The sequence below is a fragment of the Castor canadensis genome, chromosome 2 (assembly GCF_047511655.1).
Source record: "Castor canadensis chromosome 2, mCasCan1.hap1v2, whole genome shotgun sequence".
In the NCBI taxonomy this organism is placed as follows: domain Eukaryota; kingdom Metazoa; phylum Chordata; class Mammalia; order Rodentia; family Castoridae; genus Castor; species Castor canadensis.
Window position 1 is genome coordinate 47,767,626 of NC_133387.1, and position 567,174 is coordinate 48,334,799.

General features: G+C 37.1%; 3 protein-coding genes and 1 pseudogene across 9 annotated transcripts; 2 read left to right on the plus strand and 2 right to left on the minus strand.

Moving 5' to 3' along the window:
• Positions 1 to 398: 398 nt before the first annotated feature.
• Ppp1r9a (protein phosphatase 1 regulatory subunit 9A) lies at positions 399 to 282,432 on the minus strand. 3 transcript variants are annotated; one of them, XM_074064723.1, is made up of 22 exons: positions 282,337 to 282,432; positions 281,447 to 281,653; positions 278,532 to 280,150; positions 127,084 to 127,216; positions 122,129 to 122,249; positions 101,930 to 102,034; positions 85,374 to 85,509; positions 80,335 to 80,400; positions 64,444 to 64,599; positions 53,765 to 53,818; positions 51,039 to 51,268; positions 49,461 to 49,557; positions 49,186 to 49,357; positions 32,047 to 32,204; positions 31,337 to 31,625; positions 23,137 to 23,224; positions 22,955 to 23,038; positions 12,736 to 12,934; positions 10,536 to 10,655; positions 9,701 to 9,724; positions 8,415 to 8,597; positions 399 to 7,044 (listed from the first exon to the last, which is right to left on the minus strand). In XM_074064723.1, exons 3-22 carry the CDS (start codon positions 279,918 to 279,920, stop codon positions 6,832 to 6,834), a joined length of 4,017 nt encoding a protein of 1,338 aa, XP_073920824.1. In that variant the 5' UTR covers positions 279,921 to 280,150; positions 281,447 to 281,653; positions 282,337 to 282,432; the 3' UTR covers positions 399 to 6,831. The 3 variants fall into 3 exon arrangements, with proteins under 3 accessions (XP_073920824.1, XP_073920822.1, XP_073920823.1); XM_074064721.1 differs by lacking the exons at positions 12,736 to 12,934; positions 22,955 to 23,038; positions 23,137 to 23,224; positions 31,337 to 31,625; positions 80,335 to 80,400; XM_074064722.1 differs by lacking the exons at positions 9,701 to 9,724; positions 12,736 to 12,934; positions 22,955 to 23,038; ... (1 more) ...; positions 31,337 to 31,625; positions 80,335 to 80,400.
• LOC141421168 (small nucleolar RNA SNORA40) lies at positions 231,077 to 231,195 on the plus strand (annotated as a pseudogene).
• Positions 282,433 to 450,409: 167,977 nt separating the features above from the next.
• Peg10 (paternally expressed 10) lies at positions 450,410 to 462,438 on the minus strand. Its single transcript, XM_074064724.1, is given in 3 exon segments — positions 450,410 to 455,120; positions 455,123 to 456,288; positions 462,204 to 462,438. Coding segments are annotated over 3 exon segments (2,349 nt in total). The 5' UTR covers positions 462,209 to 462,438; the 3' UTR covers positions 450,410 to 453,942.
• Positions 462,439 to 462,636: 198 nt separating this feature from the next.
• On the plus strand, positions 462,637 to 536,569 carry Sgce (sarcoglycan epsilon). Of its 5 annotated transcripts, XM_074064725.1 has the most exons (13): positions 462,638 to 462,824; positions 477,484 to 477,591; positions 487,286 to 487,408; positions 489,005 to 489,162; positions 495,138 to 495,210; positions 499,906 to 500,104; positions 518,106 to 518,268; positions 520,756 to 520,967; positions 521,907 to 521,933; positions 522,650 to 522,838; positions 533,385 to 533,428; positions 534,307 to 534,341; positions 536,289 to 536,569. In XM_074064725.1, exons 1-13 carry the CDS (start codon positions 462,716 to 462,718, stop codon positions 536,337 to 536,339), a joined length of 1,491 nt encoding a protein of 496 aa, XP_073920826.1. In that variant the 5' UTR covers positions 462,638 to 462,715; the 3' UTR covers positions 536,340 to 536,569. The 5 variants fall into 5 exon arrangements, with proteins under 5 accessions (XP_073920827.1, XP_073920826.1, XP_073920828.1 ...); XM_074064726.1 differs by lacking the exon at positions 521,907 to 521,933 and having other exon boundaries at positions 462,637 to 462,824; XM_074064727.1 differs by lacking the exon at positions 534,307 to 534,341 and having other exon boundaries at positions 462,640 to 462,824.
• The last annotated feature ends 30,605 nt before the right edge of the window (positions 536,570 to 567,174 follow it).

Genomic DNA, 567,174 nt, shown 5'->3' on the forward strand with positions numbered 1-567,174 from the left:
AGCATGGACTGGTTCTCTCAGCTTGCCCCTCACTATGTGAGGCTGCCTGCTTAATGGGTTTGTCATAGACCTTTCCTGGCTGATAGGTATCAGAAACCTTGATGGTGAAGCAGTGACAGGGAACAGAAAGATGGGCAAGGGAGCCCCGATCTGATCAGAGGCTTTGCTCTTTTAACTTTATGCCCAGTTCCATAATTGTGCTTTCAAATGTAGTTCTAGCTGCCAATTTACACTTCACTGGAGTTAAAATTTATTTTTAGTTTCATTTCCATGAAAAATGTGCACTTTGCTCTTGATTGATAGATATGTTTTGACAGTTAGTACAGGTTTACCCAGTCAAGGCTTGTTTTAGTAGAAGGTGAAAATGGAAGAGGGAAAAAAAAAATGACTTCGACAGATCTCTGTATTTCTCTTTTTATTGCATTCGTTGTCTAACAACAATAATACTCATTGGCAAGAAATTTATTTACACTAACAAATGAAATTTAATCACAGGTATTTTTAGATTGGTTAGAAAACAAAGGACCACTGTTATAATTTGCTTTGAATGCCTTTGAAAACCAAACCAAAGGGCAAGGAATGTCATTTGAAACAGTACATATTAACCAAGCACAAGAGAGCAATTCAGACGTGGCACTATTGTCTCTTCCATGCAAATGATCAGACATCAAAATGTACAAATGAAAAGTTTTAGGTAACATGCTACCCACACTTATCAGATTCAAAATGATTTTCAAACAACTTTTTTCCCTTAGTGATATATAAAGAAAGGTGAAAATAAATCAGATTCTTACAGTTGAACAGAATTTTATTCTCATTTTTCAGCTGCCCAGTCTACTAGTGGTTTAATTGCAACACCACTGAAAAATACAAAAGCAGTAGATATGATATCAAACAATATTGAAGAAAGCATATGCATAGATATTTAAGGAATTCCACTAAGCACTAAATAAATTTGATGTTTTGGAGGTGTCATCTAGCTGGAGGGTCTCTTCCTACTTTTTTAAAGGTTAATTTTAAGTATCTCCGGCCAACTGTTTTTTCACAAACGAATGATTAAACCCTTAACAGAAAGCCTAGGTGTGTGAATAAAAGAGCTGAAAGAAATAGAAGTGCACACCTTCCAACAACATGCACTCATAACCACTTGCATTATTTTTGGTGACAACCAAAATACCGTTATTCAGAACAAGTAAATAAATGGTCGTGTGATGGCAACATTGCCACCAGAGAGCCGATAGTGAGGACGTAAGCATTGCAGCTGCTGATTATCTCACTTTAGAAGCGTGAGTCAGTGCACAATAACACAGTGCAAATTTTAGCCAAGGAAACTATAGTCTGCAGTTGAAAATGCCCAAAGCTGCATATCTTCTGCGCTTTAACTCAAAAATGTGCAATCTTGACATCGAAGCATTAACCAAACACTTGAGGAACTGTTATCTTACTAAAATATCAAGTATCTAATAAATCAATTTTACCAAAATATATAAACATGTAGAAGGATAAGTGCATTTAACAGGAATAAAGAAAACCTCTTAAAGTCTATGAGCCATTCGATGTATATACAACATTAAAAGTGGCAGTAAGGCTATGACTACAGCTCAGGATCCTAACTGACATACCAAGTTCCATATACAGTATTTTTATGCCATGTGATTGCAGTGTACACCTGTGTGTAAGGTGGAAGATATATTCACACACATGTTGTTCTGGACATCTACACGAGTAGCATGCACACTATTGAGAAATTGCCTATCGTTCTCTTATTCCTTATCTCTTACTCATTGATGGTTGAATCCCTACTGGTTTTGGGGTTGGGTGGAGCCAAGGGTTGGGAAGCATCTTGTTCTTTCCTTCCCTACTCTGAGCATCTGGAAATAGGTGTCACAGGCTGTGCTTTGGTGCTCACATATCTAAATCTTCAAATAACCATTTTCTCCACAAACCCAAACAGATACCCAAATACAAGCACATAAGGACCGGCTGTCTACTATGAATAGAACTTGTTTTGATTTTTTCGGGAAAATTTTATTCTCTAGGTCTTTTCTTTTGGGTGTCTCAGTTCTATGTTGCTATTTCGAGCTATTAAAATATGTTTTGCTTGGTGTTATTTTTTCCCAGTGTTTTGGATCCAGACTAAATTTCCTTAGATTTTACATATTCAAGACAATGCCAATAAAATTTGCAGACACAGCCAGGCTGGTTTTCAGGAGTGTAGCTCTGTAGCACATTCAGATTTCTGGTAACACTGCTCTCCTATAAATCTGCTTTCACAGATTTCCTGTAACAATCCTCACGCCATCATAATGAGAACAATTCTGGTAGAAAATACAGAAATTTTACTTCTGGACCTCATCCTTAAATGCTTAGCTTTAGAATTGTGCACAGGTAGATCTTTGGTTAAAGGTATTAGAAAAGATGAGAATGCAGGGCTTTTCAGGGAGCAGTGGTGTAGGTGACACGAATCCTAGTGACCACTGTCCTCCAAAGGGAAATGCCCCTTGTCTCCAGCTCTGTTGGGAGTACTTTTTGCTCCTCAAGTGGAGTTTGGCAAGTCTTAACTATCTCAGTGTAATGAGAAGGCTATCGCATACCCAAAGTATATAGGTCTCTTTTAGAACTGTTAGAACTCCTTCCTCCAGAATTTTCTCGAACACTGCTGTTATCATCAATGGTCATCTTGAAGTTTAGTCTATTTAACCTTTCATGCTTATAAATTAAGTAGAACATCTGCATGAATGCAAAATTCCATTTACCTTTTATAAAATGTAATTTTCAAGCACGCATTACTTCTATTGCACAAAGAACCTAGAAAAGAATTCTTTGTCTTCAGCAAAAACTATGAAGGTTGAGTTGCTACATTTAACATCCTGTGGCCATTCTTATAGCTTGGACCTGGAGTATTTCAGAATTACCAGACTGACTATAGGGTTATAGGTAGTGGTAAGAGTTTTCACTTTTCCTCTTGCAAAGTGACACAAGCTGAGTATTCCCATTTTGTGCCAATTGGAAGCTGAATTTGGCATTAGCACCTATCATACTGTAATCATGAACTGTTGTTTCTAAAAGGGTGCATGAGGAAGGGAAGGTAGAACTCCAGCTAAATGGTGATGGTCAAAATAACTTTATTGTCATGAAAGAAAAGGTTGACTTTCAGGCTCAGAAGGCTGAAAATCACGTTCTTCCTCATATATGGATTATAGACCTAAAACAAATGCAGTAATATTATTGGACATGGGTCACACACTAAGGGGAGAATGTGCACAGCAGGAATAGAGAAAGGGAAGGAAACCTAAAACTTGAATGTGGTTGATGTGCTCACTGTAGAGGAGCAAATATAGTAATTTTAAACTGGCAGAGGTCACTATGGGAAGGCGTCCAGGAAGCAGCAAAGAGTTCTGATAGAGATGAACCAATGTGGCTTGCAATACACATGTGCATGGAAGCAATGCTAGGAATCTCTCTGTATAGCTAGCTTTATCTCAAACTAGCAAGAACTCTATGTCTTTCTTATTATCTCTTATGTTTTCAACAAAATTGGAGAACAAGTGGGTGGAACAGATTCTGCCTGGAAGTGGGTGGGGGGAGATGGCCCAAACAACATATATACATGAGTAAATGTAAAAGTGATAAAAAAAGAAAGGGTGGGCTTGGGCTTTATCAGAGGGTTAAAATGGATGAAGTGTGGTTTCTGCCCTAATTGAACACTGAAGAACACTTTTGATTTAGGAAAAAAAAAAGAAAGGAAGGAAAGGAGGGAGGGAGGGAAGGAAAGAAGGAAGGTGGGAAAGGGAGGGAAAAGGAGGGAGGAAGGAAGGAAGAAGGAAAGGAAGGAAGGAACGAAGGAACGAAGGAGGGAAGGGAAAAGAAAAGAATGAGAAAAGTGTTACTTCATTGTGAGTTACTCTAAAGGAGATAGTCTTGAGCAAAGTAATCTGCAACAAAGTTCATCAGTAGAAACCCTGATCCAGATGAGGCTCCTAAAATCCTACTTACAGCTTAGCCTCACCATATACCCTCTCCCTCCAAGGCATTACTGATACCCCAAAACACTTTAGGCTATTGTTGGAGTCCTACTGAACTGTCCTTTACTGGAATATAGCTCCTAGTAGCCGGATGCTTACTTTCATTCATTTTCTGGTAATAAAAAGTGCGACGTCTTTAGAGTTCATGAAGCAAAGATTGTGTGGGAAAGTGTCTGAACACGGAAAGCTACTAGCATTGAAGTAGGAATTCTTATCATGCACTGCAGTTGATAAAGAAATAACAGAACAAGATGCTCACAACATCTGAGGTCCTTCACTTTTTTTCACACACTTGTATTGGTCAGTTTACATTTTATCCCTTGTCGGACAACCCAATCAAGTTCCTTTTAGAATCTCAGAAGTTTTTAAGTAATAATGTTAAAACAACTCACTCATACCTAAAATTACTATAATTTAATTTAAAAAATCAAGATAGTAATAATAAACTAAATGATCTGAGGAATTAGAATTTGATTTTTAACACTGTCAGTTGGACAATGATCTAATAGTGAGGTGTAGAAATAATGTTGTAGTAAACAATACTCCTAAAACATTTAAGAAAATGCAATATAATAGACCATAAATTATGGGTGGAGACAGACTTACAGACATTTCCAATATGTACATTCATTTTCACATATTGCCAAAGTGTAAACATAACTTAAAATAATCATCCTTCAATTTCCAATCTTGAAATGAATATAGTGAAACTTCCAGTGGGATCCAGTTACTCTTAAACTTCTAAAGAAAAGCAAAAATGGCAAAAGTTTACAATAGCAAGCACTAGTATAACCAGATTTTACTAATTTAGAGTTCTAGCATTAGAAAAGTTCTGCTGATTTCTTGTGAGAGTAATAAACAGCCAAGCACAAGCCATCTGAGATATTAACAGGTACCCATGGCATTTTCATCATCACACCCGAGATGAAGACAGAAGAACATAATCGTGACTCTGACCACTGTGAAGCACCGTGCTTCTCGGTGTGAACATTTCTGAGAATCAATGATCTGAACCCAGTGACAAGGCTGAACTTTAAAGACAACATTCTGGACCAACAGGCCCTAAGGGAAAGAACAGGATTGTAAGGTTCTAGTTCAGACAATTCCAGAACTCAGATATTAAATAATAAAAATACAAAATAAAATCGCAATGTTACAAACAGGTGGGGTTATATGGGCAGGAGATCCCTTACATATTTGTTACCTGTAACACTCAAGATCTGTGCCCCAGGCTCTGCATACAGAACACTTCCAGTGCAGAAATGGACAGTGCTGGGCACAGAGCCAAGAACTCACGGTGGAAAGGAAGTAAAACACTTGTCCAAGAACTCATCTGGCCTCAAGTCTTACTTTGAACTTTTTCCACTGAAAAGCAGATGACCTCATTTTTAGAGCCAATGCAGCAAAAGGAACACGATATATAAGCACAAAAAGCAAAGCAAAAGACAAACAGAAAACTCTTATCATTTGAAATTTCTCAAGATGGATTTATTTTCTCCTTCTGCCCTAGGCTCCTGCTCTCCACTCAGATCGGTGAAATACTGAAATCCTTAATACTGGCTTTAAAATAAGCTTAAGTTCTTCCACTGCTAAGGTGTATCCTTAACCAAACTTTTAGCTGAGAAGTAGAAATCTCTAGTGTATGGAAGAGAAAGGCTTTTAAAAACCATTTGAAATACCTTTAAAATGTAACCGGTAGCTCTCCTTTACAGAATCATTTTGTGTGTTTAAAAAATTGGTTTTTTGGTTGAATATTATTCAAATCTAAATTTTTTTCTAATAGGTATTTCTATTTTTCTTAAGATCACATTTGTTAAAACGTTAAGTGAGCTCACTTGAGAAATTCTGACTAGAAAATATGTGAGAAGTTCCTGATTGGGTCATAGGTAGGCTGAAGATCAGCTAGAATGTCCCCAGGAGAGGAAATCCGGAAATATTGGTTTCCCTAAAAATCAATTTCCTGTTCAATTTTTTTTGGGGGGAGAAAGGACCTGTGTTGTGTTTGCTGATGTTGCTGAAATACTGAACACAGAGCGGTAGCAAAGTAAATAACAGATCCCAACATCCCATGGCTGCACTGGGTCTTTCTTTTTCAGCAATGTCTGGAGGATAAATGTTACCCTCAGACCCCAAGGTATACCCACATTCACATTCATAAGGCTCTGCTCTCTTCTGCAGTTAACACACAGCTATGATTCTTTTCTCTCTGTCTGACACCCAGCAAGCAGAACAGAACACTTGGTCTGTACCTCAGGAAGTAATGAAGTGGCTGAGTACCCATGTTTCCCCAGTGGGATTGTCTCACTGCCCTGCCATATCTGAGCGGGGCTTTTCCTCCACACTGGACTAGTCTCTGCTGCCCTCGGAGTCAGTGTGGCTCCCACAGCACAAGGCAGCTGCTTTTTTTACACAGAAAGGTGAAACTGCCCAGTTTCAGGGTCCCACACTGAAAATCCATGGTGCTCCACACCACTACCCAGGATGTGTTGTGCTCCCATGGGTGGAGTCACACTGGTTCTCCATGTGGCACAACACGCCCAACACAACACAGGATGTTGGTAGGTAGAAGAGAGAAACACAGCTACTTTGCATCTCTCACAAATGAGATTTCTAGTTTGTTAATAAACCAAAGTGGCTTGGGGCTATTTCAGGAGGTTTAAATTAAGAGTGCATTCGATTATTGCAGAAAATAAAGTCATTTGACACACAGTTCCTCAATCTGCCTAGGGCAGCATCACTCCCATCGTCAGTTTCTTCTTCATTCTCTGGAGAATGGGGCAGGAAGAGGTATCACAGGAGGAGGGTATCACTGCTCACCAGCACCCTCTGTGGCAGTGGATGTCATCTTTTCAGACTTTTTGGATTTCCTCTGCATTTGCTCTTGCTCCTTCCTCCTCAGCTTTTCTCTTTGTTTTTCCATTTTCTCTTGGGCCTTTCGAGCCTTCTCCAGAGACATCTTCATTTCCTTCAGTTTTTTTTTGACTACTGCTCGGTCCTGGGATGATGTCATTCCAAGAGCCTATGAAGAAATCATGTGCAAATTGAATTTGAAAACTAATGACTCCTCTGCTTATGATGAGGTAAATATCACAATATATTCCAGCTCATAAATAAACATAGAAGAAGGCAGAACTGAGGAAAACCAGATTATATGTGCTAAAAAAAAAATCTGTATGCACTGGGAAGGCAGGGGGTGTCCTGTGTGCTTTGTTTGTTCTTTGAAATCCCTTGCAAAGTACACCTTAGAACTCACTGAGAAAATGCTTTCCAAATTGGTAATTAATGAGTGAGTAAATGAAAAAAATGGCAAGACTCTACTCCAGCCTTTGGGCTATAGATATTTACATGCAGAAGTATTGCTGAATGCATCAATATTTTCAAAGGGTAGTAGTAAGCACCTGCTGTCACAGAGGGCTCCAAGGAGGGCAGGAAGAATCGAATAGCTTCCTTTCTGTCAATGTATTCATTTACAATGAGAACCAAAAATGTCTTTGGGGCCAGAATGCCCATGTCAGCATGACTAGCCAGTCTCTCCCTGTTGGCAGCCCTATAAAGAAAGCCTGATTATAATGAGGTTGCTCGATGAGCTTGGAATTCAGAATAAGGGGTGATGGTTGCATACTTTAAATGTTTCATGACCTTCAGAATCAACAGCAGGATGCATCCATCTCCCCAACAGGGACAGCCTTGTCAATGAGGCCTTCATATTCACAAGCTATTGATTGATCTCTAACCTTTTCAACACTGTCAAGAGAGACCCATCTACCCATCAGCCTAGCAGGGGTCTGAGGCAGTGGGGAGAGGTGGGTGGAGCTGGCTATATGCTCCTTTTGCCCTTTCTTCTACAGGGGTGGGTGCCACCTCAGTCTCTAAGAGAGATGGGTTGGACAAGTGGAAATGAGAGTGCAATGGAGGGGGAGGGAAGACATGGCCTGCATGTATTTAGAGAAGAAAGTGCAGGAGAACATCATCCCAGTTTTGGAATGGTGTGTAGGAAAGAGGAGTATGGAGGAGAAATGCATAAGGAAAGGAAGATTCATGGATCTAGTTCTTAACTCTAATGTGATGAAAAGTCTACATGGGCCATATTAAAACTCATACTGCATGGGAAGTAAGTAGAGTTAATATATGGACCATGTGTTGCCAGGTGAAGCAATGGAGCAGGTCCCTAGGTCTCCTAATCATCTGCCTACCATTTGAGTCACAACCCCTGATGGACTTTCTGAAACTTCATTTCCTACTCAGAAATAGTTCATCACCCTTTGCACTGACTATTGACAAGAATTACAGGTCAGATACACAGAGTACTCTTAGTTACTAAGACAGTTCAGGTGCTATGCGTAATACAAATTATACCCAGTAACCTAACGCAGACATATAATTCTTTACCTTAAGTTTATTTCCATCCAACTGCAGGAGCTGCTCTCCACTGATGTTTTGGGCACTGAATTCAGAAACATACTGCTCCAGATTTAGACTCATTAACCAGTGAGAAACCTGCTGCACACTCCATTCATGGACGGCTCGATTCTGACACTGACTGTGCTTGGGAGACTGTCCATCGTCAAGGATCTGGGATAGGAATGTTATGCAGTGTGGTTAAGGACCAAAATGCTATGGCTTGTAGTATGTTATCAAAAGGAATGTCTTAACCTATTAGAGCCACGTTTATATTTAAACCATAAAATGATAATGGCTCTAGTTGTGTTAAAAAGAAACATACCTGTCACCTACGTTGTTTTAGGTATATGGAAATTTAAAAATTCCCCCAAATAAAGCACCGTTATTAATGTAGGAAGTTCACTATTGAAAAAATACACTCTAATGTTGTAAGCTTTTACATTGAAACACTTATCAGATATAGAAAACAAAATTTTATAAATTGTACATGCAATGCATTACTGTATATTTGCCTTCTCATAAGGCAATAGAGTTTTATAAAAACACATTTAAAATATTGAGGTCTCTTTCACTTGGAAGAGGAGAGCATTAAGCCCTCCAGCCTTCTTAGGGGAAAATTTCACAATTATTATTTTGCTTGTGCAGCAAGAAATGAAGAAGATAGGGCAGGAATATCCATAATTACTTTTAATACACAAGGAAACTGAGTCTCAGAAAGTCTACATGATCTCTCCAAGACAACATAGCTAGTACAGGGTGGAGAGCTCAACAAGTGGTTTATTTCAAACTTCAGGCTCCGTCCACTGTAGAATATTGCTTTTAACAGTGAAGGGACGGGATGGTTTCTAGAACCACTAAGCTGAGTGATGGAGCAATGATAAGCCTTGGAGAAATGACAGGAGTCACCTTGGTGACCCAAGGCAGGAACACAGAAGAGGGATGGAGTAAGCCGAGATGAAGGCAGAAGAGATGAAAAAGAATGGTCGGTGTCAAGGTAATGGTGACGGGAGATAAATCGAGGGACTCTGGTGTGGAATTTAGATCTGCTTGATACAGGAACATCTTCTAATTAAGATGTAGACAAGAGCAGAGAGTGAGGCTATTTAACATAAGAAACTCTCCATTACAGAGGAAAGCATTCTTGTATTGTCTGATTTTTAAACAACTGCCAGGCATTCCCGTATTGTTTGGTTTTAAATCGTTTACAAGCAAAGAAGAAAACAGGTTCAAACAACACAACACAAGGCACCATACACAGCCCACTGAGAGCTCACCTCGTCATCTATCATATCCAGGCTCTGAGTGAGGAGCAACAAAGGAATCAAGAAGAAAAGGGTTATAGAAATGGACACATAACATCCACATTCCACAGTTTTAATAAGATTAAAATTATGCCAAGTTTGAACAATATGGGGAGAAAAGCTTATAATACAAGGAAAAAAGTTTTATAAAAGGAAAATAATGTTGGGATAAAGAAAAAATAAGAACAAATATTTAAATAAGGGCAAAAGTATCTTAATTACATCATTTCCTGTCCTGTCTTTGGGAACTAAGTTAATTCCTAATGTAGTTTTCTGCTTCTCTTATATGCATTTATCTCCTGGTAATTCTTGGCGGTGCTAATCTTGACCCCAGCTTCCAAGTAAGTGGTTTGCATTTTATTTTCTTTCCTTATCAGAGCTGTGCCTATTAAAATGGTTCAATCAAGGACCACATCATATTCAAAAGCATATCACAATTTGGGGGTAAGGGTGATTGTGATGGAGGTGAGGAGAAAGGGAACTGATAATTCATAAACTTCCATGTGATCTGAGTTGCTCCCCCCATTTTTTTTTTTTTTTTTGTCTCTAAGGCTCAGCTTTCCCACCATGTGTGCTTACATACATAAAGGGGTCCCTGGAAAGCTTAGAGGGTCTCAGAAACAACACTTTGCTTTCAGGTTGAGAAAGAGGGAGTGAAATCATGAAGAGTGTCTTAAAGTGTATTAAATGTAAAAACCATTCTGATGATTTTTATGTAAAATCTATTCTAAAAATATTTTCCTGGGTTAGGCCATCAGTAAAATGTATGATCAGAGAGAGAAGTTTTGTCACAGTGGCATGAAAGTACCTCATCTGATGACAGTGCTAGGGACTGAGAGAGTCCTGGTGTTTTGGGTTCTGCTCCTAAGCCACTCAGGTCTGCTGAACTGGTACTGCTGGGACTGAAGTCATCATTGAAGGTAAAATTCTGTAAAAATAAATGAAGCTCAGTGTTAAAGGTGCACAGTGAGTGAGCCGGAGGTAGGCATGTACGCAAGTCCTCAAAAGGCTCTTGCTAAGTAATCTTAGAAGAAACGCATGTTCGGTTGGGTGATGACCTTCAACTGGGCATTGGTGGGGGAGGCTGAGCCTTCTGTAGTTAACCTGGAATTCTGGGCACTTTCTCCATCTGATGAAAGGATAGGTGTGCTATAGAGAAATGATTCTTCACTTTCTCTCCAAGGCTACAGAGTTCATTATCTTCTGCAACTGCTCAGAGGAGTAGTATTAATAAGCTTATCTACGTTGAACCTTATAGTGCTGGGTAGCAGTGTTAAGTAAGAATACAAGATGCTGTGGAAAGGCTGAATTATTAGGAACAGATGGTTATTCAGATCAGGAAGGTGGCTGCAGCATCCTTGGGAAGGATGGCGTGTGGTCAGCCCTGGAAAATACTGTGAAAAGCAGCAAATCTTCTGGATGTACCCTTCATGATGATGAGTTCTGGGGAAGGGCATGGTCTGATAATATACCACTAAGTCCGTGGTGGAATACAACTCTTTCACAGTACCAGCAGACGATCAGAGAGGCTGCTGCACAGAACAGACACACATGTCTCGACCACCAACTGGGGCTAGGGAGGTGGAGTGTGTAAATAAAACTTCCTTAGAACTGCTTTAACATGCTCAATGAATATTAATCAAACAAGTTAACAATGCTACACAGTGGTATTTGTGAGAATATTTTACACCAGGTCTAGATTTTCTTCAGTGCATGATAATGACAGAATTATTCATGCAACATTTAGGTGCCTCAGATCCAACATTACAAGGCCCAAAATGGTCGATTGCTGTCCTAACATCTTTTGCTAGTAACTGTAGAATGGCTGCAGTCCCGGAACTGAACACTTGATCAATACCATCTTGTTTCATATTTCACTTTCTTAGGAATTGGACTGGTAGTTTTCCATTAGGAAACTAATGGGAGTTAGTTGGTTTTCAAGAATAAATATGGCTGGTGGAGTGGCTCAAGCAGTAGAGTGCCTGCCTAGAAAACATGAGGCCTTGAGTTCAAACCCCAGAGCTGCCAAAAAAAAAGAAAAAAAAAAAAACAAAACTGTATCAGTGACTAGAGAATTCAGTACCAAATGAATTGCTATAATTTCAGTAAAGGAGTCTTAATCTGAGCCCATCAGAGCCAGGCTAGAGGAGTGCTGAAGCAGCAGGGCATTTCACACAGAACCTCACCATTTGGTATTAACAATGGAGACGAACCCCAAGTTCCCCCAGTCAAAACCCTTTGAGCTGTTGACCTCAACAAAAGAATTAAATTCAAGTGAGATTAATTATGTTTCTGTTTGAGGAAGAAAAGCGAACACAGATAAAAAGAGACCAGACCAAACAATGTAGAAAGTTAGCCAGATGTGTTTCGATAAAATGTTAGATAAGGTTCGCAGCGTCATGCTGGAAATAACCATTGTGCATTCAAAACAAATCACAACATGCAGACAGTTCCTAACTGTGCTGAAGTCAACAAACTCGTGGCAGAATTTCAACAGCTGTTCAGCATGAACCTTTGATAGGAAAAGAAGGAATAAGTAAGCCGCTATGTCAGCCTTGGTTTGTTTTACAGAGTTTCACTTAGATGTATGGAACAGGTTTTCAGGCCCCCAATTTATCTGTTTTCCAGAAAATCTTGAAGAGCACAGAGAAATAGTTTCATAATATAATTTAAAGAATACTTAGTAAATAGATCTATCATACTGGTTCATGATTCAATATGCATCTTTCCCAGCATGGCTTAACTGTCAAACTGAGATTAAGAAGCAGTATGTGAAAAAGGCAAGCAAACCAGAGACATTTGGATCTAGACTGGACCAGTCTTAAGTGGTTAAGTGAGGCTTTCTTCTCCCCACACAGGAAACACCATGCATTGCTTATTGCAGTGTTAGGACATTGGTTCCTCGGATCCAGGACACACACACAGGTTGAGAATGCCTTCCAAAGACTGAAGAGGAGGAGGCATTTGTATTTTTCTGGTTTCTTTTTTTAATCCACGTGTTTTTCTACCTTGGACCTCGTTTTATCTGAAATTAGAGTCTCAGGAGAAGGCTGAAGGGGACTTGTAGGTGAAGGCGGGTTCCCGAAGGAATAGGATCCTTTCCGGCTTTCATTAAACCACGAGAAAGGCATGCACCGGGAGCGAGTGGAGGCCAGGGCTGCTGAGGAAGGCCTGGGTTTCCAGTTTTCCAGCCGGCCTCGGAAGATCCTGTCATGTGAAAAGAATGGGTGTGTTAGACAAAAAAAGTGCAAAAGACTTATCAAACCAAATTCTGAAAGGACTCTTAACACAGTTGGAAGTAACTTTCAGAAATTCTTCTACTTAACACAGTAAAAATGTTGTACTTTAGACTAGAACACTAATCTTAATAGCTATCTGTTTTTTGCATCTAAATAGAGTGTATGAAAATAACCAGCATTCTCAAATTGCTATTGCTACAGTGAATTTTTACTAAGTACACCTAATAAGTGTGTAGATGTGAATCAAAACCACAGAGGGTACAGTATTTCAGCGATGGCTGTCAGGTTAGCATTCCAGCATTCCTGATGTGGTGACATGTCAGTGTCTCACCACTGTCCAGCAGCATTAGCACATAACCAGCATTCTTCCTGCCCTCCTCTGGACTCATGTAGCCACTGTCTATGACTTCAGAAAATGACACATTTAAATAATTTGAACGATTCAGAGTTTAGGTAGCTTATTGGTTCTTCGCTGTGATCTTAGCATGTTTTCACAGGATGAGCACGAGGAGATTCAAAGTTCTGCAGAGCCCTCTTGGAGGTCCAGGGCTTACCACCTCCTCCCTATGTGGTGTCATACTTCACAGCCTTCTATCTCCACCTGTGAAAGGTGGTATTTTTATGTACCACATATGTGATTGTTAAGAATTAAAAAGATAACATCCATGACAGTTTTGAAAACTATTAAACTGTAAAAGTCTATGTCTACAGCTTAACATATAAAGGATTTGGGACTGGGTGTGGTGGTGCACACCTGTAATCCCAGCTACTTGGGAAGCAGAGGTGGGAGGATTGAGTTCAAGGCTAATCTGGGCAAAAAAGTAACAAGATTCTATCTCAAAATGCAAGGTGGGCCTGGTGGTGCACATCTGTGAATCTCAGCTAAGTGGGAGGCACCCATCAGAGGCCACCCCAGGCAAAAACACAAGACCCTATCTGAAAAATAAACTAAAGCAAAAAGGTCTGAGGGTGTGACTCAGGTGGTAGAGCACTTGTCTAACATGTGTAAGGTTTTAAATGCAAACCCCAGTATGGCCAAGAAAAAAAATAAAAGCAAAAGATACAAAGGCATTTGAGAAACACAGTATGAAAATGGATGTTTTCCTTTGTGTAGTACTTTTATATTTGTATTTATCTTTCAGTTAAGTGAAAAATAATTGTCAGGAGCCACAGAAGAAGAGGGGTGCACATGCATCCCGGAAGTGGTCAGTTTCCATGTGTCCAAATGATATTTTTGGGATGCCTATTATTTTCTAGCTGTTGATATCATGGCAACAAGATTCCCTTTCAATTAAAAGTGCCTCAACACCATAGCTTAGCTAGACAACTTCTGTCCTACATAGATACCAAATTTCATTCTCCTCACATCTCATTTCAAATATATTTTGAAATACATCTCAAATTGATGTAAGTAGCATGACTCCTAAGAATTCTGGTTTATTTCTAAATATTCATTATGAGAACAAAATTAGACAGTAAGTGTAAAAAGAACTTGTAAACTGAGACTGGGCATGGTGGCTCATACCTGTAATCCCAGTTAGTTAGGAGGCAGATGCTCCAGTTTGAGGTCAGCCTGGGCAAAAAGTTCGTGAGCACTCATCTCAACTAATAGCTGTGCACAATGGCATGTGTACCTGTGACCCTAGCTACATGGAAGTTAGGAGGAGGATCATGGTTTGAGGCCAACCCTGGGCAAAAACACAAGACTCTACCTAAAAAATAATAAGAGCAAAAAAGAGCTGAGGGCATGGCTCAGGTGGTAGTGTCTGCCCTGAGTTTAAACCCAGTACTGCCAAAAAAAATCTTATAAACTGTAACATGATACACAGATGTAAAGGGATTATATGACTACAAAAGTAAAGAGCAAAGCCTATGAAATTTCGGTAAAATATTGCTATCAGCAGATTGGGTGAATAAAATTTTGGTCACATCAAAGATTTCAGAAGATCTGGAATTTAATAGTGCATTTCTTTAAAAAAAAAGGGGGGGGGGAGGAGGACTCTAAGGATAAATAGACAAAGACCAACCAGAAACATGTCTACCTTCAATCATCCTGAAATTTAACTAAAGAAAATTGTATACTTAAATGTATTTACTTAACATCACAAGACAGGTGCAGTGGTACATAACCACCCAGAAAGTGTGCTGGCAGAGGCAGTCTGGTCTCTGGAAGGAGCACTTTTTATTCCTTGGCCATGATCAGGGCAGTATTTCTCAAGCAAGCCTAGTAAGACTATCTGGTACAGCTGTTCAGATTCAGGTCTTGGCCACTCAGATTTAATGCATTAGAATTTACAGGAGGAGAGGGGGAGGAGTTGACTTGGAATCTGTATTTTATACAGGTCTGAGCTATCTCTTTAAAGGTTCAAATACCTTTATTTATTAATATCATCCTGAATGCAGATATAACTTTCTGGAACAGAGCACATCATTATTTACTGACAGAAAACTGCTGCACTGGTTTCTCATCCCAATTCCCCAGGGTGAAACCATGAGAAACAGATGTCATTCCCATTATGGTCTATGCTGAGGTGAAGAACTCTAAAAATATAAATCTGGACAGTTACCGAGGAAAGGCATGGCTGTCCTCCTTGTCCCTCTGAGACAGGGAGAGAAATCTTACCTCCTGGGCAAGGTCCTTCCACTTGGGAAGGACCTTGGGTTCTTGCCCTGTAGAGTGTAAAAATACACCTCCAGGAGGAAGATAAGACTCCATCTTTAAAGCCTTGGGATAGCTTCCAGGAACTTTGCCTTTGCTCTGCCTCCTCATGCCCGGGGAGGTAAAATCTCTCAAGCTCTTTATCTATCCAGTTATCATTTAACTTCCAAGACTTGTCTGTTAGTTAGGTCCCACATTCCAGTAAAAACACTCAGAATACTCTGTGCAGAAACATAAAAACATGTTCTCCTATACTGTCATAATTGGACATAATTGAAGAAAAACTGGACCTAATATCATAATCCCCTCTGACTGTAAGTTTCCAAACCAAGGCAATTTTTAAAAGAGCTCCACTCATAATCTCAGTAAAGTATGGTAGTGCTTAAAAAGATGACTACTGTATTAGAGTTTATGACCAGGCCATGATAACTTTATCCTACTCCCAAGTGAACTGTATTGCAACAGTGCTTTTAGAACTACCACCACTGTCTTTAAAAGAAAAAGGCAGGAAGTAAGAATATTGTTTCCTAATTATCATTTTCTTGCTTTATTTGAAAAAGACTTTTGATGGTCCAAAACCTAGCCAGAAAACATTTGAAAAAAACCTGAATGCCAAAAAAATCTAATTAAACTCCTTCATAAAATTGCCTCTGTCAGAAAAATATTCAAGACTAGTGATTCTATGTGGATCAGTATACGAGCACTGAGAACAGCCTAGAAGCAATGTCATTTTTCTACCTTTCAGAGAATGAGGCCATGGATTCCCAGCCTCTGCTGATAGCCAGATACTTTCTTTCTGCAACCTTACACACCAAGATATGGGACAGATGGAAGAAGAGTCAGATAGAAAGCACAGACAGTCCAATTCCAAAGAGATGACCACTGCCTCCATACCTGCAAACCACCGGGTTCTAGAGAATTTGAAGAGTGTTTTCTAGTTCCCCATGAGGCCTGGCTCTGATTTTCCTGGGGCTGTCCCCTACCTCCCTCTTTTCTTTTCTGTGACTTTAAAACTCCGTGACTGATATAGCTGATCCCTATGTGCTTCCTGGTATCCTTGAAGAACTAAAGAGTGCCATGGTTCTATTTGCTTGGGCCTTGAGTAAAGAACATTCACTTTAAAAAGGAATGCTCTATTAAGTTAAAATTACAGATTTATCAGCCTACCAGACATATTTTATAAAATAAACACAATTTCTTTCTGGATAAATTGAGCTCTTAGGTCTACAAAGAAACTGAAAAGATTTGGTAGTATGTATTCTATTTGACCACTGTTATAGTCCATTTCACTTCATGAAGAAGTAAAATGTTGTTTGAAATAACAAAAAGCTTCCTTCCCTCCTTTATCACCTCTACCCCTCCCTTTTTTCCTTCCTCCTTCCTTCCCTTTCTTTTTCTCTTTTTCCCCTCTCACTCTCTCCACCAAATCAAGATAGGTAGAAATGAATTCTTGATGGATCTGAAAATAATTTACAGAGGATCAAAATAGCTATGTGTTCTGGAATTCCTTCACCTTCTCTTGTAGCTGTACATTAATGTTTTGTCATTTTTTTAAGAAAAAAACACGGTTACAAATCACTGCTTCACCCCTGATTGTTTTATTGTTAGGAACTGGGAAAAACAGAGGTTTCAAATTCAGTCTTCACAGTGGTAGCATTTCCTGGCATCTAAATAGTTTATGGTTAATGACTCCATAAAGCAACTAACTCACTTACATACACTTTGACACCAATTTTTCTTGGGGCTGGCACCCCAAAATTAAGTTGCCCAGCTAAATATCCCACCACCAGGGATTTTTGTTGCTGTATTAACTCTGCATAAAGGGTGTATGTGAAGTATTCTGACTCTGATTGGATGTTATCAAAATATCATTTAGAGTTCACACACTGTCAAAACAGAGAGTATTAAGGAATCCAGGATGCAAATAGACTGTAAAGAAGTTAAATGGAGAAAGATAGTTGCAACCAGAGGAAGGGTTGCATACTTCCGCTTCCATTAGATGAAGTAATTCTGCAGGGCCCTAATCCACCGAGGAGAATGAGGTTGTAAAGCCAGCCCCACCTAAAGGGAACCTGGACACCCTTGTGGGTAACAGTTGGGAGAAATGTGGCCCAGGACCCAGAGGACTGGTCTAAATCTCTGATGAATACCCAACAGTCCGTGAGAGACAGTCACTGTAGAGGGCTCAACCTCAACTCTCTGGAAATGATGAAACTACCCACAACCACCACTGGAGGGCTTAAATGCAACAGCAAAAGGAGTGTGTAAGCTATACTCTCAAAACATAAATGCTAACTTTAGGACCAATAAATATAGTGCTTTGGTAGTGAAGAAAGTTGGTGCTTTTAGAAATCTGTTACTAAAATGTGTTTATTGATTCTATCTTAAAGTTTCACTTTATTTTATTATTTCTGGTGCTAATCACACACACTACCACTGAGCTACACCCCTGGCCCTCTTTGCTACATTTTAAAATTCATTAAAACTCACTTTAATAATCTAAAACTCATTTTAGGTTTGTGTTTTGAATGTATAAAGTTAACCTCATTGATAAGAAGAATGAGATGTTAGATTTAAAATGAGACAGTTATAGATTTAAAATGAGACGTTTTCTTAAGCATGGAGTGTTTGCTTGTTAGGAATGTAAGCATGTTAGGTTTCAGGAATGTGAAATACTTGAAATGAAAACTGACATTAAGTTGATAAGGGCAGCTAAAAATGGGACAGTCATAGGGTGAACAAGTCTGCTCTCCTAGGGCTGAGCTAACACTATTCAAGTATACTGCATGTGTACATAAGAAGACAGCATAATGAAACCCACCAACCACTGAAAAGGAGGGGAAAGACGGAGAGAGCAATGGGAATGTAGGAGGGAGGGGTTAACTTGTTCAAGGATCATCACAACGAAATGCCCCAAATTATTAATGTATGATGACTCAAAAATAAAATTAAAAAAAAAGGCAGAGGTGATGTTTTCTATTCACCCACATGTGCATCTCAATCCCAACTCTGCTGATAGGCACGGTGAATTCATGAATAGGGCAGATCTGCCCTTGAGGTACTTGTCATAGGATACAATCTCAATCTCACTGTCATACCATGATTTATTTAAAGCCTCTGAAAGAAATATCATCTATGAAGGATTGCCTGAAGTATAATCCATAGAGCCTATTCATTCTTCAAGATATTACAAAAGTTATCCTTGGATGAACAAGGCTGCCAGAAAAATATGGATGAGGAATTGTTTGTTTTACCTCCCTCCTAACCAACTTGCCTTAAATATAAATAATGATAATAATAGTCCTTCATACTTATTAAGGAATTAAAATGTATTCAATGTGACCTCCTCAATCTTTCCAACAACCTAAAGAGTGTGGAATGTGTATATGTGTGAGTATGTCTCCACTCACAAAGATAAGTGGCAGATCTTGGATTTGAACTCAGGTTCATAACCATTTGACATTATGTTCTTAGCTTTCACTTCTGTACTTACTATGAAGGTATTCTTGGAAATGATGTAGTTTAAGGCACCAACCTTACTTTTTGCTTTATCTTATTTTTCCATATTAAATTTACTTTTAAAATAAAGTATATTGTTGTAAAGTACATACTTTTGTGTGTAGACAAATTATTTTTGGAAGAATAGAATATAAATAAATGAAAGAATAAACAAATGAATGCATGCTAATTTATAACCAACTGAATAATGAGTTAGAAATCAAAGGCAGATTTGTTTTTCAAAGACTCATATAGATCAACACCATCCAGTAAAAACATAGGTGAATCACATGTGTAAATGAAAATTTTCTAGCAGCCACATGAAAAATTGTAGGCAAAATTAATTTTAATAGTGTGTTTTATCTAATCCTCCAATCCAAAATATTATATTAACATATGAGCAGTATTATAAAAAGAATAAGATATTTCACTTTTTTGCGGGGGGGAAAGGCATGGACACAGAGTCTTGCTATGAACTCCAAGCTGACCTGGAATTCACTATGTAGCCAAGACTAGCCTTGAACTCTCAATCCTCCTGCTTCAGCCTCTCAAGTAATGGGATTATAGGCATGTACCTTACACCTGGCTCATTTTTTTTTTCATACTAGGTCTCTGAATTTAGCATGCATTTTCTCTTACAGTACATCTCATTGTAGACTAGCTCAGTGTCTATATCTGACTAGACACTATTAGACAGAGTACACAGAGTTGAATGAAGGGTTAGACGCCAGGCAGTTTTTGTCCAACCCACTTTTTTTTATTGTTGTTAGGATACCAAGATGACTTACCTATGGAAAAGTCAGGACTACTGTCTTGGATTCCAGCTCAGTGTTCATTCCATGGTTCACACTTTCAAGGTGAATGGAAATTCACTTCCACAGAGGACAGCCATCTCTCTTCCCTATCACTTTTCCAGTATACCACCATCTACTCTTGTCTGACATAAATACATTTGCTCCCAGGGCTTTCTTCTCAGTGATGAAACTGGGTGCTATTTCACTGACATCAGGGGTCCCCTATTCTCAAGTTCAGGAATGGATGTTACCCGACCCTTTGGTGTGCTCTTCAAGGGGTGAACAAGCTCTGGACCCCAATGCTCCCTGCGTTTGTCAACTGCTGTGCTGTCTGTGCGATCAGAATGTGGACTGAGCACATGTTTGAGAAGGGATAGAGCCTAATCATATTTCCTTGTTGGGTTATTTATTGTGATCATTGTCCTCATCCATTTTCTTTATCTGTCTCACGTTGGTCATGTATTGGAACCATATGTCTCCACAAGGAACACAGTAAATTCTATTCTGTGGGGAGGAAAAAACTAAAACCTAGACCAGATTCAGTGAAAATGTCTCTTCAAAATTTAATTGCCACAGGTTATATAACTGACAGGTGACCTCACTAGATACTAACAACCTAATAAGAACTGGATGGAAAGCCTATAAGACAAGACTATTAACTCTTTCCTATGATCCTTTTCTCTTTTATTTCTGAGACAGCCACATAGGGGTGAGAGATCCATTCTTGACTCATCTCTGTAACTGTGTTGTGACCCTCCCTGCAGTTGGTTATGCTTGTATCCCCACCTACTTGTGTCCCCCACCTGTTTGCCCTTTGAAACCAACTCATCTGCATCAAACCCCTACTGTTCTTCAGAGACCCTGCTTCATGAAGTTCTGGGCCCATTATCAACTCACATAGGAGAAAAGAGGCTATCATTAGATTACCCAATTACTCTGATAGCTCAAAAATTAGTTTTGAAACAGAAAAAGTCCTTCTTTTCTTGTTCTTCTATTTCAGTTATGTGAATTTCTTTCCATCCTGCCAAAATTCTACCGTAATTGCAAATAATTGTAAAAATTATGATTCTAACTGAAAACTATTTTGAAGCATTACTATACACGTGTGTGTGTGTGTGTGTGTGTGTGTGTGTGTGTGCGTGTGTGTATAACCTGGTCATATATGCTCTTATAACCTAAAACACTGCACTCTAATGGCTAAAACAGGGGGACCCAGAATTGATGTTTTACAAAGTCAGAGCAAGCTAGGTGGCTGAGCTGGTAGTCTGGCTCTAGCTCTGGCATTCATTGTGCTGGTGACAGCTACTCTTGACTCTGTGGCTTTGCCTATAGTACAGCAAGTACTCATTGCCCACCTTCAAGATGTGCTTGGTTTCTATCTGGGATTCAGCCAAACACTCTGTTCCCTGCAGGCTGCTGTGTTTGCATCTCTATTAGGTAGAACCTCAAAGGTCAGAGGTGTGACTGCCTCTTTGGCCCAGAGACCAAAGTAGGGACAGGGTCATTTCAGAAGTTTCTCTCCCACTGTGTATTTGTGCAGTTCCCGCTCTCAACCTTAAATAGTTTCATAATTTTTCTCCTGAGTTTGATAGTTCTTAGTTTTAAGGCACAAAAGAGATGTTTTATATTTCCTACTTTAAAATCACACAAAGCTAATCTGTTTTTGAGTTGCTGGTAGCTTCAGATTTACTTTATTTTTCCTGAGATTCCTTTAGTATAATGAGGGCTTTCTATCTTTTCTCCATTGAAAAGCACAAAAGAAAACTAAACTAGTAAAAGCAAATAGTTTAGAAATTCTCTGTCCTCACTCCAGACCTCATTCTTCTGTGAGGCCAAGGAGAAGGTAAATTTCTCAACAAGGTGTGGTGTCAGGAAAGAGATTGGAAAAGAAACAGCAGGGAACAACCTACAAAGTAGATACATGATCCTCAAATAATTTTAAAGTCTTTTTAGGGTTCTGTGCTTGTTTCACAGTCTGTACTATAGGGAATAATGCCAAATTGACTGTCAAAGTTTGTAAAGAAATTTAAGCATTATTAGATGGATGCATGCATAACTGGAAGTGGCACAGTGTGTTGGGAAGACATTTAAACAGGAGGCACAGCTCCATTTTGGTGTTCACTGCCAGCTGCATAATCCTGAACAAATCAATGAAATTTCTTGAAGGTGCAGCACGTCACCAGTAACATATGATGCTGCCTCCTGCTCTTCAGTGCCACCACTGGGATTGAATGAAATGGCAAATGTAAAATCACTGTGAACTTGTAAATGATGGTAGCATCACTTACTCTGGGATACCTGTTATGTGCCAAGTACTCTCATTTTACATGAGAAAACAGAGGTAAGGAAGGCTAACTAACTTGTCCAAAATTTCAAAGGTCCACATGGGAAAGCTATGACTCAGCCCAGGCAGCTGGACTTCAAAGCTTATGCTTTACTGTCTCTCCAAATAAAACCCAAGTTAAAAATTATGTAATCTCAGAATGAAATTAGGAAAACTTGACAAATGCTGTCCAAAATTCACTTTTCTATAGGAAAGTTTTTACTGAAAAGGAAGCATAGGTGATAGTGCCTGCAAAATCTATTAAAAAGCCAAGTGCAGCAAAATGTGGACATTTTTACAAGAATGTGGACAGGACAGTCCTGAAAACCAACAATGTACCTAAAAGCAAAATTACCCTCTTAGTTTTGACAAAAAGAGAAGGCATTAAATTAAGGGTTGTCAGGCAAAAAAAAAAATCTGAAATAATTTCTAAAATATCACATGGGTATGTTTGTGCTGTATTTTGATAACCATTTATTGAAACTGTTCATATGACCACAATTCTGTATTCAAGATCCAATAGATATGCCCGAGGCCAGATGAGGATATAATTAAAGAGTGATATAAACTTGTACAATTTTTCTTTCCTCTCAACTCTAAGCATAGCATTTTAGTTCAGAAATAGTGTCCCACCGTCTTTGGTTAAGTATGGAAGAGGAGGCCAGAGAGTTAAGGTATAGAAATAACTTTATGTTCTCAAACACCCACCCATACCTGCTGCCTGCAGAAAACCTATTGGCTGCTTTTTCTTTTTCTTTCCACTTCTTTCCCTTGTTCGAATCCCTTCGCAAAGGTGTCCTATAATGACAGTACACAATCAGAAAGAGGAAATTGAAATTTCCTCCTTTAATCTTCCTTTTACAGAGGGCTTGCTTTTTACATTATGAAGTGCTTACCCCAGATCCACAAACTTCTGCTTAATTTTGCCTCCTTGCACCCCCAACAAATTGGATGCCCTTAGTGATTTGGGGCATTTGGCATCATCTAGGATAGAGACATATATGAAAAAGACCAATTATTATTTTTTAAAAGTCATTAATCAAAAATCAGTACATCTCTGAGTCTAAGGTGTTTGCCTAAACTCCTAACAGTACAAGTCACAGGAAGTGCAGCCATGTGGAGGGACATTCACTTAGGCAGGAGAGGTTCTGCTGGACAAAGACTCAGTCAGTACTCATCACAAAGAGAGTTAGCTTCAAACACATTGGAACGAATGAGATAGACAAGAGTAAACACAATCACTTCATCTTCTGCTTCAAAGCATGGATTAAGATGTCTTTTCTTTTGTCCCTTCTTTGGCACCAAGAAAGGAACTTTCTTGTCTTCAAGTGCCTTGGCTCTGTCTTCCATACCTTTCTTGCCTTTTGGTTTTCATGCCTTCTGAAGAAACCCAGCCTACTCCTCTGTATCTCCAAAGCCCAGGATGGAATGTCATCTCTGAGAGTCTGGGAGATTCAAGAAGAAACTTAGTGTGAAAGTTTTCCTTTTTGAGCTCTCCCTTCGTAGTGGGATAGGGCAGAGAAGAACTTGGGGGGAGACTTCTTAAGCAGGAGCTCAGCTACAAAGTATTTATATCTTTGAGAGGTCTTTCTTGATATCTGGGTTGGAACATAAGTTGGCTGGCCTCCCATGATGCAGAAGATGCCCAAATCTCTCAGTGTTTGGAGTTGACTGATCACTACCTCCTTGAGTTATGCTGGCATTCTAAATGGTAGTGTCTTCTGGGGGATGGGGACACTCAAAATGATGCTAAAAACTAATCAGAAGAGAGGCTTTTTGAGTGGAGATCAATGTCAATATGGGGACTAGATTCCACCAGTGGCGCTTACTCCACCTTTGACAACACAGATGACTCCTAAGGCTCTACTTGTTGGGTAGCCATAATGTTGGGTGCCATGTTTCAGTACACCAATGATTAGCAAATGGTGTTTAAAATCTGATGCGTTTTTTGTGTTGGTGCCTTTCTCTATATTTTTAATTGTTTTTTTGAAAAAATCTAAGAACTATTCTGGCACAGAATGCAGAGACAACAGACCTCCTAAGATGGTGTTAAGTTAACCTTTGCTTGTGATTTTTGTTTACTTCAGGAGAAATTTATAACCACACATCTGTAAAGAATATGAAGTTCACATAAACAATGTCACTCACGAGTTCTAGTTTCTAAGCTCTTAAGCCACACAGCAAACTGACAAATAATCAAAGAATTCTTAGCAATGAGCTTTTCATAATTTTAGTTAATGATACTTAGATTACAATAATTGATTCCTTGAAATGTACATAATGAAATACAGGGGTCAGAAATTTGTGTCAAAATCCACTTCTAGCTTCCAATATTTATTATAGATATTTGCGTCATTATTCTTTGAGTAGCCATAGGTGTGACAAATACACATAAAAAGAGTCCTCAGACATGACACAGATGTCTTCTAAGGTGATTTTGCTAATGGACATTGAAAAAGAAAGTAGGATTTCAATTTTCTCAATAAAAGCCAAAGGAAAGAAAGTGCTGTGCTCTTACAGATCAATCCTAAAGTAGCTCTTAATGGCTAGGACTGTGCGAAATTTAAAGGAGACCAGCTAATTATTTTCTGAATTAGAGGTAGCTGGGAGATGTTTTAAAGAGTGATGAGAAGCCTGACTGAGACAATGCACACGGAAACACTCTGTAACCTATTAGTGCTGAAGTTATTTGGTCATCTTGGGACTAAAAGCCTGATTCTGCCCATTACAGAGCCTGCTGCTAGGCAACCTCACATCATTACCTTACACATTTGCCAAAGTATGTTCCAAGGAACACACTTGGAAATGTATGGGAATGAATGCTTCCACAAGGCAGAAGAGGTAAGGTAAAGAAATGATGTCCTTTTCCATTTTAAATTAATCAGATCTGTTTTTCTGGTCTATGTAAAAACAGCAGTGGATTGATATGTGTTCAGAAAAAGAGAAAGAAGCATCATATTTTGTTTGGTTATTTATTTATTGAGCTTTATGTAAGACTTTCATTAGGCTTTTAGAAATCTCTCCAATACTACTCTTGTTTCTAATAGAAGTCTCAGCCCCCAGATTGAGTGTGCCAGTTTTAAGCTTTGGCAAACTAGTTTTCATTTTCAAGGTAATAAATGACCTCTTGATAGCTAAACCCTAAGGACTTTTCTTGAATTGCATTCTTCTTCATGTATTGCAATCAGACACTTGCCCATCCCTCCTTTTATGATGAGAACTTCCAAACCTATCTCCCCCCGTCCTGGCTTCTCTCCGGAGGTCAGGACCATCTCTGTTAAAAAACTGAACGAATCATATTTCCCTGTTATGTCTCCAATTTCCTGTTAATGGGAGACCACAGGTCATGAAGCTAGAAATCTTGTGATTGATTCTTATCATTTTGTTTGGTTTTGTGATCCAGGGGATTGAACTCAGGGCCTCTTGCTTGTTAGGCAAGGGCTCTACCACTTAAGCCATGCCTCCAGCCCTCTGTAATTGGTGTTGACTCACTTTCTTCCCCCTATTGTCTAATCACCTTATGCTTCAAGGGTTCTTGTATGGATTCTGTCATTTTCCATGGCTCCTCTTTACAGGTTACCACCCAGCAGTGTCTCCTCACTCAGCTTCCCCACATCTACTGTCTTTTCTGCCTTATTCTCTACTCAACACAATCTTGTGGCTTCTGAGTAACAGGATAAGGTATCTGAGATATTTAAATTCTAGAGCCATACATAGACTGAACCTACCTGCTTGCTTTCAGGAGCGACCTCTAAAACCTGCATGGAATGCTTCAGCCAGCTGGGATAGCCCCGTTCCTTTAAATTCGTACTGCATATGTCTGCCCTGGCCATGTCATCACTCTATCTTGCATGCCCTCCCTTACCTATTTTTCTTTCTTCTTTTTAATTTTTAAAGTCCTTTGAAGGTTACTTCAGTTGCACTTCCTATGTAAAGTTTGCTTACTAACTTCAGATGGATTCAACCTCTCCCCTCTGGGCAATGATACAGTTTTACTGTACGTTCACAGAGGCCTAGTGCAACATATGAATGAGAAATGCTTCATGTAAACCTTTAAAAAGGCAGGATCTACTTACCATGATTTAATACAGTCAGTATTTCTAAATGCATGTTCTGTGCCAAGCAATGTGTTGATAAGGACACATAAACTTAGAATAATAATCTCTAATAGTTGAGCAGTTTTCAGACAGAAAACTGATAGTACTTAACTTACTGTACTTAGCCTTGACTAGAAAAAGGCCTATTGCTGTTTAAACCTAGAGACAAAAACTTTAGTACTAGGCTGCTTATCTAATAGAGATAAAGAAGGTATTTTTATGCTTCCTACTGTCATAGAACCCTGTTTTATAAACTTCTAGGAAAAAAAAAAACCCTCATTACTTCCTCTAATTCAATGGGTATTCATTCAGTTAGAGGCTTATCATTGAGTCAGTGACTATGGGGCTCTGTCTCACATTCTACCGTCATCCCTCAAAAAGGAGAAAAAGTGGCTACTTGGAAATGTGGCACTGACAGAATTTAGAACACATATAACTCTAGTTACAATAACTAGAGTTTTTTCCTCAGGTTTACAATCAAATATAACTGTAAGTTAATCATCTTTGTACTAACTTGATAGGTCAAAAGTAATGGCATATTATTTTTTAAAAATTCTACACAAACAGCAACCAGTGACTCAGCTGTTGTCAGGTTTATCCAGCAATGTTGAAGGAAATATACTTCTAGACCAGAAACCAGGAAACCTTTTCTGTAATGGGCCAGACAGCAACTATTTTAGGTTAGTGAGATGTATAGACTCTGTCACAATCACACAACTCTGCCATTGTACCATGAAAGTAAACCTATGTAACTGAGGAATGTAGCTACACTCACGTAAGACTCTGTTCACAGGTGGTGCCTGGGTTTGTGATGACCTCCCTTCCAGATGAGTGTTTTTAGTTATCTGGAGAGACATACTTAGTAAGCATTTTATCCAGAGAAATGCTGAACATCAGTTAAATGCCATGCTCTTAGTTAGTGACCAAGAAGACAAGGATTAATAAGTGAGAAAACTTCAGCTCACACGTGACTACTACATCACTTGCTGTACAGCAAGTGACAGAGGCAGAGGTAACAGTGAGAACTCCAGTGAAATCAGAAAGAATAATTCACTCTACCTTGGAATGGGATAGGTAGGCCTAAGGTCTCATCCAGGAGGTGAAATTTAAGCTAGATTTTGCAGATCAGAATTTTCCAGGAGAGCAGGATTAGACAATAGTATACATATGAGGTCCAGTTTGTACCTGTGAACATCACTAATCCCCTTCTTAGTTCCCTGGTTAAAAAACCAATGAGTTGTAAGAAATACACATACCAAGGGAAGCCAGAGGTTAATCACATCTAACATCTCTTGAGCCCAGGTCAAAACAGTGGATTAGTCTCACATAGCAAGGAATGCATGTGTTTTTATAGAATCTTGCTCTCTAGATTTTGAGAACAATAAAGGTTAACCTACGTTGTATCAGCCTCTGCAATGCCATAAAAATGAAGCAGAGATTTCCCTAAAGTTCAAATGACACTGAGGTCTGTTTACTGGGAACTGGGTAGGGAGAGAAGGAGGGACGAGAGAAGTGTAGAGCTGGTGGGGCTGCAGTGAAACCAGTCATTCACCAGTACACTCCATACTCTGTACACATCCAGTTAACTCGATTCTAATTTTATGCTCACTGAGCAACCTTCTGATCTGTGAACCTGTCAACCACGAGAGACAGAATGGAAAAAGTAAAGGATGGTGGTTATTATGTCAGCTGACTTCACAAAGTAAACCAGAAAATTAGTATTCTGTTTTAGACATCAGTGTTTTCAAACTTTGAGTCACATGAATTGGTCACGCAGAGACTGATTAAATATAGGTATATTACTGAGATTATGGGTTTAGAAAACTGAGAGCCAGACCCCAAACCCCTGATAGTGTTGTCTGGGAGTCATGGATGACAGGTCTCCCTCTTGGGCATCTTTCGAGGTACAACAAAACGTGAGAATGGAAAGCCAAAGAGCATAGTATCTTCCTGGTTGTTGATCATGGGGTGTAATGGGGTATCAGAGAGACAAGGTCTGCCACCAAAAAAGCAAGCTAGCAAGAAATATGACAGAGAAAGAGAGAGAGAGAGAGAATGAGAGAGAGAGAGAGAGAGAGAGAGAGAGAGGAGAGAGGAGAGTGATGGGGTGGGGTAAGAGGGACTCTAGTAGGCAAGCTCTTGGAGATAAAGGATAGACTTCTATTTGTCATTGTAGATCCAGCTCAGAGCTCAGCAACTGTTGACTGAATAAATGAATGGCTGGATTATTGTCAAATGAACATGAAGGCAAGGAAACTCTTTAAGGCTGGAAATTTATCAAGGTAATGAAAGAAAATGTCAAAACAAATGTCAAAGCTTTGACATTGTTTCCATCTGGTCACAATCAGTAGCTACCAATGGTTACCACAATTGTCTCTGACTATACAGTTAGAGCTCAATTAATTGTCCTGTTCTGTTACTCAGAAGTCAGCTCATACCAAGAGAATTGAAAAAGGGAAAGCCAAGACACTTGGTCTCTGGAGAAGAAACTACCCACCCATCTTTCAGCCCTGCTTAAATTCCAAAGAAGACACAACAGCAAATAAGACAGGCCTCAGAGGAAAGGGGAATTCTTTTGCTTTATTGCTGTGTTACTGGTAAAGGATCGTGAGGCACAATTCACATTTGTGGACTATTCCAATCCGAGAGGAAGCATCTACCAGCTTCAAAGAATCATAAATGAATTAGGAGAGGCAGAGAGAAAGAATTCAGGCAAGATTTAGCTGCTTTAAAAAAATCTTTGGGTAGGTTTTCACAGGTGAACGATCCGTTCCTTGACTATAATGCAATTTCCTTCCAATGCCTTGTTAAGGGGTTGGGGACACAGCTCAATGGTAGAGCACTTGCCTACCATGGGCAAACCCTTGGTTTCAATCCCCCGCATTGCAAACAACAAAACCAAATCTAACGAAATAACCCTGCAAAAGATTGCTAGCTATGACTCAAACTCACAGTGTAACTCAGAATATTAACAGATTACCCTGAAGTACGTAGTATGGTTGTTCTAGCTTCTTATGCACCACACAGTCTATATACATTTAAGAAAAAAAGATGATGGTGGGCTTGCCAGAAGTATAGTTCTATAAAAGTGTGATTGTAACCCACGTTTAGGTTAATTAATGATGGATTTTTCAGTCTGTAATTCTTTTGAAAGTAGGCCAACATCACAGTCAAGCTGTTCACCAACCTGACAACCACTGTGGATGATCAGCAAGCCTGACATATATTCTCTTGCCTCCACAAGTGTTCTGTACCCCCTAAATAGCCAATTTTTGCCTCAAAAGTGCTTCTAGAAGAACCGTACTCAGAACCAATCTGTGGAAGGTAACTGACAGGCTCAAGAAAGAAAGGACCAACACCCTTCACCAAGAGTCACAAAGCAGTGTTAGTCCCACAGCCAACGGTACTTCTATGTTCATGAGGTACTTGTGGAAAGGCTGCAATTTCTGATCTGGTAGGGGAAAATTAGTGTGAAGTTTTAAAAAAATGTGGTGATGTGCAATTAGACCTACAATGTATGAATGTGGTGCACATCACTGTCGGCACTGGCTGAAGACTTGGGTGGTTGTGTCTCTCTGATCGTTAGTGAGGCTGATTACGTTTTCATGTCTATCATGCACATTTGCTCCTCAAGAGATTGAGTTTATTTCCTTAGTCTACTTTTTCATTGTTTGGAGTTACTTGGATATTAGAGATAAAGTGTATCCATTAACTTCATATATAGAGCCTTTTCCATGTTTACTGTCTACTAAATGTGGAATATTTAGAAACCAGGTGTAGAGTATAAGCATAAAACAATAAAACAACTCATTTGCCAGCACAGTTGATAGGACTGAGCCCTCCTAAGCATTTCCCACATAACTCACTTGGTCATTCCCAACTTTCAACCTCAAAATTTTGTTTATCCATCTAAATAATTTACTAGTTTTGCTTAATTCTATTTAAATAGAACTGTATGCATTCCGAGCTTCAACCCCCTACTGTTATGTGTTGGTGCAGTTTTTTCAGCTTCCCTGCAGTTTAGCTATCCAATTCTACTGCTTTTGCCATTAGGTCACAGGGTCGTTGTGAATACTCCTGCGTGTAATTCTTCATGGACAGGCACAGGTTACAGACTTACTGCCATTTAAACTCGTATATATCACCACAGATGGGTGTCCATAAAATTTGCATTTCAAAGTTTCAGAGCAACGTGATTAGAAGGATTCCATGTTTGTAAAAACACAAATATGCAAAATCAAAACATATATATACAAAAAGTATTTTTGTTTTACGTCTGTGTGTGGGCATGTGCGTGGATTTCATTTCAGATGTGAAAGACAATATACACACGTCTACTTGGTTACTTTAAAGGAACACATCGTTTGTGAAAGGAGAAATAATCTACACTTTATACCTCACTGCATTGTTTAAGTTACTTAAACAAGAATTTATTGTTTCTAGAAACTGAAACTAAAAAAACAAATTAAGTTACAATTAAAAAAACAAAAGTTGGTGAACACTGCTATGAAATCCTGGTGCAATTCTAGGAGACTATTTTAAAATTTAATTGACTAACCTTCCTGCATTATCTCTCACAGTTATCCCATCACATTCTTTGTAATGCAAATTACTATTATGAAAACTTATTCAAAATAAAAACCAATTAATGTGCAATGACCTATGTCACTTTGGTCTTCATACATTTTTTTCCTATACGGCTGTTTTTTACCAAAACTCTGGGCTGTATTCTATATAATTTTTAGATGGTCACCCAAAGAATTTTTCCTTGTGGGGAGCTAAAAAGATACTAAACTGATGGGAAAATATCAGAACCAGAACAAAATACATGGGAATGGGGGGGCTCTTTTTTATCCTGGAAATAAAAGGAAAGTAATACTGCTAGCTGTGAGAGGACAAAGGATTAACGACTATGAGGAAAACTTTTTTTCACATACACAAACTGAGGTGCGAGTGGCGTCAAGACAAGGCAATAGCAGAGGAACAAAATTAACAGTACCTTTTTCTTGTAGTGTCCTCCTGGTGGTGGCTTGATGTTGGCAGGCTGATTCTTCCGTCTCATGGTCAGATTTTGAAGGAGAGGAGAGGGAGGTGTCTTCCCAGGCGAAGGAGAAAAGCCCTCCTTCTGGTCCTTCTTGAAACTCAGCTGTGTGGTCACATGAGGACACCCGGCTAGCCCCTGGGGTGAGGGGCGGGACACCAGAATCTGAGTCTGGAGAAGAAGTTCTCAGACCCTTGGGCGGAAGTGATTTGGTAACATGCGTGTGGTTATAGAGACTGTTTGAAGGCTGTTGGTATAAGAGATTGTAAAGGAGGTTATGCATTGAGTATCAGTTCTGGGCAATACTCACTTTGAAATTAGACCAACTTTTTAGTGAATCCCCAAGGAAAGGCATTTTTGTTTGTTGGTTTACCAGTCAGAATACATGTAGTTCGTAACTATTCATCATAACGTTGTAGCTAACACAGATCCCAAAGACACACAGAAACGATGACTTGCAAATTCAATCCTTACCAGAAGATAAAACCAACAGCTGAATATCAAAAACACCCATCATGAAGTATGACAAGAATTCTGGAGACAAAGACATGAACTATTCCTAGTTTCCAACTATGGCAGCGTCTGGATGCACAAAACCCATTATTTTCAATGAGCTGTGAGAACCATGATCCAGGCCCGCTCAAGTCAGAAGGAGCCAGGGTGCTCACCTTTCGCTCTAGACTGTCCTCGCCATCTGTTGAGCTGACACTGTCATACAGTCGTGTCCTCGTGGGCCTCTGACGCCTGTTCTTCACAGAGAGCTGGGCTCGAGTTTTCAGTGCCTTTGAATCCAGGCGCTCTGTCTCTGGGACAGCTTCATTCAAGTCTAAGAAAAGAATATTGCAAAGTAATAACAAAATCTTGAGGTTGTCAGTAACACCAGGTGACAGGCGACAGCCATTGCAGTGTCTAGTAGCTCACAAGTAACAAAGGAATCCGTGAGATTTTGCAGAGATGAACAAAACTGAAAGGATGAAAGCTACACTGGAGGTGACCAAATGACATAAAAATCTAACATCCAAAGAGCGTAAAACCTTCCTAAAGCACAATTATAAAGAGCACTGGATTTGTTTGTTTGTTTCTTTACTTACTTATTGGTACTGGGATTGAACCCAGGGCCTTGCACATGCTATGTAAGAGCTCTACCATTGAGCTACACCTCTCGGAGCTCTTGTTTTGTTTTTGAGACAGGTTCTCACCACTACCTTTGCCTGCCCTGGCCTCCAGCTCTTGGTCCTCTTGCCTCTGCCTCCTGAGAAGCTGGGATTACAGGTGTACACTAACACACCTAGCAAATGCACTTATTTATATTTGCTAATTTCCATGTATGATGGAGTATTTGATGACCATAGATGTAAGGGGAAGTTGGGAGATCTTAGAAACCCAAAAGATGAAAAAAGTACTATTGTCAAGGTCTATTGTGGACAAGAGGTGATCGTAAGCATAAATTTTCTGCAGCAAAGTTTATTAATAGGCTTTTACCAATTTGATCTAAATATATTTTTCTAACCTGAACAGTTTCTGAAAAACTAACTTGGTTGCTCTTGAACCCTGTATAAAACCGAGAGCAGAAATTGGAAATAGGACGACATCTGGCTACAGAAACAGATCAACAGTTAAACCATCAGAAGTACTTAATTAGCTAGCATTTAGATGGAATAGGAGAAGAATTTTCTTTCCTTCATCTTGTAAGTTTATATTCCAAGTTGTTTGTCTATGCCTCTGTCTCATTTCTTTTGTGAATAGCTATTCCCCTCATGAGAAAATATTTCTTTAAATAAAAAGATTCCACAAAGGCATGGTGGTACAGGCTTATAATCCCAGATACTCAGCAAAGATCAGGAGGATTATGGTTCAAGGCCAGCCTGGGCCAAAAAAAAAAAAAAAATTTAGTGAGACTGCCCCCATCTCAAATGAGTTGGGTGTGGTAGTACTTGCCTGTAATCCAAGCTACATGGGAGGTACAGGTAGTAGGATCAGGATTCAATACCAGCCCTAGGCAAAAAGCATGAGACCCTATCTGAAAAAAATAATTAGAGCAGAAGGGCGAGAAACATGGCTCAGGTGATAGAGGGCTTGCAGGCCCTGAGTTCAAACCCTAGTACACACAAAAGACTCTATGAGAAAAAGGGCGGGGGGAGAGACAGGGAGAGAGAGAAGAGAGAAAAAGAGAGGGGAAGACAAGGAAAATGAACTGAGAAAGACTACATACAGGGAGAGTCCAACGTGGTCCTCTTTAGACTGGCTGTTACCTCCTTTATTTTGCTGCTCGGCGTTTTAGATCAGTACCCTAAAGTTGTCATTCTAACGGGATGAGGATGCCTTACCCACCAACACACCTATTGCTGGCACTGTAAGTAGGACTGCAGAAAACTGTGCTATGTTTCTTTACCGACATCCATCTGGACGCAACTCCTTCTCATATCTGTATATATGATCACGTCTTAGAAATAGTTTCGTCATGAATCTTACTTTTTCTTTTCAGGGTGGCAGTCATACATAAGGAATTAATAAGTACTTCTGGATTTAAATTATTAAAAACAGGCAAATAAAATGAAGACCACCTTCAACTGGAAGACCACCTTCTGGTAAGTGCAAGGCTGAGTTCAAACCCCAGTACCATGAAAACAACAACAACAGCAACCCAAAGCCCCTACTCTGTACTGGTATTGACAGAATAAAACATTTTCTTACACTATCGTTAGCCTGGGCAATTCCTTTTCATAGTGGTATTCTAAAAATGTGCCCTAAATATGTCAGAAAACCACACATGGAAACACTTCAGGCTGGGCCCTTCTTACTTAAGAAACGGGGCACCAGGCAAATGGTTCTAACAAACAGAATTAAAAATGTTTTTGCCCAGGAGTTACAGCCTTTGGATGGCAATATTTACAGAAGGTCTTGACTTTTCATTTTCTATGGCTTTTCATTTCTTAGAGATGAATGAAGAATGAATCCTTGGATAAGTCAGACCACTGAGGCACACATAAAGAACAACTACACCTTTTCTAATTAGTAGTCTCTTTACTTTTTACATGCCAATGGAGAAAAAATATCTCCATCACTTTAATTTCCTCCTTCCAATAAAATCTATATTTGCAGCTACCCATTAAGAGTTCATTAGTTGTGATAATTGGGAGAAAGTCAACCTCACAAACTCTGTTTACATATGTAATGCAGAATCCCACACAGATGAAAGCAGTAATAGAGCTGGGAACGCCAAAGTATGCACACAGTTGACATCTTTTCTCTCTTATATTTGGATTGCGTGCCCCACGATAAGTGTGCCCTACGATACAAAGCTCTTGCAGATACGTCACCTCATTTGCTCCTCATGACAGCCCTGTGAGACACCACATGTTTTTGCCTCTCCTGAACTCTCTTTTGAACTCCTGAAGTTCAGAAAATTCAAGTTCTTTCCCTCCTCCACATAGCTAGTTGATGAACCACCATGATTATTTAGTGTTTTGATTCCCAGACTACTAACTAGCCACTCCAACTTAGCCAGTGCTGAGCAAGTTACTATTGTAAGATTTGCATGCCATTAGAGTGCAGTGTTTTAGGTTATAAGAGCATATATGACCAGGTTATACACACACACACACACACACACATGTATATTTTATCATCCACCTTCCATATATTTATTAGAGACTGTGGAAAACCATAGAACAAATTATTTCCCAGATGATATCATGTCTGCAGCAGCTACTCCATCACTGGGTACTGAACAAGTAAAGCAAGAAGTGAGAATGACTCATTAGCAGGGGTAGGAGTATGGACTGTGTTGACTGTAAGACTCCTGGTTCCATGACTATTGAGAATACTCAGTGTTGCTATCAGACAACCAAAACCGACAATATGATAAATTTACTTTAACATTAGTGGATCAGATGCACACACACGGAATTTAGCTGGGGTCTGACAAGCAGTGACTTAAATCTGTTACCCAAGTAGGCAGCAACACACTGCAAGCAATTAACAATGATCGAGAGTCTGAAAGTCAGTGTCAGAGCAACTATCCTTTATAGTACCGATTATCGTAGTGATTAGGGATTGCAAACCAGTAATCTAAGTTCCATTCTGAAAAATGTTTTTTAAAAGAATCTGAAAAATGGAATGGTGCTGACTACTTTCACTTCATAGCACTTAGTGTAGGAGGAAGCTAGGCAGGACGCTGTCCATAAGAAGCACCTACCAAAGACATGCAAGTGTTGTCCTTGGCACTATTAGAAGAGACTTGTGAAGACAGGAGGAAACTGCACTGGGTAACCCGATGTGAGACTTGTTTGGCCTCTATATAAGTCCTTTTCATCATGCAATTGAAGGATGAGAATATTACAACCCAAAAGAACCAGGGGATTCTGGTTTAACTGTATTTCTCCTGTAAGAAGACTGAGGCTGGAAGAAGGCTGCTCACTTGTGCACGGACTTGTACACATGGTTAATCTGTGGGAGACACTGGACAGAGCTCAGGCCTGGGGGCCCATGCCCCTTCTAGAGGGCCACTCTCATGTCTGGAGGCAAACTTCACAAGCAGTCTTCTGCCTGCCTGAAATCTTTTTGATCTTACTTTAAGTTCCAGAACCCCCTCACAAAAAAAAAAAAAAAAAAAAACCATGTCAAGGGCTAATTTTGCAAACTCACAGAAGTAAATAGCTTCAAGAAAAAAAAGAGAAAGAAAACACTGAGGGGTTTTATTTGGCTTTGTATATATCCGAGGAATAAAACTCTTAACCCTAAAAAAGACTAGAAGTCAATCTTGGGGATGGTAGTGTGGCAGGAGAGATCCAGATGATTCAATGTTTCTAAGTTATGTGCTGCCAGATGTAAGGGCTTAGGCGGCCGTGTGCCCTTGCTGTCACTCATTCCCTACAGAGATCTTAACAGATAATACAACACTATCCCTGAGCCTACCACTTCAGTTCTTCCTTTCCTCTTTTCTCCAGCATATCTTGTTCTGTTGTCCAGAAGGGTTGGAGGAAAACCTTATTTTCCTTTGTTTTCTTACTTATTTTTTCCTTTAGACCCTTAAGTCTGTGGAACAGCCTATCTCTGACTCAAACACAGCCAGAAATACAAAAGAAACTCAAGTGGATCAAATACCAACAGATAAAGTTAAAGGAGATATGCAGGTGCTAATGACAACGCAGTTTTGAGTGGGTGGCACTCCATCTCACCTGCATTTTAAGACTGACTTCAATACTGCTTTAAATTGGATCCTTTAAAAGAACTTAATGGATTCTATTATGATTTTAGCAGCTGTTAGGAAAAATGCTCTATGAAATTAGGATGTTATATATCACATTACACAGAGACCAGTTCCCTGCAGTGATGCTGTGAGTCATTCAGTTTTTTTCACTGGATTGACGTTATTTTTGACGTAAATGGACTGTAGCCTGAGGATCAGATCCAGGTGGCAAAGGAACCAGAGCAATGGAGCAGCATAACAATGGAGTCTACTCCATTCTATGTGCGTTATTTCCCTCAAAAGTCACACTTTGCTTTGTGCTATTGTCACCTGAAAAGCTGAGCATAAGGAGGCACTCAGTGGCATTTGGAAACTTGAACAATATCTGCATATCATTCACAGTCACTACAGGTTCACAAAAGATGGATCTACGGGGACTGGGGCTGATGCACTCTGTGTTCACGGGGTGGGTTTATGCATGGCAGACAGGCAGTGGAAAACAGTTACCATCGAGTAGACCTGGAGTTAGTCTTCTTAGAACAGAATTCGGAACGAGGTGCTCTGCCACAAAATTGGGCAATTTACCTACCCTCTCAGAGGTCCCTGAGGATCCTCCACTGCAAATCAGGAAGATAATGACATAATCACCACACTGTTAGCAAGACTAAATGCATTAACAGATCTAAAAGCACCTAGAAGAGCAAGTGCTACATAATAAGCACTCGCTAACTGTCTTTGTTACTGATGTGAAGAAAGCAGCAAGACATGAGTAAAACAAGTTGTAGAACAACATGTACACTCATTTTAAACTACTGCAGAAACAGTAACATTACATACATTTTCTAAAGGTAAACAGATGCAGATAATTGCATAGAAAAACTGGAAAGATACACTTCCTACAAGACTGTTATGTGAGGGAATGTGGATCAAAGGGGAATCCTATTTGTAATTTTTTTTTTCTTTTTTTGAAGTACTGGGGTTTGAACTCAGCCTATATGAGCCACTCCACCAGCCCTTTTTTGTGATGGGTATTTTTTTGAGATAGGGTTTCTCAAACTATTTGCCCAGGCTGGCTTCGATCCAAGATTCTCCTGATCTATGGCTCCTGAGTAGCTAGGACTATGGGCGTGAGCCACTGATGCCTGGTTAGGGATACCTTAATTTCATTCTAATCTGGTTAGTTCTGTAGTTTTAGGACTTGATATTTCCAGATTGATATGAGTCCAGGGAACTTTGTGAAAATCTGTGTGACTTTCACTGAATCCATGATGACTGCACGCTTGCTACTTTACTGACTGCCAGATGATTTGGCCTAAATAAAGCCTTGGCTTCCAGTCAATACTTTTTAGTATTGTATGGGGAAGATGAGTTGAATCAAATAGAATTTGAGACCAAGTACATAACTTCTGCTTGTCTTATGACAGCATTTTGGTTAAGAACCCACCTGTGAGTACTTGGATCCCAAGTAGTATTTATCAAATTTTCCAGGAAGCTGATCTCTGAACATTTCAGAAAAAGCTGAAGATTATTGTTATTTCCAATTTTTTATTTAGTTTTGAATTTATTGTTGTATGAACTACATTTCATTTTCGAATCACTGAAAGCTTATTAAAGAATTCATTTTTACCTCTTTATTCATAAGTCCAATCTCAAAACTATCAGTATGGCTTTTGCAACGCAATATGGTTACTGGTTTTAGTGAAGTGCTTTCAGATGCAGCTCCGTATTTAGCTTTCTTTAGCTTGGGATGAGGCTGATCTCCTGTACTCAGTAGGCAAAGGTCCCAATTCTGCTGTCCATATTTCAGTAATGACTCTTCTGTAAAGCATCACACTACGCAGAGAGGTAGTGGCTGCCAGCAGAGAAACCGTAAGACGGTCCTAACTTCCATGGAACATCGTTAGAAACTCTATGTGGCCATGGTATATATGCTGGGTCTAGGGAGGGAGCGTATGAAAATGTCCTCTGTTGACATGGCAACACTCAACAATGATCCGTGTTTCCATTCAGGATTGCCTTCAAAATCTAATCAGTTTCTCAGTCAAAAGTCTCTAGATATCAGTAACTCCAAGCATGCTAAGTAGGTGACCCCCACAATTACATTTTGTGACATAACAGCTTCCGTGGTTAGTACAGGAAGAATTCAGACCTTATTGTCCTCCTAAATGGGAAAGTATCTTTCAACCATGGAAAGATCTGGTTATATACAGTATTGCAAAATTGAAGAGAACTTCAGGTTCACAATAAGTGTAAGTACACTTGCAATAGATGTGTAAGAATTCGTTTCCTTTTTATTTTTGATTATTATTATTTTGTTTTGGTGGGACTGGAGTTTGAACTCAGGGCTTTATGCTTGCACAGCAAGTGCTCTACAGCTTGAGTCACACCTCCAGTTTATTTTGCTCTGGTTACTTTTAGAGATGGGTCTTGAGAACTATTTGCCCAGGCTGGCCTCAAACAACCATCCTCCCAATCTCAGCCTCCCATGTAGCTAGGATTACAAGTGTGAGATGCCAGTGCCCAGTGATGTGTAAGAATTCTTATGTACTTTGGAAGATTGTTCATCTGCCAATAACAGTACTCAAATAAGAAATCAAATACAACAAATTTGCAAATGCAATTTTAAATGCTAGTAGGTATTTAATTAGCTAAGTTTATAAATAGGAACTAAATATGATTGACTAAAAAAATCCATTAACAGTGACTTGCAAACCAAATTTAAAAATTTAAGCAACTAGGCTTTTGATAATATAACCTGAATAAATCAAACGTTAACTTAAAACTAAAACAAATACCTGAATGACTTTTTTGGTGTTCGAAAGCCACCTATCAAAAACCTCACAAGCAACAGAAAACTTCCGTGTGCCTATAATCTAGTTTCCTTAGAAGGACTTATTTCCTAGCGATCTTAGATATAATTACCACACAAATTAAGCAAATTATTTCATGTCCACTTATAAGACCTCAGTCACAACTTGATGTTACTTCTCTGTATTAACAGAAACACTTCTAAGGATTTTGATACTCTAACTAATGTAGCAGTATGGTTGGTATATTTTTCAGAACTATCCACAGAGGAGAACTCTGCAGTCCTAACTCCTGAAATAGCCTTTAATCTACAACAGTTTGAATTTTACAGATGCTTTAAGTCTGTCACTGATTGTGTTTTCCTTGTGGCTATAAGATATGTTAAGTGAAATGAATGAACCATCCTTGAAAGGTCCACAGGAGCCCAGGACAGCACTGTACCTAAAACTACACTGGGCAGTATCTTCTTTCCAATCTATGTCATTAGAAATCCATGGTAATCAAGACCACATAAATACCTTAGTGGAAGAAATACTTTGGAATATAGCTATCTTGTAAATTTTCCTTAGAAAGGAATTACCCACATTGGGGTTAAAATTATCTTTACTTTCAGAAGAGCATAATCTATTTTATAGTTCTACTAAAAGCAAATAAAATTCAAAAGCAAAAATGAAATAATTTTTCCTAAAATGAACAGAAAATTACTAAGTTAAAGTGCATTCTAACAAAATAACTTTGTGTCATCAACTAAACCAACTTCAAACATCTTTTTTTCTTTTCAAGGTATACTAGGAATTGAACCTAGAGCCTCATGCATGCTAGGCAAGCATAGCATCATTTGAGCCACACCTCTGGCCTACTTCTTAGATATCTTCTAATACTAGGATCTATCTCACTATGACTGAAAGGTCTGGTGACTTCCATGAAATTATAAAGACACTATGAGAAATGTGAACCAAAGAGAGCCATCATTTTGCTGAATACCTCCTTTTGAATGTTTTACTGATTTGGCAACAAAAGTTTTAATGGTGTACATGAGTACATATTCAAAACTTGCACAATAGTAGGCAGGCAACTTATGTGCTTTATTTTTTGAGTAAGAGGACAGATTTTAGCTTTAATGATGTGCCAGAAAATGATCAATAAATATTGATTCCTCATTCATTTGGCTTGTTCATTAAATTTTTCCATAGCGATTTATCAGCAATGTTCACCTTTTAATTAGTGAAAATCAATATTTCATAGTCTGAATTATATGCTGGGATTAAAAAGCATTGAAAATAACTTATTTAGAAAAATAAAAATTGTAGAAGTTTACTAAGAAAATGTATTTGTACACATGACTTTTAAAAGACTGAATCTATCCCAGAATTCTCCCTGCCCCAATCTTAAACAATGTGACAACTTGGAATAATAACCTCGTTGTCTTGTGCCTGCTGCTCTCGTGCGGCACACTCCGGAAAGCATTCACTTTCCTTGCAATGACTTTCCATTTAGGGAATTCTGACTTTCATCATGCCTTTAACTTTATTTTAAAATTCTAGATTACAGTGCTAAAAGTGAATGCTTAATGTACTCTCAAACACTATCAGAAAATAAATCAGATGTAGTGGTAAGGGTCTAGCTTGACTTAAATCCACAGGTGTCTGAAAAGAGTCACTAACATTGAGGATCAAGAGAATCCAGTGACCTCAGGGACATCCTATTGATATAAATGTCTGGCTGGTGCTAGACTTTTTTCCTCAATAAAACTTAAACTAATACTCTAAGCCTAATTTTTAAGTGTGTTTTTTCATTCTTACTTTCCAATTATTTTGCTTAAAATTCCATTTTAAAATATTTTATTTATACAAAAATGTATGTCACATGAAAAATGAAAAAGAAGATACTTAAGTACCTCCATCAAGCCTACACAATAAAATTAGTGCTGATTTCAAAGCCCTTGCTTTTTTTTCCCTAATTATGCTATGAATGCATCCCTAAAGAATATATTAATTAGTTTTGCTTCCTCCTAAACATGGTAATGAATTGTACATGACATTCTGTAAATTGTGTTTTTGTTTGTTCAATGTTATGTTGAAAAGTGTGACTAGCATTAATTCATGTTCAACTGCAGTTATTAGGAACAATGTTTCAGTGATGTTGTGAGAGAGAGAGAGAGAGAGAGAGAGAGAGAGAGAGAGAGAGAGAGAGTGTGTGTGTGTGTGTGTGTGCACGCGCGGTGCTGGGGATTGAACCCAGGACTGTGCACATGTTAGGCAAAGTTCTCTACCACTGAGCTACATCCCCAGACGCAGGGGTGAACATTTTTTAACCCATCTTTTGGTACACATTGGCAAGAGCTTCTAGAGGATGAACATACACATCAAAGTAACTTGTTGGGCCACAGAATTTGCACAACTTTCCATTTCTGTAGATAATACCATATTATTTTAACAAAATAATTGTAAGAATTCTCCTTTCTCCCCAACAGGCTGGCTATCACATATTACTGTCAAAGTTTATCTTTGACAATCATTTCTTTTTTACTAATGAGGGTAAACACTTTTTGCTCATCTTTGGGTTTTCTCTTGCCAACTGCTTACTTACGTGTTTTGTCCATTTTTCTATTGTTAGTTGTGTTTTCTTCTGATTGGTGTGAGATCTTAATATATTACTGACAACAGTATTTTTTAGTTATATATGTTATAATTACCTCTGTCAATATTTGACTTCTCATGTTCTTTAAATGATGACCAGATTTTCTTAATATTACTTTGATCAAACTCATTCTTCTTACAATTTAGAATTTTTAAAAGAAATCTTTACAATATTTTATATTTTTTTCTAAAAGTTTTAGATATTTTTGTCATTAATACTTGAGACTTTAATCCATTTGGAACTTATTTCATGATTATGTGTGGTGGGCCCAATTTCATTTTTTCTGTATGGATGGTCAATTTTCCCAGAACAATTTTAGTTCATCCTTTCCCTACAGGTCTGCAGGGTAGTTCTGTGTTACTGTCACAGTGACACTAATGCACCAGAGTTTCTGGGCTCTGTTGTGCCAACCTACTTGTCAACTGCTGAGGCATCACACACACCATCTTCATCACTTTCATTTCATAAGGGATCCAGTGCCTGGATCATCTTATTGTTCCTCAGGAATGTTTTGACTATTCTGGGCCAAATTGTTCATCCATATACAAACACCTAATTCTAAAGATGATTTAAAGAAAAAAACAAACTTTGCTCAAATTCTGATTGAAATTGTATGAAATACATAGATTAATTTAGCATAGGGCATTTTTAAAAAATACTGAGGTTTTCTTTTTCTTATTATTTATATTCATCTTCTTTAACATATTCCTTCCCAAGGGTCTTCAGCATCTTTTGTTAAATTCTTTACTGGCTATTACATATATATATGTATATATATTTGTTTATAAACCTGTATATATATTTGTATATTGCTATTTTAAATGGTATGTTGCAAAAAACTGCATTCTGTTTGGTGGATTGACTGATTTTTAATGATTCTTAGACTCATCTACCTTGCTAAATTCTTATGATTCACAGACTTTTGAGTATTTTTATTTATTCAATTTTTTAAAAAAATCAGCGAACAATGACGATCTTGCTCTTTCTTTCTACTCCTTTTATCCCTTAACTCTTTACTTTTGCTTGTCTGGTAGTACTTGCTAAAACTTCTGGATCAATACTGCCTAGAAGAGGTAATATCCATTTAGCAGTGACACTCTGAAAGCATTTTTAATTGCAAAGGGAATTTTTGATTTCAACAGTTTGCTACTTGCTATGTTTAACAGAGCTTTTTGCTGCCTCACAGTATCAAGGTAAGGAAGTTTCTCTAAGTTATACTGGGGATAAAGCTTGTTATTATGAATAAGTATTACATTTTATTAAATGTTTGTCTTTACCCACTCAGGTAATTATATTCATTCTTCTTCTAGCAATGTGTGAATTCTAAGAGGTTTTCTAATTTTAAACCAACTTTGTGTTCTTTGCATAGACACAGTTGGTTATGATAAATTTTATTTTTAATTACATTTCTGGATTTGGCCTGTTAATATTTACTTAGGATATTTAACAGTTTTTGATGCAAATGTTTTTTTCAATAATCTGTCTTGAGTCTTGAGATCATTCCTGAATCATTTTTCTTCCTTTTGAAGTATATCTTTTAGTAGTTTTACTGAGAGCTTATTAGTGGAAAATGATTAGGTTTAGCTTTTCTGAAATGTTGTTCTATTTTATCTTATCTTATTTTAATTTAAATTGTTTGGTTTGTTTTGATTTGCTGAGATAAGGTCTCCCTATGTAAGCCTCAAACTTGAGATCCTCCCGCCTCAGACTCCCAAGGCTGACATTACAGATATGTACCACTATGCCTGGCTTTCTTTCTGATTTTTAAATTAAAACACTTCTGTTAAATAGATTGGCTACTATTTTTCTCTCAGTCCTTTGATGACACTGTCCTCTGGGTTCCATTTTTGATGCCACTGTGTTTTAGTATAATCTTTTTCATTGAATATTTTTAATTCCTGGATAGTTCCAGAATTTTCACTGTCTTTAGTGTTCCATTCTAATGTCACCAAGTATAGATTAATTTTTATTTATTCCATTTGGAATTATTTAGGCTTTTAAATAATCTGCTTTTTAATTCAATAATTCTACTTCCAGAAACCTATCTAAAAAATATATCAGGGAAACAGAATGCCATATGCATACAACAGTTCATTGCAGCACTATTTATAAGTGGTATCCTATTATTAGTGAAATCCATTAAAACTCTAGTTTTCTTAACTTACAGGGAGAGGTTTTCCCATTCCCAAGCCTTACCTGGTTATAAATTAAGATCAGTGCTAATTATAAAATTTCAGCTAGGTGCCAGTGACTCACACTTGTAATCCTAGCTACTCAGGAAGCAGAGATCAGAAGGATCGAAGTTTGAAGCCAGCTCAGGGCAAAAAGTTCTCAAGAACCTTTCTCGAAAAACCCTTCACAAAAATAGGGCTGTGGAGTGACTCGAGGTGAAGGCCCTATGTTCAAGCCCCAGTACCACAAAAAAAAAAAAAAAAAAAAAAAAAAAAATTCAAAGCATGGACTTCATTCACCTGGTACTTGGTCTGATAAGGTTATGTCTGGTGATCACAAAAATAGATGCCAAGAGAGAAAGTAGAAGTGGGCCCTTGGGATTCTATACATCTTCTAAGATATTGTAAAAGAACTCTATAGTCAGATGTGGTGACATATGACATAATTGTAGTGCTCCAGAGGCTGAAGAAGGGGGATCATGAGTTTAAGGCCAGTCTGGCTACATAGTGACATCCTGTCTCAAAACCAAAACCAACTACAACAAAATGCTACAAAGGAACTAAGCCTTTCTGTTTGTTAGAGAAAATTCTGTGGCACAGGTGCCTGAGACACTCTGCTGAGTGAGTTTGTGCAATCTGAACTCTGCCTGGCACCAGCTGCTCATTCTGCCAGCTTTGTGTGTCAAGTGCCAGGTTCTTGTAGAAACCAGGACATTGTTTTGCTGCATTTTGTTCTTACAAGGGGGGTACCTTTATTTTGGTAATGGTTTAGAATCTCTCCAATGTTAATTAGTATCATTAAAGCAACCCACTTATTCAAGAGAATACACTGTGCCAGGCAGGACTAATTTTGATTAGGTCTTTGTCACATTTCATTATTTCATGAAGCTTATAGAAATTTTAAGTCAAACGAAACAGTTAATGGTGCTTCTCAGTCGCTAAAGCTATTTCAGGATTGCTACAATGGCCCAGTTACATTGCTCTGTGCTGCATTTGCTATTAACGTTATCGTGATGGGAAGCACTGGCTCCATGTACCATGTTCTGCACAAAGTACTTAACTAACAGTTTCTATCTAATCCTCATATCAACATGGTAAATTTTACAGTTCCTAATTATTCCATTCTTATAAGACCAAGCAAATAAAATAACTTATTTGTAGTCACACAATTAAAAGGTGAAAGAGTTGATACTTAAATATAGTTAGGTAACTAAAGAAAGGAAGTTGTGTACCCAGCCTTCTGTGTGCATGCTTTGGGGAAGACAGCATGCAGTATTATCTGACTAGTGAGCTGCTGGCTGAGTACGTAAGTTGAGTTGGTATGGGCAGCAATACCCAAAGTTCACAGTGATCTCTGATCTGTGAATGGCTTCACAACCCCACAGACAACTCAGTTTCTGGTTACCTCAAAACTGCTGTGGGTCACAACAGTTACAAACTATGTGCCAACTCTTCTTTAGACAGTGCTTTTACTCCAAAAAGACCTCCATGCCACTTCGAATGATCCCACTTTTCTCAGATTTAGGAAAAAAATCATTCTAATTCTATGCAATTTTTCTCTTCTCGGAACTCCCTCATCTCTTATATAATGCCTTCCATTCTAATTTTGTCTCTTACTAACCCTTCCTCTTTTACACCCTTAATCCCAGTCCCCTACAAATTATATACCTTGTTACATTCTTGTCAAAGCCTGGCACTTTCTACCAAGTCAATGCACCAACTAAAATATGCCGGGATTTGGTGTTCAAAATAACTTTTTAAATAGTATTGTACTTATTTCTGATCTGTGATGATAGTCTAGTAAAAATCTGCCTTCATCTATAACTTCCAACTATTGGGCCTAGTGTTTCAGTATCCCTAAGGAACATGCATAATCCTGCTCTAATAAAACAGACTTTATAATCTCTGAAGGAGAAACAGTATCATCAAGGGGATCCTGAAATATCTAGCTGCTCAGGATGAACATGTTATATTTCAGTGTCTTTTCTAGGAAATCTAACCAAGTTAAGCTTACAATACCTCAACCTCTCTAACTTGCCTGTTCTCTGCTCTTATTCTAATCCTGATGATTAACTGGCCAGCCACCAAAGGTGCTGTCATTTCATGGTCTTGGGTACAGGGAGAGAGAACTGTTATGTTGTCACTGAGGTATCAGTGAATGACAATCAGGAACCATGGCAGTTGGACAGAATTATAATTTTCTCCTGTCCTGGCACACATGGAAAATAACATTTGACCAGCATATTGGTATAAATAGGAAGGATTTGGGATCTGCTATAGATAGCTCTTGGCGAGAAAAAGAATCATTCCATTTGCTTTATGTAATTATGATAAGAATAAAGTGTTAGCAATATTAAATGATGAATTTGTATGTGTAATCCTTATCAAAATTTTAGTGAAATACTTGTACTGGCTTAGTTTAGATAGAGAGCCATATGATAGTGTTCAAAGCTAATGTTAACTGCAAATTTTTGTATGGTTTGGAAATTGTTTCATTACTCAAAAATGTGCAATAATTCAATATTAAGAGTCACGCTATTATCCAGTTCTAGTCAGGAAGCTCTGTTCTAGAAGGTAAGAATATACATGATGAATGGATGCTAAGCCTTCCTCCTTTCTCCCCTTACCTTTCTTCCTCCTCTCCTTCTTCCCTCTTCTCTTTATTCTGACATAGTTTTGTTGACCTGTCATTGACAATCCTTTTGGTTCATGAGCTGCCTTGAGGCCCCAAACTTGCTACCCACCCTGTCTTAACACTCTAGAGCTCAGAAAGCAGATGAGAACTGGACGGTCCCCAGAGGTGAGGTAGATGGCACTGAGCCTAACAGGTACCAGTCTGGGGAACTTACTGCAAGTCCTGTACCTTGCAGTTACATAGAGTGACAAGGCACCTTTTAATACTGAATGGCCTGTTAGGTCTGCAGCCTTCCTCTCCTTTCAAAACCTGTAGTACTTCAGTGTTCCCTAGCAACAGAAGCAAAGGATCAATTTAGAAAAGTGCTTTCCAGAGCATTCTATCTAGCTACTGACCAAACCATTTTAGTTTAGTGATCAAGCAATTGAAATTCAAGGAGATCTATCACTGACTGTTCTCAGCAGCACCTAATATGTGTGCTACTAAAGTCTGGGATGACAGATTCCACCTCTAGTGCAAAGCATGGATGGGTTTCATTAAGAATTAGCCTCTGCGCCTCACTGTGAGCCCTCAGTGTTGCTAGGGAAACAGATAATGATGTGGCAGAATGGGGGTGTGGAATAGGAAAAGGGTTCAAAAGAAACGCAAGGTTTTGATCCAAATCAGCATGTTAATAGTATAGTTTGTTGATCTTCGGCAGTCACATAATTTAATAAATATTATTAATTACAGGTTTGACAAAATACAGATTTCTAAATGGGAAGAAATGAATAGTAATGAAAAGTTATGGGTTACTGAGCATATGCTGTGCACATCACGGTGAGAACATGTATTTAAAATAAACTACAATTAACTTTAAAGTTAAAACATTCAAAGGGTAAAAAACCCACAGTAGTTTGGTTTCTGATTTTTTTTTAAGATACCAATCATACAGTGCTCCAGGTATAAAAACTGTAATTCCATAAGTTCTCATAAAACTACTTTTTTTTTTTTGGCCTCACAGACTAAGTCATATAGCCTCAAAAATATGCCAGTAAGGCACAGAAGAATGAATTATCACTATTTTTATATTATACATGGTAAAGCCAACTCAGAGAAGGTGAATGATCTTACCGAAGTCACACAGCTTCTCTTTTAGTTTTAATGCTGGTGCTAAATCCTCCTCATTGAGCTGCCTGAGAGGCCGCTATTATTTAATATAGGCATATCTATATGCTTTGTTATTTATAAATTATATCCTATTTAGGGAAAACCCACCAGAAAGACATAAACCTAATGACTGGATTCAAATCTCTAGATATCAGTTTCATTTTAAATGAACATTTCCAACACTTTTCATTGTTAATGGTAAGAGGTTAGTTCTAAAACTAGGATATAAACACTTGTTTATCAGGAAAGTCTCACTGGAGACATTTTAGTAAGTGAGAAAGAGCATCAAAAAATGAAAGAGCTCATTATTAACAGGGTTTTCCTACATGACAAATTGCTGCCCGTGAGTCGCTGATGAAGCACAATCCTGCCGAGCACTATTCTTTTTCACTTTCCAAAGAAAGTGAAACCAAGTTTCCTATCTTCTGCATATTTATCTTTATGAATTCTTACATATTTTCTAATTTATGAATGTGCCACAAATGTTAAAACACTAATTCACCTTCATATACACACAGTCTGTGCAGGGCAACATGTGTGTGTGTGAGAAAATAAGTGACTTATTTACAGTTGTTGTATTCAATCCAGTGTTTGGTTTTATTTGGTCTTGGACGGGGAAGATGTGAGGAGCACACACAGGACACCAAGGTAAAAGCACAACAAAACTGAATGGAACTTTTAACTAAATGAGTTCCATGTGACAGAAACAGGTAGTTGGCCTCCTTGACAAGATGTCAAGAACAGAATCTCTCTTCTAAGGACTGAGACATTCTAAGTCTTAATTCATTAATACATATAAACAGTGAGGCTCATCCTAGATGAGATACCGTTTTTAAGGCAATTTATAAAGTACAGCAGTTTTCTAATGGTTTAAAAATAATACTTGGTTTGTCTTTAGTTGGGATTTCGTTCACTGTTTTACATTAAAGTTTTTATTTATTCATTTATTTTGAGGAAGGCAGGACTGAGGTTTGAACTCAGGGCCTCGTGCTTGCTAGGCAGACACTCTACCACTTGAGCAACTCCAAAAGTCCTAAAGCATTTATTTTTAATAAAGTAAAAGCTAAGATGAGAGACTCCCATTTTTATGAGACTTTTCTTCTTTCCCAGAGTAGAAAAGCATTTTTAGCATTTGAATCTGGGTCAGAAAAAGAAAAAAGTCCAAATGACATAGTCATTAAAAATGATCTTTTTGAGGTTGGGTTAAACAAACCTTGGCTTAGGCCATCCTGACATGATGTTTGCTTGACATCCACATTCTCCATGGTGTCTGTTTTTGAGACTTCACTGAGAGATGTTCTTCTCTCAAAGATGTTGTTGTTATTGTTGACTTGAGTCCCGTTTTGCTTCAGTAGTCTGAACACTTCAGCTTCCAAGTCTCTAATCTAGAAAAACAAAACCCATTCATTCAGAAACTAATCCAGCACTCCTCTCCCAGTACCAGGCCAAACGATCTCACTACTTTGCATGTTTGAGAACACGACTCACCTGCACTTGTAGACGCTGAACTTCCACAAGATGAGCTTTTTCCAAATCTTCTATTTTCTTCCTTTCTACTTCCTGTCTTTTGATGAAATCTAGCTCTCTTAAAAAAGAAAAATAAAAGATTTGATTGTAACAAATGTGAATGTTCTTATCTGAAGTCATACTGCAGAGTGGGATGAACAAGTAGACAGTTACTTAAATAAATAAAACTGAAACATAGCTAAAGAAAAAGCTGTGGTAATGAAAGAAAATAAAACATCTTTAATGGGTCACAAAATAGAGGAAACTGTTTTGATTCTGCTTATGAGTTTCATTCATAGCTCCTGATTCTAGGGTACCCATTAGGTAGTAGCTACTGTGCTAATGACCCACCTTGGGTAACTTAGTGGAGGTAATTACATGTCAGGTAGGAATGGTTCGTATTTCCGATGTCATATATATATAAGTAAACTGAAGGAACTGATGCTAAGAGTTGAAAAAAGATAACCATAATAACTTTCTTTCTATGGATGTCGCGGGAGGGGACTGGGTAGGTCAGAAGCATGGAGGGAAGCCCTCACTCACACACCTAAAGATGATATCGGGAGAAGGAGAAATACCTCCATTCTGAGAGCCTAGAACAGAATACACAAATTTGGTGAATTTTATTATAAAATTATTACATGGAAGAGACTTAGATCTGGTATTATTGACAAAAAAGATACTGACGTGCTGAATTCACAGCAACAAAGAGCAATTATGCCTTATATGTCTTATAGCAATCTCTCCTAAATATTAAAAATATTATTTCCATGATAAGAAATAGAGATGTGGTGAATCTGACACATGTACTGAGCTTCGCAGACTTAGCATGGAAGACCAGAAAAGGTACCGGCACTACATTTTCATTCAAGCTAGCCAGAAAAACTAATAAAAAACTCTAGAAGAAATCATCCCTATCATCCCCCTCACATGACATCACCATCCAGGAGATGGAAGCAAAGCAGCTATAGCTCAGAAGAGAACTACTGACAGGCAACAGCAGAGTGCAGCATGGCCTCTCCCATTGTAGCTAACAGGGACCCTGGTGATCCCTCAACAGTTAAGAAAGGTGGCTGGGCAGGGTGGGGAACCCGCCAGTCAATATTAACACTGTCTGTAGTAGGAGATTTCCGCAATGACTGGTTCTAAGAACACAGATAGAAGCAGCCTGGCCAAGGCCCCGACTGCTGCTTCACATGCACAATATCCAAGTCAGTCTTTTCTGCACCACTTCAGCTGGGCTTTGTGCTTCTAAATCACAGAGGCGTTTCCAGAACAAAGAAACTGAATGTATTAACAGTTACTATCAATGGTAATCAAAAACACTAGGAGGCAAACGGCTGCACACAAACCATACTCTCCTATTAAAAAAAAATAACTTCATAGAAGTAATTTCTAAAATACAATGACTATGTCCAAAACTTATGTCCAAATGACTATGTTTCTGAAAGAGAAAATCCTGAGATCATCTTTTCCTTTCCATTAGGTATTACCAAGTTACTGAATATAAGTCTTCTTTAGATCTGAATAACTATTCTTTAGTCATTAGACACTGCTTACTTTTGCTGAAAATCCTTGATCAGTTTCTTTGCTTTGTTGTATTTCTTTTCCAAGGCCTGGTACTGGCTCTGAGTCTCTTTGAGGTGCTCATTCACTGTGTGGCATAATGTTTGAGCCTCAATCCAGTAGCTTTCCAACTTCAGCATTCTTTCTTTATTCTCTTCTATGTTCTGTTGGAGTTGGGTTTTTTCTAGCTCCCACCTTACTTTCTCATTTTCTGCTGCTTGCAGCTAAAGAAAGGCAAGAAGAACTTGGGTAGGTCTGTAGCAAAAATCTCTCACATCTTTATAGCATGCTTTGGATTAAATCCCATTGTCACACATAATCATCAAGACACCTTGAGATAAGAAAAGCAATTATTATTTCCATAGTCCCATACAGGATAAACGGAAGTCTTGAAAAGTGAAATGATTTGCCTAAGGCCACATGTTTGATAAACGATAAAAACATGGATTTGATTCCAACTCCCACAAACTTTCCTTTACATCATGTGGTTTGAAAATCTGTAAGCAGGAAAAGATATTTTAGAGTTTGACTGCCTATGTCTATGAATGTCAGCAGATTTTCTTTGATAGATTTTTTTTTAATGTAAGGTGATAAGAAAAAATTAACTTAAAAGGGAGTGGGGGAGAGGTCAGATGAGAGGTGTAGAATCGCAATTTGGTGTAATGTTAAGAAGGGGACTTTGGAGTCAATCAGCTTAGATTTGAATCCCACTTCTGCCATCATTGACCCTGAAAGCGTGGGCAGGTAATTGAAATTCTCCAAGCCGTATCTCCTATTTAACAGAATTGTGATATAACACACCAGTGTGCTTAGAATATCTCTGTGAGCATAATAATCTTTTGACAACTGTTAGCTATTATTACTTTGCTTTTCACCCTCTTGATGATATTAGGCCCTTTATTTCAATTTATACGAACATAATCTGTAGCTCATTATATTATAGGCAGCATGATGAATTTCTAGATCTTCATAAAGTTCAATTCACATAAAAGTGTAAAAGAGATAATTGTAAGTAAAAATATAAATGCTTGTTGATTAAGTAAAAACTCTAATGGAACAGAAAGGCTGTTTGTAGTTTCTGCTTCCACGTTCCCTTATAATTGAAGCCATACTAGTCGAACACTCTCATTTTTACAGAAATTGAAGATTGACCACTTAGGTGAGTCACTTATTCACAACTATCTGTTTTTCAATCTAGCACTTTATCTACTTCCTGTCTTCTTTAAAGTCTAAAAAGATGCAAGTCATTATAGCTCAATGTTCAAAAGCAAGATATTCCAAAATCAGACTGCATTCAGCAAATGCAAAAATATATATTCACATAAATATATATACATAGTTGCATTTTTATGTAAAATTTAAACTAAATACATTTGTCAAACAGATTACAAATAAAAAAACAGCCAAAACGACTTCAAAATTAGAAATAAGAAAAATACTAATTTATGGTGTTTTCTACATGAAATATTTATAGTCTAACACCTAAGCTCCATTAAAGTATTTAAATCACGGGAAAACCTTTGTCAAGAAACAATTTCAATTTAAAACAGGACTAGTTTTTTTTTTAAAAAACTGCATCTTTTATTAAGCAACATTTTGTGACAAGTTGCTTATTTACCAATCACCTACTAATTTAAGAATTACTATTCACAGTGCTAGGCTGACATCATGAATGAGGTACAGATATGTTTTCACCAAAGAGCTCCAGAGCAGATTAGCTGAGATTACCATTTAACCAAAATAGCCTTGCTAATTCAGCTCCATGTAAAACCCGGGCAAAAACCAAAGCAAGTGTTCAATGTGAATAAGAGAACAGGTAATTAGTGGTGGGAGAACAATTATGTCTTAATTTAAAAAAGATTATAGAAGCAATAAAAATACTGTTTTAAAGTAATTCGAAAGATACTTTTAAATCTTGGAAATTAAGTTTTTGCTACAACTAAACACAATTGAAATATCTCATACAATATTGAATTATATATATACATACACACACAGAGACTAATACACAATCCCTTTAATCAAGACTTTCTTCCCCATGAATTTAAATAATGCAAACTAAAGTTATTTAAAAATTTGAGGCTGGGGGGTGTGGCTCAAGCATTTAGAGTACCTGCCTGGCAAGGGCAATGTTCTAAATTCAAACCCTAGTACCATCAAAAAAAATTTTTTTTAGTAATACTTTGTGCCAAAAATGAATAATGCAATGTATTATATTAAATTTATAACATGCTTATAATTATTTCTAGGAGTAAGTCTGTAATTATTTATAATTATTTTTAAGTAATTTAATTCTTAGAAATTATTTTTTATCAAAAGTAATGGGCTATACTTAAGACAATGTTTCTGGTGGATAAGCTAACAATGAATAAATGGTTAGATCTATTTATAATAAAGTAAAAGAAATGGAGATACGATATGTCAGCCGATACTCATGGAATTAGTGATTAAAACATACTTCAGATGCCTAACTCATTAAAAAATGCTATTTTATTAAGAACTCTAAGGGGAATTGGCCACATATGTGCAAATACATAAATATAGATTAAAAATATCAAATATCATGTTATTTTCACTGAGAGATATGCAAATATGTTTGTCTCTGCACCTACCAGGGGAAATGAATCTTTCCCATTCTTATTCTTTCAAATGCACAGGAACAAACCCTTTAGTTTTGAGGCTTAGAGAGTACAATTCAAGTACCATGTATTGGTGCTTACCTTTGTCTTCAATTTTTGAATCTCTGCTTCTGTAACTGCATGCTTGATTTGTAACTGAAAATTGAAAAGAAAAAAATCTCAACTAAGAGTTACCTACATTTTTAAAGTCTCTGCAGCTAAGAGAAACCTTATTACATAGTAAAAACCCTAGAAAAGTACTGCAATGCAGCAGGTTGTAAATTAAAATGTCCAGTGTGTAAAATGACTCATAGGGTGCAAACTAATTAAACACAAAGTTTATGGCTCACACTTCCTAACATCAGCTTAGGTTCCTAGTTTAAGTGCTCAGGGACCAAGGAGAAGAAAACATATTTCTTGCCCTTTTTGCAGCTCTGCCTTTATGATCTTAGTGTCAAGGAACAGCTTCTATGCCAAGTCTAGAGGACTGAAAGGTGTAAGCCTGCAAGTCAGTTGGCAGAGGGCAGAATAAACATGCAATTCCACATCGGGAGGATAGGTGGCACCATGGCTCCGTGAATCACTCGCACATTTTAACCAGCAGCTAACTGCAAAGGGGGAAGGAAGATGCAGTTCCATAGTGAAATGTACCATTTTTGTTTTAATTTCAGGAAAAAACAGATCCAGACTTCTGTCCTCCAAAAGATCTGCTTGTATTAAAAGAGCTTATGCAAGAACAATCAATGAATTATTCCTTCAAGGATAAATAAACACCCCCAAGTTTAAGGAACATAATTTGTGGGGCCACAATTTCTTTTCTCTCCCTGTATCTGGCTGGCTCTGGAATTCAGAATTTTCCCAATTTTAGAGATACGCCTCTTCCATCAACTGGCACATGACCTGCAGTGGGTCTGCTGAGACTCTGCCACCAAACACATGAATTTTTTCTTACTCTCAAGTATATGAACGTGGCCAGTAAGTGAGGTGTGTAAAGACTGTGAACAGCAAGCATCCTGTCACATTTGATCAGGTTGGACCACCAAATTACTTTGCCGCAAACTTACACAGAGGCCTGTTTTCAGAGCATTTTTGATGTAGGACTCTAACACAAGAGACTTATCCGAAACTTGAAGTACTTCTGTAATCAAGTAAGGCTAAGAAGTTTTCTTATCAGAAGTAAGGAAGCTGCCAACAGTAGGACTGAAATGGGGAGCTCTAGAATAGTAGTGGGATCCCTTGGAGCCACAGCACCTCTTTTGGGTTTTCAACTTGTATTCCTTGTTTTACTGGGTGAGTAGGGGCATGTGGGAATGATAATAAGGGCAAGAAGGAGAATCCAGGAGAGGTCAGTGCTGATGGCTAACAGCCGAGAACCTGAGGTTCCAGTTCTGCCATATGCGAGACTATGTAGACTGCAGGACCTTAGCTCTGCTGCACAGGGTGACCCTGAAACTGTTTTAAATTGGACTGTGCCACTCCCATGCCTTGTTTCTTTCACTCTTTCTGTCCTGGTCACTCTGGACATCTGACTGAGGTGGTTGTTACTCCTTCATAGTCACTGGATCCTGTGGGCTTCTGTGCTCTGAGAGTCTGCTGGAGAGTAAGGAGTCTTCCTTCCTAGGAGGCCCAGAGTCTTACTGATACAACTCTCACTCACCTACCTTTAGTAGCTGCTCAGAGCACTAGTGTGCCCGGCGAAGAACCTATCACAATTTTTGTCAGTGAAGGACCATACAAAAGACATAGCAATGTTGCTCCAAACTCCCAGCAACTCCTTTCCACTCAAGGGCCTGGTCTAGATGTATTCCGGAGCCTGCCAATGCCAGGCCATCAGCTAGACAGTTTCAATGCCCAGCGGGTCCTCCAACTGTGGGCCCCGTGGGGGACACACAAAAGCAGAATCCTGATACTTCTGAACTCGCTGATGTTGGGAAACTACGCTCACATAGATAACTGACTTGTCTACTGTTCACAGTGAATCACATTAAAATCAGAACTAGAGGGCTGGGGAAGTAGTAGAGTGCCTGCCTAGCAAGTGTGAGGCTCTGAACCAAAAAAACAAAAAACAAAAACTCCAAAAGCCAAACAACAACAAAACCAAATCAGGACTAGAACCTGTACCTTCTGGATTTTTTTGGCTCTGGTCCAATGCTGTTTTTCTCAAAAAATTAGATTGAACATAACAGGTATGTATTGAGGTGCTGCTATGTGCAAGATGTCGTGAAGATAACACTTTATCCAGCAAATCCTTGCACCTAGGTGACTTTGGAGTACTTACAACAGTTATTGGCGGGAACATCTCCTAGTTCTTTCTACTACATGTCAAGTGTGAAGAGTTATAAATCAGACTGATTGAATTCATCTCAGATTTACTGTGCCCTAGCTGCATGGTGTAGGAAAATTACTTAATCTCTCTTACCATTGTTTTCCTTGCCTCCAAAATGCTGTTCCTCATAGTTTGTAGCCTTCCTTATTGGAAGATGAGATGAGATAAGCCACGTAAAGTACTTAGCACAATGGCCAACACAGAATAATTCCTCAATAAAGTCAGCCAGGACCAGAAGAATGACCTAAACAACTCAAGTTCTACTCAATTCGACCTCCAAGTTAAAAGTGTTAAAGGCTGCACACTTCTGGCTCTATTTGTGGAGTAGCAAGAAATGAAAACGGCCTATTTCACAATGACACTGTACTGGGGGCAAGGGCCAGAATTCATTTTCTTAGTGATTTAACTCCCCATAGGCTAACCAAGGCTATGGCCTGCGACTTGTTGAAACTTTGGACTTTCTTTACTCAGATCACCGTGACCTCTGTAAGTTGCTTCTCTGGACCTCAGTTTCCCAAATGGAAATGAGAGAGCTGAATTATAGGTGTGACATTTATAAAACAATGAGCCTAAAGTTAGTTGCCATGGTTTCAGAGTCTAGAACTTCTTGTCCTAAGATAGAATTTTCTTCTTATTAATCTATACACTAGATTAGTATGCTGATATATGGGACAAACCTAAATAAAAGCGTAAATAGCCTAGTCATCCCACCCCTTCCCATCTTACCAAAATGGATAAGGAAGGGAGCTGAACCCATTAGCACTGAGGTGAGAACAGCTGATAAGACCCTGGAGCATTCAGAAGTGCCACTAAATTCTTTAGATTCAGGAAAGTGGAATGAGTTTTGTGAAGTCAGAGTGTATTCAGAAGAGGAACAAAAGTTTTAGTGTAAGATTTCTTAGTATTCATCGGGTCTAAAATTACACATATTGATTCTTTTAATACTGCGTTACATTAAGAGAATTTCTACAAACCCATCACTAATAGCAGGAAAAGCATAAAAATACACTAACTGAAGTCTTTTCACTTTATACAATAAGAAATTACATCAAATTGCAGAGCTAACAGTTTTGTCAAAGGCAGGTTTTAGAAATCTCAGACCACGGGTCTTTCCGCTAATACTAAATTTCTTACATTTGTAGGACCCTTTATCTTTTTCATTATCTCCCTGTTATTGCAAATGACTCCATGAGGAAGGCAGAACCCGTCCTGCTGGTCTCATTGCTCATTGGGAAGAGGTTCAGAGAAGCACAGGTTTCCAAAATTTTCCACCAGTAATAGTGGTGGAGGGGAAACAGTCCCAGGTGTGACTTGTCCTACTTCTGGTTCCTCCCTCCACCATGGATCTAACTGAGTTGCTTGGAACTATATTCCTCACTTGGTCCTTACACAACTCCTGAGGCATATGTCATCATTGTCACCCCCAGATGAGAAATTGTTACTCCGACAGGGAACTATGGATCACTTTGGACAGTCTCTGAGTATTCTGGCATAAATGTAAGATGGTGCCTAAGCAGCTGCTGCTAATAATAAATCTTAGACCTCTCTCTCTCTCTCTCTGAAATTCAACCATCAGTTAGTGAACAAGACAATGTGCCAGACACTGTGCTGGTCATATGAACATATGAACACAGCATAGAATCTACTTTTGAGATAACTGCTTCGGGGAGATTAATAAACAGCACTTCATGAGACAAGTTCTGCAGGTGATGCTGAGAGAAAGGGCAGAGGGGACTTGCTCCTAGATGGCCCCATTAGGCTTCTGTGACTAGGTCAGAGGATATAACTCGGTCTATTGTCTTTCAGATCCAACTGTGGGCTCAACCTTCCAGGCAAAATGGGCAACATGGGCTTGAGATACTTCCATCCAAGAGGAAGAGAAAGCTGCTTTTTCAAAGGGGTGAGGAAACTTGACAGAAGAGATGTGGCTGGGAAGAGATTTCTCTTCCCTACAGCAGCTCTCTAAAAAGATTATAAGTCAGTGTCTCTTAACTTACAAGACCAATGTCTTTCATCTTTTCTGTCACCTTTAACATGAATGCCATTGATATCCACCCCAGGATACAATTCCTACAAAGAACAGGAGCTGTCATTTAACATTCTGTAGGTGTGCCTGCTGTGTATATTTTGTTTATTTTTTTCAAAATGATGAATGTGGAGCATGTGTGTCTGACTGAATCAATGTAATCCAAATATAACCACCAGAAACATACTTATCCAGAAACATAAATATTCAATTTGAACTTCTGCACTCACTCTACTTATCCTGTGCAAGCATGGAAAACATTTTTTAAGTGAAAAATATTATCTTTGTAGAAGAGATTTAAGAACGTTCTAGTACCAGAAATTTTATAATCAGATAAGAGCAACATCCTCTGCTCCTACTTTACATGGGCAGCAATCACTCGCATTTGCACCGGACTGTATGAGAAAGTTTCAGCACCGGAATCAGAATTTTACAGCTATTTTGTAAGTATTGGGCTGATCTCTGTCTTACAACAGTATAAGCTGACCAAAAGAAGGAAATGATGCTGGTTTTGCCAACACATTGGTAGTGTTAAAATGAAGCTGTGGTTTATTTCTTTGCCATTTCTTTGATCAAAGGTTTATTTATGTCATCTATCTTTACACTAACAAACGTGGTTTTCTCAGGGAATAGCATATGCAAAAATAAGTTGAAATAGGCTGACTGAGTGATAACAACCCGGTCTGAAAGACATCACCAAGGGCAGCGAGTGAAGCATAGGGCGAGAATTTTTCCCAAGGTCACTAAGGGTCAGTACTCAGAAACTGGTTATTAATGAAGAAGATGCTGGATGCAGTTGACAGGCTGTAATTACAGCTCCTTTAAAAAAATAACTATCTGCTTACCACTAAGTAGGTAACAATTTAGAGCTTCTCTACATGTTAATGGAAAGTGCCATAAAGATGACTTTATTTATTCTCCAATGCATTGATGAGTTTTAGCTCATCACAGAAAAGGTAAATAAAATACCACAATGTTTGGAGTTCTTTTTTATCTCACAAGGAATGTAGAATTGTTTTTGGGCTGGTGCCAACAGCCCTGACTCCTGGGGAGGAGAGTTAAGGGGAAACACCAGGCAGTCCTTAGGACGGGACCAGGCAAGCATTCCCTGATAAAGCCTGCTTCCCACTAAGTTACCAGTGAAATCACATTAAAAAAAATTCACAACACAAAATGGTTGTGAAAGCTAACAACAAGGGTTCCTTGAATATGAATAGTCATGAAACTGAATTAAGAAAAATCTATTCAGACCTCACCTAACAGTCAAACTATGGCACCAGAAACTGACCAGACAGTCAGGAAAACCGAAGCTTCACTCTCATGACAGGAGGCCACTTTGTGCTACCCTCACTGTTTGCTTGAGAGCCAGTCTGTCCAGAGAGAGAGGTGGACAACCTTTACCATATAGCCCAGGAATGGGACCTCAACCAGGTTGTCCAACTTCTTCAGTGTTCTGTACTTGTTCAGAACGTAACTATTAGAATGCAGAATGCTGGCAGGTGCACTACATTGCACGTGCATTGCACACTTTCATCTGTAGATTCCAAAGTAGAGTAAAATAGACACAGGTGATCCACAGAGTTTGTTATTTGGCCTATGTGGTCTGTTTTCCCTTTATCTTGAAACAAGAAGTTTTGTATTTGTGCTTGGTAATTATTCACCTTTTAACATTTTGAATCCCATTTCTAAACCTGTATCAAGATAAAGAAAGAGAGCATCAATGGAAAAACATAAGCAAGCAAACCTATGAAAATGACGTGTCCTGTGATTAAAAAATATCTTAAGGTTACTCATGAGAATAACAGAATGAAAGAAAGTAAAGAAGGTGAAGTAAGGATAGAAAGGAAGAAAACTAAACCTTGAATAAGAGAACTAAATCATGTTATAAGTGCTAAAGAGTATAAAGAAATTTGAAGTTAAAAACATACTTAATGATGCAAAAAAACTGAGTAACATTGATATAGCAGATCAAATTGGAGAAATAATCCCAAACGTGGAAAAGGGGGCAAATAAGTATTGATGACAGTGTTTCCAGAAAAGTAACAAAAATAGAAAAAAAAAAACCAGAAACTGAAGAAAATATTAACAGACTAAACCGAAAATAAAACAAAATAAAAATAAACATAAAACAAAGAAAGCATATTAAAAGTGAAAAATTAATGAAAGGAGGCCTGCTTTAAGAAACTATAATTTAAAAAAATTCTAAGTATAGGCTGAAAAAAACAGAAGCATCCAAATGCCAAGTTGATGTTAGACTTCCTTCAAAATATGCCTAACACAGTGAAGCTTACCCTACAATATTTTTAGTAAAAAGCTTATGAATTAAAATGTTAAACCCACTAATTATCATTTTTATTTCATGATCATCAGAATGTCATTCTTGGTATGAAAAGCTCATGAAAAAATATACCCTGCACAAACACCAAATAAAGTTCTTAAAGATATATTCTAAGAAGTTAGAAAAAATTCAAAGCTTAAGAATTAGGAACTGATGCTAGAAAAGGAATAATAGTAGAAACTGATTAACCTGAGAGTATATGTATTAGCTGCAAATGTATTCTAAAGCAATCTGAAAACATAAATTTAAAAAAATGTATTAGGTTGCTGGGCATGGTGGTGCATACCTACAATTCCAGTACCTGGAAAGCTGAGGCAGGAGAACTGAAAATTCAAGGACACCCTAGGCTACAAAATGAGTTCAAGGCCAGCCTAGGCTGTTGAGTGAGACTCCGTTTCAAAAAAACCACATTTTAGTAACAATCTCTCTTAGAACCTATGACTGTATCAAAAACTTCCATATGGGGCATTTAAATGGCATCGTTTTTTCTTATTTTTTTAAGTTATAGTAAAAAAAAGCATAAAAGAAACATAAAACAAGATGTGAGTGATTAGATATCAAATAACAATTATACTAAGTTTAAATTGGCAAAATTTTCTTAGTAAAAGATATAGACTCAGAGGGGGCATGGCTCAAGTGATAGAGCATCTGCCTAGCAAACATGAGGCCGTGAGTTTGAATAACAGTACTGCCTCCCCACAAAAATATTTCAAAGACACAGTCTTTAAGAGCACTCCAAGATCATATTTTTTGAAGTCACACTAAAACAAAGAGCCAAAATTAGGATTTATTAAGAGTAGGTACATATTTATACACGTGTGTGTTTGTCCAGCAAAGGAGTAGTCAGAATATTATTGTCAGATAAAGTGTACTTAAAGGTAAAAAAAATCATTGTCATATCTGATGAACTTTAAATACAACATCAAAACAGATAATCAAAATCCTTAAGATACAAGAATAATAATGAGGTATGATTTAACTCTATACATCTATCCTCAGCATATTAGACTAAGGAATAAGTAAGGAAAAAAAAAAAGGATTCAGATGGTCTAAAACAAATGTCACTTTTATCATAGATACTCCTATTAATCTAGAATAAACATTTTTCCAAAAAATTGAAAGTTGAAAGGACAATGTTATCGTCTGTGACATAATAAAATATTAACTTTATAAAAATTTTACAAATTAAAGCTGTCTCTCCAACTATTCAGGTCAAAGAGAATATGAAGTAGTAAAAATGAAAATCAGAGACTATTTACAAAGTGATGACAAGAAAAATCACACTGGAAGTGAAATATGTAGCAAAAGGCACAACAATATACAAATTCATCATTGTAACTGCTTGGATATTTAAATGATAAAATATTACAAAAAACTAAACACTGTGTGCAAGGAGTTGGTATGTGAACATTCAAATATGCCTAAGGAAAGCAAGTGATGTAAATTAATAAAAAAATAAAATAAAAGGCAGAAATGGTTGAATTAAGTAGGAGAAAATTTCTCATTTAGTCCAACCTAGCAAACTAACAAAAGCTATTTTCTTCTTTTTTTGTTTGTTTATTTTGGTGGGGTACTGGGTGGAGTTCAAACTCAGTAGGCAAGTGCTCTACTACTTAAGCCACACCCCAGCCTTTTTTGCTTTATTTTTCAGGTAGAGTCTCCCACTTTTTGCCCAGGCTAGCCTTGGATTGTGATCTCCCTAATCCAGTTCAGTGTACAATCCTGTAAAGAATGCCTAGTGCTGTACAGTGTTTGGGTATGTCTATTAGTGACATAGGTAAACTTAAGATTGTTCCAGTGGCAGCGCCTAAAACACAAATTCCATGAGAATAGAATTTAGAATAGAATAGAATTCTTTAGGTTGCTATCTGAAGAAATTAATATATACTCATATGTTAAATACAAAACAAAAGGAGAAAGAATTACAAGTAAATAATAATTAAGATAAATCTTTAATTCTTCAAAACCAAAGTTAAAGGAAAACTACAAGTTTGGTTAACCAGGCTAAAATTAAACCAGTCATGTCACATCGGATGGGTTCAGATCATGTAGCTGTATATGCTGAGGTCATCAAAATTTTTCAGTTGAAGGGCAGATAGCAAATAATTTAGGATTTGTAGGCCACTGAGTTTGTGTAGCAACAATTTAGCTTTGCTATTGTAGCCTGAAACCAGCCACAAACAAATAAACAGAAGGGCCTGGTTGTGTTAGAATAAAAATGTATTTATGTATTTATAAAAGGCAGTAAGTAGATTTGGCCAATGTTGCATAGAGGGCCAACCTCTGGTCTGGTTTAGATCATGCAGTTGCCACACAATGGTGCATATTTAAAACAGTATTTATGGAGCCCTCAGTTTTTGGTTCAATTTACAAAATGAAGGATATAACGTTCCATATCTCATTTCTACTTTCTAAGACTCTCTAACTTCTATAAGAGTGTGAGCCCTTCTTCTAGCTCTGTCATCTACTGGAGACTAGGGATCGTACTTCTTACCTGACCACATGGGAATGCTGTATAGGATAGGCCTTTGCCAAGGTACACTACAGGTTATATAGAAATAATGACGCATTCATCTTCAACAATGGAGGATGCTCCCCTTAAACAATAAAAGGTCAGTTGGTTGGGGACCTAGTAACCACTGATTCAATTTACATGTTGTAGCTCTGATAGTTAATTTGCAAAAAGAGTTCACATGGTTATCTCCATTTGCTCACTCAGGATCTACTCCTGGCCCTTCTCTGACATCTCCCTGCCTTGGGAGACTGACCTCTTCAGAATTTGAGACTGTATCACATGGACTCCCTTGCTTGGGGCGAACTCAATAGCATAACAGCCTCAGGGATGCAGTTTTTAGCAGTGGCTACATTTTGTAAAGCTTTAAGTGTTAAACAGTTCTTCTTCAAAAAAGGAATCTCCTTCCTTCTCTATACTTATTAAGCCAAAATATGGTGACAGCTTCACACTGGTGTAACTCCCTATGTATTTCACCATCCCTTGTTAGTTCTGTTAACTTTTTGGGTATAACAACTGATTCTTCTGTTTTAGGAAAAGGAAAAAAAAAAAGAGACCTTTTTAAGAAAAATCACTGCCTTAGAGGAAAGCAGGTATCAAAACTTCTGTAAAACTGAAAAAAATAACTTGAGCTTATAATGAAATCACACATTCAAGTTAGGTGTGTCTATAAACTGCCATTTATTTATTTATTTATTTATTGTTTTATTATTCATATGTGCATACAACGCTTGGGTCATTTCTCCCCCCTGCCCCCACCCCCTCCCTTACCACCCACTCCGTCCCCTCCCTCTCCCCCCCACCCCCTCAATACCCGGCAGAAACTATTTTGCCCTTATTTCTAATTTTGTTGAAGAGAGAGTATAAGCAATAATAGGAAGGAACAAGGGTTTTTGCTGGTTGAGATAAGGATAGCTATACAGGGAGTTGACTCACATTGATTTCCTGTGCGTGGGTGTTACCTTCTAGGGTAATTCTTTTTGATCTAACCTTTTCTCTAGTTCCTGGTCCCCTTTTCCTATTGGCCTCAGTTGCTTTTAAGGTATCTGCTTTAGTTTCTCTGCGTTAAGAGCAACAAATGCTAGCTAATTTTTTAGGTGTCTTACCTATCCTCACCCCTCCCTTGAGTGCTCTCGCTTTTATCATGTGCTCAAAGTCCAATCCCCTTGTTGGGTTTGCCCTTGATCTAATGTCTGCATATGAGGGAGAACATACAATTTTTGGTCTTTTGGGCCAGGCTAACCTCACTCAGAATGATGTTCTCCAATTCCATCCATTTACCAGCGAATGATAACATTTCGTTCTTCTTCATGGCTGCATAAAATTCCATTGTGTATAGATACCACATTTTCTTAATCCATTCATCAGTGGTAGGGCATCTTATAAACTGCCATTTAAATTAGTGATAGTGCAATGAAATCTATTGAAATTTTACTTTGAAATCTGAGACTCATAAAAACCTGTTATTCAAAAGCTTTCATTAGAAGATTGATTATTCTTGATATCTTATGCAAACAAAACACTATTTAATAATGAAGTGGACAAGCACAGATAAATATTTTGTAGATCATTGGCTTACCTCTTTGAACTTATGACTGAGCTTGCTTGTGTCCAGGTCTGAGGGGGAAAACATGTCCTCATTCTCAGGCAGCTCAAAGACTTCAATAGCCATGTCACCACCAGGAAGAATGGGCCCTACCTCATCTTCTTCTTCATCTGTGGCATATTCTCCTGTCTGAAAGGAGCAGAATTTCAGTGGGGATTTCAGAAATGCAGCAGTCCTTACCCTGGGTGGAGATGAGTTATTTGAAAGTATTTTATAAAAGAAAAATAAATCATGTCACCAAATGGTAAAAGTGTAAGTCAGCTTTTTAACTGAGCATGCCTCATGCAGCCAGTGTTATATACAAATGTTAGTTCAAACAGCCAAAGGAACAAGTCTGTGCCCCACACAGGGCATTTCTAAAAATCTGACAGCATCAACAATTGTTTTTTCAACTTGAATATTTGATGGTTTTACTAAATAAAAAATTATGTTGCTAAGAGAAATAAGTAATTTCTTTAAATTCCCACTTCCTGTTTGAAAAAGCCACCCAACAGTGAGAGCAAGGAGGAAGGAAACAGAGATCAAAGGTTCATTGAGTCGGAGGGAAACTTAATTAAGCCTTGCAAAGGTTTACTACCTTAATTATCCTAAGCTTTAGAGTTCCTTCAGTTCTGTTTGGTTTGTTAATTACTTCGGTGGTCCACTAGTAAGCCATAGAATAACCTATAGGTTTCTAACTCACAGACTACCCATAAGTCATATTATGCTTGCGTAGGGCTTTTATAAAACTACTATTTTGTCAATATGAAAAAAAATTTCATGTAAAATTCTAGATACCCAGCTTTTTATTTTTGAGGAAGCCAAAGACCTGTCAATATAGGCACACTGGATCCTAACAATTGGCCAGCACTGGTCATGGTTGCCCCTTTCAGATGGGTCATCTGCCTTCTAAAACACAGAAACTTCCCTAATGCTTCATCACTGCTGTGTGCCTCCCTCTTTTGTTATACCTTCAGACCCCATAGGTATCCTGAGTTCATGACCTCTGGAATAAATGTTCCTCTCCGCCACTAACTTCCTTAACATTATTGGAAAGTAGCTCTTCTCCCGGCAGCATCAGGCTATGAGACTATAATTCAAAATAATTGTTTGACATCTTTACCTTATATAATTTAAAGACAAATCACTGATTCAGATGGTTAAAAAGACAAAGTTCATTTAATTCATCTCTGTTCCCTTAGGTAGTACTTTAATACATAAAACACAGATAGGAATTCATACTGCCTTCAAAAGAACCTTCATAAAGAGCATATTAATGTTTACTCCTTTGATTACATAGGCTCTTTTCCTTATTGCTCTGTCATTATATTCTTCCTGCACATGAAGGAAATCTCGTAATTAACCTCGATGTGATAATTCCAGTGTCCAGAAGACCACTATTCAACTGTTTCTTCAAATCAAATAATTTCAGTTTCCTCAGTAGTGTCAGTCTTTCTCTGCAATTGTCTTGGTGGCTGTATTCTGACTTTTCATCAAGTGCTCCATCTTTCTCTAATTGTGGAACCTAGGAGTAGACACAATTTCTACTAAAGAAACCGAGGCCCATCGACCATGATAAATACACTGCCTCAGCATCTTTCAGACTCTACTTCCCCACACTGAGGTGACTAGCATGAAGACCTTGACTTTGACGACATTTGTCTACAGAAGTAACCTCAAGATATTTTGTAGAGCAGTGATTTTCTAAACCGGCTACAGGTTAGTTAGGACCTCCCCCTACCCCAAATAAAATCAGAGATGTTCTGACTAATAGGAAAAGAGGTTGAGGAAAGAGGCTGGAAGTCTAGGACTCTTCAGAAATCGTCCTGAAAATGTTTAACCTATAAATACCATTCTAACTGTCTGTCACACTTTTCTGTAATTGTCTTTGTAGCTGAACTCTGGCTTTTCTCCAAGTGCTCCTCAGTTGGGGCTGGTTGGTTCCAGGTAGCTTCTGTTTATATAGTACAATGAGATCCCACAAATCTTAAAAGGACTAATTTTCCATTAGGTGTGGTTTTGAGGGTAGGGCAACAGTTACTTTGTAAATACCAGTGATGGTAACTAATAGGAATGCAGCAAGGCTGGTGAGTAAATGATCTCAAGACATTTTGCTAAAAGTTTTCATGTGGTATGAGTATGAACTTGTTTTTAACCCTATAATCAAAACTAGCAGCAAAGACAAGCCTTTGTTTTGAAATTTTAAGGCTGTATACAAAATTCAATTCTATATTATCAATTTGATGACTAGCATGAATGACTCAATAAATCTTAAACTAAATTTAAAGTCTGACTAAATCGTAACATAAATTGAAATGAATGATTTGATATTTTGCCTGCTTGAAAAGAAATACTTACGATGAGTGAGAGAATTAATATAATAAACATGTACCTAGGATGGGGCTTGACATACAATAAAATCTGAACAAATGTTTTTAAAAGAATATGTTCAAGAATTCCAGTTACATTTACTTGGTACTATCTAGAACTTCCTGAGAAGGTTTTCAATGATATCAAGAAAATGAGTTTCAGTTATTCGTTAAGGCAGCATTCTGCCACACATTTTTTAGCAGGATTAGGGAATATACAACATAGACAATTCTTACCTCTAAGGACAGTTTTGGCCTTGTCATTCACACATTCATTCTTTATCAAAATTACCTTCACAAATGTAAGCTGTTAAGGATTCTTCTTTTTCCTTTTATTCTTGACTTCCTAAGAGTATATTACCTGCAACTCTGCTAAAATTCTTATTGATCATTTCATCTTACCATTTCTTAGGATCTTCTCTTTACAATTAGTCTTACAAGCATCCTGAGGACAAAATACATTTGCTGCATTGAGTCTGCATTATTATGGAGAAGATGTTCAAAAACTTTATGGGGTCATTTTATCTTGGGGACCATTTGCCATTTCCACCCTGGAAAGGCCTTGGAATAAACAACGCATCTACTTTAGAACTTCATAAACATCTTGAAATACGAAAGCTACATTTAGTGGACTAAGAATAGTAGGTTCTTTTGATTCTTTTATTTTTATTGAAAATAAAAATTATTTTTATGGTTACCCTGTATGTAAAATAAACAACATGGAACAATATATTAGCAGAATGTTGTAAACCTCAATAATTAGACTGATTCTGCCACTTGTAAAGGAAGAAGGAACAACTTAATGAATCTTCCCAAAGTATTATCTCTGTTTTCACAGATAAAACAACTTCCTTTATGCCATATTACATCAGAGCACTTAGTATTTTATTTAATAAAGTAATTACAATAGCAAGTATACTGACAGGTTCTATTCTTAGTAAACACAACTTTTGACTGGTGGGAGCAGGAGTGTGTAGACAAATTAGAGTCTGGAACACTCATGAGGGCTGAAGAAATCAGTAAACATTTTACAGAAGGAATAAAGAGTATTGGTTATATTGGTGAGCTGATGAAGTGGGGATCAATGAAAGAATCTCAGTTTTGTAGTCACTAAGATCTAGGTGCAAATCCTGGCTGTGAGATTTTGGGAAGGTGAGCTTCTAGATTGAAGCTTTGATTTCTTCATCTATAAAGTGAACAAAACTGTAAAAAGAGGTCCTTGGCATAACAAGGTCATCATGAGATTAAATTAGATGGTTCCTGAAAAGTACTAAGTCTTGGCATGTGGTAGGTGCTCTTTGCTGGCACCAACACTGCAGTGGCAACACACTCAAGCCCCTATCCTGTAACCAGATGTTTGTTAAGATTTGTTCTCATAAGATTTGTTCTCTTAAAAGAGCTGCATGCATGAATCTTTTATAAGCAAACTGGTCTTCTGAAGTAAAATCTTTCTTTTTGCTAAACTTGTTCTTCTTAACACTCAGTTTTGCAGTAGGTACCAGCTTCTACCCAACCCAAGAAAACTTCCACACCTCTGTACTCCTCACTCACTGGCCCCCACCTGCTGCAGTGGTCCAAGATGGATATCTGTCACATTAGAACATCCTGTGAAGCTACTGCCCTGAGGACTTTCCTAATCTATTCCTTTCATCACCCACCACACTTTGATGCTCTTATATCCACACTTCTTTCCACTGAAAGTCCCTTGAATGTGCCAGGTACCATTTATCTCTGTGATTCCAGAACAGCTACTTCACTGCTTGTCATACAGTGGGCACTGAACAAATGTTTGCTGAATAAATTAAGGCAGGGGTAGCCACATCTGGACAACACAGCAGAACCTGATTTTCCTATTAATCTCAGCTTTCCAGTATGAAATATAGTGAAGTACAGCTGCAGCTGGGACCTAACTGACCCTTTGGGGGCTTTTCTCTTGTTATTAGGTTCGACCATTAGCAGCATTTATTTTTGCTGTAGCAATGTTTGCACTGATAAATTTAGGTAAAGTAAATGGCATTAATCATAAAAATAGCCTTAATTATGCAGTTTCTGTGAGAATTTGTTTGAATCTGGATATATACTCAGACTCAGTTCTGAGAGAGAATGAATGAGAGCTGCTTCTTTTCTGGAGAAGGAAGCCCTTATCTGAAGATGTTAATGTTTAAAATTTCCCAATCTGCACCAACCATTCACATGGCTTTCAGTAAAAACATCCCCTTTCCTGCAAAGACATCTGCTTTCCCATTGTAGGCCAGTGGATGCCATGTGTCCTAGTCTTGGACTATTGGGCCACTTAGTTGGTTTAATATTGTTTGCTTAGCTGTAAAGCACTTTCTTCATGGGGTTGTTGTGAAAATTCATAGGAATGATATGTTCAAAGTGCCTAGGACATGCTAAATGACTACATGACTTTATGACTGTGATTATTTTCACCACCTTGTTTCTCCAGGAGAACCATAAAGGAGTGCAACAAACAAGAGCAGGAGCTTTGGGCTAGAGGGACAAGACCCTCAGAAGCTCTCTTCTTCTGTAAAATGGTGTAAAAGATACCAATCTCACAGGATATTAAAAGGACTCAAAGAAATACACAAAATATCCAACTTGATACCTAGCCCACTGTCTATATTCACTTCTCTTTCCAGTTGTTGTCATTCAAAAATTTTTGTCAATCTTTTGTTTTAAGAATGTTACCTGATGTTCACTTCCATCTTACTCTCTAGCTTCCAAGTACGGAAAACAAAGAACATCCATTTCTAGATTACTCAAGTGGCTTGTGTTCCCTGCCTTCAGGTTCTCAGTTCCTCACATCATTAGCAACACTGCTGACAAATTATTTTTTCTGAAATTCTTAACTAAAAATTTGCTAATAAAATCTTTATTAGCAATTCAATCTCACGTTTTCCTTCTTAAATTTTTTCTAGCAATTGTGTTAGACAATGCATAAATTAGCATTTTACTTTAGAGTATTTTAAAGTTTTCTTTAGTTTTGATCTCCTTTCTTTTAGAAAGTATACTTCAAAAGCAGGGAAGCTATTTCCTGTAAATGCTAAAATGACCCTTAGGGATCCCTGCTTCCTGGCTATTCACGCTCTTGTATAATCCCTTCCCCTCAAGGGTGAGCTGAACTTAGTAACTCACTTCTAGCAACCATCATACAAAAGAAATAATAATAATGGGATGTCACTTCTGAGATTAGTTTACATGAAAAATGTGACTTGCATCTCTTTTGTCCTCTTGCTCTCACTATTGGACACAAGCTGCCATATTGTGAGTATAAAGAGGCCCACATTACAAGAATGAGGTTTCTGGCCAACAGCCAGGGAGGAGCTGGGCCTGCCAACAGTCACACGAGGGAGGCTCTTCCGAGTCCTGTGGACAGCTGCGAGCGAGCTTGGAAGCAGACCTTCTCCCAGTTGAGCACTTAGATGACCGCAGCTCTGGCTGACACCTTACTTGCAGTCTTGGGAGAGATCTTGGGTCAGAGAATCCAGCTCAGTTGACTCACAGATACTGTAATGTATAAATGTTTATTGTGTTAAGTTGCTATGCTTTGGTGGGAATTCGTTGTGCAGGAAGAGAAGGGGGATGCTGTCATAACAAATGCAGGGAACAAAACAGGGAAGTGGCTTTGGAAACCAGCAGTGGGCAAAGGCTAGAAGGATTCTGAAGAGTGTATTAGGACAAGCCTAAATTGAACTGAATGGACTGGTAGTGGAAATCAGGAGGTGGGGTCCTGTTGTGGTAGTGGCAGAAAGCTTAGCAACACCATCACCTTCTCTAATGAGAAGGTAAGAATGTTCCTAGTGACCGAGGTGATCTCACTAAGTGAATTTCCAAACAAAATGCTGAAGGTGCTGCCTGATTTTTTTTTTCCTCACTGGCTGTAACAAAATGTAAAAGAAATAAACAGAATGAGAGTACTATTAAACAGAAAGGAAACAAAACTTGATAGGTTTGCAAGTCTTAAAATTAAGTCTACAATTAAGAAATGGCTTTCAAACACAGTTCAAATGGAGGGTACAGGGTAAATGCAGAGGAGGTAACCATAACATCTTAAGAACTGCAAGCTTGGGAAGCCCCCGTTTTAAATAATGGGTGGTAAGCAAATCTGCCACCGCCCTAAAGGGAGGCACTATTTCTATTTATTCCAAGACTGTTCATCATACAAATATCACCGAAACGGAATCTGAAACAAAGGCCACCTGTACCTTGGCTCATCGGACATGCAGAGAAGAGACATAGCAAATCACCTCTCACCAGTACCTCCCCTCATTTCTGCATTGGCTATGGCTTCTGGTAGATTTTCCATGAGTATGACACTCACATTGATCAATGTGACCAACAGCAACCAGGACTGACTCCATTCAGTCTACCTCACAGTACATAGCCAAGTCTATACACAGAACCTTAAGTAGCAAAATTCATCTAACTTTCAGTACTGGGAGCCTCTATTTTCCACATCCTACTGGCTAAACAAATCTCACAAACCATCAGATCTACCTTACAAACCCAAGTCTGTAAGCTTCTGTACTGACCTTTCTGCTTGGCCTAAAGCATTCATCTAAATAAAGCAAGATGTACCAGCAAATGCAGACTTGGCTTTGGCAAACAAGGAGGAAGTGTAAGGTGTGGCATAAATCTATTGTTTCAAACAACCCTGGCCAGCACAGTGAGGCCAATGTGCGTGCCTTCCAGGACTGAGGCGGTACGCTGATCTTATCACCTAATGTCAGAAACAAATTTTGTACTACCTTATCTAACTAAATGACTGCAATTATAAGGGTAGTTGCCCACAGGGTACAGATAAATATTCCTCAGGAAAGCTCCTCTATATAACCAAGGGCAGCCTCATTTTGGAGGGGTCGATACAGTCATCTGAAGGTTACATGGCCTGATGGTTGTCCTTCTTTAAACATAAAAACATTTTTAAAACAACGATCCTTTCTTTAAAAGATTCTTCTCACCACGGGAGGTGAGATAGTGAGTTGTGAGCGAGTACCCACAGAGTCATGAAGGTCAAGTGCCTCCCTCCACAGAGTTCACTAGCATATTCCAGGGGTTCAGACAGTATTTAGTCTCTCTGGAGGGCAAAGAGATCTCAGCTTCGCCCACAATCATCTTTCTTCTTACAGCAGCTAGGTCAGGAGAACAGGGGAAGAGGGAGCATCAAGGGGTATGGAGGCAGAGAAGAGCTCTGTTCCAGTCACAGGGAACATGTAGTTTTGAGCACTGCAGTGACCACTCGCGTTTGAACCCAACTTTGATGTCAGCACGCCACCTAAAGCACTTTAAAAAGTGGGCCAAAATTACTGGCACCACCTATGTAACTTCAGGGAGTCTTTGACTCAGCAGTAACAACTTTGACTTCCACAGCAGGAACTCTGTTAAGGAGTCCATCTAAATCTGGAGCATTTGCTGTCCTGTTATCAGGATAATGTCTTTAAACCTAGTTTTAAGATAAAGTATAGACGAGCTTTCCAGGGTGATGAGACACACAGGTTCTCATTGTCCAGTGCGTTATTTTCATCAGCCTTATAGATGCAATCCCAGGCAGTCAGGGTCCAAACATTCATCTAGGGTTTGCATAGGAGTTTGTCTGTCTCAGATAATCTCCCTGATGAACCAATATTCCCTTACAGCAGTCAGGTTTTACTGCAAAGAGCGTCGAGCCCTTCTATATCTGGAGGAATATAACGTTGTATGGCAGACATCATGGGCTGCAGGAGGGATTGAGTCAACATGCCGTGCAATGTTACTGTTTCTCCTTAACTGACACCATGCACCTGCCTTACCATCTCCCCCAGGGAACAGCCAAAATCTGAGACTTACTAAGCTTTTAACCACATGACTGAAATTCTTCTTTCATGATCAGTGTAGGTGTATGTTTCTGTAAACATTGTCTGAACAGGGTCAGAACCTTCCTCTAAGCCAGGGTGTGTCTTCATACTAGTTGAAACAGGCTACCATCATTTTTGTGCTGGTTCCTCAAGAGTGATGACAAGGTAGGTAAGTCAGGAGAGGAACTCAGAGCTTAGGTGACATGAATCTTTTATGCACAGCAGTGAGCGTGACTTGTCTTTGCTGTGGAGGGAAAGATGCGACACCATCATCCCGGACAGTTCACGACACAGACACGTGAAGAGACAATCTAGAACAAAGGGCAGTTAGTACCTCAGAAACGCAACAGACCTACACAGAATCACTTCCTAAGGATGGAACAAAAGTGTTTAGAAATTCAGCTGATCTAGACAGTCTGAAGACTATTTTTCAATTTAATGAAAAGTCTAGAAATCCAGCTGATTTTAGAAAGTCTAAATAATATTATTCAACCTTTACAAGGACTGTCTAATCATAACTGCTTTCTAAATACTCTGCTCGACAGGTAAACTTTTTTGTTGTTGTTGAACACACCCGACATTGCCCCAACTTCTTGTGTTACAGAAAACAAACAAAAGAATAAAACACAACTTGCACCAAAAAATGAAACCAGAAACCGCAAATTCATGCTTTGACTCTGTGTGTCTTTGGTTGTAGTGATTCTTTTCTACTATGGCTACTACAGTTTTTGACAGGTTGCCTTGAAAATAATTTAAATTCCTTACCACACTTACATATTGTTTCCATAGCAAAATAGCAAGTTTATTGTGCGTATAAAAAGATATTTTTCCATGACTCAAAATTCTTAATTCAGTTCCTTTTAATAAATGTTACCTATTTACAAAGAGATAAATGTCATTGTCTTTAAATTTCTGATAAATATATTCTATACAAGGAGGGACCCAGTGATCCCTGTTTTCCTACTAAGATCCCGAACTGACTAGACAACAGACCAAAGTAGACCTCTATAATTCAAATGTCACACTGCAATGTCAAACTGGCAGTCTTCTTTAGTTTCATTTTATTTGCTGAGGAAACAATGGGGCACTTATTCTGATGCCAGTAGAACTGTGGGAAGAGACTGAGAAATTTGTATTTCCCTGAATTTTTAATCTGCAAAAGAGGAAAGCTATAGTTACCAAAGAGGCACATATTATTATCACTTGAATAATTCTATAATTATACAACTAACTAAATCTTAGAAAATACGGTGTGTTTGTACTAAAATTGATTCATAGAGTACAAAAATGATATCTCATCAACTAGAATTAGGAATTAAGATTTACAGAATTTAAAGTACAAAAAAATGAAATCAACACAAATGTCACCAATGGTATTTTATGCACAGCTATAAATTAATGAAAAATATAATCTCAATCTTACAATTGTCTTCAAGGGAGAATTCTGATTCTATTCTCACGTAACTATCTGGTGCTATGGAGCAGCAATTCCTTCTGGAGCAGTGTCTCCAAAACCCAGGACTTCAAAGGTCCTCAACTCCAGTGCTCTTGGCATTTTTAAATAGACAAACCCATCTCATCTTTCCACAAACTCCCACGGTCCTCAGTTCCCCACAATATATAGACTGAGTCAGTAGGTCTGAGGCCAGATGGAGAAATCTGTATTTTTTAAAGAATTACCACACTGAGATTCTCACACTGAGACAAATCTGAAACACAGAGTGTTAAGCCATAATTCCTCAGAAAGCAGGAACTGTGTCACATTCACTTTACAGCCACGATTGCTAAATATAGGATATTGTACTTGGCAGACTTAAACATTTTTTAAAGTACTGAGTTGACACCATTTATAAAATAAATTTTAAAACAACGAATAATGATATAGTGACTATGGATGAACTAACAACTCAAAAAGAGGAATAGCACTGATACACCTCAGTCAGCCCTCTGGCATGCCTATCTCACTCCACTTTAGATGTTGACACTTTTGAAGAGATTCTGTGGAATGTTTTCATTCTTAGTGTTTCTTATTGTTTTATTTTACTACATTTTTGTATAAACAAACAATGCATCATTATTTTGATAGAATTTTATGTAAGTGGAATCATATGTATGCATTCTTCTGTGCTGTTGTGCTTTCAGCAGTATGTTCCTCCTACAGCACCAACTGTGCCTGCTGAAACAACTTCCATTTATCATTCCACCGTGTGAACATACCACGATAGCTATATTTACCCAGGCTGTTGTTGATAGAGCTGTCAGATGAGTTACATATTTTCCTATTACAAGACGGTATTATACAAGTGTTACGATTCATATATGTAAGGTGTTTAGCAAGAATAGAATTGTTGAATCAGCTTCACTGGATAGGCAAATAGTTTTTTGGAGTGACTGGGCCAACTGATTTTTCTTATGTGTAGAGAATAAGAGTTCCCCTTAGTTTTCACATCCTTCTCAAACTTAAAATACCTTATTTAAATCAAGTCAGTAGGTTTGAAATGGTACTTCATTTTGGTTTTTAATTTCTGCTTCCTGACCAATTGCTAATACAGTTGGGTATCATCTGTGAGGTTTCTTTTGTGATATGCCTGTTCAAGCCAGTGGCCCATGTACACTCTTTTTCTATTGGCTCATAGAAATACCTTTTAGCCAGGCACCAGTGGCTCTTGCCTGTATCCTAGCTACTCTGGAAACAGAAATCAGGAGAATTGTGGTTTGAAGTCAGCCCAGGCAAATAGTTTGTGAGACCCTATCTTGAAAATTCCCAAAACAAAAAAGGGCTGGTGGAGTGGCTCAAGTGGTAATGTGTCTGCCTAGCAAGTGTGAAACCCTGAGTTCAAATTCCAGTCCTGCCAAAAAACAAAAAAATCAACGGAGACTTTTTTTTTATGTAATTCTCTTTCAATTACTTGTTTTCTAAACATTTTCTTCCAGTTCCTGGTTTATCTTTTCACTTTCTTAAAGTGGAAGTTCTTTTGATAGTGAAAGTTCTTAGTTTTAAGGTCATTTTTCTTAATCCTTTTCCTCTTTGGTTTTGTTTTAAGAACTATTTCTTACACTGAGGTTAGAAAGACACTTTTCTACATTGTCTTCTGAATTTTGTAGTTTTGTTTTGCCTATATAAACAATCAATCCACCTGAAACAGGATGTTGGTATGGACTGAGATGGGGTTCAATATCACAATTTTTTATTGATTGAAGAGCCTATCATTTCTCAACTCATCTGTCATGAATCAAATCTTCTTGAATGTAATGGGTTATATCTGGATGCCTTAATCAACTTTCTCATTTTTAGTTTTGCTCCAAAACTAAAAATTAATTATTAAGTTACTGCAATTTAATAACTCTCTCTCTTTTAAGCATGTGAAATATTATTTCTAGTGTATTGTTTTCTCAACTACATTTTAACAACAACCTACAAAAATCCATTTAAAAATCCTTCAGATATGTACTAGAATTGCACTGAATGCATAAATCAATTTGGAAAAAATGGATTCAGTTAAACTACTGAGTCTTCCAGTTCAGGAACAAGATTTCTCTGTCCTGTTACATACACTTCCTTTAACATTTCAATGAAAGTTTATTTTTCCCCTTGAAAGTCTTGCCTATCTTTTATTTCTTGAAAGCATATAAATGGTAACTTATACATTTTCTCCCTATTTGCAGACACACTGAAATAGATACTATACTTATGTATACAGAAATCTTGCTAAAATCTTACATTATTGCTAATAACTTACTTATAGGTACTCCTGAGGGTTTCCAAATAGACATTCTCAGCATTTGTGAGTTATAATAGCTTTATGTCTTCCTTCCCAATTTATTTCTCAGCTTCTTGCCTTCCAGCATATTATCAAATACAGGAAGTGGCTGATTTTCAAATGTTAAATCATACTTGCATTCCTGGCCAAACCCAATCATCTTTTTTTATATGTTGTTAGATGTAGTTTAATAATATTTTGCTTAACATTTCTTTTGCATCATTTTAATGAATGGAATGAACCTATATGCTTTCTTTCTCATCATTATTAGGTATTGGTGTCAAGGTTATATCTAGTTACTTGATACATCTCACATTTTCAAGGTTCCACTGCATTCCTTGCATGAGAATTGTACTACTCTGATTTTCATGTCTGCTGAGTAAGTTATATAGAGTTTTTACTCCAGTTTGGTATAAGCAATAATAAAATAATTTTACCTTATCGTTCTTTTTTGTAATTGTTTTAAAAATTTATTTATTTATTCACATGTGCATACATTGTTTGGGCCACTTCTCCCCTCTGCCCCCCACCCTCTCCCTCTCCTCCTCATCCTCCCTTGCTTCCAGGAAGAACCTGTTTACCTTATCATTCTTTCATTTTTTGTTTTCCCCATTTATTTCCCTTTTCCTCCCTCACACTCCCTCCAACCCAACTATCTTTCTTTTGTTCTGCTGTTTGTTTACACATGGTCTTTTATTTCCCTGTGAGTTTTGTACTTTGAAACTGTAGACTCATATATTCTGAATCTTAAACTTTTAGGCTTTGACTGACCAAAGGTGAATGTCCTCAAGAAAAGATATACTTTCTTTTTTTTTTTTCTCTGCTGAAGCACAGCACACATTCAAGAGTCTGTGATAATGATTTCTCAGAGAAAATTTTTCTTCCTTTACACATACCACCAAGACCTGACATTGGTAATTTTCCATGCAGTCCTTGGAGTGGTAGATTTATTCCTACTATAGAGACTAGCTCATAGTACTCCAGCTAGCTGTATGATGGGAGTTCTCCAACTAAACATAACATTTTTGGGTAAGCCCTGGGTTTTGTCTACCACAATTGAAGAAATACCAATTAGAGTATCATTATAATAATTACGTTTTAAGGATAAATGTCTTGGGATGAATCAAAGAAAAAAGACTTAAAGAAGTATACTATGTCATTCAAACGACATTCCAGAATTCAAAAAACTAACCCACAGTGTCAGGAAGCAGACAATGGGGGTGTCAGCCTAGAGTAACCATAAGCTCTGTGAGGTAAGTATTTGGATGCAGAAATGTTCTCTGTCTTGATGGTGGTATAACTTACCAACTTGTCAACTGAAATACATTTAAAATTGGTGCTTCTTATTGTATGGATATTATTCCTCATTAAAGTTGAGTTTAAAATGGGGATATAGTGATAAAAATACTAAGTTATACATTTAAGATCTATTCACTTCACTCTATGTCAATTATATATTAATAAAATTATAAATCCCCTTAGGAACTGGAACTCAAGAACTCAACTGGAGTTTCAGTCATACTCACTAGCATCAAAATCAGTTTAAAATGATTGAATCCTTTATAAAGCCTAACAAACCCCCATAATACAGAAGTTTTAGCACAGCAATCCTTGGCCAGGTTGGCATTCAGTCTGTATTGCTCATGAAAATGTATTTCTATGATTGAAGGCTTTCCCTAAGTTCTACATTGAGAAGGAAAGGAGACCACTTATGCAGTATTGATCTTGACATGATTCAGGGAATTTTGACTATTCTATTTCTATTGTGAGTTTATTCAGTTATGACTAAGAAGTCATGTCAACCTGAGTCACTCAGTTGGTACTTAGGTCCAAAGTTTTCTATGGAAGAAATGTTTCTATTCATTTTTTTTTTCTGGTTTTGCTTTCAGAAGGTTTCAGCATTATGTCACAGAGCTAAGGTGTCTTCCAAAGTGATGGTCTTCCAAATGTTTATAATGTGGTAGTAAAAGGCACTAAATAAAGGATAAGCACAGACTGTTTCTTCATTCTTTTTGTCACTTCTAGGTTCCAGACTTACTAGGTATGACATTATTTCTACTCTTGTACTCTATACCATTCTTTCCTTGCTATTTTCTTTTTGACTAAATTTCATTCTCATTTTACTGTACTCTCCACTTTTCATCCTAACCTCTTTTGTGTGATTCCATTCAGTTCAATTTCTTGACTTCTTCTAATTTACCCAGGGCTGTACTCATCCTTGTCTGTATTAAAAATCAACCAGTCATTGAAACCTGTCACTGAAGATATGATAGGCTAATGGAGGAAATTTACAGGTAAATGATGATAGAGATATACACCCATTATTTCTAAAGCCACTGACATTAAAAGGGGAATGGGGAGACTAACTCAGTTAAGATGGCCCAAGAAGGCTTTGTGAAGTAGATAAAGCCTAAACAGAACCCTGAAAGGTAAATAAAACCAAGTGAACATGCAAGGACAACAGACTTCCTGTAGGAAATGGTATTCAAGGCAGAGAAAACAGAAAGAGCAAACGAAGAGATCACATGGGATGGTAAGTTTGCTTCCCAAGCTCATAAGGTCTGTCTCAGAATTTTAAAACTTTTTAGTAAATAACTATATTCGACATATAAAAATACAAATGTTTTTAAAGTTGGAAAATACTGCCATTTGTGCATGTTCCTATGTCACTGCCTTAACACTGCAAGCTCTGTAGATTCTCAGTATAATATAGAATTGTTCTAGCTTAGCTTCTAGGGAGAACAAAGCCTATGCTTTCACAGAAACTTCATGGCCTGGACATATTTGATAATTTTTAAAAATATTTACTTCATGAATAAGTAATATTGGGAGGAAAATAACAACAAAACATATTCAAATCACTTTCATTATGATTTTTTAATGTTGCACAACTAAAATGAGCCACCAAAAGATGACATGGTTTAGGCAAAAGTTCCTACCCTAATTCTACTTTTCTTGACCCTGTATCTCCCTGTCTGTGATAAGTGTTAGATGTAATAATGTCTCTATATACAAAGAGTAATGTCCTTTATATCCCTATAGATATGATAATATTAATCCCTGGAGAGGACCTTTTAAGTAGAGGAGGACATCCACCTCCTGGACAGTGTGTACACAGATGGGTGCAAATGTGTGTGAGGTATGTAGTTTGTTTAGGCTACACCAAGCATGGATATCAACTTCAACTCAATGTTTTCTAAGAACCTTATGATTCTGGGTTTCAAATTATTATAAATTTGAGGATTGCAAGCCAAAAAATGTAATTTTAGTGATTTTAAAGATCCAATAAAATTGGATTCTGTGAATAGCTATTAAAAATATTTTATATTTTTTTATTCTTCAGGTGACTCTTATCACCACCAGCCTGCTAACCTCTTAAACACACTTGACTTTCATTTTAAGTTTTAAAACTTCTATTGTTAAAATTGTTTTATTATTTAAAGTATAATATCATTTTAGACATATTGTGCACTAAGTGCATTTAGTGTTTGAAAAACTGGGAACTTTGTATCAGAAGATTATTTTCTTGAAAAAATACTAGATTTAAAGACAATATAAATCACTGCTTACATGGTATTATTTAAACATCATACAACTCCCATGTTGAATCTCTTTTTCTCCCCATTAGTTTAAATAAAAAAAAATTTAAATTGTTACGTGTTAAAAACATCCATTGTTAAATATTAGGAAGTGAGTCCCAACAGCAAGTCCTATGCTTAAAACATGTGCAATGTTTCAGAATTAAGTATTTTTCTTCGAATTATTATTTTCAGATTATTCAACACACAAAACACACAGCTCTGGGAAAGTCTTTCAGAGCACAGAGTTAATATAACACATAGAATGTTTAATTTCACATGTGTGAAGCTAGAAGGTATAGATAAGTAGTATTTTCTTCCCAAAAAAACCCAAACAAACCTTAAGGAAATAGTTGTTATTATTATTGCAGTTGCCAGACACATCTTGCAATTCAGCCACAGTGCTCTAGAATGGTTGATAAAAACAATTAAAGAAGGCCTTTTCCCCCTCAGGAAAGCAGCCTGGTGATAAAGGATAGAACAAAAACAGTGAAGTAACACACACTGTCAAGTACCAAGGGGATATTACTACACCTTGGTAAAAATGTCCAACTTTCAGTTCACAATACTGTAGGCACAGTATAAAGTCTATGTACATTATTAAATTTAAATTATTAAAAGGCTAGCCATAACAATTGCAACCTCTGGCTTACATAGTATAAGCTGTTTCCAACCAAGAACAGCAAACAGCATGAGTCAAATTTAATGTTATCCCTTCAATACTTTTCAGATAAAAATTACATTCTTACACACCTTTTAATACTTATGCAAACCCTAAGATATATTTTTGCCTCTAACTGTTCCATGTTAACATAAGCAATAAAAATGCATATCCATGTAGGCAGCTACTTAAAATTGTATCTAGTACTTTAAAAGATTCTAAGAAATAATATTTCTGTGATGCTGTTATAATGATATTAATTTCCAGTAATGAAAACAAATTATAAAAGAAAGATTAAGAAAAGGGGCATTAGTTTCTGGAGTGATGACTATAATTGTGTTATGAACTGCTGCCTAAAGAGACTTTGAAATGCCATCTATAATAAAAGGCTTTACAATGTAATAAATACTATGTTTTAAAAGGATCTTTAAGGAAGTCAAATAGTCAGATAATTTTAAATGTACATATAAAATTACTCATTTTCATTTCAATGATCATATCTATTTTCTAATTAAAAAAAGAGTTGTAGTTCCAATTTAGACTGTAGTTACAATCTGAGCCCACAGTAGTTCAAACTACATAATGCTTTTACTAGAAAAATACCTCTAAAATAGAAGCATGTTACACAAAATATAAACTAGATGGTATCATCTCACTACTAAAAGGCTAACTGGAGATTGACTAAATGTTATTAAAATAAATTCTAGTTGAAAATTTATCATACCCCCAAAATTTCATGGCATAGAGCTGACTGTCTGAGGGGTTTATTGAAATCCTCCATGGTTACCTTTCAAATTATTAAAAAAGACAAAAAAGAAAAACAAATGAAGAGTAATTCCACAAAATTCAGGAATGCAATCACCACTCATCACTGACATACTCAGATGTACATTTAAAATTTTCAATGGTTGAGAGTTCCATCTTTTCTTTCTTTCTAGGATCCTCCCTTCTACTCTTCAGCCTCAGGCACAGTCATTTTTCTTTCTTTTTTTAATTAGAATGTTTAACAGAGAGTGAACAGAAACAGGAATGCAAATTAAAATGGAATTGGCTGCTTGCTTATTTTAAACTCTTCTAATTTAAATATTTGGAGAAAAACAGAAAAGGCAGAAATTTAAATGTTTGAGAATTATCTATACATTTCAAAATTCTACTAGAGCAATACTTATAATTTCCCAAAGCATTAAAACAGATATTTGGAAGCATAAGTAAAACTTAATGAGGGGCTATTCCTAAACTTTTTTTTTCTTATCTATTCCTTCTCAGAGGACCAATGTACTTTTACAATTTCAGGGCATATTTCTCACACTGTGATGCTTTCTGTGTAGCCAGTTCAAGCAAGTAACTCTCCCTTTGTCAATGTGTCAAGTTCCAAGTTAGAATCAACCTTGGATGGTTTGATCAAAACCAGAAGCTTTCTATCCTTTGGCAGACAAAGCTGATCTAAGGGCTGGTTCTGGGAAATTAGTTGGATGAACTTGGTTGCTCTGCAGTTAATTAGAGGGTTTCCTGGCTGTTTGCAGGGAATGTAACATAGGATATTAGCAAATAAAAGTGATTCTAAATTTGAAATCACAGGATGATTCCATAAGTTATAAAAAAAAAAAAAAAAAAAGTGAAAAGCCAGGTGGCTGGCTACCCACATGCAGGGCCTGTTCTAACAAAGATATGTAAATCAACAAGCTCCTCAATTGTATATGAAATGAAATCAATTTTTCAAGGACCACTTATCTATTGGATATCCAATATTGGTTCCTCTCATTTCCTTTACCTTTTGGTCATTTTTCTTTTCATTACCAGAACAAGAGAGTAAGTAGAAAATGCTGAGACAACACTCAAATCAATCAATTTCATAATATTTGATAACAGTTTAAAAATTTGAATCAAGTGATAACATTGAAAGTTTTAACACTGGAGTAAATATTCATTATTTGTATAGCTTTCATCTTTCCTATGCACAGAAAATTAATGATTGATTTTACTTGTGCATGTTTTAGGAAGGCATTGAGTAACATACAAGAAAAAGAAAACACTGAGTCAGAGAGGAGAATACAAAGGAAAAGACTCTTTGATCTCAAAAAGCAAGGGTTACTTAGGAGTAACATAGTAGCAAGCATCTGATATCTATTTCTACAACTTGTAGAAAGAAGAGAAAGTTGAACTTTAAGCTAAGTTTTTAATAAAACATTTCTGTACTCAATTATTCTTCGGTTTAAAATCTATGAATATGATACTTATAGATTGTTGCCTAAAGTAATTCTCCACGAATTCAATTTCCCTATTATTAGAAATACAGAACAGAGTCTCACAGAATCTAAGAATTATAAGAAAGTACATTGCTCCAAACAGGAATCCTCTTAACACCTTTTGTTACTAGTTCTTCTGTGTGTGCCTGGGTATGGAGACCCATCGGGGTGATCTGTGCATTCCATTCAAACAGAGCTCAGTGCTTTGGAAAGCTCAGGCTGTGGAGCCAGGGAGACCATTCAAACCCTAACTTTGCCAACTACCGGCTGTACGAGTAGAAAAAAAAAAGTCTCAGTTGCTACATTATAGGAAAAACAAAGTCTCTTATTGTTTTAAAGACTAAGATGAGGTCATGTAGGACTGGCGTCTTGCAAAGTGCCTGACATCAACTATTTACTGACTCCCCTTACCCTTAAAAGTATCTGCTCAGTGACAATGAACTTGACTTGCTTTCCAGAACCAAGCAAACACACAAAACCAGAAGCAATCTTCCACTTGGTAATATTATAAAAGTATAATAGCGTTTTTCATTTACTCAAATTATCAAATTAGTGTTGCATAGAGCACGTGTGTGCAGGCAACAGCTTTAGCTGCTGAGTTGAAATAAACTTTGGGGATAAATGTGAACAATTCCTCAAAAACTGGACACATGACCTAAAATTTTCACATGTAGACCCTCAAAGACTGGACTATCTTCTATTTCTCCTTTTCTTGTCAGACCTGATGTTTTTTGTTTGTTTGTTTTGTTTTTGAGACAGTTCTCATGGACTCAGATTGGCCTCAACTCATGATCCTGCTTCACTCTCCAAAGTACCGGGATTATAGACATGCACTACCACACCGAACTCTAGGCCTGATACCTTATTTCACACTTGTGGAATGTTAGGAAGTAGAAGGCATTCAGAGATCTAGCCTAATCCTACACTTTAAAGTCAAGGACACTAAGGCACACAGCCTTAGCTTGGCCTCCTCCCTTTCCACCACTTGATCTCCCCTGACCCTCAGATTCAAAGAGGAGGTAAAAACTAATCATGGAGAGAATGAGTCTAGAATCCTATCGTAGGCTTGCAGCCAAAGCAAATCAACGTCTCTAATAAAATACAACACACAAGAGCAGAGAATTAAAAACTAGGTAAGATGCAAGTTAAAATATTTGAGGAAACTGCCGTTTTTAGTTTCAGAATTCAAGATAACATTTTCATAATTCAAATCTCAGTATAGTTAGAAAATACGTGCCATTTCAATTGGACTCTGCAAGTGAAAAACTAAATGAAGTAAAGGCAATCCCAAGAGATTAGTTCATTCACGTAAAGGCTTTGTAATATATTACTCTTTGATCAAAAGTTAATTGATATACCACTTCTAATTTTCTACAGTGATACGCATTTGGGTTAAAAAATTCATTAAATATACAGTGAAAAATACTTGAAAATCCATTTATTAATCTTCTCTATGTCCTGGCTAGAAATAAAAAAAAGTTCTGGAAAAATAAAATAGTCAGATGAGGAAAGGTTGAACATATGAAATTTCACTGTGCTGATATCAGCTGACATTAAGAAGAATATTTGCTTTATCTGAATATTTATTAGTTTATGAAGTATGAAACACTACAACTAAATTGCTGATGGATCTTTTGACATGCCAATATGAAACATATGCATGTATGAATGTGTTTGCAATAAAGCATGTTGTCCTATTATATCAATGTACACTTGGCATTGACATTAGAAATAGACCAGCATCTGTATTACATTACAACACACAAGGGTTCCAGAGAGCCGTTTTCACTTGGGGGTTAGCTTCCATTCATTTACTTGATCTTCTACAGAGAGCAGGATGTAAAATTATTCCAAGATGCATCAACTCCATAGAACACGTGCTAGTGGAAAAGCTTTGTTCTGCATTATGTTAGCACAAATCATAGTAAGCAGATCCAAAGAACTTTCTCCTCCTGGGGGGAAAAAGATCTCTGGAAACACTCAGCAATCTTTGGTACTTTTCTGTGTATGTTTATGTATGTATGGGTGTATTTTTTCACTTAAAATGTTTACTGAATGTTTTTGAAAAACTATTGCATACTATTGTAGAACATTTGGAAAAGACCAAAAATAACATTAAGCACAAAGAGAAGACCAGCTAATTCCAGCAATAAAGATAGACAGTATTCACATTTTTAGTCTTGTTTTGGCCTTTCTTATTTCTACAAATTTCTTTATGATAATGTGGGAAAAGATGAGAATGATTTGTTTCCATTGTCTTCGTACTGTAAATAGACCCACGACTTGATTCATCAGTGTCAGATGCAAATGGTATTTCTTTTTGTGTGTGTGAGGTTGAATTTTAGCTCAATGTAGACACACCCTTTTATGAAACTGTAAAGAGCCTGCTGCACAGGTATGCAGTATCAAGGAAGTAGCAAAAGGTGAGCACAGAAAAGAGAAGAAACGTAGGGAAAGACTGCACCCTCCTACCTCGTCATCGTCAGCATCGTACTGGGCGTAGTGCTGCTCCAGCAGCTCTCTTTGGCGCCGCTCTTGTTCCAGCGTCTGGCTTATCAGCTGGGCAACCTCACTCACTTGTCCTGGTTTTTCTCGCCCAATGACGAATCTGTAGAAAAGTTAATGCAGATCAATGAAGTTAGGACTCTTCAGCCATCAGAAGTGCTAAGAAAAGTGGCCAAGCTCAAAATCTCAGCATAGTCCATCAAGACTCAAGAAAGTAGCGTCACTGTATGCTGCAAATGGTGCACTTGGGACATGAGGAAAGGTTAGCAGAGCAATGGAAGTGACTACACACACAGCTCAGAAAGGAAGTCAAATATCGTCAAAGGTAACACTTTGTGAGAGGCCATAACAGATGAAGGCTATTCTGCAGTTTATTGCACATTTGATATCTTTAAAAATGGAACAAACACAATTTCCTATTGAACTTTAGAATCATTTCCCTAACAATGTGCTCCTTATAACACAAAACGTTTTGAGGCACAGCATAACTTAAGTGGTTAGCAGAGGGACACTGACTTTTTTCTGACGTTATTAAAATTTTGGAGACAAGAAAGTGACATAGAAACAGTATTTTTTATTTTGGTTTTAAAAGGAAAAACTAAAATAATAAGAGGTGGCAAATTAATTTGCCACAAAATGAGCAAAATATTTACTTTAAGTCATATCACTTACAATACAACACAACAATTCTTGTTGATATACTTTGTTTTGCTCAACAAATTAATATTCACTTAACATCTTTCCATATTAATATATGGTTCTATTTTTCTAAAAATACAAATAATATGTCTTCTGGATATAGTTCCTAAATAACACTTAACATCATTATTTTGAATGTGACTTTTATTTTAGTCTTGTTTTTACACTTTCATTATAGTAAGTTGTATAGCCAATCAATGCGGGGGCCGTACTGGGGTTTGAACTCAGGGCCTTCTGCTTGCTAAGGAGGTGCTCTGACTGCTTGAGCCACTCTGCTACCCCTATTCAATCAATTTTAAGTGACACAGACCACCATTTCTGCACACATACACTGAAAGTCAAAAGAACTGTACTTAGAGGTTATTGTCTTCTTAGAAATACTTTTACACAATTTATTTTTTCACTTTACATAGTTTCAAACAAGATTTAGCTTTGAAATTAAGCCTGATTTTGAGCTGTTTTCGCTGAGAGAAAATACTATAACTCTGAGAATTAATACTATAACTTATCTTTATTCAAATACAATTGATATAATAAGATACATCTATTTAAAATGTGTACCTTAACAAGTGTGATGATATAAACTTATAATCACTACATCAACAATTTAGAACATTTTGATCAACTCAAAGTATTTCCTCATGTCTCTTTTCATCTAGTAAGTCACCTTCACCCTGGGACCATATTAATCTTCTCTGGACTTTGATATAAAAGGAATCATGGAGTGTCTAACTTCTTTGGTTCCCTATAATGGTTTGGAGATTTATTCATGTTGTTGCAACAAGTAGCAATAATTTGTTCCTTTTAATCACTAAATAGTATTTTATTTACTGGATACCATACATTTGGCTAATCTATTTTTCCATTATTAACGATTAGATGAATTTTGGATATTGTACATAAAGTTACTGTAAACGTTCATGTGCAAATGTGTATGGACTAAGTGTTCACTTCCCTTAGACAAATAAATAATACTGGAATTGGGTCATATGGTAAAAGTACAAAAGAAATTGCCACCTTGTTCTTGAAGTGGTGGTACCACTTTGTTTTCCTACTGGTGATGTACAAGAGTTGTACTTGCTTTCTGTCCTACTAACAGTGTTGCCTTTTAGCAATTCTAGTGGGTATCAGGGGTTATCAAAAAATAACTTCAATTTCCAGTACCCTAGTAACAACATTAAGTGGTTTTTCATAAACTAATTGGCCATTCATATCTCTTCCTCAGTGAAATACCTTTTAATCTTTTGCCTATCTCTAAAAATTGAGTTCTCTTACTTTATTACAGAGTTGAAATGGTTCTTAATATAGTCTGTACACATATCTTTGTCTATATATCATGCAGATACATACACACATATGTATACATGTTTATGTATTTAGTCTATTATCTTTCCTGAGCTTGTGCCTTATAATTTAATTTTGTTAAAAAATTTTCATGGAAGTCTAACTTATCACTTTTTAAAAAATCATGCCTTTTGTTTTCTACCTAAGAAATCTTTGCCTGATTTAAGATAAAAATTGTCTCCTATTTTTCTTCTTGAGGTGCTAATGTTTTGCTTTTATATTGTGTTTATACATTTTAAATGAATTTTTCATACATGATAAATAGTAAAAGTGTTTTTTTAAAAAATGGATAACCAATTGTTTCAACACTACTTGTTGAAAAGACTGTCCACTGCAGCCACTGAATTACTTGGACACATTTGCTAAAAATCAGTTGACCATATATTTGTGGGTTGATTCTAGACTTTCTGACTATACCACTGATGTGTTTACACTTATGTCAATATCACGCTTCTTTGATTCCAATATAGCAAGCTTTGAAAGTGGTGGTGTGAGTTCTTCAACTCTATATATCTTTTTTCTCGGTGTTTCCATATAAATTTTATTTAAAAAATGCCAACTTCTAAAAGAAGAGTAGACATCCTTGCTTTATTCCCTATCATTCTAAACTATGAGTTCTGGATTACCTAGAAATACACAGAGTGATTTCATTTAGAGAGATTATGGTTTTCAATTTTGAAGATATATAAAGTCTTCACTGTGTTAAGCTAACCTAGACATAGATTACTATTGTGCATTCATTATGGTTTTAGTAAATATATGTCAGAAATTATGTCTATTGATACATATAAAAACAATTAAAAACTGATATCTTAACAGTATCTAGTATTTTGAAAAAGTAGTTTTAGAATGACCTAGACTGACCTTTAATCTGTCTGTATTTTACAATTTAGGAATTAAGGGAGAATCACCTGTCTACTATAAAGTTGATAGCAGTTGGAAGGAAGCAGTGAACATACAAAATGCTTATTAGTAAAAAAAAAAAGAAAAAAAAGTAACTCAAAGTACAAAGTAAACTAAAATTCAGATTCATTTAAAAAATAAATTTTTGCCTTTGAGAATTATATTGTCAGATCATGAGGTTTAACTGTTTCCTAAGAGTGGAGAACTTTGTTTTCCTTGTAGGACAAGCCTTTAAAGTTACTCAATGCAATTCAGAAAGAGAAAAAAAAAAGAGCTGGAAATTATCCATTTGCCAACTGTTTCTACTGATCCTAGAGATAAATGAAGGTTTTAAAAAGACGTTGTGAGATCTTTGGAAACAGAAAATTATAAAAACAACAAAAGCTCAAACTATAATATTGTAGCAATAAACTATATAATATACATTTTATAATAAAACTATACTATGATATTTAGGTTTCTTTCTATTCTCAAAAAAAAAAAAAAATCCCTACTTCCCAAATGAAAATTATTTCTGATGCTACAACTAAAGGGAATGAGTCAGGTATAATGAAAGTTCCAGAGGAAATGAAAACTTCTACCCAACAGACCAGCATTTTGAATCATGAAGACACAGTTGCTAAAAACCACAGCTAGGCTTTCTGAATTTTTCCGCATAATTTAATATATCACTATTTGCACAGTATTGGTTTAATTCAAAATCGCTTTATAATCTGATGAAATGAAAATGATTGTCATTGCCATGTAATATAGACAGAAGATTTCATAAATATTCTCACTTTTAAAAGTTATTCATATCTCTTCATTCAGGCACCACCCAACTACATATGTCTTTAAAGAGTTATAATGGCACATGTCAGCAAAAATAGAATGTCATTCTTAGAAGTATGGTCCAGAGGAAAACTATACAGCACTGGAAACAAACTACTCTCTCTGCCTCTTCCTCATATGAGAATTTGTATCTAAACTGATGTTTCTGAAGCAGTGATCAAAGAATAAAATGCAGTGCATGTGTGAAAGGATTTGGATGCACTTACCATGATAAAACTGATGCAGTTTTAAATAACTATAGCATTCAAGTTACCTTTGTATATGTTTGTGTTTGGTCTATTTTAAGGTGCATTTAGAAATATGTCCCTAAAATTACATTTACAATCTAGCAAATTTAGAATTCAGTATAAAAAGTCGAATTTAAAGTAAGGTTATTATTTTAATATGGATCTAAAGTATGGACATGTTCTAATAGTACAACTTAGGAGTTAAAAAGCTCTATAAAAGGAAAAAACAGCTTTGATAATATAAATCCACCGAACTATAAATAGCACTTACTGGATCTGTGATCTTGACTGTGTTAGTATTTCTAAGTGTTAGTTTATATATATTTGTAAAATGAGTACTAAAACTATGATAAATATTATAAAATTAACTGTGTTTCTGGTGCTTAGAGTGTTTAATAAATGTCTACTGCTTTTTTTTCTAGACTTGCATTATTAGTATCTAGAGAAGGATAAGTGCATTTAAAAGTGTTTACTGTACCACAATGTCCCAATAGCCTCCTGTTTGATTATAGTTTTAAAAATAGAGTTTTTTGAGTCAACCATAGGAAAAGGATAAAATACTGGGACTAAAGATGTTCTGAAATTTTTAAATTTATCTTGCCATTGAAACATAAATGTAAGGATTCCATCCCTCCCTCCCCGGCTGGGATCAAAACCAAGGCCTTACTCATTCTAGGGAAATGTTTTATCACTTAGCAACAACCCCAACCATCGTGATCACTTCAAATTGAATTTTAAAAACCTTCAAATATACATCAGTTAGGTCAGTGACAATCAGTTCCTCAAAATACATGTGACCAAGTCAATCCGTGTCTCCGCACAACTGATTGACATAATCTCCAACTGAAATGACAACAGAAACCAAGTTCAAATAGATCTTCCAATTAAAAATACAGCATATTCCAAGATTACGACTGGCAAATAGCAGCGATACTATAACTAAAATGTACAGTTAGGATCTATGTCTTTGTTTTTATTTTGGGGGGGGATGTTAATTTTTACTTACGCTTATTTTTAAAATATTACATAAAGTGTTTTAAGTTATCTTTAATAGCAAACTATGTTCTGTTGGGCTGTCCTGAAGTGAACTTTTGTGACAATTTCTCATGGACCTATGTCTTTAGCATGGCTGTTTTCTAGTGCTTAAAAAAATCACCATGTTTCTACTGGATTGTTCATGAAGAAGAGTCCATACTTCCTGTTATGCTGAGATAAATAAAGGCAGATAGATAAGTTATTCTTTTCATCTGTTATCAGACTAACCAATGCCCACACTCTGTTCTTTGTAGTTTAGACATCTAGATTACATGGGATTTATCTGGTTAGTTTATCAAATTCTCTGGTGAGTGTTCAACAAAAAATAAACAACTATAAAATTGCATTTACAATTTGCTAAGCTGAAGTTACAAACATCCTATATGGATGATAAAACATAAATGCCTTGTTTTTAAGACATAAGTTGTTCTAGTTAAAGGATACACTAGTCAAATATGGCAACTAAATAATTTTGAAATTTAAAAATTCTTAATGTACAATTAAGCTAGTATAAAAAACAGAAAAGGATATAACTTAGTTCTTATACAATCAAGTCTTTCACTCAACTATTCCTTGAACAAAGATTTATTTTATATCAAAACCTGAATGTTAATATCTTTAAAAACAAAAACAGATGCACAAAACCAATATTTGAACATCCCATTGTGAGCTCTAGGTCATAAGAACATACAGTGATTTTAAAGATTTTTGTAAAATTTATCTCATTTTTTACTTTGGACACATTATATGGCTTTCTCTGAAGTGGCTAGTTTTTAAAATACTCAACTATCCCAGATACTTGGGAGATGAAGGTAGGAGAACTGCTGATCCAGTCTGGCATGGGCAAAAGTGCAAGACCCTATGTGAAAAACAAACTAAAAGCCAAAAGGACTGGAAGGACTGGAAGCATGGCTCAGGTGGAACAGTACTTGCTTAGTAAGTGCAGCGTTCTGAGTTCAAGCTTCACCACTGCAGGAAAAAAAAAAGTGAAATTCCCAATTGCCCTGTATACTGCAATGGCAACAAAACACTATAGAAATCATTTAAATGAGGTGAAAATATTTCAAAATTCATTGCATTTCCATGATCTTTTCATATTTAGAAATTATATGCCCAGGTGCATATCCAAATGTAAACAGTTCATATCTATTAAAAAAACCTCCAGTGTCATTCATTTCTATTTTCTTTCACATATTATAATCTTTCCCCAAAAGGGGGAACTTCAGGTTCTACAAAATCCTAAACTTCAATATCAAAAAGTAATTAAATCCATATGCTGGGGGTAAAAGCATAATGAATATATGGTTATTGATCATGGGTAGCAGGTACTTTCTGGAAAGCATTTAAAGTTCAAAGTGAATGACACAGAAGCACAAACATAAATCATGAGAAAGCTCCTCATACTGAAACAAAATTGCTTCTCAGATAATCAAAGTTCCCTAACTGCTATCAGTATTAGGATAGTTGTCTGGAGTTAAAAAGAATATCTATCTAATCCCTTTTCCAGAATTCATGTCTTTTTTTTACATTTTCTATTTTTATGCCAAAGTTTATAGAATCTTTTAACTTTGATATATAGAATGAAAAATGTTTATACATCTCACCATCTTGGCAGTTTTTCCTAAATAATTTCAAGTTTCCAAGGGTTCTTCTTAACTTGGGTATAAAACACTAAACAAATCACCCTGTGATAAAACATTAATCTATCTATCTGTCTGATTACCCATCCATCCATCCATCCATCCATCCATCCATCTATCTATCCACCCAGCAGTTATTAATCACTGCCCTCTCACATGGACCAAAGTGATATCTGACTCCTGAGAGTTCTGTCTGGCATAATTCTCTCCCTTTGAGGAGGGTGAGATGTACTGATTCACTCTTTATCAGATAAACAAATAAAACCTGTAGAACCAATGGAATGTCACTTTTGATACCAGATTATAAAAAAGGTGGCAGACTCTCTGTAGAACACTCTCTTGGATGACTCTTTCTGGAGAAGCCAGTTTCCATGGTGTGAAATTACAACATGAGACAGCTTGGAAGAGGATCACAGAAAACATGAAATAATAAGAATGTGTTGCTTCATGTTTTTTTGTTTTTTTTTTTTTTTGGGACTGGTGTTTGAACTTAGGGCCTTGCACTTGGTAGGCAGGTGCTCTACCACTTGAGCCATGCTTTAGCTGTTTTTCAAATAAGGTCTTGCATTTAAGCCAGGGCCAGCCTGGACAGCAATTCTCCTATTTACGCTTCCTGTGTAGCTGGGATGACAGGCATGCACCACAACACTCAGCTTTTTATTGGCTCAGATGGGGTTTTGATAATTCTTGCTGAGGCTGGCCACAAAACTGTGATCCTCTTATCTCTGCCTCCAAAGAAGCTATGATTACAGGTGGGAGCCACCATACCTCCTAGCACATTAATAAATTGAAAACAAATATTTATTAAGTTAATTGTACACAGGGGGGTTTCATTGTGAAATTTCCATATATATATATATATATATATACAATGAACTATGATCCAATTCACCCCCTCTATAACACTTTCTTAACCCCATTTTCCCCTCCCCTTTAACTTTTAGTGGTTTTCATTGTGTTATTTTCATATGCACACACACATATTTAGATGTACAGTGTATTCTAATCATATTCATCCCATCACCCTCTCCTTTCCCTTTACCTCCTTCCATTGGCTCCCTCTCCCCAAACAGCAATCCCCTTTTACAAGCATGTAATATTATTTTTTAAGGTATAAAACTTCACATGTGAGCAAAAACATGTGGTATTTATCTTTCTAAGTTTGGCTCTTCTTACTCAACATTATGATCTCTAGATCTATCTAGTTTCCTGCAAATGACACACTTTCATTCTTCTTTATTACTAAATAATATTCCTCTGTGTATCTATACCACATTTTCTTTACCCAGTCATCCATTGCTGGGACCCTAGGCTGATTCCATAGACTGACTACTGTGAATAGTGCTGCAATAAACATGTGTACAGGTGTCCCTAGTGTATGTTGACTTAGGTTCCTTTGGAGATATGCTGAAAAGCGGTAGAGCAGGATCATATGGTAATTCCACTTTTAATTGTTTGAGGAACTATCATACTGATTTCCATAGTGGCTGAACTAACTTATATTCCCACCAACAGTGTGCATGGGTTCCTTTTCCCCCCACATCCTTGCCAGCATTTGTTGTTTGTTTTGTTGATGATTGACATTGTGACTGGGGTGAGATAAAATCTCTGTCATGTTGATTTGCATATCCTTTATGAACACTTTTTCATGTGGTTATTAGTCATTTGGACTTGTTTTGAGAATTGTCATTTACCCATTTATTAATTAGATTATTTGTTCTTTCGGTGTTTAATTTTTGAGCTGTGTATATATTTTGGATATTAATCCTTTTTCTGATGAATAGTTTGCAAAGATTTTTTCCCATTCTGTGGGTTGTCTCTTCATTCTGATTTTTGGTTCCTTTCCTGTGCAGAAGCTTTTTTAATTTGATGCAATTCCATTCATCAGTTCTTGCTCTGATTTCCAGAGCAAACGCAGTCCTATTCAGGAAGTTGTTGCTTATGTCTATACTTTCAAGTGTTTTCCCTACGTCTTTCCATTAGTAGTTTCAAAATTTCATGTCTTATGTGAAGATCTTTGATCCATTTTGAGTTTTTTTTTTTTTCATTTTTCTTTTATTATTCATATGTGCATACAAGGCTTGGTTCATTTCTCCCCCCTGCCCCCACCCCCTCCCTTACCACCCACTCCACCCCCTCCCGCTCCCCCCCCTCAATACCCAGCAGAAACTATTTTGCCCTTATCTCTAATTTTGTTGTAGAGAGAGTATAAGCAATAATAGGAAGGAACAAGGGTTTTTGCTGGTTGAGATAAGGATAGCTATACAGGGCATTGACTCACATTGATTTCCTGTGCAATGTGGGTGTTACCTTCTAGGTTAATTCTTTTTGATCTAACCTTTTCTCTAGTACCTGTTCCCCTTTTCCTATTGGCCTCAGTTGCTTTAAGGTATCTGCTTTAGTTTCTCTGCGTTAAGGGCAACAAATGCTAGCTAGTTTTTTAGGTGTCTTACCTATCCTCACCCCTCCCTTGTGTGTTCTCGCTTTTATCATGTGCTCATAGTCCAATCCCCTTGTTGTGTTTGCCCTTGACCTAATGTCCACATATGAGGGAGAACATATGATTTTTGGTTTTTTGAGCCAGGCTAACCTCACTCAGAATGATGTTCTCCAATTCCATCCATTTACCAGCAAATGATAACATTTCGTTCTTCTTCATGGCTGCATAAAATTCCATTGTGTATAGATACCACATTTTCTTAATCCATTTTGAGTTGATTCTTATACAAGGTAAGAGATAGGAGTAAAGTTCAATCTTTCTATATAGATATCCAACACCATTTGTGGAAGAGACTGTCTTCTCTCTAGTGTATGTTTCCATGCCTTTGTTAAAAATCAGGTGGTGTTAGCTGTGTGGCCTTACCTAGTTCTTCTCTTCTACTTCATTGTCTACATGCCTATGTTTTGCAGGTCACTAAAGTCTGATGCAACAATAGGTATGTTAAGCATGCTAGGCACACAAGAGGTAAACCAAGATAGGCAAGCTCCTGCTTATCGCTGGAGATTCAAGAAAACATGAGTTCTTAAAAATTATGCTGTAAATCCATGTGTAAATAAGAAAAAGGCCCAAGAGCAGGGAATTCTGTGATTTTTTTCCTGGTAAAATGTCAGTAACAATAAAATGCTTTTAAAATAGAAGTACACAGCATTGTGAAATCTACAGATTGCTAAAGAATGTGGTTTGATTCCATGTGCAATTATTAAACAGAGAAGTCCTCCTTTCCACATCACCAACAATATTAACAATAATTAATTAGCATGACACTATTTAGTCATAGCTATTATCATCACACATTTTTAAATTCAGTTTTATTGGGATCAAATTTATACATAACAAGATTCCCAAAGTTTAAGCTGGAAAATCTGACATGTTTAATAACTGTATATTCAGTTGTGTAACAAATACAATAATAATCACATATAACACTTTCATTGCTTTAAAGATATTCTTTTCTTTCTCTTTGCAAGTAATTCCCTCCCTCCATCTGTGGCTCTGAGTAACCACAGATCTTCTGTCACTATAGTTTTACATTTTCTAGAATTTTATAGGAATGAAGTCAAGCAATACAAAGGTTTCTTGTGTCTGGCTTCTTTTACTCAGTATAATGGTTTTTGAGAGGCATACGTGGTTTTAAATATCAGAAGTTTGTTTCTTTGCATTGGTGAGAAGTATTTCACTGAGTGGGGTATAATACATTCTGCATACGCAGTTATCAAAGAACTTTTGAGTTATTTCTAGTTTTCAGCTATTATGAAAAAAGCTCCTGGGAACATACAATTATCAGTTTTCGTATAGGTGTGTTTTCATTGCTTTTGGGCCAATAGCTAGGTGTACAATTAATGGTTTGTGTGACAAGGGTATTTTATACTTTATAAGAACTTGTCAACCTGCACAGTAAAGTGGCTGTGCTATTTTGCATTCCATCAGCAATGAATGGGTGTTAAAGTTTCTCCACACTGCTTGTTAATACATAACATTATCAAGTTTCAGCCTTTCTAGTTCTTCATAGTAGCACTTCATTGTGGACTTAATTTGCATTCTTCTAATGACTAGTAATGTTCAGCAGCATTTCATCTGTTTAAATATATACCTTTTATGGTGAACTGTTTCTTTAAGTGATTTGTAAATTTTAATAGGGTTGAGTTAAAAACCTTATTATAAAGCTACTATAATGACTACTGAATTATGGATTCTTTAGATCTTCGATATAATTTCTTTATTAGCAAACTGTTTTTAATAAGTATTCTGTGGCTTAATTTTTCATTTAGCTAAGAGTATTTTTAAGACCATTATTTCCCCTTTATACTTTTTGCTTTTGTCCTAAAAAATTTTGATAATAAAGATTAAAAATCCAAGATTATAAAGATTTCTGCCTACTATTTACAAATCTTACAGTTTTAGCTGCTGCACTCAGGTCTGCGATCAATCTAGAATTAGTTTTTATATATGCAGTAAAATGAGAATAAGGGTTTTTTTTGTATTTTGTTCTGTTTTAATTTTAATGAGGCTTCCCAGTTTTTCTAGCAACACTTGTTGAAAAGATTATAACCCTATATTGTCTTTGTAAAAAAAAAAAAATCATTTCTTTAAACTTGTGGTGAGCTACATTGCAACTCTGTTCTCCTCCATTAGTACACGTCATTGTCTTATGCCTAAACCAGATTGTGTTGATTAGTATAATTTCAGGCAGTGAAAGTCCTCCGACCTTGATCTTTTTAAAGAACAATAACTTGTACAAAATAACCTGCTAAAAATTTTCACTGGGATTATGGGTAATGAACAGATTACTTTGGGGAAAGTTGAATTACTAAAAATCTTGAATATTCTGTTGTGACCATGGACTATTTTTTAATTCATTTAAATTGTCTGCATTTTCTCTAACCTGTCTTTTGTTGTTTTAAGGACAGAAATTGAACAGAATTATACAGGTTGACATATCTGCCATATTCTTGATACTAGAAGTGGAAGGCATTTGATCTTTCACCACAAAGTATGATTTTAGCTATAAGTTTCAAGTTTCACTTAGAAGCTATTTATCTTGTTGAGGGAGCACCCTTCTATTTCAAGTTTCTTGAGTTTTCAATTCTCATCTCCTGAGGTGAGCAAATGATTTTTCATCTATCTACTTACATCTTAATCCTTTCTTTACTGTCTTACATATTTGAAACCTACTTACAATAACTTTAATTTCTGTTATGCAGTAATTTTATAATTTCTCACATTTCTAGATCTGCTTCTATTGATTAATTTTTCTACTAATCATGGCCCATATTTTCCTATTTCTTTGTAGGAAATAGTATTGGTATTTTTTGTTTGGATAGCAAACATGGAGACACTTTTTGTATCCCAATAAACATTCTTGAGTATTTTCCTGAGCCAGTTAAGTTACTGGAAACAAATCCTTCTGAGGCTTGCTTTTTTGCTAATCTCTTCCAAACACCCTTACAGACACATCTAGATAGTATTTTGCTACATATCTGGGCATACCATAGCCCAGTCAAATGGACATAAAATTAACCATAATAGTGTATCATCTAGGTATAAGTTATAAACTCGACTACTCTTTGAAACAATTCTGACATCTTGTTTTGAAATTATTTATTGATGCCCGTTTGTAAAACATCATTCATTCCTAGTTGATACACTTCATAGCTTTCACCAAGGATCAGTGCCTGCTCCAGACAATCTGGTCCTGAGTACTTGGCAATCCTGATTGGCTCTAGATTAACTCAAGCTTTGCAATACACATTGCATAATGCATTATCTGTTCTCTTCTTTTGACTTTAGATTATTACTATTTAGTATGTTTTTATATTATATTTCAGTGTTTCATGGCATAAACCTAAAAAGAAAAATGTTGCAAAAGTTGTTTAAAAATTCATCATCTTTATGGTAGTTGAAAGGATGTGACTTGCTTAACGGAACATAAAAGGTAGGATAAAGTTATGTTTTCATTTGCGGTACATAAAAAATAATTTAAGTAGTTTAGACTGTTAATTAGACTCGCCAGATTTATTCACCTATTCACAGTTTATTTTTCTAATTGAAATATTAAGTGATGCTTTTCTTAGAGATCCTTAAAGTCTATTATATTATATTATATTTGTTTAGTTATGGGAAAGTTGATCTTAAACTAGAAATTATAAATTCATTAGAAGAATATAAGAAGTAGTTTGAAAAAGGTAAAAGTCACTTGTTTACATATAGAAAGAAGGAAGAAATATAACAGATTAGTTCAGAGTTATACAGAAGAAACTTCTGTATTTAATTTTGTTACAGAATTTAGCCTTGTTGGTTGTCATTTTGCCAACAATGTCGCAAATTTAGACAACTGGTTCAATGTTTTATGTTGTATCTCTGCAGATCAGAGGGAAAAAAATGGGTTCTTCATTATAATGTGGATAGCAGATAGGAATAACTAAAGAGCTGATTCTGTTAAAAACTATGACCAGTGTGATGGTGAGTGCCAGCAATCGGTGAGCTAAAGCTAAGGCAAGAGGATCATGAGTGTGAGGCCAGCCTGGGCCACACTTTTGTTCTGGGTTTAACCCACAGCACCCCCACCAAACAGACAGACAGAATACTTGCTGGGCATGGCGTCGCATGCCTACAACTCAAGCACTCAGGTGGCAGAGGCAGGAGGATCACAAGCTACAGGCCAACATGGGCCACAAAGCAAATTCAAGGTCAGTCTGGAATACCTAGCAAGATACTTCTCAAAAATTTTTTTAAAACACACACCATAAAACTATAAATAATATTTAAATATTCAGCGATGTTTCTCTTCAGTCTACAAGACCCAAGTCCCACGACACATTTCTCTTATAACTGCTGCTTTTCACATGAACCCAGACCACATGCATTCAGTGTCTTGCTCAACCACTCCTCGGTTTTCATTTACTAAATCTCTGTCTCTCAATATCTTCATCTAAAAACAGACATATGGTAGTACCTATCCTTACATTTTCCATCTTCTTTGCCTCTATAAATGCATGACAACCATCATCATCTGTCTATCTGTGTATCTATCTATCAATCAATCAATCTATCTATCTACCTATTTTCTTTTGGTTCTGTTTCTCATGAGAACCCTGGTTAGGCTGGCCATGTAACATCAGTTCACAGTAGAACTGTTCCTACATTACCAGCTCAAGGTGAGGAATCCCACCACCCCAGAATCCGAGGTTCCTGGTACCATCCACATGCCTATGGTGCTATAAAATCTGGAAAACTGTGAGATTCAGTGGTGGGAAGACCTGAGTGGTCCACATCTGCCCTTCAATGCACGTTTTTCTTCTTCCGTGACTGTGCTACATCATATTGAACTTACATTGCTTGGGTCTTGTGAGTGCTTTCCTTAACCAAGTACTTAAAGAAACTGACATAACTAGTCAGTACTCATTGTGAATGTTTAGCTTTACAGTATGTCAGTAAAATAGAGAAAATAGTAACAGTTTACCACAGCTTTCACCCACACTTGGGCTTCCAATGTCCTCCAGGAGCCTAACTGACTCAAGCAGAATCTCTTCTTCAAAGCGGCCTAATATGCTTAATCTCAGTCTTAATTTTCTCACCAACTCCATATTCAAATTTTTCTCCTTCCTGGCTCTCTAAAGTCATGAGTCCTACATATTTCTTTCATGCATTTAGAAGTTAGAAAAACTCAAACTAAATTTAGCAATCTTTTTTTATAATCTCCCTATTTGAAAATAAATCTGAATAACCACTGATATAATATATATGTTTCTTTATAGACAAGAAACATAAAACCGTAATGTATTTTAAATCCTCAGTTTAAAGTAGTTCAGTAAAAGTTTAAAAAGAACAGCTCTAGTTTTTGGATCTTGATTTTATATTGGTATCTCATGAAGAACTACTACCTAAAATATATTTAGAGGATTCAAATATTATTTTTAAAGATTTAAAAGTGAGAAAACTTTCTCTTCATAGTCAATTAATTAAGACCCCAATTAAAATCCTAGGTCAAACAATTTGAGAGGAACAAAGAAGGCTAAAATTCCCAAGTCTATATCAAGAGTTTTGTGAAGCAAATGCCTTATTTTTTGGGAAAATAAGGTATATGCTTTTAAAGACAAAGGCAGAGCACATTGTAACCTCAAGGTCAAAATAATAGTATGAATGATGAGTGTTATCAAAAAGAGATTACTAGGTGTTGGGGAGGTGACTTCCGAGAGGACAAAGGGGTTTCAATGTTTTTCAGACAGGAAGGTTCTAAACAGAAGACAGCATTTTAAAAACAAAAAAAAATGGCAGAGAAAAAGGCACAAAACCAAGACTATACAAGTCATGTTTGAAAGATGATGACTGCCATACAACTACACCACAGCATGACATAGAGAGACAAGAGATAAGCTCAGGTGACAAAAAATGTGTGACTACACAGAATGGAGGGCCAATTAAGGTTTCTGAAGAGGAGATGGATGTGATAGCTACAGAACAATTCTAGTATTAGTTCTTTTATTACAAGAGATAAATAAAAGTTGGATTCCTTTTCTCCATAATAGCCTTTAATAGCTCTGAAAATTGCAGTTATGTTTCTTCATTAGGGAAATGATTAGGAAAGACTAAAAAAGAGAAAAAGTAAAATCAGGGAAAACAGTTAAGAAGTCATCTGCAATTTCTAAAAGTCTTGAAATGATAAAGCAAAATTATGTGGTCTGTCGTCAGAAATTTGGAAAGAAAGGGATGGCAATGATTTAATCACTACAAAATTTTTTTCCACCTGAGAAATTCTCTTACAGGTTGAACGTGTACCTTGCTTATTTAATCTCTGAATTTATTTTAAAAGTCAAATGGGCAGCTTCAAAACCAGTTCTATACCAACCCAAGAAAGTATTGTCTCAAAAACACTTGGCCACCTGCAGAAAGACAACTGCATTTACTCAGGAGGCCACCCCTGCAGCTCTGACAGGATCACATACTTTCTCCTCTACTCTTCCTAGTTCACTTGCCTTTCTCAGTACTGTGGGTGCTCTAGGAGCATCAACACACTGCCTATGTAAGTTGTTTAGGTTGTATTCCTTAAAGCATCCTTTTAGCATCAAGTGCTGCTTTCCCACTGAAAAAGTCTAACATCAAACATGTTGCAATGAAACCCAAATGTTGCCCACTTTACAGCAATGTTAACTCATCAATATTTTTAGAATATTTGGCAGTTTCATCTTGACTGTAAGAACACTAAACCACTTTCATATTACATATACTAAATAATGTCTCCTAAATGTGTGCCTTCATAGATTTTGGCACAGTGTAAGACATAAGAAATGCTTTTAAAAAATTAACCTATGACTAAATAAAACTGATTTTGAAATCTTTACCAAATTTGGCCCAGAACGCTTACTCATTCATTTTGTAGGCTATAATTTCCACAGTCTCAGGGTTGGATATAAATTTCAAGGTCTGGAAGCATGCACCCTCTGACCTGTTAAGTTGGAAAAGTTATAGTTCATCAAAGAATGGTCCTGACTCATTATTTAAAACAATGAAGTAGATTTTTAAAATACTCTTTGCCTCAAATAATTCAGCCTACTTGTCTAAAAATGTCATCCAGTATGTGAATAATAATTTCAAATTCAATTTATTTTATAACTGATTTTATTAAAAGGATTTAAGACAAATATTTTTTGACACTAAAACTAGAAATTCTATCTTCTTGGCAATTCTTACTATATTAACAATGAAGCACACATTAATCATATTGAGTCACACAGATTTAATATTCGGAGAAATTTTTCATTGTAATTACACACATTTATATCTAAAACTAGACAAAATATACTTATATAAAGTGATCTCGTTGTAGAAATGAAGCCATATATTTACCTAACGTTGCCCTTAGTGTTTCGGAGAACTGTTGCAGCAAAATTCTGTGTGACACCCACCAAACTGATTCCATCCACTTCCACAATCTGGTCGTTGACTTGTATTCTTTAGAGAGAAGAAAAAAAGTTATCTACCATTAATTGATCTGATAAGGCACTGTCATTCCTAATAAATGAGTTAACAAAAAACTTGGTATCTAAGATATTCATACTAACCCATAATTTATCTTTTAAATGTAATAAGCTCCAGATTTTAGTCAAATGCTTAGTTTTTTCTTAAAAAAACTTGAAAGATAGACATAAGTAATGCTGAATGTAGATTCCATTTACTACACGTCCATATTATTTCCCACAAAAATTGAAACTTCAAATGTATGAGGTATTTGCAACACTTTTTGTCCTTAGTTAATTAAAACGTAACAGATCCAGCTGAAATACCTAACACCTAATTCCTCATCACAGCATTCCTCCCAAAGGGGCAGGGGCACATCATGGGGAACTGCAGGGAATCCTTCCTGCTCAGGTTGTGTAATTCAAATATGTAATATACGCGCACGTGCGTGTGTGCGTGTGCGCGCGTGTGTGTGCGTGTGCGCGCGCGTGTGTGTGCGCGCGTGCGTGTGCGCGTGTGTGCGTGCGTGCGTGTGTGCGTGTGTGTGCGCGTGTGTGTACTTGTATATACACAAAGATGAACTTTAAGTATTTTCTTATGTTTCTGAGGTAGGCATCACAGTAATATTGTTTAATGTGTGATGCTTTTAAATTTTATATATGTCTGATATAAACCATTTTTTTATTCCTCATAATTAAATATTTCAAATATGGAAAAATACAGATAATAAACACTCAGGTACTCTACACCTAACTTAATCAATTCTTGGCAATGTGCAATATTTTAGTCATATTTAGCAAGCAAAACACACCATAGAAATATTGAGGGCCCTTTACTACTCGTTTCTAACTTTATTCTCTTCACTGCTTCCACAGGGAAATACCATACTAATTTCTGTGTTTAGCAACTCTACTGATTTTTTGAAACAAATAATATGTGTGTATCATTTGGCATAATATGCATGTTTTCAAAAATTATGAAGTATACCTCTCTTTTTAAACCTTAGTTTTCTTCACTCAACATTAAAATTGAGACTTTTCTCTGACAACTATAATCGCAATTCTAGCCAATTCATTTTAACGACTATGCTTTAATAAACATATCAAAAAACATTCATTTTGTAGATGGACAATTACATTGGTTTCAATTTAGCTGTTTTATTTATTTTTAATTGTTTTTACATTTATTCATATATGTATACATTGTTTGGGCCACCTCTCCCTTCTCCCCTCCCCCACACTTCCCGGAAAAATCTGTTCTGCCCCTTCTTCTCCAATTTTGTTGAAGAGAAAACATAAGAAACAATATGAAAGACACAGCATTTTAGGAGCTGATGGAGTGGCTTAAGCAGTAAGACAGCCTGCCTAGCATGAGGCCCTGAGTTCAAACCCTAGTACCACCAAAAAAAACAAAAGAAAACCAATTTAGCTATTTTAAATACAGCTATAATAATCAAGTTTGTAAGTGCCTCCTTACACTCCTATGTAAGTTTCTCCAAGATACAGAACTAGAAATGAAATTTCTAAGTGAAGAATTTAGGTGTTTTCAACAATATTAGAAATGAAATCTCTGTAACTCAGGGATACATGGCATGTCCTGTTCCTTTATATATTGTCAGTTACGTAGGTGAAGAGTACCAACCAGTTCTGTAGCTAACTAAGCTCTATTATTCTGACATTACTTTATTAACTTTCCTTTAACTATCTAATTCCTTTCACTATGTGTGTGGTACTGAGAACTGAACCCAGGGCCACACACATGCTAAGCAAGCTCTCTACCACTGAGGTATATCCCCACTCCAAATATCTAATTCCTAAAATGCTCTTTGAACCCCATTTCTTATCTTACTAGTTCTCTAATTGATTAAGGAACTGAATAAAATCTTTGACACATGTTCATTTTAAATTTATGAATTCATCATTTTGACTATTAGCTGTATTCAAATTTCACAGTTTTGAAGGAGCCACTGAAATGGTCAAGTGTGTTAAATACAGCCAATCAAACTGTTTTACCACAGAAATGCACTTCAAGAGATGTTTAATCCCAGGTACCTCTCTTCTCAGTCCTCATACTGATTCTCGAAAAGAATGTGTTTTTTGCCAGGAGTGGTGGTGCATACTTGTAATCCCAGCTACTCAGGAGGTAGAGATCCAGAGGATTATTCTTCAAGGTCAGCCTGGATAAAAAGCTAACAAATAAACCAGGTATGATGGCATACACCTGTGGTCCCAGCTACTGGGAGCCAGAGGTGGGAGGATGCAAGGGTGCATGGGCAAAAACAAGAGATTCTATCTGAAAAATAATTAAAGCAAAAAAAGGCTTGCAGGCACAGCTCAAGTGGTAGAGCACCTGTAGGCATAAGGTTATGAGTTCATGTGCCAACCACCAAAGGGGGGCAAGGCGAATTATTTTGAGAACTTTTCATTGCTGCCATTAATGTCTGCTAGAAGGTAATCTTTTGTTTCCTGGTTCTTCACCACTTGAGTTCTGGATCTAGCTAGAAGAAGAGGAGGAGGAGGAAGAGGAGTTGCTTTATAATCTGATATGAGAGAACTCTGCAGAGGATATGGGGACTTATCCCTCATGTGACAGATAAGGAAGAGTTTGGGGTGTAACCCTTTAAATCTTGTTTTCTTTTTTTATGAATTCAAATTATTTCACAAAACATCTCCTGACTTCTAGAAAGAAAAACAGCCGTCACTGAAATTCTGACAAGTAAGTTTCCATGTTTGATTACTTATGCTCAGGTGGCAAAATTGAAGCTGCACATTCTGTGTGCTACAGTAAGTCAATGCCATCATCTCTAATTATGTGACTAGAAACATTTCCCTAAGAAGGATATTAATAAATACAAGGATGAAGACTCGAAATTAAGGCACTATGACTAGTTGGTTTATATAGTATAATAAGCTGTTAATGAAGCTAATATTGTATGTAATGAAAAATTTAAATGTGACAGTCATTTAAGGAAAAAAATATTCTTCCTATAGAATCGCCAAACAGCTCAGAAACACTTGAATATAAGAATCCACACCTAGCACCAGAGGCTCACCGCTGTAATCCTAGCAACTTGGGAAGCTGAATTGGGAGGATCATGGTTTAAGGCCAGCCTGGGAAAACAGTTTATAAGACCCCATCTCCAAAGGAAAATGGACTGGAGGTATGGCTCAAGTGATAGAGAGTCTGCTTTGCAAGTTTGAAGGCCTGAGTTCAAATGCCAGCCCCACAAAAAAAAAAAAAAAAAGAATCCATGTTCATAACAGTGAATCTTTGGAAAAATCAGACACATTTTTTTTTCTTAAAATACATAGCTATTTTCTCTATAGATTTTTAAAGGTATGGGTTTATATTTTCTTCAAGCTTCTTAAAATCTTGATAATTATTTGATTATCAGTAAGCTAATAATATCCATGCATAAAATTGTCCAAGTAAACATTATTTTCAAAGTTCTTATTTATCTGCAAAACCTTGTTCCTCAAGCATAGCTCTAAATTACACAACTCTGCTTCTTAACTTAAAATGTTACAAAGTTACTGTAATTTTGCACTATATTAATGAAAATACTCATTCTTGCCACTTTAAGAACACATAAAAATAATGTGTAGTACAGAGAATATTCGCTAGCTAGTTAAACTGCTTGTGTATGACAGATAATTACTATCAATTCCAATCTACCAGGGCTCGTTAACTAGAAGTTAATTAACTAGACTACAAGTTAAAGTTAATATGAGTAATTGGGTGTTAGGAAAAAAAGTATAGTGTTAAGGAAAAGTAAAGTTATGCAAAGTTAAGACAACTGATTTTTGTTTTTTACGAATGAAGATAGTGAATTAGTCCTAAAGTGAGAGGTTGTTTCAGAATATGAGAGAAATTGATGAAGACCAAAACTTGAGTGTGTATGGCAAGGAGAAGAGAGAACAAAGAAGTGATTTTTATTTGCCTTGGCTTTTAACATTTGGTATAAATTTTATACCAAACATTTAGCTATAATATGAACTAAAGTTCTGACAAATATTAACACAAAAGAGGAATTCGATTGCCTCTCTGTTAAGGTAGCAGTGGAACTGGAAACATTAAGTATTCCCTTAACAAGGAGCTTTAAGAGATTCTTCCTCACTGGAATAGTTTGGTGGATTATTGTGTACACTGTGCTGATGTGATCATTTCCTTGATTAATATAAAAAATAAAAAAAACCCTTGCAAAAGAACAAAACTTCTCTAGTTTTATTACCCCTTCTTCTATCTTTTTAAAAACTAGTAAGGTTTCTTTTTAGAACACTTTTATGTTCACAATAAAACTGAGTGAAAAGTACAGAGGGCTCCCTACAGACCCCAACTGTACAAGTGCACACTCCTGCATTGTCACCCTACACGACAGTGGTAAATGCTCCCATCAAAACTCCGACCAGGACACGGCAGTACGAGTCAAAGTCCATAGGTCACATCAGAGTTCACTATCCATGGTATGGATTTTTGACAGAAGTATGATGACACCTATCTGCCATTGTAGTGCCACAGAGAAAAGTTCTAGTACCCTAAAAACCATCCATGCTCTGCATCTTTATCCTTCTCTCCCACTTAATCCTGGCAACTAGTCATCTATTTGTTTTCTCCCTGGTTTTGCCTTTGCCAGAACTCATATAATAAGAATCACATAGCTTGGTAGCCTTTTTCACATCGGCTTCCTTCACTTAGTCATATGCTATTAAAGTTCCTCCATGTCTTTTCATGCTATGTCTTTTTGCCTGGATGCACCAAAGTTTATCAGTCCTTTCTCCTACTGAAAGATATCTTGGTTGCTTGTTCACTGTGGCCATTATGAGCAAAGCTGTTATAAACATCTCTGCATGTACTTTTTTCATAGACACACGTTCTCAGCTTGATCATATGCTGAGTGTTTAAAAAAACTTCAAAACTATTTTTTAAAGTGTAGCATTTTGCATTCAACCATCAATGAGAGCTCTTACTGTTCCATATTCTTACCAACACTTGGTGGTGTCAGTATTTTGTATTTTGGCTATTCTAACAGGTGTGTAGTGGTATCCCATCATTGTTTTTATTTTGCAATCCTCAAATAACATGATTTTGAGCACTTTTCCATATACTTACTTGCCTTTTTTGGTCAGGTGTTTGTTCAGATCTTTTGTCCATTTTTTCATCAGCTTATTATTTTCTTATTGTTGAATTTTAGAACTTCTTTGTATATTTTAATCAGTTTTAACTTCTTCAAATGTCTTCTCCCAGTCTCTATGTCCTGTCTTCTCATTCTCTTGACAATATTTTTCACGAAGGAGTTTTTAATCTAAAAGTTCAGTTTATCAGTTCTTCCTTTCATGGAATATGATTTTGTGTTGTATCTAAAAAAGTCATTGCCCATGCTTACCTAGATCATCTCAGGGGTTGTCACTGGGGAGTTCTGCACTTTTTTGTTTTACATTTCCCTCTGTGACCCATTTTGAGGCAGTTCTTGTGAGGAGTGTAAAGTGTCTCTCTCTGGATTGTTTGTTTTGTATGGGGACATGTAGTTAATCCAACACCATTTATTGAAAAGACAAAGTTTTCTCCATTGGATTGCCTCACTCCTTTGCCAAAAATCAGTTAAGTATATTTCTATAGGTTTGTCTGTGGGCTCTCCATTATGTTCCACTGATTTATCTGTTAGTCGTTTTGCCAATACACATTGTCCTGATTCTTGTAGCTCTTACATAAGTCTTGAAGTCAGGTCCTGTCACTTCTCCAGCTTTGTTCTTATCTTTCCATAGTGAGTTGGCTATTCTGAATCTTTTTTCTCTCCACATAAACTTGAGTTTGTCAATACTCACAAATAAATTTGCTAGAATTCTGACTGAAATTTTATTAAACATATGGACCAAGCTGAGAAGAACACACATCTTGATGATAGTGAGTGTCCTATCCAGGAACACTGAGTATCTCTCTCCATTTATTAGTCCCTCTGTGATGTTCATAGTTTCCCTTATACATGTCTTATATTTTGTTTGATTTATAGCTAAATAATTTCGGTGAGTGCTAATATAAATGGTAGTATGTTTTTAATTTCAAATTACTTATTCATTGCTGATATATAGTGAATAACTAAAAGTACTTTTATGTTTGTACAATAAACTTTTATCATGCACACTTGATATAACTGCTTATAAGTTCTAAGGAGTTTTTTTTTTAAAAATTAAATCTAGCTGCAAGAATATTCCTGTAGGCATTATTTCAATGGACAAAATATAAACTGGCTCTGCCTGCCTCCTTCCTGTAAAAATTAGTGAAAGCTGCTCTCTGAATTCTGGGGAGGGGACCAGGGTCTCGGTCTTTAGAGAAAACTCCTTGGTATATTCGGGAATATTCCAAAGCTGACTCTGAAAGAAGACTCCTCTGCTCCTAAATTCATTATGCATAAGGCTAGTTGTATGAAAGAATAATAAATAATAAAGACAAAATTAAATCTGGGTATGACAGTATGCTCCTGTAGTCTCAGCTACTCAAGAGGCTGAGGCAGGAGGATCAGATCACTTGAACCCAGGAATTTGAAGTTAGCCTGGGCAACATGGCAAGACCCTGTCTCAAAAATAAATAAGTGAATAAAACAGTAATAATAAGTATAAAATTAAATCACTAGATAAAAAAGAATGATTCAATAGGAAAGGTACAGAATATGTATTAGATGATACACAGTATATACAAAATTAATACTGAAGACATAATCATATCAACTTTATATCTTTATACATGTGAGTCTTAAGGTTTCCACATATTGATAATTTAACTAGAATCCCCAAGGTTTAGTTTCCTCATTTGTATGCTGGTGTAGGAAGAGTAAATGACTCCATGATGAGACTGTATGTTGTTTTTTCAATTTGTGTGATATAGTGAATTTCAAAAAGGGATTACGGAAAGAAGTAGCCAAAAGAGATAGACAGTAGATAGCAGGTGGTAGTGAGGCTTCTGCAAAGTATCTCTGGGAGAGAAAGAAGCAATGTGAGGTAACAGAGCCCTAGACCTCTGAGAACACAGAATGAACAGGGAGATTAAGAAGTTCAGCTTGAAGGTACCAAACTTTGGTAGGAAACAACTCCAAATCTATGAAACAGGAAAAATAATGAATATTTGGAAAAATTATGATGCCTTGGAGAGGAAAATGCCACTTAGAATGCTTATTGTCACCAAAGAGGAACAAGGAATTTATAGGCATGTGCTTTATACCAGGTGGGGGTAAAGCAGGAATATCCTCTTTAAAAGTTTGTAGCATGTAAGATATCACGTGGAAGTGAACAGTTCTGTACATGTTACAGCAAAACTTTAAAGTGTACAATTGAATCTCTCTTTACAGTGCATTTTTTCTACAAATGTTTATTCTGATGCTTTCTTTCGTTTACTTCACTCACAATATTCTTAATCCCATTTTGCATAAAACCTTACATTTTCTCAACCACGAAGTAGTCCTTAGTTGAGAGAGAGAAGGTTTTGTATGACTACTACATAACCTGGTTGTATGGATTAGCAAAAAAGAGAAAAGTATGTAAAAGCCTGAGCACCATAACTGACATATCATATACACTGTAATTTTAGTAATTATCATTTTGACTGACATGTACATGGAAGTCAAGGAAGAAAACTAGCAGAGATAATAATGCAATCTTTCTGAGTGAAGGAGACAACTGAATAGGTACTTAAGAAATAACACTGGTTTTCTGGTTTTCAATGCCAGCAAGACCTTGGGTTATAACTGGCACACACACACACACACACACACACACACACACACAGAACAATTGCATATTGTTGTCCTGACGAATCACACAAAATGCTACTTTTAGGAGAAAAATCTTGGGGCAAAGGAAAGAATAAACTAGGAAAGGACAGTGGAGAGGAGCCCCACGGCCACTAAGGGACAGGTAGAAGGACTTGGGCTAAAGTTGTAGCACACCCTGGACTTTGCAGTTGGACAGGAAAGAGCAGGGACAATCTGGAGCAGTAGGTACAGGCAAGGACTTCCTCAATGGAACCCCAGCAGCCCAGCAACTAAGAGAAAGTATGGACAAATGGGACTACATGAAATTAAAAAGCTTCTGCACAACAAAAGAAATGGTCTCTTAAATTGAAGAGTCCACCACAAAGTGGGAGAAAATATTTGCTAGTCATTCATCAGACAAAGGACTGATAACCAGAATATACAGAGAGCTCAAAATATTAAACTCCCCCAAAATGAATGAACCAAAAAGAAGTGGTTGATGTACTCACTGTAAAGCAGCAAATATGGTAATCTTAACCTGACAGAGGTCACTATGGGAAGGTGACCAGGAAGTAGTGAAGAGGTCTGATAGAGATGAACTAATTCGGGTTGTAATATACAAGCACATGGAAACAATGCTAAGACTCTCTCTGTATAGCTATCTTTATGTCAGACTAACAAAAACACTATGTCTTTCTTATTTCTCCTATGCTTCCTCTTCTACAAAATCAGAGAACAAGTGGGCAGAACAGGTTCTGCCCAGCAGTGTGGAGGGTGTGGGAGGGGGAGGTGGCTCAATCAATGTATACACATGCAAGTAAATGCAAAAATGATTTTAAAAGAAGTAAATAAAGATGTGGTACAGAGAATGAACTCCCAACCTGAGTGACATTCCAAAGAAAGAAATACACTATATACTGAGACTATATGGGTAAATAAATGAAAGGTAAGAGATGACTAGAGGAAGATCCAAGATGGTGACTGGGACACAGCTGCAGACCACATGAGCTCTGTGAACCAGGGACTTTGCTGAGATGCTGGAGACACCTTGGCTGAGGTAAAGCACCAGGGAGAGCTGAAACATCAGCACTCTGAATCCCTAGCTCGTGGACAGCTTCTTCACACCATGAATTACTAAAAGAACAGCCAGTGCAGCATGCCAAGCCCTGCCCTATAGGCCTGTCGAGCTGCTGCTCCACAGGCCATGGGATCTCCAATCTTTGAGCCTGCACCTCACCCTGCCAGGGCTGCGCTCCCCCAAAATCCCACCCCTCAGACCTGCATGATCTCTGCTGAACCAAGCCCCTAAGGTCTGCCAAACCAGAGATCCACAGGCATTCATGATCTCCACCAGGTGCACGCCCCCAAGGCCTGCCAAGCTGGGATCCACAGACATTCACGATCTCCAGTGGGTCACACCCCTCAGGCCTGCTAAGCCAGTGATCCACAGACAGGCATGATCGCCACTCTGCTGGGCACAGGCCCTTCAGGCACACCAGGTCCATGCTCCAAAGTCCTGCTAGATCACCTCAATGACAGGCTGCCATGTGCAGCCTGTGGGACCCCACTCACCTGCCACCCACCATAGGAGGGCTCCAAACCTTCCCAGGAGACACAGACAGGTCTAGATGCTAAAGGAGTAACAGCAAAACTACTAAGACTAAAATTCCACTGTTCCTGAACCATTGATTTTTTTCTCTTTATATAATTTTTTATTTTATTTATTTATTGTTTGTTTGCCTTCCTTTAAAGGTTTGGCTGTCTGGTTTGCTCTTTGATTGTCCACCATCTCTCCCTGCTGTTTTCCTTGGTACTCTTTTTTCTTTTTTTCTTCCTTCTACTTCTCTTGCTTTCTCTATACTCCCCTTCTTCCTTGATTTTGTTAGTTTCATTATTGTAACTCAGCTAACAACAAATTACACATAATCCAAGGACAGAAACAGTTCCAAGTGGAAATATGGGAAGACGAAAAAGGGATGGAAACCATTCTCCCCCCAGAAATAAATTAGCACAGGATTCAGGATTCAGGATGAAGAAAACAGATACCCAGATCCAGACTCCAACAAAACAAAGATAAACTATGCCAAAGAACCCAAGGAAGCTCAAAAGAACATTCTGAAAGAAGAAATCCTGCAAGTAATCACCGAAAATTTCATGGAGACATCAACCAAAAATGTACGACACTCAAGAAATTCCAAGAGGACAAAAACAAAGAATATGAGAAAACACAAAAACAAATAAATGAAAACATAGGAGTACTAAATAAAAACCAAAATGAAACAGAAAATACCATAAATAGAGAGATAAATGAATTAAGGATGAAAATTGACAACATTAAAGAGGAAATGACCCATGACATGGAAAACCTCAGAAAAAAGAATGAAACAGAAATACAAAACAAAATGGAAGTCCATTCAAGAAGAATATAACAAACAGAAGACAGAATCTCGGAACTTGAAGATGAAATGGTCATTAAAGGATAAACAGAAGAATTATTAGTCAAACAACTCAAGACCTGTGAAAGGAATACACAAGAACTCACTGACTCCATTAAAAGACCAAACCTGAGAATCATGGGCATTAAAGAAGGACAAGAGGTGCAAGCAAAAGGAATGCGTAACATATTCAACAAAATAATAACAGAAAATTTCCCAAATCTAGAGAAAACTATGCCCATCCAGGTACAGGAAGCCTCCAGAACGCCAAAGAGACCTGACCAAAACAGAACTACCCAATGACATATTATTATTAAAACAACAAGCCCAGAGAGTAAAGAAAGAATACTGAAGGCTGTAAGAGAGAAAAAACAAATAACATACAAAGGTAAATCCATCAAAAATCACAGCAGATGTCTCCATGGAGACCTTCAAAGCAAGAAGAACATGGAGTGAGGTCTTCTGGGCACTAAATGAAAATAACTTCAACCCTAGGATACTCTACCCAGCAAAACTATCATTCAAAACAGATGGATCAATAAAAGTCTTCCATGATAAGCAGGAACTAAAACAATATATGACCACCAAGCCACCACTACAAAAGATTCTTCAAGAAATTCTGCACACAGAAAGTGAAAGCAAACAAAACCATGAAAGGGCAGGCAATACCAAACCATAGGAGAAGAAAAGGCAAGAAAGTAGAGAATAACACTGATTCAGCTACACACAATCAAACTGTAAAACAACAAAGACAACTAAATGACAGGGATCACCACATACCTATCAATACCAACACTAAACATTAACGGACATAATTCCCCCATCAAAAGACACTGATTGGCAAACTGGATTAAAAAGGAAGATCCAAAAATCTGTTGCCTACAGGAGACCCATCTCATAGACAGAAACAAGCACTGGCTTAGGGTGAAAGGCTGGAAGAAGATTTACCAAGCCAACGTCACCATAAACAGGCAGGGGTAGTAATACTTATCTCGGATAAAGTAGACTTCAAACTTACATTGATCAAATGAGATAAAGAAGGACACTCTATATTAATAAAAGGGGAAATACACCAAAAGGAAATAACAATTATCAACCTATATGCACCCAATGTCAACACACTCAATTTCATCAAACATACTCTGAAGGACCTAAAAACATATATAAACTCTAGCACAGTGATAGTGCAAGACCTTAATATGCCCTATCACCATATTTAGATCTAGGGTAAGTGCAGAAATGTGGTTGGACTTGGGTCACATGACAAGGGGAGAGCACATACAGGAGATATGAAAATAGGCAGAAAACCCAAAACATGAAAGAGTTTGAAGTCTGCACTCCAGAGGAACTAATACAGAAACCTTAAAGCAACAGAGTTCAACATGAGAAGGGGATCAGGAACCAGTGTCAACATCAATTAGAGATGAATCAACCTGGTTTGTAACACACTTGTACATGGAAGCAATGCTAGGAATCTCTCTGTATAGCTGGAACCCCAAAGACAACAAAAGAATAAAAGAAATGCAGATGACCAGTAAGCATCCTTAGAGGGTCAAAAGGAAGAAGTTGACTTCAAAGAGTATAACACCTTACTTGTCAAACTATTAGACTTTACTTCACAATATTCCATCTTAATGTGGGTCCAGGAGGACACCAGTGACAGGGTTAGCACGAACAGAACAACCTTCTGAAGGGCAGTTTAGCGATGTATTTCAAAAGCATTTAAAATGTAATGCACTTTGACATAGGAATTCCAGCCCTGGTAATTAGTTTCAAAAAAATAATCAGAGATAATTTCTCTATAAAAATCCTGGCCTCACCAACTTGCAAATACTTTACTCATATAATACATAATGGTATATATACATTGCATTATATATTTTATTATAGGTATGCTGCAGCATATCCTTAAAATATACTCCGGAAACTCTTTATGATGTGATAAAATGTAGTATGTTAAGTACAAGCTCTGGAGTGAGACTTTGTAGGTTTACAGTCAGACTCTGCTACTTAGTTGCTATGAACTTATATAAGAAGCCTTCTCTTCTTATATATGTACTACAGAAACATTCAGATACACATTTAATCAAGGCTATTGGTGAGATGAAACTATAAAGAGTTGCCATGTAGTAAGCACCCAACAAATCCATCTTGGTAAAAAGAAAAAGAAAATAAATTTTAAGGGGCTGGCAGAGTGGCTCAAGTGGTAAGGGTGCATGCCTAGCAAGCATGAAACCGAGTTCAAACCCCAGTGCCACAAAACAAAAAAAACCAAACCATCTTGGTGAATAAAATATGTAAAACCCCCAACAAAACTACATATAATCCTACTTATCCACGTTTTCACTCTGCATGGTTTCAATTACCCATGGTCAACTGTTGTCTGAAAATATTAAAAGGAGAATTCCATAAATACACAATTCCAAAGTTTTAAACTGCACGCCCTTCTAAGAGGCGTGGTGAAATCTGCCATCCTGCTGTATCCCACTGGAGATGTGCATAGCCCTTTGTGGCTGTACACATTACCTGCCCATTGGTCTCTTAGTGGTTGTCTCAGTTATCAGATCAGGTGTCACAGTTTCACTGTGTTTGTGTTTTAAGTAACCCTTATTTTAGTTAAGAATGGCTCCAAAGCACAAGAGCAGAGTTGGCAATTCATGTAAACCAAGGAGAAGATATAAAGTACCTCCTTTAAGTGAAGAGGTCAAAGTTCTCAATTGAATAAGGAAAGAAAAGAATATGTATGTGTGTATATATATATATACATCTACACATATATATATACATGATCCATTATGAGAAAAAAATGATGTATGTTATACAGGATAGACTATGTCCCTGAAATCCCTGCAGATAAAGAGGGATTAGTGTAGGCTGTGTGTGGTGGCACAAACCTGCAATCCCAACAACTTGGGAGGGAGGTAGAGGATCATGGTCCAAGGGCTGCCCAGGCAAAAGCCCAAAACCCTCTCTGAAAACCATACTAAAAACAAAACAAAGGACTGGGGGCATGGCTCAATTGGTGGAGTGCTAGCTTAGCAAGCACAAAGTCCTGAGCTCAATCCCCAGTACCTTCCCCCGAAAGCATGGTTACAAAAATAATCTGGAATGAAATTCACCAGCAGAATTTTAACATTGGTCAACTTGAGATTATGGAATAATATAAGATTTTAATTTTTTTAAAGTTTTGTACATTTTCTAAATTTTATGCATGTACTTGTATTACCTATATAACTTTAAAATGTCATTGTAAAACTAATTTAACAACTGAGGAGAACATTTTTATAGTGACTAGGGAAATGGTCTCAAAAGCTTTCCTTTAGACTAAAGCATTACAATCACCTGCTCTTTGCACAAGTGTATAACAACTTTAAAAACTAGGCTCAAAGTCTGGATTCAAGTATCTATAATCCACTAGCCAAGGTCAAAGGACATTTTCTCAAAAACGTAAGGGATAGGGGAAGTCAGACACATGGTTTTGAGCTTCCATATTTTAACAGAAATTTTATCATATACAATTAACTTAAATAAGCAGACAACCAGTATTTATAATATGCTTTAATAATTCTGTTCAGGTATACCCATGTACCTCAAAACAGAAAAAAAAAGTCTGGAAAAAGTACTTTAAAAGACCTGTCAACCTACAAAGACTTCATCTCCAGCAGTGGTGGGGACAAAACATTAAAGGTCATTCCTCAAGGACAGAGCACAGTACTAGAAGGAATGAGCACCTCCATAGAGGAAGGAAAAGCACTGGGAATACCAGGATGAAGAGATCCACACAACAGAAACAGTGACAACACACCTGCATTTGTGCTTGTCATTCAGAAACCAGAAATTAGTGTACCAAAGAGGGATCCTGTGACTGACATACTGATCCTACAGAATTCACCCTGTCCATCTCAACACAGAGTATATTATAGAAATAAGAAAGCTTGATACTATTTGATTGTTCTTATTAGGAGAAAGTTTACTTTTAATTTTTTTCTCATTTCAAAAGTGATATATTCACTGAAGAAAAAAATTTAAAAGCTGATACACTATAAAAAAGCAAGCAAATACGGCCACCTTTAAATCTTTTTAAAAAAGAACAAATGGAAGGAAGAAAAGAAAGTAGCAGGAAGGAAGATAGGAGAATGCTATGGTTTGCTACTTGACGGTTATTTCAATTTTTTTTTATAGAAGTAGACTGCGGTGATTAAGGTGAAAATGTTTAAGAAACTTTAAATATAAGGGAAAAGAGGTAAACGAGTTGGTGGAGGGATAATGGTTAAAGCAAGAACAGCAACTTGGGTTTATTTCAGCTGTCGGCGACTCCTACAGTCATCTGGCAGTGGTTATGACAATGGAGAAAAGACACCCACTTCGTTTCACTCTCATACCCCGTGAGAGGGAAATGTGCACAGACAGTAACACTGATGAATGCTGGTGGCTATAAACATAAGCAAGAAAAGATAAAAGGTGACACCTGGCAGCCAAAATTAAATGGGTAGAACTCTGCATGCCAGAGTACAAAGAGTAATCAGTTCTAGGGACGGACGGATCTGGAGTTCTCTAAACTTCCAGAATAGCAGAGGAAATAGCTGGTTTCCCTAGGAACACTGCCTACCAGGACGCAACGAATGGGAACAAACCTGGCTGATTTATGAAATCCAGCACATCCTGCCCTCTGACAATTTCCTGTGCTTAGGATGAACAGAAGTAGGCAACAGCACACTCTCCACCTTGGGCTGATATTGCTGACAGTCCTCAGTTACTCATGCCAGACCAGAATCAATGATTATAAGGTTAATGAAAACATGTAAATTGAGCTCTTCTAGGGTTTGTGATTGGATAGCTATTTATTGACACAATGTTTCTGGGAAAGAAAAGGGGAAAAACAAAAAAAAAACAACCCTACCTCACTAAGTGTATGTCAACAAAGAACCAAGGGTGACTGGCAGGGAAACCAGCTACAGCTACATTAATGACCTTTGGTAGGCAGAGCTCTTCCCCAAAATGCTAAGTAGCGAGGATTTAAATATACCTGGAAATACATACCAAAGCAGCAACATCCCAACTCTCTAAGTAATGAACAAGAAAAATATTTGATTAGAAGAGTGACACAAGAGTGTGTACACAGAAAGCAAATCATCCACTAAGAGATTAAACTATTAAAACTTCAGTTTCCATGCAGGGTTCTTCTAGGCTTAAGGGTTCCTCAGAGGTACAGATGGGCTCCGAGAGGGTGAGGTTGCTGCAGGATAAGCATATGGACAGGATTCTTTTTCTGTTTGATATGTTGTATTACCCAAAAGATGATTTAAAAAAATCTTCATCCCTTGCATAAACTACAAAATAACTTAATTGTGTATTTAATATGTCCTCCAATTTAACTGAAAAGGACCTTGATTTAAAATGACATGCAAAACTTGAGAAATAAAAAGGAAGCTGAAACCAAAACAGAACCCAAATGCATTTTTAATTTGCCTCTTCAGCACAGCGTCATTAGGACACTTTGTTAGAAGTATTTGTGTGACTTTCTCCACAATTCAGCATTTGACTTGTGTTATTATGAAACTTATTTTGTTTTGTAGGATCATAACAGACAAATGGAGAGACCACTAGTGTGCAAAAGTGTCCTGTGTGAAATTATAAACTTTACATTTATGACAACAAAAATGAGTGATTAATATATTTGATATTATTTTACTAAAATTATAGAATTCAAACAGAAAATGGAAAGTGCTATCATGTCGTTCAGCTAAATTATGCTACCCTATAAGAGTCTGGATAGCACAAAAACAAAAAACAAAAAAAACATTTCACAAGTCATTGAAAAACAAAGGTTCATTCATTTAATAAATAGCTATTGGGCACCCCCATGTGAAAGCTTCATACAAGAAGGTATAGGTGTAAAATCTTTACAAAAGAAAATTTAGAATATAGGACATAATATCAAAGAATAAGGAAGATTCAAAACTTTTCAACTTCACTAGACAACTTAGAAGAGTACCCATGGCAAAAATTTTAAAGTACTCAAGGTTTGGTGAAAAGTTAGGAGCTAACTGGAAGGGCTAAAAACAATTTGAACAAAAAAACTCCTTGCACAAGAGTAGGAAAAAGGGATTGGCAGATTAAAAAAAATTTAGATGTCCAGAAGGAAGTATGACTAAATCTGAGATTACACTAAATATTTTTTCTCAAATAGGAAGAGTTTGAGAAACTAAAACATGCTAGAAAACTAAAGTACAGAGTCTTATCCATCTAACGCTAAAATGAACCATGAACAACATCTAATCCATAACCTTAATTTTTTTTTTTTTGATGACCAGGGTGTGAACTTCAGTCTTCCTGCTTGCTAGACAGCACTCTATCATTTGAGCAACTCCACCAGACCTTTTTATGTGTGTGCTGGATATTTCTGAAATCTGGATTCGCTTTTTCTCCGGAGTTAACCTTGAACCATGATCCTCCTGATCTCTGTCTTCTAAGTAGTTAGGATTACAGGTGTGAGCCACTGGTGCCCAGCCATAACTTCAATTTTTTCAATAACTGAGGGTATCATGTGGGTCTGAGAAGTAGCAACTTCCCCAAGGTGATAATTTTATTATTTTTTGTTTATGGTTTCAAAATTGTATTAAATTCTGTATGTTCTCTATAGAAAATTAAATGTTCCATATTGGCTAAAATTTAAAAAAAAACAAAACACTGATCAGAGCCATTGGACAATTTTAGGCTTTAAGAGACAGAGAAATGAAGAAACAGAATACATACATATATACACAAGCACAGCATCACGCTAAATTGTACTAAACGCACTGTTCGAATAAACATTCAATACAATACTTACAATATTCAATAGATACGCAAATCAAAACCTTAGAAAATTATTGAGTGCAGGAAGCAGTCAAATGTTACTTTATAATTTTTGTATGTTGATACCTTTGAAAATAGTAAACATGCAAACACTGTGTGAATAAGCACACAGTAATGGTGGTAATAACAATAAAAAATTGAAAAGATCCTACACTGTCAAAGGTCTAGTAATGAAAGTACTTTTTTCTCATTATTTTGTATAAACACTCTCTATTTCCTTACACATATACAATAAAACATACTCGCTGGATGATCTCTAACCTTTAAAACTTTATGGTGCTGTCCAAATTTTGTACATCTGTCAGTGTTTTCATTAGATTCTTTCCATGGCAACTATGTTTTGCTAAATTTCAAGCTTATTCCTTCTTTGCTTCAGAACAGAATCATGCACAAGCAGCACTGTGCAAGGCTTCTCAACCTAGTGCTGACGCCGCCCTGCAGTGGAGTCACTGCGCCTTATCCCTTCTTCACTGTTCAGTGGAGGGAGTGGAATAAAAACTCCCGGTTGTGTGATCCTAGCGATTAAGTGCCTTTTTTGTTGTTCTACTGAGGTCTGAGCTCAGGATCTTGAACTTTCCAGGCAGGCACTCCATTACTTAGGCCATACCACCTGCCCTTTTTGTGTGGGTTATTTTGTTGTTGTTGTTTGATTATTCATATGTGCATACATGGTTGGGTCATTTCTCCCCCCTGCTCCCACCCCCTCCCTTACCACCCACTCCACCCCCTCCCTCTCCCCCCCACCCCCTCAATACCCGGCAGAAACTATTCTGCCCTTATCTCTAATTTTGTTGAAGAGAGAGTATAAGCAATAATAGGAAGGAACAAGTGTTTTTTGCTAGTTGAGATAGGGTCTTGCTTTATGTCCCAGCAAGACTGGACTACAATCCTCCTACTAGTGCTTCCCAAGTAACTGGGATGACAGTTCGCTGCTGCACCCAGTCATTGGTTGACATGGGGTCTTAGCAACTTTTTGCCCAGGCTGGCCTTGAACCATGATACTCCCAATCTCTGCCTCCCAAGTAGCTAGGATTACAGGCATGAGCTACCATGCCTGGCCTAAGTTGTCTTTCTTATGGAATTCGCAGAAGCATTCATTAAGCATCTCTTACATAAACAGAAGGACTGATATACAAGGTCAATATTCACTTAAGTGGACTGAGGAAATACTAGGACTGATTAGCAAAGACCCACTGCCAATATAAAAAGGGAAATCCTGTGGGAGAAAAAAATTCAGTAAATAGGTTAATAGAAAACAAACTTACCTTTAAAAACTAGCGAGGGAAACATAAGTAGGTCTCAGTTTGGAGTAACAGGAACTAAGTAAGGGCTAAATGCAAAATTTTCTACCTATGTGTTTTCAATTTGTGTTTGGGTCTGGATTTGTAGCCGATTCACATAAAAGAGATAAGAGAGATAGATGGTTCCTAATAATTTAGTTTGTTTTGAATACTAACTATAAGAATTATTTCCTAGCACCTTGAAATACCTTTAAAATTTCTCATCAAAATTAATGACAAATGAAGTAAATTTTTATAAATCATTTTTAGCTCACTTGAGAAAACGGTGCTAAATTAGTAATTGGAAATATTGCTGTCATTCTGTAACTCATTGATGGGAAAGAGAGACTACTTCCTTAACTACACTTAAAAGAAGAAACACTTAAGTAAATTACTTTCAAGTCCATCCTCTCTCCCTTCCCTCCTTTCTTCCTTTCTTTCTGGTGCTGAGGATTGAACCTAGGACCTCATGCATGCTAGGCAAGCACTCCAGAACTTGAGCCACACCTCAGCTCTTTTGTTTATATTCTGCTTTTGAGACAGGGTCTGGCTGCTACCTTTACCCAGATTGGTTTAGAATCATAATCCTCCTGAGTAGCTGGGATTATATGCCTGTTTCATCACACCCTGCTTAATTTTCTTAAAGTGCAATACACTCGAAGCCAACTGACCATTCACTCAAAAGATTCATTTCAGACCTTTTCTATGTAAACTATTATAGTCAGAGCTATGGTATGCAAACAAGGCTGCTGACTAGGTGTGGTCCTGAATCACATGAAAAAGAAAATACAAAAGATATGGTTTCCTATTTGAAAAATCAATTTAGTACCTTTGTGAAAGATCTATCAATATACATATACCAATATTTGTTTTTAGGATTACAAAAGAGTTAATACCACTATGAGTCTCAACAGAGACTCACAACTACTTTCAGCATGCATTATTATTTCACGATAACATGATTAAGTGATATATACTTAAACATTGAAAACATTCAAAGCAATTTATTCAATGTTCCTAAAAGAATAAGAAGATATTTCTTTGAATTGGGCAGTTATATTTTGGGTTCTACTTCATTTCTACTGCCAACCTTCTGCTTCTAGTGTTAACCTGATATGTCATGTATCACATTTGGATTAATGTAAAGCATTTCATTAACGTTCACATTATGTATCTTTACATTAAAGACCCATGTGGCTTACGATGATGAAAGCTGAAACATTAAACAGTAATTACCTGATGCTCTGAGATGCATCAGAATAATCCAAGGTAGATGCGTAAGTGCAAACTACCAAACCCTACTCCTAGAGTATCACTTCTACAATTAAGCTGGCACTCGAGAACTTGTGTCTTTAGATAGAAAACATTTGGAGAAACACTAGTGTCCAGAATTCTCATCAACGTAGAAGTAGAGTTCCTAATTTCCCTTTTACTTGTGTCATTTTCAAAAATGACAGAACTATTGTCATTTGCTCCCATTTTTTTACAGTCAAAGTGTATGCTGACCTCTGCAGTACATGTTCTTCAACTATATGTACCCTGGTTTGTGTCCACTTCCCATTAGGTAAGTAGATAAATGATCCACCCACTCATTTACTTCATACATATTAAAGCAGACATTTTCTGCCTTCAAATCAGAAAATAGTTTAAGTGTTTTCACATCTGAGAAATACTCTGAAATTGTGTCAAAAAAGTCAGAAGAAGAAAGATACCATTGAAAGAAATTGCCTGCAAACTTTCCTAGGATTTCAAGTCACTAACTGAGTTAGCTTACCTGCCATCCCGCTGAGCAGCACCGCCATCTGTTACTGTCTTGACAAATATCCCCAGCTTCTCAAGTCCAGCATCTGCTCCTACACCCATTCCAATAATACTTATGCCAAGACCATCCTCATCTATGAAAAAGAAAAAAATAATGGAACAGTCTAGGTTTCACACTGGCTTAATTACCTAGCGAGGTCTATTTGCTGCTTCTAAGTTTGTTCTTCTTTGTGGATAGGACAAATGATATTCTTGCCTCAACAGAGTTTTTTTTCTAAGCTGAGGAGTTGGGTTATCAAATAAGATTTCTCCAAGGGCTCATAAGTTTTGTTCTGTTCTACATCAGTTGGGAACTCATTGTGGTCCCAGGAAAGGTAAGAATTTGGTAGCTGAATAATCAATCTACCTTAAACCACAGATGCTCTAAGTAATCCTGTGAATTCTTTTAGACACAAACTCACACACACTCGAACACATTTACAACTTTCAATAAATATAACCCACAAAATATCTGGATTTCTCCCTTGTTCATGTGGTCATCTTTTCTTTTTTTTTTTTTTACTTTTCCATTCATTTTAATAACGTAGCTGAGGATATTGCTCATGGTAAAGTTCACACAAGCATGAGAGAGACCTGGGTTCGATCCCCAGAACCATAAAAAGAAAAGAGTATTTTCCTCTGTGTTACTACACAAACATATATACTTATCAATAGCTGCAATACACAAACATATATGCATGACACATATACATATAACACAAGCACACACACATATGACTTATTTCTCCTTCCTTTACACAAATGAAATATCTATTTCTCTCTGCAGTTTGCTTCTTAAAATTCAGTGATACCTCCTGGATATCAATTTACATAGCTCTAAATCGTTTCTAATGAGGAAATGATGAAGTGATGGTGAAATTATACAGCATACTAACCTTTGTTTCAATTTTATTGGACCTGTAAGCAATACTGAAAGTTTTAAAATTGACTTTAAAGCCATGTGTTTAATATTTCCATTTGTCTTTCCCATTGACATATATAGTTTCCATTTATAGAACACCAATAAAATAAAAGATACACTATTTCGTGTACTGCATTTTTTGTTAACATTCAAGGTTATTTTCTGATAATTTCAAAGTCTTTGTAATCATAGTTTATCAGCAGCATAAACAAACAGATACAAGCTAATCAACAGTGAATGCAAAACTCATCCATATACTCAACAAAATGTTTGATGCTTTGAAAAGACTTTCCAGCAATAACCTTTAGAAAGTATTCATAATGAAAACCCCTGTGAGGAAGACTATTCTCACCGATTACCACTTCACTGTCTTGTGCCTTATATACAACTAACACAATCCTACATATGTTCAAAAATATGTCATTTGGTCAAAAGGTGTATGTTTGCTCAGCTGCATACTACAGGAATCTTTAGTGTTTCCCCAGGATGTTTTTTGATAGGAACCTCAGCTGAAGCTCCCCCACAACACCCCTATTGATCTAGACCTAGGAACTTCTCTGATGTGAGAGCTTTATTGCTGACTAATGTATGAGTGACCACCAAAGACTCTTCTTACTTATTGTATTTAGAATGTTTGTGTACAAGTGATTTCTCAGTTAGGTCATTGAAATTGCTTCTTTGGTACAAATACTCTGAAGTTAATCAGGAGGATTTCTCGTTCCAAAGATTTTGCTGCGTTCAGTTCTAGGGTTTCTCCCAGAACGAGTGTCCTTGTGCACATGAAGGTTGAATGTGTGCAAGCTCTTCCACAATGCTTATGTGTACAGAGTTTCTTCACTCCACATGAATTCTCTCCTGTGCATCAAGGTTCACTGATGACTGAATCCTTGTGCACATTCATAGAGTTTGTCTGCAGAGTCTGTTCCTACAAATGAGGGATGAATAATTACTGAAAGACTGTTTACATCCATGTAAGTTCCCTAAGAGGCAATCACTGGAGACTCCTTCACACTGAAGAATGCCATGGGGTTTCTCTCCTGTATGAAATCTCTGGGATATTAGCAGCCTGCTTCAACACTTCCTCACATTCACTATCCTTGCCTGGTTTCTCTTCATTATGAATAATCACCTACAAAACCAAGATTGTGCAATGAGTTAACCTTGCCCATTCTCACGACATTCCTCTTAAGTGGGAAATTTCTGGACTGTCATTAAGTTCCTAAAACTATCCTGTGTTTTACTTCTTGGTTTTTAAGTTCATTTTCCCTGCCTTGATTCAGGCACTGTTAAATCTTTTCCATAATTCTTTTTGTTGCTCTAGAAAACTCACTCAGATTTTCTGAGCTGAAAACCTGGTTGTGAAAAGGTAGGATTCACACGAGCCATCCTGACTTCTGGTACAGATGACCTACCAGGAGAAGGGTCAACTGAAGGGCAAAACAAGGAAGAGCACATCAGCCTGCACAGACCAGAAAGTCGATGCTCTCAAATAGCTCATCTCTTCTCCGTTCAAGAACAGGTGAGGTTGAGAACCACATCCTCGAAGGCTTCTGTCTCCTACAGCTGCCCTGTCAAGAGCAGTGCCTCATCCTCCTCTGTATACAGAGTTTTCTCTCATTTTATATGATATAAATGATATAAACAGTCTGAATAACACTAGTTTTATGTGCTCTTTAAAGGTATAAAGAACCATCTTGTTCTGATTAGCTTCTATTTTTACTTAATATTTTTTGTTGGGACTGGGGTTTAAACTCAGGGCTTTACACTTGCAGAGCAGGCATTTTATTACTTGAGCCACACTTTCAGTCCATTTTGCTGTAGTTATTTTAAAGATGGGGTCTCGAGAACTATTTGCCCAGGCTGGCCTTGAACTGTGATCTCAGCCTCCTCTATAGTTAGGATTATACATTAGTCACCAGCCTGACTTGGATTAGTTTTTAGTGCTTTATTTGTAGTCATCACTCTTATTTCTTCTATGACAATTATTCTATTTTACTTGAATTGATTTTAATAACTCATATTTTGATCTCTAGGAAGTAATAAATTATTGTCAAAAAATTCCAGTGACTGACTCCTCTCATACTACATATTTGTCTTCACTTACTTTCTAGTCCTAATTTGTCTTTATTTGCTTTCAGTTTTCTTCAGTAAAGTGTTAATATATTTTATGGATCTATTCATCAAAAAAATTTGCACTAACACATATTACTATTTTTCTTTTCTGTGACTCTCAAGATACTGGGGACTGAACCCAGGGCCTCAAGCTTGTGAGGCAAACACTCTACCACTTGAGTTATGTCTCTTTGTTTTTATCTGTTTTTCAAGACAGGGTCTTGCTAACTGTGCCTGGGCTGGCCTCTGACTCGAGACTCTCCCGCCTCTGCCTCCTGAGTGGCTGGGATCACAGCATAGGCCACCATCTTCAACCATGCACACCATTTATAGCGTTCGCCTCTATTTTCCTCACCTTTGCTGCTTTGAACAAGCTGCTCTGTTTCTTTTCTTCCCCACTAACTGGGAAGTTACATTGCTCAGCTAAAGTATGAGGCAATGTGCTCTTTAAGTCTTTATATATCAGCAAATTTCTTCCCCCAGGAGAGGTAAACGCTGAGACGAACATGGGATTCTTAGATAACCAGTTGTTTTCTTCGTGGTGGCCTATGGAATTACACCTACAGCTCCCTGCTTCTTGTGTTGCAAATTAAGTCTGACTAACTAGTGTAATTAGTTGGGCCTTTCCAATACCTTTGCTTGTTCATTTGCTACAGGGTTTTATGGCCTAGTATTTTGTAAGATTTTCACTTTATCCTTGGCCCACAGGATTTTCCCAGCCAAATATAGAATGAATTTGGATTCTTTTTTTTTTTTTTTACATTCTCACAACTAAATAAGTTTTTTCTAACATGAGGCTCAAGAAAGATCTTTTGTCAGCTCAAGAAAAATTTTCTTCTGTTATTAATGTTTATTTTTTCTTCTTTCACTGTATTTTCCTCTTCTGTTGCCTACAATTTTATATGTTGGTGCTCCTTCATGACTTGGATGTATTCTCTGTCACTTGAGGATTAGTTTGGGACTTTTCTGACACTTGATCTCCTAGATCACTAATTTGAGTCCCAACAATAGTCATCTTTTCACTAAATTAAATTTCAATAATAAAATCTATTATTTGAAAATCAAGAAATCTGTTGTTGCTAATTTGCTTGTGAATGTCTTTTTAAAGCCACACATGACTCTCTGTGAGTGAGTTTTCGTTTTGGTTATTGAAGCTATCATTTGTTTGCTCTGCCTTTTTCCCAAAGCCCTCTCAAGGTATTATTTTCCCATTCACTGGCCATGTTCCAGTTCCTAAGTGCCCATTCTTACATGGGGATAGACATAGCAGGTGTTTACCTCTGTGTGTTTATCTCTGGTTCATAGGACACAGTTACTGCAGCAGAGAGGTCATCATTCCAAGGAGAAAAACCAGGACAAGCCCCTCTGCTGCCTCTTCTTCTTGCTCCCTTTCACCTTCTACCTCAGAAATAGAGAGGTTGTAGCCCCACTATGTAAATCTTCCTGGATTCCACTGCTCTCAATCTAAATCTCCATAATTTTCTAAAGGCATTTCTCATATCTACCACATCTGGAGCCTAACCATGAGTACTTTTCTTCCACAAAAAACAACACAAAACAAAAAACCAACCACCTTTGGCAACCAGTTTTCTCTGGTCTCTGTCTTTTCCAGGGATACATCAACAAAGCCTTAGGCCTCACTCACATCTTCCACATCTTAACCACCATCCCAGCCAGCTGAAGTAGATGGGTTTGAGTTGGGAGCAGGCAGGATGAAGGAGTAGTTCAATCTACCATCCACCCAGAATCCCATCAACTATTTTGAAACTTAATAGACCCTTTGTGAGAACTAAAACTTTATCTAATTCTTAGAAAAAGGCTACACTCTGGAAAAATAATGCTGTATTACTAACATAGCCAATAATGATGTGGCAAGCATCGGAGCATTCATGTACCTTTCTCTAGTTCCACTGGGAAAAGCTCCAGCTTTTCTACACGCTTTTCAAGTTCATACTCAGCAGATGCGGCCACAGGGTCAACTTCATCATTTCTCCTGTCATAGTCTTCATTGGAGTATGTGTTGAAAACCTGCAGTAAGAGGCCAAGAACAAAATGATTACACAGAAAAGATGGCTTAACTTAAAAAAAAAAAGTCTACTGGGTACCCAAAGCTACATAACTTTAAAATATCACTATGATGAATTACTTATAAACAACCATTTTATCTTTAAAATTAATTGAGATGTTAGGGAAAGGAAAATGGAATCAGAATAAAAATAACTTACTAATTTAAAAATACATGAGCATCTTATCAATTATAATAATTAAAGAGACATTAGCCACAGAACGGATTACTTGACTAGCAATATTCATCACCTTTTATATAAGCCAAATATATCATATTAAGAACAATGCAGTGTGTTTCCAGATGAACCAAGGTAAAGCATATTGAAGTCACGTAAGCAAACACCCACACTGAGTATGAACACTGCTAGCCTCAGTGGTGTAGTAAGTCAACTCTACAATCATACATTAATCACTGAAGTTGATTTCCATCCTCTGCTGTCCTGGGCTATGGTAAACTGCTCTCATCTGTCATCTCACATTTACTTGTATAAAGATTTAAATTAAATTTTCACTAGGCCTCTCTTTGAAATGACTACAAAAATATTGTCCAAAAGCTGTAGAACAAATAGAATATTGACAGCTTTCTGGCAAAAATCACTCAAAAGTCTAAAAAACATGTGACCTTCCTTTACAGCCAAAAGAAACTTGATTGTCCTTATTTCAGCTAAAATATCTGTTTGAAAAGGAACTGAAGTAGTTATCAAATTACGCTCTTACCAGGCATGGTAGCTCATGCTTGTAATCTCAGCTATTCAGTAGGTGGAGATGGAAGTATCAAAGTTCAAGTCCAGCCTGGGCAAAAAGTTAGTGAGGCCTCTTCTCAACAAATAGGCCAAGCAAGCAAGAGGGTTTACACATGAAATTCAGCTGTACAGGAGGCATAGAAAGAAAGACCATAGTCCAAGGCTGGCCGGCCCCAGGTGAGATACTATCTGAAAAATAACTAAAGTAAAAAAGGACTGGGGCCTGGCTCAATGGCTCAGGAGAACTCAGGAGGCCTGGAGTTCAATCCTCAGTACACAACAACAAAATTAACAGCTATAAAAAAAAATAGAAAACTGAACAGATGTTTGAAGATGAGAGAAGTCATATTTTACCACCTTCAAAGTTGGGCCTAGTACTGCAGAAAAATTTAAGATAGACATTATAGGAAAACAGGCAATTCTTATATTTTATATATGGTAATCTATAAACCAAGAATATATACTGTCTCTATCAAAGCAGAAGTAGTGTGATTCTTAACGACACGTACGTCTCAAAATTATGTCCTTCACAGAGGGTTTGTACTTGAGTGATACTGACTTGTAGCCTTTTTTATAGCCCTCTGCCACTTGGACCCTCGCTTAGTCTCTACCATGTTCCTTCACGGTAGTAAATGTTAATTCATCAAAATGCAATTTCTATACTGTGGAATTTGTACTTTTAAAAAAGCTTCTCAGAAAACACGCTTCCTATGTCCCTCCCATTGAATCCTCTAATTAGTTGCATGACTTTCTTTCAGCCCCTTTGATCTTTCACTTCCCTTAATTTTTTTTTTGAATAATCACTTATTCACACGTACTAACTCAACAAAAGTTTCCAGAGTACCAACTCTTGTTAACCATTGTACTAGACATTGAAGAAGGCACTGCCTCAAGTTACTAACAGCTTAGGAGGGATACAGAAATCAAAATAAGCAACTTTAGTGTAAAATGATAACTAATTAATAGGAATATACCAACTAATTTTTCCTTGTTTGCCTGAGAAAAGAATTTTGTGAAAGGGAGGAAGTTTGAGCAGAATCTCAGAGAACAAATAGGGATTCACATATTCAGGTATAGAAGAGGAAGAATATATATTTCAAATGTACGAGCTCCCTCATGCACAGGCACAGATAGGTAGACGGATAGACAGTGTTTTTTGAAAACACTGATAGTTGAGTGGACCACAATGCAACATTCCTAGGGGAGTAGCTTCAACAATACCCACACCTCACCTGAATCTGGGTCTGGTCCTTACATGTCCACTGCCATGTGTAACTGGAAATGATTCCAGTAAACGCTGCCCATCTACCTCTGCTAAGAGGTCCAAATATATGACTGGAGCACAAAGGTTTGAAGGGTATTCATTCTGACGCACAGCTCAAATTCACTAGAACTTAGTTAGGTAAATGTGTGAATATGTATGTGTGCACATGCATGCATGTGTGTGTGTATGTTTGAGTGTGTATAAAGTAAGTAAGGGAGAACTGCTTTAAATAAAATAATACCTCCCTAACTTTTGTTCAAGATTTTAAACACCATTACCAAAATATTCTTCCCTAATTAGGCTAGTTTATAATGCTCAATCACAAATATTCTGAGGTTAAACTTAAAAAAACTATAAGACTACATATTACAAAATGATAATTTTTGAAACATCTAGCAATCAGGCAACTATACCAACATTTCATTCTGTAGAAAAAAACTGATGTAAGATACTTGTCTTCTTTACTTTGTTTATAGTCTGATAAGTTACAGTGGCATGGAGGGGAAAAAAGTTACAAATAATTTTTTTTAAAAAGGGTGGAGGAGGCTGAATGTGGTGGAAATGTTATGTACACATGCATGAAAATGGAAAATTAGACCTGCTGAAACTGTTCCAGGAATGGGGGGAGAATGATGGAGGGGGTGAATTCAGCTATGGTACACTGTAAGAACTTTTGTAAATGTCACAGTGTACCCCCTGTACAACAATAATATAATTAAAAACGAAAACAATTTTAAAAAATAATTGAAAAAGAAAAGTCAGAATTCATTATTTGCAGATTAAAATAGTATTTACTTGGAAAATATGAGAAATTCAACAGAAAAATTATTAAAACTGATTAGCACTCAACAAAGCAATGTTAATTTTTAAAAATCAGCATACAAAAGTCAATAGAGTTAGAAAATACAACATAAAATGAGAAACTATAAAATACACAGCAATTACTACCTATAAATATTTAAGGATTTCCTTCTATATAAAACTTAATGAGAAAATAAAAACTCCTAAATGAGTAAAAACCCATATTTTTTTCTGGATTAAAATCTTTAACTTAAAATAGTAAAACATCCATTTTCTCAAATTACTATAAGTTTACCTTAATTTATAAATTCAAGGCGATCAAAATTAAAATCCCACCATTTTCATGGAAACTAATAAGCTGTTTGGACAAGCACAGAAAAAATTGAAACAAGCCTACTGCATATCAAGACAAGAAATAAAAACTTCATTAACTAAAGCAGTGAAGTTTGAGCCCCAGGGTAGATTTATTTTTATGGCCTGTTCTATTTCACTACTCTATTCAAATTAGTTACAGTGGTCTGTTTAAAAAACAGTATGGAAAGAGCTAGCTATCCATCTGAAGAATATTCTTGCTTCATCTCACTAACAAAAGTAGCATTCAGATTGGCTAGGAACAAAAATCTATGCATTCATACCTCAGCATCTGTGGGTGGTTGGTTCAAGGACCTTCCACTCCCCATGATACAAAATCTGCAGAAGTTCAAGTCCCTCATGTAAAACAGTGTAGTGTTTGTATACGGCATATATACGTCCTTCCACATGCTTTAAGTCATTTCTAGAATAATTATAATACCCAATACAATGTGAATGCTGCACAAATAATTGTTATTTATGTTTAGGTAATAATGATAAGAAAATGGTCTGCATGTGTTCAGTACAGACTTTTTATCTGAATATCTCCAATCTGTAGTCAGTTGAATCCATAGATACAGAAACCACAGGTACATTAGACTGTATATATTGTAAAAGTAGAAAAAAGAAACAGAATTCAACAAGGAAATGCTAATGTCCAGAAAATGACATAAAGATATTCAACTTCATTAAAAAATAAGCAGATGCAAATTAAGATAAGGCGATACCATGTATTCATCCATAAGATGGTTTTAAAAATACTGTAAATGTCCAGTGAAGTATAATGGGAGGTGATGGTGGGGTGAGAACACTTGCCTAGCATATGTGACACTCTGGGTTCAATCCCAGTACTGCCAAAAAAAAATTTTAAGTATAATTTGAAAATAGCAATCAATATTTAAGTGACATGTAAATGACTTTGAATTAATGTTATATCAAAGATTTGTAGAAATACTTGTAAACGTGCACAGAGATTGGGAGCACATTACAGATGTACTCCCAATTTGTCTATGCCCTACCCCCACAACTGGTATAGTAACAATGTTAGTATGATTTAAAGACTCCTAAACTCAGCTACATAACTTTTGCTAAATCATAAAACCAAGGTAAGCCTCAGTTTCCTTATTTACAAAATGGCTATTATAATAATATTTATGCCATAAGGTTGTGAAAATGAAATGGGGTCATCCATGTAATTGCATTTGGTTCAGTGTGGAGAAAGCTTTCTAGTACGATTAGAATGATAGCATTTCCCTAGATACCATAACTCAGACTGCCCTTTACAAACAGGTTTTTAATATTTTATCCACTAATATTTTATCCACTTAATACCTTTAAGCAAAAAAAAAATCTGCATAGCTAGCTTAATATTTGAATGTAGACTGGCTTGTCAAAATCCTACCTGTGTCCAAAAATGTATTATCATTACACAAAGGCTCATCACCTGCCACAATTTCTACTCTGGACCAGGAAGACCCTCAGAGATGAGAGGAAGGTTGATGTAAACACCTTTCCCTTTTACCTATATCATCTTGCTTCTTTCTGTTTTCTTATGATAATTCCACAATTTATACTTATATCACCCTAACTGCTCTACAAAAATATAGATAAATAATCAAATAATAACCACAGCCTCATCAACACCCAAGACCAACAGCATCCAAACCCCAATAATCAACACCATCAAGATATATGTATTTTTTATTTGCCAACTATACATCAGACAAAGGACTGATAACCAGAATATACAGGGAACTTAAAAAACTAAATTCTCCCAAAACTAATGAACCAATAAAGAAATGGGCACGTGAACTAAACAGAACTTTCTCAAAAGAAGAAATTCAAATGGCCAGAAAACATGAAAAAATGCTCACCATCTCTAGCAATAAAGGAAATGCAAATTAAAACCACGCTAAGATTCCACCTCACCCCTGTTAGAATAGCCATCATCAGCAACACCACCAACAACAGGTGTTGGCGAGGATGCGGGGAAACAGGAACCCTCTTACACTGTTGGTGGGAATGTAGACTAGTACAACCACTCTGGAAAAAAATTTGGAGGCTACTTAAAAAGCTAGACATCGATCTACCATTTGATCCAGCAATACCACTCTTGGGGATATACCCAAAAGACTGTTACTCCAGAGGCACCTGCACATCCATGTTTATTGCGGCACTATTCACAATAGCCAAGTTATGGAAACAGCCAAGATGCCCCACCACTGACGAATGGATTAAGAAAATGTGGTATCTATACATAATGGAATTTTATGCAGCCATGAAGAAGAACGAAATGTTATCATTCGCTGGTAAATGGATGGAATTGGAGAACATCATTCTGAGTGAGGTTAGCCTGGCCCAAAAGACCAAAAATCTTATGTTCTCCCTCATATGTGGACATTAGATCAAGGGCAAACAGAACAAGGGGATTGGACTATGAGCACATGATAAAAGCAAGAGCACACAAGGGAGGGGTGAGGATAGGTAAGACACCTAAAAAATTAGCTAGCATTTGTTGCCCTTAACGCAGAGAAACTAAAGCAGATACCTTAAAAGCAACTGAGGCCAATAGGAAAAGGGGAACAGATACTAGAGAAAAGGTTAGTTCAAGAAGAATTAACCTAGAAGGTAACACCCACACACAGGAAATCAATGTTAGTCAATGCTCTGTGTAGCTATCCTTATCTCAACCAGCAAAAACCCTTGTTCCTTCCTATTATTGCTTATACTCTCTCTACAACAAAATTAGAAATAAGGGCAAAATAGTTTCTGCTAGGTATTGAGTGGGGGGAGAGGGAGGGGGCGGAGTGGGTGGTAAGGGAGGGGGTGGGGGCATGGGGGAAGAAATGAACCAAGCCTTGTATGCACATGAATAATAAAAAGGAAAAAAAAAAAGATATATGTATTTTTAGTTCAGTCACCTTCATGTTGTTCCTGTATTATTTCACTGAGAAAAGCAAACAAAAGGATGTTTAAATTTAAGACTTCTTGATTCAGAGCCAAGAAGTGATAAGCTGTTCCTTGATCAAAGCAAACAAAACAAGACCTCATCCACCACTTCAGCAGAGTTAGGCTTTCAGAGGTAACGAGTTTACCATTGTATTTAGCAAGGACATTTCTGAGCTCACAACACAAAGGTCTGAAAAAGAATAAAATAAAAATGAGCTTACTATAAAATTTCAACTAGAATCATATTTAATTTTTTGATAGTTTTGAGCGACAACAAATCAGCAATATTTTTTCAAAAATAAGGAAAAAAACCCTATATTTTCTTTATTTCCTATGACACATCTTTAATCAAATGCAGGTCAAAATTAATTCGGCATGCTTTGTAAATGCTGACTGGAAGGGATCTCCCACAATGCCTCCACAAGGTCTCTATTCCAGCTGTAGACTGGGTTCCGCTTAATCTTCCTGACACATCAAAGATGGAAAATGTCCCAGGTTCCAGCATGCTGAGTTTCAGAAGATGTGCTCCTGGAGATAAGCCAAGCATTCACAGGCTCCCGCAAGTGGCCGCACTCACTGCAAGCTTCCCTGGCAAGGCCTAACTCACCTTCACATGATTTCAGTGTCTCTACTAAAAAACTAACAGAAAGCCTGAGAAGACACTCCTGCTTCAAATTTTTAAAAGCAAATGGCAACAAAACATTCCCCAAAAGGAAGATCCTGATAGTCTTATAGCAATGTATAATCTCAAATTTCCTTAGCTTCCCCCAGAACCAATTTGCTTACTGACTTACAATAGTAAGAACTATATAGTTTCTTGATTACCCAGCATGCACCATGGAACATGTTAGGTTCTTGCTGTAAAATATAGCAAGTCAAGCTGGAGTTCACAATTTATAGGCATTTTGGACACAACACCGATTGTCTCCAAAGATTCTAAATGGATTTCTTCCTCTACAACCTCGTATCATGTTACAATGAAAGAAAATCTCAAACTAAATTCTGTTACAGGAGAAAACATGGATGAGTAGGAAGGTGCAAAAACAGAGATCCACAGCCCCATCTCATTGACTCAGTAAAGCCGACTTCTGTCCTCAAGTTGTTTTGAAAAGTAACTCCTGCAGAAAGGTTTCCATAAAGCCATATAATAAGATGCATCTAACATTCTACATGCATCACTCAACAGAATCCTACCTGCCAGAATGCAGGAGCAAATGGAGTAGTACAGTGACATGTTACTCTAAAAGCTGATAACCTGCTGGCCTTGCCTGACCTGGAATCCATTGACATAAGACATTTCTAAGACTGATCCATATATCTTCTATATCATTCCTTTCACCAGTCATTTGTAACAGTCCTAATTTAATAAACTGCCTTGAGTACCTTTAAGATATTTATCTCCTGAGTATAGACTTCTAATTAGAGTCTTGTAAAAATACTATTTAATCTTAAAGTGTGTGTTTATGATTTGGGTACCTGAAAGACCAACTAAATAAAGGCTCCTAAAACAGTTATATCCATACATATTATGTTGTACATGCAGAAGTAATTTGGAGTAAATTTCAGACAACATAAAACTATATGAAAATTATTTTAACTCTTTATCAATCAATCCAGTAAGGCAAAAAAGTATAAAGGGAATGTCCACTTCCGTATTTTTCCATGAGAAACTTGAGGTTCAGAAGATAATATTATCTAATGAAGACAAAGTCTATAAAGTCAAAAGGTATGTTTCCCTAGTTATAAACCTACTGTGGATTACTAAAAAACAAAAAGTTTAAAAGACAAAACAGAGAATGAAAAATACTGAAACAACTCATCTGTATATGAATATAATACAATGCACTGTAGTGTAAGCTGCTGAATATCAGGGAGCATGGTGATAAGAGAATGAGTAACAGGCTGGGGGTTAATTTAATTAAAGCATGATAAATACAGGCCTGAAGTACCAAGGCAAAATCCCCTTGGACTGTCAATATTCACTTCACAAAAATGAAGTGCAGGGGGGTAGGTACCAGTGGGAGTTGGGTGGGTATAAGGAAGGGATGAATGAGGGTGAATGTTGGATGTATTTTGTATGCATATATGAAAGTGGAAGAATGAAACTTGTTGAAATTGTTCTAAGAAGGGGGGAAGGGAGAGACAGAGAGAGTGATGGAGGGAGTAAATCTAACCAAGGTATATTGTAAGCACATATATGCAATGTATCCACCTATAGAACTATTATATGCTACCAAATTTTAAAAATATAATAAAAATTTTAAAAAATACTACTCTACGTAATGGGAGGTAAAGAGCATAAAGTATGATGGTTCAAATGGCGGCACAAAAAGGCTGAATTTGTCAGTTCTCCATAGAAACAGAATCATTAGGATATAAATACATATACTTTATTTTACAAATATAATATATTTTATCTTACTTATAAAGCAGATTTGTTTTAAGGGACTGGCTTCTCTGACTCTGGAGGCTGGCGAGTCTACAATCCATAGGGTAGGCCAGCAGGCCAGAGACCCAGAGCAGAGACCAGGCTTCGGCTTCTGTCCAAAGGTAGTCTGCTGGCAGAATCCCCCTTTTCACTGGTGGTCAGAATTTTTCTATGTAAGTCTCTAACCGATCCAACATTAGGGAGGGCAATCTGTTTTATCCAGATTTAAGTGTTAATCTCATCTGAAAAAAATACCTTCACAGAAACAGCTAGAATATTTGCCCAACAGTGGCAATCATTGCCCTACCTAACTTGACACCCAAGATTAGCCATCACAAAGCCCTTCAAACAGATCATTCTCTGGCTTCCAGACTGGACTTTGCGGTATTTAATAAGGATGCACAGTCAGAGGAATATCCTTTGCTTTTTTTCCTTTTTTTTTTTTCCCAAGATTCTGAGGCTTGAACTCAGGGCCTTGTGCTCAACAGGTAAGTACTCTACCACTAAAGCCTCACCTCTAGTCCAGAATATGCTTTTCTTAAAAGCACGTAGAAATAAGACCACAGGCTTATACCTACAACTTATTCAGATACTCCTGACAGATTAAAGTTCTTCACATGGATGACATCATAATTTCCCTAGCTAAACTCCTAAGTTAGAAAACATAAGGTCATACTAGCTATGACTACAGTCGGAAAGAGTGCTGAGGGGACCCTGCATTAGGACCGAATGTGGAAAGCAGTGGCAATGACAACTTGTGCCACCCTGTTCTGAGCTTGACTAGCTCTCAGGCCCTTAGGTGTAGGAAGGCAGGCTCAGATCTGACGTGGCAGGCTCCTGGGGTCTAGAATCAGTTTTCAACCTAAGACCTAACCAAAATTCCTTCTACTACATATTACTCTGATGGTAACTCTTCAGTCACACCTGCATTTGAAAGCAAGTTAATTAAATGCATGAATTCTAAGTTGTGACTTAATTCATATCACATTATTTATTCAAATTTTGGAACATTCTCACACAAACATGCAACTCCATGGAGCTGAGGACAAACCATTAGGATCCAGACTTCCATCAAAATAAAATCATTATGTGTTTTACATAGTCAAGTTTTTAATTCACTTTCTCACGCCATCAGTTTTGTTGACTCTTCATTCCTATTACATCCAAATGATCTAGTAGACAGTGTATATGCCAAAACAAAACATTACTCCACTGCCCTCAGTTAAATATGGGTCAGGAAGGCAGTGGAGATGCCTTTACACAGGTAAAAGATAATATCCACAATCTACTTTAGCAAAGGGAGATTTTGGAGGGATAAAATCTGAGAATGTTGATGAGCTGGATGCATTCCTTCAGACATGCAAATCCACATAATAACTCAAACTCTGGATTCAGCAGTAATGTACAAGAGGGGACATGTATTCTCTTCTATAACCCATCTGAGCTAGCCAAATAAAGGGTAAACCAGTCTATCTTTGGAGATGTCAGTGCTGTAAGTGACATTTCTAGTTCTCTCTCTGGGTGCACTGGGGTATAATAGTTGTCTGCCCTTTCTTATGCTGGGGTAGAGTTGTATGTATACTCCTGACCACTGGGTTCTGGGCAGAAATTATGTATTTATGCCTGTTTCTGACTAAGGCATTTTATTGTAGAGGCAAGACCTCCTGGTGTCACTTTCATCCTATGTTACTGCAATCTGGAAAATGTGCTTAATAAAAAATGGAGCCTCTACAAGTTTAAGTAGCTGAGGGACTACAATGAACACAAAGAATTTTCCTTTGACTTAAAATGGACATGCAGCAACGAGTGAGAATAAACATTCTGTTAGAAGATGTTGGGATCATTTAGTAATGTAATATAAATTAGCCTGTCTTAACCAGTCTATCATCTAAAAGGAATACTTGTCCACTATTAGGATGGATTGCAAAGATCTGATTTTGGTTTAAAAATGTAAAAAATCAGGGCCAAGAGACAGACTACCAGAAACATTTCACCTCATTTAAAGTGAAATACTAATGAGTCAGTTAAAGAACCCAGAGAACTCTCAAAAGCACTAGATCTAATTAGGAGCCCTATGTCTTCAGAATCAGCCAAGTCCCAAGAGCCTAGTCTCTAAGAGCCTCAAGAAGGGGATATCTCCCCCACACACACCCATTCTGGGTGGTCCTAGAACTTCTCTTCAATTTCTCCTCACCCAAGACCAAAACATGGAAAGCAACATGGGATAGCTGTTGATAGTGGTACCAAACACACCTTCCACATAACTGACCGGTCACATATTCCTTCTGTTACACAATACAAAGAGGTAGTGCTTCAGAACAAGTTCTTATCTAAAATCTAAAGAGGGAGTGCTGGTGGCTCACACCTGTAATCCTAGCTCCTCAGGAGGCAGAGATCAGGAGGATCAGTGCTCAAGGCCACCCTGGGCAAAGAGTTTATGAGACCTTATCTCAAAAATACCCAACACAAAAAGGGGTTGGTGGAGTGGCTCAGTGGTAGAGTGTCTGCCTAGTAATTGAGAGGCCCTAAGTTCAAGCCCCAGTACCATCAAAAAAAAAGCACAAAAGTCTAAAGGAATAAGCAAAATGGCCATCAGCAGGATTCAGTAGAGATACTGAAAAAAAGTTATGCTGCCAAGTCCTCTTAATTCATATGATAATATTCTTCCTATATTATCTGAAATGCCATGAACTGTCATATCCCCAAATATATTCATAGAAAGGATATAAATCCCTATGATAGAATCAAACATACATTTTTGCACTATTGATAGCACTGAGCACCTCATACACTTGTAGATGATTGACAACAATATAGAGAGAACAAAAATTCTTCAAATTTAGAATAGCAATAGTTGACTACATGGAAAGTTAAATATTTATATATATGACACAGTATTCAAAATAAGTGGAGTTTTCTTCAGGTCACATACACAGAAATTATTAGTGAAATAAGAAAATTGGAAGGTGCAATAGCTCTTGATTTTGACATAATAGAATTCAAGTGTATCTATTAACATTTACCTTCAAATGTGTTGTTAAAGTACTTAAAATCTTAAAGTAAGTTCTCCTTACAAAAATAGCATATGGCATTAAAGTAACCAGGAAAAAGTTCCTTCACAAATAGATACCAAGATCACTCCAAATTCTGAGATAATGAAGCCCAAATTAGTGAATTTTTTTCCAAAAGACAGTTTAACAAAGAACTGGGCAATTCCACTGATATTAATGTTTTCCTTGCTGTTTTGCAAATTATTATAAACAATTAAACATTTCCATGAGAAATTACCAATGTTTTCTTTCAGCTCAGCCAGTCTTTTACTTTAAATGAGACATATGCTTTACAAACTGACAACTGGTGGCCAGCATGAAATAAACTGGTGGCCTTGGTACAGTTCCCACTAGACAGGTGTCCTCATTATCAAGAAAATTTGGCTAATTAGTCCAATTGGCACCTTTTGGGGGGGAGTGCAAGGGGCAATCTTCTAAGAGAAATGAATGACTTGTCATTCCCAGAAGTACAGAGGCATCAGGGTAAGTTGGTAAATCAGTTTCTGTACCAGCAGTTGTCTTAGCAGTTGGTACTCACTTTTTTTCTACTACAAGTGCCAGCAGTGTTTCTAAACTAAGATTATTCTAAACTATCTGAGTAGGAAAACAGAGCAAGAAGAGTACTATGGGGTGGGGGGGTTAAAAGGGGGAAGGTAGGGTATTAGCCATGAGGTATGCAAGCCTCTTAAGCATGAGAAAGGGAAGTGAGATGTGCCAGTTCCTCAGGTACGGTTTACACTTTTCCATGAAAAGCCCCTAGAAGTAACCCCACCTTTGATGAAGGAGGCTAAGAGGCATCATGAAACCTAAAAGCTGAACTCCAAGGTCTAGAGAAACTTAAGAGTGCCTCAGGCCCAAGATTTTGTCTGGAAATAGAATAAAATATTCTTGAAAGGAACTTGACTTTGTTCAAGGAGATCATCTGAAGTATCAGTGTGTGCTAAAGAAAGAAGGGCTCCTAACACCAGGTGCTCTGCAGAACCCTAGAAATTGTGCATAGCCCCAGGGTGCTAGAAGAGAAGGCAGAAATATGAAAGAGGCTGAGTTACCTGTGTCTTAGACATGGTTTGAATTCATTCCCCCAAGGGTTCATGTGTTAAAGATTTGCCCCCAGTGGCAGTGTCAGGAAGCGATATAAAATCTGTAAGAAGCAGGAGACAGTGGGAGGTCAACTGAGGGTACTGCCTTTGGAAGGCACTGTGGGATCCTAGTTTCTGCCTTCTTGCTTGGCACTGTGATCTCTCCCTCTGGTATGCAATTCTGCTTCTGTGATGCCATCCAGCTTAAGATGTTCACTAAAGGTAAGGTGCCACACCCCTGAACCTCCAGAACTGTGAGCTTAATAAGTATCCTTTCTTTATAAAGTACTCAGTCCTAGGAATTTCATCATGGCAATGAAACATGAACTAATCTACCAGCTGAACAAGTAAGTGAGGCTGTCAAGAAGGTTAACTTTAGTGTGGAAGAAGAAAGAAATGTGATACAAAGCATCCTAGTGGGAGGTGAATTAAAATTGATTCTGATCCTTAGATTAAAAGGGAGGAGGGGCTGAAGACAGGCGCCTCATACCACTGTGATGGCCTTTTGACATGTCAACATGAGCAGACCAATATTCCCAGCTATTTAATCAGACACTAAGCTAAGTGTCATTAAGTATTCTGTAGATGTGATTGAAGTTCAAATTCAGTTGACTTTAAGTAAGAGAGATTATCTTCAGTAATATGAGTGGGTCTGAGTTAATTAGTTGAAAAGCCCAAGGAGCAGAGAGCTAAGGCGTCCTGGAGATGAAGGGAGTTCTGTCGGTGGTGGCAAATTCACCCCACGCCTTGGAGTTCCCACCTCCCAGCTTTATGTACTCCCACAGGTTTCAGATGAACATAGCCAGATCCTCCAAATTTACGTAAGCCAATTCTTTGCAATAAATCTGTTAATATGTGTCTCCAATTGGCTTTTCTTCTTTGACAGAACAGTGACTGATGAGCCAAAATTTCAACTCTTCATTAAGGGAAAAGGAACAGTATTTAGAGCAATAGCTTTCAAAGTACTGACTGACCTACAGAGCTTATGAGGCAGTTTAATAGCTCGGAAGGGGCATTGAGAAAGGTAAGCAGAAAAGGCTAGGGTAGAAAACAGCATTCATTCAAGTAGAAAGAGTACATATCACACTTTAAAACCTTCAGTTTCAAATAAACATATGCATACACACATCTGTATCATGTCCCATTGTAAAGTAATTATGATTTAGAGACAAAAGCAACAGTAGCACATAGGAAATAATTTAAAAAGTCAAAGCAGAGAATATAAGCTTCTCAAACTACTGAGTCTGTGAATGATGGCTTGAGATGCAGAAATAATTATTCTTCATATTTCCTCTTTTTTGAGCCATTGATTCTTATTCAAATTCTCACTGAATGTGAATTCACTGGTAGGCACTGTGCTCCGTACTGCAAACACCTAATGAATCTCACATCTGTGACCTGTGACTGCAAACAAGAAAAGAACTATCAAAGGATAGAGTGCAACACCCTAGGAGCACAAAGGAGCCATATCTAAGACAACCCAGGAGAGAAGGGCACAGAGGTAAGCAAGAAAGTATTTCCTGAGTTACCCTAAAAACAGACTTCACCCAGCTGTGAAAGGGATTAGAGGGGACCAGAATTTTGAGAGAAGACGTGAGCTCTAGGAGTAAGAGGAATCCTCCACCTTCACCCTTTTAGGGACTTGGTGGGAGTCAGGCCCTCTGCAGGTGTGAGACCTTTCCCAAAAGTGCCCCTGTGGCATCACCACTTATTCATGCAGCAGCAGAAGGAAGGCGGGATATGGTCACCTGTCTTTGTAGAGGGTCTGAAGCAAGAAGACCAAAGGCAGCATCAATTGCAGAAGGACCAGAAGGTGTGAGGTACCAAAGTCCCTCTTCATGGTGAGTTGGGCACAAGAGGGCCACGCAAGTGACAGCACAGTAAAGGACCTCCTTTGCTGAATATATCTGCAACAACTTTAGGGAGAAATTATGCAGAAATACATGCATAGTAAAGTCCTATCTGAAATCCTATACTTAAGTGACGTGCTAACCTCTGAAAGAAAACTGTACTGAGTTTTAAAACCATCTCCAAGGGACAAATATTAAAAACAAAGGTTATACAACTACCTAAGCTCTTACAAACAGGTCCGAATCTGAGAGAGGTAAATGGAAATGCCTTAAGCAGAGATCTAGTAACACCATGGAAATTTTTTATTTTGGTAAGGGTCATGAGTAAAATGTACTTAATTTTTAAACTCTGCACACACATGGTGGGAAAAGCTGAATTACAAGACTGAAGCACAACCAAGCAATTGTTAGGGACTGCCTCTGTACCTAAGGACAAAAGCCGTGGTACAGGCTGAGCTTGTAAGACTAAGACTAGATGCAAAGGGAACTTAACTGCACTCTGGGCAGCTGTGACCCATGTTAAAATTAATCATGTTACCCTCATAAAGCAGGAAAGACTCTGCTTTCTTATAAACAAATTGTCTCTTCCATTTAGACTGTTCGAAGAACTATAGACAAATGTAATTGACCAATTGTCACTGAAAATGTTAATATACAGCTAAACCTACCAATGCTATCTGTCTCATGTTTCCCTTATTTATAGGCAAAACCTAAAAGGCAGAAGTGCTTTTGCAGGAAACAAGATAATCACTGATCTTTATCAAAACATGTGGAAGACAGTGTTGTCCCATTATTCTTGGTGTGTTGGAAGAGAAAACTGCCACAATACCCATTACCGTGGGATTAATGGTCAAATCTGGGGACCGCTGACCCTTGAATCACACTAACTTTGACCTCATATATCTTGTAATAGAACTGACGGCTTTGTAAATATTGAGAGAGCCACTATGCTTCTTAAATCAATTGTCTCCACGACCTCAGAAACTGCCCACAAAAAGATCACAGCAAAGATGGGAGGTAATTTCTGTTAAAATACGCAAAGGCTCTGTAAAGAGAAAAAAAGGACAAAACTTCCCTGCTAGCTTGGCTCCTGATTCTGTGCACATAGTCCACTCTTCTAGACCAGCTCGATGCCTTGGATAGCACCTCAAATTCAAAGAACCCCTAAGGAAAATTACAGTGTCTCCTGCGCTCTGTCTTCTGAAAGGCATTTCTCGTTTGAGAACAACAAATGTTCACATGGGCTTGCAAAGGCAGTCAATCATATAACAACTACTCTTCTCCCCACACAGCCCTCGACAAAATTAATAAAAAATCTACTACTGATTCTGGTTTCAGAAGGATTCTTATTCTACTCACTTCATAATCTCTCTGTCTGCTCTAGCCACTTCATATTCTCAAGATAATCTCCAGTGGTTATCTTGTCAACTAACTTTATTGCATTCTGTCTCAAAACTTTGCTATAATTTATGACACAACCACAGCAGGGAGCCATTCCTAACGTGTGAGTTAAGTCATGTCACTATGGGTTGGGACATAGCTTAGGAGAAGGAATTGGGATGAGAGGACAGAGAGAGTGATTTTTTGAGGGATACCTTCTATATATACCTTTTTGTAATTTTCAAATATATGGTGACCAAGCACTCCTTTCTAATGGGTTTGGGGTATGAAGGATACCCTAAAAAGTCTCCTAAGGTTCTTCATTTCCTAGAGAATAAAATCTAAACATTTAGAAGCACATCATTCAAAGTCCTCTGACTCCAGCTTATAGTCTGACCTTTACCTAGCACTACTTCCTTTCAATTATGAAAAAAACAAACAATAACAACAAGGCCAGCACCAGTGGCTCATGTCTATAATCACAGCTTCTTGGGAGGCTGAGATCAAAAGGATCCAGGTTTGAGTTCACGCCAGGCAAATAGCTCTCAAGACGCCATTTCAACCAACGGCAGGATGTGGTGGTATGACCTGTTACCCTAGTGATGTTGGGAAGTTTAAAATAAGAGGATCGCTATCTAGGCTAGTCTAGGCAAAAAGGCAAGACCCTATCTCCAAAATAACAAAAGCAAAAATGGCTGGAGGCATGACTCAAACTGTAGAGCCACCTGCCTAGTAAGTGCAAAGCCAAATCCCACTAACCCCGCCCCCCCAGGTATTATTTTGTTATATTTTGTAAGGCCTATTTTTTATTTTTCTCTTCTATAGCTTTGTCACATTACAGTGTATTTGTTGTATTTATTTGTGACTAGGAGGACTGGGGAGTCTTATTCATCTTTTTATTGTTCACGATACAATGAACAATTGGAATTGTCAGTGACCTAAATATAGTTGGTACCTTAAATGAGAACCACTGCTGAAAACAAGAAAAGTGACCTTTGGAAGATATAAAATCACAAAAGATTTAAAATAAAACTTACAACTTCAAAACAAGTAAGTCCTCACATACCCACAGTTTGGGATGACCTTTAAGGAAATAAACCAGCTAAAATAGTCAATTAGCATAATCATTTGCAAGGCTATATCTTGTTGTTAAGAGATGTCTTAACAACATGGTCTAAATGATTATGTTAGGAATCAAGGATGACCAAAAAAATGGAGCATTTACTACTAAAATTAATTTTATTCATACTGTAAATATCTGAACTCATAATTCATTTAATGTATTGTGAAATGCTAAAATACAATTACACTGCTATGAATAGTTCAGTCAAGAGTAATTAGCTTTATTGATTATAAAAGTGTATTATTTGAGAGATATAATATTAATATTGGGTTCTGTGGATGAAATGATTGATTGTCATAAAAAATTAAGATGTTAAGATGTTTAAAAGTATTCCAGTGGTTATTAAAAAATGAATTTAAGTAAGTAAATATATAAAAGTGACTGGCTCCCATTGTAGCCTTGAGTACAGCATCTGTTCCTGTATGATAAGAGGTCAGTTAAGGCCTTAATACCCCACAACTGTGACAGATTTGTTGATTAAAATACAGCAGCCACTGTCACAGCTTTATATTCTGGTCATGGTGGTCCATCCCTAAGAAATTCCGTCTGCTGGTGCCTGTCCTTTTCCAAGCCAAAAAAACAAACAGTCCATTGTATGAGAGCTGAGGTCTGCCAAAACCTGTTCCCATGTCATCCCCACCTGCCACACTGACTTCGGGAGAGTAAATGTATGTGCCATGTGTTTCAAACCACAGCATAGATGGACTCAAATGTCCCCTTGCCTCTTGTGAATCATCTTGGCATAGCCAAAGCAATAAGAACAAAGTTCAATACAAAGATCTATGCCTCACCCTCTCACTTTGGGAGAAACCCAAAACACAGATATCAATTTCTTAAATATTTTGGAACCTCACTATGACAGTACTCTCCAATTCAATGACCTCTCTTTTCCAGAACGCCTGGATTCCTTTATCAAGCATTTAGGACTCACATGCCGTCTTTCATTTTTTTCTTACTGTTCAACTCTTTAAATCTCCTATCTGGCATTTTCAGCACAGGACTGGTGTCTTAGTCCCATTCTTAATCCCCAGCACTAAGCATTATACTGACACAGGGCGTCTTTTCAACAGATGGTTGTTGTTAGAAGTGCCTGATAAATGCAGTTCTTTTGGAAATTCTGTAACTTAACTCCCGTGAACAGGGACTTCATTCATTCATCAAAACAACTGCTCAAGTTTTCCAGATATGCTGGCAAGATGACCAAAGGGAACTTCCTCGCTGTCTGATCTTCCCTGCTGGCTTTTTCCATAAGTACTGATATGCAGGGCACCCAAGATTCAGCAGTGGCTACAGTCAGCAGAAAAACTCAACATGGGGCCTGTGATAACCAGGAAGTAAGAATATCAGGCACAGGACCAAAACAGCTGCTCTTCTGATGGCTGGGCCTGTTCTACTGCTGGCTTTCCTTCTAGTCCTTTCTCACTGTGTATAGAGTGGAAATGTATAGCCATCAGCCCCTGATTCTAAGAGGGAAAAGATTTCAACAGTATAAGGTAGACTCTGAGGTGAACCTACCCACTAGCAAACCTGAATGGACTCTTCCTTCAACTCTAGTCAAAAACGTCTAAACAGAGTCAGGCATCATGGTACGTACCTCTAATTCCAGCTACTGGGGAGACTTAAGACAGAAAGGCCAGCCTGGGTAACATAGAAAGACTCTGACTCAAAAAATAAAAATCAGGACTGGGGGTGTAACTCAGTGATACAGTGCTTGCTTGGCATGTGTCAGGCTCTGAGTTCAATTCCCACTAAGGGGAGGTGGGGAAGTCTAAAACGGAAATGACAGGTAGGTGATAACAAGCAGGTAAGGAGGAGAATGGTACGTACAGCTACCATTTAAGTGATTCTTCTCATTTAAATCTCACAATCATCTTTTGTTTTTTGTCGTTTTTCAGATTGGTGAACCTCAAGTGAAAGAGAAAGAGAGAGAAGGAAGGGAGAGAAGGAGGGAGGGAATAATTTGTTAACTGAAATTCAAGCCAAGGTTTAACTGAGTTAAAAGTTTATGCTCTAGCTTTGGATGCAGCTCAGTAGTGCGAGAGCTTACCAGCTTAGCATGTTCAAGGCTAAATTCATCCTCCAGGACAAAAAAAAAACTGGTATAGTGAGCCCAGGCCAGCCTGGGCTACACAGCAAGACCCTGTGCCAATAAATAAATAAAATAATATGCTATCTAAAAATACTCATTACCAAACCTTGAATGATAGGTGGGCATTAAGTCTTTCCATGTACTTTAAAAGAAAGTTTGTCTGACTTTATATTAATTTAAAATACATTTTGGTAACATTCCAAGTATTCAATTATATCATGATAACTGATGTTCATTTATAGTGATGAGCCTAAGGTACAGAAAGATTGTGTATTTTACAAATCTTAAATGCAAAACAAAATCATATTCAGTTATGTTTAACTTTATAAGCATATATTTGCCAACCAGTTTAGAAACTATGCCCCACAGTTAAGCTGTCATTGATCCAAGAAAAGGATCAGTGAGTTCTGAACTTAAATACTACCGACCAAAGGCTTGATCCTCAAAAACAAAGGAGATTTAAGATCTCATTTCCTGTCCAACAAGCCTAGTTCCTGGGACACTTTAATTCTATGATCATGCTATAGGAAAGACAACTGTACATTCTCTCTCCCACATCTGGCTAAGAACTGCTCAGTGGAAAATCACTGTTCATGGTGAGCCAAAAAAAAAAAAAAAAACTATGCTTCAGTTGAAGTTTTCTGAGTTCAGTTCACAATGGCTTTTTGTGTGTATGTCTATGTGGAATAAGTTTTTCACCATGAGAAAACAGAAAAACTAGTCTTGAGTCACATCTATAGATGATATACTGATCCATGTGAAGAATAAAACTTTATTTAAAACTCAGTAATATTACAATTCAGTTTAACTCAGAAAACAATTTAGCTTCTAGAATATACAGTGGCAAAATTTTACAACCAGATGGGATCATCTGATTCTTCTGGCTGTGCAGCATCCTAGTGAAAAAATGCTAGGCAAGAGCCACCACCTTGCCAATGCCCTCAAAGCAATGACTACTAACTGATCAAGTCAGGGGGAAGGACAAAAGACATATGTGCCATATCTGATCCAGTCTCATGTATTTTACATTGCAGAGAGAAGGTCCAAATTCACAGTTATTCATGATGACACTAGAAAAAAGTTTCAGGACATGTTAGCGTACCCTTAATAATTGTCTTGTACTCCATAGTTCTTAATAAAAAGGACAAGTAGCAAGGTAAGTTCTTTCACATGGAAAAAAAACTGAGCCCTTCTCAGGAAATTCTTCCAATTTGATGTCACAGTTATACTTCACATGAGTTTTATGCATTAGAAAGCATCTGAAGTGTGGAACCAGTGGCTTACACCTATAACCCCAGCTGCTCGGTAGGCAGAGAACAGCAGGAAAATAATTCTCAAGACCCATCTCCAAGGTAACCACAGCAAAATGGACTGGAGAGGTAGCTCAAGCAGTAGAGAGTCTGCTTTGCAAGCATGAAGCCCTAAGTTTAAACCCCAGTCCCACCAAAAAAAAAAAAAAAAAAGCATTTTAAAAAGGAGGCAAAAATGATGATAGTTGTTTTAAGGTATCTAAATTATTAATTTGCTTTTATTGCTGCTAATATTCTATGGTTTGATTTTCTGCACAAAAAATGGATATGAGAAGTTTTACCTATTTTATAAGGAAAAAGCAATCCATTAGTATTTCTAGTTATAAATAGATATCAGCACAGTGACTCAGACTTGCTGTTCCACTTGTATTATCTTAGTAAATTGACCTTTTTAGGCCCACATTTTCCTCATCTGTAAAAACCAGGGAAGGGAAGTAAGTGGTCTTCCAAATCAAGTTCACCTCTGAAATGCCAAAGCTTTACCTACATTAAAACTGCAAACTAGCATTCCATTAATGGTTGCCAATCGTGGAAGTGACTAGGAGAAAGAATCACCTTTCCCTTTGGCTTTTTCTTTTGAGAAGGGACATGAGTTAGTATTTGCCTGCAGGCTCTCAGTCACACCACACCTGTAAGAATGATTTACTTATCTGGAGCCCACTGGAGACAGGCAGCTGGGCATATAACATCTGCTTACCTAATCATCTAAGTCTTGTCTTACCCCACATATGATTGCAGTGTTTCCTGGGCAAGTTTTCACAAACTTTAGTGAAATTTCCCAATTCAAAATTAGAAAGTTTGTGGCTGAAGGAGAAGGAGGAGGGGAAGAAGAGACTCTTTGTTGAGGGGACTGGACTCATTAATTCTCTCCAGGAAGAAATCAGAGGTTTATGTCCAGTATATTCTACATCCTTATAAAGCTTGAGTTTCTTTCCTTTCCTCCAAGGTGATGAATGCGCTTGTCACTGATAAGTCACACTGATTTTAACATTTCAATCCTCACCTACTTGGTGATACTTTTGGCACTTGGGTACCATTCTCAGTTACCCCACATTGTAACTAGAATACTCATCTAAAAAACATGAATTTCATAAGGACTCTGCTCTGTTTAAAGAGCCCCAATTTTTTTTCTTGGTTTCAATTTCTACAACCCCCAATGGTTTCTTATAAACCACAGGATAAAGTTCAAAAAATACAGAGTATCTCAGAAGATTTTTGTATTCTTGATTCCCACGCTCTCCTTGATTGCAGTGACTCTTATCTGTACTTCCAGAAATCTCAAGATCTCCTGCTACTTAAAACAACCAGAATTCCCTTTAAAGATTCATCTTACCCATCTAAAAAACTACATATCCTCTAGGATTTAGTGGAGACATGACTTCATTTATGAGCCTTTGGTGACAGACAAGGTAGAGTTAGGAGTTTCTTTGCTCAAGTCCTACAACATACTCAACCTGGTGACCCCAGTTCAGATAAATAGACCTGGGAAATATTAAACACTACATTCACAAGCAGTTTTATCATGTTAAAGCCTCAGGGAAGACCCATGACTACACAAAAAGAACAAAAATGAAAGAAAAAAAAACCCTATAAAGTCTAGCATTTGGCTCAACTTATTTGAACAAGTTTTTGTAGTCTACCTGCAGTCATCCTAAGAAACAAAAATAAATCCTTATCCCTCTTCTACAAATATTTCACCATGTTTCATTTTCCCACCAAACTATGAGTCCACCAAAGAAACTGAATCAAATTAGGAATTCAATAATATTGTAAATAATGGAAATGTATTTATTTTATTTATAGTCTAAAATAAAATTATGGTAAGGAGACAAAGTTCTAATGAGCTAGAACTAATCTTTACATTTCAAGAATTGAAGTATATATCTGTAAATATTAAAACCATAACTAACTAGAGAAAGAGAAACCTAAACCACATCAACAATTTTTCAATGTGATACAACTAAACACCTGGGTACTGTACATTCACGATGAGTTATATTTATTCATATGTCTTAAAGGGTGAGGAAATGTTCCGGAAGGCAGATTCACAATCTCAGCACAACTACATAAATGTGTAGCGTGTTCTTAGAATACTGTTACAATAACTCGAACTCTCAATACAATGGACCAGCCTTATACTTTGGGTTCTCACATTCTGCAAACTCTCCTCTGTACCAAAACACCATTTTCGTAAGTTTCACTGATCTCGTCTAAAGGACTAACTACTTTAACTATCATAGTCACGATTTTGTGCTTTATGTTATTTTCATTGATCTTGAGGTAATTTCCAATGTGATTATTATATATTGCTCATATTTTAATGTGTATATTTTATTAATGAAGTTCAATAGAAGCATAACATAAGCAAAAGAATCTTTGGCCTAGTGCAGCAAAACCAGGGGTAGTTTTTAGGAGAAATCTTGATTACTCTCTAGGGTTTAGAACTGAATACAGTGGGCCCTTGGTGATAATCCACTCCTTTTATCAACAAAACCTACAGCTGTACTTGCTACAAAGGAATTCAAGATAAGTCATTGGCAACAGACCCTAAGGGTAAAAATACAGGAGGCCAGGCGCCTTTGGTTCATGCTGGTAATCCTAGCTGCTGAGGAAGCAGACATCAGGAAGATCAAAGTTCAAAGCCAGCCAGGGCAAATAATGTGTGAGAGCCTATCTCAAAAAAAAAAAAAAAAAAAAAAAAAATCCCATCACAAAAAAGAAAGGGCTGGTGGAGTGGCTCAAGGTATAGGCCCTGAGTTCAAACCCCATTACCAAAAAATATATATATATGAACTTAAAACCTGGCTATTCCACATAGAGAAATGTTTACTCTCAGGATATTAACTGCATTATGGTTTATGATAGTGATCAACTACAAACAATCTTAATGTCCACACAAGAAAACAGTTGAACAAGTTCTGGACAGTTAATATGACAGAATACATGTAGTTACCTATGACTGCAACTAAGTGTACCAGTAAGAACAAACTTCAAAATAATAAACTCAGAAAAAAGTCACTAAAAAGTACATTTGTCAGATACTATTTTATAGAGTATACAATATGATTAAAAGAATAAAAAAAAAAAAATCCTGGTAACTAAAAGCACCAAATTCAGGAGAATGATTACTTCTGGGAAGGGCTGCAAGATTTTATATAGGACGATGGGCACTGAAGACATCTTAGTCTATAAGATTCTATCTCCTTAAATAAAGAAATATAAAACAAATATGACAAAACATTAAGAATTTACGAAGCTGAGTGGTGAGTACCTAAGTTGTCATAACTATATATTTACTCTATGTTCAACATTTACTATGATAAAAGTGCGTGAAGACAAATCTTAGCAGAAACAATTTCTCAAGCTTACATTAAAGTTCCTTTCTATTTCACTGCTCTTTTAATTACTCTCTGCCCTTATGTGCACAGTCCTTCATGGATCTAGTAACAACAGACTGACTTCTCTGCCCAATCTGACCTTTAACAACATTTTTTCTCAAGCTTTTTTTTTAACATAGGCATTAAATTGCACCATCTCCTTGTTTGATAGCACATTTTTCTTCTCTTCTAATAATGGGATATCTGTGCCATATATATGCTACATAAACATGAGCAATTTTTTTTCTTTAAGGATTTTTAAAAATGTCTGCACTGTTTTCTAGTTTATAATGCTTTTGAGAAGAAAACTGTTGTCATCTTTATTTTTGTTCCTTTGTCTGTAACGTTACATTTATGAACTTACTTTTCATGAAACTTGGAAATTTTTTGGCATTATTTCTTCAAATTTTAGTCATCTACCCTTTTTTGGTAGGCAATCTCACATCTGTTTCTGGCTGCTGTGTGTTGTGATAGTGAGGATGGTTCTGTTTGGTGAAATAACTAAACAAGCCTAAATTCTCTGCGGTCTGTAACCCTTTTAGTCCCCTCAATGAGCTTAATGGTTAACTAGTAAGATTGCCATTAGATCATACCCTTTTATTCTTCAGCCACACATTTGCAGAACTGTCCATATATAAAGACATAGATTTCCCTGTTTCTTTAATTCTTCATTTTGAATACTCCCATGCCATGTAAAATTATATTAAATAAATGTTCATGCTTTTCTCTTGTTAGCCTGTCTTTTATTATGGAGGCTTCAGCCATGAACCTTGTCATGGTGAGAACAGAAGTCTTTTCCATCCTACACTCTTTTATTCCTTTTGTAGTACTCACACATGCTTGGCAAATGCTTTACCACCAAGTTACATCCCCAAACCGCTAGCCTTTCAGCACACCAGTCAGCAGAGAATTCTGCCTTAACCTTCACTTCTGGCTTATGCAGAGCCTCCAGGTTAGTCAAAGGTGGGAGCTTAGAGAAGTCTCAGGTATTTCCTGAGCATGATCACAACCCGACACAAGCATATGACCTTCTAAACTCCCAGGAATATATCAGAGCTTCTTCAAAACTCCTTATGAACATTTCATTGCACAGGTTTTAAGTTTTTTGGTTAGACTATTGTTCGTTCCAATGATTACCTATCACTAAAGCATCAAGAATGTTAAATAATTATGAGTTTGTGACATAGTCCCCCCACTCTATTTGCACTAGAACTCTGAGTTAGGTCAGACAACAGCAATCTTTGTGAATGGGAGCTTGTAGAGAATCACAGGGCAAGTCAAACAATGACAGGTCTGTGTAAACGATGTTTCCAAGGAGAGCCAACAGCAAATGCCCCTACAATGTTTGGCAGGGGGTGGTTTCCATCATGTTTTTAGGCTGTTCATCTTCAGTGGCTCAAGGGGTCGAGTACCTATCATACAAGGGCAAAGCCCTGAGTTCAAATATGGTCAAAATTTTTTAAAACACTGACATCCTACCTCATATAGAAAAAACAAACTTCCATTTACAAGTCATCTCAAAATTTCTTTACCACATATAAATCTGTGCTGTTCTGACTTTCTCTGAACCTGCTATTTCTAGTTGGTTCTGCAGGAAACCAGAGTATGCTATCCCAAACATGCCTCTTTTGCATGAGGATTATTTTGAGGTGATTATTTTGGGAAAGAGCAGACACAGGAGAAATTCTGACAACAGGGCAGAAAATCCTTTTGTAAGGGAAAGCAACATTTATAGAGGGAATACCCACTGATAGATGTCTTGCTCTCTGTGCCAGGACTAGAAGGACGACTAAATCACAAGAGACTCTGTCAATGGAAAAAAGAACAGGCTTCAGTTTGCCTAACAAACCTTACTGTTCAGCCTGATTTTCCTCCTCCGCATAACTCGCCTTGCCCACAAAATTCTTTACTTGCTGAAAACAGTATTTAAGCCTCAATTCTAAGCTACCTCTTTGAGATTTACTCATTTTCCCCTGGATATCTCTCATGCATATATACAGCACGTGTTAATAAATACCTGTTTGCTTTTCTTTCATCAATCTATCTTTATTATTATAAGGGTCCCAGCTAAAAACTCAGAAGGGTAGAGGGAAAATTATTTTTTCTCCCCTACTATTCCCTCATATATCAGGAAAACAAATTATTTAACACATCTTCATTCTTAAATCTATATAAAAGACATAATTTTAACTTTTTCTGAAAATTGTCTTTGAACGTAGTAAACAATGAAAATTACAAAGATGAGGAGACAGTTAAAGGAATAATGAAATGGAAGTAAACATCCTTTTAGTAACATGCTGCAACATTCTTCACATGATTTTTTTAAAAATCATAGATTATATAATTAAAAGTTTAAAATCACTGTTCTAAATAAAAATAGGAAAAACAGGGCTCGTAGAGTGACTCAAGTGGTAACACACCTGTCTCCTACCAAGTGCAAGGCCTTGAGTTCAATCCACAGTATCACCAAAAAAAAAAAGGAAAAAAATACAAAAAAAAAACCCAAATACTGCAAAAATAAAACAAAGGGTGTATTAGAAACAAAAAAAGGTAATTTTAAAAAGCTGGTAAAATTATTATCAAAGCCAACTATAAATTTATACAAAAGGCTCTATCAGAATAAAGTCACTCAAAATTGTTGAAGTGAAATGGCATACTCTGTAAATAACCACCCTGTGAGATAAGGCAGGAAAAATAAAGAAGGTATAAAAATTGGAATAAAGGATTAAATATCAGAAAGAGACAAACCTATAATTTATAAATGATACTTCAGAAAATCAACTAGAAAATATTAGCAACATTATAATTAAGTGAAGAGGTTATAAAATCAATATGCATAAACTGCAAATTTCTCATGTATAAATAATAGTGATAGAAAGTCTAATGTAAGAAATTATTCCATTATGTTTACCTAAAGAATTAAGTATTATAGATAATTAAGATATTAAATACCACCAAATTTAAAAACTGAGTGGATTTTTACTTAAGATAACATATAAGTATTATTTTTATGAAATATAACTAAAATCTTTAAGTTAAACAGAAAAAAAAAATACCAAAGACTGAACTAGAAATTTCTGGACAAAAACAGTCTTGAAGAGATATGTGAGAATTTAAAAGTATTATAAATGTACAAATACTTGTGTAACAGTAGACAGAGTGATGAAACAGAATATGAAGTCCAGAAAGATTCAAGTCAAACCTATAATTCCCCTCTCTAATACCAGAAAGAAGAGAACCACTCTTATTTGAAAAAACAAACAAAAAAAACACATCACCACCAACAAAAAGCCCTTACTAACCATTCTTATTTAACATACATTTTCTGGTTACCCTCCCACAAACTACCCCGCACATATCCCATAAAACCTACAGACACGGGTTCTCTGTTAGCTACTTCTTACTTGATCAGGCTTTGTTTATATAAATATATATATATATATATATATATAGAGAGAGAGAGAGAGAGAGAGAGAGAGAGAGAGAGATACTTCTAGGACCTTATAATACATTTCACAAGTTCAAAATCATAAGATGGATATTCAAGTTGCCTAATAGTGTTTGCATGTGTGTATATGCTTGTGGAATATTTTTTTGCCTAAAGATGTATTCATATGCTATAAAATTTCTGGAAAGATGCAAAGGAATTTATCAGTAGTTCTTCAGGGGAGTGACACTTGACAAAGAATGACAGCAAGTACAACAACTGGAGTAGACATCAGCTAATTTTAAAGAAAAGAAAGTGAGAAGTGTTTTGTTCAGTTACAAAAGAGAACAAGCAGGGGGTAGGCACAGTGTCTCAGGCCTATAATTCCAGCACTCAGGAGGCTGAGGCAGAAGGGTCACAAGTCTGAGGCCCGCCTGGGCTACACAGTGGGACTCTATCTCAAATTCCCCCATCCCACTCCCAAAAAGACACAGGCAAAATTATTTTAAAAGCAATCCCTTGGCAAGAGTTCTCTCAGGAATGTAAGTTCTAAAACAACTACACCAGAGTCAAACCCAAATTTAATCCTATGTTATTTTCCTACTGTATGCCTGCATCTTTATATGCCACCATAATCCACATATAGTAATTCATGATATTAACCGGAAAACATTAAAAACAGTTGTGTACTTGAATAAGTAAAAAGTTATGTGTATTAGACAATTTCTTAAATAAAAACAATAGCCTCCTCTTCCAAAAAAACCTCACTGGTGAGAGGGTTTGTTCAACACAAACATATATATTTCTAAGAAATCTAGTTAATACAATTAACTTATTAATTCACTTTAATTAAATGTGAATTATAGCCAGTCTGTAATCCCAGCAATTCCTGTGTTCTCAGGGAGACTGGGGCAGGAGGATCTTGAGTTTGAGGCAAACCTGGGCAAAAATAGTGAGGCCCTGTCTCAAAAAACAAAACAAAACAGAAAAACAAAACAGGGCTGGTGGAGTGGTTCAAGTGGGAGAACACCTGACCAGAAAGCATGAGGCCCTGAGTTCAAACCCCAGTACCACCAAAAAAAGAGCAGGAGGCTGAGTTTAAACCCCAATTACACACACAAAGAAATATGGTTCACCTATATAAAGTAATAGTATGTAGCTATTAAAATTATACCTCAGAGTATCATTTAATGTAATAGACTACCATTATTAATTGTTAGTAAAGTGAAGTAAGAAAGTAATGTTTTCATAGTAAAATATCCTGGAAATGTAATTTCAAGTTGTAATAGTAATAGTAATTAACATTGAGTAAAGGAGCTACAAAAAGTTTTGGTTTCTTTTTTTTTTTTTTTTGGTAATGGGATTTGAACTCAGAGCCTACACCTTGAGCCATGCTGCCAGCCTTTTTTTTGTGACGGGATTTTTTTTCTGAGATAGGGTCTCCCAAACTATTTGCCTGGGCTGGCTTCAAACTGCAATCCTCCTGATCTCTGCCTCCTGAGTAACCAGGATTACAGGTGTGAGCCACTGGTGCCTGGCAAGTGTTGATTTTTTACTTACACTATTTCTGCATTTTCTACAGTAAACATATTCTCGCTTTTATAAGGAAATATATTCTTTTAGTTTTAAAAGTACTGGATCCTCAGCTATGCAAAAATTCTTGGTTGTTAAATAACAATACTAGTTAGTCTTCATTTTCGTTTACTTGTTTTAGTCACTTAGAAGTAGAGAAAATTGAACTAAACTTTCCACAACTCCTATTTTACCACATTTTTGTGGTACTCCTAGAACTACCATATAGAAAACATGCAACTCAACATTGTCCTGGAAAACAATACAATTTGAAAACTGAAAAATTCCAAAGATCTGATACTATTTACCTTTGCAAGGAACTCCGGCCCCAATTACCTTCTTCCTGCTTTGTCCATATTACAAATGCATATTACAATCTGATGCATATTATAAATGCATCTGTGCCATTGCTAATTCTTAACAAAAAGAGAAAGTTCAACTCTTTATTTTCAAAATCATAAAACCTTATTATCTTATAATTCCTTATAAAAAAATAACCAATATACTTGGATTTGCTATAATGAGATATTGCTAATTGTACCAGATGATATGAAAGTAGCAAACTTATTTTTTTCTCAGTGAGTGCTGTGATGGAACCAGGGTCTCAGGCATGCTAGGCAAGATCTCTACCAGTGAGCCCTACTCCAGCTCATGATGACTTAGTTTTATGAACCTTTAATATAAATGAATAAAGTGAACAACTTTAATTTATATTCACAATTGAAAAATCAACTTCCAGTTTGAGGTGAGTAATAAATAAATGCCCCAATCTTCTTTTTCACCTTGACAATCTAAAGAGAGTTTTCTCAGTCATTTTTAGCCTCATATCATTATTCACATCATCTCAGGACTGCCCCCTTTACTGTTCAAAGTTTCAACATACAGTTCACTAAAATTCTCTCTTTTTATTAAAGTTGAATTTATATAATGATTTTATAACACTTTTGAAAGTATAGAGATACTAAATACCTATAAATGGGTAATAACTGTAAGGGGGATGGATGTAGAAAGGATGACTTGACCAAACAGTCCAAAGAACCATGGTATGACTTATCATAATCCTGAACTTACAATTTCATATGCACATGAATGCTAACAAAACAGTCTTTCAAACACAAAACAACATCTTTTACAGCTACCAGAAAATAAGATGATTGAAGTTTAAATTTTATCATCAGTCAGTCAAGTAGGATGCTTTGTCTGGTCCCACGAAATAGAAACCCTGACAGTTAATTTCCTCTCTTTGACCACCAGTGTTCAGTAACTGCCCGGATTTGCTTTAATTGAATAATTTCACGGGAAACTGCTATAAGGTCATGGTGGTCTATGTTTACTCGAGCAATTATTTCAACATCTCTTTCTTAATCTTACTTCCATTCAATAGAACTCTTTTCAAGTATAATGAAACCTAGAATCACTTCTAATTGGAATAAAAAGTTCTTCCATGGCACATAATGAAAGAAAGCAGGCTTGCAGGGTTGTGAGCTTGACAGGTATGGTTTTTACACACTTTGGAATGATTTCTAGACTAAGCCAGGTACCACTGGAATGTTACATCAAGATTAACAAAGAGAACTTAAGTAAGCCAAAAGCCAGGAAAACCGTGTGTGCAGATTTCCTGTAAGCTGGCCTGCAAAAAGCCTCCCTTGGAATATCACAGTCTTTGCACCCAAACAAAGAGAAATCATTGTGTATAAGAAGATTGCTGAGCACAGTTAGAAATGGAAATGCACCTTATGGTTGCATCCACAGAGTACGAAGAGATCATCTGGCTGTGTGTTGTCAACAGGACCAGCATAAAATAGTATTTCCTGCATTCCCAATATGAAATTGAACGACCCCAACACTGAAGGTAAGAAGTAATTGTTCATTTTTCTCCTTTCTATCTTGGAGAAAACATCAGAAAACTATGTTTGCTCCATCAGTTTCTGAAGAACAAACTCCCAAGATAAAAACCAAGCCCTTCCAGACAAAAGGGATTTCAAGTCATGGCAGAAACCTAACAAGAAATAATACCATATAGAGAATCCTGATTGCTACTAATCTAATTACACATCAGCACCAGTCACACAGGCTGACTGGTGAGCACATAACTGAAGAAAGTCAAAAAAAGAAAAAAAAAAGGGCAGGGCATAGAACTTTTTTTACACAACCAAAAATAATTAGGCTACCTGGCAGAGTGTGGGGCTTCATTTTTCCTTTCCTTTTTTCTCTCCCCAAAGAACATGAGGCCTGAACTGGAGGAACCTGCACCTTCCATCTTCTTCCACTCGGCCTGCCTGTGCTATCTTCATCCAAATGAAGACTCCCCTCCCACACTGCCTTTACTAGTATTAATATTTTGCCAAAAGAATAAAACATAAATTTTAAAAGCCACATAGTACTGCTAGGTTTGTTGCATAACAAAGAATAATCCTCCAGCCTACCTCCCCACACACCTGAATCCTGTCCTCTCCTACCTCCCTTGAGGCAGTCACACATCACCTCCCTGTGTGCTGGACAAAATAAATGGTAAAGAGTAGCATTATTATAGTGAAAAAGTTGCTTATACCTGAACTACTTCGTGCGTATAATTACCTTTCTTTTTTGCATGACTTTTTGTTAACTCTAAAGTTAATAATTGCCTTTGGTTTGGTGTGTTTTCTCATTTTTGTTTTTGGCTCTGGGTTTTTTAGGTAACTTCCTTTGTATGTTTTCACAAATTCAGTCCCAGACATTCCAAAAGGACTAGTATAGCTCTCTATCTCCAGCATCGTCCCTGATAATGTACCCCTGTCATGCTAGCCTGCTTGTCTTAGACATCATTCTATCCCACTGTTTTAATCTTGATTATATGCTCTCTAGGCACTGATGCAAACATTTTCCTAAACTCCACTGTTGCTTTGGGAATATTCTCTTCATGTCTCTGCTGGATCCCATTTCTTGGGTTCTATATGTTCCATCTTCACTTATTAGTTTTGCAGCACACAACTCCAATAACTTTCTAAGAAAGAATAGATGAAAAAATATATTTTAAGATATTGCATGTGTGAAAATTTCTTTATCCTACTCACACACGTGGTAATATTGGTGTAAAATTCTAAGTTGGGAATCATTTTTGCTCAGGATTTTTAAGGCGTCTTTGTTATGCTCTGAGGCTTCTTTGTTAGGACTGAGAGATTCAACACCATCCATATTTTCAAACCAAAGATAAGGACTCTTTTTCTCCTCTCTAAATTTTCAGATTCTTCTCTTTAGCTCTGGTGTATTGGAATTTCACAATGACATACTTTGCTGGTACTTTTTTCTTTACTGAACATTCAATAAATCTTATCCCCAGACTCTTCTAATTTTTTTCTTTGTTTTATTAGTTACTTTTCATGTTTAGCTCTGCATATTTAATTATTTACAAGAACAAGTATTGGTCTTCTAGGGCTGCCATAACAACAACAACAAAAAATTGGTTGATTATCCCTTATCCATAATGCTTGGGAACACAGTGTTTCATATTTCAGTTTTTTAAGACTTTGGAATATTTGTATAGACTTTACCCATCAAGCATCTCTAACCTGAAAATCCCCTAAGTCTCAGATTTCAGGACATTTAGGATTTTAGATTTTTGGATTAGGAACATTTAATCTGTCCCACAAACTGGATGGTTTAAACAGAAATTTGTTTCCTCACAAGTTCTTCAGGCTCAAAGTCCAAGATCGAGGTGCCAGCAGGTATTGTTTCTTTGGCTTGTGTCGGCTACTGTGAGGCTTCCTCCTGTGGTCTTCTCTCTGTGAGTATGTGCCTGTTATCCTCTATATGTGTCCAAATTTCCTCTTCTTAGGAGAAGTCCAATCAAATCGGATTAGAACCCACCCTACTCAGAGGTCATTTCTCCAAATTCAGTCACTTTCTGAGCTGCTAGGAGCACACATATTTGAGGGAGAAGGGTGAACATAACTGCAAAGTTGATTGGAATAATGTGCCCCTACATAAGGCTTATTAACTAGTGAATCTCACTGTAGGCTGATAAAACAGAAACCAGATAAACCAGTGCTTTCCTCTAGTCTGTCCTGAGGAGCCTAGATTTCCAAGGCATCCAACTCTATTTGTATGCCATCAAGCTCAGCTCTCCTGTGAGTTTTTTTAAAATTAACTCTGTAGTTTACTTGTGTTTATCTTTGTGCTTCTGGAGGGAATGATATTCTTTGCAGCTTTCTATATCCCAGGCTAAAAAAGCCCAGTTGTGCATCTAAATTAAAAAAAAAAAACACTCTGATCTGTGTAAACGGTGAATGCTTCTTGGAAAAAAAACAGTTTATTTTTAATGTAATCTAGTAGTGGCTGCAATTAAAACGTATGTAATCTTCACCTTGGAACAAATCAGAACCACTGAAAAGTGACATGTAAAAATCTTGAAAATTCTCTTTGTTCAATTAAGCTTAAAGTCTTCCAAAGTAATGTTAAATAACTGTAGTTACCAAGATGTACACATCCAGAATAATTGTGAACTAGCTAATTGAGAGGGAGGGAAAATAAGAGTGGATTAAGAAATCACAACATTTAGGACTCTAGATTAATTTCCACAACATAATAGGGAGGTCAACTTTGGCAAGTCACTTAATCTAATGTCAGAATCTTTCTTTTTACCTAAAAAATCAAGTTGATCATGTATCTAAAGTACCATGAAAATTATATAAGGCACTACACAAATGAGATTTTTAACTGGGTATGGTGGCTCATCCCTGTAACCCCAAACTCAGCAGGTAGAAGGTAGGAGGCTCAGGAATTTGAAGCCAACCTGGATTCACAATGAGATCCCGGAAGGAATTGGGGGAGGAGGGGTGCTGACTCAATTTTATAGCCCAGACTTATTGGTTCTAACTACTTCTCTAGATTCTATGAGTATTTAAGTTACTACGCCATTATGCCATAATTTAATTTTTCAAAATGAAACTACTTATATTCAATTCTCATTCTCAGATTCCATATTTAAAAATTCATCAACTTGTCAAAATTTATTTATAAATCAATCCACTTACCACTTTTATGGTCATTCAAGAACAGCAAAGTGGCAAAGTTTGAGTGCCCAATGAGTATACGCTCCACTGAGGTCAAATAAGGCCCACGTTGCTTCTTGTTTCAGGTCTCACATTATAGGCAAATGCCCTTTCTGCATACCAATTAGTCATATTTTTCACACTTCTGTGCTTTTTGTTGGTGATTTTGCCATTTAAAACACATAGTATTCCATGATGCTCTCCAGTTCCATCCATTTTCCTTTAAACAACATAATTTCATTCTTCTTTGTGGCTGAATAAAACTCCATTGTGTGTAAATCTATACAATGTATATACAACCCCATTGTGTGTGTATATATATAAACATAGTGTTAAAGCACTGTCTGGTTCTCCTAAGGACAAGAAAGCTGTGCTATGTGATTACAGAGAAGAAATACTTCTCAGAACATGCACTGTGCTCTGGCACGAATTTATGTTGTTGTTGGCCGTGGGTTCAATGTCAGTGAATCAGCAATATATATCAAAGTTCTTTAAGAACAAACACACATGAAATAAAGTTGTGTAATGGTTCATTGATAAAAATGTTGTGAATAGCATTCATAAAATCACAATGTGGTATTTCTCCAATGAGCAACAGTTCCATGTTTGCTAATTCAGTGTTCACAGCAACTTTACAAAACACAACTAATGTAAATAACAGTTCTCTACTTTAAAAGATGAAAGCAAAGAAATTCTTCTGAGTGAATAGAGTTAAATAGTTTAACAAGTCCTAGCTAACTACTACCACGATAAATGAATATTAAAAGTCTCTTCATTTGTTATAATAGTTTTATAAGGTCCTTTATTATCTTGAAATGAACTCTCATAATGAAAGTTACCCCCACACATAAATTCAAAACAATAAACATTACGTCTTTCCTATAATATCAAGGAAAAAGACTATAATGTATGATAAAATAATAAATATCTCATTATGCACATAATTCAGATTCGACCACAAATTCCCACAAATTTTCACAACTGTCCTGATAAAAACCACCCACTTATTCCTTTAGCTATTTTGCAGTTTTTAGAAAACAGTGATTGCAGTGTACAGCACAAGCCAATGTCACATCTAATATGCAAGCCTACCACATACATGCTTAATCACAAGCACACATAACAATCTGTAGCAAATGAGCAGATACAGGTAAAATGCATGTGTAATTGAGTAAGGCACATAGACAGGGCCATCCAAGATTAGTTTGTGAAATGAAACATTCTAATAATAAACACTGGAATTGCCTTCTCTTTCATCAAAATGCTCTATTAGAGACACTTTCTTCCAGTCATTCCCTAGAGTCCTCTCGGGTACAGCCCACAGATTTCCCTGCCAGCAAACCTCATCAACACTGCGCTGCATAAAAGTTTCCATGGCTTAGATAAATGCTTTTGCTCTTTTCTCACATCAGACATTCAGCCCTGCTTCATCACGACCACACTCTATTTGACCAGTCAATTTGCAGTGATGTTTATTTTAACAATATTTGCAAGACTGCAGCTGCAGCCCTGTCCCCCATCTGCCATCAAACACCCACAGCCGCCACTGCTACCAAGCAACACTCCTCCTTTCATGAAAGGAAAAGCATGGGGAGAAGCGCTCTGTGATGGCAAAGACGGTTGGGAACATTTTTCTTTAAACCATTTAATGGCCCTGCTAGAAGTCAAAAATGGTGGGGGACAGTAAAATGGGAAATATAGTTTTATAATCATACTTACAACAATTATACCTGAAAAGAGGGGAAAAAATATCACTCCTCTATGGGCTAAGCACCCATACAAGAGCATCCATGCTTGTATTTGAAGAAGCAAGAATGAAGGACGGGGAATACTTTCATTCTCTTTCACACTGACACATGGGGAGTTGGGGAAGTTGGGGTTTGTAATCCCCTTCTTATGTCCTCCCAAATGCTAATTGTCATTTGCTTTTTATAAAAAAACAGGGTGAGACTCTGAGTCTGAAGACACTGCTTTCTGAATTTGTACAATAGCGGACAGCATCGTGGGCAGATTGCTCCATTCACCCTGAAAGGTCACCTAATTCATTCCCTGACTCCAAACACCCTGTCAGCTGTGCAGAGGAGTCTTTCCTCCATCCTCAAGATCTACACAATTGCCCTTGTCAGAAGACAATGAGAAATGAAACAATTACCAGGCGATGCAAGCTAGAAAAATTCTCTTCAACTAAATTGCCTGAGAAGCCTAATTAAAAAAGAATTTGAGGCCCTAGTATCATCATTTCATGGCAATCCAGGTTTGTTAAAATCATTAAAGTATTTTAAGCAAATTCTATATTCACTAGCCTAATATGGCACTGTTTTTATTTTTAAAACTATTAGTTGACAAGCCATTTTCAAGTTCATTATAGTGTTAATAAAGTTTTACTGTATCTTAATAACACTGACATTACTTTGTATCATATTTCTAAGAGACAAGGCAATACCTTATTATACATTACTTAAAGACTAGTTAGTCATAAATTTAAAGGCCTACTATACTTTTTTGGGGGAAAGGGGGCAGTGCTTGGGTTTGAACTCAGGGCCTCACACTTGCTTAGACAGGCATTTAAGCCATGCCTCCAGCCCTGCCTACTGTATTTTTAAAGAATTATTTTATTATATAAGTGATAGATTTCACAACTGCAGGGCTGGGGATTGTAGCTCAGTGGTAGAGCACTTGCCTAGCATGCATGAGGCCCTGGGTTCCATCCCCAGCACTGAAGGAAAAAAAAAGTTTAAAACTGCAGCTCTTAAAATATCACCTACATTTCTGCCTATTGATTTTACATTTTCATACATGTTAGCTCATACATGTATTTTTTAATTTCCAACATATTTCCATAGAAAACCTCATATTGGTAGTATTGAGTCCTAGCATAAGACCAGGAAGGCAGGAAGACCTAAACACTGCAGATATTTTGTTTTTTATTATCTGGACCTAGAACTCCCCATTCTAATTCAAATATTTTAAAATCCCTTATTATCTTGGGATTCTGTTGTAACAAATTTGTGTCTTCATTTTTACATAGTTCTAAAGTGAGAGGTAGAGTTTCTATCTATGCACCCCATTGCAACTCTATATTCTCATCACACCTTACTTCCCCCCAACCACTGTTCATTCAAAATCTGAGCCACACTGGAATTAATGGAATACTTGTATTCACTCCAGAGGCCACATCTGGAGAGTGAGTATTCAGGTGGAATATTCATGTGTAAGCTTGCTGACACATGGTACAAATTTATGTTAAAAGTCATATATAAACTGTAATATAAATACCCTACAGCTAGTCATGTAACACTGCCCATCCTGAGTACCTGATTCAATGAGGTTTGGGTGAAGTAAAATCCAACTTTCTAAGGCTGCAAAACCACAAATAGATTATGGTAGCATCTAAATGCTGTTATAACCTGTCAGGAAGTTTGGGGGCTCCTGACCATATCTTCTTAACTGTGGTATGTGACAAAACAAGACTGATCTCACCATCTCATTTGCGGAAATAGCGCATCTCTCTCTGTGGTCCTGCTTGTGAAAGACCCTCTCATTTGGCACTGGTAGAGGAGGCAGGGTCTGAGTGATGGGTCTTGGACACATCACCTTTTTCTTACATGTCTCTTCTGTATTAATTAGAGTGCAGGATCAATTCCTAAACTGCATCTTAGTCATCTAATCCATAAACTCAATTTATATAAAACCCCGGCTGCACACCACCTCCTGACCACCCTGCATGCTTGTCTGGAACTTCCAGTGTCAAAGATACTCAGCATGGGACATTCAGCCTACACAGACCTTATATATCAGCTCCCATAACTGTGTGGCAAGAACCCACGTACACTGGATTTTGATTTCCTAAGGAAGTCTCAACATAGGAATGGCAGGGCTAGAGCCAATATTTACAGAGCTGGTATTTCAGAATCAGACTCACAAACTCCACTGTGTGGGAGAACTGGCAATTACCATTGCTTTAGAGTACCATCAGGCTATATACAGGAGTGTTTCCACTTCCGGGACTGTTGTCAAGTTGTCTATTGCATCTCTCTCAGCCTGCAGCTTTTCCTGCACCATTAACTCCTCCCAACATCAGAGGCAAAACATCATGGCCACAGATTTTATTTCCAGCTACTCCTTGATGTTGATGTTCTTTCTCTCCTCCTAATTTTGTAAGTCAAGAGCAAAAGTGCTCCACAATCCACGCTCCATAATCTCAAATGACACGATACACATTAGGGATGGAGGAGCCTAAATACAATTTGGATTCAAGTCTGTAGCTAGAGTATTAAGCTACAAAGTTCCTTTGTCCTTAAAGTTTACACTCAGTATACGGAAATTCTGTTATAGTCAACCTCACACAAAATGTCAACTGTTTAATGTGCCAGGAATAACAGATATAAAATCATGAAGTGATAAAATATGAACTTTAAAACTACCTTTGCTGTCTATGCTTGACATTCAAGTAATCATACAGTCAGCTCAAAGCTTTCTGAATTCCGAGCTGGGCATCTCAAGCCCATGTTATTCTCTTGTTTGTTAGTCTCTGAAAATGTAAGCAAAGAAAGAGTGGGGTTTTCACAGGATTAAAAAGCTACTGTGTAAATCTCTCCGTGACAACAAGAAACTAACAAGAAGGACTGTTACAAGCAGTGGGGTGAAAGAGAAGCCAGGGATGACTGTGAAACACAGGTCTATAAAAACAAACCTTTTTACAAAATGCTTCATATTTTTGACCATTTTTATTTCACTTATAAAAATTAAAGATAAAAATACTGAAAAATAGCATGACAATTGACAATGGAAAAAAAAACAAGTAAAGAACTAAAGTTTGAAAACTGCCACTTTGACATAAGAACCTTCTGCCCCATCCAGCCCACCCACCATTTTTTCCTTTGGGTAAAGCCAATTTTCTAGTACTCATTTTACTTGACCTCTTGTGGCACCTTCAACACTGGAGCTTTCCCTTGTAGAAATGACCTTTGACCTTGACTGTCACCATTCATTTTCAGTACATCATTCTCATCTTCTGCCTTTCTAATAACTGCTTCACGATCTTCCCTTCAGACCCTTCCCCTTAACCAAAGGCTAAGGATGGAGATTCCTGACCCTCCAGAGTGAGGCCTCTTCTCTCCTCCCTTTACATTCTCCCCCAAGTCTCATGGACACAATTGCTTCAAATTACCACAAGCAAACTTCCACTCTACAGTGGTCTCCAGCCCAGGCATGCATCTTCTTGTGTATGGCTTTCTTTCATTTCTTGGAGAAGTACCTTATAATTCTTTACGTTCTCTACCTCACCCAGCGTAACATCTAATGCCTAATAGTGGCTACAAAAATACACCAGATAATAACCTAAGCTATCTTTACTAATACACCAACCAGATAGTCCAACTAAAGATAAGTAGATCAACAGAGGAACAAAAGACTTTTTTTTCTTTTTAATCTAATCTTCAGAGCATCATTTAAGGTGACATAAAAACAATGTTGCCCATAATTCATAACACTCATTCACAGAGCTGCGTTAGGCTTACTAAATTAGACTATCTGGGTAAAAAAACTCGAGAATATATGTTTCCAAATGTTCTCCATGAATGGTACTCCTCAGACAGGTCTATAACCATTTTCTATGTATCTCTCTAATTGGCAAATATGGTCACTCCAATTATTCAGAAAAAAGTCATTCAAATTCCTAAATTTCCTACTCTTACCTACAGTTTAAAATGAGAAGAAACAAGAATAATTAAGAAGGTACATGAAAGTAATTAAAGAACAACTGTTCAATATAATTATCTCTTCAATAATATACTGAAAGGATACAGAAGATCCTTTCTGTGTGACACAGTTGTGTCACACAGAAAATTATTCCAACTAGTAAAAGGGTATTATTTTTAAAAAGGGGGGGAGTCTTTTTTCAAGTGCCAGGGATTGTGCACGACATCAATGTTTATTTCTTTAATGTACCTAAATTCATCTGCTAGTTTCTTATTAAGACAAATGCTTCCAAAACCAAAGTAAACTCCCTACCATGACCATAATTTCTTATAAACTACCCTACACCCGCAGAGTATTCCACATCTATATTAAATGAGAAACAAACCACCAGCATTCAATGTCACATTAGAACAAGGTAGCTAGCTGCTACTAAACTAAAGCAGTTTAGTTTCATGGGATACTCAATTACCACGGAGAGACAGTTTAAATGTTTCCCCATTTTGTTTATTTTCCTGTATTCTTTGCTTTTTCTCTAGATTCAGAAAAAGAATCAATTTCATATAATTGGTAGTATATCTAAAACAGCTGAGAATGAATGATGTAGTATTTGAAATTCCTCAAATTATGTGAGTGCAAAGACTGAGCTTCTTGGGCACAAATAGTAGAAAAAAGAAAGAAAAAAAAAAAAAAAAAAAACCCAGAATGAAAAAAGAAAGAAAAAACAGCACAAAAGCCAACACATTCCCTAACGAAGCTTTTGATGAAGTCATAAATTCCCTTTTTTCTTCTAAGAGAAGTCTCCAAATAATACATGTGCCATATAGAAATCAAAATTCAACAACTTTAAATAAAAAAATTTTAAAGCCACATCTAAAATTTGGTAAGAAAAGTTACAATAAAATGGGCTTTAGCATTAAAAGAAACAACTCATAATGCAGTAAATCACATTAATAATATATTCAATTCTTCATATAGTCTAAAATTATCACACAAATTTTAGTAAGGGTATACCTGATTTAAAAAAAAAAATTGCCTGTATTACATAGCAAATGTCCAAATATAAATATTCCATTTAGATTTGGCCTTTTTAAGACTCAAGGCTGTGTGAATTCTTTTTTTTCCCCCAAAGAGCTGCTGCTAAAGCAAATACTTGCAAAAATATACTAACTAACATATTTAGTTTAAGCAGATCAGTGATGATTTCCATGAGGTGAACTGATGTTCCATACAGCTGTAAATACCATTAGTATTACTTCAGGCAAACTTGGGTGTCGCCAAGCAACTTCTGGGACATGGTAAAATAATGCATGAAGTATTCAGAACCTGAAAAATGAAGAAAATCATAGGGCAGGGGAAGAAAAGGTCACATGGCAAGAAAAGCCTGTTACTTTGTAGCACCATAAGCTCACCATGGTTAATAAGAATGCAACACTCCATTAACCTCAGACCTCCGCAAGCTCTGGGGTTTAAAAAGAAAAAAAATATATCTGCTATGGTGCTCAAAGTATTCCAGAATTATACTGAAATTATCTTCACATGACTATAAACTAGTGTGTTGATTTGTTGGGTGGAAGGGTGAAAACCACATAAATCCCAAGGCTATAAACTTGTTCCCAGATAATGAAAGATGCAAGGCAATTAGCAAATTCACTGAACTTTTGTCATTCCAATTTAATTGTTTAGATAAGAACTTCCCAGACCATTAAAGTTACTTAGCACATAGGTAGTAAGTATGCCAATGATAAGAAAAGTCAGTTTTTAGGAAACTTAAAATGTCCATGTAATTTTAACAAGTATATGTGAGGAATTCGTAGTATGTTCTGAAAGCTTTTGAATTTTTACAATGAAAGTACATTTATTTACAACAATTACATAGCAATCTATATTAGTAAGTAACTGCATTAACACCTAATTTGGGTGTTTGCTTTGCATTGTTTTTTGCAATGCTTAAAATATTTAGTACATTATTTTTGGAATACGGTAGGCACACAATAGGTGGGAACTGGAATAAATGCACAATGTGACAGAAAATTGGTGCAAGAAAAATTTTAATGTACGTTGAGATTAAAAGCAGGCTGTGTCAGGAAGGGCCTTCAAGAAGATGAGTAGGACATTCTCAGGGAGAATGAGAAATGAGAGAAAACACATCAATGAGGATACCGAGAATAAACAGAGGAGACTGACATGATGCAGAATTGACACACTATGACTTTAGAAGGCCCCAAAGGCTAGGCTTAAAGTGAGGAGGTGACAATAGGCTCTCAGGGATCAATGCAGGTTATTTAGTGATTTGTTGGAAAATACTACTTTCAAGGAGAATGAACCTGCTTTTTTTGAGCCAGATGAGGAGAAGAAAACAAACATGCCAAGTGCTACCACAGTGATCTAGGAAAAACTGAGGAGACAGGAGAGTCAGGGGTTAAGTAGTGGCAATAAAACTGAAGTTGGATCTGGGTTACATGGCAAGACTTATCTCAAAAAAAAAAAAAATCAAATCAAACAAAAACACTCTCCCTGAAATTGGAACTGCTTCAAAGGAAGAATTAACAGGACTTAGACACTTATGTCAAGAATGAAAAAGTGGGTAGAGGGTAGAGTTAATGATTCTAAAATTTTTTTAGCTTGGAGTTTTCAATAGAAATGAGGAAGTGGAAAAAAGCAGCAAATGCACACCAACACTTGCGGTTATAAAATGCCCTCAATCACCCTGTACAGTCCTTTCTCAAACACTTATTGTATTCTAATAAAGATGAACTGAGAAGTGCAGATATTAATCCTGCCTAGCCATTTGGAAATTGAGGTTCTGGGAGAGAAGGCTAGTCAGTGAAGTTCTTAACAATACAAAGAATCGGATCCCACAGCAGCCCGCACCAAGGTCTTTTCCCAAAGTAGAACTTCTGTTTTTAACACCATGATATATCAAGGAATTGGTCACATAAGGTGTAACAGGTAGTCTGCTTTTTCTTTCAACAAATACAAACCAGGCACTGTGCTAAGCACTGAAAGTAAGATAATGAACGACATAAACATAGTCCTTCCTTTTCATTTTAGGAGAAAAACAAATATGAAAAAAAACTCAAAGCCAGGTGGTGTGATGCACACCTGCAATCCCAGCACTTGGAAGGCTGAGTCAGGAAGATCACAAGTTTGAAGCCAGCCTGGGCTACATAGTGAGAAAGACCCTGTTTCAAAAAAAAAAAAAAAAATCAAATAGTGTTGAGTGCTATGACAAACAAAGGTTGATATGCTCAGAAGAAGGACTCACCGATGAAATGGTCATTTCTGCCAAGACCTAAATGACAAGATGTAGCCATGTGAGGAGCTGGGGACAAAGTGTTTCAGGCAAGAAGGAAAAAAAAGTATAAAGGCCCTAAGAAGAATTGTCTAGGAAGAGGGAAAGACCAGTGCAGATCTAGGGAAGCAGTGGTTGATGTGGGAAAGGCAAGCAGAAACCAAGGATTAAGACCCACGTCCTCTAGTTCAGTAACCATAACTAATAACTTACCTAGGCCAAGGCCAGCTACTCCTGTTCTTCAGGTGTAATTAGTAACAGTTCTCCTTTCATTCAAAAGAGTTCTAATTTCAATGATAAATGAACCGGTTGCCCTGGTCTGGGTAATGCACTATACTGATGTAGAATTAAATCCTTTTAAAATACAATAAGAAACTACCAAAAAAAAAGTAACAGTGAACTACTCTGACATGATCAGTGCCCCCTTCTAAAATCCCACTTTTCTACACAGAAACCTAAGATATTTATGTATATGTGTATTTATGTTACTCTTTCCACATCCTCTTCCACCATTTTAGATAGATACTGTTTTGTGATAACCCTTCAGGACTTTCCTATCGTCAATATGCCTGAGCTGAGGTATCTACACTTTGAGAGAATGGTATGTGGTATATTTTTTGAGTGACTTTCCAAAGCATGTAGCTGCATTCCCCAGGCTACAGTCTGCTGCCCGAACACAGCAGCTAATGATAACTTCCAAAGTTTGCTCAGGATGACAGAAACCTAAGTGAGGAAAGATCTTACAGCCTGTACCACAGACCGCCATGTGCAATAATATCTCCAACAGGCTCTGGATTGAGCTGCACCATTACCTTTCAAAAGTCAGTGTGAACTCCTCTATCAGCCTTGCCACAATTTAAAAGTGAAGTACAAACAGAGAGAGGTGGTGGGGGGGGTCAATCTATCCGAGCATATGTGAAAAACCATGGTGTGACTTCTTTGCACAATTTTATATACACTGATAAGAATGCATTTAAAAGTAAAGTATGAACAAGATTAGCTTTTCTATGCAGTTTTCAATAATTTTGTCCCTTTTCAACATTATTTTTATTTTTAAAGGTCATGAGAAATTTAGAAACTTGAATTTTACTCTAACATTCTTTCTTGTACACAAATGACATTCTCGCAGTGTCAACTTCTTCATGAGAAAAATGCAGATAGACTTCTTCAACGTGTGGTTAAAATTCCACATTCACTCTACTCTCAGTTCCCTCTGCTGAGGACATACCAATGGCTTACTGATAAGAGTCATAACTCAATTCCACTCCCTCCCCTCAGATTCCAGCTTGCGATAACGTTAATCAGTTTGTTTGCTCTTCCTTAAGCAATGAGTCCCTTCACATCCTTCTCAACAGAGATCATAGGTATTAGCTATGATCTAACGGGAGCCCCCTCTCTGGAGTATGGAGAGGTATAGGCCCACCAATCCTCCTGCAGAGCCCTTTCTCATGCTCCAGGATTGTTCTAGGGCTTAGTCCACAATGAGCTGGAAGGAGGGAGACAAGAGGCAAGCAGACAACTTGCAGGCTTCTGTGCTGAGGTGAGAACGTGACACAGAGCAGGAGTGGAAGTAAAAGAGACACTGCAGGTTTAGGGTTGATGGCCCTTGGCAACTGACTGGACACAGAAAATGAAGAAACAGGAAAATCAAAATGACTCCAACATTGCTGTCCTCTGTTCCTGTTAGCTATTGCCAATAACTACAAGTGGAAACACAAGAAGAAAAAATCAGGCTTTGGAGAGAAGATGAGGCCAGAAGGAAAGGGGAAATTTAATGATCCAATATTTTAAAATTCTGTTACATAAATGCTAAAAAATGTCCACTGCTTCTGACACCCTAGTTTTAGACTCAAGAGACAAAAGCCACACTTAACAAATTACACACAACATATAACACTTTCAAAATACAGACCAAAAACATGGATACAAAATACTGTGAGCAAAGTAATGATCTTAGTGCCATAAACATCTAAAAATTCCTGTGTAAGTCTAAAAATAAATATTTTCTCATTGATTTGGGTATTTTACTGGCCCAAGTATATTCAATAGAAAAAAGAATAAAGAAAGAAAAGAAAATAGTTGAAACATGAATTCCATGGTAAGCTCATCAGCATCTTGCTAGGCTTAGCAAGACAGCTGAGTTTCTAGACTTTAAAGAAATGATATTTATTCACTTCAGTATCATTAATTTTGATATTTATTAAATAATTAAAACATTATCCATTCTTTTATTATACTAAGCAAGAAAAGAAATGTAAGCTCACTGTGTCTTATGCAAGAAACAGTGCAGCAAATAGGTTTTTCAATAAAAATAGGACACTACTACTCTTATCCATCACCACCAAAAAACAAGTTCTGACAAATATTTCCCAAATATTATTTTGTATACTGCTAATTCTCCAAATGCCAACTCAGACACATAAAACAATTAAGCAAATTAAAATCTATTGATTGCTAGGTTCTATGAACTCTGATGCCTATAGAAAATGTTTCAATACATAATTTTCAGAAACATTAAAGAACAGGTTTTTTTCTTGTTTTTTTATGAATTACCATTGCTTTGAATCAGTCACAAATGTTTCCTTTTAATTATTCAGTAAGAATCTGATTATTTAAAGCAAATAAAATTCAGGTCAATAAGATGACACAGGCTGGTATCATACTACAAACTATTCTGAGATAGTGAAATGCAAATCCTTTGATAAAAATGGGAATGTAGAAAGGGTCCCTGTGGAAAGCACCTGGTCACCATAGTAACGCCAGAAAAAAATTGGTTCTAAGAGAGAAATCAATACTTAGGGCTCATAGAAGAGATAGCATTCTGGTCATGAGGCGAGAACAGGCAAAATAAACTCTCTGAGAAGCTTTCTAGGATAGCCTACTAGAAATTCAGGAGATAGGTTCAAATCAAAGCCTTATGCATAACTGAACATATCATTAATTAAAGATCTGATCATCAATGAGGAAGCCACTTTCAGCAAAGATACAAACTTCTATTGCAAATTAATATAGTCCTGGAAGTTGCGATATATGATTTCTAAACCCTGGAATCTTACAGCAAGAATCTGGTGACATTCATTTTTAAAATCAACAACTTTCATAGACCTTTAGTATTAGCTGACCAAGGGGGTATTATACTAACCAAACAGTTACTCTGAATTTAATAGCTGTATAAATGCAATTTCATTGAATTGAATACTTCCACATAGGTTTGGAAAACGGCAATACATACATGAGCCATATATTATTAATTCAACCTACAGTCAATGCTACCCTTTACAGAACCATTAAAATTATCCACCACTCACATGTGAGTTGTTATCTCCCCCAGAGGTTTTCTGGAATAAGCAAACAAACAAAAAAAGCAAAAGTGATGTAAAGTAGTCAAAGTAATTGACTTTTACTCATTCTTTATTTTCCTTTCTACCACTACTTCAAATAGGATCTTCTTTCATGATTATCTGTATAAGTAAGTTATGAGTTAGTACTTTGTAATGAAAAGTGTAAGTTGCAGGTATCTGTGTTATAAACCTTTTTCTGCAGGGAAAGGATGCACTTAAAAAAAGAAAGAAATGGTAGCAGTCCACTGAAGGAAGAAAACTGAAGAAATTCTTCAATCCATGAGTCAACCAGAAAACAAACTGACATTCAGATGGGATGAGAATTACAAGAAAAAGAAGCAGATGCCCCAATTCAGAAGCCAGACACTGTGTTACAAGTGTTATTAGTGAGAGTTGATAGGACAAACCTAGGTCATAAACGTGTACAATTCTTTTGCTTGGAGGGGAAGTTTAGTGTACTGCCTGAGGGACATGAACTTGGAGGTCAAAAAGACCTGGACTTTTATCTCCACTTCAGGTCTTGGCGTTGAGCTCCAGGGAAAGAATTTAATCTCTTTACATTTCCATCTTCTCGTCCTAAAATGGGACTGTCATTGACACCTTCCCACCAAGGCTGTGGTGAGGATCAAAGGATGTAATACATGACTTAGCAAGTATTGACTAGGGGCTCATATAAAGCTTTATTACCCCCATTTCTGCATTGGCCAATATTACACTGCTTCAGCTTTCCAGATTAATGGTAGGCCCAAGAAAAATAATCCTGTGGCTGTTGAACAAGTGTCTAAAATTCAATGATCTGTAATAAAACTCACTATTTTATCCTATACCTTCAATTACTTGCTTATATTCCTTTCTTTGCAGGATCCCAACATTATCCACATTCTTCCTTCTTACTAACACTTCAATATTTCCACTTTCCTCCATCCCCTTTGTTGCTTACTTCAAGCCATCAAATTCCTTATTTGAACTCCTAAAATAGGTTCCAAACTTACTTACTTTCTTGTTTGTGCTTTGTTCCAGTCAGTGCTCTACAAGTTGGGCAAAATAATCTTTTTCGATTTCTCCTTTAATTAAAACCTTTACTGAAGAGAGAGGCAATGAATACATAGTACATCTGGTTGTGTAGCTGTTCAATAAATAGTACTTTTGACATAAGCAGTTTTTATAATTGAGTTTCTATCCAATTATTTCTCCAGTTTCATCTACTTCCTATTTTTTGGTTTTTGGTTTTTTGTTTTGTTTTTTTTTTTGGTGGTACTGGGAGTTGAACTCAGGGCCTTAGGCAATGATCTACCACTTGCGCCACTCTGCTAGTCCAGTTTCATCTTCTGTCTGTAAATAACACAAGTTCTAGTAGTCCCAAACCAGAAAACTCCACAAAATAGTATTTTTTCACACCTCTATTTTTATACCTACTATTCCCTTGACTGAAATGACTTCCCACCCCTATGTAACTACATTACTTAAATTCAATTTTTAAAATCTCATGCATAGGACTGGGCAGAGGTGGAGGTGGCTCAAACAATGTATATACATGCAAGTAAATGTAAAAATGATAAAAAAAATAATAAAAGCTCATTTATACAACTATCAAGTCTTCTCAACTTGATTTATAGAGTCAATGTGATTAAATCTCTGGGATTTTTTTTTTTAGATAACAACAAGCTGATTCTAAATAACCTTATATGAAGAGATGAAACTTTCAGAAAACCACACAAATAGAAGGAGAATGAGAAGGTTGGAGGATTAACACTACCCAACTTCAGTACTTTCTATAAAATCACAGTAATCAAGAATAGACAATTGATCAATGGAACAGAAGTCAGAGTTCAGAAACAGACTCACAGAAACATATTCAGCTGACCTCTGACAGAGGACAAAGGCAATACAATGAAGACTAGTTCATCTTTTCAGGAAACAGTGCTGAACAACTGGATGTCTACATGTAAAAAAAATGAATTGATGGGTTGGGAGTATGGCTCAAGTAGCAGAGTGCCTGCCTAACAAGCACAAGGCCCTGAGTTCAAACCCTTGTACCAGCAAAAAAATGAATTGAGCCACAGACTTCACACTTTTCATAAGATTTAATTCCAGATGACTCATAGATCTAAATGTGAAACACAAAACTATAAAACTCCTAGATAACATATGAGAAAATCTAGATGGGCTGAGTTATGGCTATGACTTTAGATACAACACAAAGCACAAACCATGACAGGAACAACTGACAAACTTAAAAATAAAAGCTTTTATTTTGAAAAGATATCAAGCAAATAAAAAGATAAGCCATAGTCTAGGGGAAAATACTTGAGGACGATATATCTAATGCAGGACTGTTATCTAAAATATGCAAAATAAACTTTTAAAATTCAACAAGAAGAAAAAAAAATCTAGAGCCAGTTGTAGTTGGTGCACATCTGTAAATCCCAGCATTCAGGAGGCTGAGGCAAGATGGTCACAAGTTCAAGGCCAGCCTGGCAAATGTAGTGATGAGAACTTGTCTTAAAAACAAAGCAAAACAAAACAAAAAATGCCAAGAAAAAGAAGAAAGAAATGAACTATCAAGTAATGAAAAGACACAAAAGATACTTAAATGTGTATTACTAAGTGAAAAGCCATATACTGTATGATTCCAACTATATGAAGTTCTGGACAAGACAAAACTAAGGGGACACTAAAAAGATCACTGATTACTAGGGTAGGAGGAGGGAAGGGATGAAAAGGCAGGCTACAGATGAATTTTAGGGCAGTGAAACTACTCTGTATGATACAATAATGGTGGCTACATGACACTGCACACTTGTCCAAACCCACAGAACAAGCAACATCAAGAGAAAATCCTAATATATAACCTTCTGACTGTGGGTCTTAATTATGTGTCAGTTTAGTTTCATTTACTGTAACAAATGTACCACTCTGATATAGGATGTTGATAGTAAGAAGGGCTGGGGATGAAGGGAGTAGGAGACATGGCTCTCTCTACACTCCTCTCAATTTTTCTGTGAACCTAAAAGTCCTCTAAAAAAATCCTCTTATAAAACAGAAAGAAAGAATTTTTTTCCCTCACCCAACCCAAGTGGTTGGGTTCCAATTTCTGGGAACAGAAATTGACCTCTTGCCCCCCAAATAAATAAACTGGAATGATTCCATTTGGGCTTAATCCCTGAAACAAAAAAACTTTAATCTCTAAAGCTTGGTAGTGTCTGTTCATAAGGGTAACTCCTTGTAGCCTCCTGCATTCTCCTATGTAGGTCTCTTTCTAGCACGGCAGGATTGAAATAAAGCACCCAAGCAGTCCCTGGTCACACAGTAGCCCAGGGTCTGACAGATTTACTCTCCTTCTTGTTTCTGTTTGTTTTATTTTCTTTGGATTTGTTTGCCAATTGTTCAAAACATGATTTAGAATTTCCCCAGTCATGTTTATGACAGCAGGGGTGGGGGTAGGGTTGGGTATATGGGAACTCTCTTTACCTAAGTATTTGTTAATTTATAGAGAGGTTATGATTGAAATAACTGATATGCTTATCTCCATAAAAAACAGAACAACTGAGCCTGGCATACGGTGGCATAGGTCTGTATTCCCAACACTTTCTAGGCTGAAGTAGGAAGAAAATGAATTGATGAACTAGAGAGTAGCGGAAGCTGTATAATGAGTTCCAGACCAGCCTGACGTATGTAACAAGACCCTGTCCTGTCCCCCATCTCTCCTCTCCCAAAATAAATAAATAATTAAAATTATCCTCCATAGTGAAAAAAGTATAGCCAATACACACTTTCATTTCTCCAAAAAAAAAAAAACCCTCCCTTAATTTCTCAAGCTATATACCCCCTTGTAAGATATGGCTTCAATAACATTTCTACTATTGGATTCATCATTTGATTGTCTTTCACATCCAAGTTCATCAAGTTAGCTCTTTGAGGACATGTACAATCCTTTTATCTCAAAACTTTACCAGTCACATAATTTTTTATCGAATATTTTTAAATGATACATAAATAAATTGGTTGCAACATAAGAAGCCATAAGTTAGATTTAATGAATGCTAACAATCAAGTAGGACAATGCTCCTTGAATGTTTACCATCTTAGTTAGTGAAAAAGGTCAATATTTGTATTACAGCCAGCTTCATGTTAGATTTTCTGTATTACCTTTTACTGTCCATTTTAAGTAAAATTAGATGAGGAAATAAAAATAAAATGAAGTCCTTGTTATACTGTAAACAGTTGTTCCTTTTTAAAATAAATATTTCACCTGAAAAAAATATGACCAAAGTCTTAATTTCATCACAGAAATAAAATCATATTCTATCTAAAGGAAAACAGAATATTTATTAACCAGCATGCATTTTGTACTTAGAGCTTGATCGATTTATTTAGCTAACACCATACTTGTCTTTAAACACTTTCTACATGGATTACTTCCAACTTCAAAGATCTAAGAGAATACACTGCCCCGACTGTGCCCTTGAAATGGGTGCCTCATACTCCAGTGTGAAAGCTAAAGTCATCCCCAAGGAATCCATTTCCACAGCTCGCAAACGGCCCTGCAAATCCACAAGGAAATTTAAGGAAGTTATGATGATAGGGTGAGGCAGAGAAATCATCTCGATCTCTTCTTTTGGTTCCAGGAAAGGCAGCCTAAGAAAAAGCCACTGGGAATGGACTTTCTGGACTCTGGCCTACATGTCAGCTAGGGAACTCAACTGTATTTAAACTAAATAGTGTCAGAAAAATTCTTTACTGTGAATAAACAATGAGCTCATTCAAAACAGGCAGAACAAGATCCTGGAAAACTGAAGTTATTAGGGCTCAAGAAACAATTTAAAAAAAAAAAAACAGAGGGTTACTATGAGTTGAAAAGATTGCCATTGAAGACTAAAAGTATGAGGATGCCTCTCTACCACTGACATAGTACACAACTAAAACGTGTACTCTAAAAATATATGTACCAAGAAACTTGTTTAATAGTCTCTACTTGTATAATTTATATCTGTATACCAAAAAAGTTACAAGCCATTAAAGAGGATACAAAGACATGGCATGCTGACTTTAATTGTAGATCTGTAGCCACCAAACCCCCGTGGAGGTAAAGCTGCTACCAACAATGGTGTAGGTTGTGCAGTACCTGGCAGGCTCTGACTGGTCCCTCTCTGCCCTCTTCAATTACTCCACTGTTGAAATCCACAAATCTGGGAGAGAAGCCAACACCACAACCAAAATACACAAAAAGCTTTCAATTACAAATATCACAATACATTTGGCTCCATGATCACTGGTGGCTGTAAGACATTGTTTCTCTGAGACGGAACAAGGAAAGAAGGTGGTTTATAAACATGAGAGATTAATTTTGGAATGCAAGGTCAAGAAGACTGAGATGTTTGCTTTTTATTGGAGAGCTGTAGGTTTTTGCTGCTAGTCTTAATTTAAAATGGTACATTATTATGAGAAGCAACTGAAAGCTGGTATGGAAAAGAAGGAATTGAAGAAGGCTTCTTTCACCTTTTGGTTAAGATCAAGTGCAGAAGTCAGTAGCAGAGCTGATGTCCTCATAAACTGAAATCCATGACAGGAATCCTCCAGACTCTATTTACTCAAAGAGGTCTCTGCATTTTCTCTCTAAAAAAGGTATCTTCATAGAAAACGTGCATATTAAGAAGGTATGTAAATATCACAGAAAAGAAAAAGAAGTGATTTCTATCATGTCCCATGAGTCAAGGTTATAAAATAGCAGAGTCCATCTGCCTTTAGAAAGACAGTATGTGAGAAAATTCTATGCCCTCCTTTAGTAACCTCTTCAAGAGTTTAATAACCCCTTTAGGTCAGAAACTATAATTAAGTATTCTCCGTTGCTCCCATTTACATCCACATTCTCTACTTGATTTCTGGGGAAACAAGGTATAGTTTGTATCAATACAGTATTTCATATGCTTGAAGGAGTTATAAGTTCATTGTCTTAAGAACAAAGTCCCCAGCCCTTTCAACTCTACCCTTAGAATCTACTTCCTATTCTTTTCATCACTTTTGTTGCTCCTTACTCAATCTATTCAAATTTTATTACCTCCTTTTAAACCAAATTCATTCCACTAACGAAAATTGACTGAAACTATATCAACGTCAAGCAATGCAAAGACTGCTCAACACCAACTTACTTAGTGTACAGCCCTTTACTTTTCAATTCATTTTCACATTTATTTTCATCTTTTAGATTCATTAGAACCTTTTGAATTAACAACAGAAAACGAAGGTAATATGACACTACAGGAACAAAATGCCCATAAGTTTTCTTTTAAACTACAATCACTTGCATATGGTAGAGGAGACAAAAAGAAAAAAATATATATTCCTGAAGATAAAGAGCATACCGTTAAAGTGCAAGGGAAGGAAATGGAGGGAATTCACCTCAATCTGTGAGTGAATAGGAGGTGAGAATGATGGATCAAGTGTGCATTCAGGACTTGAGAGAGGAAGCAGTTTAAAACAGTCACTGGGGAACCCAGCCGGAAATTAAGTACTAACAGCTACACAGCAGTAACCGCCTCATTTCCCCCTCACCTAGCCTAGGGCTTCTTTTGATTTTTCTCCTTTTCAGCCAAAGTTTGAAACACCAAGTCTCTGATGAGTTGTTTTTCTCCTAAGGTAAGTAGGATTTAAATCTTGGTCAAGCTAAAGAGTGATCCACTAAATCTTACCTCTGAATTACTTTAAAACCTGAGCAAATTAGTGAATGAGAGGCTTAGCTAAGGACAGGTCTGGGGAGAATTATTAAAATGCAAAGTAAGGATTAGGAGTAAAAACAGATGGCTCAGGACAGCCAGGAAGAATGAGAAAGTTAAGTCCAGGATTTAGAAAGTTATGTGTTTTAAAAGTTTGTTGGAATACATCATAAGCTTTCATTCATTTGTGCTCTATGTTATACATTACTGTCCAAAATACTTTAATTTTATAGAAAGCACAAGAAAGGGTAGTTACTGGGATATGTCTGGTTTTTTCTCAGCATAGTTATTCAAGGTAAGTTCTACCACAATACCTGTATTATCCTAATGAAACACCACTAATTACTTTATAGCCCAGGCATACCTAACATGAAAGAAAAGTCCAGGGGAACTTAAGTCTCTCTAGAATTTAATTTGAAATCTCATTCCTTTAAGTGATGGAAATATCACAAAAGAAAACAATATGGTAGTTTTACAGAAAGTGAAGAAAAGGCCTAATTCAACAGATTCATCTTTTAAGAGAAGTTCCTATGATTGTACAAAAGCTAAATTTATGTGTTTCTTACCTATGTAAAAAGACAAATTTTAAAATATGGTTCTAAGTTAGTGAAATTGTGTAAGAAACAGCATGCCTAAAATCTGTCCTAAAGAAGGTTGGGGCTCAGAAAACAATACACCAAAGTCTAGGTCACTGAGTACTTTGAAAAAAGACGAGGGTCTCAGAAGCAGCCTTAGAACTCTTAACAGGCATGATGCACATACTGTAATAGCAGGTCTAGGCTGGATGACCCAGAATTCAAGGCCAATTTAGGCTACCTAGGGAGACCCTGTCTCAAAACAAAACAAAAAAAAAGGTCTCTCTCACCTTTTCCTGCCCCTTTCTATCTCTGGAAGGCATGGGAATTTGTTTGAAATTCCCTAATCTGACTAAAGTTAGGTCCTGCAAAAGGAATGCAATTATCAAGAATCCTTTCTCCCAGGGGGGAAATTCAAGTATGATATATTTGATACATTTTAAGAACCTTTGTAAATGCCACAATGTACCCCCACCCAGCACAACAATAAAAAAAAAAAAAATCCTCTCCCAGAGAAGATAAACTGTATCTCAGAAGAGACAAGGTCAATGCCAGAGACCGTCACAGGCCATCACCTATCTTGAGGCCTGCTCAAAACAGCTTTTATTACCAAAGAAGATAACCTTCACTCACCGTACATTTCATTTTGTCTCTTCCTTTTCCCCTAACTTGTCAATCCCAAATAAGCCCCAATATCCTGTTCCTTTCTGTAGCTCAGAATGCTATGTAAACGTCAGTCATCTACTTCTTTAAGTCTTACATTTTTGTGGGCTCACCCTGCATATGCATGTAATTAAGATGGCTCTTCTGTCAATTTGTCCACTGTTAGTTTATTTTGTAGACTTCATCATTAAACTTTAAGAAGATAGAAAGTTTTCCATACTCTACAGGAACATTTTTCAGCCAAAAAAAAATTACTTTTTTACACTAACTGCAAAACTAGATTCTTGTTTATTTCAACATGTAGATTATTTCAACATAAATTTATTTCGACAACTGGATAATATGCTAAAGGTATTTTTGGCAGTTTGCTATCTTTATCTTAATCATGAAAATGACATTAAGCTGCTACTGAGTGAATTCAATATTAACAAGATTTTTTTTTTTTTAACATCATGAGGTTCTTACTATTGTATACCTAGGAAGAACAGATATATTGGATATATTACATAATAAAGAAATTTGACAGCAGTATACAATGTAAATAAGTCAGTGTACAGATTATTTTTCAAGGCATCATAAATGAAGCATGGTTTTACCTAAATTTGACATTTTTGCTTGGCAAGACTAAAAATGCTACTGACACCTTCATACAATAACAGATCATATGGTAGCATCCTTAAACTCATTTGATGTAAAAAGTTCTCTTATTAAAGAAATATGCCTTCTGATTCTTCTAATAAAAGATTATTGGTTTCAAAAAGTAGTAGCCTAAGTGGGAATTTCAGACTTTTAAGCCAAAATTTCAAAAAGACCTATTTTACTGCACATGACATATTTATACCATGTATTGCCTAAACATTTCTACCTCCATTTCCATGCCCAATGCTACATCTTCTGAAAAAGTCAATACCTACAGTATAATTGTTTAAGTCTAGGTGCATTTCACATGCAACTAGAATGGGAACTCCGGGGTGGGGGGAGTGGTAAGAGCACTGCCATCTACCTCTCATCTCTGACAGCCCAGGGGATACCTCTTACCCACACACTCAGTCATACCCAGACCTAGAACCAGATGGAACCAGGCCCAGAAGGATGTCAGGACTCTTTCCCCAGCCTACAAATAATCTTCTGATCCCACAATGCACTACCTGATTTGCCATGTACTCTGCTAACTATGTACCTTCTATTTCCACCACCCAGTATGAGTGCTTAGCATCTCAACTTGCCCTCGTAGCACAGGTCCTGACACTTTCACTGAAGATATTTAAAGAAATACGAATTTTAAATTATCATAATATACTAACTGTAACATAACATATAACAATCTATCATTAACAGTTTTGATGTGCCACCTCAGAGTGACATAATGCTCCCAAGAACATGAAAATAAATACCCAATGATCCCTGTTTCACTAAAACAGGAGACTTCTGGTCCTAAAGAATTGCAAATAAAAGAATACTAAATGAGACACAGCTTTTGTAACAGGATGGTACAAAATATATATTCATATTTTACAGTGACAATTGAATAAATATAAATAATGTTTTAAGGAGGTTATAAAAAGGCAGCACAAAAAAATTCATGAGAAAGGAAAAACATACCCTTCTCAAACTTGCCAAATAATCCTATACTCACATTGTCAAAATGAAATATAACTATACATGAACTAAAACAGCTCTGTGGAAGACTAAATTCTGCCATTGTAAGTTTCCAGAAACATGGCTGAAGGCTTTTTTCTCTTGAGATTCAGAGCGGAAGGGTTTTCCCTCCTATTTCTCTGCATGACAGAGTATTTGCAGATCATAAACAGACACAGGGGAACATGCTAAAACTCTTGGAGCAGAAATCAGCATTTTGAGACTTGTCTACTAATGCATGTCATGACCTCATGTGCAGCTGGCCTGTTCTCCACGCTTATTACTACTGGAGTGACCTTACTTATGCATTTCCCTCCTGTTCCCATTCCCAAAGGTTCACATTCTTCCCTGAATCCCAGCGTTTCCCAAACTGCACTCTGCAAAGCATTAGAGACCCAGGAGACATTAAGTAGATATTTCTGTCAAATAAGTTTGGAAAATATATCAGAGACTATGTCCTCCTGGAAATCAAAATACCTCCAAACTAACATTTAGGGCAAAAGATGGAGGTCTTTGGAAGACAGGCAGAAGAAGCAGGTTTTATTTTCTAGTTAATGTGAGAAGCAGAGAGGTTTGAAGCAGGGGAGAGATAGGACTCATTTCTTTCTTGAGAAAGGCATAGGACAAGTACTGGGGGAGGGGGAGAGTGAAAGACTCATCAAAATATTCATGGAAGACAAACCATGGTGGAGACAGTACCATTAGAAATAGAGAGGAGAGAGCATGTTCCACGCTATCTGCAGACAACAGAAAGTGCCTGGTGAGAGCCCATGTGACTTGAGGGAAAGGGCAGAGATGCAATGGCCTGAGTTCTCTCTGGTCACTATTTCTTCAGTGAGATATAACTTAAGTGAAGGGAAAGATGAAAAGTTTATGAGACATGAGGAAAATGACAAAGGTTAATTTTCTTTTGGATAGCAGGAAAGTGAACTGTTTATACGTAAAATAACATCATTCATCAAACCCTTCCTGATCACAGCATGTAATCTTTCTCCCCACTCAATCACATGTAGCATTTTCCATACCTCCCTGTGATACTATGTATTTCTTATATTATTTATATACTTTTCTTATTTCTATGAGATTTTAACTAACTGACTGAAGGAGAAAGAAACTATTAGATCTTATTTATCTTCTATTATCTTTCATAAACCATGTCATATCACAGGCATTTGAAACATCCATTCACAAGTGGATACACATAGATATACAACACAAAATATATACACCTTTGCCTTATAAACCACCTTCCTCATTCTTGGCCTGCGTTAGTCGCTTTTCATTGGCTGTAGTAATCAAATGCCTAAGAAAGTCCACTTAAAGGAGAAAAGGTTTATTTTGGCTCAGGGTTTCAGGTTTCAGTCCATGGCCAGTTGGTCATTGTTTTGGTCCTGAGGCAGGCCATGCAGAATATCATGGAAGAGAGGGTATGGTGAAGCAAGGTAGTCCAGCAAACCTCACAGAGGCTGGGAAGCATGTACTAGCAAACTTTCTCCTTCTTCCCTTTTGTTCCATCTGCTACTCACATTCAAGGTGGGTTCTCCCATTTTAATCCTCTCTGGAAACACACTCACAGACATGCCCAGACGTGTTTTACTAATCTCCCAGGCAATCAAATCAAGTAGACAATCAGGATTAATCACCACAATTCTTCACAAGTAAAATGGGCTCTGTTTCCCTCTAGCTTATTTTAAGATTTTCTCTTTGTCTTTGATTTTTGGCAGTTTGAAAATGATTTCTGCTTATTTGTCTGCTGGTCTGAATACTTATGTCACCTGGTACTCTCTGAGCTTCTGTGTCTGTGGTTTCCTAACTTCATTAATTTTGGCAAGTTTTTTGCCATTATTGTTTCAAATACTTTTTCTGCTTTTTTCTCCTTTTTTCCTCCTTCTTCTTTTATTCCAATTATGGGTAGGTTACACATTTTAAAATACCCCAGAGTTCTCAGATCATTTATTCTGCCTTTTTCCTCATTATTTTTAGTTCACATTTCAATTTGCAAGCTTCTACTTACCTATCTTCAACAACACTCACTCCACCCTCAGCCATGTCAAGTTTACTGATGCACTGAAGGGTCTTTGCTTCTGTTACACTTTTTTGGATCTCTAGCATTTCCTTTTGAGTCTCCATTCTTACATAATCCATCCATGCATGCATTTTATCTACTTCCTCAATCACAGCCTTTAACATGTCAATGACAGTTATTTTAAATTGCTATTATCTGTGTCCTATCTGCATGTGTCTCTGATAACTGCTTTGTCTACGCAGACTGCAATTCCTTGTCTTTGGCATGCCTTATAATTTTCTGCTGAAAGCAGACATGTACTGGGAAACTAGAATGAGTTAAAGAGGCCTTTAGTGTAAGGGTTTATGTTTGGCTAAACTGTGTTTATGTTATGCTTGGCTTTAGACTGTATTTAATGTTTGCGATAGCTACAGGGGCCAGAGGCACTGAATTCCTCCAGTATCTGAGCTCTTGATTCTGGGCTTCTTTAAGTTCTAAGGAGAGAGGCGTCTGTGTCCTGTAGTTCCTTCAGCTATAACTGCTGTTGCCAACTTGAGGATCTATCGGAGTGGTGCTCCAGTGAGGCCTCAGGGGAACAGTCTACAATCTCTGGTCAAACTCTGTGTTTTAGTGGCCTATGTCTCTGGCCTGGGACCTCTATGATTGTTTGTTTCTTCATGAGTATCTTTTACCCTCCTTCCTTAGGAGATGCAGCAAGGCCCTGCTCCAATGGCTCTAGGACAAGGCTCTGATAAGGTCTTTCGCCATGGAGAGTAGACTTTTTATGGAGAAGGCTCTGGGTATAAAGATGACTACTCAACCACACCTCTTGCAGAGCCATAAGGAGATCATTCTTAGACCTTCACTACAGGAACATGGTAAGGCTCCTGTCAGTAAGACCGATGAACATGGGGTGAGGGTACAGAAGCTTCTACCTATCACCTAGTGCATACTTAGTCTCTAGCAATTTATGAGAATTGCCACTTAAATGTTCCTACCAGTTTTGGGCTCTAGCAGCAACTTCTCCAAGTAGGCTGATCTTGGCTACCATCGTAGATGCGCCTGTCTTTCCAGATTCCAGAGCAATGGATTACCCTATAACCACAGTTCTCTGGGGGGCTCAAGAAGTTACTGGTTTTTTAGTTTCTTATGTTGTAAGGATGGCAGTGACAATTTCCAAGGTCTTGAAATGTCAAAGATAAAATTAGCAATCTCAACATCTACTTTTCATTCTTTTGGGTCCCTATTCTTAACAAGAGGTAAGAGAGGAAAGCATCTGAGCAGAACACATTCAAAGCAACTTAAGTATATTACAATACAATAGTGCAAAGTTGGAAGTTAGAGTCAAAGATCCAGCCTTGAGACTTTTCAGATGTACTACACTCCATCCATCACTTAACTCCTCTAATCCTAATTCATTCAAATAGATGTGAAATTGCTTTATGATTACATGTGTTAATAATTGCTGTCATAATCCCAGACAGCACTTTCATTTTAAAGTAAGAAGCTGAAGGTAGCAATGTGTGAATGTAATGACTGAGTAAAAAAATTCAGAGAGGAGGAGGATAAATATTCTTCTGGTGGCTCAGTTTCTGTTTGTCTATTACTTCTTCACAAAAGGAAAGCCCCGCTCCCCAACAGCCATTTTTTTGTGGTACTGGGGCTTGAACTCAGGGCCTACACCATGACCACCCTTTTTTTTCTGTAATGGGTGTTTTTGAGATAGGGTCTCACTAACTATTTGCCCTATCAGGCTTCAAACCGTGATCCTCCTGATCTCTGACAGGAGTGAGCCATTGGCACCCGGCAAAAGCCCATTTTTTTCAGTTAAAAAAAGTTATGAGCAAATATGTACACATATATATTTTAAGGACAATTTTCAAACTTATATAAAAATTGAGAAAAAAATAATGAACCACTATGTACCCATTATTCAGTCTTAATAATTATCAGCATTTTTACGCATCTCTTCCCCCACTTTTTTCTCTCCATATACTTTAAAGCATACGCAAATACTACAGTATACATCACATCTGTCCTGAATAGCAAAGTTCATCCCCTGGGTACAGTGACTTTGCTTTAACACCTTTTCAGGAAGAGGTGAGCCCGTCTTTCTGTATGATGGACAGCCACAGGTTTTTGCCATTAGGGTTGCTGTTTGGAAACCCAAGCATGAAGAGAACAGTGTGTGGGAATGCTGAGAAATCAGTTGGGTAAACTGAGTAGGATAGCATGTTCCCATTCTTTTGTGTGGAGACCTGGTCTCACTGTGCAGCCCAAGCTGGCCTCATAGTCCAGATCCACCTGCCTCAGCCTGCTGAGTGCTGGGATTATCAGTGTGCACCACCATGCCTGGCTCCCAATTCTTTTATCTGCCCATCTAGATCATTGGAGAGGTCAATAAGCCAAAACATTACCCTGGCATTTAGAATTCTTGGTAAGAATTAGGTTCTAAAATAGAAGCAACTCATGTAAGATGAGGAAAGCAGACGTGAAATAGAGACCATTTTCCTGCCCCCTCTTGGCCGTTTTAACTACAAAGAATGGGATAGGCAGAGTTGCCCACACCAGTGCTTACTGTGGCACTCTCCTTTTCTGGGTGTCAAGAAGCAATTGTGACCTCAGCAGCTCCAGTTTAAGTCTGGCTTCATGATCACTGGACTGCAGCTAGATGGTTATGTTCTTAAACTGGTAAGTCCAGCAACAGTTTTAAGCAGAAGTAGCTCAGTAGTGGATTAGTTCTGTACTTAAAGGAAAGCCTAGAACCCATATTTTAGATCTTCTAACAATTATAAAAGTAAACAGTTCCTCTGCATTAAATATCTGCCTGTTTCAAATGCATGTAATTTCTCTTCCCTGGACTGAATCTCAACTTATTTGCTGTTTGATATATGAAATTATACTAAATTCATGCATATAGTAAAAAAAGTAGTGATAACACTACTTTTTCTATTCTACATGTCCCATTTAAACTTCTCTTAACTTACATATATTATTTAAACAACTTTCATGCTGTTCTATGTCTATTCATTAAACTAAATGCTGATTGCAACACTTTAAATCTATTTCATAATCTACCAACAGGTTGCAAGCCTCAGCTTAAAATAAATAGCTTGGGCCAGGCATAGTGGTGCACACTTATAATCCTATGTACTCAGGAGGTGGAGATGAGAAGGACTGAGGTTTTGTGACCAGCCTAGGTAAAAAGTTAGCAAGATTCCTTCTCAATCAGAAAGCTTGGCGTGATGATGTGTACCTGTCACCCCAACTACATGAGAAGCATAAGTAGGAGGACTGTAGGCCAGGCCAGCTCAGGCAAAAACACAAGTTTCTATGCCAAAAATAGCTAAAGCAAAAAGGGCTGGAGCATGACTCAAGTGGTGGAGCAACAGCCTATCAAGTTTGAGACCCTGACTCCAAACCCCATTCATTACCTCAAAAAAAAAAAAAAGACATAGATTACATAATGGTCTTATTGAGCCCAGAACAGAATATCACAATCTCATCTATTCATTTTACTTACATTCCATCCTAGCCTTCAAGATAGACAATCGAGAGTTTTTCTATTTTACTGACCTCAATCTAGGTATGAGACAGCATTCAGTCAAGTCTCCACATAGCTAAGAAATATACTTAAGAAATAAACAAAAATGGAGAACTAAGATAAGAGAAAACATAGTATGACTGGCATTCAAATTTTTGGGAAAAAACTGCTCTTGATCTAAAAGATCAAGTTTTTTCATAAATCTATTTTCTGAAAGCTTTCATTGACTAGACTTGATTTTGTCACTAAAACATACTTCCAGAAACTATATGCAGTGTTTGATTTTTTTCTTCCTTCTACTCATTACTCAAACAGAAATAAATCTAATGTGGACCAAAGGAACTTTTAGAAACTAAACATCCTTAAATCTTGTTATATGAATAGTGAACTATTCAGTTTTTAGTTCTTCATTCCAAAACCAATAAAATCACAGCAAAATGTTAAATGAATCCACAGATCTCAGAGGATAACAGATCATAAAACTCCCACAGATTTGGCAAGGTGGTAGTCACTGACACAAGGGGAAAAGATACATAAATACAAATATAAGCTAAATGTTCACATTTTCTGTTCTAAAGAACTGAGCTCTATGCACAAAGTTGAATCCTTAAATATAAAATATTTTTCTATTCTAGCAAATATGCAATGTTAATAAGTCCTACATTATGTATTTTATATATATATATTTTCTCTTCTATGGGAAAATGTTTTTAGTTAGTTTAAATTATAGTTAAAACTTAAAACTTGGATTCTAATATTTTAAACAGAAATTTTTGTGAAATATTTTATCATTTTTCTTGCTTAACAAGACAGAATAAAAATAAATAGTAGTTAGTATTTCAGTGTTTCAGGTTAAACATTATCATAATCAATTATCATCTCATATGGGAATGTTGTGTTGCTCTCATGAGTTATTGGTATGTGACAAAATGTTAAAGTCATCTCAGTTAGACATGGCCTGAATCAGCTCATGGTACTCACAAGTTTTCAGCCCTGTTAATGTTCAGCAAATTAATTAACATCCTGTATTTAAGTTTCATCTTCTATAAAACAGGAATCAATGCTGCACTCATAAGATTGTTAAAAGGATTAAATAAGAGTGTATGAGAGAATATAGTAATGCTACCAGCACCATAAAATCAACTGTCTATTTCTCAAATCAGAGTATTCTCTAACTCTGAACAACAGGTACAGCTGTACAAATAACTGGTATATAAGTGGGGAACTAGAGTATTTGTAGAATCAAGTATCATAAACTTTTAGAGTTAAAGCACAAAAAAAGTGGTAAAGTGGTAGATCTTAAATATATGTAGAATAAATATTATTCCAAGTTGTATCTTGTTAAATTTTGTTGGTTGCTATGATATAGATATATAACTAATTTTCTTTTTGATATTATATAAATTGGGAAATATATAAACCTTGTTAAATTGGGATATATACAAACTGCTACAAATACCTGTTTTTTTTCTTTTTGTGGTACCGGGGTTTGAACTCAGGGTCTACACCTTGAGCCACTCCACCAGCCCTTTTCTGTGAAGGAAAGAACTATTTGCCAGGGCTGGCTTTGAATCTCAATCCTCCTGATCTCTGCCTCCTGAGTAGCTAGGATTACAGTGTGAACCACCAGTGCCCAGATGCAAATACCTTCATTAAAAATTATTATTGAAACATTTAAGAAAACCTAAATAAATGAAGGTATATTATATTTATAAGGATTTAAGAATAAATATGAGGAAGCCAATTCTCCACATAATACTCTATGCGTTCATTGTACTCTCATCCCAAAATCACTGCAGAGTTTCTGTGGAAATTAACCAATTCTAAATGTAGATGGAAATGAAAAGACTAAGAAGAAACAAGGAGATCTTGAAGAACAAAGTGTGAGAACGCTATCAAATGTAAAGAGTCATACAGTATGGTACAGCAATACAAAAATTAAAAACAAATAGGACAGACTACAAAACCTAGAAGCAGACCACCCGACATGATGTCCATTTAGGATAAAAGTCACACTTCATGGAAGCAGGACAGGGACAAACTTTTCAATAAATAATATTGGAACAACTAGATAACATATAGAAAGAACTGAAATTGACCTCACCTTAGGCAGAAAAGGATATCAACTTCAGGTGGGTTCCCAGACCTTAATGTGACAGAACCATAAAGTTTTTACATTACCCAGCATTTTCATGGTCTTGCAGTAGGGAAAAATTTCTACAACAACACTCAAAAAAGCATGAGCCATAAAAGAAGTAATTGACAAATGTGACTAAATTAAAAACAATAAGCAAAATAAAGAAAAAAAAGGGGAAAGATATAGTACTGAGGGGAAGAGGATACGGTGACCTACAGAAGCAACAGTTTCTAGACAAAATGTATATGGAAATTATATAAATTGATGAGAAAAGACAAACAGCACAGTGGAATAAGAAAATGAACAAAGTACTTGAACATGCACTTTAAATAGGCAAAGAGTAAACTGTACCATTTAGAAATGTATAAAATTTTTGAAAATACTTTTATTAAAAAGGAATGAAGTGATCACCATTAAATTCAGGGTAACGGTAATCTTCAAGAATGGGTGACTCTAAGGCAATGGCAATATTCTACTTCTTGATGTGGTAGGTGGTTGGTGACATGCTGTCTATTTTATGTTTCATAATTATATATACTGAACAATCATTTTATATACTTTGGTGTATGCATTAAAGTTTGCAAAAAAAAAGAAAAAAACCTAGATTTTCTTACATGTTCAGAAAGAACTCAAACAAGACAGTGACAGTTTTCCAGATAATCTAGCTATACATTCTCACATAAAAATTTTCCTTATAAATGTAACTTCTAGAAACAGATTTGTGGTCCTATAGTCAGACTGACCATTGTAGAGAGATGTATTAATTTACAATAAGATATATGGCTTTATCCAGAGAAGGTTAAGTGGAAGCTAAAATTTAGATATAGGTAGACTGGGGTAGGAATTCAGTCAGCTCTGCTAATCCTTCTGTCTCATTAATGAGAAAGTCTTCCTGGGTGAGCCTGTTCCTCTGGGTCTCACTTTTCTCATTCAATTAAATAAAAAGGATGGGGGGGAGGGGCAGGGATTATGTGTCTTAGTGAAAACACAGGTATCAAGTTTTCTCTCCCTAGTGAAGTCCTTTTGTAACATGCACATTTGAGAAGTCCTCCCTGTGTCTGACTGGTCTATAATTCTCAATGTAATTTTAAGCAAGGCAGAGAAACACAGGGGTCTCAATACTGGAGATGCCTACAAGAAAAGTGCAAGCTGCATCTTCCACGTCAGCCCACATGAACAGGGAAATCTGTTTGGGAACCAGGAAATTCCAGGACTTGGTTACCCTAAATTTCAAATGGAAATACTAACTTCCATGCTATACAACTTGAAGGCCGTATGTCATTACAGTTGCCAAAGTGATCTGAAGAGGACAGATGGTAGAGAAGTCATCACTGCTAAACACAAACAGTGTACAGTGAGAATCGCAGAAGGAATGTGACACACACCAGTTGAATGACTGACTGCAGCTGAGTGAGACTAATCTGGTTGAAATAATTTAAATTATATACACATATAATTTATATATTATACATATATATATATATAAATCTTTCTACAACTTATATACTATTTAGGGTTCTATACTCTTATAATATCATCGTGTTATGAAAGAATTAAAAAGTTTATTGAGGGCTGGTGGAGTGGTTCAAGAGGTTAAGATTTCCTGCCTAGGAAGCATGAGGCCCTGAGTTCAAAACCCAGTGCTGCCAAAATAATAATAAATAAATAAACCAAATGACAAAAAGATTTATTTAATTTTATCAGAATTTACATTTCTATTTATTAAAGGTTACACTTCATATATACATTCCAGAAAATTTAATTTTTTTAATTTATACTTTGAACTATCTTCTATAGCTGATTAAAGAAAAAAGAAGGAATGAGTTTCTATAAAATACAATTAAAAATCAGGTGTTAACAAATCCACTTGGGGAAAAACACACTCTGCTAGGCTCAGGTTGATATTCTGTAGTCACACATGGGTTTCTGTACTACCTGGCCAGTGACTGCTGTTTAACAGAGGGCCAAGTGCCCATTTCCATACAAACTCCCCAGGCTTTTCACTCTGAACCCCTGCATGGGCCACCAACCTTAAAGTCCCATAAATTTACAAGTGAGGATCTAACCCTAGTTGGGACAAAGTTGTCTGTATACACAGCTCCAGTCCTAACTCCCTGCAAGGTGCCTATGCCGTACAAGATGTTAAATATTTGGAAAACCATCCCTAGTAAAACTGGAGGTAAAACACAGTAGCCTTCCCTTGCCACAGGGGATACATTCAGAGACTTCCAGCAGGTACCTCAACCAGCAGAAGGTACTGAGCTCCACATGAACTATTTTTTCCTAGACAAACATAGCTGTGATAAAAGTTTAATCCATAAATCAGACATAGAAAGACATTAACTATAGGAACCAACAAAAACGGAACAATTACAACACCACACAGCCTTTTGTACCATAAGTTTCTGCATTGACAGAGTCAACCACATACACATTAACTACATTCAGAAAAAACTGCAACCGTACTGAACATGTATGGACTTTTTTTTATCATTTCCTAAACAATGCAGTTTAATAACTATTTACATAGCATTTAAATTTTATTAGGTACTACAGGTAACTAGAGAAGATTTAAAGTATACAGAAGACCATGAGTGGGTTATATACATATACTATTATATTTTATATAAGGGACCTGGAGCATTCTTTAGTTTTTATATTATGGGGGGGGGGTAGTCTTGGAACAAATCCCCAAGGAACAGCTCTATGTTAGTATGCTCTCTCTCTCTCATATATATATATATATATATATATATATATATATAATTGCACTATATTCTCCCTCTTTTTATGATGTGAAAGAACACAATGCCTACACGATGAAATGAGGTAAAGTAAATGACATAGAAATTATGACATACTGTTAGGTGTCAAGAGTCACTTGAACACAAACAATGCAACACTGAGACAGTAGTTGTGACATTGGGGAAACTAAGAAACCAATGGGGGACAGCATATACAGCATGGATTCCATGGACAAAGGGATGATTCACATCCAGAGTTGGATGGTACATGTTTTTATCACATTACTCAAAATGCACATAATTTAAAACTTATGAATTGTCTACTTCTAGAATTTTCCTCTTAATCTTTTCAGACCGTGGCTGAGCAAAGGCGACTGAAACCATGGAAAATGAAACTGGATAAGGAGGTACACTACTATACTTTGCATTCTAAAGGAAGAGCGAGAGATTTAATGGGCCTGACTTCAAGTTCGTGTGTCTCCTTGACTGAATTGATCAGAAAACTGGAGGCTCTTTATAAGCAGACAGGCAGAGTCTACCTGGAACATCCGTGGATATTTTCTATTTTTGAGTGGAGAGAAGGTAGTTCTGGAACCAATCCCCAAGGTCACTAAGGGACAGCTATACTGTAATACAAGTTATGTCAATATCATCTCTCCCTCCCTCCTCCTACTTCTTATTCTTCCTCATTCAGAGAGAAAGGCATATAAGAACTGAAAAATAGTTCAATTTCTCTCCATCCCTACCTCTCTTATCCCTCCTCCCATTCTCTCTCAGTATGTATTGCCCTGAATGCCTACAAGGAGTTGTAAGAATATATTCCTAGGAGGAACTGTACATTCCTACATGGCTATTGTATACATCCTTGCCTATTTCCTCTATTACCACCGTTCTCTCATTTGTCACCATTACAATGACTAGAATTTCAGAACTAACAATTGGACAAGAAAACCCTGCTAGGCCGAGCACAAAGTATTTATTTGACTCTAGGAAATCAGACATTTAAAATATATGTCAGTCTCTTTGCCTGGTCTCAGTTTGTGCAAAACCAAGTTTAAAAACGGTTTTCACAAAAGAAGCCTGGGATGTTTCTTAACAAAATTTAAAATCTGAACTAAAGGACAAACCCTGAGGGATAAAATAAAGCAGACCTTGAGTTGGGATATGTTGACAGGGCTTCTCCTGCCCTGTCATTCTTCACTCTATAGCAAAGCAGAGATCCCTAGAGCAAGTCCCACCCACCATGCTCAGGCCATGCCGCTTCAAGACTGCAACATTAGCTGAGTGCCGTTTGCTCATGCCTGTAACCCTACAGGATTATTACAGTATTATTATTACAGTAATCCTCAGGAGGCAGAGGTCAGGAAGATTGAGGTTCAAAGCCAACCCAGGAAAATAGTTCTCAAGACCCTATCTCGAAACTATCCAACACAAAAAATGGCTAGCAGAGTGGCCCAAGTGATACAGCACCTGCCTAGCAAGTGTGAGGCCCTGAGTTTAAACCCCAATACCACAAAAAAAAAAAAAAAAAGGAAAAATTTTCACTTTACAAAAACTCATGGCTTATTCTATAATTTCTTGACACTCCCTTCATTCCCTGATAGTTAAACAGTTAAGTATCATTTCAATACACATTCTGTTTAATTGCTTAGAATCTTATCATCATAAATTTTTGCTTGGTATCAATTTTCCTGATTTTGTTCTGAGTATTTTTTCTACATCAAAATCCATCCTGCTTTCAATGGGTTCAGAACTTGCTTATACTGCCAAAATACTAGAAAGTTCCACTAACGTAGTACTTACTAACAACAAAAATAATAAAAGTAATAATAATACATTTCAGCTATGTTTTTGTACAATCCTTTAAAATCTAGCTTGGCCATCTTAAAACACTTCCTCTCCCTATAAGAAAGATTTGTGACAGAAAGTGTGGAGAAGAAAGTATTTGGTACACAGAACACACAGCCTCTGTATGTGAACGTTTATCAATGCCACAGTGTCTAGGATGGCATCTGGAGTGTACCCTCCAAGAGGCAGAAAGTACTAAATGAAGCTCTTCAGAGAGAAAGGCTCAGCTGGGACACAGGCACCAAAAACAGGCACTCTGTTTTCCTTGGCTTCTTAAAAATAACTTCTGAGCACATCTTCTGAGACTAGCTTGCAAATACAAGGTTCACACTACCTTGTTTGTCCAAGCATGGTTTAATGAGTAAGACCACAACGTTGGTCAGCAAAGCTCTCTTCCTGCTGCAGGCTCCACTCAGGGAGGGCCACTATGCCAGTCTAGCCTGCCTAGGAAAAATGCTGTCTGGGTTCCATCCCTGTCACCAGGGAACATATGCCAGCAGAGTTGTTTGTATGTGTTAAACAGGATGTTATTTATTAATAAGCATAGTAGCGTAACATTTAGGAGCATATTCCAAGAACATTAAACATCATAGAAAGCATTTTTTTTTTTCCTTTTTCTTGGCAGTACTGGGGATTGAACTCAGGGCTTTGTGCTTGCTAGGCAGGCACTCTGCTACTTGAACCACACCTCTAGTCCTATACTCATTTCTTTGTGCTTCAGTAACACAGTGCCACAAACTGGATGGCTTAAAACATCAGAAATATTCTCTCACAGTTCTGGAAGCAAGATGGAAGTCTAAAACTGAAGTGCTCTCAGGGCCAGCTCCCTCTGAACCTCTAGGAAAAGATCCTGCCTTATCTCTCCCATCTTCTGGTAGCCCTAGGAGGTCCTCGCTTATGGAACCAGTATTCCAGTTTCTGCTTCCATCTTCACATCGCCATGTTCCCTCTAGATGCCTCCCTTCCTACATTGAATAGAAGTCCTATTGGATTCAGACCCACTCTAAATAAGTATGACCTCATTTTTAACTTGATTACACCTGCAAGGTCAAATTTTCAAATACAGATACATTCACAGGTACCAGGAATTAGCACATCTTTTGAGGGAGTCCAGTACAACCCACAACACTTGTCTTATTCACATGTGCATACATTGTACACATGTGAATAAATGAATAAAAAATTAAAAAAAAAAACACTTGTCTCAGTGCAATGGCTAGAACTTCTCATTACAATGTTGAAAAGAAGTGGAGAAAGCAGGCAGCCTTGCCTTGATGTTGTTCTCAAGGGAAAAGAATTCATTCTTTGTCCATTAACTGTAAACTGTAAGGTCTCCAAAGGAGCACAGTTTGAGGACTTTCCTAATTACTCTTCAATAATGGGCTAGTGTTACATGCTTTACATGCATCTACCAAAGTATGTGAGTCACCTCATTTTTATTTTTAATTATATTTATTATTTATTCAATTATTTGTTTGTTTGGGGTAGTACTAGGGTTTGAACTCAGCGATTCTTGCTAAGCAGGCACTCAAACACTTGAGCCACACCTTCAGTCCTTGTCTCACTTTTTTTTTAGGTTCTGGGGCTTGACCTCAGGGCCTGCACCTTGAGCTACTCCACCAGCCTTTTTTTGTGACAGGTTTTTTTGAGATAGGGTCTCGTGAACTATTTGCCTGGGACTGGCTTCGAACCTCAATCCTCCTGATCTCTGCCTCCTGAGTAGCTAGGATTACAGGTGTGACCCACCGGTGCCCTTCACCTCACTTTTAAAGTTATACTAATTGATTATATAATGCTAAATAAGCCTTACTCTCCTAGGCTAGTCCCCACATAGGCATGTATCATCCCTTTATATATTATTCTACTTGATTTGCTAATATTGTGCTAAGATGCTTATATCTATATTCATGATAGGTTTCTGTCTGTTTTCAATGTTTTTATCTGGTTTTGGCATCAAAACAATTCATTTTCCTTAGCAGACATAGAATTATTCCGACTGCTTCTTTTGGCATTAATGTTTTAAGTTGTAATTTTCAAAACATTAATTTATTTCATCTATGTTGTCAAATTGGTGGCATAACATTGTTGAACGTATCCTCTTATCCTTTTATTAATTTTTTTTCTTTTTGGAAGCACTGGGGTTTGAACTCAGGACCTCAAGCTCACTGGGCAGGTGCTCTACCACTTGAGCCACTCCATCATCTTATCATCCTTTTGATGTCTGTGGTTCTGTTGTCTTATGCTCTTTACATTCTTGGTATCCACAATTTTTGTTCTCTTTCTTCCTTGACCTATCTCTCTTCTAGTCTCCCTGATTTCCAATAAAAAATCTACGGTCATTTAAATTATTATTCTCCTACAAATAACAAGTCATTTTCTCTACCTGTTTTCAAACTTTTTCTTCATCTTTGGCTTTCAGCAATTTGATTATGATTTATCTAACCAAGGTATACTTTGTATTTATACTATCTGATCATTAAACTTGTAATTCTCTAAATTTGGCAATTTTTCAGCCACTATTTCTTCCAACATATTCCCTTTTCAATCTCTCTCTCCTTTTCTAGGAGTCTGACTAAGGTTCAATCATATCTCTTCATACTGTCCTCAAGCTCAGTTCATTTTTTTTCAGCCTTATAGTTCTATTTTCCAGACTCAACAATTTAATTGATTTGTCCTCAAGTCCACTGATACATTCCTGTCATAGTTGTTCTATTTGAGCCTAACAGAATTCTATAGCTAATGACAATGAACTTTGGGAATGAAGGAAAATAAAGACATTTTAGAAAGTTTCCTAGAATTGCTGTGCAGAGCTCGGCGCTGGTGGCTCAAGCCTGTAGTCGTAGCTACTCAGGAGGCAAAGATCAGGAGGATGGACGTTCAAAGCCAGCCCAGGCAATAGTTCATGAGACCCTTTCTTGAAAATATCCAACACACACACAAAGGGCTGGTGGAGTGGCTCAAGGTGTAGGCCCTGAATTCAAGCTCCAGGACAGCAAAAAAAAGAATTACCGTGCAGTGAGTAATCTGTGGCTAATGATAATACACATGGTAGATTTCTAAATACAGAAAAATCAATACAAAAATAGATATGTGTATGTATGTATGTAAATATATGTATATATATATGTATGTGTGTATACTCATAGAGAATACATACATATACTATGTTTGCCCCCTGAGAGCACCTAGAAGCAGTAATGCCACAACATGAATTTTCACATGAAGTGCCAAAATCTTGATTTCTAAATACCATACTTGAACTAACTAAACCACAGCTCCTTGGAGAAATGGATGGTTCCTGGACAAGGATACAGTATGCAATAAGCCTAAAACATCTTCTTGTGCCATGAGAGAAGGAAGTACTCAAAGAAGGATGGGGATTTTTTAGTAGGGACCATAAGCCAAATGCGCTCTGACAAGCCAAAACTGAGGCAATGTAAGCAAGAAACTAACTAATCACAGCAATGACTAGAACCCACAGACTACAATAAGAATCTCCAAGTCCATGCTAATATAAACAAACATCAGTAAGTTAGTAGCAGAGAAAGGAAAGGTCTCCTTTATAGCACAGTCACATTTAAAAAATACAGAAGTGATTAAAAAAAATCATGTGACAACCATCATAGATGCTAAACCTAGTGTGTTTAAGTTTGATGAGAAATAGATATTTACAAAGTCTCAAAGTATCCCCCTCAAATATTTATTAATTAATGGATAAAAGGAGTAACTTGTTCGTGAAGAGAACTGATAAAAAAACACTTTAACAAAATGATCAAATTTCATATCATCAATCGTGGGACAAATCTTTCTTATGTATCTCCAGACACGATACACTGAAAAGAAATTTTCCTATAAAGGACATGAATGGGTCAGTCAATCAAATTTGAATAAAGTGTATAGGTTAAATAAAAGTACTCTGTCATAATATTAAGCTCTTGGTTTTGATAACCGTATTATGATTATGTAAGGCAATGCTCATATTTTTAGAAAATGTGTACTTAAGTATTCAGGGTATAAAAAGGCAATCATGACTGTAACAACTTCTCAAATAATTCAAAAAGGAAAAAAGAGTGAAGAGAGAGAAAACAAATGTGATAAAATGTTTCCACTCTCCATCTAGAAAATATGGGTTTAGGGAACATGGGAATTCTTCTTAACTTTTTTTTTTTTTTTTTTTTTGGCAGTACTAGTGAAGGAGCCCAGGGTCTCAAGAATGCTAGGCAAGTGCTGTACCACTAAGCTACATCCCTAGCCCAATATCTATCCATCTATCTATCCACCTAAGGTCTCACTATCATTATGTAGCCCAGGCTGGCCAGGAACTCATGATTCTCCTCTTGCCTCAGCTTCCCAAGTGTTGGGATTGTAAGCTTGTACCATCACATCCAACTCTACAACCTTTATTTTACATCAAAATTATTTTGAAATAAAAGTTAGAAAAGTAAAGAGAAAATGATAAAAACTTATAGAGGTTTGAGAAGGGCTATAAAAGTAGTAACTTTCATCTACTTCTTAAAGATGAACTGAGAATGACAGTCCATGTTCTCTCATTTGGATGTCCAGGTATCTCTGAAAATATGAAGTCTAAAGTAGGAGAAATACACTAAGTCCAATGGGCTTGGGAACTTGGACTTAGAAACTGTGAACTACAACAGCCCACTTTACTTTGGAAATTTTAGTAGTTTTATCATATTGTTCTGATTTGTATAAAACACACAGTAGACTAAAACCATTTTGCAAAGTTTTTGTGAAATTAAGTGACGTCATATATCTTTAAATACAAAACATACGCTTATTTATAGTAAAGTACATTTTTTGCTAGGACATATATTAGTTCCTTAAGACAAGTTATCTCATAGTCGCTAGCCCTTTCAACTTTGTGTGACCTGGAGTTTTGCTTTATACATGTTCCTCTCAGTCTTTCATAAAAACATGGAACAGATTCAGAGAAAGTGCTCTCTTGTTAAGCTGCACTCGCCGAGTCCAGTCTCTCCTGGAATCTTCAGCCACCCAACCAATAATTATTTTAATGGAACAGTCATTCTTTTTCATAGAGTAGTTTTTAAATAAATGCCAGGCCTCATAATAACTCCTGGTTAGTAGTAAATGTGTGATTAATAAATTTTAATTGAATAAAGAGAACAATATTAAGGACTTGGAAAAGCAAAAGAACAGGCTACAGAGAAGTCATGATAAAAGAATAAATACACACATTCAGTAATTGCTTTTGAACCATTATCTTAGGTTTTAACTGTGCCATTTAAAGAAAAGTAAATAGAATCTTTATTTGTCCCTACAATCGGTAGTCATAAAACAGAACGCAATCTGCCAAGACTCTCCTATAAAAAGAGGATCATGCTCACTGAAAGAACCCAGCGTGCCAAAATTTTTCAAGTGCTTTTATTTGTAAGACAATCTAAAAATCAACCTAGAAAAAGAAAGACTTACTGTAATTTTCACACTTAAAACCACAATTCAATTTTGGTACACTTAATTCAGATATTGATGATTGAATGACCCTTATTTTAAACTTAAAAGAATATTTAGCATGAATTATTTTGGACGTAATATGCTGGTATGAAAAATATCTTTTGAGAAAGGCTAAATTCACAATAGCAGCATTGTTGTCTTAAAGAAACTCAAACCAAGTAAAGAGAGTTCTATTCAAAGAGAAAATTCTCAGACTCCATTTCTATCAGCCAGAATCCAATTCATCATTATTATCCACTCACTATGTGCAATGCCAACATCAGTGATATTTGTGGGGTTTTTTGGTTTTGGTTTTGGTTTTGGGTAGCAATATTCACAACTCAGTGCAGAACACCAATACAAGAAGGTTGTTCCTAGTTATGGGGATTAAACCAGGGCAAATGCTCTACTACTTCAGCCACACCCCCAGTCCTTTTGCTTTTTCATTTTTTGTTTTTAAATGATCTTGCCACTGCCTTTGCCAGGGGCTGGCCTCAAACTTACATTCCTCCTGCCTTTGCCTCCCAAATACACAGGATTATAGATGTGCACCATCATACCAGTCCTTTATCTTTAAATTTTAAATATTATCAGTTATAGCAACAGAAGGCACAAGTTGTTTTCCCCAATTATTTCTGAAATATATTTTTTCTTTAATTATTTCTACCAGTGACAGACATTTAAAAGATTATAATCATACTGCAATTTGATGAATTTATTCTTGGTTGAACTAGTTAAAATTTTAAGAACATACAGAATTTTCTTAACTCGCTTTGATTATATATTTTAGAGTAAGCCAAAGAAGACAAGAATAAAACTGTCCCAAGCTTCCTAACCATGTTAAGTGTTCATGTATTGCTCACGAAACACTTTCAGTTCTCAGCATGTACACAAAAAGACCCAGTCTTCAACTCAAATATTACATAACTGCTGCTACAAATTCATTTTGAGTGGGATTCAGTGACCGAAACCTCAAGGACTGAGTAAAACTAAAAGAACAAATTCCCTTTCATTTGAAAACAAAGATAATTATCAAACTTGCAAAGCAAACCGTGAGAAGCTCAGAAGTCAGACTGCATTCAGAGGAAGGTATGAAAGTTAACAGCTGTAAGCAGTTGCTGACTGTAACATTCTTGAAACCACAAAGAGTTTATACCCTCTCAGTTGAACATTCTGTGACAAATGCTAAGTCCATGCTTTTTAAAAAATACAATCATTTGTTAAGTGGTTTAGTATGAAGGCCCTCTGTTTTGCTTCTAATCAAGTATTTGCTGCCAATCTGAGCCCTTTATCCATCTGGCGAAGGACACTCCTTTCCTGAAAGCCATTCTGCTCTTTATCCTCCTCTCTGGCTGGTTATGAGCCATATGCCATATGTACTATTATAGCCGCTTTATATCCAAGCAATCAGAGTATTTCAAACTTTATCAGTCTGTGAATATATACTTTTCCCTCATGTCAACTGATTTCCAATAATTCTAAATTCCTAGTTGATTGATTGAGCAGAGTTGTACAACTCCTGGTATTCTTGGGACTCAAAAGGAGTACTTGCAAGAGTCCACTGATTATTCTTGGCTTCTACTTCCCATTGCAGGTCCTCAAGATCCAGCCCTGCTGGGTCTAGACTTGTGCTCATCTACACTGGCACTCGAATACTTCCTAAAACTAGACACTGGTAACTTTGGGAGTAAGAATTCTAGCACAGCTAGATGCTAGAAACCAACAAAATGTCTTTGTCAAGAGAGCAGGCAAAATCTCTTCAGGTAAAGTGTAAGATAAAAACCAAAATCCATTCTCTTCATTCTTCACTGAGACAGAAGTAGCCAAGTTATCACCAAAAAAACTCCCAGGAGTTTATATTCCCCACTTCCAGAGCAGTATTTTTGGGAGAGCAGTACAGAATTGAACGCTTCTACCAGTTGGACAACAAAGACATTTACAGTGATCATGGCAACTCCATTAGACAGAAGCCTTGATTCCTGAATAAATTCCCACCTACTTGAAGCAGCAAGGACCATATAATACGAGCAGGAAATAAACTACTGAATTGAGCCACTAAACATTGGGTTTATTACTGTAGCTTAGCCTACCGTAACTAAAACAGTGTCCACAATACAGTCCCTCCCTTTCATCCATTATTCATTCTTCTGTTCTTTTTTTTTTTTTGGAGACAGGGTCTTCTTGTATAGTCCAGGCTGATCTTGAACTCATAATCCTCTTGCCTCAGCCTCCTGGGCTGTAATCACAGATGTGAGCCATCACATCCAGCTTCCATTGTACCTTCTTGCAAATAAAGAAATACAGAAATACAGAACTCTGTAAGAAGTCTTGACAATGCTTAGTAAACATTCATATACATCTGAATGCCAACTATATATAGAAAGATTTCAAGATTTTCCCCCCAAACATTCCTTATGTAAATCAGAGGACACATACGCTAAGAGGAGCGACAGGCATGTTTTCATCTGAGCTTAGCCTGCTATACTTATCATTGAATTTGATCCTTACAATGAAACCAGAAAATATTGATATCATCTATCAAAAGCGCATGAGTCCTTCCCTCTAAAATTGATAATATCCGGAAATAGATATTTATAGATGAAAAATAACTGAAACTTAAGACAGTATGCATAACTTTGTAACAAATACATGTGGGATACTAAGGATGGAATTTTATTTTGTTTTGTTTTGTTTTGCTTTTGTGCCAGAGTCTTGACTGTAGCCCAGGCTGGCCTTGAACTCACAAACCTCCTGCCTCTGCCTCTCAAGTGCTAATCACAAGTGTCTACTACCACAGCCAGCTAGGGCAGAATTTAAAACTGATCTAATAGATCCTTAAAAGTGACTCTCTTGTTTATACTGTTCTTGGATTGTACTATATTTCCTTCTCCAAGTTTTTACATATTTGTTGGTATACACAGGCTGTAAAATAAAATTTACCATTTATCACAGCATAATCAGGACTTGTAATAAAGTTACTATTTCAACTAAGTGAAAATACATTGGGTTTTTATACATATATTTAATTAAGGTGACACACATGTGAGAATGGAAGAATACCATCACAAAACCCTCTTCCTGCTCTGGAGCAATTCCTGCTCCCACCAGGAATTTGCCTTCCAGTGGATACTGAACAACATCTAAGGCATTTTTAGTTGTCATATTATCGGGGAAGGTGATACCGGCATCAATGGGATAGGGCAGGAACACTGGTGAGTGTTCTACGATGCACATGACGGTTCCCCACAATGAGCGAGCTCACATGTCCATAGTGCCTGGGTTGAGAGGCACCAGCCTAGAATAAGTTACACTCTAGGGCAGCTTCTGTATACCAATGACACACTTAAAATTTAGGGTAATCATGTAAAAATTTATGATGCTATTCAATCAAAAAAAAAAAAAAAAAGATGGTAGAGGGGAAGAGGACAGTGGTGAGATAACTGCTTGAGAAGGTGTTAGCAAACAAACTCTGCTGATCTCCAGCAGTCCACATCAGAACTGAGAAAGGGAGAGGAGAGTGAGGAGCCTACCCAACTACTCTTCGAAGCAGAATGTACTAAACTTTATTTGTTTTTAAATATTACCAGAAGGCATTATTCTACTAAATGAAAAAGTGAATTACTTGTACTGTACAAATATTTTTAAACATTGATTGTAACAGGTCACAGGTTTTATAGTTAGGGCCTTCTTTTCAACAATCAAAGGCCTAGTAAAATACCTTATGTGAAAAAAAACAAGTGAAATGTTCTTAAGATCTCAATTTACTTTCATTCTTCCATAAACTATAAACCGGACAAGTAGTTCAAGTCTTTCAGTGGAATTCCTGGCAAAAATTAATAAATAAGTCAACTGCAAGACCACAGATTACAAAAGTACTTAATAAAAATTTTCCCCCATAAAAATACCACTTAGGCTTTTACAAAATTATAATCTATAACCAAGATGCTAAAACAAAGCCAACATTATCTCCAAGACACTTTCCATTCTCAAAACTCTATGATTCTGCTCACCATCAATTTTTGTGTAGTATTTTAGATGAGAACAATGAATTATGCCAGATAAAAGAGGGAAGAAACTAATTTTTTATTAGCATCCATTTATGGAGGGAGGTTTCACAAGTATTATGGTCTGGTAAGGTGTATAGCACTTCTTTATAAAGCTCCTATAAAGACAGCCAGGACATTCCTAAATCAGAGAGCTTAAAAAAATTCTGCATTAACTTTTCTAATAAATTCTGACCATAACCAAATGCTACCACATATCACTTTTTACAATATATATGGTCCTAAAAAGATCTAAAAACTTACTATCTGAAAATGAAACTAGGTTTAGCTCTAGGTAAATTTGGAATCAAAAACCTTCCTGGGAATTATTTTTATTTATTTTTTTTTACATTTGAATTGTGTTTTAGGACTGGTGGAGTGGCTCAAGTAGTACAGCATCTTCCTAGCAAGTGCAAGACCCTGAGTTCAAACCTTAGTACCAACAGGAGGGAAAAAAAATTGCAAAAAGAAATGTGATTTGAAGTGCTACTTGCCCTCCCTGTGTGATTCTAAGTGGATTTCCTTAATATATAATAATCTTTCTTAATATTAATAATCTTCATATGTATATCCATGATTACAAACCATGGAACTTTTTAAAATCTTATTTAAGCTTATATAAAAGATTCAACATTAATGTTCAAGTCATTATTTTTCTATAATTGCTATTCTCTATAAAATTAATTCATAAATTATTCAACAGTCAGTTTGATTAGGTGCCCTTAATAAATTATAAAATGTAAGTGTCCTTAATTTATTACTAAATTTAGCACTATGGAAAAAACCTATAAATAGATTATATTACACAATTGCAAAGTGAAATGATAAGTAAGAAGAATGAAAAATTTTTAATTGTAAATAAATGACTTTATAAAATTGAAATGTTCAACTTTTCTTCTTAGGAAGCAAAACAAATCAAACCCTGACCCCATAATGCCTAGAGTGTAATGGCCTAGAATACAACCAACAGAATCCTGATCCTGACATATAGTTTACTAACAAAAGTGTGCAGTGCACTATAAACACTGTTTTATTTTTTTAATTTTTAAAAATTTTTGTTAGGGTAGATTCATTGTCTATGGGGGTTTATTGGGACAATTTCGAAAAGGCTTACATTTACACAGAGTGCCCCCACCGTCTATCCTCCCCCACCCCTCCTTTCCCCACTTAAAGCAATTGCAGGAGGTTTCACTGTCCTATTTCGTATAGGTATATGAAGTCCATCAACTATATTCCCTCACTTTCATCTCCTTCATTTACCTTTCCCGCTCTCATAAGTCCCCCCAACACACACACACACTGTACTTATTTTCAGTCCTGTCTTTCTTTATTAATTACAAAAGTCAGTTGTTCAAAGGGGTTTCTTGATATTTGCCCACTGTGAGTACACTTTACTTTGGTCAGATAACCCCTTCTGTTGCTGCCCCTTACCCTTTCCCTCCCACTCCCCGTTATTCAATATATTTTAATACATATCATATAAACACAACTTCTATTATGTCTGCTCAAAAGTATCAGGAAGTCTTCACCCAACTGACTGACAGAAAAGTGTATTCCATCTTTTCTGCAGGGAAACACCAGACAGGCAATGACTGTCGTCTGTGAGATGGAGTCACCATTCCTAGTGTGTTCTACCCTTCAACAGCACTGTGCAGTAACAAATGCTGGACCAACTGGGTGGACCCATCTGTCACTACAGTGTATTTAACAAATGACTACAGGATGACAATATCTAATAGGACAACAGTTAAACGATGTACTGCCTAATTAATTTAGGCACATAGTGTCCAGAATTGCTCTTAATGAGACAGATCCCTATTCTTTTCAGATATAAACAGACAGTTCTATGTACGGAATTCATTCAATAAATAAGCATTCATAAAGCAGTTAATTTATGAATGTATAATTAAAAGTTGATTTAAAAGTATAGCAGAAATGGGACAATGACAAAACAAGCTTTCTTTAAAAACTATAAACATTTCTCGTGGATTTTAAGAGACAAACTGTAACCCAGGTATGTCCTCTCTCCCTTTCCTTCTAATAGCTTTTCCTGGCTGTCCTACTGTTTTAAAATAAATCTCTTTGCAAAATTACCAGTGATTGAGCTATTATAGTTTAGCCAAAAGCAGAAAGGAATGCTTTTATACCTCTTTGGTGAAGTGATACACACAGATCTGTTCCATTCTGATATTCTCGTAACAGTCCCTTTTTTCTCAAAATGCTAAAAATCAGGAGATGGTCAACTTTTTTACTGAAAGGCTAGCAGAACCAGAGAAACAAAAACAATCTATTATCCCTTTCTCTCTGGCTAGAAATACTACCATACTGCCACATTCAAGATTACTTCCAGTACTGCACAAAAGTCCATGTATTCTGGTACACAAACTTTACCTGCTCCCTTTCCTTGTTCCCTATGAACAAGCACATATGGGCGCTAGGGCTACAGTCACTGCTTTTCTTCCTCTTTGCCCTTGACACTGTGCATGAATATAACAGAAGTTCAAGTACCTGTTTCTAAGGCAGTAGCTTTCAAGTCTGCCTGCACATAAGAATTACTTGAAGAAATCAATTAGCATAGCTGGGTCCCATCCTAGACCAATAATAAACCAGAATCGCTGGAGTGAGTTCACATCTGTAATTTTAAGAAGCTCCCCACACCATGTCAAGGAGCAGCCAAGGTAGAGAACCACATCACCGATCAGGCAAGTGAGAGAGGCATATTTGACCTAAGTTTGGGTTACCTCTCCCCACTTTCAATCATTTCTATAAGAAGTTATACACAAATTAAAACTATAGTTTCTCATCAGAACACAAAATAAATGTTATATTTTTGTTTCCTTGTCAAAGAGGTTTCAGAATCAAGAAGAAAACCTTTTTAAAATATCCTATTTTACACTCTACCCCATATATTTCAATTTCTAAATGATTTCTCTTGGACTCAGTAAGGAAGCATTTTTTCCCAAAGTACAGAATAATAACTGAGTAGCCATTTTTTGTAACAATTAACAGAACCCGGAAACTTTATTTCCTTGTTCATTTTAGAGATAAGCATGAACTACATTTTCTGCATGATTCTACATACTAACTGAGGCATACAAAAATAAAGTTTTTTCATGAAAGACTTAAAAATGAGTATTGAAAGCAAAAGACAATTGTTTTCTTTAGTCACAAAGAATAACATGATACTAACTATTTTAGTTTATTATTAAGGAATTAACTATTAAGGAATCCTAAGGAGAGGAAAGAAACAGTCACCAACATTTTTGAAAGATAATTTTCTGCTGACTTATTTTCAGACACTTTTTAAAAGACATATTCTTCACAAGTACCTGACAGGGTTTTTTTTTTTTAATTTTATTTTTATTATCGTATTATTGTTGTTCTGGGAGTACGTTGTGACATTTACAAAAGTGCTTGCAACATATCTTAGTCAAATTCGCCCCCTCCCTCATTCTCCTTTATCCACCCTCCTCCCCTATTCTTAGAATAGTTTGAACAGATCTCATTTTTCCATTTTCATACAAAAGTACATACTATTTCCTCCATATTCACCCTCCTACACCCTTTCTTCATATCCTCCCCTCCCATGGAACTAACCCCCAGCCAGGACCTGTTTTACCTTCCTCTGACAGGGCTTTCCTACCATGAGGACACTGGCAACTCTCCAACCAGAAGGCATCAGGATCGGGTACCCATACTCACATCCAGGGGGTGCTACTGCAGTATGGCCATCCAAGGAGTTCTGAGGCTGGTCCTTCCTTTCACAACCCTAGCTCTTAGTGCTATCAGAAAGGGGACGTAAATACAGAGTAAAAGCACATGAGCACTTTCTTATATAAAAAGCATCAACCATAACACAGCTAAGTCAGACACCAGAGTGTATCACTTAGTGAGCTAATCTCAGGTTGAAAACACTGCTTTCTTCCTGCCTTCTGCCTACTGTTGAGGTTTGCCTGGGAGATGGGATCTCCTCTTCCACTTTTCTTCCTTACTAGATCATTCTACTTCTCCTCTTAGGCCATGAAATAGTTTTCAATTCTGTAGATTTTCCTTTAATTCTGGGTTCTAAGACCACAAATGTAATATGAGGACTCCTCACCTCACCCTAACTCGACTTGCCTTTGACTAAGAACCTTCCTCAGGTCCCCATTGTCACATGTCTTACATAGATGCCCACCCCAGCTACACCTCATCTCCTCCTTCTTAGAGCTTCTAGGACTTGGATAAATTCACAGATGGTCATAATCCTGACTTCTACTTCAATCGCCTTTTAAAAAAACATTATTATAAGTATATAACAATTTTACAAGGGTTTCTTTGTGACATTTCCATATAACCATACAATATACCCTGGTTAGATTCATCCCCCCCCCTTCTTAAAATGACTTCAACATGTGTACAAAATGCATCAACTACATTCACCCTCTTTTACCCTCTTCGTTTACCCTCTTTTTCCCACTAATACCCTCCTCTTACCATGCCTGTCCTTCATTGTTTTAAGTGTCTGTTCATTGTTCAGTGGGGGGTTGCCTTGGTGTTTTTACCTATAAACATACTGAGCTTAAATCAGCCTAACCACCTCCATCATTATTCCTTACTAAGTGGAATGGCATCAGACCAACACTGTAGACCTTCGGCGTATGAAGAAATCCTGTTTTGTAATGGCATAACTTGTGTAGTAATGCTCATACACTTAAATACATTCACATTTTTAATGTTTTTGAACAGTATAGAACCTCCTGTAGTTACTTTTCACTCTCACAAAGGTATTCTGAAAGGCAATTTCTGTCTCAGTTGTCCAGCATCATTTCTGGGATCACTTCAGAATGGGTACAGAAGGGACCCGTGACAATGTGCTGGTTTCTAAAAGACAGGGTTTGTGACACTCACATGAATACTAAACATTTCAAATGATTTTGTAAATGATTAACCTTTTGAATAGACAGACCCAAATTAAAGAACTTAGAAAGAACAGTAAGGTTTTTTTGTTTCTTTGTTTCTCACATATGCCTCTGGAAAGTGAAAGTTTTCCATCAGCTTTCAATAAATTTCTTTGTCTTCAATCTTTCAGAAAACTTCTAATGCAAACTCCAGTTTTCAAAAGGCAGTAAAAATTAACTCTTTTTGAAATGATAACAAAAACAGTAATCAAAAAGATAGGAATGATGGACAATACATGAAATTGGCTAAATTACAATAAAGTAGGGCTCCCAAATCAAAATGAAATTTGCAAAAGGCATTGTTTTATTCTCTTCCTAGGAGACAACTCTGTGGGAGTCACATGGCAATTAGATCTGTTAAGACTCTCAGAATATTTCTTTTCAATGTATTACATGACAGGAATGTTATTTAGTGAAAAGATTTCATACTTTCTGACTTCCAACTTTTCTGCCTTTTTGCATGAATATACATTTATCACTCTGATGGTTATTCAACCTGAAAGGGGAAGTCATAGAAAAGTTTTAGCTTTTCTTTACCAAAAATAAGGTAAAGGGGTTTTTGAGGTTTTGTTCTCAATAGCTCAAAGGAATAGTTATATAAAGAGTCAAGTTTGACTTATAATTCCAGCCAAGTCCTTGTGTATAACAGCCATCCCTGAATCCAAGTACATCTTCCAAATCCAAACAACGTGGGCCTCCTGAGACATGTGAATTCCAGACCAGCCTCCCAACCGTCAAAATTCTTACCTGTGCAACATCAAATTAGCACACAAGTATAACAGACCTGGGAATCATTGTTCTCACCATCTGGTTATATCAGAAACAAATGATTACATGACAATGATGTTAAGACATAGACCTCAATACAAGAGAACTACAATTATAATTTTTTTTAATCAGAACCAACCTTTTGAAACTATATGATTTCCATGAATTACAATGTCATTTGCTCATCATTCCTTTGAATCAAAACTGAAAGTCAAAGTGGGGCACAGTGGCTGATATCTGTAATTTAAGCTACTTAGCAAGGTCATAGTTTGAAGCCAGCCCAAGCAAAAAGAGTTAGCAAGACCCTAGCTCAAAAAATAAGCCAGGCACGGTATTTCATGCTTACAATTACAGCTACACAGGAGGAGGATTACACAGGAAAATCACAGTCTGAGATTGGCCTGAGCAAAAAGTGTGAAACCCTATCTGAGAAATAACTAAAGCAAAAAAGGACTGGAGGCATGGCTCAAGTGGTAGAGCACTGGTTTATCAAGCATGAGGCCCTAAGTTTGAAAACATCAACAAAAAAAAAAACCTTGAATGTCAATTCTAATACAAATTGATTAAAACAGATCATCTGTCACTTTTTGAAATTTAATATCCAAAGTCAGTGTAGAATCAGCAAACAGAATACTTACCTGCAATTTAATTGTGTAACTTGGAAAGAAACAACCTATCTGTATCACTTACCTTACCTGCCTACCTACCTGTACACAAGTTGAAGAAGCAAAGAACATAAAGAACACCCTTCCTAAATTACCCTGTTTTTCTAATCAGTCAAAAAGCTGTAAATTATATTTCTAATACATAGGAAGTTTGCACTTAAAGAAATAAAAAAATCAAATTCCAATTATTTAGGCTACAAAAAAGAGTACTTAGAAAAAGCATTAATTACTACATAGAAGAAAATGAGATTTAAAAAATCATACTACTAAGAATCAACATTAGAAAAGAAATGGCTACTAATGCATATTGTAATTAGAGAGTAAATATGTGTATGTGAAGTGTGTATGCAGGAATCCACAAGAAATTAACAGTTAATCCACATGAAATTAGCAAGTATAGCTCTTTCAAGATGTGATAGGCCTGTTACCAGCAAGCAATACAATGCCACCAAATGGGTTTAATATTGTCTTGTTCCACAAACTCCCCCTACCAGGTGAGAAGCACTGGGCTGGGTGTCAAAGGCACAGAGATGAACAAAAGGAAATTTTCCTGCACTAGTCAGAGAACTGCATGATATGAGTCTTAATATAAGTAAGGTGATTCAGATAGTTTTGGCAAAGAGTCATCTTGTTCTTGTTGTTCTATAAAGTAACAACTCAAACAGTTTCACATCGCCAACCATCTTCTGAGACGCTCTGTTGGTTTGATTAGGTTGAATTCAGTTGTTCACAGGACCAATATTCATTGATTCTCTAAAAGCCACTGTGGATGTGTCAGCAAAGAAATCTTAACTCTGAGACTATCTAAGGACTAGATAATTGGGTGTTTTTCTGTTGCCGTCCTTTTTAAGAAAAAAATAGAATAGCAGTAACATCCTTTTTCAGTATTAAAGTCTAGCTACAGCCAGTAGACTAAAGAAAAGGACTGACTAATGCTACATCTATCCTGCTTGTCTACTTCTTATCAATTTATGTGATTGCCACATTGATAAAGCAGTAGTGGAACACAGAATGGTTTTCAGGATGAAGTCACTGAACTGCCAACTCTTAGATTCAGAATGCAGGTGACTCAGGTATACACGAAGTTTCCTGCCAAGAAACACAGAGTAAGCTGTTGACACTCTCTGCTTCCTTCACTACAAAAACTTCCCCAAAGTTTCAAGGTCACAATCAATAAGCCACTATGCAGAGTGCAAAGTACAGCATTCTTCAGAAAATAGTCTAAGTAGTTTTCAGGAGAACAAAAAACATAAGCACAATAATTGAAGAAGAGTAAGGAGTAAAGCAAGATCTACATAACCATCTTCACATGGCATTCTTACAGAACAGGTAAGTTCAAATTATATATACTGAAGTTCTGAAAAAGCAGAATAAACCAAAATTCTGAACTGGATTTAATTTTGTTTACTTACTTATTTACTTACTTATTCATTCATTTATTGTGTGGCACTGGGATTGAACCCAGGGAATGCACATATTAAGCAAATACTATGCCACGCAACTACACCGCCAGCCTGTTTTGGATTTTTAAATAAACTATTCTAAGACTATTTAAATGACCGTATGTTTTAACAGAGCCCATGTAAACTGAATGCACTACACAAGGCTGATTGAAAGCCCCTGCATAATTATCATATACTAAAAACATTTTTTAAAAAGAAACAACTCAAAATCAGAGCCCCCCATTTTTAAAAGTCAAGCTGCCTAAGGGAAATAAGACAGCTTGAGTTAGGACCTAAGAGGTCTTATTTCAAATTCTCTAAAAACTCATGTAAGCCAGATAGTTTAAGATTCATTACTTTAGGACAAAACACTTGACCCTTCTGGAAGTCAGTTTCCTCATATATAAAATGAGAGGTAAACAGTTCACTAGTCTTCAGATTTTGTTTTCCAGAGTGCAAGACATTCAGGGCTAGAGACCTCATTAAAATGAAAACAAGAAATTTAACTATTTTCTATATTGAGACCTTGTTTAGAATTTCATTTGATAAAAAGGGGGACAGAATGGCTCTACTATTGAAAAGGGCTGCTCACAAAAATAAATTCTAGATTACATGAATTCAGAGTTATGAATTTAATTACCATTTCCATTAAAAACAGAGCCTGTTGCTGGGCGCCCGTAGCTCACACCTGTAATACTCCTTCTTGGGAGGCAAGAGATCAGGAGGATCGAGGTTCAAAGTCAGCCTGGGGAAATAGTTGGAGAGACCTTATCTCAAAAAAAAAAAAAAAATCACTAGAAAGGGCTGTTGGAGTGGCTCAAGGTGTAGTCCCTGAGTTCAAACCCCAGCACCACAAAAAAAAAAAAAAAAAAAGAAAGACAGAAACTATTCCACTTCTACCATAATGGAATTAGTGAAAGGATCATACCCTCTATAAACAACTAAAAAACTGGAGGAAAAAAATGTTTTTCAGACATTGAAACAACTGGCAGCCTAGTGAGGCATGCATGAAGGGGAAAAAAATGAATGAAAGTCTTCTTCTACCAGGCACTTTCCATAACACAGCACAGTTTGGGGAACCCATGTGGATGATGGCAATCTCACTCAGTTGAAGAGATAAGAAATAAGATTAGGATTGGAGAGACTAGAGTTTGTGGGCCAGATTCCTGAAGAAGTTTTTGCCTTAGTCTTTTTTTTTTTTTTTTTTGGTGGGGGGGTGGTGTTTTGAAGCTATGCCTGTGTAGGGAGAAAATTCCGAGACCAGGTAACTACGACTGGGGAACTGTAAACTGAATGATGATTCCAAGTGGCCTTCCTAGGCTAGGAGGCATTTGAGCTCTACTGCACAAGGATAGAAAGACTCAAACACCCCTGACAAGGAGAAGATGTCCCAAAAAGGACATACCTTAGAAGTAGAGCTAAGTAGCCTACAGAAAGGTGTCACCAGATCCATCCAAACAAAGCCAAGATAAAAGCCTAAAAAAAAACCAAGTTAAACCATCATACCTTAGATGGCGTCAAAACAGACTTCACAAAATATAAAGGAAAACCTGAATACTAAACAATGTAAAAATCATAATATTCAATTTAAAAATTCCAGCCATGAATAAAAACTAAAATGTGATCCATAAATCGGTAAGAATGATAAAGAGATCAGAACAGACTCAAAAACATAAACATGTTAACATCACAGTACTAAAACCTGGCAATACAGAGTTCTTTAAAAAGTCTACAAAGGATTTTTATATACATGGCAATTGCTTTCTCACAGTCCCTAGTTTTTCTATCCATTTCTTAATGGCGTCTTTTCATAAGATTAAAGTTTTATAGTTCCAATTTATCAATTTTTCATTTACGCTTAATGCTTTTTTGTCCTATATAATAAATCATTTCGTACCTTCAGGGCATGAAAATGTTCTTCTGTGTTTTTTTCTAGAAATGTTCAACTTTTTCTTTCTATTTCAGTCTATAGTGCACACAAATTAATTTCTGTATAGCATGAGGTAGAGGTCAAGGTACATTCTACTCTCCCCTCCCCCACCCCAAGATATCCCCTCATTCCAGTCAGACTGGAAAACACCGTAATTTACAGGACACTGAGCAAAGTTCTTAGAAGGGTCTTGCTTCAGTAGTGAAGAATAACGAGACATGGACGAAATGCTGCTCTTGGCCTGCCCAAACACTTTTTAAACAAGATCTGAAAGGATCAAATTGTCTCTAAATAACTTAAATATATCCTCAAAAAAAAAGGCTCATCGAAATTTATAGAATACAAAAATATCTAACACTCAAAAAGATAATATTCACAATGTCTGACATCAAATCAAAGATTCTCAAAAGTGCAAAACAAAGTAAGAAAATTTGAACCAATCAGCTAAAGCAGACTAGACATAAACTGAAGCAACAGTACATAAGGACATAAAACCATCATTATTATCACATGGGCAGGAAGTTAAGTAAGAGTGTAGTGATGTTAAAGAAGAATTAAATCAGTCTTTCTAAGTTAGACATTATAATGTCTGAGATGAGAAAGTGGATGGGATGAAAAGCAGATTAGACATCACAGAAGAAAAGTTTAGTAAACTTAAGACATAGCAAAAACTGTCCAAAATGGAACAGAGAAAGAAAAAGACCTTAAAAGTGATAAAAAGCATCAGTAAAACCTGAGACACTTTCAAACAGTTTCACATACATATGATGTGAGTCCTCCAAAAAGGAGAAAAGACAAGAGGGAAGAAAAACAAATTTGAAGAAAAGAATGGCAAAAATTTTTCCATAGAGCCAACAAACTCAACAAAACCCAAGCATAAGAAACATGAAAAAAGAAAAATCATGGCATACCAAATTACTCAAAATCAGTGATAAAGAGAACCTATCCATAAAGAGAACCTTCATCCACAAGATAAAGATGAGAAAGTCCATGAAACACAGTGCAGATGAGAAAATAATCCAGCAACATCTTTAAGAGTCATGGAAGGAGAAAATTATCAATCTAGAATTCTGTAAGTGAAAATCTCCTTCAGAACAAAAAGCTAGCTGGGCATGGCGGCATACCTCTGTAATCTCAGGACTTGGTAGTTTGAGGCAAGAGGATAATAACTTCAAGTTCAACTTCAGCCTTGTCTACATAGATACACAGGGAGACTCTGCCTCAAAAAACAAAAACAAAAAGCTAAAGGCAAGAAAAAGACTTTTTCCAGACACAAAGCTGAAAGAATTCATCACTACAACCAGCAAATTGAGGGCTGGGTCATGGCACAAGTGGTAGAGCGCCTATCTAGCAAGCACAAGGCCCTGAGTTCAAACCCCAGTACCACTGGAAAAAAAAAGGTATATATATATATATATATATATATATATATATATATATATATATATATGTATATATGTATATAATACATAATATATAAAATACATAGCATAATATAGTATGATGTATTACAGAATATATATTTATAATATTATATTATGTAACATATATATAATTGGCAAATGGAATAAAATAGGATAATATATTACGACCATGTGAAGGTCAACCCAGAACACAAGGTTAGTTTACCAACAGAAATCATGTCATTAAAAAAATAATTAACATAATTCACCAAATTAAGAAATTAAATATATAATTACATATAATGTAGATGTAATATTTTATATTACATTTATGTAATGCATATATACCTATCTCATTAGAAACACCTCCCCCACTCATGCCTGACAAAAACTCCATGAACTACGAATAGAAGGTAGCTTCCACAGTTCCCCAACTTCAGAGTACCAGTGCTCCTCCACTTGAGATGGGGCTCCATCCCAACAAACCCATGGTTCCTTGACAACACCATAAGTCAAAACTGCATTCCACATACATCATCACTAAGACACGGTACACCCTAGAGCAGCCGCCTTTGGCCGTCAAGATTATGTGGCTGATCAGAAGCTACAGCTGTCGGCTGCTGCCAAACATGAGCAAGCATCACAATCAACATGTGGTTTCTACTGAATGCATATTGCTTTCATACCATAGTAAAGTTGAAAATTCACAATCAAATCATCAGGGACTGTCGGCATATGCCAAAAAAAATCCTATAGATAACATTACACTTAATGGTGAGACTTTCCCCTGACTCAGAGCATGATGCTCCAAAATATGGTAACTTGACACGAGCAGACCTTCTCCTGCCTTTCTCCCCCAAGGGCATAAAGAGCATTTTCCTTCTGTTCCACCCAGAAGAACCTCATGTGTTAGAAGTGCTGCTCTCCACTCAGAGGAAAGAAATGAGACAGAGACACAGAGATGAGTCTGAACACACTGGTCTTATAAGTCCCCCCAGTTTTTTAGCATTTGATTGGTACCCTTGTAGTCCAATCTTACTAACAGACAGCTGCCATTCTTCATCAAACCTAAGCATAAAACACAGTTCTCCCAAGGCCTTTGAACCTCTGTCTCTGAAGGTTCCCATGTCACATACAACTTTGGTTAAATATACTTGGTTTTCTCTGGTGAGCCTGTCTTTTGTTGTAAGGGTGTCAGCCATGAACCCTGCAATCAGTCAGTGTGGATGCTTTTTCTTCCCTACACATCATAATCAATAAGAAGACATGATGTCTGCTTATTTCTACTCAACATTCATTTGGAGGCCAGCCCATACACAGGGGGCCGGAGGAGGGGAGAAAAGGCATCCACATTGGGACAAAAGACATAAAACTATCTTTTCACAGATGACATGATACTCTATATAGAAAACCTGATGAAATCTGCTAGCTGCTGGTCCTAGTAACTGTGTTCATAAACATTAAAAAATATAAAGTAAAGGTACAAGAATCAAATGCATATCTAGATATTATCAGCCAGACCAGTGCCCAGTTCTAGAAGGTTCTTTAGTATGAATTCTAATACCTGTTTCTAAAATTCATACAGAAATGCAAGCTACCTAGAGGATCCAAACAACTCTGGAAAAGAAGACAAGTGGAAGGCTCACTCTGCCTGACCTTAAGGTTTATCGTAAAGGTACTGTAACACAGTGTGGTGCCACCATAAGACACGTGCAGCAGTGGAACAGAATAGAGCACCCAGAAACAGATCCACACTTAGATGGGTAACTAATTATTGACATAGGTAATGTAGGAGAAAAAGGGTGGTCTTTTCAGGAGAAAAGTACAAGGGGCTGGAGGTGTGGCTCAAATGGTATGGTGCATGCCTAGCAAGCCCAAAGCCCTGAGCTCAAACCCCAGTACCTCCCAAAAGAAAAAAAAGAAGTCAAATTCATCTATACCACTGACTTTTTTCTAACCTATATAAAATTAACTCAAAATGTATCATACACATGAAAGTAAAACTACAACTACAGATATGTAGAAGGAACACAGGAGATTATCTTCGTGACCCTGGGCTAATCAAGATTTCTTAGATATACAGCAAAAGATGATTCATAGAAGAAAAATTACTAAATTAGACTTCATCAAAATTTCATCTACCCAAAAGACATTAAAGAGAATAAAACGGTAAGCTTCAGACTGAGGAAGTATGTGCAGAAGCATGCAGTTGATAAAGGACTTTATCCAGAATATATAAAGAACTCTGGAAACAACGGTAAGAAAACAATTTTAAGAATCAGGAGAAAAGGTTAGTTTGAGAAGAATTAACTTAGAAGGTAACACACATGTACAGGAAAGCAATGCAAGTCAACTCCCTGTATAGCTATCCTTATCTCAACTAGCAAAAACCCTTGGTCCTTCCTATTATTGCTTATAGTCTCTCTTCAACAAAATTAGAGATAAGGGCAGAATAGTTTCTGCCTGGTAGTGAGGGGTAAGGGGGGGGTAAGGGAGGGAGCGGGAAGGGGGTAAGAGAGGGGGTGGGGGGAAGGGGGGAGAAATGACCCAAACATTGTATGCACATATGAATAAAATAAAAATTTTTTAAAAATCAGGAAAATATGTGAATAGCCTTTTCACAATATAAGATTTATATTTTTTAAAAGCGCAATGAAAAGATACTCAACATCAGTAGTTACTAGAGAAATTCAAATTCAAACCACAATAACATTCTACTACACGCCAATTAGTATGTCCAAAAAAACACTGGTCATACTGAGTGGTGGCACAAATGAAAGGAATAGGAATTCATGTTGCTTGCCATACAAAACAGGACCATTGCTTTGGAAAGCAGTTTGGTGGCTTCCTAAAAAGTTGGACATACATCTACCATATGATCCAGTCAATCCACTCCTAGGTGGTACCCCAAAGAAAACTATGTTTATATAAAATTTGTATACTTATGTTCATAGCAGTCATATTGTAATCCCAAAAACTGGGAACAATCCCCCCACATCCATCTTCAGGTGGATTGATAAACAAGCTGTCACACAGTCATAAAATGGTATCCTAGTCAGCAATAAAAAGGAATGAAGAATTGATACTATGGATAACCATGCTGAACAAAACAAAACAAAACAAAAAAAAACAGCCAGGAAAAAAAGAACACATGCTATGTATTTTTTTATAAAGTTCTAGAAGATACAAACTAATCTGTAATGACAGAAAGCACAGAACTTGTTTCTAGCATGAGGAAGGAGGGAGACTACAGAGGGAATGAAAGAAACAGGGGTGTGATGATGCTCTGATGACCTCACAGGGTAGACTTCCTTTCCAAACTTTTAATTAAGATGCTTCAAACACATGCAGCATATTAGATGTCAACTATACTTTAACAAACCTATTTTAAAAGGAGACACAAATGCCAACAAATCAGGCTTGAAAAGCAAAGGAAAAAATCAGAAAGAAAAATTGAAAACAACTCCAACATAGCACACAGTTAACAATGTTTTTCATGGTGCAATATCGAAGCATCATACAATGTTAGTGCTTAAGATGACCTCGGGTATCATTTAGTCTATCATTCTGATTTTGTATATGAAAAAACGAACATCCTGAACACACTCCACCCCATCCCACTACTGGTGACTGGATTCAGGGTCTTACCCACTCAAGTCACACCCCTAGTCCTTTTGCTTTTAGTTTGTTTTGCTAACAGGGTCTCACACTTTTGCCCAGGACGGTCTTGAACTGTAATCTTCCTACCTCTGCCTACTAAGTCTAGCATTCTTTATGTTACATCATGTGACCTCTTAAAATAACTGGGTCATTTTAGAATTTGTGAGACACAGAAGACTATTTTAGGATAAACTCTATTAGAAGATCAACTAAAAGTTTTTATTATTTTAATTAGTCAAATGCTTTATGAAGCAGATTTTGCACTATTAAAAGTCTTTTCTAATTACTTCACAATGACTTTATTACACAAAAACATATTAAATCCTTTACAGTCAATACGGAAGTTAAAAATTACAACTAATGGGAGCAATGTGACCTAGATTTTTCAAATAATGAATTGACTACATACAAAATAATTTGTGTAATGGGAGAAAACATGATTTAGTAAATAAGTGTTATTATGGATAATTCAGTCTTTGCCCTATTACGACATAAGACCATGGTTTTCAAACTTCAGAGAACATCAGAATCACCTGGAATGTGTGGTAAAAAGATGACTACCACTTTAAGAGAAAGTTGTACAATAAGCTACCACAAAGAAACTGGAAAAGAAAAAAAAGATTAGCATGCTTCAGTGGGAAAATACGAACTTCGCAGCACACAACATCCCTTGTTATTTAACTCCAGCCTTTCAGTGAGCATTTCAATAATTCAAAATAAACTGTAGATAACTGAGACCAGTACAAATTCTGAGGACTGGACAAAGCATGCACAAAGCCCGGGTTTGATCCCCAGAATAGCCAAGAAAGAAAAGAAAATTCTGTCCCATCAAGGTTCAATTGATACTTCTTCCACATGGGAAAAGCCAGGGGCATGGCCATTTCCACATTTACTCAATTTTCCTTTACTCCACACAAATTTGTACTTCTGGGATGTCTTTGAACCAGTTTTAACGTCTGCCAGGTTCCCTCATTAACAATGATTCAAACAAAAGCAATAACATGTATTCTATGAGACTCATTATTTTTATCTATGAGTATGATTGTGCCTTCCTTTCAAACCTTAAGAATGAATTGTAGCCAGGTGCTGGTGGCTCACACCTGCAATCCTAGTTACTCAGGAGGCAGAAATCAGGAGGATCAAAGCCAGCCCAAGGCAAATAGTTCATGAGCCCCTATCTCAAAAACCTCAATACAAAACAGGGCTGGTGGAGTGGCTAAAGTGGTAGAGTGCCTTGCTAGCAAGTATGGCAAGTATGAGATCCTGAGTTCAAGCCAAGTACTGCCTTTAAAAAAAAAGAATGAGCTGTATAGCACAAACGCTAAAGCAGCGTGTCAGTGTGTTTCGATGTGTTGCCAAAACCAGGAATGTAGCATCACCTAGGCACTTGTTAGAAATGCACATTCTCAGGCCACATTCAAGCCCACTTTTCTAAGAAGTCTTCCAGGTGATTCTGAAATCTAAAATGTAAAAGCTACTAGACTAAAAGATTCTCAAGACTGGGTTAACTACTGTTTGAAGGCTAACTATACTTATTTTGACTGTATTCTGGTGTAAAGTCAGAGTTCACTAGATATAATTGGAAGTTGCATAAAGAAGCAAATAATCTGAAAGATTTAATGTGAATTTAAAAGTACTGAACAGTGAAGTACTAGGAAATATTGGCTAAATTAAGACTTGTGTAGCATTAGAAACAGAGGTCAATACTCTCACTGTCATAACCACCATCAAATGGAGTGGAGGAGGGTGCTGAGACACTATGGGATGCCAGCATGAGGAAGAGAACCATGTTTTTTTGGTTTTTGTTTTTTGGGTTTTTTTGGTGGTACTGGGGGTCTGAACTCAGGGCCTCATACTTACTAGGCAGGCACTCTACCACTTAAGCCACTCCACCAGCCCTTTTTTTGTTATGGGTGTTTTTGAGATAGAGTCTCGCCAACTATTTGCCCAGGCTGGCTTCAAATCACAATCCTCCTGTTTGCTACCTCCCGAGTAGCTAGGATTACATGCTTGAGCCACCAGTGCCTGACTAAGAACATGTATTTTAATTACAACTATTCTAAAGCTGAGCCTCCTGCTACATAAGACTGTTTCATTTTCAACATATATTTTGATTCACAGTTCTTACTTTCATTTTATAAACAAACTTATTTCACTTTTCCCATTTTCAACAAAGGTTAAGAAAATGTATCAGAAGTAAATATCTACATAACTCAGATACTGAAATCTTGTTTTCACACTCAGTGAAAAATCACTTAGCCTGACTTTCTAATCTAATCAGATTTGCTGGAAATTGGCTCATCTCATCAATTCACTAATAATAACTTAAACATATAATGTCATAGCTACCTAGAAACTTTACTTAAAAAAATTAAAAGGAAAAAAATTGCAAAACTGTTGAGCTGGTATTTTACCTAGTAATTTTTTAGAAACTGCAAAGGTTTGTTCTTAAATAGTTACAAGTACCTAAAGTAAACACTACAAGTATGAGAAAATATAAAAGTTCTGTCAAGAACCTTTAATATCCTTGACTTTCTTTTGTTCATTTTAACTGAGCTATTTCCTCTAGGACTCCAAGGTACACATTTGGGTTATGTCTACATATTCCCAACATCTGCTTCTAACAAAATTTTCTGGCATTTTAGTTGTAATAAAGACCAAACATCAGAAGATACGAGTTTCCCATCTGGAAACACAGATGATAAATTCCTCGGCCTCTTGCCCGTAAGTGTCCAGGGTGATGAACCTCCAGCCCAATTCTACAAATTTACTGTGTTAGCAATTTTTTAAATTAAACAAAAAAAAAAACATATACACTGAGGGATGTGTGTTCTTACTTTTGAGCTATAATATTAAGTTAGCTAGAAAACCAAAGGTGAAAAGAAAAACTATACTTCAAAGGATACAATGTTTTATAAGGGAGAATTAAGCTAGAAACCTGAATAATAAATTTGAATGCATGTAAAAGAATAAGGAGCAACTGGCAACAATAAGAACTTGAAATGTATCAGAAAGAAAAAAAGTATTCCAAATTTTTTTTAAGAAATGGTTTTTTAGAATTAAAGAATAGCTCATATGTAAGACTGGTATAAATTTCATTTCCCAAAGCAGTTTTACATGTTGCTATAAATAATTCCACAACCATCCCTTTCAGTGGTTACATAAAATAGTATTCAGAGTTCAAACCCCAGTCCCACAAAAAAGAAAAAAATAGTATTCAGGGAACATACCTTCAAGATAAGGATACCTTCAAGATAAGGATAAACTGCTCACTAGTTTAAATAATGCTAGACAACTTTCCTCCTTTTAGATTTTTTGTGCAGTACACATTACAAGAAGTAAGCTGATTAGCTCAAAGGATCCGAACATGTCTTGATTTTTATTGAAGAATTACCTCTTCTCTTGCTGTCATATTCAATGCAAAAGGAGTGTTGTTACTACTCGGGCACCAATGAGTGAAGTCAGTAATCCTACCTACTTGGGAGGCTGAGATCAGAGGATCACAGTTCAAGGCCAGGACAGGCAAAAAAAATCCTTGAGATCCCAGCTCATCCAATGGCTAGAGGTAGTGACACAATACCTGTCATCCCAGTGCAGCTGGAAGCCAGAATTAGGGAAATCAACTTTCAAGTTGGAGGGGGCAAAAAGCCATGTCCTATCTCCAAATGACCCAGGGCATGGCTCAAGTGGTAGAGTGCCCACCTCTAAAACATGAAGCAACAGAGTTCAAACCCAAATACTAGGACTGGTGGAGTGGGACGAGTGGTAGAAAACCTGTCTAGCAAGCATTAGGCCCTCTGTTCAAACCCCAGTACCACAAAAAAAAAAGTATTGTGCCCTGCCAAAAAAGAAAAGAAAAAGAAAACGAATGTCACTTTACCTATGTAGGTAATAAACTGTTTTTAGAATTTAATTTCCAAATCTACAACTATTTTGTAGTTTCACAATTCTTACATTTTTTTTTTTTGTCTTTTAAAGAAAGTTTTAGGTGCTACTATTTTGTTACATAGAAAAAATGAACTCTTTTATTTGACATAAAGGGCAGAAGTATAGCCAAAGCTAGATTTGACAGAGACAAGGGTTTCAATAGGATAAATATCCCTCACTTTGTCAACAACATAATGTTGCCTTGTGGTTAATTTCATCAATTTATGCCTATCTACAAATATTTACTTTTACTGCTAAAAAAAGATCAGCAAGGAACCAAACTGTTCATGTTGTCCGTTACCCTTCATATTATAGGGAAAGATAGCCCAAGTGATACCCAGAAAAGAAAGTAACTCCACACTAAGGGCTGCTGCCCAGACCTTACCAGCCGTCTTGTATATGCCTAGAAAGTAGCAGACACTTTTACTGCATCAAAGATCTGACATAAGCCAATCTAATAATGAAAACCACCATCAAAATTGCCTAAGACTAGAAGCATCTTCTTCCATAGTGTTAGAAGACAGCATAGGTTCTATCCAAAAATCAGAACCACTTATCTCATCTTTGATTGTCAGTAATTTGATCCATCCATCTGTGACAACGATTTTAATCAATTTACTATAAGAGAGCATGAAAAAGTCAGGTGGACAAGAATATTGGGGAAGGGAATAAAAACAGGACAGGTCCTTCTAGAACTTGAGTGTGGAACTGCAGACTTAACTAGAAAGACGATGCTAGTGATGACATGGGGTACAACCTTGAGGAAACTACTCATCATCCAATAGTATTCAACTAAGCAAGGCTATAAACTTTTCCCCACCCACCAAAATCTGTCCCATTATATTTTTACCTGCTGGTCTCAAGTTAGTTTCCAAAAATTTTTTAAATTGTGCAATACCTTGAAATCCTCCTCTATAATAACCACAACTATTTCCAACAACCCCAATTTTCCTTTGTGATGTTACAAAAATAGACAATTAGTTTGAAAAGACTAGAAATAATAGAAAATTTCATTAGAATATACATGTACGTGTATATAGATGTATAAAGACATGGGTTAAGCATGCATGACAAATAGCATGAGGATTTTATCTGAAAACACTAAATACCTACTAGAAGCTGAAAAGATTATGTGCAATAATTTTTTGGGGGGATAGGACTGAGGTTTGAACTCAGGGTTTCCACTTGCAAAGCAGGTGCTCAACTACTTGAGTCATGCCTCCACTTCATTTTGCTCTGGTTATTTTGGAGATGGGGGGTCTCATGAACTATTTGCCCAAACTGACTTCAAACCTCATTTCTCCTGATTACAGCCTCCTAAGTAGCTAGAACTATAGGCATGAGCTACTGACACCCAGCCTGTAATAATCTTTTTTAAAAAGTCTACAGTAGGCCTTCTGCCTCAGAAAGCATATGGAAGAGGAGTACTCAACCTAAGGAGAAAAATAAAGTGGAACTGATACTAAAAACCTAGCTGCCTAGTTCCCATTTTCTTCTTTCAGCTACACACAAATGAGATGGTTCAAAGCAAGCAACCATCTCACATTGTTCTCTGCAATTCACAAATATTTAGTTGCTTGTTACTATCTCTTCCACTACACTGGAAGTTCTTCAGAGATAGGAAAGCTTCTCTTTGTTCACTTCTGAGTATGCACAGTGGCTGGTTCAGAGCCTGACACACAGTTGCCCTCAATAAGTCTTGCTGGATGAATAAGTAACTCTGCCATATTCATAGTTATCTGATGGCAAAGATCAATTTCTTAAGATCAGTGGGCTTTGAGTAATATTCAGTACTTTTACCACTTTGGTTCTCATAAGAACCAAAAACATTAAGTTATTTTCATGTAAACTGTCATAGAAAAAATTCCTAATTTGTAGAGGACAAAGATAACTCATGACTCAGTAAGTGGGTAAGAACAAATTGAGGGAATGATGGGCACACTTGTAATCCAGTCGCTGGGGAGGCTCAAGTAGGAGGATCATGAGGTCAAGGCTAGCCTAGGCTACACAGGAGAACCCTGTCTCATAAAACAAACAAAAGGAAATCAATTTTGGTTATACTCAATAGCTTCTTTTAGAGGATTTTTTTTTTTCTTTTTGGTGGCACTGGGTTTGAATCCAAGGCCTCATGATTACTAGGCAGGCGCTCTAACCACTTGAGCCACCCGACCATCAATACCTTCTTTTAAAGAATTAGAATAGAAAAGCATTAGAATGTACTGCTTGACAAAAGGCTTATTTAATGAAGCATTTCTTTCATATATATATATGTATACATATATATCACATATGATATGAGTAACTGTTCACACACACATATAAATACATGGACATAAATGTGTGTGAGGTTAGGATGTAGAATGAATTCTTACTACAAATTATAAGTTGTGGAAAAAGTTTCTGAGCAAGCATCAATCCAGACAATTACACCAATTCACAAGCATTATGAATTTTGCAATCTACTATTTCAGTCTTCACAGGTAAATACACAGGTATTTCAAAACTAAAAATAAGTGAATATGAACTAATACGAATTATAAACAACTATTCTCTCTCTTACTATGTAACTGAGATATGCCTACATCACATTAAGTTAGGATCTGGTTTCCACCATGTTAACTGGCCATAGGACACAGAAGATAATTGCACAGTTATTATTCAAAACAAAAACTAAGTAATGGCCCTTTCTGTTCCTCCTCAACTACTAAAGAATTTGATATATCCTCTATAAAAAATTAAGAGGTAATAACTACACAGGTTCAATGGGTATTCAAAGATCTTGTGTAGAGTGATCTTGATAATAAAGATTACAAGTAATTACAAGTCAACTGGAAACAGCTTTCTAAAAAAAAAAAATTTAAGGACATGTTACCTAGAAATAACCTAAAATTACTGTCAGATCTTTGCATCCACTTGCTAAATAGTATTTAACATTAGTGCTCATTATCTTGTGTATGAATATAAAGGTGATACACTCAAACCACACAGCCCATTGAGAGATCTCCAACAAAATTCACGAGACAACACTGATTCACTCTACTGTCTTACACCAAAACACTAATGGAGATATACACAATGTGCCTGGCCACTATTAAGTTGAAATTCATGCAATTTATTGCTGAAAAACTAAAAATGTGAACTGGAACTACAAATAGATGACAGATTTGATTTACAAACTAGTAGGAGTTTGTTTAAACAAGTAAATTCTAATAGTAAGCAAATGGTCTCTTCAGAATCTGCCCAGAAAGCACAATAAAATTGATTTAAATAACTCAAATTCTACCATTAAAATTTTGATGTTTAGGAAGAAAGACTATTCTGAACATCTAAATCAAATTGATACTAAAAAATGAGTCATTTGAGAATTTCCAGAAATGCTGAAAAGTTGAAATAATATTCAGCATACTTATACTGGGTCATTATTTCATTCTAAATGAGTAGTATTTATTTTGGGGAAAGCACTCAGCCAAAATACTGAATCAAAATGAATGCAGTCCCACAAAAAAAGATCAAGACAGAAAAAAATTTGAGGAATGAAATGGTACTGCAGACTCCAAGTAAAGAAGTTTACAGGAAAAGTACTGTTCACACCTAAAAATTTTTATCAGGCTTTCAGAAATTAACTGAAGGTATAGCCTGTAACATTTATTGTCTCTCAGGAAGTCACTGTAGCTGTCTGCATGCCACAAAAACTTTTAGGCTACTGTATAATTATAACTTGATTAAAAACATACAGACTCCATTGTTTACTAGATGGCCATAGTTTGGCTTTTTGGTATAGTTCAACCTCAGGAAAACTGAAACAACTTTCTCCTGGATTACTCCTTAGCAAGATGTCCTACAAGAAACCACTTTAATGTCCAGGTCAAAATGGCAACCTAGAGTTCTAGGATCTTGACTGCACACCCACCCTCACCTGCCCCTCCACGGTCACAGTCTACTTTGAGGACTATTAGGGCTAAACACAGTTTATCCTTTATCCTACTTCACAACAGTCACCAAAAAGCACAGATGTCCAAGTCATCCTTCACCACCTGGTCTCTTATCACCACAATGTACCTTTTTGTTTGCAGTGCTAGGGATTGAACCCAGGGCCTTGAACATAGCTAGGCAAGTGTGTTACCACTGAGCTATCTCCCCAGCCCACCATCAGGCTTTCTATATTCCTTGATTGATTTGGCACCACCTCCCATTCTTCCTCAGCTCCTGAAACACTGCCAGGTGCCCTCTGGAATTCAATGCTTGCCAACTATCTACAGATGGACAATACCTCTTCATAAAAGTGACTCTAGTCAGACATCACCAATGGTCACGGATGGTCTATCAATGGTCAATTCTCATATTAGTTGAACCATCCACAGCATTTAACAGAATTACTCATTCTAGTTTTCTTGAAACTGTTTTTTTAAATTTGGCTCTGGGGGCAACATCTATTTGGTTTTTCTTGAAGTTCAGTGGCTGTTCGCTTGCTAATTCCTTATCTCCCCAACCCCTCGATAATGAAGAAAGTCAGGACTTAACACCTCCAGCCTCTTGTTGTATTCACTCTTTATTGAGAACTGCCAAAGATCTATCTTTGAACACCTAGTGAACACCTCAATTTGAGTGTCTAACAGGTACCTCAAATTTAATATGTAAAAAAATACCCTTGATTCTGTCCACCTGCTCCCCAAGCCTCCATCTCCTGCAGTCTTCTCCAAGTAGGAAACAGCAAGTATAAGCTTCCAGATGGTTAGGCTAAACACCTGGCTGATGTCCCTGAGTCTCACAACACAGTCAACATGTTACCCAAATTGGAGCTACCTTCAAAATATATCCTCACACACTATATATTTACTTATTTGATTATTATTTATTCTCTATCTGCTCAGCAAGAATATAAGCTACATAAAGAAAGAGAGCATGTCTGTTTGGTCACTGTAGTATCCCAGCACCTAGAATAAAGTCTGACACATAGTAAACATCAAATAAATATAGGTAGAGTGAATTATTAAATGAGTGAATGAATGAAAGGCTCCAGACCCTTCACTCCATTTAAGGCAATAGCAGTCTCATTGAGGCAAAATATTCTTTAAGGATGAACCTAAAACAGCCATAATCATTCTTAAGTAGAAGGGTTTTTATTGTAAAAACATATATTGACCATCTATGACCAATCAAAACAAAATATAGATTAAGAACAAAACGCATTAATGATAACAGAGATAATTTATTATATGGATCACCAAAATCCAAAATAATATACAATATTATAACAATTTCCATGTGATTTTATACCACTGCTAATTTAATACATGTTTCAGTTGGGTTCTTTTAGGGAACACGACTGGGGTTTGAACCCAAGGCTTTATGCTTGAAGTTCAGAGCTCTACTACATGAACCACATCACCAGCCCTATAGTTCAGTTTTTTGACCTTGTGATACCAATCATCATCATCTTTGCCAAGTAACAGCAAATAACAGCCAAATAATGGATCAAACCCAAAATAAATTAGGCTCTTTTAAGACATAAATCAATTAACATTATTAACTAGTGCTGATTATAAAATACAAAAAGACTAGCCATTTTATAGCCAAACCTGTATAAACAACTCTGACTTAAGAATGTACGTTTACCAATGACCCACAGTTAGGGAGAGAAGAGGAGGGGGGAAAGGAAGTAAAGAAAGGAGGGTGAGAAACTGGGGCCACCTTTCTGAAACAACAACCACCTGAAGAATGAACAACCTGGAAATGTGCTTCTGTAGTTGGTGGAAAGGGCTATTTATGAATATTACAATAACAAGTTCTGGTTTCCACCATAACCAGTGACATCCTCTGAGAAGACCCTACGCCAGCTATGCAAGATAACCTGTCTTTTTCAACTGCATTGGATGTATTTTCTCACAGAAAAAAAAAGTATCAATTTAATAAAGTCAAACTGTACAGTTAATATTTAAGATACATTTTTGGTTAAAAAAGATTTGTGAGCTTGCCTGGGAACACAGCCAATATCCTGTTTCTGTAAAGGAAAGAAAAAAAAAAAGTGTTCTGAGTTCCAAACAGCTGCCTTACACATAAACTTTTGAAACACAACCAGCTCGTGTGCTGGAAACTGTCTGTATATAGGTTAGGTTTCAGGGGATTCAATTTGGCCCATGCATTTCTGACTATGTTTAGGAATGAGTCACTTCACATTAGGCCTCTTCCATTCAGATGGCGCAGATTCAAAGACCTCCAGCTTGTCTAGAAATGAATGGACGTGTTTAACATTTTATAAAATTTGCCCTCAAAGAAGGGTTTCAAGCTACCAGGCTTCTTTTCTTTGTCTATGAATGAACTAGACTAAACTTCCTTTATCACAGTGATTCATATCAATTTTGAGAATTAAGTAAAATGTCACTGCTTATTTGATTTAGAGACCAGAGCCTTTTATAGACTCAAACTGCTCCAAATGGTACAATGTAGTAGGTATTTTCTAAATTAAGAGAAACTAGAATTAATTTATGAACATTAAAAAATAACTAAGCAAAATTATGTGGGGCTCTGGAAAAATACAGATACGGAAACACATACATAAGAATATATCAGATGCTATACACATACTGAAGACATCACTACCTACATTGAAATAGTAAAAAGTAGAGGACATAGAAACAAACAGGCCACTGGCATACCATGAGAAATCAGTGCTGTAATTATTAACACTGCTTCATCTAGTTATGAATTACTTTATTGCACCTCTACTCAATGGCTCAAACAGCTATCTACAGTGGTTGAAAATACTGTTAGCTGTGTCAAGACCAGTTGACTGTGCCAGAGATACTTATGTACATTTCCCCAAAGTTGAGAAGACAAACCAAGAAATGTCAATGTTCTTTTAGAAGAGAAATAAGAATGAGCTGTGTTGGGCTGACTTTAAACTAAAGAGATCCCCCAGTACCCTAGTGATTCTGAAGTAATCAGAAGAAAAGGCCAAGCTCTTGCTCTTTTTGCAACATCCTCCTCTGGATGCACTCCAGTCTAATGCAAAGATCTATTTTTACCAGACAGCTCTTTCCACTTGATATCCTGCCATCAAATTCCTCGTACAATAGAAAGATCACCCTCCACTTGCCCAAAACCAAATGCACCGTTTCCCCTTATACAACTATCCCCTAATTTCCATTTCTACATTTATGATTATCCCATTACTTTGACTAGAAACATGTATCATTTATATAAGAACTGCCCTGACCATCTGTAAAAGTAAAGTTTTCTGTCCTCTACCCATCTTTGGAAAACCAGAATATCAGTGGGTAGAAAACTTTTAACAAGCACTTCAAGTGATCCTAATTCACACACCAGTGTGAGAACCTCCACCTCAGATCCACTCTTCACTCATTCAGTTCCTCCAATATTATGTCCTACCTTGCTAAAATCCAAGATTATCTGAGTCCAGGATCCTAAAGCACAATTTCCTACATAATGTCTACACTTCTTCAAATTAAAATTTCTAAAACAGTATTTTTCTTTTCTGTGCTCTAAAATTTGTTTTGACTTGTATGCCATAATTAAAACACATCTTCCTATAGAAGTTGTGTGTTTTTAACATGTGGATGAAGATTCAGAGACAAATGCAAATAAAATTCTCTTTTACAACCCAGAACTATTGTTCAGTATGAGTTTTAATACATATAGGAAGGAATATTATGGAAAAACAACTCATCTTCCTAATCTTTAAGACTCTCTAAATCTGAATCTTTGTAATCTGATACAAAGCTTACTCCTTTGACCTCTTTTTCTCTTAATCTCTCTCTCTCTCGCACTTTCTCTCTCTCTCTCTCTCTTCTCTCCCTCTCTGTTGCAAATGATCATTCAACAGACTAAATCCTACTTCTGAAAATTGTACACATCTTAGTCTGATATCCTCTATCACAGACAACTTGACTCCCCTAAATCTATAATGCCTACTTATCTCCTATCTAACTATCCCTCAAGGAAAAGCTAAAGCAACCTCCCTCAGCTCTCAATATATCACAAACTACAATTACAGACATTCTTTTAGCCTGTTATTCACTCTACATCTCCTAAACAATAATCTGACTAAAGCACTTTTTAAAAATCCCTCCTTAACAATAGTCAAGACTGAGTCATTACTATGCCTCAAATCCTGTCCAAATCTCAAAGGCACCATTCAAGGCCCATCAACTACATTCAATCAATTAACTTCAGTTGGTCAGAGTTCCTTGTGGCCATTCTCACACATGATTTTGCTCAAGCTACTCTTCACATCTATAAGAATCTTCTTCTGCTCTACAGATTCAAATTCTGTACTTCTTTAAACACAGTATAACTCAGCATCAATAGATTACATTAAAAATAGTTCCTTTTCAAATCGAGAATTTTATAAGGTGAAGTAGAAAATATTGCATGAACAATATACGAACACATACATTATTTTTATGATGCAGTGAATGAAATTCTTTAGTATTTTGTGCAGGTTCTTCTTTTCCTACAGTATTGAAAAATAAGAGATAAAAAAATCTCATAATCAAAAAAAAAAGGAAATGAAATCTCAGCATTTGACTGTTGTTTTAAACAAATGAAACATCTTGGAAAAGTACTAAGTAATTTCTACTTCTGGTTTTTTTAAAAACCTACTCTGCCAAGGGAGTATTTTCTTGCCATTAAGAATCTAGTCATTTCATTTGTCTTTATATACTACAAGGGAAGGAAAAGAATATTGAACTTGGAGTAAGAAACCATGTATTAAATTCAGAACGGGATGGCTTTTTGGCAAACCTCTCTATCTCTCTAGGATTCAGGTTCCCTGTTGAGAACATGGCAGTAACCTGGCCCCAAGCCTTGGCAACACTTAACATTCAGATGATCAAAAAGCCTAAAATATTCCAGGTGCTCTCAACCTATCTTCTGATTAATCTTCCAAAGAGCCAGGCCAGTACACACCTATAGGGAATCTACTTAATTGGCCATTCATTTTCTTCTTGCTTAGAAAGGCCAGTTCCTGGGAAGAAAAAACAAATCCAGGAAACACAGCTGGAACAAGTTAGTATCTTAGTCTCTCTGCTAATGCTAGAAAAATCACAAATCTATTATTCATGGATAATGCTTAGCTACTTGTGACAAATTGAAGGTTGAGAAAATATTAGCACAAAGAACCATCATACCAGCTAAGTCAGGGCCAAGGTAGAGGTCACTGCCAGAGAAGGAGCAGCCTGTCACAGTTGCAGGAAAAAAAAAAAAAATTCTTAACAGCATATGTTAGGAATGCATTGCTTCATCCAGGAAAGGTTGTTTCCCTTCTCTCTGGTCTATGTTTGATTTGCACCAAGGTAATAAATCATGAAAGCTGAAGTCAATGTGAATCTTACCCACTTACGTATCTAGCACTAAAACTTAACAATAGGCAAACTGTCTAACAAAAACTACAAGATCACGAATAATATATACAGCACAAAACCAAGGATGTCTGAAAAAAGTACTTTGTAAATTAAAATCAGGCATTATTGGAGCTGGTGATGTAGGTTGGTAGTAGACCACTTGCCAGCATACCTGAGGCCCAGGATTAGATCCCCAGGATCATTTTAAAAAACCAAACAAACTGGCATTATCATTAGTGTCCTCCATCCATGTGTGTGTGCCTGGGTCATTGTGGCTATAACATAAATCTCTCTGTATTTCGACCTACAGTCAATGCATCATAAGACTATGAACTGGGAGACTGGCGGAGTGGCTCCAGCAGTAAGAGTGCCTGCCTAGCAAGCTTGAGGCCCTGAGGTCAAACCCCAGTGCCATGAAAAACAAAACAAACCAAAAGAATATAAACTGGTAATGAGTTGTACACCAGTTTACAAATTCAATAGCATACAGGGGAAGTTTTCAATGACTAAAAGCTCTGTAAAGCAGAACTTGAAGTCAGGTTAATTTAAAGGAAAAGATGGTTATGAAAGAAGGAAGAAATTGGAAGGGCAGGAAAGAATTCTTACATATTGACTGATTTCAAAATCCTGAAAATTTCAGTAGATGAACAAAATTTATTGCGTTTTTCTTTTTAATGGCTCGGCAGCAATTTCTAAAATATCTTAACTAGATAATTGCCTCTGTGAGTTGGAGCAGCAACTCTCCACATACCTCTTGGCTGTTGTTTTTTGAGTTTGTTTCTCCAGTGACCTGCAATCATTTGCACACATGCCTATCTAAAAGTTACTGTGATTACTAGAGATTAACCTTTCGGAGGGTTCCAGAGTCACATATACTTTACCTGCTATCTACAAAAAGAATAGAAACTAAATTCTCTAATGCAATGATACCAACAAGTTTTAAAAGTGACTAGAAAAAGTAAGAGTTGAGTTTTTTAAGCTTAATCATGTTTTATTCTTTTTCAATGAGAAAAATAAGTAGGAAGTCTTTCTTGCTTGATCAACTTTAAAATTCATTTACTCAAAATTTTAAGCATAAACTGACTACCAAGTAGCTTTTTTTTATCATAAAATGTCATTTATCCATTAATCTACTTGGCTGACTCCTAAGGGTTGCTTAAGTGTCAATTCTAAGAAATCTTCCCAGACCTCCCAGACCTGCACCCTGGGCCCCGGGGAGGCTCCCCTGTGGTCTACCAGCACTCAGCAATTGCCACCCTCATGGCATTAACCACACTGGCTTCTAACTGTTGATTTATGAATTTTGCTTGTTTAGCTCTTGTCCCTTGCCTCGCCTTCCAACTAGTCTCTAAGCTGCTCTGAAGACACATTAACCAAATTCTTGCACAAATTCTTCCACAAAACAGACACTTGACAATGTTTGCAGAATGAGAAAACAGAGAAAGACAGACACAGAGAAAGATTAAGAACTTAAGGAACCACTGAGATCTTCTAATCCAACCCTCAAGAATGTGAGGTAGAGAAGATTTAAATGCTGGAACCAGGATTAGAAAAGCCATTTCCACTAGTCAAAGATGCTTCCTTATGTCTGTACAGAACCTTGTTTACTTTTAACAATGTAAAATATTTTCAAATACTAACAATAAATTCCTAGATATATGTGCAAACTTACACATGAATGTTCACAGTCATTATTTATAAGAACCAAAAAGGGGAAACAAACAAGAATATCTACCAACTGATAAGTGGTAAATAAAACATATTACATAAAAACTATGGAATACTATTTTGACCAGTAAGAGGAACGAAGTACTGGTGCATGCTACAACATGGATGAGCCTTGAAAACATTAAACTAGGTGAATGAAGGCAAATACAAAAGACCACATACTGTATATTCCATTTACATAAAGCATGAAAGTAGATCAGAGTTGCCTGAGCTAGGGGGAGATGAGGATGGGAAGTGATTTGGTATGGGATAGAAATTTCTAAAATTGATGGCAGCTGAACAATTCTGTGAATATACAGAAATAACTTTATGTGAATGACCATCTCAGTTAAGCTGTTATTAAGTATAGTAACCATAGTTGAAAACTGAGTTACCTGGCATATTAGAACTTGGATGTTCTCATTCATAAAGTTTCATTTCTATCCTTCACCAATATAAGTTACGTGTTGCTTAACTGGTACATGTAAAACTCATTGCCAATGTCTAAAATGCCATATTTATATCCTACAAAAACAGCTCACTTAAAGAAGTCTTGATATGAAATATTAATGGCTATGTGGTTCTGGACCCTGAAGCCTGACTCCCCAAACACCTCAAGTGACAAGGGTTTTATTGCTGTTTTTGTTAAATTTAAGCGATTTCTGCTTGGAATTTTACTTCACATAGTCAAAAGTAAGTCATTTCACCGATACAGATATATGAAGAGAAAGCAAACCCAGGAAAAGAACTTTCTCCCAGAGCTACTCTGCATTTTCCTGCTACTCTGCAGCAAGTCTTCTGCCTACACTGAAACCCACAGATGCAGAAATTCAAAGGGAGCTGTGTTAATATGCAAGCCTGACTCCAGCAGGAATATACTTAGTCCTTTTATGCTTAAGTAAATGGCATTGTAGTCATTCAGACTCCCAAGATCAAGCCTAAAATTAAAGTAGATTTCATTGCAATTAAGGTCTCTTTACTTTTTAGATTACACATGCATCATTTCAATGTATTTTTAAATGAAAGATAATTTTGCTAGGTACTTATCTGTATATTTCAGCGAGTTTTTGGTTGAATATAGATTTTTTTCTTTATAAGGAATAACTTCTATATTTCTTTAAACAGAAAAGTGGGGTTTTTCTTATAAGGAAAAGGTTAAAGAAATCCAATTTAGGGACATATCTCATAAATTCAAAATATGGAAGGAAAATTCTTTTGAAATGTTCTATATTTATAAAAATATTGAATGTTCTTTTTTAAAGCCACTAATTTCAACTGCTAACTCAATATGGTAATACCTAAAAACTTTGTTATATACGTAAATTCTTTAAAACTCTAAGAACAGGCAAGGCACCTGAGTTGACAGTACATACTTAATGAAATTAATTAACAGCCATAACACATTTTTGTGAATTATAAAATTTATTTATAGTAAATTGCACAGAACACAGTATGAGCTAATTTTAAAGATGGGTTGAATATAAACTAATATCTTTTAAAACTCATTCTAAGGCCAGTTGTGGTGGTACATACCTGTAATCCCAGCACTCTGAAGGTTCAGGCAGTGAGATCACTGAGTCTAAGGCCAGTCTGGGCTACAAAGCAAGACCCTATCTCAAAAAACAAAAACTCATTCTATATAAAAACTGGTAGCAAAGTAAAAACCCATAGAAAACTATTCTAGATGAGTTTTTATTATAATTATTAATGCATATTCATGGATTTCATTGTGATATTTCCACGTGTATGGATATTATGCTTTAGTCATATACACCTTCCTAACTACCTTCTTACCCTTATCTTATCCAGAGAATGAGTTCTGTCATTGCTGATAGGTGACAGGATTCAAGCTACTACTAAGTGATGAGCTGATTGGCAGAGAATCCAAGGAAATTGAATAAGTTCCACCCCAAACCCAATAAAGATTCAAAAGGCAGATTCAACACATTTCCTCTAAAACACAAAATGAGCATTTAAGTACTGCTGTAATAATCCACAGTAGTCATAAAACAAGGTAAAATGACCATCCTGGGACATAGTGCATGCAGGCTCTGCCTGGCAGTACCCGTAAGAATCTGTTCTGGGATATGTGCTCAAAGCCCAAGTAGAATCAGGGTGTGCTCGAGGGCTAGAAAGTAAACATTTTCCAAATACTTAAACCCACACTTTAAACAGCAATTTACTGCCCAAAAGGATGTTTGTGTCCAAATCTGGCAATGTTGCTACCACAAGGGGTACAAATATTTCAAAATTGTTTTTGCAAAGGGGCACCAGTTATTTCTAAAAATAACTTGAACTCCATCCATGCTCCAACTTCCTAGATAACCAGCTATATTTTCTAATCTATTGGGTACTGGAGATTGAACCTAGGGCCTTGTGTGTGACAGGCAAGTGTGATACCACTTGAGCTATGCCCGCAGCTCTTTTGTTTTTATTTTGGTTTTGAGATAGGGTCTAACTAACTTTGCCCAGGCTGTCCTTGAATTCATGATCTTCCTTTTTCTACTTCCTGAGTAGCTGGGATTCCATGAGTAGACCTGGGCCACCACACCTGGGTTAATTTTATTTTTATAAGGAACTTCATAGTTATGCCATTAGTTTAAAAGATCATAATCTGCCTCAGCACAGTAGGCAGCACGTTGGTCACATAAAAGATTATAAATTTTTGCTTCTGAATTAATCCAGCACAAGTGACTAAGGTGGTCCACTCTTTATTTACTTATAAGGGAAATGGAAATAATGCCTAGGTTCGTACTTTTGATAACCTTCTGCTTTCTCAGAAGGATATTCTACTATTGTTTGGTGACGATGCCATTTTGAAAAGCACAAAATGTGACAGAAACAAAAGATGCAGCAGTTTTCTGAAACACTGAGCCATCCTTCCTAAGGTTCAAATTGCTCTTTTAGGACAAATCCATCACTTTACTAAGCAACTTGAATTCTTATGAAGCAGAGGAAGACAAAGAGAGCAAATCAGAGTTGAATGGTTAGCGAAGGCAGGATTTTCCCTTCTGAACTAAACACATCATCTCCTTACTCCCAGCTTACCTTTACTGGTCAAGCTAATAACCACAGATAAAAGGCTGTGGGTCCCTGCCAACAGACACCAGCTCTATGGGACATGATGATTGCTGGCCAACAAAGGAGTCTAGAAAATCAGCAAGGACAATTTAGGAAATACACTGGAACTTTGCTTTTATACTACACACATTCACAGGGAAAACAAGCGAATGTGAGGAAACACATCAACCACAAGAAATGTATTTTAAAAATGAAGACAATCTTTGCTTATCTTCTGACAAGGCAGGAAAAGATCTAGATTCAAACCCTGGCTATATCACTTAATAGATATGACTCCTGGCAAGTTGTCAGAATGACTATGTATTTGTATAACTTTTTGAAGGGCTAATAGTACTTAGCTGGAAGGATTGTGGTAAGCATTAAATAGATTTAAATTAATCTATAAAGTACCTGGCAAACTGCAGCCATTTAGTATTTTCCTTTATCTACTCTTACTTTTCAAAAACAGATTCAGAAGTTCTGTTTTATTTTGACCTAAGCCAAAAGGAACAGAGCCTATAATTTATAATCTAGAGGATGCTACAGGAGTAGTCTCAGTGTATCTATCACAGAACTCTTTTTGCTGCCCTAGGACAGAAGACACACACAAACCCTTGAAGAAGGACTAAGGGAGTAAGAGTGCTCAATGACAAGTTTTACTAAACAGCAGTAGAATGAGTTTGGGAGTGGTGACTGAACAAATCTTGAGACAATGCCAGAATCCAATCAAATATTTTTACTATCAGTAAGAGTTCTGTGCTTCTGCCAGATGGATAGAAGAGAGAGAAAGAGAGGAGAGAGAAAGAAGAGGGGGCAGAGAAGAGAATATGAGAATATTCCATCAGTTTCAAACACTTTTAAAGCTTGGTGAAAAGATACTTAATTATCATAAGAGCCAAAGAAATACAATATCTAATCAAGTATTCCAGAAAATATTCTGTATATATGAGTACATGGGATACATGAAAAAGAACAATTATCTATAAATAAAACTTGATGTGTCTATGAAATGAAGTAACAAGAATCTAGTAAGAATCCGATTTTTTGTTTGTTTGTCTTTGGTACTGGGGTTTCAACTCAGAGCCTATAGCTTGCAAAGCAGAAAGCACTTAAGCCACACCTGCAGTTCCTTTCTTTGTTTTGGGGAGATAGGGTCTCATTATACAGCCCAGGATGGCCTCAAGTGTGGGATTACAGGACCTGCTCAAACTGTTCATGCAACCTCCAATATTTGAGAAAATTACTTGGGATGATATAACTCTTAGAAGTTTTTTAATTAAATATAAAAATATTTAGAAGAATCAAACTCATGGTTAATATTTTACAACAAAATCAATCACATTTTGAGTATTTGTAACATGAAAGAATAGAAGTTATTAGAGTAATGGGTCAGTAATCCTTATAATTCCAATTAAAAATTAAGCTGAGCACCAGTTGGCTCACACCTGTAATCCGAGCTATTAAGAAGGCAGAGATCAGGAGAAATACAGTATAAAAGTCAGCCTGGGCAAACAGTTCACTCCAAAACACCCATCATAAAAAAGGGCTGGTGGAGTGGTGCAAGGTGTAGGCCCTGAGTTCAAGCCCCAGTACCACAAAAAAAAAAAAACTTAAGTAAGTAGTTTAGATTTGTGATTGTAACTAGAAATCTTAAAGCTCTATACGTAGTGTTAATATATTTAATAGGACACTAGGATCATCAGACTTACAAATTTAATTTGTGAGGTATACAGGAATTTATTTATTATTTCTTAGGAAATAACTTAAGAGAAATCAAATATATTACTAATATATAAATACAGTATTAAATAGTGTAAGGTTAATTGTAACTAAATTTCATTCAAAAACCATTAAATTGTTAAAATGTATAGAACTGTAATAAGAATAATGTGTTTTATAAACAGCTTAGAAACAGAAGGTGAAACAGGCATGCGAATCTACAACATTAATAAGTTTAATATTAATTTTTAAATCAAATGGCATGTGAAGCTGGCTGTGGTAACATGCGCCTATCATCCCAGCACTGGAGAGACTGAGGCAGGGTCACGAGTTCCAGACCAGCCTAAGCCACACAGTGAGACCACATCTCAAGATCCTATCACCATCACCATCATCATCGTCTCGGGACAGTTTTTTCTGTTCACAGCTACTATACTCAGGACACAACTACATCACATTAAATGAGCCAACTGTAATGACAGGCTTTCCAAATGGGCACTTTTTAAAAATTTTAATAGAACCTCAATTCCTAGAACTCCTCCAAACATAGGTGGGAACTAAACACTGATAGTATAAGTGAATGATTCTTTGCACAGATAAAATGAAATGCTTAGTACTCTTGATACACTTTGTGTTTTTGCATTTAAACTCACATTAAATGTAAAGTTTGACAATTATAGTCTAGATTTAGTTTGAATATAAATTAATTTTTTTCTTACTTTCAAGCAATTGTCCGGTAACTACTCCCATTAACCTTTTAGTAGTTGCTCACTAAGTATTTTCCCAACTTTGTAATGTACAAACTACATAGCACTATTCATCCTTGGTATTTTAAGCCACAGTGTTGCAAAAGCCCTACCAGCAATTTGAGCAGCAATGCAGAAAATGTTTTTTTTCTCTAAAAATAACCAAGTCAATTAAAAAACAGAAACTGTTTGCATAATCTGGGATTTTTGCCAGGTTTCAATTTTTATGAATGGAAATAAAAGTATAATCAATGTAACAAGAAAGAAAAACAAGCTTAAGGCTTAATTTTAAATTGATAATGACTCAATGAAACTACATTTTTCCTAGAGCTCTTACGTAATATGGCCATTCATCACATTGTAGGGCTCAACTATTTATTCTCCAATAGACCACCATAATAAAAACAAATGAAAAAGATTTGAAAATGAAGAGATAGATAGATAGATACTCACTTAGAGTGAACATTTTTCTATTATGTGCCATGAGCCAGGCACTGACCTAGTCCCTGAGGAAAAAGAGATAAATAAAGAGTGAAAAGGTCTCCCCTCCCTTGGAACACAAATTCTAATAGGAGAGAAGTAAGTAGCAAAAAAACCCTCAGGTAATGATAAGTTCTATTGTGGAAACAAAAAGAGTGTCACCATAGAGCCTGAGAGGAGATAACTAGGTGCAGAGCCCTGGATGCCGGAACAAGCCATTAAACTCCTTACACCACATCATTCACAAAATTCACCAGCTTCTACTATGTTCTTGGCAAGTACTGGCTCTACTGAGACCAGTGACCACCTGTTAGGCTCTTTTGTATACTAAGTAGATAGTCTAGCTTGCCTTCAATGCGCACATCCAGTTCACACGTGTGGCTGATTAGCGATTAGTAAAGAATAAGGATCTAACACTAATATCTTACTCTGTAAACCACTTTCTAATCCAAAATGAGCATTAGCTGCTTATAAAGTCTCTACCCAGAAAATTTAACAGGTCCGTTCTCAGAACTTGTTGGCTGAAGAGTAGGAAAAAAATAAAATTACTTAACTTAGTATGACTTTTATATTCCTATTGTCTCTACAGAAGTTAGACCACTTGCAGAAAGTGGTCTAAGTTTGACACTCCAGGAACCAATTCCCAATGATACAAAAGCTAGTCACTGCTGAATTTCTTGAATGCAATATAAAGAATAATAGTCCCTTGGGCTGGAGACATGGTTCGAGTGGTAGATCACTCTATTCACACTTCTGTTTGTACACTGATTATTCTCTGGATTCTGTCATTCCATAATACTCCCCAGTTCCATCTAGCAGAATCACTAGTTTTCAAATTTCTTCCTTCCTTAAGACACAGTCTTCCAAGAATGCTGTCAATAACACTGACAAGGTTCTACTCAGAAACACACAAAAAATTTTTAACAGATGAACTTTGAGGTTAGTCCCTGTCAAGTATGATGGCTGAGTAGCTACTCTGAAGTTCAGGCTGTCCTGTGGTTTTATATATTATGACATAGAAGATCTGAGGCAGAAACTGTGTCTTCCCCTTCAACTCTCTGGTATAAGGACAAGTCTATAAAACTCACTGTGGTATAGTTCTCAAACAAAGAAGGATACAAGAAACCAAACTGTCTACTGTTTCCATTACATAAGCTCTGTCATTACATAAGTCATATGCTGAAAGAATAAACTATAGACTAACATTGTACATTTCAAAAAGTATATTTAAATGTGATGGAACTTGCTTTCCTATTTAACACTGGATTTGTGAAAGGGAAGAATGATCACATATATTGATACCTGGATATAAAGAACTTCCAGAAGTAGCTATCCTATAATTAAATATCTTTGCAAATATTCTGAAAAACTTTAATGAAAGCTCATCTGATTGCTTTCTATTCAAAACATTACTGAAGGTCCTAATATACACTGTGGGCAGAGACTAGAATAAAATATTTGTCTTCAGGAAGTTGACAATCCATAAATCCTTTTTTCTTAAGTAAGAAATAGATATTTACACAAGAAAGTTTAACATCAATTGGAAGCTATGGGAATTCAGAAGAAATAGCACTTCATACCAATTAGACAAAATTATTTGAAGAAATCTAAAGATTTATTGCTTAAATTTGCCTTACACTTGAAAATATAGCTAATCAGGATAAAAATGAATATGTCCAGAAAGCAACTGTTTTTACCACTGCTGCGTCAATATTTAACAATTCCTACTGTTAACTTTAATCCAGTCACAGTTCAATTTCTGCTGATTTACAGAAATTAATCACCAGATAGTAACCTGGTAAAAGACATCAATGAGGGAATATTTTAGTACTGTAAAAAAAAAAAATCCATTGGCTTGATCAAATTAAATGTAATAATATGAAATGCAAAATGAGAATAATATTCAGAAATCATTCTTTACATAGAAAGTAAATAATCTGGCAGAGTGCCTGCTTTGCAAGCGTGAAGCCCTGAGTTCAAACCCCAGTTCCACAAAAAGAAAGGAAAATAGATAATCTCAAATTCTACTTTTAAGGCACAAAGGTGGTGGTTACTCCTGATAGAGGAAACACAACAGAAATCGGAAAATACTTACAAATGAGTGATGAGGCTGGAGAAGGAGCTCTATGGTAGAGCACTTGCTTTGCATGCTCAGAGCCGTGGGTATGATGCTCAGCACTGCTCATCATCAACATCACCGCCATCACCATCACCATCACCACACCATCGTAACCGCCACTGTCATCACTATCATGGACCTCACGATCCTCACCCACCACCAGCATCATCACTATGGCAAACATGCTGGTACAGAAACTTGAGCTGCAGCTAAAGCATTACAGTAAAACTGAGTCTTAAAACTTTGTATTACAAAAGAGGTGGAAATTAATGAGCTACACCAAATAAAGAAAAAAAACATGAAAAAGGAAAACGAAACTTTAAAACTATAAAAATGAATAAAACAAAAATTAACAGCTCACCAGAGACAGGAGTTGGTTCTTTTCAAGAGTGTCCCATTCCAACTACATACCAGAAGAAGATCTACTAAGAAATTGGAGTTACTACCCTTCTTAAATAACCACTAGGGCCAGGGGTAGCGCTCATTTGTAGATTACTTGCCTACATGCAGAAGACTATGGGTTCCATCCACACCACAAAAAAATGAAATTACCACTAAATCAAATGGCCCTCATGAAATTATCCTTTTATCACTCCTCTTCCTCCTGGATGAATGAGTGAATGGCAGAAGCTTGTGGGATTAAAAACCACAAGGTGTTTGAGAGATCTGATTAAAAAAAAAATAGACATCTAAACTCCCAAATTAAGTGCTAGACCTTGAAATTGCTCCAAGGAAGTTCAGCAAAGCTCACACACAATCAAAATCCCTCTGCACTGATTCTGTTTACACTAGTCAAAACTGGATAGAGATGGGCAGCCTTTTGTAATATATCTGTCATTTGTTAAAAATCTTTTTATACTGGCTGAGTGGCTCATATGGTAGAGGGCCTGCCTAGCAAGCATGATGCTCTGAGTTCAAACCCCAGTACTGCCAAAAAACAACCAAAACAAACAAAAAACCATCAAAACAAACAAAAAACCATATTTAGGGGGGGTAAAAATAAATAAATAAATAAAAATCTTTTTAGTATTGTTTACTCTTCTCCATGTTAAGAATTTCTTTTTGAAAATGGGGGTTTCTTTCAATTGTGCTTAAAAGAAATAAAAGCACAAAATTTTAGGCCCTTCTTAGCCCAGAACGTCAGCTAGGCCTGAACTTTCTAAAGAACATTAGGCTGTAGGTTATGCCAAGGTGAGCCAAAACTCCATGTGTTTTTCTTAGGATGGCAATAGTTCAAGACAGTAAACAGACATCTTCTCTTACCCCATAATTCGTATGAGCAATTAAAATGCAGTAACTAAGATAAAGTCCAAGATACTGTCAGTAGTACAGTAAAAATGACATTTTCAGAGCATAGAAGATCAGTTTAAGTATGGGGTCAATCACATGGACCACTGTATTTCATGATCCCCAGATAATGGATGCCGGAAGTCTGACAGTCATCATGTGTACAATATGTCCTATGGGAAGAATATAGAAAGGATCTGAAATGTGTTTTTACTGAAAACAGAGAAATGAAGCAAGAATATGAGTGTTAACAAATTTCCTGTGAAATAAATTGAAGAAATGAGACCAAATAGAAATACAACATGGACTGAAAAAAGCAGAATAACATAAAAGCTGGCCCTTGGGTTACATCCTTAAACTATGCTTAACACCATCTGGCTAGGACCGATAAGGATAGTTTTGACCATGGGATTTTCACCTCACTGCTACATCCACAATGCCTCCATAACACTTCAAGGTTTCTTGCTATATTGTTTGTTTTTTTTTTTTTTTTCTTGCTATATTGACTTGGAAATTATGCCTTAACAAAAGCAGGCCCTAATCCTATCCTCTTCCCCAAGCTTTCCTGGCCAGGCATCCATAAACCCAAAGCAGGCAGAGGAAATGTTTTGGTACATCAGTATGCATTTTGGTATGATATCCCCCTTAAGATAATGAAAAAACATCACTAATTTCTCTAAGTAACAGTACCTATGTAAATTGGAGACACTGAGGATAATCTAAAATGTCAAAAAAATTGGTGCATTCTCCAGATTTGTCACTGTATTAGATTTCCTGTCATCTACCTATAGTGTTTGGTCCAAGAGAATTTATCTTTAATCACAACGAATTTTCAAATCTTCCTAACCAAATTTTAAAATCCACCAATTCATTTTTATGCACAATTCTGAGCTTTAAAAGAATCTATTATATTTTCAGTATCATATTAGCATTCAGAAGACCAAAAAGTTCCAAGGTTGAATAATACTGTATGAGCCACTAATCTAGTAAAATAAGTTAAAATAGTTAGACTAATGAAACAAAACCCAAGAAATAAATTCTGTACCTAAGTACATAAGCAAACCTCTTTGTTGACAACTTCTTTTATTTCTATTTTTACTGCTTTGTGCATGTCAAGTAAATTACTACGTGAATATTTAAAAGACTAAAAGCATTTTTGCAAAACAAATTTATATCTTTATTGGTTCTTTTCTGACAACATATATCCAAATTTCAAAACATATTTTCATAAATAGTTTAGCCTATTTCAACTGATATGCTTTAATAAAACACTATTGTCTCCTGACTGTGCCCAGCAGACAGGAGGATGTTTATGGAACTGGGCAGAAATATGAAGTGACGGCAGTGGCAGTTTTATGCCAATTTCATACAAAACAAAATGAAAGATTGGCAATTTTTCCATGAACTGGGTCAAGTACAATGAATCAAGTTAAATTGCTGAAATACTCTCCCTAAGACAGTCCTCCACCCTCACAAAATGTTTTGGGTTTTTTTTGGGGGAGGTTCCAAGCTTTCAGACTTAATTATCCAGATAACCTTAGCTGTGTTTGTTTGACCTTAAGAATTCCTGTCTTTTGTATATGTCACTTAAGAAGGTATAATCACCCTCATTTTGTAAAAGGGAAGAAAACCACCACAGGTTAAGTAATTTACAAAATGACGGCTGAAGCCATGAGAGATGAGGGGCCTGACCTAAACGTTGTTAGTGACACCCTCCCAGGTGTGTGTGGGGTATGTGTGTGTGTGTGTTCATATTGTATGAAAGCTATAAGGAACCTATGTCATGTAGAGAAAGAAAATCACCAGCTCTTTAAGAGAAAAGGTTTGCCTCATGACTACCATACTTTTTTCGAAAAGTATTCTATTTCACATTAGAACTAGCTGGAGGATCTGGACTTAGAACCTAAAATTTAACTAAGAATTTCCATTTATTGAATCCCTGTTATCTAGTATTCATACACATCTGAAAAGGATCACCCCTACACCCTGAAATAATGGAATTCAATCAAAATTTTACAGCAGCTCTCAAAGTCCTCTTCAGAGGTACCTGGAATAGCAAATCCAAGTAATCTGCTATTTTTAAAAAATGAGTCATAAACCAACAAAGCACACAAAAAGTAGCCAGGAAGCTACCCTAAAGAGATTGGGATTTTGACAGCTCAACAAACCTGTCAAGGAAAATGTCTTTGATCACTGGGTGATTACTCTGGTTTTAGTCAAAACTAAACTTTAAGGGTTGGTTTAGGAAATGAGGGATTCTCTTCCCCCTTAAACAAAAACTACCAAATCTAAAGGACTATGAGTCAATTCTAAGGAACAAATACTATTCAATAATAATGACCTTTTTTTTTAATGGAGCTTATTTCTACTATACTTACAAAATATTTCCCTAATTATCTATTAAATGTTTAGTGAGTGTGTAGACGCCCTGGTGCTAAGCACTGCTGATGATAACATCTATGGAGTATTTATTTCATGTTAATATCATTAGTGAAACCCGAAGGAGTAGGTGATCAAAGTGAGGTACATGGAGTAGAAGGACAGGAAGAAAGACTCAAGGTGGTACTCTCAGGAACAGACTTGGAAGATAAGCAGGACACTCATATAGATAGAATGACATAAAACATTACAAACAAAGGGAACGAGAGACTCAAAAATGAGAAAAGTGACCACCTTTAAAATATTCCAGTTTAGCTAAAACGTGGTCATAACTTGGTCTTCAATGATTTTTTCATCATCTTACTCCACCACAAGAGATTTGCATACTCACCAAATATCTAATGTCTTCCATAAACTATCACTATCTAGCATGCTAGAAATGGCAGTTCATAGACTTATCTTTTCAAAAGTCATATGGACAACGATCTAGCTTGTATATGAGACACACTCAATAAATATTATCTCCACCCCACTCTATCCCCACCAGATCCCCACCAGGTCTAACACGCTGCCTTAAACCAGAATAGTTCAAAACGCAGGAATAGTTCAAAGTAGATGTGTAAGTAGTGATAAAACTTTACTTCCTAGGGTCTCTCCCTATGAATAACTGAAAAAAAAAACCGTCCCTGGGAGGACAAATAAAAATCACTGAATAACAGACCTAAACAAAATTAATTTATTTCAGCAAATACTACCTTACATTTTCTCCCATTTTCTTGCCCAAGACTCCTAAACTCATTTGCTGATGAATACTTCTACAGTATCTCCAGATCCCAAAAAGCATACATCCAGAACTCTCCATGTGAAAATAGAAAGCATTTGCCTACAGAAAGAAATTTCAGGAAATCTTTGTTTACATTCTAACCTATGTGCCAACAATCTTTTAGAAGAGACTTAGAAAATCTAGTTTTAATAACAACAGTAAGCTACACTCCTCTGGGGAGATATCTAACGACCTTTGCTTGTTCCAGAGAGATGAAAACAGATGTTTAGATGATATAAATAAAAATGCTCATGAAATTATTTTAATCAGAAGTTTGCTCAGTTTGAGTAACCTTGAAATTTTGAGAAAATACATGAAAATTAGTAATAAAGACTACATGTTCCACTCAAAGTAACCATTAGCCCAGGAAGGCTTTAGCTCACCCAGAATTAGGGTAGCAAACTCCCAGAAGTTAAAAGATAGGTATTTTTTTCAATGAGAAAATTAATACATTTATTTAACAATGAATATTTCAACTCAAGTTTGTCAGGAATATTCACCTAAAGAAACTATCACAACCTTCTAAGTCGGTAGTGGGCAAACTTATTTTGTAGAGAGCAGATAGTAAATACGGTCATACATTCTTTGTTACAACTACTCACTGTGCCTTTGTAGTATGATATCAGCCATAAACAAGGAATGAGTATGGCTGTATTCAACAAACCTTGATTTACAAAAATAAACAGAGGTCCAGATTTGGCCAGGGTGGCCCTAATTTACCAACCTCTGTTCTCAATTACTCAATTATGATGATTGCCTTTTAATACATATAATTGTCTTACTCCTACGTGGATTTATATTCTTTATTCCCCACCCAAGTCTAGGAAGTGGTTGTTTCCGCTGCTGAATATAGGAGAGCTAATTTGGAGCTCAGATTCAACTCAGGGAACTCTACAGTCTTCAGAACTCACTTTAGGGCTTCTATGCTTCTCTAAGAATCTGAAAGAAATAGCCAACTGAGAAGAACAAAAAGTGGGGAAAATATTTACTGAGTACTATAACTCAGACAAAAACTAATCTTTTGGCATTCATTTCATATACTCTAAAACCATATGTGGCTAAAATGATTCCTATATTCAGGAAGGAAACATAAGGATAAAGGAAGGTCACAAGGATGTGAAAACTGGAACTGAACAGCCACGTCTATGCTCTTTCCAATTAACTATATTGCCTCTCCAAAAATTCAATCACTTTTTCTCATTTCCTGTTTACTTTAAAATCACAGCTAGAACACCAGCTTTTATCATTGTGATGAATTTTAAAAGATTACTTATGATTATAGAAATTATAATTTAGCTGTACAAAAGTGGAAATTTAGATGGAAACTAGGTGGCTTTTATTTTTGAGAAATGGGTCAGCCTTGGGCTGGCAGAGTGGCTTAAGTGGTAGAGTACCTGCCTAGCAAGCATAAGGCCCTAAGTTCAAACTCCAGTACCACAAAAAAATAAAATAAAGATAAAATATGCAACATACTTTCTTGCCTTTTTAAAGGGGGCACACTGAAGAGGGTAGAATTATCAGTGATTGATACTGTCATACAGATTCACTCACTAGGAATAAAGGTGTGTGTAAAGATACAACAGCAATGTTCCTGTCTTCACTGAAGTTGAGGTGACAATCTAAACCTGCTTACCTACAGTGCCCCACCCCAGCATCTCTGCATGGCAAAACTGATCTCTGTTTGTTCTTTTGTTGCCAACTCTCAACCTGTTAGTCCTGCTTGCTTTCTGTAATAGCTTCTAAATACCATCATTTTTTTAAACCTCTTCTTATTTCTACTTATCTGGTGAATGTTACTATCTGTCCTGCTACTTGTCAGTTTTTTAAAATGTTGGTCTTTCATAGATAACATCAAATCCAGCAGAATATACCTTTCTTTCTGGCAAAAGGAAAGAGACCCACATGTATATGTGATGTGGTGACTCATTCCTATAATCCTAGCACTCAGGAGGCAGAGGCAGGAGGATAGCAAGTTTGAGACCCTGTCTTAAAAAAAAAAGAAGAAACAAAGAAAAAGTAGAGTAACAGTGTGAGTACTATACTCCTGACATTTTCAGTGTTTTCTAATTTTATGTTGCTTGAAGGGGTATTTCTTTATTATGAAAGACTTTTCATGGTTTACAGAAAGATGATCTGCAAAACGTATTTTGGCAGAGTTAACACTCTAAGAACTCCAGTTCCCAAACTTTTTAAAAGTTTTCTAACTTACAAAAGATTTTTCCTAATTAAAAAAACAAAATGAAATTGGGTGCTGGTAGCTCACGCCTGCAATCCTAGATACTCAGGAGGCAGAGATCAGGATGATCAGGGTTCAAATTCAGCCCAGGCAAATAGTTTAGAGATTCCCCCATCTCAAATAAACCTATCACAAAAAAAAGGGGGAGAGGGCTGGTGTAGTGGCTCAAGGTGTAGGTCCTGAGTTCAAACCCCAATACTGCAAAAAATAAAATTAAATTAAAATTAAAATGAAATAAGCCAGGCGCTGGTGGTTCATGCCCTAGCTACCAGCCCTGGCAAAAATGTTGAGACCTCACCTCAATGGAAAATGGCTGGGCGTGGCAGCATGCACCTGTCATCCTAGCCTTGGTGGGAAGTGTGAAATAGGAGGATGGAAGTCCAGGCCAGCCTGGAGAAAAAGCGAGACGCTATCTCCAAAATAACCAGGGAAAAAAGGACTGGCGATGTGGCTTGAGTGGGAGAGCACCTACCTAACAAGTGCAAGGCCCTGAGTTCAAACCCCACCACCACTTAAATAAATGAATAAATAACAGGGTTGTCTTCAGTTTGGACAGCTGTGAATCTAAAGTCAATATTGCATTTATATTTTATTTTTTGATCTTGCATTCTGGTTTCTGAAGAGAAGACTTAAGGAGAGACAGGCAATAAAGTAGATGAAGACATTTGGAGGGGCTGTGAAAGGATCTGTAGTTATTGTTAAGGACTTTGAAGGGCAACAGAACTGGTTCATACAACACTTGAACTTTTCCCTTTCCTTCATACATATATTTATAATATATTATATATTTGGTATCCTATCAGCAAATACATGTGGATGAACCATGACTGGCATCACTTTTGGCTCACAGAACAAGTGAACAGAGAAAGAGTCTCTAGGGCAACTTATAATGAGTTAGAAGGGAAACAGAGTCAAGGAGAATAGTGTGTGTGTGTGGATGAGATGGGCTCAACCTGAATTACATCGGTTATACTGAAAGAAAAAAGAATTGTTGTGATGGTTAATCTTGGTTAGTAACTTGACTGTATTGAGAGATGTCTAGAAAACTGGTAAAGCACACTTCTGTGTGTGTCTATAAGGGCGTTTCCACAGACCATTGCACATGGGTGGGAAAACGAGTAGGGAACACTAGCCTCGAATGTGGGCAGCACTGTCCAATTGGCTGGAGGTCAGGTTGAACAAGAAGCAGAAGGCGGAGCTCATACTCATGCACAGATGTACAGACTCAATTCTTCTTTTTTCAGGGGGCAGGGCAGTGCTGGGATTGAACCCAGAGCCTTGGGCATAACAGGCAATCACTCTACCGCTGAGCTACATCTCCAGCCCTCCAACTCTTACTGAGTGGGTGCATTTTTTGCAGCTGCCATCAGCTGTGGACATCCAACTCCAGATTGATAGCTTTTGAATGTGGATTTGCAGGAGCAGCTCTCTAAGGAACTTCCAGGCCTTCAGCCTCAGACTGGACTGCCTTATTGGTCACTCTTGTTCTGAGCTTCTAGCTTCTTGCACTGTAGCAGTTCTTGGTTTCCCTAGCTCTCCAGCAGCAGGCAGCCACTGTGGGACTATCCAGCCTCGGACCATGTAGGCTAATATAAGAAAATCTAATAAATCCCCCTTATAATTATATGTACAATGTCTTGGTTCTGTTCCTCCTGAGAACCCTTACTAGTATACTTATTAATTGAGTAATTGTTTAACAAACAAGAGTTTGTACATCCAGTCTGTATTGTTGACTAATGCACTCTATAGGCCAGCAGAATGTTGACCACCAATTATTATCATCAAAATGTTGCCTCAGCCAAAAACCTAGATCATTAATATTTCTTTCCTTGACTTGAAAAATACAAAGGGGCAACATGAATGTTTATGTTCAGAAGCAATTTCCTCCAGTTCAACAATCATGATCTCCTTGTTCAGTTCTTCAAAAGGCCCTTATTACACAACCATTATCTACCAGCACCACTCTAAGTGCTGCCATAATGCTACAATACCTATAAACACAGATAATACCAATCACCAAAGATAATGCTTTTAAGTTTAGAAAGTCTTTGCATACACATTTAATTACAAAAAGAGTACTGTGGAAAGTATTACTATCCCTTTTCCTAAATGACAAAGTTAAGCAAAGCTGGGAAGACAAGTACACAAAGTCACTCAAGTAGTAAGCAACACAGCAGAGTACCAAACCTGGACCTTCTCACTCAAAATCCAACACCCTTTCCACTACACCTCGATGCCTCTGCAGTGATTCACCACACTTAACGAAATCCTGGCTTAGCCTCCCCACATACGTAAACAAATGATAATACATGTGCTCATAAAAATTTTTATTCATTATTCCATAGTTTGGGGAAAAACAGTCATCTAACTCTCCCTTAAAAAACACAGAAGTATATCCATGCCATGATATTGTCTAAGATTATATAAAAAATGCTGCCAGAACTCTTCTAATCCCACAGCTACATCAAACACACACACACACACACACACACACAAAATAGCACATTTCAGCTTTGTACCCCAAAAGGAAAACCTTCTTAGAGGAGGACCAACTGCCTCTCTCTGCTAGTTTATGCTCTTGAAAGTAGTTTTAGTATTTGTTCACATGGTCTGATGAAATTTATAGATTAGTTCAAAATGAGTTTGATCAAGAAAGATGAGAACCAGGATGATTGCTGATCTTTGACCAGCATAACATAACTCAATTTGAAACAGGAATAGTCAAGGAAATTTTTCAAGTAAACCACATAAAGGAAGATACCACAGGGAAAAAGACAACAGCCATGAAAACATGAACTTATTAACCATAGGAAATTAGAAACATTTTTCTCCTAGTGATAATGGCAGTTCCACAGTCAACATATTCATCCTAAAAGAAAATTTCTGAACTTACCAGATATGTCTGAATGGCAAAAAAAAAAAAAAAAAACTGAATAGTACTTGTCTAAAATCTCCAAAATGCAAGTCAATAATATTATAACCTTCTACTCTACCAGAGTATCCAGTGACATAGAAAACTACAGTGAAGGCCAGACATACAGCTTAACGTTAGGATACGTGCAAGTCTAAGGACAAGGGTTTGATCTGCAGCACCAAAAACAAAGTAGGACAGATATGTGGTCAGCCCAGGTCCCACAAGGTTGGAAAACTCTGACGGTACCTGGGGAAGGGAAATGACATTTCTCAAGTACACATTATGTACCAAGTTCCACATTAGGCACTTTACATTTAAGACCTTCTTTAATCCATGCAACACCCTAGCTTTATATACACTATCTTCATTTATCAAGTGAAAGAACTGGGTCTCACAGAAATCAGCAAACTTGCCCTAAGTAAATGACCAGCATGACACAGAAAAGACGCCTTCAAACATCTGTCTCCAAATGCAGCCTTCTTTTCACTCTACTACATGCTGATTACATAAAAGTTCTCCTCCCTGATTTCTAATTAGGAGAATTATCTCAAGAGACTTGTGAAACATTCACTGTGTAGGAAACTTCACCTGCATAACTGGGTCAAGTCAAGCTTCTGAAACAGTTGCACAGAACAGAGGAGCTGTACAGTATGTAGACAGGCATGGATCTGTGAATCCTACAAATTTCCAGAGAAAGGGAGACTTCATACTTTCAATAAAATATGGCTCAGTACGTGAGAGAGGGCTGCACAGAGAGTTTGGAGTTAGGTGAGGGAGACATACCCCAGTGCGGAGGACGGGAAGGAACTCTGAGCAGCATCACTTCTAGGAATCTATACTACAACAAGACTCATATCTGGGCGCAATGTGCCAAGACACAGAAAGAAAAGCAAAAATAAGGACATAATGTAATATCCATCGACAGGAGAAAAGTAATTCATAAACTCTGGATAATTATACCAAACGATGTTCACAGACATGGAATGATTCCTTATAGCCATTAACTATCATGATATTAACTGAAGAAGGCAAGAAGCATGACAACCAAAGAAAATGTGGTCCTGTTTTGACTTTTATACATAAATTTACTCAGCTAGTTCTAAGTATACATAAGAACTAAGAAATCTAAGAACTGGAGAAATGAGTGGCCCAAAGTCAAGCAATTAATAATTGTGAGTTGGTCATTTATTAAACAGAACATATTAAAGAATTAATGTCTTATCATTTCTAGAATCCTTAATTATCTGAGTTGTTAGGTTACTTAAAAATATGTATATATACACGCATGCATACAGAAGCATTCTCCATATACATATATAAATATATATATATATATGAAACTTGAACATTATTTCAGGCCAAAGAACCTGAAAACGTACATGAAATATTTGCTTAGGTTTCTCTGTTTATAATCCTACACAAATAAAATAGTTCCATTCAAATCCATTTAGAAATAACATCAGTATAGAATCAGGAACACAGTGCTTGAAGTAAGACAGAAAACAGAAGAGTGAAAACAGAGGAGCTTTTTCTCTGGACCTTGGGCACTACCAAAGAGTAAAGAATGTTACCGAATTTGATGTTAAAAAGCCTTTCCAGGAAAGAGAGGAATGAGAACTAAAATTATTGTTTAGCTATAAAATAAAGACAACTGACTTTAGGAGCTGAAAGAGGTCATAGAACAATCACCTAACAGAACTTTCTTATTTTACAAAAGAGGAAACTGGAGCCCATTTTTGATCACTCATTGGTAATGATTCGCAGTAGGAGAACAGAGTCAGGAAAGTCTAAAGGTGTCCTCATCCTTAAGCAACACTTAAGCCTGGTTATTGAGGAAAATCACTTTAATTTAGACTTAATTATCCAAATGGGTAAGATGATGAAATTATTGCTCAAATCTTCTTTCCCAAATGTAAATGTACCCTAATATATTTACTTCACTGTTACCAATATTTAAACAAAACAGAGTGTTTGGGCAATATGGTTACCATGAGCTGGAAAACAGAGTGTTATAATCCAGGCTAATTCAGAAAATTGCAAGAAAAATTTAAATCCAGAATCTCTGGTTTCTGGAATAAAATGGCAAAAGTGTTCTACATTCTAAAATCAACAAGCACTATTCAATGTTGAAATTATTTTATCGTAACAGTGTTTTTGTTAATCAAAATTACCTGAACTAGCTGGGTACCAGTGGCTCATGCCTGTAATCCTAGCTACTCAGGTTCAAGGTTCAAAGCTAGCCCAGGTGAACAGTTCATGAGACCCCAGTTCAAAAATACCCATCACTAAAAAGGGCTGCAGTAGTGGCTTAAGGTGTAGGCCCAGAGTTCAAACCCAGCACAGTAAATAAATAAATAAATATTTTTAAAAAAAACCCTGAATTTTTGAAATCCAATTCAAGAGAATAATTCTGTCTTAAAAACTACACAACTAATTTTCCCAAAGTATGTTTCACAAGTCATGAAATACTAAGTAATGTAACATTTATAAAGAACAAGACAAGAAATTTTTTTCAAAAATGTAACAGTGTGGGCTCTGAGGAGTCTTGACTTGAATAGTCTCATAATTCTCTATAAGAAAGTATGCTACACTGAATATAAATTACAAGAAGCCATTGTTTTTGACTAAACTCCTGCACTAGGCCCAACAAACCTGACCCAAAAAAAAAAAAAAAAAATCAAAATGGAGTCACTGGTACTAAAATTTCAAGTTACCAAACCAGAACTAAGTTATCTGACCTTCTGAGAAATCAGGAAAGGGGTAACAGTCAAATTTCCCAAGGAGACCAGTTTCAACTGGTATGATAATGAAGCTCCCTCTGCTTTAATTCCTACACAAAAAATAGGGGGTGGGGGCAGGGGGGGAGAAATGACCCAAGCCTTGTATGCATATATGAATAATAAAAAGAAAAATAATAATAATAATAAACTTAAAAAAAAGGAACTACAGTAACTTGATGTTAACTAATCAGTTATTTTACTATTCTTTTGTCTCCCTGTCCCTGCCTTACCAGGAAAGTAACTTTGAAATGACCAGTCCAGTTTTTGTTCTTTGCTTCTGCTTTCTTTGGCCGTTCTCTATTGATAAAACCAACCTCTTCTCCTCAGTTCACAGGAACACTTATTCTAGTTTATGGAATGAAATGTTGCTAGGTTCTAGAACTGTAAATAAAGCCAATAAGGTTTTTAAAGTTATAGTTTTGATTTTTGGTAAGTATAAAGTTTCCCAAGCATATTCAGCCACAGAACCAATTTCTCAGTGCTCCTTAAAGAACATCACATACATAATGTGCATTATTTATGAATTGCAATCTTTATGTCTTAAACTTCAAACCACCACATCAATTATGTTCTCACTTTATTGCCATGGCTCAAGTGATAGAACATTTGCCTAGCAAGCACAAGACCCTGAGTTCAAACCCCAATACTGCAAATATATATACATACTTCCAAAACATTTATTTTTAAAAGATAACCTAGAAAACAAGATAAAGGGCAAAAAAAAATGGCAATGTCTCAGATAATAGACTACACAGAACAGAGAGAGTTTGTGAATTGCTGACTATACTTATTTTGACATTTTTTCCTAACTATACTGAATCTGTTCTAAATTCAAAAGCCAGATCTTTTTTGAGACACCAAGGAAGGGGAAAAAAAGCCCTCTTTTTTCTATAAACACTAGGGTTAATATTTGGATGATAAAACTCAGGATAGATCCCAGCAGTCAAGGCTGAGAAGCTCTCAAATTCATACCACATGTTAGGGATCTTGAAAGGTCACATTAGAGGAGATTAAACAAAGGACGATATGTTCAAAGCAAGTGTTTGATGTCTAAATTGTTAAGGGTGTGCTGTTGTGACTCAATCATACTTTCTAAGCTGTCATGAGTTTGATACAAGAAAGGCACATTACTTACCTATGGTCCAGTGCTCTTCTCTGGACATAAAATGTACATCCAGCAAAATACCAAAATGTTGCACAAACAGAACTCTACATTCAAATTACTCCTAGGTCAGGGAAGGGGGATAAGGAGAATGATGAGGGGGTGAATTCAGTTAGGATATATTGTAAGAGCTTTTGTAAATGTCACAATGTATCACCCATACAACATTAATTAAAAAGAATTATTTCTGGGTTATCTCCTAATTTACTCTCATTTTGTGGATTTAACACTCAGGCTGTAGTTTTCCATCTACTAAATATGAATTATTTCACAAAAATTTTCAAAGATAAGCCAATCAAAGGACACTATCAAAAAAACCCTAAAAATGTTAGTTTTATTCATCCCACATTAAAAACACATTTGTACTTACTTTGATTACATTATTCAATGGCAATAAATTCTAAATTCAGTTAAAAGCATTACAAATATTTTCCAAGTGGGCATGGTGGCACATACATGTAATCTCAGCACTTGGGGGGCCAAGCAGAAGGCTTGTGAGTTTGGGGCCAGCCTGACCTATATGTCTCAAAAGAAATTTATTTTTTCAAACAAGATACAAATATTGAAAGACAATAGCTTATCATGAAGGGCCCATGCTGAACCCTAATTCTTACATGAGTAAGAACACAGGCCTCGGCTTGACTGTGCAGACTCCATGCCGAGTCCAGCATAAACCAGGGGCTTGGTGCTGAAGGCCTCAGTGTTGGGTTCCCACTGCTGAAGAGTGACTGGCTAGTTAAGGACTAAATGAATGAACACAAATCCCTTTAACGAACGCCTGGCATGGTAAATGTCAGCTGTTTTCATCATCATGATCAACATGATAACATTCCAGGTCAAAATTTGTTCAGGAACAAAACAAAAGATGCTGCTTGCGGAGTACCAGAAACATGTAACTAACTGCGCACTCCTCCTCACCACACTGGAGCTGTGTCTCCAATACAGATGAGCAAAGGGAGGGGATGCCTCCCACCTCACCTTCTATTCTCATCCCGCTGCCTGTCTACCTAAATTCAGTCATGACTTAAGAAGCACTTCGATACTTTACATGCTTCAGTGGCATTTCTGCAAATAGTTCAGAATACTTTAACTTCATTTTGGTTATATTTCTGACTTTTCAGAGAAGAAGCCTTAGTGAAAAACTGAACCATAATAAATTTATCTCTGTTAAGCTCCTTGTAAATCTGCACATTTCAAGTGGAATCATGGCAAACCATTCCCAGAGAATTTCTTTTGGCTTTGTACTTTGATAACATGCTTGTCCTTAATAATTAAAGCACTGAAATTTTCCTACATAGTGGCAAATGTGTGTGTGGTATGTAGGCGTCATGATGTGTGCGTATATATGCATATATATGCACATACACACCTGTATACACACCTGTATGCACATCTTTATGTGCATCTATCCAAGTAAATCTGTATCAGTGTCTGTGTTTATTTTTAAACAAAGTTAATTCTTTCCTCCTTTTTAATCACAGTCACATATTTAGGCATATAGTGCTGATTTGTTCAGTTCTATGCACTCTCAACCAACTGCTTCACAGGTATGGGAGGATCAAATAATGGAATGCGCATGGTCAAAAACCCTATTAACTCTCCTGACAAACAATGCACATGCCTTAGGTAGACTGGAACCCCCATCTTGTAAATGAAAAGCAGCATATAAAAAAAGATGTATCATTAATTATTACTGGTAGAGTAGACAGTAAATTCATGAAGTGTCTTGATGCTGAGTCCCACCGCCCCCCTTTCTCTTCCCCTCCCTACCTCTAATTGCAAGGACAAATGCAGTGAACAGGCATAAAGTTAACTTCCAGAATTAGCTCTCTCAGTATTTCTATAACTTTGCCTCAGCTGCAATAAACCTAGCAAACTCTAAATTAATATCCAAAATAGCATTCACAAAAATAAGAAGTCTGACAAGTCATGTAGCATATCAGGAAGAATTCAAAAGCTTGAAAGTTTGTATCTACAAGAAACCTCAGTGTATAAAGATCACCTTTGAAAGAATTCAAATATGGAGTTAGGATCAATTCAATCTTTTTGAAGCAACTTACAAAATCATAAAGGAAAACACAAAGGAAATCCAAAGAATGTTCTAGTTGGTAAGTACAAACTTTCTTAATAATAACACCCATTCTTTCTAAAGAAGGGCAATACTAAGTAGGTCTATTTCTGGCCACCTATAAGGTGGGAAGGCTCGATCATAAGCTTTTGCCAGTTTATCTTATATAACAACATGGAAACCTAAATTTACCTTTCAAACTGACTAAAAACTAGCCCAACACCCACCTCAAGTAAAGTAATGCCAAGAGCAAGGTCAGTGAAGACTCAGCCACACAACTCACTAAGGAAGAGCTAGCTATGGAAACAGCCTCTCCCTCACATATGCCATCCAAACACTTGCAGAGGCACAAATAGAAATGGCATTTTAAGAACCCACAGTCTAACTCATGCAGAAAGGAGAGTCGCTAGAAGGAATATGTACACTATTAGTATGTAAGTTAGTATACCTAGTATTTGTATAAATATACCTTATATATCATTTTTATTCATTTTCATGACTAATTTTAGTGCTTTTACAATGTGACATCCATTTCCAGAACAAAATCTCACTGTTAACAGTTATAGGAATGCCTTCAGAAAAGAAATCTACAAAACATGTTAACTGATGAACACATTTTTTTCAATGTAACTTAAAGTTGGAAAGAGGGGGGTGTGGTGGTACACACCTATAATTCCAGCACACAGGAAGCTATGGAGGGAGGATCACAAGTTCCAGGCCAGACTGAGCTAGATAACGAAGTCTTGTCTCAAAACAAAAACAAAAAGAAACACATATATGTATACTAATAAAAACATTTTTAAACAATCAGAACAGAAGTTATTTTGGCCTGCTAATGATAAAAAATATATTCATCTATATTTCTCTGGAGGATTTGTTTAAAATCATTACAAACCCAGTACCACAGAGAGAAAAAGCTAGAGAAATCTACAAAGGAAAAACAAAAGAAAACCGTCCAGTTGGCCATGCAAAGCCATTGTGCAGAAGGTATAACCATCTGTATGCTTATTTTGTAGGGCGACATTATCAGTCTAGCTGAACTTACAAGGCAGCTGAGCACAGCACTGCCTCTTTAAGGACCAGATCTGAATCCAAATTTATCTGCAACCAAGAACACAGTCTGAGCTCCTACTGTACATTTTCAGTGGTCGAGTAGGGCTATCCTGCTTTAAGTCATATGTCTTTAAACCTCTGCAGCTCCATTTCCCTCACTGATCAGAACTATTCTTTCCCTAGTCTTGTTCCACAAATACTATCAACTTTCCTCACTACCTTACCTCACCTACCAGTCCACCAGCAAGACTGCTAAACCTTTATACTTCTTAGAATCTTTCTAGCGCTGGGATGTAGCTCAGTGGTAGAGTGCTTGCCTAGCATGTGTGAAGCCCTAGGTTTGATCACAGTGTCAAAAAGACAACCCCCCCCCCAAAAAAAAGAACCTTAAAATCTTTCCAGTCTTTTCTTCCAAACTTTCTCTGAAGCACTATTTCTCAAACTGTTCTCCAAAATGTGAGGCTGCCCCATCACGCCACCCACCACTACTCATTTCTTACCACTGTTCTTACCTTTCTTCTCTTCCCAGTATCTTACTGCCACAGAGACCTGGATCTAAGCCACATTCAGCCTTGACTCTTAGGCTCCACTCAATTCTGCAACTGTTAGATGACAATCAACTCCCTCTTTATGTCTAGCTAATTTCTATACTATCTCTCATTTGTTAAACATCTGTTATAAGCCAAACACCCACCTTTGTTGGGAGAGATACATAGGTAAGTGAAAAACAGTTACAAATGATTTGGGTACTTAAAAGTTAATTTTAAGATGAGCATGATGGTACATGTCTATAATCCCAGCACTTAGAAGGCTGAGGCAGTAGGATCTGGAGTTTGAGGCCAACCTGGGTTATATAGCAAGACTGTCAGGAGAAAGAAAACAACAAAAGTTAATTTTATACAAAATAGCACCTTTCGTCATCTGCCTAATCCAGTCTGCCCCAGCTTGCTCTCTGCCTGTCTTGACCCCCATTCTTACAAACATTCACACTTGTTCACTTGTACTGCTGTATACGCAGCCCACACCTGTCCCTTCCATCCATCTTTCATTTTCCATCAGGGTGGTTTTGCTAATATACAAATCCAAACATGCCCTTCCATGTGCAAAATCCCCTCCAATGACTGATAGATTTGCAGAAAAGCATGCAGACTCCTTAGCTGAGCACAAAGGAAACTTTCTGATCTGCCCTTGCCTTGTCATGTACTAATATTAAACTAGTCCTGAAATTTGCAAAATTTTTTTCTCTCCCCTGTGCCTTCGTGAAACATTGCACACCTGTCTTTTTATCTGCTAACACCAAAAAACTCAAAGGTTCCTCTCCTTCCCAAAGCTTCATGAAACTTGCCTCTGGAACACTGGTGCCCTTTCTCTGCACTCCCAGCAAGCTGTGCACACCTCCCTCATGGTGTTCCTATCACTCCATCATAACTGCTCACTTACACTACCTCTCCACAGAGACGAAGACTCCTTGAGAGCGCATGCTGTGTACTTTGGGTGATTCGCATGGTGCCTAGCAGAGAGCAGATGCTCTTCACAAGAACATGTCTGTTGGAAGAAGCAATCCAGATTGACAATTTGTCACATAATTAAAAGAGACAGTTAAAGCTGGGGAATCATAAAAAAAGACAGATACGTTAAGTCTACTTTAACGTAAAACACCTAAAAGTACATTCGTTCAGCGATCTGATAAGAGACCCAGTCCTTTTCCTAAATTTAGGTCTGCCAAAATATTAGCATTATTTTTTCTGACATTATTCATTGCCTACAATGACCAATTTGGCTTTCTCTAAAGTGGAGCAAAACCACTTGCAAAACAACAGGAGTAGCCAGTCTTTTTAGCTATTATTTGAACACGTATCATGCTCACATAACTTAACAGCAAGATTTTTAAGCGAGATTTTTGCAAAGAATTTAACTTCCATTTTTATAGAAAAACTTCTTTCCACACTCATGTGTTATCACTTTACATAATTCTGAATCAAACACCCAGTAAGAAAGACAGAGTGGGTATAAACAGGTTTAGGAATTCACCTAACCAACTCCTAGCCAGCTTCCACTCCCTTAGGTGAGATGAGTGATGAGGGAGTATTACAGAACAGTCTGTGAGGCAGAGTCACCGACATGGGCACCAGTAAGTATGTTCCACCCAGTTGACAGGAGACATTAGTTAATCCAGGAAGATGGTGAAGAAACTGCAGAAAGCTTCTAGGATTTTAATGAAAGAAAAGAGAGGAAAGCATGGAGAAGTGACAGATTTCTTTCTCCAACCTTCCATAACCACCAACACACAGCGGGGAGGAAGAAAGCCAATGCAATGACATCTCCATCCCTTAAAACCCATCAGTGACTTCTTTTTTACAACTCCTTTGTGTAAGTAAGACCCCACATGCCTACATTCTTACACCGCCAACACACACATACAACTTCTCCAACTGTTTTGATTTACTTTGGTTACCTCAAACACACCTTTCCCCTGGCTTAGGATTTCCCTCTTCTCTCCCTAATTAATTCCTATTAATCTTCAAAGCTTCCTCTCAACGTGGCTTCCTCTGTGACTGAAGATTCTTCCCCACCTGATGAAGGCAGGCACTGTTGTTTGGAGTACCAGCACAAGTCACTAGATCTAAGGTGACCACTTGGCCTGGCTTCCCTGGGTCAGTCCTAGCCTATGTCTGTTGGCCCCATCTAGGTATTAATCACACCCCTTTTTAATATCCCCTCCCCTTCTATAGTATTGAGGACTGAACCCAGGGCCTTACCACTTCCTAAGCAAGTGCTCTACCACTTGAGCTGTACCTGCAGTCCTTTTGCTCTTAGTCTGTTTTATCATAGGGTGTCCAGCTAACTTTGCAGAAGACTGGCCTTGGATCATGGTCCTCTTACCTCCAATTCCCAAGTAGCTAGGATTATAGGTGTGAACCACTATGCCCAGCTTGTTTTTGATATATGGTTTCATTAACCTTTGCCAAGGCTGGCCTCAAATTTTGATTCTCATGTCTCTGCCACCCAAGTAGCTGGGATTACAGATGTGTGCCACCACACCTGGCTCAAAGTGTCCCCATTTTAACAATAAATTATATGGTTAGCATAGACATTTTATGATACAGAAAAGACTACACAATTGTAATGGCCTATGCCCTTATTTTTAAAATAATAATAAATCAAACTACTAATTTCTCTCAAATATTTGTAATTACTACTAATGCTCCTTTTTATTCTGAAAGGAATCACAGTTTGAACAATAAAATGTACATGCCACCCTCTGTATATACCCATATCACAGCACTTATCCCATTATCTTCTAAATACTTTCTTCTCAACCTCAAAGATTATACTTTTTGAGAAGCAAGAGTTTGTCTTATATATACATGTAATCTTTTACAAGAAGCTCCACACATTTTAAGCATACTCAATGTTTATTAACTTCCACTAATCAATTCAGAAGACAATCCTTCTCTAAACAGCTATTGTTATAACCATATTGATCTCAAAATGAAAAATATCAGCAGCAATAAAATCCTATCTGACATATTAGCTCAATTCATTCAAATAATAAATTTTTCTATGAATGAGGTCATATATTCTTACTAATATCTTTCTAAAAAGTGCTTCAAATAAATATCTCTATTTTACAAATGAGTAAACAATAACTCTTAACATTCCACTATGATTTAAAGACATTACCAGGGGCCCTGAAAATACTATGGTTACTCAACTTCCATGTCTATTCTGCTTCTTATTTAGTCTGTTTAGTTTTGGTTGGGGTTAGTTTAGTTTTGTTTTTTGTTTTTAGTTTTGAGACAGGGTCTCCCTTTGTAGCCCAAGGTAGCCTGGAACTCACAATCCTCTTGTTTCAGCCTAAGTGCTGAGATTAGAGGGATACACTATCACGCCTGGTTTATACTACATTTTAAAGAATCCCTTTTTAAAAACAAAAATGCACAAAAGAGCTTAGCCATTCTCTTCCTTAGGATGCTATTAAAAGCTACTTCTGCTTAGGGAAAATGTTTTTTGTACATAAACAAATTTGCATGAATAGGCAAAGCCATTTCATATTTCAACTTAATAACAACTGCCAGACATCTTCCAGATAATGTAATTCACGGAAGAAACATACCAGAAAAAAATATGCTTTCCAAGCCCCGGTTTATTTGTTCCCATGCAGTTTATTACTAGTTACTTACAAATCACCGAGAAAAATGTAAAACTTCTCTAGATAAACAAAAGTCATACTCAGCAAGAAGTTGATTAGAGAACTAGAAGACCCAACCTCCAAAAATATTTACAAAATTATAATACAGCTGTGGAATTGGAACCAAATGCATTTCCAAAATCAATATTAAGGGAGTAGGGGGACAGAAATAATGCTAAAACAGTAATTCCTCTGTAATCACTGAAAAGAACAAAAGAAACCCCATTATAGTAAACAGACCAGGAAAGAGAAACAAAGACACTACATGGCAAGAAATGATTCAATTGCCTTCTTTAATTAAATTTTCAATGTAAGACTACAGATCTACTCCTTATTCAAGTTACCAAAGTTGTGGAAAGTTACTGCAATTTCTAAACAGCTTTACAACTTTTGGATGGAGCCTCAATTTTTAGATTCTCTCACAACTAATTACAAGCTTGGGTGATCACTCAAAGCAGAAATAAAGTTAAGGCGAAGTGGATCCCCTCCCCCTTCTACCCGCACAGCCATATCTCACACGACCATACTGTAATGACTACTGCTTGTTCCTTATGAAGTGTCGTTCCCTTACAGGGCAATAGACTGAGGTTTGCCAAATGAAAGAGAACACAACAGCTTCACCCAACCAGAGCAGTGGCCAGAACAGATCATAATCTGTAATGGAACCATCCAGCTCTCATCCGTAACAGCTAACTTGAAGGATTTTACCTACAAGCAGAATGCCTATGAAACTGGCGTTTTGAACCCCAGGGCCAAACTCCTGGGCTCCCACAAGCCAAATATGTTCACTTTATATGCCAGATAAGGAGAGATAGTGAAGGAGAGGAAAGAGATTTATTACACGGCGCAGGACCCGCAGTGGGAAGAGGCAGAGGAAGCACTCAGTCCATCTTCAGCCATCTTCAGGGTACAGTCATGAGCTTCAGCTTTAAAAAGATAAAGAATTAGGGCAGGGGACACAAGGTATGCATAGTTAAACTGTCCCAGCTACAGGTGTGTTCTAGTGCGTCATTATCTCTGTCCTTGTTTTGGAAGAGGTTCCAGAGAAATTGTTATCAGTTGGCCTGGGAGGCTCAGATGTTTCCTTCCTTTGGGGCATTTTTCTCCTCCTTCCTTATAAACTTGTTATCCACAATCCTGTCCTTCCTGGATTCCAAGGTGACTGTAAGGTGAATGGCTTAGAAAGAGACAACTGCAAAATGGAGGCAGGAATGCCAAACTTTTCTCCTGCACTTAGTTAATTTGTGGGCCCAAATAAGGAGTCAGTGCTTTTCAGCAAAAGCAGTTCAAGCACCTCTTACTCATATATAAACACTATCCCAACTTGGATCTTCAGCTAGCAGGTGGAGAAGAACAGGAAGGGAAAGGAGCAGGTGACAGACATCAAGGGCCATTAATATGGACTATGTGCCTACTATGTGACAATCCTAGAAACACATCACCAAACAAGGTCCTACCCTAAAAGTTTAAACAAACTCGCCTAAGACAATCATAAAGTGGGGCCTATAGTTTCTGTCTGTAGCCCCAACACTAGGGTGGATGAGTCAAGAGAATTGAGCCAGGTGTTTAAGACCAGCCTGGAGAACATACTGAAATCCTGATTCAAAACAAAACAAAACAAACAAAAAAAAAAGGAAAAAGAGAGAGAGAAAGAGAAAGGAAGGAAGGAAGGAAAGACAATCCTAAATCGGCAGGATCTGAATCCAGGTGCATCTGATTCCAAACCAAGTGCTCTCCCATTACATCACACTTCCTCAAGAAGAGGTTCCCCTTCTGCAGGCTTCCTAAAGATAAGAGGCACAGCAGAAGCAAGTGGGAAAATGTGTTTTCTCCCTGAAACTGCTTCAGAAGGAACAACCAAATAAGAAACCAGGCTGTGATGGTAAAGTGTGTGTCAATATGATTGAGCCACAGTGACTATGTATTTGGTCAAACCTTACTCTGTGTGTTTCTGTAATGGTATTTTCACACGAGATTCACATTCAAATTGGTGGAGTTTGAGTGCAGCTGATTTCCTTCATAATATGGGTGGACCTCATCCAATCATATGAAAGCCTTGAATAGAGCAACAGCGACTTTGCCCAGAGTCAGGGAATGCTTCAGCTAATCACTTTTGTGCTTGGCTACCCACCCACCTTGCAGATTCTGGACTTGTCACTTGTCAGTTAGCTAACTTCCTAGAAATGTGCATATCACACTGGTTCTGTTCCTCTGGAGAAATATGACTAATCCACTAAGTGAATATTAAATATAGCATAGGGAAGAACATCACCTTCACAAATACTTGTATCAATATTCTGTTTATTTCCACCCTCCTCTAGCACAAAGGACGAACTCTGATGGCTCTAATGGATGAGCTCTAGGCAATGGTTTCCTTTCTTGATTATGGGTAAGAATTTCATAAGACAGTAAGAGCCAAAATCAAGTAACTCCCAGCTAAAACTCCTCTGATTGATTCATCTACAAATGAGTCAATGTCTTGAGAGCTCTCCAGTTCCCTAAAGGTGCCGCTCAGAGAACTCATTATTCAGAGAAAGAACCAGCAGCATAAAAATTCCACAAGCATCATAATCTCCAATGGAAAAACACAAGTCTCATCTCAAACTTGGTTGGGTGAATAATTAACAATGATATCACTGCCTCAAAATCACAACCCATAAAGTTACTGTCTTCTTAAACTCCTATGGTCTTTTTCCAATATAACCATTTTCTAGAAAAGTTAAAATTGTACACGCTTTATCTATTAATGTTACCATTTTTTTTAAAGCCTTTACAATTACACATAATCATCTAAGTGTTACTACTAGAAACTTAGTAGTCAATAAAATACTAACAGAATTTACTAGACATATTATAGTAAAGTTCAACCTTACCTAAGGCAAAATCACCATGAAATATCAGAGTGTACATTGAAGCAATTCACTTAGGACTTTGTCAAAATTTATAAAATACCAGAATTGCTTACAATGCTAAAATCAGAGTGATCAGCCAATCTAATGGACCAGAAACAATACTTTAAACTCCAAATTTCGAACTCTGCTACCCAACAAATACATGTTTCTCATCATTTATCTACTGTAACACTCTCTAGCAAAGTTTTTCAAAGGTGGAAAGCTATCCAATGACACAGGAGCTGATCCTTTGACTCCAACTAAAAATATTATACATTGCTGCAGTCCAATTAAACATCAAATGAATCTCTCTTCAGCTAATATTTTTGTTGAAAGGAACAACAGGAAACTACAGATTGGCTGCTGCTGTAGAACAGGAAACATATTCAAAAGGACTCTGTGGAGGCCCAGAACTCAAAATCCTGTTTTTAGCTGAGTGTGTGCAAGTTTTTTTCATAGGATTATATGTAAGTAAGCAAGATACTGACCATGACATCTGCATTCCCCAAACTGCACAGACAGGAAGTCTACTTAGGCTCAATAATCTAACAGACCAAAAAAGGCACAAGCTCACATGGGAACATTGCTAGTCTTTTTTCAAACAAATGCTTATTATTTTTAATAAGACTGCTCACTAAAATATGTTTCACTTCAAATCCTGCAAATCTGGTTTCTAACAGCATATTTTAAGTGTCACATCAGGATGTCATGCACACAATGGCTAAACTCAAGGAAAATTTCTTACGCCTATGCAAATGCTATAGCCATAATTCAAAAATAAATCAGAAGGTCTCCCCATCAACTGAGAAGCTTAGCCACAAATATGGGACCAATTTTATTAAGGGTTAAAAAACTGTGCATTTAAATGAACTCAACTGTCAAGAGTACACCCATTTTTGTAAATTAACACCCTTAGTGTTACGTAAGTTTATGCTTTTCAGGCAAAAATTTTTCTGTGACATTTCCTCCAAAGGAAATAAAAGAGTAACTAAAAGACTTATGGATAACATAGGGCTTGGGGTAGCTCATTGGTAGAGCACTTGCCTACTATGTTCAAGGCTCTAGGTTTGATCCCTAGCGCCACACAAAAATAAATTTAGACAGCATAAAAAAGTGTTTTTGTCAACATCCCTAAGTTGTTGTTGCTGTTCCAGCCACACCCCCTCACCACCATTTTTATGTAAGAAGTAACATATATAAAAAATTAAACATTACATTTCACCAGGCATGGTGGTTCTTGTCCCTAATTCTAGCTACTTTCGAGGCTAAGACTGGAATGATTGCAGCTCAAGTCTAGCCCAGCCAAAGAGTTGAGAGATCCCATTTCCAAAACAACCACAGCAAAATGGGCTGGAGGTGTGGCTCAAGCGATAGAGCATCTGCTTTGCAAACTTGAGCCCCTGTGTGCAAATCCCAGTCCCACCAAAAAAGATTTCAATATCACATTTTACTCTTTTCCACCTCGAAAATACCAGGAGTTAATATTTGGATGTACATGCTTGCAATCTTTGTTCTAGGTACAAATACATATATTTCAAAAATAACAATGAGACAGAAATGTATATTAAGCATTAAACCAGGCTACTTATTGTGAAGTAACTCTCATCCTGAAATAATCTTAGAAAACGTGTTACCAAGCTTTATCTCGTAACACTTTCTGCATCTATCAAAATAAGGATACCCATTCCCCTTCCATGAATATGTGAACTGCTCTTTCTGTTAACACAAATAATGCTTTGCTGTAGTCCTCACTACCAATCATTGACAAAAAAGGGCAGTAAACAACACTCAGAACCTGCATCAAGAGAGGCCTACGGTGTGAGCCGGGACTGTGGCTCCATGACAGAGGGCTTGCCTAGCCAGAGTGAGGCTCGGGTTCAATACCCAGCACTGTAAAAATAATAAATAAAAATAGAACTACGAACACATAAAACCTTAATCCTCACCAAAAAATAAATAAATAAATAAAAATAAAAACTGTAAAGCACATAAATAATACTATTAAGGACAAGCAAGAGTTATCCATTTTATTAAGCTGGTGAAGATCTGGTCTATCTGATTGCTATAGTTTGAGTTTGTCCTCCAAAAGTTCACATGTTGGAACTTTCATTCCCAATGTGATGGTGTTGAGTGTCGGGACCATTAGAGAGATCAGTGCTTCTCCCACAGGACTCATCAGTTAGTGCCGGGAGCCCACTGTGGCACAGCAAGGGCATTTCACTTTCACCTGCTGTCACGTTTAGGCATCCATGCCAGACGCCACCAGTATGGCCTTGGATTTCCCAGCCTCCAGAATCAGGAGTTAAATAAACTTCACTCATTTATAAACAATCCAGGGCTAGTGGTGTGGCTCAAACGGAAAGAGCATCTGCTTTACAAGCATGAGGCCCTGAGTTCAAACTCTGGTGCCACCAAACAAAATATAAATAAATAAATAGACATAAAACTCCTGAGAGCATATAAACAGCCCAGTCTCGTGTATTCTGTTAGAGCAACAGAAAATAGACTTAGACAATTACAGTCTTCAATTCTACTTTTACTACTACATCATAGTTTCAGGCCCAGCTATCTTTTGTTTATTTGTCTGTTTGTTTTTGAGACAGGGTCTAGCTATGTAGCACAGGCTGGCCTTGAACTCACTGTATTCCTGCCCTAGTGCTAGGACTATGGGTATGTGCCACCATACCCAGCTTCAGCCTTTACTTTTCATAAGACTTATTTACACGCTTGTTTGTTTTATGGCTCAGTACTCAATCTTAAAAATTTGAAGAGAACCTAAGTGCTTTCATTATAGCATATCATATAAAACCTGAAACACAACTTAAACTATCACATTTTATTACTCTACCTACAGAACAAATCTTTAAAATAAATATATTTTATGTATTAGTGGATAAGATGACAAACACCCTACAATCAATTTTACCTTTCCTCCAAAGAATTAGTTCCTTAAAAAAAAAATACATACACACACACCAGTTGATTAATAATGAAAAGTGTGGGGCTGGGTGTGGTTCAGTGGTAGAACACTTGCCTAGCATGTAAGAGGCCAAGGTTTAATCCCCAACAGTACCAAAAGAAAGGGAGACAAGGAGGGTGGGAGACATGAATTTATGTCTTTTCCTTCTTTTATGAAACAATTTTCTACACCCATTTTATTTGAAACAATATTTAGCAAAAGAAGCCATCAAAAATAACATTGTCACAAAAGTAGATCTTAAAAACTAACCAACAAACCTGCTTTTCCACTTGCTATACTGCAGTCCCTTACAGAGAAAGAATCTTCAATGCCTGAAAAAGGATTTCTGACTTTCAGAACTATTTAAAATTCTTGTATTCAAAATTAGACAAATTTCCTATGTGAACATACCTTCCATGAAACTCTGCTGGTATATATTTTTGAAGGAGAAACAGAAGTAAAAAGAAATCCTTGGAGGTAAAAACTGGCAGGAGTAAGAGCAAAGAGGCCTGTCATTGTACAGTAACAGACTCAAAGCACTCAGCTTCTTAGGGCGATGCTGGTCCAAAGACATAGAGAGACAAATACCAAACACCAGCCCTGGAAGTCTCTCACCTGATCACTCCTTGGAAAGATGCCTCCATCACCAAGACTCTGCCTACCTTTTTGATGTTTGCCAACCACTACAGTATGGAAAATAATTTGGAAGAATGACTTTTCAGTACAAAACTTATTGCCTGACTTAAAAATGAGAGAAAGACACTATCAACAGTTTCACTTAAGGCCACACATCACCCAGTTACTCAGGAGGTAGAGATCAGGAAGATCATGATTCCAGGTCAGCCCAGGCAAGAAGTCAGCAAGACTGCATTTCAACAAAAATGCTGGCAGAGGTGATACACAACTGTTAACCTAACTACAAAAGAGGCATCAGTGTGGTTCAAGTGGTAGAGTGCTTGCCTATATAGCACAAGGCCCTAAGTTCAAACCCCAGTACTGCTAGAAAAAATAAAATGAAACATCATCCTCTATAATAATATGGAGAATGTTTTAACTCTACAAATGCTTTTTTTTTAATTCCAATAAAACAGATTAAATAAGCAAAGAAAAAACTTTCTTCCTTGTAGAATATAAAAGTTCTGAGTATTTTTATGCTCTCGCTAACATCATTTGGATTCTTTATAAGGACAGGTACATGAGAAAGAGAATTTTAGGCTGAAAATTTAGGAATTGTGAAAAAAAATTATCAATATTTCAATCATGTTGAACTGTGCTATGAAGCTATTTCAAGAACAAAAGTGAGTTAAGCAATTAATGTGTCAGCAACTATATTACGAAAACATTTCTTTCTTTATTCTTAGGTTCCTTAACAGGGTGGTTTAACATATAGTTCAATCCATACTTTCAAAAGTCAAGTAGCTGTAAAAACATACTTTATGAAAATGTCCTTCCGAATCGGAGGTGTGGCTCAAGCAACAGAGCACCTGCTTTGCAAGAGCAAAGCCCTGAGTTCAAAGCCCAGTCCCACAAAAAAAAAAAAAGTAATCCCTTGAATTCAGTATTTTAGCCATTTTTAATTATTTAGTAGAATCTATAGATCAGTAACATTCTCAAAAGAATTTAATATAAATTCTTCATTTCAATGTGCCAACAAAAAGTTGTTCAAACTTTTCCCTTCGAAATAATAGCACAGATTATTTATGACTATTGTACAGTAAATTATGTTTAAACATAATCAGAGAATTACAAAATACTAAACTGAGAGGCAGATGAATGATAAATTGTACTAAAGACAGTGTCAGTAACAAAAAACCCAAGGCCTCAAGAGGCAGATGTGTTCAAACTTACAGAATATCAAGTAACTCTCAGCATAACCTTTATTATTACCAGTTAATAAGATTTCATAATAATATAGACAATATGCTTCCAGAGACAATAAATGAAATAAACACTGGCCTCATCACTCATCTTTTAGACATAGTGCACAGATAACAGTAAGTAGTTGAAGGAGACCTGTGTTGACATACTGAAAGATGAGGAAACAGTTTAAACAAAGACTGAGGTCTGCCCATGAACAATTCCAGTCAATGTAACAGAATACCAAAAACAGCAACACAAGAGCAATAGGCTAGAAATAAGCCAAAGGTTATTAGACGAGGACAAGTTTTTCTTCTTCTTAGAAAAGACCAGTTTAAGGATGAAAATCAGTATAATTTAAAGCACCTTTAAAGAAACCCTGTGCTGAATCAAACACTCAAGCTTTGACAACACTAAATGCACTAAAAAGGGCACTATCCCCTGCAAGGGAGCATTCCCATCACTCTCTGCCAAATAAATCCATTCTCCCTTGGTTACAAATCTCCTGCCACCTTTCCCTTTAAGAAACCTTAAGAAAGGACAGCCACTTGTTTCTTCCATGTCTTGCCACCTAATTTTTAGACCACATCACCATCCAGAAAACCCTTATGGTTCTTCTTCTCCTGCCTACTGTTGTCTGCTATCATTGTATCTTAAATTTAACATCTCCCAAGGCATAGGCATGTGTCTCCTGCATTGCAAAAGAAAGCTCCTCTGATGTTCATTAGAGGCAAATCCCTGGAGACAGGAAGCAGAATGTCGTTTGCCATAGTATGGAGAAGGAACTGGGAATGACTGCTAACAGGTACAGGGTTTCTTTCTGGGGTGATGGAAATGTTCTAGAATTAGAAAAACAGCAATGGTTATACAACACTGTAAACACACTAAAAACCACTGAATAATGCACTTGAAAATGGTGAGTTTTTATGCTATTTGAATTTTACCTTAATAAAAATTGCTAATTAAAATTAAACACGCAAAAAACAAGCACACACACCCACCAGCACGCCCTTCCCGCTAACTTTTCTTTTACCTCTCAAAGTAATAAATTCCCAATAAGTGGAATTATTCAAGCAGAAGCAGAAAGATCATCTGTCAGCAATATGCTTCCTGAAGTGACTAGGAAATTACATTAGATTACCTTTAAGTATTTTTCATTTCTAAGTTTCTATGTCACCAAAGTGAAGAGATTAGAACCAGTAGAAAAATTTAAAAGTGACCAAGAAGAAAACTATAAAGCATAATTCAGATGTTTTCGTCCTTTTCAAAATGAGAAGAAAACAGACCCAAAATGGAAGAGCACAGAAAATCAAGCATATTAGATAACAGCACAAAAATCAACAGATTATTTTGTTTATGCAGAATCTGTCATTTGTCTAATTGAATTTCTTAACAAATTCCTAAACTACTTTTCTTTTTGAATGGTAATGAAGATGTTAGGAAAAATCTAATGCAAATAAGATTTAAATTATTATGTAATGGGCATTTAATTGGGTTAACAAAGTAAACAATGCAGGAACATAACTTATTTTTCCCAAAATGTGGCATCATTTCTTTAAAGCCCATGAGCCCAACAAATAGTGTGATTTGTGATGAAGCTTAGAGGGAAGACAAAATATTTGTGATTTAAAAATCAAGAAACTTTAAACTTTGCTACTAACTGCCAGCAAATAACTAAAATAATTTGCTGTAGAAAAGAATCCCCTCTAAAACCAAATGAAGATTGCTCAATGAATCAGCACAACGAAGAGCACGGTAACACCCTGAATTTTATGAAGGACTCTCTCTCTCTCTCTCTCTCTCTCTCCATTACATTAAAATACTTGACATATTTCATTTTCCTCATTATGAAGCATCAACATTAAAAAGCAAGACCAACTTAAATGTTAAGCCATCCAAGTTATCAAAATTACAGCTAACAAGATGCCAATTCTCATACTGTAAAGTTTATTGATTTATATGTCCAAAAGAATGGATAAAAAGGAATTTCTCAGTCAATCAGGAACTTCCTCCTCCTGTCCTTTTATAATTAAAACCCACAGGAAGATCTAGGATGTGACTTTTTAATGAGCCAAATGTCTTATGGACCTAAGGATCATAATTCACTTTGGCTTCCAGAAACAGAGCTCCTCAGCAGTTTACACAATCACAACTTATTTCAATTCAAAGAATATTATTCCACACCACCTGCAACAGCAGCTCCCTTTGGAAAGCAGAACAGTAAACATTTTATAGCCAGTCCCCTTCAGAAGTCAGAAAATGATGCTTCATGCTGTAACTCCAAAGAGGGACCTGTTGACCGCCAATATGGGTACCACTTAAGAGCTTATTAAACATTGCAGAATCGAAGGCCCCACTCCATGTCTAATGTTGCAGGAGCCTGCTGTTTTATTTGAGAATACTGGATTATGTTATGGAGGTCAAGAAAACAAGCAAGGTTTGGGTGTGTAGCTCAATGTAGAACACTTGCCTGTCATGTGCAAGGCCCTGAGTTCAATCCCAGTACTGCAAAAACAAAACAAAACAGAACAAAACATTGTGATGGATGAAACTTACAAGGAATAATTATCAAAAGTGATAAATAAGCTAACAGCTAATGAAAGAGGCAACACTCACAGGCTTGGTTAAGTGTAGATGATGAATGAAGGCAGAACTCAGAAGAGGCATTAAAATAGGCAAGTTAGTGACTTGTGTGACGTTACAAACATAGAACAGAAAATATAACTGAACAAAAGGGATTTAAGGGATGGAAAGATGAAGTCATCATTACGCCATCTCTGGACTGATTGCTATGTCACCTCCATATCACCTTGTCCACTACAGACACTCAGAATGGTCCTATTCTGTAACCACAGATGCTCTACCCAAGAAAAGCAACTAAAACCCATGGCTCCTCAGCAGGCAAACTGGCAAAGCCACAGCTGTCTCTAGACGTTCTTGTCCCAACAGAGCAGGGTACACTGCTGACCCAGGCATCATTACTCTGTGGAGATTCGGCCCAAATGTCAATTCTGGTCCTCAAACCCACACCATCAATGGGCACAACTGATGTGAAAGAGAGAGAGATACATACACCTGTAATCCCAGCACTTGGGAAGCTGAGGCAGAAGGATCACAAGTTCGAGGCCAGCTGGGTCACACAGGAAGACTCTTGTCACGAAAGAAGGAAGGAAGGAAGGAAGAAAGAAAAGGCCTTCCAACTATTTTTTATAGCTTATCTTAAGATGTGTTAACTTACTCCATGGCTTTCCTCTTGCTTCTGGATTTATGTTTTAGATTTGAGTTGAGAAATCACAGATTCAAGCATTTAATTTGGTTGCTAACTGCTTCTTCTCCATAACCCCTGAGATAACTTGCCTTGTACAATACTTGGGGGCTAACCAATGCATCAAGGTAATTTCCCACAAAACACCCACTGAAATAGAATCTCTGTGTTTTAACAAGATCCGCAGGTGATTCATATGCATATTAAAGGTTAACAAGCACTGACAAAACTGTTAGAAAGAGAAACCTCCACAAACATAAAAAAGCTGGATCTCAGAAGAACCATGCTCTGAACACCATCCTGAACAAAAGGCTTCATATACTCCGGACAATGGCTCTGAGCCCCCAAAGGGGAGAGACTACAGAGATCCACCTTCAACAACTACCACATAAAGTCCTTTGAACTCCAGCTCTGTGATCCTTCACACAGTTTGAGAAACTCTTAAGTATAGCACAGTGCACCACAACACTGACTCTGCAATCTCCTTGGTGGGAGTAAAGAAAATCTCCTTTTTCAGAGATTTTTGTGTTTAAGAACACAAACCCAAAGGAGAAAGGGAGTGGCTTCCTTAATGAGGTTGCAATGACATCAAAAAGGTCTTCTGCTGACTTGAACAGAAGAGTCTGAAAAGTCACCTCTTTCCCCTACCGGGACAGCTCCAGTCTTAAGTGTTATATTCACATTGTTCCTGACACAAGCAGGGGCTCAAGAAGTGTTCTGAAGAAAGAGAAGAAACAATAACAAAGGTCACTCTCTCTACCCTTGATTCATCTATGACACTGACTTTAATTGAATCCCTTAGTTTTGAAAAGTTCCTGAGAATTAAAGTATAAAATTAACATGGCTCACAATCTTCTCTCATCCCATATTTTGGGCGTAGACCACTATTAATTCCATCCAGTTCTATGCCACTATTATGCACATCAACTTATCCAGTAAGAACAGCTGTGTTTATGACACAGGTTACGTCACACTAGCTGCTGGCTAGTGATACCATCTGATCTAGTTTGTTTGTTTGTTTGCTGTCATTTTGTTTTTTGAGACAGGGTCTCCCTATGTAGCCCAGGCTAGCCTGAACTCTCAATCCTCCTGCCTCAGTCTTCCTAGCACCAGAATTACAGGTATGTGGTATCATGCCTGGCTCAATCGGACCATTTTGAAGTCACTAACAAACACAAGCAATATGCTACACAAGAAAGGTCAGCTATCATTCTGCTGTTTTTCTAAATTCAGATTAGGACATCTTTAGGATAATATTCATTTAAAACCTCTATAAAAGAACTGAGCTTGACACCAAGTACTCCTATATCACACTGAAAGATCATAAACAAGATTTATAACAGAACAGTAAGACGCTGGAAATATTCTGCCTAGTAAAGAGTATGAATATCAAGAAAAGAATATAAGTTTCAGAAATCATTTCTGCAAAGAATATGTTCCCTGATGTTTCTGGAAGAGGAAGTATGTTTAAATTTCAAAGGAAAAGATTAAAGTTGGAGAACTTAACTTCCTGTTCCATAAATAACAGGAAAAATGAGGAAACACACATAAGGAATGGCTGAATGTATTCTCTTCCAAATAATCTATTAAATTCCCTCACTCTGTACATTCAGTACAGCCAAGAGCTGTTAAAGGACTCACAGGACCCTAGCCAATTTGGCATAGTTTCTACATTGTATTATATGGGTTTATTTTAAATACAATGTGTTTAAGCATTGACTCCTACAAGACCCCAAGAACAGTGCTAACCTTATAGATTTTTGTGTCTTCTGCAGCAAGCAGCATGACAGAGCACACATGATAAGCTGTCCCTAAATACTTGTTGAATTTAATTATTACCCATCCTTTGAGACAATAAAAAAATCTTAATTGGAGAATAACCAAATCACTACCACCACCAGTAAAAAGCAGCTCTTAAAATTTCCCAGTGACTCCACTTTCATGTTAAACAATGAAAGCAACAAGAAAGAGTAATTGTCCTATTCATTACAAAAGGGATGATAATAACTCTTCTGTTTGCAAACTTAATCCACTCCAACTCATCCTGTTAGCTGCCAAATAAAACGCAATGCATTAAGCTTGTTTGCAAATCTTACTGTGATCTAAGTCCTTCATGAAATGTGCTAAATGTGATCTATTTTCATTCTTTGCTATATGAAATCCAGCTTATTTATGCTAATGAAAGAAGCAACATGCTTGTTGTTATAAGCAATAGTAGCAAAAAAAAAAAAACCAATCACCTGTATTACAAAATATCATGTCCCCAAAGCTAGTCTGTTCACAGATGAACAGACGCACTTCAATCAATGATAAATACTTTAAAATCCATTAAACCTAATACTGACTGTACAGTTACGTTTTGTGCAGCACAGGGCCCAAATATAACCCATTGGGTTGAGTGGATAATGCTCTACTTGATGCATTTTCATAAACTGAAATTCCCCTATAGAAAAAAAAGAAAAAAATCTCAATTGCTGGGTTTAACAAACTCCTTGAAGAGTTCATTCCAGTTACGCCTGCTTTGCTCAGTGTAAAATAATTCAATCTTACTGCTTTCTTCCTGAGGGGAAGACTGTTCCAAAGAGGCATGGACTGAAATTTGGGAGCTCACTGGACGGGCCTGAGGAGGGATACCCTTGAAGACAGTGCCTAGAACTGGGCAGGGGGAGCCGGGAGGGGAAGAGCAATACAGGAAGGTGGCAAAGCTTACTTACTTTCAGCCCAGATTCCAGTCTCTATTTTAAACACAGGTTTACCGGACATGGCCATTCTGATCCAGAACTTCTGCCTTACACTAATAAAGTAAAACTGTGCCTGCTAACACCTGTAAACACTTGTATAGAGTATGACTTATTTCAAAAGAGTATTTCATAATTAAAGCAACGTCAGACTTCTCTGTGGATATTTCTAGATAAATTATATCTCCTAGAGCTTTATATGGAAGTCAGAAGATGGAAATAACAATTGATAGTAATCTTAAAAGAACAATTACAAAGGAATGATATGAACTTCCAAATCTACCATATATTCACACTGTGTAAAGTGGGAGCCCCTAGAAAGTGATAACCCCAGGATTCCCAAGGAGAGCATATAAGAATGTGAGGACTGAGTCGGTAGGCAGATACACTTAGAAAAACACTCCAGGGGATTCTAACAGTCAACCAACCATCTCTTGCCCTATCACCATTATCTGCTAATAATGTCCCACCACCAGAGGCTGATATGTGTTCCCCGATTCTACACCAAATGTTAGCTAAGTGAAGTCATTACAATATAGCATATGAATTCAATTGGCATTTATCCAGTTTTTAAGAGGAAAAATTAAATCCATGAATGAAAAATCAATTTTACTTCCTTTCACAAAATTTCACTGCAAAGCTACATAACAAATTCTCAACTCCAAGCTGTTTACAGTCGTGGCTTTCCAATCAAATATTTAAGTCAGCTAATGTATTTCCATAAATCAAATTTCATGCAAGGAGAAAGAAAAGTTCTGACCACATTCCTCATCACCCACTTACACTTAAGTAAGGAACAACTCAGGTATTTTTAAGCAAATAAATAAAGAGAATTATCATTTCAATGTTATCAGTGTGTCTTATATGCCATGTCGTATAGTGTGTAGATTCAGAAAGTTACTATTTATAGGTAATTTTAAGTAACACTTGGTTAAAGTAGTTGTAATTAAAAATAACACACCTGGTTACTCATACCCCAGTCCATTGGGATGTATTTCCCAATTCCCAAACTTCTTCAACTTTCATATCAGTCATATAGGTTTATGCCACTAGACAGGACACTAATATGATTGACACTTCTCAAAGCTCAAATTTTTAAAATCACCTCACAACAGGTGGATAGCAACAATTCTGAATTCCTTAGAAAACCTTCTAGTTAGCATACAGTTAGGCTCCAATACTAAAAATGAACTGAGAAAGCATACTTACCTTAATTGGAGCACTACTAAACTTAATTTTCCTATTTGCCGGGATTTCTTCTTCTTCTGGCAATCCAACGATTTCCGAGTATTCCATATCGGGCTGGTAGTAATTGTTCTCATCACTATCGTCTTCCTCATCCTGTTCAGTGCCCGTCTCTCCCCAGTCTGAATTATACCTGGATCTCACCCTATACACATTATAGTCACTATGCATGTACACATGGGAACTCTCGAAATTATTTGAGTCTTCAGGTACTTCTTTTCCACAGCTGGATGCAGAAGCATCAGGAGAGGTAAAATCACCACCTGTAAGTCCTTTCCTCTGTTGCTCTGCTGTCTCACTTCCAACCAAATTAGTTTCAGCAGCTTCCATAGGTTCATTTTGTGGTGAAAGGATTTCAGATTTTGGCATTGCCTTATTATCAGCACAAGGTTCTTCGGCAATGTCTTTATCAATTCTGTCTGGAGTCTCTTGGTTCGATGTGGAATCCTCGGCTTCCTTGCTCTGCTGTATCTCTTCACTAGGCAACGAAGCTAAAGAGGTACTTTTAGGAGACACTTCTGGTACTGGAGTTGTATTACCCTTCTGAGCATCCTCTGTATCAACCCCTTGTTTGTTTGAAGAAGACCAAGAATTAGAATCCTTAAGGTGGCCAAAGGTGTCAAGACTGGTAACAGTAACAGATGGTAAATTCAGAGGATAACGCCCAGTGACTGAGTATTCACTGTTTTCAGCCTTCTCTGAAATGATGGCACTGGGGGACTCGGTGTTCTCAAATACTGCACTCAGTTGACTCACAGTTGGGGAAACAGCCTCAGTCCGGGGGCTAAGACTGTCCAGGGAATCAGTACTGCCTCTGCTGGACTTAGAGGCACCCCACTCATCCTGTAGTTCACTCCCTTTGTCTTTTTTGGGGGAATAGCGGTTGTTTTGTCCTGCCTCATGCACACTCCTCTCAAACATCTTTCGAGTCTCTGTGAACTTAGAATATGAAGGGCCATCGTACATCGTGTCAAATCTGCTAATTCGTTCAGAAACAGAGGACTCCAACTTAACAACTGAGCCATCTGTTTTCTCCAGAAATTCCTTGGGCTTCATTCTTCTCTGAGGGGATGAAGGTCCACCTTTCCCCCTGGTTTTGGCAATGACTGCAGAATTCTCATTGGGTTCCATACCCATCTGCATAAAAAGATTTTTAATTCTGTTGACATTGGAGCCATATTTCCTACCCCTGCTCTGCTGGGAGCCCTCACCTTCTTTTGTTTTTTGTTCTCCATCTGACTTAGGTTTGTCAAAGGTACTTTTCAGGGCCTGGAACTCAGTTCTGTATGCATTCCTGTGAGGAGAGGCACTTCTGAGAGTGGTTCGTTCACCTGAAGACTCTGCTTTCAACATTTTTACTTCAAGTGCGAAGAGCCAATGTTCATAATTATCAGGAGAAAAACAGAAAACAAAACAAAACAAAATAAAAGACCTCTCTTCTCTAATCACCAGTATTTGGTCAAGTAAAGGACCTCTCAAATGCCATATCCATGTCAGTGATTGTCCCAACAGGTGTATTAGGAAGTTATGCACAGTCAAGAGTTACACAAAATGGCTTTTTCAAAGCAAGACTAGAGGGTCATCTGTAATAGAAAAGAATGAATTTCTAAATTCATGTATTTGAATTTCTGTTTAGTCAACTAATATACACTTTATTTTCCAAGTGGTGAGCCACACATCAAATAGAAGAAATTACTATTGAAATGGGATGTTAAAGTCAAGAAGCTAAAAGTTATTATTCTGACTGGTGTTTGATAACAAAAGCATTTCAAACACAACCTGGAGATCTCTACTCTCTCTCTCTCTCTCCACACACACACACACACACACACACACACACACACACACTGTAAGTACATTTGAAAGTAATATTTCAGTCCAAGTTTTGGCTATCTTTATGAGAAACCACCAATTCATGTCTTTAAGAAATCATCAAACTGTCCAGAAAATTAGTTTCACTTGGGATTCTCCATAATCAGGTAGAAGTTATTGTTTCAAAGTAAAAGTTTGGAATTATGTTTATAAACTCCAAAACATGCCTACATAGGTTTATTTCACTCTTTCTGGTCCAATACTCTCATCTACAGCATCCCCAAAGCAACACTGGTGCAATCTCAGAGCAAAACAAGCAGAAAAAAAGTTCTTGAAGGCCAGTGTTTCACTCTGAAGTTTCCACATCCAATATCTGGAAGTTTCCTGAGAGTGCATGTTAATTATGGAGTGGGATGTACACTTTCAGGGGAATAAATGCATAAGAACGTGACAATGAGAAAGCAAATATACCATGCCACCTCTTTTCACAGCCATGATTTGTTTATTCCTTCTTGTCCCTAACTTTCTACAAGCTGAAAATGCAACAACGCATGCCTGCTGAAGTCTAACCCACAAGCTGGATTTTATATCAATATGCCAGCAGTCAAATATTTCCAAGATCCGCTGAAGAGCAGACAATGCAGCTCTAAGGATTTTTCACTTTGTTTTTGTTTGGTTTGGTTTTAACATTAGACCGAACCACATCACCCTCACGCAAAGCCAGCGGAAGGCACACACTTGCACTGAAATTCGCTCCAAACTCGTTTCCTGGCCCAGCTTGCATGCATGGCCCATGCAGACAAACAAGAAAGCCTTCAGAGTGTGGTGCCTGGGTTTTGGGTTTTTTTTTTTTTTTTTTCCTTTTTTCTTTTTTTGGTAAGCCATCACAATCTCCTTTTACCTTTTTTTTTTTTTTGAAAGCCACAAACACCCTCCCTCTCCCCTGCGCGCACACCCCGTTCCCTCCCCCCGCCAATTCGAGCCCGAGGGGGCGGGGGCGGGGGCGATGGGGCCGCCGGGGATTTAAAAACCTGCCCTCACCAAAGACAAACATAAATAACACCAACTTGAGAGGCAGCGGGTTCCCAAGCCTGCTTCGGGACGCAATCCCTCGGCCCCGGGGCAGGGCCGGGAGAGCAGGTGACGCCAAGCGCTATGGTAGGAGGTCGCAGGCTAGCTTTGTGCCAAGAAGCACCTGAAGTCCTAACACATTGGCTGCGGCTCCCGGTGGCTGCCAGGCGGATCCCAGTGTGGCACGGGGAGAGACGAGCTCCCTGGCCCCATTAGAAAAAAAAAAGAAAGAAAGAAAATTATAGGGTGATGATCATAAATCCCTTTGTTTTTTTCCTCCCAATGTGCCAGGAAACAATGGATCGCACTGCTCATGCCTCCGATCGTCAACCTATCGCTCCCCAACCCCAGCCCACCCCCACCCCAGCCTGCAAGTCAGCCTTTGTACATGCCGGCATGGCCCTGCGCCTCGCCCTCCCCGGCTCCTCGCCCCGCGCACAGCCTCCCCTTCCCTTACCGAGCGGGCGCGCCGCGGGCGGGGAGGGTCGGCCGCCGCCTCCCACCCCTCCGCGCCGCCCCCCGCCCGCGGTGGCCGCGCTGCCTCGCACCGGCCCCGGGCGCCCGCCACCCGCTCGCTCGTCACCGCGCAGCGCGGAGGGCGGCCGCCTCCACGCGCGCCCCGGCCCCCACGCGCGCCCTGCCCGCGCCGGGCGGCTCCGGGAGGCGCGCTGCGCTCCGCATCGCCATTGCGGGCGGACCGACGAGCGGGCGGGCGGTGGCCCGGGTGCCCCTGCGCTCCACGCGCGGCCGGCCTGGGGCGCGGGTGCCAGCCGAGGAAGGGCTGTGGCCCACGTGCAGCCCCCCGCGCCCGGCCCTGTGGCCGGCCCGGGTGTAAGAGGGGACAGGCCGCGAGGGTGAGGAAGGCCCGGGGTAACAGGTGCCTCACCTCGGCTGATAGGATTAACTCTAGGGCCGCAGAGAGAGGGAGCCCGGCAGCAAAATCCCAGGAGAGGGAGAGAGAGGGAGCCTCTGGCGGCCAACGAAGGGCGCAAAGCACCGGCCCCAGGCGAGGCCGCCCCACCCCCTCGGCGGTGGGCGAGGGGCCTCTTGGGCCTGGGGCAAGGCCTAATCTTCTGGGGCCTGGTGGTGGTGGTTCAGGAACCGGGGTCCGGCTACTAGTTGCTGGGGCTCCCACATGGCCTGTGGTTAACTCTGGGACCCCAGAGCATGCGAAGCCCTGGTCAGCCAAAACCTAGGTTCTCTTCTACTGTGGCCTCCACCGAAGCCACTGTGCCTGGTCTGTTGGCCACCTTGACCTCAAGGTCCCACTGGCTTTATAAAAGAAAAAGTTTTCTGACTTTCTTCTGGTCTGGGAAACTTTTTCAGCCCATCCACTCTGGCCTGCATTATTTTATAAACGCTCAGTACTTTCTCTCCACCCTCCACCCCCAAATACAGGAAGTGTTACAGCGTTCTTGGAAAATATAAAACTCATCCTAACTGCCTATATAGACCTTTAAACCAGCCCTTCCAAAAAGCCTATCCTGCAGAAACTCTCAAAGGATAATTTGTCAAGAGGTAAAAGCCTAACTTACGGGACATGACGAATAACAACTGCACTACTCAGGAGACTGAGTGTCACTCTGGCTACACAGTGAGACCCTGTCTCAAAACGAACAAACTAAATGACTCCTGTAGAAATGGAAAATGAAAACTGTTGACTCCATAATTAGGGAGGGAACCAGTGACATACTGCAACCCATTCAAATGACAAGAACACGAAATCAAGAAAGAGAACTGCTTGATATTCCATAGGCCACCGAAATGTAGTATTTAGGATTACAGTGGCCCCCTCTTATCTTCAGAGGAGACTTTCCAAGACCTGCAGTGGATGCCCAAATTCGAAGATGGTACTAAACACTAAATGTACTGTTTTTCCAATACATACCTACTATAAAGTGTGATTTGTAAGTAAGAGATTAACAATAACAAAGTAGATGATTTAACAATATGTAATACTAAAAGTTATTTAAAGCATGGATTATTTCTAGAACCTTCCAATGGATAATTTCAAACCTCTTTGACTGCTGGGAAGGGTAACTGAAACCAGTGAAGGCCAAATAAGGCAAACAAGCAGATAAGGGGGCTGGGGGGGAAACTGATCTGGTCTACTGGGCTGCAAGGAATAATACCTCTAAGAAACAAAATCAATGTGCATTTCTAAAGAATCATTTACTGATGTAAATAAGTTTCTACAATTTATTGAGTAGTGAAATTGCCTAGTGAATGTGGGGATCACAATCAGGAAACTCTAGAGACTGTGAAGGTCAGCCGAAAGCACCCCAGTGGCAGTTTACCCATTTCAAAGTCTTACACACTTTTCCCGTCAAAACATCATTCCATTTTACAGATAGGAAAACTGAGCTTTGGGATTTGTAACCTATTCATAGCTGTATTAGCCACAGAATAACCATGACTGAGTTTGAGCCCAGGCAAATCTGTATACAGGATCCATATACTCTGGTAGTAAAAGCTTTCAGTCTCTAAAGGACTTGGTAGCTGCTGAATTCTATGCATCTTTCATTCGAACAGTGAGACCATTTGCTTTTCTTAAAACATCACCATATTCTTAGGTGTTTCTCAAGAAACTGACATTCTCTGTCTAGGAGGTGGATGTCACTTCTATGAGCATAAACAGATACAACAGGCAATGTGAGGGGGCTGTGGCTCCAGGCTCCACTTTTGGAAAGAACATGTGTGCTGTCTGGGATAATCTGGTGGAGAAGTTCCTGTCTTTTATTTGCAGCATGGAAACCAGGTTTCTTAGGAGAATAACCTAAATAAATGCAGAATCCAATCACCGAGTTCTATCTGTAGAAGAGGGGCAGAGTTGGCAATAAAATTAGTCTTACACCTCTTTGCAAAAAGATGATTCATAAAGAAAAGCAGCCTGAAGGATTTGGTTGGTTTGGATTTTAATTTTTGAAAATGTGAAACTTCATACTGAAGGAATGTCAGAATTTTTTAGATACATGCCAATTAAAAATTAAAGCTTCTTAGAGTGCCTGTAATGGGGTTCTACTTCCAACACCTCCCAGAGTGTTTGAACAGTCTACTACACCTGTGCTAATTCACTGTATATGGCTAATTAACACATTTGGTTCCTTAGCTACTGAACTCCTTACTACATGTGGCTAGTGACTACCATATTGGACTGTGTTGCTACAGAACATTTCCATCACAGAAATCTCCACTGGGCATGCTTTTCCAGACAGCATGTAGTTCTGTAAAGTAGGAGAGGAATAATTGACTTTATGAGGGCTAACTTGTTTCACTAGATCAAAGAACATCAATTGTGTTTGTTGCACCTAGAAAAGATAGGAGCTGTGTGAAACTAACTGGCCATGAAAGATAAATGTCAGTATTGACATGCAAAGTATCCAAAATACATTTTGCATGGGGATTTGCAATTTTCATAGATGATTTCTCAACCTTTTAAAAATCATGTAGAAGTCAAACATGGTGGTACCCACCTATAATCCCAGCACTCAGGAGACTGAGGCAGGAGGATCTCCACTTTGAGGTCAACCAGATCATATCTCAAAAATAAATAAGTAAAAATGAATAAATAAAATAGTGACAGAGCCATCTGTTCACTTCCAGAATACAATGCAGTATCTAAGATCAGACTGATTTGGGATGCTAGCTATAAAATTCAAATTAAAGATATCATTTCTAACCAAATGCATTGATAGTGCTTTAGCATGGCTTTCTCATCACTTGGCCATACCATGAAAATTTAATCCATCATCTCCTCCATTTCCGGTTCTATGATACAACCAGTATCTTGTTTTTTCGGCCTATAAGTAGGCTTATGAAAGGTTTAAGTATTTACTTTTATTTGTTATGAAAAATAAACCATAGATCTTCTAGGAATTCCTTAAGGTCATTTTAAAGTTATTGTGGTAACAAACATAGCTCTACAAATAAACCACGGTAGATGTCCAGAGTGTGTAGACTAAAGTGCGGAAACCTCTCCTTCTTCCCTAGTGTTACTTGTTTGACTGTCCACACAAAATGCAGAAAAATAAGAGTTTTCTGGGATTAGACCCGCAGGCTGTTCTCATTACTGTCACTGCTTCTAAGGTTGAGACACCAGCGGCTGTAACCATTCTTTTCAGCTTTCAGTTTTATAGGGGTGCAAGTTGCATGCTTAAAGTCAAGCAAGAGGTATTTCTCTGTCTACAGAAGCTCGAGTTACTTTCAGCAGATCACCCCTCCAGCAGGAGGATTCCGGTGGTGGTCTCCTCCCTGCCAATCCTCCATCTGTAGTTGCACCTGAACTCTGGCTCTCTTAAGATTAGCAACTTGTCGACCCAACTTCAGAATAATTTGTTATTTTAAGACTGAAACAAATGGGAGAGACACAGTAATCCTTCGCTGAGAGAAGTGTCAAATTGAGATTCAAACTGAAGACATTTTACTGCAACTCATATTCAGTCATCTTTTACCCTAGAGAGGCTAAGCCTAGTTCTCAAGCAATACCATAACATAGCCCTTCTTTGCACATAACTGATGGGGGAAGTAGTTATTCAGGACACTCTTAGTTGTGAACATGAGCAGAAAGGAATCAAAGAGTTAACAGAAGACTTTCCATAGCATTAGCTATTAAGGCAAATAATAGGGCTGGGTGTGATTGCTCATGCCTCTAATCCCAGTCACTCAGGAGGCAGAGATAAGGAGAACCATGGTCTGAGGCCAGGCAAACCAAAAGCACAAGACCCTATCTGAAAAACAAACTAAAAGTAAAAACGAATAAGGGCATGGCTTGAGTGATAGAGCACTTTAGTGAGAGACCCTGAGTTCAATCCCCAGTACCACACAAATAAACACTTTCTGTTTGTCTGCAATAAATAAGAGCTTTCTGTGACTTTATTCCATTGCTCATCTACTTCTTATTAATAACACCTTCTTGAGGAGTTCCATAATAGTCTCCTTTTATACAAAATTCACATTATAATACTGTGAGGGGCTTTGGGGGATTTTTTTTGGCACTGGGATTAGAACTCAGGGCCCCATACTTGCTAGGCAGGCACTTTATCATTTGAGCTACTCCATCAGACACATTGTATTTTAAGCAAATTCTGGTATTTAATTTGTGTATGTGATCATCTGCTTTCAGAAATAATTCAAAAATAAGTTTGCTCTGATATTGTAAATATATTTTCCATATCTTTGTTTTGCTTTGTTTTTGTTTTTGTTTTTTGAGACAAACATGTAACCTAGGCTGGCCTCAAACTTGCAATTCTCTTATCTCAGGTGCTGAGATTATAGGTATGTGATGTGGCACCTGGTTTTCATAGGCTCTTTTTCTTTTCTCTTTCTTCTTCTTTCTTTCTTTCTCTTCCTCCCTTCTTCCTTCCTTCCTCCCTCCCTCTCTCTTCCTTCCTTCATTCCTTCCTTCCTTCCTCCCTCCCTCCCTCCCTCCTTTCCGCCCTCTCTCCTCCTTCCTTCCTCCCTCCCTCCATCCTTTCCTTCCTTCCTTTCTTTCTTTCCCATGGTGCTGGGCTTGAGCTCAGGACTTTGCAAGCTCTATACCACTTGAGCACACATCAGCTCTTTCTGCTTTAGTTTTTTCTGAATAGGGTCTTGCATTTTTGCTGGGGCACCCTAGATGGCAATCCTCCTCCTATTTGTCTCTGACATAACGGGGATGACAGCTGTGTGCCAACACATCTCATTGTTTGAGATGGTCTCTTCATAACTTTTTGCCAGGCCTGGCCTCAAATTACAATCATCCCGATCTCTGCCTCCCAAGTAGCTGGAATTGCCCTAGGTTCTTAAGCAGCTATAATCCTTATGTCCAGCAGAGACTTTTATCAGTTGCCATTATTTTAACAAATTGTTTTGAACAAAGTTTGAAAATATATCCTAAAGCCTTAAATGATTGGATGTCACTAACTTTCTGAAATAGAGGAATAGTGAACAAGTCCTTATCCTGACTTGATGGCAAATCTTAAGCAGTTGGCCTTCTCATTCCTATCCTGGGACAGTACTATTACTGGATCTAGAAACAGTGCTAGTCTTAGAGAGTTGGATTCTTCTAGAGTAAGCAACTACACAGCTTTTCATCATCCAACCAGCATCTTTGATGAGATTCTAAATGCCGAGAAGGATCACATTCTCTCTAGACTTCTTTTGTGTTGTTAGAAGGAAAAGACTTTCAAACTGAAATTTAAAAACGTATTTACATAAATAAAGAATCTAGAAAATCTTGTATCTAAATCTTTTGATACAGTTTTTTGTTTTGTTTTGTTTTGTTTGGCAGTGCTGGGTCTGAACTCAGGGCCTCAGACTTGCTAGGCAGGCATTCAATCACTTGGGCCACTCTGCCAGCCATTTTTTGGTTTGGGTATTTTTCGAGATAGGGTCTTGTGAAGTCTTTGCCTGAGCTGGCTTCAAACTGTGATCCTCCTGATCTCTGTCTCCTGAGTAGCATGAACCACCGCCACCCAGTTTGATACTGTTTTAGTTGAGCAAAACACTATTAAATTTTATGTTTAAGTTGTTCTGTGGCACAGAATTTTGTGAGAATAGTGATCCCAATAAAGAGAACAATAGGTTAACAATTATTTGGTGAACACACAGGGTGTATCAACTAGATTCATCTGGACTGCAAACCAAATGTTGGTTCCCTTTTACCAACTTACTTTTAAAAGGGAAAGCTCTGGGCACCACTGTGTTACAAGTAAATATGTGTTGTTTATTGTCCATATTGAATTTGACAAAACATAAACTGTAATGTAAATATCATTTATTTTGTGAATACAAGAAAAGCATAATCAACAGATGAAAACAATCTAAGGAAATGAAATTCGTATTTTGTAATACTGAGAATGAAAAACATATCAGTGTGAGATGAACTTTAGTTGATATGTATTAAATTTTCATAAAATGCTTAAGTTGTATAGTTCTAAAACATAAAAAAAAAAACAAGCAAGATCCCACCTTTTCCAGGAATTTAAATTTGACCTATTATAACTTTTAAGAGAAGGAAATTTTGTGAGTTTTAAAAAGTTTTTGCTTTGTTCTAGAATCTAACAATCTAATACAACATTATTTTGTGAAGCTCGAATAAATCACTTATAATAAATTACATGTCTGTGAATACAGTATGCTATAATATAATGTATGCAAAGTACTCATATTTTGCAAATTCGCAAGGCTCATTTCACGAGCCTCAAATATTAGGAAAGGCCAGCAGCACCCCCAGTGATGGTCTACCTCACACTGACCCACGGGAGAGTTGGATGCAGGCCAAGTGAGGCTTTTGGATGCATAAATTAATAGTCATTTATAATGTGATACAGTTTTATTTTAAGAAAAGCAAATGCCCCATCAAAAGCCTAACACTAAGCTTAAAATTGACACTGGGATAGTTTTCCTTGAGCGCTGACCCAGAAACTTACATATTTACCTATAAGCTTATTTTCCAAATATTTGTGTATCACCATCACCTCATCATAACTCTTCTGATCTCTTCTATGGAATTTTCAAATCACAAGGTTATTATTACATACTGAAGTGACTTTTATTTCACATTAAATGAAATTGTCTCCAATTATGGAAGCTATGACTTCTCTGCAAGCATATGTTTGGATATATAAAGCATAAGAACCAAACAGTTCAGAATTGACCAAAGTATAAACAAAAACAATGTTTCCAATACATTAATAACTTGTAGCCTTGCTTGATTTGTTATTAGAAATCAAATATACAATTGACTTTCAATAGTTCTTGGAAAGATATACAAATTAAAAAACAAAGTAAACTGCTTTGTATGTTACTTTGAGCAAAAGAAATCAATTATATGACTTGTAGAATCTTTATTCAATAAATTAATAAAACCCCATTATGTTCTTTGCTCATAGAAAGTTTGATTATCTGTATTTCACTCTTTAGCACATTTCAATTTGAATAATTAAAGGTGAATGTTAGCTTTCCTTGTCTTAGTAAAGGACGCTTATAAAGCAATATAAGAAAACACACAAATCATATTGCAAAATTCAGAAAATATTTTACTTTATTGGGAGTGTCAGATTTACTGGCTCCAAACCTTGAATGAAAATCAGAATTACCTAGCGACTTTAATCAGATTCAGATTCCTGGGTCCAATGCCAGTCCTTCTGAATAAGAATCTTCACAGTGGGATCTAGTAAGCTCTAGAAGATTCCAAAGGTGATTCTTTGGTGCAGATGGACTAGGATGGTTGTTCGGGAAGCACTGACTAGGAAATGAAACTGATATTTGAATCTAAGAAGTTTGTCAAGTCTAATATCCACCTAAATTCTCATTCCTGAATAACTGCTTGGTGTGCCCTGAATGGCAGGGTTATCATCATTTCCAGGAACTGAGAGTTCTTTAATCTCTATGCTCTGACTTCAGAGCTATCCAAAAAATTTTTTTAATTTTTTAGAATTTATTTAAATTTTAGAGTACAGTAGTATGTTAGCTACCTCCATTGAGGTTTCAGAAAATTCTAGGTCAATTAGTGGATACTTCTCAGAGCCACTGAAATTCTAATTCCAAGAGAAATTATGGAAGCAGTCAAATGTTGAGCATATTGTTAAAAGATAATTTACAAAAAAATAAGAGATGACTCCCATACAGCTTAAAATTAAAAGCATGTTAATGATTTTATTTAACTCATTAATGAGGAAACTGGCAAGTATTGCAATCAGTTCAAAGGAAAAAAATTAAAGCATGTATTTAGAAATGTTGAAACTAATTTGTAAATGGAAACAAATATGCCTCTTTCCTATTAGTAAAAGAAAGTAAGAGAACCTCTACCCAATAGAATTTACAAGTCTATACAGGAGATTTTTGGGTTTCTTTTTTTTGTTTCATAGATGAAGATTCCTTGCTTTGCTTTTAAGATCTTTTATTATTGTTATTATTGTTGTTGTTGTTGTTGTGCTGGGAAAGAAAACATCACAAAAAGCCACTTAGCACAGAATCCCGTTTATACAAAATGTTCAGTCCAGAATAAGCAAATCTATACAGACAGAAAATGGATTTGTGTTTCTTAAGGCTGGGGGTTGGGGCTGACAGCTACTGAGCACGGAATTTCTTTTAGGGGCTAAGGAAATGTTCTAACAGTGTTACCCAGCCTTGTGAATATACTGCACACATTGAATTGTACACTCTCGTTTCTCAGTGCTGAGGGTGGAAGATACCCTCACACATGTGCTCTACCACCCAGCTGTGTCCCTAGCCCAAGTTGCATACTTTAAGTAGGACAATTTTATGGTGAGATTTATTTATTTATTTATTTTCAGTGCTGGGAATTGAATCCAGGGAGTAATAGCTTAATTAAACTATTTTTTTAAGAAAAGTCTTTGGAAGCTGGATGTAGTAGTACACACCTGCAATCCTAGCACTCAGGAGGCTGAGAAACTAGGATCATGAGTTTGAGGCCAGCCTTGGCTATCTGATGAGTTTTAGGTAAGCCCAAATTGGACTGTATAACAAGATTCTGTCTCAGAAAATAAGTAAATAAATAAGTAAATCTTTGCACTTATTTATCAACTCTTTTTTTTTTATATATATAGTTTAGTGGTTTTTTCAGAAATACTGAAGTTTGAACTCGGGCCTTAGCACTTGCTAGGCAGGTACTCTATCATTTGAGCCATGCCTCCAGCCCTTAATTTAGTGATCTTAAGGTCTGATCAGAGAATCAGACATTTCATTCCATAGAATAACTATTCTGATGACCTAAGCAGAAGAAGTTAGTTTTATAGACAAACAAGAGCTAAAGAAAGCAGAAACTAAAGAGCAACAAGCACTTAATTATTTCAAAGTTATCTCCCTTATGAGTTGGGGACAGGGAGACAGAACAATAGGGAGTTTATATCAGGTTATTTCAAATTACTTGTTTGTGTAAAGACCACCTTCATTAGCATAGCAATTGAAAATAACCCAGTTCAAAAATTTGACTTTTATCTTTCTAGTCCTGGTTTTTCAGTTCAGATCAACTTAGTTTCAGTTTGGGACGTGGAACTTTATTATGAATTACTCCATTTTGATTTTTAGTTGGTCTGTTGGGATTGAATGCAAGAGCTTGATCTAAAACAATGGGCTCCAGCAATTTCTTTTTAACACTTAATCTGAAATGTAGGATATTTGTGCTACTCTGTTACATCATTCTGGGCTTCCAATTCAACTCATCGTACACAGGTTATAAAATCCTCAGGATCATGAATTTCTTTGAGCTTTCATCATTCCAGCTAAATAGAGACCATCTGACTTTCCACAGATGGTTATATGCAAATATGCAAATCTTTTTGAGAGAGTACAATGTATACAAGACCATTATCAATGTCAGGAGAATAATACTAAGAGCTTGGAGTATTCTCCTTAGCCAGGAGCTCCATGATGCAAATAAACTAAAACCTAATCAATTAAAGAGCCAGATGTGGAATCGATCCATTTTAACCAAACTGTTATTTTGGCAACTCAATGTCTACAATACCCAACGTCTTTAATCTTTGCGCAGCAAGAAGTGTCAACAACTGCACAAATGTCTCCCTGTCGAGGGATTAATCTATATAGTGAAGACCATATAACCCATAACCAAATATCTAGATTTAATACAATTACCATGTTTTGAATTAACTTTATTGGCTAACAATGTTGGGATCACTGAATGATTTCCATAAGGTACTAGGTATAGGAGTCAGGGCTAATTCACATTACAGATTTAAGAATTGCTAAACTAAGATTAAGCGAACCAATTCATGTAAGTACCACATGCTAACCCATTGTACCACTAGAGCTCATTTTTCTTTGGAGGAGTGGTGCCGAGGTGTGAACTCAAAGCCTTATTCTTACAGTCAAGAGCTCTAGCACTCGATCCACGCCCCCAGCCCTAAGTGGAATAATTCAGATTCTTACAGTCTGTGAGAGTCCGCATAGGGGAAAAAGATCAGAATTGGAAGTAATAAATATCAAAATATTAGATCAATAATTTTATTCTCTGTTAAGATTTACAGAATCTTTGTAACTTGAAGTTAACCATACCTTGTTAAAATTCTTTCTTGGAGTGCAGTGAACATAAATTAATACATAAGGAAATAGTTCTTTAACCAGGTGTGATGGACAGGTCTATAACCCCAGCACTCAAGAAGCTGAGACAGGAGTTTGGAGAGTTGGAGTTCAGCTTAGGCTACATAACAAGACCCTGTTCAAAGAAAAGAAAAGAAAGAAAGAGCAAAAAGAATACCTTGTCTGATTTGGCATATTTAAAAAATTAGAAGGTACTATGTTATGTAGTCATGAACAGATAGATGCCCTCTGTATGCCTGGTATTTGTTGGAGTATCTATTTTCTCAGATGCTTCATAGCCAAGTTTTTCCTATGCATAAATAAGTATGTATATATCAGGCACTGCGTAGATTGTTAAACAAACATGTCTCAAATGTGCATCCAAATGAAACCTACCTCCAAGCAATCTCCTAAATCTTCTCAATAATGACCACCTTCATACTCGGAGATGGAATTTGACATTTAAAATCAGTCTAATGTCATTTGTAGCCAAATATACAATGAGAAGTGAAAGCAGTGTATCTACTTTTATTAAGTAGTTCAGTGACTGGATTAGAGAAAGAGGAGTTCCAAGTGATGGTTTTTAGCATTATTTGAAAACTCATGTCCTTGGAAGAGGATAACACTCATTTTGGTGCATAAATTACGTATGTGTTTTGTTGTATTTTGATCACACTTCATTGTCATAACTGCAGGAAAACAATGTTTTACTACTTAAATACAAAAATATAAACAAAAACCACTGTTTATAATGTAGTAATTAATACTGTGCATCTTCGTCATATATATGAATATTTATATAGCTTCATTATATGGAAAGTACACTTATGATTATAGAAGCATTATTCATAATACCCAAAAGATAGAAATAATCTAAAAGTCCATCAAAGATTCAGGAAAGGAAATGTAATATAGCCATATATATTATTGATTATTATTCAGCGTTTAGCAAATCAGGAAGTCCTGTTATACGCTACAATTTGAATGAACTGTGAGAACAGTATAATAAATGTAGTAAGACAGTAACAAAAAGACAAATATGAAAATATTTCACTTATATAAATCTAAAATAGTCAAATTCTCATAAGAGAAAGTAAAACAGTAGTTGACATAGGCTGGAGGAGTGGAAGGCAAGGGGCAGAAGAGTTATTGTTCAATGAATATAGAGTTTCAGTTTTGCAGGATGAAAAATTTCTAGAGCCCTGGTGCTTAGTGATTTGCATGTATAGTTAACAGCACAGAGTGTTCTTTACACTTAAAAAAAGGTTAAGATGGTCTGATGGTTAATCTTGATTATCAATTTGATTGGATTGAGAAACTCCTAGTAGATTAGTAATGCACACCTCTGGGTGTATCTGTGAGGGAATTTCCATAGGATCATGAGGGCTCTCCCCAATGAATGGTTTAATCCATTGATGGATTCAAATTTTGAACAGACCATTAGAAGGTGGTAGAACTGTGGAAGGTGGAGCCAGTTGTAGGAAGTAGGTGACTGGTGTGTGTCCTTGGGGGTTACCCTGGCCCTTTTCTTCTCTGCCACACTCTCGTGGCTACTGTGATGTTCTGCCAAGCCCTGGGGCCAAGAAACCATGAGTAAGCCCTCTGAACCCATGAGCCAAAATAAATCTTTCCTTCCTGTAAGTTCTTTCTGTCAGGTATTTTGGTCAGAGCTACACAAAGTAACTAATACACATAGTAAATTCTATGTCTTATGGTTTTGACCACAATTTTTTACACAATGTGATTTCATTGCTGTAAGGTGAATCTGTAGCAAAGAGAATCAATTGTACTTGTTTGACACTCCCTGGAGAGTCAAATCAAGAGTAATTGGCAGGCGAAAGTAATTTGTACATAAGTGAGCTTTGCTAGGTTTCACATTTTTATCTTCACAAATGCTCCAGGAGGTATGGAAATTGCTTCCTTATTTTTGGCCTTTTCTGACTTAGCTGTCTTATAAAATATAAGTGCCATACACTTTTGAAGTACATAAATGCTTAATGCTCCTTAAACCTTGATCTTTGTGTCTGTAATTGTATGTCTGACTTCTTACTTTACTAATGCATAACAAGTCACACAATTATTTCCTCATAAATCCAGATGACATTTCGATTCTGACTGCACTCCAGGATAATAGTGGTTTAGGTGGAGACACTGTTTCCAGCCTGACAAGGAATGATTTTAAGTGGTCTTGCCTAACTCAGATTCATCTTTCCTTTCATGAAATAGATACAGTCAGTTCTTTGGATTTCTGTTGTGAAGCTAATCCACTGAAACTGGTCCAGAGAACACTCCAGTTCTCATTTGAACTCTGGAGTCTTAAGATCATTGGATATTACCATTCTCTACTTTGAAATTCTCTCTTTTCTCTCTTTCTCTCTTTCTCTTTCTCTAACACACACTATTTTAGTTAACATTGAACTAAATTAACAATATATTTATTGGTCTAATAAAAATTGAGCATCTCAGCTATTGGTATAAAATTCCATATTTGGTTCCATTTAAAAATATTTGCTGTAAACTAGGCTGAAATCCCCAAATGTTGGCGCTTTTCCTATATATTTTGAGGTATGTTTAATGAAACAGATGTAAGAAAACCAGTAGTGTGGTGGCATGTGTTTAACATGTTAGATCAGCATTTTGAGACTAAGATATCTAAGAGCCAGTCCTGGGACAAACTACCTATGCCAGTAGCAACATGGCCAAATAGTGGCTGGAAAAGTGTCCACCAGACCTAAGGGGCCAGGTTGTTGTATAATGATATTTTTGGGAGAAGAAACATAAATTGTTTATATCAGATCTGCATTAACTATAGATAGGAAGGCAGGATGGAGGAGGAGGTTAGTGCATAAAGACAAGTTTTCAGTACTTCTTAGTTGGTTGACTAAAGCAGAACACAATGTAGCCTTCGTGGCATCCAGGAAAGGAATGGGGAGCAGAATTTTCCCTTTTTATTCATTGCTTTAGCTTTAAACTAGGAGTTAGAGTAACCTCTTATATCTTTCCTGCCTTATTTCCATGGCCTATAACTTAATTTAGGACATCTCAAAATTCTTTTCAAACAAATGGATCTCCACAGGTAGAGTGAAAGCCCTACCTGGAAGTACTTGCCAATCCCATGGTGTAACTAGTCCAACCATGGCTGGTTTCAAAGCATAGACACATGGGCTGGGATGTAGCTGAGTGGTATAGGGTTTGACTGGCATGTGCGAGGCCTTGGGTTCAATCCCTAGCAACACATACACACACAAATTTTATTGAAAAATAATCCATTGCTTTTTTTTTGCCTGCAGTGGGGTTTGGATTCAGGTCCTCACGCTTGCTAAAGCAGGCACTCTACCACTTGAGCTACTCCACCAGCCCTAATTTTTTTTTTTGGGGGGTGGGACTGGGGTTTGAATAAAAAAAAATAAGCAAATCTAGCACAAACTGCTAACTCATAATTCCTAGAAAGTAATGAAAGACTTCTTATAAGCCAGTAAGACCTAGCTGCAACTTGCCACAATGAAAACCTGTATTATTAAAAAGAGTATATTTAGCCAAGCCTGGTGGTACACAACTGCAATTCCAGCTGCTAGAGAGGCTGAGATAAGAAGACTGTGAGTCCAAGATCAGCCTGGACTACCCAGAGAGACTCTGTCTCTCAAAACAAAAAAAGAAAGTATATTTACATGTAACAACAACTTAATTTTATATGAGTAACAACAAAAATTAAGTTTATGTTTTCCTAAAATAGTTTTCACAGCAAAATTTGATGATAGAGCTAGATAAATAGAGATGTATTCATATTTTCACTCAGTAAATTTTTCTTTTTTGAGACAGGGTCTCACTATGTAGCCCAGGCTGCCCTGGAACTCACTGTGCAGGATTCGAAAGGCACTCACAGGTGCTTACATCCTAGAATTGCCTGGCCCCTAGAAGGGAGGATTCCCAGACATAAAAGCACCCAAAATGCAGAACATAAAAAACACATGATTAATACAAAAGGAGAAATAGACTTTGAGAACATCTGTCAATTTTCTAAAAAATTTATTAATTTTTTTCACCTACAGGGTTTATAAGATTGGGTAGAGCCGAGTGCCAATGGCTCACACCTGTAATCCTAGCTACTCAGGAAGCAGAGATCAGGAGGACTGCTGTTCAAAGCCAGCCTGGGCAAATAGTTTGCAAGACCCTGTCAGGAAAGGCCCTATCACATAAAATTGGGCTGGTGAAGTGGCGCAAAGTGAAGGCCCTGAGTTCAAGCTCCAGCACTGCAAATAATAAATAAAGAAATAAAAATAGAAAGAATTGGGCAGCAAGGGGCTGGGGATGTAGCAGTGCTAAAGCCCTTGCCTAGTATGTACCAGGCTCTGGGTTGGATCCCTAGCAGGGCCAAAAACAAAGAGAGAGAAAGACATACTATCTTTGATAGGAACCTAGAATGAATATATTCTGTTTTGCCAAAAAGAAAAAAATTAAAAAGACAGTTTAATGTGCTCTGATAGATAATTGTCAGTGTAGAAATACAGATTTCTTTCTATATAAATTCAGGCCTCCGAGGAGGTGCATGGTTGAATAGTAGGCCAATCGTTTGCAACAGAGATGGGCCAAAGGACTCTCTGTGGGCAAAGTTGAGATTTTCTCTGAGTGCAGAGTTCTTCTTTTTTTTTGGTGGTTCTGGGGTTTGAACTCTGGGCTTTGTGCTTGCTAAGCAGGTGCTCTGCCGCTTAAGCCATTCTGCGAGCCTCAAGATTTTCTTTGAAAAGCAATTCTATGTCTTAATTCACAGGTAAATAAACATGGGCCCTCAGTATCCTACACAAGAGAGCAATTGAACTTTGTCATAATTATTTTTGCCTGGAGAGTATTTAAAGGAGAGGATACATAAATCCAAGAAAACTTTCTTAAATATATGATTTAAAAACTATAATCTCCTATAATGAAACCCATTACCCACTAATGTTTTTTAAAGGGGGTTGGGAGAATGAGAGGGTGAATTTTATCAAAGTACATTACATGCAGGTAGGGAGATTACAATGAATTCCCCTTGTAGAATAAATATACACTAATTTTAAAAAGAAAAACATTCTGCATATATTTAATATTCTACGGAACCCTCCAAGATGAACTAGGTTTGCTGACCCAATCTCCTACATAGGATCATTAGCTGTAAAGGTGTCAAATGTTAGCAAATACCTATTGCAAATGCTCATTTGCATCTTGTACTGTTTGCTCTTAAGCTATTCATTCCGGGAGAAACTAAATCATAAGATCAAAGTTTATTGAGGTGATATCTACTCATTGACGATAAAAATATTTCACTGTGAACTTTAATTTAGCTATATCTCTGGTGTACTATGTTTATTACATAAAGCAAAGTATACCATGAATGAGTGGTTACCCTAAATGTATATACATGGAACACTACACACATGTAAATAATATGTGCATATTAATTAAATATATATGCATGTATGCAATTTTGGATGTAGTTTTCTTGGTTCATAAATGCTGTAGCTTCTTATGTCTAAGATTGGTGAGCGGAAGTGGAGAGGCAGCAGTAAAAGCCAAGCAAATGGCCACCCGTGTCTGTGTACTTGGATGTATCACTTGTTCTTTCAAAGCCCCTCAGCTCCCCAGGCATGGGCTGTGTTTTCTCCTGCCACAATCATTTCCTGTTCCCTCGTAGTCTCCCTCAGGACAGTGCTTCATATTCTTGCACTTCCTCCCACCACTGTCAAAACTTTCCAATATACTCTATTAGTCACAGAAACTTTTGGGCTGTTGTTGCCAAGTAAATGCTCATTCAGTAACTATTGGATTCAAAAAACAATTATCAGTGGCCCATGGCCTTCATCAGTTAAAGGCAAGATGCTGGACTTGGGACCATGTGATGTAAAACTCTTAGCCTGCTAGTTATTAAGGTTTATGTTTTTCCCTTATTGATTTCTTGTAGCTTTTAGATATTATAAATGTCACATGTTCCAGTATGTCATGTCTTTATCTACGTTGATCCTTAATTTTGATGTATTTAGGGGGAAGGTTGTTTTGTTTTATTTTTGAGACAGTGTCTCACTATATTAATATAAATTTGAGGCTGGCCTCAAATATGCACTCTTCCTGCTTTAGCCTCCTGAGTGTTGGGATTACAGATATGCACCACCACATCTGGCTTGTTTTCCTGTTTTTTGGGGTTTTTTTGTTGTTGTTCATGTTTTATCTGCCTTGCAATTTATGCCTTTCAGATTTTCTTTAGGAAATTCTTGCTTATTTTTATACCACACACCACAAAGATATTTGCTTACCTTATCTTTTTTTTTCCATAAAGGTTTTGTTTTTCCACATTTAGATCTTTCATTCATTTGGAATATGCATTTTTATAGAGTGTTAAGTAGTGGTCATATTTTATTTTAGTGATTTTTTTTCTTGGTGGGACTGGGGTTTGAACTCACAGCTTGACGATTGCAAAGCAGGCTCTCTATTCCTTGAGCCACACCTCCAACCACGGTCTGATTATTTTGGAAGTGAAGCTCACATGAACTATTTACCCAGACTGGCCTCCTACCACAATCCTCTCCATCTCCAACTAACTAGGATTATAGGTGTGAGCCTTGAGTACCTGTCTGCTTATTGAATTATTTTTAAGAAAAATTACTATGCGTTCATTATAATAAGTATGAAAAAGCAAGTGATAATGATATACTTAATCAGTTATAGAAAAAATACTTTGCACTTCCTAAACTGTCTAGTAATAATCCTCCTCATTGTCTGTCATTGAACTCTTCTGCATACATGCACCCCTTTCCTGAGACAGGTCTCAATATACTTGCTGTCCTCCTGACTCAGCCTCCCCAATGCTGGGATTACAGCACCACACTCAGTTTCCATTCCTTCTTAGACTGCAGAAAACTTACAAGTATACAAATTCTGTCCGGCAGAGATTTGATTGAATTTTCTCACCTGTGGAAAAGTCAGTTTTGTCTACTTTTGTAATCTCTTTTTTACTCCATGCAAATTGGTGCATTTTGACTTTTCTTTGAACCACTTTTCATCTCTTGGAGTCTTTCATTGATTAGCTAGTAAAAAAAAATCTTTCGCATGTGTCTACATGGCAGCCATTATTTTACCTTCTTCTGAAAATTAACTTTTAGCATAGTTAAAGCAATTAGTTATGATACATTGGCTAACAAAAATTTTCTTCTAAATTTTTTGAAGTGTCATAAATTGAACTAATTGAAACAATTCCTTACAAAACTGTGCTTTGGGGAAGAAGGTCTTCATTTCTTTTAAAGCTTATCTTGTCAGGTGCCTCTCTGCTCTGCCTGTGCATGAAACTGGCTCAGAAGAAGTACCGGAGCAGCTTCTCATTTTTTAAGCTTGGTGAGCTTGAAGGACACTCTTTCACACCTACTTCCATTCCACTAGTTCTAGGCTTTCTAATAAAACAGCTGACATGTGTGTAAATGGAAAAATGATATCTATTGAAACTGTTCCAGGAAAGGGGATGAAGGAGAATGATGGAAGGGGTGAATTCAAGTATGACTTATATGATATAGTAAGAACTTTGGTAAATGCCACAACGTACCCCCACCCAGCACAACAATAAAAAATATATCTTCGAGAAGATGACTTAAAAAAAAAAAAGTGACGTAAGCTAGGTTCAGAAAGACAAAGGCCGCATGTTTTCTTTCATATGTGGAAGATAGGTCCAACAGATAAACATTTATGCAAAACAAACATGATCCTATAATAACTCATGTAGAACATGTTTGTAATCATGGAACTACTCTATGGCACTTGGGTGAGGAAGGAAAGGAATAGAGAGTCATAGAGTCATATCATAAAACATGACATCTGTGAAGGTAGAGGATATAACGGCATGCATTGAAAGCTGTTGAAAAATGGGGGGGCCGAGAGCAATGGAAGGGGTTGAACTGACCAAAGTGAGGTATATTCACAGTGGGGAGACATCAAGAAACCCCTTTGAACACTGACTTTGCAATTAATAATGAAAGGACTGTGAAATAGGTACAGTGTGTGAGGTACTTGTGGGAGGAGAAAGGGTGAATGAAGGAGAAAAGGTGAGGGAATATGTTTGATGAGCATACGGAATAGAATGACAAAACCTCTGGCAATCACTTTAAGTGGGGAGAGGAGGGAGTCGAGGGAGAGAGATGGTTGGATAACCAATGTACAATGTAAGCCTATTCAAAATTGTCACAATGAATTTCCCATGTAGAACAAATATATCTTAATAAAAATGAAGGAAAAATGTTAAAGAAAGGAAAAAAAGAAAAAGAAAGAAACAGAAGGAACTTGAAGATCAGTACCTCGAGTTCTGTTACTAGTTTTTGTTGATTAACAGGACCCTGGCTAGTGAGTTCTTAGCTTCTCCGAAGCCAAATAGCCCAGTCTTGCAAATGTAGAGATTGGATTTTTTTCTTCTTTCTTTCTTTCTTTCTTTCTTTCTTTCTTTCTTTCTTTCTTTCTTTCTTTCTTTCTTTCTTTCTTTCTTTCTTTCTTTCTTTCTTTCTTTCTTTCTTTCTTTCCTCCTTCCTTCCTTCCTTTCTTTCTTCCTTTCTCTTTCTTTCTTTCTAAATTGTTCTATATGCTCAAAGAAGTTCCCATTCTCTATTCTTCTAGTTACTCCAACAAACTCTGCATGGGAGTTCATTTGGGGGTCCTGGGCAAGATACCAGCAGGTTCTACTAATGTTTTAGGAGTCAGCAAAATTCTAAGTTATATAATTGAATAGAGAACAGGTTCAAACATTAAGTGTAGGGTAGCACTCAATGCATTTAAAATTTTAAGGTACATGCACATCTTGTTCAAGTACAGGTCTTATTAAATGTGGATCTGCTTCAGTAATTCTGGAGTGGGGCCTAATATCTCATCTTTCTAACAAAATTCTCTCTGTGCTAGACCACACTTTGGGTATCAGGGTATAGACCCCTGATCCTGGTAAATTCTAATACCCTGCTCATGCAGGGGCACAAGCACTATACAGTCTTCTTAGTTAGCCATCTTGAACACTAATAGAAAACGTTTCTAATATTTTTAATGACATTTTGAAACATACCTGGTATTGATTGTATTAAAGTAGCTGCCTCTCTAAGGCCTAGTGTGTGGAATTATTCAGGGTCTTTCAAATAGAAATGACCTACTCCTGGTCTATATGTTCAAGATTAGGGTGCTTAAAATATTACCTCACTTATATTACAGAGCCTAAGCTGGATCATTTGATATAAACTAGCCTCTTCTTTGTTCTGAAACTCTGAGCTTAATCTTCTTTTACTTTCTTGTCTTTTTAAAATCTGAAAGTAGGTTCACACCGTTCTTCCTTATTTTCTCACTGAACTGTGGCTCTGATGCTTTTACTCTCAGTCCTGGTTGTAACTTTCAAAAAGTTCTCCCCTGCTCTAGGTCAGTACAGTAAGGGTCTCTGGAAACATCTCTAGGTAGTTGTATATGAACTCTCCCTATGTAATTCTAACATGCAGCTGGGGTTGACCTTCATGGGTCTAGTACACAGATCCTCAAACTTGGCTACGTTTTGGAATCCCCAGATGAGCTTTAAAAATTCCAGATGCTTGACTCCCTCCCCAACAGATCCTGACTTCACTGTGTATTGTGAATATATCCAGATTCCCACCGTAAAGAATTCATGTCCCATGCACAGCAGCAGAATTTAAAAATTTTAAAGCCCCTTTACCCCCAGTTTTAAAGAGTCTGCTAAACCTAGAAAAAATGTAGAAAGATTAGAGTCCATTCACCTCTTCACTCATAGGGACTCAACAGCTTCTGGGATATGTTCTCTCAGAGTTATTCGACAAGCTAGGCAGCCACCTAGAGAAAATTTCCTCACCAGAGAACTAGAGATCATGGCTAGAGGCGTTCCCAGGCCCCCATGAGTGTCCAGGAGATGGCACTATTGGAGGCCAATATTCAAGACTCCATGGAGGTGACTGTGAGCCCCCATCCCCAAAGGTAAACTGGACTAAGGTTAAACTAAGGGTCACTTGGAAAGAAGCTGAACATCCTAAAATCTTTGTGGAGCAATTTATTAGAAAAACATTCCAAAGACAAACTGCATTAAATCCACAGGCCCCAGAACATAGGAATGGTCATTTCTGCCTTAATCTGAAATCTTCTCCCAAAAACACAAACCAAAATAATGTGGCTGGGTGGCAGGATGATCTCTTAATGTTATCATCTTTGAGGTTCCCACTCAATTCTTGGAAGAATTAAAACCAGCAGTCCTTGTCTTCCTACTGAGTCTTTACAAAACAGAAATGCAACTCTAGAAGTAACCCACCCACCTACCTCATCAGTACCAAAGCCTGCCTATTCATCTCAAAATGCTTGTAGAGACGCTAAAAGCTCAGGACATTAATAAAAGGACTGTCCTCTACTTAAGAAAAAGAAAATCTTAAATATGAGTCAATCTGGGCTCTGCTAATAGTCAAAAACCCCTAAACTCCTTTGAGCTTTAGAAAGCTAACATCATGTCTCTGTCTCTTTAAGTAAATCTACCTTCCAGGACTGCCTTCTCAAGGATGGGAAAGCCTTGTCTTTAGGAAGAAAACATCTAAGGACTGTGGTTCTCGGCCTGAGAGGCACCATGGCTTAACTTCTTAATAGACTAAAGGAACAGAAAGCTGAAAAGAAAAGAGGGCTAATTGAAAACAGGATGGATGTTTTATACATTCAGATGGACTTCGTAAACCACCAACTACTCAGTATTTCTGAAAGGTGCATATCCAAAATGTAGCTTACAGCCTCCATAGAATATGTGTCTGAGCAAATGAAACCTTAAAAGTCTTTTCCATAAATATTGATTAAAAAAGCTTTATCCCTCAGATTGAGTAAGTAAACTTAACTTTCTCCATCTGCTAGAAACATAATTTAGATTAAAAAAAGGGGCAGAAATGAGAATCAACCCTCATGTAAATTAGTGAAGTTTATGTTTCTGTATTTATACCTGACTCATGGTTAAAATTTTATAACGAAAACTGTAAGTTCTCTGTTTACATCTGTCTATGTTTATGTACGTCTATGAGTGTATATTATGTATAGATAGTATTTATCTACCTCTGAATGATATGGCCAAAATTAATTTACAAGCTCCCTTAAAGAGCTCGGCTTTAATTGGTTTATAAAAAGACACATTTATACTTTAGTATTCCTAAAACTCTCAGGAATAAAGGAACTAACATAAATGCTTTTTAAGTTCATGTGATATGGGAAAAGCTTCAATAAATAAATCTAGTTTAATATTGTTGGCTTAATAAAAACAGGTGTGTCTTCAGAGTTGTTAGTATTAAATATAATGCAAACATGCATTTTTACTTCACTAGATTTTATGAGTGAAATGAGCTTATGTTATCTCTACTAGACGTTTAAGATTTTAAAGTTATATATTCAACCAAAGAACAAAAACCACAATGCAAATGAATTACTTGATGTATGTCAAATGTGACAATAAAAAGGCATTTATTTCACTTTTTAAGTTCTTTGCTTCTGTGAGTTTTGATATTTCATAACCTACTATGTTACAAATCTTGTAAAAAGAAACTAACTTAAGATGAGGGCTACCCTATCTAAAGGCTCATAAAATTCCGACAATCCAAGAATATATGAATTAAGTGGATGAAAGTGGGATAAAGGTTTATAAACAAACTTTCAACAATAATTTTTTAAAAACTTAATATGCCTGCTTAACATTAGTTTCCAAAACTTTTTTCTGGAAATTGAAATCTTAAAATTATATTCAATTAGCTGATTTCCACTGAATACTAGATTACTTCTACATAACATTAGAGGGTGAAGGCTGGGTGGATTGGCTTACTTCTCTAATTGGCTCACTCCTCTAATCTCAACTACTCCGGGAGGCAGAGATCAGGAGGATTGTGGTTCAAGGCCAGGCCAGGAGAAAAGTGAGTGTGACCCCATTTCAGTCAATCAGCTGTGTTGGAGGCATATTTCAAGCAATACAGTGCCTGCTTTGGAAATGCAAAGCCAAAGTTCAAACCCATAGTTCCACAAACAAACAAAACAAAACTGGGTTTAGTGGTGCTCACCTGTCATCCCAGCTACAAGGGATGCATAAATAAGAGACTGAAGTCTGAGGCAGCCCAGGGCAAAAACACAAGACCCTACCTGAAAAATAACTAAAGCAGAAAAGGCTAGGGGCATTGCTCAAGTGGTAGAGAGCCTGCTTAGCAAGCAGCAACCCTGAGTTTAATCCCCATTATTGCCAAAGAAACAAAAACCAAAACAAAAGAAGACTTCCAAACAAACAAACAAACAAAAACCACGAAAGAAGAACCAATTACTATTGAATACAAATTTGTCTACTTTTGACTTCTTATTTTTAGAGTGATTAAAGTTATTTAGGTTCTGGCAGAGTTACTCAATGGCAAGCATGAGGCTCTGAGTTCAAACCCCAGTTCCACCAAAACAAACAAATGAATAAGTAAATAAATCAATATTAGGAAACAAGCTGTGTGTGGTGGTGCACACCTATAATCCCAACGTTTAGGAGGCTGAGACAGGAAGATGAGGAGTTTGGGGCCAGCCTGAGCTACATAGCAAGTTTAAGGGCAGATTGTGCTATCTAGCATGACCCTTTCTTTAAAAAGTAATCAATAATTGAAGGAACATGCCTCTAAACATCATGAAATGGTATATTCATAGAGCTACAATCAATTCCAGAATGCTGGAGTATGGCAATTCACAGTTGTGTGAGCCCCTATTTTCATTGAAAATTAAGGTCACTTAGAGGTAAGAATTCTAAATGGTTAAAGTAAATGCACTCCCAGGGATAAAGGAGAAGAAAAAAAACTATCTGCAAGGAAAGAAAAGGAAGAAAAGGGGAGTGATTTTGTCCTAAATTAGTTTAGAGGTGATTAAAGGTCTCCCAGGATAAGAAAGACTGAGAGACAGGGAGACAAAGAAAGAAAATCTTATGTTGTGTGGTCAAATAGGGTAAGATTGGATAGACTTATTTATAAGTGTTCTTTCTTTCTTTCTTTCTTTTTTTAAAATAAGCCTAAAAGTGAAAGAATGCAAAATGAGAGTGTGGTTATTTTTTTCTGTTGAAAGAACATTTTCTTGGCTTATTGGTCTGTTCCTGGAACTTTGTTTTGTATTGTTTTTGTTTTGGTGATATTGGGGTTTGACTAAGGCCTACTTGCTATGAGGTTCTCTACCACTGAAGCCAAACCCCAGTGCTCTCTGGGTTTTTTGTTTGTTTGTCTTTGTGGTTTGAACTCAGGACCTACACCTTGAACCAGAAGCCCTTTATTGTGATTTTTTTTTTTTAAAAGATAGGGTCTCTAGAACTATTTGTCCTAGCTGGCTTTGAACCATGATCCTCTTGATCTCTGCCTCCTAAGTAGCTAGGTTTACTGGTGTAAGCCACTGGTGCCTGGCTTGGTCTGTGCTTAATAAGAGATTGTAAAAGGTTTTGTCTTTTGAGTTATCTGCCAGGAAATAAGGATTCATGTTATCTTTATCATGTCTTCATTATTTAAGAAACCTAGGCTGATCTTTCACTCCCACTTTGGTACAATATTTAACTAACTATGGTTTCACAGTGATCTGTGATCTTATTTAATCATGTGAGCAAACCTTTTGACGCTTTTGATAACATCTCAATCTCAAATTCTAAATGAAATCTTCTTGACCGTAAACTGACTTTGGAAATTTCCCAGGAGGTCCTTGGAAAATCTCAAAAGGATTTGCTCTCTCACATTGCAAAAGAAGACATTGTTAAATTAATTAGTTTTACATGATATGTTAAATTGTATGGGAAGTATTGTCAAATTAGAAATGATGCTAACCTTCTTGAGGTTTTATCAGCATAGGTCAAATGTTCTTGTTTCAAAAACTGAATAAAATTCTTTCTAAGAAATTTTCTAATGTCCTTGCTGTCTGTGATGGCCCTGGTATGTTATCAGTCATAATCCCATTTGGGATCTTAAAATGTTCTACCTTGAAGAAACAACCAAATTTCCCTGTCAACTTTAACTCAATTCAAATCGTAAGCCGTGGCCATTTTAAGTCTTCTGTCTTTACAGTTATTGTTTCACTCTGTTGCTTTCCTGAAAGCTCTTTCAGTCAACGTTAGGTCATTTTCATCAAGAAAGGGCTATATGGAGACTTATGGAAAGGAGTATGGCAGGTGACATCACTTAAATGACTTTAGGATTGTATCACGGGGTTTGAGGGTGTAGCTCAGTGGTAGAACTCTCTCCTAGCATGCTCTGTTTCTCTGTTCCATCCCTACCTCCATCAAAAAAAAACAAAAGAAAAGAAAAGAAAAAAGATTATACCACTAGCTTGAGCAAGTGTTCCAGAACAAAGGTGGAAACTGATAGGCTCATCAAACTTCTAAGATCAAGGAAAACAAGAATAACATTCTCAAAGAATGTTTCCAATTTTTAGAGCTTTCTTGTATGGAACTTAGTTTGTTCTTTTATGTTCTATGTGTCTGGATCTATGGAACCTCCCTTTCTTTTTTCTCTTAAACTAGTACAACAACCAATATACCTTTGTAAATAAAAATGAAATATATATATTTTTCTTTCTACCTGATCCCTCCACAACTCAGAAATTCTTGTTGAATATTCCTGCTTTTATGGCATTATAATTATTTGCATAAATTCTTTTCTGTTTCTTTTTCTTTCTTTTTTTTTTTTTGAGACAGAGTCTCACTATGCAGTCAGACTGGCCTCCAAATTTTGATCCTCCTGCCTCAGCCTCTGAGTGCTGTGATTACAGGTGGGCAGGTGTGCACCACCACACTGGACATGACACAATTGGAAACATTGCTTGCATTTCTAAGAATCTAACTGGAATGCCATATTTAAAAATAATGTACATAGAATCAGATATGACCAGACAGTTTTTTTTAGCAACTAAGGCTTACTGATGAAGGTGAAGCTAATGCTTAAAAACCCTTTGGTAATGCCCTGGAATCTTGCTTATAGGGGTCATAGCTTTATAGGTGACTGCAGTTTACTTCCTGGCATGCCCTTGAACCTTAGGGTATTTTATATACTTCAAGAAGAGAGGAATTCACCACCATCTATTAGTATTGAAAATAAAATCTGATGCCAAGCTCTTTTATTCATTCATTCATTCATTTTATCTTATTTTTTAATTGTTGTGCTGGGTAGGGGTGTATTGTAGCATTTACAAAAGTTCTTACCATATATGAAATATATCATACTTGAATTGACCCCCTCCATCATTCTCCTTTATCCCCTCTACTCCCATTCCTGGAATAATTTCAACAGGTATCATTTTTCCACTTATATTCATGTGTACACAGTATTTGCACTATATTCACCCTCCTACACCCTTTCTCCACCTTCTCCTTCCTCCCACTGGTATAAACTCCTTAGGTGGGACCTGTTCTGCCCTCCTGTTCTCTGATTTTGTAAATTAAATTAAAAAAATGAAATTTTTGTTTGTTTAAGATAGCAGCTACACAGGGAGTTTCCTTGTGGCATTTCCATGTCTATATGTATTATAACCCAAACTGGTTCTTCTCCTCTATTTTTCTTCTTTCTACTTTAGTCTTCTTATGGTGATTTCAACAGATTTAAAAATTCTATATTCATCATACAGAGAGTACATCAACCATATTCACCTTCTCAACTTCCTTCTTTTACCCTCCCCCTCTCATATGTGCTCTCCTCTTAGCATGGCTTGTTTTTCATAATATTGCTGTCTTTGTATTAGGTCTATCTTCCACATATGAGAGAAAACATGTACAATGCCGAGTTCTCGGTTTGGCTCCCTAGTCTCCGAAGGCTTTTAAAAGTCTAACTCAAGATTCCTTACGAAGAGTTCCAGTAAAGCAAAATTTAAAAGGCCTGAGTGATCAGTTACCATTCGTTCTGTACTTAGGTTAGTGAGCAGGCCAAATGTAATGTGACTAGATTTATTTTGTAAGCAAAAATAATCTTGCTTTGATCATCCTTGACCAAAATGGGTGTGGTTTTATTTTTTTTGAGGCAGGGTCTCACTATGTAACCTGGACTGGCCTGGAACACACTATCTTTCTGCCTTAGCCACTGGAGTGTTGGGATTACAGCTCAATGCCTGCCATGTAGTAAGACATTTTATGTCTTAATAAAAAACAAAACAAAACACTCTACAACCCACTGGGTAGATTTTCACTGTCTTTGAGCTATTTTCATTCCTTTCTAACTGGATCCTGTTGTCTTGTAATTAATGCTTCAGACTGTTTTCCTTCCTCTGACTTGATATCACTTAACTAAAACTGCTCCTTTCCTGAAGCCTTGTAAATCAAAGCTGACTTGACACACCTCCAAAGGATTCATCACCATAGAAAGTCTACCAGAACGTGGGTCTTTGAGGTCTGGGAAATAATCATGACCCTATAACTGCCACTACCACCTAAAGATGGCTCAAGCCCAAGTTCTAGAAATCTTTACTGATTTTTCTCTGGACTCAAGAACTAGGTGTATAGTCAGCTCCAACCACTTATTGTTGTTTTCTCTTTTTCTTTCCATAGAAATACCCCACATTTCACCTAATTGCTCATATTACAAAAAGAGCTGACTTTAGAACCAGATGTGGGGACCCATGCCTGTAAATCCTAGCTACTCAGGAGGCCAGTGCAGGAGGATCCTGAGTTTGAGGCCTGTCCAAGTGAGGTTAGTGAGACCTTATCTCAGAAACAAAATACGCACGAAAGGGCTGTGGATGTGGCTCAAGTGGAAAAGTACTTGCCTAGCATTCTGGAGGGAATGGGTTCAATCCCTCACACTATGGGATAACAAACAAAAATTTCAAAAAATGTACTAACTTTGGAGGGCAAAGTAGTCCCACCAGGGTCACCATTCCCTAGAATCAGACACTGGACAGACCTATTCACAGGACTGGGAGACTGTTTCAGTGGCACATGGGGTAAGTGCTATGGTTTGTTCTCTGCTGCTTATTTATTCTTGTTTTAGCCTATGTTCTTTTGTTCCTCTGCAGCTCTCTTATGTCTCAGCTACTCACCTGAAGCTGCTCTCAAAGGCCCCAATTCAGCTCTCATGTAGGAAACTTACTGGAAAGTTCCACAAGGGGAACAAAGAAGGTCAAGATATATCCCAAACCAAAAGATGCCACACTGGCATGAGAATTATTTTGAAATGAAGGCAATTAAGGATTAACAGGCACTGGAAGAATTCTGTACCTCCCCTTACTGCTTAAATATAGGGTATAAACTTCCCTTGTGAAGTGCTCTCCCTCTGCTCCCTCACAGCCCACAGTCTCAACCAGGAAGAGGAGAGCAACTCATCCCTGAAAATGGTGAGTCAACACCACGAGTTGCAGAAACAGACCTTAGTAAAGTAATCCATGTCTTCCATTAGCTTCTCCACATATTTCCCAGTCATTCTCCACACAGCAAATCTATTTCCCTTTGTTATAATGGTATATGAGCCCTTAAGTCTGTTTCTTTCAGTTTCAGTTCTCTTTTTCTTTTTTTTTAATTTTAATTTTTTCTTTAAGGTGCTAGGGATTGAATCTCAGGCCTTACACATACTAGGCAAGTGCTCTACCCATTGAGATACTCACCATGTAGCTCAGGTTGGCTTGGAAGTCATGATTCTCCTATCTCTGTCTCCCAAGTGCTAGAATTACAGATGTATGTAGAGTAGGTAAATATTAATAAAAATGGATGCCTTGTCTCTTGTTAACCTATCTTTTGTTATTCTAACAGGCCTCTAGACACTGAAAAAAGGTTTTACTTTAGACATGTTTCTTCTGAGGCTCCCCCCATCTACCAATACTTCCTCTCTGAGACTGGCTATGGTGATTATAATTTCTACTCCAGACTCACTCCTATAATAAAGGATCTTTTCTTCAGGCATAGGTATAAGTGTTACTGTATGTAAGTCTGTCAGTATTACTCCATCACTATTGATTGGTAGTCTCTGTATGTATACAACCTACATGGAAATGAAGGCATAGAAGGCAAGCAATTACACTGTGATTATGTTGGAGTTAGGTCATTTGAAAAAGCAATATATCAACAGCAAGATTAGGATGCAAAACTAGGAAATGCTGGACTCCTGAGTTATGTGGCATCGGTGACTGTGGGAAGAAATGGGCAAGGAAAATTTAAGAAACAATACATAGGATAAGGAGAGAGCAAAGAAGAAAGGGGTGCACATTCACCTCATCCTATTTGGCCTGCTAAATACATGTAATTTGTTAAGGGCAAGGTGTGTTCTGGGCATGGTACTAAGAATGTTATGCTCATATCAGTTTCAGATCAATTCTTGTAATAGTTCTATGAGGTAGGCAGTTTTTTCCTACTTTGTGGAAAATAAGACAAAATTGAATTGAAGAGAGGTTAAATAATCTCCCTAAAACTATTAATAAGGAGTGATCCTGGGGTGTGGACCAGCCTAGTGTATTCCTACTTAATATCTTTCTTTCAAAAAAAAAAAACACAAATTTAATTTTGTGGGTGAAGACAAAAATCTAGCAGAATCTAAGCACCATTTGTTTTAACCATGGTGATTGAATTAACTCAACATTTGCTGAGAATTCATGAATTGTTAATGGAATTCCGAAAGTACTATCACCTTTGCTGATGACTACTTGAATAGAGCTCCTTAATTTAACTCCAGTGTATTTAAATTGTTTGGCTTCTCAGAAACTTCATTAAATTGGCCTTGACCTGGAAGTTGGCCAAGAGCTCTTGACAACAGACCATGGCCACTACTCCAAGAACCCATTTCTTCTGAAAGTAAGAAGCAGAACAAAAAGAAGACTATCACTGAGTATGCATTACTCTATTGATCCAGATTAATATGTGCCTTGGAAATTATTAATGGTGGGCATATGCTTCCAGAAAAGTAGAAGGAAATACAAACAAGCAAAAAAGCCCCTCTTATTTGAGATGCAAAGCAGCTTTATAGACTATGTGAGATTATAGAAGTCAGATGCTCTGACTTCTTTCTCTGTGTTGGCCTATATATATATTTTTTAACACTAATGGAACCAAATAGCTCAAGGGCACTATAAAAAAGCAAATGAGGTTGATACTCTAATTAGATGCAATTTGAGTTAAACAATTTACACTGTGGCCTAGACTGCTTCATAAAATTGAATTAAAATGTAAGAAAAAATAATAACTAATATATATGAGTGCACATGAATACTTACCAGTGATACTGGTCATGTAGGAATTCAGCAAAATTGCATTTTTGGTGTCCCAGGGAAAATATGAATAAGTAAGAAAAGAAGGAAGACAAAGGAGGAAGTATGAAACTGATGTTGGGTCTGGGGGTGTAAAGGACAGATGAGTGAGTGGGTATTCCTTCCCCCATAGAGAGCACTATGAGCCATGCACCCTGAGAAGGAGTTTCATGGCCTCATAAATCTTCCATGGGCCTGATAAACAGAATGCTCTCAAGGTTGTTTCCCCACCGATAAGGGGCAAACAGATCAGCTCATTGAAGAGAGTCCACACATGTGAATTCATGACCAATGGAAAGAACCCACCTAACTCTTACCCTAACCTAGAGTTAATGTGTCCATAAAAAGCCTCAGCCTTCACCTCAGCAGGGAGCCACCAGTTTCTGGGCTCCGCTGCACTGCTCCTGCTGCAGCCTTTTCTTTTTCTAATAAATCTACCTGTGTGTGCACTATCTGTGTCTCATGAACTTATTCCTAATCCTAGAGAAGACAAGAACCCCTGGAGTGGCCCCTCTGTATTCCACAACATTTGTGGCAACCACAAAGGGACACCCCCAAAACAAAGGTTGGTACTAAAAGCGCCTAACCAGTGGGGGTTTTCCTGGGTAGCAACACTGAGTGTCAGGTGCTCCTATGAATTCTCTCATTGGGGGAGACCCCCTGCTGCATCTAGTCAAAGGCAGAACTCCCTGTGTGATTTCCCTTCTCTTTCACCTCCTCTTTTCATTGTGTAGGGAATTTCCCTGGCCAGTGGTTGTTTTCTTTCTGGCTGAGCTCACTAAGGCTCATCGGCAAACTCTGACACATCCCTCTTTGGAGTGAAACATGTCAAACCTGCATGGGGATTATACGAGACTGCCTACTGTTACATGAGTGGCCAAGAGAGATAACTAAAAGTCAGGTCTTTTCCTCTATGATGGGCTGGCCTTTCTGTCCCTGCCAAAAACAGTGGGCATACTTTTACTCATATGCTCCCTCCCCGTCCCAACCTTGCTCTTCATCTCTGTCCACCTTCCTCTCCCTGTGTTTACTGTGACCCTGGCTTCCCCTGGAGAACTCGTACCATAATTTCTTATGACTTTCTTGAGTTACTCCCACACGTAGTTTGTCATGCCCCTTGATCCACTCCAGCTCTGAGTCAACTGCTAGGTACCAGTTGAGGCAAAAATGCTATATGAAACTAAGGCCCGGGGGGCAGACCTGGTGGGGGTTAGGACTGACGTGGGGATAAGAAACATCATGATCTAATCATAGCTCTCAGGGAGTATCCCACCCAGTGGGGGCCTACATCCTGAGCTTGCTACCATTGTGGACAGGAGGGGCACTTCTGCAGGGAATGCCCAAAAGGGGGACAGCCAGGGAGACAGCCCCGGAAACCGCCAGGACCTTGCCTCCTCTCAAAGGTAACCACTGGAGGTCTAAGTGCTCCTGTCTCCAGGCAGAAGGTGGGGTGCCATCTCCTATGGATTGATGGGTTCCAGAGCCTCCTGTCCAGGCTCCACTTCTTGACATAAATGTTGAGGAGCCTCAAGTAGCCAAAACAGGAGAGAAGCAAAAGGTCATCTTCCTCCTAGACAGTGGAGCCTATTTCTCTGCCTTACCATTTTCTCCTGGTCTCCAGTCCAATAACAAGGATAATATCATTTGAGGCATATCTGACCAGCTCCTAGAGCACTATTTTACTAGGCCTCTGGCCTGCTCTTGGGGAGACCTCCACTTCTGTGACTTTTTTCTCATAGTCCCTGAGACTCCAGTACCCTTCTGGATGGGATTTACTATCTCAACTAAAGGCTCAAATTCTACTCTCCCCGGGGGACTGTCTCTGTTGCCCCCTTCTTCAGCAATAAGTAGATCCCACAGTGTGGACTGATGAAATGACTGTAAGGTGAGCAAAACCAGCTCTCCTGATTCAAATAAGACTTAAAGATCCTTCAGTTTCCTCATCAAAAACAGTATTCCCTAAAGCCTGAGGAATGATGAGGCCTCTTACCTATCATAAATTCCTTAAAAAAATAAGGGCTATTAATCAATTACTCTAGCCCCTACAATTCTCCTATTCTTGCTGCCTGAAAAGGACCAGATAAATGGAGACTTGTTCAAGATCTCTGACTTATCAATAAAACAGTTGTTCCCCTTCACCCAGTCATTCCCAATCCCTATACTCTATTAGCTCAAATACCCTCAAAAACCCAATATTACCCTATAGAAGATTTAAAGGATGTTTTCTTTTGCATTCCCCTACATCCTGACAGTCAGTCTCATTTGCCTTTAAAGACCCCACTTTGGTTGAGGATTGCTGGCTTTGTTTCTCTCCAAGCCACCCACAGGTATTGGCTACCCCCATGGACTCACTTGAGGCCTCACCAGTTAATAAATTATATTCTCCCCTGACAAAACTGAATATTACCAATATAAAACTAACCCATCCTGCTCCCCAATGCCTCCAAAGTTTACAGGGGTCAACTCCACTGGAGGAAGTCTCCAAGAACCTTTGTGGCAATATCACAAAGTCAACAAATGACACTCAGTGCTTGTTTTCTCCTGGAACTTATTTGGTTTGTGGAGCTGCCGCCTATACTTGCCTACCTCCCGGCTGGAAGGGAATTTGTACTAAGGCTCTCCTAACCCCACAAATTGATGTTGTCCCTGGTAACCAGTCTCTTCCTATTCCTCTAGCAGCCTATACTTGTTCAAAGAGCAATCCAAATCATTCCCCTACTGATAGCCATGGGAATCATGGCTGTAATAGGTACAGGCATCGGGGGCGTCTCCTCGTCAGTCCATACTTATCAAAAGTTGTCAAGGGAATTTTCTAATGACATAGAATGGGTCATACAGTCCTTAGAGGCTTTACAAGACTAGGTAGATTCACTCACATCAGTAGTGATTCAAAATAGATGTGCACTTGACCTATTAACTGCTGAAAAGGGTGGAACCTCCTTTTCCTAGGTGAAGAGTGTTGTTTTTAACTAATAAATCTGGGGTGGTCAGAGACATGGCCCGACAGTTAAGAGAACACATTACAAAAAGGAGACAAGAGCTAGCCAATTTGTGATCCTTCTGGAACAGCTTATGGAGCTGGGCTCCTTGGGCACTATTGCTCTTATTTGGGACTTATATAATAAATGCTCTCTCCAGATTCATATCTCGACAGTTCCAATGGATCAAATTCCAGCTCTTAGTCAAGGAGTACTCACCTCTGCCTACACAAGAGCCCTCTGTCCAATTCTATTGGGGGCCTCTGGAGACTACAAGGGTCAATCCCTGAAACAAGAATCACCATACTACCCCTGTCACCCCATTGTCAGCAAGAAGTAGCTAGATGAGCCATCACCCCTCTCCCCAACAGCAGTTAGGTACTTGTCTCACAGGTGAGACTTGTTGGGTCTGGGAACCTAAAGGACAGAGGAGTGAGTGAGTATCCCATCCCTTGTGGATGAGCCCTGAACCCTGAGAAGGAGTTACATGGTCTCATAAATCTGCCATAGGGCTGATGGATAGGATGCTCTCATGGTTGTCTCCCTTCCCCCCGATAAGGGGAAAACAAACCAGCTCTTCGAAGAGAACCCATGAATGTGAATCTATGACCAATGGAAAGAATCCATCTAATCCTTACCCTAACCCAGAGTTAATGTGCCCATAAAAAGCCCCAGCCTTCACCTCAGCAGGGAGCCACCAGTTTCCAGGCTTTTCTGCACTGCTCCAGAGGCAGGCTTTTCTTTTTCTAATAAATCTACCTGCGTGTGCACAATCCATGTCTCATGAGCTTATTCCTAAGCCCAGAAAAGACAAGAGTCCCTGGAGCCACCCCTGTACCCCACAACATTGAGGACTCATTAAAATCTAATATCTATTCTCCCCAGGATGAAATAAATTTGTTTTGCCAAGTGAAAGGCCAAAAGAGATCTTAAGTTATTTCTTTTAGGTTTTTTTTTTTTAATTACCCAGAAGGTTGTAAATCAGTCTTCCTCAGGTAGATCATAACTCACAAGTAGTGTTGTTTTTCTTTGGCAATATGTACTAGTACAAATACAAATCAGGTGGAATTCGAATGAATTCCTAGGCTTTGTAATAATCATTTTAGATATTTAAATAACCTTAGAGATCATCTAGTCCAGTTCTCAAAGTATAGTCCAGAGGCTAGAGTCAGAATCAGTCAGTACAATTAATAAAAAAAAAATGCATACTCTCAAAAGTAACACAAAGCTAAATAAAAATCTTGTTGAAATGAATCACCAGCTTGCTGACTTTAGGAGCATATAATATTTTCTTTTATTCAGTCATCATGGAACACTGTAGAGTGTATCCATGGTCTTCCTTTCCCTATCCTTTGCTTAAGTTCAGAGGGTTGGGACTTAAATACCCACAGTATAGATGGAATGTGTCTGTCTCCAAGTCCATCTGTTGAAGCCCTAACCCCTAAAATGTTGGTATTATAAGGTGCAGCCTTGGGAGTTGATTGGGTTCAGATGACATCATGAAGGTGGAGCCCATTTGATGCAATTAGTGCCTTACAAGAAGCAATAGAGAAAGGAGAGCTTCCTTTCTCTTCCACGCCAGGAAATAGCAAGATGACAGCCATTCTGCAAGCCAGGAAGAGGACCCTTATCAGAACCTGGCCATGCTGGTGCCCTAATCTTAAACTTCCTTGCCTCCAAAATTCTGAGGAATAAATTTCTGTTGTTTATATAAACGGCAGCATGGTGTCTATGCTATTGATTCAGGCCACACTTTGAGAGATGGGCTAAGCGAGGCTCCTTTGAGCTTGAGGCTCCCTTTCCTCTAACAAAGGAAAAGGATCTGTTCTGGTAATTTTGTGCATGGCATTTTATTACTGATTGTAACCAAGGTGTTAAAAAATTACCCTAATTTGGAGAATGAAGCAGCATGACATTTCATTGTAATATGGGACATTGCAAAAGGCCCATCAAAGGATTACTGAAAGAGATTGTAATTACGTGTGACTTTGCTATTTTGCTAATAGACTAGAATCCATAGAGTGTGACATGAAAACTTACCAATTCTTCAGATTTTTTTTTTTTTTAAGGCAGGGTCTTGCTGTGTTTCTCAGGCAGTCCTCAAACTCCTGGGCTTAAGCAATCCTCCTGCCCTGGCCTCCTGAGTAGTTAGGACTACCGGTGGGAGCAACAGTGCCCAGTTCTTATTTTCCGGGATTACTACCTAAAAGAATGGGATGACTATGGATATGGCTCAGTTGTCCTGTAAGACCTAAAGCAGTTTGTAGGTTTGTATTGGCTATGCCACTCTCCATCTCCTAGCTCCCAAATACCTGTAAGTAAACTTTCTTTTTTGGTTGGTACTATTTGGTTTTTTGAGACAAGGTCTTGCTATATAGTTCAGGCTGGCCTTGAAGGTGGTTATCTTCCTGCCTCTGCTGTCCAAGAGCTGGAATTATAGGTGAGGATACCCAATAGGTAAAGTTTCTTAAAATGCTCTTTGAACAAGTTTCACTAGTTCCCTTACTAATGACAATATACCTATGACAAATATTTGTCCTACATTTGTATGAGATTTACTTTTAAACTTTTTTAAAATTATGCTTTGCCACTAGGCCAATGATTTAGAAATTCACTTAAAATTATGACAATTAAAATGACATTACTCTGAAGTTGAATAAGAAAAATGAAATATCTGATCACTTCAGCAACCACTGATTAAATATACTTTGTATTCTTATAGTATTATCTATGGCATTGATCATATATTTCATATGGATTGATTACTCCTTCTGTTTATGATTTCTTTGCCTACCCATAATTTAGAATCTTATACCTGTCTGCATCCTTCAGGATGCAAAATGAGTAAGCATAGTGTATTCTCAATTTTTTTTTGTAAATATACCGAGTGAAATTTGTAATGTATTAATGTTCACAAGTTAATATGCCCATATTGGTATTGCTGTGTAAGTGTTAGACAATCCCAACAAAAATAGAACTGGAATTGGCCATAAGAGAACTAGAAGGAAGAAATGGTAAGACTTGCATGTCTCACATATATGTCTGCATATGTGCTCTGACTTGTTAGAAGAATATGCATATATTTCCATGCTGAGGATTGAACCCAGGGCCTTGCACATACTAGGAAGGCACTGTGCCACTAAGCTACGTCCACTGTCAATTTGAAGAAAAATTCAAAGTTTCAAAGACAAAAACAACTTCAAACACCTACAGCAGTATAGCATATATCAGAAACCAAGTGAAAAAACCAAGAAAAGAATGTGATTGGCTCAGAATGACACATGTGCCCAGGGTTCAAAATGAAAACCAGAACACTAGTGTAAGACTCTATAGGCTTGCTTGCTATGGCTATGTACAGCAATGATAAGGAAAAGATTTTCAAAAGCACAATGTTTACTTCTTGATTTTCTTGATATTGCTCTAAAGCATAAGAATTCTACCTAACCCTATCTCCCTGCCTTCCTTAGCTCTAATCAGCAGGTTGTAGTATTATACATTTAACATGTGCCATTAAGTTGCCAGGTTATTGTGATCTCTGTGCAAAAAAAGTCTATGGAGATCCCATTTCTTCCTTGAAAATAGTTCAGAAGGTCAGAGGTTAATGGACAGAATAATATTTGGCAAATGGTCTAACAGTATTGGCAATAAAACCAGTCATTCATAAAAAGCCAAAAATGACCTTCCAATCCTTATTTTCAGAATAGCTTAGCATACTATACAAAGCTCTCAAATATGAAACTCTCATAGCACTAAGAACTAGAAGGTGACATGCAACCCAAGATACTGATCCTGTTTAATTAAACAGCCTTCATGAAAAGTGCAAGTAAACAATTGCTTTAGAGCAAACGGACAGCCTTGAATACTTTTACTCATTTAATGTTTGCTTATTTCACAAAGACAGTTTTTTCTTGTGATTTGTTATAATGCCAGATTGCATGCTGGGAACACTCAGCAGTTTTGAAATGTAGCTAAATATTTGTACAGTTTTATTACAGTGTTGATTTTTGTGACTCTATTGACTAGATATCTTCCTTGCAGCATTTGTTTGCTTTTCTCCTTTTATTTCACAAATGGAGCCAACTTATTATCCGCAGAAATGCTAAAGAAAAATAATAGTGGATCTTAAAACAAAGGAGTGTAGAAGGGCATCACTGATAGTCAGGTGTCATATTCCACCTGAACTATACATATGGCACCCCATCTTACCCAGATCAGACACTGTTTTGATTTTACCCTACAGGAAGGACCTTGTAGGGGAAATGCTTGAGAAAATGGTGAAATGAAGGAGACGGTTTTGAACTTGGGGCAACGATAAGTAGTGTGTATGTACTCATATATTTTTATATTGTACTTTCCTGGAACATGAAGAGCTAGGGTTACAAGGAGTGCAATATTTTACAAATGAGTGCAATATTTTAGATTCTGTTTAGGAAGATGAGATAGAAATAAGAAAAATTACTAACCACTTGATTGATTTAAATTAATCACTTGATTTGAATTCTATCAAGAATATGTAGAAACATCTCCCTGCTGATATCAGTATGCTGTTGATTCCAAATTTCTATTATCAGTGACCTCTCTTGCAAACACAATGCCCACAAAATTTGCTTGAAGTTTTATCAAAAGTTGGAAAGATTCAGTAGATATAATTACAATGTTTATTGTCCCAGCATAAGGAATCTGTAGCATATCCCAGGGTATATCCCACTTAACCAACTGCACCAACCTTTGCTTCCCAGGTCCCTTTGCTTCCCAGGTCCCTTTGCTTCCCAGGTCCCTTTGCTCTTGTGGCAACATCCCATCTCCATCACTTCGTCTTCTCTTCATTGTAGGGTCCCTGTTATACCATCTCTACTGATACAGACAATATTTCTTGGTCATGTCTTTTCTTAGGCATCCAGATCGTTCACATCCTTGGGGATTTATTTAATAGGCAAAGAATATCAGTATTTTCCAGGTACGGGTGCTAGCCAAATAGGCAATTAGATATTTTCAACACAAACTCAAGAATTCTTTTAGTCTGACTGATATTCTCAGCAATTCCAGTGTACTTTTCATTTCTAGTATTTGGGTACCTGACCTACTAGTAACTCCCTCTTAGATTAACCCCTTGTTTTATAATTTAACCCCACATGCAAATGTTGCACTTAATAGTGGGGTCACAACCATCTCTCATGTCTTTTAAAGCTTCCTGGAGGAGGCCAGGTGGAAGGCAGCGAAAAAGGCACAGATTGAAATTATTAGCTCCTACAAGATCCATTGAAGAAAAAGAGCATCAGGAAAGAAATATAGAAAAGGCAATATACTTTGTTAGGAAATATCAAGAAATATAGGGCTGGGAATTTAACTCAGTGGCAGAGTACCGGTCTAGCATGCAGGAGACCCTGGGTTCCATCTCCAACACTACCAAAAATTATTACATATATATGTGTATATATATATGACATACTATTTTATCTAGAAGACAAACTCTTGAAAATTTTCATTATATTTCATATTTCCCTTACTATTTATAAGAATTATAATTCAGAAGTAGTGTCAATGAAAGACATGGTAACATTTACATTTGAATTATAAAAGAAGTTTTAAAATTTTGGTTTGTGATAATGGAGACTGGTTTTGCAATTAAGTCACATGCAGGACATTGTCCATGAATAGGATGAGTTAAATATGAAGCTGTGAGGTTTCAACAAAATATAGTTAAAGCATGTACACTCTGCAGTATGCTAATCATGATACACCTGTCGTTACCCTTCTTCTAATACTTAAAGATGAACAAGCGATGAGCCAAGATCCTGCACGTCTGAGTGTGTCAGTTTCCTGTGCATGTGGGCTTCATTGATTAACTTATTTTAAAAGCAGATCCTAGGGGAATATTAACTACATTGATAATCATTGATTCATAAGATACCAGTATCATTGGGCTTGTTTTTTATTGACCTGTTTATTTCATTTAATTAGCTAGTTAATTAATTAGTTCACTTGTAGCTTTAGACCAAATCTAAGAGATACATATTTGCTGTCATGTTCATTTCATCTAACCTAATGGTAGCTTATTTTATTTCCTCAAATTTAAAAAGCGTATCTTATTCAGGTTTTAGTCAAGGATACTTTCTTTTCCTTTCTTTAGTTTTAAATTTTTTCTCTTAATTTCTTTTTAAAAACATTTAAAAATTTTTAGTTGACACATCATTGTACATCCTAATGGTATGGAATTTTGATACACATGTACAATGTGTAATGGTCAGATGGGGTAATGAGCAAGTCCGTTGCCTCAAACCTTTATCATTTCTTTCTTTTGATACCATTTAAAAACCCTCTCTACTCGCCATTTTGAAATATAAAATCTGCCATAATTTCCCCTTTGTGTTATAGGACATTGGAAGTTATTCCTGATATTCAACTGCTCTCCTATATGCTGTAACCATCCTCTTGCCATCTCCCCCTCAGCCCCAGTCCTTTCCTGCCTCTGGTAACCACTACTGCCTGCTTAACTCTGTGAGAGTAACTGTTTAGCTTCCACACATAAGAGAGAAGAATGAGGCTGGAAGTATAGCTCAGAGACGCAGTGCCTAGCATGTCATGACCCTGAGTTAATACCTACCACTGCCAAAAAAAAAGTGATATTTGTTTTTCTGTTCCTGGCTTATTTCACTTATCATAAACTCCAGTTCCACCTGTGTTGCCACAAATGACAGGACTTCATTCTTTTTTATGGCTGAGTAATAGTCCATCATGTATATTTTCTTTTATCCATTCATCCATTGATAGACATCTAGGTTGATCTCATATCTTGGCTATTGTGAACTGTGGTACAATAAACATGGTACTGCAGACATCTCTTTGACATACTGATTTCATTTCACTTAGAGACATACCAAGTAGTGGAACTGACAGATCATATGAGAGCTCTATTTCTAGTTTTCTGAGGAGGCTCCATGCTGCTTTCCACAGTGACATCACTGATATTCTTACCCCCCCTTCTCTGCATCCTCAATAGCATTTTTCTTTTTTTGAGACAGGGTCTTGCTACAGAGCCCAGCTTGGCCTTGAACTCTCAGTCTTCTTGCCTCAGACCACCAAGTGCTGGGATTACAGACATGAGCCACTATGCCCAGCTTTTTTGTCTTTTTGACAACTGTTTTCTAACTGGCATGAGATGACATTTCATTGTAGTTTTAATTTGAATTTCCATAATGATTAGTGATGTTGGGCATTTTTCATATGCTTGTTAGTCATTTGTAAATCTTTCAAGAAGTGCCCATTTAGATTTTTTTTTTTTTTTTGGTGGTGGTATTGGGGTTTGAATTCAGGACCTTGTGTTTGTTAGACAAGCATTCTACCACTTGACCCAAGCCCCCAGCCCTTTTTGGTTTAGTTGATTTTTTTCAGATAGTCTTATGCTTTTTGCCCAGGGCCCCCTAGAGACCACAAGCTTACCTCTGCATTCTGTATAGTTGGGATTACAGGAATGTACTGCATGCCCAGCTTGTTTTTTGAGATACGGTCTTGCTAACTTTTTGCCTGAGTTGGCTTTGAACTAAAATTCTCCTATCTCTGTCTCGTAAGTAGCTGGGATTATAGGTATGAACCACTATGCCCAGGTACTTGTTCATGTTTTAAGTAGCTTTTTTTGTTTTGGAGTTTCTTATAAATCCTAATGAATCCCTTGTCAGATGAACAGTTTATGAACCTTTCCTCTCAATCTGTAGGCTGTCTCATTGAAGTGTTTCCCCTATGTTTTATTTTTCCTATTAGTTTTTGAGTTTCTGGACTTATATATAAGCCTTTGAGCTATTTTGGGTTGATTTTTTAATTAGGTGACAGACTAGTGTCTATTTCAGTCTTCTGCATATAGATAATACTTCGTTTTTGAGCAGGGTCTCACTGTGTAGTTCAGGCTGACCCTGATCAGTCTCTTCCATGCTGGGACTGCAGAAGTGTGACTTTGGCTTCCCAGAGCTACTTATTGAAGAGAATTTCCTTTCCCCAGTGCAGGCTCTTGATGACAGTGTCAGGAATCAGGTGACTGCAACATGGGCTTTGTGTCTGGGCTCTATCTCTGCTTCCCAGGGGGCCAGGTGGCCTTGGTTGCCTGAGGGCTGCCAGTGATGTGAAATTCCTAGAGAGCACGTGAGACATGCAGATGCCAGGAAATGAGCTGGAGGTCTCTCAAAGCAAATCCATCACAGTATTTGATATCTAGCAATACAATGTTGCTCCCACTGTCCTGACAGTTATGAAAAACTTGCCTCACTTTTTGATTTATAAGAAAGATGAAGGAAATTGCACTTGAGCATGGAAACAAGATAGTGGATTAGAAGCTTCCTCCATTTGACTCTGAATGAGAAAAGTCAGGATAGCAAAGGAGAGACTATATTTTTATGTTTTTATTTTTTGTGGTACTGGAGTTTGAACTCAGGGCCTATACCTTGAGCCACTTCACAAGCTCTTTTTTTTGGGATTTTTTTTTTGAGATAGGGTCTTGCAGAACTGTTTGCCCAGGCTGGCTTTGAACCACAATCCTCCTGATCTCTGCCTCCTGAGTAGCTAGGATTATAGGCATAAGCCACCAGCACCCTGCTGAAAGACTGTATTTTGAAGAGCACAAACAAAGAAGAGCATTGGAAATGAAGAAAGTGGTGAAGAACAGCTGAAAAGCCTGGAATACAGAAAAGCAACAGAGGAAAGTAAGAAATAGTCTGAAGGTCCAACCCCAGAATGCTGGGGGTGGAGAAGCTGAAGCCACAACCCCAGGAAAGCCAAGTGTCCCTGGCAAGAGACTGGCAGGCCTAGATGAAGTGTATGCCCACACTTCCTGCAAGCCTAAACCCAGCATGTGACAGGGACTAGTCCTGTGTGGCAAGCTAGTATTAGAGAAAAAAGACATCTTGTCACTTCCCTATCTTAGAGTGCTATAGGTAGCTTCCCTCTGGAGAGGGAGTTTGTTGTTTGAGGCTGAGCTACTCTAGGAATCTGAAAACAAAGAACAAATGCAGCCTACAGACACCCTGCCACAGCATTTGGGTGGGAGACAGCCATGAGAGTAGCCGACATGGGAAGCAAGGGATGTGGGGAAGGTCTGACATAGACCTGCTGAGAAGTTGAAACAGTGGGGAGTTGGGGCAGTTACAGGTGCACGTTTATGGCCCCACTCTCTTGACTGAGGAGCAACCCCTCTCTCTGAGGATTACTGTGGAAACAGAGCACTAAGCCCATGGATGGCAGACTGCTTTTCCTCCACCTCCCACTTGGATGGGGGTTGTTACCAGGCAGGACTGAGAGCTCTGAGTCTGGTTCTGTTGATCACATGATTTGTGATTTCTCCACCTTCCTCCCTTCCACAGGGTGGTTAACTGTTGGACAGGATCTGAAAGCATTAGCACCAGTAGGCAGAGTGACTGATTCCTTCAGATCTCCACCCCAGTCCAGAACCCAGTGCTCCCTTTGCTATTCCTACTCCCCTAGGCTTGAATGCTTGTTGATAATTGGGAGGCATCAACTAGGGTGACCTGTGAAGGAAGTGAGAACCTGTCCAGTCTAGGTGCAAAGTTCCTAGTGTCAGCAGCAGCTTCCAGTACATTAAGAAAGGATGCTTCTAAAGTGAAAGCATCCTTGAAGCAGACAACTGACCCTTGTGTGGCTTGAGCACATGGGCAAATGTGTGGCTACTGAGCTGTAACCCTAGTTTTGTGGTGAGGAACTAAACATCAAACTTACCACTACCCAGTCTTCTCTGACCATTGAGAATATTGCAACTGAAAGATATAAGGAATTAAAGCCTCCAACTAATGGTTGGGTATGGATGCACAAACTCAATGCAGGACTATGAAAAATGTGGAAAGACAAGGCAACATGAATCCTCCAAAAACTAACAGTTTTACCATAATGGACTCTAATGGTAGTGAAGTGAATGGAATTTCAGTCAAAGAATTCAAAAGAATGATTATAAGAATAATCAACAAATTTAAAGAACACATGAATAAGTACATGAATGAATTAAAAAATACAACTCCCTCAGCTAAATGAAATAATTTACACAATGTAGGATATAAAAGAGGAATTCAATAAAGATATAGAAATCCTGAAAAAATTGTATTGAATTTATGGAAACCAAAAACTCAGTAAGTCAAATAAAAACTCGGTTGAAAGTTGTGCCAATAGACTGAATCAAATTGAATATAGACTATCAGGGTTTAAAAGCAAGGTAGATGAGTTAGAATATTCATAAAATGATAATAAAAAATAAAGTATGAACATAACATAAAAGGCATTTGGGACACCATTAAAAGACCAAACCTCTGAATCTTGGACACAGAAGAAGAAGTGATGCGAGCTAATTTTATATAAAACATATTTAATAAAATAATTGTGGACAATCTACAAAGTTGGGAAAGAGATGGTCATTCAGGTATAGGAGGCTTTTACAACTTCAAATGGACCAGAGGAGAACCTCTCCACATAATATTATATTTGAAACATTAAATATACAGAACAAGGAAAGAATACTGCAAGATGCAAGAGAGAAGCACTGAAACAAATATAAAAAGCAGACCCATCTGAATAACAACATATTTCTCAACAGAAATTCTGAAAGCAAGGTATGCCTGAAATGATGTCTTTCAAGCCTGAAAGAAAACAGCTGCCCATGTAGATTACTGTATCCAGCAAAGCTATCCTTTATAATTGAAGGATAAATAAAAATCTTCCATGAGTACTGGGACTGTGGATCAAGTGGCAGAGTTTAGCTCCCATTACTGCCAAAAACAACAAAAAAATTCCATGATCAACAAAAATGAAAGGAATTCATGATTTCCAACATACCACTGCAAAAAGTACTTATAGGAATCCTACACACAGAAAAGGAAAACACAAGAATGAAAACATGGGAAAGAATAAATTTCGTTAGATGAATAGACAAGCAAATAAAGATAAGGAAAGAATCAAACATCGCAAAAGCAACTAAGTGACTGGGATTACTACATATCTTCCAGTAATAACTCTGAATATTAAGTGGTTTCAATTCTCCAATCAAAAGACACAAACTGATGGAATGGATTAAAAACAGGTCTCTACCATTTGTTGCTTACAAGAAATGTACCTCACTGGCAAAGACAAAAACAAGCCTAAAGTGAAAGAAGGAAAAATATATTCTTTTTTTTTATTCATATGTGCATACAATGTTTGGGTCATTACCCCCATCCCCCTACCCGGTCCCTTACCACCCGCCCTGTCCCCTCCCTCTCCACCCCACCCCCTCGATACCCAGCAGAAACTATTTTGCCCTTATCTCTAATTTTGTTGAAGAGAGAGTATAAACAATAATAGGAAGGAACAAGGGTTTTTGCTGGTTGAGATAAGGATAGCTATACAGGGAGTTGACTCACATTGGTTTCCTGTGCGTGGGTGTTACCTTCTAGGTTAAATCTTCTTGATCTAACCTTTTCTCTAGTTCCTGGTCCCCTTCTCCTATTGGCCTCAGTTGCTTTTAAGGTATCTGCTTTAGTTTCTCTGCGTTGAGGGCAACAAATGCTATCTAGACTTTTAGGTGTCTTAACTATCCTCATATCTCCCTTGTGTGCTCTCGCTTTTATCTTGTGATCAAAGTTCAATCACCTTGTTGTGTTTGCCCTTGACCTAATGTCCACATATGAGGGAGAACATACGATTTTTGGTCTTTTGGGCCAGGCTAACCTCACTCAGAATGATGTTCTCCAGTTCCATCCATTTACCAGTGAATGATAACATTTTGTTCTTCTTCATGGCTGCATAAAATTCCATTGTGTATAGATACCACATTTTCTTAATCCATTCGTCAGTAGTGGGGCATCTTGGCTGTTTCCATAACTTGGCTATTGTGAATAGTGCCGCAATAAACATGGGTGTGCAGGTGCCTCTGGAGTAACCTGTGTCACATTCTTTTGGGTATATCCCCAAGAGTGGTATTGCTGGATCAAATGGTAGATCAATGTTTAGCTTTTTAAGTAGCCTCCAAATCTTTTTCCAGAGTGGTTGTACTAGTCTACATTCCCACCAACAGTGTAAAAGGGTTCCTTTTTCCCCGCATCCTCGCCAACACCTGTTGTTCGTGGTGTTGCTGATGATGGCTATTCTAACAGGGGTGAGGTGGAATCTTATGTGGTTTTAATTTGCATTTCCTTTATTGCTAGAGATGGTGAACATTTTCTCATGTGTTTTTTGGCCATTTGAATTTCTTCTTTTGAGAAAGTTCTTTTTAGTTCACTTGCCCATTTCTTTACTGGTTCATTAGTTCTGGGAGAATTTAGTTTTTTAAGTTCCCTATATATTCTGGTTATCAGTCCTTTGTCTGATGTGTAGCTGGCAAATATTTTCTCCCACTCTGTGGGTGTTCTCTTCAGTTTAGAGACCATTTCTTTTGATGAATAGAAGCTTTTTAGTTTTATGAGGTCCCATTTATCTATGCTATCTCTTAGTTGCTGTGCTGATGGGGTTTCGTTGAGAAAGTTCTTACCTATACCTACTAACTCCAGAGTATTTCCTACTCTTTCCTGTATCAACTTTAGAGTTTGTGGTCTCATATTAAGATCCTTGATTCATTTTGAGTTAATCTTGGTATAGGGTGATATACATGGATCTAGTTTCAGTTTTTTGCAGACTGCTAACCAGTTTTCCCAGCAGTTTTTGTTGAGGCTGCTATTTCTCCATTGTATATTTTTAGCTCCTTTGTCAAAGCCAAGTTGGTTATAGTTGTGTGGCTTCATATCTGGGTCCGCTATTCTGTTCCACTGGTCTTCATGTCTGTTTTTGTGCCAGTACCATGCTGTTTTTATTGTTATTGCTTTGTAATATAGTTTGAAGTCAGGTATTGTGATACCTCCTGCATTGTTCTTTTGACTGAGTATTGCCTTGGCTATTCGTAGCCTCTTGTGTTTCCATATAAATTTAACTGTAGATTTTTCAATCTCTTTAATGAATATCATTGGAATTTTGATGGGAATTGCATTAAACATGTAGATTACTTTGGGGAGTATCGACAATTTTACTATGTTGATTCTACCAATCCATGAGCATGGGAGATCTCTCCACTTTCTATAGTCTTCCTCAATCTCTTTCTTCAGAAGTGTATAGTTTTCCTTGTAGAGGTCATTCACAACTTTTGTTAGGTTTACACCTAGGTATTTGATTTTTTTTTGAGGCTATTGTAAATGGAATTATTTTCATGTATTCTTTTTCAGTTTGCTCATTGTTAGTGTATAGAAATGCTAATGATTTTTCTATGTTGATTTTATCTGGTCTGTTTGGTGTTCTGGAGGCCTCTTGCATCTGTTTGGGAATAGCTTTCTCTAGATTTGGGAAATTTTCTGTTATTATTTTGTTGAATATATTATGCATTCCCTTTGCTTGCACCTCTTCTCCTTCTTCAATGCCCATGATTCTCACGTTTGGCCTTTGATGGAGTCTGTGAGTTCTTGCATTTTCTTTTCACAGGTCTTGAGTTGTTTAACTAATAGTTCTTTGGTTTTTCCTTTAATTACCATTTCATCTTCAAGTTCTGAGATTCTGTCTTCTGTTTGTTCTATTCTGCTGGATTGGCCTTCCGTTTTGTTTTGCAGTTCTGTTTTCTTCTTTTTTCTGAGGTTTTCCATAACCTGGTTGGTTTCCTCTTTAATGTTGTCTATTTTTGTCCTGAGTTCATTTATCTCTTTATTAATCATGTTCTTTGTTTCACTTTGGTGTTTATACAGTGCTTCTATGGTTTCCTTTATTTCTACTTTTGCTTTTTCAAATTCTCTATTTTTGTTGTCTTGGAATTTCTTGAGTGTCTCATGTACATTTTGGTTGACCATATCCAGTATCATCTCTATAAAATTCTCATTGAGTACCTGTAGTATTTCTTCTTTTAGATTATTCTTGTGGGCTTCTTTGGGTTCTTTAGTTTAGTTTAGTTTTAGTTTATCTTCATTTTGTTGGAGTCTGGATCTGAGTATCTGTTTTCTTCATTTCCCTCTGGTTCCTCTACTAATTTTTTGCTGTGGGAAAATACATTTCCCTTTTTTTTCTCTCTTCCCATCATTGCCCTGGGTGTTGTTACTGTCCCTGTACTGTGTGCAATTAAGTATTTTCTAGCTTGTAATAATAGCACTGGTGATATTTAGAATGGAAGCATGAGAGAAGATGGAAAGCAAAGAAGTTAAAGGAAAAGGGAAAAACAAATAAACAAGTAGAAAAAAACAAAACAAAGAAACAAACAAAAAAAGTTTCAAAGATATAAACAGGGAGAGATAGTGTACTAATCAACCGTAAGCTGAGCAGGCATTAGAGAGACAGAAAGTGGACTGAAAATAAAAAAAAATTAATAATAAAATAAAAATAAAAAATAAATAAATGGAAAAAATGAAATAAAAAAAATCTCCAAGTTCAAATGCAATAAAGTTTCAGTCTTAATAATTTTGGGGCTCATCCTTCAGCCTCCAATCCTGGAGATGGTGCCTCAGAAGTAGTTCTGTGGTTGTATCATCAAAGGGGAAAAAGACTGGAAAAACTAAAATAAAACAAAACCACACAAAACAAAAAAAACCCCACAAAGTGTCCCAAGTTCAAGTGCAATACAGTTTCAGTAAGTTTTTCAGCATGCAGGTGTAGTTCGGTTGCTTTCTCATCAAAGGTAGGGAGAGAGAGGAAAAAAAAAGCATCTGGAGACAGTTCTGTGAATGGCTATCTGTGGCTGTGGCTCACCTGCCTGCTGCTGTCAGCCTGCTGTTGCTGGAGGCGTCATTTATGCAGATCTCAGGAGTGAGCTTAGCACTCACCTGGCCCCACAAGATATGTTTACTCAGAGTTCTCCTGTGAGCGAGTTGCTGCTACAAGCTTTCCCCTTTCCAAGCACACTGAGGGAGGTGACACTGCACCCACTTTCTCAGACCTGCGTGTTTGTTTACAGCTCACGAGGGAAGTGGGTTTTCCCCCCTCTCCTGTGGAGTTTTCCTCCCACCGCTACTTTGACAAGCTTTCCGGCTCCTGGCTGCTGGGCAGTTGCCGCCGCTACCTCCTTCTCCTGCCTGGCTTGTTTATTTACAGTTCTGTGAGGGATTCCCCTCCCCGCCTCATTGGCGCTTAGGGTGCCCCATCCTCTTTGCTACGTGTCTTTTTTTTGTTGTTATTGCTTATTATTCAGTTTCTCTTTTTTTCACTTGCGGGGGGGGGGTTGGTCTGTCCGGGGGCTATGCTGATCTGGCCCAGGGTTGTCCGTGGGAGTACCGTGTACCGCTTAGCTCACCTTGTGGTCTGCGTCTTCCCAAGCCATCTGGGCACTGCCATCTGGTGGTGGTGTGGGAGCCCTCCTGGTTTCTCCATTTAACATGAAGTGGAGATGCTTTGCACAGGCTGGAGGTGTGGAGGAGTCAAAGTTTTGCCTGTTCTCAGTGGTTTTTCCTGTAAGGTGTATCTCCAGCGTCTCTCCAAGATTTTACTTTAGGAGGCACGCTTTCTGCTTCCTCTCTCTAGCTGCCATCTGGAAAAATGTATTCTAAGTAAATGGAGCCTCCAAACAAACAGGAGTAGCTGTAGTCATATAAAACAAAGCAGACTTCAAACAAAAATTAGTAAAAAGACACAGAAAAGATCACTTCATATTGATAAAGGGAGAAATCTAACAAGAGGTTATAACAATTGTGAACACATAAACACAGATGTCAGTGCACCCAATTTCATAAATACAACAACAATAACAACAATAAAAACCCAACACTACTGGATACAAAAGCTCAGGTAGACCCCAACGTAATAATAGTGGGTGCAAATATAAGGCTACATGTCTCCTCTGAAAAAGGAGACAAAAATTCTAAATAAAGGAATTGAATATTAGTAAAGTGAATGATATTTCAAACAGTGAAATCAAAAGTATGAAGTAAAAATGATCAGTGATATTAAAGAGGAAATGTATAAATACCTGAGTGAATTCAAAGAGAATACAAATAAACAGCTGAATGAATTCAAAGAAAATTGAAATAAATAGCTGAACGAAATGAATAAGAAGAGGAATTCAATAAAAACACAGAAATCTTAAAAAAAAAATCACCTTAAAATTCTGGAAGTGAAAAGTACAATAAATCAAATAAAAACTTAGTTGAAAGTCTCTGTAGTAGACTGGATTAAATTAGAGACAGAATGTCAGGGTGAATGTCTAATATGTATTAGAACATACAGGTAAATATGTTAGAACATATATGTTCTAATATGTTAGAACATTCAGGTAAAGAAAAAATTAAAGTTCTCTTTTAACAGAACTTGCAAGACTTCCAGACATCATTATGAGACCAACCTACAAATCATGGGAATATAAGGCCAGGAAGAGGTTCAAGCTAATGACATAGAAAATATATTCAATGAAATAATAGGAGAAAATTCCCAAATCTTGAGAAAGAAACAGGCATCACATCACAGGTGGTTTTTACCACAGCCAACAGACAAAACCAGAAAAATCCTCTGTAAGACAGAAATGTCAAGTTACCTATAAAAGCAAACCCATCAGAATAAAAGAGTTAACAATATTTCTAAAAGAAAGGATGGCTTGGAGTAATGTATTTCAATTCCTGAAAGAAAATAACTGCCAACCTAGATTACCATATTTAGCAAAGCTGTCCTTCATTATTGAGGAAGAAATAAAAACCTTCCATGATAAAAAAAAAACTAAAATAATTACTATTAAACCAGTGCTGAAGACAATTAAAGGAATTTTACACACAGAAGAGGAAGATAAACACAACCATGCAAATATGGGAAAGAATAAATCTCATAGAAAGTAGAGAAGGAAATGAGGAATGAGGAAGCATCAAACAGTATAAAAGCAATGAAGGAGCAGGAATTACTAATACCTTTCAATAATATCTCTAAATAAGAAGTGTTCGATTCTCTAATCAAAAAACACAGAGTGGTTAATTGGGTTAAAAAAAAAAACTAGACCCAATTATTTGTTGCCTGTAAGAAACTCATATCACTGGCAAAGACAAAAACATGGTTGAAGTGAAAGGGTGAGATAAGATTTTCTAAGGAAATGGAACCCAGAAGCAAGCAAGACTAGCCATACTCATACCCAGCAAAGCAGACTTCAAGCCAAAAGTACTCAGAAGACACAAAGGAGGTCATATTGATAAAGAGAACAATTCATCAAGAAGATTTAACAATTGTATATACAGGTGCCAAGTGTCAACACTCACAATTTCATAGTTGGGCATGGTGGAGCACACCTGAAATCCCTGCTACTTGGGAAGCAGAGGTGGGAGGATTGTAGTTTGAGGCTAGCCCCGGCAAAGTTAATGTGAGACCCTATCAGAAAAACAAACTAATCAAAACGAAAGACCATGGGCCTGACGCAAGTGTTGGAGTGCTTGCCTAACAAGCAGGAGGCCCTGAGTTCAATCTCCAGTACCACGGGAAAAAGAAAAAGAAAGATATATATTCCCACAATACAGTCCACCAATTTATTTATTTTCTCAAGCAGTGGAATATAGATACCAAAATTAGCATATTAGCTGCTTTAAGTGTACAATTCAGTGACATTAATTAAATTTACATTGCTGTGCAACCTTACTTCTATTCACCTCCAAAAATTTCTCATCATCCCTACTGAAACTTTGTACCTTTGAAATAACTTCTCATCACCTCCTCCTTTGATTTTTTGTTTTTTGTTGGTACTGGGGGGGAGGAGGGCTGAACTCAGGGCCTCATGCTTGCTAGGCAGGCACGCTCTACAAGTTGAACCACTTCACCAGCCCTTTTCTTTGTGTTGGGTATTTTTGAGATAAGTTCTTATAAAATATTTGCCCAGGCTGGCTTCAAACTGTAATCCTCCTGATCACTGCCTCCAGAGTAGCTAGGATTACAGGTGTGAGCCACCAGCACCTAGTTTACCTCCTGCTTTTAAGCCCGTGGTAACCACTTTCTACTTTCCATCCTAGGCACATTGTATAAGTAGAACCATGCAATATGTTTCCTTTTGTGTTTGACTGACTTCACTTAGCATAATGCTTTCAAGGTTCATCCATGTTGAAGCTGATGTCAGAATTTCTTTCTTTTTTTAAAAATCTGAATAATATTTTCCTGTATGTATATACCACATTTTTTATCCATTTATTCATAAGTAATTGGATTGTTTCCACCAAAAAAAAAGGTTTTCTCCAATTCATAGCACTGGCAACCCAGCTCCATGATGGCTTCCTCAAAGGCTTTGCCATGGGCTGCAGGCAGTACCTGTTTCCCTCCTTGATCTTATAAATCATTTCTTATTCCAGAAGGACAGAGCTCTGGCCATCGTGTCCTTCACACTCTCACAGAAGAGAAGCTATCTTCATACATTCTGCATACATTGAGGAGGTGGCACATCATGGGAGCACCTCCAGATCGTGCCATGGGACTTCCTATGCTGGGTAGCAGTTTTTGCTTTATTGAGGACAGTTAGACCTGCACAGCTGCATTGAGGCACCAAGTCCTCACCACTGGCCACAACATCTGGTCACTGGCATCCAGCACTGTCAGAGGCTCTGGACTCTCCAGCACAGAGAGAAGCAGATGCCAAATTCATAGAGCAGTGCCTTGGGGTGCCACACTTACCTCCTCATGGCTGGCTGGGCTCAGGTCAGAGTCACACTAGCCTCTGGGACAGTTGTCCAGCTCCCAGGAACTGTCACTGAAGGGATCAACATCAACTTGTAGATGGCCTTGGCAGTGGGCCAAGGATACAGTGCTGACTCTTTCCCACTTACTTTGATGTAGGTATTTATTGCTATAAACTTCTCTCTTAGTACTTCTTGTGTTGTTTCACACTGGTTTTTGGTATGTTGCATTTCCATTTTCATTTATTTCAAGATATTCAAAATTTTCCTTTTGAGTTTTTTTGTTGACCAGTGGTCATGAGGAGCATGTTAGTTTCAAGTATTTGTAAACAGATCCACAGTTGTTGATTTCTGATTTTATTCCATTGTGATCAGAGAAGATGCATAGTAGTATTACAATTTGAAAAAGTTCAGACTTGCTGTATGGCCTAATATGTGGTCTCTCCTGGAGAATATTCTAGGTGGTGTTGAGAAGAATACCTATTATGTAGCTGTTGGGTGAAATGTTCGAGAAAGTTCATTTGGTCTATATGGTTTACCTCTGAAGTTTCTTTGCTGATATTTTGTCTAAGTGATTGCCTATTGATGAAAATACAGTGTTGATACCTCCAACTATTGTGTATTGGAATCTCTCTCTCCTTTTGGATCTAACAGTATTTGTTTTATATAAATTAGGTGATCCAAGATTGGGAAATATGTAATATATATATATATATATGTATTTACTATATACTCCTGAATTGATCCCTTTATTTTATACAATGACTTTCTTTAAGCCTAACTGTTTAAAGTCTTTGTTGATCTATATGAACAGATCTATATGGTGATTCACTTAAAAATGTTTGATAATAAAGGTATTTCATAACATATGTAGAAGTTTAAGCTCTTACACTGTTTTTATAAGTTGATAAATTATTTCTCCCATGGAACCATACATTATCAGACAGTATAAATGTATAGTTGAACCAACATAATTGCATTATTACACATCACCCTTTTACAATTACATGATAAAACAAATTATCAAATATCCAAATATGAAGTCACACAACCCAAAAGGCATAAAAATATCAGCTGTCTCTCAATTCGTTAGTAGAAATCCACTTCTTTTTTGCAAGAGAAGGAAAAAAATCCCAATTGAAACAAAAAATAATTTGGTAAACAACTTCTGATGAGAATGGGGAAAATTACAGAAATTTTATGATTAAGAATTATATCGAAAACATGCGATAACAAAACATCTCTACCTTTCAAAAAATACTTACTAAATTACAGAGCATATTCTTACATGTGCTGCATAAGACAAAGGTAACATTTCACTAAAAATATGTAACAGCTCCCTCTCACTCTTTTTTCAGGCCCTTCCCGTGAAGCTGCATCTCAGAGTGCAAACATGAAGTTAGCTATAAGACTTTTTTGCTCTGAAGAGATGACTAAAGATGTGCTTTTGTAACATTGTAGATTTTCAAAATGGAGGTTTCCCATAACAGCACAAAATAAGATGTATAGAAAGACATTAAATAATCACCATAAAACTAGTAAAATTAAAAAACAATCAGTGGTTAAGCAAACCTGATATGTACTGGTATGAATGTGGGAGATGTAAGTACAAAATGAGCAAGCAAATAAAAATATAGGCTGCATAGTGTTTGAAATGACTGAAATCATATAAAATCTAGAGTGTTCTTAACTCCTAGAATTTTAGTTCTTAAGATATTAAAAATATACAAGTATTGTGCTGGATATTTTTGTACTTAGCCTTTCTAATTTCTTATATATTAATAAGAGGCTGTCATAAGAATATATTTGAAGACATATCTTAATATCACCTGATATCAGACAAGGTCAATTGGTACAAATTTTAAGTACATTTTAAATGCTGAACAATAAGAATCTTTTGCTTAGTGTCCAAATAGGTTCATAATAACCCGAACACAGAGGTTGCAATTTTATCAAAACTTGTGGCCTTATAAAACTGCTTCATTGGAAGCTTCATTAGACTTATGCACCATGCCAACAGTTTAGCTAATATGTACATCAAATTAGGTCACATCTCAAGTTCTACTTAGAAGGCAATAGCTTCGGGCATCCCAGTTTTATAGAATGCAACATTTGTTTCTAGATACTTGAAATCCCAGTACTTTGAGTATGAAATAGGGAACAATGGGAAATGAAGTGAACCTCCTAATAAGAAGTAGCAACTCCTCAACCAGTAATATTGAGGCAGTAAAAAGAAACTACACTGGTTTATTCCATCCAAGTCAGAACTCCTGCAAAATATGCTGCAGATTTCATTTCAGCCTTCTGGGTCCAGGTTATCTACTTTTATGGGGGCTTCTTGGTGGAGTAAGAATCAATTTCTACAGTTCACTTGTCTGAGTAGAGGTTGTTGCTGTTCCTGGCAGTAATCTCCACTCCCTTCAGAAAGTCCATAAATGTGTTTCAGAGAACACCACAGAACTGAGGAATATATCTAGTCATTGAAGTCTGTGGCCTAATTATACAGCCACTCCCAAGGTTGTGGGGATACAAACAGGGTCAGGTCACAAGACTACCCTGCTTACTTTAAAATATTTTGGTATATGATGCATAGGTATGTGTGTGAGAGTTAGACTTAAACCTAAAGCTTAGGAGCCATTAACTAAATTAAGGGGACCCTCCTTAATGACCCACAGTTCTGAGGTGACTATATTAAAATAATTTTTCATGACAAATGATTATGCTCAAGACATATAGTTTGAATAGTGTTAGAAGATAATTTTTAAAGCTAAAATTATAACTCTCATATAAATATAAACAAACATGTTAAATATATTTTAACACATTACTTAATTTGAGAGACACTAAGATACTATAACCAGTTCAAGGGAAAATTAATAGAAAATGCAAATGTAAATACAACAAAAATGTTGAGTTTTAATTTTCAAATAAATGCAAAAAAGCCAACATACACAGAATAATTATTTTAGCTCTACCCTGCAAAATCTTTTTGCATTGCTATATATAAAAGTCATTGCATTACTGGCTGTTTTCTACAACTTAGCTATAGCACAGTTCAGAAGACAATGACAGATGCAGACAACTAGGCATAGTACATTAGGTGGGGACTCAATAATATTCTATTGCCTATTTTAAAAATCTTCACCATTTCCCCAATAGTAGAATGATTTTAGAACAATTTTTGGCTTCTATATGAATTAGGAATAAGAATGCAGAAAGAGTACTTATTCTAGAGTTGGAGGTATAACTCAGAGGTGGAATACATTCTTAGTATGCAGCAGATTCTAGGTTCAATCCTGCTACCCTTACTCCCCCAAATTTCTTTTTTCAGTAATGAGAATGGCTCTTATTGCATTCATACTCATCAGATAAAAATAATAAACTATAGAGAAAATATACAAAACAACTATTTGTGTCATTGGAGAGGAAGCTGGATGGGAGAAGTAGGTAAAAGCTAGAGGGGATTTGATCACTGAAAGATAGGAATTTGTTGGTGATAAATATATTGATAAGCCTTTTCACCTCCAAGACCTCTAGCCAGCGTGGCTAAAAAATGTGTTAGTTTCTTTGTCTTGTTTTGTTGTTTTCTTTTTTTTCAGAGAAGATGCAAAGTTGTATTGAAAGGGAAAGAAAAATATAGAAGTACAGGGTCTGGCTAAATGGCTCAGGAGCCCCTATTGACACATGGAGTTCCAAGCTGCTTCAGCAGCTGGAAATGGAGAACTGATATCTCAAAAAGGAAAGAGTTAGGGACCAGGTGCTCCCTAAACTGCATGGCCTGCTCCATGGCAGCACACACTTGATTCCAGTCAGCCTGGGGGCAAGTAAACAGCTGGAAGGCTGAAAATGATGAATGGAAACCTCAACTTCTACCCATTCCAGGAGACAAAGAGTTTGGAGTTTGAATTTGCAAAAATAGGACCTTAGGAAACACTTTGTACTTACCATTGAAAATGGGTATATCTTAAATTATAGATTATAAACTTGGACTATGAATTTCTCATAAGAAGAACAAACCCAAAGTGAACCATCCTAACAAAGTGAAAAACTGTTCCACAAGTTCCTTAGACTATCAGTGAAAATAAAAATCAATCCCTTTCAAAATACGATTACAAAAATCTAGAATCTCTGTAAAATATCCTAAAAACATCTGGTACATAATAAAATACAGTAATAGAATTAAGAAGAAATATGAATATCCACTGTTAAGAGGAAAATGTAAATAAGTATATCAAGGTAAACCATTGGTTTAAGTTAGTAGACAATGATGTTACCACATCAGTGCTTATGAAACATTGGTGTAATGTTTATTTGTTATGTTTACATTATGTGAATATGTGTAAGGATACACAAATAGTCACAAAGAATAAACAAATGGGGATGTACAAATTACAAAGAATGAAGTAGAAATTCTAGAATGATAAAAGGTAATATCTAAAAAATTTTAAATTTTTAAATTGTATAAGTTTAATAGTAGCTGAAAAGTAAAGAATTACTGGGTTAATAATAGTGAAGACAGAGTAGTGGAAATTATTTAACTAATAAGAAGAGAAAAATATTTTAAAACTAGGTTATGGTGAGGTTGCCCAACTCCTAAACATCATTGACTGTATACTACAAAAGATGACTTTTATGGTGTGCAAAATACACCTCAATAAAGCTGTTTAAAAAATAAAAGCAGAATACAAAGAAATGTGCAAAACCATTTAGGAACTAAAATATACTTCTAAAAAACATATGGATCAAAAAAGAAACACAAAGGAAGTTAAAAAAAGTTTAAACTGAATAATAATAAAAATATAACATATAAAAGTGTTTAAGATATAAATGAAACAGAATTGGAGCAAAATTTGCATCATAAAATGCTTATATTAGAAAATAAGAAAAGTTTGCAATCAATTTTCTCAGCATCTATGAAAAGAAAAGCAAATTAAGCTGAGCATGGTAACACATGCTTATAATCCCAGCACTTGTGAAGCAAGCACAGGAGAATTGCAAACACAGGCCAGCCTGAGCTACACAGTGAGATCTAGACCAGCCTAGGCTGCATAGACAGAACCTGCCTCAAAAATAAAACACAGGAGATTCCAAGATGGCAGCTAGAGGTAGGAAGCAGAAACCGACCCTCCTATAGTGAAATCTTGGAGAGACGCTGGAGACACACTTTGCAGGCATAATCACCGAGAAAAGGCATAACTTTGACTCCTCCACATCTCCAGCCGGCGCAGAGAATCTCCACTTCACGTTAAACGGAGAAGCGAGGAGGGCCCCCGGGGCCGCCAGTGGCCGGCGCCCATACGGCTTGGGAAGATGCGGTCCAGGTGATCTTCACGGTACCACGGTAGCCCCACAGACAAGCCTGGGCCAGAGCAGCATAGCCCCCTGGACAGACTGACCTCCACCGGGGAAAAAAAGGGAAACTGAGTACCAAGCAATAAGAACAGTTAAGACACGCTGGAAAGAGGGTGGGGCACCCTGAGCGCTGAAGATTGGGGGAAGGGAATCCTTCCCGGGACTGTAAATAAACAAGCCGGGCGGGCTGGAGAGCCTCTGGCGGGAGCGGGGCGCGCGCCCAGCAACCAGGAGTGGGGAAGCTTGTGAGAGTGGCGGAGGGAGGAAAACTTCAGAGGAGAGGGGGGAAGACCCACCTCCCACATGAACTGTAAATAAACACGCAGGCCTGACAACGCAGGGGCAGTGTCACCTTTCCCAGTGCTTGGAAAGGGGAAAGCCTGTAGCAGAGGCTCCCGCACAGGAGAACTCTGAGCAAACAAAGCCTGTGGGACCAGGTGAGTGCTAGCTCACCCCAGAGATCTGCATAAATAATGCCGCCAGCTACAGGCTGAGAGCAGCAGGCAGGCAAGCCACAGTTGCAGATACCACTCTCAGAACTGTCTCCAGATGCTTTTTTTCTTTTTCTCCCTACCTTTGATGAGAGAACAACCGAATTACACCTGCAAGCCGAAAAACTTACTGAAACTGTATTGCATTTGAACTTGGGACACTTGGTGGGGCTTTTTTTATTTTATTTTATTTTGTGTGTGTGTGTGTGTGTGTGTGTGAGTGTGTAGTTTTGTTCTACTTTATGTGTCCCCTTTGATGAGACAGCTACAGAACAACATCTGAGGCACCAACTCCAGGACTGGAGATTGAGATGGACACCCAAACTATTAAGACTGAAACTGCATTGCATATAAACTTGGAAGTTTTTTGGTTTTTTTTTTTTTTAATTTTCTATTTTCCATTTTATTTTAATTCAATTTTATATATAGATAGTTCTTTCATTTACTTATTTTTTATTTTTTTTATCTTTGATTTTCAATCCTCTCTCTGTCTCTCTAATGTCTGTTCAGCTTACTGTCAATTAGTACACTAACACTCCCTGTTTATACCTTTGAAACTCTCTTGTCTGATACCTTGCTCTGCTTTCTCCCTCTTGTCTGTATATTTGTTTTCCCCTTTTCTTTAACTTCTTGCTTTCCATCTCAGCTCACCCTTCCATTCTAAATATTACCATTGTTATCATTACAAGCTAGAAAATACTTAATTGCACACAGTACAGGGACAGTAACAACACCAAGGACAATGACGGGAAGACAGAAAAAACAGGGAAACCAGTTTCCCCACAGCAAAAAATTAGTACAGGAACCAGAGGGGAATGAAGAGAACAGAAACTCAGATCCAGACTCCAAGAAAATGAAGATAAACTATGCCAAAGGACCCAATGAAGCCCACAAGAATAATTTAAAAGAAGACATACTACAAGTACACAATGAGAATTTTATAGAGATGATACTGGATAGGGTCAACCAAAATGTACAGGAGACACTCAAGAAATTCCAAGACAACAAAAATAGAGAATTTGAAAAAGCAAAAGAAGAAATAAAGGAAACCATAGAAGCACTGTATAAACACCAAAGTGAAAGAGAGAACACAATGAATAAATGGATAAATGAACTCAGGACAAAAATAGACAACATTAAAGAAGAAAACTGCCAGGATATGGAAAACCTCAGAAAAAAGAACAAAACAGAACTGCAAAACAAAACGGAAGGCCAATCCAGCAGAATAGAACAAACAGAAGACAGAATCTCAGAACTTGAAGATGAAATGGTAATTAAAGGAAAAACTGAAGAACTATTAGTTAAACAACTCAAGACCTGTGAAAAGAAAATGCAAGAACTCACTGACTCCATCAAAAGACCAAACTTGAGAATCATGGGCATCGAAGAAGGAGAAGAGGTGCAAGCGAAGGGAATGCGTAATATATTCAACAAAATAATAACGGAAAATTTCCCAAATCTAGAGAAAGATATTCCCATACAAATGCAAGAGGCCTCCAGGACACCAAACAGACCAGATCAAAATAGAACTACTCCACGACATATCATCATTAAAACAACAAGTTCAGAAACTAAGGAAAGAATATTGAAGGCTGTAAGAGAGAAAAAACAAGTAACATACAAAGGTAAACCCATCAAAATCACAGCAGACTTCTCAACAGAAACATTAAAAGCAAGAAGAGCGTGGGGTGAGATCTTCCGGGCACTGAATAAAATAACTTCAACCCCAGGATACTCTACCCAGCAAAGCTATCATTCAAAATAGATGGAGCAATAAAAGTCTTCCATGATAAGCAGAAACTAAAACAATATGTGACCACAAAGCCACCATTACAAAAGATTCTGCAAGGGATCCTGCACACAGAAAGTGACACCCAACTTAACCATGAAAAGGCAGGCAGCACCAAACCACAGGATAAGAAAAAGCAAGACAGTAGAGAGTAACATCAACTTAGGTGCACACAATCAAACCTTCAAACAACTAAGACAACTAAATGGCAGGAATCACCACATACCTATCAGTACTAACGCTTAATGTTAATGGACTTAATTCACCCATCAAAAGACACCGTTTGACAAAATGGATTAAAAAAGAAGATCCAACAATTTGTTGCTTACAGGAGACTCATCTCACCAACAGAAATAAGCATATGCTTAGGATGAAAGGCTGGAAGAAGATTTACCAAGCCAATGGCCCCCGAAAACAGGCAGGAGTAGCAGTACTTATCTCTGACAAAGTAGACTTCAAACCTACATTGATCAAACGAGATAAAGAAGGACATTCCATACTAATAAAAGGGGAAATAGACCAAAAGGAAATAATAGTCATCAATCTGTACGCACCCAATGTCAACGCACCCAATTTCATCAAACATACCCTGAAAGACCTAAAAGCATATATAAACGCCAACACAGTGGTTGTGGGAGACTTTAACACCCCATTATCATCAATAGATAGGTCATCCAAACAAAAACTCAATAAAGAAATCCAAGATCTAAAATATGCAATAGATCAAATGGACCTAGTAGATGTCTACAGAACATTTCATCCAACCTCTACACAATATACATTCTTCTCAGCAGCCCATGGAACCTTCTCCAAAATAGATCATATCCTAGGGCACAAAGCAAGTCTCAGCAAATATAAGAAAATAGAAATAATACCGTGCATACTATCTGACCACAATGCAGTAAAAGTAGAACTCAACAACAAAAGTAAAGACAAAAAACATGCAAACAGCTGGAAACTAAATAACTCATTACTTAATGAACAATGGATCATCGATGCAATAAAAGAGGAAATTAAAAAGTTCCTGGAAGTCAATGAAAATGAAAACACAACCTACCGGAACCTATGGGACACAGCTAAGGCAGTCTTGAGAGGAAAGTTTATAGCCATGAGTGCATATATTAAAAAGATTGAAAGATCCCAAATCAATGACCTAATGATACATCTCAAACTCCTAGAAAAACAAGAACAAGCAAATCCCAAAACAAATAGGAGAGAAATAATAAAAATAAGAGCTGAAATCAACGAAATAGAAACCAAAAAAATCATACAAAGAATTAATGAAACAAAAAGTTGGTTCTTTGAAAAAATAAACAAGATCGATAGACCCCTGGCAAACCTGACTAAAATGAGGAGAGAAAAAACCCAAATTAGTAGAATTAGGAATGCAAAAGGGGAGATAAAACAAACACCATGGAAGTCCAGGAAATCATCAGAGACTACTTTGAGAACCTATATTCAAATAAATTTGAAAATCTAAAAGAAATGGACAGATTTCTAGATACACATGATCATCTAAAACTGTACCAAGAGGAAATTAATCACCTGAATAGACCTATAACACAAAATGAAATTGAAGCAGCAATCAAGAGTCTCCCCAAAAAGAAAAGTCCAGGACCTGATGGATTCTCTGCTGAATTCTATCAGACCTTTAAAGAAGAACTGATACCAACCCTCCTTAAACTGTTCCACGAAATAGAAAGGGAAGGAAAACTGCCTAACACATTTTATGAAGCCAGTATTACACTTATCCCAAAACCAGGCAAAGACACCTCCAAAAAGGAGAACTATAGGCCAATCTCCTTAATGAACATTGATGCAAAAATCCTCAACAAAATAATGGCAAACCGAATTCAGCAACACATCAAAAAGATTATTCACCACGACCAAGTAGGCTTCATCCCAGGGATGCAGGGGTGGTTCAACATACGAAAATCAATAAACGTAATAAACCACATTAACAGAAGCAATGACAAAAACCACTTGATCATCTCAATAGATGCAGAAAAAGCCTTTGATAAGATCCAACATCATTTCATGATAAAAGCTCTAAGAAAACTAGGAATAGAAGGAAAGTTCCTCAACATTATAAAAGCTATATATGACAAACCTACAGCCAGCATTATACTTAACGGAGAAAAACTGAAACCATTCCCTCTAAAATCAGGAACCAGACAAGGATGCCCACTATCTCCACTCCTATTCAACATAGTACTGGAATTCCTAGCCAGAGCAATTAGGCAAGAAGAAGGAATAAAAGGAATACAAATAGGTAAAGAAACTGTCAAAATATCCCTATTTGCAGACGACATGATCCTATACCTTAAAGACCCAAAAAACTCTACTCAGAAGCTTCTAGACATCATCAATAGCTATAGCAAGGTAGCAGGATATAAAATCAACATAGAAAAATCATTAGCATTTCTATACACTAACAATGAGCAAATGGAAAAAGAATGTATGAAAACAATTCCATTTACAATAGCCTCAAAAAAAATCAAATACCTAGGTGTAAACCTAACAAAAGATGTGAATGACCTCTACAAGGAAAACTATACACTTCTGAAGAAAGAGATTGAGGAAGACTATAGAAAGTGGAGAGATCTCCCATGCTCATGGATTGGTAGAATCAACATAGTAAAAATGTCCATACTCCCCAAAGTAATCTATATGTTTAATGCAATTCCCATCAAAATTCCAATGACATTCATTAAAGAGATTGAAAAATCTACTGTTAAATTTATATGGAAACACAAGAGGCCACGAATAGCCAAGGCAATACTCAGTCAAAAGAACAATGCAGGAGGTATCACAATACCTGACTTCAAACTATATTACAAAGCAATAACAATAAAAACAGCATGGTACTGGCACAAAAACAGACATGAAGACCAGTGGAACAGCATAGAGGATCCAGATATGAAGCCACACAATTATAAGCAACTTATCTTTGACAAAGGAGCTAAAAATATATGATGGAGAAATAGCAGCCTCTTCAACAAAAACTGCTGGGAAAACTGGTTAGCAGTCTGCAAAAAACTGAAACTAGATCCATGTTTATCACCCTATACCAAGATTAACTCAAAATGGATCAAGGATCTTAATATCAGACCCCAAACTCTTAAGTTTATCCAAGAAAGAGTAGGAAATACTCTGGAGTTAGTAGGTATAGGTAAGAACTTTCTCAATGAAACCCCAGCAGCACAGCAACTAAGAGATAGCATAGATAAATGGGACCGCATAAAACTAAAAAGCTTCTGTTCATCAAAAGAAATGGTCTCTAAACTGAAAAGAACACCCACAGAGTGGGAGAAAATATTTGCCAACTATACATCAGACAAAGGACTGATAACCAGAATATACAAGGAACTTAAAAAACTAAATTCTCCCAAAATTAATGAACCAATAAAGAAATGGGCAAGTGAACTAAACAGAACTTTCTCAAAAGAAGAAATTCAAATGGCCAGAAAACACATGAAAAAGTGCTCACCATCTCTAGCAATAAAGGAAATGCAAATTAAAACCACGCTAAGATTCCACCTCACCCCTGTTAGAATAGCCATCATCAGCAACACCACCAACAACAGGTGTTGGCGAGGATGTGGGGAAAAAGGAACCCTCTTACACTGTTGGTGGGAATGTAGACTAGTACAACCACTCTGGAAAAAAATTTGGAGGCTACTTAAAAAGCTAGACATCGATCTACCATTTGATCCAGCAATACCACTCTTGGGGATATACCCAAAAGACTGTTACTCCAGAGGCACCTGCACATCCGTGTTTATTGCAGCACTATTCACAATAGCCAAGTTATGGAAACAGCCAAGATGCCCCACCATTGACGAATGGATTAAGAAAATGTGGTATCTATACACAATGGAATTTTATGCAGCCATGAAGAAGAACGAAATGTTATCATTCGCTGGTAAATGGATGGAATTGGAGAACATCATTCTGAGTGAGGTTAGCCTGGCTCAAAAAACCAAAAATCGTATGTTCTCCCTCATATGTGGACATTAGATCAAGGGAAAACACAACAAGGGCATTGGACTATGAGCACATGATAAAAGCGAGAGCACACAAGGGAGGGGTGAGGATAGGTAAGACACCTAAAAAACTAGCTAGCATTTGTTGCCCTTAATGCAGAGAAACTAAAGCAGATACCTTAAAGCAACTGAGGCCAACAGGAAAAGGGGAACAGGTAATAGAGAAAAGGTTAGATCAAAAAGAATTAACCTAGAAGGTAACACCCATGCACAGGAAATCAATGTGAGTCAATGCCCTGTATAGCTATCCTTATCTCAACCAGCAAAAACCCTTGTTTCTTCCTATTATTGCTTATACTCTCTCTACAACAAAATTAGAAATAAGGGCAAAATAGTTTCTGCTGGGTATTGAGGGGGAGGAGGGGGGGGAGTGGGTGGTAAGGGAGGGGGTGGGGGCAAGGGGGAGAAATGACCCAAGCCTTGTATGCACACATGAATAATAAAATTAAAAAAAAAAAGTCCAATGGAGTAAAGGATCAAAACTCAAAAAAAAAAAAAAGAGAGAAAAGAATGTGAATAGGATTCTTAATAAATTCAACAACTTTGGTGAAATGGATACTTCGTAAAACACAACTTTGCAAAACTGACTCACAGAGCAAAGCAAAATATGACCATAAATATAGTATTTTAAAAAATCGAGTGTATAATCTGAAACTTTTCCATAGAAAGAATTACTAGATAAAATTGATTTATTGGTGATTTCTAAAAAAAAAAAATCTAACCAGGTGTGGTGGGGCATGCCTGTAATCTCAACTTGGGAGGTGGAGAAACAGGGGATCACTGTTCCAGTGTAGCCCTGACAAAAAGTTAGCAATACCTCATCTCAACCAGAATGCTGGGCATGAAGCCTGTGGTCCCAGCTGTGTGGGAGGCCTAGATAGGAGGCTCATAGTCCAAGATCAGCCCCAGGCAAAAACATAACGCCTTATTTGAAAAATTACTAAAGCAGGAAAGTACTGGGTACATGGCTCAAATGGTAGAACACCCGCCTAACAACCATGAGACCCTGAGTTCAGAGCTCAGTACCGCCAATAAATAAATAAATAAATAAATAAGTTGAAAAATCATTCTCACTTTTTTTTCTTCATGGTTCTGGGGTATGAACTCAGACCCTCCAGCTTGAGCCATGCCCCCAGCCCAAGTTAAAAATTTTAAATAAAACACCAAGCATCACAAACTTTTTCCTTCCAGAGGCATTGTATAAGATAATTGGAGAGCTATACCATGTTTATGAACACACATACTCATTGTTAAGATATCTGTTCTCTCCAGATTAATCTATAGATTTAATATAATCCCAATAAATATAACAAAAAGTATTTTTGTAGAAAGTGACAACTTGATTCTAAAATTTATAGGAAAAGGCAAAAGTCCATAAGTAAAGAAAATTATATTGAGAAGAGAACCAAAGGTTTACACTATTTGATTTTAAGACTTCATATAGCAATGTATCTCAACTTTGGTACTGACATTTTTGGCCAGATCACTTTTTATGTGTGGGGTGGGGGAAACTATCCTGTGTGTTCATGACATCTCCCTGGCATTTCCATACAGATGCTCAGGGCACCTTCCACGCACTGTACTTCACAATAGAAACATCTGCAGTCATTGCCTAGCATACCCCAGGGACAGAACTGGCTCCCAGTTGAGAGTTAAGGATATATAGCATCAGCAATTGAGGCAGTGTGACAGTGCCATAATGATAGACAAGAAGAATGGCATAACAGACTCTCTAGACCAGAAATAGACTTGCACATGCTTGGTCAATGGGTTTATTTGACAACTAATGAAGGAAGGTCATATGCTTTTAATAAATGGTGCTAGAAAAGTAGAAATCAATGTGGGAGAAAAGTACATTTTTATCCCTATTTCATACCACACATAAAATTAATTTAAGAAGGATGATGTAAGGAACTGGGGATGTAGTTTATTGGTAGAGCACTTGCCTAGCATGTGTGAGATTCTGGGTTTGAGCCCCAGCACCTGAAAAGCCAAACAAGAGAACAAAAGAAGCATGACATCAGCAATGTGGTGAAGTAGGAAGGAAGGTCCAGGCCTTTGTTTCCCCCTTTGTAAACATCAAATAAATAACATACAGACTAAAATAACTTTATAATCACTGAAGGAAGCAGCCCAATATCAATAGCAACCAAATGAATAGCCAATCAAGAAAAAGCCACATTCAAAACAGGAGCAAATTTTGTGGTACTTTTACTTGCCTTTATTTGCATTATCAAAAGAGTGACCAAATTCCTGGTTCAGTCCCTTAGGATGGAGAAGACAGAGGACCTTGTTTGCAATTTCCATCTGGCATAACTCCAGAATTCAGATGGTGGGAAATGCCAGAAGAATCTGGAGAAGGAAACAAGCTGTGGAAGGGTGCTATGATGTAAGAGAAATACAGGGAGATTCACACCTGAGGACATGGTTGGGGGACAAGAGATTACAGTCAGAGGAATAGAATAAAACATCTAATCTTCTAAGAGGATGCTAGGGTGAGATACTTGTATGGTTTGAATATTTTTCTCCTCTAAAACTCATATTGAAATTCAATTGCTATTGTAACAGTGTTAAGAGGTAGAATCTTTTAAGGGATACTTGGGTCAGGAGGACTTCAAATGGGCTTTTATCTACTTCTTGCTCTTTCATCTTCCACCAGATGATGGCTTAGCAAGAAGATCCCTGCCAGATTCTGGCACCATGTTACTGGATTTCCCAACCTCCAGAAATGTGAACCAGTAAATTTCTGACCTAGTCCGAGGTATTCTGTTATGAACCCAAGGATGGTATGGGAAACTGTCCAGTGGAACAATGGGAGTCCCAGAAAGAAGAGAGGGACAGGCCCAAAGAAATGATCAGAATAAATAGTTCCTAGAAATGTTCCAAGTTTGAAGAATTTTATCTACATTTACATAAATCCAATAAGTTCAACAGCTCCAAAGAGGTTGAACCCAAAGAGACCCATTAGGACATATTGTAATCAATGTGTCAAGAGTGAAAGACAGGAAAGAATTCTGGGAAGATTGTGTTATAGAAGTCTTCAGAAATCTCTCTCCCTATCTAAATGATTTCTAGAAAGAAATTTAAAGAGACAAATAAATGAAAAGTATCACCTCTTGATGTATTGGATGATGTAATATTGCTAATATGTCTATAATACTCAAAACAATGTACAGATTCAAAATAATCCCTACCAAAATTCCTATGATGTTTTCCTTAAGAAATACAAAAACTCTTTCTAAAATTTATATGGAATCTCAAGGGACCCCAAATTGCCAAAACTATCTTGAAAAAAGACTAAAATGGGAAGACCTATTCTTCTTGATTTCAAAACTTAGTAGAAAGCTACAGCAATTAAAATAGAGTGGCACTGGGCTGTAGACCAATGAAATAGAATAGAGAGCTCAGAAATAAAATCTTGCTCATGTGGTAAAATTAATTTTGACAAGGTGGCATGACCATGCAATGGGAAAAAAACAGTCTTCAATGAAAGGTAATGGGAGAACTGGATATCTATATTCAGAAGAATGAAGTTTGCTTCTTATTAACTCAAAATGGATCAAGGACCCTAATATAACCTAAAAAAATATAAATCTTTAAATAAAACATAAAAATGAATTTGGTTTTTTGGATGACACTAAAGTTATATAGGCAACAAAATTAAAAACAAACAAATTGGACTTTATGAAAACAAAAGGAATTTTGGCATCAAATAAACTACCAACAGAGTAAAAAGATAACTATCTATTAGGAGAAAGTATTTATATGTAATGTGTCTGATAAAGGATTAATAATCAGCTATATAAAGAACACATAGAACTCAAAAATAAGCAACCTCTTTAGAAATGATCAAAGGATTTCAATAGACATTACTTCAAAGGAGATAGACAAATGGACAATAAACACTTGAAAAGGTATTCAATATCATTATTTATTATGAAATACAAACCAAAACCATAATGATACATCACCTTATGCCCATTAGGGTAGCTGCTAGCAAAAGAAGTGTAAAGCACATGTTTATCAACCATGAGGCCTTGGGTTTGGTTGCCAGTACCACAAGAATAAATGCCAGTAAAGCAAGAATAAAAACAACATCAAAAACCCAAATAACAAAAGCAAAGAAGGAAGGAAGGAAGGGAGGGAGGGATGGAGGAAGGGAGGGATGGAGGAAGGAAGGGAGGGAGAGATGGTGGTTTCTTGTAAGGGAGGAATGTGGGAGAATTTTTTATAAGTATAGAAGATTATTTTTATAATATGAAAAAACATAAGAAGATGATAGTGGTGTTAGCTTTACAACATTATGAATGTACTTAATACACCAAACTCTTTTCTTAAAAATGGCTGAAATGGTAAGTTTTATGTTATATTTAATTTACCACACATAAATAAAAAAAAAGAATCTTGAAAACAGCAAGAGAAAAGTGACTTGACCCATAAAATAAATCCTCAAGACTATATGCATTTCTCAGTAGAAATCTTGTGGTCCAGAAGGCAGTGGGGTAGTATATTTTAAATGCTGAGAGAAAAAAAAATTACCAATAATGAATTCTATAGCTTGCAAAACTGTCCTTCAAATATGAGGAAGATGCTGTGTGTGGTGGCAAACAGTTATAATTCTAGCACTAGAGAGACCAAGGCAGAAGAAGAGAGTTAGAGGTCATTCTGGTCTACATAGCAAGACATTATTCCAAAAAAACAGGAAAGAAAAGAGAAAATTTAAGATATTCCCAGATAATCAAAAGTTGACAGTCCTTTCACAGCAGACCTGTCTTATAAGAAATGTTGAAGAGGGTACCTCAGGTGAAAATGAAAGAAGAGTAAATAGTAACTCAAAGCCACATATAACTTTAAAGTTCTCTGATAAAAGTAAATGCATGGATATTACAAAATATTATTATTGTAAATTTGGTTTATAAATCCATTCTCCTACAAGATTTAAAAGGTAAACACAAAACATAGTTATAAATCTTTTAATGGATACAAAGACATCATTTTTGACATTAAGAATATTTAGAAGGGGCATTCCTGTAACAGAGCAGAGGTTATTGTTTGATTGAAGTTGAGTTGGCATCATTTTGAGATGGATTTTCATAACTCTAGGATGTTTTATGTAATCCTCATGGAAACCAAAGAAAATATCTATCAAATAATCATAAAAGGACATGAGCAAGGAGCTGGAATGTGTCACTATAAATCAATTAAAGGAAGGTATTAATAGAAGAAGTTGATGAAAAACATAAGACAAACAGAAAACAAATAACAAATGACAAAACAAGTCTCCTCCTAGCAGCAATTACTTTATTATCTTTTCAAACTGGAAAACACTATTTCTCCAGAAACACATAATTTTGAAAAATAAAAATTAATGTTAACTGCTTAAAAGTTATTCTTTTTAACCCCAAAATGTATATTGAAGCATTACAATTTTAATGTTTAACAATTACTTTAAATGCAAAGGAATTAAGTTTCTCAATCAAGATATAAATTGGCAGAATGAATTTTAAAAATAAGGTAGGACCCAATTCTGCTATCTGCATGACACTTGTTTTAAATCTAAGAATATACATAGGTTGAAAGTCAAAGTATGGAAGAGATATTTCATGTGTATAATAGCCAAAAGAGAGTCAAGGTAGCTGTACTAATATCAGACAAAATAGAATTTATGTTGAAACTGTTAAAAGAAACAAAGAAAAATGTTTCATAATGATGAAATATTTGTAACACAGCAAGAAGATACAATAATTATCAATATATATTCACCAAAAGCAGAGCTCCAAAATATTTGAAGCAAACATTGACCAAATTGAAGGGGGATATAGCTCTGGAGTAGAAGTAGATTTCAATACCTTACTTTCAATTCTGCATAGAATAACCAGACAGAAGATTAATAAGGATATAGGGAAATTGAACACTATAGACCAATTGGGCCTGATCAACAGATGGGCAACAGCAGCAGAATATATGTTAGACTTTGCATTACTGTGACAAAATATTTGACATAGACAATTTTAGGCATGAAAAATTTACTTTTGCTCATGGTTTCAGAGGTTTCAGTCTATCCTTGGAAGGGAATGTATGTTCTTTCATGACATCCAAGTAGAATGAGGGTTGCTCATGAAGGCTTAGAAAATAGAATCAGTTGTCAAGAAAGACAATGGTACAGGAGAAAATGGATGAAATTTGGCAGGGCATGGTGGTACACATCTCTAATCCCAGCACTTGGGAAACTGAGACAGGAGGATGTGGAGTTCAAAGCCAGCCTGTACTATATAGTGAGGGCTTGTAGAAAAGGGAGAGAGGAGAGGAGGGGGAGGGGAGGGGAGCAGAGGAGAAAGAAAAGAAAAAAGAAAATGGGTGAAATTATGGAGGCAGGCTGATGAAAACTTTATTCTTCACATTTTCAACAACTTTTAAAATCAGGCATGTGCGGTGTGGGTGGTACTTTTTTCAAATGCATGTACCTAAAATTCTAGAAACTACTGAATCTTATAAAGTCCAAAGTTGCTTGTGTGGCTCTACCTCTACAGAGTTCATCATTCACTTGATGTTAAGATTTAGGAAAAGGTACTTCAGAGGCTACAGAAAAGAGAAAATGTCTGAACTTCTGATATCTTCTAGACACTCATGACAGACATGTAGGACTTTCCTCTTTGGAAGGGTGAATCAGATTCAATCGTACTGAGTAGGTTCAAGCTTCTTGAATTGGGGGAGGGAAGTTAAAACCAAAAAAGCCAGATATGCATTGTCATTGTCTCATTGCATTTGTTTAGAGGGTGCCTGGGAGTAATTACTTGGTCTTTGTAGGCCTGTCATCATCTTCAGAGCAAAATGTAGAAATGAAGATGGTAGTTTTGGAAGGTAAGAAGTTTTGGAAGACAATACAGAGAGAGAAGGAATTGCCTGTGTTCCTGGTGGTGATGGGGTTACAGAGTGACTCCTCCCTACCCTGAGCATAATGAACTGTGAGAGGAGAAAAAAATCTACAAGAATGTTTAAAAGTGGAGAGAGTTAGGTTTTAATAGGGAAGTGATGTATACCTTTGAGAAAAGATGTTTTTTTAAAACAACAATGAGGATTTAATTAGCTCAAATAACTGAAAAATCCAAATAGAGGAAGGTAAGGTTTCAAGGACACAGGTCAATAAATGAGGTCCTTAGTATCTTGTTTCTCTCTCTCCACTGCTGACCTCAGTTTCTTTTTTCTCTTTTTAAAATTAGATTTATATTTTAAACTGGTACATAAAAGCATAAAAATTGTGCACATTTATTGGGTAATGTGTAACCTAGTCTGAGGTATTCTGTTATGAATAAGGATAAGGATAGCTATACTGGGAGTTTACTCGCATTGCTTTCCTGTACATATGTGTTATATTCTAAATTAATTCTTCTTGAACTAACCTTCCTGAATAGGTTTTGATTATCTTTTCTGTTCCATTCTTCTTCTGGAAAATCATTTGCTCACTTAATGGTATCCTTTAATTTGCAAATGTTTTCATTCTATCTTTCTTTTATTTCATCAAATGTGCAGCTTAACTCTAGCAATATCACCTGCATCAAAGTTTACTTTGTAATATTAATATAGCCATACCAGCTTCCTCTTGGTTAATATTTGCATTATATGTGTTTTTCAATCTTTTTCTTTCAGCCCATCAATGTTCATATTTGTGAGTATACTATGAATATACTATATTTATGTCATTGCAAAATCTTTCTTACTGTCATCTTTTAATTACACTATTTCATTGCCTTTATATTCAATGTTCACTGGTATAGTTGTATTAAGTGTATCATCTTTTTGTTCCATTTATTTTGTTCTAATTTTCTTCTTTCTTGCCTTTTTATACAATTAATCAAATATTCTTTAATAAATTCCATTTTTTTCTCTTTTAGCTCTTTAGGTATATCCTTTGTATCATTTTTAAGGTGCTCATGTTGCTGATTAAAGTCTGGTTAGCTTTTTCAGACACATTGTATTAGTTAGTTCACCATTTTATGAGTAATTAATAAAACTTTTCCAGAGTTTAACTACATTTATTAATGTCCTGCCTTCATATTATTGCAATAATATATCATTTCTGTATCTTTTATAAAGTCTAGAAGACATAGATATCATTCCTCATTTAAACTGGGCTTGGCCAGAATGTACAGGGAGCTCAAAAGTTCCCCAAAACTCCCCCCAAAAATCAATGACCCAATGAAGAAATGGACAAATGAACTGAGCAGAGTTTTTCAAAGGGAAAAGTCTAAATGGCCAAAAAAAAACCATGAAGAAATGCTCACCATCCCTGGCCATAATGGAAATGCAAATCAAAACCATGTTGAGATTCTACCTCACTCCTGCTAAGAACAAATGCTGCTGAGGATGTGAGGAAAAAGGAATCCTCATACACTGTTGATGGGATTGTAAACTAGTACAACCACTTTGGAAAGCAATATGGAGGCTCCTCAAAAAACTAAAAATAAAACTGCCATATGATCCAGCAATACCACTCCTAGGGATATACCAAAAGGAATGTAAGTCAGGTTATTCCATAGGCACCTGAACACCTATGTTTATTGCAGCAGTATTTACAGTGGATAAGCTATAGAAACAGTCAAGATGCCCACTACTGATGAATGGATTAAGAAAATGTGGCATTTATATGCAATGGAATTTTATTCAGCTACAAAAAGAATGAAATTTTATCATTTAAAGGTAAATGGATGGAAATGGAGAACATAATCTTAAGTGAAGTTAGCTAAGGTAGGAAAGACAAACATCACTTGTTTTCTCTTATATGTGGAATACAAGCAATATTATGAAAAACAGGTCATACTAAGGGGAGGTCACATACAAGAAAGGGAGTATAAATGAAAAAAGTTAAGACAGTGAATATTGTTGATATACCCTCTATACAAGAATAAATATATTGCAGGGGTGGTTCAACATATGTAAATCTATAAATGTAATACAGCACATCAATAGAAGCAAAGACAAAAACCACTTGATCATCTCCATAGATGCAGAAAAAGCCTTCGACAAGATCCAACAACACTTCATAATAACCTCAACATTGTAAAGGCTCTATATGGCAAACCTACAGCCAACATCATACTTAACAGAAAAACTGAAACCATTCCCCCTAAAATCAGGAATGAGACAAGAGTGCTCACTATCCTCACTCCTATTCAACATAGTACTGGAATTCCTAGCCAGAGCAATTAGGCAAGAAGAAGGAATAAAAGGAATACAAATAGGTAAAGAAACTGTCAAAATATCCTTATTTGCAGACTATATGATCCTATACTTTAAAGACCCAAAAAACTCTACTCAAAAACTCTTAGACACTATAAACAGCTACAGTAAGGTGGCAGAATACAAAATCAACTTACAAAAATCATTAGCTTTTTCTATATACCAACAATGAACAAACTGAGAAGAAATATATGGAAACAATTCCATTCACAATAGCCTCAGAAAAAATCAAATACCTAGGAGTAAATTTAACTATACTACCGAAAGCAGTCTACAAGTTTAATGCAATTCCCATCAAAATCCCAATGACTTTCATCACAGAGATTGAAAAATCTACCCCAAAGTTCATTTGGAAACACAAGAGACTGTGAATAGCCAAGGCAATACTCAGCAAAAAGAGCAATGTTGGAGGTATCACAATACCTGACTTCAAAATATATTACAAAGCAATAACAATAAAAACAGCATGGTACGGGCACAAAAACAGACATGAAGACCAGTGGAACAGAATAGAGGACCCAGATATGAATCCACACAACTATACCCACCTCCTTTTTGACAAAGGTGCCAAAAATATACGATGGAGAAAAGACAGCCTCTTCAACAAATGTTGCTGGGAAAAGTGGTTACCCATCTGCAAGAAACTTAAACTAGATCCATGTCTGTCACCCTGTACTAGTATCAACTTAAAATGGATCAAGGACCTAAATATCACACCTAAAACTCTGAAATTACTACAGGAAGGAGCAGGAAAAACTCTAGAACAAATAGGTATAAGCAAAGACTTCCTCAATAGAACCCCAGCAGCCCAGCAACTAAGAGAAGGGATGAATAAATGGGACTTCATAAAATTAAAAAGCTTCTGCACAACAAAAGAAATGGTCTCTAAACTGAAAAGACCACCCACAGAGTGGGAGAAAATATTTGCCAGTTATACATCAGACAAGAGACTGATAACCAGAATATACAGGGAACTTAAGAAACTAAACTCTCCTAAAATCAATGAACCAATTAAGAAATGGGCAATTGAACTAAACAGAACTTTTACAAAAGAAGAAATTCAAATGGAAAAAAACACATGAAAAAATGCTCACCATATCTGGCCATAAAGGAAATGCAAATCAAAACCACACTAAGATTCTACCTCATTCCTGTTAGAATAGCCATCATCAAAATCATCACCAACAACATGTGTTGGCAAGGATGTGGGAAAAAAGGAACCCTAATCCACTGCTGGTGGGAATGCAAGCTGGTGCAACCAGTCTGGAAAAAAACTTGGAGGCTTGTTAAAAATCTAAACATAGATCTGCCATATGATCCCGCAATCCCACTCCTGGGGATATACCCAAAGGAATGCAACATAGGTTACTCCAGAGGCACCTGCACACCCATGTTTATTGCAGCACTATTTACAATAGCCAAGTTATGGAAACAACCAAGATGCCCCACTATCTATGAATGGATCAAGAAAATGTGGTACTTGTACACAATGGAATTTTGCTCATCCATGAAGAAAAATGAAATCTTATCATTTGCAGGTAAATGGATGGAGCTGGAGAACATCATTCTGAGCAAGATCAGCCAGGCTCAGAAGACCAAAAAATCATATGTTCTCCCTCGTATGCGGACTTTAGATCTAGGACAAATATAGCAATGTGGTTGAACTTAGATCACATGACAAGGGGAGAGCATATATGGGAGATATAGGAATAGGTAGAAAACCCAAAACATGAAAGTGTTTGATGTCCCCACTCCAGAGGAACTAATACAGAAACCTTAAAGCAACAGAGGTTATCATGGGAAGGGGATCAGGAATCAGTGTACAGATCAGTTAGAGTTGAATCAACATGGGTTGTAACACATGGGTACATGAAAGCAATGTCAGGAATCTCTCTGAATAGCTATCCTTAACTCAACTAGCAAAAACATTTTGTCTTCCTTATTATACTTGTGTCTTTTCTTCAATAAAATTAATGATAAGGGCAGAACAGGACCTGCCTGGAACTGAGGGGAGGAGAAGGAGAAAGGGTGGGGGAGCAGGGTGGAGAAATGACCCAAACAATGTATGCACATGTGAATAAATGAATAATAAAGAAAGAATAAACATATAATTTTTTAAAGTGTTGAAATTACAATAAGAAGGAGACTAAGGTAGAAAGGAGAAAAAATAGAGGGGATGAACCAATTCAGATTATATTACATATGAAAATGTCACAATGAAACACCCTGTATAGCTATCTTATACAAATAAAAATGTCTTTTTTTCAAAAATGGAGAACAGGAAGGTAAACCAGGCCCTGTCTGGTGGTTAGTACCAGTGGAGGTAGGAGGACATAAGGAAAGAGTGTAGGAGAGTAAATATGATAGAAATATGCACTCATGTATGAAAATGGAAAAATGAGACATGAAACTTTTCTAGGAATGGGGGATGAAGGGATAAAGGAGAATGATGGAAGTAGTAAATTGAAGTACGATATATTATAAGAACTTTTGAAGTGTCACAGTGTACCCCCAGGAAAGTAATAATAATAAAAAAAGAAGAAAAAACTGAAAATGACAAAAACAAACAAAAAAAATCAGAAAAAAATAAACTGGCTTGGGGGGTATTTTTATCTTCATATTTACCCTTCTGATGCTCTTCATCCCTTTCCGCACCGGTGCATCTATTTGGCATCACTTTATTTTAGCCTGAATTACTTCTGTTAGTATTTCTTGTACTGCAAGTGTGCTGACAATGTCAGCTTTTGTTTATCTCTAACGTGTAATCTCACTTTCATTTTGAATGGTATTTTTGCTGAGTATAAAAGTTTAATTTATTACTGTTTTTTCCTTTCAGTACTTTAAATATGCCATTTCATTGTCTTCTGCTTTCAATGCTTCTTCTGAAAAATTATCTGTCAGTTTCATGTCTACACCTTGAACTTAATGGTCTTTTGTTTTGGCTGCTTTTATGAAATTCTCTTTATATTCCTTTTTAACTATATTAAATGTAATATAATTACATTTAATGTGTGCTTTTCTTTATTTATACTGCTTGGAGTTTCCTCAAAGTTCTAGAACCTGTAGGTTTATGCCTTTCATTTGTTTAGGAAAAATTCTGTACATTATCACTTCAATATTACTTCTGTCCAGTTCTCCTTCTCCCTCTTTTCCATGTGAGTCCTTGGCACTCTATAGCAAACTGTTTAAGTCCTTTGTGCTCATTAATTCTGTCTTCTGCTGTATCAAGTTACTCATCTAGTAATATATTTTTACATTTTGTCTTTCAGTTCTATGATATCCATTTGTTCCTTTTTTATAGAGAATAAATATTGGGGATAAAAGACTTTTTGTTCAGTCAAGACTGGTGTTCTGATGCTACTCTTGAGGGGCAGATGTACAGCCACAAAGGAGGAAGCAAAAAGAAGAATAAAACAAAGCAGAAGAAAAGCAAAAAGAAGAAGGAAGAAGATCTGAAATCATGGGCTTCCAAGAAAGATAATGGAGGTGGAAGTAGGTAAGACCTGTGACAACCTGCCAAGGTTCCACAGAGGAGCAGCCAGGCCAGGCCAGGGCAGGACAGGAGAGCTCCTTGTCCAGTTGGTGGGTGCAGGAAGCCACATATGAATGCATTCTTGTTTCTTCTAGGAAGTGTCTGCCCCATGGCCAGCTCATGGTCAGTTTCAGAATTACAGTTATAAAGGCTTCAAAGTGTGAAGGCAGAGGACAAGGACAAGTTCATGTTCACTGTCAAATCACCTCACACAGAAACTTACCTGTCTAAATCTAGTGAATCCTTGACTCTCCACAGGGACAGTCTCTTTACTGCATGCTTTGGTTCCATGGCTGCTGTGTCACACGTTTGATTTGTTATTAACTGTCTGTCAGGCTTGGTGTGGAGACTCGTGAGGAGTTGCTCTGTGTCCCTGCTGAAGAAAGCCATGCTGGTGTTCAGGCCCATTCCTCCTCCACTATCTGCATCTCTGAAATCTGTGACAAGGGACAGCAGAGTCCTTTGTAGGGTGTGGCAGGAGTGTCCATGGTCTCATTTATAGGATTGCTAGCAGTTTTCCTTGATTAAATGTCTAAACCTCTGGTATTTTGTTTGGTACGAACATGATACGCTGCTGTTCAAAACAAAAAAAGAAAAGAAAGAATTAGTCAATCACTGCTTTCAAATGTCTCGAGGAGAGTACCTGTGTTGTTTTTGGTATAGGTTCAGGATTTACGGCTCTATGGGAGATTTCACTATGCCTTTCTAGGTAAGCCTCCTCCAACAGAGCCCAAGAACTTAGTAAATTTCTTGGGAGAAAAGCAGGCCATATGTTTGAGGCCCATTTGAATTCTACTCTGTCACATCACTTTCCTCATGACATTTTCCCCCAACCAATATTTTTTGTATCATTAATGATACTTGTCCTATTCTGCATTATATTATGGGTAATTTTGTCCCTCCCTCCTCTCTCTTCCACATTAAAGTTTAGATTTCTTTTTAAAAAGTTTGAAAAATATTAATTCATTTAAAAACAATGCAAACCTATTATAGGTTAACTTAAACAACATTTTTGAAAATTTTCTTTCAAAATAATCATTTAGTGAGAGGATTGGCTTTGTTTTACATTTTTTAGCAAAGCTCTTTAATATCGAGCTTAATAGGAAACAGATTCTCATATCTGTTTTTATATTCGGAATTCTCATGTTATTTTGTTTGAAATATGTAGTCAGACAAGAGAGGTATATATGTTAAGTTTCTTGATGGTAGAATCATTTGAAGTTTTTTTTTCCTGTCCTATATATAATTTAATACATAGAGCAGATGTCTAATAATTATTCATGAGGTTTAAATATCTGTGAGCTTAAATGGCTCTAGGCATCATGGATTTGAAGTAGTTCCTCATTAGACTGAATGAAGCATGCAGAGGAGATACTTAAATTTTGATTTTTAGGTATTACCAGACTCTGATTTAATGAGGCCCTGGGTTGAGTCCAGGATTCTGCATTTCCAACAAGTCCTTGAGGTTTTTCTGATGTAGGTGATCCTTGGTTTCACTTTGGAAAAATACAATTACAATCCTTGACAATGTGCCACAAACCATGCCTGAAGGTTTGTCACTATCATTCTTGAGCACATTTCTGGATTGAGTTATAGAGATATCATGTATAGAGATTAAATATTTGGATGGTAACCTCTAGAATTTTATAGTCTAGTCAAAATTATGGCATAGAGAGCCTGGACATGGTGGCTCAAGCCTGAAATCCCAGCTACTCAGGAGGCAGACATTGAGAGAATTACAGATCAAGGTAAATCCAGGCAAAAAGTTAACAACATCCCATTTCTACAAGTAAGCTGGAATGGTGGTGCACAACTGTGATCCCAGATACCTGGGAGGCATAGGTAAGGGGACTGCAGGCTAAGGCTGGCCCTGGGCAAAAGCAAGGCCATACCTGAAATAAACCAAAGCAAAAAGGGTTGGGGTGTGGCTCAAGTGTAGAGTACTTACCTAGCAAGCACAAGGCCCTGAGCTCAACCCCACTACCAACAAAGAAAAGATTATGACCATCAGACACACTGATCAAACACTGTCAAGGGAGTGGGGTTACTGGTGTAAAAGTTTGAACAGGTAAGAAATTGTTTGAGCAGAGCAGAGCTCAATCAAAGAGATTTAGAACAGATACTGAAATAGAGGACATCCTTGGAGTGGTAGCAGGAGTGGAGAAGTTATTTAAGATTGAAGAAAGAGTCTGAACAAAAAGAATACAGAGGGTATCCATATTTAAAATTTTTTCTTTAATTATTAACTTTTTTTATGGTACTGGGGTTTGAACGCAGGGCCTCACACTTGCTAGGCAGGTGCTCTACCACTTGAGCCAAGCCTATAGCACTTGGTTTTTCTTTAGAGGCACAAGTAGACCTAGAAATTTCATGCTGCTTTCCTGGGAAGCTATCACCTCTGTAGTCAACACCTGTATATTTTACCAGTCTCCATTTTATGTCAGCGTGTCTTGATCCTATTAGAAAAATCAATATATTTATTCTAATTCTTACAAATTCAATTGCTATTGTCAGCCTTTGCCCCCTCCCCTTGTATTCTGTTGCTAAGCAGTTTTACTTTAAGCTTTGCTTATGAGTTCTTTGTATCACTTTGTTTCTGGATGCTCTGTTTGCAGCTGCTCTAATTCTTTATAACATACAAACACTCGTTAGTAATAGTCAGCTCATTTGTTCTCACACATGTCCTGACCAGCTGTCATAGGGTTCTGTGAGTTCAGCTGTTCACTGGGAGTAAACTGGATGCAATTTTAGGACTTTACTGTAGTTCTGTCTAAATGAAGGATTTGGGAGGGCTTTAGTTTAGGTCAGGTCAACTCCAAGCCCATGGTTCTTCACTGACTCCACCTGCAGCCTGCTGTGATTTAGTGAACTTACCTCTGTGCTCCTTTCTCTGTGGACCAGCACACTGCCTTCTTAACTTCTTTTACCCTAGCTTTCCCTTACCCCAACAGTATAGCCACTGGGCAGAACTCACAACTTCTTTGTAAATTAATCAGAAAAAAATTGTTCTTATATAATTGTTTTGTTTTTATTCCTGACTGTTAAGATTCATAATGCTTGAAAACTTAGTTCTATAACCAAACATTTGGTTTGGTCTATTTGTCTATTTTTATTTGTTTATGGATTTTGCATAAAGTAATTTTTAAATGTACAGGTAGGCACAATTATGTGTTAATTACTTGATGCATTTTAGTCACTCTAGCCAAAACATGTTTACTAACACATTATGCAAATTAGCAAATTTATTTAGCACTATAATAATCATTCTGAAGTATTGAGCATTTTTTAAAAAGCCTGTGGACTTTGCTAACAAAGCCTCTGAAGTCATGCATTGTCTATTCTTGAACATTCTTTTCATTGACAATGGTTTCCTAGGTTTAAGTAGAAGGAACATAAACTCTTCCTTATGGAAGAAATGTCAAAGAGTTTGTGTAAATTACTATACAATGACTGACTTTCTATCTAAAATCCAGGTTTATCTTTTTGGTAGATTGCATTATTGGCCCAGTTATTCACCTATCTCTGTAATGACTATCTTAGTCTGCTTTGGGTACTGTAATAAAATATCATCATTTGGGTGACTTAAACAACAGAACTGTGTATTCTCTCAGTTCTAGAGGCTGGAATTCCATGGTCAAGATGCCAGATGATTCAGTTCTTGATGAAGACCTGCTTCTTGGCCTGCAGAGAGCTGTTGTTTTGCCCTATCTCGCATAGTAGAGAAAGAAAGCACCCACGTCTCTTCCTCTTGCTTTTTTTGTTTGGTGGTACCGGGGTTTGAACTCAGAGGTTGGCACTTGCAAGGCAAGCGCTCTACTACTTGAACCACATCTCCAGCCCTCTTTCTCTTCTAAGGGAACAATCATGGGGCATCACCCTCGTAACATCATAAAAACCCAATTAACTTCCAAAGCCCCCACCTTTTAATACCATCAGTTTGTGGGGTTAGGGCTTTATCATTTGTCAGTGGGGGGGAGGGGGCAGACACAAACATCCAGTCCCTAACATAACTTTTCCATCTGACTTTTCGGTCTCTTCTGAGCTTCCAGATGAGTAATATTTTTCCTGCTCATTGATTTTAGCCATGGACATATGAACTTGCTTTGGCTGGTGATGTATTAGAGGGTAACATAGCAGAATTATTTATTATTATTATTTGTAGTGCTGGGGGTTGAATCCAGGGCTTCATGCTTGCTAGGCAAGCTCTCTACTACCGAGCTACACTAACAACATAGAATTTGAAATAGTCTTGCGTCATGAAACTGCCCTCTTGAGATTCTGACACTGCCATTAGAACATTATCCAGCTTTGCTTCAGGTCCTAGAAGGAATATGAGAGAGGTTACAGAGCAGATCCATCTTCGCTCTCACCACGTGAAGAAGAAGCACCTGAACTGGCATATGGAATTGTATAGAAAAGCAGATCTGCCCAACCACGCTTCTCCCAAACCAGCATGACCCTAGAAAATCCACAGGTAAATAAGCATTTTAAGCTACTTAGTTTTGAGGCAGTTTTTATGTGGCAACAGTCACCAGAACGGTCTTACTTCTTCAAGGATAGTGATTCTTGACAAATATGCACAAGTGGGTGCCACCAGAATCAAGATTCAGAATTCAGAGTGTTGAAGAAAGGTTCAACATTTTTAGCCATAAAGGAAATATAACTTAAAACATTGTTGAGATTCCGTCTCACCCCAGTCAGATTGGCAATCGTGAAGAAAAGAAACAGCAGCAAATGGCAGTGCGGCTGTGGAGAAAGATGAACTTTATATCCTCTGGGGAACGTAAAGTAGCGCAACCACTATGGAAATCAGCATGAAGGGTCCTCAAAAAGCTAAACACAGGCTCACCTTAGGACCCACCGTACCACTCCTGACATATATCTAAAGGAGTGTGTATCAATATACAAAAAAGTATATCGATATACCCATGAATATTACTCAGTCATTAAAAAGAACGAAATTTTGTCATTTGAAGGAAAATGGATGGAGCTGGAGAACATCATGTTGAGCAAGATAAGCCAAACTCAAGAAGATAAAGACAAATAACATATTCTCGCTCATTTACGGAATGTATGCCTAAAACGATCATGATGATAGTGGTTATGATAATGGGAGATGAATGTAAAGGGAGGACTGTTATGGGCTATTGGTGGGAGAAGAGAGGGGAAAAAGGAAAGGATACCGAGAGTGAGGAGGACCCAAGTATCTTACACACACATGCGCGCACACGCACACACGCACACGCACACACACCCGCGTGTGAAAACAACATGACCAAACCCAGCAAACAGTGGAAAATGGTAGGGGATGGGAATATAGTGAAGTTGTTCAAAATACAGGGAAGCGTGTGTGGAATTATTATAATGATATCCTCTCATATTATTAGTGCATGCTAACTCAAAAATGAAGCAAAATTTAAAAAAAGAATTTTAATAACATGGAAAAAATATTGAGAAGGGTTCAGTTACTCTAAAGGGATCCTTTGAGCCCCTTTGAAGTCATCAAACTCTGTCTTGAACCTGCAAGAATACTCACATTGATCTCTTTTTTGTCAAGAGATTAATTCTGTTTCTTCTAGAATTTGGTAAATTGGTATGATATATAGTATGTGCTCGTTTGTGTCTGGCTTCCTGGGCTCAACACAATATTTTGCCGTTCATCCATGTTACTTGCTATGCTGATATTTTTATTATTTTAAATTCCTAGGAGTATTCCAGCATAGGAATATATCACAATTTACTCATTGGACAATCAATAGACATTTGAGGTGTGTTCAGATTTGGACTAATATCATAATAATTATTCATATTCTATGCAAGTCTTATTTTTATAAAAGTCTTGTATTAAACATATCATGTTTCTTGAATATACACCTAACAATAGAATTTTTGAGTCATGAGGAAGGTGTACACATTAGCCACTTTTTGTGGCTCTGACAAAATAACTGAGAAAATCAACTTCAAAGAAGAAAGATGTATTTTGGCTCATGGTTGCAGAGATTTCAGTCACAGTTGGCCAGTTGCTTTTGGGCCTGTGGTGAGGCAGAATAGTAGTTGCCGGAGTGCGTGGCAAGGAGGTTGCTTACTTCACAACAGCCAGGAAGCAACACACCCTCCAATGACCTAACTTCCTCCAAGCAGGTTCTGCCCTGTAAATATTCCACCCTCTTCAAATAGAGCAACCCTGGGGGCCAAACCTTTTGGGGACACTTACGATCCAATATATTTAATATTATTAGAAATTGTGAAAAAGGATCACAAAATAATTGTATTACTGTACACTTTTACCAACAGTACGTGAGTGTTCTTGCTCACATTTGGTAATAAATTTTTCAATTTTAGCCATTTTAGTGGTTAGGAAGTATGTGAAATTATGGTCTTAATTTGCACTTCTTAGGTAACTTAAAATGTTGAACATATATTTCTATACTTCATATCCATTCAGATATATTATTTTGTGAAATATCTATTTAAATCTTTCACCTGTTTTTAAATTGAGTTATATTTGTATTGATCAATTGAAGTTTTATACATATATGTATGTATTTGATGTCATAAATATGTGTTGTAAATATTTTTTCTGTTTGTATCTTTCTTTTTTAGAGTCTTTAGAGGAAGAGTGTTAAAAGATAACCTACATAGGTCCTACAAGCATCTGCACTTACTGTAAGCAAAGTACTAAGAAAGCCCTTTTTCTGGATTATCTTTTGAAGGGCAGACCTACTGCCTATCTACTAGAGTAGGATCACGTCTCCTTCCAAAGTGAGAGGAAGCCAGGTTTCTTGCACATGGCAAAAGATCAGAGTGCCCTAAGCTCAAGTGTCCTTGTCTAAATTGCAACTCACTGCATGTTTGGGCATCTACCTGGGTCCCTGCGCCTCACCCCTGTGGGGTGTGGAGACAGAGGGACTTGATATAGAGTGCTGACTGCTATGCTTTTGCTGTGCAAGCATGAATAATTAAGCTCAGGCCCTGGGAGTCTTGAGTGACAGTGTCCATGGAACTTTGGCAGGCTAGCAGTTTGCAAGTTGGGTGAAATGGGAGACTTCATAGTTTTTGACAAGTGAACAATTTATTTATTTATTTGTTCATTCATTTATGTAGTATTGGGGGTTGAACACAAGGCCTTCTGCATGCTAGAAAAACCTTCTACCACTTGAGCCACACTCCCAGCCTCTTTGTTTGTATTTTGTTTTTGACACAGTGTCTCACTAAATTTGCTTGGGTTGCCCTTGAACTCAAACTCACAGTCCTGTCTCTGCCTCCTGAGTAGCTGGGACACCAGCACAAGTGAAGATTTTAAATTTTAATAAAACATATTTTGTCAGTTTTTTCCTTTTCTAATTCATGTCGTTTTGTGTTCTTTTAAGGAAAAATAACCAACTATCACTAAGATTTTCTTCTAAAAGTTTATAGTTCACTTTTCTGTTTAGGGCTATGATCTGTTTCAAGTTCAATTTTGTGTATGTAATAAAGTATGAGCAAAGTCTTATTTTAAAAAACAATGAAATGTATTTTTAGCAGTGTTTATCATAAAATTCTTGTTTTAATCATGGAATTATCTCGACACCTCTGCAGTAATCAAAGGACCATAGACTCATGGGTTTGGTTTACATTTTCTATTTGTTCTATTGGTCTATCTAACTATACTTGGCTATGTACACTATCTTTCTGATATGTCTTAAAATCAGTCTGTTTCATTTCTCCAACTTCATAACTTAAAATATTATTTTCACATACATTTTGAAACCATTTTAGCAGTTTGTACAAAAAGTCTAGCTGTAGTTTGATTGGGATTACATTCAATCTATTAATCAATTTGTGGAGAACTAAACTTAAATATCTAGTCTTCAAGTTCAAGTAAAATACATATTTATTTAAGTTGGTTTTGAATTCTTTCACCAATGGTTAGCAGTTTTTAGTAACACTTGGGTCATTTATTTTGCCAAAATTATTCCTAAGTGTTTCATTTTTTGAATGTTATTGTGATTATATTATTTTAAAAATTTTGTTTACTTGTTTACTGATAACATAGAGAAATATGATTTATGTATTTTTATTACTATATTATTATCTTTATTTTTCAACTCTCCCACATTTTGTGAATAATTTAGGATTTTTTACATATATGACATGCTTGTGCAGGAAGAAAGATTTACTGATCAATAGTTATCAATCTCTGTGCCTTTCATTTCTTTTTCTTGTTTTTTCACACATGTGGTTTTCTCTGTGGGAGAGAATTAATTGGAATCTTAATTTCTCTAACAAATGTAGGAAGTTTTGACTATTTGGCCCCATTCGTGCTGATTATGATTTTGTGGTTTCTCCTCCTTTCCCTTCTCCTCCTCCCTTTACTATCCCTCCCTCCCCTCTTTCTCCTCTTCCCTATCTTCCTCCTCCTCCTCTTCTTCTTCATCATCTTCTTGTGCTGGGCATTAAATTTATGGCTTTGTACGAGATAGGCAATTGCTCTAACACTGAGCTACACTGCCAGCCCTAAAGTTTTGTTTTTCTAATATAAATGACTTCAATTAATTTGGCTTTTCGATTTCTTCTTGAGTCTGTTTTATAATTTTTTTCACTTCATCTAGATTACTGCAATTATTGTCACATTTTAGAAGCAATATTTTATTCTTTTAATGACTGACTCTAGTATTGTTAGTGGTTGTCTTACACTGTTCCTGATATTGGTAATCTGAATCATCTTTTTATTCTGCTATTGTGTAATCTACCTAGAGTTCAACTATGTTAATCTTTTCAGAGAACAGCTTCTCATTTCATTACTTTTTTTCTATTTTTCAGTGTTTTAACTTTATTAATTTCTGTTCTTATCATTTTATGTAAATTAAGTTCAATTTTCTTCTTTTTATAGTGTATTAATGGGAAATCTTAAGTAATAGATTTCAGACCTTTTTCTTCTTATCTTCATTGGGGGAGGCAGCAGGACACAGGGTCTCATTATGTTGCCTAGTCTTGGACTTGAGCTCCTTCCTTCCTTCTCTTTCTCCTTCCCTTCCTTCCTCCCTCCCTCTCTCTTTTTTTCTCTCTCTTTCTTTCTTTCTTTTTGTGGTACTAAAGTGAGAACTTGTCTAGGAAGCTGCTGTACCACTTAAGCCACACCTTGAACCATTTTTTATTTTTTAGCTTTAGTTATTTTTTCAGGTAGGGTCTTGGTTTTTTGCCCAGGATGGCCTGGACTTTAATCATACTATTTAAGTTTCCTGTGTCACTAGGATTACAGGTATGTGCCACCATGATTGGTGGTTGGTGAAGGTGGCATCTTGCTAACTTTTTACCTTGATCCTCCCAATCTTCACCTCCCAAATAGCTAAAATTATAGCTGTGAGCCACTGTGCCCAGCCCTTTTGTTTTTTCCTATTTTAAGAATCTAAAACTGTGCATTTCTTACTAAGGAACTGCTTAGTTAGAACTCATAGATTTTATTATGGTTGATTCTTTTGATTTTCCTTTAATTCATGTCTAAATTTCCATGGTAATTTTTGAACCCATGTTTATTTGTATCTGTTAATTTTTAAATATGTAGGAATATTGTTATTTTTCCATATTTATTTCTAATTTTATTCTGTTTCAGTCAGAGGATATGATCCATAATTTATAAGAACTCCTTTTATGGTGAATAAGTACTCTATCTTGGTGAATGATCCATTTATTCTTAAAAATAGATATTTTCAGTTGTTGCATGGAGTAGTCTGTAACTGTCAGTTAGGTCAAGTTGCTTTATAACATTGTGCTATATCACCCAGACTTACTTATTTTGTTTTTATCTTATCAATTACTAGAAAGGCATGTTGACATTTCTAATACTATGCATGTGTTTTTCTGTATAGTTTTGTCATTTTTTGTTTCATGCACATTGATTTACCACCTTTCTTTCCTTCTTTCTCTTTTTCTCTGTGCTGGAGATCAAACTCAGGGCCTTGTACATGCTAGGCAAACACTTTACCACTGAGCTGCTTGATTTACCATTTCTTACCAGTTTTCATTTCTTTGTGCACATCCAGGGACTATCTGGTATTGTATTTCTTCTTTGTAATTCTTCCTTTAAAATTTCTTATTGTTCAGGTTTTCTGGTAAGTAATTCTTTCAGCTTTTGTTTACCAAAAGTAGCTTTTAGTTCATCTTCATGTTTGTAAGCTCATTTTGCTGGGTGGATAATTTCAGGTTATTTGTCTTTCAGCATTTTAATGTCACATCATTGTTTTCTGACTAACTTTATTTCTTACTAAAAGTATGTGTTCATTCTTATTTTTCATGCTTCAGAGTAGAGAAATGAAGTAAACCCTATAACTCACTGCCTGAAGGAGGTCTCCACTTTGCAGTATAGAGAGGCTGAAGTCAAACAAAGCCCAGTAGTGTTACTAAATTAAGGAGATAGAGCTGAAAGTTCGTGATGGCCAAGGAAGCTATACTATTCAGGCTATAGTGCTGGAGAGGATGGGATTGCAAAGGCAGTGAGTTCTGCAGATCTACAGATGAGTCTTCTTTAGTCTTTGAATATAGGTCTGCATGCATGTAAGGAAACCACCAAGGTTGAGGAGGAGTCACCAGGAAGAAGCAGTCACAGAAGTCCCTAGAGCTCACACAGGAGTGGAAATACATCATGGTCATATTTTAACCACCTCCACTGTCGTTTTGAAGAAGTGCCCTGGTTCTGCAAGAAGGCCAAATTAGGTGTTCTGCTAATTCATATTATAAATTAAACCTTTCAAAAAGATCAAACTAATTATGAGTAATGTATGTACACCAAACACACCTAAAACCCTTTTCTATTTTTTGGTGAGACTGAGGTTTGAACTCAAGGCTTTCAGCTTGCAAAGCAGGCACTCTATCACTTGAGCCACTCTTCCAGCCCCATGCCTCAAATCTTTAAAGGAATATGAAAAAAATATAAAACAGTGTAAAGTACACGTGGTCTAGCATGCAATCAAAATTACTAGATATGTAAAGAAACAGGAAAATGCCCCATCACTGAGAGGAAAATGTTGAATGGCAAGTGACCAAGAAATGACCATGATGACAAGATTAATATAAATGGATATGTACAGCCATTGTACATTCACTACATGTGTTAGAAATAAGAAACCCATGACTGGGTGTGGTGGTACATACCTATAATCTCAGCACTCGGGTGGTGGAGTCTCAAGGATTATTAGTTCAAAGCCAGCCTGGGGTATATAGCAAATCTGAGGTCAGCCTGTGCTACCTAAGACCCTATCTTTAAAGAAACAAAACAAAACAAAAAACAACAAAAGCAATAGTAGAGAGAAGCATGAGAATAATTGAGATTAAAAAAAAGACCAAAGTGATCCTCTAGAAATGAAAATATCCCAGATGAAATAGAGAGTGACTAGGATTAGAAACTGCAACAGAAGAGATTAGTGAATTTTAAAACAGCAGCAGACAAATATAAAAAATGAAAGAAGAGATAAAAACAAATGAAGCTATAGTAGTGACCTGTGATACAGCATCAAGCAGCCTAGCACGGTATAATTAGAGTTGTTGGGAAAGGACTGGTAAAAAGGACAAAGAAGAGCAGAGACCTCAATGGAGTCGAATCACACTTTATTAGCGAGACAGAAGGGCGTGGCAGCCCAAGGGGATGAGGGTGCATGAGCTCGCTCAGCAGGGTAGGCTGGGTTTTTAAAACCAAGGCGGAGGCAGGAACAGAGACAGGGAGATTGGGGAGTGCAGAATGTTTCAAGGTTGTTTGTGCAGACTTGTGATTTATGGCCTGCACGAGGATTTCAGTAGAAGGTCAGAAGATAGAGTTTCCTACATTTCCAGACCCTAAAGGAATATAAAAGAAGGAAAAGGAAAGGGGGCGCCATAGTCTCATCTGACTACTTCCTGCTGGTTTGGGGCGGAGTGGGGGCCCGGGGATGCAGGGCTTATAATAACAGGAGGGTCTTGAATTGTTCGTTTGTTGTAGCGTAGGAGATCACTGTAATTCTTTCTTGTAGGAACCTCTGGAAGAGACTGATAAAATAGGGACAGAAGGTTAATCCTATGATAATCAGAAGAAGATGGGTAAGAAAGGGGATCAGATCAGCCATTGTAAGTAGGGGGACGTGGGATTGGTACTATGTTGTTAGAAGCAGTTTGCCTGTCCCCTGAGTCGACATGCTCCATCTTGTACAAATCCCGATTTATTGGTGAAGAAGCAACAGTGTTCTTCCAGCAGGGTGCAGATGCCTCCTTGTGCAGCTGTGAGGAGGTCTAGGCCATGTCAGTTTTGTTGGACTACAGCAGCTAGGGAGTCCATTTGGTCCTGTAGATAGTCTATCTGTTGTGAGATGTCTTTAAGGCTATTAGTCAATTTTTTGGAAAGTTTTGAAAATTCAGAAATGGATATTCCCATGCCAGCCAAGCCAGTTCCCACCCCAGTAGTGACCCCCAGGGCTACCAGGAAAGGGATCAATTGTACTGCTCTTTTTGCTTTTATCTGAGTATCAACCTGGGTAGGGACAGGGAATGGGGTGTCTGGACGTGCAAAATTAAGTGTTGGGGACATATAGACTAGGGTTCAGATTCCAGTCCAATTGGTTGGTAAACAGATGTAGCTGTTTGTTCCACATAGCCAAAGATGTCCTGAAGTGAAGTGAAGGCATCCTGATGTGTGGACTTGGGTGAGCAGGATGGGGGGGGTTGGGAGTAGGTGTTTATCGTGTGTGAATTTATGCCATTTTTGGTGGGAGTATGGTAGGGAACCTGCTGTTAGAGTGGGAATGGCATTGCCGCTGGGGCCCCTGGAGTTCTAATCTGTAGTGTTTGGGGTTTCCAGATTGAGTCCCTAATTGTGAGTGGAGAAAGAGTCAGGTGTTTGCTGACTTCTTTGTAGGTGTTATTGACAGGGAACAAGTATTTTGTATTTTGGAATAGCTTTATGTCTCCTCCCACACAATATTGTGAGGCAGTGGTAGGGATTTTGTGCGGGTCACCTGAAAAGGTAGGGGGAGCTGAGAGTATGATGCAGTAGAGACAAGAAATCTTTACGTATCTGTGATCTGTGGGATTTTATAGAAGGATGGTTGTGTTGCAATAGGAAGGTGGGAGTGTGCCCACCTGTGGATGTGATGGGTGGGATTTATGGGCAATGTAGAGTGGGGCTTGATAGGCTAACTTAAGATCAGTATGGACAGGAGTGGTGATAGGCCTTTGTGGGAGTTTTAGTGTTAGGAAAGAATTTCTAAGATGCTTGTTCCCTCTGCTAAGGTCATTCCCTGGACACTGGGAGCTTCCTGTATACTCATTCCCACTGGTGAGATGACCCAATTGCACAGTGAGATTGGAAGGACAAGGTTTGACAGCTGTCATAGGTAGGCAGACCTAACACAGGGGACTCAAGGTGGCATTGCAGTCAAGAAGGAGTTTGGAGGTTAGGGTGACGGTTTGGTTTAGGTATGAGGGTAGGGTTGCCTGGGAGAGGCTAGTGGAGAAGACATAAAGTAGGATGGTCACAGTCCTCATAGTGTTAGCCATAAAGTAGGATGCAGAGGCAGAAGGAAAAGAATTCAATTTGGTCCGGGGAGAAGTCAGTGAAGGTCCCCAAAAGCCACAGGTCATCGATTAGGTCAATAGTCTGTGATATTGACAGGTTGAGGTTTGAGGCATAGAACTGGCGAAGATCAGAGGAAAGTAGGATTAAGAAGGTCTCAAAATGCTGGAGGGAGGTCATCTTGGACGCTGTCATTTATTCCTTTTCCCAGATAGGAAAGAGGCGGGATATTTTCAGAGAAGTGGGTCTTTTCGCTGAGGCGGGGTGTTGAGATCTCTTAAGGAGAGGGGTTATCAAGGGTTATCAGTGGGTCTTCTTGCTATAGCAGATCCTGTTGGAGGAACAGGATCGAATTGATCTGGCCACCTAATGTCCTGGACGAAAGCCTGGAGCCTTTAGCCCAGGAAGACCACTGTCCTCAGTTGTCCGTTGTTTGTTGTCAGAGGTTAGCAGCACACTTCGAGGTCTCTGAGGTATTACGAATGATCCTGGACTAGTTGATATAAAAGCAGCATTTTTCCTGTACAAGAGACATGGTTTTGAGTGACAACCTGTATAAAGGAATGTAGGCTTTGGGAGATAAGGTGAGACATTTAGTTAAATACACATGGCCAATGGTTATCAGCATGAGAAAAAAGACCAAGGGATCTTGGGGTACAGACATCAGCTACAGTCCTAGGTAGACAAAAGAACTGGGGAGCAGGGGACAAAGGCATGCACAATAAACAGCCCCAACCACAGGTGAGACTGGGTTGGTCACCATCTCAGTTTTGGTTTTGGGAGAGATCTTGGAGTTGTTATCTGGAGGGTGTTTTATTCTGAGTAGAGACTGCTGTTGGGGTAGTTTCAGTCCCTTGTCATAAAGACATCATTGATCATTTCTGTCCTTTCTTGACTCCAAGTTGGCTGCAGGACAGAATGGCTCAATATCAGAGCAAAGGATAATAGATGAAATGGAGAAATGCTGTTTTTTGTTTTTAGTTAATCTGTGGGCCCAAGTAGGGAGTCAGTGCCTTTTAATAAAAGCAATCCAAGTACCTGGGAAACCAGGAAACTAGGGTCTTTTGGCCAGTGACAAATACAGAAGGGGACAGATAACTGACAGCTAAATCAAAAGTACTTGTTATTTAAGTTTAAAACTGGAAAGATTTTTATAAAGTAGAATACAGGGTAACTAAAAGTTAGAAAACTCCTGGTTAAATGGGCTGTCCAGGGGAAAACAACTCCATGAGCATAGACTACTAAAAGATGAGTTTGGAGCCAGCAAAAATAATTTGTCTTTACTTAAATAGAAGGCCTTGGACTAAACTATGAGTTTTTCTTCTGTCAGAGGTGCCTGCAAGGACTTGGATGTTTAGTAGCCCTGTGTAAGATCACTGGTTTAAAACCTCTTGGCTTTAGTAACTTTTGTGAGGTCTGGCACAGGTAAATCCATCTGGATTGTAATAGCTTTCCCCTCTTATCTCCAAACTGTCTCTGAAGAGTCTCTTCTGAAGATTTTGTCAACTAACCATTGTGGTTAATGAAAGTCCCTCGGTGCAGGAAAGCTTTTCCTGGATGTTTTCGGCATTGGAGGGGAAGCTTCGGGTAGGGTCAGGTGAGAATCAGTGCCAGTTAAGACCCATTTGGTGACATTATGAGTAACCGAAGAGGCTTAGAAGAAGTGGGCTTACCTGGCATCCATTTTTAGTTCTGTCTGGACTATAGACACATCCTAACAACTTAAAAGTGCTGCAGAATATCAACAAACAGTTAAAGGTTTTGAAAAATCCAGCAAAAGTAAATATCTGGAAGGCTGACTCAACTGAAAAATAGGTACTGGGTAATTGCAAATGCTCTGAAGAGGGACCCAGACTGAGAATGAAAAGACTTAGAATAGCCATGGTCAAAATACTGAAAAGTAGTTTGGGAATTGTCATAACAGTTGGTTATTTCCATTGCAGACTGTATTTTTAGGAAAATAATTATGACTGACAGTATTAAACCAGCAACATTAAATGCTCCTTGTTATTCCAAATAACAGGTTTTTTTCAGATGTTACTCAGAGCAGAACAATATTAAGATAGCTTTGTTATTTTATGGACCTAGAGGATTCGATTTTAGTTTGACATGACCCTAAAAAACTTCTTTTAGGTTACTCCTAGATTATAGTCAACTTAACTTTATCACACACTGAAGCTTTTATTATATACCTTTAAGACTTACTCAGAACCTTTATATAACATTCTGAACCCTCTGATGGTTTGTCCTTACTCCTCCTCTCCACGTTTGGAATAATCTTTAGGACAAAGCCTTCTTTACAAAATTCTTTCTCATCCAAAAACATTCCTTTTTTTCCTTTAACTTTTCCCTCAAAATACACTCAATACCTATCTATACCCTTTCTACTTGTTTATTTTGTAACTTGTATTTTAAATAACTTTTATAAGAATTTTAAATTTAAATTTAAATAAAAAAATTTTTAATCAGCCTATTTTTATTATATCAGCGGAAGAGGTGGGGGAGAGAAAAAAATGGGGCCTTTCATTTTTATTTATTTATTTATTTTTAAATTTTTAGGAGCAGATTGAAATGTGTGCCATTCTGTTTTTTTAGGACTCATTTTGGGCAGACAGCTGAGGCAAGAGTCAATTTTAGGAAAGTGTTTTGAGTCAGTCTCAGTCTCTAATAAGATTTGTCTCTACAATAGCCATACCCAAAATTTACACAATGAAACACAAAACAATTACATTAATTTTAAGTGCACTCTTAGATATTGAAGGCTTTAGATTGAACTCTAGAGGGTGTTTTTAATAATTTTTAATAATAATTTAACTTGGGCTACGGTAACTTTGTTATAAGCCAAATCTTTAAAGTAAATTTAGGGAGCCTAGTCTTGGTATAGGGTTGGCATCCCATATCCTTGTCAGGACTAAGGATACAGGATGGACGAGGGGATGTACAAGTCAATCCTTTCATTTTATATTAAAAATTTTATTTTTAAATTAGAATTTGTATGACAGGCTGGGAAAATGACAGAGTGGAAGGTAAAAAATGATTACATCTCCATTGAAACTGGTGATAGTAAGCATGGAAGATGTAGAACGAATTGCCCCTCAAGAGCTAAAATTTAGGTAAGGGTGGGAGACATAGAGCAGTGAAAAGGGAGGGAGAGGCAGCAGGGAACGGGGAAAGGAAGACTCCAGCTCCATTTAGGGAGAACCTGGGAAGAGCTGTTGATGTTTATTGCTTTTTAGGTTGTGACTGTGGAAAGCTGGAGTCAAACCTATAGCAGTTTGAACAAAGGAAGGGGTTTATCTACAAGGTCATGTGTGTCTGTATCAGGAGGGGACTAGTAGAGGCTATTTGAATTGAGGAACCCTGGGCAGGAGGAGATGTCTTTTGGAGGTGAGAGGTATTGGTGGGCAGGGGAAGATCTGAGAGAAGTTGATAAGCAGAGCAGGAGGAACAAAGGGAGGTTCTACAATGGAGCAGAAAAAAAAGTTTGAACATAGGGGACTTCTAATCATTTGCCATCCTGTCTAGGAAGTTGTCCAAATAGTGGACAACTATCGGAGAATAGCGGGGTCAAAGGCGTCATACTCAGGCCAGATGTTGGTTATCTAGCTGATACTGTAACCCAATTTGAACATCCAGGCAGATGAGTTTTTTTTGATTTAAGGTTGGGGGTTAAACCTAGGGTTTTGAGATTTTTTTTTAGAAGCCAGAGGGCTATCAGTTGCAATGGACTGTTGAGACCCCATGGTGGTGAGTAGGGAGGCAGAAGGAGGCAGAAGGAGGCAGAGAGTCAGAGCCAAGGCATCTCTCCACTCTGAGTCAGGGCCGGAAGGAGGCTGTCGATCAGTTCCAAGGTGTCCCCTGGGGCTCGTTCTAGCCAGATAAAGGCTTCGGAAGCGCATCCAAGCGTCCAGAGATGGCCCTCCGAAGGGGGTTCCTGGAACCGGGAATGGACAGTCTCACTCACGGGGCACCCTGGAGAGGAAGACAGGATTCTTACCTCCACACTCTCCAGGAAATGGGCCGGTGGTGGATGTGGTCGAGGGTTGGCAAATGGCTTCAACTGCGGAGTGCTATGAAGGCGGAATGGGAGAAGAGACAATAGGGGCAAGGTTAGAGACTGGAGTGCCAGGTGAGTTTACTCACCAAACCAATATAGACCCTGGGGCAAGATCCAGCCTCCCTTTTGTGACTCAGGCAAGGAGAGCAGAATCGTCCAGTTGCTGTTTGGTCAAAGTAAGCTGGAGGAGCCGAGGAGCTCTCATCCCGGATCACAGAGACAAAGAAGGGAAACGGAGAGTGAGAGGGAAGCGGGAGGGCTTGGGGAGAAGAGTCGGAAGGAAGGAGACACCCACCACGGATTCAAATCCATGTGGGAGACTCCTCCCGGGTTTTGCCACCAAAATGTTAGGAAAGGGCTGGTAAGAAGGGCAGAGACCTCAATGGAGTCGAATCACACTTTATTAGCGAGACAGAAGGGCGTGGCAGCCCAAGGGGATGAGGGTGCCTGAGCGCGCTGAGCAGGGTAGGCTGCGGTTTTTAAAACCAAGGCGGAGGCAGGAACAGAGACAGGGAGATTGGGGAGTGCAGAATGTTTCAAGATTGTTTGTGCAGGCTTGTGATTTATGGCCTGCACAAGGATTTCAGTAGAAGGTCAGAAGATAGAGTTTCTTTCAAGAGTTCCACAAACAGAAGTGAGAGGGGAGTTGACAAAATATTTGAAGAAATAACAAAATTTTTCCATCCAAGTGTGGTGGTCCATACCTGTAATCCAACGCACTCAAGGCCAACCTGTTCCACATAGTCTATTAAAAAAGTTTTCTCCAAATGTGATACAAACTATAAACTCTTAGCTCCAAAGTGTTAACAAACTTCAAGCAGAAGAAACAAGAAAAGAAAATTCCATCATGGCACCTCAAGTAAATTACCTATTTCAAACTAAGTGTGAAGGTAGCAGCAGTTTTCTCTTCAGGAAGAGTGGAAGATATATGATAATGGAGTTGCATGGTGCATTAAGTTACTTTCCTCACAGCTGTGACCAATACTTGGAAGAGACACTTAAGGGAGGAAGGGCTTATGTTGACCTGTGGTTTCAGAAAGCTCAGTCCATGCTTGTGTAGCTTCATGTCCTTGAGGAGGACATCATGGCCGTGAGAAGATATAGAAAAGGATCTCCTCCACTTCATGGTAGAAAAGAAGTAGAGAAGAGACTGGGAGGGGACTAAATAATCCTGAGGGCCCCCACAACCCATTTCTTCCACCTGGGCCTCACCTCCTGTTTCCAGAACTTCCCCAAATAGTGCCACCAGCTGGAGACCAATGGTTTAACTCATGAGCCAGTAGTGAACATTTCTCATCCATACCATAACACCTTTGTAGTACAGAAAGACAAAATTAAAAAGCCAACCCAAAATTGTATACCAGAAAAAACCCTATTTTTAGGCAAAAAAGAGCCTTTTCTGATACATAAAAGTTGAGAGACTCAATCAGTCAACACTAGAATAAATGCTAAATGGATTCACTCAGATGAAAGAAAAATGACATTAGGTAGAATTTGTATTTTTACAAAGCAATGATGATGCAGATACGGAAAAAATCAAACAAGATCTCTCCTCTTGTGGATATGGGAATTAATGACAATACTTTTTGAGTTCATATGAGCCTATGTCAGTATGAAGTCAATTCTGTTTCAAATCTGAAGTCCCGCTCCTTCTGTATTTCCTTCTTCCTCTGCCCAATGCAGCTGTCCTTTTTTCTCAGGCATTACTATATTATCATTTGTAACATGCAGGCCTTATTTTGTACAATCTCAGTTTAATTAATCAATATTTTATCATTGCATTTTTATTCTGAATTAATATGGTTATTTTTGAACACACTTTCCCCCCACAGGACAATATTTCTTTAGATCTGTCAAAGAAAAAGCTAGGCATTCATTCAAGTGATGAAAACATATTTTATTAGTAATCGCTGACAGTGGGGAAAGGAGCTGGTTTCTCTTCCAGTCTGTGTGGAGGGCATTTGGTGAATGAGGGAGTGTGGAGGGAGGTGAACAGGGGCTCCAGCTGAGTCACGGAACTGGTTAAAGTTACAAGTGGGTGAGGGTTGGTCGGGGCCAATGTTGTGTCAGTGCTAGCTGCAAGTATTGAAGTTAGCATCTATCCTCCCACAGAGACCAGAGAGGTTACATTTCAAAGGAAGGGCGTTTAGGTCCTTGAGAGGGATACTGGAGGGGGGTTGTCTTAGGTGATACATATATATGTTTATATGTTTATCAAAGGGACAGAGAAAGAATTTATAATTTCAAGCTTATAAAAGTAAATTCTCTAAGAAATGGAGGGTCAGAGGCCTATTGTGTTGGCTAGAGCAAACAGCAAAGTCTTTTGACAGTCTTGAGAGGCACCCAAACAGTGGCTGAGGTTTCCCAAGGGAAGCCAGACTGGGGTTGGTTGTCTTTTTTTTTTTACTTAAAAAAATTTTTTTTTGGCAGTACTGGGAATTGAACTACACCCCAGTCAAACTTTGTTTGGCTTTGTTTTTCTTGGCAGAATTAGGTTGAACTCAGGGCCTCGACAGGTGCTTTGCCCCCTGCCCTTTCCTTTCACTTTTAGTTTACTTTTCAGGTACAGTCTCACACTTTTTCCCAGGCTAGTTTTAGACTGTGATCCTCCTATTTCTGCTAGACAAGTAGCTGGGATTATAGGTATGTGCCATCATTCCTGTCCCTGGTCAAATCTTCTGATGCAGTGGTGTGGATGGAATCATTATGTTCTGAGCATTCTTTTGTAGTTCTCTTTTATTATGGTGTTCCTACCACATGGAAGGTTCTCCATGAAAGTTGATGCAATTTGTTTAAATACTAATAGTCCTTTCGCAATAAAACTCAATGATTGTTTTCTTTTGGTGTTACTTGGCCTATTCTATTCATCATTGCCTGCTCAAGCTCCTGTGCCAGGGCCACCTTTTACAGTTGTAAGGTGTACGCACAGCACAAATGTGTCTGGATGAGGGAAGCTTTATTTGCTATAAATGAGTCCCAACAGCAGTGCTTCACTTCCTCTAAATCACACAAAGACATCATGTGATCTGTATCTGCTCCACCTTTTATTTGCCAAACTGGGGTTTGAACTCAGGGCCTATCTCTCAAGCCATTCCACCAGTCCTTTTATGTGATGGATGTTTTCAAGATAGGGTCTCGTGGAACTATTTGCTTGGGCTAGCTTTGAACCTCGATCCTCCTGATCTCTGCCTTCTGAGTAGCTAGGGTTACAGGTGTGAGCCACCAGCACCCAGCTTCTACTCTACCTTTTACAAAGTTTGTCATAGGTTTTAAAAACTATGGTTTTCAAAAGAAATACAAGATGGTCATGTTCTAACTTTGTGCTCTGGAGATTTGAAATATAAACAGCTTTAATCCAAAAATTTCAGAAGTTACCTTGGGGTTTTTGTTTGCTTCATTTCAGATATTGGAGCACTAGACAGTGTGAGTTAGTTCATTCTAAAAGTTTGTTTTATTTGGATTATCTTGAATTTTTTCTAGATTATGGGGCTGTAGGCAGGAACCTCTCAAATATAACTACCCCCTTGGTAACTATGGCTATAACTGAGAGAAATGTTTCTCTCTAGGGAATCAACTGTCTTGTTGTTTATTTTATTTTTGGGTTGGAGTAGATTTACCTGTTTTTATTACCTTTTCTATGTGAATCTATACAGAGATACTTTAAAGTAGGGTCATAATTTAATTTTGAGAAATATCACTTTTCATTTTATAAGTTCATGGGTTTTGGGTTTTGTTTTGCTTTTTTGACTTTGAAATACTATACCTGTTTTCAACACAATAAAGTAGTTTATAAGTGGTTCATTCTTTTATGTATTGACTTACACATTTCCATTATTTCACTCCTCAGCCCCCAAAAGTCATAAGAAACTAAACACCAATTTTGACTTTCTGCAGTCACAACTTTGCATCTTACATGCCATAAAAAAATCACTTAAATCCAACATTGACAAAAAGTCATTGCTTAATCTGCTTGGATTAAGAAAATTAGTTTTAAAGTTTCTCATGTTAGCAGAAATGACTTAATGCAATATCCCTCCTTTGAACAAAATACCTAGAAAAGGCTAACACAGCTGGGATATATCTTAGTATCCTGTACTAACCTCAACTTTATTAATACCTACCTTTCAAGTTTTGTGTAATTGACAGAACTGGCTTCCTTCCAGTTTTTGTCTCAAATAATAGATTCAAATGTCTTTCATTAAACATTAGAGAGATAAATTGTTGCCCACTTATAAGAAGCAAAGATACTTATTTGTCTGTTTTTAAGACTCATCAGAGCTCATTCTTCAGTTACCGTGGAAACCATCTCTAGCTAAATTTGAGAGGGTCTCTGAACAAAACTAAAATGCCTATATTAATAGAAAGAGCCATGTTTTAACTTTTCTGAAAGTTATTTTCTTTTTGTCTCTTAGTGAAGCTGCTAGATTGTTCAGTCAGCTCTCCTTCACTTTGCTATGAATGATCATGAAGATAATATTTAGGTGGGGAAAATTTGGGGTGGGGTGGCAGAGAAAAGAGACTTAAAAGAGTTGAAAAAAGTTAATAGAATTCACACTGAATAATGGAGCTTTTAACTTTCAAAGCTGCATATTTTTGCTATGTAGGTTCACTACTGATTTTATCAACCATATTCAAAAGTGAACGTTACAATGACCCATGTTAAGGAACTGGGGATATAGTTCAGCCGTAGATATTTGCCTCACATGGGTGAATACCGGGGTTTGTTGTCAGCATTGTCAAAAAAAAAAAAGTTGCCTAAATGCATCATGTTAGTCTTTACTTATATGTTCTCAGATAAAGAAGTGACTTAATCTGAGAAATACTTATTTTTTAAAAAGTGATTTTATAATATTTTTGTAAAACAAAGATTACCCCCCCACACATACCACCACCACACACACACGTTTTCTAAAGCTGTGTGCTGGGAAACTCCTATCTGGGTGGCATTAATATTTTAGACAGAAAGAATGTGGGAAACAATCAGTAATTAACCATACGGTGTCTGTCATTGAACACATAAATATAAATGGACATTAGAAAACACATTCGCTTCTTCGCAGGTGGATTGATCTCCTTCTCAAGTGGCAGACTGTGTAGTTTTCATGTCCCATGGCGGAAATAACCGAGAGTGTACAACATGTACATATATCCTGTCCTATGCAAGTTGCGGTAGTTTTGTGACTTGCAACTAAGCAAGGTTCTTATAACCTCAGATCAGAAATAATGTAAAGTCAAGATGAGCAGAATATGGGTCTAATCATCTTTTGGAAAAAGCACTGTAGGTAGAGTTTAAAGTCTTGCTTTCAAATTCCAATCATGCAGCTTACTGGCTCTTGAAGATTATTTAGAAAATGTAGAAATTCAGTAAAATCCCTGACAAGGGAAGGGGATTTTCACTGGGACTTGTCTTATAATTCCATGTCCTTTATTTGTAAAATGCTGATTATGTTATATAAAGGTCAAAACTAGAGTCTCATTGTCATTAATAACATTTACACCAACCTGGGTTCTTTTACTGATATGTATTTATTTTGTTCCAGAAGCTACATTCAGGAAATTTTCAGGAATGACTGTCAACTAGGCACCAGTGGCTCACACCTGTCATCCCAGCTACTCAGGAGGCTGAGATCAGGAGGTTCATAGTTCCAGGTCACCCTAGGCAAAAAAAAAAAAAAAAGGTTTGCAGGATGCCATCCCAACAGAAAAAAAGCTGGACATGGTGGTGTGCACCTGTCATCCCAGCTATAGCAGCAACCTTAAAATAGGAGGATCGTGGTCCAGGTTGGTTTGAGCAAAAGTGAGACCCTACCTCCAGAATAACCAGAGTACAAAGGGCTGGAGGCCAGGCCAAGTGGTACAGTGTCTGCTAGCAAGCAAAAGCCCTGAGTTCAAATCCCAAAGACCATCAAGAAAAAAAAACAACTGCTATTTTATGATATTTTATTGATTAATGAGGGTGCCAACAGAATGATTAAGCTCCTCAAAGAGTATTTGAGATAATATTTGATATGTACATGACATTATACATATTATGTGTGTGTCTGTATATATACATATGCTTATATTCATGCATATACTCCCTATATGTATATGTATGTATAGAGACAGCCAAACTATTTGTTCTAACATATTTGTCTAATAAAGTTTAATGTAGCAAATTTTCTGTCCTTGTCTTACTTACTTCAAGTAACTTGTATTATGTCCTTATACTTTGCAATGATTATAACACAAAGGGGACAATGGTAAAATTGATTAGATTACTTGATAAATGATGTTAATTAATTATATTACTGCCCTCCCACATGACTCACAGATTTAAATCTATTTCAGTCCCTTGAGCATAACACTTGGTGAGATATGAGTTAATACTGATTTTTATTAGTGAAGTGGTTTCTTTATAAAGAGTAAAGTGTAAGAAATATTAAACAAAAGCATTTTTTCCATCTGACATCTGCTTAAATGCTGTGAAATCTTATGACACATTCAACTTGTTCCTCCATCAGGTCAAACTGTTCAGCCTTGCAAAGTTAAGCTTCTATATTCTGCCACCACTGATAATGGCCATAACACTGTCTTGAGCCACCTGATAATGACACACAGATGAGAACAAGTGTAGCAGCTGGGAAGAGATGAACTCCAGCGGCAGTAATGTAGCTCAAAAGCAGTGGATTTATGCATAAGCATTTTTTCAGTGACCTCTTTTAGAGGGTCGAGGAATACTGAAGAAGGTCTCACCAGAGGAAGTGCAAGTAAAAACTGGAATCATTTTATGAAAGCATGACTCATACAAATGCCGCACAAGCATGTATCAAGATGTATTTGATGACTAACAAGTGTAACGGAATGATTAAGTTCCTCAAGAACGTTTGAGATAGTATTTGATATATACACACAAAAATAGATGTATATATACGTATCTATTATGTATGTGTTTATGTATATATACACATGCATGTATACATATATACTCTGTACATATAGCTGCCTATATGTATATATATGAAGAGATTGAAATGGAGAGATAATGAGAGACACATACACAGAGAGACAGAGATTTCTATTAAGTTGGCTAGAAAAGAAAAGACTTGCTGAAATAAGCTTGCTCAGTAAAAGAGAAAACTTATTAATATCCTACAGGGCAATGAAACTATAACTTTTTAGGTTATCTTTTCTGAGAAAAATCATTTGCACCTCTACTGAAAAAAGATCTATAACCATTGACAGGTAATTCACAGAAACTTGCCCTTAATCAAAGCTAAGCAGTCAATCGAACAATGGTCCGTGTTCTTGATAATTAGATAATCCTTGGGTGGTCTAGAAGGTATTCCTACATGACACTGAAGCATCATACACTGATGGTTTTGTCCTGTTTAGAATTTGGCACAATTTTCTGTAGCAGTACCAATTTCTTTTTTCAGTAACCAAAGGCTGCTTTCTATAGTTCTAACATTATCATGCTCCAGAGAAAGTTCCCTATTTTGCACTAAATTCTCCCCCTTAGCATCACAGAATATGTATTTCTGAGTGGAAAAAAAAGCACCTTCATTCCAGAATTTTCCCAGGATCATGCAGAACATTCATGTCAGGGAAGAGTCTTTAATCTCAATAAATATTCCAACAACAGGGAAATAGGAGTTGACTATATATTAATATAATTAGGGCAAATGGTCCCCCAAATATCTTCCTATTGCCACATGGAGAAATTGCAAAGAAAGCAAGCTTTGTAGGAACATTATTTATAACACTTGTGAATATTTTCACATTATGCTTTGCATGTCTTATTTTGCATGTCTCCTCTCTCCTTGGCCTGGCACCATCATCCAGTCATTGCTGGAATAATCTGTGTGTCCTGCTCTTTCAGTTCTTCATTACAGGGCCACATTCACTTTCCAGGACCCACCATTGAGTTCACAATGGCATCAGATTCTGTTTATCTCACAAGGCCCCTTTTCCCTTAAAGAGTAAAAGGAACACATGCACGACCTGCATTTGTGAAAACAAGATGTACTTGAACCTATAAAGGAAAGAACTAATGTCCTTCACTCAATGGAGCTGAAAGCACAACTCCACAGTGTATTGTTCCTAAAATGAATTTATATTTAAAATATTGCAATAACAGATTACAGCACAGCATATTGAAAGGAATATGTGGAAGTTTTTGCCTGGGGGGGTGTAAAAGTAAATAACCTTGAATCATTTTATCAAAAATAATGTAGTTACAATCGCAGTAACCAAGTAGAGTATAATAAATAAGAATTTAATACAATCCCAAATCACTGAGCTTTTTAATACTTCTATATGTACTTTTTAAAAATTGACTTTAAAAAAGGTAATTCTAAAAAAGGATAATTCTAGATTTATAGAAAATTGAAATGATAGTGCAGAGTTCTCTTATACCTCACAGTTTCTTTGATGGATGTCTCAATTTAGTGTGATGCATTTATCACAATGATTTGACACAGTATTATGAAGTCCACACATTATTCAGATTTCCTTAGTTTTAATCCAGTGTTTCTTTTTTCCTGTTAGAAGAGTTCATCCAGGATGCCATATTACATTTAGTTGTCCTGTTTCCTTACACTCCTCTTGCCTGTGACAGTTTGTCAGACTTTCCTTATTTTTGATGACCTTGACAGTTCTGAACACTGTTCAGGAATAGGGTCAGATACTTTGTGGAATGTTCTTCCATTGGAATTTGGCTATTTTTTCCACAATTACATGGGAATTATGAATTTTTGGAAGAAAGTCCACAGAGGTAAAGTGCCAATGCCATCCCACATTAAGGGAACTTCCTACTAATGTGACTCATCATCATTGTTAAGCTTCATCACCTCACTGCTGCAGCATTCACCAGGTTTTTCCATTGTACAGTTCTTTTCTCTCCCTTTCCATAATATATTCCTTGGAAGCAAGTTATTAATCAAAGTACTACTGAAGAAGAGAGGAGTTATTTTCCCCTACTTAATTGTGGAGACAGGGAGTCATTAGATAGCCCAGGCTGGCCTTGAACTCTCAGTCCTCCTGCCTTAGCCTCCCAAATGCTGGGATGAGAGGTGTGACAAAGTTACAAGTTGTGCATCCTCACACCCAAGAGTGCAGGGGCTAGAACCCAAGGCTATGCACATGGTCTTCAAGTACCACATCCCAGCCCTGCTCCCACTTCTTGATAAAAGAATTCCTATACAAATTGTTTAGAATTTTTCTGTGTGGGAGACTTATTTCTTTTGCTTGATTTATTTATTCAATATTCAACTACTTATTTCTATAAGTATGGATTCATGGATGATTATTTTAAACATTGTGTTATAACACAATACTGTTTTTCTTTGTTTTTTTAACTGCTCAAATTATTGCAGTTTTGATCATTAGGAGAGCTTTCACTTTGATGTGCCCTTATTATATGGGGTATATTTGCTTTTGTCTTTAAGCACTTCCATACTTTTGTTTGTTCGTTTTGTTTCTGAGACAGTCTTGCTAAATAATCCAGGCTGGCCTCAAACTCAAAACCCTCCTGCTTTAGCCTCCTTAATTCTGGATTACAGGCATGTACTTCCAGGCCCAGCATATTTTCATGCTTTTTGACACTATAAAATGTTCCATGCTCATCTTGTCTATTTCCTGCTCCAGTCCTGTGGTCTTCTAGTCTTCTTTATCTAAGGAGCGCTGACTTCTTTTCCTGGAGAATGATATTAGATCTGGGCCTGAGGTGTCCTTGTTTCTGCTGGGTTGTTATTCCTTCTAGTACTCTCATCTGACTGAGCAAGGATATAAATGTGCATCTGCTCAGCACTGAATACACACACATCTGTAAATATTTCTGTGTCCATCTGTATTTACAGTAAGCAAAGCATGAGTTCAGACAGATGTTTCCAACTCTAACTTGAAAACATACTTTTCATCAAGAAAAGGAATGCTTTTTCTTGTTAAGGAATTACTCATTTCAAACCTTCTTTAAGCTACGAGTTTGAGTTTTATCTTCACAATATCTCTGTTTTGCTTTAAAAATTATTATAATAGCTTTATTTGAAAATTTATCAGGCTAGCATTATTTGGTTGATTTTTAGTGGGAGAATTCTTCTTCTTCTAGTTGTATAATGGTATTGACTGGGAATATCTAGATACAATAACCAATTTATCCCTATTAGTTTGATTGCCACAGAGAAAGAGAAGTTCTATCAAAGCAGATTGGGCTGATCAGAAGTTAATTATCTCATTTAGGTGTTTATAGTTCATTGGAAAACCATTTGCCTAGCATGGGTAAGACCATGGGTCCAATACCTGTAACTGGAAAAATAAATTGGCTAGTGACAAATAGTGGGGAAAAACTATAGCCAACAAAGCAGAACAGATGATCAATGGATCACAGGAAAAATAAGAACTGTACAAAATTAGAATGAGTTGTGTCTACACCATTTCATATTCTGCATTTTTGAAGGTCACAGACATGTGATAAAGTCACAGACATGTGATTTGGCCCCAGGGATTCAAGTAATTCAAGTATCATATAGAAAATAACACTAGACTTAGTTAAGAGTTTAACTTAGAGAATCTGTGATTTTATGATAATAGGTCATTTTTATGGCAATTGTAATCCAAATAGATGTTTTATGAAGAAAGACTTAAGTATTTTAAATATATAACTCCAGATAAAGTAAGGATGATGGTTAGCATCTGTTAAGTACCTTTTCACCCTTCAAATTATATTTACAGTGTCTATGATGACAGTTTTAGGTGACAGGAATGCTTGAGCTCAAGTATGTAATGCACCCTTCCTAAATCCTGTCCACTCTATGCAAAGCAACGAAAGAGCTCTGAGTTTCTAAACAGGGACTTGTTCCTCCTGACCCTGAGCTTGGAGGGTGTATGTGACTGAAAGATAGAACAGACAGGACTTAGGAAGGGACCAGAGAAATTATTTCTTGGAGAACTGACTAGAATCAACAAGAAAAAGGCTTGCTTCATTTTGATTCAATTGTACTACCTTGATTTCTCTTAATGGATTTGGTTTCAACAGTTCATAGCACTCCCAAACAGATCCAAATTATAGACATTGGTATACATGAGGCTCCACCACCACCATCTAATCCTAAAGTAAAAATCTGCTAGTCATTTCTCTGACTAGTCACTTGGTGAAGCCCCCTGGATTTGCATTTTTAAACTCTATATAACTCTGCCCTTGGTTGCTGACACAGCTTTCATAGAAAGTGTTCCCCTTCCAGTACCCATATAAAAGCCAGTCTCCAGTTCTTTGGACTAATTGCTTGGAGTTATTTATTTATTTTGTAAATTAATGAGAAGGCCCTCTGCTTCAGAGCCTCATTCCTTTGTATTGGGTCAGATTTATCTCTGCCTTGTCCAGCTGTGGATTCTGCTTATCCCTAATACAAATGGCTTACAATCTATTTTTCTTTTATCAACAGAGATATAAAAATTGAAGGGATGTGTTGTAACATTGAAAGCAAGGGGATGCTGATGTACTTATCCCACAGACATGAAAAAATTTGTATGAGATATGACAAAGATGCAGCAATATTGAAGGTAGACATTGAGCTGAATTAGAATTGCCTCTCTGAGGGAGGGATATGACGCTTTTGGACTGAAGTACAAGGAACCCTAAAGAATCCCACTTAGCCCCCAAACTTGAGTTTTGATAGATATGAAAGGGTTAGATTGTAAGATGAGTGTGCATGGTAGGTAATGGATGCCATGTAAAATCTTTGTGGGAATGGACAAAATACATTAAGAAGCAACTGTCAATAAATAGTAGTTTGCAAATACTATTAATAAAAACATTGACAATAAGATACTTTTCTCTTTAAAATATAGGAACAAATAGAAATCCAGGAATGAAATTCATTAACAATAATCCTAGTATGCCTTTGACACAGCAAGGAAGCAGCAAGAAGGAATGAAAGTAAATTTAGTAAGTGTTAAATTCAAGGAGTTCAAAGACAAGATCAAGTTCTAAGGCAATAGAAAAGAGAAATTAACAAAGGTAAAAGAAAATATTGAATTATAAGGAAAATACTCACATGACAATATAAATGAATTCACAGATATTACACTGAATGAAGAAGCTGAGTGAAAAAGATCTGATATTATATGATTATACTTATACCAAGTATTATATCTGACAAAACCCATAGATGGTATAAAAAAAATCAGGACATTACTTGCCTGTATGTATGAGTGCTGACTCACAGAGTCCAAGGATTATCACCCCAAAATGTGCCACACTGGTGTGTCATTTCAAATGAGAGGAATTCAGAGAGCAGCTGGAAAAGTCTTCACTCCAAACCCTCCTCTCTGCTTAAAGTCCAGAACTGCCAAAGAGGAAAACAATTCCCTCTGGTCCCTTTCCTGAGTTTTCATTAACTAAACTCACATTGCAGGAAGGAAGACACCTGAGCAGACTTGTCACGCACCATTGTCTTCTATTTGGGTCCCTTTCAATACTCCAAAGAGAACCATTTGTAATCCAGCGTTGGTTCTGTGGGCCCAGTGGACTTTATCCCAGGCTATTGTATATTTCTCCAAGCCCAGTGAATTCCTCTAAATATCATTCTCCATAACGTTGGGTAATTACACTTTGTAACTGCCTCTGTGCATATAAGAAATGTCTGCATCTTTTCTCCTATTGAATCTGTTCATTCCAGAGACACTTCAGAAGGTGAAGGGAAGACTTTTCTTTTGCCACACTGAGAAGAGGCACATGGGGACTTTCTAGAGTGATGGAAGTTTTCTTATTTTGTTAGGATGTGAATTATAAGTACATGCATTTGTCAAAATTCATCAATTGTAGACTCAGGTTTCATGAAGCTTATTGTGCATAAATCTTACCTAGAAAAAAACCTGAGAACAAGATTCTTGTTAATAGGTTTGCTTTTCTTGGGGTATGGATAAATAATTTTGAAACTAACTTATTGTATAGTCCAAACTTGTGAAAATTAGTAAAAATGTAAAGGACAATGGTGTCCAATCTTCTCACTGTTAGAACAGAGGAATCAAAATATTTAAAGGGAGAGAACCCAGATATGCCCTGTGATATTGAGTTGAAATAGGAGCTTGTTACAGATGTAGATGTAAATATACAAATAGATGAGAGAAATAGAGAGAGAGAGAGAGAGATTTTCCAGCTCTCTTCACCAAATTTGCCAAAAGAGAGGCAGTGACAATGACATTTCATAGCAGTGAGCAAACTAACATGCAGATCTGGGCATCTAAATACTATTTTCCACTAAGAGGAGTCGAATTTCTCTGAGAAAATGGAGGACACAATGTCTGGGAGAGAGCAATTATAAGATGAGCCTGAAACACCTCACTCTATCAGAAAGCATGGAGATAGAGAAAAAGAATAAAAGGCAAGGCTCAGTGGAGGCACAGACCACAGCCCTTCTCCCCCACTGCTGAGTAGAGAGAACCAGAAGTTCCATCCGTGCACGCTCTCCCACAAATATTGGCTCTCAGGCAACTTCAACAGGCTCATCCAGACTGACATTTAACAGACAAAAAGGACACTATGAGAAGTCATGATGGAGACTAAAGAGGGAAGAAACTGAATACACATGCAATAAAGCTTAGAAAATTATCATGCCAAGGAGAATGACAAGCAACAGAGAGATTCTTCAATAATTTTTCAAAGTAGGTTTGGACTTTTCTTCCATTTCTTCTAATTTACTTGGGACAGAACTCTTAGAGGAAATGATGTCATCTTTGGATATTTGTATATGCATATTGAACTCAAGGGACAATCTTGTTAGCATTTTCAAAATGAAAGCATACAGAAAGCATTATAGAGAATCCACAAACTCTTACAGAGTTTGAGATAGTTATTGAAAATCAAAATTTTGTGAGGGGTGATACAGACCCATGACCCAAACAGTAAAATAATGCTGTTATTACATTAGTAAATCCAGTGGGGTCCTCCTCCTTTGCTATACAAAAAAAAATCTAAAAATAAAAACAGCAGGTACTTTTCCACAAAGTACTGTGGTAAAAATTGCCTAATGGAAAAACAAAAGGGATGGTTTGTGTATTTGAGATTTGACAATGTGTTTTTTCACCTGTGAATTGTTTTCTATTGAAGAACATTTCTTAACTAGTTATAAATTATTCTGATTGGACAGCCTGAAGATTAGAAAGAAAGGATGAGATTTTATAAGGAATCTCATGTATATCACAATTCAGTGAGTACACACAGAAATGAGTTTAACAACAGGAAATAGTTAATAGAGCTGATGAAAAAGCACTAGAATTTGAAGCTTAAAAAAAAGACAAAAGCCATTCAAGGATTCCCACTGACTAATTCTAGAATAAATTATTTAAGTTGTTACAAAAGAAACAATAATAATGGATTATTACCAGTTCAATAAAATAAGAATCCATGAGCCCATATAGATATAATAAGAGGATTAATATCCTTCCTTACAGTAGAATGTTAATAAATACCGAATGATTAAACTGAAAATCATCTGGAGATGATAAAAAAGTAAAGCCTCAAATTATCAAATTACTTATTAATGTCAAAGTATAATCAGTTACTCTGAAGTGGAGAAACTTGCAGCTTTCCATCTTACCTGTGATCAAAACTAGCATCACGTTTTTGGGGGGGTTAATGGGGGAGGTTCGCTCTTGTGAACCAGGAGCTCTACCGCTTGAGCCACACCTCCAGTCCATTTTGTTCTGGTTATTTTGAAGATGGGGTCTCACAAATTATTTGCCAGGACCATGATCCTTCTGAGCTGAGCTTCCCACGAAGTTAGGATTACAGGCACTCAGGTAGCATCACTGTTTTGAGGAAAAACCTTACCTCATATTACGCTTTATATTTTCTACTGAGAATGACACAGCATCACTACCAAAATGCAGAACACAAATCTTACTATGAATTAAAAACAAACAAAATTGTATTCAGGCATATTTTACAAAATTACCAGTCTCTTTTCAGAATTTGAAGGTCAAGAAGAGTAAAGAAGGATGAGATGGAAATATTTTGGTTTCATGTTTCAACAAAGAAAAGTAATGAGTCTCTAGGATCATTAAACTCCAAATTACAAAAAAAAAAAAAGGAAAGTAAAGAGTCCAGATTCAAGAAAAATTAAAGGGATATGAAAATTAAAGCAGTGCCAATGCTGGAAAGGATATTACTGAGACATAGATAAATTTTAATATGGACTATGGATTCAATACTAGTGTATCAATAGCTTCCTAATTTTGACAATATATATTGTGGTTAAGTAAGAAATTATCCTTTTTAGAATATACACAGCAAAGTGTTTAGAGAAAAATAGGCATTATCTTCAACTTACTCTCAAATGGCTCAAATCAAAACTAAATAGTAGCATGTAGAGGAGTAGAACTGGTGTTCATGTTATGTGTATGTATCTAACACACATATATAAGGATTAATGCAGCAAACAGAGCAAACTGTACACACTGAGGAACTTCAGAAATGTGCATACAGGGACATCTTACTGTACTCATTCAATTTTTACATATGTTTAAAGTTCTACTAAGTCAGTTTTTTAAAAAAACATTTCTTACTAGTGATAATTAATTGTATAAATTAATGGGTTTGTTGTGACTTTTTTTGTGGTACTAGGGTTTGAATTCAGGGCCTTGTGCTTGCCAGGCAGGTACCCTACTCCTTAAGCCATACCTCTAGCCTTTTTTTACTTTAGTTATTTTTCAGGTAGGGTCTCACGTTTTTTCCTCAAACATGATCCTCCTACATTGGCCTCCCATGTACCACCATACCTGGCTTATTGACTGAGATGAGGTCTTCTTACCTTTTTTGCCTGGGCTGGCCTCAAACCATGATCCTCCTGATCTCTACCTCCTGAGTAGCTGGGATTGCAAGTGTGATCCTCTGCACTCTGCCTCATGGTGACTTATTCATGTATGCATATAATGTGCTGTGATCATACTTACCTCTCTATTATCCTCTCTCTCCTTCTTCCCCACTATCTCCTTTCTCTTCCCTAATATTTCCTTTCTATTTTCATGTCTTTTTCCCCCAAGATTTCACATATGAGACAAAACATGCAAAACTTGTCTTTCTGAACCTGGCTTATTTCCAAAATGAGTTTTTAAGTATATGATGTTTAAAAAATGAGAGAGATAAAAATATAATGAGCTATCTGTAATTAAATACAAAATAAAAAGGAATTAAACATAAGCAACTTCCAAATGAGAATGTGCATCTACGCACAGTCTAGAGGATATTGAAAGGTGAAGAGAAAACCTCAGCACACCTCTACTGAGAAATGTGAAATAATTACTGGTGGAATGCTGAGTATCAACAAAATGTAATCATGCATTCAAGAATCTTAAATGAAAAGAAAAAGGTTCATGATACATAGCTCAAAACACATAAACAGCTTTATAAAAATAAGTATAATATCAGAATTTACACTAATATATGTAAAGCAATCTGGTGAAAGTAGTTATTTCTGTGTAGATAAGCTATGAGTATTTTATTTTGGAGTCTTTTCAGCATTTTCCAAATGTTAGGCAATACTGTGTGTTACTTTTTTCAAAGCTACAAAAAAAACCCTCAATAAATCTTACAAAATATCTATGAAAACATAAATTGGAAAAACATGTGCAGTGCCTCTGGAAACTCAGCTTGGAATTCAGCGTATATCAGAACCTTGGAAGGATATATGCTAATTGCAAGCAGATGTGAAGGTTTTAGCAACTCCAATCAGAGCCAGTGACTGGCTGACCTTTTGCCTTGGATCAGGGCAATGGGATGGAGGCGGCCCTCAGGCAGGAAGAGGGTGACAGCAGGGCATTGGGTGGACACTGCCTTCTCATGACAGATGCCGTTGAAGGAGGAAATCCCCCAGCCATGCCTGCATAAAGCCCATTTTTTGTATGTTCATTTTAGCGACTCTAAAAGACCCCCAGTTATCTGAATGGATATCTTGCCTCCACAACTTTGCTTTTTAGCTCAGAAGCCAGCAATCACCAGCCTGAGAAAAGCTGACGTGGCAGAAGACAGAATTGGAAGAGTGACACAGTAATTATAATTTCCCTTGGCATTTCACCTAGAGGTTTAAATCTGATTAGTTAAAATAGGTCTATGTAGTAGGATAAATTGCTAAAGGAGAAAGCACATTTTAGAAAGACCAGTCTAAGTGGCACATACAAAGGGAAAAGGAAGAGAAAAAGCATATAACAATGTAAAATTAGTTGGATGAAGCAAAACAAAATTGGTGAATTTATTTGGTTAAATTCTCCCATGAAAAGATAGACTCTCATATTTGCTTAAGAAATAAAATCTACCCTTATACTGACTTTAGGAATGAATGGGTGAAAATAAAGTGATGGAGAAAGATACATTGGGCAAATACGTGTTTTTTAAAAAATGGGTGATAGTAATACAGATGTAGAGGAATTCAATAGTATTCAAGAAAGAAGAACATTTATAGTAATCACAGGTAAAATAAAAATCGAGCCAGACATGGTGGCTCACACCTATAATCCTATCAACTCTGGAGGTAGAATCCAAGAGGAACAAGGTTCCAGGTCAGTCTGGGCAGAAAGTTTGTGAGACTCCATCTCAGCCAGCAAAATATGGGCACAGCAGTCTGCTCTTGTCATCCCAGCTCGGTAGGATTTCTAAGTGATGTGAAAAATGGCAAAGAATTGTGTCCATTTGTGCAATCTGCCATACAGATATTATGTACTACTTTGTAGAAATAACTTTAAAAATCTGGTGTAAGGGGAGCTTTTCTATTAAGACAAATTTTAAGTATTAACCTAAGAAAAAACAGAGAATTCGGAACATAGGAAAATTAGTGACAGATCTACAATCAAAAAAGATGATACTCCAGATAGTTTTAGATCAAGTTCTATCTAACCTCCCAAGAATGAAATATACTGTCATTCAGATATTCACAATATAACAAAATAGAGAAAAATTACTCAAATATTTATAATGCCCAAAATTGCTAAAATGGGTGGGTGCTGGTAGCTCATGCCTGTAATCCTTGCTACTTGGGAGGCTGAGATTGGGAGGGTTGTGGCTTGAGGCCAGACTGGAGAACTATTCAGAGTGCCCATCTCCAAAATAATCAAAGCAAAATGGACTGGAGGTGTGTCTCAGTAAAGTGCCTACTTTGTAAGCATGAAGTCCTGAATCTAAACCCTAATTCCATTAAAAAAAAAAAAAGCTAAAATAAAAACCACTACTATTGTTTGCAAAAATTGATGTTCAAATTCTTGAAAAAGTAAAAAATGATAGCTAACTGAATTCAGGTGTATTGTGCAGTAAATGTTCATTTATTCAGCAAGTATTGAGCACCACTGTAGACCAGGCAGTCAGCTGAGCTCTGGGATATGCAATGATCAAGGTCAATAGGAGGGGCTGGCGGAGGGGTTCAAGTGCACCTAGAGCACCTGCCTAGCAAGCATGAGGCTCTGAGTTCAAACCCCAGTACCACCAAAAAAAAAAGATGCACAGGACCTCTCCATCGCTTGGGCTAGGGGATGCAGCAGGTCAGAGGGGCAAGCTCCAGCCTACAGAACAAGTCTGGCTTGCTGCCTGTAAACAGAGTTCTATTAGAATGTGGCCAGGTCATTTGTTTATATGCTGCTATGTCAGCTTTCACCCAACAGTGGCAAGTCTGGGTGGTTGTGACAGATACCATATGGACCACAAAGTCTAAAATATTCACTATGTGGTTCTTTATGGAAAAAGTTTATTCACCTTAAAACAGACCATAAATAACTAGCAAGATGTACTTTTTAAAAGCTGACAGAAAGGCTGGGCATGGTGGCTCATGCCTGTAATCCTAGCTACTGGGAAGGCAGAGATCAGGATTATTGTTTGAGGCCATTCCTGGCAAAAAGTTCACAAGACCCCATCTCAACCAATGTCTGGGCCTGGTAGTGTATACCTATCATCCCAGATACATGGGGAAGCACAAATAGGAGGATTGCTCAGGAGGGTCAGCCTGAGCATCAAGTGAGACCCTATCTCAAAAGTAACCAATGCATAAAGGGCTGGGAGTGAGACTCAAGTGATAGAGTGCCTGTGTAGCAAGTGGGAGGCTCTGAGTTCCACCCTCAGTACCACCAAAAAAAAAATTATATAGAGAAAATACATGTCTAAGTGAGACAGAGAGAATCTGCAAGAGTTATCTTTGGTCAGATTGGTCAGGGAATGCTCAGGAGAGGATATTCAGAGAATGAGTCATGACTGACATGGAAAGAACCAGGGAGAGAACTTTTCTGGCAAAAGGAATTATAAAAAAAAAAAAAGTTTAATTGGGTGTGGTGCATGTCTGCAATCCCAGCACTCAGGAGGCAGAGGCAGGAGTATCAAGAGTTCAAGGCCAACCTGGGCTTCATAACAAGACCCTATCTCAAAAAAATTTTTAAAGAAAAAAGACTTGGTGATTGTGGAGAATAAAAACTAGGCTAGTGGCTTGGAAGAGTGGGAAGCAAGTGCCTGGGGAGAAATTGGTACAGGAGCGGTGGAGGTAGGTAAGAGCCAGATCCTGCAGATGGTGGGAAGAAGCCCAGATTTTATTCAAAGGCGGAAGGGTTTACACTAGAACAGCAGTTGTGGTTAGGTGATCTGTCAACATGCTGACAACTGCAAAGAGCAAAACATGATGATAGCAACTGACACTAAAAGAACCATTCACTAAAATTCAGCAGCCTTTTCTGTGGAATTCTAGGTTAAAAAAGAAAATAAGGAGCAGAAAGAAATCCCTGAAAGGCCAAACAAGTCTTTGCAGAAACAGCCACGGAGAAACCCGAGTGACTATGTAGTTACTGGGACTTTATTGTTTGAAGTCCTTATCTATGGTCAGAGGGTCAGTTTTCCGAGGTCAGTTTGGAGAATGAGATAAACAGAACCTGGTTTAATTTAAAAAGAGGGCAGACAAACATGGGGTGATTAACTTAACTCCAAAGACCTTTGAATTAAGACTGCTTTCATTCTGGATGAACTCACAGTGTCCTTGGATTTCTGGATACAGATAAATGGCTTGTGTCGATATGTTTCTTTAGAGCATGATAGCGATATTTTTGCTTAGATGTGCTGTCTCTGGGGTTTGGGATTAAGCAGCATAATTCTTATACTGGGTCTAGATGTGATTGGTAGTGCCTGGGAACCTACCATAGCTAGAAAACTGTTGAAGTGGAAAAACTTCATTGTAGGGATGTAGAAATCAACAGATCACCTAAGGGGCAATAAACAGACTGTTTGTTCAGGGCTTGCTACAGCAAGAGTGTCAGCCTCCGTCACTGACATCTGGTAGGGACGTGAAGTCAGAAAGTGCAGAAGTTCTATAGTGAAAAAGGGAAGCTTCCCTGAAAGGTTGTTCACATGGGCTGCTGGAGGCAGGTGCTTGCAAATGGGTACCTATTGGTTGGTGTGTGGGAAATCCTTTAGTATTCTCTGATTCATCCTGAGTTGAAAGCCAGGGCAAAAATCAGGAAAACTGGCTGTCATTGATTAAGTTCTGGTTGTTCTGGGGAGATTGTAGCAGAAGTTTGGGTTGCATTTATGGTCTGGCCATTGTCTGGTAGTATATTCAGTCTCCCCACCCCACCTTTGGTCATTCTCTCACTTGTGAGAAGTTGATCCATTCAAAGAAGGCTAGAGATCCAGTCTTCATAGGTTGGTGATTGTTCAGACATCTCCACAGTCCACTGTATTGCCAGATCTTCAATTTAGGAATAGAAACAGAAGCTCAGAAGGATTTGGCTCCCAATATCTCAATTTCCTGTAAAATCTAGAAATCCTCTCAATTGTCATTTTAAAAGAATTGGAAGATAAATTTGAAAAATATTTAGGAGTTTAGAAGCAAATGTCTCCCAGTTTTTAGATTGATCATGCTTTAAATGAGTGTGTTTGGGTAAAATTGTAACACTTTTGAAACCTGATGCCCATTTTCTGCTATGGCTGAAAAGCAAGTAAGTGGAATATTTCCTTGTTCTCTGAACAAAGTATCACAACGACCTATAGTATCAGGACTGAATCACAGGGGAAATTAGGACCTTTTCAATCTTGCTGAAGGACCTGGTAAATGTAGGAGGGAGCTTTGACAAACCCTGGAGCATGATGCCCGGGAATTCTGTCCTCTCCAGGTGAAGGCAAGAAGTATTGACTGTCCTGGTCTGAAGAAGTTAGAGCAAAGATCCAGTAGACAGAAGCAAGTGGTTTCAGGTAAAATTGTTGACAGGCTGATAGTTGGGTTGGGTGCTACTGTTAATTAAGGGATACCAATTTTTTTGTTGGCACTAAGGTCATAAATAGATGCACTTGTATGTTTGATTTTTTTTACTGGCAGGGTGAGAGTGTTGCATGGAGGTGAGATATAAAGAGCTCAACTCTAGGTGTTATCCCTTCCTTTGCTTTGGTTTCAAGGGATTTGGTGAACTTTGTGTAATTGTTTGGTAGCGTGTACTGAACTTCCTAAGTTCCACTCCAAATATTTTTTTCTGTCAGTAGAATTTTTAGCTCATGAAGTGTGCATTCTTCCCAGTGTGCATTTTGCATTATGACTTCATTGTTGAGTATTTCCACTTTCAATTTGCAAGGGTGAAATCACAGAGCAAAAGGAACTTGTTTTCAGTCAGGAGCCCAAAGTTTATAGTTCAAGGGTAGGAAAAACCTGTTGGTTATTGAAATGTCTATCCCCTGTGTGGTCTAGTTACTCTGAGGAAGAGGTTGAGCAAAGGTGTCGGAGTTTAACGGAGTAAAGAGTAGCAGCCATGACCACCAGGAATTCACCACCTATTTTTGTAGTTCTTTCACCTGGAGTGTTCAAGTTTGAAGCTTTTTACTTCTTTGGAGCATGCTCCTTGACCTGAATTTCAGGAGTTTTCTTGGTCTTGGTTTTTCTCTTGGAAGATGGAATTTTTTTCCCCAGTGTCCCTTCATTTTACAATACTAAAAGTATCCTTGACAACAGGGAATGGTTGGACATGAACCATCTTAACTGTTTGATCTGCAGGGCCACAGATTTACACTGGGTCCTGTCACTTATTCTAAAATGCTTTCGAATAATTCTGCCAGGTGTCGGGCTGTTTCCCGTTCTAACTTCCACTTTTAGACTATGTCTCCAATTCCAGCTTTTAATTTACCTTATGTCCAAGGTTTAAATTCTGTTGTCTTCACACTTGGCATGGGAGGGACAAATCTTTAGAAGCAAAAGTGGTATGTTAGGGTCTTTGTAGAGTTGTTGACAAAAAGAGAAGGTTCTGAGCTGGGCATGGGTGGCACATACCTATAATGTCAGCTGTTTGGAAGGCAGATTCAGAAGGATTAAGAATTTTAGGCCAGTCCAGGAAAAGTTAGCAAGACTCGTCTCAAAAACAAAATGAAAACAAAAGGGCTAGGGGTAGGGCTCAAGTGGTAGAGAGTTTTGCACAAGGCCCTTGGTTCAATCCCCAGTAGGGGAGGAGGAAAAGAAGGAGACGTTCTTACAATATGTCAAATATTATCATATTCAAATTCACCCCCTCCATCATTCACCTTTATCCTCCCTCCCCCATTCCTGGAATAGTTTCAACAGGTCTCATTTTCCATTTACAAACACAGCATCTGCATCATGTTCACCCTTCCACACCCTTTTCCCACTTCCTCCCTCCTCCCACTGATACCAACCCCCCAGATAGGACCTGTTCTGTTCTCCTGTTCTCCGATTTTGTAAAAAAAAAAAAAATAACCTTTCTGTTTGTTTAAGGTAGCTACACAGGGAGTTTCCTTATGACATTTCCATGTTTATATGTATTATAACCTGAATTGATTCATCTCTATTTTTCTCCTTTCCACTTTAGTCTCCTTCTTACGGTGATTTCAACAGGTTGACAAATTATATATTCATTCTTGTATAGGAAGTATATCACCATATTCACCTTCTTAACTTCCTTCTTTTACCCTCCCTCTGCTGTTAGTGACCTCCTCTTCATGTGACCTGTTTTTCATAATAGTGCTTGTATTTATATTGGGTCTATATTCTACATATGAAAGAAAACATGCAGCCTTTGGCCTTCTGAACCAAGGCACTTGTTAAATGAATAATTTTGTTTAAGTTGAATGTTCCCTATGTGGTTACTGAAGGCCCAAATCATTCCATTTAGAGAGATGGGCATAAGAATTAGGATTCGGACAGGAACACATATAAAAATTTGTCCTAAGGAGGAGAGGATTATCTAGATATTGATGACCCCATGAGAGCTGTTAAAGGTCAGTAGAAACATTTCTATGCAACTTATGTTTTGGATCCCTTACCTTGGAACTCAGATAGGATCACCTGCACCTGCCTAATTTCCTACCCAGAAGGCAGAAAACCTGAATCAAGTCAAGCTTTCAAGACAACAAGTTAAGATAGAGAAACTCACCTAGTTTTTGGTGATCACAGTTTGCCCAAATGGACAGCTGTGCAGTAAGAACTGCGAATTCATAGGTGAGGTCAGATGGTAAGCCTGTGTCTAATCTGTGTTTCTCTTGCTTGTGACAAACAACACCTCTAGGTAGCACAACATGAAACAGAAGCACAGAGACAGTGAAAAGGAATTACCCGATTCTACCAAGAAAGCCAAACAAATGGGAACCAATCACCAAGTCTGCCTATCCAGAATAGCTGAGGAACTCAACACAAAGATTGGTGTCTATATCCTTGCTGACATAGTCACAAGACAGAAGTAGCAAAGGCCTCCTTGGTACTGGAGTCCAGGGCAATAGGCAGTGCAGAGTGCATTTAGGTGGAGCCTTTACTAAGATTGGAAAGAAAAGAACACTGACATGAGAATCATAAAAGGCAACTTATCCAGACTTTGCCGTAGCAAGGGGTCAGCCACCATCACTTGCATTTGGCTGAGACTCCATGACAGCCAAAGGGAAGCTGTACAGCGGATTGGGTGGGGAGGGGAAGAGAGGACCTGCAGGGAAGGGAAGCATTCGAGTCTGCTCTAGCTGGAGGATGATGGTAGGGTTTGTTGGGGGTAGGCTAGTCAGGTGAGACATATTCTGTATGATTAGTCCAGGAGCATATTTGGTATTCTCAGATTGGTCCTGAGTTGGAAGCTGGCAGTCACTAACCACATCTTGATTGGGCCGAATGCTCAGCTGTTGTGGGTCAGAGCTGAATCATTATCTACTATCTGGCCATTTTCTGTATTTTCAGTTTCTCTAGGAAGACAGTAATGTTTTTCCTTTAATCTGAAAACTCTTTATTGAACTGATAGTTGGATCAAAACCTGTAGTTAGTAAGAGATATAGTTTTGGATGGTTTTCTCTAATCTCTGTTTGATATGTTCCATTCGACCATTGGTCACAGGATTGTGTTGGAGGCAATTTCATTTCTATAGCATAGACTGGTTCTCATTTCCTTCCTTCTTATCCTACAGTCACTTGGTGCCCTGTGCCCGTGCACAGTTGCAGCATTTTACCCTGGCTCTGCCTCCCCACAAGTGTTCCATATTCCAAACAGGCTGTTAGAAACTCTCGAAAGCCCGAATCTTTTCCTTCTGTTCTGTCAATAACATCAACACACCAATCAACACCAAGAGGGTGATAAGTGAGTGATTCTGACTCATTTAAAAATGTATCTCTCATGCACCAAAGCCCAGAACTTACTCAGAGAGAAACAGGCTCATTAAAACAGTATCACATCGGGTCATCCTTGTTATCTTCCCCCCAAATTATTAAATGGACATGTTGCAAAGCAGGGTGCTTTGCAGATTACTTTAAAAAAAGAGAAGAAAATCTATTTTTGATTGTGGGAAAATCTTTAGCAGTTGGAGACAGAGTCAGTTTCAAAGTGCTTTCGCACCTGAGCAAAATTATGTTACTTTGCTTCTGAGAAGAGAGAGTTAGGATGCTCCTTGTCGAGGCTCCTTGCAGTCTTCGCCCCACAGCTCAGACCTACCCCAAAACTTACAAATTGCCTGCTGGGGTCTCAGTTAAAGAATGGAGAACTGAGTAAAGGCTCTGAGGTTAAAAATACCAAGAAGGGTGCAATATAATTTAAATAGGGAAACAAATACTCTACAGTTTTAGCTCTCGCTATCTGCAGTCATTGAATTTGGCTCTGTTTCTATGCTATAGGGCACCTGACTTGCTCACACTATGTCAGTGGTAGTTATCAAGTGTTTGCTACCTTGCCACAACCTACTCTCATTTTCTTCTTTCCCTCTGTCAAAGATAAACAAAGCTAGGTACTGGGTAGAGGTAAGGGCAAATTTTAGTCAGTAGTACACTATTGCAATAGGGAAAAGAATCTATCATAGACTGACCTCAACCTCCATTGCACAAGGGTTGATGAGAGGAGGTGAGTAAACTGGAGATTAGGGGAGTTGGGGAAGTGAATCACAGAGAAGGGAGGGGTCCATGTGGAATCTCTCTGGGCTTAATAACTGGGGCTTATCAAGGCTTGGCTCCTGTCCTTCTACAGATACTGGGGCACAGTTGTCTTAGCTTTAGGTGTGGCCTATGACAATTCTTTTGATCTTCAGCAGATTCTCTGAGCAGCCTTGAGTTTTCTCAGGCAGGCAGTTTAAGCAAGGCTGGGGTCATCCCAGGGATATAGCCGTGAGCTGTTAGAAACCATGAGATAATGTCTGCTCAAGGGTTTATGGGTCAAGGTTGAGGCCTTGGTGAGCAGAGGGCTCAGGGGAGGCTGGCTAGAGTTCAGTGGAGGGGAGAATCTTTGCTGCTTTCAATATTATCATCAGTGTTAAATGCAGTTTTTGTTGTTTTGACTTTTTTCCTTGCAATTCTGGGGATAGAACTCAGGGCCTTGCATATGCTAGGGAAGCAGTACTGACCACCATCCCCAGCCCTGTTTGTTTTATGTTGAGATACTGTCTTACCTCAAATTTGCAATCCTTCTGCTTCAAACTCCTGAGTAGCTGGGATTATAGACATGTACCACCATGCCTGGCTAAAGTGACTTTTTTGATGTCCCTAAGGACAGCTTTTTTGTGTAGAAGAGACCACTAAGAGGTTTAATTGGGTTTCTTTTTAAATGGATATTTTATTTGCTTAAGTTTTAAAACCACCTTATAGCCTTGAAATTTCTTTTAAAAGTCCAGCAAACTTTTATAATTCTTTTAAGGAGGACTATAGAACCCTTTTAAATGCCCTAAATCTGTAAGTTTAATTTTTTTATTCATGGTGTTTTAATTATAAAATTAATTTTTGAGTAGAAATGTTAAAAAAAGTAATTTATTGAATAAAGACTGGTTATGGATTTTTGGTGAGACAAAAATAATTATAATTGCTATACCTTTAAGGGGGGGGTGGGGAAAGGGTTTCCTATAGATCAAGTTCGTGTATTTAAATAATGTATTCGGTAAGACAGGAATAAGCTGCTGACCTCCTCCACTAAGATTTTCTCCATAGTATGCCTCTTGGTTTTTAATGCCCCTAACTATAAAACATAACTGTTTCTCAATACATTATTTTCAGCTGGTGTGTATATGGGTTCAGGAAAATATATATTTATGTCCCTAAAACTCAAGGGACATAAAAAATATATATTTAAAATATTATTTATTAAATAATATAGAAAATATATTATTTTTATATGAAAACATAAAGATTCAATTTTTATATTAAAATATATTAAATATATTTAAATATATATTTTTTAACAAAATAATGAGAGGTTAAGCTTTGAGTTGTGATTCAAATAAGATTGACAGAATGACAACATGAGGGTAGAAGCCTCAACAAGCTTTCCATAGTATTAATGAAAGGGAAATGGCTGTCACGGAGCCATGGTGTAGGGAGGCCACGCGGCAGAGCTGAGAACCACACAGTGTCTGGTTGACCTCATCTCACATCCTGACCTTGGAGTCTGCGACTCACATTCATCTGCTTTTGTATTCTAAGAAATTGTTTGGAGGTTTTGAGTTGATGTGTAGCATACTATGAATTTTCCTACTTAAAATAACTAGAAATAGGTCGGTCCTGTTAGCAATTTTGTGCACAAGTGCTGACTGTCACCAAGAGTGTACTGACATTAGGAAATTCCTGCCCTGGTGTTCTAGAAGTGTTCCACACCCATACAGACTTGCCACTTTGCTCTTCTATCCCATGTGGATTTCCTCTTTGTTGTTCTGTAAGATTTTTAAAGAGCTTCCTGTGTAGCTCCAAACACCTTTGACTTGATGACATCTTGTGTTCTTTTCATCATCTACCTTCTAGAATAGAATTTTATAATTTAGAATTTTTATAAATATCAGCATATAGGTAATTAAATTCCAGGCATCTACATGGCATCATCCAGTTTTTACACTCTTACTGGAAAGGTCTTTGTATGAACACGAGTGTGCACAGTGTGCTCATGTTTTTGCATTTCTCTACAGCCTGTCTATGTTTGCCTCTTCACCTGCCTTGTGCAAGTAAGAGGTTCTTTGGGCTGAATGTGAGAAAGAGTTCTAATATTTAGTGAGTGAAATTTAAGATTTAATTTCTCTGTTTTAATACATACATGAAGTAAGTCTTTCATTCAAACTGCTTCCCTGAATTAGCTTTGGCAAAAACATATGTCCTAGTCCAAAACAATGAATTAGCTCATATTACAAAGTGATCAGTGCAACTCCATCATCTGAAATCTTATTTTTTATCTTACCAAGCACATTAGAAGAGAAATCATCAACTTGTTTGATTTTCAAAAGGATCATAAGGGCTAGCTGTCTATTTTTTTCTCAGCCTAGATTCTTGAGGAAATAACCGAAATATTAATGCCAGAAGAAATTGTTACTGGCTCTGAAAGCTTGATGGATTTTTGCTAGATTTGAATGCAAACAGTCTGAAGACTTGTAAAGCAAAAAAGTTCTTTCCTTTGCAAGAACTGTCTCCATGCATCCTGAAAGAATCTGTGCTCCAGAGCCCGACAAAATCTCTTTTAAGTCTAATCTAACAACCAGTACCCGTTTTGCAAGGAAATGAAATCAGAAACATTACCAGAGCAATGAAAAGATAATACCATTCCAAAGAAAGGCTGCATTCTGATGCAGGGGATGAAAGCTGTTCCTCTGGAAAATATCACCTGGTTTTTATGTGGGAAATCATCTTATGGCAATGCTACCATTGGGGACCTCTAGCATAGGTCACAAAATATAAAAGGTTCTGAGACCTCAGGTCACTTGTGCTCTCATGGTACAAATGTTTGTTCCAGAAAAGTGTAGTCCAGGGGACAGGACTATAAGCCCATAAATTGTAACATTCAGTAGGGGAATTTCTGCAGGCCAGTTTGGTCTAGCAAATACCTTGTTCATGTGAATACATTAGGTCAAGAATCTCCAGAATAAAAAAAGAGAGGAGACACTACATTATTTGTGTTTCTTTTGTATGTTTTTCCTTGTCGAAAGCATGGCTCAGAAGAAAAGTTCACCGTGAGTTTACATAATAGACATGGTTCCCAGATATAAAGAAAAACTCAGCACTTAGAAGTTTTGGCAAAATTCCACAGTCTTTACAACAACTCATACAATTTCAAGCTTTATGTGCATTTGAAAAAACACTAAAAGATACTCTTCTTTAAAAGGCAGTTTGTTGGACAAAAGAAAGTAATTTAATTTTAGTTTAATGTCGACACTATGTCTCCTTATTAATTCTACAACATGTAAAAAAATAGTAAAATATTTTGGTGTAAGATGAGTTTAAGTTGTCATGATTTAAGGGTTTAATATTTCCTGTTTCCAGAAAATTGTAGGATTTTTTTTAAAAAGTGTGTTTCAATGAAAAGTTCTTAGTGATGTCTTCTGAGAGAGTTATTCTTTTGCATTCTTATTCCCTGGCCGAGGATGTCAGTGATGCCAAAGTGGAGAAATTCTAGTTCAAACTAAAATTATGAATCTAGTCTGATTTCTCCAAGGTTTAACTTTATATAAATTTGGATTCCTATATAAGATGGTTCTAGATTAAGTTTCTCCAGAAAGGGATTTTTAAAAGACTGACATATATAACATGTTAATTTTTAGTTTCTTTAAACATGGAAACTTCTGGAAATATTTATTTATTAACTTGTCTAAACCAATCAGAAGAGCTCTTTTCTTTTGTAAGACTTAATTATCTTATTTATTAATTCCCTCTGGAGGCAGAAAAGTGTTCGAAATCAGGGCTAGGTGTGGTGGTTTGGACTGTAATCCCAACTACTCAGCATACAGAGATTGGGGGAATTGAGGTTTGAGGCCTGCCCAAGGCAAAAACATGAGACCCTACCTGAAAAATAACTAAAGTCAAAAAAAAAAAAGATCTTGGGGTGTGGTTCAAGTGGTAGAGCATCAGCCCGGTGAGCAAGATGCTAAGAAAGGAAAAAAACAAAATATTGGAAATCACCCAACATGAGGCAAAGACTTTGTCAATCACAAAAATGCAGGGTGAGCTCACATCTTTAATTCTACGATCTCAGCTACAGAGAAAATAAACATGGAACACAAGGACTCCACAGTCTAGGTACGAAAGGCCAAGTCTTTCTCTCTCCCTCTCTCTTTCTTTTTTATGGCATTGTGGTGTGAACTCAGGGCTTCACACATTGTAGGCTGGTGCTCTGCCGCCTGAGCCATGCCCTGGCCCTTTTCGCTGTGGTTATTTTGGAGACAGGTTCTTGCCTTTGGCCAGGTTGGCCTGGATTACGAGCCTTCTCTTTTATGCTTCCCACTGTAGCAGGGATGACAGGCATGCATACCACACCCATCTTTTTTCTGTTGAGATGGGGTGTTGCAAACTTTTTTGCCTGAGCTGACCTAGAAACACAATGCTTCTGAACTCAGCCTCTCAAGCAGCTAGAATTACAGGTGTGAGCCCCTGGAACCTGGATAATTTTCTTCTCAGTGGACACTTTTGAAAGGATAATTCAGAAAAAAGGAAGTCAGTACTGCTATTCACAAGAAATGTAGACATATGAGAGACACATGGAGAATACTTTCCTAACATTAGCAACTTAGAGCTGGGTTGGGCTGGGCTGGGCTGTGCATGACTGTAATCCTAGCTACTCAGGAGGGAGGGATAGGAGGAGTATGGTCAGAGGCCAGTCTGGGCAAAAGCAAAAAACCCTATCTGCAAAAACAAACTAAAAGCAAAAGGACTGGAGGCTCAAGTGTTAGAGCACTTGCCTAGTACGTGTGAGGCCCTGAGTTCAATCCCCAGTATTATAAAAAAAAAAAGCACTTGGGGTTGAGGATGCCACTAAGTGGTGGAGCTCTGCCTAGCATGTGCAAAGCCCTGGGTTTGATCCCCAGCACTGGAGGAAAAAAAAAGCCTTTCAAGGAAAAAAGCTTTTCACAGGCACTGGAGTAAAGTAATGTTAGAATAAGATAATAAGATTGCTAAGTTAGATATAAAACTGGTTACTTCACAATAAAATAAACAAATGCAAGATGATTTTCTGGGCATTACCTATCCTATAGAAATCTACAAAATAACATGAATTCACGTGTCTGAGCTTTAGCAGATAGTAAAGAACAAGGCTAAATGCAATACCTAATTTTATTTTTGTTTGAATAATCATCTATTATGACTTTGGCTTTATTCTCAAGTTTTGGACAATTTTTCACAGACTTAGGTCACAACGTGTTTGTTTATTCTGTCATTGCATGGACCCTCAGGACGTGCCTTCTTTCACTGTCTGTGCAGGGATGTCTATGCATCCTTCAGAATCTGACCTAAAGCTACAAGCAAGATGGAGATCCAGTTGTCCTCAATACTCAAGGTTCAAGATAACATTATGGAGAGCACTGAGATATTCGACTTTCTTTGGTAAGTTGCCCATGTCCCAGGAGAAAATAAACATCCTATCTCCTAACCAGTGGTTTATCAATTGTGTTAATATTTTTAAAGAACAAATCTTTTTAATTCATGAGTTTTCTCTATTATTCATCATTTTTTGTTCTGATCTTATTCTTTCTTTTGACATTGTTTGGTTTAATTTTTGCTTTTACATTTCAGAGGTAGAAACTTAACGATATTAAAGCATAATATAAACACTTCAAACTATAGATTCCTCTCTTGAGTTGGGCATGGTGGTATACTTCTGTAATCCCAGCACTTGGGAGGCTGAGACAGCAGGGTCAAGAGTTCTAGGCAAGCCTGAATCACACAGTGAAATCCTGTCACAAACAAACAAACAAACAAACACCGATAGAGTCCTCTTTAAACATTCTCTAATTGCATCTGTACATTTTTGATATGAAGTATTTTCATTATCTTTCAATTCAAAATATTTTACATTTTTATTGTTATTTCTTTGTTGACTGATGGCTTATTTGCCAGTACACTAATTTCCAAATACATGAGGATTTCCTAGATGTTTTCATTATTATTTTATATCTATGGTCACACTATTGAGATGTAATTTTTATGACCAAAAACTGCACTCAATTTATGTACACGCTTTGATAAGTTTTTGCAGATACATAACTTCCATGACAGCACTGTCAATCAAGAAACTGAACCTTTCATCTTCTCCAAAGTTCCTCAGGCGACTTTGCAATTTGTTGCTCTCTCTTCCACTGGCAGGTCATGATGGTTTTGAAATAGACTATACAAAATTAATCTGAAGAAACTTGGAATAGCTATGCTAATATCATATAAGGTAAACTTCAAAGCAAGGTTTGTCACCTGGAATAAAGAGAGCTATAAAGAGGATTCAGGTAGTCATGCAACCTCCTCCAAACAGACCATGTTATCGTTCATATGAAAAACTCAACAAATTAAGAAAAAAGAAATCACACTAAACCACAAAGACAAAGTGCCCTTGAAAACCAGGAGGCAGCTTGGTATGGTTACCAGGGAAAAATAGATTAGTTCTAGAGTTCTAAAGTCTATTCGAGAATGTTAAAGAACACAGTGAAGGCTAACACTTGAATGTACATAGCAAGTTGTAGAATTTTTGAACAATATGAATTCTACTTGCCATGCTTTATAATATTTGAATATGGATGAACTATGTTAAAATGTTGGCAAAGTTTGCTTAATTTTGATGATAAAGATAAAGATATTTTTAATAGTCTTTATTGCCAAAGACTAAATCATTCAATACTAGAATTTTATTTTCTACTCATTAAAATATAAGTTGCTCTTGAAATATTTAGTCTGCTTTTAACAACGAAACTAAAGGATTATGTTTTACCTTTATGTAATCTGCAATTTAGCAGAAATTCTGCATATCACCAGAATGATTTATTGTAATTTACCGTGACTGTATTTTGTTATTAAATTTTAAAAGTTCATCTCTTCACAGAAAGTTAAAGTTCCTTATAATTCTTTTACCTTCTATGCTTATAAAATATTGTTATTACTTTCATTTATTAAGCTACAATCAGTCATTGTTGACAGGCAAATGTGCTCTTTTGTCAATGAAATAACCAAATCTTTTCTGATAATTCTTTGTTGTGTTTCCTCAAAATTAGATCCTAAGTTCAGAAAAAAATAGGATGGAATTTTTTTAAATTATGGTACAATAAACATAACAAATGATGTCTTATTCAAAGAATTTTAAGTGTAGTGTTCTGTGGTTTCTAGGATATTCACATTGTGCATGGTACCAACCTTCCATCTCCAAAACCTCTTTCCTCTTCCCTAACTGAAACTCTGTTCCCATTATACACTAACTCCCCTCTCCTCGCCCCCTTGCTTCTGGTGTCTGCTGTTCACTTTCTGACTCTATGAATTTGGCTGCTGTAAGTGGCTCACATAAGTGAGGTCATGCAGTACTCGTCCTTTTGTGACTGGCTTATTGCACTGAGTAGAATGGCTTTGAGTTCATCTGTATTGTAGTATGTTTAGGGCTGGATAATAGTTCATTGTATATATACTACATTTGCTCATTCACTGACCCACTTGATCTTGGGTTATTCCTTCTTTTTCACTGCTGTGAATAATGCTGCTATAAACATGGGTATACAAACATCTTTTGAGATCCTGCTTTGAATTTGGGAGGATATGTGCTCAGAAGTGGAATCTCTGGATCATATGATAATTCTGTGTTTCATTATTTTGGGAAACCATCATACTGGTTTCCACAGCAGCCATATCATTTTATATTTGCACCGGTAATGCCCAAGGGATCCAATTTCTGCATACCCTTGTCAATTCTTTTATGTACTTGTTTATAATGGCCATCCTAATAGTTGTGAAGTAGTGTGTCATTGTGGTTTTGATTTGCATTTTCCTAATAATCAGCAATATTGAGTTTCTTTTCCATGTGACTTTTGGCCATTTGTTTATATTCCTTGGAGAAATATCCATTCGAGTCCTTTCCCTCCCTTTTCACCCAGGTTTTGTTGTTGCTATCATTAAAGATTCCATACATTAACCCATTACTAAATATATGATTGGTGTCCTTTGATATACAGAGGTTTTACATTTGATGTAGTCTAATTTATTTGCTTTTTCTCTTATTGTTTGTGTTTTCAGCGTCGTATCCACGACATCACTGTCAAATGCTATATGATGAAAATGTCCCCTATGTTTTCTTCTGAGAATTATATAATTTTAGCTTTTATATTTAGAGCTTTGATTCACATGAAGTTAATTTTGTGTGTGTGGTGTAAAATAAGGGTTCGACTTCATTCTTTTGTATATGGATATCCAGTTTTCCCCATACCATTTTTTGGGAAAAATTGAATGCTTAGTGAATCTGAATGTAAAATTTGCTCAGGGGCTGTCCTAATCTCTGTGTCATTCCAGTATTTGTAAATGTACTGCTGAGGCAAGCATTAGGATGTCACAGAGATCCTAGAAATAATTTAGGTGGCTTTGATTTTCCTGAATTTCTGAATCATCTTATTACTAGTACAGGACATTCACAAGAAGAATAATAAAATCAAAGGATAAATGTACAGACAAAAAACATTTATATAAAAATTTCTGGGACTGCATATTTTTCGAAATAGGTTGACAGGCTCAAGAGATTTGTTAGTGCTCATATGTCCATAATATGATCTTATCCAAGGAAAAACACTGATGAAGTTCTTATGAAGTGCTTATGTACCATAGGCCAACAGAGACAATTACTCTCTTCAATTTTGATATTGTTAATGACTGCGATAAATTAATCTTATCCATTTAGTCATATTATGAAGCAGATGATTCTATTTTCTTCATGGGCACAATACAAACCTGGAAACTATGCTCTTAAACAGTTCTTCAAGAAAAGGACTATGAGAACTTATGTTAAAATAAGAAAGAAATATAAAATCCATGTACTGTGCAATAAGCAGCTGTTTTTTAATTTGTGTCATCGGTGGAAAAATTACCCCCAAACTCAAAACTGAAGAAAAAATATAGTAATAATTTAAAAAACAAATCAGGTGAATTTGGAAAAAAAATACTAAAATTTCAAGGTCCTAAAAGATGTTTTTGCTTTTTTTTAATGGATAACTTTAATTAGGTGTCAATTTATTTTTAATGTGTTTAGTCCCCAAATAAAACATATTTCATTTTAAATATTATTTTTGGCAAAGTAGTCTTTGTCTTGCATAATTTAAGGGAGATTAAGTAGCACTGTTTTCTTACTGAATCGGAGGAACTCTGAATTTATTCCTATATATTTAAAAATGATTCAATATTAATATTCTAAATGTCTTAGAATAGTAAATATTCTATTTTAGAAACAGAACAGGAAGGTAAAACAGGTCCTGTCTGGGAGTTGGTACCAGTGGGAGGGGGGAGGATATGAGGAGAGGGTGTGGGAGGGTGAATGTAGTGAAAATATTATGTACATATGTATGCAAATAGAAAAATAAGGCCTATTGAAACTATTCCAGGAATGGGGGAGGGGATTAGAGGAGAATGATGGAAGGGGTGAATTCAACTATGATATATTCTAAGAACTTGTAAATGTCACATTATTCCCCCAGTTCAACAATAATATGATAATACAAAAGACAGAAAAGTAAAAATACTATTTTAGATAAATGTTATTTGTATTCTTTGTTGATCATACTAATGTAAAATATTTCCTTTAAGTTCACTTTTTTATTATATGCTATACAAAAATGGACAAAATGGATAGAAACTTGAAGAGAGTTCATAAGTCAAAAAATTGGAAAATGTTAGGTAGGTTATGTTGTAGTTAATGGGCAATTTTTTTTTTTTTTGCTGTACTGGGGATTGAACTCAAGACCTACACCTTGAGCCACTGGACCAACCCTTTTTTGTAATGGTTTCAAATTACAGTCCTTCTGATCTCTGCCTCCTGAGTAGCTAGGATTATAGGTGTGAGCCACGGTGCCTAGCCATGGGTAACTTTGTTAATGAAAGCTAGTAATCCATTTAGCTGTGAATTGTTTTGTAAATTTGATAATGGGGTTGTATTTGATTGGTGAACTATTATTAATTTGAATAATCCCACAGCTGATGAACAAATTCTGTGTCAAATGAGAAGTGCTTAAAGAGAATTAAAAAAAGAAATAGAAGAGAGGGAAGGAGAGGTGTTACTGTGTATTGTATCACTGCCAAGTCAGTCGAATTTTAGACACAAGTACAATTATATTATGGTTAAAGTAAGAAATGTAAATATTTTAATGTAAATGTTTTATCAGAAAAAGGAGTATCATTAGGACTGTATTTCAAAAACATTTTTGAAAGAACAGCCTTAGTAGAGTCCTAGTATCTTCCTACCATTCCAAATTTATCTGCTCCCTTTATTGACAGTAACTGTTTTTATCCTAATCCTAAACCTGCAAACATTTATATACAAGTTAGACTGCTATTATTACACTTATAAGATGATGAGAGCTCAAATGAAAAAAGGAACAGAAAAGATGGGTTTAAAATATAATGGAGATTGGACTATGAGAAGAAAGTTGGATTTGAGAGAGTAGAATTAGGAGTGAACATGACTTCCACACAAATATAGAATGAACACCTAACTCATTAATGACAGAGCCACAGATATTACAGTTGATTGAAATCAAACTTCAAGAATCACACATAAATTAGCAGTAAGTATGCTGGAATTAATTTCTAAGCAGTTCTACAACTATTTATTCCATGAAAGGTACAGAAATCAGTTTCACTTCCTCCAGACAAAATTTATTCATGGTTCTACACATCATTTGCATTGATATTAGTCATTTGTAACTTATAAAAATTGTAAAATAGCTCAAAGATGAGGAAAATTACAGAGAACCTATAGAATCAAGTAGCAGTGAGAATATACTTAGAGAACTGCCTACTTCTTCCATTTCAAAGAAAGCATGTTTCATTACAAATTTTTTTAGTTTAAGTTTCCTTAGAGATTCTAAATGCTGTTCAATGTTCTTTATATATGACATTCAGTAATCGGTGTTTTTTTTTTTTTCCAGAAGAGACTGAGAACAGACCTCAAAGACTATAAAAGGTTGATTGATCTGATTCTGCCAGACAGGACAGAGTAAAGCATGGTTAAAAACAAGAGCTCTCGAGTCAGATTGTTGAAGTTCAAGTTCTGACTTCATTACTAACTAGCTGTTGACTTTCAGCAACTTACCTACTTTTTCTGTAACTTAGTTTCTTTATTGCTAAAATAAGAAAAATCACAGTATTTAATTTATAAGACTGTTGAGAGGACTTCATGAGATAATAAATGTCATGTACTAGACATATGCAATCAGTCAGTAAATACTATTGATTAGTAACTTGAGCAAATGGCATTTGTAGAGCTGATCTTCTTATAGCGTACATTTTGATGGAAGCTTATATAAGTCAACAGTCTTTCTTTTGATTATAGCACTCTTCAGTTCTCTGTAATTTTCAGTCACACACACCCTCTACTTTATTACTTTAAGAACCAACTGCATAAGCAGCAGCTAGGGGTGTTATCAAGAGAAATGGAAGTAAAGAATAGCAAGGTATGCCTCCCCAAAATATGCCACTTTGGCCTGCTGATTATTTTGAACCGAAAAAGAAACAGATAAAAACAACTCTCTGTCTTCCTCTTACTTGATAAAAAAGCAGGATATAAATTGATAAAGACATTCTGTTCTCTCTCCCAGAAAAGACCAATTGCTGGAGAGGACTCTAATCCTTCATTGGCCTAGAGAGAGCACGGGGAAAGTCTATACTGCCTAACTTACCTTGATCTTCATTAGCTCTGCCAGGTATTCAACTTCCCACAATTTGCTGCCCTAGAAACTCAGTCCATTTCCTTTGTGTTGTCACAATTTTTTGTCCTAAAATTTATTGTTCCAATGCTGTACAAGCTCACATGCTAACTAGCTCTTGGAGTTTCTCATCACCGAGTATGTATATATGAATACTTCTTGTGTTAAGAAACTTTTCTTGTTCCTCTGTCTTTTTTTTCTTGTTCTCTGTCTTTTGTCACTCTATAATTTACATGATCTAGCCAATGAACCCAAGATGGGGGAAAGGAAAAAAATAAAACGTTCCTTCTCAAAAGTTGCCCAGCATTAGCTGTGTAAGTTTCATCTCATTGTCATTTTGTATCCTTTTGGCATCTTAAATCCCATCATGTTCATCTCAGCAATGAGTGTCTTCCAGATAGGTCCAGACTTCAGCACTGTGACACTACAGGTATTTCTTGGTTTCTTCCCTTGCAGCTTGTATGGATTGGTTAAGTAAGCTCCCCAATTTACATAGACTCTTTGTGTCAAATAGAAACGCAAACATTCTAAACCAAAAGTGAGAACGTATTAACGGGTTATGCTGAATGATAGATAGGTGGTTCCACTACACTCTGCTATGAGGAATGAAGGTAAAGAAATATGAAACAAAGCAGTTTCATCGATGTTTAATCAGCGGTTTTACCAAAGAGTGTGCAATTCCTTTTACCATCCTAATTAAAGACTTCAACAATCTTAGCTATGTTAAAAAATGTTTAAGAAAAAGTACTTAAGGGAGAACATGGATCAACTTAATAACTAAAATTAAGTCAAGGTAATCAGTTATGGTTTTTTTCTGTACATTATATTCCCAAAATTTTATGAAGTCAATGTTTAATTATAAATTTTATTATAAATAAAGCCCCACGTTATCTTCAAGGATGCCCTTTCAAAGCCTCAGACGGAAAAGAAGGAAAAATACAGACACGCAAGGTAAAATAAATCAAGTCTCGGTTCAAGTTTTTCACTACGATACTGCTATGCCAATATAACAAGTTTGTTCGTCTGTCATTAATTTAAAAACTATTGCCTCCATAGTGGGAATAGACTTGAAGGGTTATGAAGTACTTGGTAACAAAAAGGAACCAACTTTACAAGAGAAAGTCCTGTATTTCCCTGGTAAATGTAAGATTGTTATAATAGCAAGTGAGCACTTCTGTTAAAGTTACCTGTTACTTTCTCCCCAGTTTCCATGGGAACCACTTTTTTTTGTATATGTGTAAAACAAATCATGAAATTTCTTCCAGAAGTTCTGTAGGATAGGACTGAGAGGTGAGTGGTCTGTGTTTGAATCAATCTTTAAAAAGATTAACACTTCTGGTCCCTTCATAATAATCAGAATAAAACGTTCCTCTATTGAACTACGAAGATTTGGAAATGAGAAGAAACAGTCAGTAAGGGATTTAACTTCAAAAAGGAAAAAAATACTGCTTAAAACTGAGTATGCTAAGGGCCTTAGCTAAAGAGCTGCGAAAGCAATTCACTCACAATGTTGCTTTTGTTTGCTTCTAGAAAGGAATGCATAGGTTACACACACACAGAATCCCTTTCCTATGGTAACAGCAACTTTTCCCCCAGGGCAACAGGAAATAGGAAGAGAAAATATTTTTGCAGGCGGAGTTTTTGGTAAGTACCCAGGCTTCGCCAGTTCGCTGCTCTCCCTTCATCACAGATGCTTTGCTCTCCTGCTCCTTTCCTTCTGAATTCTAGCAAAGCTTACTTTTAGCAGTTTCCCATAAATACTGTTTAAAATGCAAATGCTTCATTATAGGTTGTTATGTAAGTATTTATTCACAGTGGGGAATGTGCTTATAATCATAGGAATGATGCTCTCAAGGTAGCATTTAATATATCAAAAGAGGCCAGCTGTGATAGTGTTCGCCTGTAATCCCAGCACTAGGGAAGCTGGGAGCAAAGATGATGAGTTCAAAGCCAGCTTGGGCTACAAGTGAGACAGCATCTCAAAAAACAAATAAATAAAGACATAAAAAACAAGTTGATGAAAGAGACAACAGGAAGACATTCTATGCTGAACCTAAAATTATACTCCCGTTACTGCCTTCTTATAAAGCATAAAGTAAATCCTATCCAGAGAGATTTATGTATTTTTTTTCCTGTTTTGGATTGTATTTTAAAATACATAACATAAAATTTACCACTTTTACATGTATACTTCAGTAGTGTCAACTATATTCACATTGTGATGTAGTGGAGCTCCAGAATATTTTCATCTGCAAAGCAAACTCTAATGCTATTAATCAACAACTCTTCATTCCCACATATTCCAAATCCCTGCCATACAAGATTGTACTTTTTGTTTCTATGAATTTGACTACTTTAGATATCTCACAGAAGTTGTACCAGATAGTATGCAGCTGGCTTATTTCTCTTAGCATAATGTCCTCAATGTCTACCAGTGTTGTGGCATGTGACAGGGTTTCCTTTCTTCTTAAGGCTGAATAATATTCCATGTTATGAATGGACCACATTTTGTTTATTCATTTGTCTGTTGATAGACATTTGGGTTGCTTCCACCCAACATGAGTGTTCAAGCAACTCTTGGAGATCCTGCTTCAATTCTTTTGGATGTACATCCAGAAGTGGGATGCTGGGTCACATCATAATTCCATTTTTAATTTTTTGAGAAACCACCAAATTATTTTCCATAATAGCTGTGCAATTTTTCATTCCCACCAACCATGTACTAGGGTTCTAATCTTCTGCATGCTTGCTAACATTTGATATCTATCTATCATTTATCAATTTATCTATCAATGTATATATAAATATCAAATATATATACATGTACTTAGATAGCCATCCTAGTATCTATGAAATAATGTCATATGATTTTGAATATTTACATAGTACTTTTTTACTAGAACATCTAATTTGTTAACATTGCCCACAACTTCACTAAAATATCCCTGCAAATATTACAATACTTAGGACAATGATGCAACAAAATGAAAAAGCTTAGTGATTCCTCAAGACTCATAGAAGGGCTGAGGGTGTGGGCAAACAAGCAAATAAGCAAACAAACAAACAAAGAAAAGAAATTATTAGTAAGTAAGGAATGGAACTTATAGCTATGAATTTCTCATCCATTCACAAATTCCTGGAAACATAGATAAACTCCTGATTTCTATATTATTATATTTCTATGTTAAAGTGTGGAGGGTTTTTTTATTACATAGTATGGATACCACCCAATTTTTATGAAGAACATACATGGTCATGTTGTATATTTTGAAATGTTAACATAGGGTTTCTTTCTAAGCCTCGTCAATAAAAAATGAAAAGAAAATGATTTCTGATCCATAATAATTATCATGTAATGCAATTAATTGATAAAATTTATAGATAATATAAGAGCAACATAAATTGAGGTAAGAAAAGGAAGTCTGTTAAATTCCCATAGAAAATGTCAAGATAATTTAAGATGTTATCTGGAGAAGGTGGGAAGAAGATGGTGAGTTAGAAGTGTCCACTGTTTTGACACAGTGGATAAGAAGAGTGACATAGAAGAGTCTATAATCTGAAGAAAGAAAGAGAGGGAGAGCATCGGGAATCATGAGAGAGGTGAAAAGCAAGAAAAGCACAGAGAAACTGAGGCAACAGGGAAAAGCAGCAAACAGTTCTAAGCCCATCTCTGGATTGCTGGGAGCGGGGTGGGAGCCAAAGATACAATCACAAGGAATACCATATGGTCCTGGCAACAGAATAGTAATTCTAGTTGCAGAATAAGCCCACACCTCCTCCAATCCTTAAACATAGGGCAGGGATTTGGCAAAACAGTGACTGCTCCAGTGTGAAAACCTAACCTTAGTGAAGAAAAGCATTCTGTCTTTCCCTTCATCTCTGAGAGCTCTAACAAGGAGCCTTCTTGAAAGAGGGCCTATTGTTTGAGATTGGAATACTCTGGCAATTAAAATAAAGAAAGTCATAGCTCAGGGATCTTGGGACAGCTTCAAAGAGTGTTTGGGTGGGAGACAGCCAAAAGAAAGGGTGATAGAGATGGGAAGGGTCTGACACAGTACCACAAAGTGGTTCAAGTAGTAGGGGGGTCTAGTAGAGAAGGACACGGTGATTGGAAGCCCTGCCTTCACTCGAAAGGAGCCTGTTCATCACCTAAGGATCATGGTGGAAACAAAACACCAAGACTATGGCTAGTGCTATATTTGGCCTCCAGGACCTGTCTTCTAGCTGCATGTGGTAATTGTTAGGTGGATCTGAAGGTCCTGAGCCTAGACCCTTCAAATCATGTGATAGCACGCCTCTTCCCACTCCATAAGCGGCAAACTGCTGGGAAGGGCCTGAAGCACTAAGGCCCACCTCTGGGAACTGCAACTCATTGTGTGGTTGCTGCCAGGTGGATCTGAGGACCCCTGAGTCCTTCCATTCCAAATCACATGATTTTCATAGCCTCCTTCATTTCCAACAGGGAGATGAATAGCTGGGCAAGACCTGAAAGCACTGAGGCCCAGCTCCAGAATGGCACCCCTGAGTGTGTTTGTTGTCAGGCAGGACTGAAGGCCCCAAGTCCAGACCCTCCAAATCATGAAACTTTCATAGCCTCCTCCATTCCACAAGGAAGTGAGCTGCTGGATGGGTTCTGTAAGCACTGAAACAGCAAGCAGGGTATCTAGTTCTTTCAGTTCTCCCCAGCCAATCCAGAACTCAGTGCCCTGTTTGCTTGTCTCTGTTGAATTCAGAGGTTACCCCAAGGCGTAGATATCCACTGCTTTAGGATACACACTGGAAGGCTTGTGAAGCAAGTGGGAACCTACTTGAGCCACAGGTTATAGAGCACTCTAGAGCCAGCAGTAGTTTCCAGCACACAAAGAAGAGAAACTTTCACAGTGAAAGTAATCAAGAAGCAGAAAACTGACCTTCTACAAGAGACTTCAACTAGTTTTCCTCAATCTGAGCACGGGTGGATGAGTTGCAGTGCCCTGATCATATGGGTGAATGCCTGGGTACTGAGCCATACTCCAGGTCCAAATGGTAAGAAATAGCACCTTTCTTGGCCACTGTATCATCCTGCCTGATAACTGAGAATATTTCAACTAAAAGACTAAAGTTGATTAAAACTTTTAACCAAAAACATGTCTTCAGATGTGAAAATTCCAACACAGGGACACAAGAAATATGAAAAAAATGAGGAAATATGACTTCTCAAATACTCAACAATTCCATGGTAATAAACACTAATAATAGTGAAGTGGATGAAATATCAGACAAAGCATTGAAAATGATTATTAGAATGGTCAATGAAATTAAAGAGAACATGAATAAATTCCTAAATGAGTTATAAGAAAACTCAAAGAGCTGAATGAAATTAAAAACAATGCAGGACTTGAAAGAGGAATTCAGTAAAGTTAAAAAAATTCTGAAAAAAATCAAACTGAAAATCTGGAAATGCACAGCTCCATAAGTCAAATTAAAAAACTCAATTCAAAGTCTTTCTAGAAGGTTGAACCAAACTGAAGACATAACATCAGGGCTGGAAGACAAGGTAGATGTATTGCAACATGCAATCTAAGGCCATGCCACCCTGAATGTGCCTGATGTCATCTAATTTATTAGAACATGCAGATGAAAATAAAGGGAAAAAAATCTCAAGAAGTATGAACGTAACATGAAAGACACTTGGGATACCATTAAAATATCAAACATAAATCATAGACACAGAAAAAGGATAATAGGTTCAAACTAAAGGCATAGAAAACATATTCAATAAAACTATAGCAAGAAAAATTTCCTCAAACTTGAGAGAGACATGGTCAGCTAGGTACTGGAAGATTTTAGGTCTCCAACAGACAAGACCAGAAATGAATCTTTGCCATCATTTTACAATTAAATCATTAGGTTCAGCAAGCAAGGAAAGAATTTTGAAAGCTACCACAGAGAAGCCCCACATCACCATCAAAATAATAGCAGATTTCTCAACAGAAACTTTACAAGCAAGAAGGATGTGAAATGAGATATTCCAAATCTTGAAAGAAAATAACTGCCAGTCTAGATTATGGTACCCACTAAATCTATCCTTCATAACTGAAAAAGAAATCAAAACCTTCCGTGATTAAAAACAAAACAACTAAATCAATTCATGACAACTAAACCAGCATTAAAGGAGATACTTAAAGGAATCTACAACACAGAAAAGGAAGATGAATGCAATAGTGAAAATATGGGAAAGAATAAATCTCACTAGATGAGTAAATAAGTAAATGAAGAGTAAGGAAGCATCAAACACTAAAAAACCAATAAAATTGTAGGAATTACTACATACCTTTCAATAATAACTCGGAACATTAAGTAGTCTCAATTCTCCAATCAAAAGACACAGACTGGTGGACTGGATTAAAAAACAAGACAAACAAGCCTCCACCATTTGTTACCAGCAAGAAATGCACCTCACTGTCAAAGAAAAATATGAGTTTCAAGTGAAAGGACAGAAAAAGATTTTCAAGGCAAATGGAGCTCAGAAGCAAGCAGGAGTAACCATACTCATATCTGAGGAAGCAGACTTGAAACAAAAATTAGTCAAAAGCGACAAAGAAGAAATAATTCATCAGGAGGGTATAATAATTGCAACATATATACACTGAATGTTGGCACACACAATTTCATGAAGCAAACACTACTCAACATAAAAACATAGATAGACCTCAATGCAATAGTAGTGAGTGACTTTAACAACCCACTCCCACCAATACATAGGTCATTTGATAAAAAATCCATAGGGAAACTTCATAATTAAATGACACTATAGATCAACTGGATTCAAAGCACAAACAGAATATTCTACTCCATAGCTGCAGATTACACATTATTATAAGCATCCCTCAGAATGTTCTCCAGAATAGACTGTATTTTAGAACATAAAAGAAGTATTAACAGATTCAAAATTGTAATTTCCTATATTTTATAAAGCACAATGGCATAAGACTTAAAATTAATGAGAAACTATGGAAAATATCCTAACACATGGCAACTGAATAATTCACTTGTAAATGATCAATGGGTCAGTAAAGAAATAAGGGGGGAAATAAAAAGCTTTCTAGAGTTAACCAAAATGAAAATACAGCTAATAAGAACTTTTGGGATATAGCAAAGGCAGTACCAAAAGGGAATATTATGAGAGCCTTTATTAAAAAAATCAGAGATCCCAAATAAATAACCTAATGATGCACCTCAAGCTCTCAGAAAAACAAGAACAAGTCAAACCCCAAAGCAGTACATGGAAAGAAACAATAAAGACCAGGGCAGAAATTAACGAAATGGATATGAAAAGAACAATGGGGTGTGGCTCAAGTGGTCGAGTGTCTATCCAGCAAGCATAAGGCCCTGAGTTCAGCCCCGAGTACCACCCTATATATTATAATATATATTATATATTATATATATATATATAATATATAATATATATAATATATATATATAATGGAGTATTATTCAGCCACAAATAATGATATTACATTATTTCAGGGAAAATGGTGAAATTGAAAATCATGTTAACTGAAATAAGCCAAACTGAGAAAGACAAATACCACATGTCCTCTCTCTTATGCAGAATCTAGAGATAAACAAAAATAAGAAATGACACAAGTGTAAAATTGGGAGAATATCTGGTGGTGGCTACCAGTGGGAGGGAGGAGGGCATAAAGAGAGGATGAAAGTGGGGAGGTGAGTATGACCAAAGTACTTCATAAACATGTATAAAAACACAATAATGAAGCCCATTAAAATTGTTTTTAAAAATGAGGCTGAAGAGTAATAGAGGAGGTGAATTTGATTTAGGAACTTTATATGCATGCATGGAAATATGACAATGAAACCCTTATACAATTAGTATATACTACATATATAATATAATAAAAATTAAAAGATGCTATTTGTATATCAGTGTACTATACTTAATTAAAATTATATAGTAACACCCAGAAGGGCACCAAAATTCAGTAAAAAATGAGTCTTTGAATTGTGTTACAGTATAATTTGCACAAAGTAAGATCATGACTCTCATACAAATACAATATAAACACGGATAACAAATGTCATTAAATCCACACATTTGTGAGCGAACCAGCAAGATGTTAAAACCAGTTCAACGAGCACTTGAGAAGACATTACACACATACACACACACACATGCACACAACATGCAGAAAGAAATGTGATAAGATGGTTGAGTAAGATACAAACATCATATCTTACATGGAAAACAGTTGTCTGTTTCTCTGGCAAGAATTATTTCCATGTCTACTAACAAATGTCTATGAATCAATGCCTATAAATCAATTGAACAAAAAGCAAAGGGAGGCATCTTCTCCTACCAGCAATTTCCAGTTGTAGTTTCAAGATCAGCAGTGTGTACACTACCTGGGAACGAACCTTCTCAGGCCACACACACAGAATCCGAAACTCTGGGTGGAGCCTGACAATCTGTGATTTATTTGTTAAATCCTTCAGATGATTCTGAACGTATGCTGAAGTGTGAGAACCATTTCCTAGAAAACCTTTGGGAGGCTGTCACCCAAGCATGACATTGAAAGGAAATGGTACTCAACTTTTTTGCCTCACATTCAAATATGCCTATTTTGTTTTTCGTAGGAAATGAAAATGTTAATGCTTTGCATCCATTATTTTTCTCAGATTTGGAAAATGTATCCTGATGTCATTTTCATATTTAGGGCAATTTTCTATTCCTGATTCAACAAGCAGTTTTATAGGATGAGTCCCAAATATCAAAAAAGAGAAATATACTAACGTTATATTATTTTCATAAGCTAATCTTTCACCTATAATTCTCACATGACTTAAGGCATCTTTGAGAGACATTGTGTTGGAGTTCACCAAGCTCCATATTTGCCATGTGAGGGACTTAGAAGAGCTCTCATCTTAGAATTCTGGTAATGTACTATTTCTTCTGCATAATAAACGTTATTGTTAAATGAAGAGTTAACATTGGTTCTTTTGTTGCACATTACTAACAAAATTACAGCTCTTTTAAGTGTGCTGACAGGACTAATTTCTAATTGTTTTTATAACTTTGTTCTGCCTTTATATAGTACTGCCAAACAGAATGAAGTAGGCTAAGGTGGGGAGAAGGAACTTCTAGCAGTACCATGTTGTATTTCACACTGGCTCTCATAAGTCATCTCCATAACATGTTGTTTTGAAGATCAGCAGCTGGCAGGAAAAGTAGAGACGAGTAAAGCATGAAGGTTTAAGCCTGCATGCTTTACCACAGTGCACGCAAAACCTCCACGGAGTATATGCAAGACTGTTTATGATTTTAGATTTTCTATATTTCAGATTTACTGTTGTGAACTGTGACTATTTCTCTATGTAGCCATGGACATGGCAAAACATTCCTTAATGTTAACAACTTGAAGAGTACAAAAGCAAATACATTTATTTTTAAATGCTTCCCTTTTAATTGCATAACTGTTTATTGCATAAAATTTAGAAAGTACAATTTAAAGCAAAGATATCAACATCACTCAAAAGTCTACCTAAAGAATAACTATAGTCAATATTTTTATCTTCATATAAAATACATATTCATGTTACTATATTTTATGCTAACGAATATGCAAATTGCTCAAAGGAGATCTAAGAAAATAATTTCTTAGCAGAAGCACTGAAATGAGTTATAAAAACATCAAATAAGAATTTGCATTTTAAAACTATCATGGTAAAGATGCCTGGGTCTAAATATATTGACATGAACACAAATTTCTGATATATCACTGAAAAAAGCTGAATTTCCACCAGACAAATTCATCTTTGTTTATTTTATTTAGTCTCAGCTAGCCTGATAATTCTAATTTTACCCATAATTTACTCACTGTCTGATGGGAGGAAAAAACAACAAATGTGCTCACCACATCACCACACCAAGGTGACGAACATTTCCTTTCATCCAAAGAATCACCTTGGAAAACAGGAGTAACACAATAAAAAGAAGCAATCTGTAAAACAGCACTAGACTCAGAACTGAGTGTCATCATCACTTAAAATTTGAGGAAGTCTTGAAATGTACAGTGAGTAGCAGGATGAGTGCTAGAAACCTCAGAGGAAGGTAAAGCATTGAGCCAGCAGGTTGGTAATGGAGTTGACCATCAGCCCAAAGTGAACCAATCCATTGAAAAACTGTGCAACAGTTGGAAGGGTCCCAACTTGAACATTCTTTAGCGTGCAGGCTAAATCCCAGTAGGAAAATTAAGAATTAAATAAAGTAGAAATTCTGACCCATGGAAAATGAAGAGTCACTATGAACACCTACACTGAAGTAAGGTAAAAAGGTCAAATGTGACCCTCAATGTGAAGAAAAGAAAAAGGATGAGATGAATTGGTCCACTGTGATCCTCTCCTTATTTCACTGTTTGAGGAAGGTCAGTGGATTGTCTATCTGCTTCTTCATTTTAGGACCTTCAGAAAAATTGCCCTTTATCTCCTGGTAAGAAGCATTTCTATAAACTTTCCCAACAAACTGATGGAGTTCTTAAGTTACTTCTCCCTTTTGAGGGGTTGGTTTCCCAAGGAAAAAAGCTGAAACTGGCCAAGGAACCCCAGGATGCTTACACATGTGAATCAAGTCCTTCATTTATAAGTATGAATACCAAAAAAAAAAAAAAATTGCCAAGCCTTTTGAGTAAATGTGCAAGAAAGAGTGACACTAAAATGGATATGTAAATATGGAGAAAAAAATAGAATCTATAAAAATTTTAAATTCATACCATCAAATAAATTTGAGATGATATTGAATGCAAAAATGAAACAAACAGAAAAGAAATCAAAAGCACTGCACTACAAGACCCTGAGTTCAAGTCCTAGTACTAGGGGTGGTAGTGAAGAATTTCACCATGGTATTTTTGAAAAAGAACTGAATTGTAGGACTGAAGAGCTATGAAATATTTGTAGAGCACCCTACCCTCTAGAAGAAAAGTAGAAAGAAATTCACTGTTTTAGGCCCTAAGCAAAGATATGGAAAAATAATTAAGAAAAATATAGAACGTTGACAACAATAACTACCATGCTCGGACAAAAACTCAGCCATGGGGCCTCTGGCCAAATATCTACTACTTCATATTGTTGCGGCATTAGTTGACTCACTGGGGGTTGCACTTGTTGCTGTGGTTGAACCAAAAAAGAAAGCATATGCAGATATTTATGGAAATTATGATTCTAGACAAGGTTTTGAGGAGATGTGAAGGGCTGGTATCTTTCAGAGTGCAAAGTGATTTCCGAATGTAAAGAATTTCTTAGCATTATGTCCCATAGAAGTTTGTCACTAACCTGTATACTTGAACTACGAAGCATGAATATGAAGGCTAAGCAATAGTTTTTCTTGATGAATAAATGACTGACAAATTTTTATAAATGAAAGATATATAGTAGGAATTTGCTATTCTTTTGGAATACTCACCAATTTTAGATATCCTTCTCAAATTCTAGGAATTTCTTGGCTTTTGAGCCTCCCCAATGCAGAAGCCACACACTTGCCTTTCTGTTTACCTTGATATTTGAAGGTAAACTTTTGTTAGTTAAAAAAAAAAATTGCAGAAGCTGGGATGTGGTTCAGTGGGAGAGCACTTGCCTCACGTGATTGAGGCCCTGGATTCAATCCCAGCACCAATAATAATGATGAGGATGATAATAACAACAAGAACAACAAAAATAATAAATAACAATAATGCAAACTCCAGGAATATACCTACTAAAGTATTTTTTAAGAAGCATATTCAATATGCTAAAAGATGAGAGAAAGCAGAATCAAAAAATGTTCAGTTAAAACCAGAAAACAAGGAAGGGAAAAAAAAACCAATAAACAATTGCAACGAGTAGAAAACAGTGATAAACAAGGTAGGCATTAATTAAACTGTATCAGCAGCCACTTTAAACATGCATAGTCTAAATACATCCACCCAACAGAATCCATCTGTGTGTCACTTTAAGCTGGGTGTGGTGGTGCGAGATTGCTATTCCATCACTCAAGAGGCAGAGGCAGGAAGATTGTGAGTTTGAGGCCAGCTTGGGCTACATAGTGTGACCTCATCTCAAATATAAAAAAAAAGAGAGTTCATTTTAAGTGTAAAAGACATGCATGATTTGAACTAAAAGGATGGATAAAGTTGTATTATGGTAATACTAATAGAAATCTAGAGTAGCTATATTGTTTTTCTTTTTTAGGGGTGGAGGAGGTACTGAGACAGAGTCTTGCTATGAAGATCAGACTGGCCTTGAACTTGAAATCCTCCTGCCTTCACTTCCCAGGTACTGGGATTATAGGCATATATCACTATACCCTGCTTTCAGTAACTAAACTAACTCTGGAGCAAAGGCTACCTTCAGAAAAGTAAATTATTAGGCATAGAGATAATGCATTTTACAGTGGTGTAATTTCCTGTGTGGACATAACAATGTGTGTGCAGCTATCAACAGGTCATCAAAATACACGAGGCAAAGCTGATAGATCTATAAGATAAAGTCGTTTAAATCCATTATTGTACATGGAAACTTTGTCTACTGAAAGGTTAGTACTGCACAGGTGAAGGAGGCTGAAAACCATTCAGGATATAATTGATCAGAACAGCACTATCAGTCAACTTTAGCTGATTGACATTTATAGAATACTGTATCTAATAACAATTAAACACTCATTCTTCTCAAGAACATGTGTCTCTTCACATTCATGAAGACAGGTCATAAAACACAGCTTAAAATTTTTTAATGTGTAGAAATCATACAAAGTATGATCTCAGACTACAAAGGAATTAAACTGGATCAATAGAAGGATGATAGTGGTAAAGAGAGCTGAAATGAAAAACTTTTCAGCATTTGTAATATGCAGCAACAATCTAAGCATAGGAAACTAGAAAAAAGGAGGGAAATTTATGTCCAAAGCAATCAGAAGAAAAGAAATTATAAAAATGAAATAACATAGTAAGCAGGCAACCTACAAAATGGAAGAAAATATTTGCAAACTATGAATCTGACAAGGGGTTGATACCCAGAATATATAAGACCTAAAAACAAACAAACAAACAAAACCTCAGTTTCACCTTGCTCCAGTTGGAATGTCTATAATCAAAACCATAAAGAACAACAAATACTGGTGAGGACACAGGGGAAAAGGACCCCTTATATGTAATTGGTGGGAATGTAAATTAGTGCAACCACTATGGAAAAGCAGTATGGTGGTTCCTAAAAAACTAAAAATAATATGGTGTTGTTGTTGTTGGTTTTTGGTGGTACTGGGGTTTTGAGCTCAAGTCCTCACACTTGCTAGGCAGATGCTCTACCATTTGAGCCACCAGAATATAAACCAAGTGGGGTTATAATACATCCATGCATGGAAATATCACAAGAAAACTCCCTGTGTAGCTCTTTATCTCAAACTAAAATGTCATCTTTTTCATTTTCTCTTTTCTCCTTTTTTTCCTACAAAATAGGAGAGCAGGAGGGTGGAACAAGTCCTGGGGCAGGAGGGCTGGCACTTATGGGGACGGGGGAGGTGTTTGGAAAGGGTTAGGAGGGTGAATAAGGTGCAATAAAATGTGTACACATGTAAGTAAATGCAAAAATGATACCTGTGGAAACTACTTTAGGAAACTATGGAGACACTTGCATGCCCATGTTTGTTGCAGCACTATTCATAATGGCCAAGCTATGGAAACAGCCCAGATACTCTACAACTGATGAATGGATTAAGAAAATGTGGTACACCATGCAGTATTATTCAGCCATAAAGAAGAATGAAATTATGTTGTGTGTAGGAAAATGGATGGAACTGGGGATCATTATGTTAAGGGTAGTTACCCAGGTTTAGAAGGACAAAGGTTGCATAATAAATGTGACTATGAAAATACAGGAAAGAGTAAATCTCACTAACAATAAGATAAGCAAATGAGGAGCAGGGAAGAACCAATCACTAAAACAAAAACAAAAAATTGAAATGTCAGGAATTGCTACATATCTTTGAATACTAACTCTGGTTTCAAGTCTCCAATCAAAAGACACAGACTGTCAGATTAGATTTAAAAAAAAGATGCAACTATTTGTTGCCTAGAAGAAATGTACTTCATGGCAAGAACAAATAAAAGCTTCAAGTGAAAAGATGGACTACTGTGGATGTGGCTCAAGTGATAAAGTGCCTGCCTAGCAAGCTCAAGGCCCTGAGTTCAAAACTCAGTACCACAAAAAAAGTATAAGAATTGAAAAAGATTTTCCAAGCAAATGGAGCCCAAAACCAACCAAGAATAGTTATACTCATATCTGACAAAGAAGATTTCAAACCAAAATTAGTAAGAAGACACTAAGAAGGTCACACCATATTGATAAAGACAACAATTCATCAGGTGGATATAATACTTGTAAACATACATGTAATAAACATTGACCCATCCAATTACAAAAGGCAAACACTAGTGGATGTAAAAGAACAAATTGGTGTCACAAAAATAATTGGTAACATTAATAACCCACTCTCATCAATGTATAGGTCATCTGCACAAAATATCAACAAGCAACTTCAGAATTAAATGATACTATATATCAAATTTACTTAACAGATATCTATTGAATATTTCACCCAACAGTCAGAGAATAAACATTCATCTCAACTCCCATTGGACTTTGTCGAAAATAGATATTTTGGGACATAAAGCAAGTCTTAAGAAATACAAGAACATTGAAATAACTTTCTGTATTTTATCAGACCACAATGGAATAGAAGTAGAAATCAACAAGAGAAACTATAGAAAATCTCAAAGCACATGGAAATTGAATAATTCACTTTTGAATGATCAGAGGGTCATTGTAGAAACAAGTGTGTGTGGTGGGGGGTGGCGGAATGGGAACCAAAAAATTCTTAGAATCAAAAGAAAATAAAAATACAACTTACCTTTGGGGCAAAACAAATGTAGCATTAAGAGGAAAGTTTATGTGTGAGTGCCTTTATGAAAAAATAAGAGAAAGCTCAAATAAATAAACTGCCAATGCACCTCAGGCTCTTAGGAAAATAAGAACAGCCAAATTCAAAGGGAGTCAATGGAAAGAAATAATAAAGATCAGGGTAGAAATTAACAAAATGGAAACTAAAAGAACAATACAAAGAATCATGAAACAGATAGTTCTCTGAAACAAACAAGCAAAATTGACATACCTTAGGAAAACTAACCAGATGAAAGTAGAAGAAGACCCAAATTAAAAAAATAAGTGATAAGAAAGGTGATATCACAATAAAAACCAATGAAATTCAGAGAATCATTAGGAACACTTTGAAAGCCTATATTTTAATAAACTGGAAAATCTAAAATATGGAAAAATTTCTATCTGTATGAGACCTACCAAAAGTAAACCAAGAGGATATAAACCATCTAAACAGATTTATAATAAGCAAAGCAATTAAAGAAATAATAGTCTTCCAACAAAGAAAAGCCCAGGACTGGGCAGACTGACTGCTAAATTCTACCAGTCCTTTAAAATACCCAATGATCCTCAGTATATTCCATAAAATAGAAAGGAAAGAATTGCTACCAAACTTACTATATGAAGTCAATATTCCTATGATACCAAAACTGGATTAGGGCACACCAGAAAAAGAAAATTATAGATAAATTTTCTTGATGAATATAGATGCAGAAATTCTCAATAAAATATTCACAAACTGAATTCAACAACACAGTTAAACAACCTTATACCTTGATCAAGTTGGTTTCATTCCAGGGATGCAAGAATGCTCCATTTATAAAGCAATAAGTGTAATACAGTACATAAACAGAATGAAGCAAATAAAAAATCACATACTCACCTCAATAAAGGTAGAAAGAGCCTTTGATAAAATTTAACATTACTTCATAATAAAAGCCCTGAAGAAACTAAGAATAGAAGGAATATGCCTCAATATAATAAAGGATGTACATGGTAAATCAGTAGCCAACAATACATATATACACATATATATATATTCATATTCTTTTATTTTATCTTTTATTCATATGTGCATACAATGTTTGGATCATTTCTCCCCCCTTTTCCTCACCCCTTCCCTTTCCCTCTCCCCTCCTATCCCCTCGCTTCCAGGCAGAAACTGTTTTGCCCTTATCTCTAATTTTGTCCAACAATATATTAAACAGAAAAAAATTGAAAGCATTCCTTCTAAAGTTAGGAATGACTCTCTCCACTCTTATTCAAATATACTGCTTGAATTCTTAACCAAAGCAATAAGGCAAGAGAAAGAAATAAAAGGGAAACAAAGAAGAAAGGAAGAAGTAAAATTGTTCATACTTACAAATGATATGATCTTACACTTAAAAGAAGTGAAAAATTCCACCAAAAATCCCTCTTAGATCTGGTAAACACTTTCTGCAAAATTATAGGATAGAAAATCAACACATAAAATCAGTAGCTTTACCCAGTCCCAGAAAAAAAAAAATCAGTAGCTTTTCAATATAGCAATAACAAACAAACTGAGAAAGAAATCAGGAAAACAATCCCATTCAAAAGAATAAAATACTGAGCAAGAATCCTAACTAAGCATGTGAAAGACTTTTATAATAAAAATTATAAAACTTTAAAGAAAGAAATTGAAGAAAACACTAGATAATGTTCTCTTTCTTATGCAGAACCTGGACATTAAAAAATCAAGACATTGGGGGACTATTGGGGGACTGGGGAGCCAATGGGTGAAGGAGTGCAAAATGAGAGGTGATAGGAAGGTGACTCTCATTGGAGTACTTTATATGCATATGTGAAAATAGAATAATTAAACTCTTTGTTTTAAAAAGGGGTAGTGAAGATTAGAAAGTAATTGAGGGGATGAATTTGATCAAAATGTACTACATGCATGTACAGAAAATCACAATGAAACCCCTTGGTGTAATTAATGTATACTAATTTTAAACAGTGAGTATCCGTATCACCCAAAAGGAAAAAATTCTACCAAAGGACATGTAAGACTTCTACAATTAAAAATTTTAAAATACTGAAAACATCGAAGACACTGGAAGTTAGAAAGCCCTTTTCTGTCCATGAATTAGAAGAATTTATGTTAAAATTGCCATGGTATCCAAAGAAATCTGTAGATTCAATGCAATCTCCATCATATTTTCTATGGCATTATTAACAGAACTAACAAAAAATATACTAAAATTCATATGGAAATACACACACAACCCAAATAGACAAAGCAATCCTAAGCAAAACGAACAATGCTGAAGTTGTCACAATACCCAATTTCAAAATATAATATAAATCCTTAGTGAAAAAAATTAAATAAACTAACAACAACAATAACAAACTCACATCTAGTGGCATATGAATAGACTCATAGACCTGGGAATTGCATAGAAAACCCCAGAAATCTATCCATGCATCTTCAGTTGATTCCAAATACAGGTGCCAAAAACATATCTTGGAAAAAAAGACTGCCTTGTCAACAAATGGTGCTGAATATTTGTACATAGAAGATTGAAAATAGATCTACATCTCTCACCCTATACCAAAAATCAATTTAAAATGAATCAAAGACCGTATTGTAAGACCTGAAACTTTGGGACTATTAAAAGAAAACAGGGGCACTACATCAAGATGTTGGTACAGGCAGTGATGTCCTGAATAAGACTCTTAACAAAAGCAGTAACTGACAAACCAGGTTACTTCAAGTTAAAAAGCTTCAGCAGAGCAAAGGAAACAGTCAACAGTGTGAAGAGACAACCTACAGAATTGGAAAAAATCATTGCCACCTAGTCATTTAATACCCAGAATGTATTAAAATTCTAAAACTTAATAAGAAGTCCAAATAATCTAATCAATAAATGGGCAAAATGATCTGAATGGACACTTCACAAAAGAGAAACTATAGTCAATAAATACATGAAAAAATGCTCATACATTTTGTTATTAGGGAAATGCACATCAAAACTACATTTAGATTCCATATCACCTCAGTCAGAATGGCCATTATGGTTTACATTCATAAACCAAAAACAATACAAAACAAAAACCACATGCTGGCAAGGTTGTGTGGAGGAAAAGGAATCCTTATACATCATTGCTGGGAATGTAGTTTGGTATATTTACTATGTAAAATGACAAGAAGTCTCCTCAAAAAAACTAAAAAGTGAACTATCATATGATCCAGCTATCCCATTCCTAGGTGTGTATCCCAAGGAAATGAGGTCAGCATTCAGAAGATACTTGCATACCCATGTTTATTGTAGCATTATTCACAATAGCAAAGATAGGGAATCAGGCTGAGTACCTGTTTGGATAAAGGAATTATGATGTATATACATAATGGAATATTATTCAGCAATAAAGAAGAGTGAAATCCTGCCATTTGCAAGAAAATGGATGGAAACGGGAGACATCTGTTAAGCAAAATAAGTCAGATACCAAAAGACAAGTATCACATGTTGCTTTCATTTTGGAAACTAAAAAAGAAAAAAGTAAAGGAGGGACTGTAAGGGTCTGGGAAGGGGTTGGAAGAGGGAGCTGAAGAGGACGGTGGGATACTGTAGAAGAAAGTAGGGGGACATGATCAACATTCTGTACATGAACGTATATAAAGATCAGAGTAAAACCCATTAATTTCCATGATTAATATACACTCATGCTTATAGTAACAACAATGAAAAAGCAGTTCTGTAGTGTTATTGCACAGTGTGGTGAGTATAGACAATGAAAATATACTGTATATTTCAGAAAGTTCAAAGAAACCATTCTGAATGTTTTCATCATGAAGAAATGATAAATATTTGAGGAGACTGATACATTTAACCTGATTTAAACATTATGCAATGCATACATGTGTCACAACATCATGATACCTCATAAATATGTACAGTGTTCATGTCTTTATGTATCAGTTAACAATAAATTTAATTTAAAATTTAAGAATATTAAAAATAAAAAGAACAGAAATTACTGATATTAAAACAAAGAAAATGTAGGAAATCAGCAAAACAAAAAGTCCAAACATTTGATAAACTTCTGGCCAAGCTAACCAACTAAAAAGAGAAAAGATACAAATTGCCAACATCAGAAATAAAAACAGGGTCATCATTAATGATAACAGTCAGTACTGAGACAGTCCCTGAGGAATACACACCACCATAACTCACATGGAGAGAAACAGATAATCTGAATGCATCTAGAAAATATTATTATCTTGATTATAATTAATATTATCAAGAAAATTGATAATATTAATTATCAATTAAACATATATTCCAGATGAATCTTATTGAACAATAAGGAAAGAAGTTACACCAATTTTGTGCAATCTTTTCCAAAAAAAAGGAGCCAAGAGGAAACAGTCCTATGAAGTCAGCATTACCCATACACAAAATCCAAATAAAAGAAAATCATAACAAAAGAAAGCTACAGATCAAATCTCCCTGTACACAAATGCAAAATCCTAAAATACATTAACAAATTTAAAAAGTATGAGATTAATTACAAAGCAAAGCCACGTGGAATATATTCCAGTGTGCACACTGATTCAACTTTCAAAAACTAATCAAATCTAATCGGCTATCAGAAAGCTACAGAAAAAAAATCTGATCATGACAATTGATGAAGAAAAATCATTTGACAAAATTCATTACATATTCATGATAAAAAAAACTTTCAGCAAGGTGTGGGTAAATTTGATAAAAAAAAAAATCTACAGAAATCTATACCTGATACTACACTTAATCATGAGAAACTGGATCTCAAAGATTCTTAACAAGGCCAGGATGCTCCAACCAACAAATCCTATTTAACATCATTTTGAAATATCTAGGTAGTGCTATAAGACAAGAAAATGAAACAAACTGTATAGAGATTTGAAAGGAAGAAAACTACTTGTAGATGACTTGTCTATAGAAAATTCCATCTTGTGGAATGCCTCAAGTGGTAGAACACCTCCCCAGCAAGTGTGAAGCCATGAAAACCCTAGTAGCATAGAAAAAAAGGTATATCTTCTAGAATATTAAAATTTTCTAGAATCTGCCTCAAATTTCTCCCTTCATATTGAAGCTTGTTTTAAAAAATTTTTATAATTTTTCAATAGCAATCATGTTAATTAAATGGGACCTTTACTTGAAAGATTTAATTACTTCATTTGATCCAAAATATGTACATGCAAATTCAAACTTCCATAAAATAATTTCTTTTATAGAAATGATGTATGTGGTTACTGTGTGAATATTGGCATCCTCCCAAAATTCATATGTTGAAAGTTACCCTCAAAGCAGTAGCAGTAAGAGGGGAGAGACTTTTGGGAGGTGATTAGGTCAGTAGGGCTATGGCCTCATGAATATAACTTAGTTTTTAAAAAGGAACCTTGAGGGAGCTTTGAACTTGGACTTCCTAGCTTCCAGAACTATAAGCAATAAATTCATTTTGCTTATACAGTTCCCAGTATATTTTATTATAGCAGCTGAGTGGACTGCATTCAAAAAGGATTTTTTTTTATTATTGTGATTGTTTCCAAAAATTGTATGTATGCCTCAATAAGCATATCAAGATTTAGGCTCTGAAAAACCAGCAGTCTTCTTTGTGGTAGTGGTCATGACCAGCAACAATTACTTTACAAAAGTTTTAAATTTCTGAGGGGGAGCATGATGTCAGATTGTTGACATCCCTATACCCTAGTGGTGACTAACTACCCTGAAAAAGGAAGATCAGGGGACCCCAAAAGTACCCACAGGGTCCCATAGCCAGTGAGAAACAAAGTTCTCTCTGAATCCACAAATAGAGAAGCAACTAACCACAGAAAGAATGGGAAGAATGACTCGCAGCTCAACACTCCCAATCCCCCTCCCCTGAAGCCTCTGCACAGCTCCAGGCTCTATTATTCAGTGCTGGCTGGGCGGTAAGTCCTGCTTCCTGGCATATACAGGAACTCAGAGCTCCATGCTCCCCCCTACTACATGACCTGCTACTTTTACCCTGAAACGCCAGAGAAACCAGTGCCCTATATAAGTAGGACCTAGGGCTCCTGTTGCTTCATGGGTAACAGAAGGCACAAGCCAGTGGGCTTGTTTCCCCCATTTTGGCAGAAGCTGCTGTACTGAGCTCCCAGAAGCATGCACCAGAAAGCAGGCCCCAGGGCTCCTGCTACCCACAGGCTTTGTTCCCCATGACTGTGCAGCTACTGTGGTTCCTGGAAGCCAACAGCTGGCAAACAGGCACCAGAACTCCTGCTGCCAGCAGGGCTGGATCACCTGTATCTGCAGCAGCTGCCATGGTTCTTGGTAGCCTGTGCTGGCAAGCTGGCCACAGGGCACCCACTACCAGCAGGCTTGGTTCCCCCATGCTTGCAGCGCTATTATATTATATTATATTATATTGCCCTCCTGACAAGCCCACACCCTGACAAGCAGACACCAGAACTCCCGCTGCCCTCAGGCTTGTATCCTCTGTGCCTGCAGCAGCTGCCGTGACTCCTGGTAGCCCACACCCCAACACAAGTAGACTCCAAGGCCTCTGTTGTCTGTGTGTACCAGACAATTTAAGCCCACCAGTTTTGCTGCTCCACAGGCACCCTCAACTTGCTACTCAGTGCCAAGAGCCTGCTGCCACACACACAAGTGAACCCAGGCTCCATGCTTTTCTATTCTGCTGACACCAGGAGGCTTCTCTCCCCACAGAGCATGGAGGCCCAGCACTAATCACCAAGCCCTCCCATGGGAGAGCCTTCACTGCCCTATCAAAGACCAGGAACTACTGAGTGGCAATCTGCTACCTTGCACCTGCCAGGAGACTGGCCTCCCAAGGCGTACAGTGGCCCAGCACTCCCCACTGTCCCTGACAGTGGGAGAGTCCTCACTCCCCTGTTAAAGAGCGAGAACACCAGATTCCCCACTGAAGGGAGGAAAGCTGTAACCTGCTAATCTGCTGGGGGCACCAGAAGGCCTGCTTCCCCAAGGTGCACAGAAGTCCAGTGCTTCACACTGTGCCTCCCTTTAGGAGAGTCCCATCTCTCCTGTCCAAGACTGGAATCCTAGCTCCTCCACTGATTAGCACTCTGCTACTCTGCAGGCCTGCCTCTCACAGTGCGCAGGGACCGAGCACTCTCCACTGTGACTGCAGGAGAGTCCCCATGTGCCCCCCATCAAAAAGCAGAACTCCAGCCACCTCACTGGGGAGAGAAAAGAGGTAATCTGCACCACAAGAACCCTGCAGGGGGTAATATTTCCAGCATACCTTTTTCTGAGGAAAACTGCTGGAGCTCCAGGAGAAAAAAAAACCCTCAAAACCCCAACTACAGGGGCACAAGGGATTAAAATCCTAACCAAAAACAGGTCCAGCTGTGTAAATCTCAATGCAGAATGAAACAGCAAGACAACCACTCTCCATCAAAAGCCAATTCTACCACTAAGGATCTAAACACCTACATAAAGGAAGAGGTATCAAATAACGAATTCCAAAAAACAATGGTAAAAGTGATTAATGACCTCAAAGAAAAAATACAAAAGCTAGTATTTGACCTCAAAGAGGATGTGAATAAACAATTAAATGAGTTCAAAGAGAATACAAACAGATGAATAAAATTAAGAAGACTATCCAGGATATGAAAGAGGAAATCAGTAAAGATGGGGAAACCCTGAAAAATAACCAATCTGAAATAAACAAGTCAATATCCCAAAAAAAATTTCAATTGAAAACTTGGTGAACAGAGTGGAGTAAGTTGAAAATAGAGTATCAGGAATGAAGACAAAGTGGAGGAATTAGACCAAACAGTAAAAGATCATGAAAGAATGCTAAGAAAATATGAATGGAACATACAAGATATCTGTGACATCATGAAAAGTCCAGACTTATGAATCAGGGGTATAGAAGAAGGAGACAAGATACAAACAAAAGGCACTGACAACCTATTCAATAGAATAATAGCAGAAAACTTCCCTAAACTCAAGAGAGAGTCACCCAGATGCAGGAAACTTACAGAACACCAGACTGTCAGGAACAAAAAAGACACACACCGCCCCCCACCTCGACACATCATAATCAAAACATTCAGCACACAGGACAAAGAAAGAATTCTGAAAGCTGCAAAAGAAAAAAGACAAGTCACATATAAAGGCAAACCCATCAGAATAACAGCAGATTTCTCAAATCAAACTCTAAACACAAGAAGGTCACGGAAAGACATAATTCAAGACCTGAAAGAAAGCAACTGTCAACCTAGGCTAGTCTATCCAGCAAAACTAACCTTCCTAATTGAAGGAAAAATTAAAACCTTCCACAACAAGGAAAAACTAAAGGAATTTGCAACTACCAAGCCAACACTACAGAAGATACTTCAAGGACTTTTACATATAGAAGAAGAAATGAGAGTGAGACAGGAAGACTCAAGAAAGAATAAACCATTTTGAGCAAGCAGACCAGTAAACAATAAATAGATAAAACTAAACAGCAGGGGAATAAAAATGGCTAGAAACAACCAGCACCTCTCAATATTAACACTGAATATAAATGGCCTCAATGCCCCAATCAAAAGACATAAAATAGCAAACTGGGTTAAAAAAACAAGACCTAACCATCTGTTGTGTACAAGAGACTCATCTCACTGAAAAAAATAAACACTGGCTTAGAGTCAAAGGGTGGAAAATAGTTTTCCAAGCAAATGGACCCATAAACAGACAGGAGTAGCTATACTCATATTCGACACAGTAGACTTGAGACTAAAATCAATCAGAAGAGACAATGAAGGTCACTTCATATTAATGAAAGGAACAATTAATTCATCAAGAGGAAATATCAATCTTTAACATATATGCACCAAACACAGGGGCAACAATCTACATTAAAAAAAACTCTGATGGCCCTAACAGCACAGATAGACCCTAACACAGTGATAGTGAGAGACCTGAATACCCCACTGTCACCAATAGATAGGTCATCCAGGCAAAAGATCAACAAAGAAACTTCAGAGCTATGCCAAACATTTGACCAAATAGACATCTACAGAGTAGATATCTACAGAGTATTTCACCCAACGACCAGGCAATAAACGTTCTTTTCTGTAGTCCATGGAACTTTTTCCAAAATAGATCATGTTTTAGGACACAAAACAAGTCTCAACAAATTCAAGAAAATTTGAAATAATCCCCTGCATCATACAACAGAATAAAACTTGACCTCAACAATAAAAGAAACCACAGAAAATTTTCAAATACATGGAGACTGAACAATAATAAAGGGAAGAAATAAAAAAAGTTCCTAGAATCCAGTGAAAATGAAAATACAACCTATGAGACATAGCAAAGGCTGTGCCAAGGGGAAAGTTTATAGCTATGAATGCCTACATTAAAAAAAACAGAGACCTCTCAAATAAACAACCTAATGATGTAATTTTATCTCCTAGAAAAACAAGAACAAACCAAACCCAAAACCGTCAGATGAAGAGAAATAATAAAGATCAGGGCTAAGATCAATAAGATTGAAACCAAACAAACTACACAAAGAATCAATGAAACAAAAAGTTGGTTCTTTGAAAAAATTAACAAGATAGATAAACCCTTAGCTAACATGACAAAACAGAGAAAAGACACAAGTTAATAAAATCAGAGATAAAAAATTGGACATAACCTCAAATACTAACAAAATCCAGAAAATCATTAGAGAGTACTTTGAAGACTTATGTTTAAGTAAACTGGAAAATCTAGGTGAAATGCAGAAATTCCTAGATACATATAACCAACTAAAATTGAACCAAGAAGATATTAAGCACTCAAATTGTCATATTACATTTGATGAAATTGAAACAGTAATAGTCTCCCTAAAGAAGAGCCCAGGACCTGATGGATTCATGGCCAAATTTTACCAAACCTTTAAAGAAGAACTAAAACCAATACTCCTCAAACTTTTCCAGGAAATAGAAAGGGAAGGAACACTATTAAACTCATTCTAATAAGCCAGTATCACACTCATTCCAAAACTGAATAAAGACATAACCAGAAAAGAGAATTATAGACCAGTATCTTTAGTGAATATAGATGCAAAGATTCTCAACAAAATACTGGCAAACAGAATTCAACAACACATCAAAAAGATCATACAACATGACCAAGTCAGTTTCATTCCAGGGATACAAGGATGGTTCAACAAGGTAAATCCATAAATATAATATAGCATATAAAGAGAAGCAAGGACAAAAGCCCCAAGATCCTACATCAATAGATGCAGAAAAAGCCTTTGACAAAATCCAACACCCTTTCATGATAAAAGTGATGAAGAAACTAGGAACAAAAGGAATGTTCCTCAATACAATAAAGGCTATATATGACAAACCTAGAGCCAACATCATACTAAATGGAGAACAACTGAAGCTATTCCTCTTAAAGTCAGGAATGAGCCAGGGCTGTCTGCTTACTCTACTCTTATTCAATATATTTTTTGAATTCCTAGCCAGAGCAGTAAGACAAGAACAAGGAATAAAAGGGATTCAAATAAGGAAAGAAGAAGTCAAACTATCCCTATTTGCAAATGACATGATCCTATATCCCAACAACTTGTTGGGGTCCAAGGTTGACCTTGTTCTCCTTGCAGGACCCTCCCCTGAAACATATTGAGTGGTCCCCTGAAATGGCTTATTGGATTCAAACCTACCCCCAGGCTTGGGCAGAAATAGCAGATGTGGGGCTGGTGGAACGTCGAGCCCCGGTAATAGTAGAGATCAAGGCTTCGGCTCAGCCCATCCGAGTCCGTCAGTATCCCATGTCTTCCGAGGCACAGAAGGGGATTGCCCCTCACATAAACTGTCCCACCTCCCTTAGTTCCAGTAAGTGGTGGCTTGGGTCATGTTAGCCATGGCCGGTTTCAGGCTGAGTGGGCTGCAAGCCTCAAAGGTACCGTAACATTTGTACCCTAACAAACTCTAACGAAAAATTATTAGAAATCATAAACTCTTTTGGCAAAGAAACAGGATACAAAATTAATGTACATGAATCAGTCATTTTTCTGTATACCAACAACAAACAGACTGAGAAAGAAATCAGGGAAACAATCCCATTCACAACAGCCTCAAAAACAATAAAGTACCTTGGAATAAATTTAACAAAAGAAACCAAAGACCTTTTTAATGAAAACTATAAACCACTGAAGAGAGAAATCAAAGAAGACATCAGAAGATGAAAAAATTTCCCATGATCGTGGATTGGTAGAATCAACATTGTGAAAATGGCCAAACTACCAAAAGCAATCTACAAGTTCAATGCAGTCCCTATCAAAAGTCCAATGACATTCTACGTGGAAATAGAAAATGCAATCATGAAATACATATGGAAACACAAAAGACCTCAAATAGCCAAAGCAATTCTGAGCAAAAAGTCCAATGCTAGAGGCATCACAATACCCAACTTCAATCTATACTACAGAACCATAACAATAAAAACAGCATGGTATTGACAGAAAAACAGACAGGAAGACCAATGGATCAGAATAGAAGATCAAGACACAAACCCATGCACTATAGCCAAGTGATCTTTGGCAAAAGAGCCCAAAACACATGATGGAGCCCAAAACACAGCCTCTTCAACAAATGCTGCTGGGAAAACTGGACATCCACATGTAGAAGACTGAAACTACATCCCTGTCTTTCACCCTGTACCAAAATCAACTCACAGTGAATCAGAGACCTTAATATAAGGCCTGAAACTTTGAAAGAACTCCAGGAAGCAGTAGGAAATACACTGGAACAGATAGGTTTAGGGAATGACTTCCTAAACAGAACTTAAAAGGCTAAGCATCTAAGAGAAACAATGAACAAATGGGACTGCATCAAACTCAAGAGCTTCTGTACATCAAAGGAAACAGTCACCAGACTCAAGAGACAGCCCACAGAATGGGAGAAAATCTTTGCCAGCTGCTCATTTGATAAGGTACTAATATTCAGAATCTACAGAGAACTAAAAAAACTCAGCCTCCAAAGAATCAATTCTCCAATGAAGAAATGAGCACATGAATTAAACAGGGAATTCTCAAAGGAAGAGGTATAAATGACCAGTAAATATATGAAGAAGTGTTCAACTTCCCTGGTTATAAAAGAGATACAAATCCAAACAACACTTAATTTCATTTCACTTGTTAGAATGGCCATAATCAAGGGTAATCACAAACGCTGGTGAAGATGTGGCGAAACAGGAACCCTTATACACTGCTGGTGGGAACTCAAATTAGTATAACCACTATGGAAAGTAGTCTGGAGATTCCTGAACTTCCATATGATTCACTGTACTCTTCCTGGGAATCTACCCAAAGGAATGGACGACAGGATACAGTGGAGAAACCTGTACACCGATGTTCATTGCAGCACTATTCACAATAGCCAAGCTTTGTAAATAATCCAGGTGCCCTACAACTGATGACTAGATCAAGAAATTATGGTATATATACATAATGGAGTATTATTTAGCCACGGGAATAATGACATGAAGTTTGAAGGTAAATGGATGCAATTGGAAGACATCATGTTAAGTGAAGTAAGCCAGGTTCAGAAACACAAAAGGCACATGTTTTCTCATACATGGAAAAGAGATCCAATGGTAAACATATAGACAAAAACAAACATGATCATATACAAACTCAGATGTAGAACATGTTTGTAACAGTGGAGCTACTACTCTATGGAACCCAGGGAAAGAGGGAAAGAAAAGAGAATGATAGAGCATCAGTAATATTGCATAACATACGATGTTCAACAAATCATGTTCAGAAAGCTGGATATCCACATGTAGACAACTGAAACTAGACCCATATCTCTCACCCTATATAAAAATCAAATCAAAATCTATCAAAGACCTTAATGTAAGACCTGAAAATTTAAAATTACTACAGGAAAACCCTTAAAGATATAGACACAGGCAACACTTTTTTCCCAATGACTGTGGAAGTAAAAGAAAGAACTGGCAGATGGGATTGCATCAAATTAAAAAGTTTCTGCACAGCAGAGGAAACCATTAACAGAATCAAGACACAACTTACACAGTGACAGAAAAATTTTGCCAGTTATTCAACAGATAAAAGGTTAATATCCAGAATATATAAAGAGCTCCAAGAATTAAATACCAAAAGAAAACAATCCAATTAATATTTGGGCAAATGAATTGAACAGACAGTTCTCAAAAAGAGCACAAATGGTCAATAAACTTATGGAGAAATGTTTCACATCCTTAGTTTGAAAGGAAATTAAACCCAAATGACATTGATTCTATCTCACTCTAGTCAGAATGGCTATCAAGAAGAAAACAAACAACAAATATTGGTGAGGATGCAGGGGAGGGAGAAAGAAATGCTTTCTTATACACTGTTGGTGGGAATGTAAATTAGTGTAGCTACCAGAGAAATCAGTATGGAGGTTCCACAAATAACTAAAAATAGACCTGCGATATGATTCTGCGATAGCACTCTTGAGCACATACCCAAAGCAATGTTAGGTCAGCAAACAATAGATTCATTCCTTTAGATCCATGTTTATAACAGCACTTTTCATAATAGCCAACCTATGGAATCAACCTAGGTACCCATTAACAGATGAATGGAAAAAGAAAACAAGGTATATATATATATATATATATACTCTGGAGTACTATCATATCATAAATAAGAATGAAATTATGCAGTTTTGTAGAAAACAGATGGAACTGGAGATCATCATGTTAAGCGAAAAAAGTCAGGTTCAGTGACACCACTTGCCTCTAATATGCAGAAGCTCGATCTAAAGAAAAAAAATGGACGTGGCCATACATGGGAGACTATTTGAGGAGCGGGGCCAGTCGGAGATACGAGGGGAAAAGAGGGTGACTGCAGGAGGAAATATTTCTGAAGGACGTTGAATGCATCTATGAAAACGTGAAAATGCAACTTTTTTTTAAATTCCTGTGTTCATTCTCAAGTATGTTCAGAAGTGGAGAGAGATGATGAATTAATACTCTTCCTAGCTCAGTTTTGTATTTGGTCAGAACTAGTGTCTTGTAACAAGGCTTAGATCTAGTTTGCAGAATTAAATATTATTTCAGCTGGGAAGTAAATGGGGTAGGGGGTGGGGGGTGGGAGGGGGCAGGGGGGAGAGTGGCCCAAACAATGTATACACATATAAATAAATGTAAAAACAATAAAATACAAAATACAAAAAAAAAAAACAAAACATTATTTCTCTTTTGGACTGACAGGGTAATTTGATGTGCCAGTTTTGTGGCCGCAAAACTAGAACAATCCTATTTTGATTAATCTTAAAAACTGCAGACATCCAGGTGCCAGTGGCTCAGGCCTATAATCCTAACTACTCAGGAGGCAGAGATCAGGAGAATTATGGTTCAAAGCCAGCCTGGGGAAATAGTTTGCAGGACCCTATCTTGAAAACATTCTTCACCAAAAAAGTACTAGTGAATGGCTCATGGTGTAGGCCCTGAGTTCAAACCCCAGTACCACAAAACAAAACAAACAACAACAACAGAAAAAAAAAAAAACAGTACTACATACACACACAAAAGCAAAAAAACTGCAGGCAGTGGTAAAACTTGGGATGGTACTCAGGTAGTCTTGAAACCAATTTAGGCCTAGAAGGTAGGATATTAATGCTACCTTAGTATACTTAAAAAGGAGGTTGATGTGAGATTTAATGACATTGAAACTTCCTAGAAGTAGTATAGGAAAAAATGTGACTTTGCTTACTTTTTTTCAAAAAAGAATATTCTCTCTAATGAATTTTCTCTGAATATAACTTCTACCTATTGCTTTTGTGGGTTTTGACATGAATGGCTTAAGAAAACTAGCCAATGATAAATTATAGTTAATTTTAATTTAGGGATTTTTGTCATGTAAGGTCTATAAGGCTAGATATAAGATAGTAACCAATGGCAAGTTTGCTTGCTGTCTCTTTAGTTATTGTCTTGGGTCATGATGCTATTCTGTAAATTATCCTGAGTTGCCAGGAACCAGGATTCTAGATGTACAAGTGTCAATTCTTCCCAAGGATTATAATTAGGGAACTTTATTGTGTGCTTGGGAGGTTAATTTGTGAGGAAAAGGCCATCCAACCTTTCTTCCTCTTGTTCATCCTTTCTAATCCTCAATGGAAAAGCACTAGTAAAAATAAACATTTATGAAATTTAGTGTAAATTATAAAAAAACTTCAAATGTCAAATGTTATACAATACTCTTTACACTAAATAATGATTAAATGGTTCCTGCTCACTAATGAAAGCAATTATGCTGCCTAAAAGCAGTTGGAGAACCTGGTTGGAGAGTCCTGGGATGTTGAGTCTTCAACCACATTAGCTGTTTCAGCACACATTTTGCATCCCAAACCTATCCAACTGTCTTGCACATTGAAAGGAACCAGTAAGCTATTATTGAGTGCATTCATTCATCCATCCATCCATCCATCCATCCACCTATCCATCCATCCATCATTCTTCTTCTTTTCCACATATATCCAAAGAAGCCAGAAAAAAAAAAAAAAGAGTGGAGAGTGAATGTTACTTAATAGCTCCAGGAAAATAATCAGGTGCTTTTGTGTTTGAATATAGTTTATCTCCAGCAAAAATCCTATTGAGGATTAATTCCCCAACGTAACAGTTTTGAAGTGGCTTTTAAGGGAGGTAATTATGTCATGAGGACACCACCCCTGGGTTAATACCCATCTCAAGGGAGTGGGTCAGGTCTCAAGTGACTGGATTAGTAACCAGAAAAGCAAGTGATAATGCACAGCCATCAGCATGGTCTCTTTTGCATATAACTGCTTCCTTTCTGATTCCGGGTTATGAGATACCCAAGGAGGGTCCCATAGGGATGCTACAGTTTGAAGTGTTCAGACATAGGAATTGCAGGCTAAATAAACCTCTTCCCTTTATAAAGTAGCAAGTATTTTCTTACAGCAACACAAAATGGACTAGGACAGTCATCAAATACTTCATAAGGTCTGTACTGAATATTTTCATGTTCTGTTTTATGTTCTTTATCTTTGTGAATTCAAACACATTCATCTAAGTTATTATTACTATTACTATTATATTCTTTACCCTCCCACACCATTAAATTCTTCCTTCTTGTAGTCCTTGATTATTCTGAATTCAAAAGTGATATTTAATTGCTCTTACATGTTTTTAAAAGTTATCTTTCTATTGTGGTGTAACTTCTAATTTGCACTGCTGATATAATTTGTTTAAAAAGGCAATTGAGAACTCTTACCAGTAAAGAGATAGACCTCTAGCAAGATAAACAAGTAAAATGCACATTGAGGATTTTAAATTAACATGGTGTGGTCCTCATTTTTAAGAAATTGTTTTGAGTAATTACTGGCATCTGCTACATTGGATTAGAGGGATTTCTTTCATAAAAAATTCAAAAATTAGTGCCATTGCTTGTAAAAGGAAGTTTAATATTCTGACTTGCTACACAACCTAATTTAATGCAAGCTTTAGGTTCAGCATCTTTTTGTGTTTAAATTTTGTTTGTTCATTTGTTCATATGGATTTTGAAAAATAGTGGGGTTCTGGATGTGAAATAGCGAAGTCGTAAAACAGGAATGAATATGATATTTCAATTTTTTTCCAAGTGATTTGGATAACCAACTTTATACCATATTATTTAAATTATAAGTAAATCACTAAGTAGTCATTTGATAGCTAAGTGGTTCTTGGCTGAGCATCTCCATTCTCAATGTCACCAACTCCACTGACAACCCTGCATACTACAGAAGCCTAAGCATGCTGGGCTAGATGGGTGGTTTCCGAGGGAGTAACAGCTTATAGTTGTGTCTTCTTCATCAATCTCAGATATTGCCTTTTACTTACCATCTTTCTGATAAACCACATTTATGTAATTACATCCTATGAACCCAGCAAGCCTAGGAAAGTGGGAAAATTTAGAGTCCCTCTTCATATTTTCTATATGCAACATATTGCTCTGTAACTCTGATTGATGTCATTATATTTTTAAATCTGATAGAATGAATGCCTCATGACCCCATTTTTATTTAATGAATATCATTGTCATGCTGATTATTTTTTAGTGTTAATTGCTATTAAAAATAAATCTTGATGTTGGTTTTACATGTCTCTACTGCACTTAGTATGTCTTCGTTTAAGTCCTCAATGTTTTATAACTTTCTATTAATAGACCTCAATTTTCCAGGTAAAATTGATATTAAAAATCAAGTTTATTATATCACCAGAGTCACTATTAATTGGTGGTTACTATGTAGGCTGAAGTTTTGCAGCTGGAATTATTTGATTTCCTGGGGGAATTCAGGGTATAATCACTGATACTGGGTTGTGTGAATGATGGGTTCTTTGTATGACTGCCACACTGCTCAACCTGTGCACTGATTCATCCTACATACAACTCTTCCTGTCTCCCCACACTCCTCTCATCCTCCCCACTGCCCCATTGTGTTTCTGTTAATAAATCTCAATCAAGTACTCTAAGCGAAATTAATATAAAAAGTAGCTTATTACTAGAGTCACTATTAATTGGTGGCTTGCTTTTTATGTTAAAATTTTGTTTCTGGAATAAATTAGTTTATTCCCTGGGGCATTCTGGGTATATGATCAACATAGGGTTGTGATACACATGCCCTATATTTACACCACCCTCACTCCCACTTCCTGGCCTCCCATCCTTTCTGCCCATCTCTCTACCATCCCCATTCACCCCTGCTTTCTACCCTTCACTCTTAATTTCTACATTTTTCCCATCCTCCTAATCCTATTAATAAATCTCATGTATTCCAGGCAAAATTGGTGTTAATAAATACAGTTTGTTTCATTATGTCACTGGAGTCACTATTAGTAAGTGGTTTTATTGCATATGTTAATGTTTTGCAGCTGGAATAGTAGTGGATTTGATGGGGGTATTCTGGGTATATAATTGACACTGGGTGGTCTGATTGATGTATTCTTTATATACCACCCCAGTCCCAAATCACCCCCTTCCAAACGTCCCCCCTTCTTTTATTCTTCTATTCCCCACCCCTTCGTGTGATCCCCTTTTCCTCTCACCTCACTGTTGAACCTTCTACACTCCAATTAATAAATTTCATCTGTCTCAAGTGATATTGATATAAAAATGCAGTTTTTTCCATTGGATTCAGTATAAATTGATGGCTTTATTATTATGTGTGTTAATGCTCTGCAGCTGGAATATATGGGCTGATTTTCTGAGGTATTATGGGTATATAATTGGTACTTGGTTCCCCACTCAAATCTTCCCACCCTTCTTTCCATCCCCCACCCCTCCCATTCCCCCGTCTTCCTATCCTCTACTCTCTCCTCCCTTTCCACCCCAATGATTAGATCTCAAGTACTTCAAGTAATATTGATATTAAAAATAGTTGTTTATGTCACTGCATTGCAGCTGCTGTTGAATGGTGGTTTTATTTTATATGCTAATGTTTTGTAGCTGGAATATACTACTTGATTTCTTAGAGTATTCTCAGTATATAATTGACACTGGGATGTGTGATTGATGTACTCTTTATACACCACTCCCATCCCAAATTTACCCCTCTCCCACCCATCCCCCTGACTCCTCACATTACCCACCAAGTCTTGTGATGCCATACCCCCACTCTCCCATCCTCCTCACTCCAGTGAAAATAAAACTCAAGAATTGTAAGCAATGTTTATATTAAAACTAAAATTTGTTATGTCACTGGTCACTGTTAATTGATGGCTTTACGATTCTGGAATGCATTAGTTGATATCCTGGGGTATTCTGGGTGTATCACTGATATTGAGTTGAATGACTGATATGTTCTTTATACACCACTCCTCACCCTCAACTTTAACCTAATTCCTACACCTCCCTCTCCTGTTTCCCCCTTTTCCCTGTCTGCCCACCCTCTCCCTCACTTTTTCCACTGTGCCACCCTCCCCACTCCTGTTAATAAATCTCAAGTATTCAAAGAAAATTTGATATTACAAGTAAAACTTACTATATTATGTCATCAGTTGCTATTAGTAGGTGACTTTATTATATATATATATATAGTCCATGGCATAAACTACTTGATTTCTAATGGCTTTCTGGGTGTATCATTGATATACCCAGAAACAATATGCCGTGTGATTGGTGTGTACTTTATGTGCTATCCAACCCTTTCTTCCCACCCTTCCTACTCCCCTTCTTATTTGCTCCCTTCCTCCCCATTTTTCTCCATCTTCTCTCCTATAATAAACCTCAAGTACTCCAAGTAACATTAATAGCAAAAATAACTTGCTGTGTAACTAGAGTCACTATTAATTGGTTGCTTTATTATTATATGCTAATTTTTTCAGCTGAAATACATTAGCTGATTCTCTGGGGGTATTCTGGGTACATAATTGATACTAGGTTGTATGATTGATTTGTTCTCTATACACCATCCATATCTCAAAGTCACATCTATTCTCACCCTCTCCACTCTCCCCCATCCCTCTTCCACTCTGATTAATGAATTTAAACTATCCAAAATAATATTGATACTAAAGTTTATTAAGTCACTGGACTCACTACTACTTGATGTATGCTTTGCAGCTATAATGAATTAATTGACTTCCTGGAGTACTGTGAGTATATCCTTGATAGTAGGTTCTGTGAATGATATATACCACCCTTCATCTCAAGCCCTTCCACCTCATTTCTACTCTTTCCACCCCCTCCCCAGTGCCTCCTTTTTCCTATCCCCTTACCCTCCACTCACTCTCCCCACTGTCCTTCCTACCACAATTAATAAATCTCATGTATTATAATACCAGTTTGTCACTGGACTCACTATTAATTAGTGGTTTTATTTTATGTTATCATTTTGCAGCTGGAATATATTAGTTGATTTCCTGGAGTGTTCTTAGTGTATCATTGACACTGGACTATGTGATTGATGTGTTTTTCAAACAACCACCCTATCCCAAACTCACCACCCTCTCACCCTTCCCCTCCCCTTTTTCCATCCCCCGCCACTTCTTGTGATCCCCTTTTCCTCCCCCACTTGCTCACCCTCCCCACTCCAATGAATAAATCTCAACTATCTCAAGTAATATTGATATCAAATGCAGTTTATCTTATCACTGGATTCAGTATAAATTGATGACCTTATTATTATGTGTGCTAATGTTCTAAAGCTGGAATATATGAGCTGATTTCCTGAGGTATTTTGAGCATATAATTGGTACTGAGTTGTGTGATTGACAACTCATCCCAAATCCATCCATACTCAAACCTTCCCACCCCTCCTCCCATCCTTTACCCTCTCTTCACTCTTTCCTCTTCTCATCCCCCACCCTCCCCACGTCCCTCTCTTCTCATCCTCCACCCTTTCTATTCATGCCCCACCCTCTCCCACTCCCCACCCTCTGTTCCCCCTCTTCTCATCCCCAACCCTCTCTCCTCATCCTCCACCTCTGTTCCCCTTCTTATCCTTCACCTCTCTACTCATCCCCCACCCTCTTCCCATCCCTACCCTCTCTTTTCATCCCCCACCCTCTCTACTAATCCCCTACCCTCTGTTCCCCCTCTCTTCTCATCCCCACCCTCTCTACTGTCCCTCACCCTCTCTACTCATCCCCTACCCTCTCTGTTCCCTCTCTTCTCATCCTCCACCCTCTCCCACTCTTTCCATTCCCCACCCTCTCTACTTATCCCCCACCCTCTCTACTTATCCCCCACCCTCTCTACTCATCCCCTACAGTTTCCCCTCTCTTCTCAACCCCCACCCTCTCTACTCATCCCCCACCCTCTCCCACCCTATTCATCCCCCACCCTCTCCCACCCTATTCATCCCCCACCCTCTCCCACCCTCCCCATTCCCCACCCTCTCTGCTCCTCCTCTCCATCCCCTACCCTCTAGTCTTCCCTCGCCCTCTACTCATCATTCCCCACTCATTTCCCCTCTTCTCATCCCCTCTCTCCACTCTCATTTCCTCCCCTCCCCATTTCCCTTTCTTCTCATCCCCCACCCTCTCCACTCTCCTCATCCCCCACTTTCTGCTCTCTTCTCTTATCCCCCACTCTTCACTCTCCTGTCTCATCCCCTACTCTTTTCTGTTCCCCCTCTTCTCATCTCCTACCCTCTCTACTCATCCCCCACCCTCTACTCATCCTCTACCCTCTGTTCCCCCTCTCTTCTCATCCCCCACCCTCTCTACTCATCCCCTACCCTCTCCCACCCTCCCCATTCACCATCCTATTTATCCCCTTCCCTCTGTTCCCCCTCTTCTCATCCCCCACCCTCCCCATTCCCTACCCTCTCTAATCTCCCCCACCCTCTTCTGATTCCCCCACCCTCTGTACTCATCCCCCACACTCCCCATTCCCCGTTTCCCCTCTTCTCATCCCCCTCTCCACTCTCCTCATCCCCTCCCCTCCCCATTTCCCTCTCTTCTCATCTCCCACCCTCTCTACTCATCCCCTACACTCTGTTCCCTCTTCTCATCCCCCACCCTCTCTATTCATCCCCCACTCTCTCCCACCCTCCCCATTCCCCACCCTCTTTACTCATCCCCCACCCTTTCTACTCATCCTCCACCCTCTCTACTTCTCCCCACCCTCTCTACTCATCCCCCACCCTCTCTGTTCCCCCTCTCTACTCATCCCCCACCTGCTCTACTCTCCTCTACCCTCTAGTCTCATCCCCCACACTCCCTATTCACCACCTTTTGTTTCCCCTCATCTCCCCTCCACTCTCCTTATCCCCTCCCCTCCCCATTTCCCTGTCTTCTCATCTCCCACCCTCTCCACTCTCCCTTCTCATCCCCCACCCTATTCCCCTTCTCTTCTCATCCCCCACCCTCTCTACTGCCTCTCTTCTCATCCCCCATCCTGCCCACTCTCCTCTTCTCATTCCCCACTCTCTCTACTCTTCTCATCTCTCCCCCTCTCCACCCTCCCCTCTTCTCATCCCCCCCACCGTCCCCTCTACTCAAAGTAATATTGGTATTAAAGTTTGTTTGGGAGTCACTGTTAATTAGTGGTTTTATGTTATTTTTGCAGCTGGAATGTATTAGTTGATTTCCTGTAGTGTTCTTAGTGTATCATTGACACCGTACTGTGCGATTGATGTGTTTTCCAAACACCACCCCCACCCCAAACTTACTACCTTCTCACCCTTCTTCCCCTCCCCACACCTACCCCATCTCGTGATTCCATTCCTGGCCCTCCCACCTCACTTCAATTAATAAATCTAAACTATTCTGAATATGATATTAAAAAGTTTGTCATTGTTAGTTTTATGTTATCATTTTGCAGCTGGAATGTATCAGTATACCATTGACACTGGGTTGCATGATTGATGTGTTTTAAACACCACTTCCATCCCAGACTCACCCCACTCCTATCCTTCCCACCCTCTTCTCCCATCTTCCCACCTTTCCATTGTATCATCCTCCCCACTCCAATGAATAAATCTCCACTATTCCAAATAATATTGATAAAGATGTTAATTATGTCACTATTTGTGACTTTATGTATGCTAATGTTTTGCAGGTGGAATAAAGTGGTTGATTTCCCAGGGTATTCTGCACATATAATCAATACTATGTTGTGTGACTGATGTATCCTTTATACACCATCCCCATCCCAAACTTATCCCACTCCCAACCTCTGTACCCTCTCTTCCCACCCCCCCCACACTCTTCTTCCTACTCCCTACTCTCCCTACTGTCCCTCCCTCCCTGCTCCTATTAATAAATTTCAAGTATTCCAAGTCATACTGAGCTGAAAAAGTTATGTCATGGGAGTCATTGTTAATTGGTTTTTATTTTATGTTATACTTTTGCAGATGGAGTATATGAGTTGATTTGGAGTGCTCTCAGTGTATCACTGATATGGGATTGTGTGATTGATGTTTATTAACCATCACCCCAATCCCAAACTCACCCCACTCCCACTCTTCCCCATCCTCTCTTCTAATCCACCTCTCTTCCCCATAACCCCTTCTTCCCCCCTCTTCTAAGCCTCCCACCCTCTCTTCTCATCCTCCACCCTCCCCATTGCTCCACCCTCTGCTCTTGATGCAGGTAGACGCAGAAATGATCAGGACACAGTTTGCACTTAACCACTAAATCTTTATTGAATTTTTATTATAACATCAATACAATATTAGTAAATACAGAGAAATAGAGTAAAGAGAATACAGCAATGCAGTTTGAAGGAAGGGTAGGATTTGGGAGGTGGGATGGGTAGGTGGGAAGGGTGGGGGTAAGAGGAGGGTTACTGACAGGGGAAAGAACAAGGAATTTTTTCATCACTTTCTTACAACTTCCATGAATATTTACCATCCATCATTATCAATTTCATTCCAGCAACAATTTATCAAAGGGGTACCTAATCTGCCTTGTAACTCTGTAAAGGCTTTGCTTACAATCTGATCCCTGGAGTTAATACCTAGGGCTTTTATTAAATTGTCAATCCAATCATCTTTGAACTTTCACTAAGGTTTTATCAGTGTCCAATTCACCCTAAATAGGTTGATCTCCCTGCAGTTCCCTCTGAGTTTACTGGAAATCTTTAAAGGTAAGAATTATAGGGTAAAGGGCCATAAGTAAGTACACGTGTCCACTTATTGAGATATCTAATACATAATATTATCCTAACTTCCTAAATAATCCCACCCACTTAAAGACTACTTACTAATCCCTCCCACACTAAAGTACTTATGATATATATCCCCTATTACTTAAAACTGAAAACAGAAAGAAAGAAAAACAATTCAATACCGTCCTACAATCTGAAACAACAAAGAACTTTCAGTCCCATCAGATGTTTGTTCTCTCTGTAGATGAAAATGTGGCATGATTCCCACTGGGCTCTTCTTTTCCACAGGTGGTACTTCATTACTGCTCATGCCTTTCTAGCAGGTTGTTCTCTGTTGCCATCTTGGAACTGCTTGTGATGTAAGATGTCTGTGGTGGATGACAGCTGGATCAAGTCAGGACTCCAAGAGGTACCTGCAAACTTAAACCTCATTCCAGATCACACCATAAAGATGGGTCCCTCTTAATTTGTGCACCTACATGTTCATGTCTTTATAAGATTTAATCAACAAATACCTCCTTGCTCAACTAAACTGACCCTTCATAAATGTATGTAAATTTCCTCATTTCAAAATCTTACCATGATGACCTCAGCTACTTCTTCTCAGGCTGACTAGCAGCGGGAGCACTTACATCTTCTTAATTTGAGCCAACAGTCAATTAATTAACTTTGTCAGTTTGTTTTCTGCTCCCTTTCTAACTTCTTTCTTATGAATAAAGGCCAAACAAAACTTGAAATGCCAAAAAAATTTAAAGAATCCAATTAACATAAATTTGATCAACAGAAACAAAATAAATCAATCGCGAGAAAGGAAACTTATTCAAATTTCAATACTATAGCATAAATGTAAGATTACTTATCCTTAACATCTAACACCTATAGATAATATATATAGTAATAGAGCATAGTACACACTGCCAAAAAGTCACAAGCTTTACTGAACAGTCCAATGTGGTCAGGAAGGTTGTTGGTGAGCTGCTCTCCCTGACTCCCCTTGTCGTTGGCCAACTTCTCCAGATGTCTGCTTGTGGTGGTGGCAAATGTCCGTGTGCACATGCCAGGGCTGCAGATAATGGCCTATTTCTAGGCATTCTGCAGCTTAAAGTTCAAATGTATGGAGGATGGAATTGAGGTTTGAGGTAAACAGAAGTGACGCTTCACAAGTCCAGAAGCACAAATGCACCATTTTAAAAGTAATTACTAAAACACATGAGTGATTGACAAGCCTTCTGATTCCATTGAAGAAAACAAGGAAAAGTTGTTTTGGGTAAAGGAGCCAATTAGGTTTCTTCTCTGAACATGTATAATCTTATGTGTGATTTTTTAAGGCCCAATTGATAAAATTGAGATTAATTAAAATTGAAGATTGTATAAATACTCCAGTTCAGAGCCTCTCATTCACAGTGTTGTAAGTTCACAGTAAAGAATATCTTAAGTTTTTTGTTTTTAATTTGTAAGAATTGGATAGTACTTTTAATTCAATGGAATTTTTTTGAAAGCACAGTCACCACTTAAAAACACTGTTAAAGGACACTACTCAACTAAAACTTAAGTATTTAAACATGCAAGGATAAGGGTGGGTGATAATGAAGATGAAGTTAATGGAAAAGGAAACTTCACCGTTAAGACTCCTCTTCGTGACAGGTAATTTGAAATGTAATCCATGTTGCTTCCTACTGCTCAAACTGTGTTTTGGCAACTGGAGACAGTGTGTTGAAACACGTGCTCCTTCAAGTCTGCCCCTTTCACCTCCACACAGCAGCAAAATGGAGTCTCAGCAACCAGGCAGGAAGGTGACAAAAATCCTGCAGCAGGGTTAAATGGCAGTAGTAAGGAATTAAACAGAAAAAGAGGTTAGACAAATGGTTCAAGGTAGTAGCAAGGGACCAGGCTAAAAGAAGTCAGGCAGTCCCAGGTTAGCACAAGGACAACTCTTGTGTTGTCACATGGGTTGCTTTCTGAGGCCTTTCATCCATTGACAGCACTCCTCAAGATAGTGCCCAGTGCTCTATAATTCCTCTTCCTCAGAGACATCCTCCCATGCAAAGAAGTGTGGTCTGGGTGCTAATCATTTCCCCTCTCTAAGCATCCTCCTGGTACAGTCTAGTAAGGGGACTGATGATGGAATGCCCAGGTACACATGGAGGCAGACACATGAACAGATGCTTCCCAAACTTCAGCTGGTGTTTTTCCAGCCAACTAACAACATTTGTGAAAATTCTTCCAAAAAACCAGTTGGTAACAATGACCTCAGAGGCTCTCTTAGGGGTTGGGTATAGGATGAAGGAGTCCTTTTGATTTACTACTCTTTAGCCCTCACAGATGATTGAGAGGTCGTCACAACATTCCACAAACACCTAACACACTTGGAGCCACCAGGTTTGTGGAAGCCATTACTGGCATGATGATGGTAAGATGTTGTGTCAAAGCCAGAGTTCTTGGGTACACGGGATTTGCACCAGGATGAGAAGACACACTCTTAACATGCAAGAGTCTGTCAGAGAGAGCACTTCCCTTTTCAAGCCTGAGGTGTTTCCGTTGCAGTGGGTTTTGCCCGCTCCTGGGAAAACCAGTCGAGTTGCTGCTCCTTAGGAATTAACGGAACCATGACGGTGGAGTTCAAAGATGGTGAAGTTTCCAAGGGTGCAGCAAGAGGATCACGGAAGCCTTTCCATACTGCACCAGTAACTGTGGCTTCCTTCATAAGGCGTCGGTCCTCCAGTGATGTTGACAGAGTACCGAACTGCAAGAAAGGTCACGTCCTCCCCCTTTTTCTTTCCCCCTCCATAAAGAAATCAGCATTTCCTGTGTTTGCATCAGCTTCTCTGTAAAGAAATTTGGCAGTCTGTACTTTAGATGGCAGTCAAAGTGGAAAACCGAGAATTTAGAGTGTGTGCCAATTCTGACCTTTTGTTGCCTTTCAGAAAGGATGTGCCTCGCGTGACCTGAGGATGTAGTAGCTCAACTTAGCACACAGTCACTGACTGAGAAGCTGTACAGCAACTAACTTTGAGGGCGGAGATCCTGGAGGACAGACAGGTATTTACATGGTACTGTAGGATGGAGGTGGCGGTGGCGGCGGCGGCGGGGGCGGCGGCTGCGGCGGCGGATACTGTGGCACCGGCGGCTGGCGGTACCAGTGTGGATTCCAAGTGATCATGACAGGTACGTAGAGAGATCTTCCTTGTCCATCTCGTCCCACGGGGTACCACGCAAATCCCACCGGGTAGGTCGGATAGGTGGTGTAAGTGGGGTAGGACTGGTATCCAGGTACTTGAGGAACGAATTCGGTGTAGGTGGCCAGGTGCGCTTGGTCTTCCAGATTTGGAATAGACAGGCGAGGGTACTGATTTTGGATGGTGAAGTTGTTTGGAGCTCGGCAGTCGTAGGACACTTGCAGTTTCCATCCCCTCTTCACTTGGAGGACTTGGGCTCCGTTGGGTGCAATGGTGGGGGTGATCAGCCCATCCTTCACGTTTCTCGCCACGAAGTCACGGAGAGCGGCCATTTCAGGTTCAGACAGGGAGTACACGTGTCCGCTGGGGATGCTGTGCGCTCCAGGGATCATTTCGATGTGGGGATCGACCAGCCGGTGATCCGGGTAGACGTGCTCATCCACTGGGGTGTACACGTTTTGTACATAGTAGTATCTCACTGGTTGGTAAACTCTGTATCCGTCGACTGGGTAGTAAAGAGGCGGCTGCGGCGCTGGTGGTGGGAGGGGCGGAGGTATGGGAGAATACATCCGGCAGTGGTATCGGCAGTATTCGGAGTCGAAGACGATCGATCGGGTGCTCCAGGTGATGTTAGGGTCATGTGTGCTCAGCCAGCGCACCCCCAGGACAACAGGAAAGAACGGAGACTGGGTCACATCAAAGGACAGCACCTCGCGGTGATCTCCCAGGTCAACTATCAGGTCATGGGTTTCGTGGACGACAGGGCCCGAGGCGATGGGGCGCCCATCAATCGCTTCCACAAGTATTGGCCAGTCCTTGACTCTCAGAGGAATTCCATTTTGGGCAACATATTCGTGATCGATGAAGTTGCCAGAAGCACCAGAATCGATCATGGCTCGGACGAACAGGGTGTGTCTGCCCGGGAGATGGATCTGGAGCATGACTTGCAAGTGTGGTGATGAAGCAGCATCATCTTGTGGGGACCTTATTAATTCTGGCCCGGTCGCTGAAGGTCCCTCTACAGCGGGGCCGGGGAGTTTCCCGCCGGTGAAGACTTGGAGGCCTTGGCAGGACAGTTGTCGGCGTAGTGCCCTCCATTCCCACAGTAGAGGCACAGGTTCAGCTTGCGGCGTCTCTCCTTCTCCTCCTGGGTCAGGCGCATGCGGGCCCCTCCCACGGGCTCAGTGGGGTCCACCTGGTGGCAGTGAGGCATCACGAGCGCGCGGGGTGGGGAGCGTGGCTTGCGTGCGGCAGCGGCCCTGGCCAGCCTCCTCTCAATGTGGATGCACTGGCCGATGAGCGCGGACAGCGTCTTGGCGGCTTCGAGGTGGGATAGCTCCTCCTGAATGTGGTCACTGAGGCCCTCGTGGTACTGGTCAATCAGCGCAGGCTCGTTCCAGTCCAGGTCCTGGGCGATCATCTGGAAAGCGTTGGAGTAGTCGATGACAGATCCCATGCCCTGGCGCAGACGTCTGATCTTGCGTTTGGCAGCCTCTCGCCGCTGAGGGTCTTCAAAGACATGCTTCATTTCCATCATGAAGGCGGGGTAGTTGTGCATCAGATAATTGGATCTTTCCAGCTTGGCTGAGGCCCACCGGGCAGCGCGGCCGGTCATCATGCTTGTCACGAAGCAGACACGGACACGGTCAAGTGAGAAATCTCGGGTGCTCTTTTCCATGAAGACCTGGCACTGGGACATGAAGGGAGCCAGCATGTCTGGGTTGCCATCGAACTTCTCGGGCAGGTCTTCAGGGCACTCTTCCTCGACGAGAGTGGTAGGGACAGCAGCGGCTGCAGCACCTTGGAGCTCAATGTCATCCTCGTCATCCTCAGGAACGGGTTCCACTTGCTCACGGAGGGTGCTGTTCTCCTCTTCCAGCTTCTGCACCTGCTCCTGCAGGTTGTTGTTCTCCTCCGACTGCCTGATGACCTTCTCTCTCAGGTTGTTGATCTCTTCGGACAGCTCATCCCTTCTGCGCTCGGTCATGTTGGGCACACAGGGGCTGTTGTGGCCTTTGGAGTTGTTGTTGTTGTTGTTGTTGGGGGGAGGGGGAGGAGGGGGAGGAGGGCAGTCGGCAGACCCGGGGCCCATGGCAGCTGTGGGGGTGGGAGGAGAACTCCCAGGTGTGACTTCACTCCTGTGGGGATGGAGGCCTGGATCCTGGCCCCCTCTTCCACCCCTTCTCCTCTTTGTTCTCAAAACCCGCTTGTTTCTGTAAATGAAAATAAGAGCATACATTCAACATAGACACTTAAAGCCACATTAGTGTTTAATAGTATTAGTAATTACTAAATAAAGAAAACACCCTCAAAAGAAAATGGAAGTTATCAATCACAATAGATGACCAAAAGCACATCATTTTTTGAAGTCCAAATGACCTTTTCCTCTTAAAAGTCACCTGTTTATGATTCAACAATACATAAACTTTATTGTCAGCATGCTTACCTTTAGAGACTAAAAGAATGCTGACATGTGACAAACAACTAATTATGTGTGAAGTAGAGAGCAAGAAACTTTCAAGGCAAACATGGATACCAAATAAGTTATGCAAAATAATTCCAAAACAGTAACTTTTATTATTAGAGAAGTCAATCAATAAGAAACCACAAAAGGGAAGGTATTAAAATAACAATGCTACATTCATCAACTCTGCAAAAGCAAGGTTCATTCTGGACAACTGTCATACTCAGGACCCCCGAAGAGAAGGTAACTAGTTATCAAATCAAACAACAGCCATCACAAAAGCCACAAGACTCTAATTACTTCTCTGACCATAATTTAACTTCCCCAAGAGAACAAATGGCACTGAACAGCAACAGGTGTATGTTAGTTTACCTCCTCATTTTGCAGTCATTCAACAAATATTAATTGATGCCTCCTACAAAGAACGGAGTGATAAAATGGGACTTTTTCAGAGATGCCTAATCATAGTATACCTTAAATTTATTAAGATTTAATTACATAATGCAGACAAATCACAGAGTGAATGTCCACTAATACTATACCTTAAATCTATTGTGATTTAATTAATGCAGACAAATCACAGAGTGAATGTTCAAACTGTTAGCTGACACTAATAAGGTTATTAATTAGAAAAGTAACTTTTTATACAAATGGGGAGGGGCTGCAATTACAGCAACTTGGGCATCCATTTTCCACATATATATATTTAATTGTTTTTAAATACTGCATTGGTCAAGTCCAGGACTTTGTCCTGCAGTTACCAGTTACAACGCCTGGGTCCAATCAACTTTGTCAGCACAGCCCCACCCAAAGGCTTATAATGTTAAGGTGGGAGGGGGTGCACTACTTCCGGTGAGTGGACATGTGTGGGGGTGGGGTAGAGCTGGGGGTGTAAGTATTCTAATTATAAGTGTGAGGACAATAAATCACATGTACAATAAATCATAACACAGTGTCTGCCTGTGTACTTCCTGATAATAGGGTTAAATGCACTTAGATTGATTTAATCATTTAATATTTCCAATGACAGTCAAATCCCAAATGTGGAAAATTTAAATACATAAAAAGTTTAAAAACTAATTTATTAAAATTCAAAAAGGTTTCAAAACTTCTTTGCCAGAAAACTTAATAAAGTTTTTAGAAGTTTAACAAACTTTTTTTAAAGTTTGAAACTTAGTTTTAAAAGTTCTAAAAGTTTTTTTGAAGTTCTAAAACTTTTTAAGTCTTGAACTTTTTAAATTAAAAAGTTTAAAGTTTAAAAATACAACTTGTTTCTCTGTGACATGTCAAAGCAAAAATGAAGACTAATTACATCTGTTAATTAGAAAAGTTAGATGAATAATAAGTAATATTTCAACCAATGGGGTATAAAGAAAAAGAAGGAAAGGGAGGGGTAATCAAACATGACACCTGAGCTCAGAAGCCCCACCCTTTCCTTCCCTTTTTCCAACACCTCTGCCTTTCTTAAGCCCCTCCCCTGCCCAACTGACCACCTATGTCCTCCAAGGAGTGGCCATACAGCCTGTCCTTAGGGAACCAGTGATTAGTGTGCCACTTTAATCGTTTTACCCTGCTTCTTAATTACTTTAGTATTCTAGGCTACAAAAAACAATGCATAATTAACATTCCAGATAAAATATTCACGTTTAGAAGATAACGAGAACACAATAAACACACAGAACCTGTGACAGTTGGTCTAAAGTCACAATGATGCAATTTTCATTTATTTAGAGTTTTAATTCTCCATTATCCTTCCCATCCAGCGACTAATAAGCACAGGTCAGGTGACTAAACGCCACTGTCATCTAGACAGTAATACTTTTGAAACAAGCACATTAAAGAGCATTCTCATCCTGGCCCTGTGCAGCCTGACCCAGGTCAGGAAAGGTAACAACCTTTCAACCAGAGAAGGGGTGGGCTTTATTGAAGCCTAGGCCTGGGGGTTTTAATACTTACAAGAAATAGTGATTGGATAGAAATTACATTAGGAAATCAGCAATCAATATACTGTTCAGGGAAACAGATCAATAAAGGTTAAAAATTCAGATGCCTTTATTATACAGGAAGGCAGTTGAAAAGTGAAAACAGCCAATAGCTAAAATAAGAGGGAGGGGATACAAGTATGTAACCCCTCCTACCACAAGACGTTCACTTTTTCTTCTTTTTAACTCTTGAATACGGCGCTAGTTAAACAAATTCAAAGTCTTATCTGGCCTGTGAGGTCACCAGTTTAAGACCTCCGACCTTTACCAATAACAGGCCCCAGACTCCCACTTGCGGGAGGGGGAGGTTTGCAATTTTTGCGTGGGCCTCTAATCCAAAGCTGAATAGTTTAACCATTAAAAGTAACAGGGTAGTGGGCAACAGTAAGTTTAAGTACAAAAATGTTTAAATTGAACTGGGGCAGCACAAGTTAATGTGAGGCAAGGAGCATTGTTACTTGATTTGACTTATAAATCTCTAGCTCCTTAAACCACCCCCCACCCAACGGGGGCTTGAACTTGGGAGAGGTGGGGTCAAAGAGGTTCCATTCCTGAGAACTGAGAGGTCACACTGCATAAAGCCAAGCTGGTTGGACAGATGTCATCTTTATACACGATAGAGATTTCAGTGTCTGTCTTATTAGAAGTTAAGCTTATTTGATTATTAACTCTCCACAGTGACTTCTAAAAACTTTTTTTATTTCCCAGACACACCAAAGAGCAACAATAGCCAAAAAACAACTAATATAAATGTCCCATTAGGAACTGAAACACATTTAAGCAACTCACAGTTTTAAATTTTCAAATTTGTTGTTCAATTTTTTTATCATTTGTGAAATATAAATTCTATTAATATGCACGTTTTGAACCTCTTTAATACGCAGATACAGAATTCCCAAAGAGGAAGCAGACTTAAAGCTGTAATTATAAGCACATATTTTTCATAGACTATATACTTTTAGGGAGGGGGATTGGAGGGCTACTGATATGGGGGAGTATGCTGACTCATAGTTTGTAAGATATGAACCAGTTTTTTGTATTTCTTCATTTGGTTATAATCATTTTGCATGGTACATCTGTAAGTTACACAGATGTTTAATTATGCCAGTTGAAACAATCTATATTTTGTAATGTAACCACTTTACATTACATCACACAAATTTTAAATGTCAATATGTACCATTAATAACCCACTTGCCCAAAATTTAAGTAATTAGCTTTTTATGAAAAAAGCTAATTACATGGAGATAACAAATAATTAGCTTTTTATGAAAAAAGCTAATTACTTGGAATATTTAAATAATTAGCTTTTTATGAAAAAAGCTAATTACTTGGAATAATTTAAATTGATTTAGTTTTATATTATAATTACAGCTTACATTATTGGAGTTCAAATACATATACATTTTTAATTAAAAAAAAACTTTCAGGTGCAACACATCCCAGGACAGCAAAGTGCCATACGACAGATGAACAAGAAACCAGAATACACCTGCAAACCTGCAGCAAGTTTACAATTAAACTAATTTACTCTGGACACTGAATGCATAATTAATGACTGCCCACCAGGTGCCAGGCACACTTGATTATATGTAGGCAGGCTAGCCTGGGCCAAGCCCCTGGAATTTCCAAGAACAAACCCTGAGGTTCCAATTCACACAAATGCCTCACCCTTAGAGGTCAAGCCAGCAACACCAACAACCCTTGAAACTCCTGTAAAGCACAGTTCAAGTTGTTCCTTGCTTTGTATTCAACAAAGCTCTGATTCCAGTAGGTCCACTAGTGTCTTAGAAAAAAAGTTAAATGTGAAAATTTTTAAAATTTAATTTATTTAAAATAAAAGACACTTGGCTGAACTGCTTTGAGGCACCAGCCATGTCAGCTTAGAAGTTCCCATCATAACCCACTATTAGGAGTTTAAATTGTGGGATTATGTTGTATAATATTACAAGGCACTTATTAAAAGTGATTACGAATGCCAAGTATAATTACTATTCTTAATTTTTTTATGGTTGTTTTTATTATTCTTTTATTTATTAGACAATAGTGGACAAAAAGCAAAACCGCAGCATAGAAACCGCAGGGGGGCGGGGCTGTGCAGCCAGGCTCAGACAAGGAGGGCGCAGAAGCGCAAAGCATAGACCTGAGGGGAGGGGCTGGGAGCCTCACATTGCGCAAGCGCAGGAGGACTCTGGGGAAGGCAGGGCTACAAGCCAGCTCAGAGGAGGCTGGCTCAGAGAGGGGCCAAAGTACTGGAGAGGTGGGGTGGGGGCAGGCCTCCTCAGAGAAGGCGGGGCCTGGGAGAGGTGGGGTGGAGGCAGGCTGCCTCAGAGCAGGCGGGGCCTGGGAGCAGCGGGGTGGGGGCAGGCTGCCTCAGAGGAGGCAGGCCTTGAGGCGGGGTCTGTGCCAGATGGCTCTTAAGTAGTCAGCACTGGGAAGGCGGGGCCTGGGGAGGCGCGCTCTGGGGAGGCGCGCGAAGTAGGCGCGGGGGGAGGAAGGAGGTGCCATGCGCGCTCTGAGCAGATACTGCAGAGAAGGCGCGCTAGGATGGGCGGGGCAGGTCTGAGACTGGCTGCAACAAGACCGCAGAATATCTGCACGCCTCTCGCAAGACCCGCCCCCTCCCCAAACCCCTCCCACCACCTTCCAACAACCAAATTCATTTCATGCAGCAAAGAGCAATCACCCTTCCCATCCAATACCCCCCCTCCCACTCAGCAAGCCGACAGTTTCCACAAACTGTTGCTTTGGATGCCAATTCGCGCCACCACAACTACACCACCACTTCAATCAATCGCAACTAGACAGGCAGCCTCTTCTGCCATCACCAAAAGTCAGTGCCCCTCCACTCCACTGCTATAGAGCAGGAATGGTGTGGGCAGAATGTTAAACACTTAATTTCTGCCCTGGGCTCCATTTTGTCTAACAGCACCATCATGCAGAGACCCATCGCGCACAAAAATATAGTGGGAGCCATTCCAAAAGGTGAAAGGGTGGGTCCCCCTCTAAGACGACAAGAGTAATTGCACTCTGTAGCCCAAGTCCTTCTGCAGCTGGCTCATCTGTAGTGGGAACAGTCTGCAGCTCATGTACCCTTGAAGCTCTTACCACTTTGTAGCGCATTTTACGGGTAAATTATTCCGCAGCTCATGTACCTCTGCAGCTCTTGCGCTTTATTAGCGCAATGAAGCGCTGTTGTAGAGCTAATCAAATCATTTTTGTAGCGCTAATCTTCTACAGCTCAGAATTTGTAGAGCATTTAAAGAACAAACCAGTAGTCACCTGGTATATCGCTGCAGTTCATATTAGCATTGCAAGCGCATGAAGCGCCCGTTTGTAGCGCAACTGAAGCGCTTATCAGTTTGTAGCGCATTGAAGCGCCTATTAGTTGTGGCGCGTATCACTTTGCAGCGCATTTGAAGCGCAGATTGCAAATCGGTCTGTAGCTCATGTGTGTCTGCAGCTCATTTCTGTCCGCAGCTCATGTCCGTCTACAGCCCGTCTCTGGACTTGGTCGTGAAGACCACAGCTGTGAAGGCTCGGTTGCCCGCTCTGTCTTGGGGTTCAGCCAGTGAAGGCGTGACAAGGTTTGCGCGGAGATTTTCAGGAGTGCTACTCCATCTCCCGCATCTCTCAATAAAAACGGGGAATGGATGTGATCTTTAAAAAAAAAAATCCTCACCGCATACTCACCACGCGAGGACTCCTCTGCGAAGACAGGAAGGACGGGGGTCCCACACCTGGCCAGGCGCGGGGCTCCGCTGGGTGCTCGCAGCCCGGAGTGGCTCCGGACCCGAGCCCGCTCAGCGGACCTTGCGAGGCTGGTGGACCCTCTCCGCCGTTCTCCTTGGGTCGCAGTCAGGTTTCTTCGACACACACCAACCGAAGTTGAAGCGCGTGTACCCGGAGCCCGGACTGCATGCCTTTTATAGCCTGAATCGAGGAGGGGGGCGCCAAATCCCAGCGTGCTCCGCGGGCTGGGGGGCGGAGGGGGGGGGTGCGTGGGCGGGCGGGGAGGGGGGATGGGGAGTGGGGGTGGGGGCGACGGCCTCGCTGCACTGGCCCGCCGCTAGGGGGAGTATGGGATTAAGGAGGGGGGGTTCAGGATGCTGATGCTGAACTGGCCAAGCTGGGAGGAAAGAAGAAAGGGAGGGGAGGGGAGAATCGAGGACGGCCGGCCTAGCCGGGCCAAGAATGCAATTGCCCCGGTGGTGGGAGCTGGGAGACCCTTGTGCTTGGACGGAAAAGGGTCGGGGGACACGCAGGATGAGCCCCGCGACCACTGGCACGTTCTTACTGACAGGTTAGTGGTCTGCGCGCGATGTGGAGGCTCGGGGGCCACCAGGCCGCCGCCTCCCCTTCCCCCACTCGGGTTCCGGGTACCAGGGTGTGCCCTTTTTGGGCACCAGCCCCTCTTGATGCCTCAAGCCCCAATGCACCCCTATCCAGGACACCGCACCCCCCACCTTAAGGGTCCTATGGTCCCTTTCCAGGCTTGACCCTGGTCCTTTTTTTTTCTGTGAGCCCTGCGGGCCCCTCCCTGCCCAGTGGGCGCAGAAATTCCATCTCCAGTTTCTCTTCCCAGCACTCCTCCCCCCCCAGGCCCCCTTGGTGGACCTCTCTCCCTCCGGCCTCCAAGACCTGGAGGTCTTTGCCCATTTTGGGGGCGGGGGCGTTACCCCGCGATTATGGCTCCTTGGCCTAAATGCGAGCCAAACGAAATGGGTAACAAGATGCGTCCTCTGCACAAATAATCCATCTTTTCTCCTTTTTTTGAATCTCATTGAGAGTAGAACATTAAAACGTGACATTTAAAAGAAAACAAAAACCCAATTCCCCCTTCTTCCTTAAGCTCATTTCTCTGTGGTGGAAATCCCATTTTTCTTAGTTTTACCAAACAGGGAAGCAGAATCATGAAATGCTAGGAGCCAAACAGGGCGCTCAGGTCAGGGTCAGCCCCGGCTGGGCCAGGGATGCCGCCAGGAGCACCGATTGCCCCACCGAGTGCGCTATTTCAGGAAAGCACAAACAATTGGAAACAGCTGTGGATGCTTCCAGGGTACTTGGCGGGCGCTGGCGGCTGCCAGCCACGGACTTTCAGTGGTGATTGCCAGGTCTGTGGAGACCTCGCTGTCTCCCTGCAACGTTACGGTTTCCTACATCTTGTAGGGTGAATGTATGCGTTTAGTCACGGTAACCGCAAATTGAATCCTTTGAAGCCGGTTGCCGAGATTCGGCTCCAAATATTTGCGTGATTTTACACGTATAAACATATATTTATCTGCATATCTATATATTTACATTAGGGAAAATTGCAGTGGGTTACAAGACTCTAAGATACTGATGAGAAGGGATGCTAGAGAAAATCTTAACGGAGACTCCCATCTAAGCTTCTCAAAGTATGGGGCGCTAGGAAAACTGACAATCTGTTGCTAATCTTAGTAAAAGAAGTTAAGTTAAAAGGAGGAATCAGTTGTCTACAACTGAATTAGATTGCTGAAACACAGATGAAACCTATTTGCATTTGAGAACTGAAATTGAGCATATTTTACTACTGTTGCTACACCTCATTGTTTTTTTTAAATATATACTTAGAGAATAAACGAGAATTTGACCCTTTGTACATGACAAGGTGGAAGGGACCGCACTTTAAAAAGCGAGCCTTTTAAGGAATAAACAAAACTTCAGTCCATTTACTGAGATTTTGCTTTTTATTAGGAACAAAGTTTTGACCATCAGAAATCTGAATGAAGTGCAGATTTCCAACACTGAAAGACATTTTTCAAGGGAGTTGGGTGGAGATAATGGTACTTTTTAGAAATGCTTTTGTAATTTAAACTAAAGATGTTCACTCTTTTCTGCAAGATAGAATAATTCCAGGATTGCTGTTTGATAGACTATTCTTCTGGTGACTGCTAGACTTTTAACATTCTTAGCAGTTGGTGTTTTAATCCAAAGTTACTTCACCTAGCTGTTAACTGATAGACATCTTTTCTTTTTTCTAAAACAGTGAGATTAAAATCTAATGTAGATAATAAGTAAGGAAAATTTAAGTTTAAAATCCTCCCCGGAGACTTTCAGAGTTTGAATCAATTTGACTTTTTCAATTCAAAATGTTTGCCAGGATTTTTTGCGAAAAAAAAAATTTTAAAAAGACTTTATTACTATATTGTCATAATAAAAATCATTCCTCATTTTGACTCATTGTCAAAATTCAGGAGACCCCCTAGGAAATTAAAGAAAATCGAGGTCACCTGTAACCTCGGTACCCTGCAACAAAGCCGGTCAATATTAGAGCCTTTCTCAGACTTTCTCTATGCTTCCATGGGTATCTAAAAAATATTTTTTTTCATAGAATTACTCATATACTTTCTAAAGGTTAAAAATGGAGTCAAATTAATTTTCCTCAATAATATTCTTTCCAAATAGCCTTTAAATATCAAATAACATTACATTTGCAGCTTTCTTTAGAAAGAAATATTTTCTAAATAAAATTTTAAATGAAAAACCTTAGGATAAAATTATAAAACTGAGTAGAATTTCCTCTGATCTCACTATTGTAAACATTCTTAGCTATCACTTTGGTATTTTTCCTTCTTTTTTTTAAATTATTCTACAGATGAAAAAATTCACATTACTTAGAAATATAATTTTCTAAGAAAAACCCCCACCCAATATCTAGTAGATAACTAGATAAAACGTTCTTGCTAGCTAAAACAACAAAGCCATATTTAAAATAACAGACATTAATAGATACTTCAGATTTTTTGTTACCTAATACAAGAAAAACAACTTTAAAAATCAAAAAACCCTAATAAGTGTTGGTAGATAAGAACTTTCAATACTGTTCTGCCATTTAAAGTCTAAGTGAATTTTATATTTTCTCAGATGTTTGCTCTTGATGTTGACTGTTTCCTACCCGCTTTTCACAAGGTTAAATGCAAGGCAAAAGAGCTGGTAGTATGCATTATTTACTTTAGACAAATGATAGCTGAGCTTTGTATTTGGACATTTTATCCATTTTTATAAGAGTTTGCTCTGGATGTATCAAGCTGTTGCTTTATCAGCTATGTTAACTTCCAGTATGGTGGGAAAATTGTATTTCAATACCAAGTGGAATTTTCATTTTCAAATAATAGCTAGTCTCTCTATTTGGACATTTTACCTATTTTTTTTTTTGACAGTTTGCCACAGATCTATGAAGCTGTTGATTTATCTCATGTATTTAGGTTAATTCTAGGAGAGTGGGAAAATTCTATTCCAAAACAAAATAGGATTTTCACATGTTAAATAATAATGGATTTTCTATTTGAACATTTTATCCATTTTTTAATGGCAATTTGAGTGGATCTGTGAACTTCCTGGTTTTACCATCTGTATTTGTCTTAATTTCTAATATGGTAGGGGAAATTTATTTCTAAACAAAGTAGAGTTTTCAGTTGTCAAATAGTAACTGGACTTTGTATTGCTCATTTTTATCCATTTTTCTAACAGTTTGCCATAAATCTAACAGCTGTTGATTTACCTCATGTATTTAGCATAACTTCTAGTATGGTGAACAAATTGTATTTCTAAGCCAAGTGGAATTTTCACTTGTCTCACAGACTTTGAAAATAGCAAGGAACAACACCATAAAAACTGGTTAGAGATAATCTCACAGAGTTAAAGGTAACTTGTATCCAGTTTCCAACACTAGTTTTCCATTGATGAAAATCATCCTGTAAACAAAATACTAAGGCGGTGAAGAAATCCTGGCTTGTTAAAAAATTCTCAAGTCAAATATTCAGATTGTTTGTGACTCTGATCAGTGCCATATTTACCGATTGCATTTTCTCCAAAATAATCAGCCACCTCACTGCTTTTTCTTTTCTTTTTTTTTTACCAGTTGTTCACACTTATTCTACCTGATCCCTTTTCTTAAAACTTACAGCCAAATACATTTTATCATTTGTCTTATTTCCTACTCTTAGTGTAAAAAATGACTCTAGATGAGTAGATGATATCAGTTTATGGGTCTGTTAGAGATTCTTAGGCTGGGTGAGAACCTTTACACTTTGCTCTCTTTTAGTCCAGAGATTCAGAGAAATATCAACATGATGACTCTTTTCTTTCCAGATTTTCCTAACCTCCCTAACAGAAACAGACAAACAGACAGTCACATGCACCATCCAGACTTTTTCTGAACTTCAAGATCCAGTTCTCTGTCTACTATCTCCCTGATTTCCAGAAATATTAAGTCTAAAACAGCAATGCAGTTTAAAAAGAAAAAAAAGAAGAAGAAGAAGAAAAAGCTGGTGTTTTTAGGGATCAACAAGTCATTTCAAATAAATATTTTTTCTGCTTAGAGTTTTCAGGTTGGTAGAAGATAGATTCTCAGTGCTCTTAGAGCTATTTCACATGGATTGCTTCCAAGCCAAATTCTCTCTACATAATTTCCAGTGTTTAAAAAGCTCTTTTAACAATGTAACTGTATTAAAAACATTGAATTAAGGAGAAATCCCGTCTTACAACCTGACACTAAAACATTTTCACTGACACACCTTCCTTTCTGCACTTTGCTCTGTGTGCTTGCATACTTTGATAGAATCATAATTTTAATATTGTAGTTCTTTTACACTTTGTTTTGAAAGACAAGTGAGTCTTGCTTTTAGCAAAGCAATTGTCAAGGCTGCAGGCTGCTCATGTATGAGAGATGGTGTATACTAATTGACAGAATTGTGTAAGTGAGAGGTTGGCTGGAACCAGCACTGGCCAGGTGTGTGGGTTACTGGGTTTGAGTCAGGGAGTAACCCTGGTAGGGTCACAAACCTTTGCCCTGGGTCTTCTCTTGTTTAACGTTTGCATGAATGATTTTGACAAAGATCTAGGAGGTTTGCTTTAAAATTCATGGATGACTGGAAAAGGGATAGCTGTTACAAACAGATAACAGAATTTAGAGTTAAACACTAGTTAAGTAGAGTGCAGTGCTATGCTGAAAGCAAAAAGATATTTTATAGCAGTAAATGCATCATTGTTCATTGATGTGGAAGGAAGGAGGTGACTGTATAGTGGCAGTTCTTTAGGAAAAAGAAGGTTAATATGAACCAGAGGCATGATGGGGCTTAAGAAAAAAAATTCAGAGTTAGACTTTGGTGATAGAGTAATGTCCGTGTGTCACAAAAATTAATAGTACCTTCCTCTAATCAACCACATCTGTAGAATTGTATTCATTTCTGGCTGTCACATTGAAAGAAAGACGTTGACAAATTAGACGTCTTCCAGAACAGTCTGTGGGGAGAGTGAGGGGTCTGGTAATTCTGTCACAGGAGAAATCCTCAGAGGGTCTGGAAGTGTTTAACTTGAGCAGAGTAAAAGTAGACATAAACTCCCTTCTCTTTGCTTCGAAAAGCACAACTCGCATCAGTGGGTGAAAGGTACAGAAAAATTTCAGCTGGAGACCTTTCTAACAGTCAATGCAACTCACCAAGACAATCTCCTTTACTTGTTTAATTCTTTTAAAATAACAGAAATATTCATGTTCTTGTAATGAACATTTAATTTGAAGGCCCTGAAAACATTTTAGTGTATCCAATATAGACATTTATGATAGAAATATTTAAATTTTTTCTGATAAACTGTCTAACAAGAATGGTCCCTATGTTACAAGTTGATGTCTTACAACTTGAAAATAGCTGCAAGAGGATACATTCTGTCCTCTGTCCCATTTCATTTCAAACAGGAAAATCTAAGAAAAAAAGGGAAGATTTTTTTCTGCCCGGTAAAATGCCTTGGTCTTAAATTGCTTCCCAGGGTCACTCTTTTTCTGGTGTGTCTTGTTCTCCTTGGGAGTTGGCTTCTCAGGCAGAGTGGCCAGGGATGCTGAGGTGCCCTGTATTACCAGGCAGGGGAGATGCTGACCTCAGGTTCAGGACAGCTCAGCGCTTGGCTGTTTCTTCCCCAACAGGAAATGTGGGGCAAGTTCTCCTTTCAGCATTCTGCTGCCTGCCTTGTTATATATCTCCTTTTGATAATGTTACCATTTTCAGCTTTTCAGTAGCAAAAGAAAACCTTTCCATCCAAAGTTCTTTCTACCTGTGTGCTCTTTACCTCTAGTCTAGGTGAGCCTGGTTCCTAACCGTCTCAGGAAGCACATTCTTAGAGTCTCAGACATGCCTTGGGGCAGACTTTTCATTTGTATCTGTTCATCTGTCTGTTGCTGATTTTGATTATCACATCTAACCTTGAAAATATGATTGCTCAAAATGAATTTGTGGAGGATGCAGGACTTCTTTTCAGGACCCCTCTTCTGACCACATATAAAATATTTTTATGCCTGGGAGTCTTACAAACTATAAGCGGCTCCGGTGACAGAGGCGAAGAAAGGAGAGACAATTCTTTTATCTTTTGAATCAACTTTTCCTTGCTGCTTTCACTTCTGCCTCATACCCGGAACTTTTTCCTTTCCAATTGATAGGTCAGAATTAGAGTCATTCTCACTCTGAGTGTGTGAAGTGTATTTTTTCATACTGAGCAACTTTCTCTCTTTTTATTCTACTGTTTTGTAAAAGTGCCATGTACTTATGTGAGGTTGTAATAACACACACGGCAAGTAGCCATGGCTGCCTTCCCAGTTGGAGATGCCACAGGCATTCTTGGGCTGAGCTCATATTTCCCAGAGAGAAATGCTCAAAGGTGAGGTTCTGGCTTGTCAACACTCACCTGCTCTGCAGGCGCCTACTTGCAGTTCCTTGAATGCAGGGCTTACTCACATGCACTCCTGTATTTGAGGTGTACTAATTTCCAATGTTTAAGTTTTAAAACTTACTGAAGTTATCTTGGGAAATTAATAGGTAGCTCCAAAACATTCATTGCTGATCCAATTGTATTGTTATATTGTCAGAAACATTAATATGTTAGTAAAAGCTAAAGGGTTGTTTTCTTCTTGGGTCACTCTGGTAGAATTGGTTTTGGTTTTTTTTTTTTTGTATCTTTAAGAATTTGTATACAGTAGTTATGCATTTTATTATTTAAAAATCACTCATCTTTAGCACATCTCACTTTCTATCTAATTAACTTAGACTAATCAGATTTTTAGAATAGATCTTTGGCAGCTTGTGTCACGGGAATCACCACGGCATCTGTTGTGACATAGAAGGACAGACTTTCTTTTCTGATAAATGAAGCCGCTCATTTCAAAAATGGTTAGGAGTTAGGCAGCTTTGGTGTAAATTCTTTCCTATTCTTTAGCTTTTTTTCTCATTCATCTGGTCACCACTTTGATTATCATGGAGATTTGGAGTTCACTGGGAATTTGAAAGGAACTCACAGTTAATTTTCCTGTAGCAGTTAAAATGAAATATTTTAGTTCCCTGTTTCTTCATAGTAAGACATAAAAGTATAGTTGCTCTTTTAGCTCTGGATGCAAAAGAAAAGAAAAAATTAGCCCCAAGGATTTTTGTTTTTCCTCCTTAGTAAATTAGTGTTTCTTACAATGCAGTAAAATGTCATCGGCTTTTCTCTCCCGTGAAACAGTTAATCAATGTAGCACCTTTGACATCTTTTATTTTCTGTAGTTACAGAGTTGATTCTAATCAAAGACGAGTACTGCAGAAGTGGAAAAAGAACAGGTTGCTACATGTCTTATCAGAATTTGAAATGTACTTTCTTTTTTGTCTAGCCTTTTTCCTTTTGGAAGTTTAGCTTACAGATATACTGGTGACAGGGATCAAAGATATAGATAAGGATATTTATTGTAGTATTGATAGTAATAATGAAAATAGAAAAAAAGTGGTAATCTTTATGAATGAGTAATTATTTTGTTTTATTTATTTTTGGGGATATTGAGTGATTTTGAGACCCTGTGCTGGGAATACATGGTCCCAGCCACAGTTCAACTTTTTACAGTACTAGGGTTGACAAAGATTAATGAAATGATATTGTCAGGATTAATGTTTGAAGATTAATCAAATAATTACACATATAAATGTACTTTTAGAACTAAGCTAAGTGTTATAAACACTACTAGAACTTCAGATAGGATTTGGCCAAATTGTGGGATGGTTTAGGAAGGATTTTCCAAGGAAGTGCACAGAGGTGAAGAATGTATAAATATTAGTGAGGTGAAGGTGAGATTTGGGGCAAAAAGAACTGCTGCGCAGAGGTCCTGGGGCAGGTAGAACATGTCATCTAAAAAGTGCTGAGAGAAGTGCATTGAGGCTGAAGCCAAAGGAGAAGGGGACAACAAGAAAACTGTAGCTAGAGAGGTAAGGAGTAACTGTTTCTAGGACCTCAAAGACTGACCACCCTAAGGAGTTTCATCTTTATATTAAGACCAGGGCTTTACACAGGACAAGATCAGATTTGCATTTCAAAAAGAGTACTTTAGTTGCTTGGTAAAGAAAAGGTTGGAGCCTGAATAGATTCTGCTGCCCAGTTTGAAGACTGTGGTAATCCAGAATAGAGATGGTGACATAAAGTGGTGGCAGAGAAATGAAGGCAGGTAGGACATTTTGAGGGGATAAAAAATGACAGAAGAGGTTATTGGGTTGAATTTGTGGTAGAGTTTGCCCGGATAAGGTGTCTACATGAGGCTAATGGGATAAAGAATGCTGGAAGAGGGTCTTAGTTTGGTCAGAGGAGCACGGTGTATGTGTCCATGTGTACAAATGTGTTTTCATATGCACAGAATATAGAAAGATGCAAAAACAATGAGGAGTACATTGTAGGCAGTGGCCTTGGCGGGGTGACAAGGCAAACATGTGAGAGCCCTTCTGTAGTTTACACCTTCCTGGTGTATTACAAGTCAAATGTATAGCTTCTATAATTAGGAAAATTAATGATAGCTTAAAGCAAACACCCAATATGAGACTATTTCTCTTTTAGAGCTCTCTTCATTGGAAAAATTCTGTAAGCATTGTTTTATTTTTTATTTTGAGCAGAAATGTTTCCGACAGCTTCACTTCCCTCAGCGTGCACTTTGCTTTTATTTTCTTTTCCACTAGATTGCACTATTACGCTAGATTTCACAGAGTGCATCCTGTTTTGTATTCTGCTTTTCACTAATTTTATTAATTTTAAAACAGCCCTATGTGTTTTCTATGAGAACATTAAATTGTAATGATGTACATAGCATATATTATATATTCCTTTTATTAAAAGTCCCCTGGAACTCCTTTTTCATCCAGTATTTCTGTGATAGACAGTACTGTTTACAGGAGGAAAATCTCCAACTTTTCTTCCTATGCTTTTTGAGAAAACCAAAAACTAACAAGAGAAATTAGTTATCGACCATTTCCACTAACTAGTCTGTCCAAACACACACTTCTCATATTGGCCATTTTAATTTTCACCCAATTTCAGTATTTGTGTTTAGTGCATAATTGAATCTTGTGCACATGGCATCTTTTTTTTTTCTTTCTTTTTGCTTTTGTTTTGTTTCCTTGGAAAAAATACCTAAGAGTTTATGAGACAGCATAAGATTATAAGTAGATTTCTCATTGCATCTGGCTTTCTTTGGAAGGGTTAAACTGTTGCTTTCAGCCAGATGCCTTAACTCAGTGCACTCAGATGCCCTCTTCTCAGCTCTGTTGGGAAGCCGTGTGGTAAGAGTTTGGAATGGTTGAAGCCACTGGGCTGTTGGTACCGCTACCGAGGAGCCTCTAGTGTTTGCTCTGTTCAGCCATAGAAATATAACCATTTTTCATATGTCATGATTATGAGAAAAGAGAAGAGAATGCCATGTAATGCCAGCTGTTATGACAATTTTTTCATTTGAAGCTTTATTTTTTTTGAAATCACATTTAAAGAAGTCCAAATTTTTTTCTTAAAATTAGTTGAATATTAAATATAATAATAGTTCTATTTTTGAGGTCATCACTATGTACTAAGCACTCTTCTAAAAGTTTTTAATGTATTTTTTCACTTAATACAGTGCTTTTAGAATGTGAGGACTTCTCTATTTCTACCAGGCAAGGAAACTGAGGCACAGAGACACTGAAATAACTTGGTCAATGAACAAAAACTAGAATTTGAACCCAGATATTCTACTTCACAGGTGCTGATATTAAACACTACCTTTATATAGTCCAATTTTATTTTACTCTGCAGTCTCTTATATCTTACTTAATTTTGAAAAGATTATAAAATTCTAAGAATTTTTTAATTGTATGAAATAGATGCTTTTATTCTTCTCTGCCAGACTTTTCTGTTTTAGCACTTAGGAAGCCGCTTCTGCCGGCATTCTTGATTTAAAGTCTTGCTGTTACACTTCTCTTAGGAATATGTTTTCCCAGTGTCTTTCAGAGGTTATTGCAGGCAGTTTCCAGCAAAGCGTTTTTCCCTGCATGTTCTCACTAATGTTTTAGCTTTCTTCTCTCCACGAACTGCCTGGTGTTCGTTTTTTGTTTTGGTGCACATAGTGCACAGGGTTAATTTACACCGTGTCACAATAGCATTGCTTTGTTGCTAGCTATTTCTAAGCCAGGAGTCAGACAATTTATGTTTTCACAGGGAGCAAAATAAGATGAAGATGACATGCTAGTAATAATAATGGTATCACAAATTACATAAAAATATATGGCTTACAAATTTCTTTCTTACGTAACTATTTAGCAGTAGAGTTGATGAATGGAAAACATAGATTTTGTAGCTATTCACAAAATGGGTTCAAAATCCAACTCTGCTACTTAATAAATTTGTGACCAGTGGCCACTTACATAATTTTCTAAAACTTCTTATCCCTGTTGTGAAATGGAACGAATACTACCTGTTTCACATAGTTGATTTAAGGATGAAATTACTTAATATGTGTAAAATTCTTAGTATGTAACACTTACCACTTAAAACATGGTTGATAATGATAAGAAGTAATGGCCAACTAAATTTTTTTTGCGCAAAAAATATGAAAAAATTTTAATATAAAAAGCATTTTGAAATTAAAGGAGAGCTGTACAAAGGAAGGGGGGGAATTGTGGAAGGCAAGGGAGCAGCAGAGTCACTTGTAGGAGGAGAGAGGGGAAGAGATGTGGGAGATGTAAGTTACACACTCATCTTCTGAAAACAAAGTCTTAGATTCCTCTCAGAGTAGAATATCAAAAGAGATAAAGGAAGCAGTGGACAGAGAAAACCTTGACAGTTTGGTTCTAAGGTGAGTGTGTTTATCAGATTAAATTTCCTTCTGCATATCCTGCTGTTTACTTGGACAGTGATGTCTGAGCAAGTTATTATTTATTATTTCTATCCCTTGACATTCTGATTAGCTCATCAGCAATCAGTCACTATTCATAGCTCTTCAATTGCTTTTATTAAATAGCAGCCCTCTCCTCCCCCAGTCTGCAAATTATTCAGGTTTGTGAAAGAGTAATATCTCTTCAGAGAGTGCATGCCCTGGGCCAGATGAATTGTAGTCATGCTTCTGTAAGACTCAGAATGAATCACAGAATCTTAAGACAAACTTTAGGCATGGTATGGTTTCTAGGGAACTTGAGGATATGTTAGCCACCTTTGGGTTCATGCAGGCTTTGATTATTTTGTAGGGAAGCATTCAAGAATTGGGTAAATTGTGTACAGTAACATCCCAGAAAATTTTGTAGATGTTTTCTTAGCTTGTTTTGTGTAAACACAGAATGCATAATGTTCTTTGCTTTTGTGTTTGTGAATTAGAACAAAACACAGACCCAGGTGTAACTGTAGAATAAATTATCATGAACCTGGTGAACACAGTAGCGTTCTCTCTCTTCCTTTTAAGATTTCTGAAGATGGTCCGTTATCTTTGGAGTCAGTCCAAGAACCAGTCTATACAGGTTGACATTTCTTTACACATTAGATTTGATCTTGAGAAGTTGTGTACAGGATAAATATTTTAAAAACTGAGTCATACTTTCCCATTCTAAGGAAATTGGTTCTCACAGAAAAAAAGTACACTGGTCCTTTTCTCATGAAAATAAAGCTATACTAGTCTTCAGTGAATACTCTCCACTTGTTAGTGTACAGATTACAATAATTTTCTATTTAAGAAGTTAGTCGAGTGCACCCATGATGTTCAGCACACAATTAAAAACAAATAATTATTTCCATATTATTGAGATTTCTCTCACAACATATGAGAGTTGAATATTTAAGCAGTTACATTATCCATGCCTTTGTGCCTTACATTTAATAGCATTGCCTGGTGAGTAGAGCCATAAAAAGTTATCCTTTTATTTAGGTTTATTGGGGTTCAATCTTCTGTGTCAAAGTTGGACTTTGTATGAATCAGTGAGAACTTTTAAAAAATGAATGTGCTCAAAGCAGTATCTGTGAGATACTTTAAAACTATTTTACCAGGTCTTATTTTTAACAATTGAGACACCAGTCAGATTTGTATTTGGAATTGTGTAAAAGCCAACTATACTGTCCTTATACGAGACCTGGAAAGTATGACAGTGATACATTAGTTCACCAGCCAAGGGCGTGCAGTGACGTTAAACTTTACACTGCGTTAATCAGGTTCTGAAGTCAAGAATGCAAGAAAAAAACTCCATAGACTTAAATTTATCCTACTTAATCCTTTAAATCACCCGGAAAGTACAATATGTGTAGTTTTGTATATAAAACTCTAAACAATAATTCTTATGTACAACATAGACTTCAGATCTGCTACACTAGAAAAAAGGAAGGAAGGAAAGAGTAGCTATCTGGGTACTCAATCCTTTCTTTGTTTATGGTTAACTACCCAGTTCACAAACTAGGGAGCCCAAGACAGTGTCTGCTTGTCTGCAGGACTTACTCCATTTCTTCTCAAGGTTAAGCTTCTATAATTGTCAAACACTTCAATAGATTCATTTGGTTGTTTAAGGACTATAATTTTCTCTAGATTTGAAAGTACATAATTTCAGTTATTAAATAAATCAACCATTTTTGAATCAGCTCATTCATATGATTGGGTGTTTAGTAGATAAAGCTAGTATATTAAGCTTATGTAGTTTGAAAACCGAGTACCAATTAAGTAGCTTTTTTTGTTGGGGTGCTAGAGCCTTTGATTTCTACTTCCTGTGACCACTGAAATAATGGCCTGAGGTTTGTTTATTCTTAATAATCTGGGTTTTGGTTATACTCTTTTTTCATTTTAGGAGGGAAATTGGTATTTCTCATATTTTAAATTCAAAATTTTACTAAAAATCTAGTTTGAAAAGTAAATATACAGTTATCTTTGATGTATTAAGGTGGGAAGCACTTTCAGCATTAACTTTGCTGTGCCCCTCTAAGTGTTTCTCTTTTCATTTGTCATTACTTTCTCATTCATGAAGTATTTTCTTTATTTGTAATATATATGCTTGGTCCTACCCATTTTGCTTTTTCTTGGATTGTGTACCATTAATCATGCTCCTTTTATTTATCCTTGGTCTCTTTCTCTGCCCTTACATCTTTCCCAGAGCTTATGTACCAAACCTAAGTTTTCCTGTACAAAAATGGCAAGCCTTTTCTCCACCTTCACCTCCACAGCCTATCATTTGATCTCTGCCTCTTCATTCTGCCGGTGTTCTTAAAAGACTAACTGACTGCAGCATCCGCATCTTGACTTTTTGCAATCTGGCTTCTACTCTTATCACTTCACTGGGACTCCTCTCTCAAAGGGTCACCAGTGACATCTTACTTTTCAAATCTAGCACTCTTTTCTCAGTTCTCATCTTCTTTGAACTTTTTGCAGTAAGCTAGGTTGTTAATCACAGTCCCTTTCTTGACATGTCTCTTCCATTGGTGTGAGTGACACTTCAGATTCAGTTGTCCAGCCTCTCCGACTGCCTCTCTTTTTTTTCATATGCAAGTGTGTTTACTGCTTGTTCTTCGCCCTTACCATCCCTCCTACTTTTTGTGCATTCTTTCTTACTGCATTTCAGGTCTAGCAGCTAGAACGAATCTATGGGGTAAGTCTTAGGGGACTCTGTGGCTCTGCTAAACGCAGAAGGAACTTAACTGAGAGAGATGGAGGAAGGGAGAATAGGATGGAGAGCCAATGTTGGCAGAAAAATGGTACCCACATATAAAAATCTGAAAGGCAAGGATAGAAAATTGAAAAGTAAGCAATAAGATTAGCAATTTGAATGGAGAGAAGCCAGATAAATGGGTCAGCAAGATGACTGTGTATGGTCCAGGTCACCTTGTACAAAAGGGCCTCTGTTGTACTACCTGGGAATACGTTATCTTTAAGGAATTACACTGGGACTTTGGCTTCAGTAGCTGTTTCTATGGAGAAGAACTTCAAATCTTCCTCTGAAGCCCCATAGTATTCTCTTATAAAACAGAATTCTGTTCCCACCTTCTTCTGTGGTTTCACCTGGATGTCTAGCTGGTACCCTAAATTTAACATATCCCAAATTAAATTCATCATTTTTCTCCTGGAGCTAATCACTGTTCTGGGCTTCCTAATATATCCCTACCCTACGTACAAAACTTCAAAGCCATCTTTGATTCTCCTTTAGCCCTCTACCCAGCAATTTCAAAAAGTACTGTCAGTGTTATCTCCTTGCTGTCTTGTAACTGGTGCCGTGTTGTCTTTCCTCTAGCTTCAAACCGACTGCTACCCTACATTCTTGTGATAGCTCCTATGTAGTATCTCTTAACACTAATCCTATTCACTGCTGCAAGTTTGGTGTTTCCAACTTCAGCTATACATCTACTTAATGTAACATTCCTAGCCAGAGATTATTGTCTCCCTTTCAGTGTTCTTGTAGCACTTATGTTTTCTATCATTGTGTGTGTGTTGTTTATATGATTTAATAATATACATTTCTGTATATAAATTACCAATCTTCACAGACTGTAAGCTCCTTGCTGGGCAGGAACTGTGTCTTGTTTACCTGGCATGCTGCAAACACTTGTGGACTGGAAGTTAGCAGCTAGTTAGCCTGGCAGTAATCTGATCCCAATTAATAGTACATGACCTGTGATAGAATTTTGATTTGACATTAATTTCATTTTTTGTGCATTTGTTTTATTCTGAAAAGCATTTTTATTAAGCTGTGCTGATGTCATAAATGGAACAGTTAACTGGAAGACCAAACAGGCCAACAGTTTTATTATCAGCAGAAAAATGGCTGCTGGGAAGAAAGATGGTGAGTTTAGGATATCAATGTGAATCCCCTTTTGGGAGTCAATTAAATGTTCCCTTCCAATAGTCCTTTTGCTTTTTTTTCTTTTTTGGTCTTGTGTGTGTGTGTGTGTGTGTGTGTGTGTGTGTGTGTGTGTGCGTGCGTGCGTGTGTTTTAATAAGTCAGTCTGAACAAGTAAAATTTTGTGTTCTTAATCTTCTAAAACTTCTGATCCTGTGTTCTTAATTCATCATTTTCCTTTGCTATAGTTTTGCCCTTTTTTTTAAACTAAAAAATCATATGTGTTTTTAACCTATGTTGCCCCTTATCCAGTCACTAGCTTACCACTTATAAAAATTGTTCCATTGTGGTTATTATAATAATTTATTTGTAACATTAAAAACATTAAAAATACAATTAACACATTCAATTTTAAAATAGCTTTATGAAAACTTAGAAAATGATCATAAGATATTTTGTGCACTTTTGAATGATTTTGGTTTGCAAAACCAAATTGATGTTTGGCTACAAGTTGGCACTTGTTTTCTGTTGAATGATGTCATGACCTTTGAATGATAGGTTGACCTTTCTAAATCTTTCTTCACTATTTATGTGTGCCCATCAGCAATATTCCATGACCTGTGAAATGGCACATTTAATAATCAAATTATTAGTTGTTTTTAAAATGTCAGTTACCATTATGAACTATAACTTAGTATTTCTTGATTTTTTTTAACTTTATGCTCCTCCCCTTTCTCTCAATTACTGGCTATATGTGGTCATGAGCTAAATAGTAGCCTGGTTTCTATTTTGGAATAACCAAAGTGTCTATAAAATATTTTCTAATATTGATAAAAATATTTTTGTCTTATGTGATAAGATGGCCTTATTAGATAGAACCAACTTAGTGCTTGCTTATGTTATTTTCTTCATGCATCTCTGAAGTTATGATCACTAACTTTTTTATAGTTGGTATCAAATTATTCTTCAGTTGGAATCTTCTACCTCCAGCTCTGTTTTACAGTCAGTGGGACTCTATCTCTTCTTTCCTGTTGTCTTTGAAACAAACATACATACCTCTGTGGACTTTTAAGAATTTTTTCATTGCTAAAATCTATAGTAAGATGTTGTTTTACAAGAATAAATTCCTATGAAAATCCATAAACATTTGTTTTAAAAAGCACTGCATGCACTAGTTCCAGAACCTAAACCTATGGCCTCATGGTTCTGTTCTTCACACTGTCTTTAGATTTATCCAGTGGATTCTTCCTAGTTCCTTCAAAGGAATCACTCCTAATTTCCCTTATCAGACTGGTTCATTGACTATGGTGAAACTCTTCAGCCTCGTTGGCACATCCATTTTTTCTGTTTTCTAGTGTTGCATTTTCTTCTATCTCTTGTCTTTAACTTTGATTCTTAGAACTTCTGTCCTCTCTGAGCATACCCTTCCTGTGCCTGTTTGATTTGCCAAAAAAGTATTGTTTAACCAACTCAGTCATCCATTTTGGTGCTGCTCTTAGTGAAATTAATTCCGAGCCTTTATGTAGCATCCTTTAGAATCAAAAGAGGTGCCTCTTCCTATGTCAAACTTAATGCTCCCATTGGCCCTCGCTGATTTTCTTCTTGGGATTTGAGAAGTAACTAGCAATTCCAAAAAACAGAAATAAAGAACCCTTCTCAAATCTATTGGAGTAACCAGTTCAGATTGTCACGTTTTCTTATTCCTTGGTTTCTCCTGGTCTCATCATTTAGACTCTTCTTTCCTGATCTCCCAATCGTTTTTACTTGAAGAAAATTGTTTTATCACTTTAGAAATTATAACACAAATACTAGTAGCTTGTATAGACCTATTAAAGTACCATCTCAGATATTAAGTGTTCTTTATGATATTCTTGTGTCTTCTTGGCAATTTCATGGAAGCACAAAAGATTGTAAGAGCATTAATACAGGAAAGTTAATTTAGCAGTATAACTTTCTTTTTAAATAATATTCTAATCCTTAACTAAAGCAATGGGGTAGTACTTCTTCTGTAAATAGGATTCTGAGGAGTTTGCTTCTCACCAAAACATTTGACAGCATTCTACTTTGACACACATGAAATGGTTACAAAAATCGTAAAAAGCACTCTTTGGGTTCTCTTCTTTTTTTCCCTGGGGTGGAGGTAGAAAACTTAACATTTTAAATGTGCCATTAGAGTAATTTAAGTAAAAAGAAATAAGCCTTTATGTATGTACAACTCAATTAAATGTCTTCAGATTCTCCTCTCCTCCTTAGGAACACATTCTAAAATGGTTTACTGATCATTTTCACTAAGTTTTTCTTAAGAAACCAAGACAAAGTCAAAATAATTTTGTCCAGATTCCCTAATCATTTTCAACTTAAGTGTTAAACTTTAACTGAATATTCATGGTAATAAAGTAGTAGTACATGCTTTAGATAACTTGATTTGCCATCTTAAAGGAGACTGCTCCTTGGTTTACTGAGGATAAAGGAATGTATGACTTTATAACAGGAGATCTCTCTAGATCACTCCTTTCCCCCTTGGTCAGCAAGAAATAGAAGGTGTCCTCAGGGCTGAAAATATTTCTTTACCTCTGAAGGGTGGCAAAGTAAGAAGAAGGAGTCCAGAATTTCAGGACTTTAAAAGACCATGTACAAGAGATGTGAGGTGTTCTTCCTAAGCTCTGGCTATGAGGACTGAAATATCTGCTCTTCTAGCCTTCTGGTGTGCTTGTTCCTGTAGACTTGAATTTGTTTGAAATTGTGATTTTTTTTAACTCACACATTTCCATTTGTGCAGTGTAATTAAGATAACTTTATGAAATAATAAAATAAGCTTCAAAATCTGGCTTTTCATAAACCAAGAAGAGATAATTAAGAAAATTAAAGTGTTATGCAACACAACAAGCTTACTATAGTGGGATATAATAGTAGAATGTAGACTCATCAAATGTATTACCCTGGATGTTCAGATCACTGGACAAATGACTACCCTGGTTTGAGTCCTCACTTTTCCTCTTTCAAGTTCTGTGGGTTTGAACCAGTCACTTAGTTCCTCTGGGATCATTTTTGTACAGTGAAATGGAGGAACAGATCCTCCCTGAATGTATGTACAAACCAACTGATTGGTAGTGAGGATCAGGAATTCTGAGCTGAGCAGGAAGTTAGGGCCATGTCTGGGTAGGAAGTAATGTTCTGGTCTGTTTTTTAATAAAAACATTTGCATGCCTAGACAGGATGACATCTGACACCCTTTTCAACTTTTCATTTCAGCGTACTGTGAGACCAGTATTCTATTGATCAATTGACAAATGATTTGTAGTCCCATTCATATTGACATTTAAGAAAAACAGAGAAAAATACATTTAATAATATAATGCTCAGGATATTTAATTTGTTTGGAAAAATTAAAATAAGTGACTTTGGTTGGGAGAAGAAAGCATGAAAATCTTGTTGTAGAAAAAGATCCAAGCAATAGTTTCTCTTCTATAAACAGAAGTGGCCGTGTCTCTTAGAGAAAGAGGCAATCTAATGCTGTCCTTGGGATGAATTCCACAGCTTAGGCATGGACTATCTGTGGCTAAAACAAAAACAATAGCTGCCCACCCCGAAATGAATGGCCCGGCAGTACTTTGATGTTAAATAAACTCAAAGGTGAAAGACAGACTGCTGAGAAAAGCTGTTGATTCAAAGCCAATATTTATAAAGTTGGATTGATAAAAGACAAGGTAAATCTTAGTAAGAGAAAACAAAAACAGATTGTGTATCTGGCTAGATAGTAAGGCCTCTGAAAATATTTTTTCTACAGCAGTTATCTTGTTTAATAATTAAATTTCAATTTGACTATAGTAATAACATGTTCAAAATAAATTAAGAAGGAATCCATAAATATATAAAGCTCTGAAAACCCTGAAATGAGTTCGCTTGAGGCAGCGACAGCAAAAGGAATTCATGTAATCAGTTCCAATGAATTGTAGCGGCTTCTTGGTGTGCTGTGTATGCAGGGGCTCCGAGTCTCAGAGAAAGACTGGTAAAACTGCAAGATAAAAAACACGAAGTTTCATTTTCCTGTCAGTACTGAAAGTATAATTGTCAGGATGATCATGCCCTGTTGCTTGGGTAAAAATCATTTTAAAAGCTGTAATGAATAGGTGGCTATTCAGGCTCTTTAAGCATATTTAAAAATCCTCCTCATCATTCTTACCCATAATTTTTTTCCAGGTAATACTTAACCATTAAGGGAAATGCTATGAACAGTTGAGAAATATATACTACCTTATTTAAGTAATTTGGACTCAAAGCACCTGTGTGCTGCTTGCCAGTGGATAACATCTTAAAACTGAACACGAGAGGCAAATTGACAACATACATCCAAAGCCCAGAAATATGGTGAATAATCTAAATGAAGCTCTTTTGAATTTATCTTACTTAATCTAGAGTTAGAAACACCTCAAAGTGCAGTATTGACTTTTATTGAAATGCTTTTAGAAATAGACTTTACTTTTTTATTAGTAAGTTACTTTTAGACTGATTTAGCTACTGTTAAGGGTATTATATCATTTAATCCATAGAGCTGTTTATATTATGCAGTCTGTTTCCCACATATCAAACATGTACAAAATTATTTTATACAATACTTTACATCCATTTTGACTTATAGCTCATGTTTACATAGCATATGGGTTGAATTAAGACTTCTAATTGTACACTTACTTATTTCTGAATGTGTTTAATACGTGGAGTTTATGCTGCTATTGCTTCAAGTAACAGCTCTATCCCTATTATCATGAGATCATCTATTTACAAGTGTACTGCGTCAACTAAGAATCATAAAATACCACAAAAGGGTCTTTGAGCAGCCAGAGAGATGCTGCAAATGTAGGCTTCTGTGTTTTTTACATCTAGCAGAGCACCACATGTGTTAAAACTGCACCTATTTGCTCCTAATTTAAGGCGCAATCCCGCCTATTTAGTAGTCTGGCTTCTAAACCTGCAGCAGATTAATAACAGCAAATTAGAGGGGATAGAGAAGCCGCTATAGGAATCATACTGATAGCAATGAGAAATGACAGCTGACAACTTGTCTACAGACGAGAAAACAGAAAATCTATAAAACATACAACCTTAAAAAGCATTAGCAGGCAGGGACCCGCTAGTGTGATCGGTAAATGACAAGGCAACCAAACAGTCCATGAGGGCGTTGCTGTGTAATGGAGCGGAGTGCAGTAATTGATGTGCAAAATGATGATCTTACACCATCGTGAAAAAGGATCGACCCCTGAGTGCCTCAGAAAAATCCACTGTCTAGAGTGATTCGTTCCATGGGGTTCCTGGTAAACTGAGATTTTCTTCTACCTTTGTAAACATTAAAAATTAGATGATATAAATGGGTCTTTTATAGTGATTAATTTGTTGATAAAGCATGTCTAAGAGAGACATATACATAATTGGTATCTAATAACGGCCTCCTGGACTTGAATCTTGACAACAGTTTATAACTTTCTTTTCAAAGATTTCAAAAGAGAGAGAGCTTTAAGATTTAAGTCTAGCTTGAACTTTGAGGTCTCACACTGAGTGTCCATTTTATCTTTACAGCCGTGTGCTTGCTCTTGATGACGCAGACACAGATCTGGTAATTATTCTCTGGACTTTTTGTAGAGAAGGGACTGCGTGCATGTGTGCTCACGTGCACATGTCATTTAGAATAATCTTTGTGATAATTGTGAAGTTACATGTCAAAGATTCATTAGCAATGCACCACCATAATACTTCAATAATTTAATGTTTACTAAATACATCCAAATTTGCTTTTGTTTTTAGGGAATTGTAAGTAAGCACACAAATGCATACCATTATATTTTCATCATGAAGAGAGAAGCTTTCCAACGGACTCTTAGTAAAGGAAAATAGGACGCAATCTAGCTAGCATGAGGTCTCACTTTATTGCTACTGCTATCACGATCTGTTATTTGATTCTTGGTTCTGTGCTGTCACATAATATGTAGTTGTTGAAATGGTCTGTAGTTTCTAAACCCTATGTCTAAAACATACAGAGAATAGTCCTGTGGACAGGATTTTGGTAGCACAGTAATGAGAGACATTGGCGCTTAGGAAGGGTGAAATAATAAACCTGGTTATTTACCTACATAGCTTTCTGGCTCTTCTCTACTCAGATACATAATTTGTCCTTTTAAAAAATTCTATTACTTATGACATCTTGTTTTCAGAAGTTTTTAATCTTTGCAAATCTAGCTGCCTTTGCTATTTGAAGACAATATTTTTTAATCCCCTGTGGGTTGAACTTTTGCCTTAATTGTTTTGCCCATTAATGTTGATAGATTTGCACGGGACTTAGGCACACACTGGTTTCCAGTTTCATTTGTATCCAGTGGCATGTGTTTGCAGAGGTAATGGATTTGCAGCCGTAGAAGATTGCAGAACCATGCAGTACACAGAGAGACCAAATCCTGTGACCTCAGCTTGATTAGCATGGTACTGTACACATGTATATTGCAAAGATTATTAGATTTAAGTGTTGTGGCATTTTAGGGTATTTACATTTGATATTTAAGACTTGCTCTTAAGAAAACAATATGTATTAAGCTTATGGCTTGTGGGTACCAGCAAGGCATGAGTGAGTACAATGCATATTAACTCTTAGTGACAACCTCTGTGGGTGTTGTTGCAAACCCTATCAGCATTATTGATATAACTCATGTTTAGAACAAGAACCTACAGCTTCAGATGCTCTGTGTCATTTTTGTTTTTGAAAGAAAACATAGGTGTAAATACTACCCAAATGGCCTCTGTTGAAGAGCTATTTGTTTTGGAAGTAACAAATAGGAAAGGGAAAAGGAACGAGCTCTTCTCTAAAATGTTGTGTGGATGCCCAAAATTTAAACTGATGCTACAGAAAGGAAGTATTATTTTCACAAACAAAACATAGTGGCGTAGTCATTTTCCATTTCTGGATGATGAATATGTCATACATCTGTATCATGTTTTTCTCAAAGTGAATGGCATACTATACTTAAAATGAAGCAGGATTTACTGTGGAGTTGCCAAGGTAACTGACCAGCTAGTATGCAGTTCTGCAGATTGCAGAAAGGCAATTGAGTACACATGAATAAAGAAATGTGCATGTCATCTTAAAACCCAGGAGAGCCATGGTGGATTGTGGCTTGACTGTGTACATGGTGTAGATATTATTTTTATGAAGGCAGAATCTAAGATGCTCTATGATAGTCCTTGAAGGGAGGTGATATGGAATGACAGGTACTCTTTAATGGTTTTACATTAGGCCCTGTGGAGGGCTGTATGGAAAACAGAATCCTTTCAGTATTATTTAATATAAACATCCTTTCTTTTGGCTTTGTAAGCTAGTTCTTACCACTTTATACTAGCAAAAACCAAGGGGGGCTGTTAATAGTTTATGATATAAATGGAGGATGCTAATATGTAAAGCATTACACCTTAAATTAAGTATCATATATTTCGTCCTGGCATGAGACCTGTGTGTACCTTCACAGGGCTTTGTATTAGAATGTCTTCATTCATTCCATAGGGATTGATAAACTTATTCAAATATGCCAGACATTCTTCTAGGTGCTGAAAAATGACATGGTAAATAAAACTCAGTACTGTACTTCAAGATGTTTTCAATCTCTAGGAAGAATAAGATAAATTCAAAAGAGATTCATTTAGATTATGCACAATATTCCTATGATTTGGATATAGGGCTGTTATCTGGAATTAGAACACCTTTAGAGTAAAATAAATTCTCAGAAAGAGTTTGAAACTCTCTATAATTTGACTCCTCTTTTCTTCCCAGTTTTGCTCCCTTCTAAAATAAGCCCCAGGCTCTAGCATCATGGGTTAATTCACTTCCTCGACAGGCTCCATAGTTCACTTCCCACTATTGTATCTTGTATATGTCTTCATTGCTGAGTGCCTGAATTCTCCATCTCTGGGTTCTAGAAACCCCATGGTTTTATAAGAGCCATATTGAATTTTCCTTTTGTAAACCTTTCCCAAGATCTTTCCAACTGTACTTGCTTTTCCCATTCTTCCAGGTATTGCCAGAGCAATTTGTCCTTCTGGGGCATCACCTACTTAGGTGGATGTTGGTCTCCCAAATGGGATGGTGAACTCATGGAAAGCAGGGACTGGTGTCTCTTTGGTCTTCACATTCCCCACCACCTAATACTTAGGACACATTGTGGTATTGCACTGGTTAAAAAAAATCAAATTCTCATCCTTATTCTTTTTCAATGATTCAGTCATTATTATTTGGAACAGGATCATTCCCACAGGTGAGTAAATAGTCCTTGGGTGGAAGTGGGGTACTATAAAGATTACTTAAGAATACGAGTACCAAATAAACCAGGAAAGAGTTCCTTCATATCTCATTAAATTACTTAAACCTATGTTGCAGCTTCCTTTTTTTCAGTTACAAGTTATGGATGTGTGAGCTAAAAGCCAAATATTTTAGTTCAGTTTGCCTTTTTTTGGCAGCCATCCATAGAAATGCAGGGATAAGTTTTCACAGATAGAGAAATATTTTGTGGGCATTCCTATTTTATTCTGAAAAATTTACTGTCAGTGATCTTGCCATGTGGGGCTTTTAATAAGTTGTGAGCTTTGTGTGAACTGCCTTTGGGGTTCCTAAGGTTAATTTCCACATCTACAAATCCATCAGTGACTAAGAGAAAGATCTAGCTTGATAGGGTTTATCTGTCTAAAAATTGCAGCTACTAGCCAATCAGGACGACAGAAACTCCAAAGAGATTGTAGAGGTGATGAGGGTAATGGCAATAATGTGTTGTAGAGATGATATCAGAAGAAAAACAATAGGTGGAAGCCAATCAAACCAATTTGGTGATTTTAATGCACTCACATCTTATGTCTTAAGCAACAGTGAATCATGAAATTGGCCCCCTCTCACTTAAAAAAGTTAATTGCGCTGGATTATATTATGTAATTATTGTTGCTTATTTAGGATGTAATATAATATAACAGATTATACTATTTGAATTATTAAATGTCAAGATCAGAGGGAAGTGGAATGAATTAATAATTTCTAGAAGACATATGAGGAATGAACACTCAGAAAAAGCACCTAATGCATTGTATAAGCATATTTGAGTTGCTTTCTGTATTTTTATTGTGTTATATAGTCTGACTTACTTTTTTTGGAAAACAATCAGTACATCATAGATTCTAATTTAAAAATTATTTTAAGGGCTAGATACATGGCCAAGTGGTAGAGCACCTGTCTCACAATTGCGAGGCTTCTAATTCAAACCCCAGTTGTATGTATGTGTACTTAAATTCAAAGGAAAGAGAAAAAAACAAGCTGTAGTAATTATGTAATTGTCAGATCTCATAATATATTATGCTGGCAATAATTTCAAGTAAAAATAAATTACCAAAATGGTTTTACAGATGTCATCATTATTTAATAACATTTGAGAATTTAACTGTGTCTAATTTTATTCACATAGTATTTGGAAGGGTTCTAAACACAAGTCAGAGTTTCCCATGTTTTGTTCTAAAATCATTTCCCTTTCAAACATGACTGTTATTAACAGTTCTCTTGTGTGTTCCTTAGTTTTCTCAGAAATTTCTATGTGGTAAAACCCTTCTTTACAGTTGGAGCTGAATTCTCAAGGGCTTATCTCATTATTTGTCTGTATCTTATCTTCCCCTTTGTTTTCAGTGTACACTATTTTCTCAAAGGTGCACTCTGATCGGAATGTATACCCATCTGCAGGCGTCCTTTTTGTTCATGTTTTGGAAAGAGAGTATTTTAAGGGGGAATTTCCACCTTACCCAAAACCAGGTAGGTTCTTTGTGGGGGAAAAGTGGTTAATTTACTAAATATTTCTTTTTGTTCAGTGTGCATAATCTGAGTACATGATTAAATATCTTCAACATTATTTGAAATGGTCTGGATATATGACAAATTGGTTGTTGTAGGATACTTCTCATTTTCAGATTAGAAATTTAATTAGAGAAGGAAATAATTCATTTTTGGATTTTAAAGAAAGCATATTTTTCTGGATTCTTACTCTTGAGTTTTATGCCTCTGACAAATGATCCACCTATATTCATATAGAAATAATTATAGCTGCACAATTATGATTTTCCATCCTAAGATTTAGATTCTTACATAGTACATTGATTTTTAGAAAACTATACATGTTATGGAAGAGAACGAAATATGGTATTGAGTAAGAGTTCTTAAAAAGCTTTTACAATAAGAGATAATTTTATAAAACTTCACAATAATGTAATGGAGATTAATTTTTCCTTCAAAGTAATACCAATTATGAATTCTTACTTAATTCACTGTTGGTTTAAATATGTTACTTTGACTGATCACAAATGCTATCACATTAACGAAGATGTGGAAAGAATAGCAGGGGAAAACATTAAGTTGTAACTTAAGTAACAAATGAAAATGACTTCTGAAAATTGTATTTTGTAAGATCACATTTTTAACACTGAAATTAATATAAATGTTCTTTTTGTGGATTATATGATGAATGGCATATCTGAAAACATCCATAAAATAAACGTAGACACATTCTTAATAGTTTTTGGGGAAAAAGGTAGTCTTTTCATCAATTATTTTTAAACTGCCTTCTGATGAGATATTCTATGTTTGCAAAACTATATGGCTGAACCTTTTGAGCAGCAGTTCTAATATTTGAGAAGAAAACATGTCAGTTGCAACATTGTTTCTGGAGTCATCCAGGAATAAATTCTAGTTTCATCATCTAACATGACCATGGGGAAGTTAATATGGGAAATTACACATTCCATTAATAAAATTCATAGGTATGTTTGAAAATCAGATGAGACAGTGCCTGTAGAACACTTAACCAGTAAGTCATATTATTCGTGCTTACTATCAGGAAATGTTATTATTACAGTTGTGTTGTATTTGTAATATCTTTTTCATCCTATCTGCCAGTGTTTTTAAACTATATTATTTTTGTTTTGATGATACCTTTATACCTTTTGGATATCCCATGAGATTAGTTTGATAGTATCCAAAGCGTCACGAGAGGAATACATCTCAAAAGCATGAAGTCATTAATATGATTAGTGGGGATTGGGAGTTTTTCTGGAAGTCACTTATCTGCCTCTGGTGGAACTGTCCTATACTTATGTGCTCCCCCCAAAAAATCCAACAAAACTGTATAAATCTGCTTTCTTGGTTTCATCAGATTTTTAGACAAATTAAACAACCAAAGAAAAATTTCACTACTTAGGGCCCTACTCTAAATTCCCAGGTGGATCTTTTTGTTTATGTGTTTAGTTTGCTACAAATCTAACAGAAAAAAAATTTTAGACAGAATGTTTCGATTGAAACTACCAAAACAACATGCATGAAAATAACTGTTCCATCTTAATTCTCTGTCTTATCTAGGCGAGATTAGTAATGATCCCATAACATTTAATACAAACTTAATGGGTTACCCAGACCGACCTGGATGGCTTCGATATATACAAAGGACACCGTATAGTGATGGAGTCCTGTATGGGTCTCCAACAACTGAAAATGTGGGGAAACCAACTATCATTGAGGTAACAAGAACAAAATTATGTGTACTTTTATAACTTGAGCTTTAAATTTTGAAATTAAGGTCACCAGGCAGTGATTTTTAATATTTTTTGCACAGAAACATGCTAGTTAACATTTGTAAATATAACAGGCATTCATTTCTGTTCGTCTGTAAAGTTTGTTGTTTCAACCTTCATGTTAAAAATGATAGCTTAATTTAGTGAAAAATTAAGTGACATTTAAAAGAAATAGATCACCATAATATAAATTCTATTGAAGAATAGTAATATAAATTCAAAATACTTTCTTGCTCTGTATTTTGAATTCAGATTTCATGTTCATTGAAATACAGTCATCCATCAGACATCTTAAGTGCCAAATGTGACAGGTGTTTAGGGTTAGAAAGATGAGTTGCAGGTGAGTTCTGCCATGTCCATGGGTTGGAGCAATAGAAACACATACTCGGCCAGCATTTTCATAACTGCTACTGTAGGAAGGTGCTGAGGAAGACAGTACACAAAGTAGAAGGGAAGCTTTCTTGGACAAAGAAAATGGCACATCAAAATCTTGGATATAGGAGCTGGGGATGTAGTTCAATGATGGAGAACTTGCAGAGCATATGCAAGGGCCTAGGTTCAAGTCCCAGCACTGTTAAAAAAATTTTTTTGGTGGTATAAAAGTTACATGGTTTCAGAGAACTGTACGTGTGGCTCTTAGAGGAGAAATGGTGGGAACAGAAGTTATCAGTGTTGGTAGGGGCAAATCATGGAGGGCTTTGTAAGCCATACTGATCTATTTAGTCTTTATTCTAAAATTGACAGTGGTATTATAATTCATCAGGTTGTTAATAGTACCTAACATTGTTTTAGAAATTAAAACAATAACAATAAGAACAAAAATAATAAGAACATTGAAACTTTAATGGGAATTTCTGCTTTCTAAAAAATGATTGGATAAAAGTGGAAGAAGCACTTCATCGTTTACTATGTATCACACAATCAGAATTAAAATGGCAGTTAGTAGCAGGAGAGTATGACCAAGGTTTTAGGCTCTGATGCCTTCAAGATCTTAGATTCAAATTTAGCTGTTCAGTTCTACAGGATTCACTGGTAGTCAACAGGTCATCAGCATAGGAACCGCCAGCAGAAATGCCAAGAACTTGTTCAGGTCTCAGTGGCATGCTTTCTATTCTGTCATCTACAAATATTCAGATGGCTGCATGCTTTGAGTTTTCCTCCAAAGTTTTAATATACTCTGGGCTGCGGATTTGAGGTCCCATGCTGGCTAAGAGGAGAGGCCAATTCTTCATTTGGAAATGAAGAGTGCCTGAACTTGAAATGATCTCTATCTATAAATTGGATTCTTTAAGGCAATATAGATATTAGAACTGTATGTAGATATAATGCAGAATTTTGGGTTACTGTCAAATTAATGTTTACAAAATATCAGGAAAAAGTTATAAACATAATATGTGAATCTAATTCACTACATACCAAAGGAGAAAAACCTTAATTATTTTAGCTGCAGAAAAAGTGTTTGAAAATTGATTACCTATTCTTTATTTTTGAAATTTTTCTTTTTTTTGTGAGATTGAACCCAAGGCCTTGTGAATGTTAGGTAAGCGTGTAACTACTGGGCTACAATCCCAGCTATACCACCTATTCTTGATGAGAAGAAGTAAACTCCCTTACCTTGAAAGGCTTTACTAAAAAGAATAGGGAATACCATTTTTAATGAAGAAATATTAGAAATTTCATTTAAATTCAGTAACAATATAAGGGTGATCTCTTTCATTATACCTGTTTCAGAATATATTAGAAGTTGTAGCCAGTCAACACAAAGAGTCTATTGCAAACTATTAAAAAATCTTAGGAAAGGCTTGCAGTGAGATACAGGGTCAATATAAAAACTTGTTACCTTTCTATACATGAAATAACAAATACTGAGAAAATACAGGTTTTACCTATTTTGTAAAAGCATGTATTTTGATAGTAGCAAAAGTTAGAAGGTACTAGAATAAATATAACAAGGTATGTAAGTCAGCATGGGGAAAATTATAAAATTTTGATATTAAAGCATACCTATCTAAATGAAAATATATTAATTTAAAAGTAGGAAGACTCAGTAGCATGAAGCATCACTTTCTTCTGATCTATGGATTTAATCCAATTCCAATAAAAATTACAATAGATTTTTTTTCATGGAACTTGGTAAATTGATTCTAAAATTTGCAGTGAAGAACATAGGTCAGAAATTACCAAGATACTCCTAAAGAAGAAAAAATGGGGAAATGGGGTTCTTTTCTTTGAGAATGTAAATATTTACATAAATGTATGGTAATTATCATACAGTTTTATTGATATAAGGATGGAAATTTAACTGGAGAATCCAGTAGCGCTGAGACAGAAACATCTGCACAAGGTGCAGTGGTATATGTCTGAAGTTCGTGCCATAGGTCATTGAGAGAAAGAATGTTTTTCATTAAATGGTATTTGGGGAATTGGTTTGCCTCATGGGAAAGTACTAAATTAGATTCTTCCTACCAGACACAAAACTCAAATCTAGGAAGGTTAAGAATTAAATACGAAGAGCAAAATTTTAAATCAACATGTTCAAATGTAGAAGAATCTCTTTCCAACTTTGATATAGGGGCAGATTTCTTAAGACCACGTGTTTTTAGACCAAGGTATTTTTAGTTAAGAGAAAAGATAGATCAGTGTCACTGTATTTGTGAACTTCTGTTCATCAAAGGAAATGATTTTTTAAAAGATGTTCCATAGCCTGAAAGATTATATCTTCACTGTATGTGGCTGACTAAGGGAATCTGAAATATAAAAAGAAACTCTACAATTCAAAAAGAACACGCAGATCACTAAGGAGGACACATGAATGCCAATAAACTTAAGGAATGAAGCTGACCCTTATCAATAATGAGGAATATTCATATTAAGACCACAATAAGAATTTTTTACTGTCAGTAAAATTCATTGCAGGTGAATGCAGGACTGACATACCCATTTTGGAAGTCAGCATGAATTATCTCCCATAATTCAGCATTGCTCTACCCTATGAGTCAGCAATCCCACTTCTAGGTATATATGCAAAAGAAATGCTTGCAAATGCCCTCTTGGACGTATATACAACCATGCTTCTTAAAAAATGTTTATATAGCAAAACACTGGAAGCCCATAAAGCAAAAGACCTAAAAGACTGCGAGCAAGAGAATAAATTAATAAATTGTGATATATTCAACCAGTGAATGTTAACAGCAACCATGAACATAAGCTTGCCTAGCAACATGAATAAACAGTTTAACACATGTTGAATTTTACAAAAACAGCATAGGTACAGTGGCTCATGCCTGTAATCCCAACTACTTAGAAGGCAGAGATAGGAAGATTATGGTTCATGGACAGCCTGGGCAAAAAGTTAGTGAGACCCTATCTCAAAAAATAAGTCAAGGGGATAGGGGAGGAGAAGGAGGGAGCGGGGAGAAGGGGGGAGAAATGACCCAAACATATGAATAAAAGATTTTAAAAAATAAGCCAAGCATAGTGGTTCATGTGTGTAATCCCAACTACTCGAGAGATGAAGATAGGAAGTTTATGGTCCAAGGCCAGCCTGGGCAAAAGCACAAGACCCCTTCTGAAAAATAACTGGAGCACAGAGAGCTAGGGCATGGCTCACGTGGTAAAGTGTGAGGCCCCTGAGTTCAAACCCCAGTACTTCCAGAAAAAAAAAGAAAAAGAAACAGAGTGCCAGAAGACTGCACATAGATTGACATTTTCTTAGCGTTCAAAATCAAGCAAGCTAAACCATTGTATTTGAAGTCTACATATATTTGTAATTAAAACTATACTTAAAGTGAATGGGATATTGAATATCAAATTCACAATGACTCCTCCTTGGGAAGGAAAAGACTCGGGGCTGGATAGGAGGGGAAACACCTGCATTGAGCTAGGTTCCAGAAAGGTTGTTATGTTCTTATACCCTGCTAACAAGACATACCATTAGGCATATCACATAATCTAAGAAGATACTGATGAAGATTCAGCATATCTTTTATAGATACTGCTATAGCTAGAGTTGCAATACAGCATTTTCAGTTATCATTCTATTAATCAAAAGATTTGCACATCTTAAACCATTATGTAATCATGCAGATATACTGAGTAATTCATTCAGTACATATTTATCTGAAATATTTAGATTTTAAACATCTAAAATAGATCATGCATTGTTTTAGAAGTAGAGGATCAAAAATAAGGCACACACACACACACCCACCCACCCTCTGCTTTGAAGATCTTCACATCTTTGCAATAAAAAAATTTGATTGAAAGTTATTACAGTGTTTAAATATCTTATTACAGATTATTCTGTTATAGCTGTTAAAATTAAACATTAAATATAAATTCAAATAATAAAATTCTTCTCCCTAATATGAAAATTCCTCACTCCTTTCAGTAGCCTGTGATTAAAAAAAGAGAAACTTCTTATTAGGGTTTATGAAACTTATAATAATGAAGTCTGTGATAAATATGAGAAAGTTAGCCAGAAAATATTGTTATTAATTTAAAAATATCTAAGATCTTTTCTTGATCAGAAGCTTCAAGACAAAACACATAGGAAACAATTGTTACTCTTTCAATTGAAAAAAAATGATTTTTTTTGCAGAATAAATTCTTTTCTTTTTTATTGTATATCAGTTGTACAAAATAATGGGTGCAGTGTGAACGTTTTAAGTCATGAAGATTCCTAAACAAAACCTATCTTTTAGTTTTCCATTTGCCTCTTTAGAAAAATAACTCCTTTCTTTTAGTGGCTAATGTTTAATATAAGCCTAACAGATGGTGTGCCTAGCAGCAAGTAAGTTATAAATTTAATGGAAAATTTGAAAACATTTAGAGAAAGAAGTTCTTTTAAATTTGTGAAATAGTGTGCCTTTCACAAAATATACCTTATAAATATTGTTAAATTTTGGAATTATTTATTCCAAAATTTTGATTCTTACTGTTCTAGCTCTCACTGTTTCTAGTGATTATAGTTGATTTCTTTTGAAGCTCACCCGTGATGTGTAAAAATCTTTGAGACTTTTTTTTAAGTGCACATACATTTCTTGTTAGTTGGAGCAAGTTTTACTTCACTCTTGTCCCAGTGTCGCTACAGCTGCAGTCACTGCTACAGGCTAGTGCTGGGATTCTGAGACTGTGACACAATGATTTGTTTTTTGTAAGGTACTATGGAGTGTGTCTGAGTGATTTAATATCTGTTATAAAGTGAATTACTCCTTGAGTTTTGAGGCCGTATTCTGTTGTTGGCCTGGCTTTGTTTGCTGTTTGTAGCTGCTCTTTCTGAGTTGACTTTAATGTAAGTGCCTTGACTTTGTAAGTGTTTACTAACATTTGACTCTATGAAGGTATTGACTTGTGTTTTTGAGCATGTGCCATAGTGTTCTGGACTATGACCCTTACTGCTTTACTCTTGGTGTGAGACAGCCCCTCTAAAAGGTTATTCGTGACCTTTTTTCATTGATTGTTGTGCAGCTTAGTACTAAATGCTAGCAACAGAAATGTGCTTTTTAAAATGTATTTTCTGTTATAATCCTTAAACTCCATTTAAAAGCACAATAATATATTGTTTAGGGTTTTTTAAAAAAAAATCTTAGACCATCACTAGCAAGTAATTCATAATGGTCAGTCTATCCACTAATGATACATCTACATTGCTACCTGTAGTTAATGGCCTTGTATGAAAGGGTCTTTCTGTAGTTAACTTTTTGTTTTAGCATGTTAAATAGAACTGCTTCATTATTTGTTTTCCTGCAATATTGCTAAAAGCTCTGAGTTCTTATTGCTTTGAGAAGGAATATTTTGTGAATATATCAACGAATAATGAAAATGGAAAGAACAACAGTTTGTTTTCATTTTTGTTCATAATGAATTTTGTTTTACAAATAACATTTCACTTCTTTAATATGATTTTCCTTTTCTAATAGATAACTGCCTACAATAGGCGTACATTTGAGACTGCAAGGCATAATTTGATAATTAATATAATGTCAGCAGAAGGTAGGTATGGAAAGTATGTTGATAATTTATTTACAAGATGTATTCCATTATGTTTGATAATTATGAATTACAAAGTACTACATATCTAGTATAACTGATGAAATAGTCAAATGCAGAAAACTAAGCTATGCCTAATTTGTTATAAAATCTCATGGTGTGTCATAGTTAAGAACTAAGAATAGGGCTGAGCAGTGGATCACTTATTCCTCTAAGTCTTGGTTTCATTATCTGTAAAATGGCACTAAGAATAGCATTTCTCTTATAAGTTTGGAGTAAGGGGGTCTATAAATTAAGTCTTAAAATATGCTTATCACAGATTACAGAATGCACAATCAGTAGTTATTAGCTAGTTTTGTTATTTTATTTTAACGTTTACCATAGGTAGTAGTTTGATTGTATGTGAAGATAAACTGTTTCCTTGCTAAATTAGCTAGTCATGTGTCAGTAACTGCTAGTATCCATCAGTAAGGTAGAATAACATATGCTCAAATTATAAGTGATTTCCTAACGGTTTTGAAGATTAGGGATAAAGGAAATATTATGAAAATTATAGCATCAAATATTTCTGTCTTAGTTTATCAGTTGACCAGGAAAAATACATACCACTAGAACTTTGTGGTTAAGATTAGTAAGTCATGAGATAATTCTCCCTATTCTAGATATCACTTATAAAGGTGACAGGAGACAAATTGGTACAGTTTTTCCCTCCAAAAACAGTAAAACAAATGTGTATTCTTAATACTGGAATTCTTGTCTTTGTTTATTAGTATAGTTAACAACATGCAAGCAAACACTAAACATTTTACTAGAACCTACTAGTTTTAAATTAATGATAATTTGGTAAAAGCTGAGTTAAAAATTGCTTTCAGACTATCGAAAAGAAAGTGATTTCTGTAAAATATTAATATATATATACATGGAGAGATTTCTTAAAGACTTGCATCTTTTTTACTATCTTATTATTTTTGTACTGGGGTACATCGTGTACCAGGGGTACAATATTTCATAGTTGAATTCACCCCTTCCATTATTTTCCTTTACCCCCCCATCCAAGATTTGCATCTTCTTAAGTGATTTTTTTTTCTAGGTGTTTTAGCAGCATTAATTTCAGACAACAAATGTGTGAGTTTAAAATTTACGACCTGAGGCACGGATCAAGTGGCAGAGTGCCTGCCTAACAAGCTTGAAGCCCTGAGTTAAAACCCCAGTACCACCAAAAAACAAAACAAACACTTGGGAAATTTACAATGACCTTCATCTATGAAAAGCGGGTCTAAGGGCCAGTTCTATAGACCTGCACAGCAGCCCCTGTCCATGTTCCCACTCTCCCAGGGCCTTTAATGGTGTTCATGTTTGGATCGGCGAGACTTTTGGTCTTGACCGTAGTTGAGATGGGATGAGTGAAGCCAGTCTACACTGGTCCTGTAGACGTGGAATGCCCTCAGTGAGCAGAATAACTGTAAAGTTTCTTCTTCTCTGGGAATTCACCACTAGAGTTACACAACTATACTGCAGTGAGCTTGGGCCATTGGACCTCACTGCTATACTTCAGAAGAATTTGAGGCTGTGTCAGATATGGGAGGCCCTTTAAGACGAAAGACAGCCTAGTTTACAGTTTGACCTTCTTCTTTCTCTAGTCTGGTCTCCGTACTATAGAAGCAGAGCACACAGGGCCTCTTAAAAGGTGGTGTTATTGATGTGTGGGACTCATAAGCAAGCAGATACTATTGGAAGACTGCAAGACAACTGAAGGGTCAAGAGTTGACATGAAGGACCATTTATCTAAATCTGAATTTTGAAGCTGTACTGGTGAGGGAGGAGGTGTAGAGGGGTTCTGGGAGCTCCCACTTTGACATTAGGCAGAGCTGCTTGACTGACTTTTCTGTAGGGTTCAGTGACCTAAAACTGTTTGAAAACCACTGAACTAAAAAGGTCACACATTTGTCTTCTGGTCTAGACAGAATATATATGCACATGAGGATGAACATCTGAGTATGGCCCTCTCTCATGTTGTTTGTTCCAGATAAGGTTTAGGCAAAGAAATAACAAACTTGTAAATCAGAGTAATCATGCTCAGTCCGAATCCCAGCCCAGCTGTCTCCTGCTCTGAGCAACCTAATGGGAAATTAGTGGTGTAGACTCACACAGCATGGGCTCAAGGAGAGCACAGAAAGTGATTCTCTAAATTGGGTTTAACGCCTCAGAGGCCTGCCACCAATCTGTTGGCCTACTGTTCCCTTGGCCTCTGTGATTTCTAAAAATAGCAGGCATGGGATTTCCCCAGAGTTAGAAAGCTGCCCTGACTCATCCCACAGAGGCCTGGCAGCAACTCTTGGCCCAGTCGACAGCAGGCAGCTGCACTGCCCAGCGTCTCTGAGGGGTGTAGTGGTAGCTCCAGGCTTCCCAGCAGGTCTCAGAAAGGGAACCATGAAGCAGGGTCACATGCATCAGGAAAAGCCACATAACAGTTCTCCAAAAAGCAGCACTCATGATAAAGAAAAAAGCTTTACATGGTCTTTTTGAAAACTGAATGTAAAAATATCAAATTAAATGAATAATTATAGACTTCTGGCATATTCAAGAATTATATTCAGTGTTATTTATAAATACTATATTCTTTATCACCAAGAATCTCTTCTTCATAATTCACTCTGCATGACTGTTTCTAAGGGTGGGGGAAAATGTCACATGATTAAGTCACAATTTATCTGTGTAAGAGAAGAAATATATTTGTATAAACAGGAAATTTATCTGCATGGAAGAGAATAAATAGATCGTAATTTAGAAGATTCTAGATAGGCTATGCATTAAATAAATCTAACAATATCATAAGCAGAACAAATGACAGTGTAGGAGATAAGTAAAGAGCTTTCTGTGACTAGGGCAGTGGAGAACTAAATCCTTAAGAAGAGATGACCACACTCTGGACAACTCTTGAAAACTCATTTGGACTTCTCTAATATCGAGTGTCTCTTAACATTAAAGGGGCTGCATAAAAAAATGAAGTCATCAAGATTGCAGGTGCTTGTTACATAGTTTTATTTTTCCACTATTAAACAGGGATTTAATTTTACAGATTCATGTATTTTATTGAAATACATTTGAGGACATGCATAGTATAATTACTCTTACAGACTTTAAATCTTTGTAGAGTCCAAAAGTATTTTCTTGTCCTTTTAAAGTAAGAATTCAGATAACCAACCTTTTCGTATTATTATAAGAGCTAAGGTTTTAATATTTTATAAATTCTTACTATGTGTTTGGAGTGTGTTGAGCACTTTAGAAACATAGTTTTCTTTAGCTTACATAAAATTTATGAAGTAAATTCAAAGTACTGTAAGTCCCCAGACCTCTACAGATAAGCTTTGCCAGGCGCCGGTGGCTCATGCCTATAATCCTAGCTGATCAGGAGGATTGCAGTTCAAAGCCAGCCTGGCAAAACAGCTCAAGAGACCCTATCTTGAAAAAACCCATCACAAAAAAAAGGACTGGTAGAGTGGTTCAAAGTGTAGGCCCTGAGTTCAAACCCAGTACCACAGGAAAAAAAGATAAGCTTCTGCTGAAAGTGTAGAGACAAATACAAAAACCTACTTACTTTCCTGTTGTGAGAATTCAATGTTATAATTCTCCTACATCTCTCAGCTTGGCCTGCCTCATAGTAACTATTTTTAATTCACTTGTATTTTAGAAATAGTATTACATACAAAGATAATTTTTATCTTAATAGAAAAACCAGAGTAGAGGAAATAGGGTTAGTATTTCAAGAGTAATACTTCAAAAACTGAAATATTTTTATATTAGAGTTTCTTATGTTGAGAGTCTGAATTTGACATTGGGAGTTGTTGAAGCATTAATTTTGAAATGTTTAAAGAAGAATTTGGTGAAACCTGGAGAGGAAAAACTAAATCTTTAACAATGCAAGATGGGGAATTGTATGAGAATTTCATAACTTTTCTAGAATAGTTACAGAATAATCAAAATAGAGAGTTGCTCTGAGTTTTAGGATTCTTACTGAGAATATAATCAGTATTTATTGTAAGAAAACATAATGATGTTAGCATGCTCCAAACAACGTCAGTAATAATATAAATTAAAAATGCAGATTTAGTTTTTCTTTTTGGGAGGACCAAATCCTGTAATTATAAAATTGCCTGATTGCACCTTGGATTTTATTATACTGTAGACCAAGATCTGTTTTTAGATACATCACCTGCTATCTGTTATACAGAAAACCTTTGACGTTGGTACAGTTGTTACTAGTATCTGTGGGGGGACTGTTTCCTGTACTCCGGTGAATACCAAAATCTGAGGATGCTCAAATCTCTTAGAGAAAATGGCCCAGAATCTGCATAGAACTTACACACATCCTCCTATGTACTTAAGTCATCTCAGGATTACTAATAACACCTAATGCAATGCAAATACTACGTAAATAGTTGTTATAGTTTGTGTAGGGAAAGAGGGTAAGACAAAAAGTTTGTACATGTTCATACAGACAGTTTTTCTCAAAGAATATTTTGTTTAATTCAAGGAAGTGAAACCTGTGGATATGGAGGTTGGACTGTTTTCATATGCTCCTTTCAGCCAGGATTATATAAATCTCAGCAAATCTCAAATTGTGCTTTTGTTTCCCTTTTAAAAGACTACTTTATTGAAGATATGAATACCCCCCCTTTTTTTTTTTACCAAACTTAGACTTCCCGTTGCCATATCAAGCAGAATTCTTCGTTAAAAATATGAATGTGGAAGAGATGTTGGCGAGTGAGGTTCTTGGAGACTTTCTGGGGGCGGTGAAAAATGTGTGGCAGCCCGAGCGCCTGAATGCCATAAACATCACATCAGCCCTGGATAGGGGTGGCAGGGTGCCACTTCCCATTAATGACATGAAGGAAGGGTAAGTGGACTTCTGTCTCCCTGCCTTAAATATGGATTTTTAAGTATGGTGATCTTATCACACTTACTATAGATGGAAGATGGACCATTGCATTTTTTAAAATAAGAAATAGATATTATAAAGATATGAGCATACTAGCAATTTCCTATATTGACAAAGAGGTGGTGTTAATGATTCTTTAAACCCCGAGTCCCAGGTCTGGTGAAATCTAATTGCAGATCAGGATCAGCATCATAAATTATAGTACTAATCTGTTGTACTGTTCAGTGAGAAGCTGATTTTTTAGGGCCATGAATTTCAAAGGAAATTGATGCCTCTGTTATCGTCTGTGGAAGGGCGCACCGACTGCTGTAACTTTATTCTAGGAAACTATTTCTTTGCCTTTGACATTCTTTCCACCATGTGTCGGTGACTGATGGCTGAAGTGGATTTGAAACCCATTCCTGTGACACGAGAGCCCAAAGCCTGGCCTTGTCACTCACAGGCTGGGTGACAGTGACACTGGGCAAATGTTGAAACCCTCTGTGCCTCAGTTTCCTCTTCTGTTGCAGGTGGGGTGACACACTCCCTCAGGGTCTTTATAATGATTAAATGAGACCATGCATTTGAAAGAGATTTCTCAGTGCCAAATAGTAGAGAGTACAACCAGTGTTCTCATAGAAGTCAGTACACACTCTGGCCTGTATCAAGTCAGTGCCAGTATCAAGCCAAACTTTCATATTTAATGTCTATCTGTAGCTTGAAGCAGAATTGCTTTCCCCCCAATCCTATAAAAGTATAGTATGTGGAATAAATCTTATTTTGCACAGCATGTCTCCTACCTAACTCCTCCTTCATCCATAATCCTGCTAACACTTTTATACAGGTGATACCTGGAATTAACTAGGATACCTGGATTAGTAAGAATTAGATTTCAGGGCAGCTTTAAAGGAGAACTTTGTAGGAAATAACAGGAAAGATCACAAATACACCCGGGGAAGTCTAGGGGAATAGACCAAAGAGGGCTGAGGAAAAGCAGTGATCTGTAAAGTCCAACTTAAAAATTTCAGAATTAAGTTTTATCTTTTATGTTATAGCAATGGATTTTGAAGTCAGTCAAGCACACCCAGAAGTGCTTTGAGGAAAACAGTTGGTTTATCTCTTGTCTATGCGCCAGTTGGCTTTCTGTACAGAAACATAACTCTAGAGCTTAAATGTTCACCACAGAGTTGCAATATGGATCTCTTTCCCACTGAGTAATTTAAAAAAGCAGAACTAGGGAACAAGGTGAACAGGGGATCTCCCTGAAAGTATTCTCCAAATACAGTGTTTTTGACAGTTTTCTTAATGTGTTTCAAGGTGATTGTTAACAACCAAAAGAAGCTGGAGGAAACAGCATGGTGACCAAGCTCTGGTAGAAGTTTCCATAGTTATACTACTTTCTTTGGAACTCATTCCTTCTCCAATCAGTAGTACATGTCCCAGTTTCAGAGCCTGAACTAAATTCAATTGAACTAAGCAACTCAAAACCAAACTCTGACCTAAAGCACTGCTTTCTAGATATGTCTAGCCTGAGAATCACCAGTAAAGCGATATTAAGAATGCAGATGGGTCGCTAGCCTCTGATAGCCCCTAGAGTTTCTGAATCTTTGAGCCTAGGGCTGGACCTAGCATGTGACTCTAAATTAAGAACAGAACTTTTGTCCTCAAGTACTTGTTGAGCGTTCAATCATTAGCTGACTGACCCCCAACACCTGCTGGAGGCGGCATTTGCTGTCAGCTATTTGAGAGAGTCAGTCCTGTGGCATTTATTTAGACTCTTATGTCAGATCCCTTCCCAACTTGAAATGCTTTCCGTGAGTTTTAATTTAATGTTAAGCCTTAACCTTTACAAAGTATTCATATGAGAAGTCTTTTAAAATAGCATTTCTGTAAATTGTACCCAATGCCACCTCTGTTATCCCAGTGTCCCTATACAAACCCCAATGAAATAGGATGCTACTTGAATTACAATTCCAGAAGAAAAGATTGTCTGTCCTTGGGAGTGATTTTAGGTGTTTTCTTTGTTGTCATACAAAGTCATGGTAACAAAAACGTTTTTAAGTCCTGTCACCTTAAATTTAGATGTAAATTCTGTGCTTCTCTCATCTGTGTGCCTTCCTACCTTTTCAGTGATATATATTATAGTTTTAATTCACTTAATACACTTTTTTCCCTGTGTTTCCTTTTTAAAATATCATTGACTATAAATACTTTCAAGAATGAAATATTGAAAAGATCAAGAGGTAGGATTTGTGTGGGGGAATGGCCCAAGTGTAGAACACCTGCCTAGCAAGCATGAGGCCATTAGTTCAAATCCCAGTACTGCTTTAAAAAAAAAGATAGGATAAGAGATAGCCAAGTAACTACATCTCTTGATTTTCTAAAATTTTATTTAAACAAAATACTTCAGAAGTATTTATTAAGCATGTTTTCTGCTTACTATTAGCATAGGTCTTCCTCCCAGAAATTACTTACTTTTACTCATGGTAACCACAGTCTACTAACTGCATATCTTTCCATATTTTGTCTGTGTAGTCAAATAGACACCAGGTGACTCAGAGTAGCTTTCAGTGGTAGACCCTCATAGTATACTTACAGTCTACAACACCATTAAGTGTCAGTCACCAAGAACCCATTCTGCAGCATCCCAGCACCTGCTCCTTCTTGATGAGTATTTTCATATCTCTGTAGAACTCACTGACAGCTTTCAAACTTCTCCTAAATCAAACAGAAAACAATTATAAAGATTTACTTCAAAGTGAGTAAGCTTCTGCAAAGGAAGCCTGAGCCCTCTGAAAAGATTCATTTTCACTTGCCAAACTCATAACCCCAAGGCAACTGTGCTCTCTGGGCATGGACTTGGTGTTGCTTTTTCTCCTGACACTCAGCCAGAAGCTAAGGACGCGCGGATGTCTTTAGCCCAGGATAAATCTGGGGGAAAGAAGAGTAGGCTCCTCTTTCATGCCAGGCGTGTTGTGGCTGCCAAGCGCAGGTGAATGATGTGGTGTAAATGGTGGCTGTGATGGGAACGATGGGGTGTGAGGATTAAAGAATAGACTCACTTTTCATTAGAGATTGTCAAAGCTACCACTAGTTCCTCTGGTTACCAAACCATGTGAATCTAGCCTCAATTCACAACAGAGCATCCTAGTTTATTCTGTGTACCTTTTCACAAACTACCCCTTCTAATTAGCTGTTGATTTTTGTCCTATATCACAATATTCAGTGAGAAACTATACTTGAGGAAGAGAATGTCATCAATGGCTGCCCAGTGTTGATGTGCTGGAAAGTCATGATCCTGGGCCAGTTTGTTGAGTTCTTAAATTATCTTCATCTTTTGATAACTTGTAGAATTGCCTTTTGTTTTTAAATAATACCCCTTTCCTGTTGCTACACAAATATCCTTTCTTCTTATATAATAATGGTAGTGTGGGATAGCAGCCTTTTCAGAAAATGCCTTTAAAACAAAAATTGGAAACCAATATCAGGCCATTTTTATAAGTTCTGCAAAATTAAATTAAGTCAGGTAGCTAGGTGGTTAATATTTATTCTAAGTTCTGTCATTGTTTTCCTTAATTTAACACTAAGTATTTTTATGGGAGAATATGCTGGTCTCTGGGGCACAGTGATTTAAAAAATACAGTCTATTCTCATAGTCTCCTAGGGGCTAGGCAAGCAATGAGATAATTAAAATCAGTGTTGTGAGTTCCACAATTGAGGTATTCGTGAGGGCTCTTTCTTTGCTTCATGCCTCTGACTGGAAAAGTTTTGTAGAGAAAGTGAAGCCAGATCTGAGTTGAAGCTATGAGTGTAAATTATCCTGCTGAGAAAATGGGAAGGAGAATGCTAGAGAGACTTAATACTTGGGCAAAAGCCTCTGGGTATAAAAGAACATGGTAGAGGGGTAGGTGTGGTAGTGCATGTCTATAATCCCTGCTACTTAGGAGGTAGAGATAGGAGGATCAAAGGTGGAGGAAGTTAGTGAGACCCTAGCTGAAAAACAAAATAAAAGCAAAAGGACTTTTGGGTGGCTCAAGTGGTAGAGCCAAGGGCAAAGTCCTGGATCAGTCTCCAATACCACCAAAAAAAAAAAAAAAAAAAAGGGAGAGAGAGAGAGAGAGGACATTGGGTATTTGAGAACCTACTTTGTATGGAAGTGGAGCAAAGGGATCCTGGAGTGAAAGTTAAAAGGGGACAAAGATAAGACCATGTAAGGCCTTGTAAACCAGAAAAGGTTGTGTGGATTTAATCCTGAAGCATCAGGGACCTTTGCAGAAGATGCTTGATATTAAATATTCATCTTGGACAGGTCTCACTGATTGTAGACTAAGGGGAAGACAGAATAGACACAGTGCTGCATAGAGATAGGTACTAGGTTTTTTACCTATCTTTTTGACCAAAATAGTATACATGTTCCCTTTCAGGGGAACACAAATGAGAAGAGCATGAACACACGAGCAAATTCTTACAGAATTTAAAGCCATTAAATCCTTTAGTGTCTGAGGAGTAGCCACACCCCTTCCTTCAATGATGAAATCTGTGACATTTTTTTTCTATTCTGATTTGTATATAAGGAAGTTTAGTGCCAAACTCAGTGTGCTGGATAACAATGGAACTACTAATCCTATCAATCCTTCAGTTATTCAGTCATTTGTTTGATTATATAAATTTTGTTATAATCTCATGAATCTTAAATTCTTTATTTTTTGTCTTATTGTTGATTGATCAATTACAGATCTGTTTAGAAAAAAAGAGTGGGGGGATAGGCAAGAAGTGTGTTGCCGCTCTTGAGAGCCTTGGGTTTCAAGGCTGACATGTAACATACATGGAGACATTCTTTCCAAGATGTCTTATACGTCATATAGGCACAAAATAAAGAATGAAATGTATTCATGAGTTGAACAGTTGGGGGAAACAAATATAATCATTGAGTTGTCTCTGGCTGCTGCTGAAAAGGCAGAGTGTTGACTTAAATTATTTACCTGTTACTTGGTTCTTCACAGTCTGTGTTCAAAGGCCTCTATAAATATGTTCCACCCCCAAAGAATGGAAATTGGATTGTTCAGATTGGAGGAAAAAATTCTTCACAAGAAAGTGCTCTGTCTGCTGCACACTGATACCTAACGTTGAAGCGCCATGTGTTGTTAACATTCAATGGGAGGTGTGTGCTTAGTATGCTTAGCCCTTCTCATCTGCTTACAAACATCTGAAGCTTTGAAAATGTACTAAGCTCACAAGGATAAAAGACATCCTCATTTCACATAGTAAAAAATTTGTTATTTCTGCATATTGAAAAACTAGCAAAAAGGAAAACATTTTATGAAAACATAATTTTAACATGTATAGAAGAGAGTTAGAGCTATGGCCTCACACAGAATTATATATTAAAAAGAACCAACATGTTCAAACTTACTGATTCTACAAAAGAAACAATAAATACACTTTTTTTAACCAATAAGACAAATCCATTATCTACTACTCTCGACAAGATCCCTGCTCTGTTTGTGTTTATAACTAGCACAATGCTATTCGTTTATTTAGCAGTTAGGCTTCCTGAGGACAGTGGCAAAGACTGGGCTTAAGGGTGACTAAAGGACTGTTGCTTCACCCCTGTGGAAGGTGATGGCGAGTAGAGATAGAGTTGTAGAGTGAGAGGGAACAAAGTGACACATGTGCGTGAGTTATTTCAGGGTAGATGTCAGAGGCTGGTGATGGATTGAACTGTTGAGAGGAGGAGCAGAGTCAAAGATGAGGGTGCGTGAGTTCATGCTTGAGCATCTGGGGATACCAGTCACTTGGGAGAAGGAGATGGAAGGAACAGGTGGAGGTGGGGTGGGGTGAAGATGAGCTCAGCTTGGAACATAGTAAGTTCGAGAAGTTTATGGATCATCCAAGCAGAGATGAAAGTAATTTGGCAGTGTATGTCAACTAACATAAAAATGTTTCCACTTCTAGGCACCTCTTTTTAAGATAGTAACATTAAAGAATAAGCTCAGAGATAGTCATTGCAATATTATTTATAACATCAAAAAATTGGAAGCACCTCCATGTCCAACGCTGAAATAATTGCTGAATAAATCATGTGCACTTAAAAAATTATATTGCCATAAAACTATAATTACAGAGACTACAATATGGAAAATGCTTATGATGCATTAAGTGGAGAAGCAGGATATAAAATTATATTTTAGAGATGATTGCAATTAGGTTAAAATATATGCATTTGAAAAATATTCTGAAAGGTACATTGGAAAATGAAAATAGTTATCTTGGTAATATAAATGAGTTCTGTTTTTATATTCCAAGTTTTCTGTAATGTTGTTATATTGCTTTTATAATTTAAGGAAAAAAAACACATTTCAAAGCACCAAAAACTCTTAAGTCCATTTATGTTATCTTTAATAATTTAATTTAAAAATCTTACTAATTACAAATGCAAATCACTGTCATGTTTAAGCAAGAGGGCTGTTAGGAGTTGTAGGAAACATCCATTTGTCTCTATATTTACAAACATTTTTAAATTATCAGGAAAAAATATGGTATAGGCCAGGTGATTAATGAGGGGATGGAAACTGGTTTTATGTGAAGCTTGAAGGTAACTTGTTTTAAATGGAATATGTCTGTATTCACTGAACATCTAAATACTTTTCCAGTGAATTCTTTTATCTATTTTTGTTCTAAATTTTTAATTTTATGTTTACTTTCAGTCTGTTATTTACTATTTGTTTCCCACAAGTACACAGCTTTTTTTTTAATGTTCTTTCAAATGAAACTTAAGTAATAAAATTGACATAAAGAACAAATGTGCTGGGTGTCTGTGACTCATGCCTGTAATCCTAGCTACTCAGGAGGCAGAGATGAGGAGGATAGTGGTTCACAGCCAGCCCAGGGAAATAGTTCATGAGACCCTATCTCGAAAATACCTAACAAAAAAAGGCTGGTGGAGTAGCTCAAGGTGTAGGCCCTGAATTCAAGCCCCAGTTACTGCAAAAAAAAAAAAAAGAAGAACAAATGAATTTGTGTGCTGAGCATGGTGGTAAATACCTGTTATCCCAGAAACTCAGGAGGCAGAGACATTAGGATTGTGGTGAGATTTTATCTGAAAACCAAACTAAAAGCAAAAGGACTAGGGTCACGGCTCAAGAGGTAGAGTACTTACCGAGGAAGTATGAAGTCCTGGGTTCAATTCCCAGTACCGAAAACAAAAAAAATTGTGTAATTGTGTCATATAGTTGTCATCTTAGGCTTTGCTGTGGCTTCATACTTTCAGTGACATAGCTTTGAATTTTTGTGCTATGCTTTCATTTCATCACACTTTTTATAATAATCTTCATTAATCTGTAAGTCACATATCATACAGTTCATATATTTAAAATGTACAGTTTTATTGTTTTTAGGAAATTTACAAACTGCACAGCCATTATCATAGTGAATTTTAATACGTTTTTGTCATCTCAGACTTCTTCACCTTTGTACCCATCACCACCACCACCTCAAGCCTTTGGTGACCACTAACCTACTTGATTCTCTGTAAATTTGCCTATTTTAGACATTCCATATAAATAAAATCATGCAATATGTACTCACTGTGACTGGCTTTCTACATTTAGTGTAACATTTTCAAGTTTCATCCATGTTACAGAATAAATTGGTGTATAGTTTCCTTTTATTTCTAAACAGCATTATATTGTATAGATTTTACTACCTTTTATTTATCCATTCATAAACTGATAAGCACTTGGGTTTTTCTACTTCTTGACTATTTTGAATAATATTGCTATGAATGCTCACGTGTAAGTTTTTACATAGACATGTATTTTCATCTCTCTTAGTATAGCCCTAGGAATAGAATTCCTGAGTCACCTGATACCTCTGTATTTAACCTTTTGAGGAACTGCCAGACTGTGTTCCCAAGCAGTTGTACCATTTTACATTCCCATCAGCACATTAGTAGGAAAGGTTCCAATTCCTCTACAAACTCACCAGCGCTATTACCTGTCTCTGTATTTATAGCCATCCTGGCGGGAATGGGGTGGTATCTCATTTTGTAACTTCTGGTTCCCTAGTGGTCAACAATGTTGAACCCCTCTCCATGTACTTTTGTATCTCTTCTGTGGAGGTACGTCTGTTAGATCCTTTGCCATTCTTAATCAGATTATTTGTCTTTTTTAGGTTGTGAGAGTCCTTTACACTTTCTAGATGCAAGTCCTTTATCAGATGCATGATTTGTAAATATTTCTCCCATTCTGTGGGTTATCTTCACTTCCTTGATGTTGTTCTTTGAAGCATGAAATGTTCTAGTTTTGATAAAGTTCAGCTTATCTAGTTTTTCCTATTCCTGCTCTAGCTTTTGATGTCAGAGCTAAGAAACCATTGCCTAATCCAAGGCCACAAAGATTTATGCCTGTTCCTTTCTCAGACTTAAATAGTTTTAACTCTTATATTTCAATCATTGATACATATATTTTTAAGTAGATTGTCTTTAGAAAATTTTTAGGTTTTTCAGAAAAATTAAACAGAAAAAGCAAAGATTTTTCATAGACATCCTGTCCCCACACAGGCATGGCCTCACCTCATTTCAGCATCCTCCACCAGAGTGGTACATGTGTAATGGCTGATAGGCCTGCATTGATACACGATCACACAAACTCCATACTTTACACTATGGTTCAGTCTTGGTGTTGTGGATTGTATGAGTTTGGGCAAATGCATAATGAATGGCATATACACACCTTTATAGCATCAGACAGATTAGTTTCACTTTCCTAAAAATCATGTGTGCCCTCTCATCTTTCCTTTCCTTTTCTCCTCTCCCCAGCAACCATTTCTCTTTTTACTGTCTTACAGTTTGCTTTATCCAGAATGACATATAGTTAGAATCATACATTGTATACCCTTTTCAGACTATCTTCTTTTACTTCATAATAGGCATTTAAGTTTCTTCCATGTCTTTTCATGGCCTGCTAGCTCATTCCTTATTGGTGCTGAATAATATTTCATTTTCTGGATGTATCAAAATTTGTTTACTATTCACTGTAAATAATTCATTTTGGTTGCTAAGTTTGGCAATTATAAATAAAGTAGCTGTAGACAGCTATTTGAAGGTTTTTGTGTGGACATCCTTTGGGAACTGACACACTAAGGAGACAGACACTGATCATAGGTAAGAATATGTTTAGCTTTCTAAGAAACTGCCAGGTTGTCTTCCAAAGTGACTGCTCCATTTTGCATTCCCACCAGTACTGAAGGAAAACTTCAATTGCCCCACATTTCTTGCCAGTGTCTGGTGTTAACAGTGATCTATAGTTGGGTGATTACAATGTATGTTCCATGGTATTCATTGTTTTAGTTTGCATTTCCTTAATGATGTGATATGCAGCATCTTGTCATGTTTACTGCCATCTGTATGTCTTCTTTGGTGAGGTACCTGTTACGGTCCTTGGTTCACTTTTAAATCATACTTTTTTGTTTACTTATGGCTTAAGAGTTCTTTGTATATTTTGGATAATGGTATTTTATTAGATACATGTTTTGCACACATTTTCTCTTGGACCGTGGCTTGCCTTTTTCATTCTCCTGACACTATACAGCAGAAATTTTAATTTTAGTAAAATCTACCTTATCAATTCTTTTGTTTCATGAACTGTGCCTTCGGTGTTGTGTCTAAAAATTCATCTAGTTTTTTTCTATGTTATCCTCTATGAGTTTTATAGTTTTTCATTTTATATTTAGATTTGTGATCCATTTTGAGTAAATATTTGTAAAATGTGCAAGATTTGTATGCAGATTCATTTTTTTTGCATGCATACATTCAGTTGTTCCAGCACCATTTGTCTTTTCTCCTTTTCAAAGACCAGCATATTTCTGGGCTGTCTGTTCTGTTTCATTAATCTGTTTGTCTGTTCCTTCATGAGTATCACATTGTCTTGATTATTGTAGCTTTCCAGTCAGTTGAGGTGGGGAAGATGAGTGTCTTCTTGACTTTGTTCTTTTGTTGCAATATTGTGTTGGATTTCAAGGTTTTTTGCCTCTTCACAAAAATTTCAGAATCAGTTGATCACTGTCCATAAAACAATTTTTGGGATTTTGTTTGGTATTTACTGTTGATTAATTTGAAAAGAACTGACATTTTGACAGTAATGAGTCTTCCCATCCATGAACCTGAACTTTCTCTTTATTTCTCTGATTTAGTTCATCAGAGTTTTATAGTTTTCCTTTTGTATATTTTGCACATATTTTGTTAGATTTATACTTAAGTATTTCTTTTTTTGGGTGCTAATGTAAATGCTGTAGTGTTTTTTTTTAATTTCAAATTCCACTTGTTCATGCATAAAAAATGGTAGACTTTTGTACATCAACTTTTGTATCCTGCAATCTTAACTATAATGGATTATTAGTTTAAAGAGGGTTTTTTTGCCCATTATTTTGCATCATATCATCTGTGAACAAAGACACTTTAATTTCTTCCTTCCAAAAAATCTATATACCTTCTGTTTGCTTTAGTTCTCCTATCTCATTAGCTAGACCTTCAGTAGAGGGTTTAAAATTCATGATAAGAGGTAATACCTGTGACTTTTTGGTGCTATTAGTGGAAAAGCTCTGAGTTTCTCACTGTTTATATAATGTTAGTTGTCATTTGTTTTGTTGTTGTTGATAATCTGTATTAAATTGAGGAAGTTCCCCCTCTATTACTTGCTTAATAAACGTTTTATCATGCATGGGTATTAGATTTTTATCAAATGCTTTTCCTTATCTATTAGTAAGGTCATGTGTAGCCCATTGATGTGACATATTAATTTATTTTCAAATGATAAAGTAGCCTTGCATAACTAGGATAAATCCTTCTTAGCCATCATTTATTCTTTTATACATTTCTTTTGTACAATTTCTTTTATACATTTTGGATTCAACAACTTCTAATATTTTGTTGAGAATTTCGCACCTTTTTCATAAGGGATATTGATCTTTAATTTTCTTGTAATATCATTGTCTCATTTTATTATTAAGAGGCAGGCCTCCTAGGATGATACATCTTTTGATTTCTGTCTTTTGAGAGAAATTGTAGAGAATTGGTACAATTTCTTCCTTAAGTGTGTGGAAAAATCCAACTGTGCAGGCCTGGTGTTTTCTATTTTGAAGGTTATTAATTATCTATTCAATTTCTTTATTAGATAGAGGCCTGGATATATTGTCTGTTTCTTATTATGTGAATTTTGGCAGATTGTTTCTCTAAAATAATTGTTCTATTTGATTTATGTTATCAAATTTGTGTTCATAGTGTTGTTCATAGTATTCCTTGATTATCTTTCAATGTCTCACTGATGACGTACTTTTTCTGATACTAGTAATTTATATCCTCTCTCTTTTCCTATCTCATTATCAGATTTCTTTTTCTCAAAGAGCCAGCTTTGACATTTTTCCTCTTCTAATTTTCTGTTTTCAGTTTCATTGACTTCTCTAGTTTTATTGCTTCTTTTCTTCTGTATCCTTTAGACTTAATTTGCAGCCCTTTTTCTAGTTGTCTAAGGTGGTTGTTTTTTTAGAACTTCTTTTCCTAACATGTGCATCCAGTGGCATAACTTTCCCTCTAAGCACTGCTTTTGCTATATCCTACAATTTTTATAAGATATGGTTTTATTTTCATATAGTTCAAAATATTAAATTGCTCTTGAGATTCTTCTTCAATCCATGTGTAATTTTAGAAGTATGTTGCTTAATATCTAAGTATTTTAGAATTTTATGTTTGATATTGATTTCTAGTTAATTCCACTGAGTAAACGTTACATGGTTTCTATTCTTTTAAATTTGTTAAGGTTTGGATCATATCATCTGTGAACAAAGACACTTTAATTTCTTCCTTCCAAAAAATCTATATACCTTCTATTTGCTTTAGTTCTCCTATCTCATTAGCTAGACCTTCAATAGAGGGTTTAAAATTCATGATTTATGGCCCAGAATGTTGGTGAATGTTCCATGTGATGTGGAAGAATGTTTTTTCTTATTGTTGGAAGTAGCCTATTGATGTGGGTTAACCTAATGGATGATGTTGTTGAGTTCAGCTATGTCCTTCTTTAGTAGATGTGCCCACTGTTGTTAGGAGGATACTCAAATCTCTAACTATAATAGCAGACACATCCATTTCTCCTTGAAGGTTTATCAACTTTTGTCTCATGTACTTTGACACTCTTAATAACCACATATGTGTTAAAGATACTTTTATATTTTGGAGACTTGATTCCTTTATCAGTGTACCCTTCTTTTTTCCTGACAAGCTTCCTTGCTAGAAAGTCTGCTTTATCTGAGATTAATATAGCTGTTCCTGCTGTGTGTGTGCATATGTGTGCTTGGGACTGAATCCAGTGCCTCATGAATACTGACACTTGCTCTACCACTATATCCCCAGCCTCCTTCCCAATTTCTTTTTATTAGTGTTAGCATAGCATATCTTTCTCCATTCATGTACTTTTACTATGTGTGTATTTATATTTAAAGTAGATATATTGTAGAAAACATGTAATTGGGTCTTTTTTTTAAAAAATCATTTCTATAGAAAGGGAAGGAAAATTGCCTAACACATTTTATGAAGCCAGTATTACACTTATCCCAAAACCAGGCAAAGACACTTCCAAAAAGGAGAACTATAGGACAGTCTCCTTAATGAACATTGATGCAAAAATCCTCAATAAAACAATGGCAAACCAAATTCAACAACACACAAAAGAGATCATTCACCACGACCAAGTAGGCTTCATCCCAGGAATGCAGGGGTAGTTCAACATATGAAGATCAATAAACGTAATAAACCACATTAACAGAAGCAATGACAAAAACCACTTAATCATCTCAATAGATGCAGAAAAAGCCTTTGATAAGATCCAACACCATTTCATGATAAAAGCTCTAAGAAAACTAGGAATAGAAGGAAAGTACCTCAATATTATAAAAGCTATATATGACAAACCTACAGCCAGCATTATACTTAATGGTGAAAAACTGAAACCATTCCCTCTAAAATCAGGAACTAGACAAGGATGCCCACTATCTCCACTCCTATTCAACATAGTACTGGAATTCCTAGCCAGAGCAATTAGGCAAGAAGAAGGAATAAAAGGAATACAAATAGGTAAAAAACTGTCAAAAAATCCCTATTTGCAGATAATATGATCCTATACCTTAAAGACCCAAAAAACTCTACTCAAAAGCTCCTTGACACCATCAATAGCTATAGCAAGGTAGCAGGATATAAAATCAAGATAGAAAAATCATTAGCATTTCTATACACTAATAATGAACAAACTAAGAAAGAATATATGAAAACAATTCCATTTACAATAGCCTCAAAAAAAAAATCAAATACGTAGGTGTAAACTTAACAAAGGATGTGAATGACCTCTACAAGGAAAAGTATAAACTTCTGAAGAAAGAGATTGAGGAAGATTATAGAAAGTGGAGAGATCTCCCATGTTCATGGATTGATAGAATCAACATAGTAAAAATGTTTATATTCCCAAAAGTATAAAAAAAACAAGTAATCAACATGTTTAATGCAATTCCCATCAAAATCCCAATGACATTTGTCAAAGGGATTGAAAAATCTACCGTTAAATTTATATGGAAACACAAGAGGCCACGAATAGCCAAGGCAATACTCAGTCAAAAGAACAATGCTGGAGGTATCACAATACCTGACTTCAAACTATATTACAAAGCAATAGCAATAAAAACAGCATGGTACTGTCACAAAAAAGACCAGTGGAACAGAATAGAGGACCCGGATATGAAGCCACACAACTATAACCAACTTGTCTTTGACATAGGTGGTAAAAATATACAATGGAGAAAAGACAGCCTCTTCAACAAAAACTGCTGGGAAAACTGGTTAGCAGTCTACAAAAAACTGAAACTAGGCCCATGTTTATCACCCTATACCAATATTAACTCAAAATGGATTAAGGACCTTAATATCAGACCCCAAAATCTAAAGTTGGTACACGAAAGAGTAGGAAATACTTTGGAACTAATAGGTATAGGCAAGAATTTTCTCAATGGAACCCCAGCAGCTCAGCAACTAAGAGATAGCATAGATAAATGGACTTCATAAAACTAAAAAGCTTCTGCTCAACAAAAGAAATGGTCTCTAAACTGAAGAAACCACCCACAGAGTGGGAGAAAATATTTGCCAGCTACACCTCAAAGGACTGATAGCCAGAATATATAGGGAACTCAAAAAACTAAATTCTCCCAAAATAAATGAACCAAGAAAGAAACGGGAAAGTGAACTAAACAGAACTTTCTCAAAAGAAGAAATTCAAATGGCCAAAAAACACATGAAAAAATGCTCATCATCCCTAGCAATAAAGGAAATGCAAATTAAAACCACACTAAGATTCCACCTCATCCCTGTTAGAATAGCCATCATTAGCAACACCACTAACAACAGGTGTTGGCGATGATGCAGGGGAAAAAAGAACCCTCTTACTCTGTTGGTGGGAATGTAAACTAGTACGACCACTCTGGAAAAAAATTTGGAGGCTTCTTAAAAATTTAAACATAGATCTGCCATATGATCCGGCAATACCACTCTTGGGGATGTACCCAAAAGAATGTGACTCAGGTTACTCCAGAGGCACCTGCACACCCATGTTTATTGCAGCACTATTCACAATAGCCAAGTTATGGAAACAGCCAAGATGCCCCACTACTGACGAATGGATTAAGAAAATGTGGTATTTATACACAATGGAATTTTGTGCAGCCATGAAGAAGAACGAAATGTTATCATTCGCTGGTAAGTGGATGGAATTGGAGAACATCATTCTGAGTGAGGTTAGCCTGGCCCAAAAGACCAAAAATCATATGTTCTCCCTCATATGCGGACATTAGATAAAGGGCAAGCACAACAAAGGGATTGGACCTTGATCACATGATAAAGCGAGAGCACACAAGGGAGGTAGTGAGGATAGGTAAGACACCCAAAAAACTAGATAGCATTTGTTGCCCTCAACACAGAGAAACTAAAGCAGATACTTTAAAGCAACTGAGGCCAATAGGAGAAGGGGACCAGGAGCTAGAGAAAAGGTTAGTTCAAGAAGAATTAACTTAGAAGGTAACACACATGCATGGGAAAGCAGTGTGAGTCCCTGTATACTCCCTGTATAGCTATCCTTATCTCAACTAGCAAAAACCCTTGTTCCTTCCTATTATTGCTTATATTCTCTCTTCAACAAAATTAGAGATAAGGGCAAAATAGTTTCTGCCTGGTAGCAAGGGGGTGAAGAGGAGAGGAAGGGGTCAGGGGGATAAGGGAGGGGGCGGGGGAAAGAGGGGAGCAATGACCCGAACATTGTATGCACATATGAATAAAATAAAATTTAAAAAAAGATCATTTCTGATAATATCTATTTTTATGTGGTGCATTTAGACCATTTCCATTTGAAGTGATTGTTTATATAATTGAATTACTATCTACCATACTTGCTACTATTTCTGTTGGCCTTGTTCATTGTTCCCATTTTTTATTTTTAGTCGTTTTTCACCTTTTTTTGGTTTTAAGTTGGCATTTTATATGATTCTATTTTTTCTGTTCTTTCACTTATCATTTGTACTTCTTTTTCCTCTTTTCTAATGGTTGCCTTGCAATTAGCACTAAACACAGACTATTAATCGAAATCCACTTTCCAATAACACTATACACTTCATGGGCAGTGTGAATAACTTATTAAAACAAGATAATCCCTGTTCCTCCTTCATGTCCCTTGTATCATTGCTGTTATTCATTTCATATATATAATCATGCATAAGCATGTATTCATACATAAGCATACGTATGTGAACATATTGTTATTTTGAATATGCTATTATCTATCAGATCAACTATGAGAAAAATAAGTTTTTATTTTGTTTCACATATTCCTTCCCTGATCCCTACTTTTCTTTATGTAGATCTGAGTTTCTGCAATGTAACATTTACTTTTCTCTGAATAGCTTCTTTTAAGCTGTGCACGATGACACATGCCTGTAGTCCCAGCTACTTCGAAGACAGGTAGGAAGATTGAAACCCAAAGGTGGCTGGGGTGCAAAGTACAGGACCCTGTCTGAAAAACAAACTAAAACCAGAAGGATTGGGGGCGTGGTTCAAGAGGCCCTGAGTTTAACCCTTAGTACCTCCAAAAAAAAAAAAAAAAACATGGAAAGATAGAGCCAGCTGCCGTGGGTATCTCCCCATCCCAGGTCCATTAGGCTCTGATATAATGGGATCTGTTCTTCTTAAGGTTGGCTTTAAGAAAAAATGTTCTGATATATTTCAGAATAATTCCTTTCCCCTTTTCCTTCGTTGTGATTATCACCATAAGAACGTGGTAGAGCTCCAGGAGATAGAACTCACATAAATGTAGGGTCCTTGGATATCTGGATCCCTATGGAGTTCTTGAGTCTTAGACCAATTCTTCAGTTATAGTTCAGCACCAGTTGCCTCCGAGGGTTAGTTTGCAGTAAGTTGTGATTCTCTATGTCTGTTGGTCTCTCCAGATCTGGGGGCAGCAGTTTCCCTTGTGACCTCACTTCTCTTATGGCTCTAAGAATTGTTTACTTTTCAGTTTGTTCAGTTTTTTACTTATTTTTTACTTATTATTAAGATGGAGTGACAACTTCCAATCTTTGTATGTGCCAAACCAAAACCTCAAAATCTTTATTGATCTAAATTGAGTTAATTTTGCACATATGGTGTAAAGTTAGGCCATCAAACTTCCTTCTTTCTCATGTGGCTATCCAGTGGCCCTAACACCATTAGATATAAAGACTCCCCTTTTTTCTGTCTAATTGTCTTGTTATCTATGACAATCCTCAGATCAGGTTAGAAAATACTAGTTTATTTCTGGACTTTAAGTCTATTCCAGTGATTTATCTGTCTGTCTCTATGTCAGTACCATACTGTCTGTATTACTGAGGCTTTCAACAAGTTTCCAAGCAGGAATTGTGAGTCTTCCAATTTTGTATTTCTTAGTCAAAATTTTCCTTTTTAGCTACTGGGGATATATTGAATTTTCATAGGAGTTTTAGGATCAGTTTTAAAAAGAAGGCAGCTAAGATTTTAATGGTTGTATTTCATTTTTGTAAGTATCTATAAGAGTGCCATTAAGAAAATAAATAATATTTACTTAGAGTAATTTTGGGGGCTTCTCTTTTCTTTTGAAAGGCCACAGCTATTTTCATCTTCTCAAACTGCTCCAAGATTATTTAAATGCTACTGTCACCATATTCTGTTTTATTATGTTATGTTTTATTATGGTCTGTTTTATTATGAAATCTCATTAGCCTAAATTTAAATAGTTATTTCCTCATAATTGGTAAGATACACACCAAGAAAGTATTTTTTACCTTGCTGTGCTTACCAAACAATAGTTTTTCTCTTGATTTCTTAAATAAAATATTGATAGGCCTTGTATTGAGAGACAGGTATTTGTTCACTAGAAAAACTGGCAAAATGTTGAGTAGAATAGCAAAGTCTGCCTAGAGCTCCGATGTCCGGAATGTAATTTCACAATCTTATTATAAAGAATTCAAGTGGAGATTTATTACTTACAATTATTTATTATTTTAGTACTAAGGTTGTCTTCTAAGCATAATTATTATTTTAGTGCTAAGGTTATTTTCTTAACAGTGTACCTCAAGGATAACTTTTTAATGTAAGTAGTCTACTAAATGTAATGATATAAAAAGGATGAAATGAAATCTCTAGAAATTAACATAGAATGGAGACAATGTCTGATACACCAAGACACTCAGTAAGTATTGGCAGAATAAAGGAATGAATGAGCGGAAGCCTACATGAATCACTGCTTTTGAAGCCTCGGCCTCTACCTTAGGGATGATTCTAGTTAATCCCTCAATTCAAAAGGGTAAATCCTGCTTTCAGGGTAGATTGTTTTTCAGTGTTTTCAATTTTCTTAAAGGATAACTTGAGATTTTCGCATTTTTGCAGCGTTTATGTCATGGTTGGTGCCGATGTCCCATTTTCTTCTTGTTTACGAGAAGTTGAAAACCCACAGAATCAATTGAGATGCAGTCAAGAAATGGAGCCTGTGATAACATGTGATAAAAAATTTCGTACTCAGTTTTACATTGACTGGTGCAAAATTTCACTGGTGAGTTTTCATTTAATTTTGTTCTTGCAGATCTTATTAGGAGTGATGTGACTGGACATCACATTTGACTAAAACCTGGATTACTTTTAGAAATAAAGCCTGGGTTTACTTTGCTAACTGAGGTGCACTTCCTTGACTTTAAGGATTTGGTAAACTCACTGATGGTGCATCCATTTAGGAAAAAGTATCTCCACTTTTGTGCTCACTTTACCCATGATTAGTTGTTGAGGCTGGGTTAGCTTTGCAGGTGGCCCAAGTAAACCTCTTGGGCATGCTGGTGGCTGTTAAATCAGCACAGATTATGGAGCCAGTATAGTGTGTGCAGAACGTCTCTTCTTAAATATGCTGCCAGTGCCTCACTTTGGAAGGAAAGAATGGAGTGCAATAATAAATTTGAAAATAAAACAGTAAGTATTATGCTCTGATTCAATGTTCTGGAAACTCAAATTGTAGGAAAAGTTCAAGGTACCAGAAACAATTCCTAGTGAGGAGAGTTAGTAATTTACTCAAAGCCTTCAGAATAAAGTCATAAACATTAAATATTTCTCTCTAAATCACATTTTAATTTACATGCTAAAAGATTGAGGAAAATGTGAGTGAGGTTTCATATATATATATATATATATATATATGAGATATGCATAATATTTTTATAATCATAAGCTGTGTTAGATTTTCTGTTATGTATCTCCATATATAATATTTTGATCCTACTATCTGAAAGGTAGGAAAGTTGTTTTAATTCTTTAGTGACCTTTAGATTTAACTTCTGTCACTCTTTGTGATTGGTGGTGAGTGAATTAGGTCTAAGTTTAAAGTTGACATTTGAACAGTTATTGACACATAAACACAACTGTCACTTCATGTCTAGAGAGCCAACTGCAGGCGGCTTTCCAGCATCCAGTGATGAAGAACACATTACTCACGTTGCAACACTAAACACTCCCTGTGACTTTTTGCTCTTGATTCTTTTTCTCTTGACCTTTGCATCTTAGAAAAATAATGGCCCTTCTGTGCCTTCTTAAATGAAGTAAAAGCATTTCCTTGTTATGGTTCATATGCATGATGGGTAAATGTTGAATTTACCAGAGCTCAATATTTTACTCATGATACTTATCATACAAGGCTGTGAAAGATTGAACAGCTGAGATCATAATTTAGAAAGATTCCTCTTACCAGAGTCAGGAGATTGCAGACCCTACCAGCACCATTTTACTTGTGGTCAAACCCTTATGTGAGTTCATGTTTAGGAATATTGTCTAATTTCTAAAACCTTAAAAATTACATATGTGCTTTGAAGATTTTAATTCCCATGGTAAGGCTTTCTAAAATGGAAAGGTTGGGAATTTTCATTTTTATTTTACATACATGTATTTATTTATATGCTACATCTCGCCACAGAAGATTTCAGGAGGCTTAAATGAGTCATACAACACACCTAATAAATAAAATATTAAAAACAGAAAATTTGCAACCTAAACTTTAAAGGAAAAAAGCACAAGTTTGTGTTTGATGACGAGCCTCCTAACGTCCAGGATTTTTTTTTTTTAAAGGAAATTCATCAGGTATTTAATTCCCATTCTTTAAAAGAGGACAGAGCATCAATTCCTTTGCAGAAAATAGGTTTTTGCTAGCATCATGTTATTAACAAAATTCTTTGAGTGAAGAGTTTTTTGAGAGATGTTGAATAATGTTGCAAATAATTCTCAACACTTTTTTTAGTAGCAAATGTAATTTTAAAAATTCACATAGCTACTTTTTAGTGTCCATCAATGAAAACCTTAGTATAATTAAATGCAACTCAGTGAAAGCAATTCAATTAACATGGAGATAAATTAACACGGAGCAAGTGTGTGGTTTTTGATCCTGGGATAGCATTTAGTAAAACCACAGCCTTGGACGGATTCCATCTTCCATTGACGACTTTTCCTAAAAATTACTTCTGACAGCTGGATAGCAGAAGAATAAAGAACCATGCATTTGGAAGTTGTCCCTTACTTCTTTTTTCTTTTTCTTCTCTCACCAACCTTACAAACCATACCTGCTACCTGTTTACCAGCTGGTTTGTGGTTTTTAACACCTACAGTAGAGGTTTATCATGAGGAAATAAGAAATTTACACAGTAGTATCAAGGACTTCTGCTTTGGAGAAAACCAACAGAAAAACCCATATATACACATGCCCACGTACTATGTGTGTATGTTTGGGAATGCTGCAGGACGTGAACACATATATTATATGCACACATAGTGTGAGTAGGTTTATATGCTGCAGGAGGAACAGAAAATAGGTCAAGATTATTACTTTCATTCATTACCTCTCCCTAGCTCCAATAAATAATTGCAAATTCAGGGTGGTAAAGTAATTGGAAACTAATTGGCTTGTTAAGGTAATTTGTCAAAGAATGTTCTGGTGTGTCTAGATCTTAAAAATCTCATAATGTTTGCGGCTATTAATTTGATGTGTAATTGTCTTCTTTTGCATCAGGTTGATAAAACAAAGCAAGTGTCCACGTATCAGGAAGTGATTCGTGGAGAGGGGATTTTACCTGATGGTGGAGAGTACAAACCCCCTTCTGATTCTTTGAAAAGCAGAGACTATTACACGGATTTCCTCATTACACTGGCTGTGCCCTCGGCAGTAGCACTGGTCCTTTTTCTAATACTTGCTTATCTCATGTGCTGCCGACGGGAAGGAGTGTGAGTACTTTAAAACATTAATAAAGAACTGGAGAGCCTGCTAAGACAACAACATAGGCGATGCCATTAAAAGCAAAGTTTCATTTAGTTCATAAAATACTTTATAAATGAATTCAAAATGTGTTCAAGTCAAACTGAGTACTTCATGCCTTTAAAATGAATTAAAGTGGTTTGGAATCTAGTAAATTAAATTAGGGACCATAATTACTTTATTCAAAAATTATTAAGGCTAGACGTAAATTCATGCTGGCAAAACAGTCCCTAGACTAATTGAGGCTAGGCACCAGTTATGCAAGCCATCTTGTGTGAGCAGACTGGAATCTGTTGACCTTGTAACTACACTTTAACTATATAATGTGTCTTAATCAATTTGATCAGAAGTGGTGGTCAGAATTCTTCTGGAAGTCATTCTGCTGTCAAACAGGGAATTTAAACATTTAGATGTTTAAAATATATTTTAAAAATCTTATGAACAAATTAATGAAAATAAAGTATCATTTGAGTAATAAATCTTTACTTCATGAACAGTTAGTACTTTCAAGAATCTTTGTGAACTGAAATAATCTCCCAAGATTACAAGATTACCTGGAAGTCAGGGTAAAAAAGTAGGGACAAAAAACATTAATAAAGCAGCAAGTAACAAATTCTTCATTTTTACATGTAGCTTGATTTCATTATGTCATAGAATTTATTTCCATCAAGAGCTTGACTCTTACTGTCCATTTTTTCCCGTTTTCTGTGTGTCTCTCATCAGTATTCCATTGCTATGTGTGTACTCATCCAAGTAATATCACGAACCTGGTGGCAAATGCTGCCTGGTTGCATTACAAAGTGACAACGTCAGCATTTCCACATCATGCAAGATCCCATGAGCATATAGTCTTAATGTTCCAAATATCAATGCTATTATTTAATTCATAAATTTTGTTTTGTTTCTAGGGAAAAGAGAAACATGCAAACACCAGAGTAAGTGTCTTCTTTCCTGTTATTTTCTTTATCATTGTTTTTTCACTTCTCAGTTGCTCACCATGCACCAGTATGTGTGTCATGCTTTCTTTTCATTCATCATCTTTCATAGTTTATTTCATAAATGTGAAAGCTGCTTTCTAAAGAGTTATTTAGGAGGGGTAGAAACTAAAAATAAAAAGGGTTTGAAAACTAAGATTACCTAGATAAAAATTAAACCTAAAATATTCAGGCTGAGAATATTAACTTGCCATTTATATTATGTGATTCCCAATCTGCATTTCTATAAACCACAGAACAGATGAAAAGACCTTTCATACAAGTTTTCCTGAATCTTCAGTAATAACCTACATAAAATGAAACTTCTGTGAGTATTTATAAATGCCCCACCAGAAGCAAGAAATAAAAGCCACGGTAGTTTTATCTTAATCATAGGAAATAAATAGAATACTAGCTTGTTACTTAGGGCTGTAATAGTAACACAGAGCTTTATAGCTTAATTTAATTTAAGATTTATGTACTTCAAATCAGTTTGCAATTTTTAGTTCTGCTATGTTAAAAGGATGTGAGATGTATCTCCTCTGAGATAGTTTGTAGAATGCCCAAAGTGCAATAATGTCTTGTTATTTTAAAAGCAAAAAAAACCTTTCAAATTGATGATCCATCAGGCTAATATATGATTTTAAATATATGTTGTTAATTTCTTTTTTATATAGTATCCAACTGGTCCATCACAGTGCTATTCAGAAATCTACCAAAGAGCTTCGAGATATGTCCAAGAACAGAGAGCTAGCATGGCCCCTGTCAACACTTCCTGTGTTTCACCCTGTCACTGGGGAGATCATACCTCCTTTACACACAGACAGCTACGACGGAACCAATATGCCATTGATGCAAACACAGCAGTAAGTATCCACTTGGACCCACAGTTATTAATATGCATGAATATTTTTACTAACGTCTATAAAGACCAGAGCTTTTCATTGTCGTTGCTTTTGTTTGTTTATTACCAGAAGAGAAAATACTAAAAGGTCTTTGATAGGGTAGCTTCCAACCCTACTGGCCTGACACAAATCTAGTAGAATTATTTTCAGAAAATACTGTTGTCTTCACTGATCCAAATAATGTATGTACCTTAATATATAAGAAATTGATATCGATTATAAGCCATCATACATGTTTGCTCGAAGATGAGTTAATTGTAAAAAAGGCATATGCTAAAACATGAGAAACCGATTGGTTTTTAGAGATGTTAGAATTACTTGATTTTGTTAGCCTTTTTTGATTACCTATGTAATTTTTCTCAGGATAAAGGGTTTTTAAGGGGTTCTGTAATTTGCTTGTATATCAAAATGAGCAGTTCCAGTTTGGGCTTTGAACATATATTTTCATAGTACAAACCTTCTTCAGTGCTAGAAGGACTATGGTCAGAAAGCCTTGCTGAGGACTTTGTAAGAGGTAGGTATGGGGGAGGAGGTTGAGGAATTTTATATGCCTAGAAGCTAAATTTTGATATGTGAAATAGTGGGTAAAACTGTTTAGTTTTTAAGACTCTGACCCTATTTTTCTTTTTAAACTTATGTTAAAATCGGTTGAATTCAATTGCTCCAAACACTAGAAATCACAAAGTTTAGTTTTGAAATATTCTTTATTTTCAAACTAAGCAGGATGGATTTCCAAAAATATTTCTCTGTCCCTTTTTCACTTTCAGAAACACACACACACCCCTTAAAATATTTTAAATAATTTTTGTTTTATTATTAGTGCATATGAACTGTACAAAATAATGAGTCAATATGACATTTTCATACATGTATATAAATATACTTTGTTCATATTCACCCCCCCATTACTCTTTCTTGTCCTCTGCCCCCTCCCCTCCTGCTGGTCCCTTTCCTCATCTTCAAACAGTCCCCTGTCTACCTTCACGTCTTTTGTTTTTTTAATCCAGATTCCATATACGAGAGATAACATGTAATAGTTGTCTTTTGAGTCTGGCTTATTTTGCTTAACATGATGATCTCCAGCTCCATCCATTTTTCTGCAAATGGCATAATTTTGTTCTCTTTGTGACTGAATAATATTTTCTTGTGTATATACATGTTTTCTTTATCCATTTATCTGTAGATGGACAGTTAGGCTCATTCCATAACTTGACTATTGTGAATAGTGCTGCAATAAACACACAAGAGTAAGCACTGATTAAAAATTTATCTGGGAACCATTCTGGGCACCAACATTGTCCCAATGAGAGTGCTTATTTTGTAACCAGGTAAAATGCATGTGATAATTCAAAGTTAAACAGTAATTGAGATGATGTAATGCAAATAGTCAGACTAGATACATTTGCTCAAAACACTTTAGAAATCCAAAAGAATTATCAGTATTTTCTGAAAGTTCTCTAATATCATATGGGTCAATGATGTGTTTATGTATATGCATATATTTGTGTCTGAGTAATTCAAGTTCTTTTAATAGTGGGGGAAAATCACATATATTTCAATTTGAGGGGTTTGAAACATTAGTCTTATACCAGGGAAATAAGTAGTTAAGATTCACAGAATTTAGTTAGAAAGGATGGATTTTCATGCCCCGTAAAGGCCAGTGGCCCATCTGTTATGGGTCACCTCAAGACTCAGTTTACCAGAATTAGATACTGATGAAAAATAATTAATACAGTTTTAAGAGTACCATAATAATGCACAATTTACCAACCTCTCCTGCCCTTTGAGATGGAAGTTATGAATAACTATCATTTATTTCCAAAATGAAAAGAATTTCTATTTACTCTAGAAGGCTAGTATTTTTAAAATTTTTAATAGTATCATATTATTATTGTACTGGGATACACTGTGACATTTACAAATTGCTTAGAATATATCATAGTTAAATTCACCACCCCCCCATCATTCTTCTTTATCTCCCTTCCCTCATTCTTTTGAATACTTTCAGTAGGTCTTGTTTTTCCATTTTCATAATATTTCCATTACATTCAGCCTCCTATACCCTTTCTTTATATCCTCCCCCCACTATTGCCAGCCCCCAGACAGGACCTGTTTTACCTTCTGTCCTCCATTTTTGAAAAAAGACATTTTTTGTTTGTTTAAGGTAGCTAGACAGGGAGTTTCATTATGTCATTTCCATGTATATGTGTATTATATCCCAAATTGGTTCATCCCATCCATTTTTCTCCTTTCTGTCTTAGTTCCCTTCTTATGGTGATTTTATAGGTTTAAATATTCTGTATTCATTCTTGTATAGGAAATACATCAACCATATTTGCCTTCTTAACTTCCTTCTTTTATCCTGCCCCCTCCTGTTAGAGCCCTCCTGTTAACTTGATCTATTTTTCGTTCTTGTCCTTCATTGTTTAGATGTCTGTTCATTGGTCAGTGGGATTTTTGCCTTGGTATTATACCTGTACCTGCATTGTACGTAAGACAGTGTAACCCTCCTCCACTGCACTTCCCCATCCTTTTCCCCCTGTCCTGTGTTTTTTAACAGTTTTCAGCATGTTCCCTTGTGTAAGTATTTCTTACATTGTTTAGAGTGCCAGGGAAATGTTGATCAGTGTTCTTCCAAAATGGAATGGTCTAGTATACTTGGAAACCAGGTTTTTTTGGTTTTTAAGCTACAAGAATTCTCAATCTATTATGTGTGTTGATATACTTTGTGAATCCATGAACAAAGAACAGAAGAACTAACTCTTCAAAGAACACAATTTGAGAAATACTTCTTTTGACAAAGTCACAATGGAATAAAATTTTAGAATATAAGACTATTTGTTATAATGAATAGGGAAACTTGAATATGTTTGCAAATTAGTAAAACTCTAATGCTAGTGAAATTGAGTGAAGGAGAAAAAGGCTGCTCTTACTTTTTTTTAAATACCCTTTCTAACCATGTATGTTGAAAATAAGAAATAGATCCTTAAAAATTATTTTGGCTCCTTGTGGTTGGAATTTTGAGATATTGCTATTAATATACAAGCAAAACAACATCTCCTATGTAGTTTACAACCAAATGCATCATCCTGGTCCTTGCATAACCCATCAAGACCACCATTATGTTGATCAGATCCCTCTATTTGCAAATGTGATAGGTTATTACATTAAATTTGCAACAATTTCAACATACATGTTTTTAAGTCCAGAACACCTTCATATTATTCAAATTTCTGCTAATGGAAAAGCTCCATTAACTAGCACTTCTATATAAATAGGGTACATGGATAATTGATGATGTTCACAGTGATTGTTCTGAGGTACTGCAGGATCGTCAAGTGTGACTGACTCATCAGAGGAAAATTAAATTACATTCGGTGTCGCTTCAGTGTAGAGTGTATATTATCTTTCTTTTATTCTTGGAAATGGATAATATGTGCACAGTCTCTATGGTAACTCCATATAAGCCAGAATATGTGATTAACCTCATTTTCCAACCAGGTCAGATAATACTGAATTTATTATATTGGGTTCATCATAGCTGTCCTTTATAAGAATTCAACTTTTACACTTTAACTAAAAAAATCAGCTTTTTAAAAAGTTTTATTTCAGCACCAAATAGACACATACAAATATTTTGCTCATTTGGATGGAACTGAATTCTCAAGATTAAAGTGAGGCATTATAGTTGATGAGGTATTAATGGTACAGTACTTCCTAACCAGATATATGATTTGATAATGCTGCCTTGTATTTACTAATTAACCCCTCCTGAAAAGGCATGCATTTCATCTCCACATATTCATACTAAGTATACTGAATTTATCACTCATAAATAATTTGGCCAACTGTAGGATTTTGTGTTTCTTCTTTAGGTTTGATACCAGAAATATTCAGGCATAAAAATATGGCTAAACATGTATGCGGGCTGCTAAGCAGTCAAAGCCTTCCTTCAGAGCTGCATAGAAACTAGTCTAGACTTTAAACAAGTCCATCTTCCGCAGAGGTACAGAGAATTTACAAGAGCTGCAATGAGGGACTGCTACTGTTGTCAGTTACGCAGAAATACTCTTTTGGTAGAATGCTTCACAGGACTCCAGACTGGCACCATAAATTACCCAGTAAAAAAAAAATGTGTAATCATTTGTAGGTGATAAATTGCAGCACTGATAAGTGAACTAAATTAGGTCAGCACTGAGATTAGATTATTTACCTATCCTGATATTTACTCAGGGAGAGATCGTGTGGTCATTGACCTCAGAGGAATCTATGATCCAGCTTACAAGCAAAGTGACTAAAGAAGTAGTAAAAAGGGAAGCTGGGATAGAACTGGAAGACACAATACATGCCCGAAAAGAGGGTTTTCATTTTGGACAGTGTCCCTTTTTCTTTTCAAATCACAGACATAGTATAAACAGTCTGTTAAATTATTATATAGTCTACATATATAGCTTTGAAATGATTTTACAAGTACAGGAAAATTGCAAGATGCTACAGAGAGTTTTCAACTACCATCAGCCAGTTTCTCCCATTGTTAATACCTAGTACCATGGTACATACATGAGGAACCCAACATTGGTACTTTACTATTACCTAGACTACAGATTTTTTCAGGTTTCAGTAGTTTTTCTATTCTTTTCCTCTATCTGTTCTAAGATTCTATCTAGGACACAATAATAACCATGTCTCCTTAGTTTCCTCTGGTCTTGGCAGTTTCTTAGACCTTCCTTATGTCCCAGGGACTTAAGAGTGTTGAGAAGCACTAGCCAGAGTTCCCACTCCCCACTACCCAGCCCCCAGCCCCTTGTCTAGTCAAGCTTTCTGCATCTACTTAGTTAATCTTTGTAGCTCACTGAATGCATGTTACCATTGATAGCAGGAAGATTTTTCTTTTTCCTCTACAGATAGTCCCCCTATTACATTCTGGAAGCAATTCTTAAATGTAAATTACCTTTACCCAAAGAGTCATTGTGATTGGGGGTTATATCTGTGAACAAAGGCTTAGCCACAAAAATCTGTCACAGATTTGGTTGACATACCTCAAAAATAAACCTTTATAATTATTGCAATGAAAAAAATTAAATTTTCAGTCATAGAATTTTATGTCCTAAAGTTAAGACAGAGTCTCATGTAGTTTTTCCCTAAACCCATTGTTCCTCAGAAACACTATGGAACAGACCCCAACCTAAGTGTGAGGATTTGGAGTCCTGTGTTAAAGTAGAGTAGGACAAAGGTTGAGAATCCCTGACTGAAAGGTTTAGAGGGCTTAAGTTTTAGGACTAGGAAATGCTTCAGGTATTTCTGGTGGGAGTGCAGTGGGAGTGGAAAGATGTGGCTACTTTTACAGTTCCATCTAGAGTCTTAAAAGGGGAACCTTTGTTTTTTCCTGAATTCCCTTGAGGGGATATGAGTGAAGAGGAGCAGTCCCAGTGAGCTTTATTTAGAAAGTTTGGACTACTTGTGAATTTATGCATATCAACCTCTAGACTGATCCACACCTCCTTAAACTCCTTGAGGAAAAGGTTATGGAGAAGTGAGAGATTTGTGCTGATTAGAAAATGGTGCCTGAATGGGACAGAAAAATGTTAAACCTTGAAAAGCTAAAAACCTCTTAGAAAGTACAGTCAGTTTATAAGTTTATGTTTTGGGAAATAGGCATTGAAAGTAGGATCCCAAATACTCAATTTTCTAAAAATAATAATAATAATGTATTCTTAAATTTGTGAGAAATTATGATGCTTTTGAGGGAGAAGACCTGCCTCCTTATTAGTCTTTTCTTGTGACCATGTCAATACCAATCAATTTTTCCAAGTGGGAGGCATCTTTATAGAGGACCCTTATGTAATGAGTAATACTGGAAAGTGCCCTATACATTTTCCAGGACGATTTTAATTGGTTATTCAAAATTTTCCTTATCCATTGTACTAAACATAATACCTAATCCAGGTTAATTGGGTGTCCCTCAAAACAGGAGGTTGGTTGTACTTAATCTTTTGTAAATTAACAATTATAAAAGTAGAATTAAGTCTTTATTAAAGATAGTAACTAATCATTTTAGCTTTTATTTAAGTATTTTTCCATTGGCCTTTCTTTTGGTAATAATGAGAACCAACTTAATGATAAAATTCTATAAATGAAAACTTAGGTTTTGATTAAAGTTACTGTCAGTTGAAGAGACTACTTCACGGGACCAAGATGATGGACTCCTGTTGACAAGAACCATCAGGAGCCAAGTACATTTCAGAACCATTAGCTTTTTAAATTTTTTTAATTCACCACGTATACACTAAAAGTGATAGCTACAATATTGCTTTTGATGAGTTTTGGTTCCATAGGTTTATACTGCTTCAATTTAAAGATCTGATGCAGAGAGAAAAAAAATTTTAAAAACTATTTTAAAATTTCTTTAGGTATCCATTACAATACTACATTGATTGTGGTTAACATTAAGGTTTTAAAATTTAAATTTATGATATTTCCAACTTTTTTGTGACCTTCCCTCCCTTCTTTCTTTTTTCTCCCCAGATAATTGGCATAATTCCTTAGCAAAAGTGGTTATAGGTTCAAGTTATCATTTTTATAGTAAAAAATTTTGTGGAAAAGTGAAGGTGGGCAGTGTAAACTTTGCTGAAAGAATTGGGAAATCCTCAAAATGTTTTGCTATTTCTTATTTTAAATGAGCCCATAATATTTCAAAAAAGAATGTTGTATTCCACATAACCAGCGTCATTTTCTTTCACCTCTGTTATAGATTCTGTGGCTTTATGCAAATCACTTTGCTTTTGAGTGTTCAATCAAGGAGCAATATAATCAGTTGATAATCATCCACCTTACTCACAGAATTACTCTACAGGGTATCGAAGAATGTTAAATTACCTTGAAAGAGTTGTACAAATAACAAATAATTGGATACTCCCCCAAAATCACCTATTTACTAATTTGCAAGTTATTACCTCTGCTTTCTTAAAGAATGAAGTTTCTGGAATGACTAATTTACACAATTTTGTATTTAAGTGCATGTAATTAATGGCAATAAAATTAGAAAATAATTAATGCTAATAATTCAGAGAATTAGTTTTTCTTAACTTTCTACATAATGCCACAGTTTATACATTATAGTCCATTAATAACTTAATTATTCTAAATGGTTTTATGACTTTATAAAGGTCCTTTCTTTGAAGGATTATAGGGCCTCTATTTGAATTCAGCCCCCACTCTCCTGTCTAATTGCTGTTAGCTGCTTGCTTTCACCAAAGATGGAAACCCTCCCACTGTCTTCCTGCGTCCTCTGCATCTTAACTCCAGTAGAGTAGTCTTAGGCAATTTTCCAGTGTGCCTAAAGCAGCTTTTATGAGGCACCTCCCTTCAACTCACAGGTAGATGACATTCTAATACTCACAGGCTTGCAGCTATTCACAGCTTTGGGCAGCCACAAAAACAAGAGCTTTGTGTACATACCTTGGTGACTTGGCAGGAAGGAGTCAGAGTTAAATCTCAACACTGTTTTTGATTGAGCACCTTTTCTGCATATATAAGCACTTTTGATATAACTCATCTAAAGTTTCACTGGAGAGCATGTATATAGTTCAAACTTAGTCAACTGCAACATACACTGCAGATAGTTTTAAATCCTCAAACCAATGTAATATACACATACACTTTCTTGTATCTTTTCCAGATTTCTTGCTAGGTTGTGTATTGCACTTTATCACCTAGACAAGTCCATTGTGACTTTAAAAGTTTAGCAGTGTAGTTGGATAGGAAAAAGTGGAAGCTAGAGAAGAAATGATGAGATCTGAGTTGTCTTTGACCAGTGGTTTTTCACAGAAGGATATGTTGAGAGGAACACCACAAGAGGGGTTTCCAACTACAGCATCCTAGTACTGACTTTGAATTCAGATTTGAGAAATCTGTGTCCGTGTGTACCAGCGACTTCCCATGTCAGAGTGCCTACATTCTGTACTTTCTTTGTCCTCTTTGCTTTTCCCATTTTGTGGAACTGAGTTGATCTAATCTGTTAATAGATTGGGTAGAGCTAGAGACGATAGGGAATGAGGAAGTGCTTGCTTATGTATGTGGTGTGCATGGGCATATAGGAGGAACGCTGTATTAGTTTAGAAGGTAGATAGAGCCAAATCAGTTGTACCTGAGTAATTAGCTAAAAAAAAAAAAAAAAAAATCCCCACCCCAAATGCCCAGTCTTTATTTTTTGTTTTCTTCTGGTGGGACTGAGGTTTGAACTCTGGACTTCGCCCTCACAAAGCAGGCACTCTACTGCTTGAGCTACTCCTCCAGTTTATTTTGCTTTGGCTCTTTTGGAGATGGGGTCTCAGGAAGTATTTACTGTGACTGCCCTTGAACTGCAGTCCTTCTGATATCAGCCTCCCAAGTAGCTGGATTACAGGTGTGAGCCACTGGAGCCACATCTTTAAGTCTAAAACTTATTCCTATTTGTGGTTTCTAAAGTCATCTTTTTAATTTTATGACCAAAACCCATATAAATATATTGTCTGAAATACTGAAAGAATAAACAAACCAAAGGAAATATTCCCTTAAAGTACATGAACACAAGTATGGTTAATATACAATAGCAAGAAAGAATGCAGTCAATCATTGGGATGAATTATTAAATAATTCTCTTAAACTGGATTAGAATTGATTTTGTTATTTCCTTCACAGTATATTTAAAATGGAGCTGAATTGTTAAAAATCACCCAAAGGCATTACCTAGAGATTAAGAGTTTAAACAGTATTCAATTGGCACGTACTGGTTTTCACTTTAGATCATTGAATTTAGAGCATATTTGCCTGGCAACTGTTTCTTGGAAGTTTCTTAGATCTGCCTTAATCCAGCATGTGGAACCTTAAAAAAAAAAAAAATAGCAGCCAGGATTCCGAGCTCCCTTGTTTTGACCCAGGAAACCTCACCTTTATCTCTTTTTGCACATCAGAGTTTTGTTTAGAATTTCAATTAAAAGGAATTGCACTGCTGAAGAGAGAGAGAAAAAAAAACCTTGAAAATCTCTGGCTTGGATCAAACCTTACTTGGTAGCAAGGGACTTATTCCTAGAGTCTCTTCCATATGGAACCTAAATTGCACACTCTCATAAACTAATATTAATATCAAAACTTGAAAACAAATGGATGCATCTGCATGTTAATAAATGCATTAATTATGTGAGTCTTCGTAAGTATCTTCACTTATGTATGTATTTATTGAAAAAAATGCATGTTTCTGTTGTAGATAACGGAAAAGTGGAATGGTTTGTACTTACTAATAAGACAGAGAAATACAGTGACAATCAGCGTATGTCTGAATGCATGCTGAATGTCAACTTCATTGAGAAGGGATATTTCTTAGTGAGTAATGAGGTTTAGAAGAGGTGTTGTTGAGATGTTCTTTTTTAAATTTAAAATAATATTTAAAAATTTAACAACATTCCTCATATTTTTTTTACTCATGAGAGTAATACATACATGTCTGCTGTAACAAATCTTGAGTTGAATTTGCAAGGACAAATGCAGATTCATTGGATGCAGGACATGGTATTAGCTACAGTGGCTGGTTATTCTGTTTCAAGCAGATGGGTGTTCATTGTACAGGCCAGAGAGGTTGATAGCTGCCAAAGCCATGCGAAGGAACCTGAAACTTAATTTGCAGATAGATGTAAGGAAATATTGAAACATGTGTTATGTGAATGACATAATCAGATTTTTGTCTTGGAAGATCATTCTGATAGAAATATACAGAGTGGATTACAAGAGAGCAAGAATATAAATCAGGAAATAAATCAGACTAGTAAGGATGCACATGAGAAATGATGAGAGCTTCAACCAACTTAGCAGTGGAGATAGTGAAGAAGAGGACAGATTCAATTGAGGCGAGAAATGACTTCAGCTCCCAAGTGACTGAATGTGGGGACTGAAGGAAAGAGAAGAGTCAAGGATGACTTCTGCATTCTGACTAGTGTGGTTTTCTGGGTGGCTATTTCCTTTCATGAGGATCAAAGAGCACAGGTTAAGGATGGCGAATAAGGTGGTAATATGCATTAAAGAGCTGTTACAACATGACCATTGTCAATGTATGAGTGCATATACATGTTCTAAACCTGGAGCTTAAGGTGTATAGATTAAGAACATGGTTTCTGGAACCACTGTGTCCAGTCTTCATCCACCTCCTTCCAGCGATGCGGACTTGAACCACCAAGGCTATTTCCTCATCTACAAAATGGGAAAAATAATACGACTACTACCTCTTAGGGTTGTTGTAAAGGAATTTAGAGTATAACACACAGTAAGAATTCCAAGAATATAATCAAATGTTGTTATTTTCTATAACAGTAACTCAGGTCTTCGTTCCTCATTCGTAAGCTCATGAAGCGGGGAGGGGGTTATGCTGGGTCACATGATCTGGTGCTCTCTGGTGCAGTGTTTTATTCTAATGTGTTGCCTCTCTATTTACATGTGTGTAAACACAGCTTTACTCAATAATGTCAATCATTTCTAGGAACTTGCCACACCAGACTCAGATTCCCCAACAGCAGACTACAGGTGAGTACTAAAAATATTAAGTTGATGTTTATGGATGAAGTTAATAGATTAAAAGATAATTATAGCTGTGTATAATTTATGAAGTGTTAGCTTCAGCAAAGAGGGCAAAACATTTGTATCATTCCTTATTCAGACTTAGACCTCAGAATAATACCTTAGATTATTGCATAGATTTGCATCATAATGATAAACACAGGGTAAATGATCTTAGAGCAAAAGCATCCCTGGAGGTCCTGTCTAATTAAGGAAGACTGCATAAAATCCCTTTCCTTCGGTGGAGTTCCCTATTCTTCCCCTTGGAATGAAAGATTTTTAGCTTGGATGCATCCAGGATTTGTCTCAGTAAGTGAGCAGCTTGAAACTGACTCTTACAAAAGGAAACCATTGTGACAAATCACTGAGGCTTCAGGGGGATAAATGGGAAATGGCTGGCCTGGTTTTAAAGCTGCTTTAAAAAGCTGTTACAACATGACCAGTGACAACAAGATGGCGGACAATTTTCCCTGGACTATTCTGTTTCCCTAAGACTTGCTTTCTTTAAGTTTATTTCTTTCAAGTGTCCCTAAAAATTTTCCACAGCCAATTATTTCATTCATCTCAGTAATGAGTAGATAACTTATTCATGATTGTCTTCTAATTAGTGGTTGATTCCTAGTTCTAATTGCCAGGCAACCAGTAATGCCTTTCTTTGTAGCTCTTTTGGAAAAGCAAGGGAAGTTTTAAAAATGTAAGTTGGATGTGAAATTCTAAGTGTGAATAGTGTCATTGTGGTAGGAAAGCTATTAAGTAAGTCTCCTAAAAACTTCAGGCACATATAGAAATGTATTAGATGTTTTCATTCAGAAATTATCTTCTCTTTCTGCTTTCGGGAATTTAAGGAGATTTTCGTTTGACAACTTTTCAAAGATTTGAGGCAAGTATAATGAAGTTTTTCATCAGATTTTAATTATGAGATAATGTTTATAGCATTGTTTCCCACAATTTTGATTACTTGTTTTAATTAAATGCTGGCATGATTCAACAAGACTGTTCAATATATTGATGTGGTGGTGCTGCTTGTAAGCATTTAGGAAATTGATAAAGATACAAACTTTGTTATAAATATGTCACCTAAAGAGAAAAAAAAAGAACCCTTACTATTACTAATTATGAATTCTTACTATTACTAATTTCATAGCTGTTTTTTAAGAGGAAAAACTGTAAAGGAATATTTCTACTACTTAATAGAATATTTAATAGGAAGAATAGAAATATTCTTCCTCATTAATCTCATAGATTTCTTTCTCTCCTGAGATGTCTGTCTTCTGATTCTTGATTATTTCAGGCACGGGTTTAGTAGAAGAGAGATAATTCCTATAAAAATCGTAAATATTGTTTTGAGCACTTAAAAAAAATCCAGATTTTACTTATTTACTCACAAGGAGAAATAGAAAACCTGAGGAGATGATATTAACAGATGATGTTACTTGTTTGATAGTCACAAAGATTTTTAGCAAGTAGACGTCTTAGTGTGCTGCATTTTAACGGGGTGCTTTCCCAAATACAAGGAAAACTTATGCCTGAACAGATGTGGTAAGAGCCAAAGACTTTCCCTAGGGGGATTTTAGGCTGTTCAACTTAATTTCCTAAATTATTTTTCTAAAACAGGTTTTGGGGAACAGGGATTTTGCTTGAGTCAAGAAAGCTTTGATCTCCTTTTTTAGTTAACACTGTAACTTACTATCTTCTTGGTTCTCTCATGTTTTTCGGCAATTTTGATCATGTTATTGACTAAAATGTGCTGTCTATTCTTGGTGGGTTTGTTGTAATTGTTGTTTTATCAGTGAGTCTCTAAAATGTCTGCATGTTAAAGGGAGAGTGTCCATGGAAGAATTTTGTATAATTAAGAGGGATTGTTGTGTTTCTGCCTCTGATACATTTGAAACTAAGTAGAGCCATGCCTCCTGGAGAGGAAGCTTATGGCAGTTTCATTCTTTATTCCCTTTCTATTCATTTACATGCAAAATGTTGTTTCCCAGTTTCTGAATTATTCTGTTCTATCTGCAAATGCATGGATTCAGTGCTGTTCATGTATTTTCATGATTATAGTGAGCTTGGCTTTTCTTTCACCCTGTTTAAACTACACCCTAAAGAGATAGCCACATTTGTGCATGATCATTAAGAAACAGTAACTGTTTTTTTTTCCTCCATGCACTGTACTAGTGTCACAGTGTGCTTTATGAAGGTAATGGAAGCAGTGAATTTTTCTCTTGGATAGCAAGTAATTTTATTTGTTGCTACCTATATGGACTTTATCAGGGGAGAATAGATTTTGAAGTTTGTTTCATGTAGTTAGTTGTTTTCTTTTAAATTCCCATCAAGAGTTTACAAGTGAACTAGCTGCTGGTGTTATATAACTGGGCTTGAGCACTAGCTGGGATAACAGAGCAGTTAGAAGGAGACAATAGCACTGCCCCTTTGGACTAGACCCAAGCCATTAGGTTTGATGCCTCTTCCGTTTTCTCGTTTTCTCTGTCCTTACAGCCCACATAGTATTTTTTTTTAAGCCATGATTAAAAGGTACAGTCATACATCCCCCAGTCAAACCTCACTCTGTTTGTTTATTGTGTGAGGAATTCTCAGGCCTTACCTTTTGAGAAATATAAAACATTACCGTTTGGTTCAGGAAGGGGAGAACTAGTTTAGAATTTTTCTTCCTTTTTTTTGTTTTTAAGAGCAAATGCAGAGAAATAACGCAGTGTAATTATTGTAACTTATGTTAAGAAGATAAAAAATTTCTCTTTGTGATAATTTCTTTCATACAAAACATAAAGATGTTCTTCTCCTGCCTAACCCATTCTCATATTCTTACACATTGCAGGTAAATGGTATCCCTGAAGAAAGGAAGCTGACGGAAGCAATGAATTTATAATCAGCCGACACAACAATTACGTCCTATTTTCTTTCTCTTCCAATAATGCATGAGCTTTTCTGGCATATTGGTATGCATGTTGACAATATTAAGTATGTACCAAAAAATACAGCATAACTTTCATTTTACTAATGTATTTTTTTTGTACCTAAAGCATTTTTGACAATTTGTAAGACACTGATGACTTTATATTTGTTACAATAAAAAGTGATCTTTAAAATACATATTAATGAAGCCTAATGTCTGATAAAATTTACTTCAGAATGTATTTGATTGCCTCTAATTTGGTAGAAATCTTTTTGTTGCAAAGAACAGGTTCATGTGTTCATCTTCACTCAGTGTGATTTTATTAAGGGCTTCCTGTAAATAATAATATAAAGTGTGCATGCTTCTGGGCTCCGGGTGAGCAACCATTTAAATAATGCTTTAACACTGACAGACAGTAAAGCCTCTTTTTCATACTGTGCTTCATGGAGTGTTTTAGAGTAACCTAGTCTTACGGATTATGGTACTGATAATACTCTGTTCATACCGAGCATTCCAGGTTGTGTACTTACCTGGCTTCATAATCAGATTCTTGGTCTGAGGAGCAGGTATTACACAGAAAGAGAATAGTTACTAACAGTGACATGAGTTAGGTCCGTAGAATCCATGGTGGTAACTGTGATGTTCAAGGCTTAGCAGGGTTTCGTTCTATCATGGTGGTCTGCTTCATGCATCTTAGAACTAGTGGATCAATTTGGCCATCAGAACAGCTTTATTATACACTGGACCAGCTAGAATCTTCTATTGCTCTATTCTGGGCCAGTTTCTGGCCAGAAACTTGTCAGAAGTCACACAAATGCTATCTAAATCTGCTTCCAAAATCCAAAAGGAATCCCTGGGGTTTTTTTGTTTGTTTGTTTTGGTTTTTGTATGCAGCATGTCATTTTCATTGAGGGGGAATGCTCTACGGTTATCATAGTTTTGTAACTGCCTTCCCCATTTCTTTCTTAGACTTAACAGGATGCCAGTTCTTTTCTTTCTTTTCTTTTTTTCTTTAAGAATCTTACTATGTAGCCCAGGTTGACTTAGAACTTGAAACTCTCCTGCCTCAGCTTCCTGAATGCTGAGATTATCAGTGTGAGCCACCACGCTGAGCTCTTAAATTACTTAAAGATACATCACTACTCTTATCCTTTTCCAAGACATTTTCACTTGCTAGAGGATTGCCACTTGCTGTGATCACCTTGAGGCTGTAAATGTACTGGGCCAGGGTCATACCCTACGAGGAAGAAGAGGCACAGAGACATACTGAAAGTGTTGACCCTGCCAAGTGAAATAAAACTGTTCTGGTCAGTTAGATGAGTACAAGCAAGATAAGGCACAGTTGACAAGCAAGGTACTATAGATCCGAAAGTTTACTTATTTGTTCTGTGGTGGGGACTAGAAAATGTAGGTGGAGTTAGCATTGGTTTTTGCATTGACCATAGTGAGAGGAACTGAATGGAGATGGTATCATTGGCTAGCATCTCACAAATCATCAGTTATAAGGCGTACTCTCTTTAAATCTCCCTGGAAAAGTAATCTTGCCTCCAACTTAATATAATTTCCTTATCTAATGTTGCTACCCTATTTCATGTTCCTACCCTATTTCATGTTCCTACCCTATTTCATGGTCCTAACCCTAGTTCATGTTCCTAATCCTATTTAATTTTTTTAAGTGGGGATTCTGCTACATGCTGAGAATTTTCCCGCAGGGGGAAATGACTACATGGAGAAGTAGTCAAGTTGGGTCCCCAACTTGTAAAATACCTCTTCAGTTGACTATAGTTAGCCCTTACCCTAAAAAACTAGAGTGGTTTTCTGCATATTTAAGGATTTGAGTAAACTCAGATTTAGATTCTAGACAGTCCCTGAAAGTTTACGAGTTTTATGTCCTCTAAACTACAGTCTTCAGTATAAATGACAGCTTGTCACTGAGAAAAGCTCTAGGTTCAATCACCATATTAGTTACCTGATGTTGAAAGACTTCCCACAGGCTCCATGTCTATAAACCACCTCGTCAGAGTTGACTAAAAGAACCATGATTCTTGAAAACATTTACGCTAGTAAGACTGCTTCTCACCAAACTTCTGTGTCTGTTTCTATCCCCATCACCTCTTTCTTGGATACTGGTGAGTGTTCGTTAACAATTTCATAGCTCTGAGTTTCTGAAGATAGAAAAGAACACTAGTTTAAAATGTTAAGGCTAAATTTGAAGCTAAGAAAATACTTAGAAGATAATTAAATAGAAAGTAACAACAAGACCAAGACCTCCAAGTAATGGTCCAAGATTTATTTCTTTACATGTTGTGACTCCAGTGGATGGATAAAAACCATTCTAAGATCTATTTGCATTTGAAATTTCCTATGGAACACCCTTACCGTTTGCTTATTTGTTGAATACTCAGTATGTTAATATGATTCAAACAGTGTTGTAAGGATGCAGTAAGTGACCCAAACACAGGTTCTGCCTTCATGAGGAAGAACTTATAAGTAGGAAAGAGAGATGCTAATCAAACAATCATACAAACAAGTATCCAAGCTCATTGTGATAACTGCCATGAAGGAAAGATAACTGATATTATGAAAGATGCTAATTAGAAGGAGACCTGACCTACTTAGCAGGGTGAAGAAGTTTTCCTAAAGAAGTTTGTGCTGATTTCAAAGGCCACTAGAAATTCATGATGAACAGAAAAAATAAAAAGTTTCTGAAGCAGAGAGAAGAGCATATCTAAGTTCTTTAAAGAGAAGATATCCTAGTAAGCATAAGGATCTATCAGAGACTCCATTATGGCCAGTCTATGTAGAGTAGGTAAGTGATGTTTGAAATGTAGGGGAGGGTGAGACCTTAGAGGTACCTAAGGACCAACACATGAATGAATTTAAAGGCAGAAAAAAAAGTCTGAAAGATTTTAATAATGAAAGATGATGTCATGTTTTACATTTTATACAAGTAATCCAAAAATAGTATAGAAAACAGAATAAACAGGCAAAGAAGATGTGGATAGACCACTTAGAGACCTATCCACATAGGTCCCTATCTCTAATACAATTAGAGAAATAATAGCTTTGACAATGATAGTGGTAGGAGGTTCAAGAGCTATTTTGGAGGCAAAATAACACTTTGAAATGGTATTAAGAAGCAGAAGGGCCCCAATTCTGATGTATGGTGCTACCCATTGTGACAGACAATATTGGATCAGAACAAGGATTAAATAATTATGAGTTCATTGCTACGCAAGGTAAACTTGAGGTGCCTTTAAGAAAACTAAGAGAAGTAGACAAGTAGATATATAAATGTGAAGTTAAGAATAAAAGTCTAGACTGGTGCTAGGATTGGTGAGTATCTAATTTGAGGTAGTCATCAAAGTCATGGGGTTGATCAGAAAACTTACACCAGTATGTTTCCCAAATGATTCTCAGCCAAATCATGTTATGGGATACAAACAGTTGGATAATTACCAGAATCTATTGGTCCTGGATGGTATCTTGTTAATAGCTCACAAAATTAAAATGTCATATTCCTTATTGTTTTTGTAGAAATTCTATTACTTTTTAAATAAATCTACATTTTTAAAGATTACTTATGTGCTACAATCATTTCTATGGTCAGGTCATCTTACTTAATAGGGTACAGTCCATCTTAGATAGTTTTTATATTATGTTTAATTTTTATGTGATTAAGAGTCCTCTTATTACCTTAACTTGGGAACACATGAGTGTGCTGAAAACAAGGTAAGTGGTAAGACAATGAGAAAAGATTGAAGTAAACTGAATAATAGGCCCCTATCTCTTTTCGTTTTAAACAGCTCAAAATATCTTTTTGGGTTGTCTTAGGGCCATTTCATTCATTCGTTGAGTGGATATTTCTTTAGAACCTTTTATTTTCTAGGTACTGAATTATACAGTGCTGAATAAAACTGTGATGAAAGATGATAAATAAATTCTAGTACACTGTGTGGCCCTACTTAGTGCTAAATAATTATTTTCTGAGAGAATTAATTTAAGGCCTAATCTAAAGGTTATGAAAGTTAAAAAAACAAAACAAAACAGGGTTATAATAAAGAATGGAAAAGGTAGTTACCTGAATCAGACTAAGTCTATCTGAAGAGAAAACACTGAAGATAAGATGTGAAGAAGAAGCATGTGCCAGTGCCAGTCACGCTTAGCAATCTTGTTAAAGGAAACCATACCAAAAAGCCAATGTAAGGAAAGTAGGTGGTGGTTGTTTCTGCCCATTATTGATTCATCCTTTTGGCAACCACGCATGTCTTTCTCTAGGCAGCCATTCCCTAACATACTTTCAATCCAGGTGCTTCCATTACGCTTGGCAAGATATCTGGCACCAGATACGAGGTCTGACTAATTAGAATGCCATATCCTACTGGACAGAGGTTAGATTTATGATACAGTAGAGCCTATGACATGCAATTCAATTTTATTGGGACTGGTGACAGAGGGGGGAATGGGCTCACGTATATTTTCTGATATACGTGAATCTTGGGTGAAAATAAAGCCAACAGAAAAAAAGAGAGAAGCTAACTGGTCAAAAGCCCATTGGTTCTCTACATGCTAAAAGGCAGTGAGGCTGGGTGGCACTTCAATCTCAACAACATTCTGGTAGTTCTTCAGAGTTGGAGCAAATGAATGTGGGGGAAGTGGATTTGGACGATTCCAGAAATATAAACAGTTCTATTCTTGTAGACTTGGTGAGACATTTATACTTTATTCTAAAAGCACTGGAAATAAAGCATTTGAAAGAAAAGTAACATCCGATTTATATTTAAAATTACTCTAGGTTCACTGAAATGGTGAAGTAAAGACTACTGAAAATTTGATAAATGAGGAAACTGGCAAAAATGGTCAGAATTAACAATTTCCAAACTTTGGAAGTTAATGAAAGGCTTGCAACAATCTGGGGAAGATTTATTGAAAGAAAGCAATTGAGTGTTAGTAAGAACAGCAAGCTTCATTGGACTCTGTCCTGCCCTGTTCTCTTTCCCTCTCCAGCTCTGCAGTGGGTTTGCATACAGCCTGCAATCACAGTGAAAACTAACCACCTGTTAAGCCACCAAAGGGGACAGAATGAAAGTGGAGTAAACTCAAACCTTGCTGAAGAGATTTGTCATTATTTTACCTATCTGGTGATTCCCTGGAAGAACAACTTGTGTGGCTCAGAGCTCTCCCCGTGTGAAAACATTTCCCCTGAGACATTTGGTGAAATCTACGAGAGGCGATTTCTGAACTTCCCAGTTCCCAGAGGGGGTTGGATAACAGTTGGGGGAAACAACAGACTTGCCAAAGAGCCTAAGAGGAAAAGTTTGGGAAATGAGATGTTCATAGGGGCTTTGGAAAGTTTTAACATATTCCTGGAATGTAAAAGGCCACATGCATGCCAAGCACTGGTGGTTCACAACTAAAATCCTAGCTACTTGGGAAGCTGAGATCAGGAACATCATGGTTTGAAGCCAGCCTGGGCAAATCATGAGACCCATCTCCAAAATAACCAGAGCAAAATGGACTGGAGGTGTGTCTCAAGAGATAATGCCTACTTTGCAAGTGCAAAGCCCTGAGTTCAAACCCTAGTCTCCCCTAAAATTAAATTAACTACTACATGTACTTGTAAGGTTGTATGTGTGCTCAGGAAGAACCCAAGAAGGTCCTAAACTCTCACCTCTGGATGACCTTGAGGCTCTGCACTCAATGGCAAATGCTAAGACAGAATGACCAACTGCCTAGCTGAGCCTTTAAAGGATTCCTGAACATGCCCATAAAGCCCTTTGGGAAAAGCATTTAAGGAAATCTCCATTCAGTTATTAGCCAGCCACTAAAATATCTAAGACTTTAGTAGCCACACATGACAAAAAATACAGACTTTGTAAGAATCATTTGGAAAAGTCACAAAAGAAACAAACCATGTGGGGGATAGGAATGAGGAAAATCTGATTTCCAGGGTTGCCATATTATCATTTAAAACATCTAGTTTTCACACACACACACACACACACACACACACACACACGATGTGCAAAGACTAACAAAGTATGACTCATGCAGAAAATTAAGCAATCAATAGAAACTGTCCAGGAAGTACAGAAGTTAGACATACTAGGCAAAGACTTTAATTCAGTTATTTTAATTATATCTAGAGAACTAAAAGAATGAGAATGATGTCTCACCAAATAACATAAAGAGACAGAAATTACAGGAAACAAATATAAATTCTGAAGAAAACAGAAAAAAACTTCACTAGAGGGTCCCCAACACCATCCTCAGGTTCAGTGATTCACTAGAAGGAGGCCCAGTGCTCAAAAACTGTCATATTCATGGTTATAGTTAATTACAGAAAAGAGACAAAAGGCATAAACAGACAATTATCAAAAACTATATAAATGGTTAAACATGAAAAGATGTTTCAAATTCACTTTTAACTTGGAAAATACAAATTAAAATTGCACTCAGATGCTATTTCCCACTTTTTGGATGATAAAAATTTAAAAAGTATGACAAGCTTTCTGTCATTGGGGCTCTAAGGAAACAAATGACTTCAGATTCTGGGGTTGGAAAAGCAAACTGATGAAACCAATTTAGAGGAAAATTTGGTAATAGCCAAGATAACTACACATGTATTTTTGCTTTTACTCAGAAATCTCAATTCTTATAAATACATTTTAAAAAACATCTCCAGCAGAACAAAAATAGCTTTGCACAAAGTTGCTCACTGTAGCAACTGTACTTTCAAGACATCAGAGACAACATAAAGGCCCTTAGATAGAAAAGTGGTTGAATGAACTATGGTATATGCATATAATGAAGTACTTAGGCAGCTATAAAAAAGAGTGAACACTATTTCTATTAATTGTTTTTGCAAAGTGATTTTCAAGATATATTAAGTGGAAAATGCAAGGTAGAGTTTCTGTAGTATTTTGTATCTCCCCCCCCACACCTGGGGTTAGAACTAACTTTTAGGGCTAGGTGTGGTGTTGTATACCTGTACTCTCAGCATTCAGGAATGTGAGGCAAGAGGATTGAAAATTTGAGGATAGACTGGACTATGCAGCAAGTTTGAGGGCCACCCTGTTTTGGGGAGGAGAAAGAGAGAGAGTGCTTCCATAATTAGAATGTGTGGAGCGAGCTTTTTCATGTTCCTGTTCTACCAACCTAACTGGTCTAACTGGGGGCAACTGGAGATGCAGAAAGGACAAATGATAGAAGACAAAGCTGGGGCCAGGTGTGCTGGGTGCTCAGATGAAGACGCCCAACAGCGTCGTTGCTTCTTTTACTTCTCTTTACTCAGCTTCTTTTCTCTATCTTTATTTTTTTAAGGCCTTGCTTCTGAAGTCTTTCTTCTTTTCTATTCTTTAAAACCTCACTTCTAAAGTCTTCTTTTCTATTCTTTAAAGTCTCTTTCCTTAGACTCGCTCTGTCCCATGTTTTCTCTTAGCTTTTCTTTAGCATAATCTCTCTTAAAGTCTTTGCCCTCAGACTTGCAGACAACAGCAGCTGTGTCTAAAAACTGCATTAGCATAACTTTTAAAGTCTCCGTGCTCAGACTTGCATTGTCCCATCAGACTTGCACTGTCCCATGTTTCTACCATAACTCAGCAGCCCACCAGCAGCATCATTCTTACAAGCAGCCCACCAATCAACCCATCCCCTATCAAAAACCCCCACATCCTCCTTCAGTGAGTCTTTTATATCCAGTGGTAAACAAGAAAGTGGAGCAACAGTTCTCCGGGAGGGGCTTGACATTGTAACAGGAGAAACCTGCATCTACTTCTCTGAACATAAACACTCAGGAAAAGCAGTTGTGCTGCATTTTGCCTTTTTGCTGTCTTTTGTGGCTGGGGCCGTGCCAAACTCAGCCTGTAGATCATTGAGTACAACTGTGCTTATGTCAAGTTCTCACAGGCTTTTCATAATCTGCTCTCCACAAATGTGGAAAATCTTAGAATAAAATATGCTTTTATGTTAAGGCAAAAACAAAACTAAACAAATATATAGAGATTTGATTTTTTACAGTGGTTTGGGTTTACAATTCTGAAAGCTTTTTCCTTTAGGATCATTCAAACAAGAGTTTTGTGGACAGCGGGAATCACGTTTCTCTGCTTTGGTGAAGGGAGTTACAAATGTGGAAAACTGAAACACTAAAATGAACTCGTGTTGGGCTGGACTTGAAGGATTGATGTGAACCCATAGCTTTTAACAAAATGATACAAGATGTGCATGTGTGTGCAGAAATACATTTATATATTTGCTGTTACTCATCTATAGTTTAGAGTACTTTATTATTCATATCTTACTGATCAAATTGTCTCATTTGGCCAGTGTGCACCTATTCTAGGTGGCTTCTGAGTTCTTTTGGGTATTCCTCTTTTCTGACACAAGCAGTTGTTATGAGCTCATCTACTGCTAAAATAGGCCCATTTCTTCCAAGAGTCCTGGTTCCTAGAAACCACAGTTTGGATGTTAGATGTTTCTAAGCCCTCCCAGTGGACAGAGATAGATAGATAGATGCATATATGTACACACATCTGTTATCTTTATCATCAAATCATACATGTGCGAAACAGGTTAGTCACATAATCTTAAAATACCACCCATTAATTTCCTGGGGTAGCATACCCAAGGACTACAAACTGGATGGCATAAAACAACTGAAATTTATTGTCTCGCCGTTCTAGGGGCTAGAAGTCTCAGATCAAGATGTGAGACCTGTGGAGGGATCTTTCCTTGCCTCCTGCTAGCTTCTGGTGATTTGTGGCACTTCTTTGCATTCCTTGTCTTGCAGCTGCAGCACTTTGGTCTCTGCCATCACAGGGCATTCTTCCTTTGTAGGTCTGTGTCTCTTGTGTCCTTTTATATATTTGTATATGTATATGTATATATACACACTTAATAATGCTTTTGTGATGATTCATTTAGATTGCCAACTTGACTGGATTGAGGTACCTAGGAGATTCGTGAAGCATGCCTCTGGGTGAGTGCGTGTGAAGACATATCCAGATTCAAAATTTGCATATACTATTGGGAGGTGGTGGAACTGTGGAAAGTGGGGCCTGGTTGGAGGAAGTAGATCACTGGGGTGTGTCTTTGAGGTGTATTTCTTGGCCCTGGCCCCTTTCTGTTATTCTTCTCTGATTCCTGCCCTCCATCAGGTGAGTATGGATGATATTCTGCTTCACCACAGCCTAAAAACAATGAAGCCAGCCAACCATATACTGAAACATCTGAAACTGTGAAACAAAACAAATCTTTTCTCTTTTTAGATTGTTTCTCTCAGGTATTTGTTACATTGGTGAAAAGTCTAACACAGCTTTCAAACAGGTAATACCATTTTTCAATCTAAACTATGCAAAGATGGATTGGCAAGGATGACAGAAACGACAACATCGATTGCAAGTACTGGGTCCAATCAATATTTCTTTGATTTTCACTTAGGATGAGCACATTTTCAAAGCATTCTAACCATCTTTCTTTTATTGTGATAAAAACTCATAACATTTCATTTATTGTCTCAATGACTCTGAAGCAGCCAGCTTAGTGGTAATAGTTACAGTCACACTATTTACAGTAGTACACATTGTTGTGCAATGATTTCTAGAATTTTTTCATCTTGAAAAACTAAAAGTGAATTACAGAAACTTAGTAAGCACTAATTGTCCCTCTCCCCACCCACTTTACCACTTTAGAGACTTCACAGGAATAAAACCATACAGTATTTGTATTTTCTTTCTTTTTTCCTTTTTGTGGTAATGGGGTTTGAACTCAGGGCCTCCCTCTTGCTAAGCAGGTGCTCTACCATTTGAGCCACTCCTCCAGCCCTCAAGTATTTGTTCTTTCATGATTAGCTTATGATTAGACATTATTTCATGATTAGACAGTATTAGCATTCAAGGTTTGCCCGTGTTTTAGCATGTGGCAGAATTTCTTTAAGACTGAATAACACCCTATTGTATGCATCTCCCACATCTTTAAAGTTATCCATGTATGGACATTTGTGTTCTTCCTCTTCTTAGCTATTGTGAATAACACCGCAATGAACCCAGGTGTATAAATATCTGTTTGAGCTCCTGCTTTGGGTGAACACAGTTCAATCCAGAGCAAATACAAAGGGAAAAATAGTAACTTTCTGTGAAGAAAACTGGAAAACCCTCTTTAACCAAATGTTCAAGGTTATGTGACCAATAATGTGCCTCCCGATTTGATGCACTAAAAATACTACACACCCTTTCTATGGTAGTCCAGCCAAAATGCCTATCTTAAATATAAGTGAAATTTGATAATATCACACATAAGGACATTCTGTAAAATAACTCGCTTGACTTCAAAGTTGTCAAACTCATAGAGTCAAGAATGAGGAACTCCAGATTAAAGAAGACCAAGAGACATAGAAACAAATGCAATCTATTATCTCTGACTGAATTCTGGATTAGAACTGAGTTCTGGATTACACATTGTTGGAACAATTTGTAAAATTTGAATGAGGAGGTCTGAAGATTAGTAACAGAATTGTATCCATGCTAAATTCCTGGGTGTGATGACTAAACTGAGATTATATAATAAGATGTCTTTATTTTTAAGAATTTATACAAAAGGATTTAGCAGTAATGGGAAATCGGGTCTGCAATTTATTATCACCTATTTTAGGAAATAAATTGTAAAAAAAAAAAAAGGTAGATGGGTGGATTTATAGAAATGACAAAGCAAATGTGGTAAAATATTAACATTCAATAAATTTGAGTGTGTGGGGATGGCTGCACTCTATTTAAAACTTTTTGCAAACCCAAAATTATCTCAAAATGAAAATTCTTTAAAATAGTGTTTTAATCAAAATGCTAAGAATGGATGATGTTTGTGGGCAAGACATTTGTGCAAAGAGGACAGAAGGGCAATTTTCTTGTCCTCAGAATGGTGAAGAGAAAATGAAAAGAAGTATTTGCCTTTCAGAAATATTTTGAACACAGACTTGATAGAATTTGCTAAGGAGTAGATAAAGGAAATGTAAGAGGAATCACATGACCTCTAGAATTATGGCCTTAGCTCCTGCTGTACTTTTGAGTTACTTACCTGTTTGTGAAGGCTGAGAAAAGAATATGTATCAAGAATAAAATCAAGAGTTTGGTTTAGAGCTTTGTTTTTCTAGTTACAAAGGTCCACTCATCCTGGGGCAAAAAGCAGGGTAGATGTGCCATCTCAGGAGTCTCCAGTGCCATCTGCCAAGTTTTTGTGTTGCAGTAATCCTCTGAGACAAGCTTTATGGGCTACAACAGATAGTCGTGCATTAACTTGCCATGTATACAAATGCTAATGCCTATGTCAGTGCACAGTGTCCAAAGGTTCCACCATGGATGAAGATAATAAAGTCCAGGGGTCTTGTTTCAGGTGAATGTGTAACATGGGGCTATCTTAGACAAACCTAAAGAGGACCAAACACATGCAAAAGTAAATAGAGTTATGGTCTAATGTATCTCTTGTGATCTCACATTTCTGAAAATTTTTGGGAAATTGAAATAAATTAAAATTGCATCTTTTTTGTGTCCAGATATTTGAATATTAAGAAGATGTACCAGATCAAATCAGGTACAGTCATTGAAATGGAAGAGTTCTTTGTTGATTGTTCTTGCAATTTCTAGTGAGATATGACAATGCATATGGGGCCACATCTTAATAAATGTCAATCATGAATTATACACATAAAGTCTTTCCAATAGGAAATCAAATCCATCATGTCCATTAACTCAGCATCAGAATGACTCACAAGCCTATAAAGTCTATTTTGTGAGAAATTCCAAGTACCTAAAAATTTAAAAATGAGATGAGGGATATTTCACATAGATTATGTTATGCTGCTTTTTTTTGTTTGTCTTGTTCTTTAGCAATACTAGGATTTGAACTCAGAGCTTCAGGCTTGTGAGGTAGGTGCTGTACCTCTTGAGCACCCACGTAGCTTATTTCTTGATAAATCAGTTATCAACCACTACAATTCTTATGTGTAACAAACTACCTCAAATCCTGTGACTTCACTTTAATAACTGGTCAACTATTAGGTTGGATTTAATTAGAAGTTTCTTCTGGTTTCAGCTGCATTTCTTCACATGTCTTGGGGTTGGCTAGCTAGTATTATTTAATGAATAGATGGGATCAACTCAGCAACAATGGTGGGATGACTTAGTTTCTTCCAAGTTTATCTGAATTAGGCTGGCATGGACAAGTTCTCACAGCATGGTACAATCAGTCAGGCAAAGACTAAACATAAGATGTATGTCTTCTTTTAAGTCACTCTTTGTGATATATTTGCTGATCTCATTGGCCCCCACAAGTAAATTGGCTGAGCCTTAAATCAGAGTGGGTAAGGTATAGAAGGGCCATTTGTGAATATGGGGATGCTACTAATGGAGCCATTAATGCAATTGACTTACAACAGTCAGTACATTGGCCCTAATTATTTACTTTTTCTTACATGTAAAATATACTAAACCTCTGTGGATGTCCCCAAATTCTCAGTCAAACATGATCACGACCTTGAAGTAAAGGTTCTCATGATCCACACCAGGTTTAGATGGGTCTCCTTGGTTGTGACTCCTCTTGATTAGGAGTCATATACTAAAGCTATGAATAGTCTACTCACTCTCACAACCCAACACAGAAGGGAGAGATAGGGACATGATGTATGCTACAGACACTTCTGTTTAAAGGGAGGGAGCATGGGAAACATACAGGCATCCCTTCCTACAGTTTCAAATAACTGTTTCTTACCTTTTTATTTTTGAGCCTTCACTAGCGGCACCCTTAAAAATCCAGATTTCTACTAAAAATCAGCTCAAAGCAATTTAGGCTTTCTCTATCATATTCTTCAAAATTATTCCAACCTGAAAAAACAAAACCTGTCAATCAAGAATTCTATGTGTGGCAAAACTATCCTTCCAAACTAGAGAAATTAAGACAGTCCCAGCTAAACAAAAGCTGGGGATTTGTTGTCATTAGACCTGCCCCATGAGAAATGCTTGAGAGAGTCCTTTAGGTTAAAATGAATTGACACTCGACAGTAACTTGAAATCATATAAATAAATAAATAAATATATTCAGTAGCAGTAAATAAGTAGGTAAGTATAAAAGCCATTACCCTTGTAATGGGCAAGTATGAGCCAATACTACTGTAATTTTGGTTTGTAGCTCTGCTTTTTATTTTCTACATGAAGATAAATCACTAACCCATGCCATTGAATATGTAGTGTACAAATGTTTAATTTGTGACATCAATAACTCTGATAGACAGCTGTAAAGGAGGAAAGTTTTTGAAATTAAGTTGATAATCAATTCAAATTTAGGAGCTGTGGTTGTAGCTCAGTGGTAGAGGAGCCTAAACTGCCTTGAACTAAATTTAGCTTGCCTACAATGAATGAGGCCTTGGATTTGATCCCCAGCTCTGTTTAGGATATTAAATGTGAGCCCGTGGTAATCATAGGAAAATATCTACAAAATTCACATAAAATGAAATAAAAAGGGCCACAAACTTTTCACTATAAAAAAACATCAACTAAATACCAAAAAAGGCAGTACTGGAAGAAATGAAGGACCAAAAAATGAAATAAACTAATATAAAAACTATATGGCATGCAGAAAATGATCTACAAAGTGCAGAAGAAAGTCATTTCTTATTAACAGTTACTTTAAAGTAAATGAATTAAAATTTCCAGCCAAGACAGATATTGGCAGGTGATTTTTAAAAACATTACAAATACACAATCAACAAACACAAATAGGTTGAAAGAATCAGTTGAGTTTTTTGACAAGGGTTCCAAAACCATTCAATGGTGGAAGTCCTCAATGCGTGATTTTAGGAAAGATGGGTATTCACATGCAAAAGAATGAGACTAAAGGTGGGTGGGATATAATCACACCTGCAATTTCAGCTGCTTCTAATTTCAAGCAGGAATATCACAAGTTAGAGACAACTTAGCAAAATCTTATCTCAAATAAAATTTGAAAAGGGATTGGGATATAGTTCAGTGGTAGAGTATTTGCCTTGCAAATACTGGTTCAATCTCCAGTACTAAAAAAAAAAGAAGAAAGAAAAATGAGACCTGACTCTCACCTTGCACTATATTTTAAAAAATTCAATATGAATCAAAAACCTGAACTTAAAACTTAAGACTATAAAACTCTTAGAAAAATAGAAATATTAGACTTCATGAAAGTTAAAAATCTGTAGGCATCAAAAAATACCATCAAGAGACTGAAAAGAAAATCCACAGAATGGGAGAAAATGTTTGCAAACCATATAACTGATAAGGGATTTGTACCTTGTGAAAAGAATTCCTACGGCTCAAAAACAAAAATCCAAACAATCCAATGGAAAAATGGGCAATAGACACTTTTCTAAAGAAAATATACAAATGGCCAGTAAGCACATGAAAAGATTCAAATCCTCTGGAATATTATAAAATATAGATGAAATGATCATGTCTACAGATGTTGAAAAGATATCCAACAAAAATTCTAACTCTTATTTTGACCAAATTAAAAAAAAAAACCCTCTAAAATAAATAGGACATTAGGTGCTACTTCCTAGTAGGCTCTATCCTGTCAGCAAAGTGGAATATCAAAGTACTCTGAACAAAGCGCGATTTTACTTGGAGCATCATGGGAAGACCAGAAGAAGAAAACATTACAGCAAAATAATGTAAAGACATTAGAAGAAGAAAAAAATAAAGTTATCAATACTTAAGGATGATATGATTGCATATCTGAAAATGGAAGACAACTCTGACTTAAAAAAAAAAAGCAATAGGGGAGGGTACTTTCACCAATAGAAACCGTTTTTTTTGTTTGTTTGGTTGGTTTTTTTGGTGGTACTGGGGTTTGAGCCCAGGGCTTTACACTTACTGGTCAAGTGCTCTAACACTTGAGCTATGCTCCCAGTCCTTTTATGCTTTAGTTATTTTTTTCATTTTGCCCAGGACCAGCCTCAGAACATAACCCTTCTACGTATGCCTCCTATGCAGTTAGGTTCACGGGAGCACCAGCACTCCCATCTTATTGGTTGAGATGGGCTGGTCTCAAACTGAGACTTCCTGATGTCCATTTCCAAATTACCTGGGATTACCAGCATGTGACACCACACCTGGCCTGAAACATTTTCTAGCATGCTCTGACATAATAGCATAATAGAAAGCCTCTATAAAGACTGAGTGAGGCTGTTGCATGAATAGTTAGTGATACAGGGTAAAAGGTACATAAATTCTCTCATACACTATGAGTTTAAGGGTATGTTATAGGTAACAAGTCAAGTCATTTATGAGGAAGATGGACTATTAAGAAATAGCTCTGGCAAGTATGTGGTCACTTGAAGCAAAACTGAATTGAATCTATCACACATTATAAAGTTATGGAAAAAATATGGTTTCCTTTATTACTTTTCTTTATTAAAGAAGAATGGAGAAATCCTCTTTATTCAAAAACTATTCAAAATCCAAAGGTCATAAAATAAAAAACGGACACAATCTGCTATATTAAACCTTTTTTTTGCAGAGCAAAAACATAAGCAAAGCAAAAGATAGACTGAGATTAAAAAAAAAGTATTTGTAATCTTATATCGTAGATAAAGGGCTAATTTCCCAAATATATAAAAAATTCTTAGAAGTTGATAAGAAAAAGACCAACAATAAATAAGTGGTTGCTGTGGCATGAACGTTTGTGCTACCTTCCTCCAATTCTTATATTGAAACCCTAACCCCCACTATGATGGTTGTAAGATGTGGGACCTTTGGGAGGTGATTAAGCCATGAGGCAGAGACCTCATAAATACATTTAGTGCCCTTATAAAAGAGACGCCAGAGAGCTGTCTTGCCTTTTCCACCATGTGAGAACCCAGCAAGAAGACAGTTGTTTATGAACCAGGAAACAGGACGCCAAATCTGCCAGTGCTTTGATCCCCAGCCTCCAGAACAGAGAAAAATAAATTTCATTGTTTATGAGCCACCTCGTCTGTAGTATTGTGCTGTAGCAGCTTAAATGGACTAAGAGAGGACAAGCAAGACAGGCAAACCATTCACAAAGAGAACTATTAATGGGCTTTCAATATATGACAAAGTACAGGTTAATAGCACACCATGGTGGGGAAGAAGCTGTTGTGTTGGGGACATAGCACTGGTGCATTGCTGCTGGAAGAATAAGTTCCTAAAGTCCATGTAGAGGGCAATCTAGCTGTAAATATTAAAATTAAAAGTGCATATACCCTATAATCCAGTAATTCCACACCTGGTTACTTATCTTATACATATACCCCCACTGGTGGAACATGAGATGTAAATGAGGCTACTCAGTGCACATTACTTTCCATGTTATTTGGTTGGCACTAACACCACCAATAAGGGAGGGATGATGACATGAGGCATCCATACCATACAACACTACGCAATGGTGAGAAAGAATACAGAAGTCAGGCATCGAGAGGGAAAGATCTCAGGAATACTATTAGATGAAAAAAGTGCAGAAATGTGGTACAGGTATTTCCACTTCCTTGCAGTGCGCACTGGAGCTTTATAAAAAAGAAAAGTTAGTAGGCGTGGCCACAAGGAGTTGGGGCGTAGCAGTCACGAGAACTAGGCACATTTCTGAAAGACTGAACAGAAGGTAAAACTTTTCACTATTTGCTCTTCATATTTTTGTTTTCTCAACCATCTAAATATATTCCCTGTTCAAAAATAAACATATGCGAAAGAAATAAGGAAGGAACTCGCCCTTGAAAGAAGAAATCATAGGGCAAGGGCTGGCGCCGGTATACATTCATTCCTATTTCCGCTGTCTTCATGTGGCCCTTCTGGTATGTTAAAGATGACCAGAATGCTGAGAGAGAGGCTTACCAATCCTCTGGTGTCCTCTTTCTGATCTCCCTATATAACTCCATTGGTATTTTCAAGGTTTGCACCTTGCCAAAAATGAAGTGTGCACATGATTTTGTACAGTAAATGATGGGGTCACTGAAATTTTAATTTTTGTTTCCTAACATGCCTGTTCCTATACACAGTCTTGCCCGGATAATAGTAGAACTCTGAGGAAAGAAATAAACAGAACCACTAGTGTGGCAGAAGCAGGGTCTAGAAGGCTCAAGTCAATAGAAAAGAAATAAAAACTAGATCATTGCAACAGGTTAGAAAAAGAAAAATCACGGTGTTAAAGAGTAATAAGCAAAAAATATATAAAGAAAGATGAAAGTAGTAAAGGAAAAGTTACAGTTATCCGAATAAATGTGACACTGTGACTGTCTCCTGGCCAGTATGTGCATGCAGCTGTTCTGTGTGGTTGACTGAGAGTGCAGAATTAGACATTAACTGCCAGGGGGTGCAGAAGTAGGAGAAAGATTGCATATTAATAACCTGACCATATTAAGCATATTAATTTCCATATTAATAACCTAACCAGAAAAGCCATCATATGGCCACACTGTGATGGGCCGAGGGCATAATTAACATCTGGCCAAGATTCCCTCAGAAAAAAACTGAGAATTTGCTCTTAATCACAGACAGATGGAGCATTGAAGACCTATAGTTCTGCTCCATATAGCACAGACTCAATAATGTCACTCCTAAAGTGTTTACGGAAGATGTAACTAAAAGCACACTGTAGCACATTTAAAAAGAGAGTGAAAACTCAATAAAGTTTCTACAGAATGACACTTTTGAGCAGGTTGCTTCCTGATGTACCCTCCAAGTTAAACTAGTTAAACAATGGAGACTGAAGAAGTTGAACAAAGTAAGATACCATATGGAATCATGAACTATAAACTAGCCATAAACTGTAGAACACCTTGCCTAAAAAAATCCTAAGAGTCCTTCATGAAAGGGTATTAAGTAGGCTTATGAATTTTTAAAATGTTTTTTCAATTTGCTTTTTAATTTTGTTTTATGGAATTTCTTTTGAATAATGCAAATATTTCCCTCTTAGAATCAAGTATTATAAATCATATGGATTTTACTTTCTTTTATTTATATGCTTAAGCTATTCTTTCTATATCAGAAATTAGATAAAAGCAAAATTATATTTTATTTACCTTCTTTTCTTATTAAAATTGTATGTCCTCTATATTAGGAATTTTTCTGTATATACATGACGCTATTCCCAGGTTTTATTCTGGTTCTTAGATGAGGGACATGAATTTGATTGTGAATCTGGGTTATCATTATTAGCTTCAAATACTCCTTATTTTCTATGGTTGTCATGGAAATATGCTGCTCAGATCTCTCTTCAAAAAATGCACTGTGAGAAAGGCCATTAACAGACAATCTCCAACCAGTGGACACTGGCACTTGCCTAGTGTTCAGAGAAGCTATAGTTCTCCCTGGATCCCAGCCTATGACTGGCCAGAGCAGCAGTAGTAGAACAGCTCACTGCTGCTCAATGTTTAACATCTTTGATGGATATTCTTAGTTCTGGGTTTTCCCCATCTTCTTAGCCAAGACTTCCTTGACACTGCACTGCAATCTGAAGATTTTCTTACTCAACTTTCCCTCAAATGTCAGAACTACATGGACATCGGGATAATATGTCAGACCTGCACTGTGGCCCAGTGACTTTCTCTGCTGACCCCTAGTATCTTTTTTCTCCTTTATCTTTCACATGTATTTCCCTGAGCAAATTTATTGCACCTCTAATTCTGTCTACTTCTGGGGGACTTAAAACTGACACAGTTGGCACATGGAGTGTCCGAGTGTAGATGGTAAAATGAGGTTAGGAGACTGGCTCACTTGTGCTCAGTTGGCAATGAAGAGACATTGCTAAGTAGAATGAGGGTGGATAAGAAGATGGCTTAATTGGTGAAGTTTTCATGGGTAGTGCTTCGGGAGCATGTCCTTACCAGGGTGATAATTGAGGCAGTACATGGTTCGGTTCCGGAAAGAACCTTTGTAAGCCTACAAAGACAATGAAGTAATTGGTTGAATTCATGTTCTGCAGATGAATATTGAGCAGCTCAAAGAAATAGGCTGTTTTATAGCCACAGAGCCTTTTTGGTAGCTTACAAGGAAGGCTTTATGTACTTACCTGGCAAGGGTGACACCATGATCACAAAAGGGTCTTATATCCTGCAGTGGGAGAGCAACACAACTGAGGAATAAGATTGGGATTTACTCACTTGAGTGACAAAACTCCAAAGATCTTTAAATGCTCAAAGTAGATCTGTAACACTAAGTCAGGACCCACACAGGAAACATGGGATCCTGAAACATGGGCTGGGGACATACAAAGAATTAGGTTGGGTTTCATGATGAAGTTTATTGCCCCCAGATGGTGCCATGTAACTGCCAGAAGCTACTGTAACAAAGTCTTAGGGATAGCCAGAGGGTATTTATGACAAGGAGTCATAGAGACAGATAATAGAATGTGGTGTTCCTAGAGGAATAATAGAGGTGATAGGAATTGACTATGCCACTTAGTATCTATAATTAGAGGGCAAGAATGGAGGAACAAAGGGACAAGAGCAGCAGCCTCAAAAAATGTCACAGTCGCTTGTTTAGTTTCCAAACCTGAGATTTGTTCAGATCTGGAACCCACTGACTGAAGTTGGCCAAGTTCCTAAAAGAAAGACCCCTGTGATTCTATAAAAAAAGATACCATAAAGATGTCTCCAGTCCTTTCTATAGAGTTCTCCGAACATTTATTCATGTGTATACTGCTTTGTAAATGACAATTTGACATAGGAGACAAAACTGTATTCATTAGCATCTGGCTATGGGAACTCTTTCACTCTGGGTCATAAGATATCTGAGGAGTTCTGGGCGATCTGAACATCCCACGTGTTAATACAAATGGTTTCTGGTCACTAAACTAGTGGACGTGTACCTGAGACCTCACCAGTCTGCTCTTGCAATGAAACCATGTCTAGCCAACAGAGGGGATCCCAGTCAGCTGCCTTGGTTGAGTTTTTTGTAGTGGACTGTTATTCCTCATGATCCATCTGGTATCTATAGGGCCAGACTGCTGAACTGATTAGATTCAAGGTTTGAATATGAAGTGTAAAAGGCTCACGTGTGAAGGTTTTGTCCCCTTCTGGTGGATCTAGTTATGGAGAGGTGATTGGATCTTGAGGGCTCTGACCTCAACTGTGATGAGTTCATCGCTCAATGGCATTGTTGGAAGATGATGGAAACTTTTGTAAGTGGGACCTAGTTGGAGGAAGCAGGTTTCTGAGCGGGTGTCATTGGGGGCTATATTTTGTTCAGGGGCTCCTTCTATGTCTCTTGCTGCTATTTGGCTACCATTAGCTGAGCTGCCTGCTCTGCCGCACACTTCCATCACCATGATATACTGCCTACCTTCAGGCCCAAAGCAGTGGTTCTAGATGACTTTGAACCTTGAAACCTCTAAACCATGAGGCAAAATAAAGCATTCCTCGTTGCTTTAGTACTTGTCACAGTGATGAAAACTGAGACGCACCAACAGCTCTACAACCCTTTGTAACCTTAGTGTTCTGCCATAGGAAACACAGTGCAGTAATCAAAAGAAATATGAATTTGATTTTTTAAAAAATTAAAGTGTATGCAAGAAATTAAATTCACTCAAAATAGAAGGCAAGTAGCAACTGGGAAAAGTATTTGCAAAACTAGACAAAATATTATTGTCCTTATTATACAGAGAGCACTTATAGAAGACCAAAAAAAACCAAGCCTTTAGGTTACAGACAGATAAAGGAAATGAACAGGCATTTTACTAAGAAAAAAATTGAAAACTGCAAATAATTGATTATAGCTTGGTTCTCCGACTGGCCCAACTACCAAAAGATTGTTTTCCCTTAACAGTAGGGAGAGAACATGTGACTCATGGCCATTCTGTAGGCAGCACCCTGAACATGTGACAATAGGAAGCAAGTATCCACAAAGGTTTCTATTCTGCCCTGAGGACAAGTGTGCACCACCATCTTGAGGCTGTTTCATCTGGCCCTCAGAGCAGCAACATCCAAAAGGCAAATAGAATTGCCCGTTTGGGAAGAAACAGGCAGACATACTACTAGCATTTATGGTAAACAAACAGAAAAAAATGGAAAACACTGACTTGAGAATAAAGAAACACTTAAAATGAACAGGATAACGAGAACTTCCAGCTTTGCTTTTGTGCTGTGAATATTTGCTATAGGAACATTTTACAAGCCATGTACGAAGAATAATGGGGAGATAAATGACTTAGTGCCTAAGGATGGTAAAAGTACTATCTGTATACTCTGACCTTATGACTCATCTTGACTGTTGTGGTCTGAAGAAATACTTAAAAGCACCAGACTGCTTCATTTCAAGAAAGGATATAAAGGCAGCTTAGGGAACAAGGCAAAACATAGCCAGATAATACCATCTGAAGTGGACAAGAAAGAAAAAGTAGCCAAGAATGAGGCTAATGTAAATACGAATACCAAAGTGTCCTGTTCTTTGGGATGGAGCACACTTTATTTCTAGTTTTTAGCAGCAAAAATAGAAAGCTAAGTCAGTGTTTCAAGATAGTAGCAAAGCAACTGATAAGAAACAAAAGTACCTCAGTACGGCCAGAATGACATATTTGAAAGTTCACAAGATGTTATTTTGTAATGTAATCACAAATATTCTCACAGATGAAATGATGAATTCCATAAGACCGTTTTAGGATATCCTGCCATGCAGATTGGTAACTTCAAATTCAAGGGAAATTCTAGGGATGAATTGGGAAGTTATTGTCCAGGTGATCTTTGCTGGGTGACTTAATTCTGGGAGTACATTTTATTATTATTATTATTATTATTTATTGTTGTGCTTGGTGGGGGGGTACACTGTGGCACTTACAAAAGTTCTTACAATGTATCAGATATATCATACTTGAATTCACCTCCCCCCACATACACACCAAGAATCTGAGGAAGTGATAAAAAAGCAAATCCTTAATATTCGTTATAAAGTGTTTGCCACAGCCAAATCCATAGATGATATATATTGGCTAGTTTGGGTTCAATACTGGACATCCTATACCTGGAGTTCACCTACACTAGGGTTCTAGGGAAAAAGTGTTCTTAATGGGACATTGAGCTGGTGCAGGAGCGACATCTTTTGGGGAAAATTAAGAGTTTAATACTAAGAGTTAGGCCAAGATTCTTTTTATGAAAAAAAAAAAAAAAAAAAAAAACCTGTGAACTCACACAGACAGATGGGCCATTTAGGTTCCAAATTTCTGCTTAATGTAACACAGTCTTAATTAATTTTAGTCTGAAAAATGTTTAAGGAAGGTATAACTAAACATAAGAGCCAATAAGAAAATTTGCCCCTCTCTCCAATTCCCAGAAAGCCCAGCTTTGGAACTCTGGTTTCCTGATGTTCTTCCAAGTTAAATTATTCTTGCTATGTACATCAAAGTATCTGAGTGAAGTGACCTTCTGTATAGAATTAGGAACCAAAGGGAATTTGGAAAACACCTTGGTACTTATAGAATATAAGAGCTCTCTATATACTCAGGATATTAAATTTTTGTCAAATATATGTTCTAAAAATTTTCCAGGTTGTATTTTATTCTATTTATGTCTATTGGCATACTTAAGTTTTAAATTTTCGTGAAATGCAGCAATTCTGGTTTTACCTTTTGATTTATCCTTAATGGGACAGTTCTCATCTAGAAATGAGTTATTCACTTATATTTTCTACTTCTTACTTTACATATCCTCAAATTCATTAATAATTTTACATTTCTTCTGGTATATAGAATGAGAATTTACTATTCCCACCTCCATAATTAAGCATTGGTCCCAGGACTATTTGAAGAATATTTTCCCAGTAATGTTAAATGAACCCATTACCTTATTCCTGTATCTTTTAAAATAAGGAAGTTAACAAGGTGAATATGGTTGATGTACTTCCTATAAAAGAATGAATATAAAATTTTTAAACCAGTTCAAATCACCATAAGAAGGGGACTAAGGTAGAAAGAAGAAAAATAGAGGAGATGAACCAATTCAAGTTAATATATATATGATACCAATGGGAGGGGGAGGTTGTGAGGGGAGGGAGTAGGAGGGTGAATATGGTGTCAATATTGTGTGCACATGTATGTAAGTGGAAAGATGAGACCTGTTGAAACTATTCCAGGAATGGGGGAAGGGTGGACAAAGAATGGATGAGGGGGTGAATTCAACTATGATATATTGTAAGAACATTTGTAAGTGCCACGATGTAGCCCCAGTACAATAAAAAATGTCAAAAAATTATACCTGAAATAATAAAATTTTAAAAAAATAAACTGTTTCTATACTTCCTGTTCTATTGTTTTCTTTTTCCTGGTGGTACTGGGGTTTAAACTCAGGGCCTCACTTGCTAGGCAGGTGCCTACCACTAGAGCCACTCCACTAGCCCTTTTATTTCTGGCTGTTTTGGCGATTGGGTCTCACCTCTAGGCTGGCCTGAACCTTGATCCTCTTATTTTAAACTTCCTGCCTTCCTGAAGTGACCAATGCCTCTCACCATGTTCAGTTGTTTTTTTTATTTTCTTGTTGAGATTAGGTCTTGCAGACTTTTTTGCCTGGGCTGGCCTAGAACTGTGATTCTCCTGATCTCAGCCTCCCAAATAGCTTGGGATGACAGCTATGCATCCACACATTTAGCTTACTGGTTGAGATGGAGAGTCTCACTAACTTTTTTGTCTGGACTGACCTCAAAGCACAATCTTCCTGATTTCTGCCTCCCAAGTATTACAGGTAACTAGTATTATAGGTGTGACCATGCCTGGCTCCCCATTCTATCTATTAATTTGTACATTCTTGCATCAATAAATATAACTTAATGATGCATCTACATATTCAATTGTGTAAGTTTTACTCTTCCCATTTCTCTATTTGAAAACTTTCCCTGAATATTCTTGCTCATGTATTATCTCTTTAGTTTCTACCTTAAACTTTGTAGTCTTTGAGAGAGGGCTGCTGCTCCATTTCCCTTGAATACTCTGGAAATGCTCTTTGGAAATGCTGGACCCCTCAGAATACTGCTAAATTGTCTTTTTCATTATCTTTTCTCTTCAATGACAGAATTCTGAGATGGCGATGAAATAAGAGGCCAGAAAAGAAATGGTGAATTCTTAGTTCTAGTTTAGCTTTGGTTTGCTTTCTATACCAGAAATGACTGTCACTATTTTCTCCCAAATTATTCTCAATGCACCCACAAGTCAAGCAAAACAAAAAACCTTGCTACTTTGAATATTAATTATCTTCTAGTCTAGTCTCACAAGGAAGATATATTCCTTCTTTAATTTGTGAGTTGTCAAACAAAACAAATAGTAGCATAGTTACAAAAAAAAATTGAGCACCTATTAGAGATAGAAAATAAAGTGAAGGCTAAGAATTAAAACACATAAACAGCAACAAAAAACACAACAGCCCTGCCACTAGCCTACACATCAATGCTGTGAGTGAGCTTGACTGCCTGGTGTCCAGGTGATCTTTACATTGACATAGGAACTGAGAATGTGCACCCTGTACCACTGTTCCAGCCATCATCAACTATAGTTAAAGAAAGTAGGGAGACGACACTATGGTGTCCAACTGGAACCCAAAGCAAAGTGGTCTAAAAACGGATGCTGGAAGACATGTTTAGAATAAAGTCTTTTAGGAGAAAGCCTACTCTTCAAGTGACAGAGACAACTAACCCATCAGGTGCACAAATACCAATGTGGGGTCACACATACGAAAAATCAAGATTCTATTTCTCCAAAGAATGGCCAAACCAAAACCAGAATGAGATTAAAATCTCACGCCAGTTAGAAAGTCTCTTATGAAAAAGACAAAATTAAATGTTGGCAAGGATGTGTGTATGTGTGTGTGTGTGACTGGGAACTAAAGCAAGAGCCCCACTCTACCACTGAGTACACCCCCAGCCCCAAGAAAAGGGAACTCATACATACTATTGGTGGAAATGTAAATGCATACAGCCATTATGAAGAAAAGTACAGAGTCTTCCCAAAAAACTAAAAATAAATCTACTATATGATCCAGCCACACTTCTGGGTACATATCCAAAGGAAGTAAAATCAATATACCAAAAAGACATTTGCTTTCCTACATTTATTGTAGCACTGTTCACAATAACCATATATGGAATCAACCTAGTGCCCATCAGGGGAAGAATGGATAAAGAAAACGTAGTATATATACAGAATGGAATATTATTCAACGATAAAAAGAACAAAGTTTTGTCAACTGCAGTAAAATAGATGGAACTGGAGGACATTATGTTAAGTGAAATAAGCCAGACTCAGAAAAATAGTGCATGTTCTTTTATGTAGGTGAAAAAAAGTTGCTGTGAATGTAGAATGGTAAAACAGAGGAGTAAGTTCTTATGTTCTACAGCACAGAGAAATGATTATAATTACAGTAGCATTTTTTATGGAGAACTTGAAGGCAGAAGCTCAAAGGCTCTAAACATAAAGAAGTGATAAGGAGAGAGAAGTGCTAATTACCCCGATTTGGTCAGTGCATGTTGTATACATGTGTCAAAATATACTATACCCTATACATATGTACAATTATTACATGTTAATCAATTTAACCTTTTTTTTAAAAAACCACAAAACTGCCAGACAAAATATCAAACTTTTTTTCAAACTTTATTTTTACTGAATCCTTTAAAGACAAAAGGTTTTTCATTTCATATTTTCCCCAATTATCAATAACTATTACTTCTGAAAATGGATAAAATACCTGCAGCATAGTTTTCACATTTTGAAACAAGATCCTTAACATAAGGGTATTCAAATACTGTCCTACTATCAGACTCCATTATTGTCCAATATTGTCATATGGGTGCTATTTTAAACAGAAGTTAAATACCTTCCATTTTCATCTCATTTCTACTATCACTATTAATATAAAAAGGTAAAAGTGTAAAGTTTGGCAAGATTTAAAGTCAGGAAAAATTTTAGAATTCAATCCCACAATTTTGGGGATGCAGTAATTTAGGTGACTGCCTTTTCTGGTATCTTTTTATTTTATTTTATTTTTGGGACAGAGTCTCACTATGTAGCCCAGATTGGCCTCAAACTCACAATCCTCCTGCCTCAGTCTCTCAAGTGCTGAGATTACATACATATGCAGCCATGCCCAACGCTGAAGACTATTTTTAGTAAACCCAGCTACTTGAAAGAGGGAGATACAGAGGATTGAGATTCAAGGCTAGCCTGGCAGAAAGGGAGACCCCATCTCAACAAACAAGACAGGCATGAGCCTGTAATTCCAGTTACACGGGAGGCATAAGAGGGAGGATCATGGCCCTGGCAAAAAAGCAAAACAAAACAAAACCCATGAGACCCCATCCGAGAAGTAACTGAAGCAATAAGGACTGAGGGTGTGGCTTCAATGGTAGAGAGCCTGCCTAGCAAGCATGAGGCCCTGAGTTCAAACGTCAGTAACCACTCTCCACCACAACCCCCCCTACCCACGATATACATATAAACACATACATATACATGTCACATTGTGATATATGTCACATTGTCTGTACTACAAGCCAATGGAAAACATCCAGTTTGGTACCAATGAGTATTTCTTATGGAATAATAAATGAATTTATATTCCATGTCTTTGCAAAATATCATTGATTTTAATTTCACTTTATACATCCATTATAAAGTCCACCATCACAACAGACTTATCACACTATTAACTTTCTTAATATTAACCTATATAAAATCTGAAAATTTTATCAAGCCAATCCATTAATCATCTCTTCATAATGAATCTGATATCAGTATGTTTTTGAGTCACTTGGTTACATTAGAATTCTCACTGAAAACAAATACATAAACAGCTAGCATTGTTGGCATCTAGACTCATCAATTATAATAGGAAATAATACCAGCTATACTTTTCACAAACTTTTTTCTGTAAGTTCTTAGCCATATCTTGATATGTTGAGGGAGAAGTTTTTTCACTTAGCCTTATGTTTTCAAAAGCTTCTTTCTTTTTGGTATGAAATTTCTGCTACAGTCACAATGTGTAAAATGTTTTCATGCAATTTTCCACAGCCTTATTGTGGAACTTAAAATTTTTCATTTGAATAAAATCTTGTTGAAATTTCAGACTTTTATTAAATCCATTAATCTGTTTTTATCTATACTGGCATTCACACATACATTTCTATGTACTAATCCTAGTTTTAGTATAATTTATTTCATAACGGTCTTTCAAGTGGTGCTCTTTTGACAGTCACATTTTTCCTGTTGCACATAGAGGGGTGTTTTTTACTTTCATATACAAAAAAAACCCCCAAAACATTGCAATCTTTCTCTCCTTTTTAAATACATGATTTTCTTGGCTACCTTTTCACTTTCCTACTTTTGATACTGGAGTTCAAAGAAATAATTCATGACTATAAGAAAACCAATAGTGAAGTATAGTAACAAAAGGTAATTGATATTTGACCGCAGGATAAAGTGAGGATCTACGGAACATAGAACCCCTGGTAAGAGTTGTGTTCTGTCTGAGATGTAACTGATGATCAATTATGGTACTTACCACCTGGGAGTAGAGACTTCACCTGCTGCAGACTCACTATTTACTTCACTGTGTAAGTGGGTTAGATGTTTTCTTTTTTTTTAATGACACTGGAAATCAACATCCTAAAACCAAAAATATCTTTAGCCTTTTGTCCCTATCCCTAAGGAAAGGTATTTTCTCAACTGCCTCATCGTTTGCAAGTCTGCCTACCTACCTCAGAAATAGGGCTAGTCCTCAATTGATTTTGCAGAATTGATTCATCAACTCAGCAAATTATTAGTCAGAGAAATACTGTTACAGCAGCCTGGGATACCAAAGCCAGTAAAACTAGAAATTCCTGTCCTCAGAAACATACATTCTATGAGAAATGGAAAATAAAAAACCAGATAAGTGACAGGTTAAGTATGTCAGACTGTGGACAATAATCAAGGAGATAATTGATGCTATTTTGAAACAGAGAGATCCCATTGGAGCTGATGAAAAGTAGCTGATTTATGAACATCTTGGGAAGGAAGCTGACAAGATTTACTAAGCTATGTAACATAGGGTATATGAAATCAGGCTCAGTTTTCATGTGAACAATGTAGTTGCCATTTGCTAAGACGGGAAAGATTATGGGAGCTTTTTTTGGTCTGTCTCTGTGTGGCCAGTAATAGTACACTTAGGGGTTTTGTTTTAGACTTAAATAGGAGATATCACTCAAAATTCAAATGGATTAAAGTGGGCAGGTGGATCTGAGTTTTAGGGAGAGGTTCAGAATAAGTACAAATTTGGTAGTCCTCAGGATAGAGGTGATGTTTGGGAATTGCAATTTAGAGACTGAGGGTGTGAAGAGGACCCACATGAGACTGAAGGAATGGCTACTGAGTTGGGAAGAAAACAAAAATGCTAATGTCACAGAGGTGAGGTAAAGAAAACAGCTGAAAAGAGAGGTAGTACACCAACTGTGTTAAAGGCTGCTCTTAGGTCAAAGAGGATGATAGCTGAGAATGATTGTTGGAGATAGCAATATTGAGGTTCTCCACGAGCTTGACAAGAGCAGTTTGGGTTGTAAGAGAAGATAAATGAGGCAGTAGCTTTGAAAGCACAAAGGCAAAGAGGAATTCAATTTTTAAGATGGGAAAAATAAAGACAGAACTTCTTGGTTGATGGTCAAGGTTTCCTGAATCTACTTTGTGCTCAACACCTTACTATATCCCTAAGGTACCATCTTTATACTGGAAGTTGCAATTTTGCTGAATGAATGGGAAATATGACAATAAGGGGACCAAATGATTAATGTTTGAATAGTTTTAAAAAAGATATTTAAAGTATTTGGTTTCACAGAGATTAACTTTAAATTCAACTTTAAAAAATAGATTCACACAGATGCAAAGAGTGGGCACAAAGGAATAAGGGGGAAAGAACAGCATGGGATTTGGAGAGCTGGAATTCATTTTAAGACAAGATGGATAATGATGTGGAGATTTTGGATCATCAGGTAAGATCTTACTCTGTTATTCTCAATGGAGATTTAAAGAGTTAATCCATCTGTGACAACTCTAGATTTAAAAAAATCTTGTATTTTGAGAATACATTTTTAAACAAATTCTCACTATTAGAAAATTCTCTCAAATGTGTTTTAAGTGTGAGTAGATTATCACTAATGTAAAAGCCAATACAAATAGTTAAAAAAATTAATTACCTTCAAGATGAAGTTTTTTCCCTACACATAATAGAAACACTTCTAGGTAATTGTAAATTTCCTTTAAAAATGTTGATTTATCCCATTTTTATATTTTAGAATGGTATTTTAAAAATTGTTATAAATAAGATGTAAGCAAACTATTTCTATTTAACCTTTTAAGTATTTATAGCTTATAATTATCTCAACTCTTTTTGAAAAAGAGCCTCTTGCTTATATACTTTATAGATCTACCTTTAAGGAAATTTTAGATTTCTGATTCCTCTCATACAAGATAATAGAAGAAATTTTGTTAAAAGACAAATACATATTTAAAAACTGGCCGGGTGTATAGCTACTCAGGAGGCAGAAATCAGCAGCATCGTGGTTCGAAGCCACAAAGACCCTACCTCAAAAAAACCCATGACAAAAAAGGGCTGGTGGAGTGGCTCAAGGTGCAGGCCCTGAGTTCAAGTTCCAGTACCAAAAAAAAAAAAAAGGAATTTTTAGGATATCATCAATCTTAAAAAACTACCCTAAATATGACCAAATTTAAAATTTACAATTTTGGAATGATGGTCATTGCTAACTCTTTAGCAACTTACTTTTTTTCTAGCAAGGAAAGCTATTAGGTTGTACCACATGAAACTGCCATTTTGTAGGTCAAAAATGGATACCATATTTAATATTGTTCAACATAAAAACCAAACTGGGTTCTCCCAAGGCTTACTAGGTAATAATCCAAATTTAAAGAGAAAGGAGCATTCTCCTAGAAACTGCAAACATTCTTTGATATAGCAGATTTCATGTAGTGTCTATTAGAGGAAGGTGGTGCTTTTGGTCTTGTGGTATCTACCTGTCTGTTTCTCTGCCCATCCATCTTTATGGTTTACAATCCAGTTTAAAAATAATTATATGCTTATTATCATTAAAGTTAACTTTATTAAACTTAAAAGCTTCCCATGTTAACACTTAAAAAATAATAAAGGCTATTTGGAGGAAAAATTCACCCATTTAAAAAAACTTAATGGTTAACTTATCTTACAATAGAATAGTAGGATGTCAATATTATTTTAATATTAGTACCTAAAACAAATAATATGATCTCATTCACAGGTGCAACAATGGTTTTAGGTATAGGGTGAATTTTTAATACCTCTTTGGCTATCTACAGAAATATGAAGGTTTTGCAGAGGAAACAGGGAATATTGGCAGAACTGGATCAAGAAAATACTTCTGGAGCCAAATGGTTTATTTCTGAATGTGATTTCCATTATAGAAAATCTGAGTTTAGAGAGCTGTGGTTTCATTTTAATTTTAACATACAGAATCTGTTAAACCTCCTTCTTTACTCTGAAGAATCATGTGACTGAGTAAAGGTACTGGTCAATATCTGCATCGATGCAGACAAAAAAACTAAGACATTTACCATACAAGTACTGTCATTGTGACAACTTCCACAATAACCTCTTATCCATAAAGTCTCATAAACAAAATCAAGTACAGATATAATGTATTTGCATTTTTATATATAGTTGTGACTTAAAAAAAAGTTTGGCATATTAAATAGGAACATGTAATAAAAAATGGGGCTTACCAGTTAAGTTTTAGGCTTGAGTTCAAATATGAGAGAAAAATACATATTCATTTGGGCATCA

Bases quoted from the DNA above. Each gene is read 5' to 3' on its own strand.
- Sgce (XM_074064725.1), top strand. From the start codon at position 462,716: ATGCAATTGCCCCGGTGGTGGGAGCTGGGAGACCCTTGTGCTTGGACG. The intron at 462,825-477,483 runs GTTAGTGGTCTG...TATTCTGAAAAG, and splicing joins TGGCACGTTCTTACTGACAG to CATTTTTATTAAGCTGTGCT. The intron at 500,105-518,105 runs GTAAGTGGACTT...GCATTTTTGCAG, and splicing joins ATTAATGACATGAAGGAAGG to CGTTTATGTCATGGTTGGTG.
- Ppp1r9a (XM_074064723.1), bottom strand. From the start codon at position 279,920: ATGTTGAAAGCAGAGTCTTCAGGTGAACGAACCACTCTCAGAAGTGCC. The intron at 53,819-64,443 runs GTAAGCCAATGA...TTCAATTTTCAG, and splicing joins TCAGTCATAAGTTCAAAGAG to TTACAAATCAAGCATGCAGT. The intron at 51,269-53,764 runs GTAAGCACCAAT...GCCTTTCTTTAG, and splicing joins TTCAAAAATTGAAGACAAAG to CTGCAAGCAGCAGAAAATGA.